The 570,627-nt window shown below is 40.7% G+C and overlaps 17 protein-coding genes across 25 annotated transcripts; 11 read left to right on the forward strand and 6 right to left on the reverse strand.

Annotated features, from left to right (window-relative positions):
• Positions 1-9,017: 9,017 nt before the first annotated feature.
• On the forward strand, positions 9,018-433,322 carry macrod2 (mono-ADP ribosylhydrolase 2). Of its 3 annotated transcripts, XM_080868694.1 has the most exons (18): positions 9,018-9,232; positions 16,206-16,307; positions 19,137-19,250; positions 141,387-141,416; positions 186,697-186,813; positions 297,897-298,018; positions 332,190-332,220; positions 345,341-345,414; positions 395,720-395,798; positions 402,285-402,323; positions 403,976-404,035; positions 408,656-408,694; positions 409,123-409,161; positions 411,289-411,549; positions 412,095-412,157; positions 429,971-430,006; positions 430,425-430,487; positions 431,984-433,322. In XM_080868694.1, the coding sequence occupies exons 1-18, from the start codon at positions 9,196-9,198 to the stop codon at positions 432,001-432,003; spliced, it is 1,326 nt and encodes a 441-aa protein (XP_080724820.1). In that variant the 5' UTR covers positions 9,018-9,195; the 3' UTR covers positions 432,004-433,322. The 3 variants fall into 3 exon arrangements, with proteins under 3 accessions (XP_080724820.1, XP_080724821.1, XP_080724822.1); XM_080868695.1 differs by lacking the exons at positions 9,018-9,232; positions 16,206-16,307; positions 19,137-19,250 and adding an exon at positions 102,915-103,023; XM_080868696.1 differs by lacking the exons at positions 9,018-9,232; positions 16,206-16,307; positions 19,137-19,250; positions 141,387-141,416 and adding an exon at positions 157,033-157,170.
• On the reverse strand, positions 92,632-102,787 carry flrt3 (fibronectin leucine rich transmembrane 3). The gene is made up of 3 exons (XM_080868693.1): positions 102,493-102,787; positions 96,796-97,516; positions 92,632-95,816 (listed from the first exon to the last, which is right to left on the reverse strand). Exon 3 carries the CDS (start codon positions 95,772-95,774, stop codon positions 93,822-93,824), a length of 1,953 nt encoding a protein of 650 aa, XP_080724819.1. The 5' UTR covers positions 95,775-95,816; positions 96,796-97,516; positions 102,493-102,787; the 3' UTR covers positions 92,632-93,821.
• Positions 308,383-313,744, forward strand: LOC308388156 (uncharacterized protein). Its single transcript, XM_080868697.1, has 2 exons — positions 308,383-309,616; positions 312,955-313,744. The coding sequence occupies exons 1-2, from the start codon at positions 308,432-308,434 to the stop codon at positions 312,955-312,957; spliced, it is 1,188 nt and encodes a 395-aa protein (XP_080724823.1). The 5' UTR covers positions 308,383-308,431; the 3' UTR covers positions 312,958-313,744.
• Positions 433,323-460,932: 27,610 nt separating the features above from the next.
• Positions 460,933-489,257, reverse strand: kif16bb (kinesin family member 16Bb; the record flags this gene model as incomplete). Its single annotated transcript, XM_080869669.1, has 18 exons — positions 460,933-463,219; positions 463,818-463,911; positions 469,254-469,342; positions 473,845-473,924; positions 475,814-475,951; positions 476,034-476,079; positions 476,198-476,317; positions 482,189-482,257; positions 482,338-482,397; positions 482,500-482,585; positions 482,810-482,929; positions 483,581-483,749; positions 483,980-484,122; positions 484,208-484,323; positions 487,294-487,391; positions 488,703-488,819; positions 488,959-489,066; positions 489,159-489,257. The coding sequence occupies 18 exons, from the start codon at positions 489,255-489,257 to the stop codon at positions 461,009-461,011; spliced, it is 3,963 nt and encodes a 1,320-aa protein (XP_080725795.1). The 3' UTR covers positions 460,933-461,008.
• An 812-nt stretch (positions 489,258-490,069) lies between these two features.
• On the forward strand, positions 490,070-492,179 carry mad2l1bp (MAD2L1 binding protein). The gene is made up of 3 exons (XM_080868246.1): positions 490,070-490,476; positions 491,266-491,546; positions 491,651-492,179. The coding sequence occupies exons 1-3, from the start codon at positions 490,128-490,130 to the stop codon at positions 492,176-492,178; spliced, it is 1,158 nt and encodes a 385-aa protein (XP_080724372.1). The 5' UTR covers positions 490,070-490,127; the 3' UTR covers position 492,179.
• An 88-nt stretch (positions 492,180-492,267) lies between these two features.
• Positions 492,268-495,479, reverse strand: ephx5 (epoxide hydrolase 5). The gene is made up of 10 exons (XM_080868245.1): positions 495,353-495,479; positions 495,175-495,238; positions 494,871-495,087; positions 494,610-494,790; positions 494,285-494,494; positions 494,082-494,211; positions 493,592-493,803; positions 493,342-493,450; positions 492,968-493,093; positions 492,268-492,876 (listed from the first exon to the last, which is right to left on the reverse strand). The coding sequence occupies exons 2-10, from the start codon at positions 495,195-495,197 to the stop codon at positions 492,675-492,677; spliced, it is 1,410 nt and encodes a 469-aa protein (XP_080724371.1). The 5' UTR covers positions 495,198-495,238; positions 495,353-495,479; the 3' UTR covers positions 492,268-492,674.
• Positions 495,480-495,539: 60 nt separating this feature from the next.
• On the forward strand, positions 495,540-497,243 carry cst3 (cystatin C (amyloid angiopathy and cerebral hemorrhage)). Its single transcript, XM_080868247.1, has 3 exons — positions 495,540-495,805; positions 496,406-496,516; positions 496,819-497,243. Exons 1-3 carry the CDS (start codon positions 495,608-495,610, stop codon positions 496,897-496,899), a joined length of 390 nt encoding a protein of 129 aa, XP_080724373.1. The 5' UTR covers positions 495,540-495,607; the 3' UTR covers positions 496,900-497,243.
• Positions 497,244-497,965: 722 nt separating this feature from the next.
• LOC308388630 (cystatin-like) lies at positions 497,966-502,244 on the forward strand. 3 transcript variants are annotated; one of them, XM_080869468.1, is made up of 6 exons: positions 497,966-498,249; positions 498,324-498,645; positions 498,894-499,005; positions 500,664-500,875; positions 501,484-501,594; positions 502,048-502,244. In XM_080869468.1, exons 3-6 carry the CDS (start codon positions 498,999-499,001, stop codon positions 502,126-502,128), a joined length of 411 nt encoding a protein of 136 aa, XP_080725594.1. In that variant the 5' UTR covers positions 497,966-498,249; positions 498,324-498,645; positions 498,894-498,998; the 3' UTR covers positions 502,129-502,244. The 3 variants fall into 3 exon arrangements, with proteins under 3 accessions (XP_080725594.1, XP_080725593.1, XP_080725595.1); XM_080869467.1 differs by having other exon boundaries at positions 497,966-498,645; XM_080869469.1 differs by lacking the exon at positions 498,324-498,645.
• A 1,124-nt stretch (positions 502,245-503,368) lies between these two features.
• LOC308388776 (uncharacterized protein) lies at positions 503,369-509,248 on the forward strand. The gene is made up of 10 exons (XM_080869670.1): positions 503,369-503,596; positions 503,671-503,778; positions 503,875-503,995; positions 504,241-504,373; positions 505,596-505,991; positions 507,715-507,811; positions 507,886-507,993; positions 508,089-508,209; positions 508,535-508,667; positions 508,772-509,248. The coding sequence occupies exons 1-10, from the start codon at positions 503,522-503,524 to the stop codon at positions 509,175-509,177; spliced, it is 1,698 nt and encodes a 565-aa protein (XP_080725796.1). The 5' UTR covers positions 503,369-503,521; the 3' UTR covers positions 509,178-509,248.
• A 3,959-nt stretch (positions 509,249-513,207) lies between these two features.
• LOC308388854 (glycine N-acyltransferase-like) lies at positions 513,208-516,200 on the forward strand. Of its 2 annotated transcripts, none has more exons than XM_080869809.1 (5): positions 513,208-513,412; positions 513,497-513,610; positions 513,698-513,803; positions 514,224-514,350; positions 514,431-516,200. In XM_080869809.1, exons 1-5 carry the CDS (start codon positions 513,335-513,337, stop codon positions 514,840-514,842), a joined length of 837 nt encoding a protein of 278 aa, XP_080725935.1. In that variant the 5' UTR covers positions 513,208-513,334; the 3' UTR covers positions 514,843-516,200. The 2 variants fall into 2 exon arrangements, with proteins under 2 accessions (XP_080725935.1, XP_080725934.1); XM_080869808.1 differs by having other exon boundaries at positions 513,210-513,412; positions 513,695-513,803; positions 514,431-516,197.
• A 3,135-nt stretch (positions 516,201-519,335) lies between these two features.
• On the forward strand, positions 519,336-521,127 carry LOC308387972 (glycine N-acyltransferase-like). Of its 2 annotated transcripts, none has more exons than XM_080868391.1 (5): positions 519,336-519,531; positions 519,616-519,726; positions 519,814-519,919; positions 520,340-520,466; positions 520,547-521,127. In XM_080868391.1, the coding sequence occupies exons 1-5, from the start codon at positions 519,454-519,456 to the stop codon at positions 520,956-520,958; spliced, it is 834 nt and encodes a 277-aa protein (XP_080724517.1). In that variant the 5' UTR covers positions 519,336-519,453; the 3' UTR covers positions 520,959-521,127. The 2 variants fall into 2 exon arrangements, with proteins under 2 accessions (XP_080724517.1, XP_080724516.1); XM_080868390.1 differs by having other exon boundaries at positions 519,341-519,531; positions 519,811-519,919; positions 520,547-521,121.
• A 4,003-nt stretch (positions 521,128-525,130) lies between these two features.
• On the forward strand, positions 525,131-527,147 carry LOC308388825 (glycine N-acyltransferase-like). The gene is made up of 5 exons (XM_080869767.1): positions 525,131-525,299; positions 525,384-525,494; positions 525,579-525,687; positions 526,108-526,234; positions 526,311-527,147. The coding sequence occupies exons 1-5, from the start codon at positions 525,222-525,224 to the stop codon at positions 526,720-526,722; spliced, it is 837 nt and encodes a 278-aa protein (XP_080725893.1). The 5' UTR covers positions 525,131-525,221; the 3' UTR covers positions 526,723-527,147.
• mgme1 (mitochondrial genome maintenance exonuclease 1) lies at positions 526,796-528,653 on the reverse strand. The gene is made up of 5 exons (XM_080869766.1): positions 527,951-528,653; positions 527,633-527,861; positions 527,395-527,527; positions 527,152-527,282; positions 526,796-526,934 (listed from the first exon to the last, which is right to left on the reverse strand). The coding sequence occupies exons 1-5, from the start codon at positions 528,462-528,464 to the stop codon at positions 526,913-526,915; spliced, it is 1,029 nt and encodes a 342-aa protein (XP_080725892.1). The 5' UTR covers positions 528,465-528,653; the 3' UTR covers positions 526,796-526,912.
• A 179-nt stretch (positions 528,654-528,832) lies between these two features.
• Positions 528,833-536,212, forward strand: snx5 (sorting nexin 5). The gene is made up of 13 exons (XM_080869765.1): positions 528,833-529,202; positions 530,718-530,822; positions 530,966-531,076; positions 531,303-531,424; positions 531,579-531,702; positions 532,715-532,810; positions 532,918-533,023; positions 533,116-533,191; positions 533,284-533,323; positions 533,404-533,490; positions 534,364-534,523; positions 534,626-534,711; positions 534,913-536,212. The coding sequence occupies exons 1-13, from the start codon at positions 529,170-529,172 to the stop codon at positions 534,961-534,963; spliced, it is 1,197 nt and encodes a 398-aa protein (XP_080725891.1). The 5' UTR covers positions 528,833-529,169; the 3' UTR covers positions 534,964-536,212.
• A 2,724-nt stretch (positions 536,213-538,936) lies between these two features.
• On the forward strand, positions 538,937-551,713 carry rrbp1a (ribosome binding protein 1a). 3 transcript variants are annotated; one of them, XM_080868071.1, is made up of 27 exons: positions 538,937-539,131; positions 540,860-541,916; positions 543,198-543,352; positions 543,477-543,599; positions 544,131-544,283; positions 544,505-544,623; positions 544,831-544,984; positions 545,884-546,022; positions 546,161-546,342; positions 546,461-546,495; positions 546,584-546,659; positions 546,780-546,817; positions 546,910-546,991; positions 547,078-547,118; positions 547,261-547,339; positions 547,429-547,518; positions 547,625-547,702; positions 547,785-547,874; positions 547,958-548,050; positions 548,158-548,208; positions 548,292-548,372; positions 548,769-548,852; positions 549,086-549,163; positions 549,810-549,893; positions 549,994-550,092; positions 550,962-551,105; positions 551,193-551,713. In XM_080868071.1, exons 2-27 carry the CDS (start codon positions 540,878-540,880, stop codon positions 551,229-551,231), a joined length of 3,426 nt encoding a protein of 1,141 aa, XP_080724197.1. In that variant the 5' UTR covers positions 538,937-539,131; positions 540,860-540,877; the 3' UTR covers positions 551,232-551,713. The 3 variants fall into 3 exon arrangements, with proteins under 3 accessions (XP_080724197.1, XP_080724198.1, XP_080724199.1); XM_080868072.1 differs by having other exon boundaries at positions 547,081-547,118; XM_080868073.1 differs by lacking the exon at positions 549,086-549,163.
• A 1,518-nt stretch (positions 551,714-553,231) lies between these two features.
• Positions 553,232-555,696, reverse strand: cfl1l (cofilin 1 (non-muscle), like). Its single transcript, XM_080868248.1, has 4 exons — positions 555,572-555,696; positions 554,445-554,740; positions 554,119-554,195; positions 553,232-553,967 (listed from the first exon to the last, which is right to left on the reverse strand). The coding sequence occupies exons 1-4, from the start codon at positions 555,572-555,574 to the stop codon at positions 553,858-553,860; spliced, it is 486 nt and encodes a 161-aa protein (XP_080724374.1). The 5' UTR covers positions 555,575-555,696; the 3' UTR covers positions 553,232-553,857.
• Positions 555,697-560,566: 4,870 nt separating this feature from the next.
• On the reverse strand, positions 560,567-568,521 carry LOC308388033 (calpain-2 catalytic subunit-like). The gene is made up of 21 exons (XM_080868481.1): positions 568,156-568,521; positions 567,954-568,023; positions 567,660-567,778; positions 566,290-566,423; positions 566,023-566,191; positions 565,837-565,920; positions 565,644-565,729; positions 565,245-565,319; positions 564,648-564,808; positions 564,384-564,553; positions 564,278-564,289; positions 563,928-564,139; positions 563,743-563,779; positions 563,493-563,558; positions 563,360-563,417; positions 563,209-563,273; positions 563,023-563,091; positions 562,852-562,930; positions 561,126-561,242; positions 560,983-561,041; positions 560,567-560,897 (listed from the first exon to the last, which is right to left on the reverse strand). Exons 1-21 carry the CDS (start codon positions 568,390-568,392, stop codon positions 560,874-560,876), a joined length of 2,103 nt encoding a protein of 700 aa, XP_080724607.1. The 5' UTR covers positions 568,393-568,521; the 3' UTR covers positions 560,567-560,873.
• Between the last annotated feature and the right edge of the window lie 2,106 nt (positions 568,522-570,627).

Here is a 570,627-nt window from a genome sequence, read left to right on the forward strand (position 1 = left end):
TGAGAGTCTTACATGTTCTTCTACAATAGATTTCTCCCTTTATGGGTTAAACTCTGTGTGAAAAAATCTGAGAACATGAACAGAACTAAGCACTTTGTCTTGGATTATAATGTGGTTACACAAAAACTGCAAAATGGAATTCTTTTAAAAATAAAAAGGCACACAATTATATAACTGTGACAGGCCTTGTCTAAATGTGGTTATGGAGCATTGCTGTATGGAATCCTCTCTTTCTTTTCTTTCACTTAGCATCAAATGTCCAAGAACAGAAGGCAGATTGTAAAGCTCCATGGGACAAATTCATAATTTGTGCCATTTTGTAAAACGAAAAATGACTTGACGTGACCCGATTTCACCTCTCTTGCTGTGTTTCCTGGCCTTCAAAAGTACCAGAATTGTTACTGGCATTGTTGAGGTTCTTCAGTCTTCTTATATAACTTGAGTGTTTTGCAAGACACCAGACTGTTGAAAACTTTTAATCAACAACCCTTTTCTGCTCAAGGTTTTTACTGCAACGTTTAGTCCCACAGCATCCAAAGCCAGTTACACATGTTTTTCTAAAGAGCATTACTGGGGAGTTTCCTGGGGAGGTTGAGGAAAGAATGGGATGTCCATCTTGAACATTTTCTGCTGAGCCTGTCAGGCAGCTGATAATTAAACCACTGAGAGAAGCATTCAGTTCTTGCCTCACTGTGAAGAATGACTCAGTGTTGCTGTAGACACAGACAATTACAGCATCCGTGACTACAATTAGCTCTTTAAATTTCCAGGCCAGGAACTCTCCAGTCATTTTCCTCTTCCCTCTTTCTTCTTGGTCGACACAAGAACTGCAATGTAAATAAAATATGCTCCATGCACATGTTGAACGTTTGCAAAGATTGTTGCTGAGACAAAACTAATACTGTCTGAAGAAACGAAAAATCGTTAAAAAAATTCACCATAAATGTAGCAAAACTATTTTTATCTAAATCAAATTAGTTACACTTATTCTGTGCTTTGCCATAAGACCCATTCATTACTAACACAGACTTTTATATTTACGGCGCAGCAGAAGTTCTAGAGTTGGACCAAAATGAAGCACATTCTCTAATCATAATGTGAACTGTAATGTTATTTGCTTTGGATCACGTTAACAGAGATGAAAGAGTGCTGCTGACCAATTAATGGAAAGAGGGCTGGGGCCAGGGTGCACAGTGCCAAAGAGGGGCCATTCAGGCTTTAGAGGGTTGCTTTAGTATTGCATACCATCAAATCTCTGTGGAAACTTCTGCTAGCTGTTGTTAATGGTGTGCAGAGGGAAAATGCCAGTAAATTTCATTTTAATAGACATGATATCTGCCATGACCACACAGACTGGAGATAAGATTCATCTGATGCCTTCTCCACTTCGTTATCTTGACCCAGGTCACAAAGAACAGACTTTGTTAGTCTTTGAATCGCGTTGTACTAGGTTTATCCAGAAGAGCAAAAATGGAACAGAAAGATAGTGAATTTGAGTTGTATAAAAACAGCCCCGATGCAACAGTTCGATGAGACTTACATCATGTTTTGTATTCATTAAAGAAAAACACAAAGAAGCAAAAGTTTGAAATGCTTTGGCGCTATTGTACTGAAAGAAAAAAAGAAAATGGGGAGAAATAACTCAACTCTCTGTGACCAGCATTCTCCTGGAAAGAAAAGCTTTGATACAAAGAAGTTTGGAAGCATCTTGTGTCCTTTTTTTAAAAAAACATCTGAGCATCTCTCCACGCTAAATCTAATCAGCATGAGTTCAGCCAGCGATCAAGATGAAATCCCTGCTGCTCTGAGTAGGCAGAAAGCAGGCGGGTTCTGGTATGAAGAGACATGCTGGATATGGGTTTTATTAAATAAAGTAAAATAAACAGTCATAGTCATTGCAACATATTTTTCTAAAGTTACAACCCACAAGAATTCTGCATGAAAAGAACACTTGCAGTGTGATGCTTATTTAATCCAACCTCGAAACCACGCAAGGGATGAGGGCTGTGCACATTACCAATCAGCAAACAGCTCACATAATCATTCTAGTTACATTTTTAATCAGGACTAACTCAGGAGCAAAAGCAAGTGGGAAAAAAAAGTTAATTAGGTGATTCAAATTTATAATTCTGAGATACTTTGAGATATATTATATGTATAAAAGCTAGTGTATTGCTGCAAACGGGATAGTTTTATAAATGGGGCTTAATAAGCGATCTGCATGTTCTACATTAGGGAGAGGCAATGAGTAATAATGAAAATCTTGGCAACATTTTACAATTTTTCTATTCCTTTAATCAGCTCTCTGGAAAGTTACAAGAAAAGAATCTACAGCTACTTGAATTACTGACGTGAAATGTATGCCAGCTAGTCAAGTTGAGGTTTACATCCATGTTTGCCCAAATCTGTGTAATACACTGTATGACATGGAAGAAATTAAATAGGCAGCCTTTAAAAATTACTGTCACCTACTTAGTTTCTGAACAAATCTGATATTTAATCAGTCTCTTGCTCTGTTCCTGAGCACACTGTCCTGGTATTGAACACTGGCTAGAAAAGTGGGGCTTTTATCTTGTTCTGGGTTTTGTTTTGTTTTTTGTTGGTCTTTTTTTTTTCTTTGTATGTTTCTTTTGCATAATGATGTAATGCAAACTTTTGACATTTGGATGTGAAATGTCATTACTTTTTCATTTATTCTTTTAGACATTTATGTGGAATGTTTTCATAATTTAGTCCACAAAAACTTGATTTTATTGCCAAAAATTTGCTTTGTGAGGTCACAGCAACCTTTGGCAACCAAAATCTAATCGTATGCCACAGAGCTGAAGTTAAAGTTCGTGGAAAATTTGAAGAAACTCCCTCTGAGTAAGTGTTTTGGTGAAACCTCTAAATATTTAATGAATTACATTGAGTCAAATAATAGTCTGCATCAACTACAGTTTGATTTTCAGCCCCATTATTCCACAGAGACTGCACATGCTTTTTTACTAAACAACTTAACTCATCAGTATACAAAGGTGATGTAGGTGCTGTCTATCTGGACATTAAAAAGGCAACTGATACATTAAATCAGCACATTCTTATCTTCAGACTTTCTAAGGTTACATAACTTGACAAAACCTTAGAACTGCTTAAATCTTATCTTTCTTATTGGGAAATATGTGTTATTAATGAAAAATTAATCTTTTCTAATCTCTAAGGCAGGTGTCCCACAAGGACCTGTTCTCGGCACACTTCTTTTTTATACTAATCAGGCATAACATTAGAACTACTTGACTAATATTGTGTTGGTCCCCCTTTTAATGCCAAAACAGTCCCAAATGGTTGTGGGACTGACACCACTAGATCCCCAAAGTTGTGCTTATAGTATCTGGAATCAAAATGTCCTTTAAGTTGTGAAGTGGGGCCTCAATGGATCAAACTTGTTTGTCCAGTGCATTCCAGAGATGCTTGGTTAAATTGAGATCTGGGGGATTTGGGGGCCAAGTCAACATCTCAAATTTATTGTGCTCTTCAAACCATTTCTGAACTACTGGACTGTTTTTACTTTGTGGCAGGGTGCATAATACTTCTAAAAGAGGCTACCGTCATCAGGAAATACCATTTCCATGAAAGGGTTCATGTGGTCTGCGACATTGCTTAGGTAGGTGATGTGTGCCAAAGTAACAGGACCCAATGTTTCCCAGCAGAACATTACCCAAAGCAACACATTGCTCCGCTACCTTGTCTTCTTCGTGTGGAGCATCCTAGTGTCAGATGTTCCCCAGTGAAGTGACGCACACACACCTGGCCCTCTATGTAGTGTAAAATAAAATGGGATTCATCAGATCATACCTCGGTAGTCCAGTTCTTGTACCCAAGTGCGGACACTGTGAACGAGCTTTTATTTGCAGTGGGGACAGAAAACAAACAAAAGTGGAACATTACAAAAACTACACTAAACAAAGACCTAAACGAGGAGGCAGCTACAAAAGTAACATAAAGGAATCAAAAACCTGAGAGAAGACGTAGAACACGGCACATGAATGGCTTGGATGAAGAACTTGGAGAAAGGACATGGATGATATGCAAACAATCTGACAACAAACAGAGGAAGACAAAGGGCCTAAATACACAGGGGGATAATGAGGGAATGGGAAACAGGATGGAAACACACCTGGGAGAAATCAAACATGACTAGACAAAGGGGAAGCAAAACTAAAAACATTAACAAAGGACACAGGACTATCAAAGTAAAGCAGGAAACATAACAAAGGCACAGAGACACGGACTTTACTCTGACACAAGGAAACAGAGGGAACATGGATCACAGGTAAAGCACAGAAATCAAGAGACTAGAAATTCTACATAATAATGAAAGCAAATCCTATTAATAATTCAAAACACAAAACACTGGGTCACCGACCCACGACCATGAGATCCAGTCTTTATGATTGCCTATTTTTCCATAATGTTATGCCTCTCGGTGTATATGAATGATTTTCCACTGTCGTGCTTTAGTAGGTTTTCAAATATATGCTGATGATAAAGTGATATATCAGGAAAAAAATGCCTTGTCTGTCTTCTTGCAACTGTTTTATCATTTGCATTGCTTGGTAGCATAGCTTGAAAAGTGTTGTCTTACACTGAACATCAAGGAAACTGTGTCAGTTTGCTTTCCCTCCAGGGCTCACTGCTTAAAAGAGGTCTATGAGCCTACTAGCACATTGAGGCTACTGTTGTGATTTGGCAATTTATAAATAAAATTGAATTGAATTGAACTAAAGGTGAATTTATAGATTATTGGGCAATTAAAAAAACAGGATTCAAGTAAAAAATCTTGATCTCATTTTAGAATTCAAAATTGGAAAAACATATTGAAAAGGTGACCAAAGTAGCAAAAACAAACATACATTTAAAACTTTTAGAGACAGTTTATCGTTTCATTACTCTTAAGTCTCAGCTGATGAAATATAATCCAATAAATAAAATTTTGGATAAAAAAATCTATAAGGGTGCACCATTGCAATGTGCTTAAGAAACTAAAAATGTGAAGTTTTGACAGTTTATCACATTTACTAGTCTAAAGTTAATATATAAATATTTATATAATATTTGTCACTGATTCTGTTCATAATTTGTATGAACAGAATTTCTAGCCAAGTGGTGGAAGGCTCAGAATCTTGTCTCTGCTTTTTGTAGATAATGTCGTTCTGCTGGCTTCATCAGGTAGTGGACTCCAGTTTGCAATGTTGCAGTTCCCAGCTGAGTGTAAAGTGGTGCGAATGAGAATCAGCACCTCCAAATCTGAGGCCATGGTCCTCGCAAAAGGAAAAGTCCGGAAAAGGATGGAGTACCCAATACAGGTTAGGGACGAATTGATCCCCAAGGTGGAGGAGTTTAAGTATCTCGGGGTCTTATTTACGAGTGACGGGAGAAGGGAGCGGGAGATCACGAGACAGATTGGTACTGCAGCTGCAGTGATGTGGATGCTGTACTGGTCTATCATGCTGAACAGAGTGCTGAGTGTAAAAGTGAAGCTCTCAATTTACTGGTCAATCTACGTCATTCCCCTTCCCAATGGTTACGAGCTCTGGGTAGTGACTGAAAAGAACAAGATCACAGATACTAGCGCCGGTAATGATCTTTCTCTGAAGGGTCTCTTCCTTAGAGATAGGGTAACAAATTTGGCCATCCAGGAGGGCCTCAAAGTAAGGAGCCAGTTGAGATTGTTCGGGCATCTGACAGGGATCCCTCCTAGGCGCCTCCTGAGTGGGGTGTTCTGGGCACGTGCCTGGGATGAGACCCCAGGGCAGACCCAGGACATGATGGAGAGACTAAATCTCTCTGCTGAACTGGGAACGCCTTGGTGTTCCCCCAGATAAGCTAGAGGAAGTAGCTGGGGAGATGGAGGTCTGAGCTTCTCTGCTAGGCTGTTGCCCCCGCGAACCAGCCCTTGATAAGCAGGAGAAAATGGATAGATGGTTCCATAAGTGTTCAGGGACCATATGGCTCCTCTTAAAGTTCTGGGTTCAGCAACATGCAGAACAGATCTTAGATTAAGACTAAACAATCAAGGTCCTACATAAATATATACCTACAGTACATAGAGGTTTTTTGTTTCAGATGAGCAGAGACTATCATAACACATAATAGTTAATATGGTCAGACAAATGCTTGATTGATCAGGTAGGATGGAGAAGGAAAAAAAAGCCAATACATGCATTATTTATGTAGTCTAGGGACACATTAAGACATTATCTAAGGCTTTCAGAGCTGTGTCCTGTAACCCTGTTAAAGTCCCTTGCAAGATATGGAAATTTATGGAAAAACACCAGATAAGGGAAGGCATCTAGAAAAAGCTTCAGTGGGCCAGCTGCACAGAGGCTTAAACCTTGTTTTCCGCCGGAGATCCCACTGAAGTTGAAATATTTTGTCTACACTGACTGATTGATCTGTGACAGTGAAAACACTAATTATTGTATTAAGTAATTATGTGTTTTATTATTAGGCATTGACTGAGAACAGATATGATTACATGATCCCTTCAGATAAAACAAATTAAAAAGTCACAAAAAACCTTCAAAGGGTATGTGGACATTGACATAAGAACACATTTAAACAATAATTACATAATTGCATACTTATAATTACTATAGCCTTTAGGCTCACTTTAAGTCAGGTATAATTTTGTGCATTTCTCTGTAGATAATTGCATTATTTTACTGTTGTCATAAGTGGGATATGACATATATAGCCAAAAACAGATCAGACGATGCAATGTTCTTGCCAGTGACTTGTAGGTACAGCCTCCGGCTTAATCTTCTTGTGCTGTAACCATGACAATAACAATAGCCTACGCAAACTTACAAATATAGATCCTCCTCTTTTGGGAGTATACAGATTGCCCTAAAGAATCAACTCTTCACTGTGGCCAGCAAGCCAAGACTTATCTTGTTGCTCTTTGCAGAATCATGTCCTCGCTGTAGCCAAGACAGTCAACATTTATCTTTCTGCTGCTCACCAGACATGCAGACAGGTTGTCTGAATTACTGCTCCCTATTACGCAAACTATAACACATTAGTTAAGTAATACATACAGTATGTAACTAATTTAAATCGATTCCAGTTTTTAAAAAAAAGTCCAGACAATGGTATTTTTGTTGATTTCTAATTCATCACCCTATTAGAAAAAGAGAAGACATTACCATCATCGCAATCAAACTCAGAAAGCCATGCAAACAACATTAAATAACACTTTCATCTACTTTGGCTGATTAAATATCTACTTAGGCCAGAGCTCTGTTTTGAAAAATATGCTGTCACAAATTTTCAAAGGAAACAAACAACGTTAGTTATTCCAACATGACAGACACAACAATTCTAAGAGTGAAATGAAGACCAGTGAACAATAAAATAAGATCCAAACAGATAACATAAGAAGAAAATGCGGATATAGGTACTTGAATGTGAATACTAGACCTATGTTATAGTTGGTTATATTTTAGTATAATAGATATATTATATTGGGTATCGTGTAAACAGACGCTATGTTTTAAAGAGTGTATAAGAGCTTTTGAACCTGAATATTTACTCTAAAGTCCAAAATCAGTCCCGCTGGCTAAAATGTAGCAAGGTTGACACCCAGTGGTTTGATCCGAACATTACAGCTGTAAACCCGCAATCTCCGCCTTATTCAAATACAATATTTGTTCAAATACAGGTCAGAGGCAAACACTTAAGTTTGCTATTCCCAGTGTGGATGGTGTTCAACAGTTGGGTAAATCCGTAATAGGCAGTGAGATTGGAAACTAATTAAAAAATTATGAGGAAATTACGAGTTTCTGTGCCAGATGTGAGAGCTGATTACTTTGTCTTAATTTCCTAAAAGGTGCACCAGCTCAGTGTGATAAAGATCATTAATTTGACTGCATTAAGAGGCGGCTGGCGAGCACGTTTAAAATAGACTATGAGCAAATTGTAAACCGCGATGGCGTCCATTTATGCTGCCCCTTTCTTTTATATTTTTCCCTCAGTTGAAATGACTGAACTGCATTTAATCTGGATGCATTTCATCAAAAATGATGCTCAAAATGTTTGTTTGTTTTAAATATGGATAGGGATTATAGTTCAGATTGGATGAAAGAAATTTTCCACTATCGCATAATGTCAGTGGTTTTAGGAGCAGATGGGTCTGGACCAGACCATGGCTAATACAACAGATGACAGACGGTGGTCTCTGGAACCAGTCTCTCACATATGACAGCCTCACTTACTGGTTTGATCTGGTCTTTCCAGTCCTCTTCCATCTCTGTCCATTTGTATAAATATCATTTTTATCAGCCACAACTACAGCCAAATTATCACAAAAATCACCCAATGCTGTTAAGAATTACAAATAGATTGCACAATTGCATTGAGGCAACATTACTTCCTCACACACTGCAAATAGTTGCTCCATCATGGATAATGACATGTCATAAGAATACTAGCAAAGGGAAGTTTAGTTAACATGATTAGAAAAGTCAAAAAGTCAAAAAGGCTGCTACTCATAAGCAACAACCCTTTACATTACTCTCAAAGTAATAACTACAGTGTTCCTTGGTTTTTAACAAGCTGTTTACATATAAAAGACAGGAGGTTATATCAGCCTACAGCCCATATTCATTGATTATTATGTTTTAATTATACTGGCTACTCCGTTTGTTTCCGGAGTGTGTTCAGAAATTAATTTCGAACTACCGTAATTATTATTAATAATAATAAAAACAAATGCATATTTCAGGTACAAAGTTGCAGGACTGTTTGCTTGCAGTAACTGAAAGTAAACTGCACTCTTTGCAGTGTGGCTGTAACTAGACTACCGCCTCACACGCCAGGAGGGTGAACCGCCGGAAACAACCTACCCTGCCTTCTCCGTGCGTGAACCTTACGTGATTGACGGATCAGCCGGACCAATCGCACGCCTACTTCCCCTTTCCCGCGCTCCAATCACTTGCCCAGGACGAGTACACAGAAAATTTTACGGCGCAGTCACGGTAGGTTGAGCCGACTGAGGTCCATAGAAATTTGACAGCTTCACAGGTGAGACAACCGTCCAGAGGCTGTTTCACTTTAGCTTCCAGGTTTTTTTTTTCTCTCGGAACTCTATTCACTGTGAGCCTGGGGTTGCCACAGTCAAAAAACAACCATTCGAAGTCTAATCATTCCGGCAGCATGAGCAAAAAGAAAAAGGACTGGAAGACTGAAAAAGGTAAGGCTTGTTTTGGAAAGGGGGGGAGGTGGAATGAGGCTATCATCATCTCCATGGCAGACGGCGTGAATCTTTACCACGCCAGAAGACTGACAGACACTCTTTCCGTCTTGTCCGTGTGCTGCAGTAGTAGCCTACTTGTTTCCTAGACTGCTTGATAATCCCACAGGGCGGACTGTACAGATGTTGTAATGATGTTCCGCCTCCTGTTTGTGCCGCCGTAATGTGTGTTTGACATTCGCAACAACGCTGCCGACACAGTGCTTGCTTATTAGCTTACATTTAAGGTGCTCACAGATCTTTCTCGAGTCTTCACGTACCTGTCAGAGTACCCCACCACCCCCAACTAACAGTTCCCGTCTCCCACCTGTATGATGCAGCAGCAGCAGCAGTTCGCTGAGTTGCAAACAGCATTCTCTGCAACTGAATGCCCTTGTAGGTATACAGCTCTCTTAGGAATTAGCGTGCATTAATATAAACCGTGCACTTATTCTTAAAGCCGACCACAGTTTGAAGCATACAACGATAGCAGGTTATTGTGAAACTTTTCTCTTTGACATACAGGACAGACCTGTTGTCTGACAGAGGCAGAGGCAGTAAGGGAGACTTCAGCACTTTGTGAAGTTTACTTGTGAGTTGTAGCTTTGTAACTCACAGCAGAGCTTTTTCGGGGTAAACTTCTTTCTTTTGGCTTAGCAGCTGTGGTTAGTGTGGCAGTCACTGGTTGCATTGCGTTTCTGCCACCTTAAAAACGAGCAAACAGCAACTAGACTGCAGCCACAATTATGCATGTCGATTGCACATGTATTTTCCCTGCTATGACATGCTTATAGAGAGAAGCAGTGCTACATAATGTCACATTGGGGGCAAATTTCCTTATCTGATCTAGCTCATTCAGTAAATGAAACGATGTTTTTGTTTTTTGTTTTGCATTATTTTGGTTGTCAATTTGAATTATGCATTTGTTTTATGGTTCAGTCTGTGTCTAAAGGATGTTTCTATAAATGCTTCCAGTTTGAGCAGGAAGCACCACAGAATGAATATCAATGTAAGTACTATTGTTAATCTACGTCAAATCCCTTTAATAGGAGATCATGGTAAGTCAAAACATGAAAGAAAGAAAAACCCTTTAAACTTAAGGATATTAACATTCTTATTTCTTAAAATGCTCCTTGACTTGGGCGAGTCTCTAGGCTTTGGGAAATCGCGCTATGTAATAACACCAAAGATGAAATAATTTCCCTCATTTTGACACTTTTAGTTTCTCTGGAAAGATCAGCCTTATTTCTGAAGCGGTTGAAAATCTGATTTGCCACATTTACCAGAATTCTGACTGTAGTAAAACTAGGAAGATTTATGAAAAAGAATGAACAACATATAGAAACATAACCGAGAATATTCATGAATAAAAAGACAGCATATGCTGTTCAGGCTGCAGGTACTTGGATAATGCCAGTTTTTGTAGTTTTGCCTCTGTACGCCACGACACTGGAATTTAAATCAAACAGTCAATATGAATTTAAAATTCACACTTTGAACTTTAATTCAAGGGGCTTTGCATAATTTTTTGCATTAACTATTGAGGAAATACTGTTTCCAATGGCTCAAAAGTAATTGGACAACTGGCTGACAAAATGTTTCATGGTTAGATGAAGTCAGTTTGCTTATTATTCCAGATAAAAGATCTGGAGATTATTCCAAATGCTGAACTTGAATATGGTAACTTTTCACTGGAACTCTAAATGTGATGTCCAAAGTGATGTCAGCGGGAGTGAGGGAGGCCATCATTAGGCTGAAAACCCAAAAAATAAACCTATCAGAGAGACAGTAAAAACTTTTTGAGTGGCCAGATCAATCAAAAAGAATGAAAACACTAGCTCAGCCATACCAAAAGGTCTGCGAGACCACAGAAGACTAAGTAGATGAATTCTTCTCTTAGTTAAGAAAAACGCTTCACAGCATCTAGCAAAAACACTTTCAAGGAGGTTGGTGTATCATTACCATTGGTTACACTCATGAAGAGTTTGGCAGCAAATATCTAAAAGAGCCTGCACAGCTCTGATTGATTGGAAGAGAAAAGTCTGGAGAATGAAAGGATCTGCTCCAAATGCATAACCCTAACCCTGATCCAAAGCATAAAACATTATCCATTGAACATAAACGAGGCAATGTTATGTCACGGGCATGTGTGGTTGCCATTTGCCTAATGGGCCTAGTGTTGATGATGTGACGGCTGATAGAAACAGAGGGATGAATTCTGAAGCGTAGTGGGCTATACTCTCCGCTTAGGTTCAGCTAAATGCCGCAGGGCTGATCGGACAGCACTTCAGTGTGCAAAATGAACCAAAGCATACTGAAAAAGCCATGGAAGAGCTTTTCAAGGCAAATATTCTACAACTGCCAAGCCAGTCACCTGGTCTCAACTCAGTAGAGCAAGCTTTTCAGTTAGTGAAGCGCAAGGAAGGAAACACAGTATCTAGTTATGGTGATTGTCTTGAAGTATTTAAACCAGTCATTATATTTCAAATTATGTCAGTTTGTCCCATCAGTTTTGAACCTCTGAAAATGAGGCCATATGCATAAAAATGAAATATGTTAAAGGTATTTTGTTAAACACCTTCAACAAAGTTGAAAGTTTTCAATCACACCTTTTAAAACCACTGGAGGCAAAATTAGAGAAATTGCCCAAAACTCATTGATCTACCGTACTTCCCGGACTACAAAGCGCACCTGAATATTAGCCGCACAAGCTAAAATCAGGGGAAAATCCTGTTTTGTACATACATTAGCTGCACCTGACTAAAAGCCGCAGGTGTTTCAATGTTGACTTATCATATGTAAGAGAATATGCACAAAGCGAATTGTCAGGAAAGAGATGGCTGTTTGGAGACACAGCCCTTTTATTAATATTTTGAAAAACAAGTTAAGGGTACATATTACGAAACATGTGCTGTGCTTCATAAATGAGTAACAAATGTAGTACATAACAATAACCTACAGCACACCAGAAAAATAGATTCGGCTCAGGTGCAGTGACATGGCTTTAACAAGAAGAAAAGTCAGTCATTCACCACCATCTTCCTGCGCACTAAAACCACCAAAGTCCTCTTCTCCAGTGTCGGATACGAACAGGCTCAGGATGGCTTCGTCATCCACTCTCAGCTCCTTTCCTTCGTTGTCACTTTCAAAACCAAAGAAATCCTCGTTGTCAGTGTCGGAGTCGAACACCCTCAGAAGGGCCGTGGCGGTGTCCTCCTCTCCATCATGCAGCAGTCCAGCCCTTCGAAATCCGTTGGTGATCATGGATGTTTTCACACTTTTCCACGCTGTCAGATTCCACCGGTGGAGTTGAGCATAACTTGCTTTTTGCAAGTTTATCGCCGCTCGTCATCCACGCCTCCCGCTGAACGCGTAGCGCTACTTTGAAGTTTGTTTTTCACGCTACTTGTGTGGCACTATGTTGCCTGGCGGATGGACATGTGACCACCACTCTTGAACCCCGATACTGTGTGTCTGATCACATGCCCTTCTGCCAGGCAACGTAGTGCCGTACAACAGCGGAACAAACAAAACAAATCGTCTTACGATATGACAAAAATCATGGACAATCCATAGAAAAGCCGCACCTGACTAAAAGCTGCAGGGTTCAAAGCTTGTGCAAAAAGTAGCGGCTTTTAGCCCGACAATTACGGTACTTGTGATATATGTTATATGTGTGCAGCACAGGTGACTTGCCCTTTCAGCCAGGAGTTTAGAAAACTATTCAGGCCGTTTGATTGATATGATACTATGTGAAATAATCTCATGACCTCTAACCCAATCTTTGGGATTCTGCAAAGGACAGCAACAAAGTGCTTCACTGTAGTCCAGAGAGCCTTTCTGTGTTCAACTCCAGAACTGCCTTTTTATTCATCCATGTAGAATAATAGCTATTTTAGGAGTAACAGCAGTGGGCAAGAGGGAGAGAGAATACATCAGGGATACAACAGATATCCCCTATTGCTGCAAGGCCTTCAATGTAAGCCTGACCTCCTGTGATATTCTGTGTAACGATGATCCAAAGAAGCTTACATTTCTGACCAGAACATAGTCATCTCTTTTTCCCTGAATATGTAGGCTTTTATTTGTGCAACAGTCTCATAACCCATAGTGCCATTTAAAAAGAAACAATACAAGGTTGATATGACATGCATTTTATTTGATCTGTTACAGAGGTGATTTCAAAGTACACAGTGTAAACTAGGCTACTTATCTGGCAATGATTTCACAGTAGCACATAATTAGGATGATTTGCTTTTGCTTTTGCACAACAGCTCAATGCTGTCAACCAGTAGCAAGCAAAGGCTCTGTTGCAGTCAGAGCAGAAAAGCAGCAGAAGTTATTTGATATTAGACAATTATAATGTAGGTTGTTTTAAAAACAAACACATAAGCAGCACAAAGCACTGAGATTTCCTGTACATTGATTAGATAGCGCCTAGTATGAGTTTAAATGTAGTGAGATTTTAAGAAGTAAGTTCTTTGAAATAGTTTCTTGACAGACAAAGGTCAGGACAGTGTAGATATAGTTAGTATTTATTGATGGGTTCTGTATTTCACTCACTGGCTGCAAAGGATTTTCATTCAGGTATTAAAAACAATCCTTCTGCTTAAAATGATGTTAGTTGGTCCAGTTAATTTTGAGTCTCTAAAAATGGGGGGATTGTGTAAAAAAACTGTTGTATTTCCTAAAGATTTAATGCAAAAAAATTGTGTTAAACCCTTCATATTAAAGCTGAAATCTGAACTTTGATCACATTTTGCTTGCCTGATTTAAAACGTATAATTTAATTTAAACTTTATAGATAACTGGAAAACTTCTGGTGTTATTAGAAGAGGTGACTTCATCTCACTTTGGATGGAGCAGGTTGCAATTCTAGAAATCTAAATTGTATAAATTTCCTGTGAGACCAACAAAGAACAAACCAAAAATCAGCAAAAAATAATGTAAATATAAAAATTCACAAAAAAATCATTAATATAACTCTCTCGACCACATCAAGGAGTAAATTAATTAAATGTAGACTGTTGAACATTAAGCTTTTCTCTTCTAAATCTCTGTTAGTAAATGATTTATTAATTAATTGATCAACATTATTGATTTATTTCCCCTACAGAAGCCCGGATGCAGCAGGATAAATATGTTAGTTTAAATTAATCAGCACCCTTAAGTCATACTAACTGTCAGAAGCACAGGCTGAGGAGGAGGAGCAATCTTTCACGCTAGCTTAGTTTAATCAAGCAGCTGATAAGCCAAAGTGCAAAGATCTAGAAAAGTTCTAATTCATTTGAAAGTGAAAAACACAAAAAAACTGTTTTCCTTTTTGTTTCTTGCTCTTTTTCAGAGTTTCTATTGATTTCATTAATGTATTTTCTTTACAAAGAAAATGATAACCATTACAGGAAAAAGATATTCCGAGTTGACCCACAGAGCTAACATGAAGAAAAGCAACTTTAATAAATGCTGATATATATTTAGGCTCTTTCTCTCATATTGATCTTTAAAGTTTAACTTCATGTGTTTACTAGCTCCAAACCATCAACAGTCTTGCAGGAATAGGGTCGATTAGACTCAGTTCCTACAAGACTATTGATGGGTCTAATGTACCCCATTCCAACAACACTGTTCAAAGAAGTTTAACCATTGTTTTTTTAATACGATCAGTTTATCTTTATTAACAGGCAACATATCACAGGCTTTTAAGGTGGTTGTAATTAAACCACATGAGTTGCTACTTGGCTCAGGCAGGATTTATACCTTTCATTTTATTTTGAAAAATTCTTGAATGAGTAGTTGTAAAACAGGTTGTTGATCCCCTGCAGAGGAATGGTTTGTTTGAACTTGCAGCCACTGTTGGTATAAAGAAAATGAGTTGCAGTTGTTTGAGTCGTATCTATCTGACAGATTCCATATTGTTTATGTAAATCATTTTGCTTTGTAGATGATCTCCAGCTTTATTTATCAATATAGCCAGATGAGATTTATTACTATGAGACTGATCTGTTGTACTTGATTATTATCAGGTCACTCTAAAAACACTCTGAAAAGTTGCTCCAGAACACTGCATTAGAGTACTAACAGGGGCGATAAAGAGACACCGTATTTCTCCCTCTTGCACTGAACATTTTTTCCATTTTTAGTTCCTTTTACTTTCACTTTCTTTTCTCCCTCTACTCCTTGCTTCCTCCCCTCACCGCTAACGGGTCACAGCAGAAGGCTAGCCCTCTTTGAGCCTGCTTCTGCCAGAGGTTTCTTCCTTACCACTATCACTATGAAGTGCTTGCTCACAGAGGACTGTCTGATTTTTAGGGTTTTCTCTAGAAGATCATCGGGTTCTGGGGCAATATATTAAGTTCAGTTCAATTGAAAGTTCACTGTGGTTGAGTACAGAGGCAAAATTACAAAAATTGTTTAACTTTTCAAATATTTATACACCTTGACTGTATTTTCAATGACCTGTAAGTCGTATAGGAGTTTGTGCAGAGAAAAAGCAACACAGAGCTTTGAACAGGGAGGACTAAAAGCTTGGATTCATGCACGAAGCCTGCACTAAAATAATGCTTGTCTGACAGGCGTGTGGTGTCCACAGCTGCCAGTTTAAAGCCATAAGCAATGGCTAAACAACCTCCATCACAATGCTACTGATGAAGGGTCTGTCTCATAACAGGTCCACATTCGCATCAAGGCCTGAAACTATTACTGATATGGGTGGGGGCCTTCAGTAAAGCAAGAGCACTTTTCTATGACTTTGGTTAAGAGAAGAAAAAAAAACTATATTAAGTTAAAGTGAAGGAAGGATGTTTGTGATTTTTAACATAAATCAATATTGCACCTATTTGTGCAAGGACTACATTTTTGGCCTGTTTTTATCAGTTATTTTTTTTAGTAAAACTGTTTTTATTTTCTGTCACGTGTATGCAACTTGTCTTCACAGAGAGACTGCTCCATCTAAGTTTGGATGACAGGCGCAAGGAGTATCGTCGTCAAGATTTCATTTCTCTGGACAAGATACTAACCTGGAGAGAGAAAAACAGATGTAAGTGACGGAGTGTGCCATTTGGGATGCTGAAGTGTTTCTAAGTGTGTAGTCGTACACATTGTGGTATTTTTTACAGGTCAATCAGAAACCAGGAGTGCTGTTTGTCAGAAAAGCTGCGCCAGCATAAGTACAATTAATTTAAGCTAAAAATTTAAGCTGAACAGATGTATTTTCATAATTTCACTTATCTAAAATATATGTATTATCTATCTTTTTTATTTGTTGCCCATTTCAAAACCTAAATGAGAAACTGGTGTTGGATTATATAGCTGTAACAAAATTAACCCTAGACAATGGCTGTGCTACATGAACATTAATCAATTGAAAGAGACATTTGTAAACAACAGTATGTTACTTAGTCTTTTATCTCAAACTGTGGACTACTGCTCTTTATTGATAGCTGAAACTTTGGTGCTCTGTCACTTGCTGAACAGAGCAGAGGCAGAAAGACAACGTTTTGCAAGAACTTGTTGCAAAATAGTGATGTCACAGACCCCTTTCCTTTAAAAAAATTGTTGCTAAAAGGGTGTGAATGGTTTCTTCTAGGGCTGCTCAATTAATCGAATTTTAATCACGATTACGATCTGGGCTTTCAACGATCATTAAAAATGACTGAGCCGATTATTAGCCCCTCCCTCATTTATCCGCGACACCTTAAAGGCCGGTCCGTGAAAATATTGTCGGGCATAAACCGGTCCGTGGCGCAAAAAAGGTTGGAGACCGCTGATTAAGAGGACCCGAGGGAAGCTCGGAAAGCTAAGCAGAAGTTATTTGGAGAGTGACTGCCGTTGGTTGAAAAGAGAGTTTAAAAAAAAAAACTTCAGTGGTGTTGCACACTATTTTATATTATTTTTTTAAAGTCATTGTTAACCCTTTAAAGCCGGTCAGAGCAGCACGCTCCGTTTTGCGTAACTACTGTTAAATCCCTGTAGAACCTGAACCGTGTAAGCTAGCGCAATAATTTGTTTTGCATATGAAACCGGAGGAGTTGTACTTACATCTGATGCCATCAGCTTGTCCTCGGTCACGGTTTCGTTCCACATATAGCTTTGCAAAAATTGCATAAAAAGCGCTTGCAGGAACAAAAACATAATATTCCAGAAACACGTTTTGCCGTTCCTATCAGCTGTTCGTAACACTTCCCACAGTGAAATGATGCACATGCTGTTTTCTTTGCAAATTTGCATCATAGGATTGTTTTTTGTTTTTCCTGCAGTATATAAAAATTGCTGTATCTCCAAAATAAAACTATGAAGACACTCAAAATAAATTTCCTGTTGTTGTAAACTATTTTTTGCAACTTTATTGTATTTAAAGTTTTGAGGGATAAACCTCTTAAATTTCTCCAAGTAGAAATATATGTAAACAAAACAAAAGCGATTTTCAATTTTTTTTGTAGTTTATTGCACTTTTTTGCAATTTATGTAATTACTATGCACTTAATGCATACATATTATTAAAATATGGGCTATAACAGTTGTATTGATGTATAGCAACTTGAAATGCTCCCACAAATGGCACTACAGCATGTAAAAAAATAATATAAGCTCTGGTGGACTTGGTTCTATAGTAGGTCTTAAAGGGTTAAATAAATATCGTCAAATAATCGTGATCTCAATTTCAGTGAAAATAATCGTGATTATCATTTTTGCCATAATCGAGCAGCCCTAGTTTCTTCATCTGGCCAAAAAGGTAAAGTGAAATGGTGGGGTTACAGCTGTGAGTAAGAAGGATGCCAAAATGGAAATGCATTGTAGCACACCTTTATTGCTTCCATAGCAATTGAGAGAGTAAGGATCAGCCAGCGACTGCTAATCAAATGCAGTTTAGTGGGTGATCATCACATGTTTAACCAGCTCTTTTGGCTTAATTCCCTGTTCTTAGCTGACAGAAGTGGCAACCGGTGTGGTCTTCTGCTGCTGCTTAAAAATTTGTCTAGGGTTTTTGTAAGATTCTGTTCAGAGTCTTTCCCATCCTGATGCTCAGTTTTAACTTTAGCAGGTTGTCTCAACCATCTCTACATGGGGAATTTTATCTAGTTTCTGAGTGGCTAATAAGATAGTTACATTAACAAACAGTTAAACAGGTTTCCCTTAAAAATTGTCCAGTGAAGTGTATTTTCCTATATTCAGTTACTTGGACAGGAATTGTATTGATTTAAAGTTGGAATTAGTGTATTTAATTAACATTACAATTCACAAAACATATCAAAATATGATGTAAAATAGAGAAGCAAGTGAAAGATTATGAAAAATAATTTTTTAATTGTGAAACAGCGTGATTACCCTGTAATAGTGTCAGAAATAATAAGCAGAACTCATTTAGATTCAGAAAGCTGAATTATATTTTCTTAACGTATGAAGCTACCTTTAAATGGCACATTTAAAAAAATAAGCCATTTGTTATGTAAAAAAAAAGTCATTTTAAAGTTGAAGATAAGAGTTAATGGAAGGCTTAATATGTTAATATTATAAATCGACCTGTCATTCAGTATGTGACTGTGTATGCTGTATGTGAAGCAAGAAGCAAAACTCATTGCTAATAAAAACCAACACAGGCTTTTAAATTGATTATGACAAAAAACTCTGCATCAAAGAAAGCTGTTGATTTTTACTATTAATAGACACTGTGGAATGGTTATAAGTGAACTTGTCTTGCTTGTCCACTGTACTTAACTGGTTCACAACAAAAATCAATACTACACACTGCATCACACAAGTATTTTTAGACAGCTTCTACAAATAGAATAAAAATGTGAGTATTGATGTATAGGACACTGGAATCATTGACAAAGTGATCCTTACAGTCTTTGTTTTCTTATTTCAGGTGATGACCAAGAAGATGGGAAGGAGGTGACAGGCGGAGGAGGGCTGAGTGATAAAGTATCTCTTTACAAAGGAGATATTACTGTCTTGGAGGTGGATGCCATAGTCAATGCTGGTAGGCACTCTGTTCTCTGACCTTTTAGAACAGGTGGATGGTGTTTGATGCCTGAAGGCTGTTAAGTTGTCCTTGGCTGCCCTCTGCTGTTAAGACTTGGGAAATACTGGTTGTTATGGCATTACACAGTGGTCAGCATGACTGAGACAAATCGTTAGCTTGATAGCATAATTGCCTAAGTCATTTTTTTGTGTTTTCGGAAAACAAGAAAAAACTAATTTTCTAAATATCACATGCATATTTTTAATTGATATTTTCACAGAACATTTAAGTATATGTGAGGAAAAGTATGGAAAAAGAACAAAACCCAACATCATTTCTTTTGTCTAATAAAAGTGACTTAGGCAGATTATGCCTATGACTTAGGCAGTTTTTCTTCAAACTATAAAATGAACATGACATACTATAATGTAACCATAACACACTGTAACTTTTCAATTTTAATCACAAAATGGCAGCTAGAGTAAGGAGACTTACTCACTTCACCTCACCCACCCATTAATTTGCAGAGGAGGCCTGTAGGCTCATAAAAGAGGTGTGCGTGTGTCTATGTGTGTTTGTATCTGTCTGTGTGTGTTTGTCTCTCTCTTCTCTCTCTTTCTCTTCGTGTGCGGGTGTGTGTGTGTGTGTGTGTGTGTGCGTGCGTGTGTGTGTGTGTACTATTTGGTAGGCTATGTATACTACTGATGAGGAAGATCATCATAGTACTTGTGGGCCACTCTTGGTAGTACATTTTTCATTGACTGTAAGTCACTGTATTTCCTCAGGGTGATGGGCAACTGAGCAGGAAAGAGTGGGATCCACTTGAATGGCTTGTTGTCGGGTATGCTGATGCGCCGAGGCAGGTCTTCCCAGTCAGATTCAAAATCCAGCTTGTACCTGATCCGTCCATCAGTCAAGTACTGCAAAGCCCGGAGGTCATGGACTGTGGGGTCCCCAACTTTTTTGCCGGGTCGAATATTGGTGACATAGGTGCCAGATAACTTCATGAAGTCATTGTGGTATAGTTGAGTCACCCTCTATGGGGATGGATTAATGCGTGCAGCCTCAAAGATGACAACGTAATCTCGTGGAGTGTAAACGTCTTGCACAATGCGCCGTTCAATTAGACTGTGCATGGAGTCACACTCCATCTGTGTGTGGCCTGCAACTAGAAATTTCTGCTCAATGCTGACACCATGCTTCATGGCCAGGTAAAGGTAGGCGTTGCTGATGGTAGCACACCGGTTCTGATACCCGCAGCCATCACTCCAGACAGTGACTTTCTCAATGTTTCTGTTGGCCTGTAGGACAGACTCAAAGTGGTTGGACTGCAGATGTGCAAAAACCTCACTGCTGAGGGAGCCTTCATGTTCTTCCCAAGCATAACAGTACCCATCTCTGTTGTTCATGTTGAAGCAGGTAAAGTTGTGCATCTGTAATTTAGTTTTGTAGTACATTGTACTTGCTTTTGTCTGGGGGCAAAGAAGAACGCGTTGAAGGTCCATTGTCCACACTGAAAGTGTGTCACTGGATTGATTTTTGTCTGCAGCCTTTTCAGCTTGAGCCTGACTCTTCAATCTCAAGTGTGTAGCAAGAGCATCCTCATCTGTATTTCCTACCTTGGCGCTTACACAGATGTCACATTGGTCTTTTTTTGGAATGAACACAGAGTAATCCTGCTCTCCAAAAACCTTCCGAAAGTATGTCTCACTCACAGCACGCTTTCCATTCTCATTGGCAGCATTCTGGTATTCCTTGTGAAGCTCTCTCAAAACTGTTCCTGGCTCCAGGAACTTCTTGTTCTGATAAGAGGGAACCTGGCAGCAGTAATGGGATGGGACTGTAGGTATTCCAGAGAGCCACTCTTTCAGGAAGGCCTGGTCTCCATCTGATATTGGCATATGAGGACCAGTCTTGTTGATCTTGGGGTTGGGCTGGGTATGAGTGTTGGGTTTCATGCCTGCAGTTAACCATGATCCAATGGTTCTCAGGGCAATACCAAGTGTGGAACAGAAAAGATTTTTGCACACAGGTATTTTGCATCTATCTGAGAGTTGCAGGTGGTATAGCAGAGATGTTGTTCTCCTTGAATCAACACCACCTTTCTTCTGTTTTATGGGCACATTTTCAACAACAGTCTGGATATACACCTTGCGTGTCTCCCAGGAAGGCATGGACCAGAAATTGTTGAAGATTCCTCTTCTCTCAACTTCAGTCAGTAGCTCACAACTTCTTTTCGTTGACTTGAAGCAGTGCTGTGATGTGCATGGTGGGCCCATGGCCTTTGGTGGTCTCTCCTGTCCCATTGTATTCTTGTAATTCTCTCCCTTCAGACGCTTTTCTTTGATGACATTTTTCTTCCACGTATGGGGCAGTGGACGCTTGTGACGAACAGCAGAAGTGCTGGGGGTTGGACTGGCTTCCTCTTCCTCTGCTTCCACCTCCCCTCCTTCCTCTTCCTCCCCTTCATCTTCGTCTCCTTCCCCTTTCTTTTCCTCTCCTTCATCTTCCTCTCCTTCTCCTTCCTTTTCCTCTCCTTCCCCTTCCTTTTCTTCTCCTTCATCTTCGTCTCCTTCCCCTTTCTTTTCCTCTCCTTCATCTTCCTCTCCTTCTCCTTCCTTTTCCTCTCCTTCCCCTTCCTTTTCTTCTCCTTCATCTTCCTCTCCTTCCCCTTTCTTTTCCTCTCCTTCATCTTCCTCTCCTTCCTCTGGCTGCTTATCAGTCTGTTGCCCCATATCAACATAATTTCCTCCTTCTCCCTCATCTATATCCACCAACTCCTCTAAGTTCACATCAACTTCCTTTCCTGATGATACAACAGAAAATAAAATGCTGTTGGAGTATCTTAAAATGGTAAATCAAGATGACATCTAAATCTACTTGTGTAGTCAAAATGTCTGCTATGTAAAAAAAAAAAAAAAATCAATTTGTACTATTAATATCAAATCAAATCAATTTATTTTTGTATAGCCCAAAATCACAACAACAGTCGCCTCAAAGGGCTACATGAATATTACTGGCAATAGAGTTCAACCAGTATCAGTCATTTGAACACAGTCAATATAAAGTCCAATTTAACAATTAACAATGAACCCAGGGCGTCCCCCGTCCTTAGACTCTCCTCCTAATAAAAAGCAAATGTTTGAAACATAATATAATTTGCAAACTTGCTGAAAATGCTCAAATTGCCTTTGAAATTGCCAAAGATTTACTCTGGTAGCATGCTGCTGTTAGCTAGCTGCTAGCTTGTACTACATTACTATGCTAATGCTACACTACTAACGCTAATGTTAGCTAGCCATCATACTTTGTTTGCAACAAAAAAGTAATCTTTTAACATGGTCATAACCTCTTTGATTGAATGAAAATACATTTAGTGACCAAAAAACTAAAAAAATATGAACTTTTACCAGATGTAAATGAATCAAAAAGAAGAGCAAGGGCTTCACTTGCGGTCAACCTCTTCTTCTTATCAGCCATTTTGCATACATCAAAACTGCCTAAGTCAAATTGATTGTAGCAAAACTGCCTAAGTCCAATGGTAAAACTGCCTAAGTCAAATGAATGACTTAGGCAAGTATGTTTTTTGACTCTTATGAGTGTTGTGATTGGCCAATGACATAGGCAGACGGACAGGATGATGCAGCAGTGGTAGGGGAGTAAAGTTAGGCAAAAATCTCAATTTGACCAAAAAATGACTTAGGCACTTATGCTATGAAGCTAACGAAATGTTAAAGTACACATCTGCTCTCGCTGATCTGACTGTCCGAAAGTTAAAATACAGTGCTGTTTAGACTATAATTGCAGCTCATGGCCTTTCTCGTGAAAGTGACAGACAAGGGTTCACGACCAGCTGCTTTTGGTGAGGTTTATCTGGTTTGTCAGTGATGCGACACAGATCTGTCAGTGATTATTCAGTGCTGCTGTTGGGGGAAACAACATAAACATCTTTCAAAGTGAGTGAAAAACCAGGATGAAGAAAGGTTAGCAGAAGTGTGTGTTTTTTCTCATTATTGCATCACTGTTATATAATATTCTGCATTCTGTTCACAACCTACACACAGAGTTATAAGTGTGGAAGAATTGCTTTACCTGTTGCTACAGCTGATCCAGAGGAGAATGTTTCAGCTTAAAGTTGTGGTACCTCAATAACTGTGCAGGAGCAGAATATTAATATAGTATATATTGGATTTCTGTTGTTTCACAACTTTTCTTTTCTCACAAAGTGTTTGCAAATACATTCATATTCTCATTAGAGTCTACTAGGCAGTGTTCACCTTGTGTGAAATTAGTGCCCTATAATTTATGCAAGATTAATAGATGTGAAAAACAGACTGCTCCATCGGATGAGGCTAATGAACTTAATGTATTATGTAAAAAGCCATGCTGATGAGGTTGGCATGGTGTCAGCATTATGTAAAAAGAGTACAACTGACATGAACCTTAATCTCATGGCTGTTGTGTCTGTTCATCAGCATGTTGACCTACAATGTATCACATGCATTATTATAGAGGTCAAATAGATTCTTCCACTAGTTTTATTGTTGCATGTTATTTACTTTGGTGTTGTGACAGAATCAACTAATTTTGATACAATATATGAAAAATATTAATATTCAACACTATGTTTGATACTATTGTGAGGAAAATGACCACAACATTAAAGTTTGTTACTTTGAACTTTTACTAAAAGATAAAAACAATGATTATTCTTTTACATTAATGAAAGCTTATTGAGGTACTTATCTGTACAACTAGTATCTCTGTTCTGTATACATACTTTGATATAGATAATCAATTGTTGCACTCAAAAATGATTCCTTGTCCTCATGAACATGCCACAATAACGTTGCATAAAATGCCACCAAAATATTAAAAAAATAAAGGTGCGTTTGTTTAAATTATTAATCATTAAGGAAAACGTGCCTGCTGTAAAGTGAAAGTATGTTTCATTTGAACAGATGCCATTAAATTTAACATGTAAAACAAAAAACATGTAAAATTGACATGTAAACAAATTATTTAAAATCTGCATTTTTGCATACATATTTTTTGAGTATAATGCTATAAACATACTGTATATCACATACTCGTATGAAAGTCAGGAAACTTCTCTTTGCAATTTTACCTAATTTTACTGTTTAAATTTGTTACATGTAAGTCTGTGGCCTCAAAATGAAGTATTTAGGTTATGGATAAAATGAGCAGTGCTTTGTGGCTGGATGCTTAGGGCACACGAGAAGAGAAAATAAGGTTCAGGATGCAACGTTGCAGGTTTTTGTTTTACACTGTTTAATGCTATTGCAGCAGAGGAAGGTTGTTTACTTCATCAGCTAATGCAGCCAGACATCCAGGCTGTGATTGAACAACATGCTGGCTAGGAGGCAATTGATTCTGGTTAGCAGGCTGTCAGAGGTGCTCGAAAGGTCAAATGAATTGCTGAAGCCTTTTATAATTTTTTAGGTCTCAGCATTTGGCCCTCTGTACTAGAGCTGGGCGATATATCGAGTTTTAAAAAAAATATCGATATATTTTTATACGAGATATAAGATGTGACAATATCTTTTATATCGATATAGTCTATGTTACGTTAAAGCTATACTTGTGGAGCCGCAAGTTTGCCTCTCTTTCGTCCACTTTTGTCTTTACGCAACGTTACTCGGCCTCGCCCCTCCTTCACTGAATACAACTCCCCCTCCTCCCCCATCGCTTCACCTGCAGGAAGCGACAAGACGGACACGGCAAATCTCCGTTAATGAGTTACTGCGCATCGACCCGTGCGTGGGGCTGGACGCCGTCAACGTGTTAGCTAGCTAACCACGCTAACGAGCTAACCACGCTAACGCCATGCAGCCCAGAGGCGCTGCACAGCCTAAAATCCTTTCATTTTCTCAAAAGTTGACAGCGCGCCTTATGTATGAATTCTGGTTGTGCTTGATGGCTGCGAACCGATTTTATGTGGTACACAGCGCTCAGCAATCTGTCAAAAAATGTTTTAGTACGACTTTGGTAAGCTACGGAGCTGCACCGCTTGATGGACTGTCAGAGCATTACGGCTACCGAGGAGCCTCGCGGAGTGATACGTACTGTGCTTCAACGTAATATTACCCTACTGTGTATAAGGACCATAAATGGCACCTGTTAAGAGACGTGGTTACGAAGAGGATTTCAAACTCAATGCTGTCAGTCACAGAGTAGAAGTTGGGAACAGAGCAGCTGTGAAATCTGTCTTTGTTATTGTGCTCAGCGTCTTTTAGTTTACATTTTGACTGCACAATTGTGAGCTTTTTGTTATGCACAAAAACAACATTGTTTTCTTTTATTTATGGAGCATTATTATTTAATAAATGCTCATAATTTATTTTTGAGTAAATTTTATGTACATCTATGCTCTATGTTAATAAAAGTGCCTGTGTGACATCTGGGACACAGCTTTGACTAAGAACTCTCTTTTTGTTCTTACTTTATGGCTTTAAAAAAAAAAAAATCGAGATATATATCTTATATCGCCATCTAGGTAAAAAATATCGAGATATGAATTTTGGGTCATATCGCCCAGCCCTACTCTGTACCTCCATTCATACTGTCAAGCCACTCGTCTTTGTACAGGTGGTAGCACTGATAAGAACACAGTGATGGACTTTACTGTCCAGTTTTGTTTATAGTGTGGGGCAGTTTTGCACAGTAGTTTGTTATGAATGGGAATTTTAATGTAAATGGAAAGTTCCAGTCCCAATGTTTTTGTCACTGGTAACAAAACATTTTACAGGATGACATTGTGCTATATAAATATTGCTGGCAAACGATTTAGTTGATTAGGCTGCACATGCTCTTGGTCGTGTGGATCTTGCCCAAATTTTTTGTGACTAACACAGTTCTGAGCAGGCATTGTGGATGTTGAGCAACATGCACTGATAAGATCTTTTGGATAGCTTGTTCAACTTCTTGCCTTTCATCTATTCAATGGTTCCAATCTCTGGCCTGCAGTACTTCCATTTTCTCATGCTGTTTTTCACTTGGGCTTGGCACCAGCAGACTGCTGTGTGTGAATTGTGGGAGTTTTTGAAAGTATTACTCACAAGCTTAATAAACAGTCCAAATGACTTTTTCTCACTACGGTCCAACGTGATTTATAAATTGAGATATTACGAGTGCAAATTGTAGGTATATGTGGAGGTTGGTGTGAAGGAATACATCTTTGTGACCCCATATTTATTTAGGCTACTAATTATGTCCTTTGGTTCATTTATTTGGCAGTTTAATATCCTGTTGTGCTGGGCTGTGATGTGATATGGAAGACACAGCTCATTATTTATTATGGCATACCTTAACTATTACTTTAAAACTGCATTAGCAATGTGTTCTCCAGGTTTGGCTCATTGGAATCACCAGTGGCAAAATTCTTGCGGTTCATTGCAGCGATCAGCTTGTTAAAGCTGACACATTTGTTTTAATTATGTTCCATTTTCATCCATTTCTTAGGGAAAAGACTTTACAACAAGATTTTGTCTCGACAGCAGCAGTATGCGGCTTATAAAATAAGAAATGTCCAGCTTGCCATTACCTGTTATGGCTTCTGCCTATAGCTTTAAGAGGGTGTCAAGTTGCTTTATGTGCTCCATTAAAATTTAATTATTGGGCTCATTGAGTTTTTAATTCTTCTCTAATTCTGTTTAGCTGGAGGTTGCACAGGAGGCGCTTAAACTGTCACCCGTGTGCGAACCTGTGGGAGGTGGTGTCAGTTAAGTGCAGGGTTAGAGGGCAGAGCGGCTATAACATGACACGGTGAGTCAGGCTGCAGCATCTTGTCCCAGCAGATGTTGAGACTTAGCCCAGAGTATAGAATGACCCTGCTGTAAAAGTGATGTTAGACCACACTCATGCTTCTTGCAGTCCTCTCGGAAAACATAATGAAAATGATAGGAATGGGTACAGATGCAGACATACCAGTTAAAAATAAAAATCACACAGTTTTCTAAAATAAAGTGAAACAGATGAAAGTGTTTAGAGTCAGGCATCCTCTATTTAACTGAGGAAGACCTTTACTCTGTTTCTCCCTATATATTGAAATGATCACAAGTATCAAATGTTTTGATATAATTTGATCGTTCCCATAGATCTCAATCAAGGCTGAAGGTTTAGTCACTGTTCCTAATGAGCCATTTAGGCAGTCTCTGTGACGGGAAGCACCTTGTGCTTTCGAACATCGGTCGTTTTTTATTGCCTTTTAAATAAAAAGTTAGATCAATTGGGCATGCTCAGTAGTGCCACAAAGCATGATTGGATATAATTCCGTCACTGTACCATGCAGTCCTCCTGTCTGGATGATATCATCGATGTTGCTTCACTTTCTGTTAGAGTTTTTCATGTTCTTATCCCAGGATGCTTTGTTAGTCCTCTAGTTTTATGCTGCCCTGATTCAAAGCACTTTGTGCCTGACTCTGGAAACCAACTGCATCACATAACTGGGCCTCCTCCGTGTATTTCATTGGGATTTTTTTGTTCATAATGTTTCTCTTTCTTCTTGTGTGAACATTTCTTTCATCTGCCCACAGCTGTCCAAAGAACATATTTCCTAAGAAGTGTTGTGGCTTGACAACATGCATTTTAGCAAACCCTAGTCTGGTTTTATCTCTCTCTCTCTCGCTATATATATATATATATATATATATATATATATATATATATATATATATATATATATATGTATAAAATACAATTTATTTGTATTTTTTTTGCAAAGCAAAATGTGGTGTGACTGGAAGCCATACAATTTTTTTGTTGTCATCTTGTTTATGTGTGTTTTCAAGATTTATAACTAACAACTAGCAAAGCTCTTTAGACTTATTTTTGAATATGCTTGTATTTTCTTTCTTCCCAATCTCCTCAGACAACTCTTTAATCTTCTTTCTCTTGTTCATGTTGTTGTTGGTGCATGCAGTGAAACTAAGAGCACAGTGATTACTTTTCTCCTTTCAAAGAGGCTGAATGACTAATTATAAGATTGAAGACTCCTGTCAAAATAATTGAAGACAATAGCCCGCTATGTCACTACAATGCAATTGCTTATCACTACGTCTAATGGTGATAAATAAGGTTTTTCCAATAATAGCATTCAGGCTATGTTTGAAGATCTTTTAAGACTAAAAATGAATTAAGTTCTTTCACTTGTTTTATTCTATGACAAACTGAAGGTTTGGAGGTAAACATGACAAAAGGGCGAGGGTGAGGATGGGGAGTTATGTCAGACGTGAACGGCACATTTGCTCGTGTATGACTGAGAGACACACATCCTACAATCTGGATTTGCTCAGATTTGGGCCCTGTACATTTCTAATCCTGTGTATTCCATTAGTATAAAGATTTGCTACCCAAATTTTTGTACTTAGTGCATTTTTCTTTTTTTTTGTATAATAACTGTAGAATGATCTTTTGTTTTTTTTTAAAACATACCCAGCAATTTCTCTGATTGCTAATTCACTGACTACAGTAGACTGTGTAGACCATGGTTAAATTGATAGCAGGATGATCAATGGAAAGAGACAACTATCACAGTTAATCAAGCCTTGCTTCATAGAAAATTACAGGGTTCACTAAAAGTGGGTGTTAAATTTAATGTATATAATTTATTTTGGTTTTAAATGGCAAACACAAGAAAATATCGGCCTTCTTTTTTTTCCGCTCTTGTCTTTCTGGATGGAGTTCACACGAGTGTCACCGCCCTCTCAGTTCAGAATGAGATAGCGAAGATAGCAGTGCAAAGTAAAAAGGACCATTCTTATCATGATGACTGTGGTAATTATGCATATGGGGTTGACTCCTAATCCATTACCTGCTGTAAACCTTCCCATCTTTCTGTATTGGATCATTTTTTTACAGGAGCCAATTTAATGTGCATAGAAAATCGAGTTATGAATGCCATAAAAAACCTGAATGGTTTGAAATGAGTTCAAGAAATTCAATTGGCATTCAGTTGTACTGCAGTCATCACAGGTTTGATGAGAGCAGTGACCCTCGGAGGGCAGAATAGCATGATCCAGTAGAGATTGACTTTTATATATCTTTTTGATATGCCACCGCTTCAAACAGTGTTCGCCTATGGGATTTGCTTAGCACAAAGGCAGCGTTGTTTACTTTCACGGTCATTCATTCATAATCTGTGGTACAGAATCCTGCATGTCCTGGTGTGGTCAATAGTGAATAGAATACAATGTTGTTCTGTGGTGAGAGCAAAGTAATGTCTAGAGGTACAACACTTTCTTGTATAATGTTTTTTGAGCATATTGTGTGTGTGTGTGTGTGTGTGTGTGTGTGTGTGTGTGTGTGTGTGTGTGTGTGTGTTTTTCTTTTTTATCCTATATTTGAATTAAAATTTGGATAATCAGCAAATAAATGCATGAAAATGACAAATAGTAACATTTGCAAAATTTGAATCATCTGACATTATTGTCATGATAGGAAATTCAGCTGCCGCAGGCGAGGATATGTACGTTTGTATTTTAAAGAGTAAAGACAGTCGTGGTTCAGGCTTGTCCTTCCCCCATTTATTGAAAACCTCAGTAGCTGCAGCAGCACTGCAACAATGCGCAATAATGGTGTGTAATGTCCAGAGAATATTATGTCCTTCTCTGGGGCAGAAGCTTTAATGGAGACCACAGCCTTATTTATTGGGGAATGACTCTGAATGCTCTGATAATATTTTAGCCAACAAAGAAAGCGACTTTCCAGAATAAAATGGTGGCCTCTTTATTCTCTTGCTGAATTCTCAGTCTGTAGATAGACGATAAAATGACAGACATTTCACTGTTGCTCTTCCCAGCTAGGGTGCCTTTAAAGATCTGGTTGTAATATATGTCTACATATTCTTCTTTTCCGCTTCATGAACTCCTTCTTTTACTGCAACTAATATATTGCGGAGACTCAACATCACTTTTATCAAAGGGAGGATTTTTTCCCCTCTTATATCGAATAGTTTGTCCCAGCTTATAAACCAGTATGGATACCTGACTGTGGCATAACATGCCAAACACTGGTGTGAAATGTACTATTCACCTTTTACTTTAGCATTTTCCTGTGACTGATAAAGCCTGAGGTATCTGGTTTTGTTTCCTGCTGTTGATAGATCTTGTCAGCGTAGACTCTTCATTAGATTTGGTGTCAGGCCATGGATGTGCTGCACAGCACACTCAGCCCCTGGAGAGTCTTGCTCAATAGGCCTATCTGTCTCTCTGCAGATTCACACCCTGTGCCATAACCTCCCTGAGTGATGCAGCCATGCTCACAGCAATATGACTGCAATTGGAGGTCTCTCATTCTCTGTTTGTTGACGCACGCACATGCTTGTGCACACTCACAACCAAACACACATTTGCAGCCTGTCTTTAAGGCACTTCAGAGGCTTTTTGGCCTACATCTGTTTCCTAGGCACAAATCATAATGATAACTACTACTTGCCTGATTGAACCTCAACTTTATCTTGATGTAAATGTAATGATTTATGTTTAAGGACTAGATTTTAGACCCCAGAATGGAAGACATTCTCCACCATATGATTCTATAATGGTGCAAGTGCACACACACACATGCACAGTACATAGGAAACCATGGCAGAAGGGTGGTAACTTCTTGAACAAACTTGTGATTGTTGTGCTATCACACCAAGAATGAAAATCAATGCCTCTGGCTGAGAGAACTTGCTGCTCTGATGAACAGTGAAATGACTCTGGTGAGTGGGTTGCATCGGGCCCTGCACTAAAAGGTCCAGGTAATCGTATCACCTCTGAGTGAGGTACGGCACAAGGACAGGGTTTTCCCTCACGTCATAAATGTAAACGTAATGTCGTAAATGTGAACTGAGGCGACAAACCAGCTGACGAGCTTCCCCTTCTCCCGATTTCAGCTCGATTTCTCCCCTGCTAGCATCCAGCGATGATCCGTGCATCCCTTCTGTAGCAGTGTTTGCTCATCATCGCTGTTCACCTGATCTCTGTGTGCCAACCTGGCCAAATAGAAATCATTTTTCATGAGGTGTTGCTAATGGAAAGTAATCATGGGAATCTGTGCTGTCAGTGTGTGTCCATCTCCCACTTAGAGAAATGTCTGCAATTGCTTGGACCGCTAATGGTCTATGACCGTATTGAGCATTTGGGAGAATGAGCCTACCCTTTGTTCCCAGTCATACATTTTGTGACCCACCCACACTTGAAAACATAAAAGCCGCACATATCCGCACAAAGCGAAGACCGTGAAAGTGTGGATGGGATTTTTTGGAGACAGTTGCCAGTGCTCATGAGGAGACCTGTCATTCAGGTCAGGCCTACACTCATCTCCCCAGTGGAGAGGAAACTTCACTGAAAGTCATTGTAGGTCAGAAATGTTGCTTGCTTGTTGTTTGCTTTCTCGCCTTTCTTCCTAATCTGTCGTCTCTGTTCCTGGCTCTCATGAAACAAACCTCTCACAGTACCTTATGCCTTTTGCTGCACACATGCCAGATTTTGCCCACCAGGCCTAGGATTAATCGACAGGGGCTGATAGGACCATGAAAATTGAAGATCTTTGAAAAATAGTAATAACAGTAGAGGTCACTTACTGAGTACAGCAAGGCACTTATCTAGTAAAAAAAATAATTAATTGCCATTTTTATTTTTTGTTAAAAATAAAAAAGTACTTTAAGTGTTTTCATAAAAAACCAAATGCTGTGCTTTTTAAGTGGCTAGGTAGAACACGATGGTTACAAATGACTCATATCCTATCCTCAAGCATACACTGTGAGAAAGACTGCCTGCCTGCGTGTGTGTGTGTTTATGTGGGGTAAGGATATGAGCCTCTCAAGTGGATGAACTGACTCATTTTTAGCAGCACAAAGTTCAGTGTAACCGGTAACATTGAAACAGACCACCAGAAGAATGGATAGAGTACTCATGGAGCTTATCTGTCTATCGACCTGTAGGGGGCACTGTGGATCCATTCAAGTATCACTCACATCTTTTGATAGCAGAGTTAGTTTGAGAAGTGGGATGACTGAGCTGGTTCTGCATTTCACATAGATAAACCCCCCTTTTTTGCCTTGCTTTCACAGATGTTTCTTTAGAAATGTCTGCGGTGACAACTGGAAATTCCATCCTACACATTTTCGGCATCTGCAGCAGGAGAGAAATATGCCCATAATCGTGCTGTTTTTGGAAACAGAAGCACTATTTTAGAACAAAATAAAACCCTTTACAAAACAGATGTGGATTTTGGTGCTCGGTACAAGGTTTCAGCTGTTGGACTACGTTAACACCGAAGAAGCGAGAGTGTGTCTGTGCACGTCCGTGTGGAAGCGGTGGAGATGTGAAAAAAGCAGCATGTGTGTAGCTGAATGCACGGGAGAGAGAGTGAGTTCTTGTATCTATAAGAGAATGTGGAGAGATGCTGGGTGAGACTAGCTCTTTACTGGTAGAGTGGAGCAAGGGTGAAAGGAGAGGGTTGGAGAAATCATCCTCTGATTGCTGGCTGTTTCCCTGCACAATCCCAAGGCAGTGTGCTCTGCTTTGTCATTAGCAGGCGATTCACTGGTATTCTCGCTACCTGTCTTTGAACATCAAATCATTCTCTCTTTGTTTTTATATTTTTTGTAGTTTCCTCATTTTCTTTGTTTCATTTTGTCTCAGTTAATATGTACGCCTGAAAATGCTGGAAACCTTTGCAGAAACAAACAAATGCACAGCATGTACACAGCCAGCCCAGAAAAGTGTGCACCTTAGCAGAAATACTGATGAGCTACTTGGTTACAGGCCGGCAGTGGCACGGTTTTTCTATAATGGCTTTCTATGTATAATGGCTAGGTAATGGTAATGGTCCAGGTAATGAGCAACATAATGTTACAAGTAAGTAAAGGAATATAAAGTTCCTCCAGACACTCCGTTTTATAATTTTATGCTTGGGCTTCACAGTCTCAGTTTCTTCAGAGGGGAAGCAATAAGAAAGAATCATGCTATACAGCATAATAAAATACCACAAATAAAACAATCACATGCAGCGTTACTGAGTGACTAAATCACTCTTTAGACTCCAGGAAATCACAACTTCATGTATTCGTGAAATTATATCCTCTTCACCATTTTTCTGTTTACTAAACAGAAAAAAAGGCTGGTATAGAGGACCTCTAAGCAAGTCAAATGAAAGACTGATGCTTTCCAAGCAGCTTTAAATGAGAATGCAATTCATAACCGAGGGCAGTTCATTCAATATTTGTGAGTGTTTGTGAGTTTGCATGTTTTCTCTGAGGAATCGGGGAGGGGGGCCGCATTCATAAAAGTAGCTCTCAGCTGGCCATTTTGAATGCGTTTCAAAATAACTGTTGTTTTACTCTGCCTTTAAAAAGTTTTACTTGAGAGATATCTCTCAGAGGAATATGATGCTGTTACATTTCCAGAAGCGCATTAGTAAGTTCTTCTTGCCGCTAACTAAACTGTTACAGATGGGAGTAAACACTTCCAGTTCACGGAAAAGTATATTTAAAAAAAAAAGAAGCATAATTTCTTGCACTGTAGCAATGTATGTAATAACAGTGATAATTCTCAGAATAAGCCTCTGGGTTTCTAAGTAGAATAATTCTGATGTTCACATTACTTTCTTTCGTGTTACAGGTAGTTTTTGCTCAGCTGTAACCTGCAGTTTGTTTTGTCTCATTTCCTATACGAGCAGCAGCAGCAATGGTAGTAGTAGTAGTAGTAATAGTAAACATTATTGGTTTAGCAGATTGCATTGCGACATAAGATGTCAGCCAGCCATCATCAGTCTGTTTAAATGAGAGGCCCTATTATGTTGGAGATTTTTATAGCGTGTTCTTTTTCTTTTTTTTCCCTCTTCACCAAATTATGTTTTATAGCAGCACTAATACCACTGAACCAGAAAATACTCACATTATCGTAAAAAATCACCCAAGGTATGAGAGAGACTCTTTCGATCTCCCATAATGAACCTGGTTCATAAAAACAACAGCTGAGATTGAAACAAATAAAGCATGCGCTCAGAACAACATAACTTTTATGCGCTTTGAAGCTGAAGAAGAAGAAGAATCATAAGAATAATGATAATAAGAGGAGGAAGAAGAAGAAGAACACATTAACGTCACAGCATTATGTTGTGGTTTTGGAAAGCACTTCTGATTAAATTTGTCATTGTAACGAACTGACCTGTGATGATGTTTTAATTGAGTTCGCTTCATCTTTTTGCCATTTATAATGAAACGCACTCTTTGGAAGTGCAGCGATCGGCAGACGATCAGCAGATGCTCTCAGGGGCTACACGGCTGTACGGATGTTGCCCTTGCGTATGATAATGAAGCACTGACTGGACATCCTGATGAAATGGATTTCCTCTCTGTTGACACGAGTGATTGTATGGTTACTGTAGGGCTTAGAGAATGTGGACTCATTATATACAAAGACCTTTGTTCAGTGGACTGGTACTAGACGCGAGGCGATGTTCTGTTGGTTATGATGAACGGTAAGCTTTATGTGAAATGTCCCGGAGATATGATTTTATTAGGCGTGATTGAGTTATTATTTTGAAAGGCCTTACAGCTTACAAGTCAGTGTTTGATGTAAGTAGGCTGCAAACAATTTTCCCAAACTGGAACCCATTTGGGCTCACTTATGACAGAATGATCACAACCCTATTCATTCCATGCTGTTTTAGGAGGTACTCCATACTGCAAGGATTTATTTCTTCAGTTGGCCATTTAAGACAGCAGTTATTGTAACAAGCCCATGGATATTGAAATTTTTCAGTCAGATGCCTGACATGTCATGCCGTCTTACAAACTCCCCGGAGGAACAAAGTGATTTTAGATTGACCGGGTAGGCCATGAGATTGGATATTATACTCATAAAAGTGTGATGCATGAGAAAGAATTTTTGAAAAGAGGAGAAAAAGAGAGACTGGAACGAGAATACTTGTTCCTTAAGTGCCAGTAAGTGGAATGGGGGTTAATGGAGCTGGGTTCACAGGGTTGCATATATAAAGTAGTTATAGGCAAGCTGATGATTTGTTGTGATGTACCTGGGGGAGCGGCGAGACCTGACTTGGAGGTAGTGTGACCTCAGACAAACTGCATTTGTTTAACCTCACTCAGCTGTGCAGCTATAATGGGATGATAGCTTCTGTCATTAGAATGATGAAATGGACAAATAAGTGGCTTTAGTGAAACCCACTCAAGTAAGGGGCTTCAATTTGGTTGGCCTTTGAAGCTATAGAAATAATTTTATCTCTTTTAATAGAAACTTAGTTCTCCCCCCACCCCCCCAACCATGCACAAACAAAGCAGATTAAGGTTTCCAAAAGGCAAAGGCTATGCTGTGTGCAGCTGAATTCACAATACTGCAGATGGCACTGGGTTTTGTTTTCCACTGCATAACCCGCCAGGTCAAAAAACAGCATCTTATATAAGTTACAGACGAGTAGATGCATGTATGGAAATAAGAGACGGCATAAAACATAAAAAGATATTTTACCTTGTCTGCATAGCAGCAAGATCTCAGCTCAGTTACAGCATTATTGTGTTGTGCTACAGCTAATTATATCTCAAGTTGGTGAAACTCGGACTGTTATAAATGGTCAGCTTATAAGCAGTTTGCACATAATTCTGTGTTTGATATGACCAATAAGGAAGTGATCCTTCTTTATCTTTTCTTGCCTCCTTTTCTGCCACGAGCAGGTGTTGATTAATCTGCAAGCAGGAAATTTGATGAGGATGAATGTGGGAGATATAAAAAAATCTAGTGTTTGTCATAGTCATGAGTTTTTTTGGTTTTTTTGGTGTGTTTTTTTTTTTTCATAGCTTTTCTCACTAAGACAAATGTTAAGCCGCTGTGTACTCGTAGGTATAATGAAAAGCTGAAGGCAGAGAACTGGAAATAATACATATAAGAAGAAATGAGAGGAGACCGAGAGGAGACTTTTGTCTACTCTCAGCAGATTTAATTTTTCATGCATTCTGGATAATCAGGTACCACATGGCCATCCTCCTGCCACTGCATTCCCCAAGGGGCTGCACCATGTAACAGATGAAACATGCCATGTCAATAGGGGAAACAAGTTGGATTCAAATTGTCTGACCAAAGGGCTGGAAGAAGTTTGGCTAATAGACTTGATTACTGTTTCAATTGCGCAACATCTCTTTAGAATAGAAATCCAGATGGCCTGTATGCAGCAAAACCACAGAAATCAAGCTTTTACATAAACACTGTACTTTTTGAGACGTGACTCTGATCACTCCACGTGTGGAAAATATTTCTAGCCTTACAATTTGGTATGTGGCTGCCAACAAAGATATATAAATAAGTGTCAGTGAGGGATCGCATTCAGTTACGTCTCAACAAACGTTACTGTCAAGCCTAAAAAGAAAATAACAAAACAGTGTTTCTATTTAAGCATTTAAGATCACGGTAAAGATTACTGCTTCCTCAGTAAAACATTTTTGCTGGAGCTCTGCTGTAATGAGCTTGCTTGTTTGCATCTGTTGTTTGTGACTTTGTTCCTGTCGGTTACAGAGAAATGCAGCTCTAAAGAGTTGCAGGGTTGGGAAGGTGATGCATACACTGGTGTATGAAAAAACTAAAAAATTGTTAGTTTGAATACAGTTGACATACATTTATACAAGAGTCAGCGCAGTTTTGCATGACAGGCTTCAGTGTTAGTATAATTATGATACATTTAGACAAGGACAAACATCACTACTTAGCTCTTTACACATTTATGGATAAAGCTGGGGCATTTAATTTGTAATTAAACAGCCGCTGCATAATGCATTTCTACTTTTACTGTTGTATGCCAGTTTATGTTTAGGAGAGTACTGAATGTGATAATGCTACATAATGCTGTTTTCTCACTTTCTCTCATCTCACTGGCCCTCTCTGAATAAGTGAGAAATTGCACATTTGGGGATAACAACTGAAACAATGCAAACACGGGGAAGAACATTTACCTTTCTTGTGCTTTTGGGAGCTAAATCTTTAGAGTTCGCCATCTGATGCAAGGTGGTGTAAATGGTTGCATAGCAGGTAAACATATTTAGGAAGATATTAAAGATGACTACCCTTTGAGCTCGAATGTGAAATCTGAAATCTTTCTTGTCTTTTTTTATTTTTCTTGATGTGTTTCCTACTTACTAAAAGAGAGCTGTTTGCCATACATTGAAACACTTAAGAAAGTGTGTGTGTGTGTGTGTGTGTGTCGGTGGTAAAATGAAAGTGTCATGAATCCTTATAGCATCATTATATTTCGAGAGCTCATTTTGCTTCTCGCTGTACGCGTAGCGTCCACTCGTGTAGCACAATGTTAAAACAATAGGTGTCCGGTTGTTTGCAGATTTAAATTTGCAGATATCCAAAAGGATATCACTGCAGTGCTACTAATTTACTATTGTTTTCCATTATTTGATTGTATGTAAATGAATGTGAACACAATACAACAAACATTTCTCAGTATATCTGAATCCGATAAAACAGCACAATGGAAAAATCCTCCATTTGAATCAGCACCTCTCTGATCTCTGAAACTCACACCGTCAAATAAACCGACAATTAAAAGTCTCAGCGAGATGTTTTTCCACTGTTCTTGTATTCCACTGCAGTAGATTAGATCTGCCTATTAAAGTACTGAAATAACTCAGTGCATATACTGTACCTCAGTAATTCTAATTATCTAAAACATAAATCAACCTGTATTCGGTTTCACTGTAAAACTGTATAATATTGTGAATGTGGTAATGTAAGATAAGTGCTTTGGAAAATGTGTTTCACATTACACATTAGTATGTCAACGCAATAAAGCACTGAAACGAGGTGTGCGTTAGATTTTCATTTAGAAGACACCCCAGATAACTGCTGTCCAATTAATGCTGCCTCTGTTGTTGAAATCAATGAAGAGGCATGCCAGTGCAGCATGTGTGAGGAAAGGGAAGCTCAGCTACGGAAAATGTTGCGTTCAAGAAGCTGAGGTCACAATGTCTCTGATTAAAAAAAAAAAATGTAATCCCAGCTTTGTAACAAGTGGAACTAAGTATTAAGATTTGTGCTCCTGCACATGTCATGAAAAACAAGCGTGCGTTCCACTGTAAGCAGAAATAAATGGTATACTTAAAAAATACAGCTTATAGACAGCTTAAAGCTGTGAGAAATCAGGGGTGGGGGGATTTGTAAATTGACTTCCATTCTCCTCCCTTCTTCCTATTATGTTAAAAAAATCCACTCTAAGACCTTTGGACTACTACTAGTATTACTATCACTTCCGCTTTACTCTTTTTTTGGCCAGTAATAAAAAAAAAAACAATATTTAGCTTCAAGGTAAAGAGATTTGTAAATAATAACCATTTATTAATTTAACCTGAAAGTTATTTCAATGAGAAAACATGGTAACAGACAGACTTTCTGACTCTTCTGTGAGATGCCTTTGTGGCATTTTACAGTGTGAAAAACCAGAGATAGAGGATGGATTTTGTGTCATTGACCATAATTGTATGTATGGTGGCTTTTTAGCCTTTATTAGGACAGTGGAGAGAAAACAGGAAAGCTAGGGAGAAGGGAAGGCATGCGGTAAATTGCCTTTGGGCAGATTTGAAACCGGGTCTCTTCATTTGCCTTTCAGCAAATGGGTCACCTGTTCAACCAGTCGATTAAATGTAACTCAAAGGCATTTTGCTATTCTTGGAAAAATAATTTGCTGTAAGAAGCTAGGTTTGACTGATTGCTAATCTATCGTCCAACTAAGGTTTGGCCTGGAATCACCTAAATCCTGTCTGCGATTAAGCTGATCTCAAATCGCCAAAACACAATTGTTGCAATTAAGAGGTTGGTTGAGTGCGTCAGCTGGCGGAAGAGTGATGTTAGTCACAGGGAGGCAGAGCTACGGGGTAATTATCCAGGGCAGGAAGGCACCACCATAATGCTTGCTGTTAGCAGTAATAAGCATATTTCAATTGATTTTTATTTTAAATTCTAACATTCTTGGAACAGACTTTTTATTTTCTAGAAAAAAGCCAGCTGTCAACAAACAAGTAAAGCATGTCCAACTGAGAAAGGGCAAATTATGTTTACCCATCCTTCGACAAGTTGGCACCCCAAAATGAAGATCGTTTGTGTTGTTTTTTTTAGACACATGCAAATTGGCTTCAACTGTTCAGTCATTTGTTTAGCGGAGCTCTTTTCAAGCTGTGCAAACACACCCAGCACCACTTTGTTGTAGCGACGATGAGGGAGATATTGTATTTGTCCCAATCTATGTGTGTACTTTTCAGGTTTGAACGCGTTAAGAAGCCAAGTAAAGCAAAATGGCGCGGGGAGTGCACTGCTTCCCTCTGAGAGCTTCATTATGGTAAACTAGATTTAGGCTTTCGCTCTAAACACCAGCTGGTGTCTCAATCACAACCGTCTGCTGCGGTATGTCAACATATTTAAATGTTAACGCTTTTTTTCCTCTTACGAGTGTTTCTTTCCATTTCTGTTGCAAAAAAAGAAAGAAATGCCTGGTTTATTGTTTTAAATGTAATCATCCTAAAAAATGGACATTGAATTTTTGGAGATGACAGTTTTGCGTACTTGCTTGATTTTAGGTTGTTGCGTTTGCCTAGAATCATTTGGGGGAAGTTTCAAAAGCCTACAGAATGTGGACACTTTGGTTATTTCTCTCCACCTTTGACTCGTGAATTAAAATTGAATTTCCTTGTATCTGCAGATAGCACGTTTGACAATATCGATAATAATATCTCCCCAATCTGCTCAATTACTCTGCACTGTGGAGGTAATTATATTGCGTGCCATCAAAAACAAGCTGTAGCACAGTCCAATATCAGTTCATATCCCTCATTCATCTATGTTTTGGTGGGTTTTTTTGTCAGTAAAGGACAGACAGACCTCTGTTTGTGCCATTCCCGCTGCAACACACTCTAGTATTAGCCTGTTCCTTTTCATTTGACCCAGAGCTGTGGAGCTGCAGGCAATCATAGTATGATTTATGGTGAAAGATGTTGGTTATTCTGCTGAGTACAATAGGCTGTTGCTGGATTCAAAACCTTCAAAACCCAACATATCACATCCTGTTTTTTTTAAAGACTCTTATCAAGCTGTGTACAATCTTGCACAATGTTGTAGTTGCTTACATCTGTGATAGTCTTAAGGTATATTATAATTAACAATCAGAGTTTCTTGTCGAGACCCTCTTTATCCGCTCTTTGTTTCCTAAAGGAAGCAGTATGGTTTCAGAGGTAAAGCAGGGTTTTATATATAGCCAGCATTGAAGTAATTGTTTCACTTGCTCTCTTTTGCTCCTCTGCTCTGTGAAGGATGAACTTAAGAGCCTTGTCCCCTGTGAGACACGCTGTTCCCTCATAGTAGGGTGTTAAGAATGAGGAGGGTACATCTGTACTCTTTGTTTTTTAGGCTTGCTGTTGGGTTCCTTCACCCAGAGAGTTGATGGAGAGGTCTTGAAAACCTGTGCGCTTGCAGATTAATCATCATAAAACACAGCGGGGTTGCGCTTTATACTGCCAAATGGTGCATGGTGGAACACACCATTCTTGCCAGCACTCTCTGGCTGCATGTGTTCATTCACTTTCTTTCCTCTCTCTTGCTAAAGCAATCAAAAATGCAGCTTTATGAGCAAAAAGTTACGTTGATAATGAAAACAAAGGGACACATTGACGTCCTACGCCAACGACCACAAAGGCCCAGGAAGTTCGGGTTCACACATGCCCGTACAGGCTTCCAAGGGGAGGCAAACATTAGGTCAAGCCTGGCCTTCATTAAGGAAATGCACTCAATTGCAATTAGTGGTAGACATATTCTTCCGCTCACTTACCGTTTGATTGCATTGTTATTGCACAAAGGCAAGATGGATAGCTGTATATTTGACGCTCTGTACTTTTTCAATTAGCTAACTTCTCTGGATCTGTGGCTATGTGTCCCAGGGGCACACAATGAGAGGCAGACAACCTGAAGAGAACAAAGTTAGGCTTGAATTCATTAACAGTTAGCTTAGCTAAGAACACATTGGATGTTACAAATGAAGATTGGATGGTACAAATGGAGGACTTTGTGGTTTCTCATCCTTTTTAGTACCGAATTCACCAATTTGCTCTGAAGTCTAAATTATTTATTATGCTTTTCTTTTTTTTCCTGAGATTTCTCAACATTACAAAACCTGAACTTAAACAAAGGTTTAAATAATGATATCAGCTTTAAACACACAGGTTGGGATGTTTTTTATATTCTAGGCTCTGGATGATGTCAGTTAGAGCAGCACAGAAATCTCCCATGCTTGTTGTTTAAATCGTTTGCTTGTGAGGTGCACCAAATTAGAGCAAAGCTGACTTAAAGACAGGAGAAATGGAGCAAAATAGCCTTGTTTCAGACAGCAGTTCAACTGAGGGGCTGCCTAGTGGAGAGTAAATAAGGATTATTTTGATCTGTGAATCTCTAGTAAAACTAATAAAAACGTGGAGCTGGAACTAAGCATAATAGGTTCCATTTTAATATACAGTGTGTTCTTGGAGCCGACTGTAGTAAAGTGGCAAAACGGGGAGTTTTTTGACAAATGTGACATGATTATGTAATCTTTCAGGGCACGGGAAGCAAAAATAATTCCCTATAAAGCATATTCAGTGGTGACAGTGCTGATAAAGCCATTTACTGGGGTAGTGGTTGGTATGACAGAGATTTTAGCCATTCATTTGTGCATTTATGACTGTGAGGCAGTGTCCTCCCAGTCAGGGCCACAGCGGAAGGAGGCGGAAGATGAATACCTGATAGCTACACTCCCCAGACATTACTAAATGAGCAAACTGGCAGTTTACAGCTGCCTCTCAACGTAACCTGCATGTTTTATAGATGAGAAGAATCTCACTAACTGTCAGAGAATGAAAGCACCTCTCAGGATGGTACCATAATGGCCTCTCAGTAAAATGAGACAGGGTTTTATGGGTGTTTATCATTGCACATTTCACCAACTTTCTTTTACAGCCCAAAAGGAGATGGCAACAAAGCTTGGGAGAATGTTGAAGCTTTTATTTCATTAGCCAATATGTCAGTTTGATCAGAGAGGACAAGAAATGTTCCGGTGCTTTATTATTCAGGCAGCAATTAAAGTGAGAGCACTACTGTAAAAAAAAAAACAACCTACTGGTGTCTGCTAACTGCTTCATTCTCCACAGGACTTTTAATGTCGTGCTATTTAGGTGCTCTTGATGAGGAGCCTTGGTGCCTTTCTGTTAATATTATGTTTATCAACCCTGTCACCCCTGGCTTGATTTTACTTCACATTTAACAATGGTGAGGCACGATACTGTGCAAGCAGCATAGATTTTAAAAGGGAGACACTTAAAGATGCACATGTTTTCAGTGGGTAATTGAAATCTTTAATTTGACTATTTGCATGTGAAATATGCAGATTTTGTCCCTGAGAAATTTTCTTGTCAGAGTGGAAAAATAGAAACTGCACTCCACCTTGGAAAAAGCTCTGAAAAGCTCTGCCATCCAAATTAGTGAAAGTCTGCTGTGGCTAGTTGCTTCTTAAGGCTTGATCTTTCCCAAAGAAGACAGCCTGCTCTTTGCACAAACATTATAAACTAATAAAAAACTGAAAAAGAAACGTCAGACAACTCCTACTTTATTTAGGCTTTGGCATAGGAAACATAATTTACAAAAATGCAACCTCATAACTGCACAGACCTAGCTTATAAAATATGCAGGAAGTCCCCCAAACTTTACAAAGCCACAAGGATACATGACCACGAGTTTCTAGCCAAGTCGCAAGGTTGTACTCTATTTTTCTCCTTACCACTGGGAGGTCATCAGGAGCTCATATGCCCGAGAACTGCTGAATTAGCTTTAAGTGGACAAAGATGGAGACTTGTAAGGAATTAGCAAGCAGGTAGAACAAAAGGGCTTACTTGGAGGCTAACAGAACTCATCAGTTTTCTCAATTAGGTGGCTGCTAGGAGACAGCGACTGAAGCGACTTTGGCAAAGACAGTTTATTACAGTAGCTTGGAATGGATGGCCATGAAGGTGGAGTCTTTATAATTCCTAAATTATCAGATTTTGGTCCAAGAAAAGTGTAATTGGAATTCAGTCTCATGATATTTGATCCAATCCAGCATGTATAGCAATCATTATGCCATTACTGGATGCATGAATTTGTAGTTTCCTGTTAGCATTTAGCTTTTTCCATATTTCACCTTTATAAAGACATTAAGCCAACCTTGTGTACCTAGGGTAGTTTTGCATGTGTAGAGTTTGATTAGCATCAGCCCTTAGCTGCTGTCCTACTTCAGGTCTAAGAGAGCATATATCACACACTTGTGATACACACCAGACACTGGAGGAAAAAAGACAAGAGCTGCTGGCCCTATTATTGTCTTATAAGTGCCTCAAGCCATCAAGCTAACTTGCACCCCACCTTGCTCCCCATATGAGTAACTTGGTAGCTCTCTCCACACCACCCTTTAATGTCTCAACACCTTTCCGAGGTTGAAAAATGCCTCGCACCAGTTAGCGCCCCAGGATGTTGACCTGGCAGTCCAGGTCATCACTTTGAGACAAAGAGATGCTTATCAGCCCAGTTGCCCTCTCCTCGCCCACCTCCATTCTCTGCCCCTCACGCGGTGAGCAATGGCTTCTGTGAAACTTAATATCAGTGATATCATCAAGGTGCTTCTTTACCCCTCCCTTAGGATTCAAAGGGGTGTTGTGAAAAAATGCCATCAGGCGCTTGGCTGACAGAGGACGCCTCCAGGGAGCGTTGGTCAGTTTAGTGCCATTAAGTGGTGTGTAATACAAGACTGAGAGAGAGAGACATGTATCCAAAGAGAGAGGGAGAGAGGGATAATTGTGAATGAAGAGGTTAATGCTCCGTAACTCATTTTCCTCTCTTCTCCACCCTATAATTCAACAGCAGGGAGAAATTACAAACTGCCCTCCTGCACAATCCATTATGTTTCTCCTTTAAGCTGTTTTGCACTTTCAGTATTATGCTTAGCAGCCTCAATCTCCTTTTAAAGCAAAAACTAACTGGATTTGTTTCATATGGAGATTCCCAAAAATAAATTGTTGAATCCCTGTATAAAAACAGTGTTTTTGTGCTCGATATTGGGTTAACCAGTAAGGAATCCTCTGAAACATGCAGTACTTGTTTAAAGGAAATAACAAAGCGCTATCAGACTATTACCATGGAATATTACTGCACAAATCACATTGTGCTGGTCTTAAAACACAACAGTAATTGGACTAAAGTGTTTACACGCCTCAGCATACCAGATAATAACCCAGCTCGTATATTCGGGCTTCTAGCAACTGGGATATGATCTTAACTGGGTTATTATAAACAGGACATGATGGCTGGAATACATGAGCATCCTAAATATTGAGGAAACCCTGCCTTGCATGTAAATGAGGCTACCAAGGCTTCAATTAAATTGCATATTTACAAAGATTTTTTCCCCTGTGGTGCCACTCAGAAGAAACTGCTTCAGTTGGATTATTATTGCACATGACTAAGAAGAACGTCTACGAATATGTGAAATTTTTTGATGATGATGATGACGATGATAAAGTGATAAATAGATGGAGAAGTAGTGAGGACTTTGCACAAAGTTTTGCACACTTTGCTGTTATTTTAATAAAGACAATGTGGACATTTTTTGTCCATGCTTCACTGCTAAACTAGCTGTTTTCTTCTTGTTGAACCCATTAAAAAGTAGTTATGCACGCGTTATAATCACAATAAAAGCAGCTTAATATACAAAATATAAAGCCAACATTGCCTAATAATATTTCTTCTCAGATGAACGTCGGCTTTCACTGTGCACTAGCTCTACAGAACGTGCGCATTTATATTCAGTCCCTCAGAGTGTATTCAGAGTACCGGGCTGTGGTCGACTCCTTTGTCACGTGGTGTGAGCAGAATCATCTGCAGCTCAACGTGGCAAAGACCAAGGAACTGATCGTGGACTTCAGGAAGACCAGGAAACACTTGACCCCTGTTTCAATCCAGGGGGTCAGTGTTGACATTGTGGAGGACTATAAATACCTTGGAGTACACATTGACAATAAACTGGACTGGGCTAAAAACACCACAGCACTTTACAGGAAGGGCCAGAGTCGTCTCTATTTTTTGAGGCGACTGAGGTCCTTCAACATCTGCCAGAAAATGCTGAGGATTTTCTATGAGTCTGTTGTGGCCAGTGCGATCCTCTATGCTGTTGCATGCTGGGGGAGCAGGCTGAGGGTCGCAGATGCCAACAGACTTAATAAACTGATCCGTAAGGCCAGCAATGTTGTGGGGATGGAGCTGGACTCCCTCAAGGTGGTGTCGGAGAGGCGGATGCTGTCCAAGATAAAGACAATGTTGGATAACACCTCCCACCCACTCCATGACATGTTGGTCAGTCACAGGAGCTCGTTCAGTGAGAGACTGAGATTACCGAAAAGCACCACTGAACGACACAGGAAATCATTCCTGCCTGTGGCCATCTCCCTGTACAACGCATCCACTTAACACACTGTTTGCTGCTACAACTACACATGTTTCTTTTCCAAATATTTATTTATAAGTGACTTATGTATGTATGTATGTATATATATGTATATATTGTACTATTCTTAGTTAGCGTATTGTCTGTCTTGTCTTAATGTTGGTTTAAAATGGAGCACTGTAACAAAAAATAATTTCCCCCAGGGATCAATAAAGTATTCTGATTCTGATTCTGATTCTGATAAAGTTTTCATGAGGAATGAATGAATTTGATCCCTGAATGCTTAGCTATTACAACTCATATTGTGGCTGTCAACATGCATCGAAAGCTTGGACAGAGGAGAAGCCCAAGACTCAGGCAACCTCATTACAAACCTCTTTGAGCTTCTTTCAGCGCTGCCTTTGTTAGTCTCAGTGTAAGATTTTCTCCTCTTTTTTCCACGTAATGCACAAAAACAGAATTATTTGAAAATATTGTCAGATGGTGTGTAACGCGGTTAAAGGACCAGGGCGCCTGACTGCAGCCTCATAGACAATGAGCTATCAGAATAAGATTCGACTATGGAGCCTGAGGGTGTGAATAAAACACAGGAAACAAAAGTAGAGCTCAAATATATATATATTATGTTTGTTATGAGAAGTGTATAGACGGATGTACAAAAGAAATAAAAACATATGCATATATATCACAAACAAAAATAATGTTGACAATACAACACAGCTTAGTAGGTTCCAAAAGGAGGTGGGATGAGGTGTAGTCCAGTATGTGATTTAGTTTAGTTCCATGGACCTGTGATAGGTCATTGTCAACAATTTGTGATTCAGTCCATAGGTTCACAATTCCTACCGCAACGTAGCGGTGGTCGGGTGGCTCGCCATCTCGCGCTGATCAGGGCTGATCGCGGGAGAACAAAAAAAACCGTTGAGTCGAGTGTGAGGTAGTGTAAAGATGAAGGAATCGGCCGGGTTATTGCACGCTGTCAACTGGCCTGTAGTGCAAAATTTGTCGTGATCTGATAAGTACACCAACCACAGGGACAACAGCAGCCAGAGGAGCAGGGACATGCAGCTGATTGACCCGGAACTTATACAGGATTCATTCCCGCCACAATAAAGGGACTGGCGGAAGTGGGGTCAGAAGTTACCGTAGTTACACTCTCCCCCCCTAATCTCATGGACGTCCTCGTACATGGACTAGGCTGGCAGCGAATGACTGGTTGGCTGAGGTGTGAAGGCATCGTCTCCTCTTCTTCATTGTCTTGAAGAGCGAAGGAGAAGACAGAACTTAACCCATGCAGGAAGGTCTGAACGCTCTTTAACAGAGGCTTACCAGGCTTGATGTATTGCAGCCGATCAGGAGGATTCCTGGTGCGGGTTGAATGCCTCAAAGGTGGTTCTGCCTCAGGACTGAGAGGCTCTGATTCAGTAGGTGAGTGTTGTGACAAGTTACTTCTGGATGCTTCCGAATCAGAAGACAGACTTTCTTCATCGTGAGAAGTTTCGACAAGATCAACTGGCTCAAAGCCAGCTTCCACGGTTCCGCTAGCAATAACTTGTTCCTCTTCAGCAGGTACAGGTTCCTCTGAGAGGATAGCATTCTCTTCCTCTGTAGCCAATACTACAGGGACATCGGGCTGGTTGATAAGTGGCACAGGTTGCGGAGTATTGGGTAAGTCGATGGTTGTTGTGAAGGTGACAGGTTCAGCAGAGAAGGGAACAGGTAGGTATGAGATTAGTTCCTCTTCGTCATTGTTATCAGCATCATCAGCACGTACAGGAGACACGGGTAAGACAGGCATTTTCCTCTTCTGCTTAGTAAGCATTTCCTTTTCAGGTGGTAAATACCCACAGGGCAGTAGGAGGTCTCGATGTAAAGTTCTCAGGGGCTTGTCTCGGCCTTCGGGTCGAACTGTATACACAGGAAGAGTGCCGGCTTTCTTCACTACAATGTACACAGATGACTCCCATTTATCTGCAAGCTTGTGTTTGCCTCTTAGCCGCACGTTCCTCACAAGAACTCTGTCTCCAACATTCAGCTGTGATGCAGTGACATTTTTATCAAACCTGTTTTTGTTACGTTTCATCACCTTTTCTGAGTTTTCGATGGCCAGCTTGTAACTTTCTTCTAGGTGGGACTTTAGTTTGTCCACATATTGTGTGTGGGATGTTGATCCTTCTTTGGCAAGGGGTAGTCCAAAGGCCAAGTCCACCGGTAAGCGAGGTTGGCGGCCAAACATAAGCTCATATGGTGAAAAACCTGTAACATCGTTTCTTGTGCAATTGTATGCATGCACCAGGGGTTTTACAAAATCTTTCCAATGGGATTTCTGTTGAGCTGTGAGTGTTCCTAGCATATCCAGTAATGTTCGGTTAAACCGTTCAACAGGATTGCCTCTTGGATGGTATGGAGTGGTTCTTATTTTGTGGATCCCAGCCATTTCACAAAGCTCTCGGATGATTCTGGATTCAAAGTCAGGGCCTTGGTCACTGTGCAAACGTTCTGGGATACCATAATGCACAAGAAAATTGTCCCATAAACATTTGGCAACAGTCCTGGCTTTTTGGTTTGGTGTTGGCACAGCAATGGCATATTTTGTGAAATGGTCAGTTATGACAAGTATGTCTTTGACTCCACGATCTGGTTCCACAGAGAGAAAATCCATGCACACCAGTTCCATGGGATGAGAGGTTTTGATATTGACCAGAGGTGCGGCTCGTTCAGATGGGGATTTGCGTCTCACGCATCTTTCGCACTGTCTTATTTTATTGACCACATCACGTGTCATCTTAGGCCAATAAAACCGGGAACGGACCAAGTCCAGCGTTCTGTCGATTCCCATGTGACCCATTTGATCATGTAGGTGGTTAAGTACAACTGGCCGATATTCCTCAGGTAGCACTAGCTGGTATGCGAAGTCACTTCCCACTTGTCTCTTCCTGACGAGAAGGGTGTTATGGAGCTCCAGTTTATTTACTTCTCGCAGTAATAGAGATAGATCGGGAAGTTCTTCCCTCAGGAATGGCGGTGGTGACTCGCCTCGTTCAACCTGAGCTATGACATGCCGGATGACAGGGTCAAGGCGTTGTTTGGCTGCAAGGTCAGCTGTTGAGATTTGGGGGAGTACCATGGAGGTGAACTGGATGTCGTCCGTGAAACTGTCAGGCAGACTGTCGACATTGACAGACATGGATAACACCAGAGCAAGATCAGGATCCGTGCTTGAACTGTACATCAGATGACGGTCACAAACTGCTTTGATGGTATGCTGGTCAATAGAGACATAATCTGGTTCATTGAGATGTTGCCATGCAAATCTCCAGATTCGCTCACGTTCTTTCTGTGACAGAGGATCATCAGACAGTTCACCATGAGGTCGGCGAGACAAACCATCAGCATCCGAGTTCTGCTTCCCTGCTCTGTAGATTAATTTGAAGGTGAAAGTGGACAAAGCTGAAAGCCATCTGTAACCGGTAGCGTCAAGTTTTGCTGATGATAAGAGGTATGTTAATGGGTTGCTGTCTGTCACAACTGTAAACTGAGCACCATAAAGGTAGTCGTGGAATTTTTCAGTCACCGCCCACTTCAAAGCAAGAAACTCCAATTTGTGGGCGGGATACTTTGACTCGCTCCGGGAAAGGCCTCTGCTGGCATATGCTACAGCTCTGTTTTTTCCATCCTGCTCTTGATACAGCACCGCACCAAGACCTGTGGCACTGGCATCAGTGTGGAGTGTGTATGGTTTCTGGGGATCAGCAAATGCCAGAACTGGGGCAGAAGTGAGCTTGTCAATAATGGACTCAAAAGCTTGTTGACACATTTGCGTCCATCGTCCTCCAAATGGCTCTTTGGGGTTGAGGTAATTCTCTGGCTTTACAGTTCGTCTCAGTTTCCTCTGAGAAGGTGGATAACCAGCAGTGAGTTCATGTAACGGCTTGACAATGGCCGAATATCCCTGGACAAAACGTCTGTAGTACCCAGCAAAACCAAGGAAAGATCTTAATTCCTTCAAGTTTTTTGGCACTGGCCAAGAAGTGAGTGTGGAAATCTTGTCCAGATCAGTTTCAACACCAGCCTGGGACACTACATGGCCCAGATACTTCACCGATGTCTGGAAGAACATGCATTTCTCAAGTGAAAGCTTCAAGCCAAAATCTTTGAGTCTGGTGAGAACTTTCATCAGGCGAGCTTCATGTTCCTCAAGAGTTGGTGCAAAGACAATGAGATCGTCAATGAAAACCAAGACTTCTTTTAGATTTAATTCTCCCATGCATTTTTCCATCAGCCGTTGGAAAGTGCTTGGTGCGTTGGTAATCCCTTGTGGCATCCGATTAAATTCCCAAAATCCTACTGGGCAGACAAAGGCAGTCTTTGCCTTATCCTTCTCCTCCATTTCGATTTGGTAGTAACCCGACTTGAGGTCTAGCACCGTGAACCACTTTGATCCTGCAAGTGCGGAGAAGGTGTCTTCCAGTTTAGGCAGAGCATAAGCATCTTTGATTGTTTGCAGATTGAGTTTGCGGTAGTCAATACAAAGACGTATACTGCCGTTCTTTTTGCGTGCAACCACAATTGGAGAGGCAAATGGTGAGTCAGATTCTCTGATGACGCCAGAGTCAAGAAGTTCTTGCAGGTGCTTCCTGACAGCATCAAGATCTTGAGGGTGAATTGGTCGTGGTCTTTGCTTGAAAGGAGTTGGATCGGACAATTTGATTTGGTGTTTAACTTTGTTGGTCCTGCCGAAATCCAGATCGTGTTTGGCAAATACTTCAGGAATAGTGTTGAGTTTTTGAACAATGCGTTCTTTCCAGTCTGGAGTTAAGGGGGAATCTCCAAAGTTGTATGGTGGTTGAGATGGAGGTAACAACTCTATAGACTGGTCTGAATACTGGGTGGGTTGCTCTTTGGAAATGACCTCTTGGAAGGCGCTGATTTCTGCAATAATAGCTCGAGCTGGAATGTGGATTTCATGGTCGGACTCATTACTCACTACAACAGGCAGAGAATATGGCCGACGTTTAGGTAAGTCCACAAGGCAGGTTTTTACTAGGAGTCCACCAGGCAGAGAACTGGAGGTGGGTTGTTCCAGAATAACTGCTTTCTCACCTTGGAATAGCCTTGTGACCAGGCATCCCTCAAGGACAGTGGTTTGGCCGGCAGTAATCGTATGCGGTTGGTCTGACTTTAAGATTACAGGAGCATACTGGTCATTTGAATTCTGGATGTGGCGACACTGGAGGATTTTATAAACTGCAATGTAACCGGAACCAGATGGCAGGAATGACTGCTCAGAGAGGGTATCACAGTGTTTGCTGTACGCAACGTCAAGAGTGTTGGTACCAACAAGTATCATTGGGGGTGATTGCTGAACGTCAGGCACGACAAGCGCAAGTGTATCAACATTAATGGATGAACCAAGAAAATTAGCTGGGAACGTCATGTTAATCTCAATGTATCCCAGGTAAGGTACGGCTTGTCCATTTGCTCCTTCTACTTCCAACAGATCATCCAGTGGTTTGATTGGATGGTCTGAAAGGTAAGTATTATAGAAGGAAAAAGGAATCGTAGTAACCTGAGAGCCAGAATCAAGAAGACAGTTGAAATGGTTGCCTTTGATTTGAATTTGGCCTGTGCTTTTGGTCCCCACAAGCCCTTTTGGCAACAATGGAAATTTGTTGTGGTTTCTGGGACTGTTCGTGCACGCAGCTCCTGTGTGTCCCACCACAGAAACTCCTTCTAGTTTAAAGATGAAGTATTTCTAGCGTCCCACTCTTGCTGTTTTTTCCTTAATTGGCTCTTTTTCTGTTCAACAAGACTGGAGTTTGCTCCGTTGTTGCAGGTGGAAGAAACATGGCCATCTTCTCCACAGTTAAAACAGTACCATGGCTTGGGTCTGGTATTTGACTGAGGTGAAGAATGACTGGATTTGGTTTGTCGTGGCTTAAACTTTGACTCGGTTGGACGTTTTTGGGACAAAAGTTGGGACATTTGCTGTTGGAGGGTTTGGAGTTGTTTTTTCATTTCTTTTAGCTCTTCATTGGCTGTAGAGTGCCCACAAGAACAAGTACTTTGGGATTGGATGTTAGCTTTTTGTTTTGATGAACCGATGTATTTCTTCATAAGTGACTCCTTAGCAATTTGTCTGTCTTCTTCTGTCCGTAACGACAACAACAAGTCAGAGAAAGGTGGTGGGTTGTCCTTTTGCTGTTCTAATTGTAGTTTGGTTAGTATAGTGTTATCCCAACACCCACGACAAAACTGCTTCAGCAGATGCTTATTCATGTCAGCAGCTGCAAGTCCTCCTTGCTTTACAACAGTGCTGAGGGTTAGCTGCAATCTTTGGAGGTAAGCGGATGGTCGTTCACCTGGATTTTGAAGAATGTTTAAGTATTGAGCATACAATTCTTCACCATCTTGAACTGTTCCAAAAGCGGAGTCAAGTACACTTAGTATGACTGAAGGCAATGTGTTGGGACTTAGACCTTTAACCAAATCAGCAGCAGGTGACAACAGGCTCTCTATAATACGCCTGGCGACGTATAGAGCTGACAAACTGGGGTCGGCAAGCAGTAGATCAATTTGGGAACGCCATGATTCAAAATCTGCTTCACTACTTGGCTTAGGAATCCTTCCTGAAAAAGCACGGAGACGTAGTGAAGTTGTGGTGCTTATGTCTGGGTTTCGGACCACATGCTCAACAACAACCCTTTGTATTTGTGGTGGGTTGAGATCAGGGGCTGTGAGTGATACTCTTGGAGTTGGTCCAGTCTGGCTTTGACGAGGTCGTGCCCCCTGCTGGTCAGTGGGAACCTGTCTGGCAGGAGGTGAAGACAATTGCTGCTGCTCCAGTTCCCTTTCTTCTTCCTCTACACCAATGTCCTCATCTACTCCATTTTCCTCATCATATTCAACTTTTCCATCATCACCTGCTCCTGCTTCATGCAAATGTTGACCAATCTGCCTCATTACTGTCTTCAAGACATCTTCAAACCGGTGCCCGCTGCGATCAGCAATATGCTTGAGCTCTTTGAGGTAATTGGGAGGGGGACTGCTGCTGTCCTCCGTGGCGGCGTACTCACAGGCCAAAGCTGTGACGCGGAAAACAAGGTCGGCAACACTTTTAGAACAGTGGGTGTATGGCAGAAACGGCTCTAGAGTTGTAAAAGCAGTGGTATCTACAAACTCAGCGATCAGGTTTTTGAAGAAAGTACTTGCGGGATCATTTACGTAAAAATGACGGTTAAGATTCCCATAAGTACGCAAGTAGTCAAGAATTTCATTATCAGATTTTGTGTTAGACACACCGGAGATCATCACAGACCGTGATATATTTATGCCAGAAAGTGCAACTGAATCCATTTTTGATGTTATGTTCAGCAAAAGCGAAGTAAATAAGTAAAGAAAATTGTACGTAAGACCCCAAAATATTCACACACAAAGGCTCCTGGCTGGCTCGCCACTTGTAACGCGGTTAAAGGACCAGGGCGCCTGACTGCAGCCTCATAGACAATGAGCTATCAGAATAAGATTCGACTATGGAGCCTGAGGGTGTGAATAAAACACAGGAAACAAAAGTAGAGCTCAAATATATATATATTATGTTTGTTATGAGAAGTGTATAGACGGATGTACAAAAGAAATAAAAACATATGCATATATATCACAAACAAAAATAATGTTGACAATACAACACAGCTTAGTAGGTTCCAAAAGGAGGTGGGATGAGGTGTAGTCCAGTATGTGATTTAGTTTAGTTCCATGGACCTGTGATAGGTCATTGTCAACAATTTGTGATTCAGTCCATAGGTTCACAATTCCTACCGCAACGTAGCGGTGGTCGGGTGGCTCGCCATCTCGTGCTGATCAGGGCTGATCGCGGGAGAACAAAAAAAACCGTTGAGTCGAGTGTGAGGTAGTGTAAAGATGAAGGAATCGGCCGGGTTATTGCACGCTGTCAACTGGCCTGTAGTGCAAAATTTGTCGTGATCTGATAAGTACACCAACCACAGGGACAACAGCAGCCAGAGGAGCAGGGACATGCAGCTGATTGACCCGGAACTTATACAGGATTCATTCCCGCCACAATAAAGGGACTGGCGGAAGTGGGGTCAGAAGTTACCGTAGTTACATGGTGTCTCAGCTTACAAACAGAAAGGTTCTTTTTTCTATCACTGTCCACAGCGTCTAATCTAATGAATCCACTGTCCTTTAGTCAATCGGTCAGGCTTAGAGATTATGTCCAGTATCCACTCTGTTTATCAGCTTATCACCAAAGAAGGCTATAATCAATCAATAAGCCATTTGACCAGAGTCAATATCCCACCTTCCAGAGCTGCCAATTTAGCTTTCCATTTATCAGTCTGGTCTAGCACTTTGGTCAATGCAACATCCTTTTATACTATCTGGCCTAATTACATAATTACCTTAGTTTAATCAAGCTATATCTGCTAAGAGGCAGCTGTCATCATGTGACCATTTTGTTATCAAGAGAAATTAGAACATGGACAGTATGATTAAAAAAAATTTTTTTTTAGTCATTTTAGCGTTTATCCCTGATGATTAGCACTATTTATGTTAGGTGAGAGTCAGAATGAGCACCTACCTGCGTAATGCATAGTTTGCAAGCATTTGGAGGACAGGCCTATAAGAAAGCAATGGTTAAAAACACAGCCCATAAACTATAGATCTAACAAATGTGTCAGTAATGCAATATTCATGCAATAGCACAGGAGGAATAAATAAGAGCCAGTCTGAAAGGTGATGTTATTTCTCTTCTTTTATCTGTAAAAGTGGCACAGTACATCAAACACATGGCTATTATGTCCCCGAGGCTCCAGACAGTTCTGAAATTGAGGAAAAAATAGCCGCCACCCCATCTTTGAGAACTAGTCTCAGCTGTCTTTTCGCATGGCAGGTCTTGACATTGGGGTGCTTAAATTCGCTTATAATGAACACGGCTGTCTCCTTTGGTCATGGGCCAGAGGTGGTGTGGCGTGGACAGGGAGCTGGTTTCATTAGCAGGGGTGAATAGCCAAATTTCAGGTCTCTGATGGACTGTGACATGGTAGGGCAAGTTTTCCTTTTGGGCAGCACAGGGTCTGAACTCTGTGGAACTAAGCCGCTGTCAGTCCAGATGGGGTCTGGCCACAACAGATTACTACTCCTTCACTCGACAGCTATTGGCTCCGAAGAATTATTCAGAGAGTAATACAGTGTAATCCCTCACTTTACCGTGACATTTGCCATTCATGGCACACAATCCCTCTGACACCTGTCAACAGTCCCTCCATACATCTCAGCAGTATACAAAATGCAGCTGTGAAGACGGATGTGTTCTGCCTGCTGTGTGGATGTTGGTAGATGATGTCAGAATAGGCAGAAAACACAAATCGCTAATTCCATTTTCATATTTTGTGACATGGAGCTATTTTTGCCAGTAGAAATTAATGCAAAGTGTGAGACTAGAAGAATTACTCTTCTTAGTTCCCTCTGTTCACCATTCTAGGATAATAATAATAATAATAATAATAATAATGATAATATTACTATAAAAACACACTGCTGGATTTATGAACCAGATAGGCCTCTTAATAGAAATGGCTTAAAACAGCAAGTTTAAGTTTGGATCTTATCTACTTTTTGACCTTCATGTCTGCCGTTTTTTTGATTCAAAGGCAGAGTGTACTGAACTGAAATCAGAAGCATCAGATTCAATAAATAACCCAAAGCACACACATGTGGAGCTAGCTTAGGCAGTCTAATGCTGGGTTCAAAAACCATCTTTCCAAGTGTTGCCTTTCTTTTCTAGGCTCACTGAGAGCCTACGTACACGTTCACTATCTCACCCGGGAAATTCCCACTGCTGCAGATGGCCTGAGCACCTCTATTCACTGCAAAGTGAAACAGGAATTTAGAGACATATGGCTCATGTCTCCTGAATGCTCTAAGCAAAGACTGAAGCAATAGCTGGACATGCGTCAATGTTCGCCGAGTGAGCCTGTTTGTTTGGTTTTCTTCTCACCGAATACATCGAGACAGTGAAGGACAGTCTGAGGTTAAGCCCTTCAAAACAGATGGCTAAAATCTGCTCAAATCTCTGGGTTAAATACCCTCTTTATTTCTTCAGGTATCCTAAGTGTTATATGGGTTTTACACAAAGCTAGTGACATTAGGGTCAAACTGTTGATCAGTTTGCTGTTTTTAAATGCTCTTTTTGGCTTTGAGTTAATCTTGGCATTTACTTCCACAGCTCTTTGTTCCTGCAGCCATATGGTCAGATTCCAGCATCTGAGGTAAATCCACAAAAATAGCTGTTTGGATGACATCAAGTACCACCCATAGGTTTTTGGAAATAAGAAGCACTGACCATATTTATAGCAAAGCATATTTCTTTTAAAGAAGAGGGGCGCACAGAGGATGTGAGCAGACCATGAATGAGAACTAGTTTAGGTGCACAGTGGACAGGGAGGAGGGAAGTCATAGAGGGCGTGGACTTTCACACTGCCTGGCCTTAAAGAAAGGAGCCTGGAGGATTTTGAGAAAGCTCCTCCACATTCAGTGGTTCAGTGCCTCTCGCTGCATCTCCTTGTCATTTACACAGCTGAGAAACTCAATAGACAGCTGGGTTAAGCTCAACCAGTAGATGGGAAAGCGATGGACTGAGTCTGAGTCATGCTGCTGCACAGGGAAGAAAGCGAAGATGAGTAGAACAATCAGAGGATTTGTCAGAGTGGCTATAAAGCTTTATTGAACCTTTAGGTTGCCAGTAACCACGATTATTGCCTGGACGCTCAAACATTTGGAGTGATGTGGTTGTGGCCTGGTCATAGTCAAGAAAATGTGCAGCAGTGCACTTTCAGACTTCCTGCAGTAGTGGATAACGAAATATCTCGAGGTGTTATATGAAATATTAATTTTCTGCTGTGTGAACAATCTATATCACTAATTATTTAGCTTTCTCTGGTATTGACCTAAGCTAGTCTGGCCAGTGAACAACAACTATAATGACCCTTGCCCACATTTATCCTTTCAGTCAAATAAAACTTACCTCTTGGCCATGAGGCTTCTTCTTTAACCAGGCCAGTGTTGATGTGTGCATTCTGATTTCAGCTGCAAATTTGACTTACGTCAGAATCAGATTGGTGCGAATAAATTCCCTGCGATTTGAGTCGGTGTGTTTGCAGGGATACCTTCGTTCGCTGGTCTCTTCATTTGTGTCTGCGGCACTCCTCTGTCACAATTCGTCCAGCACTTACGTCAGTAGCGTTCAGTGGGAAGTGTGTGTAACGTGGGTGATACTAATGCTTATTCCCCCGATCCAAGCATACCCAAGAGAGAGACGCGAACGATGCCAGAGAGTAATCTGTCATGGAACATACATCATTGTCCAACGTGGTCCTGACGAATGTCAGATTGGCAGAGCGGGAAGTGGAAGAAGTAAGAGGTTGTCAGGGAAGGTCTCTGCCCGATGAATTAAATAAATGTTTCATGAATTTTAAACAGCTTGCTGTTTGTCCGCCTGCAGTTTTAAAAGACCAAAGGTTTCCCAAAAAAAAAAAAAAAAAAAGCAGAGTACAGGCTGATAGAAGGAATCTGCATATATTTGCATTCATTTTGCAACACGTTAATTTGCCTCCTTCTCTTAGAAGTGTATTTACAGCGCCCGAGTCTCTTGTGCTTCTTTCTCCACGGTGCCTCTGTATTGGAACAAAATTCCTTCTCTTTGCCATTTTCCTCCTTTAATCTCAGATCTTTCAGTATGTTTAGAAAAAGAAATGTCTCTGCTCTTTCTTTTATTCAGCTGGTTTTTTTGAAAGTGCAGGGTTTCTTTCTTCTTTTTTCCTCTTTTCTTTTTAACTAAAGGTAAAATCCCAGTTTGGTCATGGAAGAGTTATGCAGTTCTAGTGCTAATTCATTTTCATTTTCTCTGGTTTCACTCTTGATAATTGCTTCATTTGTCAAGTATGTAATACCAGTTTCAGCTCTTATAAGAAATTTACTGCAATTGGTTCGAGCTGAATGCTTGTTTTCCTTCTTCTTTTTGGTCGAATCTTAATGGAGACACTGATATAATTGTTAAAGTCACAAACATTTTGTGACAGGTAGTATGCAGACTATCATAATGAGAGGTTAGACAGAGAAACAGATGTGTCTGAACTTTAAATTTGCTCCTCACCCTTCCATCTTGCTTATTTCAGCGTTTTTTTTATTGCATGTTGCTTTCAAGGCGCTTGCCGTCTTTTCCTGTACTGAGGAATTCGAGCTCTCTGACCCAATTACGTTTGAAACATTGCCTGTCAGTAGAAAGTTATTTCCCCTTTAATTCTGAGGCTCTATTCTTAGATACTTATTTTAGCCAGTCTTAATGGTGGGAGCTAGATATTTTTTCATAGTCTTTGTAAAAAATATTGAATGATTGTGTGGGGAGTATGGAGTCCAGATTTGCTGGTGTTTGCATTAGAGATGTGATATTCTGTGCTGCAACTTTTTTAAAATTCAATTTTATTTTTGTTATTTTCTCCCATTTTTATGTTGGGGAAACAAAGAAACTTTCATTATGAATAAACATCTTTTAAAGTCTTCCAGCCCTTCATTACAGTATATGTATGAACACTCGATTCCAAATATAGGGACCACAAAATTTATGATACCCTACAGATAAAGATAGGCTTACGGTGCTCAGGAACGTGCATATTTTCTGATACAGATTTTGTCTGATGAACCGGTGCGTCCACAGTTTGCATTACTCAACTGTCCCTAAATAAGAGCTACAATGTTTGTAGAGCCATTACATCACCTGACCTTTCACTTTGGATTGGACAATCAAAAGCTGAATAAACAGTAACTGCTAGTCAGTCAATACTATAAAATTATATAATGACAGTTATATTTAATGAGAGTGTGTCTCCAAAAGTTGATTCTGTTCATCTGGACGTAGCGTTTTGTGGGAGAAACGTTTTGTCACTCATCCAAGTGGATGAGACACACTCTCATTAAAGATTTACTTTCCTGGATGATTGAGAATGCATCAAGACATAATGAGAGTGTGCTTTGGTGACACCATTGCCAGCATCTCTAAGCATCCTTTACGTGCCCTCTTGTTATTAAAATGAATGGGTATGACCAAGTGACAGCAGGGTAGGCGAGGTCAGTGAGGTTCAGATGATTGCCCCCTGATTACAAGATCTACAGCAGGTGGAGATGAGAGTGCTCATTTTCTGCTTACTTGGGTCTCCCCAGAAACTCTTTTAATCCTTAATAGCTATATTTACATGCTCAGAGGATTCTGGCCATTTATCTGTTACTTCGCTGACAGACTTTTTTTTTTTTAAACATGTGTAAATGTTTCGACATGATTTAAGTCAAGAGGGAACGCTTTGTTCCCACGTAGAATAACTTTATGCCGTTAGAGTGAACAAGAGAAGAATTAAAGCTTATGTAAGGCAGGGGCAGAACATGAACCATCCCCGTAACTGCTTTGTTGTTTGCTTTGATAGTGGAAATGTTTCACAGGCGTCGAGGACATTTTGGCTACACCACTGCTGTTACTGAAGCATTTAAGATTATTGCCTTAGATTATTTTTCCCGAACATCCTGTAAAAATGAGAAAGCCTGCCTTTCTTCTTCGATACATTTTCTCTGACTTTTAAACATTTTACTGCTTTGCTACTGAGATTCACAAGGGACAGTGGTGATACGGCAAAATGTAATCGTGGCATGGACATCGTTTAATGCAAGAGGAGTTTAATATTTTTAATAGTGTAAGATAATAAAACATTTTCTAGAGTAGGTTTCAGGTACAGCGTTTTTATGTTCTCAGTCACGGTCGTAATCCTTCTGAAAAATTCATTGTTCATTCTTTGGCCTCCCATTGCAAAGTTAATTCATCGGATAAAAAAGAACAGTCATTAATCTTTCAGTTGCAAAACATTTTAAGCGCCCCCACATGAGCTAATAGGCGGGTTTTTATACAGAATTTAATCTCTAATTCTTATCCAGGTCTTCCCCACTGCCCTAAGCACAAAGGATAATTCTGAGCTGGCCACACTGAACCCTGACACATCTTACTCTTATTGGGTAATGGCTCGAGACAGGCCATATTGACTCGCCTGACTGATGCAGCCCCACAAGGTTTTCATTACAAACCATCCAGCTTACTAAAAGGTCTTTTATATTAGCTGGGGCTCTATCTCTATTTGAGAGGCATTTTTGTAATAACTATTTGAGGGGAAGTAACATTGCTTTATTGAACCACGGGTTAATTCAATAGCAAAGTGCTGCTGCTGATGACCTGACACCGCAAGTATTGATATCGCAGCAGCACGGGAGGTCGACGTCATTTTTGTTACCCGTGTAGCCGTCAATGTCACAGGCATGTTGGAGTGAGCAAAGGGTCATGTTGTATCTGAACAAGTGATGTCTCAAGGATAGTTGTGACATCATCTGAGAGGCCTGCTTTTTACCAAAAAATAAGATTACTGCTCATCCAAAAATCTTTACATCCAACGTCCTAGAGTCCCAAGAAATACACCCACCAAGCTGGAAGTAGATTGCATGAATGATGGACGGACATTACACGTTATTAGATTGGCTCGGTTTGTGTCTCGAGACGTATTCTCTAATAGATACCTTGAAAGGTAAACTCAATAAGATTCAATTCAGCTATTGCTCAGAGAGATGTTATGAAATATAATGCGATATATTACAGCATGATTTAATTAAAGGTGTCCCAGGCACCGCTCACAACCTGTGTGCTTTTCGCACAGTCATCACGAAAAATAAATAAAAAGTGGTCCGTCGACCAGCAGAGTTCACTTCACCTTGCCATGTGTATGCAGCAGTGGAAATCTTACATTTCTTGGATTCTACCATACATGTTGTTTTGATTTGGACCAGCATTTTAGAATTCCTTCGTCAAAGGAGCATCGCTCAATAAAATGATTGATTATGATTATGATAAGTCATGTTCTTGAAGACGAATTGTCGGTTTAGCGCTGACTTTTAATTTTCTGTGCATTGTCTCTGGTGTTGTGTTTTTGCTGTTGAACCTACACTTGAATGGTTTTGTTTTGACCTATAGAGTAAATTTAAAAAAGGAAAATATGTTCCATTGCAAAGGAGTTGGCAGTTTTTTTTAGTTCAAGTAGACATCAAAGATCAAAGTAAAATTACTTCTGGGGTTTGTAGCATAGTAGCAGAGGGAAACACGGAGACAGACCGAGATGAAGTGAAATGACGATTGGAACCAAATGCACAGTTCAGTAATGTATGTTGTACAGTTTTTAATATTTAAGTTATTAGTCATGCAATTTTTTTTAATCAACAGATAAATTGCATAATCTGCATGCAAAGAGTACAGTTTAGAAAATAGCCCGTGCGGTCGTATTATTAGTATAAGCTTTAGCTTTGTGAAACACTGTCTTTCAAGTGAGGTGTGATTATATTTGAAAGTTTTTATTTATTTATTTTTTTAGAGCAGCTCTCATCTTATTTGAGTCTCAATCTTCAGCACAGCATGAAAAGATTGGAAGTGCGGCCACAAATGTTTTTTCTTTCCTTTTTTAAATCTGAAAGAAACAGGTATGACATTTTAAAGCACGCCTGGTAATAAAGGTTATAGACTGAAAGTGTTAATGAGACAGAAATGTGTCTTGTCTCTATTCTCCCTCTCAGCACCCTAATTGTAGGAGGCCTTTTTTGTAGACAGTCCCTGGAGGAAAATTGTAGGCGCACTCTAACTCCGGGGCAGTCTGATCCTATTGCCTGTCTCCATGCTAACATCAACTTCAATCAGCAGGTAGAGCACTACCACATATTCCCCTCATTCTGCTGCTCTTCTGTCTAAAAGGGCTGACATTCGGTGCAGAGAAGGTGGGATGGCTTTCGGTTAAAATAAAACCTAAAAACCCAGTAGCTTCTAGTTTTACGCCATCAGTCATTATTAGTTTCTTTCTTTTACGTTAAAGGCAACTGTAAAGTTAGTCCTCGGGGTAATAATGAATTCATTTTTCTAACTTGGCTATTCCATTATACTGACATAAATGGCAAAAAATGTAGTAATTCTCGTAGTTGGTGCTAAGCGTGTGGGTGGGATGTATTTTAAATTACAGATTGCGCCTTTGTTTATGATGTTTTTCTAGTTTATGGCTTTTTGTGTGCCTCATATTTCCTGGATATGAAAGAAAACTTTCTCTCTTGCAGGACAAGAATAATTGTGAGTTAGATGAGAGTTTTTTTAGTGACCTGCCACCCTGAATTTGTCAGAAAGCCCATGAAAGAAAGTCTCAAAACACTCTTTTGCTCATGTTACGTAAAACCTAAATAATACAGAGTTGGAAGAGGCTTGTCTGAGGAGGTGACTCTGCTATGGTCTACAATTTATATTTCCCTCTTCATGATTTCTTCAAATCCCTCCATTAATCAGCAGCTCCCTTCCATAAAATATTAAATCTAGATATAGTTGTGGGCGCTGGAGCAGAACTACTCAGCTTTCCCTCAGCCCCTCTCCTTTGTTATCTGGTGCTTACTTGGCATAGCCATCCTGGATAGTTCAAGACAAATGGACCAAGTGGCAGGCCAAGTAATCAGCTTTGAATTTCAGGTTTGAAAGGGTGAGCTTTAATTAAATTGACTTGGTCTGATAAGAAGTTTAAGTCCAAGGTTAGCTTGAAGAATGAATGAGTAAAAATAATTTTTCCCCAAAGGCAAATTGGACTACAACTGGTGGGGGTACGAAAGAGGATTTTTCTTCTCCGCCTATTGAATATTTTTACAATGGTAATGGCAGTAATGAACCAAACTGATATTTTATGTCACAGATTGAGTATCGCACCTGAGCACGTCTCCTTTTAAGCAGATTTTTAATAAGGTTGCTTTTTTGTCGCCCGTGTGTATGCATGCGTAAACCTAGCCGGCCACGAAACAAATAACTCGGTCGCAGTTATTAGCTTGACAGTGTGCTGCATTTCATGAGAAAATGCATTTCTCAGATGGGTTGTCTTGAAAATGTATGGCTTCTTTCTCTCCGTGCAGCGATGAGTCAGTTAGAACCATAATGAAGTTATTTTTCCTCAGAGTGAGAAATGGGAGAAAGAAAGGGAAATCAATAGTGATATCTTGAAGCTAGAGTCTGCCATCTAATCTCTCAGTGGTACTGGAAGTGCTTCATTTGGCCTTTTTGATGCTTCCCCACCCACACTCTGCTCACAAAAACACCTACTCCCCAGTGTTTCTTAGAAGTAAACATGCATAAATGGACCTCATACATGCTCAAAATATCAGCTTACTCATGCAGTTGAAATTTAGAGAAGTTTCAAATGAAAGTTCAGCACAGACTGCGTGCTAAAATGTGATTTTTCTTCCCCATTAACCATATTTTGTTTAGTTACCATATCTTCACTTTATTCATATCGGTGCCCAGCTGCAAAATTGTCTATCAAAGTATCTTTTACACAGCTGTAGAGTAGTGTGTTTGTGGGGGCAAATGACCCTGCACAAACACGTAGATCCCGTTGGCTTTTATTGATTAACCCCGTCCCACACGTATCGGCTGCTGGTGATAAACAGGCATCCGTGTAGTCCCAGTTACAACTCTGTGTTAGCTAAGAAATGTAAATCAGGAGTAATGGATGAAGGCCCATAAAAGCACCTGCACATGTGATGCTAATGCTCTGTTTCACATGATCCAACATCTGAAAGGGTGAATCTAAAGGCCATGAATAAATCACACGCTTTCAGGCAGAAAGATCTTTGGCTTTTCATGTTTTGCTGGCCTTTATTTCAGCGCAAGAATGGGCAGCGTTCTCTTGGTTCTCTACTAACCATAAAGTGGAACCACGGTCTTGGTGCGCACGTCTGAGGAGCGTCTGCAGTGAGCCGAGGCTGGCAACCGGTTCCGATGTAGGCTCTAAGCAGCGTGACACAAAATACTTGCAGATTCTCTCTTAATCTTTGTGCCAGGAGTAGCTGTGCTTTTGAAAGACGGCGACGACAACGTGATAAGAAAACTTTCAGGCAGGCTGAGAAATATGGATGCAAGAGTCTGTTTTTTTCACCCAGACACTTCTACCTTTGAATTTAACTTTTAGGATGAAGACACTGCAACATTGTAGTCAAGCAGTGCATCGCTTGACACCCAGAGGATCAGTAGCAGCCATAGTGGTGTACCTATATAAAGCATGCTGAAAACTAACTTTTGACTGCCCCTTAGGATTTAAATCTTTAAATCTGGGTTGGGAAAAATTTCTTGGCCTTGTTACTGGCTGTTCTGCAAATGCAAGTCTGTTCAGATGGTGGAAAGCCTTATTGAATGGCTCGAAATCCTACAGGATTGCTATTCCAGTATTGGCAGCGACTATCTACACTGCAAAGCAACCCAAAAAAATTGAAGATGGACTGGAAGAGTCTGAAAAGAAACACAATTGTGTCTGTATTGGCAAAGGCTTACAGACATTGCATAATGAACACGTCAAGCTTCCAATATAAGACTATGGTGACTGATTCTGCTGTGTGACAGCCAGATAGCTCAGTACATTAGAGTACAGTCTTACAGTTATACGGGTTGCAGGGGTCCTTGCTTGTGTTTATATCTGGCTGTGAAAACTAAAATTATCATGCTATTGTTAAGTTCTGAAAAAGGACAGATGATATCATTGCACCTACTGTTAGGTTCTCTGTGTTTTTTTTGCATTTTCGTCCTAGTGCAGTTTTAAGTAATTTGATTAGTAACTCGATTTCTAACCCAAAGAGCTATCCTTTATGTTCCCTTTATGTGGAAACTAAATCTTATCAGCTAATGTTTGTGTTTATATTATCTTTATAATGGTTGGAGTCTGGGTTGTGGTGATATGGGTCTACCTCAGGGTTTCTTTAAAATACTGATAGCTAATACTGATACTGATCCAAGGCAGCGGGAGAAGACTAACTGCCAGGAGAAGTGAAGTTATGGCAAAGTGTAGGACATCAGAAACCAAGTTTCAAAATATTCCGTCTTTCAGATACGCAGTGGTGAGGACTAGCCACCTGTTCCAATATGTGCTTTGCTGATAAATGGTTTGTGGACTAAAAGGAATAAAAGCAGTTGGATATCTGACAGGTTGTAAGTTCAATTTTTACCATCGTTCTTTCTCCGCAGCACAAAGAGAAGTGACAGAGCAGTACACAAAGATACCCTAATGTAAGCTGTTGAACATGTTTCATACAATGACCACTCTTAATCATGCTGCTGCGACTTCTGTGTAAATTAGCTGAGGAATGTTACAGTTGTTTGCCCTGTTTCGGCGTCCCACCTGTTTTTAGCAGTCACAATACATCCTGAACTCAAACCCTCTATTGCCGCAAGAGTTTTTGGAGGTACATTCCTCTCTCTGCAGGGGATGCAGGAAATGCTTCTCTTTGCAGAAATTAGAAAATGCAAACAGGAAGCACAACAGAAAAAGTTCCTTTTTGTTTGTGCAAAGTCAAGGTAAGATCATACAGCATTCATGTGAAAGCACCTTCTTTATCCACTGCATACACAGGTGTGAACACTAAACAAAAAGTGGAAACTTTGGTGCTAAGATCAAACATTTACTCCATCATTCAGTGCGATGTGCTTTCAATTATTCAGTTATTATATAAATGACATGTTCCTTCAGGTAGTTTCCTCAAATATTATCCTACATGTGTTATTTACATGACCCCCTTTTTTTTAGTTGCCCACCTCATGCATGAACGGTTAACCTAACAAGCAGAAGTCGCCTTAAGGCCACCTGGTAGTTGTCCGCGGACAAAGAAAGTTTTCTTGTATGTTGAATTGTGCGAAGAACTGTGTGACTAATTGCTTGACAAATAATTTACATTCAGACAGTGACAGCTGGTGTCCACACATTCATCAGAAGCAGAGTGACACAAATGAATGATATCAACCAAGGCAGGATTACTCAGCTCAGAAGGAGTGCTCTCCAATCAGAATAGGCAGCCTCCTCGTTACTGATTATGTCCACAAGCTGTCGGCTACATGTTGTTTTTGGGCCAGGTAATGTTCACGTCAGAGGAAGACTAATAGATTCGCTATTAAGCCCGGTGACAGTTTAATTTCTTAACTACCTTTAATGGAAATATTGCTCATTAAATTGATTATTTAGTGCAAAGTGCTATTGTTATCAAAACACAGCCAAATATATTTGTGTTGCAGGGTATTTCTGTTAAAATTACTGAAATGAAAATAGACGTGAATGAGGTAGGTGAAGCAATCAGCTTGAAGGCTTTACTCTAGCAGCCACTGCTCATATTAACTTATTTCAAGGTGGAAAGGCTGTCAGATTTTTCTGCACCTGTCCCATAAACCTGTCATATCTCTCAAGCCTTGTTTTTCAAGTCTTGATGACGTATCAGTGGCCAGGAAGCTCATACCTGCTCTGGATGTCAGGGTGATGTAGTAATGAATCAAGCAGAGGAAATGAAATGAATGAGTGTAGGGCTGAATACTGCACTTTACTGTGTGCCAGTCCTCAGTTAAAACTCCATGCCCAAGGGGAGATTTCAGACACTCAGTGAAGTTCTCTTCTCAACCTCCCTCCTCTCCCTCCCTGACTCTCTATCCTCTTCACTTTTCACCCACTCCACCTCTTCTGCTTCTGTGGATGCTTGCTCTCACAAAGTTTCTCAGATTCAGGTCAGAGGGAGCTGAAAGTCTGCCTTTGGCAGCTATTAAAGTAAGGTTCAGTGGATAAAGGCCTCCAAGGACAGGCATCCATCAGGGAGGAAAAAGTGGGAACAGCCTGTTGTGGGCTCTCATTAGAAAGGTGACGATCACCAAAAGTAGAATTGCTAAGTCTAAATGCTTTGACCCGCAGAGTTTCAATATTTTAAGCCTTAGATCTTTCATTTCTCCTCCTGCTTCCAACCCAGTGGACTATACATTTGAATGTCATTATGGTCCAATCCACTGAGTTCCACATCCCTGTCTCCTAAGAGCTATATGCCTTAACTGGGGTTCTTGAGGACTTTGCTTCTCTACCCGTGGGAAGGAGGTGACTCCTCCTTCTTTTCCCTCAGGCCACATGTTAACTCAGCTTCTCGACCTGACTAAACTCAATTTCTTCCTCCACTGCCTCGAACTGCCGCATCAGAATAAGGTGCGATAGAGCCAGAGCGTATTCCCAGTGGCCAGATTTGCATACTGTACAAAAATCCACCGCTCTTAGTCGTTTCAGAGGTCTGTACCTCTGCTTCTTTCATTGCTCTAAACGGTCTTTTTCTGCCTTTTTTCTCCCTTCACTTGTGTATAGATCTGTCTTTTTGAACAGCAGACTGTATGTATTACGTTTAGTATGCGAAGACAATCCATGACTGTATACCAGTCTTGCCACCCGAACAGGAAGGAGGCTGGCGGGCAAACAGCAAAACAGGATGTAAGCCAAAATGTGTAAACTGTTTTTGCAGGTGCTACATTGGACTGAAAATGTCTCCTGGCCACTTGCCTGGGAAAACCCCAATTAACAGCTATGCTTTGTGTCTGTCTCAAAATGGCTAAAGTCAACAGGCATTTTGTGTAGCAAGAGATGGCTAGGCCACAACAAAAAGCAGCCGTGCAGTTTACCTGATTCCCCCAGCCATACAGTGCTTGTAAGTCCAGTCTGCACGCAGCGTGGAGGTGATCAGACAGCCCGAGCCATAGAACTCAACTTAATCTTGATGGATAATTACAGTAAACTCTGTTTTAATACAATTTTAATGGACATGGGATTACTTTTTGTGTTATGTTTTCTGTTGCCTGTGCTTTGTAAAGGCATTTGTATTTGATCGATGTTTTGATGTTCTCGCCTTTTATTGTATGTGTCTAATACAATTTCAGAAGGAAGTTACCTTTCATGGAGGCAAGAGAGGCATCCTTTGAGGCAAAATAAACTTGATAGAGCAAAAAGGCTAATGTGATTTCAGCTGCGGAGCTATCAATTTTGTCAATCTGTTTTGGTTCCTGTGAAAGAAAAACACTCGCGTTTTATTTGTGGCCGAGCAAACGCTCAACAAAGAGCAGCAGAGCAGCCAAGACTGCAAGGGAGGTAACAGTTAACTTATAATAAGTATAATAGTAGTAAGTAGAAATAAAAGTAGTGTTCGAATTAAGTACTTGAAAAATTGACTACCAAATGACTTTATATTTTGTTTTTGGTGAATAAAATATACAGGCACAGCTGTTCTGCTTCCTGCTTCATTTATTTGATATGATTTTGATTGACATACTGTCATCCACAGGTAAAAAAAAAAGTGAAGATATACCTGTACTTATGCAAATTCTGTGATGAAATATCACATCATCTCTTGATTAGATAATCTGCCATGTGTAAACCAAGACAATATTGCTAGTTTTTATCTCTCGCTGAGAATCCCATGTGAAAATTACATTCATATTATACTCTATTAATGTTAATTACACTTAATTTTCATTACTTTCCTTGTTGTCTTCACTACTGTATTACATTACGATCTGGGAATAAATGACCAAAACGGATAAGCAGGGCATGTCTATTAAATCAGGAGTGTCGACTTGTTATTACAGTGTCTTTAAACACTGACAAAATTGGACAATAATAAGATTACAGAAGTGCCCAAATCATTCTAATTCTTCTGAAGATAAACCGCCATCCACATCCTTCATCAGCGTAAGGAATAGCAAACAGTCTACAAGGAGCCATATCTCTTGGCCTGCCTGATTCCTTACAGTGATCGTGCTGTGTGGATATTATTTTTACACACTCCAAACTGGAAAACAGCTTAAAAACAATAACAAAGAGATCAAGCTTTTGGTGCTGCACCCACGGGTTAACCGGTCTGATCGCGGATCTGTGCATCGTGCCAGACCAAGCGTGATCAACAAAGAGTCTACTCTGCAACCTCATACCCGAAGGATCTGCGGCTGACATCCTGTCACTAGACACCAGGGAACACCCAGATTCCATACTGTGTTGGGTCAGAGCTGTTCAAGTAGCACAATGTAGGCCTGCGCAATAACAGGCCGTTATTTTAGTGTTGTGACATCTTCCTGAAGGCTATGCATTATAAGAATATAACGAGTCATAAACTGTGTGTAAAATAATAAAAGTTTGTTCGCGTATTTGCACCGACAGAGGCTTCAAACACAATCAGACATGCTCACGGAAAATAAAAGAAGTTGCGTCGATAATTTGTGTTCTGCTTTTCCCACTGCCTTCGTCTGGCTACACGAACGATCACGGTTACTACAGTTGCCAAGATACACATTTTCAACTTTTCTCACAACACTGTGCATTGTTTTGAAGCACAACATACTGTGTGTGCATATATATATAGTCGCTTATTAGCGATAACACAGCAGACGCACTTCCTGCTCTCTGCCGGTTCAGCGTCCGTGAGTTTCTCTGATGTTGTGACCTCAGACCAGTGTTCACAGCCAGAGTTCACTGTGTTCTGTGCCGGGGTCTGTTTGAAAGCCAGACTCCAACACTGGAGAAGGGAAACAGAGATTCTTGAGTACACTCGTCTAAATCTCCCACTCTCGTTTCAGCAATTATTCTGCTGTAGCTGAGGCATAATGGAGCATGGCTGCGACTGGATAACAGTGCCATCAGACCTTGAATCAACAGACCAGTCTCAACAATGGAATGTGCATGACAGCATACAGATATATATAGACTCAAAGTAACCTGGTGCCTGAAAAGTTACCTAAGTAAAGGAGCATATGTGATATAGTGCTGCTGAACTCTGATTGTCAGTGGGAAGCTCCGAGTATCCGGATGAGCATGAATGATGACTGCAGTATTTAGAGTTAGACCTCACAGAGTGTGTTTATATTTATATGTAGAAGAGGAGGGGGGTAGTGACACGATATGGAAATGGTAGCAACAGGAGTCTCCCAAACAGTCGCTCACAGCATGGGTGGCAGGCCCTGGCGCACTCATATTTTTACAGCTGGACTCTGGATCCCATGGCGTCCACAGATGCTTCGTAGCACCATTCGAAGCTGCCAGTTGCACGTTTCACCTAAGGATATCTTTTGCTCAAGACACAAAAATTGCCTCTGAATGTGCAATAAAGTTACTGCAGGTTGCTGAATAATAATTCGGTCTGTTGAGTGATTCGACTTGCTCATCACTCACAAAAGTGAAACAAGCTCAAAGTGCTAGCCATAGGCCTTTTTAAAAATTTAGTTACAGTTGAAATTGCTTTGTAATGCAATTCAAAAGGACACGTTTGAGCTCGGATTTGCTCATTGATCCCCCTGAGAAATGATGCTGCATCACCTTCATGATATCTTAGTGTGGGCGTCTATCTGGGTGCACACTTCTGTATATAACAACCTCTCATGCTGTCGCTTTCAATAAGATTTTATCGCAAGCGAGGCAGACTGAGATGAGCTCGTAAGAGATTAAAGTTTAGTATATGTGATTGTCTCTCCTCAGTGGTGGGACTTTTAAAATGGGTCTGACCAGATGAGTTCAGTCGGAATTAGCCTTAGCGGGAGGGAGAGAAGGGGCGCTGAGAGGTTCTGCAGCTAATCCCAGGATATTGAGCGGGATTCCTAGGATGAGGCTTTGCTCCTTTGCTTTCCCAAGTGTGACGGTGGGGTGTGTGTACGGGGGATGAGGGGAACAGTTTGGATTTTGGATCTCTTTCTCTTCACAGTCCCCATTGTGAGTAGAGTTTTCACAGTTTAGGGGCACAGTGTCTGGGATTCTCTGTCCACTGAAGTGAGTCTTTTTGGGGGGGAGACGGCCAGGCAGTGCTAGCCTCTGAGGATTAGACCCACTGGGATAATCAGGATCAATTCACAGTGTCCTCGAAGGGGGTCTTAGTCTATGTCCAACCGAGTAGGAGAGAGGACGCCACTGTCCCGTGTAGTCTCTGGCTCTGCCCACATCCCCCTCATATCCTAATAGCATTAGCTTCCCTCTTCTTCACTGTGTATAACCCCTCGACTATGACACCTTTTCAGATCCTGCATTAAATTATCTTGCTTGGGTTAATATAAGACTGGTTCCCTGGTGAAAAAGATAAAATTCAGCAATACAAACATGGACTACTGGGCATATTTGCTACATTTTCCCCTTGTTTAGAAAGAACATGTAGCTGTAAGTGTGCATTTAGATGGTGAGAACCTGCTACCTGTTAGTTCTCTCACGAAGGTTTTGTGTTCTGGTTGACTGGACTTAAAAAGGAAAAAAGAAAACAAAAAGGATGCCATTTTGTTGGTAGCCACATCTGCTTTTCATCTTATAATTCATACCTTTTTATATCTTCTGTGACAAACTCCGCTGAAACAAAAGCTGAGGAAGTGGGTGGAACTGAATGAGACAGTCTAAAAGCATGCGTGCTAAAGGTTACACTGACGCTCGTGCATTTCCAGGTGGCGTAGCTATTCTCCCTTCACGTAACAAAGACGCTTTGAGAAATAAAGCAGGATGTGTTCGGTTTTTGTTAGCACAATTGATTTTGCTTCCCAGTCTGAAACACACCCTTGGCACCAAAGTTGGCAAAAAATGTATTGACAATTTCATTTTCTCACAGACAGGCAGCAAGCTCTTTTCTCTCACTCAGTTTTCTATCATATCTACAGTAAGACCCTCAACCAGTGCTGCTTTCCTTGTGCTGTTACTAAGATACAAGCGCTAACAACCATAAGTATGCGGGCGAGCTGGTGTGTAACTCCAGCACGCGCGCAGACAGAGCAGTTCACTGCACAAAGGCCAACAAATAAGCGCTTTCATATCTACCCTCCCCCTTCTTTGGGACAGTTGAGGAGTTGAATGGAAAGCAGGGTTTTGGGGGGCGGGGGGGTCACAGGGTAGTATAGGGGAGCCAGTGTTAGGAACATTGTGTTGCAGAATTTCATGGCTCTGTGTTCTTGTTGTTTTCTTGGCGTGTTGTGATGAAATCAGGATGGCTTTGAAATCTTGTTTGTTCTTTCAATATCTTTGTCACTGCTTATTTGTCACAATATTCAGTGATTATCATGGTTTCCAGACCCAAAAGAGTTTACAATGCTCAAACATGTTGCTCTTTTGCGAGGGTGACGCCACTCGTGACATGTGGCATTTACTGGCTCACGTAATCACTGGTGACCCGTAATTATGGTTTCACTATATTAAAACAAAAATGATCAAAAAACTCTAAAAAGTGCAATATACTTGTAGGGATCTCTTTAACTGTGTATTTTTTATTATATATGTCATTATCTATCTATCTATCTATCTATCTATCTATCTATCTATCTATCTATCTATCTATCTATCTATCTATCTATCTATCTATCTATCTATCTATCTATCTATCTATCTATCTATCTATCTATCTGTCTGTCTATCTGTCTATCTGTCTGTCTGTCTGTCTGTCTGTCTGATTTTTGTGATACTGATATAATCTGTGGTATTTAGTGCCTCAGCAGTTATTTAAATGTTATTTTTAGTGACCAACAAAATCTCAAATTCAAGTTAGTCTTATGCTCTTCTGGCAGGCACTCTGTCTCAATAGAGTTCATCGCAGTCAGACGGTGCCTGTGCAGCACTGCAAAAAGGGTTGGTGCTCCCCTAACACACAACATCTTCTCTATTCCCTCAGCGCACAAGACCAGACCCACTTACTGGATGCCGTCAGCCTCCTGACGAGCACTGCAAGCATTTAAATGCCGCCCTTTTTAATACTTTTGTATAATTTTGCAATAAAGAACTCTTCCAAGGTTGTTAAGGTAAAACATTACATGTATACGGTAATATATTACTTCTCGTAATCCCGAACAGTAATAAATTTATTAACATTAACAGCTGCTCTTGGGGGAAAGTATGCTCACTCGTGTCTTTTCTAGGGCGTAAGGAAAAGTACTTATAATGCTGTTCTTCCTGCTTGTTGCAAAATCAGAATAAAGGTACAAACCTGCATCCTTCGGTTGTTATTACCACTTCGTCTTAGTCATTTCTTGTCTGCCGGGGCTCCTATGCATCCTTACACTTCGTCCTATTGTTTGTGCATGCCTGAACAGGAACACGGTGAATCAGTCGGTCTGGTTAAATAATGTATTTTTTTCAGTAAACGATTGAAACCAATAATATAGCATTTGATGGGGACATGGTGTGAATTTTTTTTCTGTTATGCTGCTACATGCACTGACAATAGCTCACAGAAGGACTTTTTTTTTACACTCTTACAGGACTTATTCCCCACATAATAAACTTTCAATTAATCTTTAATCTCTAGCACTGTACTGCTAAGGAATGTATAGCGATGCTATATTTCACCTTGTAAAAATATTGGGTTTGCCATTCCCATCCTTTCTCCCACAGCGGAAATAACAGCGAGGGTCAGTTTCAGTGTTGGCCAGTCTGTGATGCACAGCTGCTGTACTGGCGCTTTATTAATGGGATTCAGGAGCTCATCTGAGCGTTCTGATAATGGAACAATGGAAGACCCTGCTCTGACAATCCTTCATCTCAGCGATGCTACAATTGATCACCAATTCAATTGCTAACTGCAGAAAATTGAATTTCTAGCCCTAACATTGTTCGTTAACCACGGTGCCGATGAGATGGCCATCCAGATTAATGATAATGGGAGCCTGAGATGGCTTCTGAGACGGCTTGTGAATTTGATTAGCTGTAGATGGCTGTAGAGACAAAGAGTAGCTAGTCAGACTCTTATGTGGAAGTACTTAATGAAAACCCTGCATGGACGGTAATTGGGGAAATGTTTGTCTGGCTCCACGCTTCTCAGCTTACTGTATGAAGTCTTTAAACTTGTCTCGCTTGCATTTAAACACACATGTGTGCAATATATGCAACAATTCATTTTATTTACTCTAATAACATTACCTTGTTTATTGCTTCCTCTCACTGTGTAAAGGGTGCAAAGAAATAGCTCCATAAGCAGAAAATATATATATATTCATACATGTTAGACTCACTCCATCCATACTCATGTGTTTTGGTAGTGACTGCGCTAGTGCTAGTCAAACACTGCCAATTAAGAAATGGCTTTAAAACAAGACTGACTCATTTTAGGCTATCGAATAGAAATATAGTGTTTAATATGTAAATTTTCCCACTGTGTTTGACAGGATAGCACATATATCCCCTGTGTTATGATGTAATTTTAGTTGAAGGTTATATCATAATTGTATTTGGGTGAAGCGGCAATGAACTGCTTCCCTTTTCACATAATACAAAGTATATTACATATGCAGTATATGACAGCTATGTACAATTATGCCATGCCCAGTGAAGAGTAATGACACTGAACGTACAGCAAGATAAATAAGCAAGTTTCTAACTATGGCTGTAACACGCTTCTTTGGCCCTTGATTAGAAAAGAATGGGCGCTTCAGTGGAATGGAGGGTTCATTGTCTTGTTTAATTACAACTGGTGGGATGAAGTAAAAAGTCCTCCGTTCCTCAGCCTGTTTAATATACGCGCCCTGAAATTCAAAGCACATATTTTCAAGGATACCGTCCTCCTAAATCTGTACCTACGGACACGCGAGGTCTGCATGACTGTGTTAATTTTATTGTTCTGGAGCAGCAAACGGGTGCTGCAGTGAGAGATGAAGGCGGTCGAGGAGAGATGAGCCGTTCGAGGGGAACTCCCACTGGTGATAAATATCTGTAAATAAATTGGCTTTCTCCATTGACAGAGATTCACTCAGTGCAGAAATCCCTTGAGATTTTCCAAACTGTACGTTCTCGCTGTTATCTTTATTACATCTGTGTTCGGTTTCTGTGATACAGACTACATCCCAGCTGAGGTTTGACTGTTGTGTCATTTGACACCAGTGGATCCACATATCCACGGCTTCTGACAAAAGCGTCTTGTGGTAGGAAATGTATATTTGGCTATTTCGTTATCAGCGCGCGCCTCATGTTGAGCATCGTTCTTCTCCCAGCTTAAGGACGTGTTCAGGAGCCAGCATTGATTAGAAACCTGTTACATTTTGGATGCAAAAAGGCAGCCAAGGTTAATTTACTGGATGAGGAGGCCGTTATAACTCTCCCTTTAGCGAGTCTCTCCATTGGCCTATTTTAAATCCCCCCCTGAAAACAGGAGTTAATTAGAAACACCAACAGAAGAGAAATCCAAGGCAAGACGCAGCTTTTACACTGAAAAAGCACAAAATGTGTTTGCATCCACACTCAATTACTTGCCAATGCATTTTTTCAAGTGTCTTCCTTGGACACCATTTTTTTTCCCTTTTCTTTTTTCCCCTGTTATAATTCATTTACATGGGGGCAATATTATTAAAAAGTAAACACAATAGAAGCTTTTTGTGAGGTTGAACCTGCTTCTAATTAACAAAGAGCGAATTTGAAACGGGAATTAGTCTATGAAAAGGAGCTTATTAATGAAGTGTGTGAATGGAATGAAAGAAGAAAGCACGTGGCAGTCCCTGCTGGAGAAAGGTTAATGACTGTATGGAGCAGACCAGGAGTGTCTTCTCGCTGTGCTCCGGGTCCTGATCCTCAGGGCATCGCTTCTTGTTGGTCTCCGCATGAAGCGCAGTCCTTTTTAATCACCCCAGTACTACTGAGCTATCTGTTTTTAAAGCATTTCAGTGGCTGGTGAAGCTACAAATATTACTGATATTCTTTTATGCTCACATTTTCTAGTTTTTGCAGTTAACATGCAAAAGGATGTGCATATCTCTGTTTTGATATGTTTGAAAGCTCCCTAAAAGCAAATGCCACATGCTAATCTATAAAATGAAGGATTAATAGTAATGACATTCATTAATCTTTCATTTTTTGTGTTGAACTGTAAAAAAAAAAAAAGAATTCAAAGAAAATACATGCAAATTAACCCCACTGTGTTGCTGCACTGGGACACCTGTGATTGGCTCAGATTTTCTGCATATTGTTTGGATATAAAAATTTTTTAAATTGCTAGAAACCTCTACCTGACTCATTAAAATTCAAATAGCAGTTAGCTCTTGACATGCTCCCTTGCTTAGCATCAAATAAGCCATGCTTCATGTACTCATATTCATCTTTTGATGCCAGAATGATATGACACAACCTCAAAGCTATCATGTTTATTAGCTCAAATAATATATCAACAGCTATACATTGGATTTACTCAAATATGTGTGCTGGTACAGTGGTTAACACTGCAAGACGGCTCCAGGTTGGTGTTGGCTGTAAGGTAGATAATGTGATTTAAGTTTGTGTGTGGTTAAAACAATAAGTATACCCTAAAGTGCTTTAAATGGTCATTTAGAGTAGAAAAGCACCATATAAATATACTACATTTATCAAAATATGAATTACTTTATTATTAGAGTCTGCTCATTACTACTGGCATCATAAATTAATTAATATTCCTTGTAGATATAAACATGCCATGTCTGTCATGATATAAAAATGTATTTCTCAAACTAGTACTGTTGCACAGTTGCTCCCCAGATGTTCCCCTTTAGTACTTTGGCTGCCTACATGAGATTGTTAATGGCAAAAAGCTCTTGAAGGAAAACAAAACCAAATCATTACAGCTAAGAATTTAAGAAGTGGAACCACAGAAATTATTGCCTTTTAAATTATGCTGATTTATTATGCCGACTTAGTGACTCAAAGGGGAAAGATGGAGCATTTTAGTGATATTTATGTTTTTTTGATGCCGTGATAGGTGCAGCAGCTTCCGTGTTCTGTATATAACCTACATTAATTGTGCTGCAGTCATTATTTTTAATGAAGGCTCACTGTCTAAACTGCTCATTTGACTGCACCACACTGTCTGAAGTCATGCCAAATCATTGTAATTGTCCCAGACTTGGAGATGAAACAGAACAAAGACAGTTTTCAGTGTTCAATTTGAGCAACCACTCTGCTTTTATATTTATTAGGAGGTTGATTGATTTGAAGAGCCCATGTTATTATCATTTACACGTTTATACTTTATATTGGTTTAATATTTAGGTTTTTGTGCTTTAATGCCTAAAAAACCTAAAGCAAGTATAATTATTGTACATAGTGGCAGGACCTCTTTTCCCTCGCTGTCTTAAACACTCCACTTTAGCTCATGTCTGTTTAAGGGCCTTTGTCCAGCCTTCCCTGATTAGCCAGAAGCAAGATAAAATGTTATTACTTACTTATGGTAAGTCAGATTTAAGTATAGGTATTGGTCTCTGATAGCTGCCAGCTGGTAGCAAAAGTTGAACCACATATATATTAACTTGGGTCACAGCCTGAACATGAAAAAACTCTAGCTAGCTGTAGCTAGCATTAGCCTAGCAACATGGCTAGACACAGCTTTTCTGCTGCACTGGGGGCATAGCCATTACAAATTAAAGTAATCCTCTGGGAATGGTTGTAACAACTGGTTGTTAAAAACCAGACTGGTTTTTAACAACCAGTTGTTAAAACCATGACACACCTGATTGTGTCAAAGCAAAAGAAAAAGCTTGCTTTCATTGATATTGGAATAAGAACATCAATAAAGCTGTACAGTTAGTACAAGAACATGCTGATTGCCAAGCAGTTCAACTTGACAACAAAAGAAAAAAAGGAATTGACCTTATCTATCTATCTATCTATCTATCTATCTATCTATCTATCTATCTATCTATCTATCTATCTATCTATCTATCTATCTATCTATCTATCTATCTATCTATCTATCTATCTATCTATCTATCTGTCTGTCTGTCTGTCTGTCTGTCTGTCTGTCTGTCTGTGTTTGACCTGGGCTTTCAGAAAAAGTGGAAAAACCGTCTGAATGATCTAAAAACAAAAAAGAAAAAAAAATCATTGAACTGGAGGGGTTCTTCCCCCAAAACACATCATTATACTTCTATACATTTGCTCAATATTTGCTTTTTTTTGGTTTGGTCATTTGAATAGCAGCAGTGCCGACCAACCGATGGGTTGTAATCTGATGCAATCTGCATGTCTGGCAACAGCTTTTCAGTGAGTCGAAATAGATGTCTTGCACAGAATAGAACCCTTTCATGGCACATCATGCAGTGGCAAGTATCCAGCTGTTTGCTTCTGTCCCTTGATGTCAAAAAGTCTGCATGTTGTAAAGTTGAGATATGGCTTACGACACTGCTACATTAATGCAGACTGTAGAGAAACTAAGTTAGATTTTGGCTTCATGCCGGCTCCTGACTAGTCATAAGAGTTGTAGCGAGAAGAAGGCTTACAGCTAGATGATGCAACTGGCTTGACTCTAATGTCAGACTTCCCAAGAAAGCCCTCGCTTGAAGCCAACCGCCAGGTCTTTAGTTCTTCAGATGCTGGGAATGCATGTAAACTTTTACGCTCACTCTCGCAGCCAACAAAACATTTGGTATGCTTTTGTGAGCAGTGAGGTGTTTCGGGGGGTTTAAGAGCTGCTTTCTGTGGGAGAGAATAACTCCCTCTGACATAAACTTTCTGCATGCACACAAAGCTGCATAACAATTGAAAGGATAGGGGCATGCCCCCCTTTTTTGGTACATTTTTGCTTTTTTTATGTAGCTTGACACATAATGGTTTCTAAAAAAGAAAAAATCCCAAAACTTCAACTTGTTTCTCCGTTTTGTAATGCAAGGAAATGTCCATTTGCAAGAATCCCCAAATATTTAAATTTAGCTGAATGTTTGTGCTCATTCACATACTCCACTGATGGTTACAGTCACATTATTATTTTTTAGTTTTTTTGTGTTACACTTTACTGACAAAGAAATTTTTTTTTATACAAACAAAAACTTTTTGTTGAACTTGTATGTGTGAACTTGATTTACCATTATGGATATTGTATCAGAACAGTAAAACACACTTAATTAGAAGAGATGATGTATGGGATTTTTAAGCTAATCAAAGAGCACTTTAAAGACAAGGTGTACGTGCCAGAGATTTCATCTTGAGGAGCTGCTGCCATCTCGTCTTTTTTTTCTTTTTGTGAGAACAGCTTTAGCAAGGAGGTATCAACCGTCGCCAAAAATACAGGATTCATGCGTTTCCCGTACACTCACATAAGAAGACACAGTGTTAGAACAGACACCTGTAAAGCTTCCCTCTGATCCTTTTTTTCCTCCTCCTGCCAGCTGGCCTCGATACTCTCGCTGAGGCCAGGCGCACTCTCACCCTGGCTTTTCCATGTTGGCAGGGAGTTATTTGCCTCTTTCAGGAGAGCGTGCTCACAAACATCACTGACTTCTGGGGTACTGAAGCTTTTGCGGTTTCACTTGCATTTTGGCCCACCTCCTCATCAACCCTTATGCAAACCAAAATTGACTCTATAATTTATCCCAGGCAATCCAACAAGAATGTAAATAAAGAACAAAAGTTGCCTGTTCTACGCATTATCAGAGGGCCTCTTCTGGAACAGAGCTTTCGTAAAACTGATCCTGCAGCAGGCCTGACCCCGACCGTTTCTCTCCACTCCATTTTCTAAAGCAACAGTACGAGGCAGCGCGCCATAGTATGTGCACTATGCTTATCTCACATTGGCAGACACAGGGTCTCCCCATAGTCTGGATTTCCGTCTGAGCCAGAGCTCCCGTGGCTTGACTGTTTCTCTCATCTGCACTGCCATCTCCTCCTTAAGCCTTGCGCAGACTAATTGACTTTAAATTGTCTTTTTTGACCTCTTACAGTGAAGTGTACCTTTTTGAATTTGTCCGTCGTACCAAGCGTCTATTAAAAAAACATCAGCCAATAAAATGTATGAACAACTGATGTTAATTAATATCAGAGGTTTATTGTGTGTGGTACAGGTCCCGGCAAGGCTCTTAGCACTTGATAACCATTTAGCCATGCAGTTTGAGTGCCAGTTTAGAGGCTGAGACTAATGAAGCTCATCGGCTAAAAATGAAGCCAGTCCGTGAAATAGCCTCATCAAGTACATTATCTCAACACAATCGCCGCATTAACGCTTGCATTTGGACATCGCACTCGGGTTTTTTGAAGACCATCAAATAATAATAGGACAAAAATTAATTATGAAAATATAAAGAACTGCTCATAAAATCTGCATAAAACATCAGCAAACATGTAATGTGGGCTGCCTACTGAATGCACTGATTTCTTTGTGAATATAATCATTACTCCTTTGTTATTTTCTGTTTACATAACATCCTAATGGTCAGATTTCAGAAAAGCTAGACACCTCATGTATTATTTACTGGTATAAAACACAAATGTTTTTCAGCATGCACCCAAAAGTAGAAGAAAAAAACATCCAAAAAACCCCAAACCTTAATATCAACGTGCACACTGATGCCTATTACTTCAGTTTCATTATTAATGCAACATTTCATGGACACAACAATTGGGGACACTAAATGCTGCTATAAAAATAGATTTTAGAATTACTGCAGACAGTGAACGTACTCTAATATGCAACGGCCTGGTGGATAATTAATTTAGTGATTTCAACCTGCTGCATTTACTGACTAATGCAATGTTTACTCTTTGGCCTTTTCACAGTTTTATGTGATGTATTTACATGATCAGTTTAACCAAGGTGCAATACAACTGTTTCCATTTTGCAGTTTGCTTGGAGTTGCAGGTTTTGGATTAATAGTTTATATGGGTTGATGGTTTTCATTGTTATTTTCCACCAGTATCAAGCAGACACAAAATCAATCTTCCTCATAAAGTCAGTGTTTTGCTTTTTAAAAAAAAAAAAAAGAATCTGTTACATCAAGTTTTAAAACTGCATTGTTTTGAAATGCAAAAGCGTTTTGACACGGGAGTTAACCTCTACTCTACCCATTTCACCAACCGGGGTTTTCCTGCATAGAAGAATTTTTGGTGCACTACTAAGCGGTTTTAACCACAAGTGGAAGAATATCACTATCATGTGAACAGCCTTTGTTTAACGGTGTTGTGAATTTGGTTAAGATGTTTTTGTTTAACACATGGTTTGAACAGTCCCTAGAATTACATCAGAGTAGGTAACACAAGCTAACTGCCTTTTATGCCTTAATGCTACTGTGCTATTGTGGGTAGCCACCCCCCACCAAATGTCCGTTTTCGGCCAAGAACACACCGAGACTAACAGCTATCTGGTAACATCTGGCCACTGCGTAGTGCAGATTAGCTGATGGGATCTCATTTGTGTCACTATAAAAATTTCCAAACACCATAGTATTAACTTAATGGTCAATACTGCAACAGTAGGTTTCGATTCATTTTATTAAAATTAAATTGAGCTGTGAATTAGTCACTGAGGGCCTAATGAGTAACACCGTTCACAAAGCACAATGTCATGCTTAGACGCAAGGTCACCTGTCTCTCTGAGCTTATTCTTTGTTCATTCGTGGATGAAGTTTGAGTTTTAGCAGCTTCTTGAATAGGTCACAACATACAGTAGAAGATTAAAAGAGGTATAAAACATGAAACTCGTGGTAAGAACCTCTGTGGAGTGTAATGTATTTCCAGCTTAACATTTAGAAATGTACATGCCTGGGGGATAAGGCCAGAATGACCATCATTGGGGACATTTGGTCTGTTACCATTCATTCCTTTTCTCAATATATCACAGTTTACTTCATGCTTTCTAGGTGTGCGTTTTACAGGTTTATGTCAAAAAGAAACCTTCATTAGTAACAATACCCACATAGTATTCTTTGTCTAAGCTTTCGGACTGCTGGCTTGACTTGTGGTTCCAAGGTTTTTTAAAAGTAGACTGGGAGGGAGAGCCTTCAGATTTCAGGCCCCTCTTCTGTGGAATCAGCTCCCAGTTGGGTTGAGGAGACAGACATCCTCTTTGCTTTTACGATCAGGCTTAAAACTTTCCGGTTTTATAAAGCCCATAGGTGACCCTTGCTTAGTTATGGTGCAGTAAGGCTGCTGGAGGTTTCTTCTTCACTCACCTCTTTCCACTCTCTATGTTTAGCTTTGCATTTAATAATTATGTTATTATTAATCCCTGGCTCTTTTCCACAGTGTCTTTTTTTCCTGTCTACTTTCAGATGGCTGCCACTCCTGGTGCCTGGTTCTCCTGAATGTGTTTTCCTCTTAAAAGGGAATTTTTCTCCCCACTGTCACCAAGGACTTGCTAGTAGGGGGTCATCCGATTGTTGGGGCTTTCTCTCTATTGTTGTAAGGTCTTTGACACCTTACCTTACAAGGCAGTTGGATTTGTGCCACATTTGGGGGATATCTGTAACAGAATACTTGCCAGGCTTTATGTGTTTAACGACTAACTGAACAGCGGGTAGTTGAGACTAATCAGGGTCCCATAGGCACCTACCAGCCAATAAGGTTGGAACTGCTGATGTGTTTTGGTAGGAAGATAGACAGATGGTCTTTTCAATCACCTGCTAAGTAATTTCTTTGAAAAGGACTGCCTGCAAGTGCCTTTTATCTGCAAAATATTTCTTGCAATGATGATGACTCATCTTTAACTATCCACACTGATTGCTTGCTAGCTTTCAAAGCTCCTGAGGAGGCAGCGTCTTTTTCCTTTTCTGGCTTCTTCACGTCCCCTTCTTTTATTCTTAAGGAATATTTGAAAAGCCCTTGCTTTTTTACAGTTTTCAGACAGTTTAAGTGATACTAAGAAAATTAGTGATGCAATTGTTCAGTTAATATGTAAAAATGGTTTAACTATGGTAAAAATGGTGAGTTCACCTGTTTCTTACACTCACAAAACCTCGTAAAATCAGTCTTTTGGTGTTTAGCATACCTTGTGGGTAATACATGGTACAAATGACTCATAACTCAATTCATTATTGAGTCAAAAGTCACAAATATAGGTATGTCAACAACAGCAGGACAACTGCATTTGGGATTTTCCACCAAACGTTTTGATCTTCAACAATCGACACAGAGTAACTAAGTTGATTTTACACAGCCTTCTTTTTTGGTTGATGCTCTGTTAATTAGTTGTTTTCTTTTATCATCTTATCTCTGATTTCTTTTTTTCTCTATCCTTGTAATGGTTTTAATACCACCTTGACTGTATGTTGGTAGTATAAAAGGAGCACTCCAACTCTATTAACTACTCAAACACCAGCGCCTAGGAACAAAAGACGTCTTCGCCACAGACATTCCCTCATGTTTCTCTCACTTCACAATGGTTAAGTGAGCAACTTTGCTCTTTTTCAGCAGCCTCTGCGATCTGCTAAAAAAGCCCTGCTAATTGCTGTCTTTTAAATGACAGGCATCCAATGAGGCCCATTGTCTTGGTTGAGTGTCTGTCAATATTTCATCAGTTTGTTCTTCTGCTTGCCACGCTCTTACAGTGTTGCCCTGAGACCTCTAATAATGATGTGTCTTTCTGTTATTGCACAGGACCCACTTATATTTCAATGCAAGATTGAAAGACGAAGGCGAACTGCCGCTCGGAGGATGGAGGGATACTTGAGAATTGGATGCTCAGTGTATTTAAGCTTTCATTAAGCATTCAATCAATTTTAAATATTCTTCTGATGGACATGGAAAGCATAAAGTAGTATTGCTTTTATGTATGTCGTGGTCTTTAGCACAGCTGGTTGAATTTATATTGACCTTGCACCGTATGTGCCTGTATGTACCTTCAAACTGTGCAGTTTAATTTTCCCAACACCTTTTGCGTTTATTGCAGTGATTGATTAAAGCGATTCTCATTTGACTCTGAAATACAAATTTCTCATGAGGATACGCTCCTGCTGTTCACCTTCACCGTATTTAGTATTCTCACTCCACACCGGACAAGGTGGCCATATTGAATTTCACTACCAATGCATGCAGTCACCCACTCTGGCCCACTCCAAGGCATGAAACAATGGCAGTCACACTAAGAGTTTCAATTAATCATCTTTGGACCAGATTTGCATTTCTCAAGGATTTCTTTAGATGTGGTGAATGTATGATCGAATTTATATTCAAATCACATTTTGTGTGAAACGTGATCTCTAATGGTCATTGAAATGACAAATTTCACAATGCAAAGAACCCAATGGTGATAGTACATCTTCTACGCTCTATGAAATTCACATTAAAGATGCTTAAATTAACTGCACCTCAAGACCAGACCTGGAGTCAGGGGAAATGAGCAGACAATATATCTGCAAGTTCCCACTCGGTATATCTTAGCCTGTAAGGGAGGAGACTCAATCACAGGTAAATATTGTATTATTATTGCATTCATTAAATATTCTTAACATTTACCAAAGTCATCTGAGGCCATGTGTTTCTCTGTTTCTGCCCATACGGGTCAGATTTGTGGTGACAGACGGTGGCTTTGTGTGGTTAGGGAGTTGGCGAGTGACCCCAGAAGGAGCACCTGTCCAAGAGCGGACCTGCTGCTTTCTATGTTTTGCCTTTGGGTGGGTTTGGCATTAACCCCACTGTCATGTTTCTCTCTCCTCGCTACCCTCTCACCCGAGCCTCAAGACATACATAACCTGCCAGACCCGCTCTGTCATCGCAGGATTAATTAAAATGCCACAGAGCAAAGGAACCGGATTCCTTTGGGATTGTGCCGCGTGTGTGAACGGCACGCACATGTATGAGTGTGTGTGCCCACACACGCAGTCCTGTCTGACATATTGCCAAGTTGTTGTACCTTAGGAGACATATAACAAATGACCTCTGTTGATTGATGGACAGATTTCACCTCAGCAATCCCTTCTCGCATGTGTTGTCCTAAAATACAGCGGGTATGTTTATAATGTGAGACATTACTTATGTCTAAGTGAATTTGCCCCCAAACTATGACCATCTGGCTCATGTTGTTCACTTGCATTTGCATAGTTTCTTTCCTTTTTTTGATCAGATGACAACTATGTATGTCAGAACTTCCAAATTGCCTCCTCTCATTGTTGTGTTTAATTCATGCTTCTCTCGCAAGGCACACAATTCATCTGAAAGGATTCAAATAAATTGAGTTGAAAAGGGGAGGTGGTGCGGGGGGTTACTTATTTATCCCATACCCTGGTGATGTGCTGGCAGAGAGACAATAGAGGTGATGAAACTAAATGAATTCTGTTGTCCTCTGTGCTTTTCTTGCCTATCACAATAATTTGATTAGTGACCTGGTAACTATGAATATATGGGACCTCTTCATTCAAGTCCACTGGGGCTCCTGGGGCAAGAGCCATGTTACAGGGCCCAGCCCCCTTCCATTTGTAACCTTGCCCTCATGTCATGTATGCACAACCGGGCGACTGAGTGATTAATGACCGAGCTCGTGGTACCATTGAAATCTTCTGGTGACTCCAAACAAAAGCCATCACCGTTGTCATTAGCACCAGTCTGGGAACATTTGGCTGTTGGCCTGTATCACGGCCAATATGTTGTAGACAAATGTATGTGTACCGAGTATGTCCGCCTCAAATTAAACATAGTCATATTGGAAAGTAGTTTTTCATTATTTCAGTATTTCTTCTGTTTTCCAGCAAAGCTTAAAGCTGTTTGTTGGCCTCTGTGTCATATACAGTACAGTATCCCTTTATAATAACGTTATTTGCCCGGCGTGCATTTCCTGGCATCTTCTGATTTCATTAGTGCTTCGTTTCCATCAGTGTATGTCTTCTTTGTCAGTTGTGTCTCCAGCTAATAATAATCCAGCATAATTAGAAAATGAAGAATGGCGCTGCCAGCATTCCCAGCAGTGTTTTCTCACAGTGGAAACGTTCCTTCTTCTGCTTCAGTTTTTTTGTTTAAATGAAATATCTGCAAGGAGATGAATAATTTGTAGCCCTAAAGCTTCAGGTTACATAAAATTTTTATCTGACTCCTGAAGAGCCTTTAATTTGTGAGCTGCTCACCATCTTTAGTTTATTAGTTGGTAAAGGAAACGGTCCCACAAGTGAAAGGAAAGTGCGTATGATTTAGGCAGCGTGATTATTTTTCGCAGATAATGCAGCTGCCCAAAACTGAGATCGCGTCCATAATAAATAGGCTATTTTTTTCCTGTCAGACTTCCACTTTACATATCTGTTTGCCTTCAACAGAAACACTGAAATGTGAATTAATAAGCCCCACTGCTGCCTTCTTCATCTAGTGGATCCTGTTTTCACCGTAGCTATCACCTGTAATAAGAATATTTGTTAATGACATCTGTGGCTATGGTGTAACCTTTAGCACGTCAACCCGACTGCTGTACGTCGCTTTCTCACAGCTTAGGTGGGATGTCTTTCAAAATTTCCCAAGATATTTTTATTTTACTTTTCAACTTTGCTGCTAATTAAGTCACTGAATCTGCAATTAAGATCCTCCGAAAGTGCAGGCAGAAGTGCTGAAACAGATGTCAGCTGCCTGCTCACTCCACATGTGTTTTCTTTCTTTCCTTCCTTCTTTTTTCTTTCAGTACTGTAAACATTACCAAACAAACAAGCTTCAGTTGTATGACGATCTTGTGCTCGTATAGCTTTCTACACATTTAAGGTTTTATCGTGCATTTTTAGATTTCCTTTTTTTTAGAGTTATCTTTGCTCACCCAGGCTTTCTGCTTTAAGGCTCCGCCCACACTCACGCAAAGTTATTCTCCCGACAGAGTGCTGATGACTCCAGTGAAGAGCCACAGATCACGGAGAACGAATAAAAAGACTATTATGGCAAAAAGAAACATTATTGCTGAAAATGTATATCCATATACATTTTCTGTTCTCTTCTAATGTGACAACTGCATATTAGAGGTGGGAAAGACCTCCACTCTTGTAAAGTTTGTCAGATCATCTCATCAGAGAAAAGCCTCCACTCTGTTCAAGTACAAGTTCACTCATAGATTTGTAATGGCTTTACAGAGGAAAGTGTCTTTTCACTCATGAGCAATCTTTTAGCCGGCCACTGGGAAAGAGTGCATTAACCAACAGAGGAGAGTTTCAGTGTAGCTGTAAAGACATTAACATTAACTGGCTACAGCTGATATGCACTGCTCTCTTTGATGCTGGAAAGTAGCACAGTCTATGGAGAGCCTATAAAGGAGAGGGCGTGCTTTTGGTATTAGTCTTAAATAGTTATGATTAGAGGTTTAAAAAAAAAAAGAAGAAATATATAATTATATATGATAGTATAGTATAATTAAATGTAATTAATAATTGTTATCATTAAACATCAGATGCCAGTGATTGCATTGCTGTCTAAGGCAATTTAAATGTTCAAGAACATAGAAACAATAACTTTTAATAAACTTTTAATAAATTGTTTCCAAAACCAAAGCTATAACTTTTTTAGTGTTAGAAGGGCGGAAAACGTGTCACATGTTCAAAAAAAGTGTCTAATCGCTGCAGCACACGATTATGAGCTGTGTTAAATTGCTATGGAATTATTGTATCTTTTGATTTGATAATTGTGTCGGCATATTAGATGCGACAAAAGGATTACCGAGCATGCAGAGAAAGTCCAAAGTTGGATAAAGTACGCTTGCCAGATGTTAGTTTAAGCTGCGTGAGTGTCACAGTGTCTATAGACACACACACCACCCTGTTAACTCGAGCAGGTTTTAAGCAGTGCAAGCTTGGGATTATAGTGGCTTACATCCTTTGACCTCCCCTCCCTTCAAGCTGGGTGTATCACTTGATTGAAATAGATTCGGCAGACTTTTTATTTAAGATAAGAATTTCACTTCATTCTTCCTCTCTCTCACCCCTCGCCACCTTTCCCTTTCTCCTCAACTTTTTTGTGATTGGGGGGGCGTTGGATTTTTAAATTCTTCCAAATAAAAAACGATTCCTCCTTTGTGTTTAGTACAACAGACGGTCCCATTTTTGGCCCCTCCTTCTACCCTCCTCAATAGGGAGGAAATGAGTTGTGGGAGCAGATTCCTCGCACACAGAGATCTCAGTAATCGCGTGGCTGCGTGTCACCAGCGCACCACAGTTACAGCAGCTTTTAATTAATCCCACCACCCTCCCTTGTCCGTTTGTGCCATTCTCCCCCAAACTTTTCACGACTTAACTTTTTTCCTCTGTGTTCGACGGTGTGAGTGTGTGTGTGAGTGTGTGTGTGTGTGTGTGTTTGGGTGTTGCGGTGGGGGGCATTTCTCTAACTTCAGTCTGTCAGCCCACTGCAGCGTTCTGTGCACAACTCGTGTAGTTACAGAATGACAGCGCTGTCACTTTTCCACACTTCTGAAAGTAGAAGATAGCCTGCTAGCTGCATTCATGCTTAAACCCTTCAGTGTCAACTCCACCGATTCTGCCTCTGAAAGTTTGTACACTTTCTGAACCCTAGGAGACCAAGTCCACATGTAAAGTTAATAACCCTTTATGGTGTTTGGCCTACACGAGGTCAGGGATGTTGGCCCTCTGCTGCGCCGCAGTGAGTCATGCTGTTCTGCTCGAGGACTGTAAAGAAATGATACCTTGAAGTGTCTGTGTTGTCTTCCTGGTCCCCCTATGAATTGTGACAAGTTGTATTTACAATCCTAAAAGGTGCTGACACTGCTGAATTCCCCGCCTCTTGGAGAAATACCAAAACACTGGTACCCTTTAGCAAATTTGTGCGCGCTGGCTGTCATTGAGGTGTGAAGGGGCTGCTGTCTCGGTGAATGCGGGGCAAACTAGACCTCTCTGGAGAGATGGACTGAGTTCTCGCCTGAAGGTCATCTTAATAGAACAAATTCGGGCACACGTGTGGGAGAACTGAAGCCTGCAAGCATGAGATAGATATGTGTCGGCCTTCTTGTTACATCCATGTTAAATAGATGTGGTGGAGGCAGCGCTGTTTGATGGTCAGCATTGAAATGTTTCCTGTCACTGCGGATGAGCTCATTATTTTTGTTCGCTGCCTTTCTTGCGTTCCCCTTCCTGAAAGCCAAAGTGAATAAGACAGCTGCAGACGAACACTGCAGATGCAAACTTGGCCCTGCTATTCAGTATGACTTGGCTGTAGCGAGCATTAGGTTCGTAAAGTGGGCTAAACTTGCATGCGATTAGGCTGTCAACATCTGAAAATAATGAGCTGCAGACAGAGCCACATTGGCATGCAAATACTGTACTGACATTCAAAGCTGGCTTAACATGAATGAGAGACGGGAATGAATCGAAGAGGAACTTTTGCCTCCCACTGCAGAGCTGCAGACCTGCTGGGTGAAATGGACAAGCTAGACTCTCAGAACCTTTCAGAATGAAATAATTATTCCCCTGCATCAGACTTTGTGGACAAATGAGACCGAGGGTCGATTAAGTTCTAAGGGAGACGTGGTGTTGATCTCATAAAGGGCAGCAGGAGATGTATGGCTACTTACAAGATCATTTAAACCACTTAATGGAGGACAGGAATTAATGGCTGCCATAGAGCCGAGTCAATTATATGGATATTTTCATAACATATTGTGTATAATTTATAGTGTAATGGCATCAACACCAATCAGCCCCTCTGCTTTTGTTTTGGTTATAGCCTGTTTTAAATGAGTTTATTGACTTTGTATTTTTGGCCGTACAATAAGTTGCCGTCTTCAAACAGTGATAAAAAAGCAGTGTCATTGTCTGCTATTGTGGGGTGGCGCAATCTTGATGGCAGTGCTTCTTGTTAATTTGTATTAATGTCAGATAATTTAGAGTTACGATGGATATATGTGCACGCCTTGTGCTCTCAGGCAAAAAATTGGATTCATTAAGAAGACGGAGGAGCTGGTTAAGTTTTTTGGCCTTGTGGTTTCAGGTCACTGAGTAATGTGAAGAGATGGAGAGGGTCCCGGCCTGAAGGCTGGGGGAAGCTGGTCAGAGACAGAGGGGAGAGGACAACACCCCCGCATAGGACCGCATCACTCACACTGACACATCTCACACCACAGACACTTTTACTGCTGGACCAGATTGTGTGTCTGTGCGCGTGCGTGTGTGTTACTGAGAGCGTCACAGTCACGTGAGAGTCTCGGGGAGAGCCGCGAGGAAGGGTGCTGATGACTTTAGGTTAGCTTTGCCTGCATGTTAGTCTGTTTTAATTACATGTGTGAACAGTGCGCACTGGTTCACATGAGCGCACAAGCAACGCTACAGAAACTACTAAAATATTCATAATAACATATATAGACAAGAGCGTGCTCACACATGCAAGCCTTCACGTGAGCCTCTCGCTTACAAATGCAATCATGAATGAGCGATGAAGATGGCTCGAAAAATTAAAAAAACATACTGAACCCTTTTAAGACTCTGGTCTTGTTTTGTTCATTGGAGAGTGCACAGGAATCCTCAAATGATGGAAAAAAGTTTTACAATTGCTGGGAAAAGGGGAACATTTGAACGATGTAAGAAAAGCGCTAAATTTCGACCTGATTTATGCGTATGAATCGTACACGTGGATAAAATTTAAAAAGCAAGTCCTTGATATTCCCTTTTTCCATGTTCTTCTAATCCACATACCAAATGAGCAAACATAGCACATGCTAATTTTACACACTGGCACAAGTTCAAATTTATGGGGAGACCCTGAGGCCTTGGTTTGGTTTCAGCATAGCTCGCTATTAGGAAACCATTAAATTATGGATCTGTATGATGTGCAAAGTGTATCGAACAGGAAGCAAGGGACGGGGTACCACAAGCTCCCCTTTTTATTTTTCACAAGTTTTACTTTTTCGGTGGTTTACATGCAAAAGGGTTTTTAGTCCTGGGCTGAATATTAATTTTTTATCATTTCATTACATTCAGGTTTCTGTTGGTTTATGTTGCCTGTAGTCAATCAATTACTCCCATTTTGTAGTTAATTAAGGTGCCCCAGCCTAGCATGCCTTATCAAGATGATAAAGCATCTCAGAAAAAAAACTTTTTTTAAGCCATTAGATAAAGATCTGATCTATTTCCTTAGTATATTTTTCCATAATTTCTAGGATCCCTGCTAAAAACGTCCTGTAATCAGTTCCAGAGTGTCTTTCCTGAGCAGGATGTCTGTGGACAGGTTGCCTGTCGCACTTCCTTGTGATTGGCTGTGTTTTGCGGACACTGACACATATTGGATTTTTCATCTCTCGAGATCTTTGAACTGTGCCTGACCTGACCTCACTGACCTCTAATCAGTCATAAGGTTACACGGCCTGTACTTTTTTTGATCCTAATAATGGCGACGATGGAGAAAAAACAGCTACAGGCAACGGTGAGGTCATCCAGGGGTGGTTTGATGGGAGCATCTATAGGAATGCAAATGTGACCGGCTGCCTGACCAGTACATTACAATAGGAATAACAGCAGCCTAGGGCAGACAGTGCAGCTGCCCCCATTAGTTTTAATCGCTGGGTTACATAAAAGACAAACATAATTAAGCTTTGGGTGTGTCACACAGGAGACAAATGTATGGGGCACCTTGTGTTGTTTAGCAGAGAGTTCTCTGACCTCAGCGAGCACTTGAGTGTGATTAAGGAATTGTTTAAAGGCAGAGATCAGTCAGGGGTCATGAGTGATAAGTGAGGTCACACGAGGTTGTCAGCAGTCTGGTTCATCAATTTTGTCTCATACTTGGATCAGCCGAAATGCACAAAGCAGCTCTGTTATGTATTATTTGCAGTGAAAGCCACAACAATAGCCTGAAACCCCCCCCAATCCCCCTTTTAGATAAACTGTAATTTATCACATAGCTGCGTGAATTTGTGAGAGTGGCCTGCAGCTTCAAAGCGATCATCTCACTTCAGTCACTACAAGCTAATTTAATTTATTTAATCCAAGAGCTAAGATTGCTGCATCAGTTAAGGATTTGCACTGCGCTCATAGTCTTAGCGGCTCAAAAATAACACCTGAAGTGTTTTGAGAGGTTCTTGCAAGTGCTCCACATTTGGACACTCTGCTCAAGCACGAGTGATTTTCCATTTCTCAAAAAGTTTTTGAGCCACCCAAGTTATCAGTGAAAAGCTGATGGCTGTGAAGCTAGTCGAGATCCTTGCTTAAATATTTTGAGTCGTGCTCGATAAGAGAAATAAGAAAACGTATTCTTGGTTGCTTTAAAGGCAGATGGAGGCACATTATTTTTAATGTTTTAGCTGTCTTACCCTCAAATTCCTAATTCAAATGTGACAAAACTGCGACTGATCAAAGAACAAAAAAAACTATAGACGGCAGACGCATGACAGCTGTGACTATTCAGTGTACTAAAATTGAACCGTGTTTATTTTAATTTGCAGTTAATGTCATATTTTTAGCATACGGGGCAGGCTTACCGTATACTTAAGGTTTAGATCACTTCTGCAGCTTTTAGTGGCTTCCTTAGCTGTAATTAAAGCTTTCACAGTGTTAAGAGCTTGTGGGTGTGTACATTTTTTTTATTTGAACTGAATACTTTAAAACTAGTATAATCTAGATAATATGTTGTATTTTAATAGTGGGCTTACGTGTGATTTTATTGCTTTTGCATGCATAGTTTTTCATGGGAGGAGCTGCAGCCATGTCAGTAATTGTGCTGAGCACCCGAGCTGTGTATATATATTTCTGCTGTGTCCTCTGCAGAAACAGGTCTGCTTGTACCACCCTCCATATGGTGGCTTGTTATTAGTTTTCAGTTGCCCTGGTGCCAGGGAGGTTCATCTAACCCTAGAGTCCAGCGTCTGCATAGCCCAATTTCTACTCCACTGCGATATTTCTCTTTCTGGCCAATCGAATAAGTCACACATGACTTAACTGCACGAAAGAACAACAGCAGCCTCAAGCAGATGTTGCTCTGTACACTGCCCGTGGAGTGGAAAAGTGATTTCAAGAATACTATCCGAGTTTCTGTTTAAGGGCTCAGCATGTCTCTGAAGGGGAGATGCGGCTGTGAGCGAGAGCCTCAGAGTAGTGATCTTGATGAAGGATAAAAAATACAGCATGTTTTTCATCCATAAAGCATTTTTCAGATTTTGTGCCTACTCTGTAATTTGAGACATAAATCAATAAAACAGGTCCCGTGTAGCCTTCTTTGTTACCTAACTGCACTTAGATTGAGCTCTCTTGAGTGCAAAAGATAAATCAGAAATTTCATCAACGCCTTGTGCGATGGTAATAATTAAACAGAATAAAAGAAATATTATTCTTAAATGGTGTTTGTTGTACTTAAGAAGTAGGTAAGGAGGAGCAATGATATTTTTTTCACTTTTATTCTGTAATATGACCAATATTTTTCATATTCAAGTGTGTATGAAAAAAAGTCACTGGTTTCTTAAAAAGCTAAATACAATAAGCATTGGATCAAGGCACATACAAGACTGGCCAAAGGGCATACAATGCACTTTGGTTTTCAATTGTAAATAACAGTTGACTTCAAATTGTGGCAACATAAATGTGTTCATTTGAAAGAAAAAAATACTACAAAATAATACTCATAACAAGAAAGAGCTGCTGACACGGTGTAATTCTAATAAAAGCCAGCATGTTTTGTGTTTTTGGCCTGGTGACTACAATGACGTATGGTACACGGTACTGAAGAATGCCGCCATTGTCATTTAGCCATTGTTGGCTTGTACAAATAGAGATAGTGGGGGTCCTCTGTGTCAGCCTGTCCTGTCTACTTGTTTCGAGGAGCAGAGGGCTCCTTTAGGTCAGTGTGCTTTATCTGCCCTGTGCTGTGGCCTACAATCCTATCAGAGACATTTTAACCCTGCTTGGGTTGCTTTGCTGTATTTCTTCTTCCTGCAAACAGAACAAAATAACACACCGAACAAAGAGAAAAAAAAAGCATGACACCTCATCTTTAGTTTCCGTACTCCACACCTGGTGAATACTGGAGTAAGATTCTTGGTCCATAATAAATGGAGACAGCTACTGACTGCTCATTGTTTTAGATGGCAACATGCCTGCTTTGTATATTAGTTGATCAGCTGTGCCTTAGTTTACGTCATGTCATTTTTTTGCCTTTTTGTTTTTCTGACAGCCACAAAGTTAAAAGAATGACCTGTGCTTATACTACAAGGTTTTCTAAAGTCTGATTGTTCAACACAGCAATGAAAACCCACTTTCACAGTTGACAAGTCATCATATCTTAGTAGAACACAGAGTTTCTTTTGTTGGTCGATAACCTTAAGCAAAGGAAATACAGTACAAATTACTACAAATCCCTAAAATATAGAATTGCAGTTGGTTACCATACCCACTGATGGTTCAGTGATGGCCCGCAACTGGAACGTTCTCCATCTCCATAAAATGTCCTTAAATATAAATTATATGGCAAATGTACAGAACATTGCTTCCTTAGTCTTATAGATCCAGTGTTTTGTAAAAGTCTTGCCACTCTGTTTGAGTCAAGCACACCTCATGAATGTCCGTATGCAATATCATGAATGGGAATGGTCTGAATCTGGTATTCCACTGTCTCTGTAGCTCCTGTTGTTAATACTGTTGTCATTATGTGGACTTTTGTATAAACTCAGGCCATTAGGTGGGAAAATTGTGTGTATCACAAATTCCTCCTTGGACACAGGCAGGTGATTTATAGGTATCATCTGAAAAGAAGTTTCTCGTATTTCTAGGATGGAGTTGTCCTTTTTAGTGCCAGCCTCAGCATAGTCATCCTTTCTCCGACGGCCTTTGTTATAGGTGCAGTTCCTGGAAAAAAGTGAACCATTCCTATGGACGTACCAACACACCAGCGCCAACATGATTATTGCCAAAAGAGCCACAGCCCCTCCAATGATAGCAGCCAAAGGCAGACTGGAATTTTTGTAAGGCTCCTTCTCCTGTTCTCTGTTTAAAGTTGTAGTCGGGTGGTATGACTTGTGAGAGCCAGTCTCTGTCTCGATGCAAACGGGGGTCTCGTCAGACAGGTAACTGTTGCTGGTCTCCATGGGAACCATGCATATTCTATAGGAAGACTCTGGCTCCAGCGCCGTGAGCAGATACTCTGTTCTCTCCCCCTGCACGATGGTTTCAGTAATAGAGCCAAAGGCAGGGCTGTGCCCCAGCTTTAGCCAGCTGAGCCGCAGGGCAGTCATGGGTTGCGACACCCTCCATGATATGTGTATGGTATCTGCACCACTTGACTTCACACTGATGGTGATGATCTTTCTGCCTGAAGAGGTGGTAGTGCTGTGGTAATTTTTACTGATGTTAGGCCCTTTTATTATAGGCCTCCTAGTCACAAACACGGGCCACTGGGGCTGTGATGGGCGTAGAGTGTTGGAGACTGTGCTCGTCTCGTATGTGGAGAAGAGCTCTGAATCTGTGCAGTCAAACATATCTGTAGTTAGGTCTTTAATTGCCATCCCTTTGACCTTATCAGGACCCTGGCACATGAAACCCCGTACGTTCACCTTAGATGGCAATGACCGCAACCAGTCACGCACCCATTTCATCTTGCAGGTGCATTGCCAGGGGTTGTTGCGCAGCAGGAGCTGTGTGAGATTGTCCAGATCTTCAAATACGCCCTGTGGGAGGCTGCTCAGGTTGTTAAGAGAAAGGTCCAGGCGATACAGCTGTCTAAGGAAGGCAAAAGCCCCAGGTGGAACCCGATTAATATGATTTTCTTGTAGCTGCAGCTTCTCCAAACAGGTGCCTGGCAGATTGGCTGGCGGCATAGTGAGGGAATTCCTCACCAGCGAAAGCTCAGTCAAGTTGATCAGGTTGATGAAAGCCATCTCACCAATCCCACGGTTGTTGAGCAGGTTACCATCCAGGATTAGTCGCTTCAGGTTGATGAGATCTTGCAGCGATTGCTCTGAGATGGTGGAGATGCGGTTGTCGTCAAAGCGTAGCTCCTCAATGCTCATAGGCAGGCCTGAAGGGATGGTGCTAAGGTGGTTTCTGGAAAGAAAAAGCAGCCGGAGATGATTACTGTCCCTGAAGGCCCCCTCCTCTATGCTGACTGCTGATACAGAGTTATCATCCAGGTGCAGTTCTTCGATGTAGGGAATTTGAGCTAAAGAGGCATGGGTAATCATCCGAATGTTGTTCTCCTGAAGGTGGAGCTCTTTTAGCCCAAGGGGAAGGTTAGTAGGAAACTCATCCAGATTATTGCCGTACAGGTAGATCTTCTCCACCTTTATGAGCCTTCGAAGCTCTGAGGGAATGCCCGAACTCTTAATGCGATTGTTTTGCAGAAACAGCACTGTAGCGTCCTGGGGTATACCAGTAGGGATGGAAGTCAGGCCACGGTCATTACAGTAGATAAAGGTCCCATCGCAGCGGCAACTTGAGGGACATGAGGCAGAGGTCACCAAGGGGTTAGCAAGACCCAGCAGCAGCCCGATCCTGATGAGGAAGAGGATGAAGGACTTGCACTGACGCACCATCTTGAGGGTGTGTTGCCTGGCAGTCTAATCACTCAAGAGCCCCTGGGGAGAATACACAAGTGTACATTTAATGCACAATGCCTTGAAAGCGCAGCCAAATTCCTGTTTTCAGAATTGCTGGGTGTTTGAAAAACTGCCTGCAGCACTGGCTCAATTAAATATGTGCTGAAAGAATCATTTGAATCCCTAATATTTAATTTATATGATTTGTTTATCAGGATTATCACACAGTGAAAATGTATCTTTTGTTTCACAATATACTCATTACATAAATATTCTAATCTTTGTGTAACTTTACATCTTTACTACCCTGCATTCCAAATAGTTAAATGATGCTTTGTCTTAAATAAAAAATGTTGCACCTTTGCACCTCTGTGAATTAAAACTGAGTGCATCGACTTTTTCCCCACGACTTCTGAAATGTAATGCATTCCCAAGCTTTACACATTTCTCAATCTGAAGCCTCTCTCTCATTGCCACAGATCACAGGGGTGAAAAAAGTCAGGCTGTCTCAATGAACTGTCGTGAACCTGGCATACCTTAAATGCTGACAGATTAATACCAATGTCCTTAGTCTCTTGAATAAGGCTTGATTGTAAATGTTTAACATATTAAATTTTTAGATTTAAGAAGTTATTTTTCAAATAAGGTTTTCTAAAGTCACAAGAATTTTGCACAGCAGTGTGTTAATGATTTTTGCTGTAAGTGTGTATGGCATGTTAAAAATGCTAAAAAAAAAAAGACAGCGACTGTTACATTATTATAGTAAATATATATATATTATATTTAAGGGTTGTGGACTTCAAACAGACAGCCTTGACATCAACAAAATGGCAAAAGCAGAAAGCATCTGTCTCTTTTTTCGTCAGCTATGTGTACGTTGCCCTTTACTTTAGGTACTACTGAATTATTTTTTTCATTATGCATTCCTGCCATGACCTCTCTTCCTGTACATCTAATTAGAAAATGCTGATCTGGTGAGTGAAGTGGAAAGAAGCAAAGCCTTCTGTATTTGTCATACCTGATTTATACGATGTGGTAAATCCTTTCCAGCCACCTAAAAATCCAATCAAGATTTCCTCTTGAATTTGCTCTTATCCTTTCTCAAAGGAAAAAGTTTGTCCAAGGGGTTTCTTGTGATATCCTGACCTGGTCAGTGTTTGCTGAGCTGATCCTTGTTTGGACGATGACCTCCTCTGTGTGGGCAGAGGCTCATGCCTTCAATGAATTTACCATGGCAGATAAGCCTGTACAAAAAGCATCCCCTGCCACTGACAAAGCATGTACTCTCAGGTAATATTGAAAATCCTAACGATTGCTGCAGCTGTCAAGCTTAACAGCCATAACCGCAAATTAGATTTTTGGGGTGTTGTATTGTTATCCGTTTGTTGTACGTGGCGGACTTTTGCAAAGGCTCCTGTCTGCAATCACGGCCGGCAGGCATGATGAGTTCACACAAAGCTGGTCTGAGCCATGCCAATCCCCTCTGCCACAGGCTCAATCCAGGCCTGTTCACTTGTGTACTCCAAGTCTTCAGGTAACCCAGAATCCTCTGCTCCCTTGTTGAGCCTGTATACACATTAATCCAGGGCTCTGGTCCTTTTTCCTGAAGCAGATAACCAGTGTTCTCCTCTCCACTAAGGAGAGAAACAAGGCAAGTTGCTTATCCTTCTGGGCACAGCCTCTCTCACGTATCTGCAGCTTGAGTCATGCTGTGCACTCCTCACACCTGGGATGATGCTCTGAAAAATAACCAAAGAGCAATGCATTCAGTTTTTAAATGATCAGGTTTCATTGACTTCACCTTGTAAAATTGCAAAAAAATGTAATTGCATTTAGAGATGTTTGATCATGGCTTCTGCCCGGCCTTATATTGTGACTTTGTATTTAGAAGAACCCTCTAATGCAATACTAAAAATACGCCTGTTGACCTTTTACAGTGAGCCACTCCAACAGACCACATTTCTTTTCTATCCCGCTACAAGAACGTCCGTGGATAAAAAGCCAGCACTGATTCAAACCCCACAGCTCAACAATGGCTACGGGTGGAGCTCCTTCCTTACTTCAGTACGTGTTTTAAAAAATAGAGCAGATCCTGTGATTTAAAAAAAACTAAACTAAAAAAAACGGTTTAGAAAGTCCAGATATTAGAGGTGGAAGAAGAAACGATCCAGTCGGCGCCTGCTGAATTACTCACATTGTTAAAAAGCTTTCATGACAAATGAAGGCTGTTCGAATTTCCTAAGAAGAGGATGTCTGGTGCGTCCATCCCTGTCAATCCCAGCACCTCTCTGTGACCTCTTACCTCCACCCCATCCTCTCTTTACATTCTGTGAACGCTCCTTCTGTTTGTAAAAATAGAATTTCCTTTGCCAAGGAAAATGTTATGGTTCCCTTTTACAACACAATAGCTTTGTGTCCTAAGCATCCATGTGACCTGTTTGCTGCCTCTATGCTGTAAAACATGTAAAGGTAAATTAGGAACAAGAGGCCCAGCCATTTAACAGTTGTAACCCATGACAAGGAGAAGATTAGGGAATTGAGAGGCTTGTAACTCGATTACAACTCCTGAGATGCTGTCTCATAATAACGCCCCCCTTCCTTCTGTTCCATCTAAACACGGGTGCTCGGTCCAGTATTACATTAGTAGTAGATTAGAGTCTGGGGAAGAGAAAAAAAAGCACCAGATGTGACCTCTACTAACTTGTAGACTAAAGGAGTCTGATGAGGGGGAAAAAAAGATTACATTTAGTAATGGAGTTCTTTAGAAAATGGTGGGATGATAGAGGAATATGTGCTGTCTGTCTGGTGGAATGAACTTTATGTGCAGCACTTAGTCAGGCTATTTCAATTTTAAATAGCCTCTTTCACCTAAAAGTTCTTCTTTCCCTAAATGTGTGCCGTCTTGATTTGAATACTGGAAATGTTGGCATTAGGTAAAAGAAAAAAACGTGCCTCTACGTTTCTGCCGAAGGAAGAGCTGTACTCCAAAATAATAGACTTTTGGGGTTTGAGAAAGGGTGATTGTCACAAAAATGATATGGCACAACATTTCCTTTCTTTAGCCAGAAAAACCCTAGCATAATAGAATGTAGCTCAGTGTCCAGTATAGGAGATGATGAGATGTGGGTATTCATTAAGAACATGTGGTAGAATAATCTGTCGGCCTCGGTGTGCTCTGTTATATCATGTGTGTGATTTATCAGAAGTGTGCTTTGAACATAGCACATCATGCTTATTTTACAAGAAAAACAGTCAGGCCTAGACGCTTGATGGTCTCCCCCACCACCCCCACCCAACCCCAATTTTTTTCCATGCTCTTCGGATTTCAGGAGAGTGGCCCCCTCTCCATTGTTCGCTACAAGGCAAGCATGTGGACCGTGTAGCCTCACAAAGGGGGGGGGGGGGGGGGGGGTCTAAGGTTTTTGGAACTTTTATTCAGACAATTTACGAAATGCCTTAACTTAAAACAGTGCATTATGCAAACCTCCTGTGTTCCCATTTACAAATGCACGCCCAGCCAAATGTATGCAGTTGCGCGCACGCAGTGCTTTGTTTCCCGTGCACACAATCATTCTGAGAGCAATAAACGGTGGGTTCAACGTTTTTAGTGATGGATGTCTTTCTCCATCGTTCTAATAAGCTCCGCTGGCAGGACAAGGGATTTCTCCAGCAGTCAGAGTGGATTCTGCTTCATTTAATCCGAACTGGCAAAGTTAAATTGAGCATCCTAGTAAAATTGCATGTTGGTGTACAGCAAGTTACCTTTCAGTGAAGAGCGTGGGAGGCTCGCACAAAGCTGGACACCGATAGCCATTATGAGCTGAACACGCATAAATGCACATTAAGCTGCAATAACAGAGCCCAAGACTCTGTGCCCTGTAGGCATACACTGCACAAGAAAGGCTTTGGTAGAAAAAAATTCATATAGGAACAATTTCATGCCTGTCAAAAGTATTGCAGATTATAATGACTTTTAGTTCAGTAAAATACAGAATAATATTACATGGGCTGCATTGGTGGGGGTGAAGCTCAAGAAGTAGTAATGGCTGGCTGCTAAATTATTCATAAGCCCTGAAATTAATTTTGAAACCACGGTAGAGCCTTCCATTGGGAAATCATTGTTGTTTGTATCTGCTGTTGATCTTTCATTCTAATTCATAATTTAGAATTATGATAGATTGCACAGTACAGTCATTGTGGGCTATGTTTTGCTCAGATTCGCTCTCTAAGCTGTGTGCCTGCAACATCAGCTGGCACAGCGATAGCACTTAAGGAAACAGTCAAGGTGGACAAAGATTGTTTGGGGCTGTATCAAAATAAACGGACCCCTTTAAGCTGATTTTAAAGCAAAATGAATAGTTTTCCCTGCTTTTAACAGAGGTGAGATTTTGTCAGTGGGAACGCTTGCACGAAGCATTGATTAACAATTTAGGAGATTGTATGTCAAGACACCTGGCAGCGGCCTACTGTGTGCCGCTGAGACACAACAGAACATTCATGGTCACATCTGAATGCACAGGGACACAGAACACGTTTCAGCCAAATAGAAAATGGGTAGAAATCTCTTCGTTTAACGGATTTGGTATGTGGCCTCCTGGTGTTGTCTTTAGATGGGCTGAACAGATGATACTTTTGCTGGACCATTAAGAGCATATATAGGCCCGGGACAGACGGGGGTCCCTCTTTTGTAATAGCCTGAAAGGAAAGATCTGTAGCAGCGGCAATTGTTTTTCTCCACATGGGGGTGGTAGGCACTGCAAGATAAAAATGTGTGCGAATCTGTGTGTGTGTGTGTCTGTATGCGACAAGCAAACGCAGAATATTCATGTTAAGCTCCAAGAGCCTATCTCGGCACAGGCCAGACAACCACCCAAAATAGGGGGGATTTGTTCAGCCTCCCTACTGGCCCTACTACAGCTTGTTCTGAGTCATATGGCTAAGTTTCTCCCCCCCCTGCAGCATTTAGGCCTTGAAGCCCTGTTTACGCTTTTACTTTCAGTAACCAGTATGAAATGATGTGTCTCTTGCAGTTTAGGATTGATCATAAAAGATGCTGCCGAGTGGATAGATAAATTATGAAAAGAAGTGGATTAGGCCTCCTCAGAGCACGGTGGTGAATCAGAAATATGCCTTGGTGGTAAAGAAAGACACCCCCCTCCCCCTTTCCCCACCCCCAAACCAATTTCACTTTTTTTTAATGCTTTGATTTTTTTCAATCATGGTGACCTGGTTAGTTGTCGAATTCCCTCTCACAACAACTGACTGGGGACTTTTGCCTCGGGCAGCTATCAGTGAAGACAATTGGCTCTGTTCTCACAAGTCTGCCACGTTTTAAAAGGCTATTTATTTTTACTGTCTGTCAAACACACCGAGCTACTATTTGCATTGCATGACAAGTCGGGTCAAGTTTGGATCCACTGCCGGTGATGTGCGGAAATTAGGCTCCAGCCTACACACACATACACGTATACACATATGTTGTTCAAAGCCTGGATGAACTTATCGTCTCACGAAGATAAAAAGCTGTGTTAAATTGGATTAACCACTGTCCTTGTCCTGGTGCTGCTGCTAAGAAGGCGTCCACTTTTATTGTATTGCTGGGATGGTGATCAGTTTGCATGCACAGAGACGAACACGGCGTTTCGTTAACGTGACAGACTGATCGAGTGAAGCTATCGCTGACTGTAAAGGCGCTTTTATTTCTTGATGCTTTAATAACACGGCTGTCACGGAGTCGCAGAGAGCTGCAGCTGCAGCGAAATGCCACACGTTTCTTTTAAATACTCGTTAATGTAACATAATGTGCTTTGAGTGAGCTGCTGATTATAAGCGAATTGATGAAACTTAAGTGGATTTAACTTTGTGCATTTGAAGGGCTTCTACTTTTTTTGACTACGCCCGTGCAGCAGGGAAAAGCTCTCACTGCCTATGATTATTATTGTTATTATTTTAGTAGCAGAGGAGGGTGGCGATGGGGCGTCCAAACCTGGGGTTGAGTTTACAGTTGCACAGCAGCCTAAAAATTTCACTCCCTAGTAGGTTGCATCAATAGTAGCGGGTCCGATCCAAGTCGTCTAGACTGTGATTGTGCAGACGCTTTCAGTGGAGTTGTTTTTTTTTCCAGCTGCCTCTCCGTGTCTAAATCCGCGGGATCTGCGCTGCAATTCCAGCAGCACGCCGGGGTGTCTTCTCGCGCTGCGACACTGAGGCAGAAACAGACAGGAGAAGCAGACCGGGTGTTTGCTCTCAGAGACACACGCTGGAAAAAATAGAGGGACGCAGTACCCGATAGCAGCAAGTTGTTGGCACCAAGAGGGGGGGTTGAGACGAAGAGAAGAATGATTTCTGTCTGATTTCTATCTGCCAACCTGGGAAGAGTGTCTACGCTCAGTGTGTGCGTGCGCGCGCGTATGAGTGCCTAATTTGGATATTTTAGAAGAAAAGAAAGTGCACTTGAGATTTTTTTAAATAAAGATCGCCCTGAGACAATCACCTCTAAGAAACGCAGTATCTCTCGCCTGAGCCGAGTGTTAGAAATAAGGAGGGAAAGAGGGCAACTAATTAGATACAAGCAACTCCTGAGGATTCCGCATTACTTTCAATTCCTTCTGCCAGAAAGAAGATCCAAAAAAGATGAAAAGGATGCATTCCCAACAGGACTGTACCATCAAAAAATAAAAACCCAAAACAAAAAAAAAAGCAACTCCGCACTTACCTCAACTTAATCAACCAAAAATGGAAAGTAACAGGTATCCTCTTATATTTAGCTTCACAGCGTGAAAAATAATAATCCAATCCACGCTTAAATTCAGATCCCGAAAAATACAAATAAAAAAATATATAATTAAAAAAGTCCACACTCCCTCACAAGGCTAGAGCTATTCGGAGTTTATCAGAAGCGCCACTGCTATGTTTACTGGTGACCCCATCACACGCATACACAATCTGCTGGCTGTGCGAGGACATAGGTGCACGGATAGATCTCAATACAAATGTGGAGTTGTGTTTGCCTCTAGCTTTGCTTCAATAGAGCACTGATGTCATATGGAGGCGGGGTCTCTCTCTCCCTCTCTCTCTCCCTCTCTCTCTCTCTTTTGGAGATGCACGATGCAGTGTTGTTTGGATACACTAGAGGGAGTGGAGGAAAGGGGAAAGCCACTCACATCCTTGTTAGATGTGTGCACTTAAGATGAGCGAGTAGTCACTGGTTGGAAAGCGATGCTGGCTGGCATCAAAAGACAAAGAGGTGGGAAAAAAACTGGAGATGTACAGTATGTGTGTGCATGCTGGTGGAAATGAGATACGCCCTAAGCACTTTGGCGGCAGTGGTTTGCTTAAGGAAGAGATATCGGCAGCTGTTATTATCATTGGGTGTTCGTTTCAGATGTGCCAGGATAGTTGATGATCAGTTTGGGTCGGATGTCAGATGTCATCATTTTTCAGTTTCTTTTTCTTCTTTTCTAAAGTAAAGAAATCCAGCATTTCAAATGCATGACCTGCTTCATGCAACAAGAGTAGGATTATATCTTTAAAAAAAAAGTTGACAGGTAATGAATATTGGATGATGTTGTCGCAGTGAGCCAGAATAATTCATCACAAGAATTTAGGGCCGTGTTGCTAATTCCTAATATGTGGTTGACTCTGTTTGTGTGGCTAAGCACTAATAGAGGATCTGTAAGAGTGTGTCTGTGTGTTTATACATGAATGAGGTGTCGGTTGCTCAGAGATACCTGAACTGTTTCTTGCCGCTCGTGCCTTCTCTTTAACCCTGTTCGGTTTCATAGTTAAACGAGGCCAAACAGTTGGTTTGCTTCCTTCTGGGTCCCGAGCATCAGTGACTCATCCTGTTAGTCAAAGGACTGTACAGAAGAGTTGACCCAACCAACACTCTGTCCTGCCCTGCGTCATCTCCAGTGTTTCCCCCTCTGGCGAACTGACATGGCAGACACCACAGCCGGGCGCATTGAGCTGCAGTGGAGCAGCTCTGTTCATCTGCTGCTGAATATCAGCTTCCTGTCAGTGGCATTGGGTCAATAATCAGATCTGCGTGATGTATGCAGCTGTCGGTGCAATGTGGAGACTCCTCTCTTGCGTGTCATTCACTCTTGCCAATACCACTTTTTGTTAATTACCTCAAGCCTATTATACTATTCAGCTCTGAGTGCCTGGATGGTCTGCATCCATTTTCAGTAAACAAACAGGTTTGTTAGAGAGGTGTTATTCGCTTGTTCTAAGGAGACTAAAATATCAAGCATAAAATTTATCATGCATTCTGTTTGTCATAAGAGAGAGCAGTTGCCCTGTAATAATTAATGACAGTTTAAAGAAAAGGCAAAGAGAAAGAAAAGCAGTAAAGTAGCGTAGAGGCTCAATAATAGCACGCTCTTACAACAGCTGAAAGGAATTAAACTGACACTGTACAGACTGAGGCCGGTTGCAGAAAATTACAAAGTATGCATGCCTAGAAAAATGCCGTTAATGGATTTAGATTCCTAGCATACAATCAAGAGCAAAAGTCAATTATTATACCGTTTAAAACGCCATCTCTGCTTTTGTTATTTGGTCTCCCATCGTCTGTTCATGAGCCAATGAGGACCTCTACTCCTAGTAATTGTTACGGCCTCGTTAGGATAGGGAGTGCTACAACCACAATGACTAAGTGTCTGACCACTGCTGACATTTCATGCCCAGTTATTTTGCCAGGATAGAACAGGATCCAACTCCAGCCTCAACACATCAGCACACAGTTAAACCATGATTGCCATCTTAACTGGAGTGGCTGATTGAACAGACACTTAAGCCTGGAGCATCTGCCAAAACTACTTAGACCTCCAGTGGTGTTTTTCAGATTTGTTTGCTTTCCAGCTGGAGTGGCTCTCACTTTTGTTTGAAACACAAAGGGATCTCTAGACAAGTATAAACTGTCTGTCTGTATATTGTTCACTTGGAGGCAAATCTGTATGAAATACAATTTCTGTTGTGTAAAGAAGGTCCTACTGAGGCTCTCTTTTTTTTGGCTGCTTTATTAACAAAAGTAGCTATCTTTTATTAGTTCAGGTGTGGTGACGAGGACTGCGAGGTGAGAAAAGGTCAGTCTCGGACATCACGGGCTGATCCGTGTCTTCCTCCTTGATGGGCAGAGCCGCAAAACCCGAGCCTGACCTCAGTGTGGCTTCCTCTCCTAAACTGACTGCAGACACATCTGTCAGCAGCTGTTGATAGACCTTCTCTTAGATGTACAAAGAGTCCCACTGGAGGGTGATGGTGTTGGGTTTCAGTTATCTCAGAACCAGGGGAAAAATCTGTTGCCTTGTTCATCTTTTTGTTCAAGAGGATATGTGCTGTGGTTTCCCAAGGACGTGCTTCAGTCTGTCTGGCTAGTTTCACTCTGTTTAGACAACACACTTTGTTTTGCCTCTTAATTTTTGGGAATGCTAGCTAAAGTGCCTTTTGGGGTCTGATAGCAACTAACAGGTGATAAAGTGCACTTGGTCTTGTTCTTTTATTTGACTGTCCTGAGAACAGTTTTTGTCGCTCACGACAGGCGTTCGACCAGGTAATTGATTTACTTTTGTGCTCATGCTGTGGTCAATGGATTGGGTTTGCAGTTGGCAAGCTTAGGTGTCCTATTTTTCTGACTGTCTTCCAGAACACATGGACCCAGTCTGATTGGTGCTATGTAAGCTCAGTGCTATAGATATCATTATTATGTTGTTGTTTTAACTCCCTCAACTTTCCATTTATTTGTCACTTAAGCTTAGCATTCACAGAAAAGCTTATGTGTACAATAGTCCTCGAAACTGCTCAGGGGCTCGCAGGGGAAAAGGAAGACTGATTTTTATTTATTTGGGTTTTTTCCCTGTGCTCTGACCCGAATTCAGTATCGATAGACTTTGTGTTCTTAAATTATGCCAAATTAAGGGGAACACGTAAAAAGGTGCTGCCAAAACCCCCACTTTGTTTTTCATTTACCGCTTGCTTTATTTGCATATTCATCCTCTACAGGCAATCTGCAGCGATCTTTGCTGTGGGTTTTTTTTATCTGCACTTTGTCATTCTGACAGGCAGCCTTTCACAGTATCACAACGGCTTACCTACGATTTGTGGATGAGAGGCGCTATTGGTTCGGTTAGAGTATGTCATTTGTGACAGACATAAAAAAGAGACTTTGTGGGTTAAAATATAATATCATTGAATGGGTTAGAGCAGACATATGTTAGGCTTCATTAGTGCTGGTTTGTATACATGTAATTGTAAAGATTATTAGCATTGCCCAAAACGGTTATGAAGAGGAAGCTTTGACTGATGGAGCTTGTGGGATCTGTATGCATATGCAGATTCCAGTGAGATGAAACGTCGCTTTGCAACAGGCATGTTTTGCTACCGTACAGTAAGATGCTGGTCTTTTCTGATGCAGATCCCACATGTCAAAGGTTAGCCTAACCCCTTAATCTCTTGGTACTGGGATGAAGGTCAGAGGGGTGGAAAAAAGAGCCAACAGCAGCTAGACTAAAGAGACTGACATCCTGCTGCTCATGCAAAGCCAGTGGCCTCGGTCAGTAGTCATCTGGGCCTTGTGTTTGTGAAAGAATGACAAGGCATGCAAATAGCCCCATCGGCTGTTTTTCCTCTCGTCTTTTGTTTTCTTTGGCTGTTTTTGTGGTTGCTGTTGTGTTTTCTGCAGACACAGAGGAACTCGGGGATGAACGAGTTCCACGAAGAAGGTAAAAGGGGGGAGGGCTAGGAGGTGACTTGTCAACCATAGGACCTCCCATAGGTTAATGACCCCAAACACAATGCTCTGTGATCAGATTAGATAGAGCACTCTCCCCCCACCGCACTAATCAGCACAATAAAGGAGATAAAAGGTAGAATTACCATACAGTGTTTTCGCAGCTCAGCGTACATCTCCAGTGCAGCTAATTGAAACCTTTTTCTTTTGCTTTGTAACTGTTTTCCTTTTTCTGCCATAAACGTGTCATTACCCCTACTCGGCATCTTTGTTTGTGGAGGCACAGACAGGGCCTCAAAGACAAACATGCAGTTTCCCAATGCTTTAACAGAGCAATGCAATTTTTCAGTATATGGGTGAATTTAGTACCTTGGACTTTGGATGGCTTATGAAAGGGTCACTCGGGGTTTAAAGCTATAAGAAGAAGAAGAGGAACTGTGAGTTAATGTTATCTAGAGAAACAAACTGAGTCTTTTCTGTTCTAGATAAGATAAGATAGATTATACAGCACCTCACAGTCTGTAATGGCCCTGTTGATTGGATCACAAACAGGAAGTGTGGCTCTATGGGAACAGCATTTTGGGTAAAGTGTGAGTGGGGGGTGGGAGGGGTGTAAGAATACAGAGGGGAACTCTTGTCACACAGAGCTGCCACCATTGAGATCAAACTCTTCACTTATCTATGCCAAACACTGGCTTAGTTTGCTTAGTGTGTGATCTGGATCACTCTGTTTACTCTCTGGAGTCATATCAAAAATTACCTTTTTTTAAAAAAATAAATCATTTCTATTTGGGTTTTTCCACTGCTGAGCACAATAGTACTCTCAGATGGGATATGATACTTTTAAGTCATCTACTCAAAACACATTTACATTATCTACTTCACTGATTCTGCATGATTGTCTACAATGAAATAATTCAGCACTGATGAGGTTTTCTGTCAAAGCTGGGTAGATTTATGTTGACATTTTCTACAAAGGGTTTTCACTTTACTTCACTCCACTTTACTGGGGCTGCTTGACTGACATTAAACGCCACTTGAAGGTGTTTTTGGGTAACACCTCCAACCACTCCAACAAAAAGGTCGCGTCTATGCCTCAGCGTCTGACACCAGTGCTACAGCTCTCGTCTCGAGTGGCTTGCATATCAGGTATCTTATTCCTCTACAGCCAGGAGCCACATCAAAGGAAGCTCCATAGAAAGCAGTGATGAGGGGAAGAAAAGGAATGGTTGAGAAGAGGGGACATTTCTGACTTTCCTGAAAGAAATAGACGTCGAGTAGCCACCTACCTATTAGCGCAAGAGTGTAAGGTGCTTGTGGTGGAGTTGTGAATGACACGTTATATTTAAACCGGGAGTAACTGGAGTAGACCCTTTTTATGCTTTTCTGTTGCTGGGGTGTTCCTGAGGTTAACCTTCACCAAAAAGAAGTGTGTATTAGCTGTGTATTGTATTAGTGGTGACGGGGATGAAGTGTTGGTGGATTTCTCTGTGGGGGGAATGAGAACATTGATCTTGCATGGTAATATGCTTCTCGTGTACATGTGCATTAAGTTAAAGTTCAGGGTGAACTTACAGTGAGGTATGCATTTTCTTTCAATATTAAATACAGTCGGTAAGTTAATCTAGTTAATTAAAAATCAGAAAGTTTTAAAGAGAAAAGTATACCAGGAGGGTTTGCCTCCCATTTAATTGGAAAGTGTTGCACAGCACAACATAAAGTACTGACTCACTGATGTAGAAACTATGAATGTATAGATTTCTGTGCTTCTGGGTGTCATTTAGTAAAAACTTGACTGTTTGTGTTCTTTAGACTTAGAAGTGTGCACTAACAGAGACAAAAGTAAACAAAGATTTGCTGTATATGCTGCGGTAAAGGCATTGTGCACAGAAACTGTGCTTTTCCTCTTGTAATATAACCCTCTGCGTTCCAGTCTCACAAACGAACAGTAAAGACAAAGCTGTGACATTTCTCAGGCAGGTAAGAACTCCTTATAGCTGACCCATCAAAGACAACCAGTAAAAGTCAGAGGAAGTCAACCAAGCAAATCGTGGATAGAAGAGATGGGTAGGTGTGTTGGGTAAATAGAAGCGGTGTCATTATACCCAACATCAATCACACAGGCAATAACAGAGACGTGAATTTATACACAGCCATAGGAATAAACACTGGGGGCAGGAGCTGCCAGACTTTGGCAGGCGCTGATGCTGTCTCAGTGTTGGTGTGAGAATGGCTGCGATTTGAAATGGAAATGGTCCCTTTCTCTAGTGGGTGTTATTGGCGAACAGTCTTTCTCTTGATTGAATCGTAGCTGACTGCATTACGTTTCTGCATAACATTGCAAGAGGCTCTCAAAAACACACTCTTTTCTTTGTAAAGGTCACTGTTGAATATTGAAAATGCTAGCGTTTCCTATTTAGGCATCCATCGCTCTCTGGGTGTAATTTGTAGTTTATGATCCTTTTTGCTATGATCATCTAAACTTATGTTTTTTTTTCATCTCTAGTCTTCCATATTATTTCGTATACTGTAATAATATTTAAAAAAATGCAACCAACAAAGGTATTTGTTATATTCTCTCTGTTGCAGCTTCTGATGTGCAACACAGATTCTGCATTTTTTCTCTCCTCCAGCGCTTCAGCTATGCTCTCATAATGTAGCCCAGTTGAATTATTTTGCATTGAATCTTCTTTACTTTTTATGTTTTTAACTACAACTTTCCTTTCTGCTTCACCAGTGACCCATTTTTTCCCGCCTTTGATCATTAAAATTTCATTACCATGATAAGCGGCATTCCTCTAACTCTTGCTTGTCACCTGAGTATCTGCCTTGGGAAGCCTTGAATATAAGCGGATACAAATCCAACATGAATTGTTTTACGCGCTGTTTCAGTGTCGCACTAATAACTGTAATTCTTTTGCACAGTTCGTAAAAGTTAAGCCAAATTTCTGCCAAAATCCATTAAAGTTCAGTGTGCATCACAGCAGCAGCCGCCCCCGGCTCTCCCAGGAAAGGGCAATCCCAGAGGAGGGTCCATTTAACCCCTTAGGATTAGTGCTCATGCCTACTTTAGCAATGGTAAAAGGGAAAACGTCTCAGCACATTGAGTCAATAGGGACTCAGGCTTGCTCCGCTAGCTTCCCACACAAAAATGGACCAAGGGGAAAAAAAGTGAAGCTTTAGCTCTGGCTTGAATAGGACTAGATGTTTGCCCAGCCTGCTTTACCGTTTGCCCTTCCCGGCCTTCACAGTACATTACCAGACCAAAAATACGAGGCTGTAATCTCAACAATATATTCAAAGCAAGTATGTGGAGCTTGCCTTGAATATTTTGTCTGCATCAGTTAGTCCACTTAAAGTGGAAGGGAGATTATCACTTTTTTTTTTCACACCAGCAAAGCACGGATTGTAGAAAGGGATATGTTTTATTTGATTTAGCCTCAACATCCTGCCACCCTTGTCGTATTTCTTCATGGGTTTCTTTTCATCTCTGTCACTCTCTAAATCACGATTCACACTCTTTTTACATGTCTATATTTTATCAGACAGCATAGTTGTTCCTCTGTTAAGTATCTCTGTCTTGTCTTGCTTGGAGAGGCTGTGGGAGAGGAGAGGCATAGAGACAGTCCGGTGTTGTGTCAGAGGACGTGGCCCCTCTCACAAGGGTCCCTGGTAAAGTCTGTGTGTTGACTTTACCACTGACATTCCCTCGTGTTTGTCAGGCTTTCATCAGGGCGCTGTTCAAACAAACGCTGGCAACTGAAAACACATTCTCTCAGTAACTCGCAGAGAAGCGCACACACACACACACACACACACACACACACACACACACACACACACACACACACACACACACACACACACACACACACACACACACACACATGTATGGACAGACTTCAATTTGACTTCATAGCAACAGGTGACACCCCATATAGAGCCATAACTCTAGCAGCCATATTTAGTGTTTTTAGAACAGTTATCATAAAAAATATACCAGACATTTATATTTGAGTGTATTTACAGCTGTGCATAATGTGGAGATATCCGGCAATGACTAAAAAAATGTAGTTTGATGTTTCTTCTAATTTATTTGATTCTGTAGAGTAAAATGCAAGAAAACAAGTAAAGTCTTTATTTCCTTTCAAAAAGGAAACAAAAAGACACCTGTGCTTTTACATTTGGTCTCACTCTGCCTTGGACATTTTTTTCTGTCGGAGCTGACGGGTTGGAGCCGGCCAGCGGGAATGCATCTGCCAGTCAAGCAGGAGGAGCGTCTCCTCCCGGTTTAGATTGCCTGTCTGTGTGGACAGCTTTCCAGCCTGACAAATTTCGCGCCTGCATCAGGCGCGACTGAGGTGCTGTATGAGGAACAGAGGAATGTAGGGTGTTGGGTCGTTAGCAGTGGGGGTGTTGGGTTGGGAGTGACATCACAACTGCAGAAAGGGACAGTGGTAACATCCCAGTGCGGCTGCAACAGGGATAAGCGAGAGTTTTGGAAACCAGGTGCACCCCACACCTGCATGTGTTCCTTCCACCTTGCTTAATTAGAGTTCGGTGTCCTCCTAATGAATATTCTCGCTCTTGTCTGTTCTCCAGTTGCGTGTATGTAGTTGTGTGTGGGAGCCAATGGGATCAATTGTGAATTATCTTGCCCTCCCAGGAGGATGCCTCCTTTTTCTCCTGTCTGTTTATCCACAAGAGCATACTCATGTCAGTGTTAGCTGTAAAGACTCATTTCTGATCGGCCTGATCGATTGTTATGATTTCTTGTGTGTGAGTATTAGCGCATTTTTTCTTTTACGTTTATCTAAGAACACTGGTGCTGCCTGAAAGAAATATTGAGAATATTAGTAATTAGAGTCTGGACTAAGTGAGTTACAGTTGCATCAGGTGGCTTTTACTCTTGTTTGGCAAGCAGGAGGTTCTTATTCTCATGCAGTGTGGAGAGACCCAGTTCTTTTCTGTCACCAGATCTTTGAGTGGGATGGCAGGGAGCAGTCACATCATTCATGTCATCTGAAGCTGAGTGTGTCAGAAGTAATAGAGGAGTACTCAGTCCCCGTCTTACTGTAGCGTAACAGGTTTCTGTATGTTACACAGTCATCTGCTGGGTTATAATTGGGGCTAAGGCTGCTGAACCCCTGCCTGGTTCTTCTGAAGGCAGTGACACAGAATCCTCCATAGAGACTTGCTGTGTGATTTTTCTCAAAGTCTGACAGGCGTCTGAAGCTTCTCACGTATCCAGCCGTCAGTTTACCTGAGCCATTCTTCATGTCTGTTTTTGTCAGTGGGAGACTTGTGTATGACTGTGGGGATACAAGTGTCAAGCATCGGTTTACACCACATAAGGTCTGCTCGGTGCGCCGCTCACGATGGCAGTAAACTGCAACAAAAGGAAAGTTTTCTCACTGTTACTCCTCAGCGCAAATTCAGTCACAGCAACAGAAGGTCTTCTAAGTCAAAGAAGTTCTGTTGTTAGTTTCATGCAACAAGTTTGCCCCTGCACCCTCTGCGTGTGATTGCTGCTGCTTCCACCCACATCACATGGCCAGCTGACCTTGCGCCCCCCGCACCCCCCCATGTTTAACAAACTGTCTTCCTTTGTTTACGAAGCCATGTTTCCATGGCAATAGAGCTGAATCAACCCAAACGGCATGGGTTTGCAGCCTCAGTAGGCCAAGCTAGCCTAGCAAAAGTCCACAACAGTTTCACAATAACCCTGGAACACAGTATTAGTGTTCTTAGGATGAGACACAATGAAGAAACACAGTCTGATCTCTTATATTTTTGATTCCTGTCTGGACACCAGTATGATGATCAAAGTGAGTCATGTTTCTACAATTTAATCTAGTAAGCAACAGCTTAGAAATACATCTCCCTCTTTATTAGCGTGTGTTTCTTTGATTATTTAAATGGTCACACACTGATGCTAGAGCGCCACTGGCTCATCTATTTACAGAAGGCTATTTTTGTCATACTGGAAGACAAAGTGGTCCTAGTTTTTCCTGAGCTCCTACTACCTAATGAGCTGAGACCTGAGACCTGTCACGAGAGCTCTGTCGCTTTCAAGTATTCAATAGCTTGAAGCGGACAGTGGCCATGCACTCGTTACTGTGCATGCCTGCTAGGGAAGTCTGCAGAAGCAGATGTGTTAACGCACACAGAGTCAAAAAGCAAAATGTGCAGTCACCGCTGCCCTGATCCCTACACAGGCACAGAAAATACTCTATGAGCTTAAATCCCTTTTAAATCTGCAGGTGGTTGTAGTGTACAAAGCTACATTAGGTTTCATGCACAAACCTTTCCACTTTAACACTGCTCATGTATGAATTACAGCATGTACAAAGAGACATAACAGAGAAAAATCTTAAAGAGGGGAAAAGTACTGCCATACTATAAAAGTTGGCAGTTTGTTTTCTTTTTCCCTCTCTTTAACCAACTCACTAACGACAGATAGGATTTTATGTAAGGCTCTACATGTGGTGGCCATGAATATAAATTAGGTAATTAATGAATAAAGCCAAGGGCACATTTTTATATTATATAAATATTAAGAAAATGATATGATATGTATCGTGTTACTAAAAGGAAGCTGGCTCAGCTTATTTATCTTCAGAAAAATAAATAAAAGTAGACCCAGATACGTGAAATCACTGAACAATTGAACACTGGTCTACTGCTTTTTGCGTATATGTCCACACATGTTGCATGTTGTGTCTAAGATATACAATTCACCTGAATTTCTCTTAAACCGTACACCTTTGATTGCACTGCTTGTCATGGAAATTGCAGAAGAGAGTTTTTCTTATTAGCCCGTCAGTGTTGTTGCGCTCCCGCAGGTGTGCGTTTCGCTTTGCTGTGTCCACGGTGAGATTGGCTGTGTGGCTGCAATTACTTATTTAGCTTAAGTGTGGGGAAAACAAACAAAGCAGGAAAAGCTGGAATGATCAGACAGTGGCTTTTTCCCAGCCTCGTCTAATTCTAATCTGCACAGGTAATTCTTCTCAAACCCACCGAGTCCATACGAGCGATTGGATTTCAATGCATCTCTGATGAGATGTGGGGTTGGGGGAGGGGGTGGGGCTCTACCTTTGCACTCAGCTGGATTGGCGAGCAGATGCTCGGTCAAAGTGACAGGTGATAAGTGCTTTGGCAAGGTGTAAGTGAAATCTTTATGCATGTCTTGCTTGTATGTAGCTGTGCTGTCACTGTCCATCCTTCGTATGGTCGCTCTTATTTGCTGTGCCTCTCAGAGCATTTTCTTAGCTATAGAGCCACAGCTCTAACAGTCTGCTAAGCACCTGTGACCTTTTAGATAGAGTGTTCTGTTTATTTCAGTGACTAGCGCACAACCGTCTGCTTCGCAAGGTGGTGTGCAAAAAAGAAATGAGAAACTCCAACAAGTTCTGGTGTTTCATTAGCCTAGACCTTACTGGCCTCGTATGGTAATTTGTTGTTGAAATGGATTTTAATTTGTGCTTGCAGAGATAATTTCACTCAAAGCCTGCTGGATGCAGTTGTTGTAAGATGAAATGTGAAAAGTAAAGCACACTTGGACTCATAGATAAGTGGTGTCAAAGATAAATACTAGCAAAAATTTCACAATGAGGTCTCACCAACTGGAATGGCTGTCAGCATGCTGAGATTCCAACCCATGAGTGCTTTACTACATTACTGCAAGAGTGCTCAGAATTAATGGGTCGGATCGCACCCGGCTTTGAAATTAGCCTTCACTTTGAGTCAGACACTTGCAGTGGTTTGTGAGTGAGTGACAGATATGGTGAAAGCAATACCAGCAATTAATACCATTCATCTAATAATGTAGTAATCCAAAAGCTTTGTGTTTTAACTTTTTAATGCACTTAATAAGTCACTTACCAACAGGCTTAAGTTATGGGCGCAACTGCCTCTGTTTATTAGAAGAGGTAAGTATTATTGAACTAATAGATTAACAGTTATGAACTATAGAAATGTCTGTTTTTTACAAGGTGTCCACTGTAAAATAAGATAAATAAAACCGGAAAATTTCTGTGAATTCATAAGAATTTTCTGCTTTAAGGTTACAGCACAGTTGGGGCAATGAGCTACCAGAACTTTTTCTGTAATTTTACATATTTATTTCTTGGAATTTAAACCCAAATAGTCATGCTGAGAGATTTCTTTCATTTATCACAGCAGCATTTCTTTATCATGTGGAAAAACAGAGATGTACTGTCACGGTCCTGGGTCGGTGACCCAGTGTTTTGAGTTTCTTGTGTCTGAGTTTTTGTATTATGATCTTAGTTCTCTTTGTTGCCCCAGTTTATTCTTTAGTCTAGTGTCTTAGTTTGGCTTTCTTGTATTCTCTTTAGTTTTCTGAGTATTTAGTTAGCCGCCCTCTGTGTCTCCCTGTTATTGTTCTGTGTTTCTTAGTCGCTCTGTCTCCCCTAGTCAAGTCTGCGTCTATGTTACATTTCCTGTTTTACTTTGAAGGTCTGTGTCCTACGTGAATGTATTGAGTTTCGCTTCCCTTGGGTCTCGTTATGTCCGATTTCTCCCAGCTGTGCTCTCCTTCTGTGCCTCGTTCCCCTCGTTATTTCACAGTGTATTTAAGCCCTGTGTTTCTCTGTGTCAGTGTCGTGATTTCACTCATGCTGTGTGTGATGCTCCCTGTGTTTCCTGGTGAGCTTTATATTTAGTTTTTCCCGGTGTAGTTTTCTATAACTTGTGATCTGTTTTTCCAGCAATAAAGCTGTGCTTTTTGAGTTTATCCCCCGTGTCCCCGTGAGTTTGCGTTTGGGTCCAATTCCTGCCTGCCACACAGCCGAATCATGACATGTACTGTTGAAATTGCACTTCTTTTTCTTACTTTGAGATCTCAAGGATTGAATGTGCAGTTAAACTACGTAAGAATGACAGAAAGGGGATTTTCGCTGATTTGACCCACTTAAGATCAAAGTGACTGTATGTGGCCCGTGATGTAAACTGAGTTTGACATCCCTGCTTCTACAGTGTGTTTCTGTTTGAGCGTTATGTGTGCAATAGGCTCTTATGGGACAGTGCGTGACAGTGAGCGCTTTCTCTGGAAAGTAAAACAAACAACCAAAAAGTTTCCTCATCATCTTTGACAGTTACTTAGTATCTGGATTTTCTCTGGTTGTGGGAATAGTGAAGGATTTTTAAATAACAACACTTTCAGAGGGTCCATTTTAGGTCAGCTTTGCTGCTATCACTCTGGGTTTGTCCCCTTTTTGAGGCATCTCCAGGCCCGGTCATCCTTTCTCCCATAGCGTGCTATGAAACACAATCGTTTTGGAGAATGCCCTAAATAGAAATAACAATGTACATGACTGCATTGTCTCTCACCCCGTCGTTTTTTTATTTGTCTAACTCTGAATTGCATTTTTGTCAGTCTGAATCCAGAAGACGTTCTTGTCCCTCTCTGAGCCAGTGAGCATTACTCATCGCCACATCCTGCAGAACACACAGAGACCCTGCTCTTAGCGACAGTGCAGGCGAGATCTTAAAGTTTAGAAGTGTGGTTACACTTCACTGGAGTCAATGCTGACAGTGCTCGTTGCCACATGTGCAATGAGTCTTTTTGCACATATGGCAGAAATCGCGTGTGCACCGCAGCTCTCTCCATCACTGTTGTGGATGTGACTGAATGAATGAGGAACGATGACACAAAGCCGTCACTTCAGCCAGCAGTGCTATGCATCCCATTGAAAAGAGAGGATTTGTCATGGCACCAGCAGGCTATGCAGTACATGCGGAGCAGCTTAAGGTGATTTGGCCCATATTTTTCCCATTGTTTATAGTAATGTGAATCCCCATTTAATTAGTCCAGGGAAGAATCTCTGGGAGCGCTCTCGACATATTGCACCCCCTCCCGTTGTCTCGAGGTCAGAGGGTAACTCTGAGATTTACTTAAAGTTCTGCGGCAGAGCATTTCATTTAGAGCAGCAGTCAAAGCTTCACAAAGTGTTCTCAGACACCTTCATTCACCGTGTGCATTTATCATCTGTCTAAATCAAGAGCAGGTTCTGCTTTTAGCCGAGAACAGCGCGCCAATCACATCATGCCAAAATCACTACAAAATGGGCAACTCGAGATGCAATCTTTACATATGAAATTGAAGGCAATCAGTAAATTGCTGCCTTAAGTGCAATAGCAATGCATCGGTAATGGGTGGCGAACATAACCAAAGAGCTTCAGATCAGGGAGGCTAAGCCTATTGTCTCTAAGAACAAAGCAGTGTTGGAGCAGGCATGGGTGACTATTCTAACTCCTTTTGCTTCGGGCCACAAAGTTGAATTTTCCCTGATGCAAAGGTCTAATCCCCCTTTTCTCAGTCTAGCTCTCGCTCAGTCAGCCATTAGGTCTTCTCTCACGCTTGCATCATTAGTTGAGGGTCAGTTGTATCCTGTCTTTAGCCCCCCTGTGAAGTCCCTGTTGCTCTTTTTAAGAATTGTCACAATTTCCAAAAGCATTAACTCTTTGGCTGTTGAACTGTAAAACTCTAATACCCGCATCTTAAGGAGTTTTTAATCCTCTTGAGCAAAGACCCTTAAAACATAGTGATAAAACAGCTCATGCATGAATCTACACAACTGCCAAATCTATTACTGTAGCAGCACTGTCGTTGAGAAATAATTTCAACTTTTATATTTGCAGCAAATACATTTCTTCTTATTTACTGACTCTTTTCTTCACGTTATGTTACAAAAAGGTCAAAACTATTAAGAAGCAACATAACAGTTAAATAGCCATAAAAACACAAGAAGGAACTGTCATTTTCTGTTGTGGCAAAACAAAAGGTTTTTTTACAAGTCTTCATTCACACAGTTATTTGTGGGTTTTTTGCGGTTTATTTGCTTTTATTACAACAAAATTAGAACTGATGAAAAATTTCTGATTTTGTGTTTTGCACAGAATAAACATAATGTCTTGCTCTTGGCCGTTTCTGTGGTTATAATGTTCTTTGCAGCAGAAATACAGGAGCTCTCAAAGGACATTCATGCTAAATAGAAATTGGATTTAACAGCAACACATAGACCTTCTTTCAGGACGATTAGAGCTGCAGCCAGGCATGGTGTCCTTCTACATTTGCCTGTTTAGTGCTGGATTAAGCCAGTCGGAACCTGCGCGTTCACGTTCCCTTCCTCTAACTAAGTGTTTTTGAAATATCTCCTCTTCCTCTCGGGAGTTTGCAAAGCAATACTCCTAAAAGTTCAGGTGAGGGGATTCATCACATTTCCTAAACAAAAGTAGCCACTCATCTGCTAATGGCTGCTATTATCTCTCTGGCTCTTCGAGATTTGTTTTTCTTTTCTTTTGCATTATTTACTGAGTGTTTTTCTTTTAAAAATCCTTGTCACATTTGCAGCAGTTCAACAGTTTTCGAGATTTCACTCCCTCCTGTAGTTCTCATGAGGGCGAAGACTCACCATGCACTTGTAAAATTTCCAAATCTGATAAGAACTTAAACAGCAAGTGTGATGCTTTCTGCAGTGAGCTGAGCTGTAAATAGCCTGCCTCGTATTGGAGGTGGAACAAATGTCCTATTGTACTAATTTGCAATCTGGCCTAAAGCATTATTTATGTAATGCAATCATTTGGGAAACAAGAACATGGAGCTTGGGGGGGGGCATGACTGCAGAACTATTAGCCACACAAATAATTATATAGTAAATGTTATGTAGTCATGAGCTGATAATTATGAAATAAAATTGGCATATTTTGCAGTGCGCTTGAGATGTGGTAAGTGGATTCTCAGTAGAGAGGAAATTGGCCATTATAAAGCCTAATTAAGAAAAATGAAGGCTTTCTTTAATCATGAGAGGAATCAAAGTGATATCCGAGGTATTATCATAGCATAAGCAGGCTGAGCTGTTCTTGTTGTCCCTATAATTCCTGCCTGTCTACGCAGCACTGTCCATGTTGTCTTATCTTAAACTCTGTGCTCCCCTTCCAAACCAACCTTGATTAAAAATATATGTATTTTAAAAAAGGAGCCCTATGTAACCAGACAAGGGAAACAAAGAGAGAAAAAATAACTCTAATGTCAACCCACTTTGTCAAAATTCTGTCATGATTGTAGGAGGCAATTAATCTCACAGGAAATAATTGAGCTTGTCCTGCCAAAAATACTCCTGCACAACTTCTTGAAAGATGACACAGAGCAGGGGTAAACACGGACACTAGTGGCTTGTATAGTCATTAATTAGGCACGGCATTGTTATTTCTCAAAAGTAGAGGCCAGCTCTCTATTATTATTTAAATTTAAACCAACTGAGTGACCTGGTGTTTTGATTTTGGTGTTCAGCAGTGACCATCTCATAAATATAAGAACAGTAAGTTCTATAATTACCTTTGCTACTGAGTTGGTTTCAGCTAGATTTGATAGAAAGCTATTTTCTTCTTCTCTGCAATTACAGAAATGCATAATATGTGTACATTTTCATTATTATCAAATTCACAAGACCCTAAAAAATAAATTTCAGTTGCAGCATGTTTAGAAAGTTGTTGCCATAATTCTGATCCTAGAGATGCTAAGTAGTATTTTTACAATGACTCTTTTCTAGCAGACTAAATTTGATTTTTTTATTGCATAAGTGACATGGTGCTAGTGTTGGATTTGACCCCTGCCGCCTTGATACTTCGTGGCACAGATTCAAGCTGGAGACGTTCATATGAGATTTAATTCCATAGTGCAGTGGTTTACACATTCACCTCACAGGCAAAGGATCCCCAGGTTGATCCCAGGAGGAGACACAAATCCCTTTGGGTTTGCATCAGGAAGGGTACGGCATATAAATCTGCCACATCAAACATGTGGAGCTACCCGCTATGGTAACCTGTTGTGAATAAGGGAGAAGCCAATAGTAGCTTGACATGACAACAGCACACAGCTTCTGCAGATCTGTTGGATACACATTTATGATGGGACTCCAAAGGTGAATCTCCAAAGTCTAGTTTGAAATCTGATGACTGTGGAGGCCGTTTGAGTACAGTGAACTCACTGTGATGTTCAAGACACCAGTTTGAGATGATTTGAGCTTTGTGACATGGTTTATTATCCTGCTGAAAGCAGCCATCAAAAGCTGGACACACTGTAGTCATAAAGAGATGGACGTGGTGAGCAACAATACCCAACTAGGGACAGATTTAGATTTGACATAATCGGTGTTCTCATTGTGACAGGAGTGACGAACATGCTCTGGCATACTTCCCAGTGAAAGTCCATGAACTATTGAATGATCTTTTTTTTTTTCTACTGGACCTCTTGTTTGTTTCTTGGCAGCTGATATCAAGACTCATCAGACCAGACGGCATGTTTCCAATCTTCTATTGTCCGATGTTGATGAGCCTGTGTAAACTGTTGCTCCAGTTTCCTGTTCTTAGCTGACAGGAGTGACACGTGTGGTTCTCTGCTGCTGTAGCCCATCTGCTTAAAGGGTCACTTGTTGTGCATTCAGAGATGCTCTTCTACATACCTTGGTTGAAACGAGTGGTTATTTGGGTTACTGTTTCCTTCTTATCAGCTTAAAGCAGTCTGGCCATTCCCCTTTGACCTCTGGCAGCCATAATGCTTTCCTTTTTTTTGGACGAATCCTTGTAAACTCTTGAGATGTCTACATGGGAAAATCCCATTAGATTAGCAGTTCGTCAGACCACTCCTTCTGTGTAAGCAACTGTGTCACATTTAAAGTCACAGCTTGAACTTCAGCAGGTCATCTTGATGTCTCAGTTGAGTTTTGTATTGAGTTGCTGCCACTTTAATGTTTTATTAGTTAGACGTGAGGTTAAGTAACCTGTTAAACTGTGTGTAGCTACTGCGTTTTCTTTTGATTAAGTGTTTGTATGTAGAAGTCATGGATATGGACATCTGTAAATTACAGGCTTGAGTATACAATAAAGTTGATTACCAATACTTCTTCCTTAAGCTGGGATACCAGAAAGCTGCTGAGAATGCATACTGACCAGCTGCTCTGTGCTATTGTTTTCTGATGAGTCAGAGCATCTGTACAGAGTGATAAATCAGGTACACACATTTGATTATTGGCTTTATTCACTTTTTTTTTAAAAAATACAGACACCTAAGAGGGGAGCTATGTTGCTATGTTGCTATGTTGCTGGCTGCATGCATACTTGAATGACTATTTTGAGTGTTTTCATAATGCACTTACATCTTTGCTAATGAAACGTGTGTAAACAAAACACACTTAGTCAATGTGTAGTTAGTGAGCTGATGAAGGACGGATTTCTTTTAAATTTGCTTGAAATAGATTCATTTCATTTAGAGAGCTGTTCCATCTATTCAGTTTGGAGATGATATGAAAACACTTAAGCCCAGAACCACTTGTAAAAGTGCAACTAATCCCTTGGAAGAGTGCAGGTTAGGGCACTCTGGGACAATACAACTGTTTTGGTTGCTTCTTTTTGGTGCCACATGTAAAAATTAGGCTTTACACTATTATGGCTTTAAGACACACATATAGGCACAAGTGTAGAGGTTAGCAATCGGGAGTCTTTCGGCGAATGCAGACAGCACACTGCAAATTTCTAAAGCAGTAATACTTCTCGTTTCCCTTTTCTTGGCTTGAATACTCATTATGTGTTCTCAGTTGAGTTGAAACATGTGTTGGGACGCCAGGCATGAACTGTTGTTTCCACACTCCTTCAAAGTGTAGCTTGTGGGAGTGGTTGTGGAAAGCCGTTTTGGGGGAGGAAGGTGGGGAATTGGGAGTGTCTTGCAAGTGCAGATTGTAGGCAGTTTCTGTTCCCAAATAGAGAAATTTTGAAAAGTCAATAGCCTTTGCTGCTGGCAGACTTTTAATTTGGCGGTGATATTATCAGATACACAGTGTGCTAGGTTTTTTCTTTTCTTTTTAAAAAAAAAAAAAAAAAGTCTTTACCCTTTGAAAGCGTACTAGGAGTAACCCTTGAAGCTCTTTTCTGAGGGATTTCTGTGATATTTCAGGCCTGCTTATTGCACAAAATGATTGGGTTTTCATTAGAAGTTAGTGGGAAAACATTGAAACTGTTATTATGGTCGTCAAACCACGTCTTCATTGATATAGACGGAGGTGTTAGAATTCCTCATTAAGGGTAATGGGGAGGTAGTCAGTGTTTTTATGGAGGAAAGAGTTAAAATCATCTACACACAGTGCACATATGAAGCTTTAGATTGCAGCATAAGTGAAGATGTGAGGCAGCATTGCTAGATACTTGATTTGGAAAGGACCAGACTCAGATTTGACATAATCAGTGTTCTCGTTTTGACAGGAGTGATGAACATGCTCTGGCATACTTCCCATTGAAAGCCGCTGAACTATGGAATTATCTGATCAAATTTGCTGAAGTGAACATCCTGCCGCTGTCTTCCTAAACAAATAACTTTCATTTCATTTTTTTTTTCTGGACCTCCTGTTCCTCTTTCTTGGCAGCCCATTTCCTGGCTGCATGCACTGTTGTTTCCTGTTCCCCGAATCAGTGGAGTGTGGACTGACAATAGAGCGATCTGAGGGGATCTACAGGCTAGTTCGGAGAAATCAAACAAGGAGAATCAAATCATAGCCGAGTGCATTTTAATAACTTTGAGAATCAGACGCTCACGCACACTTAATTTGCGCTTTCTGTTTGGTCATTTCTGCACATATCAATTTGTGTAAAATTGCATACCGAGGTGACTTCGGGGTTTTTACAAACCCAGAGTTGTTTACCTGTGGAAATCAATTAATTATATACACCGCACTGTATGCTATTACTGAACAAAGCTCTGAAAAACACTGTAATCATCTAATTCAGTCAGCCTTCACTGTGATTTGAACAATGAAATGTTTCAAGCTAGACGTGTTTATTATTGCTCTTGAGCAGTACTTTGTTTTAATGTGCCAAGAACAGTGGCAGCTTCTTTTCTTTTTTTCTTTTTCACTTATTGATGTTTCCTGAGCCTTTCGCACCTCCCGCGGCTTTAGAGCTGAATGTCTTCAATTTCAGTATTCTTCTTAATATATCACATACATTTCAAGGGGGGAAACTTTTAACAGTGAGATCAATAAGATGTAACCTGTTAAATAGCCCAGTTGACCTTAAACCCTTTGGTAAACATTCAAAGGAGAGCGCCCCTAACTGCCTAAATAAAACAAGTGTCAGTAGCCTGTGTTAGTCGGGGACAGAGTGTTGCTACAATGCTCCAGATGGGCAGGGCTGTATGTGCAGTTAGCGGGCTCAGAGGCATGAGGCCTGCGTGGAGCCTAAACAGATGCTGCTCTTTAAATGAGACTTCTGACATTAACAGCAGTTAGTGCGCTCCTGTGAGGCCTCCCTTTACAGCTGTTCTGAGGCCATTTCGTCTTTTAATTGGGATGGGAGAGATCATAGATTACATTAGTCGAACAGAAGACTCTGTGGGCCAATGGGCTCCCACAGTGGGACCCCTCCCTTTTTTTTAACATCCTCTGGGCTGCTAGCTTCAACTTAGCCTCCTGCTTAATCACCCTCCCATATGGAGCACCGGCCCTCGCGGACCAACCTAACTATTATCGTGCGAGAGACAACTGTATGAGCAGGTTTTGCTGGGAGAGCCTATTATTTATGGCTCTTAGTTTTAAGTTTCTGTGTGTGTGTGCATGCTGGCAAGAGGAGAACATGTGTTTGTTTCAAAAAAACGTATTGGAATCAAATCTTTACCTCGCTCCATATTTGGGTTGCAAAATGTTAGCCCGAAAGAGAAAATACATAAATACATATCATTTTTCTCAAAGCTAGTATGCCGCCAGTCTAGACTGGTTGGCTGTAACCAATACCTGCTGTCTGGGAAGCAGTGACATATTATATATTTGCAGGAGACAATCCCTGTATTTATGTATGAGTTAAATATGCCCAGGAGACACCGCTGGAGATTACATATCTGCAACTGGAGTGCTAGAAAAGATTGACATACGACTGTTAACTCAATTCAAACTTGATTACCCCAAATTGAAAAATGAATGCTGCCTCTCTTTGAGGAAGAAGGGGGAGGAAAAGCAAAGAGAGGTATTGACAGAGAGGGTATCAGTGCTCCCCGAGCAGGCCACAGAGCTCAAAGATGATTCTTTTTATACATCAAAGCCTTCTGGGAAAGAGGTCAGCGTTTGTAACGATAATATAAAGTCTATGCACCGAGGTTGTAGATTGAATGTTTGCACACCCTGTTAGATGGATGGAAAAAAAAAATAATGTCCAATAAATCTAGTGTGTCTTTCATGGTCCTTTTTCACATGTCACAAGAGAGAAGTATACGCACATGCTTTCCCTCCTAACGGACACGCTAACATGACAGGGAATGCCGGCCAGAGGGCAATGAATTTGGGCCGATCCATTTCATTTAAGCAGACGGTGCGTGGAGAGGTTAATCCTGCACTACTAGCATAGCTCTTGAATTTCCACCTCTCATGTCTGTGGGCTGTTTTTACTTAAGTTACTACTCTCTCACAGAGCTTTGCGCGGCGAGGCTGAGGCAGCTAACCACAAAAACGTATTTACTACAGTACTAATGGGTTTCTATATATCAGCTTATCTCACAGTGTCTCTTCCATTTCTATGTGCAGCTTTAGCGTTGTTTTAGCAGCATCCACAGGATCCTGCCTCATCCTGCACCAGATCTCATTAAAGATGGAAGCGAAGATTAAACCACATCCTCTTTAGCACTCTGCGGCACTGGTCAGGAGGCATCCTCTTCTCTTGTGTTACTCATAAATAAGATTGAACAGGCAGTTCCTGCAGTGGCAAAAATAATGCTTAGTTGCCACACCGGTGATGGGTTTATTTAATCAGACAAGCTGACAGATGCTCTGGACACTATTATCAGGACTTGGATGTAGCAGGGCCTGAAGTGTGCAGTGGGTATTTGCAGAAAGACTAGTATAAACCATAGTGTGATAAAAGCTTGTGGTGGGAGTCATGAAGAATGCATTTAAGAGCTTTTCTGGATGCATCATCATGCATCACCATTCTAAATCATTCTGGTCTGTACTGAATTATTTTCTCTTTTTGCGGCTGTCTGCCACCTCATATTTTTATGGATTATTTATATAAGATATCCTTGTTGATTAGTACAGTACGTGACTTGGCTTTGTGACACTGACTTGATTAGGGCTGTTAGATGGTGCTTCTCCAAATGTGACTGAAGCTGTGTTTCCTTTGTGCTTTGTATAGCGGAAAGAGAGATAAGCCAATTAAACGCTTTGGAGGTTTGAAACTGTAGCCCGGCTTCATAAATGATGAACGTGGCAAGAGCCAGCAGTAGCCCTTTACTGGTGGCTCCTCAGTAATTAGAACTTCCATTAATGATCACAAATTCCCTGTTCTTTGAAGTAGCTCCTTAATCCAGACAGTGTCACATTCTTTCAGTGTATTCAGGGAGAAAACTCAAAGACACTAATCTGATGCCAAATCTGAATTTAGCAGTGTAGCAGTTATTATGCTGTAAAGGGATGCCTCTGTCGATTAATTAACAAGACAGAAACTTGTCTTCTATAAAAAAAATTAGATCATTAAAATTTTGTGGTTTCACTTTGTGATCAAATTCTTCATGTGTGAAATCTGCGCACAATAATCTTTGGTTTGATCATCTGCTTAACTTTTCTTTTTCCACATTTTTAACTGATGGCAAATGGGAGGCAGATTAAAAGCCACTATTCTACACTCGTTTAGTCAGAGTCAGTCTACCTGTGAAGCTGCCGACTCCATTTAGGTCATTCATCCATCTCGCCCTCCGAACTGAACTGAATTTTGATCATGAATGCTTTAAACAATCCGTAGCTTCAGTTTTCTCTTTTCTCCTCAATGCACTCAAATTTGGAGACACAGGAGCCCTTTTGCAACACAGACTGCCCTGACTCAATACAGATAGATCTGTGCCTCTAATAGAGGTCACAGAGACATTTCCATCCTTCATGTTTCTAAAAACGCTTTTCCAAACAAATGTTTTACAATTAGATTATATTTGTCAGACATGTGTTGTGCTGACCTGTTAAATCTATCGCACAATTTGTCATATTTACCTCTTGCCCTAGGAAGTTGTAAAGATACAAAAGGCACAACAAGGAGTGCTCCGTGTTTGCGTGTCAGGACTTGGGACCTGTCCCCGCTCATACTCCCTGATTGGTTGGTGACAGGAAAGACTAGCTAAGGTTAATTCTGGAAAAAAGGATATATCAGAGCGCTGTGGCACCCAATGCATTTCAAATGATGTGTCCTTGGGATGCAAGGTTACTGCTGAGTCCTCACCCTAGAAACAGCCTTTGTAACTTTTTTGTGTTATTGAAAGGCCTATCTATGAAAAAGCTCTGTTGATTTGTGCAGAGTGTGTGGTTACATGAAAGGTTTGTCTGCCCTCTGACATTATATTTTTTGATGAATTCTCCAAAGCTTATTTCTTTGTTGGGATCCAATGTATTCAGTGTGCCACTGCAACAGCCTCTGTATTTCTGCAAGTTGTCTAAGGGACAGCAGGTTGATATAGTCGCCAACTCCGTCTTCGGTCATATTAGATATTGGGGAATAGTAGCGCTGTGCAGTAATTACTAGTGTGATTGAATTTGCATACCATTATGGTGTGTTGACATGCACTACTGTGCAAAAGTCTTGAGCCACCGCTCTATTCTCTATCCCTTTCCTCTGAAAATGGGAAATATGTGCAGCAATTTATTGAATTATGAAGAAATCTAAAATCTGAGTTTTTGTCATTCTAATGATCTATATTTCTAATACATAACTTACTTAGCAAAGCTTGGTTGAGTAGCCATCTTTCAGTAGTGCTTAGGAATAGTTCTCCTGGATTCTTGAAGGACATTCAAAGCTCTCTTTTGTTCCTGTCTTTGTCAAATGATCCCACATTGCTTCAATAATGTCAAAGTCCATTCTGTGTTTTTCTGTCCAGGTATAATTTTACTGCATTGGCATTGTGTTTGGGATCATGGCCATTATGAAAAATGAAATCATTGCCAATCTGATGGTTTCCAGATTGCATGGTGCATGATGGATCATAGTCTTCTGTGTTCATTATTATACCAACATCAACAGCACTCACCCTGTTCTTGCCTGTCTAGTTCTTGCTTAAAAACCTCAGGCTTTTCTCTGTGCCTCTGTGTTCTTCTTTAAGAATGGCTTCTTGACAGCTGTTCGTCCACTAGACCATTTCTGATGAGGCTTCAGAGAACCGTAGATGGATCAACTGAAGGCCCAAATGCATCTCTCATTTCCTAAGAATTTATAAATCTTGTTCATCCAGTTGTGGCGGATTTTCATCTAATCGTTTTTGGGGAATCTCCCTGTTAGTGCAAAAATGCTGTTTTTGTTAAACTGTGTTGTCATTGGCATTTTACATGGATTCAAGTAAAGAAGTGGGAACAAATGATGGGTTTTGTGGCAGTATACGAGTAATACCTGCTGTCTGGGAAGCACTTTAGTGCCTAAAGATACCATTTAAAATTGGTCGCTTACTAAGTTTTCAGTTATGTGTAGACATAACACTGCTTCATCCCTTGAGTAAGGTGCATTTCATATTCTTGAATGATTCATAGCTTTGTGTTTAGTGGCTTAACAAACAATAAAACATTCCTTGAAAATGGTCAGGTACAAGAGCTGGGCTGAGAATGCGTGAAAAAGCAGCAACTGTCTAAAGAACACTTTGAAAGTCCTTTAGAAAGCCTGGAGAAATGTTGCTAGAAACCAGTTTAAAAGCTCACAACTCAACAAAAAAAAAGTTTTTTCCTAAATGACAAGATCTTATTGTTCATTGTCTTTCTTTTTCATTATTCTCCAGCTGAGTTAAAGCTTTACCTGCTCACAGTTTCCACCTTTTTCCAGTAATAAAATGAGTTTGGTGTGTTCTGTTGAATAGCAAAATTACGTGTCATAAGTTGTGGTGTTTTTTTCAACTTGTAATGCATGTGAGAAAAAGACTTGGCACAGTCTGTTTTTATTTCTCACTAGTTCTATTCAACAAAAGAGGAGAATTAATCATCTGCCTCTTTCAGTTTCTCGCCTTCAGTTTTTGGCCTCACAATCTGAATTCCAAAAAAAAAAATAAAATGCTGAACACCTTTCCCAGGTTTTATTTTATCACAACCTGTTTGATTCTTATGCAGAATGCTGTTACCAGCAATCTGGCGATATCACCAGCACCAAACAGCCCCCACTAATTTTCCCATTTATTAGCTGTATTTTCTTCTTCTTGAACATTCTCTTCTATAGTCATCATCTGTGAAAGAATCGCTAATCGTCTCTGTTCTGTTACAATGTAACCAGTGTGATAGTTTTATTCTGTTTACTGCCCCGCCTCCTTTTGCACTCTTAACACAGGAACACAAAAGCTAACAGACTTATGTAAAACTAGTGCGGTCTATTAGCTACATTCTTCTTTACCTGCTGACACTAAAAATCTACTCTTTAGCACCTATAGCACCTAACCCTGGCTGCAGTGGCTATGTGTTTGGGTTCAACAATGAAGTAAAGAGCTTGGAGGCAAGCCAATTAATTGCTGCAATTAAGCAGTACTGCAAAGTTCAGCAGGAGGACGGCAGTATCGTTTAGAGAGATAGAACCATTGTCAATCTATTCTGCTAGTTAAGCATCCCCAAGATAACTGCTTCAGTCTCTCAGACGACAACATGTCTGTAAATTATTTAGTTTGATGCGGCTGATTATGCGTTCCCTGTCTTCTGAGTATGTTAGAGGAAGACTTTTGGATAGCAAAACGGATGCAAACATTATGCTCTGAAGTGAAGTGCAATGTGTATACAACAGGGCTGTAATAAGCTAACTTGCGTTATCAATCAAAATGATGGCTAATTAGTGAGTTCCTTGCCATGCCTTATTTATCAAACACAGAGGATTGAGTGTTCTGATGACTCCTTATGGTGGATAATAGTTTTTGTCTCTGTAGCTAATTTCCCGTGAGCCTGAAACATGATTGCAAATTTGCCAACATGGCTTGCGATGACCACAGCGCAACTTCACAGTAGATGTTTTGTTCTTGATGAAGAAGTTTTTAGGCAAGAGTACTTGATTTGAGCTGACTGATGGATTGTATCAATTCGTTTAAGAAACACAAATGAGTCTCAGCAGAAGCACACTGTTGAAAAGTGAGGTTGGTGGAAACACTCGCACAGGTTTTTTTCTGCTCTTCATGTCGCCACTTGTGTTTCTTATTCAGGCTTAGATTTATTTAGTGACCTTGCCGAGACAAAATGCTGCCTGTCTGATTGTATAATTCTTAGTCTTAGCCATGTGTTTTTACTACTTCAGAGAGTGCACTTGAATAGGCAATTGAAACCGGTTGTCTTTTTTTTTTCTTCTGTTTTCACAAAAGGCTACTGATGGCAGAGAGAAGGAAATTAGCCACTGGGATTCTGTTTGAACGAGAAAAGAAAAACAGTCCGTATATGACTCAAAGGAAACACGCACAGAAAAATATTATATTAATGGTGTGTCTGAACATGATGTTCTCACTGTTCTTCAAAAATGTGCAGTCTGGGAGATATATACAGTTGTGTTCACAAGTTTGGGCACGCCTGGTAAAATTACATATTAGTTTTCAAGCAAAAGCCATACGAGGACATTGGCAGGTAAGAGGTGGTTACAGTGTATTTCACAAACTAGTTAGAAGCTTGCTTAAGCACAGTGCTTGACTGCACACTGCTTTCTGCCCAGCTGTAGTATGCACTGTTACATGTGCTGCAGGCAGTGCTGACAGTGAGTAAGCAATGAGGTCAGAGCTGCTCTGCTGGACAAACTATTTGTAATGACACCAGTTCTGACATATTGGTGCATATTAGAAAACATATTCAATTCAGTTTTATATCTATATAGCACCAAATCACAACAGTCACCCCAAAGTGCTTTAAATTCTAGGGTAAGGACCCAGGCAGGCACCGACGCACTTGCCGGCTGATGGTTCGATATAATTTTTTTCCCTTGCTAATATAATTTTACAGGCCACGGGCCGGCTTAAAGTTGCTCTGCACCGGCCCTACAAGCGCTGACAGCAGCCTGTTCATTCATTTTCATTACTGACACTGGATTGCTCAATCAAATCTCTTAACGCAACAGCCCACACCCCTACCTTCCCTGTGCACTTATGTACCTTGTAGACCACAGTATAGTGTGGAAGAAGTGGTTGATACAGATGGACACACAAAAGTGAAAAAGTGGATGTGAAAAGCTAAGTAAGAGAGGAAAAGAAACTGCAAATAGATGGGAGCGATATGTGTCAAATTAACTGACATGTTAGCAGCTATACCGTCAATAGTAGTACCTGCAATAAGTAATAACAAGTCCTCGCAGTCATAGCAGGCTACTGTTACTAGCACTGGGAGTGGAGGAGTGCAGGGCGGTGGACACCAGTCCCAACAACAGATTGAGGAAGCAATGGAGGAAGGTGTAGTTAACATGGTAAGAAAATAAACGGAGGGACATTATTAAGAAGGCGGAGATTCAAAGATTCAAGTGAAATGAATGGCTACTTTGACCAATTTATTCTATTTACTCAGCTTTACCATTGCTTTGAGGAATTGCACAAATACATGCACATATTTAACTGGGCCATCTGCAACATTTTGATCGCTCAGGGTGGGCTACTTGGGCCAAAAATACAAAGGCTGATTTTTTTTTGTCCCAGTCCAGTCCTGGTAAACAGCAACAGTCACCACTTGGTGACAGTGGGAAGAAAAACTACCTTTTAACAGGAAGAAGTCTCCAGCAGAACCAGGCTCAGGCATCTGCTGAGATGTGTGAAATGAGGAAGACAGGATAAAAGACAAGCCGTGGAAAAGAACCAGAGATTAATAATAACTAATGATTAAACCAAGAATCTTACTAGTCATAGATTAAGAAGTTACACCGAGTCTGAAACAGCAGCGAATGTGAAGTTTTTGAGGTGTCAAACGAATTATATTGACAAAATATTCTCAAAGTATTAGCTCTGTCAAAATAAATACACCCCATTATAGTCAAATCACTACAACTGCTGCTATTAATGTTAATGCAGGTTTGATTTTTATGAGATTATTTCTCATCAGAATGGGATGGCCTAGCTTTATAAGTCTTCATGATGCACTACAGCAGACTAACATGTCTTTGTTAGATATCTGCTCAGTTCAGTTTAACTCTGTTGCTCTTTATTTCAGAGCACTAGATCCTGTATTTCGTATATTTATGCAAAAAAGACTCCTAACCTTACTGTTTGCTGTTGTGCAAAACTAAAACAGTGATGCATTACCAGCGCTCTGCTCCACGGCATGAAACGTACATTCGAACTGTAAAAGGATTAAGAGCATTTTGATAAAGTGCCTTTAATTAAAGCACAATCCATTTTAGCCTTCATGCTCAATAAGCAGAAAAGAAGATGCTTCACTCTGATTGCAGTTGGCGCTCCGGGGAGATTAGTTTCTGTGACATAAACGGTGTGCCTCTGCATCCGGGGCTCGCTTCACACATCACCTCAACACTTAGATCATTGTGATCAAATAGACGCTGGTGGGAATGGATTCTCTTGAGTGCCCGTTAAGTGCATTTTGCTAAGGAAGTAAGAGAAGTTAAAATACATTTAGCTTTAAAAAAGACAATGCACTCTTCCTTAATGCAATGTTCTGCACTTAAGCTATATGGACTCTAAAACTGAGTGTATATACCCTGCCCAGGCTATCGAGGTCGAGACCCTTATTTCCAGACTTCTGTTTTCCACAAAGAGAATGCAGCGATATGTAAAAAGGAAGTCGATTCTGAAACCACACTTCAGTAGCTGAGGATCTCCAATTTAATGCTGTCCTGGCTTCTGCATCTGGAGAAATCCCAGCCGTGTTTTTTTGGATATAGTAAGGGGAACTGTCTGGCTGTCTGGTGGGTTATGCACTGGGGTTAGTGGACTGTGAAGACCCAGAGGAGCCCGTGAGTCTTTACCATACCAGCAGGCCTGATCATCAGTAAAGAAGGGTCTGTATTAACATGAGGCTGATAAATCCAGAAATGTGCAGCTGCTGGCTCAAATCCTCCAGGAGCTCTCTAGTGACACTAGGTCCTGTGAAGTTTGCAGATAACCCGTTTAATCTAAACCGCAGTATAAGGGTCAACTCTTTAAACACTTGCACAGGGTGAATTGGAATATCATGCTCTCTCGTAACATTATGTCAAATGAAGAAAGTTTAATGTTGAATACCTATCCTGACTGAATTTCTTTATAGATTTCTTTCCCCATTATGCATTAGACTTCTACTCTTGCAATATATACTAGCGTTCCCTTATGAAAGGTCTGTGAGATTTGCGGTTTCCTTAGATGCCATTAAAAAGATTTAAGTCTTTGCCTCTCTGGATGGTTAAACGTGTCAGTAAATGCACTTTAATTTGAGTATTTATGTTGGTATTTGTGGAAATTATTGCTATTGGTTTGTATCAACATTACATGAAAGCTGAATTTCAGAACACTTCATGAAGACATAGATGAATGAATAAGCCATTAAATGTCGGTGTGGATCTGAATAGCTTAAAGTAAAATTGCCAGTTAGGTCATTGGGCTTTGCAGAGGATGCACGCACCAATTGCACTTGAAGTGTACCATTAAGCTTTAAGTTGTTCATTTTTTCATTGCAGGACTCTTGACAGTCCTTCCGCATTTATATCATGTGGAAGTTTCACCTTTTTAATATTCAGCAAACTCTATCGCACCAATGCAAAAAATGGCTGGAATAATAGAACAAATGAATTCGTGAGTGTGCCACTTTTCTGAAACTGTTTGTGGTTTGTTACAAACCAAAGAGATTTTTTTTGTCACTGTTGTGACTACCACTGTGCGTTTGAGATTAAAATTGTGGAAGCAGATTGAAACGACTCATCTAATGAACCCTACTCTCACGATGCCCCCCTGCATTGTGCCTTCAGAGCCCATGCAGCGAGTCTTTCTCATTCATGTTAATAGGCTGCGTCTTTAATGTTGAAAACGATTATTAACTAACACGTCAATCGTCGGGAAGTTGTTGCGCGCGTCTAACTTTGGTGGCATTGACTTTTCCCTTGGTGTCAACTTCAGAAGAAATACAAATGCGCGCTTTGCACGGCCCACCTACATCTTCATTTTCTTGTAATTTCTTCAAGCTTCCTTTTTAGGACTGGGGGTTGAGCAGATGCAGGTGGATGTATATTTATGAGGGGGATGTGTATTTCAGGGAGAAGCGGTGTTGTGAAAGGTGACCTTGTTAGATAAAAGGAGGGCTCGGAAGCCAAATGATGAAAGAGAATGGGATCATCCTGGGCTCATTAATGTGGATTTGAAGGTCAGGTAATTATAACAATAGACGTGTGGGCTGGCTTTGGCATCTGGTATTGTTGCTTTGTTATGATGGTGACAAGCCTGCGGAGGAAAGGGATTAATCACTGTGACACAAGCCTGTTGTCACATTGATACATTCAGACATCATAACACTGGTGCTGAGAGAAGCTGTAAAAACAACATAATTTCGACTATCAGCACTATATGACATGTACAATTGAGACTATGAATAGGTTTAAGAAGCGACTAACAGGGCGCTCTCATATTGTAATTTGTACTTCAAAGTCAAATACATCTTAAAGAAGGGTTCACATTAAGCTATCAGTGATTCTGAGCAGTTAAGCCTCGTTTCTTTTCATAAGCAAATTATCTTTCAAATCTGGGGATACAAGTTAAAAAGTTCTTCACATGACATCCTCGCCGCACAGCTGAGGTAGGTAGTAACATTTTAACCCATATGGGGGAAGCAAAGGGTACCACATGCGTTTTTAAGCTAGAAGAACTTTAAATTATGTGAACCAAAACCATTGTTTTACTCTTCTCAGTGGTGTGTGCACACTCACAGCTGGAGACACCACTGATGAGTAGTTGTTTTGATGTTTTTCCCTAATGTGCTCGGGGTTCACTTAGACAACGCTTGGGTAGTGGTGCCCTACAAGTGTAGCGTCTGCACAGATGAGTCAAAACAAAGAAATTGTTCACCCTCTGACATAATTTACATCACTCGGATCTAAGTGTATATTTGCTGGTTAGTGGAGTGTCCACAGCAGTAAGTCATTTCCTTTTGGCCTGATTGGTCATACTGGCCTCCTGTGAACTTGAGTTGCCATATTAAAAAGCAGGAATGAGATGATGAAACTCTGTCACCCTTACCTATAGGTGAGGTACCTCTGATCTCAAGTCAGTCAAAAACACAAGCAAAATCAGAAATGCTAAGCGTGTTTGCGTTTTAGCTTTCAGCGAATGTGTGTATGTGTCGTTTTTTGGTACTTGATATGGAGTTGAAAGTCATTTGAAAGTATCTAATTCTCTGTTTTTAAAAGGCTATGCTAACCCTTTTATATATAAAAATCTGGCTTTAGAGTTTTATGCTTTTATATTTGTGCTATGATTGCTGTATTTTGTGGAGTTTTTGAAGATGTGCCCTTGAAAACTCAGTGTTCAGAATGGCCTCTTTGTTAGTCCTAGTATTTGGGATGCTGAACATATTTGATTCTTAGGGGTTTCACAGTATACCTGCTTGTATTGAAAATAACTACAATATTTAAGAGTTACGTACTGTATATTGTTAATAACGCATATAATATCTTAACCAGTCATTTCTTCTTGTACAGCGTTTGGGGATTTATGGATACACTCTCTTTCCGCCTCCCTTGTCTCTTATTTCTTGTGTAAAAAGACGAAACGCACAGCTGTCAGAGAGAACAGTTGCTCTTTTTTGCAGTTCTCTATTCTAGGCATCCTCCTATATTGTTAACAGTATTTTGCCACAGTAGAGAAAATGTGATATCATGACAGCCCTAAATAACAGGGTAAGGCTTTATGTGAATAGAGTGGACCTGAAATGGAGTCAAATTCTCAGTCTGAATTATTGTTTTAAATCCACCCCTGATACTCATGTAGATAGCAAATGTGTTTTTATGAGATTGAATTTGCTATAGCGAAATACTGAAACTCTAGGAGTGCTCCTTGATTTTAAATGTGGATATTCTCACAGCGTAGGCCACGGTTTTGAAACCACACTCCTGTTTTCAGATTTTTTTCATAACTAAACAAAAAACTGACGATCCAAATCAATCACGTCAGTTAACAAGGCTGTGAATATTGAACTGCCAGACACTTCACACTATAGATGTTAAAGCAAATACAGCACTCAGTGCTGGGCCACTTTTCTTGTGCATCTGACACAGTCACACAAATGCCAGAATCCTTTGAATTCATTGTGCATTGTGCTTTAATTGATGCACACACTCCATATCAATGTCCCTGTTGTCGTTCCTGGCGCTCCTTTCATCTTCATCGACGTGCCAGTGACTCGCAATTAAAATTTCAGTAAATAGTTTGACATATTGACGTCGAGATAACGATAGAGCTTTTTTAATTTTATCCACATTTCACGCACACCTTGTTACAACCATGACTTATTTGTTTGAGACAGTCTTTTTTTCCCCACATGAAGCCATTTTGTGTGTGAACGGACTTCTGGGATTGTGCCACCTCGGCTATGAGTTTGCCTGCCTCAGTCAGGCTCCTTAGGGACCTCTGTAAGATATAAAGAACAAAAGTGCCAACCAGTATTATCAGGCGAGGCAGCATGTGTGGTGCCACATGCATTTTTAATGTGCCACAAATAAGAAATACCACTGTGTCCTCTCTCTCATTTCACAACTGGTGGCTCATTTAAATTTTATTTCTATTTGTGTGAATTTCAGCAGCTACTAAAAGCGAACAGCCTCCATCATTGACGCTTAGAGTAGTCTCGATTTAACACGGAGCTGCACAGACATGAGATGGGTTGCTCTAGATATCAAATTTGGAATGCTTCCATGTACACGCACGTATGCATTTGATGCGCACGCATGCTATCACACAGTATCAGTGCTTGTTAGGAAGGCCGGTGGAGTGGAAAAGTCGGCTGTGTATGGAGCAAACATTATTCCACTCTAAAAGAAAGTCCTTCACTCCGCTGAGTCTTTGAAGATCGACTTTCAGAGCTGACATGTTAAACATCAGAACACCAAAAAGAGGAACAGCTAATGACCGTCTAAGTGTCAGTCAAGCCTTCAAATGATTAGCTTTTATTTCCTCCAACTTTTTCATTTTTTTTCATTATTCAAGGACTTCTTTTTTTTTGCACTTCATTGTGCACAAGATGCTTATCATCTGCCTGTCAGACTAGCTGTAAGTAAGATTTCTAATTAAAGCCGAATAATAGATAATATGGCTCCTGGTAACAAAGAGCAGCTCTGTTGACCTAGTTAGTGCTTTTATTTGGGACAGTTTTTCTGTGTAACGTCACATTTGATAAAATCAGAACTCCTTCCTTGTGGACAGGTAAGGCACGCTTCAGAAGCAGCAGTGAGTGATGTGGAACAAAGCAAAGAGCGCGCTTATGACAGTTCATTTGTTCTTGGATGTATTTACTAAAAAAAACAACAACAAAAAAATCTAAGAAAATGCTGGTAAGATTTGTAGACCCAGATAGGCCCAGCAGCGTTTTATTGCTGTGGTGGCTCTGGTTGCTGTGAAAAATTGCACAAGGATTTCTTTTGACTCAGCAACAGAGCAGGCAACCTGACCCATAAAGATTTTTTATTAGTTTCTGTAGCCCACCTTTTATCCCAAAGTCACAACGGAGCACACTATTAACGTCTGAGCTTGCTGAGAAGCGTGTGCGAGGCTGCTAAGGATAAGGTGAATGTGCATTTGATGGAACATATTTAAAAGGTTCAGTTAAGGTGGCAGAGAGCAGAAGGTAGACAGTGGATCTGTTTACTGCCTTGAGGTTTTGTGGTTACGGTCTAGCACTTCCTATTTAACTGCATGATCTAGGGCTCTGCTGACGACACCAAACATGCAACCCAGATCCATGCCTCGGTGCCCTCTGCACACAAACACACACATATACACACACAGGACTCATACACTGAAGTGCACAAAAGCCATTTTTATGAATGCTCTGCAAATATCTTGACACACTGAGATGAGACAGTGGTTTTAATAGTCTTTTTTTCATTGTGTGTGTGTGTGTGTGTGTGTGTGCTGGCTTCTTGATACTATGCCTGTCACACTCTTTGGTGGAGAATTTTCTTGCCCTAAAAATACACAGCAGTGGCACCACTTTGTTTTCATTGGGTGAGGGGTATATGAGGTTGCAGTTGGGGTTAAGGGTTCAAAGGGCAGAAAGGAAGTAGGTGTTCCCACAGTGACAGTCCAGACACGTGTTTGATGAGCCAGCCTAACAGCATGGACCGGCACTTCCAAATGACCTACCATCTGCAGGCAATCTGGGGAGCCTTTTCACTGAGATTTATCTCCCATGTTATGGCTACTCCTGGAATGACACACTAGCACTCCTGAAAAACTCCTAGTTGTAAGAGCTTCTGCTTCTGCTTTTTTTTCTTTCTTGTCACTGCCAACAGTCAAGGCTTACCTTCACTACAACCAGGCTGAAAACTCAAGCTGGCACCTATATTCTGCCTGCTGTGATGGGATCCTTTCCCCTGTTTAAAAGGTGAAGAAATATTCAGTTCTTCCCGCTAAAGAGAGGATCGCAAAAAAGGAAATGCATAAACATGCTTTAAAGAGACAACTCAACATGTAGGCAAAAGGTAGAAAACAAACAAAACAGATAATATGAATTGATATGTGTTGGTCCAAAAGATTGCCAGACTGAGCCGAGAGCAGGGAAAACTGCAAGGAGGTCTAGTTTATAATTAATACGCACACTGTAAAATATGCATTATGGGATGGATGTGGCCAAATATGGATTTCTGTTTTGATTTTCACTCAGAATAATTGACGCACTTCTTAGGCAAGTCATACTGAATAAAGCACCAGCTCATAGCCTTTGTTGCTAGGAGCGTTGGCTTCTCTGCCAGCTGCTTCTTATTTGTCTTATGTCGAAGACCTGTTATTAAACCAAGTCCCCGTTCATTTTCACTTTTACGTGTTTCTGTTGATATGCATGTGGGCTGAGCTTGTTGAATCTGCGTGTTACCGATACAGTATTTTGTGTAAAGAAAGACATTGTAATTATTCAATGAGAGAAAACAGGAAACGGTGATGGGGGTGGGTGGATTGGGGGCTCATAAAAGCACATAGCAACATTTTTACCTTTCCCCGCAAGCACACATTCATCGAACTGACTGCAAAGATGAGAACACGCCTCATCTCCCAGTGGGCTATTCCCATAAACACATTAAAAAAGTATCTCGCATCTCAACCCCTGGCCTACCCTGTTCACTACTACCACTGCTCTGCCTCACACACACATACACATGCAGGAGAGTTGTGTCAGACTGATTAGCAACCACATCTCCAATCTCTGATTAGGTGTGGAGTAAATGAAGCGCCCCCCTCAGGCATGCATTTCCATAATGTCAGGTAATTAAACCCCAGTATTTTAATAGCTCAGGAATAGGAAGACTCCCCAGGAGACTAGACAATGATGATAGACTTTGCTGAAAACTAGCATAGTATTAGCTTTCTTTAAACTGGCACTGAAACTACCACTTACACTGTGCTTTTATACACGAATAACTTCAAACTTTGAAAATTTATATCATGCAGAAAGATATACACTGATGAAAATTCCTTTAGTTTAGTGTTTTTTGGCTTCTGAGCTTCTTCTGTGATCTTCAAACATGAACAGAAAAATGTCCCAACCTGGTTACGAGAGGCTGTTGTAGAAACGACGCACATTCGAGTTGCGTGCTTTCTGTTGATGGCTGTCAGATTCCTGAGCTAAACAAAGGCTGGGAGAGCACGAGTGTCTTTTTCATCACAGAAAAACCTGGAGAGGTGCTATTGTAAACATGACAGTGCATTGTCAGTACATCCCTGTTTGAGTTGCTGTTTTTTTTGTTTGTGTATGTTGGTGCTCATATTGTATGTGCACACACATACACACAACAAAGGGCCTTTGATGAAACACATTCTGCAGTGGGAGAGGTTGTGTTTTTTTTTTTAACAACTGAAGTTATGCCCACTCATGTTGGGTGCCCAAGTGAGAACAAAACAGTAATGCTTCCACAGAAACATCCAGAAACTGAGTGAACTCCAGAAATCACTTATACATGTAATCAGACCAACAACAACAAAAAAAAAAATCATAAAAGCCACAGGACTTTGCTGTGATTGGATTACTCTCCCTGATAGCACACGTTCATTATCTATTACTTCAGCACAGAGCGTTTCTGAGAAATAATAAGCTTTTATTAGGGAAGCATTGACTGCTAATGATACCCGATGCATAGCTGGATCTGAGGATCATTAAAGGCATGGCACGGTGCATGGTTCCTCCAATATCCGCTGTATGAACTCCGCTTCAAACACATAGTCTACCTTCTTCCAGAAACTTTCAAATTAACAGATGTACTTTAAATCCCCTCTAATCTTCCTTCTCGCGTGTATAAAGAATGTATCTTACGGGGCAAGAATGAAAACAGGTTCATTTTAATGATACTCTCTCAGCTGGTATATCACAGTGACAGTTAACTACCAGTAAACTACAGTAAATGGAGGGGACTCGGCCATTCGTGAACAGCACAGGTCATCGTATGAGTGGTGATGAACTAAATGGTCTGAAAGCGAACAACAGACATCAGTGAGCTACGCTTTACCTCAGGGGTCTTCTACGTATCTACAGTATGTCAGAAGCCTCGTGCTAAAGCCTTCCTCTCAGCTAATGTGCTGGAACAAATTGCTTTAGAAATGCAGCAAACCTGAGACAGGGAGTGTTGACAGCAAGCTACTGTACACTTTTATGGTACATAACGCATTTTCTTTTTTGGCAAGTGCATATTGTGACGATCATGTCAGTTATTTGGTGTTTAAACTTGCTGTGGATATGTGATGGTAGTGTCCAGTATTTATGTGACCAAGAACGGCATAACAATACGATCGCTGCTGCCAATATTCTCATCCAGCCAGAATTCACGCCAGCAGGCTGCTCTTTGTCAGTTTTTCTTTTCTAGTCAGGGAGAGAAGGTGAGAGGACAGCCCCACTCACCCACTGAGGGACTGAAGTGCACAGTGAAAAACAAGGGGATTATTTTTTAATTATTTCAAATTTGTTAATCATGAAAAGCTACAAAGTCCAGAAATAAAAATGTAAAGTTGGAAATGAACATATTAGGTTTTCTTTTAGCAATGCATTCGTGGAAAAACTGAAGCTAAAGCATAGAGTTCCACCAGCTGCAGTTTTATTGGCTGATTCTCATTCAGATTTAGGAGCTATAACTGACAGAAACAAACAAAAAGCACTTTTCCATCAATACAATTTTTTTCTTGGTCCTTCACCCTGTCAGCAGTCAGACTGTTTAATACCCACGCAGGATAAATACTGTCTAAAAAATACATGTGTATCATTATTGCTCCTACTACATTGTAGTGAATTTAACCAATGTGGAATTAAATGAAGTCTATGTCTAAGTTATTTTCATATTAAACTGCAATAAATTACAGGATCTTTTTTTTTTTTTAATACATTTATGTTATTTAATTTCTTTTTTTTAATTTAAACAACTGAAAATAGGTGCTCTGCAATTGCAAGTAGATAAAAAATAATTACATGTAAATGAGTTGCTGTACACACAACTTAACCTGACATATTTAATCATGTCAAATTAAAGTAGGTACAACAGATTTGTGTAACAAAACAAATGTCAGTTACTTACCATAATTTCCCTTGTAACTGCTTTAATCCTTTGCTCATACAGAGGCTGCTAGCTCGTGGCCGGCTCTGACCTGATGATTGGTTATCTTCGACTTTAACCACTTTCCATTCGTCAGCTTCTTTAAAATGTCCATGTTCAACTACCTTAGTGTGTTTGATTAGGGTTGTTGTTATGTTGTTGGTTCCCCTGTGGTTTACTTTGGGGAACTTCAATTGCAGTGAAAGGCTTCCACACTGATGACATGTTAGCACATAGCTGTGAGTGTACGTGACTATTTGCCTGTGCTGCTGCGTGCTTTTTTCACATGCATGAAAGGGATGGACTCGTATTTCAACTTATGGCAGGTCGGTCACTGGTCCGGTCAAAGAATGCTGGAAATGAGCTCAACCTGGTTATTGTCCGGTTGATTGTTGCATCACTATTAAAACTGATACCTTGTCCTAGTGATAGAAATTTATTTTTGTTTATTATTTTTGCAATAGTGTGAAACTCTAGGCCAAGGTTATATTTCATATACTGCACAGTTACCTACAGCATACTGTTAGTGTTGATTACAGTGGACACACATAGTAGAAACAGTTTATTGCTTGCAAATATATCTCCCAGTAGTACCATAATTTCTTACCGTGTCTCCATCAATTTGTGTGACATGTTCCCCAGAGAGATGAACAGACCCTGCAAAGCCATGACAATATCTGGATTTCACTGTTGCACAGTAGTATACAACTGTCTCAGACTGCACACTACTCTTAATTGCTTTTAATGAATCGCATGTCTTATTGAGCACAACCGCTGTGATTTTGCCAAAGAAAATCCGCCGAGGAGTGTATATTGAGTAGCTGCTGACTGAATCACACATTTGTTGCCAAGTTGCTAATTTGATATTTAAAGAAAAAAAAAAAACTGCCTCACACATTGATCATTTTTGTCAACTGGAGATTTGATAAACAAACTGTTGGATGACATTCATGTTATATTTGCTAGACGGAGCTATTGAAATGTGTCATTATAGGCTTTTCCTTTCAAAGCCATACAAAAATCTGTAAAATAACTGTTATTATTCGAGCCAGTTTCAGGCTCGTCACGCTGTGATCTCCTGTGCTGTTGAATTATCCATATTTATGTATGTTTTTTACATTTATTTTTACTAAATGCACTTTTTTTCCTTCTCTTTTCAGCAAACTCCAGTCTTCTGGGAGGAGGCGGAGGTGAGTGAACGCTTTTGTTTTTCACTATCGCGTCCCATTGATTGCTCCTATGGTAAAGCAATTAAAGTTGCACTTATCAGATCAGGCATTCAGCCCATCTGTTTCATTGAGTTCATGGCAGATTTCAGTGTCTACTTCAAGTGTCTGTGTTAAATGCGGCTGAATGTAAGGCCAAAATATTAGAGCGTGGTACAGAGCAACCTTGCGCTGTACCACACTGAGAGATGGTCATTACTTTAGCAGCCTGCCGAAGGACATTATCATCAAGGCAATGCTGGAAATCTGAGGCAGCCGATTGTGGTGTGGGAACAATGGTTAGGGAGTGGAATGCTACCGCCCAATCACACGGTTCTTCCTTTGTAAAATTTGACTTATGCAGTGACATGATTGAAATAATCATTCTTTACTGCAGTGAGATGAGGTTTTGGGTAAAATGCACCAAGTTACACTGTTAATTTTTAGTCCCCAGGGAAATTTTTCATATGTAGGGATGGTATGACAATGAAATAAGGTCACTGCTTCAGACTTATATGTTTATCCAGCCACATTAACAGCCTTCAGTTGTATAGTCGGATCACGACTATGACAGTCTGCCTTAGCAGAACTATCTGTCTGATATAACTAATCAAAATACGTATTATAGATAAATTCTTCCCTGTGTTGTGTTTTATGAAGGTCTCTATCACAGCAAACATTTTATTTCTTACGCCACATTTTAATGCAACCATCAAACAGCATCTTCACTGTATCGTATATTGCCATTTTTCCCAATGTGTAGGTTTTTATAGCCTGTATCATTTCATTCCTGTGTTTTCTTTAGTGAGAAAAATGCAGTATTGTGGATGATTGGTTCATCTGCTTTCTTTCTGGGCAAAACTATATAGGTTTTATAATTTTGTGTACCAAAAAGAAAGGCACATGCTGCACCTTGTGATTACGATGCTTCTGCATTTATTCAGTCATTAGGGTTTACCACCTGGCAAAGATGACTCATCAGAAGCAAAGGACGGGCAAAAAGGAAGATCAAAGCCACTCAACGGTTATATGCTCTGTGCACATGGTGTCCATTAGAGTGTACATTGAGCTGTTGAAATCTTATTCGCATTTAATCATGCAGCTTGGAGTGGCCCTTATCTCGTCTGATACATTTTTAAGACTGCAAACTTGCCGTGTAGAATCTCAATCCATCAGCAGCATGAAGAGGCCCTCAGCGCACAGCCGTCTTAGGAATTTCTGTGATTGAGATCAGAGGGTCACAAACATGCTTCTCCATAACCAAGCCAGACCCTGTAAAGCAGGTATACTGTCCGCCTGAATGGTGTCTGTCTCCGCTGCGACTCGCGCTATCGATTTGCCGTGTCCAAAGAAACACAAGAAGCAATTCTCTTTGCTATTACATTTTCATTATTGTTATTTTGTGCCAGATTACCTTTTTACAGTTCTTTAAATCCCGGCCTTGGTGATTGATCCAGTTTCTATTTCAACTAATAATAGCTCTGAGGATATTACAGATTGCTCTGTTTCATAACAGCAGCAGCGAAAAACGGAGGCGAATTGGAGGCTGTCAACATGAGAACGTGAGATCTTATGTGTCAGTTAATGTTGTACTTTGCAAGAAAACATTTTAGCTGATTGTAACCTGCAGCTGCGCTTATTAACTCCAGAGGAATTTCTAATTGTAGCAAGTGCCATTTTTTTGAGAGCAAAGCCTCTTTTCATTCCTAATTGACTTCCAGCGATGCTATTCCTAAGTTACTGGCACAGGATATGAGGTCGGTTAACTCAAAAATGACCATGAGGTGAACAACATGTATGTCATACGTCCTTTATGTGTATTTTTAAGAAGAGTAAAGGAAGAAGCCAATTTCCACTTTGCCACAATTTGCCACAGCGGGTAGTCTTTCTGTTCTTCTTTTTTTTTGGCCGTGGTAAACAACGATGACTATAACTAGAGAAAGATTACTATTATCTACCAGGGAGCTGAAATTGTTATTTTCCCCCTAAAACAAAGCACTACACCGTTTGTCTTTTATCTGCATGAGGCCAAGAGGGGTTTTATCTTCCAGTGTCTTTATCACTCGAAGGTGTCTGCTAAACCTGCAAAACTGTTCTCTCTGTTGTCACCCTGCTCTCCCTCTCCACCTCTATCTGCGGTTTGGCATGTGAAGACTTCCTGCCTGGTGGCGGCGAGGATCGATGTGGAGAGGAGATGTGCTCTCATATAGGGTCCTCCTTATCTCCCAGCTGTCTTCTCGGGGCTCTGCAGAGGGGTAGCTTCACAACAGGATGATCCATCATGCTGGCCTCACACACCTGAGCCATGTGTAACTCTTAACAGTTCGGGAAGTAGGACTCTGAACAGCTCAGGAAAACTGGACATAGGCTTTACTTTATTTAAGTTAGTTTACCACCTAGGTGTACTTTGAGCACCCCTGGCTTTGCATGGTCTCTGTTATTTGGTCTCGTTTAGACGTCTTTTCACAGAAAAAGGTTTTACTTCTCTAGAATGCATCAGTTATTCAAGCGTGGCATGTGGTCACAGCAAAACAGAAACAGAGTTTTGCTGGTGATTGTTTTGTCGCAGTCAGAGTAATGTGAAAAGATGGAAATAAATGACAACAAAGCTCTTTCTGAGCCTTTTTCAATGCACAGGAACGCTGCATTATATTTCTTGCAATAGTTATACAGAGAAACGATTCATAAGAAAAGATTCTTACGCCCTGATGCTCTATTAAATCCTTAGAAATCACTGATGGGAATTTTCTCTGGGTTATGCCTCTTCAGTATTATGTACGCAATGGGGTTAACCAAAATAGCACTGTTATCTGCTTTAGACATGTTGGTCTCACTGGGATTTCAAACATACATAGAGGGAAATAACAATGATCTCTGATAATAGCATCCCAAATAGGGCCTCTGTGAATAGAGGGTAATTATGAATGGTACCAGGTTGCTCTTGTGATGTGTGTCACAGCATGGCTGGATGCTGGATGCTGTCCCAAAAGAATAGACCTAATGTAAACATCACATTGCCTATTTTGCCTTCCCCGTCCCTTTGTCTTTTTTTTATCCACACACACACAAACACAAGCATTCAAGTGCAAACAGGGCTATGCAATGATACCATGAAGCCCTGTGTAGCTGGAGCGGGGGAGCTTCACTTGCCTTTGATGTCTCCATCCAGGAGGGGAATTTGCTCATTAGCATTCTAACCAGAACCATTGCCCTTTTAGCACTAGGCTTTAACTAGACCACCCAAACAAATCGTTCTTCTCAGGTTGGACCTCCTTTCTGTGCTCCAGTCAAGCAGTGGGTCACTGGCATGGCTTGTTGTGTGTGTCTTGGCTTGGGCTAATTCAGCCACGACTGTGGTCACTCTCTCAACCCGTCCAGAATGACACAAAGATTCTTTAAAACAGGGCTAATAACATTAAAAAAGTCTGCATTTTAAGTGAGCCCTAAAACAAATATATATCAATGTCGACGTGGTTATCGACGATGCCTGCGCTACTCGTTACGCAAGAGCCGCGGGCCTTTAGCACTCTTCCTATCCTAAACGCTGGCATGAGTCATGGCAGGTATTAACACATTATAATAGATGAGAATAATTATGTTTGCTGTCGTGGTGCTTACGTCCTTTGTCCTCTTCTGCAACTAAACATGTCATGGGATGCAGGCTCCCGAAGATATGACAAGGCAATCGCTTCTGCCTCTCCTCAGATGTGAAATGATGTGAAAACGCCTGCATGACGACCGCGCTTTACAAACACAGTTAACAGACGCAAAACAAAATGTTCCGAGCTCTGGCCTTTAAGTGAAATATGAGAAAAGATTGCTCATGGTGAAATTATCCGATCAGAAGCGCAGAGCATCATCATCAATACGGATGCACCAGCACTATGCTGTAAATGCAAGGCTGGCCATTATCGCAACACAACGGTTAAAAAAGACAAAACACGTGTTCAGTTTTAAGACATGTTTGAATAATCCTTTGCTGAGATTCCTAAGTGCTCCACTGTGCTTATCTTTATCTCCATTCTTTATGCAAAGAGCTCTGTTTTCTTTTCCTGTCACCTCCAGGTGAACCATTATCCTGTCTGGCTCTTACCCGGGGCTTGTTTATTGAGTCGATTGGAGGGGACCATGCAGGGCGCTGTGCGGTTGCAGGGGGAGGGGTATAGGTCGAGATATAGGGTGGTGTTGGGTGACGGTTTGGGCGAGATGACTTTCTGTCCCTTACACAGCTCCCTGGAAGCCCCCAGACTAATCGCTCAAAGATGACGTATTATTCTCATAACTCAAAGATTACACACTATGCTTGACTGATGGTCCTCAGTTCACAGATGGTAGTAACAGCCATTAGCATAACTTATGAGAGAGATAGCGTATTTCCCCATGGAGTAACCTAAATAATGTAAAATGATAAATTGAATGCAAAGATTCCTCAGTCAGTGGGGCACCCTTGGGATTTACTTATCTCCGCATATTTAGAGAAGAGTTAGTTACACTCTGATCTAAGCCTGCCCTGTATTCGTGCTGCAATATTCCATGTTCTTTTTTAAGCGTGTTCAAAACAGCAGTGATGTACTGTAACTGTATACTGTAGCACTCAGCAATTCTCTCTCTTTATCCGTGTAATTCAGTGACAGCAGCTCAGTAGGCTTGGGTCAGGACATGTGCATGCAAGTATGGGAGTGCCCTCTCACACTGGTTTTAGCCAGTCAGACTGATTTGAATAATTGAATTAAAAAATATATTTGAATTGGCCCCATTCTTGCATAAGCAAGGAAAGTCATTTTGTAAATTGCACTTACTTAGTGAAATTATAAAGCAACTTAACTCTACAAATCTCAAGTGTAGTGAACTTTTAAGTGAGTGTATGCATTAAAACTGCACTGTGTGCTACCATTGAAGTGTTTCCTTGCCTTTATTAAATGTGTAGCACAGTGTAATGCAGGGGTTATATGCTATAAAGCCAGAACAATCTCCTCGTCTTACTGGAATCTAGATCCGTTTCCTTTTTTTTTTAAAATCAAAAGTGCTTTTAGTGTCTTGCAGCAAGATGATGAATTATTTGTGTTGTTTGCAACTGCATCTTCACCTAAAGCGTCTCAGCGCGTCAGTCATCATATTGAGTAATTATTGCGTGAGAAGCGTCCTCATGCCGCCAGATCATTTATGACAGAGGTGCTGTGATTTAGAGGGCGTTCCAGTGAAAGTAACAGGACAAGGTTATCTGCTGGACTGCAGTTTGCGATACCCAAATAGTGGTGAAGATAACATTGCCTTGTGAAAGCTTTCGCGTGCCATTTCTGTCTTCCCATGCCACCGCAGAGAACAGCCACGATGAACAACCCCCTCTCTTGCTCCTCATCCTCCAATCAGCAATGATGGATGGACTAATTGATGCAGAGTGATTGGGCCATTTATTTTATCCTACAACAGTGGGTTCCATATTTAGGATTAGCGCTGCATTATAATGGGAAGGGAAGAAGAAATGGCCGGCGAGCGAATGAATCCGAGGGGGGTAAAGAGGGACACTCTGAGGAACAGTTATAAAAAATGTAGAGACAAAAAGAGGAAGAGAGAAAACACTCATGCAGCTGTTACGAGCAGCGTTAACAGGACTGGTTAGTTGTGTAATGCTAAGCTTATGAGGCATAAGGGAGTGCTCCAGAGAGTTTATGGTGTGGTCAGTATCCACGAATAAGAGCGGGTGAGAGGGGCATATAGTTTCCACGTGTCCCGGTATCCCTCGCTCAGCCTATGAATCATTCATCTCTGTCCCCATGTATAAATCAAGCTGCCCGCTGTTGCCTGCGGCAGTCATGTCATTAGCTCGTTGATGGCATCGCTTGATCTCTGGCACTGCAGTGCAGGTGAGGGAAGGGGTCTAACTTTAAACAGCACACATAGCAGAAACATATCAAACTTTGTAGAGCTTTTGCTGGTGGCTGTGGTATAGTGAGCTTTATGGAGCCGTAAAGAAGCATGTTTCCTATGCATGTTTTCTTGAAACTGCTCTCACATCTGCCATCGGGGTGTAAAAATGATCTTTCAACACTGTAATTTGAATGTGCTTTTTGAGAGCACAAGGTTACTACAAGTCTGACTTTGTTGGCCTTTGAGAGTAAAGCAGAGAGAAAATTAGGTGTCTATGATGGAGACTTACACCAGAGGTTCTCTAAAACATGATCACCTATTTTCTATGTCATTTTCAGGCTGATCCAGAGTCTTACGTGGCCTTTTGCCACTAAAGAGTCATTTGAGGTGAAGAGCTTTACTTCTCTAGAATCTCGTCCATCGCCTATTGAGCGAGAAGACTGAGAAACCCCGGAGCCTTATCGGTTTTAAATGCTAGCTCTGCCAGCCACAGAGTGCTGTTACACTTTGACTTACAATCATGGCAAAGTACAAAGTGCATAAAATGCATATAAGCAGTCCTCGCTTTTTTGAACAGTTGTGGTACATACCTTTTGGCGTCCACCTTTCTTTGCTATTGCACACATTTGAATGTTCCTACCTCTGAATCATTTTGTTGCAAATAAATATATGTGATATTACAGTCAGGGCCTCTGCTTCCCTCAGGGTTGCTGTTCTAAACATATTGGAACTGCTTGTTTTACTTCATGTTTCACCCTTGCAGCGTCTCTCTCTGCGTTTTGTGCTCTCTTGCTGTCTCTGAAAGGAGAGATATTTTGCACTCCCACAACATGTAGATTTCAGCTTCTCGGTAATTCACTTGCTTTTGTACAATAATGGATATTCAACCTCGTTTAAGAATCGTCCACCTTATTCTGTCGCCCCTCATTGAACACAACGTGAGAATATCTCCACAGGGCTCAAGGAGCAGGCAAGAAAGTGTCAATTTAGTTCTCTTCCACACTGCATCACACATGACCTCCCCAAGTACCCCAAACGTCCCTTTTGTTCACCAGCATTTCTGGGTCACTTGTTAAGATTTTAGACAACTCAGTGCATTGCCAACCACAGTGTCAGAGCACATTTGTATCGTGCACGGGCTTTATAGTGGCCGTTTTGGGGGTGGATCCTGCACAAAATTAAAGGTGCTGTCTGTTTTTGCATACATGTGTCTGTGTGTATTACATATATGCCTCCTATTAACTGTGCACTGTCATGACAGTGGCTGTGAGTCTAAGTGGTACTATGGAAGCATTTGCTTGCATGATGGTATGTCTGTGTGCCTGCCTGAATTTAAACGCCAGTGTGCTTGTGTGTGTGTGTGTGTGTGTGTGTGTTGTGTGTGTGTGATCCTTACTCTGGCATAACTGGATGCTGAGTTGTCTTGTCAGTTGACTCAGTGGTCAGTTTTGGTCCTGCTGCCTCCAGCAACGCACTGTGGAGTGATGAGATCTGACAGACGGGAACAGTTCTTAGCAGGGCACTACCCCATCCCATAGTCCTGCCAATCATGGCAAGGCTATTACAAGGACATCAAGAGCTTAGACACACGCTCACAAGTGATTCAGCACTGGCTGACATGCCAATATACCAATCATATGAAACCCTGTCATTTTTGAAAACATTTACCCAGGATTGCATCCTGAGAAATATTTTGTTCCAATAACACAGAAGGGACAAAAGGGAAATAGATAGTCTGAAATATACGTTCAGGTATTTAAAAAAATCAGCCAAACACTGAGGCTCACTATAATATTAAAAAAGGTAAAAAATGAATTTGTGATGACTTTCTTTTAAAGTTTAACAATTAATGTTCTTAACATGGTGGTTCAATTTATTTCCTGTACCCTTTATACTCTTTATATTGTATTTTTACTCTGCCTTTAAGCAGAGCCATTAGCTAACTCTCGAATAAGCTCACTCCTTGAGCCAGCCACAGTGAGCAGAATGATCTGTTTTAACTAAATGCTTAATTTAGCACATACTACACAGATTATTTAATAAAGTCAGCATGCTACCGGTGTGGCCCTGAAGTGGTCTGTGGTATAATTCTCCTTCAGCTTCCAGTTGCTGTTATTAACATGAGACCACACAATACTGATGGGAGGGAACCAAATAGGTGTGGTAGCTGGTACAATTACTAATCTGCATTCTGTGATGTTAATGTGCCATGTACTATTCTGCTATGTTAACTGTTGTTAGCTGCTGGACCAATTCCGTATGGGCTGATTTAGCAAAACGCACACGTGCAAACTGCACGTAGCCGAGGTTTGCATTTTGCCACACAAATAAACATCCAAAGGCCTGACTGCTCCTGACTATAAAAGTGTACAGTTAGATTAAGGTGGTATATAGATATAAATCCATACACTGCACTGATAAAAATCTCAGCGGGAGTATTTAGGTGAGAATATCTAAATTCTGGCTGGTGGCTGATTAGTGGCACTGTTTTTTTACGCTATCTGTGCAGAAATTGACCCGCTACAGCCTCATGCCAACTAGTAACAAACTGTCAAGCTTTCTGCATCTCTCATGGGGCAGCCTAGTTAGCTGTGTCTGACAGGCCTCTTGCCTACAAGAAAGGTTTGAGTCCAGGGAGGGCAGAGCAAGCTCCAGAGGAAAACTGTCATCTTTTTTTTCAGACCACAGGGAAGAAGAGGAGTTTCTCTCTCCCTTCTTCTCTCTGTCTCTCTCTTTTTCACCCTCCCATCCTTCCCTCTGTATCAGCCTGTTCCCCTGGTGAAGATCTTCACTTTCCCACTGCCTGTTATGCTCCTCTTAGCCTGACTGTGCAGAATAAACAGATGGGTGTCAGAGGATGAAACACCAAGCTTCCCCGAGGAGCAGGGCCCACCGTTTTTTTAACCCACTCGCAGTTTTCTCCTGCAAGGCCGCAGCAGCCATCCCAGTATGCTAGCTGAGAGTGACACCAGGACAGGCAGTTAGACTGAGGTGAAAGACGCTCCATGTGTCCTTCTTAAGGGAAAGATGAGCGTTTATACCACGGGGATGATGCCCGCCACTCCACCTAATCCTCTTTTCCCAGACACTTCATTATCACCTGCATTCTGCAGCCACAGTATGTGTGTGCTGGCAGATCTCTGAGGAAAGCTACAGAAGCTCGCGTAAAAGTGCAGTGTGAGGAAGGAGCACTGAAAAAGCGAGAGAAAGATGAGGAGGATGGCGGTATGAAGAATGACAGTGGATACGCAGAGTAAAAGGTGTGGTGGAGGTGGAGAACAGATGTCAGACATAGTGGGTGGTAGTGAGAGGTAAACAGTCGGCTTAATGTCTTCTCATTTTCTCTCCACATATATCCATATATATATGTATATGTATATATTTTTTTCCCCCTCATTTCAGAAGCCGGCAGGATGCCAAACTGTCACCCCATCAAACACATCACTTTATCAATTAAAGTGAATAAACCATTAGTGGATTTAGCTAAACAGCTAATTAATAAGCATTTTTGTAGGGTTTAAAATTGACAAATTACATAAAAGTAACAAATTGAACTAAACGATCACATGTATTCTAGGAGAAGATGTTAGATAGGACTTGATTTTTCAATGTATACAGACCAATTAATACCAGTATATTTGTTGTTTTCTGTGTCGGGCATGAGCAGAGACGTCTGCTGGGAAGAAGATTAATTTCTGAGTGGGAGAGTGCAGCAAAGCTATTTGAGCCCACTGAAACATGTTGGCTCTCTACTGTGAGACTCGCATTAGCACATGCCATAATTGATGGAGGAGCATACTTAGCAGTAATAATGGGCATGGGCTTTATAGGGGGTGGTATCAAGACATTATTTTCAGAAAGCTCTAATTAAGCTTTTTTGCTGTGGCTTTGGTGCAGCAGCGACTGTCCCGTGTCATCGGGAATGCTTTCTCTGATAAACACGCCGCTTGCCAATCGGTTTGTTCTGGGCCTCCAATGTGCAGGGAAAATAAACAAGTTCATCAAACAGTGCGAGACAGCGCTCCTCTCCACTGACTCTAGTCCTGGCCCTGATGAAACGGCAATCAGCTCAGTGCCATTGGGAGCCATTGTGTTTACAGTCAGTGGGTGGATAGACTGCTGCTAGCTGGGGGAGATTAGACCTTTGAGACCAGCTGGGACATTCCCACCACCGTGCAACTCCACCTGTGAAATTGCAAACGAGACCACGTCCCTCCCCTCGACCTCCGTGGCTGGTTGAGTGATCAGCACGACACTGACACTTTGCGAGGTTGGTCACTCAAATTAAAGTGAGACCCGGTGTACACGAGAGCGTGTGACTGTTTTGATGGTGGAGGCGCATGAAAGCAGACACAGCTGTAGGTCAAGATGTGGGTGGGAAGCGACACAGTTGACTTTGATGTCACTTCTCCAACCACTCACCTCCCTGGAACGTTTCTTCCCGACTCAGATTGAAGATTCACTCTTCAAAATTTCCTGCCGCCGTCTTTAAAATAATGAGCGAAAGTTATCACGGTGTCGCCGTTTTTTCGCAGGCCGCGTTCTACATAAACAGGGTAAACCTGAAGGAAATCCAGCAGGATAGAGGGTAGATGTGAGCCTCAGCTGACAGCCCCTGGAACGTGTTTCTCCCCCTTGGTGGGGCAGCGTAGAAAACCTCACCAAGCGTGACAATAACAGAATGCCAAAACACGGATTGGGCCAAATGAGCTGTGAATGCAAACAAAGTAGCGAATTTGTTCTGTGGCATTTGGGGTGGACATGTGTCCCCTCAGCATGTTAAATACTGCACCCAGTCTAACTGACAGACAGGAAGGCGGTGAAAAATGAAGAATAATTAAGGAAAGACGGAGGAAGAGACAGAAAATGAAGAAAGGCAAACAAAGCAGCAGTGATAAAGCCATGTCTCACACGGTTATTGATGTATATATATATACGTTCTTATTCTAGGATTGCTGCGTTTCTGCAGCTATGCTGTTTCTTTGGATCCCACCAGAGATTTGTCATGCCTTATGGTAAATTTACTGAAGCATAAGCTGAAGCGCTGGAGTACTTGTTCTGTTTTGTTATCCACTGAGAATTTCTTGGTCTGTATATGACTTCATATTACCTCATGAATATTGATATCCTGTAATTTGTGTCTGGCTTACGTTCGGATGCTTCTTTGTGCTTTATGTGTAAAAAATACGCACACACACACACTGACTCTATAATCCTGAGTCTGGCTCAGCTGTTAAATGTTTTATTTACTGAGCCTTGATGAGATAAGAGCCGGGTGTTTTGGAATGTCTGTCTGAGGACATCTCTGTGTGTGTACGCTTCTTTTAAGTGCTGATTGGTCATTTGGCATCCGTCCCTCAACACCAAAATGGACTCTTGGAGCAACTCATGAAGGCTATAAACATAAGCAGCTGATAGCGGGGCTATCTGAAAGAGGGGGGAGAAAAATAATAATCTTGATAATACACATTTATTTTGAATCGTTCTGCGGGGATATTCAACAAATGCATTTTAGACTTTTAAGGGTGTTGCTGATTAGCGAGGAGCTTAACGGTTTGTGGGGAGAGATTGTTGCATATATTTCAGTTTTTCAATCGCTCTCTCTTTCTACATGTAATACTGAGGCAGGCCAGTTAAGGAATCAAAAGAGCCTAACTGCACGGAAAATGGATCTGTGCTGGGTGGCTTGTTAATTCCCTGGTGTGCCTCCTGAGGTGAATCGCTGTCGATGCGGTCGTTGTCTTTGATCGTTCACAAAGCATGTCGTAGCAAGGTCTGCACAGGCACCCAACAGATGGTCATTAAATCGTGCGTTATATTTTACTGGAGCTTTTTTTACATTCCTGCAAGATCTCTGGGCTTTTATTGCTGCTGTTTAAGATGGCCAGCATGCTGATTGTAAACAAGCTGAGACTTTTTTTTTGCGAGTATGCCAATAGAGCCAACAACAATGTGCATGCAGACCTTGCATAATTCTCACTCAGAACGTCCACTGCTTACAGAGACATAACCATTAGACAGGATTAGCCTTTAAATTTTTGTTGATTATAGGATGTACTTTAAAAAAAAAGTGTTTAAGGTGTAAATAGTGTAAAATGGTATGCGGCCTGCTCTGAAGAAGCTCACTGTTTTTAGATGCCAACAAACCCTAACAGAACCTTGCTCACCAGCTGAGCAATAATGATGACCTCTGAACTCCAGTCAGCTGTGCTTCAGCAGCTCGCCTAAGTGTCAGTAAGCATCACGGAGACAGTAATCCCTAATTACCTCTGTATGATTGGCTACTGACCAGAAATGGAAATCCACCTTAATGATGTATGTCATCTAGCTGGCATTTAAATTGCTGACTTCCACCAGCTACCGCAGTAAAGCGAGAAACAAATGTTCAAATCTCTTCAAGGTGACTCTGGTCTGGACCTGTGCATACAGAAGCAGAAAGCTTGAGAACGAAACTGCGAAACTATAGGAGGTAATGGAAAAAGAAAATGTTGATGAAGTTGTATGTAATGCAACTTAATCTGCAAACCTAGCCAGCGGTTTTGTGGTTTAGCAAGGCTTCACCGGTTACTGGATCCAACTTGGTGCTGCCTTTGTTTTTCATCGCGTTTCTTTAACACACGATATGCTGTATGTCTCAGCATGCACTATAAGAATGTTATGCAAAAGCAGATATTAGAATTAAATAATTCGGTGTTTAAAGTATCTGTTTTTGGCTTGCTGTAACTGTGGTTTATGCCCATCTGTTTATATTTTTGCACATCCACATTCAGATCCAAGTGCAACACCCTCCTTTAACCTGCTTGAGCTTGAATATATATTCATTTGCATTAAATGCAATTCTATTTCAGTTCAAACTGTTGCAAATGAACTCTTTTGAACACCCATGCAAACTCCTACATAAGCCCACGTTCTTTATTCATTATTTTGTCATGTGAATTTTGCTGCACCATATAGCCTTTCCAGATCTTTTCATATTAGCAGGCAAAATGAGGGACAAAGGCTATGTGTTATGTTAGTATGGAGGCCAAAGTTCCTGACAGGGCAATTTGCTGTCTTTTCTTTTTGGTGAGGGGAGACAATAGACAGCTGTAGGCTCATTCGGGTTCCCTGTGTGCTGCAGTGTGAAAGCAGCTTGGCTTTTTGCCCCTAGGGTCAGTGCAGGGATCTCAAACACCACGACTGATGAGCACTAATCGGGCCTCCTCGGCAAACACAAGCCTTTCTCTGTAACCTTCAAGCCGTGAAACACAATTTCCAGAGGCAGCGGGGAGTCCGGGGGACCACGAAGTCAACAAGCAAATTGGGGGAGTGGTTGCAGAGCACACACAACACACAGTCAGTACATCTGTTTTCAATGTAGCAGCCTGATAAGACCCTGCTTTCAGAAGTAATCCGAATTAAAAATGTAACAACATTTATTTGCCTATATTTCACATTTTAATATAGAAGATGTTTGTGAAAACAACCTTGTTGTAAATAACTTTTTATGTTGTTTGACAATACTGATGTAACATTTATTGATCGTACCAATTAGCAGTTTATAAAAGTGGTTGCTACATAGGATGAACGGTCTCATGAGATCCGGTGCACCAGACCTATAATGAATTATAAATCTAATTTTAGTTCCCCAATGTTTTTAGATTTATAATTCATCCCTCCGGTAATGTTGAAGCTGTGCTTGTGTTCGAGCTTTATTGCGATACTTTATCTTATACATTGACACGTCTGCTGGTTGTCTATGTAAATAAGAGCAGACAGACTTAAGAAACTAATAAAAAAGTCTTGTAAATAACATAAACTAAAACACCCAAAAGGATCATTACATTGTAATTTGAAAACATGCAATAATACTTGCATATTTATTGACCTTCCTTTGAAGAAGCATTAATTTGAAGTGTTTCATCTTTTACATATGAACTGTTTTGATGACAGCGTAGCGTTGACCTCCTTATTTGACAGATGTAACCACCCATACACGAGCAGCATTCCTTTCATTGCAGCAACGACTGGAGCTGATTAAAGAATTGAAATGGTCCATTTAACCCCTAACACAGGCAAGACCTACCTGTGTGATGGTACCATTACTTTGCAGTAATTCCTGCAGGCGGCAGCTTGAATTGATCCCCCCTCAGCCATCAGGAAGTTTTAGTGCTGCTATGTGTGTGCTCAAAGCCCAGTTTAATAAAGCTAGCTGGTCATGAGCAGTTAAACCAGAGGAGAACAATAAATAAACAGACTCGCTCTGTCCTCATCTACTCTACCACCACTTTCTTCTGCACCACTTCAGCCACATGGCGTAAGTGCTGCATGCAGAGAGGTCAGCATGTGGGCATGGCTGGCTTCTATCTGGGTCCGGCACTGACCCTCTTAGTGCCATTATTAGACCAGCACATCTGGGTGAGGGTTTTATTATATATTTATAATATATAATATAATGTATTATGTATATATAATATAATATGTATATATATATATATGTATGTACGTATGTGTATGTATATATATATATATATATATATATATATATATATATATATATATATATATATATATATATATATATATATATATATATATATAGTAAACTCTAAATAGTGTACTTTATGGGAAATCAGTGTTTTTATTATGTATAAACATGGTGATAGGAATGTGTTATGAGACTGCTGCCACAACACAGGCCATCGGTGGGGCAGATTGATGTTGAGGGGCCTGGCCGATGGAGATAGAGTTTATCTGCTGCAGTCTGGGATATGAAATCTAATCACATGAGTGCCAGGTGAGGAAGAGCAGCCGCAGATGAGCCACTAACGCACACCATCACACTTGTATTCAACAAATGGCAAGGAATTTCTCTCTGCTGGGTTGAGACAGGCGATAAGCTTCAGACAAGAACGCTCTCGCTCCACAGATCTGTCTCTCAGAGGAAGAGGAAGTGAATGAAAGAGGATGGCATTAGAGAGAGAAGAGGGAAAAAAGGTTAGCTATGGAAAACGTAAAAAAAAATCCCGAAAAAACTCTCAAAATACCCGGCAGCCAAAAATAACATACCACCTTGGCATATTTTTTGTTAATTGTACTCTTCACAATATGATCTGGTTTTTCTATTTTTGTTTGAGTGTAGTCAATAAAGGGCTTAAAAAAATCCAAACACTATGTAAGATAACAGAGAGTTAAAAAAATCAACAAGTTTACATTAATAATGGATTGTTGTTTCTCTCAATACATCCTCCAAACCCATATAAAGCCCTTTATACAAAAGCATTAAACCAAGCTTTACTCACAGCCCCAGGCTTCTGCGCCTAGGTGGTTTGTGTTGCACTCTTTACCTGCACTTCAGCTGTATTGATGCCACAGGTATGATTTCAGTGCTGTTTGAAGCTGCATCCACACAGAGAACGATTTGTTGTTCGTGCATTGCATTGAAGCTGAATCTGAGTGCCTAGGTATCCCTACAGTATATTTACTACCCTGTGACACACAGGCTTCTCGCATGACATCACGTTGCTCGAGAGTTGTCCACCATGTTGGATGTGACACAACCATTGATTCCCAGGGAAAAAGGTACATCCCCTGATTGGCTGATGAGTGGTTCCTGCAGGCTGTTGGCTATTGCTAGAGCCTGCAGCGCCAGAAACCTCTTTGGGCTTGCTTTGCTTGCTAGCAGATTGCTGTGATTGGCTGTAGTTTGCATGGAACATGCCAGCTTGTCTGCTAACAAGCAGGTTAGTGATTAGTAAAACTTGAGAAAGTGTGATACAAACCACAAACGGACAGTGTTCGCCTTCAAAGTAAAAGTTGCCTCAGCGCTGCATTTTAAAAGGTATCTTTGGTCACACTTTTTACAGTTTCATGGCCACTTGGAGAGCAGTTGGTAAGTGTTTGCAGACAAGTTGGCAATTTGCTGTTGACCAAAGCAGCTGTTTGGGGAATTTACCTTTTTATTTGTAATGATTGGTGTTTCTCAGGGGCTTACTGATTGATCTCAATGCCTGTGTGACTTGAGCTTTAGTCACCAGCAGTCCTGCACTGGGACCTACCTACTTCATGTTAACAGTGTTGATGAAGTTGATGAATGTTATTGACTTTTGATGTTGTTTGCTTGCCATGTTGCTGCTGATCTCTTCTGTTTGGATGCAGAGTAAGCTCTCCATAGTTTGAGCCACTTTTATATCATTTTTAAAAAATAGGACCCCTATTTCAACCTGTGTGTATGTTTTTTTTGTCTTGTTTTTTTTTTTATCTCCTGCATTCTTTCCTACATCTTTATATCAGGGCTCTTTGGTATCTTAACTTAGACACTCTTAAGTTACTGACTATAGCCCAAAGTCCCACATAAGACATAAAATATGCTTCTGTCTAAATGAATTGCTTGGATTTATTACATAAGGTGATATGAGTACCGTACATATACAAGTTTATGTTCTTCCATGAATATGCTTTCCCGTGTGTCTGCGTTTTTATGTATCCATCCATCCATTTATTTTCTACCACTTATCCAATTCATGGTTGCATTGGAAATGAAGGCTCTCCCAAGACATCACAGGGCAAGAGGTGGGGTACAGCCTGGACAGTTTGCCAGTCAACACATAGAGACAGATGACCATTTACGGTCACATTCACGCCCAAATTAGAATCACTGGTTATCTAACAAGCATTTCTTCACACTGTGGGAGGAACACAGAATAGCCTCAGCCGGTTGGTGGATTCGAACCCAGGACCTACCATTTGTTAAATTTGATAAAATGCCGTTTTCCTTTGAAGACTTCAATTCTTATTGCTACTAACTGCTATGTTGTGCAGGTAACAGACCAACACATGTCTCGAGTGGTACACATGGAGCTACCTGCTGCTCTAGTGAAGCTTCACCAGCATGTACTCAGTTTTAAACTTTGGTCTTTGTTTGGATTCTTAAATCTTTGAAACTTGGTTTATTTTTGAACATATAGTGTACCTGCACTTACAAGTTTGATAGTGAGCCCTGAAAGGAATCAGCAACTTGGTACTTTCTGTGTTTTACTTGGTGTAACAGGCAGGAAGTAAAATGCTTTTGAGTGAGGATCACACAGTGTGCTACACATGGCTATGGCACACTGCGCTGAGATTTTTACTGACTTTTATGTACCACATAATAAATACATTTTTTTTTAAATAAGACATATGTGGATATATGTGATAAATGAAATAAACTCAATGTCAAGATCAGGAGAATCATGAGGGAAGGATTATTTTTCCATGTTATCTTTTCTCACATGTAGCACAGGGGGTGCAGATGCACTCTTCCTTGGTATTAGGAACGTATGTGAATAGTCAGCTAGATGATTAAACGCATTAAATCAGTGCCCTTGCTAGTCCACCTGAAACGCTCGTAGGCGTAGGTTAAACAAATTATTCATATTTTAATAATGTACAACTCAAAGGATGTTATGTAGCCACCTGCCCTTGGTTGGGGCAGCAGCTCAGGCAGACGGCAGCACACACTATCTCTATCTATCTCTACGTCTCAGCAATTCTAGCCTGAAAAACAGTTTTATGCATGTTGTGTCACAGTGAATTGACATAGAAGCACTTGAACAAGGCCGTACTTAACTATATGCTATGCATTCATTCAGCTTCAGGTTAATCTGCAGGGAACCTGGTGATAGCACTGCTAACATTAGCCATTCTCTTTAGATAAATATGACGCATTTCAGCTGTATTTGAAATATGATTTGATTATTTAAAATGTGGTTCATTGTTTTCAATGGCTCCTAAATACAAATACGCTGTTTAACCTCATCCATCGGCTTGAGCTCAGTCGGGAGTCTTTTTTCCCTCCTTAATTGACTAATAAATGATGCTAGCATCAGTAATTGCTATAGTTACAAAGGGCTGAACCAAGAGAGATGATGCATTCATTGTAAATGCCGCCATCATCATTATTAATACTATGGATGTTTACACGTGGGGGAAACAGGTTTAAAAAAATGTTCAACACCAGAAACTCCACTTTGCCGTGTGGCTATTAGGGCCCCAAAAATGTTATGAAACAAACTCCTATTACTCATTGAGCGGCAGGATAATCATTTTGACAGGACTTTTAGATGGAACGGGCAAAGAGAGAAAATTACAAATCTGAGGGAGAGAATCAGCAAATGGGAGATGTCCTCTTTGCCTTTAAGTTCTCCCTCAGTCTGAGACGGGTAATGGGTGCGCAGTGTTTATCCTTTATGAAATACATGTCACAGATGTCACAAAAAGAAAAATATTTAATATTTAGATTTTTTTTAAATGCAATCTCAAGCTAAAATGGGAGTTTCACTCTCTGAGTTGCGATGTATTATCCTTTATATGCAGTCTTCTGCCCAGTTTCTCATCTCCTGGTCAGAAGAATCTTATAACGCTATTGTAAATCTCTAGAGACCAAAAGGTTCAACACTCCAAAAGTAATGAATTTGTCAGAACACGTTCAGTATGCTGTGCTGTATATTAGCCGTTAAATCCCACTTGCCCTAAGTTCATATATATAGTTTCTGCGAAATGAGTGTTGGAGGGTGTGATGGTGATGATGACCTCTTCACCCGGTCACTGATAAAGCCATCAGATGTCTTTATGAAAGGGCAGCTGGATACTTCTCTTATTTCCTTTACTCGCCCAGCATACCTACCCATCAACAACCACGTGCTCATCCTTCACGCTTCTCTCGAACTGGCGACCCCAGACTAGGATGCAGTACCATCCGTTTGCCAACACGGAGATTGTTTTTCAGCCATTGAAATTTTACCCTGCAAGATCAATGTTGCAGCTGGCCTGAGAGATCCCAGAGAGGACTAGAAGGGGGGTGAGGTCAGGGTTTTCTCCCAGACTCCCTGTGGTGTGTTTAGGGTAAGATCGGGCACTCTGAAATCAGTCTTTTTACTGACAGCTGAGGTTTAGTCTTCAACCGGGGCCTGACAAGACCAGCTGGCCTGGCTGATATTCTTAATATCATTTTACCTGCTGGCTCTCAGCTACTGATGAAACTTTCAACAACTCAGATAACATCTAACTTTGATAAGTTATTTAAAACATGTTTTTCTTTTTCACTCGGGCCGGGTAATTCCTAAACTGCAACATTTCCGTGTTCCCCTTCGTATCTCATTAACTAATCTGTTTATTCAGAGGAGATGAAATTGGAGATGAAGCTGCTTTTTCTGCTCTGCGTTACAGGCCCGACCCACCCCATTGTTCTTTTATTCTCTCATTTTTTTTTAATTTTTTTATTTTGCTTGTTCAAAATTAGATGGATGCAGAGTGATTTTATGCTTTCAGCTTAGTAATGGTATTATGCAAAATACCATTACCCTCAAAAGGACACTCCAAAGTGTGGAAGTGGGTCAAGCGCTTATTTTAAAAAGGGGTTATCTGTGGAGTTGTGGAAAAAAAACAACACAAACACCCATGTCTTCCTTACTCTTAGCTTCGAGAGCCATTCAGCAGAGAGGGAGACATTTTAGCTGGAATGATGGTGAGCAAAGGTTTCCTGTAACTAATGGTCATTGTTAGTTTGGTTTAAGAAGCACACTAGACTGAGACATCCAGAGCTCCCATACAATATTTTTCTTTCTTTTTTTCTTTCACTCCCTTCCTTTTCTCAGTCTCGCACTCTCAGCTTGTAAAGGTGCTGTTGAGATTCTGGTGAATATGCCATAATGGAAGCTCTTTGTTTGCTCAGGTGCCGATCCTTCACAATGGGCGGACAATGGAAGAACACTTTAGAGACAGATGTTCCCTCTTCATCACACTCATCAGTGTGACCCTCTTTGAAAGGAAAGGGAGGGAACCGAAAGAGAAAAATCATATTAGACAGATATGCCGTCCTCTATCCTTTTGCAGTAATTTTAGCTGTTTACATGTTCAAAGCTTAATCCAACATTGCTGTTCGCATGTTCTAAAGTACCAGAGGACCTCTGTAAGACAAGCGTGCCTGCTAATCATGTTGACCCCCAATAATTTGCTTAATTCAGTTTAGCTGTGGAGCTACAAATGAAAGGTGTCCCGTCAGCTCAGTGAGCGTTCATTAAAACAAGCATAAACAGAGCAAAACAGAAAAAGCAAACAGAGGCATATTTCGGGTTGCCGCATGGCACACTTTTCCAGAGTGTTTATTAGTTATGGGTCACCTTGAAGGTTGAGGAGTGGATGGAGGGCAATCAATAGCAAAGCCAATAAGGAAGCAAGAGGCTAAGGTTAAGAGAGTAATCCTTGATGGTAAAGCAGGAAATCTATAAAAAGAATGATTTCTCCACTCCTGCAGGGTAGAAGATGCTGTTTATTAGAACAAGGTTGAGGCCAGAAACCCGGGGTAACACCAAGTGGAAAAACATTGACCTACTCTATATCTATATTAGAGATGGACCGATCCGATATTACGTATCGGTATCGGTCCGATACTGACCTAAATTACTGGATCGGATATCGGAGAAAAATAAAAAATGTAATCCGATCCATTAAATATCACGAAAGCACCTCACAAAACTTGCAACACACCGTAACTCACCTCAGAACGTTAGCACGTCGGAGTAGTATGCATCACGTGATAGAGCGGCTGTGGCATGCGGGACCTGTCGGTGGTCTGGATAGCATTTGGAGCTTCGCTAGCAACCCGGCATTTCATCTCCGACAAAGTTATCCCGAGAGAAGTAAAGCAAGTGTGTAAGTCCATCTCTGAATGTTTGTAAAGCATTCCTGCGTTAAGCTTAACAAGCGACTGCCTCTCCTGCTGCTACTTCAATCATGAAACTGCTTAACGATCAGCTGATCGGCTTTTCTGTCGCGAGTCCGTGTCTCTAGTTTGCTTTTGGCCCACTTTGCACCAGAAAGAGGAAACCAGCGGCTGAACAACAGCAGCACGTTTAAGCTTGATCAGCTGTTGTTAGAATGTATTTAATATTACTTTCTACTCCAGGATCTTTTTCTACGTAGCTGACGCTGGTAACTGTGCAGGGGCGGATCTAGCAAAGTTTAGCCAGGGGGGCCGATAGGGCATTAACAGGGAAAAGGGGGCACAAAGACATACTTTTCTTTCTTATTCTCATTTAAAATGTCTAGCTTTTAATAAATAATTATCTGACACCCAAAGTTTTAATTTGATGTAAAATGAATAGAAGTCAATTACTGTATATAGTAACTATTAAGTCTAATATATATACCCTAGTAAGCTATAGTACTTTTTACTTTGGGAAGGTACCATCTGTGCAGTCTGCAATTTTGTTGAAGAAAGATGTTGAATCTATTTAATATTTCTTGAAAAATAATTGATTTCTGTGCATTTTTTTTCACACTGCATCAAATTAAGGTTGATTACGTCGATTAAGCATCATGAGGTGGAGCGTGAGGGGTGGTTCCCTATTTTTTATTTACTTATTTTTGTTGTTGCTGGGAGTTGGAACCCTATTAGTTAGGTTGCTTAATATTTATGCTAAGTACTCTTTAAAATACCAGAATAGGGAGGATGGTGTAGGTTTAAGTTTATTAGATTGATCAGTATTGCTGAACTATGAAATATTTTTTTTTGCATACAGGTATAACAGAATAGCTTTAGTGTAGTTGTTGTTTTAAACTTGAGTATGAACTTATACAAAATACAGCAAGATATTTAAAAAACAGTTTTGTTGATTAAAAAACACTATATCGGATTCATATCGGTATCGGCAGATATCCAAATTTATGATATCGGTATCGGTATCGAACATAAAAAAGTGGTATCGTGCCATCTCTAATCTATATATGTATAACTCTCCATCCATCCTAATCTAATCTAATCTAATCTAATCTAATCTAATCTAATCTAATCTACAAAAACCTTTTCATCACTGACGAATGCTACTTTTAGAATTAAAGTCTTCTGTTTTTTTTCTGTTTAATCGTATTGAGATTTGTGTCTGTATATTAAATTTGAAGTAGTCTGGCCCAGTCTCCAATTATACAACTTTTCTTGCTTTCACAGAACTTCACTAAATCCAGAGTAATATATTGTGATTACAGACTTGAGGATACTGCCAGAAAAGTTGTTAGAGCTGGCAGCTGTGACCGTTTTAAGATAACTTTGCTACAATAGGTAAATAGCATAATTTGTGCTTTCATCTTACACATGAACCTATAATAATAAATGGCAGCAAACAAGTACGGGCTTTCACCAATCATTACTTAATCCCTCACATAGTTTCAGTCATAATTAAGCAAATCTGGAGAGAACAAAATGATGTCGCTTGTGTCTTTACATCAGTCAGACATGCTGACTACTCAGTTTTTCTTCCTCCCAGGGACAATGCACGGTGATCAGCAGCACTTAAGTAAAACTTAAACATCAGCTTGTGGTGCTTAGGCTACCATTTCCTTTTAAAAACTAAAAGCGGATCTGGATTCTGCTCACGGCTTGGTATTTGTTGACGTGTCTCTTGATGCAGCACTTCTCTGACACATGTCATCTTACCTGCTTTTTACCAAGTATCCCCAATTCTTTCTATTTTACAGACAAAACTAAGGCTTTCTTTGTCTCACAGCAGTAATCTATAATCAGCTACTGTGGTTTTTTAACAAATTAATAAATGATGTTAACTAATGAGTCTAAAGCTTTTTTATTAGCATTATAGTATAAATATTTCTACAAATACTTTATTTATCTAACTCTTTCCAACTGAGAATAGATAAATGATTGCTGTAAAATAATTTTTTTTCATTAATGATTCAGTTTTTGACTCACAGTTATGTTTTCATGGCAAATTTTTTTGCAGCACTCAGCTATTGCTTATTTTTGCTGCTATTTTTCCAGCTAGTGTAACCGCTCAGACACAATGCAGCTTGTCTTACCTTGCGACATCTGCCTCCTATGCTAGAAAATGCGTACTCTACAATTTTAGGCCTCTAATAAATCTTGGACGCTTGAGTTTATGGGCTTGCTGTTTCGCGACAGCATAAGTACATGTTTTATTGAAATATAGCAGCTTTTGGCTTTACCTTTGTAGCTAAGTGGTGATGTGTCATACAAAAAACAACTCCGAAGTGTCTTGTCCAAAAGCAAGGTGTATTCTTTATTTATAGCAGGGTTGTTATTATACTCGGTTTAATTGAGCAGCAAGAGTGAGATGCTAATGTTTTTTTCAGCAGCATATGTTAAGTGTCTCAGTATTTGAAGCCTGACCTGTCAGTGAAAGCAACAGGGCAACATTTTCCTTGGTAAATAATTAACATTGCAATTCTGCCTTCCACTGTACTCGATGCATATTGATACAGGCAATTTGTTCCCTCATCTAAGCACCCAGGTTCCTTCTGTTGGAGAAACACATGGCATCCTCTATATTCATAATGGCCACAGCAACAGCTTGTTAGGGTAATTGCTGAGCCAGTTTTTCTTCTGTTATTATACAATATGTGCAGACTATCTGTGACAAGCACTTCCTGCAGATCTCATTATTTTAAAAATATTTTTCACTGTATATTTGCTGGGCACTATTGATGTGGAAGGGGCCAAAGGATGCCAACACATTCACACTAGGCGCAGGGTAGAGGTCTTCCTGTCAAAGGTGACACATTTCCTTTGATAGGGATGTTCACATATTTTCTTTTTTTGCTACAGTGGGACTCTGAGAATTAGCTGTGACATTGACATATTGCGTAACTGAAAGAAATCATAAGATAAAGCAAGTGTGTCGGCATCGATTTCACTTCTTAGAATGGTAATTAACAACTTTGAAATCAACTGCAGCGCAAAAGAAATTCTTTTGTCATTGTCAAAGGAGGCTGACATTTTCCAGACAAGGTTTGTCTCTCTGTCAGGAAAAAAATAAATCTGTTTTTCTCGCCAGTTGTATGTGTTTTCCATTTTACTCCCAGCGTAGTGTTTTGTTCAGTGAGTTGAGTGGCTAGCCTGTAGCCGACTGTCAGCTCGTGTCAGTCGCAGCATCAGTAAAAGGCTGGGTGTCTTTTCGTGCTCCAGTCAGCTCACTGTCTGTGATGGTTGCTTCCACTCCACAAAACCTAAGCTCTCAAACATCCCATTAGCACCTGCTAAGTCAAGCTGAAACTTTTTAAAGGCAGTCTGACTTTGTGCATGTAATTACTCTCTCACCCAAAGACCTCTCATTCCCCGTAAAGGCAATTGGCTGGGTCATAGAAGATTACTGATTTAAGTTTAACTCTCTCTTATTAGAAAAGTCATTTTGATGAAATAAGAAACCCTAAAAGACAAGATATTTTAATCATAAACTGTATGTAAAAGATGGCAAAACAGCTATAATGACAACCACTGTTTTTCAACTCAGTATGAGTGTTTTTTGGGCACTACCATGTTAGTTTTTGTAGTGAAAAATTACTGTATTTATTTGTGATGGTGAAGCTGTCAACTAATTCTGAGTTATCAGCTAATGCTTGCAACTTGGCTAACAAGATGGATCCATAAACAACTCTGTTGCAATGCACAGATACTCATATCTGCTGATTATGGTCAGATAATTCCAATAGCATGCAGCACAAACACAGTGGAAAAGTCCAAGTTAGTCACTACAAGTTAGTGGAGGCAAAAATCAGACGTCACCAGTTGGCCACAACTGCCTTTCTTGGGACTCATGGCAATCCAAGTGGCCAAAGCATGGATGCAGCAAACGTGATTACTTATTAAGCTGACTTTTTTTGAAACTGGACGTGATGAGCGAGGGATGGATCTAATTGTGAAACCACGGAAACCACAGCTGATTGACTAACATTTTGTGATTCGCTAGTTGTAAGCCAATTAGCATATCCAAAAAAGAATACTCTTTTCCGACTGTAATAAAGACCAGAACATAAAGAACAAACTTCATGTTTTATTCAATATAATTTGAAAATAGCAATTGAGCCCATGAAGTCATTAGAAAAGCATTTACTGAGCTCCCAAGTGTCATTTACCTCTATGCTTCTATACAACTGGAAGTCTTTTCGCGACTATGGAGCCTATGTCCATCTTGGAGACAGCCTCAAGTAGCCATAAGAGGAAATGCAATTTGCTATTCTGCACTGATTTTATTTTCCATGAGTTGGCACTTGCTTTTACTATTTTATCATCAGCCTGCATAGCCCATTTCAACCTGACTAGTGAGCGACGCTATTTGAGCACTTGTTCAAACTGTGCGTGCTCGTCATTGGTCAACTGGAGGAATAAGAGACGTTAGCAATTAGCATAGCAGTTTTAAATAAGGCATATGGTCATCTGAAGAACTTTGTATTAAGCACTAAGTGATAAAATCTTATTTGATGACAGGCCAGGGTGATGTTCTCTCATTATATAATAAAAAAGCAGTTAACTATTTCCGTGCTGCATTGTTAATATTCGCCCTGGTTTTTCATTTGTTTATGTGAATGAAGAATTTAGTTTGTGTGAACCTGAACATTTTGCATTTAGACTACAAGCCTCTGAGTTTGTCAGGATGCCCACGAGTCTTGTTTCAATTGTTGCAGCTCATTTTTGAATCCTATTGAAAAAAAAAATGCTTGCCAGATGCTAGCGGTCTTTTGACACATGATTTCAAGTGATGTTAAATGGGCTCATAAGGATGATGTGTCCAGGGGTCAAGCAGGGTTGTCCTCATCAACCTTTGACACCAGGGTTTCTTATGAGGTTGTGCTCCAGGCACAGCTCTATTGGTAAGGGTCATTGAAAGGGTCGTCCTCGCCCTCTTTAGTTCTATCCAATTAAAGCATCAGCAGCTGAATCGGTGCCTGGTGTTCATTGGAACATTAATTGTGCTCATTGATTGGCACGTAGTTCAACTAAGTGTCCTCTGAGCGCCACACAATGACACGGTTGTTTCTCATCTCCACCGACAGTCGTTTTGTTGTTTGCAGTCACGTAAAGACTTGTAACATGGGTACTTGGAAGAAAAGCTGCACACTAAATCAGGTGGGTGTCTAAACGTATGAGAACACACTCAGCTTCACCGTGTGCCTTTACCTTACTGTTGGATCCTTTACTCTAGCTGTGATACTTTCCTCATTGCAGGTGAGGGTTGTCTGACATTACTCTGGAGTGATTGCCAATCATCCACTCAATTTACAGGCTATGTGGAAGGCACAACCTGTTATTTGTACCTTACAATGGAGACACTGTTATTTATTTATTTATTTTTACCCCAACTGGAAACAATCAGTATTTCTGTGTGTGTGATCGATCTTTGTTTTTTTTCCTTGTGAAAAATAAAAAACGCTGACTGACTGACTTCCATTTTTTTAACATACAATCATTTATCAAAAAATGGTCTATAATAATTGACTTAAACAGTTAATTAATTATTCGTAACATGGCTGGACTAACTGGACCTTACCCAGTATGTCATAAACACTATGACGTGAGTATCTCTTGTCAGGGAGATGGGTTCCAGCTTGTTTTGATTTACACTTCTGAAGCTCATGAAAATGCACAATTATGTGTTTTAGAGTAGCCTGTGCACTCGTGCTTTTAAATGCAGAGACTTCACAGAGACTGTTCTGTCTCAGAACTGGGACAACACTCCCACCCGTTTGAAAATCTAATTAAACAAAACTAGTTTTTATCTGTTCTAAATGACTTCAGAGAACCCATTCATTATGCCTGCCCTCCAGTCGTGTCACAAATACACTCTAATATTGCAGTTATTTAATAAATAGGTTACTAAATGTCCCCTCCCCCCCTCCCTTTTTTTTCTTTGTTGTTGTCTTGCACTCAGTGAGGTGTTTCAGCCTTTAAAATCTCACAGGGAGTGAAGACCTTTCCCCCTTGGTATCACCATTTTTATTGAACTTTTTGATGTAGCTCATTGTAATGCTGCCAATCCAATAACACACTTCACCTTAACCACCAGATATAATGAAAGTATAACCAAGTGATCAATGAAGGGATTTAGACTTTGCCTTCTTTCCCCCCCAACTGCAATGCAACCATGGCAACAAGGCAAGGATAAATCTTCTATTTAGTGAAATGACACAAGAATCACCCTCAGATTTGATCATCTGCTTTGCGCCATTCCTCCATTTCCCCCTCTACCAATTTTCAGCAGAAATGATCTGAGAGAAATGAATTGCTTGCCTCATACCTGGTTTTACTAAAGCAATGTGAGTGGAAATGGAAATGATTACCATTTAGCCTGTAACCAGGATGCCTGGCTCGTCTTTGGCTCTGCTGAGATGAGGACAGATATGCTCACAATTTGCCAGGATGAAAATGCTACAGTGTAGTGTAGTGTTTTTACGTCGTTAAGATGCTTTGCATATTATTTAAGTGGCAGACGTGCAAATTGGCCAATAGTGGAATGAATGGCATGTCGAGGAGAGCTACATGGTGTAGATATCTTCTTATTTTTTTAATCTCTCTTAGCAGTCAAAATGTCCACATTTAGTCTTGAGGAGTCAAAGCTGGAGAGGTGCTTTTGGTGTTCTGGATGTAACCTGTCTGAGAGTGATTGCAGTCAGTCTGAGTTAGACCATGATTGTTGCCTCCCACCAAGCAACCTGTGCAATCTCATTGGGAAGTTTTGATCTAGAGGTTTAAGGCGTTGCATGGTCAATGACTGAGTGACCAGTTGCTCACCACAGCTACATCTAATCAGTCACCAAAACTAGATTTTTCCTAGTCATGAGAAGGTTGGGACACATAACATATGTACATGTGTACCCTTGTGAAACCTTACCTTCCACCTCATTAGAAATGTATTAAGTAATCAAAGTAAAATCTAGATAAGTGACACAAGAGTACACGAAAAATAATTCAGCTTAATATCAGTCAGTTCTGTATGCAGATGTCACACAGTCGTATAAGAAAGTGAGACTGTGAAGAAGTATACAATGGTCCAGATAATACCCCAAAATCTACCATGAGCCCTTTGAAAAGGTGCAAGCTGTAGCCTTTGGATAGACCCTCAGTATCATTAAAATCTGTGGGTAGTTTTTGGCATGTGTACACAATACAGTCATAAAGTATATATTAGATTATGCACTGATTAAAAGCACAGTGTCTTAAAATCCTAATTTAGATAATATCTACACAAATATCCAAGTCTGCAAACTCTCAAATATTTAGCTTATAGTGCAGGAAAAGAGAAACTCCTGTCCTGATTGAGATGAGTTGGTATATTGCAGTTTCTGTCCTCGATCATGCTGCCTGCTCCAGGGATTCCCATCTAATTAGAGTGACGGCGATGAGATGGCCACGGCGCCTGACAGGGACTGATGGCTACTCAGGAAAAAAGATGATTTCTAACAATGACTTCTAACAGTCAGGTTGTGCTGCAGTGCTGCTGCACAGGCCACACACTGTTGATTGATTTGCATTGCAGATTGGAGAGACTTGGAGAGGACCTGGCTAGCTTTCCACGCTGTCGCTGTCTTAAACCCAGCATAATCCCTGGCTAGCGGCCCAGTATGCTTCTCACCCTTTCATTAATATGGGAGTGCCAGTACACCTGGCCACTAGACAAACATTTGAGGCAGCCTTAAATGAAATACATCAGTCATGCCGGCTCACTGGTAAATAGACTGCTGACCACAAAGTAAAAATCATTCTGTTTTGCTTGGCTTTTAGCTTCCACAATAATCATATTACGTTGTAACTTGCACAGAGTTCTTCTTGTAAATGCATGTGTTACATCCTGGGAGGCTGTGGGAGTGTGTGGGCGTGGTGTTGTCTTCTCCCTCTCCTCCTCCTTCATTCTGGCCCCTCCCTTTGTCTCTCTCTGCCCCTGCCCTCTCCTATAGGCCACACCTGCTGCTCATCTGCTCTCGTTACAACCAATTACCCTCAGGGGTGATATAAGCTGGAGAAGAGCAGTGTGGAGGAGGAGGGAGAGGTTGCTGGTGGATTTCCTCTGTGCTGGTCAGAGTGTGCTACTGGCTTAGGTGTGGAACAGCCTGCTGCGTATCACCAGCCTTCTGGTGTGTGGCTCTTTGTGAGTAGTGTTTAACTGAGCAGTGATTGCCCATGAGTGACGGCGGCCTTCATTATATTATTAATGCTGTTGCTGGCTTTATATAATTCTACAAAACATATACGTTTATCTAGAAACCCTTAACAAATCCCTCAAAGTTTTAGGCATAAATATTTAATAGCTCAGAGTTTGTTTATAACTAATTTCACAGACTAAAGACAACCATAGTGTGTTGCTTTTATTTTCTCTTGCTTGATCAAAGTTTTCTGGTGCTGCCACTACAACCTATTATTCACACAGACTAATTACACTTATAGCTGACTGCACATTATGTGTGGTCCAAGGTTTATTTATTCTCTGCCTAACCAGGAATCATAACTGATGTTTGAGCACAAGATGTCTTGCAGCAAGTGATTATTTTGTAGACAGTAGCTAAAAACCAAGGGTTTACAGTATTATCTTTAAGTAGCCTAATGTAGTATTTTACAGCATAGCGGGTTCAAAGTGTCTGTAGTTTGGTTATTAGCTGAATCAATAATTCAAAAGTGTAAAGAACTGTAATACATCTTTTACTTAAAATGAGATGGAGAAAAAAAAGAGCCACAGCTGTTGGTCTCTGTGTGTGTGTCAGCTCCACTGGCACTGCCAGTTTGATGGTGTTTACTAAGGCTGTGCCACATCTGTGCTCTCAACAGGCTTTTGTTTGTCCCCTTCTTGTTGACCAGATCTGCAGTTTTAATGGTGCATCAACTGACATCGCACACTGGAAAGGTTCATTTTCTTTGCAACTATATATTTATATAGTTAGAGTATATTTACAGGTGCAGAGCACATTGCATCGTTTACAGTTGCAAATGGAGAAAGAAAACAGTTTTTCACTGTTGTTCAGCATTACATATGACATACATGCGTCGGCATAAATTCAATAGGTCAAAATACACTGACTCATTGCAGTGTCCACTCAGCCATTATAGGAGTTGATCAATTCTACCCACTGCTATTGGCCCATCTCACATACCACGAACTGCTAGCATGCACCAACTTCAAATCTTTTTATGCAAAACATGACGGGGAACTAACTTGTGGGGTAATTTAACAATCATACCAATACATGGTTTGTGCAGAAGAGCTGCTTTGACTTTTTTTAAGCACACATTTAGCACTGTCTGCAGCATATGTAGCAGAAATGTTATAACAGCTATGGAGACAGTAGATAAGCTGTGTCTTCCTGCTCAGTTATTTTGCCTGAAAAGATACAGTAACAACATTAGTATCTCTTTTCAATATAAATATAATTTATTATTATTATGTACCCCGGGACCCTGAAAAGGATAAGCGGAAGCGAATGGATGGATGGATGGATATTATTATGTATATCTCAGATCATTTTGATTAATTTTGTGTACAAAAGCTCATTCTTATTCAAGGGCTGTATAGATTCATCAGAAATGAAGGTTTAAAAAAATAAACAATAAGAAGAACAGTAAGTAACTTACTTAAGGACTTTTATAAGAATGTAATATTTAGCACAGGGCTATAGACTCAGTCCTTAACAGACTGCATGTTATGCTTATCAGTCTTTATGCCGTGCTACTTGCGATGCACCTGTTTTTAAACAAGGCCAACATATGGATGTTAGCAGAGCTGTGAAGTGCAGCTTTAAACAAACTGCAACTGTGAACGTGTTCTTTTAAACTTCCGTGCACAAATCATTCTTTGATTAAAAGAAAAAAAAATGTGTTAGCCTTGAGAAACACCTTATCTTTGCGTCATCTAGTTTCCTGTTGCAGTGTGTATAGAGTCCAGCACAGAAGCATCATGATCAGAAGTGATACAAAAATGAGTTTTTCTTTTTCTCCTCCTCTGTCTATCTTTACTCTTCTTCAATTTTAGTGACAGAGCCTCTCCCAAATGCTAACAGTGTTACAGATATCTGGATGCCCCTCAAGCGTGTAATTTTGCAAATGCCTATCTATTAGTTTAGAAATAGTTTCAGTTTAATATATTATTGTGTGATATAATATCCTGGTGACGACAGGTAGTTGTGAAATTTTATGCTTCATACACACTGAGGAACATAGTGGTTAGAGACCAGAGTGCAGCCAAAATTATCACAACTGTGTGCAATGAACTAGCAATCTCATTGCTTCTGTAAGGGTTACTCCTGATGGTGATGGTGAGTAAATATGACGAGTGGAATGTGAAAACCTGTTACCATCTATATACACTGAATTTTACAATAATTTCTTGTCATGAACCGCTGTGTGTCTGGTGTGTGAGGTTACGGATCCAAATGCAGAGCAAGCAAGCAAGCCGAACACACAGCAACATGGAAAACTTGACAAGAGGTAATGGGAAATCTTGACCCTAAGGAAAGCAAACAGGAACAGAGCTAACATTAATCAGGAACAACAAGAAAAGTGAAGTAAAACTAAATAAAAAGCATCAGAGATACTTGACTTCAGATAACAGGAAGCAACTACTGAAACACGCGCAAAGAAGTAAATCAAACTAATACACAAAATGTAAACAGAAACCAGAGAACAATAGTAACGAGAGCTTAAAACCTGAAGATCCAAAAATCAAGCATGCAAAAACTCAGAACACTGACTGACATTACTGGCATAAATTAATCCACAAATAGTGACATATTTGCAGCAGGACATTGATTTGACTGCAAAGTATCCCAGGTGCTCAGTAACCTTACTTTTATGTACAAATATAACCAGAACACAACCAGCTGATTGAAATCGCTATCGCAAAGAGACACTTTGTTAGACGAGTTGCTCTAATGGTGTGTTTACCAGTAGAGGACTGTTTCAAAAAGTCATGTAATTTGCAAAATAACAACCCTTATACTCGGTACAGCTGCTATTCGGCCCATCACTTGGTTGTCTCTGTGTTTTAGTTAAACATTAGCAATTCAATTCCAATGAGCATTTCCAGATTTAAACTATTAGACTGGTAATGCACAGTGATTGGGAGTTGATAACTGTCCAAACAGTGCATTTGGATAAAGATTTTATATCAGTGCCAGATCTGAATAGCGCTAAACCAATCTTTCAAGTCCCCTAGACATGCACAGAGTAAAATCATTGTGAGTGTTAAAGTGTAACCAAAAAACGGTTCACTCTTGGCAGTTTTCCTACCAAACATTATGACGTAAAAACCATGCAACGTGACTGTACGTCTACCCGCACTGAGATTAAGCAGCTCATCAGTAATTCTTGTTTCCAATTTGTGCGGTCTTTATTATAAAAATAATCAGATTTTAAAATATATATCTTAAGCTCTTCTTTAATGGCATCAGCAATTATGCCATAAATGGATTTAGTATATCCCATCTTTGTATAAGACATGAAAAATGGATCATAACCTGCTTAAGAGCTATAAAGAAACGATCAGATTGGCTCCAAAACAAAGAATGTGGCTCGCTGTTCTGTCTACATTCATCACTGCTGCTTCACCGCCCTGATGACATATATGCTGACCTGAGAGATTTAGAGTCAGAATTGATAACTAATATTCTCAGAGGTGACAAAGCGCACTTCATTGTAAGTCCACATATCATTTCTGGAAGGTCAATGGCTTCCATCATAGCCTTAATAACTGATATCCTGCCAGTTTGTGATACAGAAAGTGGTGTGCGACGGCATTAGTGTGTAATGTGTAAACACAGATATTACTCTTCTGCAATCCCCAAAGCATAAAATCTTGACACTAAATGTAATGTATAACGCTGGCTTTTCTCTAAAGAGAGAAAGCTCAGTGGAAAAATTGAACACTTTCTGACTTATGATGCTCAGCTTTTTTTTTTTTTATGCCAAATGTTTTACCAGAAAAGTATATTTTCCCCCCCAAATGACCATATTCACTACTGTTTCAGTCCCTCCTGGGGTACATCATAAAACAGTTTGGTTTCCTTTTGTGGGGGGTTTTAAAATTAATGGGCAGTGAGCCAAGCTGTGGACAAGCATCTATCTGAATGCTGTCACTGTAGAGGCCATTATATTGTTCCATTTGAATTATAAAACCTTGCTCGAGCAAGGCTGGTGCTGCATGGGTGCATGACTGCTCACCGGATGGCAGAGATAGGTCTCTTCAGTGAAATGGTTGAATGAAAGGGTGACCAGGCATCTCTCTCATTATTAGACTTGTCACTGTCACTCACAAAGGCATGAGTGACAGAAGACCCTATTACCCTCCCAAGATTCACCCTCCCACCCTTCAGAGATAGGGCAGCTTTTATAGTTGTCACTGAGGTGGGTGGGTGGGACGCCAGGACAACGCTTGAGCAGTCTCATTATCATTCACACACACACACACACACACACACACACACACACACACACACACACACACACACACACACCCCACTGATTTATTTCTATCAAATGCAGTCCTGCGATAGCCCCGCATGTGATATTGTTTAGGTTTTCATGACAAAATAATAGTTTTGATTCATCAGATTTTTGCCACAGCTCTGAGAAGAGGCCACTGTCGAAATAGCCTGTAAGTATGTTAAAGCTGGTCATCCCCAGAGAGAAATTATCTACTTAATTAAAAAGACCAGCAGGAAAGGCCTGGAATCATGACAGTATAATTATAAAAGCCCAATTTCGGTTAATCCTTGGCTCTGCAGTGAGGAGCCTCACATGATGAAGCCAGGCCATGGCTGCTGGTTAAGCACTGAGACCACACAGGTCTTTTACAAGAGGCAGTTTTAGGATGACAGGCCTTAACTGAAGATCTACGGAGCTGAGCAGGCCCAGTAGTCTGCCCAAGGCTTTTCTTTTTCTTTTTTTTTTACTACACTGGAGCCTGGGGAAAAAAGGACAGTGAGATCATTTATGAAGGACAGGGAGTGCAGAGGCAAAACATGTTTAAAGTTAGCTCAGTGACTAGTGTGGCAACCACTAGTCACACTTGGCGTTATATCACCTTGAATTGATCTGAATTATTGTTTAAAAATGCAACTTTTAACTGTCCCCACCAAAGCGTGTCACTGGAGATGTTTACTAAACTATAAATCGCAGCAGGACATTACTGCTGATCTTTGTGTTTGCGTTGCATGGAGGTGGGCTCCGTCTTTTGTCTGTTCGTCTCGGTGGCAAGGCCTTTGATTTGTGTCTCACAGCTGGGCCTGGGGAAGACTTTTCAGTGGGCAGCTGTGGATGCTTAATCTCCCCTGTGCTGACACAGGCTCAATTAATAGATGGCGCACTTTGGGATTCTGCAAGAAAGTTGTCAGGGCCCTGTCAGATAAATCACAGGAGAGGAATCCACTCTGGCTATCTCAAGCTTCAGCCCCAGTGGCCTTTTTCCTCTTTGTTTGCTTACTCAGAGTTACACAAGGGTAATGATTTTTATAGCATCGAGGCACACCGGGGGTCTGCTTGACAAGTGCTGTGATTGCCCTGAATTATAGGCTACAGTTAAAGGAATATCCATAATTATAATTTTGTTTTTAATGGAAAAGCAATCAGTATAATTGTTGACTAACACTTGAGAACTTTAATACAGTCATTTTAGACTTTTATACCTCTCAAGCAAACATATAATTCTGTGAAGATCTATCAAGTCTATTTGTTCTTAGAAAAACCATATCTCAGGATCATAAAATTCAAATAACAATATCTGCCAGGAGTTTTCCCTGATTTAATTCAGTTTTTGCTCTTTTTAATCATTTTGTTTCAGTTCCTTCGTGGTGATGGAAAAAAGACATTATTTTCAGTACCTGTTTTAAAAGAAAAGAACACACTTAGGTATGATTGTATTGATTTCAGCACTTTAACTTTAAGTCTGTAGCTTTTTCCTTTTCTGGCAGATATCACAAAAATGTTTATAATGAAAGAAGAAACACATTAATATAACTGCTGTACATCTTCATATCCAGCCTCTTTCCCCACTGGCCGCACATCTAAAATATATTTGAGGCTAATGTTAAGACTAAATAGATACGATGGGAACCTACATAATCCTTTCTACCACTATTATCACCGTCTAATCTAATTTCGTACTTTTTACCATTATTTTAGTTTTTATGTGTTTTAAATTCTTAATTTTGATATTTCTGAGGTATTTGAAGCTATGCAGGAGCAGGAATCAAATTAAGTCAACTCTATACCTTAGGGTATATCACCCTACCTTTGCTGTTATCTACACAATATAATGTGTTCATTATTGTAACACAGCAGTAAGCGTTAATAGAAGAAAATGACTTACCCCCTGGCGTTATTGACATTAGTTTACATTTAGTTTTTAATGTATTTTATATTAAATATATCAGTCTCAACTTTTTTTGCAGTATTTAAAGATTTATTTTGTGTGGCCCCCTGTCGGCCCCCGTTGTTTTTACGTCATTTTCTTCTCAGTGTGATACACAGTGTACTGTACGTCTGTGGCTTGAATATTTTATTCAACAAGAGCTGATGCAGTTTAAGTGTTCCTTTGATTTTTTTTTAAGCAGTAATTTTATTTTTTCTAGTTCTTATGGAAATAAATAAGGATTCAGTTAACAGCACATGCAATGTAAACTATACTATATAAACTACATGCCACTATGGCCGCCCCTCCATGATCCTGATTCTGCTGCAGGTTTCTTCCCGCAGTTTTTCCTTTCCACTGTCGCTAAAGCGCTTGCTCATATGGGGTCATGTGATTGCTGGTGTTTTCTTTGTTTTCTTTGTATTATTGTAGGGTCGTTACCTTACAATATAAATTGCCTTGAGGCAACTGTTGTTGCGATTTGGCACTTTATAAAGAAAATTGAAATGAATTAAATGCTACTATATAAACTACTGAGCTGTGGCGATTTGTGGATGGCATGGCTCTCACCATGAAAGCTGGAATAGAACTCCTCCATAGTAATATTTAGTGTTGAAAAATAAAAACTATTAATATTAGATTGACGGAAAAAATAAATATCGAATCCCAGTTCCTAGTAATATACCGAAACCATGAGCGAGTATGGTGTTTTTTGACTTTTAATTAGCCGAAGCAAAGAAGAGATTCAAGCAGTGTATTTTTTGCAGGTTACAGAGCGAGGCTAAAATAAAGGAATTCAAAACTATGATGATATTTTAATTGTGTAGCTTTCTGTGGCTTTGCAAGCTTCTCATACTTGTACAAATGTAAATGTATCGTACATAGCTGTAGGCTTTGCTGAAGATGCGCTTTGCACCAGTAAACTCAAAGAACCATGCATAATAGCAACAGCTGTTCATGCATTTTAATTGAAAGCAGTGGCCTTTCATTGAACGGCTCCATCTTTCTTCATTTCCGCAATTACGAACTTGCCACAGAGTTTTGGCCTCGAGATCCAAGAGTGTGAAGCAGCAGCCATGCTTGTTTTCTCTCCTCACGAGCCGTAAAGCTTACTATTCGGATTGTCCAATAATTACATGCATTTGTCTTGTCCTGTCCTGATTGTTCTCAGAGCCCGTTTGCATTGAACAAAGCGCTTCTGTTCCAACTCTCACCTCTAGTCAGGTTGTTCCTAGAAAAGTCATCCTTTACCTTCCTACAGCCGGCTCTCTTGGGAAAATCAAAAGATGAACTTTGTGCAGGGAAGTAATTTATGATGTAATTGGCCAGGATCTGCTCGGGGGGAATTGTGTTTTCCAGCCATGTTTTCTCAACATTAGCGTGTCCCCCATTAGCCGAACTTTTCAAAGAGAGCAATTTCTCCAGGAGGTGGCATTTAATTATGTTTGGAGTGTGAATAGGTGTGTTCTATCGATTCCAGATAGTTCTTTATCCAAGGAGGGCTTGTCATGTGTTAAGCAACTGATAGAGCTTCCTATACTTAATTTATTACTAAAAAACATGAAAGGCTGATGATGTGTTAGTGGTGGAAGTGATAGATCTGCATTAATATTAAGTGAGAATAAGATGTACCTAATCAATAATTCAAATCTGGTTTTGACTCTTGATGTAGTCCATAGGGAGTCCTTAATGGTCAGTGGTGGAATTGAAATCAGGAAAAAGAATATTTTATGTTATCTTCTCTGGCAGCTGATTTGCTCTCGACCCATTGAGATACGTGGCGAGCTTATTGATAGGAGATGCTTCCTGGTGTTGGCTTAACTACCTTTATACCACAGATGTACACGTCCGAAAGCTCTTTGATGTCAGAATTACCTGTCATGTCATATTATTCTTGTTTATAATGTCTCAGATTGATCAGAAATGGGTTGATTCCTCCTGGGAGCACAAAGGAAGCATTGATAAAGTGTTTAATTTTCGAAACATCTAACATATGTGCACAGGCATGGAAGCCATGATGATTTTTTTTTTTTCATTTTAGTATGATATGATGCCACATTTATGGGAATTAATGTTACTTTGCCCACAAGAGACACCGCATGTACTTGGTTGCACAATCATACATGCACAATACACTGGCCTCCCATATGATTCAGTCTGTGGAAACTCTCTTTCCTCTCTCTAACGTTACAGTGATAGTAAAGCTTCAGGTTCCAAAGGTAATCTAACCTAGGAGAAGGGGCGATAATAGCCACACTGGCAGAGTGCTTGTTTGTAATAAGAGAGTGGGTGAGGAGTCAAAGGTGAAAAATGAGTGCGATATTGAAGGAGGGAGGAAGCTGTAAAAGGACGCTTGTGTTTATCTGTGATTATTAACGCACCTCACACCCTGAGATGAAAGAGGCTTTTCAGACCCAGGAAGTCTAATAGAACAGACAAATTTTGGATTTCCTTCTGGACGGATGCCATTCTGTAAGCACAATGTGATGTGACATGCCAAGTGTGATTATAAATGACACAATCGTATCCTGAGAGATGGTGCCTTGATGATAGGCTGGCACACTTTTTGCACTTCACCTCTGCGTCCATAACTATTGAGACAGGCATTTCACTATAGGATTATATGATGTAAGAGACATCATGCATTCATGTCTGTTTGGGTGTGTATAGTCTACCTGTGCTGCGAGGGAATGCAAATCATTATAACTTTGGTATGGAAACTACAAAAGAACTCCAGAAACCACACTGGGCAGCTTGTCACAACTAATTTGAATAATCGTTTGTTGATACTCTGTGTTCTGTCCACTCCGTGCAGTTTGAGACTAAAATCCCAGCCGAGCTTTAAGTGATTCTCATTATTATGTCTGTATGTTTTGACCGTGAGCTGCTCGTTTTGGGGGTTGGATTTAGGATGCTAAAGGGATTCGCTTCATTAAATAGACTCATTGTATTAGATTCTCCAAAATAAAGTATTGCCAACCTGGCTGAAGTTAAGAAGAATCACCCCGTCATACGAAGAATGCAAATCATACATTTCACTGTGACAGAGTGACTCCGCTGCTTCAGACAAGGAATGCCTCAGCATGATGGCACAACAGTTAAAACAACATCTTTATATGAGCGCCGGGGCCGTCGCAACTGTCTCGGAAAGTTCAGCACGGCTGGGGTTTGGCACCGAGTCGTCCGCAGCTGTCAGACTCTACATTTGCGACGACGACACTGTCGCATGGCCTTTGGTAACCTAACCTGGCATTCCTTTGCTGACCTCGAACAACAACATGAAGATTCTGTTCTCCTAATAAGTCAAGCTTAAGCTCTGCAAATGCACACTTGGGCTTCAGTGCAGGTTTGAGAAGTATGACTAGAGATATCAAAGAAACTACTTAAGTAACGTTATGTTCCATTATTCTCATGAATGGTTGCATCAAGTATTTTAAACCAACAAGTAGATCTATGTTATGATCCTTAGATATAAAGAGGTTTCTTAATCAATTGCAATGAACACTTACACTAAAGGAAAATCATCAGGAATGCAATTTAAAAAAAAAACTTTGCAAAAAGAGTTATAGATGTATATCTTTTTTTTTTTTTTTAAGTTGGAGTTTATTTGCTTAAACCTTAAAATACAGTGACTTTTAAGGTAACAAAGGTCACATAGACAAGGAGTTATGCTTACTTGCACAGTCACCACCTAAAATCTTGTTTTGATCCATGAAAATAACTAACAACAAAAAGCAGGTTTTGGTGGAACTAGACATGTACTACACTTACATAAAGCATTACCTTTATGTACAGAGAAGACAGTATGTTCCTGTATGTAAGGGATAATGACACCTGGAGGAATATACTCATTTACAGTGATAGGCATATGCTACAGTCCTGGACTGATCGCTGTTTTGCTGCTAGCTGCTTCACTGAATCACCGATTAAACACATCATTTCCAGCCATGAGACGGAGCTTGTATCATCTGTAGGGTTTTTTTCATTAGGCACTAATAATTTATTAAGCTGTTCCTGGTGACTAATTACTTGTTGATTACGTGGAAATTAAAATTTTGGACTTATAATTAAGTCTCAGAGTAAGAAAAGAGTGTAGCTAACATTAGCAGCTATCACTGACAACCTTCTACATTTGCAGGTGTGTTTGAACACTCCTGCGCTCAGTCTGGTGACACACTGCTCTAGTTGAGTGGTTATGTATATGTCAGTTACACGGCACTTTACACACAGCTGTGTTTTAGTTTTCTAAGTCAAACTGTTGTGGTTTTACAATTTCCATCTGTCTCATTTTTACTTTTTAAATCATCCAGACAGTACTACAGGGAGAGGGGGAGTAACACTACAGAGATTCACCACCCAAGCGGCACTGTGCAAAAAAAGAGAACAAACTGATAATCAAAGTCTTAGTATTTTCCATTCTGATTACTGAGGGTAGCAACATTTAATTGTTTAATAACCCACTGACATGCTTCTCAGGTTTAGATACCAAATTACTTTGTTAGCTTCAGGAAAAAGTACATGGTTTAAATTAGAATACACTTGTGCATAATGTTAACCAGATGTTAGAAGCTTCTCCCTCATTTTCTGGTCACGAGAGAGATTAAGCCCACCCTAATTGAGTGGGGTAGGATTAAAAGGAGTGACAGTGAAGTCACCATGCCCTCTAAGGGTTGCAAATAAAGCTGCGATCCATTTTGTCCTTTTTAAGGCTAGCAGTTATACAATTGTAGTTACAGCATACTGCGTTCAGTCAGCTATTTTATAGAAAACACTTCCAGTCTTTGCAGAGATTTTCTTCAGTAAGAGTATTAACTTACAGGAACCTTCGATTGTAGCGTCACTCGTTCTGCTTCCTGCTTACATCGCAGTGCCAGTGTCAAGTAAGCCTGTGGTATTTTATATCACTTTGGAGAGTAACATCGGTGACTATATGCCTGGCACGCTATTAGCCCAAATCCCTTGTTTACCTGAGTATTACAGGTAAAATGGAGATTATTATCCCTTTCCTGGGAACTTGGTTACAGTGCAGAGTGAGATCAGGCTCCTGTTGCATCCAAAATTGCTGTGATTAGGACACATAATCCAGTATCACAAGGGAGTAACCACAATGGCTTGAATATATTCCACCTGACATTTAGTTCAGCCAGATCTCTGATTGGCACTTGATTAGCAACTAATCCATGTCATTATCTCCTTCAGTGAAATTAGTTGAGTAGAAAATGGTGTCGTAAATCACAGAGGTAGGACTAAGGGGGGGCTTTGATCAGTGTACAGCTCTAAAAGAGCTAGGAGGAGAGTTGAAATATGTTGTTGCCATGGATACTACAAAAAAATAGGTGAGAGGCAATATATGGCTCAGTGGTTTCAGGAATATGCTTGGTTTTGTGTGGAAACAGCAACTCTCGGTGTGGGAAAAAGTATTGACAAAAGTTTCGGTTCTTATCTCCTGATCTGCCCTCGCATAGAGTTGGCAGAGGCTGAAGTTTAGATCCACCTTGATATAAGTGACTATTTATCTCCGTTAGATTATGAACTGATATGCAGACCTCTCCGTTTCCTGCCAGGTAAAATACAGAAACCCTCCCCCCGTTTCCTGCCCACCCTGGCCTGCCTTCTTTGGCTCCAGTCCTGAACCTAACCCTCAGAGGAGTGGAAAATAATTAGGAGAGAAAATTGCTGCTGACACTATTTCTGAAAAGCAGGGTATTGTAATGAGAGCAGAGCAGGTATTCATTGTGTCTGAGGGAGCGATTGAAAGCCCTTGGTTTTCGGGCTGCCTGGGAGAAGCCCAGGGAGAGTAAGCAGAGCTTTGCTGAGTCCCTTAATGCATGTGGGAACGGAGCCTTGAGAGGACGAGGTAGAGGTGTCTTCAACAATGGCAGGAGCCAAGGTTACAGCTGAGTAACTAATTCAAACTGCTCTAGACTGACACACACACTCATACGCACACACTCTTGTCTCCTTTGTCTCTCTCAATATGTCTCTCCCTCTGTCTCTTGCTCTCTCCTAGTTCCCATTATGTGTTCAGAGAGATGCCGTCCAGCCACTGCTCAAAGTTATCTTCATTAGCTGTGTGGACTTGCTGGAGTGGCTGCTCTGGGAAGCTTTTTTCTGAGCAAGGCACTCAGAGAAGATGAATAAATGTTTTGTCCCACATAGGCCCAGCCTAAAGCAGTGGCAGGCTGCGAGGAGAGAGATAGATGAGGTATTAACTGTTATATTTTTCAGCGGGGGCCGAGGAAGCCCAGTGGTAGGGTTGATAGAAGCAGATGCTGCCGCCTGAATATTAAACCAGTTAAATGAAATGTCCTCTATAAAGAAGTCTTAATAGGAGTTAAAATATAGCACTGTGCTCCACTGGTTGTGCATAACGGAGCTGAGCACATGCTCATCTCAGGGCTGCTACTTGACATGTGATTCAGCCTAAAAGCTGGGATAAAAAGAGGTCACTTTGATCGTCTCTTAGTGCCGTGATGCAGGTGCAGCATCAGGATGATGATTTAGCATTTGAATGATTACTGCATCTAAGGATAATGAAAACAGGGACACAGAAATAATGGCGCGCACGAGTCTTTTGAGACTGCTGAAACATGTGGCTGATGACAAAACTTCATTAGACCTATAGAATTGAAATCCACTGAGCTTAGATGGCGCAGCTGCAAAATATGACAACAAATGATGTTTTACTGATGCTTAAATACGTCGATAATCAAAATAAAAAGTAATTCATTGTTTTTTCTTGTTGCTTTGATGTTTTATTGTGACGGAGAGTGAACAGACTTGTCCTTTCTCTCCAACGAATGTTAATGCCATTCTTAGTTAATGAAAATCTGAGACCGCCTTTGTAATGTTGCAGGCATCCATAATAGAAATCTGCAGGGAATAATGGTGAGATCCCACTTAAATGAGAAAATAAATTGATGGCCAAATTGCATGTGGGTCATATCTCCACTTATGGGAACTCAGATCTGCTTTTAGTTGCCTAAATAATGGACAGAGAAAACTGTACTCACATTCAGGTTTAGATTGCCTCCACTCTGCAATTTAATTTCAAATTACAAAGTACATCTGAAACCTCTCTCTGTTTCTGTGCTTCTCTGCTCCTCTCTATAGCTCTTTCTCAGACACAGAAATAAACACGCATATTACCCACAATGCATCTGCTGTATTCCATCCATTTCTGTGAAGTGGTTAAAGTAAAGCAGGTAAATTAAATCTGTGGCTTTGCCATTCGAGATTCTGGCAATCACCCAGATCAGTTTAGCATCTCCTTCTGTATTTCCAGGCACTGTGAAGAAATTTCCAGGCTTTTAGGGGCGCACGATGCACAGCGACACATTCAGTAACATCAGAAAAAGTAGCTAATGCAACTATGAACAGGGGGTGCGGTGAAATAAAATCAGAAACTATTATCTGCAATCTGACTTTTCAGGTACTGAGATAAAACACAGAATCCCATGTGCTTTTGTTCACCGTGTTCCTGAGGTGCTCGTAGGTAAAAAGATCGGTTATGCTCAGTAGTGATGAGTGTAGTCAGAGTGTCTGTGGAGGGCGGACTCCCACGGGAACTCTGCACAACAGAGAAGGGCAGTATAATATTTTCCAAACCTGGATGTCTTCTTATGACCATTAGAAGATGGTAGTTTGCTTTTCACCTGTGCAAGGGAAGCATTGATATTGATATTTGCTAAACTGTGTCTCCTTCCCTATTTCAGGCTGCAAGTTTTTTTTTATTAAAGGGATAATTTGCCTTCAGAACTGCCTTAATTCTTTGTGCCACAGATTCTTTAGAGATTTTGCTCCATACCCTTACACATTTGCTGCAGATTTGTCAGCTGCACATCCATGATGTGAATCTCCCGCTCCATCACATCCATCTGTTGGACTGAGTTCACAATGTTCACTATCACTATTTGAGTACACTATGTTCAAGAAATCGGTTAGAGATTGTTTGAGCTTTGTGACACTTTGCTTTAGCCTGTTGGACGCAGCCATCAGAAGATGGGTACACTGTGAGCGTAAATAGATGGACATAGTTTGCAACGATATTCCGGTAGGCTGTGGTGTTTAAATGATGCTCGGTTGATACTAAAGGACCCAAAGTGTACAAAGAAGATATGTCCCACACCATTACACCACCAGCAGCCTGAACTAGGTGATATAAGGTAGGATAGATGGATGCAATCCTGGTCCTATCATCTGAATTTCACCACAGAAACTGAGACGCATCAGATCAGGCAACATTTTTCCAATCTTCTACTGTCCAGTTTTGGTGAAACTGTGTGAATTATAGCTTAGTTTCCTGTTCTTAGCTGACAGGAGTGGTGAGTGACGGCTGTAAGCCATCTGCTTCAAGGTGCAGAGTATTGCACGTTCTTCTTCTGCATAGCTTGGCTATTTGCGTCACTGATGTCTTTCCATCAGCCCGAAGCAGTCTGTCCATTTTCCTCTGACCTCTGACTTCAACGAGGCATTTTCACCCAGTGAACTGCTACTTACTGGATATTTTCTCTTTTTTTGGGATCATTTTCTGTAAACCCTAGAGATGACTGTGTGGGAAAAGCCCAGCAGATCAGCAGTTTCTGAAAAACTCTGGCCTATCTGGCATCAACAACCACGCCACGTTCAAAGTCGCTTTCTTCCCCATTCTGATGCTTGGTTTGAACTTCAGCAGATCAATTCGACCAGGTCTACATGCCTAAATTGCCTAAATCCATTGAGTTGCTGCCACATGATTGGCTAATTGGATATTATGCACATTAACACACCGCACATTTAAATAGGTGTACCAATTTGAATTGAACAATTCATGTTTGCAAAGATGCAACTAGACATTTGTGATCAATCTTGTTCGCACAGTGGATATTATAAAAATGCCAAGCCCACAGCCAGCGCTACATCTGCTCTTGTTGTGTTAAGTAGCTTTCATTGGCACCACAGCGATCCCTCCTCATATCCACATCACTGTCAAACTCTTGTTACTTTTTTGAAAAGCCATCAGGATTTGTCTCTGTCAAGTGCCTGTCCTTCAGTCCATTAAAGATGATTGATAGAGCTAGAAAATCTTCCACCCAGCTGTTGTTGTTGACTCATCTCTGAGAGATTGAAAGGAGCGGAGAAAAAGACCATCCCTCATCAAAAGACCTTTTGTCTGTGTTGACGATGTGAAGCAAAATAGATTTTAGAAGATAGGTTATAACTAATCTCCAGCCTTTTTTTTAAGATGTTTTTTCTAGCTTTGTATAGGAATAATTATTAGATTATAGATGAAGATGGTGATTAGTCACATTTTTCTTTAATCTGAATATTACAAAAATGTTTAATGTTATCCTGCAGGCTCTTAATTGTCTGATCTCAACTCTTTTAGTTTTGATAGATAAAGTTAGTCTGGGAGGCTTTTGCCCTCCATTGATCTCGTCTTAACGAAGAGCAACCAAAAAAATGGGTACGTGTGGTTGTCCACCTGCCACTGTTTCCTCCTACCTCTGTTTTCCTCTAATGGCCTGTGAGGATTTTTACAGGACAACTTGAAGAGGATTTTATCATGTTTCAGTGTGATTGATAACATGCTCTTGGGGGGATGTCAGGCTTTCAGAGACAGATAATGCGGATTTCTATCTCTCTGCCTTCTCCTGTAAGACGTGCCATCAATCAGATGTATCCTGGCCTTAACCTGGTAAAATTAAAACCTTAGATAGGTGGGGGGATGGGCAGGGGTCTCCGTAGAACCAGGACACACACATCAACCGGGAGCATGACAGAATCAGAACACAGATCCACATCGTGGCAGGCTCACCGCAGAGAAGACGGTGGATTCCACAATGGGCCAGAAAATACAGTTAATGATCGGACTGCATATCGCTGTTGACAGAGGAGAGAGATTACAGGAAGAACAGTCTCATTTTCACTGTGTGCGGAGGCGTTATTAGATCCTAGCCCAGCTAATTTCATTCTTAAGCTTGTCAATATTTACCAGCAATAGGCACAGCACTCTATGGCAGACACAGCCTCCCTATAGAGAGGAGATAGAGCACCAGGGAGCTGATTTGAAAACGTAGACATTCACTAACCGGAATCAAACTCATAAACATAATTTTCAGCTTGTTGCTGGTTGTTTGTTTTCTCATGATAAAGCACGCAAAGTCCTAATTAGCCCAGCTGGCTTGGGATATGTCGAGTGCCTGGTTTTACATGCTTCTCCTCAGGTAGGCCCTTACCTCTCTTTGTATGTCTGTTTGTTTCAGTTGATGGCTGCATACACAAAGCGGCTGGGTCCTGTCTGTATGACGAGTGTCACTCGCTAAATGGCTGTGAAACCGGCAAAGCCAAGATCACCTGCGGCTATGATCTCCCTGCAAGATGTGAGTATCAGTAATTATTAGCTTTTTCTGTTTGTTTTTGTAATGTGCGCCGAGGTGCCTTCCAGGATAATTCTCTAATTAAAACTGTTGCCATTGAAAGCTACATCACCTGACAGTGAACATTAAGAATTAGCGTTAAGTGCACTTTCCAGCATTAATCTGTAAAGTTTTTAATAAAACAGCTCATTTCTTTTCCAACACAAGGCTTCTGAACCAGCTGGCAGATTGCTCTTACTTTGCAATATTGCCAAAAAAATCATTTGTAGGGATAAAAAAAAATACTTTTTTGTCTTTTGATTGCTTTTAGACTTAAATAATTTTGTCATTTACATGTATATGTGTATTATATTTCAACCTGAGGCCATTGCTCCTGTCATTTTTGGATAAAGATGATCGCTTTTGCAAACTAAACACAAGCACACATGGCCCCACATGTCTTATATACACGCTTGTATGCTCTCATATAATGACTGAGGTCATTAGTGCCAAAAACAGAGTGGGACGCATTTGATGTTGAACAGAAGAACCTGTGAATCCAAATTACTTAGTTTTTAGAGCTCATTTGTAATAAACAGGGAATTGTTATTTGGAAGATAATTAATATGATTGGTGCTTGCTGTACTGCTGGATGAGAGTGTCGTCTGCACACAAACAAAGACATTAACGAAGCTATTAGTTGCTTAATTTGATTGATTTTTCATCCCTGATTTATTCCGTTAACAGATCACATAAATCTTGCTATCATGAAGATGAACGAATAAACGATTAGAATTTGGACTGCACAGTTTTCCTTTTCCCTCTGTAACGGACATAATGTTTTTTAATCAAGTTAAGAAAGCCAACGTGTGTTTGTCGTAGATATTTCCAAACGAAATTCTTTTCCTAATCGTCCTTAATACACGTGTCTCTTTTCAAACTTTGTCACAAGCTCCTTTCCTTGCAAACTTGAAATGGAAAACATGACAGGAGTGAAGAAATGTCACTTGGTGTAATTCGGTCGAGACAAACGTCCCAGCAGTCCTAACCTAACCCTGAAGGATTTCCGTGAGACAGCCAAGAGAAGACATTGAGGCTCAGATGAAATTAGGTTGTGTTAATACGGTATGTCGTAAAGATGTCAAACAAATGGAGCAGATAAACTGCGAGTCTATCTTGTGGGCAGCAAGTTTAAGTGTCTGCAGATCCAAAGCAGGGTGCACCGTGACAATTTAATAACCTGCAATGTCACCTGGGAGCAATCACGCTGCCATTGGGTACTGTTATTGTAATTATCTCGGGGCAAAACACCTTCTCTACGCTGATAACTCGTTATAGATTGTGTAGTTCTTTACCAGGAACAGCCGGTTCGTTTTTGAATGTGATGTTATTTTATATTAAAGCATCTTTACTCCGAGCCGGTATCATCTTCTAGCTCTGATCACTGTCATAATAGCGTCGTCTCTCGTCTGCTCTCGGGGACTGACAGTTGCTTTACTCTTCTTTGTGAGCTCAACTTTGACAAGTCTAAAGTCTATCCACACTTTGGATTTTATTCTTTTTTTTTTTTTTTGCATTAATTTCTGTCTCTGACTTATTTGTTCCACCTCCACACACATTATGAAGCTGCCGTGACTGCAAACAACATCTTTTCACTGTACAAAATCTCAAATAATAGTCTGTCCACCCACTCACCACAGAACAAAGTAAACAAACACGACAGCAGACAATTTTCTCATTTTTGAATTTCCCTAAATTCAGGGATGTCACATGTAGGCGTATCAATAAAAGGGCAAAAGCTTGCAGTGAAATAGCAGAATATATTTTTCATTAATTGAAAATTAATATGATGTTAATGGCCCTCTGCTGTGGCTAAAGCTGAATACATAAACTGGATAAAATGAGTTTTTAAATGTGTATAATGAACTGAACGTAGCAGATGGATCATCACCATTGATGAGAGAAGTGTCTGTTGACGATGCAAAAGTAGCCCTGTGGTCAGTCTCATGCTTAGAAGCAACTCCCCCCCCCAGAGAACATCTAAGCATAGGCTGCTTCTTTTTATTTTCATTTATACTAATTATAACAAATCTTAATTATATATGTCAGTCTAAATAATGTAGAATACAGCTTGAATTTTGATCTTTATATGGTAAAATCAAACTGAGGAACATGATCCCTGGATTTTAAATAACATAAGGTTGTTTGATACAGATGCCAAAGGAAGAGCAAGCACATACATGAGTGAAAATTCAAGAAATGCATTATAGACGTGTGACAAATGAAGGGAAATCCCAATGTGATGGTCCACCGTGTCTCTCCATTGATCCTACTGAGTCAGCCTATCACATTACTGCACATTACTACCCTAATGCAAGCACAGAGGCTACTTTCAAAAACACAAGGTCAGTTTTTATCAACCAAAGCTGAATAAAATAAATAACTCCATGAAAGTTCATGAAAACAAACAAGAACAGCAGCAGCAAAGGTGCAGAAAATAAAACTTTAGGAACACACAGATAGGAACACAAAAAAACACACACGCAAAACTAGGCACAGATCTGGGCCTCGTGCCAAAATCCAGGTTCAGTAAAACTCACTAGAAATACATTTAACAAAACTCTGATTCAGATTAAGGATACACACATTTAAATCCACTCCATGATTCCTACATTTGAAGCAGGTAACTAACGCACTTATATGGATGTCAACACACGTAGCGAAGCACCTTAATTTGGGTGTGCCTAATATCAAGTAAACGGTGTCTTATCTGTTTCTCCATATTTTTATCTTCAGTTCCTGCCACGTTTCGCCCCTATCACGTTACACCTGAGTAATTAGATTTAAAAATCCAATCTCTGGCCCTATGATAGATTGAGGGGCTGTCCAGGGTGTATGCCGTCTCTTGCCCTGTGACGGCCGCGGTAGTCGCCAGCCTCCCTGCCCATCCTGTTCTTTAAGATAAATTTCATGGCTCACACATGTTCATAATTTTCAGTCCTCTGGATTAAAATGGAGGCTCTGCTCTTTATTTACCCATTGATATAGTGAATCCTGGTTTTGGAGCTCCGCTGATGATGGCTTTCTTTAATTACTGATACACTTTCTTGATCCAGAGTAAAATACTCTGATTTGATCAACTCAAAAACCCAGACTCGAAGGTTTTGGTTGGACTCACACTTTTTTCCTGGAACAGTGCAGAAGTGTGCATTAGAGGCAAAGGTGTGGGAGCTGAGTTAGGGTTCATATCTCATTGTGTTGCCTCTCAAAACCAAACCAACCAAAATTGTTGTTATGTTCACAGCACATGTTGTTTGCCACATATTGATTTCTGTAGCTGCAAAGACATTTAAGCTGTCAAACAACACTGCGGTGTCTGGATTTAATTTGTGAGACAGATATCATATGAACCAACCTGTTATTGAACTAACAAGTGAACACATATTTTATTTTACATTGTTAGCATTTTCACTATGTAGTAACTCCATACTGTATCAACAAGCGAAAGATCCCCAGTTCAATCCCCGGAGGAGACATAAATCCTTTGAGGTTGCGACCCGAAGGGCATCCGGCCTACAAGCTCTGCCAAATCAAACATGCTGTGCTGCGGTGACCCCTTGTGAATGAGCGAGCAGCCAAAAGCAGCTTTAGTAATTTCAGCATAAATTAAACTTTTTCATTTTTAAATTGTCAACAACAAAATATAATTTTTGTGTTTCACTGCATGCAAAACCGCTTCTGCTGACGCATATCTGCAGATGGTGGCTCCACGGCTCTTCCAAAGTGAGAAGAACAGATGGATTATTTAGCGTTTACATCTTGGCAAAGCACAATATTTCCAGCGTGGGCATTCTCTTTCTAGTTTTTCCTGAACATTAGTCGGCTTCTCACAATTTTCTATAAACATATAAATCTCTTAGAGGATTGCAGCCTTCTTTGGGGACTCCCCTCTCTGGAATCTATTCCACTGGATGTAATTAGACAGTCTAAACATACAATGCGAAGAACCAACTGTATATTTCTTTGCTTTTAATTAGGTTTGCAGGGATTTAGGCTTGGGTTGGCATTCTGTGTCCAGAAGTCGTTTAATGACTTTGCCAACAATGCATAGAAAGCCATTCATCACGCCATGTGCTCGGCTGTTTCTCTTGAAATTATAGCATTTGCAGAGTCTTAAGTGTTATTTAAAAATATCAGCCAAGGTGTATCATTTTTCAGGAGAAAAAGAAAAGAAGATTAGACTGGTCAATTTTGTTGTTTTTGTAAGAAATTGAGAAATGACAATTTAAACCTAACACTCGAAGTCACTGGTAAAGCAATAAAATGCTTCCTTGTGTCCCGGAAAACTACTTAGTGCCCATGGGGAGAAAAGAAGTAGATCTGAAATCAGAGTTGTCCTTGTTTGGAGATTTGATGTGCCGAGGCAATGGAAAATGACCGGGCTAACCTATCCCATATCAGCCTTTTTTCCCCCCCTCAAGACAAGAAAATTGCTCTCCATTACATCCTTCTAAGCAGTTCAGACTGTGAATCCCAGTGGCAAATGAGCCTTTCCTTTAAGAAGGCCAAGCACATGTGGGACTTATTATTATGGGGCTGGCTCAAGATTATTTATCAATGACAGTAATTACCCACCTACCATAGCGGAAAGACTCCAACAAAAGAAAACTGTCTATTACATCAATCTGACAAGGAAATTGTCTGTTTGACCTCATGTTAGACAAGTTACTCATCCGTCCGCAGATTAATGATCAAACGAAAATACAATGTCAAGTGTAACCAGCTATGTCTCATATTTACGACTTTCCTACTGGAAGCTGAGTTTCAACACTGTGCAGTTATTCCATTAGTTAGCATTTACGTTAAAATGTGCACCATGCACCACTTCAGTTGCTCTTCTCTGCCCGGTTAAAGTTGTACTCGACGTACCTATCTTAAGATTTTATAGCTTCGTTTGAAATATATCCATATGCAAAGCATTTTTTTAATGTCACTGTTACAACTTTGTCTCATATCAAGATCAACTTTATTGCTAAAACTTAAACACATTTATTAGCTTTTCCTTAAATCCTTCAAGTTCTACAAATGGTCCAAGTAGTCTGGAACAACACTGTTAAATAAAGCCTTTATTGGCCTTCTACAGCCATGTGAACATGAATGTTTACACAGGACTCTGTGTAGGCTGCTGAAAATTAAGCACTCTTATTGCCTCCATAGGAATTAAGAGGTGCATCCAGGTGCTGCTTATCAAATGCAGTTGATTAAGTGATCAACAGTAAGTGGGAGCACCTCTATAAAATAGAAGCTTGGGCTGTTTGTTGGTGTGGAGCATTCAGGTGTTTGTTAACACGAATGCCACAATCATCTCAGGAGTCTACACCCCAGCAAACTATGCAATGCAAAAAACAGGAGCTGCATCTCAGGCTCCTCAGGCCTCGTTTAGCATGTTCAATGCTGACATGCTAGTACAGTTAGAAAAAGACTGAACAAGTTTGGCTTTTTTGCCAGAGCACAGTCTCTTCACTCTGAAAATAACTGTCTTTGGTTTGCAAAGTTTTGAATCAGCATCCGAACAAAACACAAGATTTTTGGAACAATGTGCTTTGGACAGAATGGAGACGTCGGACCGTAATGCACTGCATCGCATTTGGTGAAAACAAGCCCAGCATAACAGCACAAACAACCTCACAGCACAAACAAACTCATAGCAACTGTCAGTACAGTGGTGGAGGGGTGATGATTTGGACATGTTTTATAGTTCCAGGACCTGGGCACATTGCAGTCACTGCGTCAACCAACAAAATAAACACCTAAATATGTAATAATAAGTAATAGCTAGCACCTAAAGTGTGCAACAGGACAATGATCCCAACATACCAGCAAATCTTTAACTGAATGGCTGAAAAGGAGAAGAGTCAAGGTCAAATGCTGAGGTGAGACCACAAAAATAGCTGTGCATGAAGAATCCCTGCAAACCCCAATGAACTGAAGTTATTTCTGCTAAAGGTGGTGCAAAACTAAGCTATTGAATCATGGCATGTACTTAATTTTTACAGGACTGCACAGAGACCTGTGAAACCTTTTTTACATGACTGTATATGTTACAAACTTAGTGTTTTACCCTTTAATGAAAAATCATCATCATTATTATAAAAAAACATAAATATAGCGCACTTATTCCAAATTACTACGACTCACAGAGCAGGCAAACGTCTGAAAAGCCAAATTGGAATAATCCTTTAAGTAAAATATAACTCGCTTAATGGTAATAATCTGCATTTATCTGGTGCTGTTACGGTAATTTAAATGTGTGACAGTTTGTAGGATGATATGCAGCGGCTGAACTCGACAATGGAGATGTCTGAATCTTATCATTATTATGGTGGTCCACTAGTCCACTCTAATAACGTTTAGCAAAGACCTCGTGGGTTAATCAGCACTTGCACATTTCAGTCCTAGCTGTCACAGTAGACCTAGAAAGTATTTAGGGTTCAAACTAGAGGTCTGCTTGAGAAAGTTAATGTCCCAGAGGAACTTTTAGATAGAGGTTGGATGTTTTCATTCTCCAGTTTCATCTGAAATCTTTTACCCAGTTTTGTTTTTCTCCCTAGGGCTACTTTAGATTGACAGTTCAAAACATTTGCACTGTTTATTGTTTTGCCTCCCCCCCCCCACCCCCCCACCCCCCGAATCCATTATTCCTTGAGCTCTAAGTATATGCTTTAAATAATAAATCATATTTGGATCCAAGAAAGATGGGCCAAGATTTAGTTTTATCGTCTTTCTGTCATAACAGTGGCCTCTTTCGACTTTAATCTTTAATTATTTGTGAACATGTTTTTATTGAGCTTCTTTGTTACATGAATGCAACAGTGCTGTATTCATTTATTTGTATATCTAAAACGTCTGTAGTCTCATTGAGCAAAGAACATGTTCAGTCCGCTATTTCACAAACTCTTTAAAAGAAACGGTGATCATTGAAATTCATATGACGTTTGTATTCACTCTACATTATCAGTGGTAAGGTTTTAGATTTCAGCCTTTGGAGTATTGCCTCTAGCCATCCCGCTCTGATAGTGTGGAGACACAACCTTATCCATGCAGCACTGAGATCCTGGCAAACCTTTGATTACCCTCTTATCTAAAACTAGATGCTAACTGTTCTTGACACACTCAGCTGACGCTGAGTGTGCTGACTTTGCAGTTCTCCAGTTCGCACTCAGGCTTTGCTTGAACAACATCACTTCATTCATGTATTTTTTTTTCATACTGCTACCACATGAGCCTCCTGGCATCCTGTGTCCACTGAAACCATACTGTGGTTTTAGCTTCTCAGTGTGTGTTACTAAGATCTAAGAGCTTTAAAAATATCAGAGCTCTCTACCCTTCTGTTTTCACATGACATTGTAGTTTGGCAGCATCTGGCAGACAGAGCGACTAGATCTAAAGGATGTTATTTCTGTATCTGTCTCACTTACCACCATGACTTAACCGCTAAGTAGAAAATCATTATATTTATAAAATAAGTGTCCATACAATCATGTATATTTTATGTGTCTACAAATTGATCATTTATATATATTATTATGTTATTATTTTGTAGCCTTCTGAACTGTAACAGTAGCTGAAAAAGGTGGAAGGTTATCAGTGTAATCACTCTAGGTCCAGTGCGACCTGGAAATCTGAAGGAGGGCATAAATTTTGGACTTTTAACTGTATTTTTATACGTTTTACAGCTTTTCCTACTGATAAAGTCCTCGCCCATGGCTGTTCCTCCTGCAAAGTAATAAATAAACATTTAAATGACCAAAATCTCTTTCACTATCTACTAAAAAAAATTTCTGTGAATTAACAAAGAATTTGTTGTATTATTACAAAACATTTTCTGTAATTTTACACATCTCTTTTTTATAATTTAACTCCAAAGAGTCGCTCACCACATCAGCATTTCTCTATCGTCTAGAAAAAGAGACGTACTGTTGGAATTCTTTTTTTCATATATAAAGATATCTGAGTATTTTAATGTGTAGTTAAACTTATTTACACTGACAGAAAGGGGAGTTTCACTGATCGGGCCTACTTAAGGTCAAAGTGGGCTGAATGTTGCCCAGATGTAAAATGAGTTTGACATCCCTGCTCTCGGTAATTCTCGTCTACAACAAATCTCATAGCAAGTGATGTATTAAAGATTGAATATTTGCCATGTTGCTCTGGTTTATTTTCGTAAAATATTTAAATGCCAAGAACTGATTCTAGTTTCCAGTTAAAACTCTTTAGACGTAATACCTATTGAACTAAACCATCAAAGTCTTTTTTTTTGATAATCCCGTTTCTTTCCCGTTCTGTGGAAAAATCGGTCTAATGACGAAAACTGCTCACTTTAATTGGACGACAACACAAAACATGGACAAAATGACCAAACGCTGTGATGGTGGGTTCAAAAGTTTGTTTCAGCATCAGTGTGTGGAAACGGCGCTATTGCTGCGAGCTCTGGTGGAACTTACAGGACCGCAGTTAGACGAAGCACCTTTGGGAGATGCACCCTAGTTCGTTTCACCTCCTTCTTTATCTTCTGCTCTCTCTCAGTACAAAATGGGAGTCTCTGGTGTATACTGTAACTGCACCTGTGCTAACAATACTAATCACACGTCTGTGATAAATTTTTCTCCGTAATAGCATGAGGAATCTTTCCCATGCCCTATTTAATCTGGGAGACCAGGCCGTCTGTTTCGTCTCTTTCCACTCAGCAAACACAGATAAATCACAACAAAGTACTCGCTATTAGTAAGTGGCATATATAGCTCATTTTGACACATTCGGAGGACCATTGGACAGCCCATAATTTGCTAATCTGGATGCAACCTGTTTACAAGAAAGATTTCATCATATATAGTAGCTCTGTCGGCCAAGGTTTCGCTTCAGGTGTGATCAGCAGTGATTGAAAGGTTAAATCAACTATGTAGGAAGAGGTTGTCGTTTTTTCTTGCTTGATTATTTTAGGAATGTTAAAAACATGTTAGGTTGATTGGATTTTTAACAATAACATATTATTTAGGCATTCAGTGTCCGCCCACTCTTTTGAAGCCAAAGTATAAATATAACAGATAGAGACATTTTATTGCAAAAGCAGTTAGTAAGCAATTTCCTGGCCTCCCTTTTCACAAATGAAATGGCTAATGGCTTTATCTCTTCATAATGCATCAAACAGAAGTGGTGAGACTGCTACAAGGTGTTTCTTTTTCTCATTTTGAATTCAAGTGTGGAGTTAAAGAAATCCTTTGTTGCAGCAGATAAATTAGCGGGGGTTAAATCAACCCTGGTGGCCATCGCAGTCCCAGCCACACGCACACAGTGCTAAGTCAACGTCTTCTCTGCTGCGCACTGTTAGCGCTCACATCATAAATGTCACTTCATCTCTTCACCCACACTCCATTTACCAGGCGGGATCTGCCACGGACTTTCTCAGACAGTCTTGATTGTTTTAATGTTTTTGTCTGGTAGCTCGGTCGCTCGGCCTGCCGGTCGTTGTTTAGTTTTAAATATAAAAGCTGAACTTTTTGTTGTAATAGTGGCTGAAGTGATTACAATCTTTAGTCTGAATAAAGGAAGGCATTAAATCAAGGAAAGGTGAGAAACTCTTAAAAAAAAGTAATAAACCTTTGTAAAAGAAAAAAGAAAAGAAAAGAAAAAATGGCCAGACCTTGCTGCTGGGATGAAATTTTAAGCTGTTTGTGATTATACACTCTAGATTTCCAAGATGAATTAATGATAGAATTAACTGAGTATGAAAAGGAAAATAGTATATCAAGGAGAGGCCTTTTTTGTATTATTTATGAGACAAAAACTGCTTCTCCACACTAATCATCTCACTCTTTAGCTCAAAGAACAGAATAAAACTAAATTCACTCTATCTGTGAAGTCTCACATACTCTTCTGTGTCGCTCTCCTTTCAGATATTTGGGTTTCCTTTGTTGGCTGGCCTGTCAGTCTTCCAGGCCTCTTGAGAACCGGAGTAATTTGGTAATTTTGCCTAAACGGCGATACTGTAATTATGTGGCATCAGCTGCCTAGCTGTCAGTGAGACGGCCAACGGTCATTCATCACCGGGAAACTAGAAGTGTGTGTGTGTGTCTCTTTGTGTGTTTGGTTGGTGGTGGGCTGGTCGTGACTGATCGGGTAAACACGAGCAGTCAGAAAGTGCGGTGGTCTCTCACAAAAATGGCTGAAAATAGGAGGTGAGAGGCCTTTGGAGTAATGGGGTGCAGGAGTAGCTGCAGCCTGTGTGGTAGACTGGTTGTTTGACTGATGGGGTGGGGGTGGGAGGTGGTAGTGGCAGCGGTTGTTTTCTGGAGGAGGGGGTGAAATCAAGGCGTGCCCGAGCCCCAGGATGACAGTGATGCGTCAGGAGGGGGTGGGTTGGTGGCGGCGGGAGGGGGCTTGTGGGTGGCAGATGAAGTGGGACCAGTGGAGGGTCAGGTTTGAAGTGGAATGTGGCAGCAGTTCTAATGCAGTACTGCCGTCCTATCACACACAGCTCCCATCTGTCCGTGAGTGAGCCAGGCTTAATGAAGGCTGTCGTTACAAAGGGCTCATCACCCAGCGGTGGCACATTTACACATACAGAGAAAACCATCACTGGTGAAGTGTTGCAGCTGCCAAAATCTGTTGTATTTTTTAGCATTTTGTTTTAATGTAGAGTCTATTTTTTTCATACCACAGTAGCAGGGATGGTTCTAGCTAATACTATTTCTTTAGCAATGATAATATTAGAATTCCTATACAGGGCAGATCACATGTGTAGCACCGCCTCATATCATTCCTTATACAGTGGGGCAAAAAAGTATTTAGTCAGCCACCGATTGTGCAAGTTCCCCCACTTAAAATGATGACAGAGGTCAGTAATTTGCACCAGAGGTACACTTCAACTGTGAGAGACAGAATGTGGAAAAAAAAATCCATGAATCCACATGGTAGGATTTGTAAAGAATTTATTCGTAAATCAGGGTGGAAAATAAGTATTTGGTCAATAACAAAAATACAACTCAATACTTTGTAACATAACCTTTGTTGGCAATAACAGAGGTCAAACGTTTACTATAGGTCTTTATCAGGTTTGCACACACAGTAGCTGGTATTTTGGCCCATTCTTCCATGCAGATCTTCTCGAGAGCAGTGATGTTTTGGGGCTGTCGCCGAGCAACACGGACTTTCAACTCCCGCCACAGATTTTCTATGGGGTTGAGGTCTGGAGACTGGCTAGGCCACTCCAGGACTTTCAAATGCTTCTTACGGAGCCACTCCTTTGTTGCCCGGGCGGTGTGTTTTGGATCATTGTCATGTTGGAAGACCCAGCCTCGTTTCATCTTCAAAGTTCTCACTGATGGAAGGAGGTTTTGGCTCAAAATCTCACGATACATGGCCCCATTCATTCTGTCCTTAACACGGATCAGTCGTCCTGTCCCCTTGGCAGAAAAACAGCCCCATAGCATGATGTTTCCACCCCCATGCTTCACAGTAGGTATGGTGTTCTTGGGATGCAACTCAGTATTCTTCTTCCTCCAAACACGACGAGTTGAGTTTATACCAAAAAGTTCTACTTTGGTTTCATCTGACCACATGACATTCTCCCAATCCTCTGCTGTATCATCCATGTGCTCTCTGGCAAACTTCAGACGGGCCTGGACATGCACTGGCTTCAGCAGCGGAACACGTCTGGCACTGCGGGATTTGATTCCCTGCCGTTGTAGTGTGTTACTGATGGTGACCTTTGTTACTTTGGTCCCAGCTCTCTGCAGGTCATTCACCAGGTCCCCCCGTGTGGTTCTGGGATCTTTGCTCACCGTTCTCATGATCATTTTGACCCCACGGGATGAGATCTTGCGTGGAGCCCCAGATCGAGGGAGATTATCAGTGGTCTTGTATGTCTTCCATTTTCTGATGATTGCTCCCACAGTTGATTTTTTCACACCAAGCTGCTTGCCTATTGTAGATTCACTCTTCCCAGTCTGGTCCAGGTCTACAATACTTTTCCTGGTGTCCTTCGAAAGCTCTTTGGTCTTGGCCATGGCGGAGTTTGGAGTCTGACTGTTTGAGGCTGTGGACAGGTGTCTTTTATACAGATGATGAGTTCAAACAGGTGCCATTCATACAGTGGGGGACAGAAAAGCGTCTTACAGAAGACGTTACAGGTCTGTGAGAGCCAGAGATTTTCCTTGTTTGAGGTGACCAAATACTTATTTTCCACCCTAATTTCCGAATAAATTCTTTACAAATCCTACCATGTGGATTCATGGATTTTTTTTTCACATTCTGTCTCTCACAGTTGAAGTGTACCTCTGGTGCAAATTACTGACCTCTGTCATCATTTTAAGTGGGGGAACTTGCACAATCGGTGGCTGACTAAATACTTTTTTGCCCCACTGTATGTTGGTAATTTAAGCAGTGGCAGTAAAAACATTGTTTTCAATAGCTCTATAGAGCATTATTAAGAATTTGGCCTTGAAGGAAAAGTCAAAGGTCAAATATCACCTATTTTAAATCTTAATACAATACTTTCAATATGTTGACAATACACACCACAGTTGTAAGAATCATAGTTTCTAAGTTTTTTGTCAATTTTCAATAAATCACAATAAATTGTTGAGCTCACCTTGAAGATCTTGGATGAAGTGAGTCAGATTTGAATGGATTGTTAACATGACCCCACTCAGAATTCATTCAAAAGTTTTCGAGCTACAGTTTTTACAGAATGACACGCAGTCATGTAAATGCTAGCAGCAACACAACCTCCCTGGTGGAGGTAATAAAAGTAATAAATGAATAAATAAAAACACATTTAGAAAGTTTTTCTTGTTTTAAACTCTACCTTTAGTCTCTCTTCTTTGAAGACTTACTTTTGGCATGGGAATGCATGAAACGGGTCTTTCTTGTTACTTCCCATACTTGCATCATCAAATAGGGGATTTTGTAGATTACTGCCGCTCCAAATAAAGCGCTCCTTTAAAATCTAAAATAATGACCAATCTGTGTACATATATTGTCAATTTATTGCAATCAGGTAGGGATGATATAAAAAAAATATTTCACCCTAAGTCAAATGACTCTTTTGTGATAAAATAGCTGAGATGTGCGTTTGGGAACTGAAAGAAACAAATGTGGTGCGTGTTTATTTCCCAGCCTGAATAAATGTGGAATACTTGCAAAATGACACATGGTGTCTGGAGTTAGTCTATTCCAGGCTGTCTTTAATAAGTCAAATGTGACAGAAGAAAAAGAGACTGCGCAATTTGACTTTCAAATATATATTTTTACGAAATTTATCAGCCTTTTTATACTCTCAAAAGACTTCCAGGTCTTTCACAAAAAGCTGCCGGAGCATGATGCAATGATACACCCGAAGTTAATATTTTTAAACACTGAAACCCCTCCGCTCCACTAGCTAGCTTGTTTTTATTCAATTTTATTTATATGCTCAGTTCTGAAGATTGACTGTCGTGCTACAACAACAGCATTGTAGTGTTAAGCGGGGCTTCGGGCTTCCTTATGCCACCACCAAGACCAATACAGAGCACTGCCAGTCATTCCTGGGGGACAACAGTGCACAGTTTCGGGTAAAACTCTGCATGTCTCCACCGTTGACAGCGTCGTTGTCACGAGAAGAAAGCAAAGTTTTAATCTGATGGCTTTGTTTACTTCTCATCCAAGACTAAGGATAAAAACTAATTAAGAACAGGGAGTAGCAGACTCCTGTAGTGCCATTTTCACAGCTAATTATGCATGAATACAGCCTGCCTAAATAGTTGCTCCCTAGTCTTTGATGTTCTTTTCACTAAATTGCTATGGTTACTTCCGCTCATTAGGCTTTTAAGATTGTAAATGTTGACAGGTTTTGCCTTCCTTTCTTCATTGTGCATCCCAGTATCTCTCTGCTCAAGATACACAGGCATGGTGACATTGGTATATGCTAAATTTCATTCCTAAATATAATCACGTGTCCTGTATGTATATCCCTGGTTGGCATTCGTGAGTTTAATGCTGTGGATCCAGAACTGCGCTGTGGCCCTTTAAAAACCATTAACCTACCCATAAAAGTACATATGGGTCTCTATAAACTCTAATGGGGACCAATACACTGGAGCCAGTGTGTTCCTTCAGGGGCACCGCTTTGAGAAATACGGAAATGAGACTCCATAAAAAAGGAAAATAAAACTTCCTTTTTGATAACATTATGGGCTGGATTCCTACCTTGGTTTAAGTGCTTTCCCAATCAATATGTTCCCAGGATAGTCAAGTTTGTATACTTGTGTGTAGATTTTATGGCCCAAGGCTGTTTGAATATCAAACTTTTTATACATACATTGTGCTAAAAGATTTTTGGGGGGCATAATTAAGAAATACTCTAATTATTTGGCCTCAGCACTGAAAAATAATCACTTATGCTGCAAGTTCACAATTGAATAAATTAATAAATGTGAGCTATCCCCAATTCCACGTTAAGCTGTTGTTTCTTTTTTAAATATTGCTTATAATAAAGTTTTTTTTAAAAAGCTCATGAGAAGAAATTATACACATAAAGATTAACAGCATTCCAGGGAAAACTCTGAATTTAGTCAAAACAGTTTCTATGTCTGCATCAATTAAGTAAGAAACCAAATACATCAAAGATTTCTTTTGTAACCATTTTAAAATGATCACAGTAGACTTTAAGTTTTTATGACACATATTGGCTCAAGGAAGTGTCGCTGTTGCATCACACTGCTTCCGTTTCCTGGGTTGTTTTAAGGGGCAACGTGAGAAATGGCTCTGTGGCAAGCAGTTTTATGGTGATCACCTTGAGCCAGTCGCTCTGGCCAGGAGACCAGTGAGTGCAATGGATCAGTTGGGAGCCCTCAGTGTGGATTTATGAAAGCGCAGAGCTGGGTAAAAGGATCGCTCACCTGCCTCTGTTTTCTGCACACCAAAAGATGTCAGTGAATAACGTCAGAGAGCTAATCCAAGGTGGCAGTGCTCTGACAGCAGTTCGCAGATGCTTTCTGCCGGTTGCTACTGATCCACAAAAGTTCACTTATCCCAGCACTTCTAGAAACTTTAACATTCCAAACACAACACGTTCAATTTTTTAATTGGGAACAAGCCACTGTCTGGGAAGTGATCTCGCCCAGAAAGTTTGCCATATCCTTTCCAAATAGTTGCACGCACACTGCCTTGCACACATACACACCCGATTCAGCATGTCGCCCAGCACGTGGCAGGGCACCAAAGGGGACCAGGACATGCCTGTAAAGGTCCCCTCCGTGCACGTGGTGGTTAGGTTGGCAGGGCAAAGCAGGGGAGCGTCCGGATCAAGTTTCCCCCTCCTGCTGTCTAATTATTGACCCATCTGGTATTGTCTTTTCAATTGTTTCAATTATGATGGCACTGGTGTTGCTCGGCATCCTGGCGTCAAGGCATGCATAATTCATGTGTAACACCCTGGACTCCACTCAGAGCTGTGGGTTTGAGCTGAATGTCAATACCTCCTCATGCCCCCAGTGGAGCAGAGGGTTGTCTGTATTGACAGCAAGGCCGATAAGGAAAGCCAAAGCAAGTGCTGTGAAAGACACTGGATAGTGATGCTATCACAGAGCATGTAGGTGAAAAGATTTCTTCTGTGTCAGCGAGAGGTAAAGCTGTCTTCACAGCTCGTGTTTACTGTCGCCTAATATGTGGCCTCATTATTGTCACCCCCAGACCTTAGAATCAATAGTGTTCAATTACTCATGAACCAGAGGCCCGGCGTTGTTTACTGGGGAATCAGAGCCGACCAAGGGTTAACTCTCTCATCGGGGATTTGACCAATGCTTCCATCGAGGAAGGGTCCAGAGGCAGGGAAAAAGGTAAAACTCAATCAGGAGGAAAAGGTTCAGGGAGTGTGAGTGTTCATTAAGAGGTGTGAAGATGAAAGAGAGAAGGGGTCACATTTTTTGACACCCCGCTGTAATGGAGGTGCTTCTCGGAGGGCAGTATATGATATCTATAAAATGTGTCATTACTAGATGCCGGTGGCAATTGTTTGCCCACAGATTGGAACTCAGCAGATGATCAAAAGAATCTCATATTGCTCACAGTAACAGGCTTATACACCACTGCGTTTTGACATTACATTCTGTCGTGACACACGAGACGTAGGAAAAATTCATGTTTATGCAGTCTGCATGAGCGCTCAAGAGTACCATCACCATCTGCACTGCTTTTAAAACATTATTTAACAGCTGAGGATTTTAAGGTTATTTTTTTTTCTCCCCCGGTTGAATTGCAGGTTACTTTGCATATCCGTTTGTTATTCCCATCATCATGGTCACGGAAGACTCATTGATTCAGTACTTGTGGACCCATGCGGCTGATTCAGTATTCATACGGTGACCCCTCACAACAACACACCGTCAATTGCAGAGGTGCTCTCATGGACACTGGCCTACTGGTCTTCGGGTCCCTCTCTAGTACCCTTGCAGTCACATCGATGCGTGCGAAATAAGCTGTCAGAGCTGTAACTGGATGGAGATTTAATTCTGCATTTCTAAGGACCCGAACCTGCAAAAACTGAATGATGCCGCTGCCTGTAGGGGAAAACTCCACACTGGGAATTTTAACCTCCCGCACTTCACCAAAGGTTGTTATTTTAAGTGACAAATTAGGAAAAGATTATGCAGTGCCCTGGCTTTAACAGGCACCGGTAGCAGTGAAAATGAAAATGTGTATTTCGTCCTGCGGTTTTTGTTTTTTGTTAAAAGATGCCGCGACTGTCAAAGAAAGAAGAAAAAACTGTTTTTATGTTCATAAAAGGAGTCGACACTAATAATATGGTTATTATGGCTGTGGAATTGCACGTTATTGTGCTCTTTGTCTCAATATCCACAACAAGCAGTTTGACTGTTGAGCCTTTGTGGTTGTCGTTCTACAGTCACGTCAGGGATGAAGAATTAAACCTTTTGCGGCAGCTGTTGGATTGTTGAGGCAGCTTACAGCTCATGAGGCTCAACTTTCAGCAAAATGTTTTACAACATTATATTTCATAGTCCACAAAACACATTTGCTCAATAGATGAGAGGGCCCAGATTGAAACAGCGAAGCGATGAGATGGGTTAGGAACGTGCTTCATCCTTCTATTTTTTTTAATAACTAAAAAGTCTTTGTAGGCAGGACTTCTGACTTCTTTGTAATTATTAAAAAAATGTTACAAAAGAATGGTCATCTTTGATTTGTGTTCATCATGGTTCGTTAGTCTCAAAAAGCCTTGAAAAATGATTTTTAATCATTGTAATTTTCCACATTCCCTCCCTAAAAAAGAACCTCTTTCTTTTCTTTCTATTGTTTTGTGGGAAGTTGAGATCAGAGCTTTCTTTTGGTTCAAACTCGCTTATGTGCGGAAGTTTTGATGTGAGCAAACGCTGATAGGTGTGAATTTTTCAAAATTAAACCCGGCCTGTTTATTCTCTGTCTCAAAAGGTTTGTCGTGTGTGAATTTGAGGCAGCGTGTTGAATTATTTTTTCATTTCCTTGTCTCTGAAAAATTCTGATATTCGGTCTCCAGGCAGGTATTTCGTAGGCACATCATTTCCTCTGCTGTGTGAGCCCTGAGCACATGGAAGAAATGACAGCAAAGCATGATGACGCCTCTTATGAGCAGATCTACCAGTCAAGACTCTAATAAGCTTTACCTCACTAGTTACTCATGGCAAGCCTCCGACACGCCACAGGAAAGCAGAAATAGATAAAACATCGGCACAAGACATCCATTCCTCAACCCGTTGTGCTCGCTCTAGTGGAAACATTATTTTTCTGTTGATGTAGGACACAAAGCCAGGCTGTTGTCACCCTCTCCTGGCATAGCGACACACGCACAGCTGCACACCCCACCCATCTGCTCATCTACCTCCTGCTCCGGGGGCCATCGATCGGATGCTGTCACGCTCCAGGGTGTGGGGGGGCGGGTTGGAGGGGCAGTGTGGGCTTCTTCCTTGGCACAGCATTGCCCTTCCCAGGGAGAGTCGCGGCGCAGCAGGGGGGCTAGGGGAATGGAGGTTGCAGTGGGAAGGGGAGCGTGGTGGCGGGTTGTGTGGCGAGCAGCTGCTTTCCTATGGATCACTTCATTAATATCCCAGGGCAGAAATTTGAGGGGCTGCTGCAGACTAATTAGCCTTGTCTGACCCTCACATTTCAGAGAGGTCGCTCCTTTCCAGTTTTGTGCAGAAGCAATCCACAGCCAAGTAACACCCCCACCCCACCACCCCTGCTGTCTACCCAACACCCATTCACCGTCACTGTCGGTTTTATTTTACAAATACAGAGCAGAAGTAGAGAAGTCTTGTCTGCCTTACAAGTCTTGCAACTTGTTGGAATTAAAAAAGGGATTTTTTTTAAGCCTCCCGTCTCATGATGAATCGTCACCCAATCTTATCATGCTGTTAATCTGCCCCATGTTATTTCTTACCTGTCTTTGTCCATCACTGGGAGTATGTTTGCGTAATGAGCAGTGTCTGTGACTCCCAGTGGGCCCAGGGACAGTGTAGCACAATGGGGGCAGTGTGTGCCTTTGGTACCCTGAGACAAGAAGCCATCCCTCATTAGTATCATCTGTTTTCCCAGATGGCAGGGTCAGGGTAATAGTGAAGCCTGATGAAAGGACTCGTCCTGCAAGGGTGACACTCATTCTGCTGCACAACACTCACTGTGGTTCCCAAAGTTGCCCGCTCTCACAGGTGATGCCGGGGATTTAGTGGGATTCACAGTCAGAGAGAGCTGAAGTTCATGTTTTCAGTCTCGCTATACAAGCTTGTACCCGTGCTGCAACCTGATGAGTTTAACAAAGAGATACAAAGAAGAGGAGACATGTTATCTCAAGAAGGTGGAATTTCAACTTGTTGCTCAAAGAATGAACAAAAAAAGAATGTGAAAATGGGAAAGTAATTACTTTGACACTTGCGAATCTCGAACACAACTTTACTTCTCACCTAAAATATTTCCATGCGGCGGGTTTTAATGATTTTTCAGCGACTCATTAGAGTAGAGCCCGAGTCCGAGAGAAACGCCGTAAGCCTTATGTCACGGCTCAAACACTGCGAGGGGATCGCTGCCATGGCTTGCGAGGCAGCGTCAGCTTTCGCGAGAAGGAAAAGATAATGAGTGCTTTTACTTTTACCTTGAAAACTCACCAAACGGCGCTTATACCAATTAAGAGCATGGTTTTCACTGGAGTGGCCATTATCAAATCTGACCTTCCAATTATTTTTCTCATTTTTCTCCTGATTCTGTCACCCTAGTGTGTCTGGTCAGCCCTCAGAGCCCCAGAGGATAGACAAGGAATAGATAATGGTTCTCTGAGCTCAAATCCAAAAACTTGAGACGCAGAGACACTGCTGCTAAAGTGCTACTATCCCTCTGTTTCATCTTTATTTTCTACTATTTGTAACATGTACTTTGCCCATCTTTTGGCACAGTTTGTTCTTGAATATGTTGATGTGCCTTTTTTGTCCCTTTCTATTATTTTTTCTTGTATGTTCAACTCGAGAATTACTTTAATTAAGCTGAATTTATATGGAATAAAATATACAGCCCTACATTATATTATAAACTGATATTTATGTTTAAGGATGTAAAGAGTTTAATCTGTTTTGGACTGAAGTAGGATGTGTTGGTGGAATCAGGTGCAGATGGTTAATAGCCATGTTGTGATGTTTGCCAGTGTAGCTCTTTGTTCCCTCTTCACATTATTGTTTCATGATTGGTGGCAGTCTGCTCTTTACTACCAATTTTTTGCTTTTTGGCAATCATAGCTACTGGCCCAAGTGTTACTTTTTACTAGGACACTGGAGAATCTGTGGGAGATGATGTCTTTTTATTATATTTTCTTGATTTGCTTGGATTTATTAATTTGTTCCTCTCACTCTGGCACAGGATGTCCAGAAGAGTTTCTTTTGATATTTTGGTTTTTGTAGAGAAGGTAGACCGGAGACCGTCACAGAGTTTTACCTCCCTGTTTTCTATCTGTTGGGTTTTGATTTGTGATTGGCTGGAATCAAGATGTGCTTTGAGATCTTTCTAAATAATTGCAGGATTATTTATTTCACCAAAAACATGCTTGCACACAGTTCTCCAACAGGCTGGCGGCATGTAGATCACATGCTGATTAGCTGAGAGTTTAGGTTGAATAGAAGAAGAAACTACCACAGTAGATTTTAGCACAAAGAAGTGCAAAACAGCTAAAGGGCCAGCAACTGCATAAACATGAAAAAAAAAAGTGCCCTACTTTTTCATTTCACATATTTTTGTCCACGCAAGTAACAGGATGCAGCTATAACATGTAGACACGGGCCTGCAAAGCCATGTGTAGCATCAACACAGTAACATGCTGGAGCCTTTAGTGCGCTTATCTGATCGTGTGATGGGGACGGTTGCAGAACAGCTGTAGCACAGTCAGTAATGTGTCACTGGATACTCCTTCTGAGCCCCCTTTTCTCACCACAGAAACACACACACACTCACACACACACACGAACACAGATGGAATAATGAACATGGCTTCGGTTGCTTGTAAAGAAGATAAAGCTGTTTTGTAGTAGGCAGGTTAGGCAGGAAACAGTGTTTCTGTTACTTCCCATTATTTCTTCTGTTACTTTGTAATATGCATTTTAATTAAAGCACTGATTGTAGCAGGATGCCTGTTATAGCACGTATTATTTTCTCCTTATCAAATCTGCCAGTCATCTAATAACGTCCACTTATTTATTCATTTATACTTTTCATTTTCAGAGATTTAATATTAATTTATTACGAAACTGTAGAATTATGTTAACGTCCGGTCTTTTTGACCAGATTGTAAAATCAGCCACTCAGATGATTACTCATTTTATAAGGCCAGGGATGGAATAGAAGCAATGCACCTTGCTTTTAATCTGTGGATGTGTGGGTTGATATATAATAACATTAATTTAGAATGAGAGGAATTAATGATTGGTGCTATGGCAGACTGACATTACATTAGAATAAATGTTATTCAGAGCACATTTCAATGCAAAAGTCTACGTGATTATATATCAAAAATGGCTGGTTGTCGTTCAAGGGCTTCAATTAAAACCAATCACAAAGACTTTACAAGAATCTACGCGAACCACCCTGACTGAATCACAAAACTTTTTAACAGGTTTCTCACTCAGCTTCGTGAAATAAATGGTTAATTTGAACCTGGAAGAAGACGTGACCTCTGGCTGTATTTCTTTGCTTCGGAGGTCTTCTCAAATCCCGCTACAAGAGAAGACATTGTTCCATTCATCATCCCTGGAGCATTGTTTCTGTCGGGCGGCAAGTAATGACTTGATTAGCATTTTCATCAGACTGGTGGAGACAACCTGGAATCAGATGCATAAAACTGAGATTATGTGAAACAATACACAGTAATTAGGAAGATGGGAAGAATGAAACAAAAACAGCTCTTGAATGGGGTTTGGAAAAAATTAAAATGTAGCTATCACTTGCAACATTGTAGACAGACAGTATGAGTAAAGCTTCTCTAAATAAATCTTCATCATGGCTTAATGTCACTGAGCATTTATAAGATCTGCAAAACAAAATGGTAAATATATGTTGCACTGTTTGATTTCTAAACTTTGAAATCGTCTGTAGTCTCACTTAAACCGTATAAAAGCAGCAAATATTGCTCAGAGTGGCTTTTTCACACGCTTTTAAAACCTATGCTTGTGTCAGTCATAATCCTTCTTTAGATATCCCCTCATATTCAGAGTGTTCTTACTCGACATAATTTATTATTATCTTTTTGAGCAATACTAGTGGTCTGTGACAGGAAACCTGAACAGAGTCGGGGATCCAGTCAATATATGTCAATACTCTCGAATAAGAAGATACTACAGCAATTACAGCACAATGGCTAAGTTCGCTGAAAAGGAATAAGGCAGCAGCTGGTGCGCCCGCGGTTCTCGTTGTGGTGTGTGGGATGAGGAGGAGATCAAATGAAAAGATCTGAGGGTGTTTCCAGACGTGTTTGCATGAAAAAGTTCCTAAAGGTATTTGTATTGATTTCCTTCAAAGTAAACAGTGGTCTCATTGTGTGTGGCTACACAGTGATTAAGGGAGAGCAGAGAAATTTAGGATGTGCTGTTTGGGTTCTTTTTTTTAATATCTGGGTATCTGATTATAGTGTCTCGTCTGCCACTTGCACTGCCATTGGACTTCACTGTTTCCTCAGCATATCTCCACTAGAACATGTAGCACACTTGTTTGTATTAAATATACCGCTTAGTGGTAAAGATCTGTTAGCAAACAAAAAAGTTGCAATGCTGTGTAAAATTGCACTCATTGAAATACATGAAAATTCAAACTTTCAGTCCTGGACTGTAGAGGTGAGAATCACCATACATCCTACGATACGATATTATCACAATACTTAACGCATGATACGATATTATTGCAATTTTTTAAAAATATTTTGCGATATTCAGATTCTGTACATAAAGGTAAACTTTATCAATATTCATTTTATCTAATATCAAAGTCTCACACTCAGTCTTTCTCTCATTTCAGTCAGTTTTATTGTTGACAAACTGAACGGTTTGTATTACAGTCTAGTCCAACTTAACTGAATGCAACCATCTGGTACAATTATTAACTATTAACTATATATAACTATATTAACTATTCTAAACTATGCAATTTGTGAAAACTATGCAGCCCCTTCAGCAACTGAAGAAAGTAAATTAAAACAAAATATAATTTTACTTTAAATAAAAACGTTTTAAACTTAATTAAAATAAAACATGTCTTAAATTAAAATAAGTAAACTGTCATGTTTATTGCTGCCATAAAAAAAGTTAAACACATTTGGACAGTGAAGGAATGTCAGGATTCTTGCTCAGAAAAAGGATCAACATGCTCTGAAGTCAGAGGAAAACTTTTCCACAAAAACTTTTTTGTAACAAAATATCGATTTCTGCTGTCCCCGTATCGATGCATTATTAGCAAACAAAATATCACGATACTACACAGTATAGATTTTTTCCCCCACCCCTACTGGACTGTGACTTTGAGACGTTTTTTTAACTTGTGTGACTTTTTTCAAAATGTTTCCTTTTTGTACTGCAAATTGAAGTCAGTGAAGTTACAGTATACGCTTCATTGACCATTTAAGGTATACATGTTTCCTTAAAAATGTGTATATGCTAACCATAAGGAAAACACATGAATTTAAAGGATGGTTTATTCAGAAACATTTTTCTTGATTCACACTGTCAGTTTTCGTAAGTGTCATGACTAGCCCTGTCTAGTCAAGATGTCAAATAAGGGTTATTCTGTTCTATGGCATGGCACTTGATGGGCTGGCTTTCATAAAAGAGCTGAGTAGACAGCTGCAAAAGAAAAGTGAGTACATTTTTTTAGTCAATATTGAGCCAAATGTGAAGGAAAACAGTAACAGTGAAGTGCAGATCTGCTAAAAATAAAATATATACTGAAAGACAAACTGTAAATATGTAACAAGAAGTGAAAAAACATCAATATAACTACTGGTGGTAAGGCAAGGCAAGTTTATTTGTATAGCACAATTCAACAACAAGGTGATTCAAAGTGCTTTACAGAGACATTAGAAACAAGAACAAATAAAAAGCATGATTTAAAATTGAATAAAACAAGCAAATAAACTAACTAACTAATTAACAAACAAACAAACAAACAAACAAACAAACAAACAAACAAACAACAGTATATAAAATCAAAACAGATAAAATCAGAACAGTAGATAAAATCAGTAGTTAAATGTAAGTTTTGAAATTTAAGCTTAAAGTGTGGATTTGGTGCTTTATTCAAATGCAGCTGAGAACAGGTGAGTCTTCAACCTGTAGCCTTTATTTTATTTTTTATGTCGAATTCAATCAAAACTAAATAAATTAAAAATATTGAATTATTAAATTCATTTTAGCAGTAACATATTTCACTATTTCTAGCCTGAAAATGGGTTACTCACTGAATCACTATATATACAACTATACGCTACTATCCAGTATACTATTTACTACTGTCCTACATTTATCACAGGTTTTTTTTTTCAGAAATAACACAAATATGGCCTATTAGATACATATGATCCATGTCTAAAATGGACTTACCATCACTTACACTAGTTTTAAGTGAATATTGTACATGATCAAATGTTTCTCACATGACCTGATCGTTGCTGTTTATCTGGAAGAGAGCCATGCGGTTCTACAGCCTCACAGTGAGTCATGGGGAGGCCAATTTAAATGTCCATTTAAGTGACTAAATATGGTTTCTTGTACAATTATATTATTCATAATTATTAATTTTTGTTCCATCGATCCAATTTTAGCTATGCACTGTAAGCTCATATTCAGCGTATACACGTAACTAATCTAACAGCTTCAATAAGAACAATGACACATATGAATCTAAATCTATGTTCATTTTGAATTTGAAGTCAACACCAGAGGTACAAAAGTCGTCTGGTGTTGCTTAAACACATTCATCTCTACCACATCCCATCGTTTATTTTTTTTTCTAAGCGGTTTGTTTGTAGCTGAACACACACATAATGCTAGAAAAGACAAATAATTTGCATCAGCTGGATGAATGACAACAGCTGAGATTGTCATCTTTAACAGGAAGCTTCTCTCCGTAAACCATCACATGTGAACCATCTGCTGTAGAATGTACCACACAATAAAGAGGCATTGACTGAACATTTGTTACAAAGATGACAGAATGATTACCCCAGTATCATACACATCACACTCAAGATTTTTCTTTCATTTTTTTTCTCTCCACTGGACAAAACATCATTATTTTTGTCATTCTTGAAATATTTAAGTCAGAGTGCCCGGATTCGGGCCGCTTTATAATTCTTTTGCATATGCAACAGGATTCGAATTCGGTGGAGTACATTATGAAACAGATGGTCCCTTAGCAACCAGACACTTTGATGTTAGATGATGTCTGGTCTCTGACTAGCTATGTCAGTTCAATGACTCTACTGATGTAAAATGCACCAGAGCCCTTTTTGCACCAAGTACCTCATTCAAACCTTCTTTTTGGCTGAGAGGAGAAACTCAGAAAGAGAATAGTTCTTCTGACTACATCTAACTGTGTGTATTTACAGTCCGAATTGCTATTTTTCAGATACCTCAATATGAAATTAACATCAATTCAATCATAAATCAGGTCATGGAGAGTTGTAGTTCTGCTGTTATCGCGACTTACTAATACATTATAATGATGCCAGTTTTTACTAAAAAGTCATTAATACTACAAAGAGAGCAGCAAACACTGCAGCAGTCTTTGCTGCTTAAGTATAGAAAAAAACATGATGTATGACATATGAAACAAATCAGTTACTGTAATGCATGAATGTTACTGTAAGGATTCATTTTTGGATTACGGTGCTGTGCAGAAGTGTTGAGCCAGCCGTCAGTAGAAATTAGGTGCAGTGATTGATTAACCCTCTCAAGGCAGGCGTTGCCGATTTGCAACAGTTAAAAACTAACAACCTGATTACCCCACGTACATATTTTATGAGGTTTTTTTTACTCAGAAGTACCACTGCAGGACTTGGTTGTGCATTAGCAACAAAAAGTTTAATTTGAGCCTGAGAGGTTTAAAACATGCGCAAGCATGAATGGAATATATGGAGGATATAAGGCAAAAATCAGAGTTTGCACAATCCCAACAAGCTTCAAAGGCAATAATTGGTTTGGCCACCTTTATTCTTCAACACAAGCTGAAGTCGCTGAGGCAAACTCTCTTTTAAGTTATTCTTCTAGTTTGAAGAACATTCAAAGCTCTTTGTTGGATGTTGGTTGTCTCTTTCTTACTTATTGGTGACAATTTCAACCAACAACTTCAAATTTGGGTTTATCACTCTATTGCCACTGGTTTTAGGTCCAGTTCTAGTAATAATTAGGAATACTTGAACCTTTTCCCCCAGTTTCCCTCCCTTGAGAATGGCTATTTGACAGTTACCCTTCCACTGAGACCATTTCTGATGAGTCTTTGGTGAACATTAGAGCTATCAAATGAACTTTAAAATGTTCACACTTTCATCTGCTGCAGTTCTTTTGGCCCAGAGATGTCTTCTTTTGTCCTCTACTTGTCCTCAAATTTCTAAGGACAACACTGCACACAATGCGAAGATATGCCAAAAAATTTATCTATTAGCTCTTAAGGATTCACATTGTTGGTGCAAAAATCCATTTGCAGATCCAGTTAAACTCGGCTATCTTTGGAAAAATTTTGTAGATTAAACTAAAGAAAAATAAAGAGCAAAGTAAACACTAACTGACTGGCTAGTAACAGAGTGCCTAAAGATACAATTTAAAAGTGGTTCTTTGCTAAGTTGCCTGTCCACTGTGTGTGTAGAAACAACACGGGTCCATGCCTTGAAACTCCTTCAGAAAGCCTCAAGCCCAAGGCCACTTTAAAGAACTACAAAAATGAGGGTTTTTAAGATCTTTTGCAGAGTACTGTATGTTTTCAGTGTGAAAACATATTTAGAGTGTCTTATCTAAAACAGGTTCAAATTCATTCTCAGCATAAATCTTTGGGGAAAGAAACCAAAAAAACAAACATTTAATTTGTGTGGTGTTTCTGGCCAGCAGCCACTGTAGAATTATCTCCAAGGTGAAATGCTCCTGGAGGCCCACAGCTTGTCACGTATTTAACACGTCTTCTTTGCCTTCTTTAGTAAACCTGGTGGATGGAGATCTGCGTTATTGCTGGTCAAAGCACTTCTCCAGAACTTTTATTTCATTTCCTCTCACTTTTATTGTGTTATTGATAGAATTATATGAAAGCAATATCTCTGTCAGACTCCTTGGGCGGTCTTTGGGAAAGATGAGATTCTGGCATTAAACCCACCTGTTTCGCCTCAAGTCAGCATGTGTGCGGTGGGTGTGTGTGCGCTTTCTCCACAGAGTGCACACACATGCGTGGGGGCATATTTGTATGTGTTAGTAGACATTAGAGCAGGCACGAGTGTGAAATTGACCTCAGCCATAGTATTAACTGCCCCCAGAGTGATGGAGTGGCCACCCACATATCACACAATATCAATCCCTGCTTTTGGATATCTGTTATAAAAGTAATGCATTTGTTTAAACTTTTACTTTTCTTTTCTGTGTTTTGGGGTTGTGTGTTAATCACTGATGAGCTGGTTTTTAATTTATCGCTAATAGTGAGACAATTGTAAGCTTTAAAATTTAATCAAAAGAGCATAATTAGACTTTGAAGTCTGAATACTAATTAACTAACTAAAAATGCTTGAAGAAAAAAGATCACTGAGGCAAAATGTCAGTTATACCGTATCAAAACAAACAAAAACAGATAGGCTTATTGACCCTTCGCTATTTGCCTTCATTGGCTCATTACTTCGTCACACTGGCTCACAGCAGAGCTGCTTTTCTGTGTCGCAAACAAAAATAACATCAAGTAGATTCCTTTCATGGATTAGCAAGTAGCCTTGGACTTGATTGGCAGACGGTGGGTGGTTAAAGTGCACATTGGAAGCACGTTCTTCGTAAAGTTAGAGGAAATGCTACGTCATCCAAAACTTCTCCTTCCTGGTTAAAGGCCTTAGAAATCTCGCTGCACTGAGGTCTAATAGTCCTGTTCACTTGTGTTGCTTTTCTTCATGCCAGTTTTCCTTTTAAAGATATTAGCAGCTTGTTAAATTAAGGTAGCATTGTATCAAGGTACTCCAGAAAAGCACGGCTAATGTGTGAATTAATGTGAAAATTGTGCAGTGACGTCAGTGTGTTCATTCACAGGAAAACACTGGAGGTGTTTTCATCTGTGTTGATTGCGTTTGATATTTATCAACTGTTAATGAGATGGTGTTGACCTTTCATTAATCCCTGAAATTAAATATTTTACCTCAAGTGGTTGGTATGGCCTTAACAAAATCAGTGTGGTTTAAATGTTAATTTTAAAATTCTAAGTGGAGCTTGTGTTTTAGAACAGATATGCTGTCTTTGGCACACACTCACACCTTCACCAAGTTTCACCCACACTTCTGTAAAGTTCTTCAATAATTCATCATCTGGAGTGTGCCAGTAGCAGGGTTATTATTAGTGAGATTTATTTGTGAGTTTCTGCACTCCCAAATGTGCATGCGCTCGTATATTACTCGTGTACTGGCTCGTGCGATTATAAAGAAAATTCCATTACATTATCGCGAGATTCCAATTTATGTATCTATGCATGGTTCTTGCATTTTTTATCTCTCACGTCCATGTTGCACATTTTCCAACCAGTTCAATTTGGTTGCTCGTAGCTCAGTCACACTAGAGGCTAGGAAAAATCAGTGGCTGCCCAGTGGTTGCATTGAATTTTTTTCCACTTTTGGTGTCCAATTGCAAGTAGTTGCAGCAACCAATTGAGGGTGTTGAATGCTCAGAGGTTGAGCATTCAACACCATCAACGTCTGGGTTACCACGTTTAATTTCAAGTCACAAGTCACCTTGTAGGAAGCAACCTTTCTCCAAACAATCACTCTTGAAAATAGCCACCTAATTTATAAGCGCAGACAGATCATCTGACTCAATAGTGGGCTCAACTTTAATGTTTGCCAACTGGTTAGCCAGTGTCATATGAGTGCCAATGACATTTTTCAACTATGTCAGTATGTAGAGGAATTTTTGGATTTTATTGTTTCAAATCTATGAGGTCTGGCTGGACTAGATTTTTACTTTAATTGCTGTGTTTGCATGTTATTGCCAACTTGACCCCATTTAATTGCAAACTAATAACAGACTGACTCCACCTTTTTGCATGTTTTTGTTATCTTGATACACCAAAGTTGCTTTCCAAATTTGGATTTGCTGTCTCTAAAAGAAAACTCAAGAGATATCAATTCCCAACTCAAGAGATATCTTCCCAGAAGAGAAAGGTATTCAGCGGGCTTTTTCTGGGGGTAGATTGCCATGAAGATTATATATTTTCATCGAAAGCTTTCACAGAGCATATTAAGGCAGCATCCCACAGGGATAGAATCGCTTATTTCTCTGATGCTATTTTGAACACAGTAGGACCGGACACGTGGCATCTTGCTGGTTAAAGTGGCGGATTACCCACGGAGGTATTTCTATGTTGATTTCTCCTCCATGAGAAGCCATTAGCCTCCGGGGGCAGTGACGAGGTCTGCCCATTATTCAGGGACAAGGTGGTGGAAATGGAGAAGGATAAGACACAATGTGCTCAGGGCCAAGCTGCTCACTCCCCTGACCTGCTTCTCAAATGGCTTTTCCACACTCTCATAAAAGCCATTGCGCTGCATTTTAAAGAATAATAGAATCGCTGCCTCCTCCCTGAGAAACTATTTTAGCTTTGTAATTCCCTGGCACTAGGGCATTTCTTTGAAGGTGACTTCACAGCAAGTTTTCTTTTTACACCTCACAAATGCCTATAAGAAAAATCAAAAGCTCCCTTAAACAAGGGCAACGTGACCAGTGCCGCTTTTGTCGCTACATCAAGTTACGAGAATGATGGCTGCGGAGAAAACAAATTGCCTCCACGTCTTCGAAACACGCAGGTCCGTGAGGGGCATGTAGAGGAGTTGTGCATCTGTGGTGCCTCCATCAATGTTACACTTGATCTTTGCCTCTCAATATACTGTGTGGCTCTGCATGTTTGATTCATGCTATTCTAACCAACTCTATGTGCAGGAAACGCCGAATTTAAATACATTTGCTAAATCTGCTGTTTTTCTAAAAGTTCGTGTTTTTCTGTACGCTCTTGGTCGGTTTAAATGAGATTAAAATTTGACATTAAATAAGGTCATATTTCTTTTGAAGCTTAAAATCTACTGCCAACTGCTGATCTGAGCCATCCCGCTCATCTAAATGTCGGCTCCTTCACTCCAGGAGTCTTTTTTTTTTTATTGTCACCACAAGACTATTTGAGGGCGACGGTGTTAAAAAGCACCGACCACGCTGACCGCCAATGATTACAGGTCTGTCTGCGCAGTATAGTAGGTACAGCTATGTTGTTGAGACCTGTTACACACACACACACACACACACACACACACACACACACACACACACACACACACACACACACACACACAGACACAGAAAATCTGCGTATTCCAGTGTGGACATAGTCAGTAAACATGGACAAAATACCCTCAGAATATGACGACATTGTTATACTCAGGGACCGTGAAGCATCCTGCACCTGAGTGAGTGATCGCATACTCGGTTAAATTTATTGGTGCAGGTTGAACTTTAGCAGTTCTTGACCACTGCGAGTTGTTTTCATTTTTATAGAGAATTACTGTGCAAACCTTGCCCTCTTAAGCCGCAGTCACTTGGATAAGAAGCTTAGACAAATACAGTATCACCTGCTGCGTCCCCTCCTTCCCCCCCCTACTTTAAGTAGCACACTCACTTTATGTTTATAACACAAAACACACCACTCTCCCCACCTCTTCTTCTAATGCCAGGGGACCCTGAAATTGCTCTTATTAATCAGAGCAGTGATAATGAGCAGTGAATAATAACCATGGGTGGAGGCCTACTGAATGCAATGAGATGAGGGGAAAGTACCCCTCTCCCCTAGAGAGGTGTTTATTTGAGATTTTAAGATTTGAATGTTTCTCTGGTTGTCCCCTGAGACTCAGTGTGAGTATTTCTGCTGACCTTATCTCTTACATGTAGTAGTACCAGCTGCTGTCCCCCTCCTTACTCTCTCTCTCTCTCTTATAGATAGATATATATTTAAAACTGGATGATACTGAAGCAGAGGCTTTCCCAATGAGCCTATTATAGAAACCCTAAAGGAGCTTTTTAGTTTGTCAGAGAACTAGATTAGTTATTGTTGCCAGTATTTGACCCTCACTGTCAATAACAATGTCTCCTTATGGGATATCAGTGTAGAGCTTACTCGGCGTCAGAGTTGTTGGTTGTAGAACAGAATAAAGATGTTATGGATTTTGTTTGTTTTTTAGCTGCACTGGTTTCAAAGCAAAAACACATTATCCTCTCTCTCTGTCGCCTTTCGCCCAGTATGAGTGGGTGAGTTGACATTTTAATTCCCTTTTTACCGTTGTCTGTTTTTGTTTTTGTTTTGTTTTTTCAATTTGTATTGTAGCATAAATCAAAATAGAGAAATGCTTGCCAAAATATGTTTTCACATGTTGGAAATAAGAGAGACAAAAAGAGTTTTTCATGCACAACTCTGGTTTTCAACCATCATTGCAGACCATTGCTCGGCTTGGCTCCAACCTACTTCAGCTTTAGCGATAATTCTTATAATAGCCACTGTTTTTCCATGTTTCCGCCCAAACCACCTGAAACTTTTGCCGCAGGTATTGTTGTGTATGACTATACAGCAAGCTGCTCCACTCTACTCCAGTATGTGGCAGTAATTTAGAAGATAATACACCAAGAGTGCAATTATACAGCGTGAATGATAACAGTGCAAAAACAGTAAGCATGGCATGATGCTATCGTTTAGGATGTCCTGCTTTGCGTATGAGTCAACACTGGAAAAAAACCTGAAGATCACAAAGTGGGATCAAGCTCTCCAAAATGTTAGATGTAAGTGGTTTTCACTCATGCATTATAGCTCTGAACTTTTCTAGACATCACCAAGCAGAGGTTAACCAGAGAACCCAAACACCTGATGCAGCTGGCGGGGAAAAAGCAGCAACAGGGGTTACTTGCACATACAAAATCAGGAAAAGCACAATAGGTCTGCTTTAATTGCCCACTAGTACCTTTAGAGTTCAGCTGCAGGAATAACGCTGCAGAATGTGGCAGAATATGTGTACATATTTGTTAAAATCAGTGGAATAATATAGAATATATATCCTACCCTGATTTCTACAGCAGGTTTAAGCATTTCAGTACATTATTTATTATGTTTTAAATATTTTTTATATATTTTATTAATTTATTTTGGCTTTATTTTGATGGAAAATGGGGAAGACGTGCAGCAAAGTATCTCGTCCTCTGCTGTTTGTTTCTTTCGTTCTCTGTATTCATTTCGGCGCTCTTAGCTCGTACTTTTAATATGGGTCAGTTTATTTTTGTTTGATTATTTTGGAATGAGCTTCTTCTTCTTCTTTTTTCCCCCCCACCTGCACCGTATTGTGCTGCAGCACATTTTATCAGTGCGAATGCTTCTTATTGCCTTTTTTCAGCACTTTATCACTGCACAAAAAGAAAACATGAACTGAAAGGTTATATCGACATAGAAATATGTGCTTCAGGTGCTCGTTTTCTTTTACAGTCGCTTTATCCAGTCTTTTGCTTTATTATCTGCTATCACCTGAACAGCTCCGCGTCAGTGATGAGGTTTGGTAAACTGTAGTTGTTCTGAGGAGCTCTGTCTTTATCCACACGACCTGTTTGTTTTTGATAGCACATGATTAAATTTAGCTCAGATTTGCTGCCTCCTTCCACCTTTCTAACCGAGCGCGTGAGGCTTTTTTAGATGCAGCTTGTGATTGATGAGCTTTTGATTGGAATTGCGAATGAGACACTTTCATTACTGTCTGTCGAAGTGCATCCTGTTAGGGGGCAGTAAAGTCTGCGGCTGTCTGCGAGTGTGTGTGCGCGTGGGTGTGCATGCTGTTTGTGTGTGTTCACATCCTCGTGCCAGCGTTAGCGTGAGAGAATGGCATGACTTGTTGATGAGACCCGCTTAATAACATTTCACAATTGGTTTCTTCCAACGCCGTGACTGCTCACAGCTCGAGAATGAAGGCCCAGTTCACTTCCATAAACAAGCCGCCTAACGACTGAGCTCCGATTGGCTTTTCCTCGTACTTATAGAAAAATCGGACCAATAATCTCCTCTTCACTCCCACCGAATAAAACCATTAGTCAAATTTGTATGCACAGCAGGTGAATAGGTGGGGAGCTTGCCGGGAGCCGGCTGTGCTGGAAAACAGAAAAGAAGATTGCCTGGAAAGTAGTAGAAAGCTGCAAAAAAGCTGCCGTTCCACGTTGCTGCCGTTAATGTGTTGCCATGTCTGTTTTACACTTTAAAATAAACTCTTTGTGAAGATAAGGTGCCCACAGGAACACTTTAAGAAGTGTGTCTTCATTAAAAAACTTGGCTCGCTTAAAGTAAGAACATAGACATTGTAATAAGACGGGTTACTTTTTCAGCTCTAATTTGATTATGCTTTGTAATTAAATTAAGCTATAATACAAAGGTCCCATGATATACGTCTCAGTTTGTACAAAGCATTTATTATACCCCCCGCTGTGATCAATTAGGCTGTCAAGACAAGTTTTATGAGATGCGCTCACCTCATAATCACCACTACGGGAAACAGTTTACATCTGCTCGCTCATCTATTCAGCGACCAGCTCCTAGTTAGCAGTGACACAAATGCATTGTGGGAAAGCTATTGATTGTTTTCCACCTTTTTAATAGTAGTGGTGCCAGATTTATTTGGAAAATAGTTCTCATCATTTCCTCATATTGGGGAAGCGTGACAGGCCATTTTGCTCCTGGCAGTGTCCCTATTTCATGTCACATTATTTCGTGTTTTGTTCAGGTCACCTTGGCACTAAACAGGGAAGCAGTGCCTGCAGCAGCTGTGATTAGAACAATGTTTATCAGCAAATGATGTTTCCTCAACAGAAACAAACGGCACATCATGATTACTGCTCAATTAGTGGGAGCCAACTCATTTATTTTCAGGTTTAGCCCGAGGTTCTCTTCTTTGTCTAAGTTGCTTATTAAAAAAAAGGGAACAAAAGGTTACAATTCTTGCTCAAGAAGACAATAGGTGGGTCCTAACTCCTTGTTATAAACTAATACCATAAAGTACATTATTCTTTACTAGCACTGCGGTGCTTGTTGGCACATTTGCACATTTATCTTGTTATTCTCAGCGTCTCTATATTAAAACGGTTGTTTGTGACAACTTAATAACAGAATAATAAATGTATATGTTTATTTACTCTTCTTCCAAGCGCCATAATTATTGTACAAAGCAAACTAACCAAATATAGACGGTATTTGCATCACAACCGCTTCCACTGGCAGTTGTTTATCAGAATGTATTTATAAGCAACACAAACGCCATTCTGTCAGAATATCACATAGAAATACCGATAAATATTTAATCTTTTTTATGTAGACACTTTTTTTTGGTAGGTACCCAGACAAATATAAGTAACTGTCATGTGTCGCGAAACGAGAGAGATTTGTTGGTTTTTGCACGTCTGTGGAATTATTACATTTGCAGCGAAGCACCCGACACTGCCAGGTTTCATTATCACCTTGACACAGGCGGTTGGGTTTTTACCCACAATCTGGATTTTATTCTACATTTTTGAAAACATATTTAATTACTAACAAATTCAAACCATTAGAAATGAAACAGGAAGGAGGAACTTGTAAGAAAAGGCAGAATGTCAACGGCCCCTTTCTGATCATATTACTGTCAGCTATTTACTTCTTCTTATCAATTATTCTTCTGTTATTTGTAGATGTTGATCTAACTATAAACATTAAGCCTAAATAGCTTAATTACTACTTTATTACTACTAAATAGGCTTTTGAGCAGAAACTACATGTTTACTAAAAGAGCAAAGGTCAGAAACTTTAACCCTCAGACTCACATGTTTTAACTGTGAATATAGAAATTAAGACGCAAATGACTGAAAAGGCAAGGCAATACCTCAAAGGAACGACTACCTTTATTTGGCAGCCTTTTATTTGGATCATGGTTCTTTGGACATATTCCCAGAAAGATTCCCCTCTCTCTGCTATCTTGACTGTCTTTGAGATGCAAATGAGGAGACTTCACTCAGGCAAGTCTGCTGGACCAGACGGAGTGAGTCCCCTTGTCCTCAAGGCCTGTGCCCCCCAGCTGTGTGGAGTCTTTCATAAACTGTTTATGCTGAGTCTGAGTCTGCAGAGGGTCCCGGTGATGTGGAAGACATCATGCCTCGTCCCTGTACCAAAGACGCCTCGTCCCAGTGGCCCCCAGGATTACAGGCCCGTGGCACTGACCTCCCACATCATGAAGACCCTGGAAAGGCTCATCCTGGACCAGCTGCGACCCATAGTAAGACCACATCTGGATCCCCTTCAGTTCGCTTATCAGCCTCGTCTCGGAACAGAGGACGCCATCATCTACCTGCTCAATCGTGTCTACACCCATCTGGACCAGCCGGCGAGCACTGTGAGGGTCATGTTTTTTGACTTTTCCAGTGCTTTCAACACCATCAGGCCGACCCTCCTGGGTGATAAGTTAGCAGCGATGCAGGTGGATGCTTCTCTGGTGTCCTGGATTGTTGATTACCTGACAGGAAGACCACAATATGTACGTCTCCCACAGTGTGTGTCTGACAAGGTGATTAGCAACACAGGGGCACCACAGGGGACTGTCCTCTCCCCCTTCCTCTTCACCCTCTACACCACAGACTTCAGCCACTGCACAGAGACCTGCCATCTTCAGAAGTTTTCTGATGACTCTGCGGTGGTTGGATGCATCAGCAGGGATGATGAGACAGAGTACCGGGCTGTGGTCGACTCCTTTGTCACGTGGTGTGAGCAGAATCATCTGCAGCTCAACGTGGCAAAGACCAAGGAACTGATCGTGGACTTCAGGAAGACCAGGAAACACTTGACCCCTGTTTCAATCCAGGGGGTCAGTGTTGACATTGTGGAGGACTATAAATACCTTGGAGTACACATTGACAATAAACTGGACTGGGCTAAAAACACCACAGCACTTTACAGGAAGGGCCAGAGTCGTCTCTATTTTTTGAGGCAACTGAGGTCCTTCAACATCTGCCAGAAAATGCTGAGGATTTTCTATGAGTCTGTGGTGGCCAGTGCGATCCTCTATGCTGTTGCAGGCTGGGGGAGCAGGCTGAGGGTCGCAGATGCCAACAGACTTAATAAACTGATCCGTAAGGCCAGCAATGTTGTGGGGATGGAGCTGGACTCCCTCAAGGTGGTGTCGGAGAGGCGGATGCTGTCCAAGATAAAGACAATGTTGGATAACACCTCCCACCCACTCCATGACATGTTGGTCAGTCACAGGAGCTCGTTCAGTGAGAGACTGAGATTACCGAAAAGCACCACTGAACGACACAGGAAATCATTCCTGCCTGTGGCCATCTCCCTGTACAACGCATCCACTTAACACACTGTTTGCTGCTACAACTACACATGTTTCTTTTCCAAATATTTATTTATAAGTGACTTATGTATGTATGTATATATATATGTATATATTGTACTATTCTTAGTTAGCGTATTGTCTGTCTTGTCTTAATGTTGGTTTAAAATGGAGCACTGTAACAAAAAATAATTTCCCCCAGGGATCAATAAAGTATTCTGATTCTGATTCTGATTCACCCTCACTTAATGGTGCAGAGCGGTAAAGGCTCGCCAGATAGGAAAATGAAAACTTGTGAATTCTTAAAACTTAAACCCTCTGGTGACAGTTAAAACGTATGTATAATTCATATGAATATGCAGACGTTACATTTGATTTACCCTTGTGAAAACATGTCGATTTACCAGCCAGCCTCTATCACGCAGTTTCTGTATATAAACACACAGAAAAGAAACTGTACTTTGAAGTCAATATCTATATCAGTCACCATGAAGATCTTAAAAATCTTGGTGATTTGGAAGTTTATAGACACCCTAACCCAGACACATGATAATCTTCTGTTAAAGGAAAAACCCAGAATAGGTTTCTCTCTTGTAACCATTTGTGTTTTTAACTAATCGAAATCATCATTTTATTACCTTCTCTTACTTTTTAAAAATATCTTGCAGTATGATACAGCGTCTATAAACACTTTAGTGAAGAATAATCTGCCAGTTTAAATAGAAACTTTGACATTTTAGCATTTTCTGCTAACATGGAATGTAGTTTAAACCCTTTGCTACAAGTTCATTGTAGCTGCCGCTCACTGTGATGTGTTAAAATGTCTTAAAATGAAGACAACGAGTATTTTTCTCAACAGTTTCATGAGAAGCGATTAATACAGTGTCTCTTCCTTCACCGTGACTCAGTTAATAGCTGTAAGAAGGCAACTACGCTTTTCTTTTGCCTTCAGAAGTCTAAAAAACAGTCCCTGAGCGGCCGTGCCTTTTTAGGTTGAAGCTTTGTTAGGGAATGTTTGAAGATTATTTGGAAAACCGGCAACGTGGTTTTTGTAGTCGAGTCATCAGGATATTGAACATTTGAATTTTAGCAATACCTGTAGCTTGACTGGAACTGCCGATTTAGATTAGACCACTACTGTGAGTCACATTACACTGGTATAAGACAACCTCCCCCCCTAAAAAAACAAACAAACACATATGCACCCAGCTCCAGTGAGTGCCAGTTTGAGTCTGTGTGAAAATAAAACAGGACATCATGACTGATATTTTCCTGTCGACTTTTCCTCACACCGCTCTCGCCCTGTTTTGTTGTGAAGCTTCCTTTTCTTTCTGTATTTTCTACTTTGGTTCAGTGCACTTTGTATGTGCTGTGCCGTGTGCGCGCATGTGTGTGTTTGTGAGAAACAGCATGCATTATTTACACAGAATTTGTGAACCTGAAATCAAGCCATGTTTTTCTGTGTGGGAAACAGGTGTGTTTGGGGGGGGGTGTTTTTTGTGATTCATTTTGTCAATGGGTGCGGTATCCAACCTGTATCTGTGTCTGCAAAACACAATCAGCATCGCGGTGGTTTTTCTAATCCTTGCTTGCTCTCTACGCTGCAAAATGAAAGCACATCTCATCTGCTATCGCTCCAAAATGACAGAGCACAAGGTAATCCCTGTTCTCGAATGCCATCCCCTTGCGTCAACTGCATAAAGATGATTTCTACCTTTATTCCTCTCCTTTTCTCCTCTGATGAGTTGTATGGCTGCAGGCTTCTATATCCGCCTCTTGTCGTGTTGCAGTGATGCAATTAGGTTTGTATCCTCTGTGGTTTCTGTTCTTTTGCAGAAATAGGATTGCTTATAAAATACCTGTCTGTGCAAGCAGCTCGTGCCGTAATGAGTCAGACTCCAGCGTTGGGCTCACATAGGTGACATTTTTAGCAAAGCAGCCATCTCAGCAACAGATCATTTGTGTCTCTATATCTGGAAGTATAGTGGCAGAAGGCTTCGTTTGAGTTTTCATGGATGAGAGATGCTAACAAGAACCAAAATACTTTATGCAGTTGCTTCTTTAAAACTCACATCCGCTACAGTGACTTTTACCGTTCCTGCTCTCTGCCTTAACAGTGTGTGGAGTTCTAACTAGTGTTATCAAAAGCTCTCTACCAGAGGAGGTTAGGGCCGAGGGCTGGAGTGCCAGAGGTTAACTAGCTCATGTCCTAATGGATCTTCTCTGCAAATTGACCTGAGAGTCTTGGTGTCTTTAGCATTCCCTGCATGTAAGCTAACATATTCACCTCCACAGCCAAAAAGACTGCTCAGCTAACAAGGTTCCTACGCAGTATGGAAGAGTGTGCAGTTTGACTTTAGTAATTCCCAGGTTTGGATTACTGTAGGAATAAAGTGCTAGCCTGGAATAGTCTCTGCTGTTAGCTTTATTTTTGATTAATTCAGAATTTCTAAAAATAAATTCATCGAGTAAGCACCACTGAAACCACTATTAATCACATTACTAGACAATCAAACAATAATCTTATTATAATCACTGTAGCATATATAAATATGTTTGTAAGGACTCTGTCCCCTTCTTACCAGGTGGGCCAAGTAAAGCTACGCACACTTCGTCACGCATACTGCAGTTATTAACATCTACATGATAAATGTTTATTACAAATCCCAGTTCTTTTGGGTTTTTTTCTATAAATTATGTTCATACGTTAGTTAACGGTCATCCAAATCTGTGTTGCAAAGGAATTTTGTTTGAACTTCTGTTGAACTGAATACAGAATGAAGAATTTAAAAAGGCGTTAAATACTGCTGAATTGTGTATAATGTTGCAAAAACACATATAACGATGGATTAGTTTGCAGAATTTGGCTATCCTTAGCAGCGCAATCAGCAGTAGCCTTGCATTCTTCCAGGCTATTGTCCCCACCCCCCCTGCAGAACGTCACCATATTCATTATATTCTCGTTTATTCTTATACAGCAAACATACAGTCGCTCTTTTTTTCTTTTTAAACATTAAAGTGCTGCAGAAACACTGGTACGCCGTCATCTATTTACTTCCCTCGTTTACAACTTTACTTCATACAGACAGAGAGAGAGAGATGCAGCCGTTTGTCAGGGCTGCAGCAACAGTCATTGAGTGGTGGTGTAGTAGCATCTTTAAACTGTTGCACATTAATAAAATAAGAGCCACAAAATTAGCTGTGGTTATTTGGTTGTGGATTAACATTTAGATGGTTAAGTTAGCAACTAGCACCTAGTCATTGTCCAGTATGCTTTTTTTATGCATTGAATGACCTGTTCTGCCAAAAACGGGGCCTTCACTGTGTTCTGGGACCCCTGATTTTTTTCTTTCTGCTTAATAAAACACATACTTCAGCAATATGACAATACAGTTCTCCCTCTGTGGAAGCATAGACCTGTTTGCATATTCATTGACCTGTGCATACTAAATGTGACAGATGTATATAGTTACATTTTGGTTAGTTTAAGGCATGAAGTAATTCTAAAAATCTCTTATTAAAATGACATGTTGATGAACAGATACGAGTTTTCAGAGTCTTAAGCAAAAGCAGGAGAATGACTTCTAGCTTTTTTGAGTTATGAACAGGTCTTTTCATATATTTTCAAATCTTTTCTATGTGAAGAAACTTAAATTTCAATTTTTTCACCTCATTTTCTGGACTTTTATGATCACAGTGTTCTTGAAATTATTTGGCAACATTACAGTATTCATACTGAGTCATGTCATTTTGAAATAAAATGGCGACATGTTAAACAGTGTTGCGGAAACACTGTTTCTCTTCTGATCTCAACAAACTTTTTCTATTTACCAAGGTAATGTGTCATAGAATGAGATCAGCACTTGTGCCCCTGCTGATATCCCCTGTGACTCACATTTTTCTGATCTACAGGAGGTTGACACCCACTGTGAACTCTCTTGCAGTATTCCTGTGGACCTTATCTCATATATTTCCTCTACTTCCCTTTCTCAAATTACTTTAGTCTCTCCATTTCTCTAGATTGAATTTTTTCCCCCTTAACCCTTACTAGCCCCACTACATTTGTCTAAAAATGTTCATTTTCTCTGTAAATTACAATTAAAACGTGACCCTCATCTTCCAGCTGGCAGCACACGATCGCTTCCCAAAACTATTTAACAGAGATGATTCCCCTAACTGCTCTAAACATCCTTGCTGCCCCCTTTGCTGCCTTTTTCTTACGGTCAGCACATTGCTCTTTGCCCAGAGTGGAAGAAGCCATTCTGCTTGCTGTCACCACGCAGACAGATTCTGGCCTGCTGTTGTCTAAATGATGGATCTGGAGTAGTCAAAGACTGCTGACTCCTTACTGACCACCTCTCTCTCACCACCACACGTCGGCTCCTTAGCCCACCAGCAAGGGCCGCCATGATGGATAGGGCATCCATCGCTCAGCCCAGCCCAGCCCACATCTCCCCTCCACCCTGCAGGGCCTTTGTCAGTCAAGCCTCTGGTGGTAGAGCACTGATTGACACAGCAGAAAAAAAGACAAGCAGGTAAACATAAAAGCCATATTGTTTTCTGCCGATCTGTGGGAGTGTTTTGAGGTCACTTACAGTTCATCAGCGGGCCCAGAGAGAGAACTGAAATGCCTGGTCGTGGACGCAGTTTTCCCTATTCTGTTAATGATTTCATTCGCTTTCTTAAATGAGTTGTATAACATGACTCTGTGTACTGTCACATTTACTGTAGATGCAGAATACTTATAGCATTTTAGGTTTTGTATCCCAAACTACTGAGCTAATCCCTTAAAGACACTAAACACCCAACAGCACATCCTGCAGCTTATTTTGTCAACTAACTGACTGGAGTTGTTTCACTTCCCACTAGAAAAGTTGATATTAACAGAGAGGCTTAAGTGCTGTTGGTGCCCTGATACCATATTGAAGGGAGTGGTTCCCACTGGACTTGAAAAGACCAGCAGCAAAGACCAAGTAGATTCTTTGCACATTTTCTTTTAAATGCTGACCTTTCATTCATTCGATCTTTTTTGGCCTGTCAGTTTAATTTATGTGATCACTTATCCGCATGAGGGTATTATTTATTATTCATATTATATTAAATTAATCTCACTGATGTTTTGGGGTGTGCTGACTTTGCTGATTTTTTTTGTCTCCATTCCCTGTTTTCCTTCCAAGTAATACATGGATATTTATTAGTATCAGATATTAAGTATACACCACCATATTATTATCATTTGTAACCACACATGATGCACTATGTGTTATTTTAAGCCTCTTCCAGTTATTCTTGGCTGTGCGTTTATGTTGCAAGAAGTTAGTGCTGCAAAAATGACTTTACACCAGCATTGTCTTCCCATGGCTGAATGTAAACCTACCAGCATTTTAAAGAAACCTGAAATATACAGTAATATGCACTAGTCAAGTTAATAGATGCTGTATTGAATTGGTTCAGTACACAGAGTAAACAGTTTCAAAGCATTACGGCAGTGTGCGTGCAAACTATTACCCAAAATAAATATAATAAATGAGTGTCTGTTTATGTGGAGATATCCTTTCGTTTCCTTTTCTTTGTATGAGCTTGGAAATGAATGAGTTTAGCTAATCTTTGCATGTTTTTGATGCATGTGCTAAACTACATTTAGAGGAATAATATCAGTCTTTTTCCAGATTAGACATTTTTGACTCTTACTGCACCGTATTTGCACTTATGTCCCATTTTAGTGATAAGATGATAACTAAAAGCAGAATACCCCCTTCGGTTTAGCTGGAGTACCCCAGGGTGTCTCACCGGGAGATGTTTTTCAGCTAAGGCGAGGTAATTTTCACTTCCAGTCTCTTGGTTTAATAGGCACAGCGTGTCACATTGGCTGTGTTCCCTCTCCAAAAGAAACAAAGAATGTAGAAGTCAAAGTGACACATAATTGCTCTGTTACCAGTTTAGTTTTTCTTTTTAAATTCAACATAAAAATTTAAAATCTTACCGGGTATTTTTATTTCTTAAATTTACATGGAACAAAATCTCAGTTCAACTGATGCCCGAGTATAAAATGTGCACTACGTTACTGCACAGCTTAGCAGCTAGAATGTTTGTTGATTGTTGTTTGGTTATCGAGTGAACTCGTCATTGTAGATCAGATAAAAAAGTATTTTAATAATCAGATTTTCCAAGTGGACTTAGAATTTTTTTTTTTTTTTGCACTGTTGGGTTTTACTGTATTATCAGTGTTTTGGGGATTATTGTCATGCTAAAAATTGAAGCCATTCAGATGCTTTCCAGGTGGTATTAGAAGGTGGATCAAAATATATTTTTTTTCTGTGTTCTCAATTCCACCAATTTTGACAAGATCTCCAACACCACTGGCTGACGTGTAGCCCCGATCCATGGCAGAGCTCTCACTCTGTCCATACTGACAACAATTTGAACCAAAATGTTCAGATTTGGAGTCATCACTCCATAAGAGTCCAGTTCTTGTGTAATTTGGCATACCTCAGCCTTTTCTTCCCATTTCCCTTCCCTCCTTGACAGCCACCTTTCCACTGAGACCATTTCTGATGAGGCTTCGGTGAACAGTAGATGGATCACCAGAAGCGCCAGGTGCATCGCTCAGGTCCTGTGTCAGGGCTCAGGTCTAAAAGGCTGATGGGGTATTTTTGTCACCCCACCAGGCGGCATAGTCACCTCGGATTATCAAATTGAACCATAGTTGTATCTACTAGGAGGGTGAGGGGTACTGACAGGGCTGGTACTGACAGAAACCAGTATATTCGAGGACTAAGCACTGTCACTTCTTATTTCGTCCTCCCCTTGCCCATTTCCTCAGTTTTTTTTAAGGACTCACTGCACACCATGAGTTATGTCAAGTTTTTGGTTGATAGCTCTTATGGCTCAGATTTCACTGTTGAGTGGCTTATCAAACAACACATTTCTCTGAAAATGGGACTGTACAAGGATGGGACTGAAAATGGGTGAAAAATGTATCCAGTGTCCAAAATGAAACTTTGACAAACCTTCAGAAAGCCTCCAGTTCTATTGATTGAAAAATGCATGATGTCATTGGCTCTTTAAAAGCAAAATATGAAGAAATGAGGGCTGGTTCAGGACCTTTGCACAGTACCGCATCGCATAATCGTAATAAACATGTTGTCAAGTTTTAATAATTTCACTGACACATGGATTGCTCAAATTATATTTTATAATTCAAAATAATCAATTTCCTTTTTGTAATAAAGGGACATTACATCCAATCCTGTTATATTTGATCTGTTATATTTGATCTTTCTTTTCTGGGTCACCAGGCAATAGCAATTCAAGCCTGAGCCCACAGTACACGAGGAGGAGGATATTGCATTCAAAGCAGTTTACAAGCTCATTACTGCCCTTTTAAATATCTACTTAACTGGTGTATATTTGATGAAATACCAATCCAAGCAGAAATCACCATGCTGCTTTTTTTAAGGCTGAAAATACGAAGCTTTCTCTCACCATTGGTCCAATTGCCCATTAGACTTGAGTTGAGTCTGATGAAAAGAGAAAAAGAATCTGTTTACCCTCTGAATAAAATCTTTTTCACCTCGTTCATTCATTGCATTGAGTAAATTAGTCCCCTTTTAAATTAGACAATTCCACCCACTGTTTTTAGTAGAAAAGGCAACCAACTTAACAGCAGAAAAAGCGAGCCCTTCAAACTGATTGTGTATGCAACGCAACCCTGTGAAAATAAAGCAGAGCTGTTTTTCATAGGGCCAGGGAAAGGTGGGAGTGATGAAGGCTCTGTTTTTTTCCAGGCTTACTGTAGACAGAACTAAGCTATAAAAAATTATCAAAGAAAACTGATGAAAAAATGATCGATGAAAGCATTCCCAACCAAACGGTAATGCACGGCAAAAAAGTAAAATCAAAAAGTGATGATTTTATATTCTTCAAGAGCAGTGTTTCGACGTTGTTTTGAGCGTGCTTTCCAATCAGAGGAGGTAACATTGGAAGTTGAAAAAGTCTGTGAAGTGTGTAATGAGGTGACACCTGATATTCTCTTGGGTCTGTGTTGCATCGGGCTGTAAGGCCTCCATCTGTCAGGGGCCACCAGTGGCTAATCTCCCCCTGCATACTAGGAACTGATCCCACTCACCTCCAACCTGAAGTATTCATTATTCACACACAGACTTTAGCCCACACTGAGCTCTATTTAGTCAGAGGAAAATGTCCTGCTCTGCAAGATAAACAGGGAGCCTTACCTAAGTGTGAGGTAGCAGTTTTGGCTGTCCCTGTCTCACTGCACTTCTTTACTTCTCTCTGATAATTCACACCTTCTGCTGCTCCTTTGTGCTGCTCAGATGACTAAGTGGGGAAATGGGCTGTGGAAAATGATCATCAATGCAGCTGGCCTGCTGACAAGAAAGGAGCATTTTCTCTTCTGTTGTCAAGAAAAGGAACATCCATTTATGCCCTGCACGATTCACAGCGCTCTTTTTTTTTATATTACATGCGATTGTTTAGATTTCTAAAGATTGGATATTTTTTATCTACATGTTGGTCAGCTTATACATGTTCTTTTTATTAGCTGGCAAGGTTTGAAAAAGTATTATGGTTCACATGTTATTCTGATAAGTGTACAAAGCATAAATAATACCACGAATCACAGCGGAAATACTAATTGTTTAGCTACTCCGTTGTATAAATCGTGGATTTTCTTTGCTCTGCTGGATTTTCCTTACAGCTCCTTAATGAGACATTTCACATGAATATACATCCCTCCATCATATTTAAAGATCGTGTATTTGGTGATTGGACGGCGAGGGTGTTACAGAACCACAGTTTGCTTTAAAGCGACGCCGTTCGTTACCAGAAACAAAAGGAGCAATTTGAAATCATAATGAAGCGTTTATTGTCTTATGGGGATGGGAAATGTGGCGTGTGGCACGCTCTGCCTCGTAAATCTCTGGATGTCACCCACGGCATGTAGATGGATCTCCTCTCCTGCGGATGTCTCCAGCCCCATAGAGCGCAGCTTCGGCAGACTAATGAACACAGAGAGCCTTGAGAATGGTAAACAAGTGCCTGATTAATTGGTCCTCTGCTTCCATTATTTTAGCGGTGGAATACAAGATGCCCTACAATGGAATATTTTTGATCAGTTTTCCTTTTTTTGTACCTTACTTCACTAGAAATGCGGGTGGCTTCTCTGTGAAGGATAGTGTGTGCCAGTACTGTCCTGCTTAAAAGAATGGAAAATACTCTCAAACTATTGCAGCTCAATTAGATTACAAGAAGAGCCTTGGCACTTGGAACTGTATGTAACTGACCCTGTTTAGAAAAACAGGCAATCTCATAAGAGAGCTAGTTGATTATGGTGCATCTATCAGGAGTCCTTTAATCAGTGCCAGTCTTTTTTGTTGTTGTTGTTGTTTTTCAAAGGCACTATTTGGCACTAAATTAAGCAATGCAAAAAAAACAATATTTGAACCTTGAAAATGTCCACTGCAGTCATTTAGTATATCACTCACGCACAGCAACTTTGAAAGAGTTGACAGGATGATCAAAAGACGAACCACATTGGATGTCTCTGGCTGTCAGAAAGCACTGTGGATCATGATTTATTAAATTATCTTTTGATTTTCGTCTTATGAAATATATTATGTAACCATCTTTGTGCCAAAAACTTTCCCTTGTACTGCGTACATGCCTGATACTATGCACGCAGACAGGCTCAGCGGTTGGTAAACTCAAAGATTCCAGGCAGAGGTCCGTGTCTCGCGCACTTATGGGTAAGTTGAGTGACTCTGGAAACTGCGGCTCTTTTGGAGCGATCGGCTTGACGAGGTGAATTGTGATTGCGAGTGTCTGCAAAGGCCCTGCTGCTCCAAATCTTGCTTTAGTTTACTGAAATTTTTAAAAGGCCCAAAGAACTTGAGCTCTTGGCTGCCTCTCACCACACTGCTCTCTGAATCATTGAAGGGCCATTGGATTATCAATGCATGAGAAAGTCCTCAGTACTAGCACTTTAGAAAAAGCCTTTAAAAAAAAAAGGCATCCAAACAAGTGCGACTCATCTGAACGTGTCTCCAAAAAATACGAGTGTGCTTCTGTGAGATTTAAGTGTGCTCCTTTGTCACAGTGATCTGACAGCTCCTGTCACTGTGGAGCCTACAGCGCTCATATTATTTGACTGCTTGCAAGCAAATCTTTATTACATTGTTCCGTAAGTATTCTTTTTAGCGCCACATCCCAGTTTGCTTATTGTCACTGATTATGATGTTAACGCTTTTGCTGATAGATGACTTGAATTACCATGAACAGTCATTAGCTGCTTGCCTAGCTGTGACAGGTGGTCAGAGTTGACCTCTCCGCACTACCTTAAGCATGTTATGTCTTCATCTCTGATTGCGTGCCTCTCCAGACAGATCATTTTTCAGCTTCATAGCTGGATACACTTTCATACGGACATAACGGACATAACATTGCAAGTCTGTTTTCCCCTTTCAACAAGGCAGATGCACCATTGTAAATACGTACTTATCTGTGCTACAAAAGGACTGATGTTGGAAAAAGTATCAAAAAGCGAGCCTGCATATTAATGTTTGCATATTTTGGCACAGATGAGTCATTATGCTTTGAATGTGCCGCACCCCCTTAGCGAACACGCTGTTGCAAAAATCCACACAGTGTTATAAAAAACATTGATTGCACTGCTACTCTAATTTTCCATGCGTTTTGGTCCATCATTTATCTGAGCAGGCAATTGGGCTGCAAATGTCATCCTGCATGACCTCCTTTTCCCCCTCGATTAGACATGTTATAATTTGTTTGCATGCAATCAAATGCCATTGTTTTGCCCTTTTCTACTTTTTGGTTTATTTTTGCCATCTTAATCATGAGTTTGCAGCGATCAAAAGTTAGTAAAAAGAGCCCATGTGCATAAATTTGTTTCCAGGAGCTTTGATTGTCAGGCGTCTATTCGGAGGATCAGAGAATGAACGTGTGAATGTTTTCATCACAGATCTAGTGGAGCATCTCATATGATTCTCACAGCATGAACTCTGCCACATCACAGTAGACGTGCTATATCAAATGTATCCAGTATAACCGTAATGATAAAATCGTAAACCTCCTCGGGCTTGTAGATAGCCTAGTTAGGCAGCAGTTTGAATTTTGTCTTGGGACCCATCACTTTTAAACCCACCTTGATTCTAAAGACACTCTTGTTCCCTGTGAGTTAAACTTATTGTAAAACAGCGATTGTTTTGTGAAGTCTCAGTGATTCAAAAGCTTGAGACTTCTTATACTGTAGATACCGAACAAGGATTTTTTTTTTATATGTATGGTTGCTCTGTTGGGATTGCTCTGTTCTTTGTAACTCTATAAGTTTTCCCGATGAGAACCAGCATTTAAGTGTGTGACTGAATGGAGCTGTTGCGTTTTACTGTAATGCAATGTTTTTGTGGCAGGTATCTTGCATTGCAGTACTGGGGCGGGTGCACTGCTTGAGACTGCTGAACATTTCTGATAGATGTAGAACTGAATGCTGAGTTTTTCTCATGCTTCCACTCTCTTTTTCCGAGAGTTCTGGGTAAAATGTTTGTAATGCAAATAAGGGCACTTCAAAGAACGTCTTATTAGCATTTTCAATAGGAGAAATGTTCCATTGTGTGGAAAATTCGATTATTTGAAATTTTTTTTCCCTCCTTTTGTATGTTAGAACGAACTAAATGAAGCTTGTGTTATCGTTTTTCTTAAAGTTTCCAACTTTGCTAAATGTTAAATACGTGACCTTGTTGGCTCTTATCTCATTCTTTGGCTCATGTGCAAGAATTAGTCCGGCCGGGATAGTCGGACACATCTGATTTTGGAAGCACAGAGATTGATTGGGTGCTGTGTTTTTATTCAGTGTTTCGCCACCTCGGGCGATGTTTCTCCCTTTGTGCTGTGGGATTCAGCAGCCCAGGCTTAGTGTCATTGTTGAGTTCTATATTAAGACTATTGATTACACTGTAAGTGTGGCAGTGGGGCTGAAGTAAGTAACACACCGGTCCTATCACTGTTTTGGTGTTTCTGAACAGGCACACTTGTCTGGCAGGTGAGCAGATAAATAACCCTTAGTGTCATTTTTTCTTTTAAACGAATATTTGTATTTTATAATGTCAGTCAGCTGTCTGCAGCCTTTCCCTCTTAAATGCCCCTGAATGAGCCAAATAGCTTAAGCATTCAATTTAATTGGTTGAACCTGTGTGGAATTTTCTCCATTCATGGCAACGCCTTGTGCTCCTGCGCCGAACAGATGCCGATGTTCCCTGCAGCATCGTTGATTATGACTGGTATCGTAGTAATTGAGTTGCTGTCACACTGTTGCGCCTGTGCTGAACTCCACAGCCTGACTGGAGCCTGCTTCTGTCAGAGAGCCTTGGGCAGGCGGGTGGCAGTTGATGGAAAAAGACCGAGCAACCACAGCAGCCCATCAAAGAGCACCAATTACACCCTTTTGAATCATTTATGATCTCCATTGTTTTCACCAAAAAAAAAAAACTGCACAGAAACACTTCATATCCTCTCGGCTGTACTTTTTTTTAAACTTCTTCTCCAAGCTGAACCTGGTCTTTCCTGCTGCTTCCAGGAAAGACCTGGACAAAGATGTCATCCTCGGCATTTGTGCGCCTCTCTCTCTCGTGTCCCTCGAACAGGTGCCTGTGAATGAGTCACCCCTCTTGTGTGCTAGAACAAATTTTGAGGGGAAGTAATGACTGTTAAGAGCTTCACAAACATATGCAATGCAATTATGCTTAATTATGGGTGATCAACATTTGCATAATCTTTATCCCAGCTACTCCTCAAGAACCAATCAGATGTTGTTTTTTTTCCAGCACGAAAGTCACATGAATAATTTATATCAGTAAAATATATCTATTCTGTGTCTCAGTGATCTTAGTGGCTATTCAGCCTCCTCAGTCATCTATCATTTATGATGGAGAGAGTTAGGAAGGCTCCCTGATTGAGCTAATGAATGCAAATGCACTGTGCAACTAGCAGGGGTCAGTAGCTTCACTCCCCCTCCCTATACCTGTTTTCTTCACTATCAATTCGCTCCAAGCCCATAAACAAATGTGGCATGTCATTTACTATGGCTGTGAAACGATTAATTTTCATAAAGAAGGAAAGAAATGGCCATCTCTTTGGTACTTGGGGCACCTGCATGTGTTTTGACAGTGACGATAAGCATACATGGCAGCTCAATTACGTTCTCAGCCCTCGTTTGCTGTTTTATTTAGGTGATGGGAATCCTCTCTGTGAGCAACCCTTATGGTTAAATACATGGAAAGTTGCATTTATGGTACCACCTGCACTATTGCTTTTTCATTTGGCACCCCGGTGCGTCGCATGATACTCTGGTGCTCGCCCTCATGTAAAAAGAACATTTTTAATAAATGGGAGGCACATGCGTATACTCATGCATAAATGCTGCGCTTTGCCTGTTTCTGTAGTCGCTGTGGTCCACAAGAGGCTCGTGAAAAAGCATTGTAGTGTATCGTACAACAGCTGCGTGCCAAGTTATGCTGTTATGTGCGTCGTATATATATATTTCAATCTTTTCTGATGTATGCTGTGCATCGCACTCGCAGTTTCTGGCACGAGTTAAATGCATTTAAAGAAACCTCATAATCGATGCGAGACATCTTTACTTTGAAGTATCGTTTGGCGTCATGTATTAACAGCTTCTTTTAACTGTGAACCTTAGTTGATCTGACTTTAAGTAGTTTTTTTATAGAGCAGCTACACTGAAAGCAATAAACGATGCTCCTCTCCTTTGTTTCACACTATCCCAGTAGATTTAACCTTTGATTATTAACTATTATGTCTGTTCAGTTTAGTGGATCTTTAGCTTCTCTATTTACCGAGTCACTGATGGATGAGCGTTTTTCCTGAAATCCACCCGCTTCGGGCTTTCCGTGTCATTTTTTAACCGCCTCAATTTGGTAGCGCACAGACTGTGTCCAATTGAAATTAAATTCATAAATTGTCTCACTAACAGATGGTTTTGACATACAAGACTTTTAAAATCCATTTTATGTATTTGGCATTTTGTTTGTTAGTTAACAGGCCTATTAAGTCAAAGAAAGACTAATGATTGGAATTGCGGATTAATCAGGCCTTAAAGTGAAATTGTTCGATGCAGGATTCAAAACTGAGTGAGACAAGCCTCTATCCTCACTATTATCTTTCCTTACAGTAATGTGGCTAACATCTCTTTAGATGTTCAGGTTTTGTATGCTGTCTGTTTAGAGTTTTTCGACCCAAAATGTAAGTTTTATTTAATAAACACATATCTAATGCACAGTGGGTTTTCACTGACACGAGTGGCTGATTTTTACAGAAAGGACACATAATGGACAGGCACTGACTCGCCGTATTCTTTCACTGCAGCACTTTTATTCACTATATTCATATATTTTAGTCAGAACTGAAACACCCGTAAATACAAAGACTGAGTGACATTATCTGCTGGCAGTACTTATATGCTGTTCTTTTTCCTCTATCCCTGGCTTCCACAGTTTTGACAGCACAAAGCACTCCTCCCTCCACACAAAAGGACACACACACACAAACAAACAGTGTTTCCTTTTCCACATGTCCAAATGTGAAGCTCTACCAGGGTTGTCTACCATTGCCAGTGTGACCTTACTTTTTTTCCCCCTCTGTAGGCAGGCCGAGTCTGTTCTGACAGCTCTGCTTTTGATATTTATATTTCTACAGAATTTTAATTACTTTGTGCTTCATCTTTCATGCCTCTCCATTGTAAGCATGCCCATAACCACACGCAGTTGTGTTGTTTTACACCCTGGCTCCCAGATATTGACTTTTCCATTCACAAACACATGTGTCCCTCTCTGTTTTCCCCAGGGCATTAGCATGCTGTGTTCACCTGCCTAACAGGACGAAGCACGCTGTACCGTAGACATAACACACACAAAACTTCTCTTTGACGTTTTCTGTTTTTACTCACATGTAGGTAAAGCTCAGACTTTGTTGCTATTTATTTCTCTTTTCTTTTTTTTTTATATCGTTGATTGTGAGCCAGGCTACGATGTACAATGCTGGTTCTGCATTGCTGGCTAAAGAAAGAAGAATAAATGCAACAAGATCCATTTAATGCACAATACAGCATTATTTAATCCGTAAACACATGCCTTGGAATGGATTATCCTGCTTACGCTCTGGTCATTCAGACAAAACCCTAGAACAGCTTCACTTCTCTACAAATCAGCTCTAAATGCTTTTTTTTTCATAATTATATTTTTTGCTTGCATCATAGCAATTGATGCAGCGCTATTACAGTATTGATAAAAAAGTTATAAGACGTTACAGATTTGCAGTGGTTGCACACAAAAGTTAGATATATTACACATCATCCGGTAGTATTAATGAAGATAATTTATTAATACGTAATTGGCATGTCAGCTACAGTATATATTTGAGTTGACTTAAATGCCAACAGCTTTAACAGCAAGTGAAATAATTAAATGAACATCTATTATTTGCAAACAACACTTTAATCAAAAAACAAGTAAATTGTAACCCTTTAGCAAAATAACTCTGACAAACTGCCAGCGAGATATGAAAACGAGTCTCTAATTTCAGGTGGATTTTGATTCGTTAAATTCAGCTCCCGTGTTTTCAATAATTGCAGCAAACAGTAATCACAACATGACAATTTCAGGTTTTTGTCAGCAGCCTCTGTGCTGATGCGATCAATCTTTATACTTTACTAATGAGTGTAAAACAAATACCTCAACCAACGCGTTAATCCCAGCTATAAAGGACAATCTAAACCATGCCTCCAGTTAATCAGAAGAGATTTGCTTTTCCACACTCTCACCTTTCTTTTATCCTTTTTGAATTTGTTCAACTTTACTTTGCGTCTATCGTGGCTAGATTCATACCTGCTATCATTTATACTGCCTGCTAAGAATTAGGGGGGAATAAATAGCGTTATAGCCCTACTGATGCTATCAGTTTAACATAAAGAGGCTCTTTCCAGATAGAGAGCCTAACAGGCTGCCTTTCTGCATGCCAGATATTCTGTATGAGATGAAACGGGGCAGCAATAAGTAATTGTGAGTGACATTTTTCACTTGAGCACATTTACTTGCTTTTCAAAATGTCCATTATATGCAAAACAGAAGAATGTGTTTTGTCTCTGCTGGATTCATGCATGTGGTTCAAGCGGCATGAAGCCCTTTAAAGGGTGTTTATCTAATCATATGCATAGTTTAGAAATGCGATAGGTTTGTCAGCCGGTGATGATGTGACGGTTTGTTTTTAGATACTAAATTTCCCGACAGCCCAGTGTGGATGTAAAGGGGGACCCAGGTTAGGTGAGCATAGCATCCGTTCTGTCATGTCAAAGTACATTGTTTGTGGCAGCTCGGAGACAGAGTCTCACTCCACTTCCCCTCATGGCCGAACTTAATCTTTCCCTCGGCCCCCATTGAAGCGTTCCTCCTGCAGACCCTGCTCCCATGAGGAAAATATCATGAGAACGTTCAGGTTTTTCTTTTGAGCTGCATTTTTCTTGAAAGCAGGCAATCTGTAGTCTAGATAGTGTTACAGCTTACTCCTACCTCCTTGTTTATCTTGCCTGTGACCTGTGAAATCATGTAAATGCTAATGGAGCTTATGCCAAGAAACTAGTTTCTTATTTTGATTTATTTAACTTAGAGCTATTTAAACTGGAATTCTATCCAGCGAACTTTCATTTTCTTCACAGCCCTGTCATCATGTAATTATTAATAAGGACATGAGCAGCAGGAGACACCAGTTCAGCCAGAAGGCATATTCATTATGTGTTCTCTGTGTCTGCAGTGGTTTTAGGCTAGTCTGCGGTTGGTAGCTTGAGAGCTCAGAGTGAAGAGAACAAGATGGCTACCTTGGGCACCATTTCTGGCACCGTTGTTGGAGAGAAGCAGTCTGTATTACTGCTTTAGCATCATGAGTACGAGTGAAGCCATTTTCTTTTTCTCTGACAACTAAGCAGAAACATTAAAGATTCATTAACTGCTGTCAGCTCGAAGCTTATTTCAGAGTGGCACTCTGATGGCTCTCAACATAGGCTCGTCCTGAAACTAAATCTTCTTTGTACTTCACTATATCGCTCTCTCTGTATATATATGGATCACAGGAAAAGAATCCACTTTGTGGTGTGATTAAAAAGTGCAAAGTCAGTCAGCCAGATCTTTTGTGTCCATCAAGTCCATTTGCACTGTGCATGCAGATGGTGTGCACTTCAGATTCCCGTGTAAATGATAGAATCAACAATTATTCCGTTCATTTTTGCATTGATCCCTGTGATAGTTTAAATTTAATGGCTTTGTGCATTAGAGCAGTCAAACACCGGTGCGTTTCGATAAGAGGATCTGCTTGATAGGAGCTGCATCCTGAAACACTTTGTTGCATCTCCATAATCTCATGTCCTTCGAAAGATATTTAGAAATCTGAAGCATGCATAATATCCTCCTCTTAATCGCAAATGGAAATTTTGCTCTGTGATTCATGCAACAGCTACAGTCAGGATCTTGTCATTATTCAGACAAATGAGGAATTGGATTCAGAGAGCTGCTTTTTAATTTTACTGGCAGTGTTACCAATCTCCAGCCTGTTTACCTCCTGCTTTGATAAAGCTTTTTAATCCTCGTTTTCAAAGCCCTAACTTGTTTTCCCTTATGTTTTCCTCTCTCACGTGGATAATAAACAAAACTTTTTCAAATAGTTGTGTTCTAAACGAGAATCTAATTTGCTGTGTCAATTAATTAAAAATATTTGAAATACTGTGTGCGCATTTCTGATAACAATTTCTTTTCTTGTGAAGAGGTTTTACTTTTTTCCTATCCAGAGAAGGAAGAAAGGCTTTTCATTCAGTATAAAAAATACAAAACCGATGGCTGTTAGTTGCGCGTGCTGACTGCTGGCTATATAGTTAATAGCTGTGTCTTCTCAGCCGGTCTATATCTGTGGAAAGCGCAGACCAACTGAGGCCGCTAAGACACAATGTGGAAAAAGGAAACATGGAAAGACTTTTGTGGGATGGCATCTCATCAGCTGTTCCCTGTCATCCAATTCATTTTGCATCTGGAGCCTCTTGGGTCTGCAGGAGAACACACTTTGCATTATTTAGATGGCCAATCACTCAGAGATCCCTCTGAGTGATTGGCGCAGGGGTCTAAAAATATCACCTCAGCAATGTGTGATTTTCTGTGTCATATCAATGGGACCTCCAGGTATGTGCATTTGTCTCCAAAACCATATTTCAATGTGAAAGTGGCAAAGGGATGAATGCTTGTGTGCACAGGAGAGGATTCACACAGTGGGTTTCATAAATAGGTGTCCTAGATTCCTCACTCTACTGCAGCCATTTGTTTGATGGACACAAAGACAATTATGTATGAAGGAATTGTCAAAAATTGCTGACGCTGATGGACGCAATCATTTGTGCCAGGTCGGCATTATCGTACGATCATCGTCGTCATTCATCGTCAGTCTTTTGTGCAGAACAATGAAACTGGGTGGGGGAAAAAAACAATATCCTAAATATGTAAGCTCAAGATAATTTTGCACCGCTGCTAAATGTCAGGGCTTGCATATTCACTCGAGAATTTATTATCCTCATCAGCATCATCATCACCAAACCATTTTCCTAGCATATTTGAATACACTTGTGTGGCAAGTTTGCATAACTTGGCAGTGGTAGTCGCTCAGACTTTAAAATGTTTACCAGCGTCGTTGTCATTTGTTTCCACAGATTCATCGTACTGCAGACCTCTGTGGGATTAAAGCAGTTTGAAATAAATAGTTGCTACGATCTTACAGCAGCAGCAGCAAAATTCAAAAAATTCATGTCGTTTCATTAAAAAAGTGCTTCCGTTTCAACAAAGTGATTAATTAGGTGTTTTAAGACTTAAAGAGTAGTTCGTTTCCTTTATGCCGTAGGAAAGTTTAGAAAGGCGCTACAAAAAAAGATGAATTAATGAATGGCAACTTTATCTTAATGTGAATGCATTCCCATTTTTCCAGTATAAGTGACAATAAAAGATGAAGAGAGCCCATTCAGGCAGAAGTGTGTGGGTTAAGAAAAAAGACACGTGGCCCCATCCGAGTTGTGCTTTTTTTTTTTTCCATGGATAACAAGCTCCCTAGCCATGAGGACCACATCTCCAGACACTATGGAGGCTTTTCAAAGAGCAGCCATCTCCTTTCTCTCCCCCCCAGAGCCCAATCTGGCCTTAGTCGTTAAGGCATGTTTCAGCGGCGTACCCTCTGGCATATCCCCTGCTGCTTCAGCCCCCCTGCTATCCTGACGGAGCCGCCGCCGCCGTCTTCCACTTGAATTTTTGAAATTAAAAAAGGGGAAGAATGTAAAGGGAATGACTGTGCATACATGAAAGGCTGGGAAAGAAACATAAATGAGCAACAGGCAGAGAAAGAATTTGAAGTAAACAACATCATTATGACTCCCTCAGCTATGGCCTTGTGAACTGGTCCAAAGTGTTTGTGCAGATGGTTGTTATGGTTGTTACTGTAGTGTTTAGACAAGGTAATTATTGCACACAGCTACCAACTTAGTTGAGCAGTCTCCCACTTAGTGAGTGGCCTTGATGAAGGCAGAAGGATAAAGAGATGTTGGCATTCCCTTTCTGGTGTACAATGACCTTTAATGCCCAAGCAAAGGAAATTATTATATTTCACTTCACAGTTCCGGTCTGCATTGTTGCTGATAGCTCGGGCCGAACGAGATCCCTGACATCGACACCAAGCTGTCTGTTCGGTGTTACATGAAAAACATCATTTAACTTACTCAATTATTATAAACGATCGTACTTTCACTTTTTCTGTGCTGTACCCAAACACAGACCTGCAGAGGCCTAGCAGGATGGCTCTGCACAGCTTTCAGTTGAGCGCATATACATGCTTTAAAATTTCCTCCGACAGAAGTGGGACACAAAGAAAATGCTAACTTCACACAAAAAATGACAACAGCCTTCAGAGAGGTTAGAGTGCAGAGACAGTGACTAGCAATGTTGTCAGAGCAGGAGAGGTTATGGTATTTTTTTGTTTGTTTTTATTTTTATTTTTTTCGCAGGACAGTGATACGTGACACTTTAACCGAAATGCAAACAGTATTGGTTTCGTTTCTTTATGTATTTTTACATCTGGGATAAATGAAACCTACCCGACGGTTCCCCAGCATCTCACCTTTGTTCTTCGTCTAGCCCCATGGCGTGGGTGGGCCGTGTTAATAAGACTTCTTAATTAACCCCCACATTTCATGGCTCTGATTAACATTTGGGGTGCGCTGTTCGGGGTGCATCTTGTTGCCTCTTTCTTAGCCCTTGCCCACCAGGCAGATGGTCAGTTATTAACAGTAATTAAAACTCCCATCATTGATCACGGTTCGTAATTGTATTTAATTTGAAAAGTATTAATGATTAAAAGCCGCAGCTGCGTGGTTTGAATGTTAATTGGGACGGGGACCAACAGAGGGACACAGAGTGCCAGTGGAAACATCTCACAGGGCTCACCCTCGCTGTTGCTAGCAGACTATTCCAATTACACGTGCAGGTAATCCTGATCACGGCATTACTGCCGCTTCTGAGACGGCGATAATCATTAGCTGAAGCTTATTTCATCGCAAGCCATTTGTTTATTCCTGTAACTGATTTGGCGGTAAACACACTGTAAACAATGCTAATATCATTTGCAGGCGAACTCTATGCAATGACATTTTCTGGATTTTAATGAAGACAAAATGGTGTCTTTGTTGTGGAGGGGATCTTGAGGGAGCTGCAAGACCTTACAGAGAATAAAGTAGGTCAGCTGGCTGACATAGGGCGCCTGTGGACATGTTCTTTATGCTGTTACTGCTTTGCACACAGCAGCCTTGCACAGAAAGGAAGAAGCCATAGTTAACATTAGTAACAGCTTGTCATTAGAGGAAACTAGCCTGAAGGTATTTATTTGATCATCTGAGTGGTTCTTGTCCATCACGTTGTGGAGTTCGACAGATACTCAGACAATGCGCTGAATGCCTGAAACTGTAGTGTGTCATTTGGTACCATTGTCTGTGTGCTGGTGTGCTTCTCACCAAAAGACAGCACTATGCATAAAATGCTCATAATTTCAGTCTCATTTTTTCATCATATGCTATTATTTCATTCATCATTCTTAAGTCTGCAGAACATTAGTTTTCTGCCTTTTTATTTTTTATAAAAATCGATCCATCAATAAATTCATCACGACTGGGTCTACACACTTAGAAGATTTTTAGCTTTTTTTAGGCTCATGATGGCTATATATATATATATAACAGCCAAATGACAGTACAATGTAATGGAATAAATGATTAATAGAAACAACTGCTATAAGTAGATGCTAGATGTTTATTATTATATGCTGCGTGTCGAGTAAGTTAAAAGACACCTAATTCTACTATAAAATTGTCACCTGTGAGTGGAAAAAATGACGAAGACGGCTGATTCTGAAACGAGACGGATTGACAGCGAGATTTAATGACAGGAAGTCTTGCCTACCGCTCAAGCTTCGTCTTTATTGATTTGTTGTCAAGGATATTATAAAAGAATCTGCAAAATCCAAGTGTTACTGTTGACTGCAGCCCATGAGTGACAGACAATTAAAACAGGAATGGGATCCTTGGAGTGACACCAGATGAAGGCTCTGTGTGCCAGGGAAAGCAGTCTCTGGAGTTAATAACAGCCTCTATCGGAGACTGTTAAAAGAAACAGGCAAATTTTTCAGCTGCTGAAATGTGAGGATTTTTTATATTTGGTGGTTTTTCTTTCTTTCTGTCTTTTTTGGTTACACTAATGCCTTTGCCTAGACTAATTTTCCACTAGAGAGTTGATGATAGAACACTTATTTCATGATAATCTAATATTTTTGTGTCCTAATTAGTCAACGCTGTGCCAAAGCTGAGGTTTCGATTAAGATAAGACAACCAGTAGATTATTGTCTGTGTACTAAAGATTGTGCCAACAGCCACATGTTTATATTGAAAATTATTTGGAGTTTTTTTTTTCTTTCTTTTCCCCTCCTTTCTCTTGAAACACTTGCTTCTGAAAGCAGCAATCCCCTTTACAGCCTAGTTCTCCACAGTGCAGCACAAGTGCTTTTGTTTGAGTTTGTGAGAGCATGCGTCTTTGATCTGCCCTACCAGAGAAGATGTTGACGGTTTAGCGGGGAGATGCCGGTGTTTACTGTTGAGCTTAGATATCGCCCCCACCGAAACCCACCCCCGCCACCCCCGCCCGCGTACTTTACACGAATCGCCTGTGTGCCGCCGTACTACGGTTAGCTCCTCTCAAGCGTGTCTCAAAAATTCTGTCGACTAGCTTGTTCCCTCTAAAGAAAAGGATTTACACAGAAGGCAGGCATATCACAAGAATGAAATGATTCAACGCAAAGTAATACCCCTTGTAATTGAAAAGCGATGAGCCCTCACAGCAGGAATGCTGGTCAGTGAACATTAAAACCATACACATGTACATAGAAATCCTCAGCTCCTAAAGTGAAATTGATATTTATTAATGCGCTTTTTGTAATAATTTACAAAAGACATGCATTTCTTGCTTTAGTCATCTTCACATTGTAGATGCAAAGTAATTGAAAAACAAATGTGAAATGAAGAATAAATGAGGAGCCTAAACGCACCAAAATCCCTCTTAGTGGAGAAACAGACGCATTGACAAGAACAATAACAGCTTTCCAAATAGCCAATATTCAGGGCAACGATTCAAACGACTGTTTGATCTAATTGCTGTCGAGTCCTTCGCGAATATGACAACCAGCATCTGGGATTTCATTGTTTCCTCTGCTTTGCACCAGGTGACCTTTGGATGACTCGTGCGCACACAAAGAGCACGTCACAGCAAATGAGATATAGATTCTTTGCAAATGTGCACAGCATCGCATGGATTATTGTAGCTTTCTAATCATGTCCGATATTGTGGGAAAACGACTCAACAGCGGAGAATGTCACCTTTACAGACATTACAGAATGAGGATATCAGTGCAGCTTGATGAAGTTGGTTAGCCTACGATAGGTTTCCCAAGCTTTACAAAGTGCTTCACATGAGCCGATCGGGAAAGCGAGTAAAATAAATCACGATTACTCGAGCTTTGTGTCAACGGCGAGAGATGTGAGGTCTGAAAAGCCACAGTCATATCAAGGTGCCTTTGAAAATATTAGCTAGTACATAATGGTTGATGTGATGGAGCCTCTATTTTTCACTGCGGCCCTTTAAATCCTGTCATCAGTTAATGATGGCGCTGCCAGCGTCCTCTGAACTCTGCTTCCCAACTGTTTGGATTTTTACGGACAAATGGAGTGAGAGGATGCAGCGAACTGCCTTTGCGTTCGTTTTTGCTGTGCCCATGATAATCATTGCAAAGAAGCCTCAGTAGTTAAAAAGTGTGCCCATCTGGTGAGGAAACTGGGACAAAGTGTACTTTAGAGGGAACAGTGGATAACTCTCCTGGCCTTTAGGGCTGGAGCTGGGGAGAGCCAAGCGCTCTGAAATAGTTAGGTAAAGATGCTTATTTTTTCATTCTTTATTTTTAGATATTCCTCAGGGAAGTTGCATTTGTGTGGTTGCAAAGGTCATCAATTTAAGTTCCCCTTTCATTTGTTAATGAATGCTTGTGCTGTGAGGAGAGCTTTACATATCACTGGTCAAGATGCAGAGGCCCTCATTGAGAGGCTATATAGGGTCTCGGCGGATGCCAATAGCATTCAATAGTAATGACATCCCGGCGTCAGGAGAAGAGTCCACAAATTGACTTTTCAGCTCCCAGCTAAGTCCTGAACTCACCCCCTTGCAGTGCTTTTCCTGCCCTTTAGGATTTGGGCCATACCAGCTCAAGTGTTCCAAGCATCATTATTCTCGCATCTCTTATCTGAAGACGGGATCAATAAATCTATGAATCCTGCCCTGACTGGACTCTGGTGTCCACCAGCCTCATATTTTTCGTCTTGTCAATCCACTAGAACACTTAACTGCAGGAACACAGAGATGCATTGTGCAGTGCCTTGGTGAATGTTCATTAAGTTGTTTTTTGATGAGAAGTGGAGATCAATAGCAGACTAAGGTGATTCATGTATCTGCGCTGATCGCTCCTGTAGATTAGCATGCCAGCATGTTATTTAGACAACAGCTGAATCCGATTTTTAGAATTTTTTTCTAATTGCAATTTGAAGGATTCTCATTCAAAGGTTTTAAAAGTGCAAGTATGAATAATATATTTTCATGTTTTATGAATAGGCTAAGCTTAATCTCTTCTTGGTGTAAACTCAGAAACAATCTTCGAGTTTTTGCTGCCATCAAATGTCTACGAAGAAAAATAGTGGAAGGCTAATTTAGAGTGTTGGCAGGCTTAACAGGATTTCCTTGTTTTATGTTCCAAACACAACACAGACCCATGGGGGTTTAACCTAAATACACACATCCTGCTTTTCTCCTTTTTTTTTTTTTTTTTTTTTTTATATTTCAGAATTACATTTGAAGCGAAGTGGACCGATCGATACTTTGACAACTCTCAAAACTAAGTTCTGTTTTGTAAAGATCCACAGTACCATCCGTGTCTGTTATTGTATCAAATAATAGCGCGCAGCCTCTCCTACTCACTCACCTGTATCTTGCATACATTGGCAGTAAGGAAAAAGTACAGTCCAGCGAAAGCCCGACTACACGAGTTTCAGCTGCACCTCGTTTAACCCGCCTCTCCACCCTCTGCAAACATAAAAAAAAAGCATCCAGATGGAACGACTTGTTTTTCCAAACACATTTTGCAAATGTGCCATTGATGGACACGTGTGGCATTTTGAGTTTGGTTTAGTTCATAAAGTTTACAACACTCACAATTTAAATTTGCATCCCAAATAAATGGATTTTGCAGCGAGCCGGTTACATTCTTTTTCCTATTTATGTGCTTAATTGTGCTTGTAGCAGAAAATGAGCAGTTAAGTATCTAGGACTACATTGTGAATCTGCTTAATTGCTGCATTTAGGAGAAATCAGAACAATTTTTTTTCTGCACTAATAAGCCCTGATTTTATATCACTTGTGTTGTTTGCTTGTTTTATTGTTGCTGCGTCACTGTTGGGAAGAAACAAGGCAGACGTCACCTTTTTCATGCTGGGATTTGAGAGGAAATATGTTACAGTTCTTGGAAATAAAACAGTAACGTGGGCCTATTTCCAGAGTTGTCTGACATTGGCTGACGTAATTTATTATTCGGCGTATGCATGCGCGCGGTGTACACGTTTAGAAATTCCCTCATCATGGAGCAGGGTTAGGTGCACTGTGTGTGTTCTTCAGACGATGGTTTACTCCATCTGTCAAATGTTGTGAACCTGGGATGCACTGCTTGCCTCACAGCCTGAGGTGCTGTGAGGGTGAGAGTGTGAATCAGGCCATGAACCTTTGCCATCCTGGTCCCAGCGCTCTCTTTTTCTATATTTCCTGTTCCTCTCTGCTTATGTAGTAGCCAAGGCAAATTGCTGTAAGAATAATCTTCTAAAAATGTAACAAGTCTTATTGAGAATTTCTGCTTAACTTGATGCACGTACAGTTTCTTGCATTATCATTAATTTCTATATATAGAAAGGTAATGATGCTAAACTGTCGTAATTCTTTTTGATCCTACAGTGTCTTTCTTACTGTAACCATTATTTGTTTGCACTTTTATATTATGTACAATGCACATATTTTTTAAAAATCCACCTATAATAATTCAAATTTAATGACTGTACATTTGATGAATCTTATGTTGAATGTTTATTAGGCTGTAAGCTGCACATGCATCTCAGCGTGTACTGTAAACTGCTGCAACTGAGATGTGGAGGAAGACAAAGCTTTTGTTATATAAACATTTCCTTAATGGCTGCATGCCCTTATTTCTGCCAGAGAAGTTTAGTTTCATTGGCCAGAGGCATGTTTTTCTCTTGCTCCCTACTTAACCTTGGCGCTAATCTCAGTGTGATGGGCCTGGAAAGCGTTAATGTATGGCACTAGTGGAACAGATGGGCGTTCAGTACAACGTAGTGGACCACTGCAATAAAGAACCACAGATTGCTCTTTCTTGCTACATCGGCGTGGAACTTCCTAATCTAGTGCAACTGATGAGAGGACATCTTCCTCAGCTGCTCTCTCCCAGGGGCTTATCAGTCTCTCCATCCTTGTATCAATCACCTGTGAGTCAAGCCGTTCCGTCATGCTACATATCCTCAGCCGTACCTCCCACGGTGTTTCCAACTGTACTCTGTTACACTGCATGTGGCCTCCTACATATTGTCCCACCTCCAGTTTAGATCTATGTGGGTTCCCAGTGAATAGGACATATGTTCGAATGACAAAACGGGAAGTAAGGGAATAACAGCTGGAAGTAAAGAAAGTTCACACTTAATATTAGTTTCACTTGTATCCTGCTAAACAATGAAGATGAGGGGTAACCTATTGTCTGATCAGCTCTGCTGTGGTCGTGTTTTCTATTCATTCACTAATTTGTACATCCCACACACCTCTAGCTCAGTTTAGCGGGAGCAGGAAATGATCGACCTCCCGTGGCTAACCCTGTGGGACCCCGCTGACCACAGCACTCAGCGCTAAACCAGCATTACAAAGACGTCATTACAAATAACATATGTGTGACTGATGGAGACCAACTGCCTTTTAGTCAAAAGAAACATCAACATGGACAACAAAGAGCATCTTTGGAGGAACATTGCATTCATGTGACGGTTGCAGAGGCCCTTTGGGACAGGCTGAAAAAGCTCTTAAATGAATGGGATGAATGGGAGTGATCGACTGCTGTCAGACAAAGGAGGATAGACTGGCCGTGTCATCCAGTGCTGTGTCAATTTATGGATTTGCTGTTAATTGAAAAGCTTGGATTTACGTCAGATTTACGAAATGCTGCTTTGAACTGTATTAATATTTACATCGCTGGCATTTTTATGTATTGCAGAGCAAATGTAGAATTTCTGAGAAACTGCAATATGGAGTCTAGACTTGCAATGACAGCATTTTTTTTTTAAGAGGGTGCTCTTTAAGATTTAGGAGGCCTCTCACAAATCTTTTTCATCAGGAGTAGATATTCACTATTGCAGTGCCAGCAGAGCGAGTAGGGATTTCGAACGGGCTTTTATTTTGTTGCTAATGTTTATTAGCTGGTATTTGATGAAATATATTATTTGGCCAATTTCCATTAAAAGGAAATAGCAGAATTAGCTGTATTATCTTCCTACTATGAAATAAAACTGTTTACATGATCATATATTGATGAATTGAAACAATAGGTTTAACTTATTCACATGCGAGCTTTTTGGTTGAACCCACCAAATACACAATGCTATTATAAAAATGTATATTTTGTTTCAGCGCAGTGTCCTGGCCTCAATCAATGCGGTTCTTTTTTTTTCTGGAATCACTCAGCGTATTGGAAATGTCAAATCCATCTTAGTGGCCTCTATAATGAGTAGAGGGGCGCTGGCTTAAAGTCATTCATTTTTTTTATTGACCATTGGATTCCATAAGGAAAATCACACAGCGAGGCCTCAGTTACATGTTAATGAAAACACGGTGGACCTTGAATATATTGCTAGAGGACCTTCCAGAGTCGCAGCCATAGAGCATATTTGGACATGGCTGAGCTAAATCAAATCAACAGCGATGTCATACACCAGCCGTGAAAGTTGGTTTTGCACAGAAATAATTTGAATGTGTCCCCATGGTGATTTTCCTCTTGGATTCCTGCTCTGGCGTAACCATTTTGCTCTTGCTGGACATCTTCTGGGAGCTAAAACTCCATTCCTTCATGTATGCGTCAGCCAGCTAAAATGTTAAATATGAGAAAATTGAGTACAGTTGAGTTCTACTGCAAAATCTGTGTTATCTTTTCTTGGGAATCTGTGTGGAAATTGAAATAAGTTCTTATTACCTGGTGAAAACAGGTTAATTTTACATCTATACCTTGAAGTGTGGATATGAGTGCAGCTTGTATGATGGCCCCAGTGTTGTTAAGGGGTACCAGACTGAAGCACATATCAGCATTTCACATGTGGGATTTCTCTCCAAATAGACATGGTTAAAGGTAAATGCTGTATACTTAAGCGCCCTTGGGCCAAGGACTCCTCTGGACCAAGGGGGACACTTTGTAAAGCTCACTGTTGGACCAGCATATGGCTTAGGCATGTAGAGAAAAGAAAGGCTGTGCACACGGTGAAAGAGCTGGGTAATTACATTTCCAATTGGACACATCGCAACAAGATACAAGGAAAAGTAAGGGATTGAGTGTGTATTCAGGAATAATTCTGGGGAGAGGACGGGCACGAAGGCTCAAGCTTTGCAATTACCAGAAGAAAGAAACAACACGGGACTGCTATTTCCTAATTTCCTAATTTAGCAAAGAAACCAAGTTCAGTGCCCTGAAAGAGGCCTTTCCTTCTCGGTGGGTCATTGCTCTGTCGACTTGTCACTCTGTTGAGTTTCCTGCTGAATTTTCATCTTGTTGGCTGAGTGCGAAATGTTGTCCAAATAAGGTATACATCTGTGTTTCCATTTCAGTGACCCGTTTTCTGTATCCTGAGGTACAACCCAGGCTGTCCCTTAGATTTAAATTTGCACAAAGGAGTCCAGTCAGGGACTTGGGGCCCAAAGGCGAAGCAGGCAGCGAGCCCTAATGATGAGAGGAGGGGATTTGCGGCCAACAGTATCAACCGTACTCTGGAAGACACATGTACACAAATCTCTGTGTAGCAGCACGGTGACAGTGGAAAGGCCCTGGAGTGTCAACCCAGTTGTCTCTGAAGTCTGTCTACAGAGTCTTAGGTACCGTATACAGGTCAACATGGCGGCCACAGCCTTATGACACATGCTCTTCATCATGGAAAGGGAAATCTACGTACATGACTAATGACAATATAAGATGAAAGCTGCAGTCGAAAGCTCTCATAATTAACTAGTAGTAGCAGTGGTAGATATCTGCTTTTTAACTGTTGTGAAAATAATTAAAAAAAACATACTATTAGAGATAATTTAACACTGAAAATATGATGGCAGATATTATTAATGTAATTTACTGAGCAAGGTTACAGTGCTCTTTTTAGTGCTAATTTGTTATTTATACAACACAGTCAATCAAAAGGAGATTGATCACAGTGCAGAAATCTCAAGCTGTCCTGTTTATCATTCCAAGCAGGACATTTTATACTAAATGCTGTAAAATACAGCATAACACAGTGTTTTGTCTCATCTTGTAGAAAGAGTGAATTTAATGATTTTGTCTTCACATATCTTTTGATCAAGCAATTCAATTCAGTTTTGTTTATGTAGCACCAAATCAAAACAACAGACGCCTCAGGGCACTTTATATTGTAGGTTAAAGACCCTACAATAAGACAGAGAAAACCCCAACAATCAGGTGACCCCCTATAAACAAGCACTTCGCGACAGTGGGAAGGAAAAACCCGCGTTTTACAGGAGGAAACGTCCAGGCTCAGCGAGGGGCAGCCAAAAGACGCATCCAGTTTAATCTGATGAAATTAAATCTATATTAATAAAGAACATAGTGATTATCAGATTCTCTTCTTTTGGAACATTTTATACAGTATTTACCTGTCCCCATCTGTATATACTCTTGGCATGTGCAAGTTTATCTTTTTAGCTTAGATCTTGTGTGCTAAAATTAGAATGGCACCATGCACGTTACCTCGACACCTTAAACGAAATACTTGAGTGTATCGCAGTGTAATTATATCGATAATAATCAAATGTTTGAATAATGCACTACTGTCCTGTGCAGTGGGTTTGTACTAGTTAACAGGCAGGACCAGGTGAGAATTCTTTGTTTCACATCACTGTCACTCTCTCTCAGCAAGCAGCTTGACAGTATCTTAGTGTCAGGACTTGGAGAGTCCCTGGCTTTTAACCATCTTAGTTGACAATACCTCCATTTCTTGACAGCTAAAATTCACCCACTCTGTTGCTATGTGACAACATGAATTTCTCCTGCCTAACCCTTCCCTTGTCACTTTTCTTCCCTTTTCTTCTCTCGCCTGGTTATGCCTCTCTGTATTCAACAATCCATTATATTTAATGGCATTTCCTGGCCGAGATGAGTAAAGTCAGAAAACGTTATTTTTCCTAATTCTCACTGCAAACTGGAATGAGTTCAAGCTTTTTCTCTGAGCTAAAAGGGACAAGACGTGATTCGGAGGACGGCAGGTGTAGGAGCATAATTATGATTAGAGCTTTGCAGAAGTGTCCTGCCTGGCTTTTGGACTAGAGGCTGGATGACACTAAAGTGTTTGCACAAAATAACTTCCTTGGCAACAAAAATAAATGGCCACTGTGGGTCAAAAGCGATGGTGAGAAAATAATCTGCTGCTCCCACTTTTCACCTCAGCTGAATTCAGCCAATGACACTTTTCTGCCCTTCATTAAAAGCCTAGCTCTGCAGGTGTATAATATTCATCGGAGGTACAGGAATACTATTTTGAATATAGTCTGCAAAATGGAATGCCATGCGGTGTCAATATTGCTTTTGTGGTGCAAAGGAAAGTGTGCAAGCTTCCCCGCAGATCCGCAGCTAATTGGCTCACTCCGTAGTTTGCCAGGTCCTGTCCTATGGCTGTTCCTCAGTGCCCATTCACACCTTTCATCAACATCCCCGCAGGTGGAGTGTGAAATCCATTTGTTTCAAGGCAGGAACCAAAGCGATCTCCACCCTGCGACAGACCATTTTGTCTGCAGCTCCAGACAGTTCCTATTGAGCTAAACAGGTATAACTCAACGGTATAAGTCAGGCGGCTAATAGTGAATCCTTACCAAAGCGAGGTGTTTCGTGCTTGATGTGATGGCCACCCATTGTTCCCACATTTTTCCAGTGATAAGCAGACAATTAGTGGTTCGGCTCAACATCAGCGGGGGTCATGAATCATGTACTCGCATCATGTCGGCCTGATTCAGCTTGCTCAGTGCAAAATTAACCCCCGAAGATTGTGCTTTAAAAAGCGTCCTGGCGTTGTACACCTTACACTTTCCTCCCTGAAAGTGACATAAATGGGTCGTTACCCAACAGTGAAGAAGGGGCAGTTACGCAGTGTTCTGTTCTCATGGCATGGTTAATGACTGACCTTTTGAAAATGTGTACAGGAGTAGCCCTGAGAAATGAGTCTGCCATTGAGAACCACTGATGACCTGCAAGCTGACCTTGACTGGAGGTAAACACCACATTTGTTTGTGACCCTTTGTAGTAACTACAACCATTAGTGTGCTCCGAAGGCACTTGGGACCTGCCATTCCTCTGAGACTCTGTGGAAAGATTTAGAGACTAGTGTCACAAAGTTTGCTTCCTGACTGAGGAATAGTGCAGGCCTAATGAGAATGAGGAATTCAAAATGCTAAATTACCACAGTTAGGGCACCACCTGTCTCTGGTGTGCCCTGGTAATTATCTTGCATCACTACTTTCTCATTTCTGCCCACCGAGATGACATTAGCATAGAACAGGAAGGGCTCTGCATACACTAGATGAGGCACTTGGCTGATTGCATGCCTGTCCTGACCCCTATGTCCAACACACAGCTAGCGGAAGCTCTCCAGATCATAATGAACCCATAGGATGTTTTCTGACTCCTCACAAATAAACAAAGGGCTCAAATGTTAGACTTTGTATAAATTAGCATTAATGACTTCATTATGTTTCTGGACACTGTTCTGTTCTCACGAACAGTACTTCATTAAGTGGTGTTGGGCATTTAATTGAAGTTCCTGTTCTGTTTAAAAGGTAGTTTGACAAGTTGCACAAGTGAACACCTGGCCCCATTTAGAGCAAACATAACAGATGTATGTTTATGAGCACCATGTGTCAGTTTAATGTGCTCAAACCAAGGGAAGGTGTTTTGGTTGAAATTTAAAACACATTTTGTGATTTTTCTAATATATCTTTGATGTTGACGGCAGTCTTAAAATGTGTGTGTGTGTTTGTATTGGCCTGTGCATTCACTTGATCTTGAGTATTCTTAAATTAGCCTAAGGCACAACGAGTTGCCCGAGGACTTGCTTTAATATGTCTTCAAATATGTGTATTTAAAGTTATTTCTTTACCTGTTTGAGTTCGTGTGAAACTAATTTGCACCTTGTATTTACATTATAAAATAGTGTGATGTATGTCTAAACATTATGTATGGTAGTGATGTGTTGCTTTGACATTCCGAATGCCTTCTCCCAGCCTTAGGCTAGGAAAAAAAAAGATGAATAAAGTCCACAAAACAGATAATCTTAGTGATTGTCACTGAAGATATTTGAGTGCTGATTGCCTTATTTCCAATGCTGACAACAAGACAGCATTACAGAGTTGTCTATCGCAAACCGCAGCTAAACAAATCACCTGGTGATGACACATGGAAGAATGCAGTGCAGATGAGACAACTGATTATAGGAACACCTGTGATCAGAATACATTATTTAAAAGGATTTATAAGTAGTAGTGTTATCACAGAGTTCTGTGCCTGGAATGGAGTGAACTGAAAGGGAAAATGCACACATTTCTTACAAATATAAACAGTGAAGTGGGGAAAAGAAATTGTTCGCCTGAGTCTGTGCGTTCCTGTAAAAAAAAAAAACAACAACGAGTGGCTGCAATAGTTTTCTGTATGACTGTATCAGTCTCTCACATGGTTGCGGAGGTGTTTTGGCCCACTCCTGGTTTAGTTCACTGACCTTTGCAGGAATTCATTTATGCACAGCTCTCTTAAGAGCATTAAACAATGCTAAGTCTTTGCACATTTCTATTGCACTGTTGTGCCTGCAATGTCTTGTATCTGTATCGTTCTGTTCTGTCTGGTGTTCCACTGTCTTTGTTTTGTTTTTTTGCAATTTTTGCACATTGCACTTTATGCAGTCCTCCGTTGATTGTCTATTATATGTCATATATAGCAGCATGGTCTGGGAGGAACGTTGTCTCGTAAAGCCACTTGACCTGACTCAACTTGACTAAGGTCTCGCCACAGCATTTCAGTCCGATTCAGGTCTGGGCTTTGACTCGGGCATTGCGACTCTGGACTCTTTTCCTGTTCTGTCATTTTCTTGTAGGTTTGCTGCTGTTTTTGGGATTTGTTGCATGACCCAATTTGAGCCCAGCTTTAGCTCTCAGACAGATGGCCTCACATTTAACACTAGAAGACTCTGGTATACAGAGGAGTTGCTTATCTTAACGACTTCAAAGTGCACATGTCCTGACTGCAAAACAAGCCCAAAGTCATCACCCCTCCACCACTGTGCTTAACACACTCTTTAGTCACTCCCCTTATTCGTATAGAAACAATAGGAGTCTACTAGCTCTGTGCACTATTTTATTCTATATACAAAAACAAAAAACTAACAGTACCAAAATGTTAGCTGTCAACATCACTGTGTAGAACAGTATTAAGACACTGTTACTAAGAAATAGGTAACCCTGTCTCCGTGACACTATGATTAACATATGTCTGTTATTTATTGTTCCATGTTCAATTAGTCTGAATAAATTATCTGGACATTTTTTGGCCTCTTTAGTCTTTCCTGGGCTTGAGTTCTGCCAGATGTGCCTTAGGGACTTGAACCTAATAGCCTTTATCGATTCAGGCAATAGCCGTATGAAAACCTGCTTTTCCCAGGTCTAATTTTAATGTGGCTTTTGCACCTATGCCCAAAGAGCTGTCAATTGGTTTTCTGCCTCTTTATGGACCTGTAGGGGTGAGTTAGTTAATGATATCACCACAGTGTGAAGATTAGAACTCAATTATCTGCCTATGCCACAGACCTTGGTCCTGGCCCAACATATTAATCATGTTTCTTGATAGAGCTGAGCTAACGTGGGGGAAGAAGCTCATAGCCATATGGAAACTGTGCAGGGAAGAATATATAGTAGGTAAATAAAACAACGTAACAATTGTTTTCTTATACTTTCATTTTCTACAGTACTGTATTGTAAATGTTTTCCTTATTTTAAATGCAAATCTTTCTCAGTACACTGCATACTTCCATTCACGAGTTTTCGGTTTAGGCTCCAGGATCAAAAGCTTTCAATTATTGTAAGTATTCTGAGAAATCCATGTGAACTAATTGAGCCCTGTAGTCCACATTTAAAGTTCCGTTTTAGTATTCAAATCACTTAACTGTCCCAAGGCTTCCTATATTTTCCATTCATGTTAAAGATGTGTTTTGAAAAGAGTCTGAAAATAGAAATTCTCACTGCTTTTCAACTCAAGCTTCAAAAGCACTTGGCGAGACAAACTAAATGGCAACATTAGAGCTGTACTGAATACTAGGAGATGCAGCCAGTTTGTGGATTATAATCTTCTGCTTAATTGTAATGCGTTGTCAAACCAAAAGAGAAGGCCCTCAGTAATTCTGCGATATATATTGTTTTAGATATTGTTGTAGCATATTTTATGACCCTATTTAATTTCTGCACAGTGAAATGCACCTTTTATTCTTCGGTAAACAGGTGCGTTGCATGCATCAATTTTCCCAGTATAACTCAGGATATCTTATCTTGATCCACTGCTATTTTTCCCTACAGGTGCATTTGCATTCACCTTGCTTTTTTTCTTTAATCATGAAGGATCATGGAGAAAAAAAAAAACCTTTTTATCTTCTGAAGGTCAGTTTCAATGCTAGGCTCTAGTCAGACTCTGCCTAATAGAGGTGTGTTTCATCAGAGGACTCCTGTGCTTCCTGCAAGGCATATACAAGATGCATTTTTGATGTGGTTTTCTTCTTAGAAAAATAGAAACCCTGTGATAGTAATGACATCACCCGCAGACTGCTACAGAAACTGATTGAAGAGTCTATTTTGGCTACAGGAGTTCTGTCAGTGGGATGCTCGCTCCTGGAGCAGGTCACTGTGATCTTTCTGGCACCCACTGGAGCTCACAAAACAGGCCCCCCTCCCAATGCTTCACCACATGTCCTGGTGGAAGGATGCGAGTCCCCAAGGGAGGCTGCATCTCAGCCAGATGCCAGCCGACGCTACCTCCAACTGCTGTAGCGCTTCCATTAACATGCTGAGAGACACGACATGCATAACAGCGCTTTATAAAGCAATCCTCCGCTCTAAACACTCACAGAATAGCTTCTGTTGAACCTCAACATTCCCAGGATTAAATTACTTTTATTTCTGATATTTTGCTTCTTATGTCTCTCCGCTTACCTCCCTTTGTTTTTGACTGTGATGAGATGAGACAGGAAAATCCATAAAGAAAACATTGTGGTTTGACAGTGACATGAAACACCCAAACTCATGCTTGTCTGTAAAAGTAGTAGTAGCTTTGTTGACTTTTTTTGGTTTGTTTATTTGCTTGTTTTGCTTTTCAGAGGAATAAGTCCCATTTTGTTTGTTCGGCCAGACACAGCCACTGGATCAGTCACAGATCATCAGTGACGGTTGTGTCAAATAGGGATTGATTATATTTCAGATATAATAAAAGAAATACAGTGGTGCAAGAACACTACAGCGCCGTAAGTATGATGCCTGACAAAAACAACAACACTTTGGAAGTTTCACTTTCCGGGGCGTGTTGTATCGTTCGTATAATTTTGCTTGTTATGCTTATTTACTGGTAACCGTGCTCCTGCCAGTTAAATTACCTATGACAAACTAAAATGATCTAACTCATTAGCATTATTGTCTTGTTCTAACAGGTATGCAGTGTGCTGCAGTGTTACTGACAAAGAAAGTAAAAGCTTCCCACCCACACAACAGGGTGACTTTCACCCTCTCGTTGCTTTGAAGTCGGATTCAAAGCATAAACCACAGAGGTTGGGAAAAGATAAGGGAGTGATTTTCCCCTATTTTTTCTCCCTACCATCCTTTATCTTTCTTGAGCGAGTGCAAGTTCACTGTCTTTGTGGTCAGCCCAAGTTTACGTTTCATCACAAAGCCAGTCTTGCCTCTCTCATCTGCTTGGGAAATAAAATTGTGGATTTGGACAAGCTCAATTGTTCGAGTTTTGATTTAAAATTTAGTTGCAGTTATAATAAAATGATGCTTATTTGAATAGAACTTGGCAGATGGCTTTTTGCTGGTTTATATTCAGCAGAGTGACAGCACACCTTTGTGGCAGGAGGTGAGGACAGTAAAAGGTTTGTCATGGGGCAAGCAAGCGTAAATAATTTAAGGAGTCGGGGAGTGAAGGGTCACGGTTCCTGCATACCCTGAAACATTGTGAAGGCAGCTTTGGGGCTGCAGGCAGGCTGCACACTTCGATACTTGTCTGAGATATTGTAGCCTGGTTTCAAACGATTTCTCACAGGAGCAAACTCCCTCACAGACTGACTGAAGTAAGATTTCAAACGTATACTTTTGTATTCTCATCGAAAACAGATATGCCATAACGAAAGAAAAGCTCATAGAAACTAAATGGTTTTCAGCATTTTGTATGCGGCATCAAGTTTCCTAATGATGCAAAAACACCAGTGTCTCCATTATCTGAGTAATTACTTTAGATGTTTAGATTTAATAAACACACTGCTGGTTTGTTAGAGTGTTGCAGAAAGCCTCTTGAAGGCTATTATTAGACAGCTATAGTCTACATTAGTGGCATCTGCTATTCCCATGCTCTCCTGCCACTATCTGTGCAGGCTAATAAATCACATACTGTAGCAGTCTACAGCATTGTGCTACAGGCAGGGGTATAACAACAGCAGTGTTGATACAGGAGCACCTATGTAGCAGGCTCCAGCCCCCTATGATCTCTTTCATTTCACTCCAACCCTCTACCCTGCAGAACTCAGGCTTACACAGAGGACACTATCAAAGCATCAGCCACAAAAAAGGAGACGAGCGCAAACATATATTTAGGAAATGCTGCAGTGTTCAGAGCTGTGGCAAATTGGTATTGTTACAGTTCCTCATTTTAGGCTGCTCTGCTTCACTGTGCCATTGCACTAGCCTGGTAGACTTTGATGGTGGAAAAAGAAAGGATGAGGCTAGGATTAGTTTAATGCTACTAATTAACAAAAGACAGAGGAGAGAAACATGCTATCTGGTTCTGGATGTCATGCGGCCCTTTACCACATCTTCTGCTGTTAATTACCTCTGGCGTTTCGCTATCTCTCCCAGGAATGGACAGGGCACGCATCTCTTGAGCTGCTCCATGCATGGTCATTAGAAGAAACAGATTTATCCCAATCAACTGGCAGCACTCGGCTGTCATTAAGTGACAGCACAATGGCAACCTATTTTAAAACATGTTTCCAACTATAACAAATGCATATTTTTGTGACTTATGTTGGGATTGTGTTTTTTTTTAATCATGCTAATAGTATGCATAATGTTTCTATGTTTCCTAACATTACTATTTGAGTACCAGGCGTTATAATAGGTTCAACTCTTATCACATCCCTCACATTTATTAAATAGATGATCTATCAAGAGCTTGATATCCAATTAAGATAGCAATTGAGTATGGGATTTGCCAGATGGATAATGTGAAAGTGAGCTTTCCCACTGTAGAGTAAGTGGAAACAGCAGCAGCAGATCTCTGTATTGTCCTGCAAAGCCACGTGAAGTCCTGCCATACAGATGTTTTATGTTGTATAGTCTTGATAAGCGAAGAACAATAGGCTATTGCCTATTTCCCCATTTTTAGCAAAGCTTGTGCAGCTCGTTTATTTGGCTAATGATGTGGCAGCTATGGAGTGCATAATCATAAAGGTAGGGGTTAGGAGTTACAGTCAGTGTTTACATCAACATGTGAAAAAAGGGGGGTAATTAGATTGGACCGAGACATAATAGGTGGTGCCACACAAGCTGGTTTGAGTCTTTTTGAAACTGTGTATCATGTGAGGATTTTTATGCACATCAAGCTCTGAGCTTTATACAGAATAGTGCAAAAACAAAAGCAGTAACAGGCAGTTCTATGGACAGCATCACTGATGAGAGAGGTCAGAGGAGACTTGCCAGACTGGTTGGAGCTGACAGAGAGGCAACTTTAACTCAGATGACCACTCTCTATAGCTGTGGTGAGCAAACTCTGAATGCACAACATGTCCAAACCTGAGGTGGATGGACTACAACAGAAGACCATGTCAGCCAAAAACAGAAAATCTGTGACTGGTGGGCACATACTCACCAAAATTGGACAGCTGAAGACCTAAAATCACATGGTCTTAATGAATCTCGCTTCCTGCTGATGCACATTGATGGTGAAGTCAGAATTTGGCATCGCCTGTATGAATCCACGACTCCAACCTGCCTTGAATCAACAGTCCAAGCTGCTGTGTTGGTGTGATAGGGATAAAGTCAGTCAGTGAGCACTTGGAAGCTACAGCCTGAGTATTGTGGCTCACCATGTGCATCCAATACATGGTCACAGATTACCCATCTTTTGCTGGCCACTTCTAGCATGATAGTTCATGTTAAAATGAGTTCAGTGTACTTTAATGGCATCCACAGCTGCAGATGTGAATTCAATAGAACACCTCTGAGATGTGATAAAATGAACAATTCACACCATTAATATGCAAACCTGCAGAAATGCAACAATACTGTTCACACAGACATAGGAAGGATAAGGAAGCATAGGGAAACTGAATCTTTTTCAGCATAATAATTAATGTTACAAATATGTTTCAGTTTTCGTGTGTTGTTGTCAACTGGATGTAAATTACCAGTAGCTGTTAATAGCCACCACATTGTTCAACAAAGTCGAGACTTTAAAATAGAGTGCCTGTGTTAATTGGTTGTTGAGCCATTTGCATTTGTTTCCAAGCCACATCTGCTGAGAGCAGGATCATCTGATTTTAAATAACTGGTGCAAAACTTTATAATCACCACCTTCAGAAGTTTTCTATAAAGGTGTAAAACATCCTTAGCAGTGCAAGTGTTTCACAGTCTTGATTCATATTTCTGTGGCAATGAATTCACTGCATGCTGACCTCTAGAGAATACCTCATGGCCAGAAGGCCTAATCCAGTTACAATGTGTGCACCAACCATACTTTATCACTGGCAACTGTATCTACCTTTCCTCAGGCTGTGGGACCACACTCTGGAGAAAAGATGCCTCAAAGCTCTACTGTAGACTTGGATCACGTTGTCCTAATCCATTCCAAAGCATAACAACTACATCCTAGGAAAACAAAACTTGCCCTTGGCTAGAGCTTAGGGGTAGCTCACACCTGTCTGCTTGGTATAGTCTCTGTTCTTGTGTGTTTCCAGAAGGGAAAACTGAATAAACAAGACACGCCATTTGCCCTGTCTTCATGGAGAATTAATTAAATGCTAGATTTGTATGTGCTTCTTATGATCTATAAGTGGACTGAAAAACCAGTGACTTACCTCTAAATATTAAAGGTGCAGTTAGTACATTTTTGAGTTTATTTAATACAAAACAAGCATACTTGTTACATAGATTAATTATTTCAGTTTGAGAAAGTCACCATGTTGTCCCTCAATCTTGAATACATGAGATGGCTGCGTTGGACATTGCAGTTCTACCTATTTTGGTAGAACTGCAATGTTGGCTAGAGATCGACCACATAGAGTACACCAAAGATGGAGAAGAGACCTCATAGGCGCTTGCATGTGGTGGAGGCAAGTTGTAACTTGTGCCTGCACCTTCAGCCTCAAGATATGAAGAGTCATACCCATATTTTATCTTATGAGAAGGGTTCCCCCTCACCAAAGAAGCAAAAATGCAAAAGCAAAGACAGGTTTACCAATGCTGGCTAACAGCAGCTAATAGAGGCTAACAGTAGCAAAACCAGAATTGTTTATCAACAGAAAGGTTCACCATATTCTCAAAGACTCACCTCACTTTTGCTGTTATTTCACAAGAGTGAGTGTCACTGGCTCATTGACTGTCACTGGACTCTTTTTACAAAGTTTTACAGCCTCTGACAGAATAAATAGTTGTGGACGTGTCTCATCTGAGATTGACAGGTGAGGTAAACAATGGCCAACACCCAGAAGCCAAAAAACTCACTTTGATATATGGGTACAGTCACTACAGATCAACCTTGTTCAAAGTTTTTGAGGTGACTTGGGGTGAAAACTTAAAATACTACAAAATATTTAATTGACACATATGTGGGGTTTTTTTTTTTGTTTGTTTGTTTGTTTGTTTCCTGATTACTTGAAGTTGATATTATTCAAATATGCTAAAATATGGTGTGTACAAAAATGTGTCTCTTACACAAACAGCAGCAGAAGGAGACTACCGTTACAGTCTACAGTTAATATGTTGATCTCGCTTGGCTAACTAAAACATGTTTGTCCTGCAGTGGCCACCGTAGCTTGAATTGGTAGGTGGTAAGAAAACAGAACTCAGTTGACTGCGGTCTGCACTCTACTGACATCTAGTGGTGATATTTTACTCAGTGTACCTTTAATGTGTACAAGTAAATATAGAAGGTTTTCTTATTAATCTGCTTCTGCTGTGAGATATCTGCTTAGTCTTCCGACCCCTGTAACTTTTAAGTATACTTTTAATTTGACTTTTTCTTAAATCAGATCTCACACAAAAGAAAGGGAGCCACATTATCCGGCAGATGCTTTGGTTGGGTAAATATACAGCACTTACTATTCTTTGTAATGCGATTGGTTCTCTGTCTCTGAACATTTTCACTCGCTTAAGCATCTATTTAAAACCAAGTCTATTTTCAGGTAACATAAAACTCTTGGAGACAAATGGCTAAACATCTGAGTACGCCTCCATCTTTGTTGAATTTAATCCTTATTGTAGAGAGCAGATGACAAACGGTGGAGTAGAGCGTACTTTACCAGCTAATTTTGGGATTTGTGTTTTCTGGCTTGCACATCTGATGCCAGTTTTCGTAGGGGTTGGACCAGATTGTGTCTGGAAGTTGGATCATAATTCAGAAGGCTTATCAATCTGGTCATGTACAGTAAATATTGATATGTTTAAATCCTTAGTTTGTTTAATATATTCATATAGTGCAGTAGCCATCATTCAACAGGCCATTCTTCAGTCTCCCTAATATGTGCCGTTTTCCTTCATTTTTCAATGTCATTCATTTGAACCCCTCAACTCTTTCTTGTATAACACAGTGCAGGTAAGTAATAGCTGCACTGTTTATTACTGTACTTTTTTTTAAAATTTCACATGAAAATGATGTGGACAACTCATATCCTCTAGCTGTCTAGTTGGTTGAAGCAATCACTTCTGTTGCCTCCTCGTGGCTCCTTTTTATTGATTGTCTGTATTACTCCCTGCTATGCACTCAAAATTACCTGCGCTAGATGATACAGATAAATTAAAGGCCAGGCATTTTAACGTAATGCAATTGCAGGGGGTTTGGAGGTGGAGGGTTATGCTGCTCTGAATCTCCTTTCCTCACTTCTCTTTTCTGCTCCAGTGAAGTTTTGTAATTAGATTGTCATAGCACAGACTGCTCTCGGGCCTGCTACTGTTTTATATGCAGATGGCTCAAATGATTTGTCTCATGATTTCATTGTCACTGTTTACTTGACTTTGTGTTGCAGTGACAGTTCTGTTGCTCTGGAGGTAAGAATGGCTTAGGGGAAAGCACAAATCAGAGAGAAATAAACAGTGTTTACATGAGAGTGCTCATAATTAGTCCTTTTTGTGTTCTTGGAAGATAATCCAATTAGAGTGTCCAATAATGATTAACTCACTGTATATTAATCACTTTCTAACACAATAGTGCACTAGTTGTTAGGAAGATTGCCAGTGGGACTAATGACAAATCACAGTGATATGAAGGATTGTGCAACAGCTTAAACTCAAGTCCTTTTGAGAAATATTAGTCAACTTTTTTTCCATGCCCTTACTTGTAAATATGTGCTAATGCCTGTATATAAACAGGATGCGCAGTTCTCTGGAGACATGTCAAAAATACTTTATGAGTTGAGCTGTGGGGAATGACCTTTACTCAGTGTTTTAACAATCCCACTGTTCAAAGATCAGAATTCCAATTCAATTCCCATATTTAATTGTTGCCTACCGTACTTACAGAAAAGTCATGTGTAAAGTGGTTTGGCTGCTGTACAAGCATGTTTGCTAAAGCCCGGCCAGATCTGTGTTGTGCTCCAGAGGAGCGGGCCAAAACCAACAGATGGGTAGAGCAGAGGAAATGCTGCTGCAGTGTTTGTCCCAAACACCATGCCGCGCGGGTGTCCCTCCTCAGAGACTGACCACTTGGCCTTACATCCACTGTGCTGATGCCAAGAGAGAAGGAGAAAGCGGGAGGGAGAGGAATTGTGCAGCAGACAACAAGAGGAATGCCATGGGAGGGGAAACCAGAAGTCAGCTAAGCTAGATGATCTCCTTTAACCGTGCAAACCTGCAGAAATATACAGATGCTATGCACAGACACATTAAGTCGAACAACCTTCAGATTTAGCCTAGCAGGATTTGCTCACTGATGTCATGATGCAGATGCCTTCCACATGTTAGCTAGAGTGCAGGTCAGCCAGGTGCCTGCTATTCTGTGTGTGTGTGGGTGGAAGTAGTGCAAGGGGAGCACTAATGCTTAATATGAGCTGCTTCCCTTCTCCCTCCAAATAGGATATAATATCTGCTCTTCATTAATGATGCAGGGCCCAGCCCCGTGCAGCAGAATGCATTAGAGCTTTAATCAGCAGATATGATTGCTTTGTACTTCGTCTGACTGCACTAGGGGGCTTAATGGGGGTTTGGTGGCGGTTCATGACAAGGCTGATGACAGGAGAAAAGTGAAATGAAAAGAAATAAAACATTTTAATGATATTCAATCTGACAGCATCTTAGAATGATTTTAAAAGGACGTAGTCAATATAGTCGGTTTTTTTGGCTCTCAGTAGCTTTTGCATTTGGAAGCATGAGTGTAAAAAAACCCTTAGTCATAAACAGCTTCTGACTTCTTTTCAGTGGTAATTTGGCCATAGAAACCAGGATTCTTTCCAAAGGGAATAAAGAACATGGCAGAGTGAGATGATCCTTAGTGGTGACTTCAAAAACTGCCCAAGTGCCTTTCAAGCCACATCTAATCTTTCTTCTTTTTCCTTTTTCTGCCATTAATTTTCATCCCAAAATAATGAAATGCAAATATTTCTCATCAGTTCTCAGGGAAAAGACTTGTGACTAATTAGAGAGCTACAATGTAAAGAATGCAACAAGGGACAGGACTTTATCCCTTTGGGACTCCTCTGGTTCCCACTGTTATTCTTGTACAGCATGCATACTGGAGGATGACTTTGATGGGGTTTTTTGTGTTTTTTTCTGGCCAAAATGTACCCCAGCTCTCTTTCCTGCATACATTAGACACTGTATCTATCCTATGTTCTCTCCAGCTTTTTGAAGCATTACTATTTCATATCATGGTACCGCTTTCTAGTTGATGGTATTACAGTCATAATTGTCTTAAGAGCTTGTGCACCCCATGATTTAATAGCTTGTAGAAGCACCCTTAGCAGCAATATCTTGAAATAATGACTTTTTTGGTAATAATGTGAGAGACTTCATCAGTCATTCACATCTTTTTGACCTACTCTTCTTTACAGCGTTTCTTCAGTGCATTGAGGTTCATTTATGTACATCTCTATTAAGGTCTTTGGAGCAGCCTTTCAGTCAGGTTTAGGTCTGGATGTTGACGCCTTGATTCTTTTTTTAATTCAGTCATTCAGTTGTAGATTGACTGCTGTGCTTGGGATCATTGTACAGGTACTGTCTTTGAAATTTAAGAAATGTAACATTTAGCATGGTAATTGAGACCTGTAGTCCTAAATGTAGCTCTTTGGTGCTCTTGTAATATCTCTGAGCAGTGCATGTTCTGACATTTAGGTACATTTACTATGGTGTCCAGTCCTGGGTAGGTTGGCAGCTGTCTAGAATTTTTGTCCCAGATTGATGGTCAACAACAACTGGTTCTTTAAGATCATCGCGGATGTCTTTCCACCTTGGCATTGTGTTAGCATGCACCTGAATGCTCCATTGTCAAAACTTCAGCTTTTCGCGAGGTTGTCACACATGCTGATGATCTGTTAGTTGAGTGTATTTGATTATCACCACCTGGCTGCTATTTACCCTCTTAATTCCTATGGCAACCGTAAAAGCGTACTTAGTTTTTCACACGTTGCTTCAGCATTTTGGCTCAGCTGTTGTTAAATGAATAATAGCACGGCGTAATATGTCATGTGTTTTTCAGCTGAGGTTGTATTGAACCAAATTTACCACCTGTTCAGGAAGAGAGGATTTTTTGATAAAGTCCGGATGTGTAAAACCTTAGAATTGAAAAAGGGTGCGCTTTCTTTATACCATGACTATGTGAAGATTCAACTATGTTAAAAAAAGAAGAAAAACAATGTGTCTTTCAAACCTAGGCCCATCCAGCACCTTGTCACATACTGTCTTTAACTTTAAACTTAAGATTTAGGTTAAGCAGATCTATTTTGAACTGAAATGTATCCTGGTTTTTGAAAGAAGTCAGAAAGTTTCCAAATAAACTATTCTCTTGAAGAAAAGTGTGTGTACAAATGTTATCTCCATTATACTTGCCAAACTGTTGTTTATAATACCTTCTTTGTCTCACAGTGGAATTTTTGGGTTGTGTGAATGAATCTGCCATCTGCTGAATGGGTTGAGATACTTTCATCAGCATCATCCTTGAATCCCACTCAAAGGACTGGTTATTCATGCATTTGGCACACACTTGTATCCTGGAATGAAAAATCCCTGAAACACTGAACTGAGTCAGGATTTATCTGACCATACTGGGGTCTGAAGCTTTGGTCCAAGGTGAAGAATCAAAGCTGCCAAGAGCTTGTGCAGCTCGTGTCTGCCAGTGCTGCCAGTACCCCTTCCCTTTTTTACACTGTTGTTACATTATGTTCTTCTTTTAAATGCGTTAATATAATATTCTTACCAATTCAAAAGAATTTGTACATTCGTGAAACAAAAATGCAAGTACTTTAAATGAATGCATCAGTGCATCTTTGCGCAGACCTGCAGTTTCGAGTAAAGCAAAGGTTTGAATTTTTAAGTGCAAAGGCAAATCATTCAGGGAGAGTCAATACTACAATATCTAAAAATATATACCAGCCTGGCAATGCTTGAAACATTTGGGATAATGAGTCTTTTCCTTGATCTCTTTTAAGATAAATTATCCAGCGTGTCTGTTTTGATTCACTGCAAAGGTTTTATTGCATTTCAAGAAGCCGAATAGGTCAAGACACTGATATAACTTTTCCTGCAGTGTAGGATATGCTTCATATTAAGATATTGCCAAAGAGGTAATACCCCCCTCAAGGTTCTCTTCCTAAACTTACCTGTTTTTCATTGGAGTCATTATTCTGCACTGACCTCACTGGGCGATAATTTTTAGGTGGGCATTTTAGATACAAGTTGCAGGGTGAAATTTAAGTACGTTAATGACTCCTGCTGTACCCGCCAAGGCAGAATTAATTTTACTCATACACTTAGTGACTCTGCTCAGAGATGTCACTTAGCCCTTAACAGAGGTGGCAATTTGCCTGGCAACATAAAACTGTGTTTGTTTAAGAGCTCATCAGGGATTATTGGCTGTTATTATGTCAGTGGAAATCAACAGCCTGCTGTGGAAATTGCCTAAATGGATTTTGTGCATCAGCCATCATGAGGGATTTATGTAGTAGATATTTGATAGGTATGGTCAACATAATTTTAACATTAACATGGAAATCCCTCACTTGTCCATGCCCTCGCATGCCTGTCAGCGTCGTTTCCTTTTTGCAAACAGAGTCAGGCTGCTACTGTTTGTTGTCATGAAAGAATCTTATTTGTTGTGACAGCTTGGGTCTGTCTCTGTATGTGATGGGGATTTGGCCTGGGGAGGTTATAGTGTCTGCTGACTACCCATGCCTTTCTTTATTCTAGCACCACTGGCCCTTTGTCAGATGTTCGTTCACCCTGAATGTGATGTGACACTTGCTTTCTAGTGAACAGTTTTGCATGACGGCATATTCCTGCTCTCATGTTGGAAAAACTAATAGATGAGCCATATATACTCAGATAATAATGCTCGCCACCCACACATTCTCCACAGTGGTGTTCGTCTGCAGGTTGAGCCCCATTGTTAAAGGTTATAATGCTGAAAATAGGACATGATCTGATGTATGTATACATGCAAATATATTCCTAATTGATTTTTGGTGTTTCATATGCACAGATCTGTAACAAGATGCTTTAATGAGTTGTGATCTACATCCTAGCAGCGCCTTGCCCTTCCTGTAATTCACCTGCAGAGCCCCAGTGGGGAACTGATTCTTCATCTATAACGTCACAACTTTGACTGACAGGGAGGTGTACTCCTTGTGGAGAGTACACAGAAGCCACTCACTGATTATCTATCCTGTCCTTGGGACATGGCTTTTTTCCACATGTAGACAAATGAATATCAGTCACGCAATTTAAAATCCTCAGTGTGTTTTTTTAAAGACCTTTGGAAGCCCCCCCCCCCCCCCCCCCCTTCTTTTTTGTGCACAGAAAAGCTATCTCTCTCTTTCTTTTAAGCACAACAAAGTATCGTACAGTGCAGGATTTTATTTATTTATGTTTACAAGACTCCTCTGTCTTCCTGAATGCTAAATGTAGATAAGCTAATTTTCCTGAGCCGATTATCAGCTTCAGAAACAAGTGGGCAGGCCACAGAGCACATTCAAACATAAATTGAAAGAGCAGCAGAGAGAGGAAGAGAACTGTTTAGTTCCCCTCCTACGTAGCTGGAAATGGATCTCAGCAGTGGCATTTCTCCTCGGCTCAGTCCTGAGATTTCCCCCCTAGCTTTAAGAGACGCTGCTGCTTGCCACACTAAATGCCCAGTAATTTATTTGTCCTGTAACTCAATAGGAGTGCAACTGATATGATGAGTTTCACTATAAACAAAAGGAAAGACTTCTCTCTGTAATGATTTGGTGGTAACCTCATAAGATCCTCATTTGGTTCTTCTGCTCTCTGTATAAATTAGTATATTTAAATAAACTTTTACTTTATATATGGAAGTAGTAGTATTTTATATATAGGACTATATAAACCATTTGACTTTTGTTGTTGTGAAGTTAATTTTTTTTTTAATAATTTGTAAACAGTACAACTTCCAGTCTATGGAATTTGAAACCAATAAAGAAACACAAGAATATTTCCCCTGACTCAGCTTATTAGATTAGGCGTGAATGAAATATTAGACTTTTCACTGAGGGTTTCCATATTTTATAAAGAGACTTCAATAATCCTGAGCTTGGGCCGACTTCTCTGCAATTAAGCCTGTGCTTGCATGGACTTCGTTAACTTTGTGATGGAAGCGAGCACTGTAGCATGCACTGCCTTGAGGTCACCCTGACCTTCAGCTACTTTTGTGAGACTATTCAAATCTATGCAGCATGGACACAAATATGACTCAAAACGCCTGCGCTTGCCTGTTTTCCTGTCACAGCAAGGGTATGCCTGAGAATGACTTCATCCGGGGGACATTTACATTAGTAAATAGCACAAAACTGACAGGCTCTTCTATAAATGAGCGAGTATGCTGTCCTATCAAAAGGCGAGATGGCTGCTGGTGGGGAAATGGGACGTGTTAGGGGCATATGAACTGTATATGCCTGCTGACAATGATGAATGTTGGCTCCAAAATACAGTATAAGTGATTTTCTGTGCTTTATTTATTTATATACTCCATGAAATTGGGGCCATTTTGACCAATCTGATTAGGATGCTACTGTATGAGAAAGGAGGGGAGAAAGCTGCCGCAAAGGACACTCGCCAAATGGCCAAATGGATATTGGTCTCTGTCAGAGTGCCTCTAACAGCACTGGTAAAGGGTAAACAGTGACCCCCTGCACCTCCCGACATGCTCTCTAAATGCACTGTGTGGAGACAGTGTATTAAACTCCTTCAGCTCACAGTAAACAGAATCAGTGCACCGGTAACAATAAAGATTTTAGTTTGTGTTGAGATGTCCGGTCCCTTTCGTCATAAGCATCCCCATTCTCCTCCACGGACAGCAAGTGATTGAAACCTGTCTTGTGCTCGCTCTCGTTTTTCTTTCACTTCTCGGGCAAGCACCAGCGCTAGGAGTCACATTCTTTTAGGAGCCGTGGTACAAAAGCCGTAAAGTTGCCTCTTTACTTCATAAAACTGTTTTATAGGCCCTGATGTTTTAATGGTGTTTACAAGGTTTGGATGAACGCAAGCGTTCTGTCTGAGACTCGTGATCAGTGCTGCTCAGCTGTTGCAGTCTGGCACTCAGCTCTCTTCAAACCTGTTTTATGCCTTGAGAAAACATCACAATTATTCAGTTTGTAGACAAGTCGGTAAGAAAGCACTGAGGAAGTTGCAGTACACTACAGCGGGAGTGTGGTGAATTCAGATACCTTTCCTACAGTCCATGCTCATGGAAGAAATGGAAAGCAAACTCTGAGCTACAGTTAATGCTACCTAGTGACACCGATCTATGCCAATAGTCTGTATACATGAGATATTATTGAATCCACCATAGTCACTCTTTATTTGTAGCTCCAAATGTATAGAATATTTGAAGCACCCCCAAATTTGTCGAGCTCTGTCAATCACAGCATAAACAAAATGTTTAAGAAATATAAGATGATTGCTCCTAATTGGACTAATCCTCTTTCAAATCGGTCTAGCACATATTTTCTATAGTCAGGGTTTGTTTCCCTTTAAGAACAGCTACAGATAGGGCTTGCAGTATCAACACACTACTGAATGACCAGTGTGTCATACTACTCAGTTCCAATGCCCTTTACACTTCTGGGGCTTTTCCTTCTTTGCATTTTCCCTCTGATTTATTTCAGCCCCGGGGGGGTGGTTAGGCAGGTTAGCAAGGTTGAAGCATCAATACATACCCTCTGTGTTTGAACAATCTAAATCATATTAATATTTATCAAGCACGGGCCACCTTCTTGCTTTTTAACTAAGTTTGAAATGTTGCACCATTGCCGTTGTCACAGTTGCTGTCTGCTTTTGGGAACAAAACAGTGTAAATGTGCATGCTGTTTGTAACCTTTCTCACCTGTCTTGATCTCTGCTCTCCCGCTGCGCTTTTTAAAAGTGTCTGTTTGTGAAGTGCGTCACCAGTGGCCTATTCATTCTTCAACAGTGGCTGACATTAGGCTCTGTGTTTACATAGATCCGTAATGCACTCAGTCAATGAGATGATGTCTTATGCTCTGTTGAAATGCTGCCATGGAACATATCCATCTCAGGTATGGGGCTGCATACCTGAGATGGATATGGTCCAAAGGCCCAGTCCATTAACACATCCACTTCTGATCCATAAATCACTGTCCAAGGCCTCCTCAGACAACACCGCCCTTTTGGAAGACTCTGGTCTCCTCCGCTATTCACATATGAGCCACCTCAGATAAATCAGATCATTCTCTTCTAGCACTTTCATTCTTCTTTCATTTCTGCTGTTTATCTTCTCTCCACATCTCTTTGGACAGATTTTTATTATCCTATGGTTTAGTATTAGCACTGAGGTTTAGTATTTATTTTTTCCTTTGCACACAGTTTAGATAGAGGGTAATAACATACCATGAGATATTGTGCAGTGAAAGTCAACCACAGTGGTCTTTTGCAGAGACTTCTTCATTAAAACTGCTCTTATTGTGGACTTATAACCTTTAATCGAGTAGTTCTAGATTTGATTAGACCTGATCTGTGATTGGCACAGATTCATTAAGGTCACAAAGGAGAAAATGTGTGACCTGGCACCTTTTCTCGATGCAAAGAGAAAGCAGGAAGCTGTAGATGCTGCACTGTGTTTACAGTCCTGTGTCTTAAAGTGCTCCACATGCAGTTCTTTGAACCCTCTTGCACTCGTGAAGTGGCATTTCTCTCCCTGTCAAAGAAATGGAGTCAATGTGGTCTGTGTGATGAAGCTTTATGCTGGACCCCTGACAAATTAACTCATTAATGATAGATTTAAATTGAACATGTATGAAGAAACCATTCATCTATTCATGGAATGCCATTTGTCCTGTTTTATGGAGTGGTGCTTTTGACAGGAAGTAACAAAATGGAAAAACCTAATCGTCCAAGAAAGATGGGCTTTTTTTTTTTTTTTTTTATGAAGGCCTTTCTCTCCATCTGCTTTACAATTCCCCAACACAAAGAATTAATTTGAGTTTTTCTTTTTTTCATGGTACAAAAATGATGACGGGTCCTGATTAGAACTTATTATTGTACTTAAATTGAAATGCAAGATATGCCCGTTTTTATGATTATCTGCAAATTTCTAAAGCTTTTATTCACCTCATTGTAAGGCCTGCATTTTTTTTTCTTCTTCTTCTCCTCTTGCATACCTCACACCCTTGGCATGGAATATGGGACAGTGAATGTGAGCACAAAGAATATGAAGTACTATGGCAGAAAATATTTCTTGTAGCAAAGGATGGCGGTGTTCCTCAATCCCTTCTGGGGTATTATGAATGCCAACAGGAAGAAGATTGGATGAAGAAGAAAAAGAGGAAAAGAAAAAGTGAGTGCAAGCATGAAGGAAAACCAAAGTGAAGAGGAGGGGGGGTAAACTGGAAGAAGAGATGCCAGCTCATTAAACATGTACAGTTAAGAGCCATGTAGCAAAAAAAAAGGGGGGGGGGGGATGAAAAGTTTTTTCTCCTGGGCTTAGAAGCAGACAAGCTGGGTATGGCCATGCTCAGTGGGCCTCATGCAGAGCAGCAACCCCCTATTCTGTCAACACACATACGCAGCATGTCATCACTGATAAACCCTCTGTGAAAATGAATACAGTCTAGTTCACAAGAAAAACAGATAATGTGGCGGAGGCAAGATTATAAAAGAAAAGGCTCAGATTCGGAGCGATTTCATACAGTGGCACTGATTACTTTTCTCCTCTCATGTGTTTCTAAAACATACATTAACAAGAAATGCTATAGCATGTGGATATGGTCTTTAATGGAGAGGACCCCATTATTTCTCGCTACTGAGATAATATCAGCTATTACATTTTCTCAGAAGTCATAGAGGCCTCTGACAAAGAAAAGTGCCTCCTTTTTTGCTGGCTGAGTACGTCTGTAAGGGTGTTATTGTACAGTCTCGGTAGTAGTAATAGCTGATGGGAAAGTTTCATAAAAAGATTTGGGTTTTGCGGAAGGAATGAGATTTAAAATACTTGAGTAATTCTTTTTAGTTTGTTAGCAGTCATTTTCCAAGTCTTTCATTTAACTTCCTTCACTCTAAATGTATCAGCATAGTATTAGTGTTCTCTGGTAGTTTGCAAGGACAAGTTAATCATTATAATTTTAAGGATTTAAGCTGGATAGGTCTGACAGCCCGAAGCTTGTTTAATGACTTATTCAAATAATAGAACAGGATTTTATTTTATTTATTTTTTTGGAAGCAAAATGTGTTCTCATAAGTCTCTCAAATAACTGCCATGATCGGGCTGTCATTATATTACAGAGCCATTATCAGTTGGCGCTTTTCCTGAGCAACAGTCCAATGATACAATACGCTGTGTTGCCCTGTATTCCACCAAGCATGACACTGTGTGGCAAACATTACATTATTGAATAAGTGGAGCCTCCTTGGCAGGCCAGATCCACCAGTTATTCTTATGAGGATCTGATGTCATTAATTATCTTTTAAGCACTTTTCTCTTTGCAGTAACAAGATTAGTGAGTTCCTCTGCATATTGGAATTAGCTATACCATGTGCAAAAACAAGAACTTGTCTGAAGTTTGTTAAACTTTGTGTGTGTGTTGGTAATTACAGCTCCAAAGCACAGGGTTTAGACCTTTTTAGTTTTTGGACCTGACATTATGCTATGGAGCTTTGTGCCTTTGTTGCATAATCCAAAAACATTTGGGTCATGTGAACTGAACCCACAACTGTGTAAAGTAGATTTGAGTAAATCATTTATGTGCCTTTTTCCGGTGAGCCTACAGCCGTATGATGGACAGGGACGTTTTCTTCCCGTTCGCCTAATTCATGTTGAGGTAGGTTTCACTCTTGCTGTGACCCGTGATGAGCAATGATCTGTCATGCTGTCTATCTGCTATCATCTATATCTGCATTTCTGGCACCGCTGTCTCCCTCCTCCGGCGCCGTTTCTGTGGATATCATAATGAAGGAATGAGGAGAAGATAGGATTCCTTGTATCCTTGTTTAAGTGTGATATGCAGCACTATGGGCTGAGGAATGTGTGTTTGAATGAGTTTTGACATTCACTTTGCTGCATGTCCAAACTGGTAGCACAGTGCATTATTCACTCATAATGCACTCTTTGTGTAATACTAATGCTTTCTCCCATGTTCCAAATGCCAATTACATTTTAGCAAACTTGTCACTGCATAACCCAATTTAATGCCAATCCACTTGCCCAATTCCAAATGGCAGTCAAAAAGTTGCCGTCTAGAAAAATAGAGATTGCCACTCATAATATTAATGTCTCTGAACAGTCTTTGTGGACACGAAAGACAAAAAAACATGAACGACTTTTGATTAAATGTTCGTTCATAGCTCTAGAAGAGTAACCCCCACCACCCCATAATCCACTATCTTCATATGAATTTCTGTGGCTCCTCTTGAGAGTCGTCCAGTATAACTTATTTTTATGTCAGAGCACTTCAGTGCTTTTCCATTTGCAGTTTTGCAGGTAAGAAATGTTAAGCGTGGGACATAAAGTTTCACTCCCGACTGATCACTAGGTCAGTGGCGATGATGCGGGGAGCAGAAAGCAGATGTTCGGGCTGGAACAAAAGTAGCCAAGGGTTTAGTGGGCAGAAAGTGCTAGGATCTCACGTTGTGAGAAAAAGACTCGCTCTCACATTATCAGCATTCACATTACAAGCTCATTAACAAGAATAATGGAGCTCAATAAAAGCAATCAGGCTCTGAAATAAACTACAATTAAACAACCTTATTTTTCCCCATTAGAGGAGAGGCACCCCTCTGGGCTAGAGCAGAGGGACATTGCTTCAGTCTTTCCCCATCTGCCACAGACAGACATTTTTACTTTGCAGTCATGACAGCCACATACTGTAAACATCAGAGGGAAGGCAAACAGGACAAAGCGGATTTTTGAGTGTTCCTGTGTTTTAAAGCCTCCAAATGCGTCTGTCATGCTAAACAAACACATCCCAAAGCTTTTAATGTCTAGTTACATTGCACAAACACATTGTTTACTGTTGTCTTTCTGCAGAGCATCATTCCCTACATAAATCCACCCAAAGCTTGAAGTGCGGACTGTAGTGCTCGAGCACGTCACAGGGCTTCGGTTTTGGAGCTGCCGCACCAGGAAATGCCTGTCTGCTTAGGAGCTGTAATTTAATTGAGGGATTAGTATGACTGTGCAGGGTGTAATATACTACTTTCAACACCTGCCTTTTAACCTTGCTGGTGGTGAGCAGGACTTTCAGGAACAGAGAGAGGGGTTACCTTTAATCGTCAACATGCTGGAGCCCTGAATGGTGGCTGGGGGTTTTCAAGCCCCCTTATTGATTCCAACAGATGGCAGAACCAGAGAGAGTTTTTTTCCGCTGACTCCATGCCCAGACGAACAGCAGTGGAGAGCCTGCCATGGCTTCATTAAATATTCACTCACAGCAACAACACACACACAAAGACACGACACAAAAGAAGCACAATACAACTTCCAGTGTGCAGATATTTAGGCAGACCATCGAGCTATATCGAAAGAAAACAACATTCACCTCATTTCCAACTTTTTCAAAAATTGAACAGTCTGCTCCAGTGCCTTTAAAACCCCAGTGAGCCTAAAAATGCAAAGTTTGAATCATGTTAATTATTAATTCTGAGCTTTCCTCCTTCTATTATCAATCTTAGTTGGAAAAAGATTATCCATTTATAATCATATCTAACAATTATCGTGTTCTTTCGGAGAAGCCGTAATTTAGCATTTCATAAAGCACTAATGGAACAAGTTGGGATGTGTCGCAGGAGAATTTGACAGCCTGTGCTATCAGGCTGCTGTTATGCATGCGAAACACTCCCAAAGATCTTGGACCACCTGAGGATTTGTTTATGTTAGAAATTAACTGCAAGAAAGATGATTGCTGGGCAGGTCAGGAAAATAATTACAGGGCTCCGGCGATGTCAGGCGTTACATTAGGCCGCATCAAGACCTGTCTCTGTTGTCCAGAATTAAATATGAAAAGATGCAAATGAGACTTCAGTGCTTTGCGAGGATGCGCTTCCTGTAGCCCTATAACAAGCTCATTGAGATGCGGCGCCACTGGTATGAGATAGCTGCTATTTATTCTTGCAAAATGCCTATTTTAATACGGGCTTCTAGACTTGCTTATGCTGAGGCGGTAAAACGATGTTACGGCATAAAAAGGTTTAAATTGCAGCAATTATTTGAAATCTTATGGGGATTCTTAGAGTTCAAAGAAAGAGAGTATTTAATTGCAAGTTTACTGCGGTTGGAGTGGCAGCATGTTTCATGTATGCTGCAGCTGAACGGGACTTACCAGTCGGATTCCTGCTGGGCCCATTCAGTTTAAGCATTTACGCACTTATACATAGTGAACTAAAGCACATACGCTAACGGCATCCACCAAACGGCCGCTGAAATTGTATGAGTATTCACTTACCGAGGATGAATACCTACCATTAAAAATATTCTTCATCTTAATGAACAGCATGTCCTTTAAGTTATGTTTATATCCAGTGATCTTACGGGGACAGGAAGACAGGAAGGTATTTCTTATAATGTTCCTTAATGGTATATGCGGTTAAACAGTCCTTGGAACTAATTCAATTGCGCATATTTGTTCATGCTCGAGTTTCAGTGTGTGTTTGAGAGAAGGAAAGAAGGAGCAGGAGAGCGAGCTGTAGGAGATGCGAGCTTTGTAAACACACACAGCTGTATCCTCTTAAAGCAGACCCCGTGGCTGTCCCCTCTTATTCTCTGTTTGTAAGCTATCATACTCTTCTGTCACGATAAGAGCCGATGAAACTCAAGGCTCAAATGACAATTATAAATTACGTTCTGCGGTTCCTTTTCTTTGTTGCTCATTCCTTGTGTCTATCTTGTCAACTGTTCCTATGGCTTAGAGGGGGCATCTTGCGTACTGTTTTGGTGTTGGTTTCCCTTAAATTCATTGTGCTGCAGGAGCAAAGAAAAGATCAAACCCCCTCGCCCAAAATCACTTTTACGGGGAAAAAAGTGTTTTTGTTTGAAGCTTGTGATTTTGACTTGTCTCTGTGTTTATTCAAAGCCATGACTTAGCCATGCTGTACTGGATTCTGTACAAGCAGTTTCAGTGTGGTGCTCCTCTCTATCTGCTTTTCTCTGTTTGGATGTCTCCCTCTCCAGGATCGCCAGACTGTGCAGCATAAATCTGATTGGCAATGCATCACTGCAGCAATGTGTTTTTCTTTCACGCACACATACGATGTGTAAACTGCTAACAGAGACGCACTGAAATGGCAAACATGGGGAGGATATTGAAAAAGATGTTCGAATTTTGTGGGGATATTTGTTTGAAACAGTTACTCCTTGTTTTCAGTTGTCAGGTGTTTGATGCTAACCTTTCCCTTAAACTCTCTTTTATAGCCATTTTAAAATTTTAACCTAGGAAATGGTATATTTTACTATATAGTAACTTCATTAAGTTTTCTTGGCTAACGAGTTAAAGCAGAGGGCAGCTTCTTTTTTTCTCATGGCGATACATGTAACTTTCTGCACAGGTATATTTAAAGAATCTGTTAGTAGATAATGCTTTAATCCAGATAATGATTATGGGGATTTGCTCACAATATAAATTTAAGGATCACTATTAGACATAAGAAGATAAAGCTCTAATAATCCCTACAACATATTATACTCTGTATGCTACAGGAAACCATGCAGAGAGGTTCTCTGGAACTGCTACTCTACTGGAGATATTCTGCAGAGCAATTAGACTCATCAAAGCTATACCTTTTTCTATGGGACACCATTGTCTAACACTTCTTTTTGAAATATCCTTGCTTAAATTGCGAGCTAGTGTCCTCTTTTTCAACGCTTCATTTGTCCTAATGCTCTTTTAAATGGGCTCCAGGTGTAGAGATGGACAAGTATTCTTGTGCAACTCCAATGTGCGATAAGTAGCATCTCATTTGACCGCCCTTGCAGGCCAATTATAAATCTGTAATAGGGCAACACCTCCTCAGTCTTTCTGTTATTGAACCTCACTGGTCCCCCCCTCACGTTCCCTTTTTGTCTTTGTCATTTTGCCACGTTTCCTTTCTCTCCCCGTCTTCCTTTCTCTCCCCCTGCGGAAAAAGGGTAGAGAGGGCAGGCGTGGTGATGGCCAGCCCTAGTGTCCTTTAGTGTCCGATAACAGAGCCTTCCCATCAGCTGCCTGCCTCAGCCAAGCAAGGCCTGGCTAATGGATTTGGCTGGCAGGCATACATCCCTTCTTCCCAATTGAACCACCCTGCTCTCTCACACACCTCTCAATTATTCAGTCTGCACTTCTATGCAAATGCTTTTCTATTGAAGAAAAAAAAAATCTGCCGTTATTTTCATCCGGTTGTTATGTGTGCTGATGCGTGTGGCTCTTGAGACTTGTCGGGTGTGACATATGGTAAAGCTAGTGAGATGGAGGATGCTGCCTACTTGCCAATCCCTCATCTCCTTTTAGACGAAGCTCCATCAGACCTGAACCATTAGAGGCTGATCTATCGAAGTGCCGTTCACAAGTGGTAACACTCTCTAGCAGTTCCCTAGCAACCGCCGCAAGCGCTGGTCTCTTTCACTGTAATGCTCAGTTGCTTAGCTACAGACACTGACAAAACTACACACGGCTTATCTCCCCATGGAGTTAAGGACCAAAAACCGGTAGTGTCATTCCAAAACTGATAACTGAATGGGAGCACGTTATAATAGATGACACAACACAGCGTTCTCTTAGCTGTGAAACCTCAGTATGAATATTGCAACAACATTGCATTGTTTACATACTCAGTAGTTGCCACCGGTTGTCTCATATCTCCAAGATAGAGGCGTGTATCGGCTCCGAAACCAAGATCAATACCGGTCATGACCTTCCCCTGCACCATTGTCCGTGCAAACCGCTCTGGAACGTTTGTGATATAAGGAATAGAGGCGTAGACTGGACAAAGACATGTCGTAAAAGTTAGGCGAATTAATGTAAACACAGACAAACCAGGAGGAGGGTGACAGAGAATCTGAGGGATCTGTAGGCAACTGCAGGGACAGTACTGAAAAATGTTGGCCAAGCTTGCGGTGAATTGAGTTTAATTATTTCTTAGTAACAGCATGTTCGCTGTTTGCATAGCAGCATGTGCGTAAATATAGGATGAATAATGGCAGATGAGAGCTGCTAATGCCTGCCTAAAGCAGCAGTCATGATAAGGTCATTATATCTGTGTTCGTGCGTTGCTCTTTGGTGTCATAGGGTGGATGAAGGGCAGTAGGGTGCAGGGAAGATAGGATAGGGGTGATGGTTTTGGAGGACTGGGTAATTAAGGCACATAAAAACAGCTAGCCTCTCCGGTGGCAGGAAGGTATGCTGCTGATTTAGCTCTCCACCCTGCATGCTGGCCACCTGTTAAAGGATTTATTTCCCAGGCCAGTGGTGGTGCTTGACATCATCAGGCAACCTGCTTCTTCTCTTAGCACAGCGGAGGACAGTCGAAGAGAAGAGGTTACTTACTGTTTAGCAGAAGAAAAATAACCCAGAGATTTTGTTTTCGCCTTTTCTCATTTCAGGCTGTCAGTTCCCATTAGAACGGATTTAAAAACCAAAAAGTTTTGGTCTTCAGGTACATTTTCACAGGTGTCAAGAGTGTTGGGAAACATATTGTTTCCTGCTGCTCTTTTCCAAGTGTGTGGAGAGCAAGGTGCAAGGAAGAGAAACTTCCCTTCTTAAGTCACCTGGGAGACATCGTGCCCTTCCAGTAGCCTACCTCAGCAATGTCACATCCCACCTTAGCAGATGCTTAAAGAAAACACCAGCAAGTGCATTTACCCCCATTTCACACTCTCATATTTCATTTTCGTGTCCACTGAGGTTACTTTTCCATTTTCTTCTCCACTGCAGATACTCCAAGGTGAAAATTGTTTGTTGCCTGTTTATTTATGAGAACTGCAGTAAGGGGCAATGTGTTTACCTTAGCCACAAATCCGTGTGTATTTTGAAGAAGTCTCAGAGGTAATTTCATGAATCTGTAGTTAGGTTTATGCTAACAAGGCCAGAGTAGACACGCCCCCAGATGGCAGCATCTCTCTGCCCCCATGAGATGCAGGCACCGCTGGGCACCACCGGGCTGTGGAAGGACCTGCTACTGCCAAAAATAATTAAGCATGCTGTCACAGACTTTTTGCTGTATTAACACAAAATGTTCATCCAAGTCTCAACATGGGAGAAGGCCCCTGCCTCCAGTCTTTTCTTTTCCAGATATGCACACACACATACACACACAGTCGCACACAACCACTGCAGCGCTCACTGTTTACACACGATGTCACTGCCAGTGCAGAAGTAAGTTGTCTTTGATCAAGTGTCTCAAAGGAGCAGTGCTTTGTAAACAGCCAATAAGATTAGGCCCTCACAGGGCCGCAGTTCCTCATTTGTTATTGCGTACTTTACAGATGCTGTATAATATTACAAAATATACCTGTAATTGTTTTCCTGCATGCAGTACAAGTCATATCAGTGTGCAGCATACGTGATTATGGATATACAGTTGGATTGTTGCAGAGATGCGAAGTGCTAAATGAAAAATTAAGCTGAGTTTGTGTACAAACCTAAACAAGGTGTGAATCTCATTTCTAGCTATATGTTGGTACACTGTGATTTTACTGGCCGCTGTTTCTATGACAACATGGTAATCAGTGCGACACTGATCTCGCAAGTTATTGCTGCGCAGTTATACGGTGCCATGTGTTTGTTTTTTATGTTGATTGACGTATTTGCATTATTAATTGGGATTGTAGCAGAAGTAAAAGAAACAGGGATATGTGCCGCATTCACAGCCGCTTTAGTGCTGAACTGTAACGGCTCTCTGAGGTCTTCATAATTTTTGTTATTATTCATTTTTTTATTCGTCACACATTTTTTGTTTGTCATTCAAAGTGCCTTAGGCAGTCCTCCACAGTGTTTCAGGTAGGGTCTTTTTAACAGCACCAGGCAAGGCATTAAAAAGCCAAACACTGAGCTAGCCTTTTTTATGATAGCTCCAATGCATCATCCTTCATGAAAACAAAAGTGTTTCATTTGTGTTGTTATAAAGAAATCAAACATGGTAAAGCAAAGGCTGTCAGTGAAATATATATATGTGGTTAACCATAGAAACCCAAAGTATACCCCTGTCTGCAGACAGATGTTTGGACAGCTGGTGCTTTGGGAGAAGCTTCACATATCCCACAGACAATTTTAACTGCGCGTAACTCGTAGTTTTAAGATGTTAAAAATGTCAACTTATCTTAATACTCGCATCTTTTTTATCTCACCTTACCGAGTTATATAATTGTCAGCTGTGAGGCTTTGGAGTGTAAAACTCATCTGTTTCCATCATTTATCCTGAAGTGCGCAGGCACACCGACAGCAACCTCGAATTGCTGTCCATCCTTTAGATTCTCACTGTCTCTTCACTCAGGTGTGGAGAACTATTTTCAGCTCTGCCAGAGCGGCAGCACTGATGTGTGCAATGTTTTTCACCTGCTCTTCATCATTTCATTTCATATCCTGAAAGTGTTTACTTTGAAGAAGTGCTATCTGGCTGATGTGTCTGTGTTGTTTTTTTGGCTGCTTTGGGCTGGATTTAAGAGGTTGTTTTCCTTTTTTTTTGACTCTACTGAAAAAGAAAAAAATCCTTGGCTTTTACAAGCCTTCTGATCCCCACAGTCTAACTGCCCCGACGTAGCTAAATGAAAAACTGCATTTGTTTGACTTTTCTCTGATACCTGAACAAAGGTTTTCATAAGCTGGTGCTATTTGGAAGGAAACGCTTTGTTTAACATGAATGTGAATTCTTGTTTCTTTGTGGGGTTTTATTCACTACTTAGTGTTTAACTATATAACCAGCAGTGTTTGGGCGTATTCCCGTGCCTCTCTATTTTATTTATTTATTTATTTTGGTTTCCTACAGTGGGCTTAAATCTAAAATCAGATGGTGAGGCATATTTTAAAGGTCACTGTGGTAGTAGTAGACATCTGTTGGATCTGGCAGAAAGGGAGACCTGCTTGTGTGCTTAAAGGCTCTGGGCTAAATGATTTCTCTTAGTAGGGATGAAACTGATTGCTCTAATCACCGTATAAATTTTGTAAGTAAAAACAATTTTTTGTTAAAAATTTCTTTAATCCTATTGCATCTTGCATCCAGCACTAAAGTTCCATTGCAATTTCCCTCTCTCCTTCTCTCTCCCATGTATGCATCACCTAAAATAGCCAGCTTGTTCCCTTTATTGAGCGAAACTACCAAGTTCTCATAGCCCTGACCTCATCTCTGCTTTGTAGAGACCACACATCGGAACGTCTCTGCCCTGCCAATCTAGCATAGTAGCCCAAATTATTTCATTAAGCCCACATTTTTGTGAAAGTAAGATAAATGTCCATGCAGCATGTGGCTCTGATTGCCAAACTGCTCTGAAGAACAAGAGACTGTTGTGCAAAAGTCCAGGCTGCTGTGAATTATAGGGACTGGGGGGTGGAGGCGGGGATGGACCAGGGATGGTCTCCCGTCCATCAGGCTGCTGCACTCAGCACTCTGGGTACACAGTCTGTGACTCAGCCATACGGGGCCTCCCATGTTTGTTGAACATATGGAAACATCAACCGGCTGCCTGTGTCATCAAAGCTAACCCTAAAGTGCACCGTGCATTAGTAACATTAACGCAGGCCTGCTGAGAGATTGAGCTTCACTCTGTTATCTGCTGTTTGTGTTTCTTATCTAACAGCGATACATCAGCGCACACGGAAGGCCGACAGGTTGCTGCGCCAATTCTTTCAACTTTTAAACTGCATCAGCAAGTCTTTCCCCTTTTTTTAAAAAAGAAAAAAATCAGTTGCATTTATAAAGCATCAAACCACAACAGTAGAGGTGACAAAACCTCCTGCAGGAGCGAGACATCTGAGGAGGATGAGGAGACAGAAAAGAGGGGAAAGAAGAGCATAAGGAGACTGCAAATAGGACAAAGCACAAACTACAAGAAAGCAAAGACAAAATACTTGTCAACCCAACTCCATATGCTCCATATGATGACACGACCACATATCTAAGTCACTCCTACAAATGCGATAAAGACCATTAATTATCCATTGTTTAAAACAGTCACTTCAGCATTTCCGAAAGGCCTGCGCAGAGCGGCGGCAAGGTCAAACTCTGAGTTTAGTGCAGCACTCAGAAAAAGGCCCCATAAATGTATGCATTTCAGCATTTCCCATGCTACTAAAAGGCGAGAGTTTATATGTGCTCTACTAAAGGCTTCTCCCCGGTGAGACATTTCTGTTGGGGGTAACAAAGTGAGCGTATGCACAGCGTGGCACAGCCCTCGGTGCAGAAATGGCTGCATCTGTGATAAATACACACGGCAAACAGATTGCAGTAAAAGCAGGTGGGGAGCTGACTGATGCTACGCGTGACCTTGTGTTTTCCAGACATAAACCTTTCTGCAGTTCAACGTATTTCATTTACAACGCTGCTGAGAGACAGACAGAGCCATTCAGGAGGAATTGGGGGGGGGGGAGAAAGAGAGATTGATTTGAAGCAAGAGAAAAACGAGAAGGAAGGAGAATTGAAAAAGAGACAGAGCTTGGCCTGCTTCCAAACTGGCACCTGATGAGATTTTATTCTGCCATCTATCCAGGGTGTACTTCCAGTGGGTTTACGTCAACCGTACCCAGCGAGTCTGATCCGCATTCGAACGTGGCCGTATGTTATCCGATGAGTAATGTATTCCCATAAGAGCATGTTTCTTATAGCTTTTGGTTGCATTGCACGGGAAGTCACCGAGCACAGAGTGTATGTGTGTTCCCTGTCTTTTGATATATTATGTGGCAGGTGTACCACTGCTAGCTAGCTGCTCCCTGGAGGAGTTTGGTCACAGTTCTGCTTCTTCCACATGGGACTCTGAAACTGTCTACGTGGGTGTTTGGAAGCACAGGTGAAGCAGGGCTGAGAGAAGAGACGAGTCTGAGAGTGACCTCTATTTATTTTGATGGGGACCTCTCACAGAAATCACTGCAGAGACACACCGTCGGGCAAGTTTTGATGCTGCTGTAGATAATCCGCATGTGTGCGAGTGCATGGAAGATCCTACCTTTTGGGACCCGGGTACTGTGAGATCTCACTGGCTGGATGGGTCCTTGTTACAGCTTCTTCAGTGAAGGTACCTGAAAAAGGCACAGATAAGAGCGTGCTCTCACAGATGGAGTCGTAATGGGGCCATATTCACTCCACTGACTCACGTGTCTTGGAAAAATAGGACCGCCGTAGTCATTCTTCTGTCATTTCTACAAGGTCATACTCTGAACAAGCAAGCAATTGTACTATTGATATTGTGGTGGGTGGACATGGTGATTTAGCGGTTAGCTGCATTCTCTCCTTGTGGAAAGACACATCTTAACCACCAATTTTTGTCTTTTTGTTTTTGTAAATGATGTTGCCTGTGCTGCACTGGCTTCTTCAGACTGTTGTCATTTCTTGAGAAAAATAGTAAGGCATTGAAAATTGCTACGAAATCAGCAGCGACTGCTGCAGATTCTCTCTCTCCTACTATACGGAGAAAATGCATGAAGTGTTTCCCCTTTCTTGTGTTACGGCGTTGTTAATCAAAATTAGATAATTCGCAGAATCGAACGCCACGTAGCTGTAGTAGTAATCTCGAAGAAAAACGCGTTGTACGTTGAACTGATTAGCCGCATTCAATCCCTCAGGCCCACATTACTCAAGCAGCTGGTTCACTAGTGAAGGAGATAGTTTGTTGTGATTAGTCTCGTAATTAAACCGCAAAGGCTATGAATACATGAGTAATGAGTGGCACCCTGTATGTGAAAGGAGTTGATAAGTAGGCTGTCTCTGTAGTGGAGCTTTTGACAGAGAGGAAGCTAAACCGGGAAATAAGAAAAGTGCTGACCGCTCTATTATGACTCAAAGGTAGCTCCCAAAGGTCACTGCCCACCAGTTTCCTTTTTGTTCAAGCTTACCTGTGTTGTTTTCTTGCCTTTTCCCTTCTTTTTTTCCTTTTAATGTTACTGTGGAAAGGACAGGCTTCATAAAAAAGCATGTTCTTGTGTTAGTATTTGTTTTGTAGCCTTCTTCTCCAGCTGTTTTAACTCATACGTAATAAGTGAAATGAATCTTTCAGAACCTGGAGAAATTTTAAAACACCTCTTCACATGTTCATGAAGACAGGCCTGAGTAAAGCCCCGGGGACAGAGCAGCCTTGTGAGTGTCAGCATGTTAGCCATGTCTGGCACTTTTTTTTTATATGTAAGAACAGGATTTTCAAAGGGCTTGTGGCATTATCATATTACTTTGAACTAAAAAAATAAGAAAGAGGAAGAGGGAAAAAAATAAAAGGTGGGGGGGGGTCATACTTAGGTCTGCATTTGTCAAGTTCATCATTCATTTGAAAAAAGGAAAAAGGCAAAAGGCTCTGATTAGCAAAAATATTTATTTGCTTGAGGCTGAGATATGCAAAACAAACAACAACTCAGTTTTAAGAAGTTTTTAGAAGCAAAAACTGACAAAGTCAAAAGCACATTAAAGACCGCAGAAACTATTGGATCGTTTCAGCTCCATTTACTTTACTTTTTTTTTATATCTATGAGCAAGACAAATCTGCCGGCTCATCTTAGTTGTTTCACACTGCTTAGATACACACTCTAGCCTGGCTAAATAGTACTTTTTTTAAAGGTTTGTGACACTAAATGTGTGCGAATGATTCCAATTCTTGCACAGAGATTTAATAATATTTATTTATTTTAATTAGATTTGTTTTTCATTTGCATTTCTACTGAATTTTAATCATTTAAAAGTTGTGTTGCTTTCCAGCTCTTGGGCATTTGTTTGAGTTATTGCTCTGCACTTTACACTGATAGCTGTGGGGAAAGGAGACATCAGGCAAAACCTCTTAATGACTAAAATAAAAATAGTGTGATTGTTCATCGTCTCTATCTCTATTGGTGAAATACAGCGAAGCCATTCACAATAATATTTATACCCATTTCCTAAGCCTTACTTACTAAACATAAATTTGAATATGCCTTTGTAATTACTGTCATTAGGATAATTTGGAAAGCGTGTGGCACATGTTGCTGGAACGAGAGCACGCGTAATCTCTCCACCCGCTGTTTTTTTCTCCGTCAAATCCACGTTGAGTGAACATATCTTAATTAAAATCGTCGGTAATAGCATTTTTGAAAGCCACATCACTTTCACTCTTCCTGCAGCTGTGCTTCCACAAATACATGTGTGTATGTGGAAATCTACTGCCATTTAAAGATTCATGAAGCCCAACTCAAGGACCTGTTGGTACAGACCCCCAGCAGAATTACGATGCACCGCCCGAGCGATTGGGTTGCCCTAATCAAAGTAGAAATGGGATATCGCCGAATTCAGGTAACAAGATCACAGTGTAATGTTGCAGTGCGGAGATGAAAGGCTGCACTGTGGCTGTGTGCGCTTTGTTTTTGTACATTTAATTCAAAACAAACAAAGAAGCTTTACAAGCAGGTTGCCTTTAAAGCTCTGTCTTCGCAGGGCACCTTGCTGCAAGAAAAAGCACCAAGAGAGTAATAAATATTGTAGATCCCTGCTGCATGGGTCTGTACAGATGACATCTTTTTCTCTGGAATTCAAATATCTGCAGTCTACTCGTAGTTTACCGGCCCCGTCAGATTCATCAACCGCATCCCTCAAAGGTGTGTCTGAGGGGCTCCGCGTCGTAGCGGAAAATCAAAAAATATGTGGTTGATGTGACCCGGCAGGGCTGCTTCTTACAAACTGCATTATCACTTCATGTTGGATCGAGGCTTCATCAGCCCCTTTACACAAACCGAGGCCTGTAAAAGCAGAGATGATGTATCTGATGCTGAATTTTCTCAACCAAAGCTCCAGTTATACTCTTATTCTCACACATGCAGGCATGTAGGCAACATATATGCGCTGTTGCTTTAAATATTCTTAATGAAACATCCAGATTCCCTCCTTACGGTGCAGTGAAATCAAAGTTGTTGTGATGTCATAAATGGCTGTCATGTAATGAGGATTGTAGTTTCTGTATCAGTCATTAAGGTGGCAAACATAAGTAAACAGTGCGCTTTGTGTGTTGTGATTTTGCTATGTTGTTTTACACAGGGGCGTAATTTCCAGGGGGGTTAGGGGGGTTATGACCCCCCCCCATCAGACCCAGCCAATATTATCTTGCATAAATAGGCTGTTGGTTTTCTTTGCTCATTTCAGTTATTACCAGCAAAATAGTTGCATGTTTAATAATCTGGGAATTTACCCAGATTTATTTATTTACTTAGACAGAGAGATCTTGACCCCCCCCCCCAATGTTCAGCACAAAGTTACGCCCATGGTTTTACAGAAATGTGTTCACACTGTATACATGAAGTTTTTTTGTTTGAGCTTGTGAATTGTGGCCGTACTGTTTGTTTTTTCAGCCAGTCTTGCCTCACACGTGGCAAAAATACACTCTTTTTCACATTTTATTCAAAAATGTTTTGCAAAGGGGGAAAAGGAGCGTGCAACAAGCTGTCGAGAGCAGTGTCACCTGGTAGCTCATTCAGGCTTAGGGGAATATTATAGTAAGCCCAAAGCAATGAAACAGCTGGCAGTGCTGCTCGGTGACTTTCTCCCTCCGTTTTTACTCTGGGCCCATCGTCCCTGTAGACACTACCAGGGCCATTCTTACAGCATGTGTAGAGCAAAACAATCATTGCACTCCCACTGTCCTTCAGTGTGGAGCCAGTGCATACTCACTCAGTCATGCACACACACACAGACACACACACCTCACCTTCTTTTCAGTACAGTAAAGCAGTAAAAAAAAAAAGTGTGCCAGCGAGCTGAGAGTTGGCTTTCAATTAGAGTGGTCTTTGCTTTTACTCAGAGAGCTTCTTGACATTTGAAAGCAGCGCGGACTGAATTGTACTGTACTTTATGCTGGCGTGGATGTGTGTCGGTGCCACATGTGCGTGACTCCAGAAGGATGACACATTTCTTTGTGAATTGTTATGATTGACAAGCGCTGATCGGTGCATCATAAAAATGCCACCTAAAATGTGGAAAAAGTAGAGATGGAGCCTCAGTGTCTCACGCAGACAAACCTAAAGACACACAAGATAATGAAATGAATGTATAGCTCACTTTATGCATAAAATATATCAGTAAAATGTTAGCTTAGCGTGTTTAATACTTTTTGTCACAATCATTGGAAAACATTGGTGTGATATTGCATGTGTGTATGATGGTCTGTCATCATCCTTTTGTAACTGCTCCCCCTCTTGCTCTTTACCCCCTTAGCCTATTTAAGTGTGACAGAACCTCAGTGACACTCACAATGGGAAAGCTCTTTGAAAGCCAAGTGTATGAATAATCACTAAGACACCCCTAATCCATTTTTAAAGAAGGGAATATTAATGCACTAACAACTGTATCTGCTCAGTATGCGTCAGATGATTCCAGGTCTGCAAAAAGCCCCCTCTTTCATACTGGAGCTTCAGCAAGCATTAGGGGATCGCTCTGCACTCTGTCACCATGACAACATCAGTTCCATGTCCGAGTGGGTGTACACACTTCATTTAGTAATCCTTAGCGAGCAACGTGGGACAGCTGTGTGCATGCTGAGAGGGTTTAGGCTAGCAATCATGCCAAAATACACTTAATTTCTGGAAATGTGGTCACTCTTGTGGGTATTATGGAATTAGAGTTTGAGTGGCAATGCCTGGCAACTACTGTATACATTACAGTTTTACTGGAAGGAAATTCGATCTTTATCTGAACAGGTACTCTCTTACTGCCATGGCTATTTGCCTCAGCGCTACAGTATGTTAAGAGGAGAAATACAAATACAATCACTTGATTAATGTTGAATTCTATTAACATTGAGCCGTCACAGAGGCACACTCGCCGGTCTTACTGTAAGTGGCAAGAGCTCCGTTGTGTGTTTCTACCTCAACACATGTGCACTGTGTGTACACACAGAGTGCTAGAGTTTATGTCTAAATTCAAACAAAAAAACACGTCGTTCACTCTGTTTTTTAAAGCTATGTAGTGGGTGGAGCTTCGCCTGCAAAACCCCCATGGTACACTCACACAGTGGATTAGGCTGGCTTGCTGACAGCGAGTTACTTTGAGAGACTGTGGAATAGGAAGTGTGAGATGCTACCTGCTTTTTTTTTTTTTTTTTTCATGGGACATTGAGCACATTGAAAAGAGCCTCATGACTGACAAAAGATGGATGAATCCTCTCTGCTCACAGTGACTGGCACGTACTTGCTATCATGTGGAAGCAGTGTTTAATTAATACAAGCATGAAAGAGCTGGAAAGAAAGTTGGAGTATCATTGCTTCGTTCTGATTGGTTTGCCAAGACCATGAAATTATAGAGCATTTGTGTAGTGTATGTTATCACAATATTACTGGGATTATTAGTATTATCTCCTATTAATGTTACAATTACTAATAAGTCATGTAATCAACAATTAAAGTAAGTGGGCTTTTTAAATGGCAAGTTTATTCAGAACAAATAAATAGAATAAAGCACATAAACAAGATACCTAGCTCCTTATATAAGAATAAAGAAAAAAGCTAAACATTATGAACAGATATGTCCACACTGATGTGACTTCTTGTGTTTTTTCATCAACCAGTAAAAAGGAAATGACCCGCTTTGATAGATTTGTCAAAGAGCGACAGATGCTAACAGATTTCTACCCCATGAAATCACTGCTGAACCTCCCTTTCAACAACTTCCTTGCTCTGTTTAGGTTTTTTGGTGGGAAATTTAAAAAAGAGAAAAATCAATGTTAATGGCAGACAGACGACATATTGCAGTTGACTGTTTCTTTACATTATTGATCATTTTTTCTTCAATTCACCCTGAAGTATTTCTGTAAAGTTTTCACTGTCTTATAAAAGGAGACTTCCAGTTGACGCACAATACAGCTTTATTTGTGATAAATGTTGTCATAATAATAATAGATTGCATTTATATAGCGCTTTTCGGGACCCCTCAAAGCGCTTTATAATTCCACTATTCATTCACTCTCACATTTACACACTGGTGAAGGCAGCTACAGTTGTAGCCACAGCTGCCCTGGGGCAGGCTGACAGAGGCAAGGTTGCCATATTGCGCCATCGGCCCCTCTGGCCATCACCAGTAGGTGGTAGGTGAAGTGTCTTGTCCAAGGACACAACGACCGACACTGTCCGAGCCGGGGCTCGAACCGGCAACCTTCCAATTACAAGGCGAACTCCCAACTCTTGAGCCACGATCGCCCGACATATTTGTAAGAAATATATAAATCAATACATTTAAATGACATAGCAATGATACTGTTATCTGCCCTAATGGAGAACAGTTAGTGAGTGAGCTACCTCTGACTTGAATTGAAGACAGCTTAGCCAGTGCAGTGAAATCATGAGTACCACACATAAAACACAGTCACTAGTTTTAGGCATCAGTCATAAACTTTATAGAGACACTTAATTCTATTAGCAAGGATCATACAAACTAATAAGACTACAATTCACTCTCCATATAACATATGACTTAGCACATAAAAATAGCGACTGCAGTTTTGGCTGAATTTCCTAATGGACTGTAAGTCATTATGTGCTTTGTTGATTCTTAAGTGTGGAAGATAATTGCCAACAGGCAACACAAAGTGGTTTGATTACTGTCTTTTGCTTGTGGATCATAATAGAGCTGCACCCCTGTTTAAAGACTTCAGGAAGCTGCAACATGTAAACAAAATGCATCGATTTGCAAGTGATTAAACCCCGTGTTTAACTACGAAATGAACAAAGACAACACAATCCCAGTGTTTACAGGGGTTTTATGTTCTTTGTGGAAAAATATGCTCGTTTTGTATTTGACTCCAGCAACATGCGTCAACAAAGCCGGGACAGTTTAGGCACGTTTACCACTGTGTTGCATCACGCTTTCTTTTAACAGCATCCTGTAATTGTCTGGGAATTTAGGGGGCAAACTGCACTCATTTTTTAATGTGATTTTTTTCAATAGCCTTGCATGATTCAGCATTTCAGCTGCTCAACAGTTCACATCCTCCTTTGTCATATGTGCCGTTTCTCGGTACACCGAGTGTTTTCAGCAGGTGACAAGTCTGGACTACAAGCTCTTACTACTAGTGAGCCATGCTGTTTCTGCTGTGTAACTGTCTTGCTGAAACATGTAACTGATCCCTGAAATCTCAAACAGCATGGCCGTTCAGTAGTAGTTGTCAACCCCACACTTGCATACATAGATTTTCTTGAATTCCTCTATTGTGGGCACATATGATGATCCCCAACTTCATACAATTTTATGTTGAAGAAAAATGATCCTGAAAATGTTAACTGTGTCTTTCAGAGCAGCAAAGCTCTGCATATCTTTAGTTCTCTATTACTCAGCATCTCTTTGATGCTCATTTTATACCCAATCCTGTTTAACCTAGTGGTGGGATTTTCTACCAGCAGTTTATCCTGCTCATTCTAAAACAGCAAACAATAACTTATTAGTCATAAGTTTTCATCTTGTCTTTGTACAATTTTAATAAAATATAAAGTGTAAATGATCTTTTGGAAATAATGGGCTATATATAAGACTGCTATGTCCTTGTGCAGTGTCAGGATGACGCACGCAGGTTTGCATCTCCCGTTCTGTTGCCAAGAATCAGATTACTCAGAAGAAGAAGAAGCCATGCTACAGTAAATGTGTTCAAATATTTTTAACCTTTTGGAACAGTTATTATCTGGGATGGTACGTGGCATATAAAAATGAAAGATTGATTAGGCTGTGGAGTGCTGGTCGCTCTCTGAAATAACATGGTACTTCACTTCTAAATGAAGTCTAGATTTTTCAAAAGATTTTGTAGTTGCTAAGAAAGTGGCGTCTTTGAAGTGAGCATGTCCCCTTGGTAGTTATTCCTGAGCTCTGGGAGAGCCGAGGAGCGCTTTAGTGGGCTTGTCTAACATGTTCTTACACATTCGCTACATTTGGTGTGTTCGGGGGTCATTTTGTGTCCAGTCGTTCTCCGATAACAGAAATATCTCGCCACAAGGGATGTCTTCATCTCAGGATTTATTTTTTTTAATTCTTTTATGTTTTTGCCCCTGATCTGAGGATCTCAAATAGCTGAATTCTGTGAACACTATCAATAATGCCAATACTGAGTCGACGTTTCGAGTTGCCATGTGTAACGCAGACGCACTATGCACAGAGTGCAATTCACCGGAATATGTGAAAGTACATCTGACATTTGAAGGTCTGCATGAACTAAATATAGACTGCATTACATTTACCTTCTTATGGTTTCCTATAGATTTGTGTAGTGCACTATTATCTATAATACATGATGGCCTAGAAGAGGAGAGAACAGAATGTGGACGCAGCGAGCTTTTATATGGACAGGTAACAAATTACAGAGGGGAAAGACAAAAAAGCAACAACATTGTCTTAACTGGGACATCACATGGTACAAGAACAGTAGCGTGTCTCTGCGAGTGCGCTTTGGGGGCAGAAACACCTTTCTTCTAATTCTTGGTCTTTTAAGGATGATAGTGGAGAGCGCTGTCTGACCAAATCCTCCCTTGGGTGTTCAACTGGACTGAGAGATGGCAACTGTGACGGCTGTTTTGTGATATAAAATACTTCACATCAGTTTCTTATCAAACCATTCAGTGACTCCCCCCACACCTTATAGATAAGGGCACTGTCATCCTGCCAACAGCACAGTCATTTTCTAAATTCATGATCATTTTGGTTGAAACGAGGATCATTTTCAGTCTGTCGGATGGCTAGTTTGTGTCTAGTGCATAAACATTTAACAGCATCTTCACCTTTATACTTGCTGCGGTGTTCCCTGGAGTCTTTTGCTGTTGAATGAACATACGCATCTCCCTTGCAAAGGAAAATGGGAATCACAGGACAATTTCTCAGGTTATTCAGGCAGAAATTATTATTATTTTATCCAATAATGCATTTTTGTTGTAATTTTCAGTGTCGATTGGGCTTTAACGACAACAAAAAGACCAGCAGCAACTTTTTATTTTTTCTTAAGTAGAACTTTTCTTTTTCTACTCTCTTGGCTTGCTGTGCGTTTTCCCATTTCACTTCTGTTTTTTATTGACTGCTAAGAACTGACTGGGGGGAAATGTATGATAATTGTGCCACATCTGCAGTACAACAAGCAACATAATGTGACATGTTTCCTTAATTTATAGTGGAGGACTTACCAGTTTCAGCAATCAAGACACCCACTTAGAATTAATGGTTAGGCATTTTGGAGTAAACCTGCCCACACTGAGTAATCATAATAGACAAGATAAACATCAAGTAAATTGTTTATGCTTGAGGAAAAACAACAAAAAATAATATAACCCAGTATTATCATCACAGAACAACAGATCAGATCTTGAGGTCCGGTTGTGGTATTTAATGCTGTCCAGCGACCGCAGGTTTAACGCATAAATATTCTTTGAGTCTCACGGGAAAAGGAACAAACCTTGGGATTGCTTTTGTTTTTCTTTGAGGAGTCTGTAGTCTCATGGGGAGAGAGTACGAAGTTTGAATGGCAGTCATCAATCTTTGCTGGTGCAATCATGTCACTGACGTTATAGCCCCGAGCAACCATCAAGACCAAGATGAACAAATCCAGTCGATCAAAAATTTGCCAAAAAGAAAAAAAAGAATCTTTGCTGAAAATGGAAGCTGAAGGCAAAAGCGTGTGCATGGGTTTTGTTGTTGTATGAGTGAGAAAGCTAAAGAAGACATCTGTGAAATTTCTAAAGACTTTCTGTATGCTCATAGATTAAACTCTGCTGGCTTGTCTAGTATAAAGAAAGCAACCTTTAAATGTGTTTCATGAAAACATTTAACTCTGTTTTCCATGCTTGTTATGGTCAAATGGCCTGTATTTGTATATCTCCACAATTAAGCCCAACCGGCGCAAGACAATCACCAGGAATCTTTTCAGCCCTGTAAAGATAGAAATTTATTTGCCTCTTGAAGAAAGGCAGCACTGAGAGAATGGTCTACATGTGTCAGTATTCTTACAAAGGGGAAAAAGGAAAAACACTGATGCGTTTGTAAGCTAATGGGTGCAGTTGATGATAAAAGCTGAGGGTTTTACCAGGAGAGAAAAGGCAAAATGATGAAGAATGTTAATAATGACCCGTCAGAGCTTTTCAAGCTCTTATTGCGAAGAGCATCTGTGTGCAATTTAGGTTGTTGGAAAAACATCATTCAAAAGCATTAGAAAAATAACTTTTTATGCTAAGAGAGACTTCTGTCTTTTAAGCAAGGTTAAGCTGTCCATAGCTAAAACACCATACTAACAAGGTTATATTTGTTTTTGTTGTTGACATAGTTCTTTTGTACGTCAGCGAGTCTGTGCAGAAGGATTGACTTCACACCCCCACTGTGCACTCAAAAGCCTTTAAAAAAGTATGATGTTGAGTCACGAGCCTATATTTTTAGTGATATTAGCTTGACGGAGTTTATCACCTTGTTGCAAATACTTGGATTTAATTCTTGGATTTCCTTGAATTTAAAGAAATACTGGGTTTTCCTTTGAATGGAGCATTCCGGTCCTTGTAAATCGGGGGTAGAAAGGTCATTTGTGTTGAAGTTTACTGAGACGGTGAAGTAGCTGCCAGAGTCTCTCTGAGCTCTACCGTAACAAACTGTCCTTCCTGTAATAACCCTCCTTAGTCACAAAGGGAAACATGTCTTTCACCTTACAGAAACACAGTTGTATAAATATTTATTTGATGTGGAAGAGTTGAGGATACAAGTGGAGGCATCCATACTGATGAAATAAGAACTGCTTAAATTTTCATGAATTCACCAGTAGTCTGGTTTTTGGCGCTTACCCACACTATAATTGGCATGTGGCCATTCTTGTAGTGAACTTCATGAATTATGCACGAAAAACAACTTACCACGTGTCCCATTATAACCACATTGTGCTATGCAATTTTCAGTCTGCAATTCTGGAAAAAGGGAATAGTTCAGACAGTTCTATTCTCATTACAACACAACCTCGGTTTAGCATTGGGATCAACCTGGCCCCTTGTTTCGGACCTCTCCCAAAAACTAAATATTACCCCTTAAGCAACATTAGAAAACTCTTCTTGATGATAAAGGTCCCTGCTTTTTATTATCATGAAGTATTAATGATTGTCACACTAAAATGTGTAATAGCTACTCTTTGCTTTCATCTCAACAAATTGTGACTTGAAAGTCGTGTTGTGGGCGGTGTGACTGATATGCTGCACTTTCCGTCTGGGGTTCATATCCTTTCTGGTATTTTCTGACATATTCTACTCGTTAGCCGCTGTTTACTTTCTTTTAGTTCAGTCTTTTTTCTTCAGTATTTAGTAAAAAAAATAGGAGTTTGGGTTACAGTAAACCAGTGGTTCTCAAACTTGTGTGGTGTAGGCTGTGAACTTTTTCCCTGGCTTCTGCAGTGGCCCGTGCCAGAAAAATGTCTGAGAACCACTGCTGTAGATCTTTTCACAACCATAACCACACCTTTAGGGGGAAAAACCAAAACGTTTTCCTTTATGCTAACTTGCCAGGGTGATGACTCCCATCCCATGAATATGCCCCATAAATATATGCATGTCATAACTTTACAACCTTCTGTTGTAAAAATGCTCCTTTATGAGCTGTGGTTTAACAATGTGCTTTGAGAGTGAACCAAGAATCAAATTTTATCCAAAAATTATTTATGGCAGAGTAGATTAGGAATGTAGCTGATATTTATTCAGCAGGAAAATGAGGCTGAGTGTTTCATATCAAATAATTGAGGTCGCCTGTAAGAAAACATAAGAAAACGCTGGCTGCACTGCGATTTATTTGCAAGTTCTTACATGAACCAGCTCTGGGTCTAAGTCCTTCGAGAGGGTTTAATATTTTAGTAATGAGAATTTGCTGCATTAAATTACAAATCCAAGGGTCAGAAATGATCTATATTTAATTTGCTTAAAAATGAAGATTTACTGGCCCGCACTGCTGGATATAGTGAAATATTAGTACTGTCTGGGTTTGAATAAACAGAAGAATGGCATCATGACTTTTGGTGAATCATCATGTATATAATCATTTTTGTTGCAGACTTTTGTTTTTTGCATAAATTATTTTTCTTCGTAGTTAGTCTTTGTGATCTACCCGGTATGCTATTTGGGCGTTGCAGAGTAACATCCTGTATATTGATGCTGACCTGGCCTGTCCAACATTGAGAAGGCCAAGGGTAGCCACGCAGAATGCAGAAGATTATGTTTCTGTCAAGTCACCGAGTCGATTCTTTTCTGCTTTCCTGTCATCGCGCCTATGATTCATTTAAGAAGTTGCATTCTTCGGTCTGGCCAGGCCAGACAAGGAGACCAGTGATTGACAGGTAAAGACATTACTATGCGAAGGGAAAGAGAGTACAGGGAGAGATATGAATATTTGAGTGGATAGCATAAAAGAATCTTGTAATTGATTTTCTATCTAAGCTGCTGCTTCATTTACTAAATAAATGCACTCACTTAGGTAGCAGGTTCATCTTGCCTTCTTCATTGTCTCATTGTGAAGACAAACTTTCCCACGTTGTGTATTTTGCTGATGATTTTGCAGATTGTTTTTATAGCCTTCCACTTACCACCACAGAGCTTCGAACATTTATCCTTGCTAAAAGTAGGCCGTGCTTACTTACAAACGAGCTTGTGTTTGTCCTGTTCCGACAGATGTGATCCACACCGTGGGGCCGGTGGCCAGAGGTCATGTGGGCCCTACAGAGACTAATGACCTCACCTCCTGCTACCAGAACTCCCTCGACCTGATGAAGGAGCATGACTTGAAGACTGTGGTGAGTACAGTGCACTGCCAGGCTGAGGAAAAACTGGACTCTGTTCAGAGCAGTTTAAAACACACAAGTTATATGCTTTTGGTGTTTTTGTTTAACAGCGAGTAAGCCTTCAGTGAGAAAAGCTGTGTTTGAAAATTTTGGAAATTTGGAAAAGGTACGGGAACAAAAGGATTTAGCATCTTTCATTTTAGATACAGTTCTGAAAAGCCTTAATCTTCTTTATTTAAACAAAAGCAACAGAGAACACAACAAAATGGTAATGTTTCATGTTTGTCAAATGAAGGCTTTTCAGGTAGACTACTTTGGGTTGTGATTAAATGAAAGGCAGGCCTTTGTACCCACCTCTCTATTTTACGACTGTGAATAACCACGCTGTTATTTTTCTTTTTTTTTGTTTGGCAACCCACTTTAAGGTTATAAAACTCTGCCCTTTCTCAAATTCCACAAAGGCTTTGGTGTAGATTTGTGATGTGTCATTTTTGTTTTCAAGAAATTAAGTCTCCCGCACCAAGAAGTAATTTGTGATGTTTCTTGGACACATCTGTGCCACCTCTTCAAGCTGAATTTTCTTCTTTAAAACAGCAGAAGAACAATGGGTACGGTGCATGCGACTGAATCATAAGGGCTTTAGATGAGACAATGCCCACACAATCCACAGCTGGCAGATGATCATTCACACACTATCTAAGCTTCTAGCCATGCGCGGACTGTATGTTTCAGGCTGGGCTGTGTGATATATGGATTTGCCCTGCCCACAGAGGGTAAAACAGTGTCACACCAAATATCCACAAATCCCACTTTCTGTGTCAGTGTACTATCCTGCAGCCTCATCAGAAGTCAATCGATGGAAGAAAAATGAGACATACATGAGTGCCGGTTTCATTAAAGACGATGTTGACAAATTCCTGCTCTATAGATGACTTATTGTGAGTGCAACAGACACCTCTATGTTGCAATTAAATGGATTGTGAAGCCAAATGTCTGAAGTAGTTGGGTTTTGCTGCTTCGAGGTTGTATGAGAATGAGCGGCAAGTATTCTGCAACTTCTCAAATAGTTACATCCACTAAAGATGAGTCACAAGCGTGACATTGCATTAGCATATTACGCAATTACACTGTGTTCTGCTCAAGAACTCACTGGCAAAGGGAGCACCTCGGCAAAATCACTTGGCATCTCGGGCCTCTTCACGGGAACCCACCACCTTGCTTACGTGCTTTCATCCACAAACCACAAAATCCTTGTTTTTTTGCACATTCCAAAGATTTATTTAGATTAGGTCTATCTCTTGATTTATTTATACAATAATCCATATATTTATAAGAAACAGAGTTTCTGTTTTTACTAGGAGCAGGCAGGATTCTGTCTAATATATTTACACAGCTGTTGTGAGTTGAGCAGGCCTTCAGTGAAAACAGTGGTTTTCTGTGATTGGCTGGCCTTGTAGGATGAACATTACACTATCTTAGCCACAGTCCATTTGGTCTCTCCTTGCTGCAAGGACAATAGACAGCCTTTTTTACCAAACCGAAAAGGAAATAGCTGTTTCTTTCTTCAAGCAAGGCTGTGGCCCTGATTTAGTTTTAGTCCAGCTTGCCTTGATATGCAAGACACACTTGAAGAGAGGCTGAAAGGGTTCTCTGCTAATTCTTTGTTAACCGACTATCTCACAGGCTCTTGGTGCATAACACAATGTGTCTAAGTTTCTGCTTAGCTGTTCAGCTCTAAGCTCATTTCAGCCTCTCTGAAAGGGTCTCACTATGAGGTTTGCTGTTTGAGAGATCCCACTGACGACAGGCCCGCTGCCAAGTGGGTCTGTAAAGTGGGCAAAGGAAGGCAGGACAACAGGGAATCGTAGATGGCTGCCTCCCTAAAGGGGATTCCAGGGCATTACACAGGAATAGGAGTCAAAACAAAGCTTAACACAAGATAAACTTGAGCATGAAAGGAGAACCGATTGGTTGCTAATCCCCATTTCTTTGAGCTCAAAGCCACCCTTCGGGCTCCACAACGGTATGGCTACCACAGTCATCATATCAGAAACTTCTTGTGCATGTAGCATGTCAAGATGGGGAGTTTACAGAGAGTACCACTAAATTTCAGGACTGAAAATGCACTTCCTTTACCTTAGGGCAGCTCAGTGCGTGAGTGCGTGCTTACTAGTATTCCAGTGGTTAGAAATTAGATAGAAGAGCATTCCTTCTCCTACACTGTGCTGGGCTGATTTGCAGCTCTGCTGGAATGGAAGTGAGGAAGATCGAAAGTATGACTTTTAGAAAACCTCAGGCAGTTCCTGGATGGGTTGCAGAAATGTTTCTGATTTTTTGGGGGTAAATTTTCAGCGTAATATTTGTATGGGTTAAATGTCCTGCAACACTTGTAGGATATACAGTAGAATACTTTTACCGCTTGACCGATTTTGCATTTTGTCTTGTTCTCTGGATAAATAGCAGACTGGACGATGTGCCGTTGAAGCGTGTTTTTCCAAATCATTTGACTGCAGTGCACGCAGGATAGTGATAGCATGTGTTTGTGCACACATAAACTTTGCCTTTTACGTGCGTCATCCTCAGGCATATGTGAGTGTGCCTGTGTTACTGCAGCATCTTTGCTCATTTCTTCTCTGCCTAGAGGACTCTTATGCTTCAGTGCTTTTTTTTTTTTTTTTTGCTTTTTTTTCTGCGGCTGAAAGAGCAGCAGGCTGTCACAGCTCCCTGGGCTCTGACTGACCATAGCCCACAGCCAGGATGCCAGCGTTCCAGCAACACACAGGGGAGCTATGGGAGCTTTGCAGGAAAGTTGCAGCTCTGGACTATTGAGCAGCATGTTGTCAAACAGCCCCCTCCTCTGCTCATTGCTTGTTACACTACACTATGTTGTTGTTTCCAAAGGAGACTCAGGTGAAGACCCAAAGAGGAAATATTGGACTTGTTTAAAGATTGATTGTAGTTATGTAGTAATAAGTGATAATAACACTAACTGCCCTTTTACAGCAAGAATATTCTAGATGGCTCTGATAAAGGTTTCTGTGATATATGAAAAGGTTTTTCCTAAAGGAAATCAGACAAATAAAGATTTTCTGTAATGTGTCTGTGTGCAGAGGTCCTAACAAATCATAGGACATGCAGTTCTTTTGCAGCCAAGAAACTTGCTAATGAAGTTCATAACTCAAAGGGTATTTCTTCAAGTTAAGGTTTTCATTACTTGATAAAAGTAAAGTCATTCACCTGTGTACATGTATATTTTATTAATACACTTGGGAGTGTGTGTGCTTTACATGCATATGGGGGCTTGTCTCCAAAGAGCTGAAAAGCCTGAACTGAGGAGACGGTAATACAGGTCCCCCATTATAGTTAGTCATGGACAGCTGCTCAGATTCTTCCCTGGAAGCAAGTATAGCGTCTATCAGGCAGAAAGAGATATGGAGGGAGACGCCACCATCTGGAAGTCATTCAGATTCAAGCTCAGAAACTATATTAACCACTTATACTACAGTATGACTTTTAACATAAAAAATACCCAAGTCTTTATTTGTATTATCCTTTCGGAGAGTATCTTGTCAAGATATTAGAACTAAGATTTTATGTCATGGTACATGAGATAGAGGGAGCGTTTTACTTGTTGACTAGTGATTTTGTGGCTATTGCGTGCCTCTTTTTTGTTCACAATTTGACTTTGACGGGCCACAGTTTGATGGCTTGTGAAACTGTTTGTCATTAAGCTATTTCTGGCAGCATATCGTGGGTTGGCAGCTGCCAGTGCGGACAGTGACAGGGTCGCAGACTGTATTTAGTGGCCTCCTCTCTGACTCCCATGCGGCCTGGAAGTGTTTAGCAGTCATAACACACAGGCTTCGAGGAGATCCAGCAGGGAAGCCACAAATTGCCCGTTGAGGAAAATGCTGAAAGCCAAGTGGATTGCAGATGAATGGTGTAGAATGATAGGATTAGCTCCCCCCCTTTCTCTGTGGGCTTTTTCCAAGGCTGCTAGGAGCATTAGCTTTCATTCATTTTGCCCGAGAGCGTTCCCAAAATGCATTCCCACAAACAATATCTTATAAACATGCACACTCGGCTAGAAGATGACAGCTGATAGCTCCTACTGGATAATGTGTTTGACATGACAGTGACAAAACAAACCCTTGTATTATAGTGAACTTGCCCCCAAGGTGGCGTCAAGATAGAGACACTCTGGGATTTGCGTGAGAAGTTGAATTTAACCTTGACTTATGTTCTGTTTTGGCCTTCGAGTTTTAACAGCATCCTATCGGCTCTCAAGAATGATATAAAATATGCAGTAAATAACATTTACTGTTCCATCTTTCTTAATGTGGGTCACCCGTGATATTGAAAATGTGTTTTTTACTACTGCGTTTAAGTGCACTAGAGGGTCTTTGTTCTTATTTATGTGTCTAAATATTGCCATATCAAACTTAACGACTTTGTACTTCATCCTTTTCCATTTTGGTGTACCCACTTCCCAAGTGATTAATTAATTTTCATTTATGTACTGAGCAGGTCACGCACAAACCATTCCTCTGTGTACTTCTCTCCTCTTTCTGTTTTTTAAGATGTTTCCTGCTTATCTGCTTGCAAAATATAGTTGTTTTTGTACCTTCATCACCTGGTATTGCATTTAGTTAATGTTATTGTAGTTATAAATATAAACCCCCATATATTTCATAGAGATACATAGTAACTGTGTGACTAACAAACGGTACCTTTTTTGTTGTACAACTTTATTACTTTACTTTGCAGTAAAAATCTACTGCACTTAAATGTATTGCAGACCAGTCCACTCATATGTGTAATTGGTGGATATGTATACTGGATGTATATGATTGGTTCATATAATTTATTAGGTGTAATAAAAAGTTTGCCCTTCAAGATTATCTCCTCGCGCATTTTTAGCATTACAGATATTTTTAGATTGCTAGCCTTTCTGCAGATTCACTATGAATGTAAAATGTGCACAACTCAAACAAAAATCTCCTTTTCAGATTGACTTTTGTATGCAGGATAATGTCTGATGATGAGACCGTGACCTCATCAGGACTCTATTGTTTTTAAATTATTAGTGCAGTCAAAGTTGCCACCAGGAGCTAGCTTGTCTTTTTTTTTTGCTTTGCTTTGTGCCGTTCCTCTGGGTGAGAGCATCCAAATGTTCATCCATGTTCCCAAAGTTAAAATTGCCACGAAGGGTTACTGTTTTGATACCATGGAAAAGATCCTTAGCACACTGCAGCAGCACAAGCGCAAAGGGCCAGATTAAGACTTCAGTGGAGTGATCCAAAAATAGCAGTCGTGCTGAAGTCCAGAGGTACATGAGAAGTGGGCCCTAAAAGGGACATTGACCAAATTTAAATAAGATGTTTTTTAATGATTTTTATGGAACAAGTCCCAGACGTTTTTAATCACATCTTGAAATAATTTTTTAATGACATGTAAATATTTTTTGGTCCACAGCGAGACATATTTGCAGTCCATTTTCATTTTCTCGATGTCAGCAGAAATTTATTTTTGTAAATTTAGCTTTCCAGTTGTGATTATTATACTCATCTGTGCAGACACTGTGCTTTATTTTTCAGCTAGGCTTTGGTTTGTTTTGTTAATATGTGAGCAATCTAGCTTTTTAAAATCCGTATTAGTGCAATGAAAAATCTAGAATAAATCGAGACACCAAGGCTTTATGGAGAAACTGTAGTGCACTGAATTTATAGGGTGTTGTTCTTAAATTAGACACAGTATGTGATTATAACACAGGCCCCTTCTGTAACCAATCATTGCTAGGAGCACACTTCCACATACACTACATTACCTGCTTGCATCGACAAAAGTTAATTAGTCTGAAGCTTTCAAAAGGTCACACCGACATTTAAATTAGTCATTTCTATTTGTCTGATCCAAATCATTGGCAACACTGGGCCAATTAGATCCAATTATAGTGATAGTGGTTGCCGTGGTATGCCACCTAGTCGGAGTTAATGACCACTGGAACCCCAATTACCTGAGCAACCTAATACAGAAGGAGTCAACCACAGGGGGAAGGAGGAGCTTCAGGTGCAAGGAGAAGTCAAAGCCCCGCCGTATCACCTTCCCGTGACAGCCCTTCACTCGGGGAAAACTTCAGAACTTTATGTGAGGTGAAATGTTAGGATATGTAAAATGTGACATTTCTGCACACCTTGAGAGGGGCAATCACAGCTGATGGGTATAGAAGAGGTAATCTCCAGAGTGTCTATGTGCAGAGGGCTGATACGAACATGCTAGTGTCTTGATTACAAGCAGAGTGAGCCCACATCAATCACACTAAGCTCTGTCTTCCACTAAAGGCTACTCCATCTAGTTGTTCTATGAGGAAAATGGCAGCAATTGCATGATATGTTAATATTCCCTGACAATAATAAAAGTGCTTCCCATAATTTAAGTACTAAAGCATAGTCAAGTAGTATAAGACCCACTCAGCTCTCAGGCTAGTTTTACTTCATCTTTTTCTCTTCTGCTATACCTGACTGTGAGGAGTCTCCTGAATTTCTATGAAGCTCACATCTCTCTGTGGTACCATCTGAGAATAGAAGCGACAGCTCGCACCCAACTGAGGGACTGTCAGAGGAAGTTGTTGATTGAACAGATGTCGTTCCCACCAGACGCCATGAGAACGAACACCACAATAAGCATGCATTAATTAAACATACCTGAAGAATGTGGGCAATGCAGGGGAACAAAAGGCATTTCTGTCTACCTTTGTCGCCGCTTCACAACAGGAATGAGAAAGTGAGTCGCTCCTTACCTGTGCTTTGACTTTCAGAGAATGCAGAGAGTTTAAACAGGCTACGAGCTTAGAGATCAACCCAACAGAATAATAGCGATAATTAGGTCTGATTAGCAGTGTCTCGTTCAGCTAAAGCGCAGTTTTGGAACGGGCCATTTGGAACAATGCTGATTTTCAAAGAAACTCACAAGTCATTTGCCTGAAGGAGGCTTCGTTTGAATCACATTGTTTGTGACAAAAGAAAAACTCTCGAACAGACGATACGTGGACGGTGGCATTTGTTTGCTTTGAAATCTCCTCAGCCTGAACCAGTACAGACAAAAATGTTCTGGTCCTTGCTCAAAGCTTGTTTTTCCACCAGTAGGCTCCCATCTGTTTCGAGTCGTGCTCGAGTCTGAAATACCTGTGTCATCAAACATTTCCGCCACCATCTGATAAATGCTTCTTCTTTGATCAAAGGAACTGAGCATGGAGGAGGGATGTGAGATACATTATTGTACATACGAAGGCTTTTCTCATAGCCTGACAGTTACGCTTCAACTGAGTAAATCCCAGCAGTCTCATGGATACTGCAACAGATTGGTGTTCATCGGCAGCAAACTCAGTGGAATGACTTCTTGTTTACATCATTATAGATAATTACCATGCCGAATCAGTTCAGCCAGCAACGCCTGTGCCGTGTGTGTGTGTGAAAACAGAGACGCCTCTAACACTCCTGGTCATCTTGTTACAGATGCAAAAGTGTCCCCTGGGTTTATTCAGTCATGGCTCGGGTGGTAGAGCGGGTACTCCACAAGTTGTGTGGCCGACAGTTTGATCCCATGGCAATTGATTGCCAGCAAATAGATAAATGAGAAATACTCAATACAATTTATGATTTCAATTTGAGACGATGCCTGTGGGAGAGTCTGTTCAAACAGAGTACACAAAGGAAGAATCACAGAAAACCTTTTGTATCATGTGCAAATCAGCAGCTAATCTTTTACCACCAATCCAGACATCCAGATGGTGCATCTGTGATCGTGATATGCATAGGAACAGTTTCAATTTAGCACTCGCAGATGGATGCACTTAAACCTAAAAGCCAAGACTTTTAACACGAGTCTGTATCAGAAAATACATTTCATGTTTTTTTTGTTTGCTTTTTCCATGTAGGGCACTGAGAATATCTAATCTTTTAAAGCACAGCATTTAAAATGCTTTTTTTTTTAATTAAAAAAACACAAGATCATTGTGAACATGTGATCTATTAGCAATGTTAGTAGCTTTAGCACGGGTGTGAAAGCCAGCTTTACTCTAGTGTTGAATCTAGTTAGCCTCAAAACGCTCCCTCGAGGTGTTTTCATTTGGGGCGTTTACGAAGCCAGGTGTCGAACCCAGTTGTGACCTTGCCAGAGCCGTGTCCATGAAACTGGAATTTCCTGGTCTATCACAGGGTTCCATTTCAACAAGCTTGCACCCAATTATCCTTCAATCATAGTCTCTGGACTTACAGACGTGTTTGGTTGGACTACAAGGTCTCTCTAGCCCTGGATCGGCACATTGGGGACATTTATTTCACTACACATGGCATCTTTTCAAGGCAAAAAAAACCAGATAGCATATCAGGTTAATATGGATGTTGCAAAAGTTTATTGTTCTGTGAGTTTCTTTTATACTGGATCAGTATCTCAAGACACAGCATTATGCACTGTATGAACATCACGTTAGTAGTCTGATGAAGGGTTTTCCTGATTATTCCACCCTTTATTGTATGGTGTGCAACTGGGAAGTCCATAGCTCAAAGTTGGTTTTGCATTTTAGAAGTACTGTAAAAATATATATCACAGGAACACAGAAATTGAAATGACAAGCAGACTGTGTAGTAATTGGTTTATTAATGAGAGAATGGGTTTGTTTAAAAATGAGAGAGAGGAGGAAGAAGAAGAAAACAAAGCCACCCCTTTGATCCTCTTAAATCCCCTTTGGAAAAAGAGATAGTGCCTTTCAATCCTCTTAAACTTCATCTTGTCGTTGATATTTCCTCCTTTCTGACTTAATTAGGCTCTGATATTTTATTTTACTTACTTTTTAGTGAGTCATGTCTTGTTGAGCACATACAGCGACTTAAATCTTAATATCATACTGCTGGCTCCTTTTCAATACATGCATTTCCCCCTCCCATAAAACATGCTTAAAATTTAGAAGCTAAAATATACTAAGCACCACTCTTTGTTTATGCATCGGTTCCCATGTGTTTTATCAAAGAGAATGCTTAACATAGAGAGCTGACAGGTACTGGAAGCCTTGGGAGTCTCTGTAGTGTTTTGTGCATTTTAGATATGAATAACTACATATCTTCATCCTGGCTATACAGTCAGAAATTTAGATTATACTGCCTATCAGCTGCGTACATATTGTGCTCATTGATGTTCGATTTGGCGAAAGCAAACTTGGAACAAAACATGATTAGATGACCATTTGTCCAGACCATATTTATTCTAGCTTATGAGAATATCAGGACGCTCTATGCAAAATCGTTGATTTATCCACAAACATACACAGGGACAAAGTCTTGCCCACTCATCATTTTGTTATCAGATCCGCAGCCTTCCACCTGCAGGCTTGAGCAGGGGAATAATTGTGCGCATAGGCAGACAAGCCAGTGTTTATGTTCTCCTGCATATTTTGTTAATTACAGTGCTATTACCCCACACATATATACCCGGTTTAGTGCCATGATTATCTCCCAAGGTCATCGCTAACGAGGGCTGATGCGCTGTGCCTGGCCTGAGCTGATTGACTCACGATGTTAAACTGGCTCAGATTGATCCTACTCAGCAATTCAGGAGGCAATGCAGCACCTTTCACAGGTTTATGAGAGAAATATATTGGGTCTCACGCTGCAGAATTGTATTGCTTTGATGCTGAAGATTTCAACGGAGATGTAAAATACCTGTTTCTGCCCCAGCAAATGTTTTCTGTTGTTGTTTTTTTAACTTCCTGTCTACTATCAGTGACATTTGTGTTTGGACAGAGAATTCAGCTTTACTTCCACAAAATTATCTTACCGTTTAGTAATATTTGAAAAAAAGATAAAGGAAAATATAAGCATGGCCTTGTTGCTTGACTCCTAACATTTACCTGAATTATCTGCACTCTGCTGGAAACAGGCTATTTCTCTGTGGACAAGTGTTTTCTGATTATTTTGGTGATTCAATTTTCGATAGCGAAGGCATTTAGCAGCTGAATATTTGACACCTGATTTTCAACGTGCAGCTAGTCCGTCCACGTTCTTGCTCCAAGTTAATTAAGAATTATACAGGATGTTAGCATTAAATCATTATGAAGTAGGCCTACTGTAGTAATAATTTAAATGGGGTCATTTAAAAGATTCCTTTTATTGTCATCCAGCGACCTTAACATCATAAATGTCACAGTAGCCTTTTATGAATGATGCCACAAGTGTCTTTACCATAGGACAGTGTGGCGTGGGTGTGGTCCTTGGCCAGCTGCAGAGGAGGCGTGACGCAGTGAGCTCCCGGGGCGGCGCAGGGGCGGGGTGAACAGGTGTGCTGGGATCTGACAGTGATTGTGTCTCTTTATGTGTTGGCAGTGACAGACGGAGAAGGGACGTGACAGCAGAGAAAGAGAGCGCGGAGTACATGTGTCCACTACAACCCGAGCTTAATAAAAAGTTCTGCACTGTCAAAAGTCGCTCCGGCTGGTATTTCTTGGGTCCACCGTTACACTGGTGCCGAAACCCACGCGTGATGTCCGGTCCCCTGCCGGCTCCCCCTGCTCCCCCGGCGGCGCCGCCGCCCGCCCCGCCGCCCGCCCAGCCGCTGCAGATCTTGGGCCAGATGATGTTGGACATGGCGGCGATGGCGGCTCGTCAGGCGGCCACGCAGGACCAACAGTTGGCGTTGCTTCGCCTGCAATCGGAGCAGCAGACCGCGGCTCTGGGGCAGCTGCTGGGGAATGCGGCCGCGCCGGCTCCCGCCCCTCCGCTGTCGGTGACGTTGCACCGGATGCGGGATGGGGAGGACCCGCTGGTTTTCATCGAGGCTTTCCAGGCCACGGCGGTGGCCTGTCGGTGGCCGGAGGAGGAGTGGGCCGCCCGGCTGCTGCCGCTTCTGTCGGGTGAGGCCCAGACGGCGGCGCTGAGCCTGCCCCCCGGCTCGCGGGGGGTGTTCGAGGACGTGTGCCGGGCGGTGCTGGATCGTTTGGGGCTCTCCCCGGAGGATTACCGCCGTCAGTTCCGGGCCAGCAGGATGTCGGGGGGGGAGCGGCCGTTTGCCTGGGCTCGGCAGCTGGAGGATGCGGCGGCGAGGTGGCTGCGACCGGGCCCCTCGGCTGGGGAGACGCGGATGCTGACCATGGTCGTCCTCGAGCAGTTCGTGGGAGGCCTGCCCGAGGCGACGGCTCGTTGGGTTCGCTGCCACCGCCCGGCGGATTTGACGGCGGCGGTGACGCTGGCAGAGGACCATCTGGCGGCCGACCCGGGACCGGGCCGTGAGGAGCCGCGGCGGGGCGCCCGTGTTCCGCCGCCCAGGCCACCGGCGGCGGCGTCGCAGAGGAGAGGCGGCGGCCCTGCGGGAACGGAGCAGGCAGCAGGGTGGAGCCCCAGGAACCCGTTCCGGCCGCTGCTTCCCGCCGGAACCCCGGCGGCCGCCGAGGTTGCCCCGGAGCCACGGGGAGCCGCACAGACGCCGGGGCCGGACTGTTGGAAGTGTGGGCGGCCGGGGCACCTGCGCCGAGACTGTCCGCTCATGGAGGTGGGGCAGGTGTTCCGCGTTGCCGGCGCTCCAGCGCCCGCCCCCGGTCCAGGAGTGACGTACCGCGTGCCGGTAAGGTGTCAAGGGGGTATTCGCCATGCTTTGGTGGACACGGGCTGCACGCAGACTCTGGTCCACCAAAGTTTGGTTCGCCCCGGGGCATTGTTGGAGGCTGACTGGGTGGAGGTTAAATGTGTGCACGGGGATGTTCACAAGTACCCAGTAGTGTCACTGTTGCTGAAATTCAGGGGCAAAACGCATAGAGTGAAGGCGGCGGTTAGCCCGCGCCTGTCGCATCCCCTTATTTTGGGTACGAATTGGCCGGGGTTCCACAGCTTACTGGGGCAGTACGCGGGGATGCGATCGCGGTCTGTAAATTCGTGTGACGTTTGCGCGGCGCTCGGCGGTGACGCGGGGTCGACCGACGCTGACTCTGGGGGGGAGGAGGAGGCGGGGACTTCCACGGAAGCCCCGCCGCCTCCCGTTGTGTACCCCACGGAAGATTTTCCACTAGAGCAGTCTCGGGACGACACCCTACGCTCAGCCTATGACCAAGTGATGGATATTGATGGTCGCTCGGTGCGCCCCGACGCTGCGCGAACGTACCCTCATTTCCAATTGCGGAACGATCGGCTTTATAGAGTGAGCCGTGACACTCACACTAATGAAATCCGCACACAGTTGTTGGTGCCGCAAAGCCGCCGGGAAATGATTTTCCAGGCGGCTCATTCGAACCCCATGGCAGGGCACTTGGGTGGCGAGAAAACTCTGGAGCGCATAATGGCCCGATTCTATTGGCCGGGCATTTGGGCCGACGTGCGCCGTTGGTGTGCGTCGTGCCCCGAATGCCAGCTGGTTAACCAGCCGGCCGTACCAAAGGCGCCGTTGCGCCCATTACCGCTGATGGAGATCCCGTTGAGCGTATTGGCATGGATCTCATCGGGCCATTGCACCGGAGTGCACGCGGCTATCGCTTTGTGCTGGTCCTGGTGGACTACGCAACGCGGTACCCGGAAGCAGTGCCGCTACGCACCATTTCAGCGAAGAGCGTGGCGCAGGCACTGTTTCAGGTCATCTCCCGAGTCGGTATTCCGAAAGAAATACTGACTGACCAGGGCACGTCGTTCATGTCGCGCACATTGCGGGAACTGTATGAATTACTGGGTATTAAATCTATTCGGACCAGCGTCTACCACCCTCAGACTGATGGGTTGGTGGAGAGGCTGAATAAGACTTTAAAATCCATGATTCGTAAGTTCATTCGCGAGGATGAACGCAATTGGGATCGCTGGTTAGACCCTCTGTTGTTTGCAGTGCGGGAGGTGCCCCAGGCCTCCACGGGATTTTCTCCCTTCGAGCTGTTATACGGCAGGAAGCCGCGGGGGGTGCTCGACCTGATTAAGGAAAACTGGGAGGAAGGTCCGAGCCCTGCGAAAAGTGAAATTCAGTACGTGCTGGACCTGCGAGCAAAGCTGCACACACTGGGGAGGCTCTCGCGGGAGAATTTGCTCCAGGCCCAGCAGCGGCAGCGACGCCTGTATGACAGAGGGGCTAGACTCAGGCAATTTTCACCGGGAGATAAGGTGCTTGTGTTACTTCCTTCTTCCAGCTCTAAATTACTCGCCAAGTGGCAAGGACCCTTCGTGGTCACACAGCGAGTGGGGGACGTTGATTATGAAGTGGTACGGTCGGACAGGGGCGGGGCCACGCAGATTTACCACCTCAACCTCCTCAAAGCCTGGAGGGAGGCGGAGACCGCTTCTCTAGTGAGCTTGGTAAGAGGGAGAGATGAGTTGGGGCCGGAGGCGCCAAAGTCTAGCATCCCCGCCTCCCTCCATTGCAGTGACCATCTCACACAGGCCCAGAGGGCGGATGTTGCTGCATTGCAACAGCGCTTTGCCGACGTGTTCTCCCCCTTGCCCGGCCGTACTTCTCTCATAGAGCACCATTTTGAGACGCGGCCTGGCGTGACGGTGCGTTCACGGCCCTACAGGCTGCCGGAACATAGAAGGCAAATTGTTTTCCGGGAATTGAAGGAAATGCTGAGGCTGGGAGTAATAGAAGAATCACACAGTGCTTGGTGTAGCCCCCTCGTCCTTGTAGCAAAGAAGGATGGGTCTATACGGTTCTGTGTCGATTATCGCAGAGTGAATGAGGTGTCACGTTTTGATGCTTATCCCATGCCCCGGGTCGACGAGCTCCTGGACCGGTTGGGCACCGCTCGCTTTTTTACGACTCTGGATTTAACCAAGGGCTACTGGCAGATTCCCTTGTCTACAGAGTCCCGGGAAAAGACGGCCTTCTCCACTCCGTATGGGTTATACCAATTCGTGACGCTTCCGTTCGGCTTGTTCGGCGCCCCTGCCACTTTTCAGCGCCTCATGGACCGGGTGCTGCGGCCCCACGCTGCCTATGCTGCCGCCTACCTAGACGACGTCATCATTTACAGTGACACGTGGGCGGGGCATGTGCGGTGTGTGGCCGCGGTGCTGGAGTCCCTGAGGCAGGCGGGGCTCACGGCCAACCCGAAGAAGTGTGCGGTTGGACGGAGGGAGGTACAGTATTTGGGGTACCACTTGGGAAGCGGGCAGGTGCGACCTCAAGTGGAGAAGACGGCGGCGATTGCATCCTGCCCGCGTCCCAAGACGAAAAAAGAGGTGAGACGGTTTCTGGGGCTGGCCGGCTATTACCGGCGGTTCGTCCCAGGGTTCGCGGACCTGACCAGCCCCCTGACTGATCTCACCCGCAAGGGTGCCCCAGATCTGGTCCAGTGGACGGAGCGGTGCCAGGCGGCGTTTGTGCAGGTGAAACGGGCTCTCTGTGGAGAGCCGCTGCTGTTCACACCTAACTTCTCCCTCCCTTTCTGTCTGCAGACTGACGCCTCGAGCAGAGGGCTGGGGGCCGTTTTGTCCCAGCAGGTGGGGGGAGTTGACCGGCCGGTCGCTTACATCAGCCGGAAGCTCACGGACCGCGAGTCACGGTACAGCACCGTAGAGAAGGAGTGCCTGGCGATCCGGTGGGCGGTCGACTCCCTTCGCTACTACCTCCTGGGCCGCCCGTTCACCCTCTGCTCGGACCACGCCCCGCTGCAGTGGCTCCACCGCATGAAGGATGCCAACGCCCGGATCACTCGGTGGTATCTGGCCATGCAGCCCTTTAAGTTCAAGGTGATCCATAGGCCGGGCGCGCAGATGGTCGTGGCCGATTTCCTCTCTCGCTCGCGGGGGGGGGAGTAGGTTCGGCCGGATGGGCCCCGGCCTCAGTCGGGCGGTGGGGATGTGTGGCGTGGGTGTGGTCCTTGGCCAGCTGCAGAGGAGGCGTGACGCAGTGAGCTCCCGGGGCGGCGCAGGGGCGGGGTGAACAGGTGTGCTGGGATCTGACAGTGATTGTGTCTCTTTATGTGTTGGCAGTGACAGACGGAGAAGGGACGTGACAGCAGAGAAAGAGAGCGCGGAGTACATGTGTCCACTACAACCCGAGCTTAATAAAAAGTTCTGCACTGTCAAAAGTCGCTCCGGCTGGTATTTCTTGGGTCCACCGTTACAGACAGTTTTAAATTTAAAACAGCCATTAGTGCACCTATACACTGATTTTCCATATAGATGTAGTTAGCTCAAAGATTTAGTCGCCGTGCCATCTCCTGAATGAATTATCTGCCAGAAAGAACACATGGGCGAATCGTGTTTCATGGTTTGACTTCTTACTCACAGCTTGGAACGCCAGATAACCTCCAAATCTTACTCGGCTTAATTTCAAATGTCACATTCATAAACCCCCGGTAACGACGACATGCAAGGAATAAAATGTTATGTGCTCTTTCTGTAGGATCTGAGCCCCGTCGTAGGAGAACAAAAACCGTAACGAGTTGAACATGGAACGACATATTAAAAATCTTTTTTAAATATGCCAGAAATTGTCGCAGAAGATTAATCAGGTGTAATAGAGCGCAGTGTTTGCGTAGCGTGACTTTGAACAACTGTCTTATTCTTGCGACAGAGTTGGATATGTGTATCCGTGCGTGTGTGCGTGCAGTATTTGTTGCACAGAGGAGGACGGCGCTTTTTGATTTGCAGAGCACTGAGCACAAAGGACACCGATCAATTGGGATATTGAGAAAGCACTTCATCTGATAATTTCCCTTACAGGAACTCTTCCCTTTATCTGGACTCAGCACAGCAAAGTCACTGAGCAATTAAAAGAATGAGCACGCTACAGTATACTAACCACACACTGATGCAGTAAAAAGGCCCTATTATGAAATTGGAAAAGAAGTGAGTTGAGATAAGGATACGCAACATATTGTTTGGGATTAATTAAGACGATCACGGCTTTAAATTCCTACTGTAAATGAGTCCAGTCTTGCAGGACGAGGTTAAGTCATGAGGAAGTACATAATAGTCTCTTATCCATGTTATGATTCACACTAAATACTAATCAGTGAGCTGTGGGGTTTTTTGTGCTTGCATCCAGTTACTGATTAAGAGAAATTATTTAAAAATAGATGCACTCTTTTAGTTTTTCAAAGAAATGATATTTCCCAAGTGGCAGGATTGTTTGGTCAAATTATTTCTTGTAGCCGAATGTGAGACTTCCTTTAGAGGGATCCAGTGCAGTTTTGCTCCAAAAACATGTGATGTATTTGGTGTGGAGAAAATGGTTTTCCACTTTTAGCAACTAATTAATTCTTTATCAATATTCATGATGAACTCCACATTTAGAAAACTGTAATTAGCTTTATTATCCTCTGGCCATTTGTGGGGGGGAAAGTTATCCATATAGTTCGAATCAAACCAGAGACACAAATCTAGTTTCTCACCAAATTGTACACGGCGTCATTAGACGTTACCTTGCATGGAAATCAGATCAGATCAGTCCAGATGCAAACTGCATGTGACAAGATCACTTCACACCAGCATTGTGTGCTATGAAGGCAGGCAGAGTTGGGAGGATAGTGTAATAATTCACACGAGCCACCTGGTGATTCCTTCAGTCACCTTCCGGTTTCCTCTCAGCCAGCTGCTCCCTGTACTCCTAATCAATCCGCAGTGCCAATGCTTCTGCAATTCACCGTGACCTTGAGTAACATGTCCCCTCTCTTTCGTTTTGGACGTTATTCCTACTCATTTTGAGGATGCACCTGTGCTCAGACCGAGACAGCAACTCTTTGTGATGCAGCTCTGAGATTTTACTGTGATCAACAAGAATCTTCATCTACATACATTAGACAGCAGGTCCTCTACTGCTCTTAATGTTAGTGTGGCAGGTTTTACCACCATTTTTAGCGTTTTGCTCTATATCTGGGGCATCAAACATAAGGCTCAGGGGCCAGAATTAGCCCTGTCAAAGACTATAATCTAGCCCACTGGATGGCTTTGGATAATATGTTTTACAGCTTTTCCTACTGATCAAGATCTCCTGCATGGCCATTTATACCACACATAAGTAATTTAGTAATAAATAAACAGTAAAATGAGAGTTTCCTGCCTTTTCATTATCTACTGTAAAAAGTGTTTACAATGTGTTCACGGTAAACTAAATATAAAAAGGGTAATTTTCTTCAAACAAACATTTCTATTATCAAAAGCCTTCTGTTTCATAATTACTGCGGAAAGAGCTACCACAACTTATTCTGTAGCGCATTTTCTTTCTTACAATTTAAGCCCAAAGAGTCGTTCTGGCAGATGCCTTTCATTTACTACAGCAACATTTCTTTAGCATGTAGAAAAACTGGGTTATACTATTTGAAATTCCTGTCGCTAACAAGATATCTGAGGGATTCAATGTGCAGCTAAACTTCTTTACACTGACAGAAATAAGAGTGTCTTTGACCCAGCGACCTTAAAATGAGCTCCATGCTCCACCTCTGCATAATTAAACAAGAAGATATTACCACAGTTTGGCAATTTTAGTCACTATTTGTACTAATTGTACTTCTAGGGAATAGTTACCTAGTTATCTAAAATCTATTGAGGTAAGAATTGTAGATTATAATCCATTTAGGAGACTATTTTAAGCAATATTGTTGCACATATCTGGTATAAATAATTACACGGTAAGCTTGTGCAGCAGCTGGAAGTACATTTCTGTCCAGGGCCTAAATTCTCTGCAGGTCTGTTTCTTTTTGGTTGGAATCTGAAAGAGGCGGGGGACTTGTTGTTCTGCTTGGCTGACCGTATACATGTATTGTCTGAGCCAGGCCACAGTGGCAGAGTGGCTCTCTTCACAACCCCAGTGTGACAGAGCTGTCTCTACATGAAGGTGACCCTCTCTCTGGAACCTCCACTCTGCCCAGCTTGCCTGTCAGGTCCTACAGGCGTCATGGTCTATTAAGCACTTTAATGATGACCACCGCCTCATGCAGTCACACAATAGCCCCTCACTCCTTCATATCCCTCCATAATTTGCGGTGCCGAATGTGTATATTAGTGTATATTTTCTCTGAGTCACCATGCTTGTAGAAAGCTATCTAACTTGTAACCAGCTTGTCTGTGGGCAGATTTTGATTAGGCCAGAATCCTTGGTGAAATAAATCTCCTCTGGGATTTAAAGGTAGATACTTTGAACAGGCAATCCTTCAAAAGGCTTTTACACTCAAAAAATCCACTAACGCCCCAATGTTTCAAAACACTGCTTTTATAGCCTCATACTTTATATCCATATCCTGCACTGTAGTGTAAAAGTGACAGGACTACTTGAAGATGGCAACAAGCCTTCGGGAGCACTCCTACCGATTCTTTCACATCTGTTGATCCCCAATATCCCTGTACCTGTCATGAATAAAGGAAGTTTGCTACGTGACAAGTTTATTATCTTCTCCCCTCGAGGTTGGCAAGAAGACACCTCTGTGTTCAGATGTCAGATAGGTTCAGTGTCTGTGCAGTTTTAGATGAGTAAAAATGTGGGGACAATGGATGAGACAAGGTCTGAAGGGTATCCTCAGTGCAGTTCATTCCACCGCAATCACTTTCATGCCGTGTTTACATCTAAAACACCCGGTGTCTATCCTGCAAAGTTCTCAAAAAGCACGAGTCAGGGAGAAGGCGAGAGCAGGACGAGTCCCCCACCTAAATTGTAGTCCCACTGAAAATACTTTTCTTTTCAATATTACAATGAAATGGTAGTCGTAAAACTCTCTTTACTGTGGCTTTAACAACACACAGTGATATCAGGTGGGACTTTGTGTATAATCTCACATAGAAGCTCCAAGGAAAGCTAATATTATTTAGCATTATTGGATTTTTTTATTTTGGCAGCTGGCATCAAATAAAGGAGAGCGACATTTCTTGATGCATAATGCAATATGACGCCTGCTATGCTACAATATTAATGTGATCACTTTATACTCAAACTGTGGCTTATATCTTAAAGTGTCATCAACTAAAAATGAAGAAAGGAAATTTGCAATAAATGTTATTTTAGTTTCATGTTTAACTATGAATTTGGCCTCGCACATATCACCACTGCTGACACTGTAAAAAGAAACAAAAGAAAAATGGAAAAAAAACACGTATATGAACTTGCTGTTTGTAGATCTTGTGTAAGCTCTGTGAGTTAGTGAACTGTTATTCAGCCAGTAATAACAGTAATTTCTGAGAAAGCTGTGCTTTTATGTAGCTCCATGTTCCCAGACAAGCAGAGGTGCTATAGGCTCATCAAAGAGACGCATAAAATGAAACGTGTATTATTGTTGTCACCTTTCAAGACGTATTTCATACAGAGACAATGAGATACAAGGCCCTTTGTTTTTGCCGTAGGTACGAATATCATTAGATCTACCATGAGTGCAATAAGTGTGAGTAGGTGCAGTAGCCTTTGCTCACAAGACAATAAAACACATATGGAAATGAGCCGACAGCATGACTAATAGTTTGCAGTTTCCACCACGCGCCCATCTTAGCAAAAAGCCTGTTCTCTCAAAGTGAGCCATTATACAGTTATCAATGAGCCTGCCTCGCCTTTGATCTCTCTTTTAAGGGGTTGAGGATTTGATAGCTAAAAAAAGAAACGCCTCAGAGAAGCTATCGGTATGCATGCTGTCTGACGTTATGCCCAAAATAAGGGATAAAATGAATACAAAGCAAGCTGTCACTCTCCATGTCCCTCCTGTCCCTAATCCTTCTACTCCTGAGTCTGTGCCTGCCACAGCATCATCAGAGCCCAGATCAAAGTGTGAGAGAATGGCCCACAGGTCTGCAAAGAGGGAGAGCTGACCTCCTCAGAGCTTACTGTGTCCTTGGACCAAAGTCCTTTTAAGGGCTAGACATATTCATTGAAAACCGATTCTGAGCTGTGTGCCTAAATTGAGCGTTAGTTTGTATCAGCAATCTGGCTTTATGGACATTCCCCGAGGTGGCTCTTGTATCTAAGGTGTCATTTCTATAAGGACAATTTAGCCACCTCATTTGAAAGCACTTATGTTCATACTGCTGGAATTAATTTACTTTAGAGACATGCACCCTTTAGTATACAGTAAAGCAAATACATTAGTGCTCATGCCCACACTACCGCAAGCTTTATTACTTAAAGCGTACCAGGCCAGCGCATATACTATAAATTGAAAAATAATGTTTTCTCACGCTAAAACGACATAGGCCTTGACCTCTCATACCGCTGCTGTTAATTAGTGTTGGTTGCTCTTACCTCTGGGCAAGCTCAGATTTATGGCTTAATGTTGTGGGAGCTTAAAACGAACGTGCGCTGCTGGGGCCTAGTCTGCCCATGAACTACATGGATAAACAGGTTTTCATACTCAAACCACAGCACTGATATGCTTCTTGTGGATTCCCTGACTGCATGTGTGATATTGAAATCTTAGATTTTAGCAAATGGATCTCAAATGAGCAAATAAATTTTGAGATTAACTGTTTAATCAAGCACAGGCTTTATTCGTTTCATTTTCTGCCAATTTCATAGCTTAGTCTCTGCATACATTAAAGGAAACTTTAACATGTTGAGATTATTATTCTTATTGTTTTTTGTGGGATTTATTTGCGGATTTATCAAGCACCATGTAGGAGATCGATATCAATTTCATCCCTGCACATTCAGTGGGGAGATAGATCAGTCGCATGTTTAGCCTACCCAAGCACAATCCGTGGCAGCAGAGGGAAACGGCTAGAAAAAGAACAAAAAATCTTTCCAGTTATCCTGGGTACTGGTTATCTGTCTGCCGCTGTGCATCTTTTTCTAATGCCTATTCATCTCGCTCCGGTCTACCTTGGCTCACAAACATGCTGCCGCCTGTCTTTTATTCCTTCACAATATTGCATCACCGGAGTTCACACAGGCTATGTATCACTGGAGCAAATGAGACGAGATATCAAGTGTTGCAGAACTGTGCACGATGAAGGCAATCACAGAGCACCCTGAGCTTCTGTTAACAAAGGGAGTTCATTAAGTCCATTAAAATCCCAGCTGAAAAAAAACAAAAAAACGCTGCTTGCTTCGAGTCTTTGAGTAATTATTCCTAAAGCACAAGGCCAAAGAAGAAATCGGAAGAAACAGACTTAACCTCGTCTTACGTCAAATGCATTGCCGTAAAGTACGCAGGAAAAAAGACAAACATTCACTCTTGTAATTGGGAAACGTGTCCCTGTGATTCAATAATAATTATGTATTTACTGTGCATCCGAGGGGTCAGTGCTACACCAGGGCGGAGTGTGCAATTCGATTTGCAGTTAATGAGGTTGGGTCTTTTAATGAATGTTAGTTTTTATTCTGTATATAGTGCTGTGGGGAATGTGGTTATGGCCTCTTTTATCATATGTTATGATTCTTTGCTTGATTCATCTGGGTAATATTTCACTGAGCTTTACTATTTTATACATTTAGAAACTTAATAGAGTAATCCAACAAAAATGAATCACAGAGCTCCTTAATTAAGCATAGAAACCTTAAATAATTCCCAAAGGTGATTTTATATAAACAAACTTATCTCATTATCTTAAGGAAAATAGATATAGAAGTGAAACCACTCTCTTTGATGCTTCTAATACGGTTGCCTTGCCTAAATGCTATATTCAGTTATTATCTGGTGTAGTCACTCGTGATGTCAGCTCCTTCAGTGACAGTCCCTCCTTGATTCTGGGTGACTGCTGGTGCACAGCTATGCCTAATCTCTATTTTCACATCAACCACATTTTGCCACCCCGCTGACCACACGCTATTGTTCGTTCTGCGTGTTATCTTGTAACACTGACTCCCTTAAAAACCAGTGTACAGTTCAGCCGTAGGTGACCCTTTACTACTGTAAATAATGCAGGGCAACAAAAGGGGTTGATTTCAACCGAGCAATCATTCCTGTGTTGACGGTGGCAAAGTAACGTGGTTGAAAGCACTTGGGTGGGTTTGGGGCTCTTGTAACTGGACACAGCCTGAGTGTGACCGGGCCATTAGTATGCATGCTGCAGCTGACGTGATTTTAGTTTCACATCGGTCCTGCCACAAAGACAGGGGGCATACAGTCTTCATATTCGTGCCGTTCTGTCAACTCAAAATTCAGAGTGGGATTTTGACTTTGAAGCCACTTTGATATGGTGCTTTTGAAATGTTGAAGGGCGGCTTGAAAGGAAAAATGTTTAATTAGTAGCCTTACATTGGAAGGGTACCATAGGCTGGCTTTCACTCGCCATGACCAGCACCCTTCCTCCCCTTCCTTTCCCTGATTAAGTGTGCTATTGAAGTTGATTTGTGAATGGAAATTAGTGTCTCTTGAAAAATGCTCGCTGATTGTTTTACTATTCGTTTAGATCAGCCACTTGGGAATCATCTGTTCTTACGGTACAAATCACGAGCTATATTTTAGGATTACTGATAATACTAACCTTCTAGCTCCATATGCTGCTAATCTCGACTGAGACAGTTTGACACGGGGTATGGATATTTGAAAATCCATGTATGCTCCCTTTTTACCTTTCATAGGATATATGGCTTGGCTTGTTCCTTTAACGCCGTTTTATCTTCAGTATTTCAGAGGCTCTCTCTCTTTGAGATACCCCATGAAACAGCAGCTTGATAGATTCAGACAGAATCCTCCTATTCATGTCTTTGATCACTTTCTTTATGACCACCTGTAATTTAACCCACCAAAATGCAAATGACTCCTAATGCTAAACACCACGCACGCATGCTCTACATATCTTAAGCTCTCGCTGAAATATTCACAGGCTTTAGAGGCCCCGAGGCATTTTGAATGATGTCTTATACTCTGCTCGGCGCTGAGGCTCAAATATTCAAATCAAACATGATGCTCAAAATTACCACAAATACATTTTCCTCTATTTATCACTTTCTTTCCTCCAATCTCAGGATTCAATCAAAATGCCTCTTTGGTTTATAATGTCATGCCTCTTGTGCTAAATACAATAAAAATTTCATAAGATCATCATAATTATGTCAGGCTAAGGATTGTAATCAAAGCAAAGTTCAAGGCTTTAAAGGAACCGGATGTTAGATACTATAAATTGTCAAATAAAAACCTGCATTCAAACAGAAGCTGCATGTTAAAATGAAAGATTTTTGATACCCTAGTGGCCCACAGTGTAAATTTGGGGCAGTATTTGCTTTTGCACCATTATTTCTAGTAGGAGAACTAAACTGGTGTATGTTAATTTCCACTATTTATGCAGTGTTTGATTGATTGTTCGTACAGGACAACCAGACAGATACAAATGGTAAATGGCCTGCATTTGTATAGCGCTTTTCTAGTCCCTAAGGACCCCAAAGCGCTTCACACTACATTCAGTCATTCACCCATTCACACACACATTCACACACTGGCAATGGCAAGCTACATTGTAGCCACAGCTGCCCTGGGGCGCACTGACAGAGGCGAGGCTGCCGGACACTGGCGCCACCGGGCCCTCTGACCACCACCAGTAGGCAAACATGGGGTTAGTATCTTGCCCAAGGATATTTGGCATGCAGCTAGGAGGCAGCCTGGGATCGAACCACCGACTTTCTGATTAGTGGCTGACCTGCTCTGCCACCTGAGCTACAGCCACCCGATACAAAATATACAAGTTTTTGCTTTAAAATGTGCTCTGCTCTGCCTCTAACAACAGTCTAAGTGTTAGCTTTCCAGTAAATAACATTGGTTAACAGTTTTTCAGATGTTATCTGCTTTGAAGTTAAAATATTTATGAGCTGATTCCAAGTATGATAATTAAAATAGCTTATTGGGCATTTTAAGATATTTAACTTTTTACATTTTATGGACGCTGTTTCAGTTTGTTTTAATCCTAAATTGTAACCTTCTCATCTGTTTCTGATCGCTTCATGCAGTGATTTTTTTTAGCTTTCTTCATTGTGTAACATCATAAAAATCTGAAATAGTCTATTTAGCTAGAGAATACGTATTCTGAAATATTAGAAAGCATAGTAAGGTTATTCCAGCACAAACATTGCACAGATTTTATTTAGAGGCCAGACTGCCAGGTCAGATCAAGATGTTGTGTTAGGTAGGATGTCAAGAAAGTAGATCTGTTTGTGTCATCACTTGAGGTGGCTGCAAGATCAGGAAGAGCAGGTAGCGCAGGTCTTCTACTAATCAGAAGTTTGGTGGTTCAATCGCTGGCTCCTCCAGTCTGCATGGGGTACCCATAGAGTAAGTGTGAACAGTTCAGGCATTTACTTGTGCAAGTTCTGCTGAATGTGATTGACGGTACATTCAGCAGCACGTTCTTCTTTCGGCTGCTCTCTTTAGGGGGTCGCCACAGCGGATTATCTACTTCCATCTCATCCCATCCCTAAGACCCTCTTTTGTCACACCAACTCTCTGCATGTCTTCCTTCTCTACATCCATCCAAGTAAAAGAAGAAATTTGACAACCGCTTTTTACACAAGCTGCTTTTTCGATGATGCAATCAAAATTGGATGAATAGTTTAGGAAGAGTGGCGCTTCGAAAATTAGCACCTGCCCCCATTCGGGCTTTTCTTGCCAATATTCTGGGCTCAAAATGTGTTTTAGTCATTTGTAGTGTCAATGAAGAACGTTTGGCATCAGGACTGACCTAGCAGCATAACATACAAACTACAGCCAACCATCAATTTCAGTTCAGTAACCCAAAATTAGTAAGTCTTGATGTGACGAGTGGGTGAGCACTTTCATACTCACTGCTCGCTTTGTGCATGTTAATTTTACACATCACAGCATATTGCTTTTTGCACACATGCTCTGATTTGCCATTGCTAAGGTAACACCACTTCACTTACCATCCCCGGTTTGTTTGTGTTAGCATTTTGTTGCATGAAAGCAGTTTAGCAGGTTAAAACAAATGTGCAGCCATATGTTGTCAACATTTCTTTTATTATGCTTTAAACTTAAATACTGTTTGTTCCTTTGTTCTTATTTTCTGTTACTCATACTCAGGTCAAAGGTTAGGAAAGGAGCCTACCTGCCATTTCCTGACTTCTGTGGACTTGGTGATGTCATGCTTGAGGTCACTGGGCTAAACCAAGCGGAGGCGTTTTCCTTTTGTAGGACTTTTTGTTTACTTTATGGCTTGCGGAACAATTTGTTCCGAGTATTTGTCTTCGTAGGCAGTCATTAAGCTGTGTAAATGAGCAATTGATGGATCAGTGAGTGTTCTCAGATGCTCATGTTGGTTTCTGTGTTTACTGGCTTGAGCGACTGGTACTGGCTAGACTAACTGGGTGTGAATGGGCATCCTTTACAGTCAGTCAAAAATTGCTTGAGATTAGTCTGCCTGCCAACCCCTTTCTTAACGTTCAAGCCAGATTATTGTATGCTTGATATACAGTCATTTCAAATGCATTTTGACTGTAAACTAGTGTAATACCACAAGCTGCTATTTATGAATTTACTGCTCTATGAAGAACGAAGCCACAGCTCTATTCTCCGGCTGTCAATCCGAATCCGAGTCTGTCTTTCTCAGCTTTTCACAGCAGTCTTGATTTCACCCACCACAAGCATGATAATTTAATCAATATCATATGACTTTAAAAAACTGAATATACCCAAGAAGAAGTCTGCCTGCAGCTGTACAGAGGAGGTACAGTGGAGCAGCAGGAATGCATTTTGCTTTTGAGTTTACTTGACATGGTTCTCACCTACACTCATTTGAATTCTGTCAGCCGTGTGCGGGTCATGTACAGGTCAGTTTTTCTCACAGATGTGAATTTCTTCCCTTTGTCTTTGCCTCTCTGTTGCTCAGTGGCCAGTGATATAATTTCAGCTAATCCTGAGCAGGAGGCCTCATACATAAATATAAGCCGACGTCTGATTGCATGCACCTTCAGCTCAGATTCACATCATGTTCCCACTTGACACTGACGGGATCATTGTCATGAGTTGACAATTTTTTCTGTGAAAACTCACTATGAAACGAGAAATAAAAGAGAACGGTTTCCTGCTGTATTTTCGCTGCACTGGTTCAGAATACAATATGTATATTTTTAATCTTTGAAGCGTGTCAACTTATAGAGTGTAGCTGTAAATGTTTTAAAGTTGTTTTATAGTTATTAGTGCATGATCAGATTGTATTAAAAAACACTTTCTTTGTGTACCTTTGCACTGTAGGCTTCAGGGTAAACTGTGCTCGATCAACCATACAAGCTGGTCATGGATCAATGAATCAAGAAGCCACCAGTTCAGCATCTCTGTGTATTTGCCTCACCGCTCTGCACCGTCCAAAGGCTGAAGCATTTACACCTTTTTTCTGCCCAGCCATCTCAGCACTGTCATTGTTTGGCTGACAGACACGCTGCAGCCTGCCTTTCTTCCCCTGTAACACTGCATCCTTTGCACGTGCAGATGGGATCAGTGCTGTGGAAGTGAGCGCAGTGAAGGTAATCATAGAGCAGCCTGAGCTCCATTATATCCAAAGAAAGTTAATTATGTCCAGCTACTATCTACCATTGATCCAATCCCAAAGTGTGCCGTTGTTTACTTCCGAATCTGTGTTTAGTTAAGTCAGCGAGGACTCGGGATTGTCCCGCTGTACCATTAGCAAGTGCTTAAGGGCTCACTTGTAAACTTTCTAAGCCCACTTTTCCTCGTGTCTGGAGTAAACACGGCTTGAGCAAATAAGCTACAGATTTCTTTTATAGTAACAGTGAGAAGGGATGTGATGAGGATGAGTCATTCTATTGAGCTGAAAATAAAGAATGTACTTTTGTATATATTATAGTATATTATTTTTGTAATATAATTATATCCATATAGGCTGGGGATTCAATAGTAAAATGCAAATATTCAGGGTACTGAAGTATATCTGAAGTAAACTTTAAAATGATAGCCGCTGTCAGTGATTCCACTTTTTGATTATTTGCTCCTTTGGACTCACATTTGCACAAAAAAATAGATGGATCTGGATTTGAAGAAAAAACATTGTGATAACTACTCTTCTAAAGGTCTATATTTTCATTTCTGTTTTTGTTAAATGTTACCTACTATTTCTTAAGGATAGAAAATGCTTTGTGGCAGCATAATTTTGTATTAATTGCTGGCAGGACCTTCAAGGAGGAAAGAGATGTTCTGTTCTGTTTGTAACAATACGAATGCTCTACCTGAAGGCTGATTCATGGCATTTCTTCGCAGACACCGTAACAATTTGTGATCACGCAAACACGTCAAATGTCCACACAGCAGGAACATAAAACGGTCATTTTATGTTCCGAGTTTCATTATCCCCACCCTTACAGCTGCTCATCAGAGGAGCTGGAATTGCCATAGTCACTCCTGGATTTTGCACACGTGCTTTCCATCAGTGGCACCTAAAAGTGAGCGTGCCGTTCCTGAAACTCTGTGCACTTTCTGTGCACTCTACCTGGGAAGTGAAATAATCCCTTGAGTAGCAAAGATCCATCCTGGCTCGCGAGTAATTCCCTACACAGCCAATGATGCTGAGACCTTAATGGACAGATGTAATTGTGATAATAGTTGTATTTGATCTTGGCACATATGAAAACTGAGGTGGGACTCGGGCCATTAGGTGCCAGGTTTCCTAGCCTCTGCATTTCTCCATCCTCCATTTAGCATAATGACACAGAGTATTGATTGTGGTATTATGCAGAATAAAAGGGTGTTAATGTGTCATATTTAAATATCCTGATCTGTAACTGTGGCATGTTCCTTTCTGCAGTAGCAGGTAGCCAATTTGTGAAACTGAAAAACCAGGCATGACCTACATGCTTAAAGAATTACAGCAGTCAACAAAGAGGATTCTGTTGGATTCCTGTTTTTGATGCCCTGATGTAAGCCCACACTGTGGCATCACTGGTGAATAATAACATACTTGTGGTCACATTTGCGCAAGATCTCCCCATGCTGCTGTGATTTATAAGCATACCTTCCATCTGCAAACAGGCTAGGAGGCTCCTACCTACTGGGGCACCACCCCGGGTCCAGTGCTATTTACTCAGCCAGCCGAGACGAGGTGCTCCCCCGGCAGGATCCTGCGGTCACTGTGCCCATGCATGCTTTTCTCTCCATTAACCTGTCTGCTCGTGGCTACTGTGAAGTGCCTGCAGCAGGTACAGTAACGCAACAGCATTTTGCCACAGGTTGAACTATCTTTATTGTGCCATTTCCTGCTGTTTAACAAATGATAAAAAGCTGCAGGCCATCAAACTTAGCGGTAACAGTGACTAAGTTTTATGAGCTCTATATTTGGTAAACTCTAGTCACAATATGCACTCAATAAATCATGCATTAATAAGCTTTGTTGTGTCAGTTTTAAAATGAAAATGCAGTCTCTGTAAACATGCAGATATTTGTCAGTGCGTTTGAGTTATACGTAACACCAAAGGTCCAAATAAATAATTTTTTTTCTTGAAAACATTGCACACTTTATTCATTCTGTGCTGTATCTAATGCATTTTGAACCAAATAAGTGTGTAGAAATACTGAGAGGAAAGGTGCTCCACTTTAAAGTGATGTGATAGATTAGGGAGGAGCCCTGGCAACAGAGTAATTTCCCTGGTGACCAATTTCTGAACACTCTGAGCAAAGAAAATCAGCAACAAGCCTACATGTCAGCTATAGCCCCATACCAGGGTGCAGGCGTACACGCTGACTCATTTCTAATGAGCAGCCAGAGATAGAAATAATAACCTAAACAACAAATCATAGGTCATGACTGCAAATATAGTGCTGACGGCCTTAATTAACATTAGACCTTATTCAGTGTAAGCAGATATAAAAGTATGTATGCAAAAATGTCGTCAATGGTGGCCCAGGGTTGATGGGGAAAGAAGATGAGAAGTGGGTTATGCTTTACTATTCTTACATTGCTGCACTCTCTGGTTTGCCTCCGAAAACTACTGTAGCAACTTTGTTGCATTTAGTGTGATTTTGGCTTAAATTCCGCTCGTCATTTCTTTTCTGTCTTTAAAAGCACTACTGCTATATGTGATACTATAGAGTATTATGTGCAGAAGCATTTTGAGGTTGTTCTTAAAGAGTTTATATAAAATCTATGAAATATCTTTGGTTAGTGAAAAATAAAAGTAAACTGGTTTTAAATATTACACTGCACGCTTACTGCCTGATAGATCCATATAAAGTAGATTGAGCTTCAGCATGATTTTTGCTGACAAAGTCTTATAATGTGCATTAACAATGACATCATCACAGTATCGACCTTTCTCTTTATGTAACTTGGTTCCCGCTGTTGCACCTTCATATGGACGCTTAGTGTTTCCTGCTGCTCAGCGTGCTCTTCCTTATCTCTTCTACCGTTCTCCGAAATATTTTCAATCCAAAACTGCATAGGCATGGTAAAGCTACCATTATCATCTGTCTCACTGCAAAAATTGCACTACAGTAGCAAAGAGCGATCAATTTAGTGTAACTAGATGAATTTTTATGGACGTGATGCTGATGGCTATTTAAGGTATTTTGCTTGATCGCCAGGTTGTCCTGTGCTCTCTAAATTTGAGTGTTTATGGTAAAGCACTCTTTAACATTGTAACATGTTCAAAATGACTAATTCACAGAATGAGTAGAATACAGATATAATGAAATCTGTTTTGTCATTGATTTAAATGTTCAGGTTTTTGTTTGTTTGTTTGTTTGTTTGTGTTGACAAATGACAGATTTGCATTTAATTCATTTGACAGAAAATGGTTGCTTGAAATTTAAGTACTTCAACTGCTGGTCACTCCTCTTAGCATCCTCTGTCACCTGGTTTTGAAATGCATTGCCTTCTTAAATTAATGTATATTACCATCTAAAAACATTAATTAAATTATCACCTGGCTTGTATCAACTGCATCTGGTGGTTGAAAATTCATCACAACCTAAATTAAGTTTGATCAAGAACATGAGCAGCAGCTCATGTCAGGAGCTCTTCGTGTCATTGCCAATGTAATGCAGTTGTAAAAAGACAAGCCCTTCATTTTGCAGAACCATTTCTCTGTGTCCTTCAGAGGGGTGCTTAAAAATGAAACCTAACTGAAGTTTGAATGTTGTAACATTCAAACTAGAAGTCACTTTTTCGAGAATGCCAATGTTCACATTTTGAACAGAGAGGACAGATGGTTTGAAAGAGGGGTGAAAGAAGCCATCTATGTTCACTGTGAACGACCATCTTTGAACAGGGATGGTGGCTTACGACACCAAGTGTCTGCCATCTATAATCCAGTTTTGAGATCCCTTCCCAAATGCCTTAACACCCACTCACATCCTGGGCCATTTGACCTCAGTAAATCACATGATAGGGTGGGGCTAGGTTTCACAGTGAGCTGAAACTTTGGCTGATTGTGACCCACACTCGTTTTCACACCTTGGCTTGTGTGATTAAGTAGAGGATCAATAGGGGGTCCATGACCCTCTTGGGGACACTCCCATAGTGCTTAAAATCTGGGACTCTCCACCAGTTGCTCTTAGAACTGAAGAAGCTTCTCAGGTGAGAAGTGAAACGTCTTCAAGAAACCTAAAGAAGTCCAGACGCTCCTTAGACTACGATGACCTGGATGACTGAGAACGTTCACAGACATGTTGTAGCATTTCATTTTCATCTAAGGTTCTCGCCATAATCATCACTCTGCATTAATTTGACTGAATATGTTACTAAAGCAGATTAAATCTGTATACTAGTTCTTCCATTGTTTCCCTATATATTAGGTTAAAAATTGAGCTCATTTTATGATAAATAGGTTGTGTCATTGTTTTGCAAAGGGTCTTTTCTGGGCACTGGCTGCAGTGTTTCGAGGTACAATATTTGGCAGATATTTTGAATGTTTGTCTCTCCATGTCATCCTCGAGATCCTTGAGAATCTGAGAAAACACTCCGGCTGCATGCTTGGGGTCATTGTCGAGCTACTGATTGATTTTTGGACCAATTAGGCAACTCCCTGACGTTGCTGAGTGATGAATATGAATCTAACCCTCGTAAAGTGCTTAAAATCTTTCCACATTACTGTGTACTACTTTTCCCTCTTGCAATCAAATGCCCTTCAAACAAATAAATGAATGTGTCACAGTGGTGTCACATTTTGACAGCATCCCATTAAGTGATTACCTGGTGCAATTTCACACCAGCGTGATCAATAGTCCTTTAATGGATCAGCCAAGGAACTAATAAAAAGGATTTTAATTGATTACGCTGATAGGCCGTCACTCCCACAGCCTGTTATATGTTAAAGGTGCAATCAGAGCAGAAGTTCAACGTCAGGTGACTGACACTTTGGCCTTTAAGCTGAGAGAGGATAACGAGGCTTCTGGCTCAGGATCACCTTGGCTGACTGACAGGAAGTAACTTTCCTTATTATGATAGTCCTTCATATCGTTTTCTTCTGCTGGGGTAATATAGATTCCAGCTTCAATAGACTATTGCCTATATGTAAAAGTGTCATCAATTTTTATAATTGAGATACTCTGATTTTCCGTGCCTCTAATGAGTCAGTCTATTATAAGTAATCCTATTTGCACGCAGTAATTCTTTGAAATATTGTTTGTTGTGTTAGGATATATGTAACAGTTTTGCACTTTTAATCTCAGTATGCCTCTGCGCGTGCCACGGTCTGAGCCTGGCACAGGGCTAAAAACGGCCATGCTTTTCCACGCTTCATCATCTGTGGTTTGTGTCAGACCCAGACAGTCATCTGGAAAGGTCAAAGCATCAGTAAAAGATTTAAATCAGCCCACAGAAGAAAGATTTACCTTGACAGGCGGAACCTGAAAACTGGTAAATAAGAATGCAAACAGAGTCTTTCCTCTTAAACCAAACCAAGGAAAAACAGACCATTGCATTTCAAAGCTAGAGTCACAGGTTGTGATGCTTTGAAGTAACAAAAAAAAATTTTGAATATCTTTTTTGTCCTTGTAATTAACTATTTGCTTTCTTAATGCTATACGTTGAAACGGCTCGAAGATGAATGCGTTGATTAATGCATTTGTATAATCACTCTATGAGGAGACATGTATGGTTCGTTCTCTTTCAGCTCTATTAATCGTGTTTTCATTTCTAAAACGAAGCGATCTTGGCACAGCTAATAGAAACAGCCTGTTTCTAAATGCAACTTGACAGGGTCAGTGTGAGAAAAGCAAACTGTTGGGCTTAGTTTTGGCACTGAGAGAACTTGACGTACGGGTGTTATTCTTTGATTAATCTCTGTGCTGTTCTGTTGTTCTATATTCATCCAGCTTTATAAGCTGCTAGAGGAAACATTTTCCTTTTTTTTCTTCATTTGTCATCTTATTATATTAATGTTGTAGCCACGCCTTTTGATGAATGCAAGAACTAAAGCACGTATTCAGCTTGTTTTGAGGACAAATGGGGCCTTTGAAAAAAAATCTTTCTCTTTAGTGTTTATTAATATACTTAAAAAGATGAATGTGAAATAGGGGAGCTTATAGCAAGGCCTATGTATCATAATATATTAGCTCACAGAAGTAAAGAGTAATGAAACTATTTTCAGCTATAAAGCCATGCTTGAATAATATGTCTGCTGCAAAGTGCTGCAAAGCCAGAACTATTACAAGGTGGTTACTTTTTATAATCTTTTTGGAAAAGACGTCCATAAATAAATATGTGTTAGTTTTGGCTCTTTGGGTCATGAAGATAATTCTATTTATCCTTCTTCTCATTCTCCACATGTCTCTTTTGTTTGGTGTATGTGCTTTCCTGCAGTTTGGTGGCTGCTATATTATTGATTTGTACTATTGATCCAAATGTGGCAGCGATTACTGGGATTTTGTGTTTAGCTTTATCATCATGCACTAAAAAACCTCCTGCTGGGATGCCCTTGTTGCTACTTTAACACAACTGAGTCACTGCTGGCAGTTTGTATTTTTACTCACAATAAAGTTTGTTTGTCTGCGAGTCACAGACTGTGTATTGACATCAAAGACACTTAAACCTTAGACACTAAAAGTAAGTGACAGACAAGGTCGATCTCATTTGGATAGTCATGATTAATAAGATGTGAAATCCACTATTCCATAATGAGCTATACTGGCCATCAAGTATACATATAATACATGCATTATAATGCAGTGATTGGTATAACAGTCAAAGATGGAACTTAAAAAACATAAAATATGTGTGTAAAGAGGGATGTTTGATAAGCTTTTATTTGGATGCTAACAAAAAGTATACTGTGTATCTATGCAGTTCTGTGGAAAATTAAGTATATCCTTAATCTTCTGTAGGAATAAAGTGGGTAAATAGCAGCAATGTGCTTTGGTAGTTTGCTGGTCTGGAGCATTCAGGTGTCTGTTAACACAATCTTCCCAGGACTGGTCGTCCTAGCAGATTCATCCCAAGGTCAGGCTGTGCAGTGCATCTAAGACTCTACAGTCCCCAGATAGCATGTTAAATATTAAAGTTCATGACAGAACAATTACAAAAAAGCTGAAGAAGTATGGTTTGTTTGGCAGGGTTGTCAGGAGGAGGGTTGTCTTTTCTCTAAAAAGAGCATTGCAGTATGATGAGGAAAATGTGGAGCTGTTGGTCATAATGCACAACATCATTTCTGGCCCAACATATCAGCACAAACACATCATACCAACGGTCAAGCACAATGATGGAGGGGTGATGATTTGGGCTTATTCTGCAGCCACAGGATTTTGGACTCTTGTGGTCTTTGAGTCAGCCATGAACTCTGGACACCAACGTTTTCACACGTGAGGATAATTATCCAACAGTTAAAGCTTGGCCAGTATTCAAAGTGTCATCCAAAGCCCAGCAACAACAGAATGGCTGATAAAGAAAAGAATCAGGGTATTGTAATGGGCCAGTCAATGCCCAAACAAATTATTGAATCTTGTTTTGTACTGTAGTTTTTCCCAGGACTTCACAGAGTCCTGTGAAAATGTTCTTTTTCACTTCAGTATTTGTATTTATGCATCTTGCATTGAAGCTGGAATATGGTTTACGACACACTTCTGCATCGTCACTGCAGGGAATTCGTCAAATGTTAGTGGAAATTGCTGCTCCTGGGAATAAACAAGTGAAGCAGTCGCGGTAAATGGCAATCATACAAGTGTACAGTAGATGCCTGACAATAGTTACAGTTTAACGCAGATGGGTGCAGTCGTGCAACATTTTATTTCAGTAGATGACGTTTGAATTCCTCTGCTACAAAATTAAACGTTTGGCTTCAAAGAGGAATTACTTTTGTCTTAATTTGTGTGATCATGCTGATTGTTTTCTCCATCTCTCTCTCTCTCTTTGCGCAGGCCTTCCCATGTATATCCACAGGCATCTACGGTAAGCTCAGTCTCCCTTCTTTTATTTCTGTTTTTATCCATTTGCTTTGTTCTTTCAGTGCAACTCAATGATAACAAGCTGCTCATATTCCCCAGTTTGTGGCTGAATATTTTAAAATGATGCACATAGGGCGGAGGTTACTTAGATATAAATACTAAATATACCAACAAGTTCACCTTAAACCATGTTGCACAAAGGCAGGACGTAGAAGAATACTGAATACTGCTTATGCACCCTCATGAGATCAAGCCAAATAAGCTGCAAGGCATTGCTGGCAGAGAGCTGATGTGCTCATTACACTTAAAGTCACACTGAAAAGAAACCAGACTTGTTGATATGAACAGAATTTTTGAGTTTTGAAGATAAAAAAAAGTTAAATGCAAGAAAACATGTTGATTCTTTGACTCTTTTGATCATTTAAATTGCCTGTTTTTACCCCACACCGTACACTGTACAGTTTATGAATTTGCATACAGCTCCAATACTTGCAGTAGGTGCCAAATGTGTAAGGATTAATTAACATGCTAATTTCTGTTGTTTGCAACTGACTATTAGCAGCAATGTAGTTCCACATAAGCAGCCACAACTGCTCTGTAAAGTTATGCGTAATTGCAGATACCTACAGTATTCTGCCAATTTAAAAAAATGCCAGTGCGAGGCAACAACTGATAAATGATTCTGGGTCTATACTTCTTTAGGCAGGGATCTCATGAGAGTCGATAAGTGCCTCTGATCATTTCACAAGACGAGGTGCTGCCAATTTTACAAACACTGTTTCCTCAAGATATGTGCATGCACTGTTCGCGCTCTCAATAGGCATACAACACAGCATTTATTATGTCCACGTGCCGAGTGTAATGCGAATTCAAAAGTGACATATTGAACTCAGAAAGCAAAACTAACAAAAGTTTCAAAAGCCCTCGAAACCTTCTTCTGAAAACAGCAAAGAAAACCAGATAATTAAAATGTATGACACCAAAGGGTGGATAGTTCCTTTCACATTCCTCGGTAATTCAGATCATTTTAGATGATACTTGTTTTTTGTCCATTTTACGTCGGGGAGTTATATTTCCGGTGCTTTCTGTACTATTCTTCATGTGGTTGACCTCGCTCAGATTTATTATATACACCTATGCAGCTGTTGTTGTTCTAATAAAGCTACATAAAAGCTACCTAATTTACTAAACCTACTGCAGCTTACTTCCACAGCTGTTTCACTGTGTGAATTTAATTTAAAAGGATTTTTTAAACAACATCATTGGTGTAGGTAAGCACAGACACATCTGAGCTATTTGAGTGTGCTATTAAGACCTGATGCTGGTTTTTTATTTAAAATGCAGACATTTGAAGCCGTATCTCAAACTGTAAGCGAAGCATCAACAGCCACTGACTGGATTTAATTAAAAGCTAGGGACTGGACTGTAGTGCACATGTGAGTCGGTGCAACTATCCGGTCACAGCTCATAAAGAAAATGATGAAATGTTGATAATCAGTGACAGTTGAGCACCTTATTTGTGATTTGCTGTGCATTTCAGCGGCACATGTCTCTACAGTGCTAGAGTATTTGCCATAACTTGCAAACAGAGTGCATTCAGCTGGTAAAACACACCCTGAAAATCATCTGTGCAGACGCTTGAGAGGTGCATTCAGCTGTGATTATACTCAGGCCGTTCTGACTCGTTTCCAGTTGACATGCCAGAGATTTGTGCTGCCGTTTCATGTCCTGAACAAACATGTCACATGTGATGTGAAGACACAGATCAAACCGGATGAGCTAATTTTCACGACTATGGTTGGAAACTGTTTCTGTATGAAAAATGACAGTTTGGTTATTGATTAAACCTGTTAGTTATTGATGTAGTCCTAGTCCGTTAGTGAAAGCACAGAAGCCTCTACCTTTCCATATTTCTTTGGTTTTTTTTAAACGTCTAATGAAAAACAAAGTAATTAAGTTTTAGTCTGAGTTTTGTGTTTTGATTTCCAACTGTAGACAGTATGCAAAAATAAAATGATTCATCTACAGCCCCTGGGGAACATCAAAAAAAAGCCTCTGTCCACATGCTGGGTACCTTACATCTGTTTGTTTTTCTCTCCAACCAAAGCCATTACTCCTCTGCTTTACCCTGGACTATAACTAACTGCCAGCTGTTGCACTCTGAAATACTACACGCAAAGTACTGATTATAGAGCCTGATAAACTTTGGCAGTGCTCATTAAACTAGCTGAAACTGCCCGGCATAGATAAAAGATAGTCCGAGTGGCGAGCTATCCTGACACGCGCTATTGCATATGTGTGTTAATAAAGACCAGTCTTTAGTAAAGCGTGCTCATAAATCACAAGACGTTTAATTATGCTCTTGATAGAACACTTCCCATTTGGGATTTTGAATAAATTCCCCCTGTCACTTTTTTGCAGTTCACACACACACACACATCTTTTCTGCGATGTTATGTTTCGTTCCACCTGCCGATGCACACATCTCACAGGGGCTTCTTCTTTTTTTAGTCCACTCTCCTTCCTCTTCCTGCAAAATATATGTTATCCGCTTAAACACGAGTGTCTGACTTCTCGTGACGTAACAAATTACATAACAAGCTGAATTCAAGAAGTATAGTGAAGTGCATCAGCTAATGGTTATATACAGTGTTTTGTGTTATAAGCAAAAATATGGAGTAGAGTAGCTGTAGTGGCACAAAGGTAGTGCAAATACATGCAGGGGAGAGAGTGGAGTGGGGGTCATTGTTTGTACTGCGCGCCGCTGACGAGGGCACCACTTATTGCCATTCACTGTGCTACTGTGTGCTGCACTGCCAGTGGGAGCCTGTCATACCACACCACCAGGAGCCCCCTCGCATCAAAAGGATGGTCTGTGCAGAGCCAAGCATGCAGTGGAGTGGGAGGGGGGGATTAAACAGCCTGTTTAATAAACAAACAGCTTAGCGCATCCATAACTAGATCTCCACAGAACAACAGCTGATTAAGACTAAAGATCTTCACACAGCAGAGGGCAAATAGAGGAGGGACTTTCAAAGGAAGTACAGTATAGATAGCACAGAGCTGTGTTGTTGTTCTCCGAGTCCTCTGCGTGCCCCCTGAGTACTGCCATATTCTGAAAGGGCCTCTGCTCTCTTGTCAGGAGTTCTGACATTTTCTGTGCATTTTAGATAACCTTTAAGGTCAGCTTCCATTTTAGCAATATAAACAAAAGCTCTTTAGCGTGGAAGTCACATCTCCCCGATCCCGATGTTTGCCTGTGATTTTTTTCTAAAAAAAGAAATCTCTTTCTGTCTCTGTTGAATGTGCATCATTTTGAGTATGCGTTCACGGTCATGCAGGTACTATGCTTATGTACACGTGCTTGACCTATTTCTGCACTTGAACTGGAGCAAGAAAACAAATTCTGTGCCCCAAACATCGTGACACAGAGGAATCAGGAACAAGTTATCCAAGGCCATTGTGGTGAGACAAACAGATTTGTCAGGGAAAGTTAATGCTAATTGACACCCTCTCTCACGCCTCCATATTCCCGAAGACTCAGTCACCACTGACAGATGATGGCAGAACAGGGAGGTTGGGTGTAGTAGAGGTGTGCAGGGGGTACCTCAGACGCTTGGAAAGAAAAATGAGAGATCACACTGCGCTGACAGTCCAATCCCTCAGTCCGGCCCATTAGCCACAACAGAATTTCTGCACCGATAGTGTGTCGGAGGTACCACCCATAAACAAACTGGTGCCCTCCGTGGGCCACGAGGTCACCCAGCATGATAGAGGTTATTAAGTGCTGCTTCTGTTTGCACATCAATCACAGCCGTGCTACCTGGGTTTAAATGGATTATTCCTTCCACGGAGGAGACACCTCTCAACGTCTCACAGGATCAGTGCCAAGAGTCCAACTACCTCGACTTAGAGAGGTCATTTTCTCTTTTGCAATCCTTTTGTTTTCTGTCCTTCCTCCTATGCATCCTCTTGTCTCTAGTTCTCCCTGACAAGTCTGTCTTATTAGCCATACAAGGAAAATCATATGAAAAAACAACTATTTTCAGATGCATTTTAGACTTTTGCACCTTGTGCAGATCAGGTCTTAGGCAGTGCTGAAAAAGCACTTTTCAACAACCCCATAATGAGGCATGCAGTTTATAAGCAAGGACACGTATATTACTTCTGCTGTTTGCTGGATAAGAAGCCATTGCACGCATGTATTTATAATGCTATCAAAAGAATCAGAGGCGCTTGATGTGGCAAAGCTGCTTCTCTTCTTTGGACAAATATCTTCCTGTTTACTGCTAACCCCTCACCTCTGGCTCATCTGTCTCTGTAACTGATCCGAGATTTGTTGACAAAGGACTTTTAGCACTGACTGGTGGCTGTGGGAGATATGTGGATGTAATCCACCAAAGCTCTACTGGTATGTCCACACTGCCATCCCGCTGTACCGTCCAGATCAAAGGTGTCAAGCAGCTAAGATTTTTTTTCTCTAACCAGCATCATGGTCTGGCTCTCTTTATCCCTGTCTAGGATTAGGAGGGCTGGAGACATTCATGCACCTTATCTTTAAACAGTGATTGCTTGCTGCTAGCTTGCCAGAAATGGCCCAGGCAGGTTCCCCCTTCTCTCAAAATACATGAAGCCTAATCTAGCTGGGTTTTTGGTATTTCAAGGCACATACAGTAGGAGCAATATGTTGTATCAGTGGGCAGCAGAGTGTGTGCTCAAAGAAAGCAAGATCTCCGTGGCCCAATGTGCATTTGTTCTCAGCACTTTTCACAGATGATAAGCCAAATGTAAAAACACCTCCCACCCACAGGACAATAGATTTAAGGGTTTGTGAAACTTGTTCGAGCATTAAACTTTTTCATTCCACAAACTTCTCAGAATGTTTTTACAAAGTAAAACGTCGGGTGTTAATTTTAGCATGTAGGACAAAGCATGCTATCACCTACATGGATTATTTCCAAGGAAGGTCATCAGCTGTTGTGCTCTGCCCTCTTTCTTCTCACCTCTTTCCCCCCCTCCCCTGCCTCTCTTCCTCACATTACACCCTCCCATCCCTCTTTGTCTCTGTCTCCTTCTGTGGGCTGCAAAGTCGGTCATGGTCACAGCCCTGCTGTCGTGTCCCAGTGTTAGTGTAGGAGCAGCTCCGGGCCATTTGACACCCACGCAATGGCGTCTAGAGTCCTGGGGCGCTACTCTGTCCTCCACCCCGGGTCAACTCACCTCTCCACTGGGCCCTGATGGGGTGACTACCCTGTTCCCCCGCTCACTTTTCAGATGAACGCACAGCATTGATGCCTCCAACTAGAGCAGAGCTCAGCTGTGCTACGCTTAATGATTTTCTACTGTTCAAACCACATCCACCTAATCTACATTGTTTTATACTGAGCTTAAATGATTCCAGCCTGCCTGTCTCTTATTACAGCTATCTTTAATAATAGCACTAAAGCTATCAACATTTTATTGAAAACAACATCAATAAAAAGTCCTTTTTTTTAATAAAAATACTATTAAGATATTTCAAGGAAAGCTGTGAGGCGTTATCTTGCCAAAGACCTTTAAAACAAGTACAGATCACTGTTCCAAACATAATATAATAAGAAGAAGAATCAGGAAAAAAAACTGTATTGATCCCTGCAGGGAAATTGCTTTATTACTGTTGTTAAAAATACAGCTATGAAAGGAGCAATTACATGTTACAAAAAGAGAAAAATGGAGCTGAGAAGTAATAACACTAATTAAAAAAAATACACAATACTTAACTAGAAATGTATACCTGGTGATTCAGAATATTACGCATGGTCAAACATTCGCATGTTTGTTTTGTGCTTGTTTTTTTTGCGCTATGGTAGTTTACTGTCATTCCAACACCTGTGGTGAGTTTGCCAGCCCCAGCTAACTCAGCCTCGGGCTATATACAGCTTTAAGGTAGACAGCTCATCAAAATGAATGACGAGTGTTGAGACATGAACTTGACCAGCTACAGCTGTGGAGAAGGAGAGTGGAACCAACAATACAGTTTCTGCCTCAAGGGGAGAAAACCTGCACTTTCTGTATTTCTGAGGAATTCAAACATCATACAGCCTCAGTTTATCAGACTTCACCATTTCTGTTATCTGTTGGCACCATATCCTTGCAAATAAAAATAAAAAAATCAGAAGACTAGGTGCTAAAAAGAGAGAGAGAGAGAGAGAGAGAGAAAGAAACACTAGAAATAATGAAGCCCTAAAATAACAGCAGGCTGTGGTATTCTCTGCACAATATAAGCCCACTCAGGAAAAGCAAAAGTGGTGTGATCTGCAGTGTGCGCCTACAAGGCTACCCATGCATTTGCAAATAAAAAATGGGAATGTAACATAGCCCGGACATGTATTCAACTTGTTGACTTTCTACTGCTCACTTTATCAGGTGATGCATCCACTTCTCACCACAGGAAAAAACACCTTAGCTGTACAAGTTTGTTGCAAAAGTTAACTCTGAAAGTTGAGTTAAAGTAAATTTAGGATGTGAAAGAGCTGCCATGCTGGCAACAGTCAGAGCAATGGGCCTGCTTGTTCTTAAAGCCAAAATTTCCCCTAAGGCAGAGTACACATTTATATATATTTTTTCCTCCCATGTTACAGTTGAGTGGATATTTTTGACCACGAACTTCTATTTTCCAACTGTTACAGAGTTGACTGCGATTGAGATGGGAGCTTCAATGCTAACATGTTAAATGTAATGGACACTATTGCTCCCATTAAGGTGAAGGTTATCTCTGGAAGGAAAAAGTCTCCATGGAGAAACTCCACACTGGTGAAAAATGAAAAAAGAGAGTGTAGGAAAGCTGAGCGCAGATGGAGAAAAACAAACCTCCAGGTTCATTATGACATTTATAAAGAGAAACTTCACAATTATAATTTACAACTGAGGAATGCAAGGAGGTCCTACTTCTCTGACATCATCACTAAAAACAGCCATAATGCTCGGGTCTTATTTTCTACAGTTGACAGGCTAACAAACCCTCCTGTGTCAGTGGCAGCTGAACTTCATTCGACCATGGCCTGCAATGACTTTGCCAAATTCTTCACTGAAAAAATCCAAAAAATTAGACAAGCAATTGGTACATCAACAGCAGATCCAGGATATGTACTGTGTCCACCAAAAAACTGTTTAAACACCATGAAACAGTTTCAACCTATTAACAGCAAAGACCTGGAGGACATCTTAGGTCAACTGAACTCCTCCTCCTGCTGTTTAGATGTCCTGCCAACAAGTTTTTTCAAAAAGGTCTCAAAGACTTTAGAGTCAGACCTGTTACAGATCGTCAACTTTTCTTTATTATCAGGTGTGTTTCCAGAATCACTAAAAACTGCTGTAATAAAACCTATACTGAAAAAGGACAATCTTGACAAGACACAAATGAACAACTACAGGCCGATCTCAAATCTCCCGTTTTTAAGTAAGATCATTGAAAAAGCAGTTTCTCAACAGCTCAGTTACTTCTTAAAACAGAATAATTGCTACGATGCCTTCCAGTCAGGTTTTAGACAGAACCACAGCACTGAAACCGCTCTGACCAAAGTGTTTAATGACATATGTCTGAATACAGACAGTGGAAAAATGTCAGTCCTAGTTTTACTGGATCTCAGTGCAGCATTTGATACAGTTGACCACAACATATTACTCAAACGACTGGAGAACTGGACAGGTCTTTCAGGAACTGTACTAAACTGGTTCAAAACATACGTAGAAAACAGGAAATACTTTGTATCAATAGGTAACTTCACATCTGAGCAGACAAGTATCACATGTGGAGTTCCCCAAGGTTCCATCTTGGGACCCCTTCTGTTTAACATCTACATGCTCCCACTGGCACAGATTATAAACAACAACAAAATAAACTATCACAGCTATGCAGATGACACACAAATATATATCACAATGTCACCAGGAGACCGAGGCCCTGTACAGGCTCTTGGTAAATGCATTGAGGAAATCAATGACTGGTTGTGCCACAATTTTCTCCAGCTAAACAAAAACAAAACTGAGGTAATAGTCTTTGGCGCCAAAGAAAAACGATTACAGGTCACCAGAGAACTTCAATCTATACATCTAAAAACCACAAACCAGGCGAGAAATTTGGGTGTAGTGATGGATGCAGACCTAAACTTAGAGAAACACATTAAGACAATAACAAAGTCAGCTTACTATCACCTCAAGAATATTTCAAGGATAAAAGATCTGATGTCTCAACAGGACCTGGAAAAACTAGTCCATGCATTCATTTTTAGTAGGCTTGATTACTGTAACAGCATCTTTACAGGTCTACCTAAAAAATCAGTCAGACAACTACAGCTCATTCAGAACTCTGCTGCTCGAGTCCTCACTAAGACCAAAAAAGTGGACCACATCAGTCCAGCTCTGAGGTCCTTACACTGGCTGCCTGTCCGTCAGAGGATAGACTTTAAAGTTCTGATGCTGGTCTATAAAGCTCTGAATGGTTTAGGACCAAAATACATCAATGACCTCCTGACCCAGTATGAACCATCCAGATCCCTCAGGTCATCTGGATCCGGTCTTTTATCAGTTCCCAGAGTCAGAACCAGACACGGAGAAGCCGCATTCAGCTTTTATGCTCCTTATATCTGGAACAAACTCCCAGAAAGCCTCAGATCAGCTGAAACACTCAGTTTATTTAAATCCAGGTTGAAGACTCACCTGTTCTCAGCTGCATTTGAATAAAGCACCAAATCCACACTTTAAGCTTAAATTTCAAAACTTACATTTAACTACTGATTTTATCTACTGTTCTGATTTTATCTGTTTTGATTTTATATACTGTTGTTTGTTTGTTTGTTTGTTAATTAGTTAGTTAGTTCATTTGCTTGTTTTATTCAATTTTAAATCATGCTTTTTATTTGTTCTTGTTTCTAATGTCTCTGTAAAGCACTTTGAATCACCTTGTTGTTGAATTGTGCTATACAAATAAACTTGCCTTGCCTTGCCTTGCCTTTTGTTTAGCATTCTGAACAGAATATCTGAATTTTTAGCTTTAACATCAAACTCAAGGGACTTTCTTTGGTTTTTATTCATGTAAAATACACAACCTACTATATGCCTGAAAAATGACATAGGGACTTATGCAAGAAGTGCTTTTTGCATATGACCAGTGTCTCCACCCTTTCTTTGCAAAGAAAGGGTGGAGATCCTGTCGATTGGCTACATCAAAGCAAGTGTGCATACGCGCAAGATGGATGTAACTTGCTGGATGGGGATAAAAATAAAGCTTTAACTAAAAGGAAATTAAAAGGAAATTAAGCAGTCCTTCTCGAACAGTTCAATGATGCTGCTTTAAGTCAAAGGCATGAAATTACTGGATGAACACTTGGCTTGTAGCTGCTATAGTGTCAAAATTGTTGACTGCATATCCCAATGTTACGCAATAGTGTTGTTGTGTCCTTTTATTTACACGGTACATGCAAGTTTCTCTCCCCTCTCCTCTCCTCGCCCTGTGCTGGTGATGAAGTAGAGGAGCCTTCAGCAGAAATAACACTGCGCCACCTGAGCCCTCATCAGCGGCGCTGTGCTGCACATATCCCATTAGTGCACCTCACTAAGACAAATCTCCCAAAGCCGAGCATATTCCCAGCATAGGTGAGAGCCGAGCCAAGTAGAGCAGGGACCCTGGAGGGCCCACCATCACTGCGCCCGACGCCAGCTGCCCGCCACCTGACAGATTGGTTTTTCCCGAACTCTCAACACAGCAAATGGCAAAAAAAATGAGAAGGAGGTGTTGAAAGGAGAAGATGGAGAAGTAAAACACTGAACTCTGTCAATTTGTGCGTACTTGAGCATATAAAAGAGTCAGAGCTGAACATCATTCAGGAAGCGGGGTTGTCACTCCTGCTGTGACTCGCAGGTCTGAGAGAGACTCTTTTGGACGTGTGGACCGAGAGTTTTTCTGTCTCGCCGTTTCAACGTACGTGGCCAGGCTGAAATGGACAAAGAGAGGAGAGGTGGTGAAAGTTAAAAGTTGCAGAAGGAGACAAATGATGAGAGAGCTCTCGAAATGCTGCCATTGACCTTGATGTTGCAGTTGAGCAGGGTCGTTCTGCCAGGCTGCCCTCAGCTGCTCTGACACCTTTTACAGGCTTTCCATCTAAATCTCTGTCCAACATAGACTACCAAGTCTATCATTTCACCTTCCTGTTACTGTTTTCATTATTTCTCCAGCTAACTGCTCTCTCTGCCCCTCTTTTCTTCTCCGCTATGATTAATAGGTATAGCTCTCGAATCAATAAAGCATTTGTAGAAACTCCACATAGAATAGATTAAATGTACTCAGTGCCATCCACACTTCTGGTGACCAGCATGTACTATTATCGAGATTTAGACCTGTTTTTAGCTCCAAATATAATGTGTGCCTGTTTATCTCTCTCTTAAGATGAATAGAGCTAGAGCACAAAGGCAGTTATTTACAATTTTAACAATTTACTTATTTGTTTCATTTGTTTGTGTTCTACTTCTCCGACACCTCTCTTTTTTCTCCTGCGGTTTCCTAAACAGCTGGTGTTTTCTTTGTGGATCTATTTTTTTAAGCTTTCTTGTCATCTACACATCTGTTGGCTTGTGTTACTTGATCTGTTGTTACTCCTTCATAGGTGTGGTAGCACTTTTCCAAAAGGTAACATTTAAACAAAAAAGAAATTATATCACTGGAAAGGTTAAGTGTGCTTGGGAGACAGGGAGAGCCAGGTGACCTGCAGACCAATTTGGCATTCTGGATTAGGTTCTGAGCACACAGCTCTCGGGGCATCTTTTGAAGGACAGGAGCTGTGAACGGGGCTGTGCACTGTCTGCAGACACTGTCTAACAGAGCCATAGAAGCAGACTGGCTGTCACTGCTGGCCGGTATGCAGCTCACATCTTGCTTCACCCAGAGCTTGAACAGGAGCTCAGCAAGGGCTCGGCAGCGAGTCAACCCCTCTTCTCTCCTCGGTGTAATTCGGCCACTCCTGTCAAGCTGTGGAAGGGGAGGGAAAGAGAAGCAGTAAGGAAAAGAGACATCAGCAGCAGTCAGATGGGTGAAGGTGGTAGGGTTAAAGCACTGCACACTATATCTTGACTGTCAAGGCAGTTGATGTGAAGCATTTAGAGAATAGTTATTGAGAAACTGTGACAGCAGGTGGTCTGAGAGAGTGCGATGAAAGAGTAGAGGAAATGTAAGGTTAGCGATTTCTGGCTTTTAATTTTTCTTTACATCTGACTTAAATGATTAAAGGTTAATAATAATAATAATAATAATAATAATAATAATAATAATAAATAAAGGTTGTTGCAGTGCTTATAAGGCTGTTTCATAGGTCATAGCGCACTACAGTCATGGCAATGACCCAGGACAGGAACAGTGTTTGAAAATGTGGCATGTTCAATACCCGGCAGGCTACAAGAATGGCTTGGCCCTTGTATCAGTTTATGTGGGTTGAAATTGAATTCCTGACCTCTTTCGTTAGACTATGACACCGTCTCCCATAACCTGTTGTGCCTTACAGAGGTCAGGGGTTGTACAATAGATGAGCGACTAGTTTTTAATCTTGAAGAGGGTCACTGTGACTGAAAAAATTAAGCTGTGTTTATCTGTTAGCTTGTGGTCTTTGAATTAGACATACTGAACTGTAAAGGTTGTACTCACAGAGCAGCAAACTAACTTGTGCATTTGTGCAGAGGATCTAAAATCAATGTGCCTGAGTCAAGTAGTGTGAACGACACAGACAAACAAACTCAATTATTATTACTTTGAAATGAAGAGAGCTGAAACACTGCTCTATAGCAGATTGTCAGCTCTTTTGGTAATGGCATATACTGTCATGGTCCTGGGTCATTTTGACCCAGTGTTCTTAGTTTTTCTGTAGTTTTGTATTTTGTTTCTTATGTCCATTGGATTGTTTGGTTTGGTATTTGGATTCCCCCTGTGTCCATGTTTTTATTGTGGTGTTTGCTCTGGTACCGTGTTCCCATCCTATGTGTTCTGTGTTCTCCTCATCCCCTCGTATTCATCCTTCTTCTCTGCCTCTCTCTCTGCCTCTCTCTCTCCGTGCTCATCTCTGTGTACTGTGTTGTGTTTAAGGTCCACATCTTGGTGTCAGTATCGTCAGTTTCGTGTCCTCCCTGCTCGGCCATGAGTAATTGTCTTCAGCTGTGTTCCCCGTGTGTTCCCACTTCCCTCGTTACCTTCTGTGTATTTATGTCAGAGTGTCCCTTTGTTCTGTGTTGCGTCGTCCCTCTAGGTTGTGTGCATTTTCCGTGTCTTCCCAGCGCCTCAGCTTTTAGTTGCTCCCAGTATAGTTTTGTATGACTTCTTATGTTCCTGTTAATAAAGACCGGCCTTTGAGTTCATCCCCGTGTGTCTAGAGCCGTGCATTTGGGTCCTCTCTTGCCTTCACACAGCCGCTGCCTGACATATACTGTCTACTCTTTAGCTCTTAGCAAGGCTGGCCCGAAGGGTTTTATAGTCAATAGCTCATTCTAATTGTTTGCACTTGGTAAGTTGTCTACAGTGGAAGCAAATGATCCTGAGATCAGCATCTAGCAAAGCCTTCCCTTATTAAAAATTAATAAAGTTACAATCTTTTTTTTCCATCGATACAATCACAACAGCTCGCACAGTTGTTGTTAATACAACCACATTGCTTGTTAGGCACGCTGCCTTTATGGTTACTCTGGCATGCGGGTAAAATAAAATCGCTTAAAAGTTCATACGTCTAAGTGTAATTGTCCCCATCAAGACAAAATCTTAATCAGTTCTGCTTGAAGTGAGGGCTTGAATAGGGCTTTATACTTCCAGATGCTTGCAGATGTGTCTTTACATGTAGCTTGTATTTGCTCTCCTCACCCTCCAAAAATAGCACTTCTTTTCACCCTGCATCTGGCAACAAACTTCTACAGCAGTTGAACGGTCAGCTGTGCTCATCTGCCAGTGCCGAGCAGATTGTGCTGCTTTCTATTGATTTAAGGAGAAATGCCATTACCTTTGGAGATATCCGTTTCTGTTTGTTTGCCTGTCTGTTTTTGTCTCCCTCTGGTATCTGCATGTTGTATACAACAGGTATTGACACTTTTTTTTTGTTTTCCTTTTTTATGTCTAGGCTTTCCCAATGAGCCTGCAGCTGACATTGCTTTGAAAACAGTAAAACGCTGGATCGAAGACAATCCTGATAAGGTAGGACACGCCTGCATGATTCATGTTGTCGATCTGAGGTCACTTCCTCATTTGTGAAGTAACCGCCTATTTCTCACGTTCGCCGATTTGCTGTGACCTGAGATGATTGGACCACAGCAGAAACACTGAACTCCAATTGTCATGCGTCTCTGTTTCAGACAGACATCTTATCCACCTGCCTTGCTTGGTCTGCATGCATATCAAATTAAAAGCCAGTCTGTGTCTAATCGGGTCTTAAATGGTCTGTTGACTGTTTAATTGGTCAGTGCTGGGACGAGCTGTCAAACCCAGAAGAACATAAACACATCAGATGGAATAATCTCAAATTGTTATTTGTTTTAGATAAATTATAATCACGCCTTCCAAGAACTGAAGGCTCAGATGCAGATCTGCTGCACTACCACATTTCTCTGGTCAAAAACACAAATTCACACGTTTATCTTAAACGAACGGTAAAATCTTGAAAGCAGACAATCATCTTCAATTTTTATCTGTTGCGTCTCTTGTCATTTGCAATGACCGTAATGCATCCATTTGCATTGTGCAGAGCTAAAATGTATGCCACATTTGCAAGAAAAATCTTTACCGCCAAGGTTATTTTACTCGCTGAGAAAAACACTGATATGCTCGCTGACAGAGCTCCTACTTCACGCTTTCAACACACTGTGGACTTGATGTCAGATAGGAACCGATTATCAAGTTGTAATCTTGTTTTGTGAAATTTTAAGTTCTTCACCCAGGGTGCTATCGCCTTTATAAAGTACTTTATTAATTGCTAATGTGTTAGTACTAATTAACAGGGTCAAAATCCATGAGACTGTTGTAAAATAATAACTCAGGAGATAGCTGCATGTGGCTTTTATGGTGGTGGTTTACATGCATCGTGACTTTCAAGTGATATTTAACAGATTAATATATATTTAGTCCACGATGATAAAAAAAAATTGTAGTTGTCAGGAGACTGTTTAAGACTTTGCAGAACATTTGCCAGCTTGTGAGTCAGTGAGTGATGCTAACCTTTGGGGGTCGTCTCTGTTTACTGTGGTACTGTTTATATCTGTCACTTTGGATTGAGGTGTTTTATAGAACTCACAGCTTGATGTGCTGCAGCATCCTTCAGCTGGTATTATGGATGTTCTCAACAAGCAGCCAAACGATACGGACTTGCTTGATTATTTTGCCGTTGTTGTGCACTTGCGCGCTGCCTGATGATTCCTGTAGCATGTAGTTGGGGAATCCATCAAGCCTCTGGCAGAAAGAAGATTTCCACCAGGTTATTGCTGACTGTAAATAACAAGCTAATGTTCAAAGCTGACTTTCGTAGTCGTGATGTTCCACATACAAGTTTGAAATGTTTTACAAGTGATGGAGGGGGCGTGAGAGACATCTGCGGAGGCTTCCCTTAGCAGTATTTGGCAAAACTGTGAGCACAGTCTGTAGATCTTCAACTCTAACTAAACCAAAAGTGATCTTTTAATAAGATCTGGGAGAATATAGCGATATATTTTACCCAGAAGCACAGCATAACATGGACGTGCACAGGAGGGCTTCCTTGCAGATTCAGATTCATTCACGGTTGCCTGCCGTTTTGTTAATCATCGTGTACCACAAAGAAGGATGCATGATGTGATTATGTTTTTTTTATTTTGTTTGTTTGAAGAGCTCAGGAAGAATCCAAATACATGTCTAATAGAATTCTCAATGCTCAAAGGAAAAGCATGTGAGCGTTTTGAAGTGCAGTAAATCTTAAGATGAATACCTCTTTCTATGTTTAGAAAAGCAATTTATCACTGTAACATTTACTCAATAGACACACCCAGTGTTGGCATGATTGATAATTGACATGATTCAGTTTTTAGGTGCTGTCAACTCGAAAATTGTGAATGGGCAGTTGTTTACCATGCGTAAAGACATTTTCAATCAAAGTCTTGAAAGTACAGTATTCTACAAGTTTGGCTTTCTCAGTTTCGCTTCAAAGGCAATCCAGAGGTTGTGTGCAAAGTTGCATGCGATGCCGGCTCATCTCCAGCTCTGTACGCTCAGTCTGTGTTGTAGGCGTCTACAGAATCAAGTCATCTCGGGGCCATGTTTTGTAGAAGATACCGTGTGGCTGAATTTTAGCACAGTGGGTTGGCTGAGTGTCTAACGTGGCCAGGGTAAAAGTGTAGACAGCAACCAGTTTATAGGCATTCGAATCTGGCAGGTTTTAGTCACAAGCAGCTATTGATCTGTAATTGTCCACATAGAAGTCTGAGAAGACAGTAACGTCAGGTGGCAGAAGACTTTGTGTGTGTACGGTGTGTGTGTATGTTTGGGTGTGTGCAGGGCTTGATGGGAAGATAGAATGAAAAGAAAACAAAGAACGGGACACTGTGTGATTGATTAACAGAAAGTTTATCTACCGGGCCAGCAAAGTGTAGCCCTAATGCACTCAGCCACACACAAAGGCCCCAATTCGAGATTGAAACTCACTCTTGAAAGCACCTAGACTTCCATTGTGGAGGAATAAACAGCCTCAATGTGGTCAGGGAGAACAGATCCTTTAATCTAGAGATACTTGAGTGCTGAACTGATTCTTTAGATCATAACAGATGAAAGAATAAGGGGCTCAGTCCCTGCTTCCCCATATATTCCATGTGAATTAATGAAACAGAATTTGTATTTGTAAACAACAGACCATAAAGCTCTAATGACTTCAAAAAGTACATAAGGGTCCAAGGCAGTGACATCCTAGAGACCCACTCCTCCATATGGCCTTTGAGCGGTTTCCCCCCGGCTCACAGCAGACATGCCTCTCCACTCATCTGGCTTTGGTTTATTTCTCATTTTCAGATCTAATTTGGTTTAATTCAGGCTTACATAGGTTTAATCTGCAGATGAAAAATGCGGTCTGACACTTTATTTGGCTGCCACGGATGTGCTCTGGATAGCCAAGCTTTTTAATGAAGCGTTTCGAGGGCCCCGCAGCCCAGCATTACTGACATAGTCTGAACACTTGAGACAGATTGAGAGTCTGTAATAAGCTCTGCTGCACTGTGCTGCTCAGGACAGAATTGATGTGTAGAGATTTCACCTTTCAACATTACTCTGGTTTGGGCTTTAGTATTAAGCACTCCACTGTGCCAATGATGCTCCCAAAACAGGTGTTTACATCCTATTTCCTGTTCTGTCAATGATCTGTTTACCTTAGTAGCATTTGTCATTTAAGACACCTGATAATAAATTCCATCTCAAGCTAAGGCTGTAGACTCTGTGACAAATGTCAAGTGTCTGTTACGAATAAATGCAATATTTTGTATGCTTTGTATGGTTGTGGTTTTCTGCGTGAATGCGTATCAGCTTAGGAGCCTGTCTGGGTTTTGGCAGATGGAGCTGCAACATGTCAACTTTGAGGCGTTCATTGTCATTCGGTTGAATAAGATGGATGGTTGCTGTTACGATGGCTATATTGTGTGGTTCGTATTTAGAAAATCTAAACGTTGCGACCATTTTTATCTGGCATGCTGGGTAAGCAGACAGTATATTAAATATATGGTGCTTGCTTGTTGTCTCCTATACGTGACAGTTATGATGGTAATGAATTCCCCAAAAGAGAGACCAAAAAAATCTAGACAGAGTTTTCGTTCCATTAGCCTCATCCAGTCAGCTTTTTTTTTTTTTAAATATCAGAGAAGATCCATTTTATTCGACTTTCTAAAAGGCTGAAACAGGGGAACAGATTTAAAATAAATGATCGCTTTATCGGTTGTGAGAAATTTGAGCTTTTTTATAATAAGATAATACCAACTTCTTTATCAAAATCACCGATATCAATAAGCTTTCATTCAGTGTGTGAAAGACAGGCTGAATAATGATGTTAGTGTTGTTTGTGTCTACATGTATGTGTATATATTAGTCTTGTTTACATATCATATAATGAAGGAAAAAATAGGCACATTATGGGCCTCGATATCCATTTGAATAAGAGCCAAAGAAAATACAGCAGAAACAGTCATTTCAGCTTCAAGTTATGAACAAAGCCCTTTATGAGAAAATACTTTGAGACCCAAGAGCAATTGAAGCAAAAGCTGCTACTAAGTGGGGTGGTACTTGAGCTCTATGTTGCTGCATTGCCTCTTCATGGTGTTTTTTTATTGTCTGGTATCCAGTGAAAACTCTTTGCCAAATGATGCATCTGTAGTCGATGGTGATTTGCTCAAATTTGCTCCCTGCATGCCTTGAGGATGCTGATGTGCCACTGGTGGGCTGTGCAACTGGCATAGTGTTCAAAGCCAGCGTGGTCTTTTGAAGTCAGCGTCTAGCCCCTTTGAATTGTTTGCTGTGACTGGGAGCATCAGGGAGACACGGCCTGATCAGAAGAACATGCCTAACCACTCAATTCTGCATCCACATGATATACTGTCTCGTGTGTATGGAGGAGCTCAGCTTGACCTCCGAGAAAAGCATTCCTCCTCTATGCGTGTCTGTCAAACACCTGCAGATTTTCCCGGGAAAATGCTTTAGAGTAAGTATATGAATGCCTTAATAGTTTTCTCTCTGAGAGAATTACTTTACTGGCACCAGTGCTAATGCATACCATGTAGTCTAATACATTAGTGGCAGCTATTTGGACCACGGCAGTAGAATGGATCTTTTATGGCTTTTATGATCTGACAATTTTATTATCTCACTCACTCTGGATAATATGGCGTGTGCCCTTTGATTCCCTTGACCTCAGGTTGGTGAAGTTATATACTCCTAGTTTCAGTGTTTAAATAGATTTAAGATGATACATTCAGTTTGTAAACCGACACTCTTCAAAGTTAATTTTTACATCTTTTGCTTTTAGCTCTGTTATCTGCAGAGCGAGCCGCAGCTTTGATAAAGTCCTCTCGCTGTCAGGGATTTTTAAAAAAAAGTTTATTATGAAGATCAAATGTTACTGTATTTTCAGTGTTTATCTAAACGGTTGCATGAAGCTCTTACCATCAGAGAGAAATCCTTTTTCTGCACGAATGAGGATTAAGCCTATCATCTTTATCTCTGCCCAAAGACCAAGGTGTTGCTTTACTCCTGGTAATTGCAGAATGATCACCTTAGTATCTGATGCAAGATGACTGAGAGTTTTCTGTACTGAGGGAGATTAATATTGAATTCTCCATTAATGTTCTGTCCCCACTTAGAGTCAAACGAATAATAAAAGAATAAATATAGCTCTACTCTACTCACAGAATTGATTGCATCTCACTCAGAAAGTAATGGATAAGCTGTTTGTGACGACTTAAGTACTTAAATCGCCGTGGCCGTTAATGCAGATTACAGAACTTATTAACAAGTAGCACCTTCTGCAATAATGCACACTTGTCTTTATGGGCTCTACCTATTTCTGAGGCTTAAAACAATGTTAACTCTTTATGCACGACTAGAAAGCCCTCAATGTTTTTGAAGTTGGAAACTGACGTCTTCCATAACCAGGTGCTCTTTTACACATGCACCGAGCCCACCAATAAACACAGCCCACTGCACTCTGACACATGGACAGTAAGATATGATGCCCTCTGAATTCAGCTCTTTCTGGTCCTGTAGATACTGTAGTGCCACTCCATGCTTACTGTGCTGGAACAAGCTATCTTAATGACATGCTAATTGATTTAGTGTAGCGCAGATAGCGGTAGGCTGGCACACCGTGATAAAGCAAGAGTGGGTCGAGCTATTGGTTCAGAGGAGGACAGGAGACTCATCAAAGTCCAAGTAGTTCATTCGCTCTATTTGAAGACAATTTTACACCACGGCGCCCCATGCTGAAGCATGGAGACCTTTACCGTGGAGGTGCTTTGTCTGTGTATGTGTGTTTGCAGTGTTAGGAGTAAGCCGGGTCGTGTACTGCAAATTCAGACGACAACAAAAACAACAACAACAAAATCGTCGGCTGTGTTGTCACAAGAATGCTCATTACAGACGATAATTACGTAGTCTATCTGTGACCTGCAGAAAAGGATGGGAAACACTGTGACTACTCCACTGTCCTCTCACTCACTAGTGCTGATACTGAGCCATGAAGTCTGGAACACACAAATAACCTTGCTTAGCATTGCTTCTGTAACGAAGTGTGCGCCGATACTGCAAAAGAAACTTGTAAACACTTGGTTATGAAGTGGATGTGGACAGTAAAGCATCCAACTTGTAAAACAGTTGCATGCATTTGCATTGTATATAGCAAGTCTGAATTCTTAAAATCAGATGTTAATGGAATACATATTATTTAAGCAGTTCATTATCTCCTGCAACTCAGTGTAAGTATATACAGTACGTTCACTATATTTGGGGGGCATCTATATATATGGAGGTGGTGCGGGCCGTCTGCCAGTTGGAAGGTTGTTGGCTTGATGTCTAACTATCCTTGGGCAAGACAAAGGACCAGTTGTCCAAAATACATTCATCACAGCATGAGTGTGGCTTGTAATTAAAAGGGCTTTGAGTGTTGGTTTAGTGTAGAAAAGCACAATTTAAATACCAGTTCATCTACCAATTATATTTGGAGGAGGAGCATGCAAATTTTAAAAGTTCTGAGATGTAGCAAGGCATAATAGTCCATGATTAAATATAGCAAACACACCTTGCTTTGATACAGTAAGCAACATCATTACCCAACTACCAGAAGAAGAGAAAGATGGCTGATTTGTACTCAGTAAGCTAATCAATTTCAGCAGCTTAACTGTTTGTAGTTATCAGGTTGGTATGCTTTCTTTTTTTCGTATTAGCATACTTATGTATTATGTTCTATAAACAAAAGCATTGTCTTAAAAACTATCATGAAAGAAATAAAAGACGCTGGACATTGGTTGCTTGCACCATGTGGCAACATGTGAGTTAATGTACTGCAGCATTTAGTCGAGGGTTCAGACGCTGAAAGGCAAGAGCTAAGCACCTAACAATGTTCAACCTTCTTGTTCAAATATTTGTAGCTGCATGAGTTCACTGCTCTTTCGCCATTCACAGCTAGTCATTATCCACCATCCCATCAACAAACACGCTCTCACTGTGAGTATTGGGGTCCAGTTCTACAGGCAGCTGTGTGTCCGTTTCTGTATGAGCATCACATAAGCAGGCCTTCCCAGTGCTACCGATGTTGTAGGATTGGGGCTCGGTTCAGGGAGGAGGGTGGAGACCACCACAGTGATTACTTTAGCTGTTGCTGTGTGATTGCACAGTCTCTGGCATGTGATTAGGGGGAATGGGCCATATCTCTCACCATCTCAAAGGGGGATCAAATCAGCCTCAAAGCCTGGCTTCAGGCGGTGGTGCATTTGAAAGTCAATGTTTTATTTCTAAGCATAAATTACTTGATCAGGGCACTTTTTAGCCCAAGGTTGTATTCTGAAATAAGGTTTGCCACATTTAGAGAGATGGCAGAAGATCTAATGATTGCATATGTCATGTCACACGCGTCCCCATCGAGTCTATAGGTATAACAGAATTTCAAACTGAATCAACTGGCCTCACAAATAGTTTGCCTGTGTCTCAGTCGCTTGTCTTTTCTGGTGGATTCTGTTAAATAAACCTACATTTAAATCTTTTGCAAAGCAGGAGTATACACAAGGATATTCAAGATAAGACTAACAAGGTAATTTTTTTCAGCAATGGCCAATTGATTCGGTTAAGCGGAAAAGGGTGTCGGTGCTCTTCAAAGTTGTGTTAAAGGTTGACAGCGTGATTTAGTTCGAGTCATGCTGAGTTCGGTGGAGCTAATCCCTACAGTAAGCTTTCTTTGGGCAGCAGAAAGAAGGAAAGATGGAGAAAGCTATGGGTAGATCATGATGCGATGATGTCGTGCCTTTGAATATTGAAATTATCCAGGTGTGTGACTGTTGTTGAACATCTCCATAGTGGGGATGGACAGAGAAATCTGTTTCTGTGGGTCCTCAACCAGCAAAGCAAGAGGAGTGGTGCATGCTGTAACTCGACAGGGCTACAGAAATCAGTCTCAGCAACATGGTACAGAATGGTAAAATAGGTGATAGATAGAGCGGGAAGCTGCGTGAAGGCTCTGGGACCACAATTTGGATGGTGGAAGATTTTATGTGCTCACTGTTCTTGTCAACAAAAATAAAAAATCCTAGATCTCAACATCCCATCTCACAGTTACCTGTTACGAAAAGTTTTACAACATTTTCTGTGAAATTTGTGATTTGTTTTGTGAATTGTGTGACTGCAGAGAAGTAAAAACAAAGGTTGATGAAGCTCCGTCACAGTGTGTTTATACAACATAAATATGCAAATGAGCAAATAATTAAGCAAAGCTGCCTATTTTTTTTATGTTTATAACAGCTTTGCATGTTAACAGTGCGACCCAAGCTTGAACCTTCTTCAGAGCTGTCTCCTCTTTGCCTTGTGCAACGTTCCTGGACCGGACACTATCCGCTGGCCTCCTGTATCCTCAGGCTGTCTAAAGTAATCAAAGGAGGGCAGCATTAATTGCTTGACCCTGGCAAGAAGCCAGGTGGTATGGGATGGGTCATCACCTGCCTAGGGAAAGGTTGCCCCTCATTTTTTTCATCGCCCATTCTTCCCCTCTTTCTTTCACTTCACCACCTGCCACAAGCAAACACCAGGAAGGTCTGGCTAGTTCTCTGTGGGGTACTGCAAAGTCACCCCAGCTAAACGCCCATCCTGTCTACCAAGCAACAGCCAACTATAAAAAGTAATAACCTTCCATCCAAAATAATAGTTAAAATTGGAATTGGGCATGCCCACTTTCCATGAACCTATTTCAGACAATGGCTCCAGTCCTATTACACAATGTCTGCCTCTGTACCCTGGCATAAACATCTTAGAGGGTGCTGTTCCAGGAAGGGTTGGGGTTTGTCTGACTTATGGCTGATGCATTCATCAAGCTCGTGCCAAGCCAATATCACACTGTCAGAAGGGAGCATTTGGCATTCTATCACCATGAGAGGCTGTGACAGAACAAGTCCTTTTCCATTACGCTCTCTCAGGGCAATCTCTGATATTGCCTTTCTGCTGCTCCATAATGCTGTTTATTTCAGTTGTTTGCACTGGTAGAATCCACTCGGCTTCTTTTCCCTTGCTCGGGCCTAATCAGTGTGAACCTCGTCGAATTTCGCTCTTGAAGAGTATAGAGCTCTCAAAATTGTTCTGTTGTGCCAACATTTTAATGTGGATTCTGAACTATATATCAGTTTTAAATAAGTAAAAAAGACTAAATTTGATCTGCAACGCCCATCTGTGCAGTTCAAGGCTGAGTATTCATTACTGTTTTTAACTGTCTAAACTCCTCTTTCTCATTTACTCGGCTGACAAAGGATCTTTTCCTTCCTCGTCACAGATGTAATAGAGAGCATTTGATGTGCCCAACCTTTTCCCATCACTGTATTCTCTATGTTTCCTATTTTTCATTCAGTGGAGGCTGTTAAGAAGCTGTCGTCCTGTAGAGTGGTCCCCAGTACACTCCTGTGTTCTCCTCGCCTGAAGCACTGAATTACTATTTATGTGCTGAACTTTGACAGTACACCAGAGTCTGTCCCTGCTCAACCAGCATAACTAAAGCGGCGTAGCTATGAGGTTTTTTTTTTTACTTGTCTTCTGCTTTCATGACTTCCTCTTCGCTGAATAAAAGGTGGGCTGGAGTGGTTGTGGGGGGGTAGTGTGTGAAAGCATCCCATTGGACTCCTTAACAACGGATTTGGCTTGCACATGCTGCACAATCAAGACAGAAATCTCTGCTTTGATTCACCTTCAGCTTTCTCCTAATGCATTGTTTATTACCGATGTCCAACACGAGCATGTTTCTGCAACAAATAAATTAGGTTTGCAGCTACTTTTTTAATCACTCCTAACAGTCTCTCCTGACTGCTGAAATGAAAATGTACCTCTTCGTGAAGTCATCGGATTAGATTTGTTCACAGTTAGGGGATGAAAAGCACACTCACTTGGTAATGTGAACACCACAGACAGAGTTTTTCATAAAAGCTTTGATGGACATCAAATCTAATCTGGAGGATACAGAGCCAAAGTATTCTAGCAAATCTGGTACAATTTTCTGCCTTTGATGCGCAGTAATTCTACTTTCTCATCCGAAGAGGGCAAACCTCAAACTGAGCAGACGAGATTTTCTCAGAGAATGAGGTTATGCTGCAGACATTCATTCTCCAATGGGAACTCTATTGATTATCTTGCATATCTGTCTGGCTATGAGATTTCTCAGCACTTTCATGCCAGAGTTTTCTGTCAGATATCTGTCCTTCCTCGTAGAAAATTCAGTGTTATAAAAGCGTTGTAAGTTAAATGTCGAATCTCTTTTCTTCGGTGCTGAGACAGACTGCTGCTACATTGCACGGTCACTTTTTAGCTAGCTGCTGTAAAAATTGTTTGAAATGTTACAAAAATAAAAAGCCGATGATGGGTTTTTTTACACTGCAGCATTAAAGGCAGTAAAAGAATCACTGAGAAATCCATATAGCGTATATGTGTTACATTACATCAAAGGGGCGAACCTTTAAATTATGTTTGACAATGAATTCCTTTACATACACCCAGCAGATTTTGTAAAAATGCTTCTTTTTTAACTTTTAAAGAGGTTTTTTTGTTGTTGTTTTTTTACTTTTAAAGAATGTAAGTAACATTTTGGTCCGTTGGGAAATGCTACAGGCAGTAACAAGCTTTAGATGAAACGGATTCATGGTGACAAACAATATATATATAATCTACTGAGTAACATGTAATAATGAGGTCTCTGAGTATGCTGATAATGATATCAATTATACTGAGAACTGAAATTGTTAATAATTAGAAGTGTCTGTAGTACTCATAGTCAGCCGGTAAAAAAGCCTGTTATCAAGCTGATATGTTGATACCTACATTATATTGTGACAAATATCAGTGTGGGGTGTTAAGTGTTATCAGCCGGGTGCCCGTGTCTAATATTGTTGCTTAAGTGCAGCGAAGATTCTTATCAGCACCTGTGCTGTTGTTTGGGAACTGAGCTTATATCAGAGATAGTCAGGCAAAAGGTCTGAATGGTGTAGTTCAAAGCATTACAGGCATTAAATGTGCTGTCACATTCACAGCCAAGCTCTTATACTGAGACGCTGTCCTCTCTTCCTGTATATCATTAAACAAGACTGGGCGTCCGTCTCTCACACATCCTCTTTGCATCTAATATCCTCTGATGTTTTCATAGCACACTGTTTATATAACACTGGCTCCAGACTGTAGAAAACAATTTACACAAGCCTCATTTTAAAAAAAGAAAAACTACAAACTGCAAAATAATTACCCACTTTGTGTTTGCCGCTGTTGAGGCAAACTGAATGACATTAAAGTACGAGCACCGGGTAGCTTTAGCACAGCCACTTTTCATCCTCTTCTGACAGAGAGACTGAGGGGGATCTCTAGAAGGCTTTGAGGTTTTTTTGTGCTGTTTGAGTCCTCTCAACATGACCTGATCAGACCCCATTCATGCTCTCTCCCTTCATCAGCCAGAGGTTGGACCGTACCCAGATTGAGCCTGTCTCATAATCACAGAGACTTCAGGGATACTATTGTCTAAACATGCTGCCAACAGAGGGCTCATTGGCTGCTCGTGATTTGGTTTTAGCAGCGAGAAGTTTTTTTCTTTCTCTTTTAATGGCGCTAACAAAGACGTCATTCAGGATTAGGTGTAAGTATAGCCTTTACCTGAATGTACAGTATGTTCGTGCACATATGCATAATTATATACAATCCAGCCAGCTGTATTGCATTATACGACATTCATCGACATCGTACTGCAATACGAGCCGATTCTAAAATGGTCCAAGCATAGTGCAGCATCAATTTGAGTCATACCAACAAATCGTTTTTTGTTGTTGTGTTTTTTTCTCTTTTTTCGGGGTGATACTGAGCCTGTGCATCGTAGGCCTGCGAGGGCTGCAGCTGACAGCTTTGTGGTTTCTTCTGACAAAGGAGACTTATTTATGTCTCTCATCCTCTGTGCAGCCTCTCTGAAGGCCCATGCTACAAACCACAGAGGCTGCACAGCTCTTGACAGAGTATCTCACTACAAAGCCCTCACACTCATTTTTGACTGGCAGCAGCCAACCTTCAATTTCCCTGTCTCTATTGCCATGAAATCTGGCTCTTAGCAGGTTCTTGACATGTTTGATGTCTGGATTTTATGGTTGTGTTATGACTCTGCAACTAATCGGTGCCCTTGGATTTAGTAACGGCTCTCTGGATCATCGGGAGGGGGGGTTTCCTTTAATTTGACATTATATATTTTTCTTTATTTTTGTTCACTTCAAAGGTTTGACTTTAAAGCAAGGGCACCGCATGATTTTACTTTTGTAGAGTCAGTAAGTATTGCCAGGTTTATTCTAATATTTGATAAATTATTTCATATTCCAGTAATAAATGAGTCAAAAAGGCTCCTAGACGACACACTGAATGACTTAAGTGTAATAAAATTTGTCTCACCACCATACCTCAGTCTACCATTCATCTTGGGGTTGCAATTCCAGGAGGAGTTTTGAGAAGAAAATTAAAAAGAAAATTAAAAGAATTTCAATTAAGTGATTTGCTGAATTGGAGGGAAAACGTCAGTGATGTGGAAAAGGCTTTTAATCTTGGTGAGCCACCTCTTGTTCCATTAAGCTCATATGCCCTGCTTATCTCACTAATCATTCTTTCCAATGCCAGCAGTCTTGGCGATTTTTAATGAACCCATTATGTCCTGATTCAGTCCACCAGCACTGGCAGGCACACCGCACGCTCATGAAGTGGGCTGGAAACAATCAAAGTACAATCAGGCTCTTGGAATGATGCTATGGCCCTGTTAGAGATGGATCAACAGTAGAGCAGAGCGAGGCAGATATATCATTTGGCCTGTCACAGACATATATCAGTATCGGTGAAGTTTTATGTGCCTATAAGAGTTTGTGTTTTTTCTGCCTGCTGGAGGAAGAATGGCCTCAGAGTCGAACTGTTTACATCATTACAACGTTGCTACTTGACGACTGACACTTCCAGAGAGGCTGCGGTGCATCATCTCTGTGAGAGAAACTCCTACCACCCTTAACTATATAACAACAGTTTAATGTGTCATAGATATGAGCAGGAGATATGAGGAGTCCCGTACTGTAGATGATGATGATGATGAATAAATGGTATAAATGGACAGCCTTTGTCCAGCGTTACTGCTCTTTTTGAATTATTTTTTAATTCCAGGACTCTTTTCAGACTTTACTGTTCACAATTCTGTTTATTTATCTCGTACTGGCCTCAGTCTAAAACTAGCAGTTTTGGCCTATCTCTCTTAAAGGCCAGCAGCCAGCTTTCTTCTGCCTAACCCGCAAACAGAAGATTTGAACAGGAGGTGAGTGGGACTGCTGTGCTCACAGCCAGAGCTGTTTTCCCCGAACATATTGAGAACATTCCCTTTCTTTGACACCATTCAGATCCAAGAGTGGAAATAACTAAATAAATAATAAATCTGAGTATTTAGAGCGGGGCTTACTTAGGGATTATTTGTACATAAGCTAACCTTGTTATTTGAAACTTTGACTATGTATAGTATGAAAATCCATTATTGCAACAGTATATATCCATCCTCTCATGCAAGAGGTGGGGTATACTCTCTACAATCTGTGCAGGGGACACGCAAAGAAACAAACAACCATTCACACCTTTGGCCAGTTTTAACTGGTTAATCTATCACGCATGTCTCTGGACTCTTGGAGGGAACCCATGCAGGCAGAAAGGCACCAACACACCACTCTACTTCCCTAGTAATACAGATAAGAAAGAAAATATTGAGAAACATCATATGACTACTTTAATAATGCCCTTTTCTGTGCAGTCTAAACTACTGATTTTATCTTGTGTTGTGTGCTCCCGTGTGGGACACACAATGCTTCAGCCATCCATCTGCATTACAACATCTAAAGATACATTGTGTTTAGATTTTCCAAGTCTTGTCTCACCGGACAGCTCGTGTGGTAAATGTCCTTTTTCTTTATGTTGTTTGGATGCGGATTTGACATGTTTGCTCTGATTTGTATATGTCAAACTTAAAAGGCTTTGGATGACACACACGCAGGGCCACTCAGCTGTTTGCTGTGTGTGTTGGCTTAAATCTCAATAAATATTTTCACGTTTTATTAAAATACGGTTTTATTCAGGTTTTCCAGGGGTTGGCTTACAGGAAGTCTCGTCACTTCTCACTCCTCGTTTCTCCAGAAGCTATTTTAATCACAGAGTCTGTATATAACTGCATGCATAATGTGTAGATACAGGTTTCTGACACATCTTGAACAATACCTTTATGTTGTTGCTTATGAAACAGAGTAGTCTGGGCCTTGTTCCATATTATGTAAGCTGTAAAATATTTAACCATAATTTGAAAGGCCATAAAATCTGAGAAATGGGCTTTGCTTAAATATTAACAAGCATTGTCAATACTGTTAGAATTTTAATTCCATGAGTTTCATGCTTAATAAATATTCAGGTTTTAAGTAACAAAAAAACATCTATAGCTACACCCAAATTTGTTATTTTGCTAGTAAAGTCATGAATCAAATTGCAATTAAAAGTGTGGCGTCTGTTGTGTGCCAATAGAAAAAGTACCAAAAGTTTGGTCCAATTTTTAGGTTCCATTACTAATTGGGAAAAGCCAGACATTTGGAAAATATATATCATCATCAAGTGTCCTTCAATGTAAAATAAATGGAAATGTTAGGCTTCAGAATATATATTTTACCCTTTAGGTTTGGAGAAGTGATGCTAATTTACGGCTCCTGTTCGACACAAACACCCTCTTTTCCTTTTCGAATCAAAGGGCTCGAGACCATATTACACTGGATAATTTATTTGTTGATGCAAAAATTAGGTCTGATAAAGCCTCTAATTGCTACAAATGTTTAAAAGTAATTGCGTGTACAGTGGTGCACTGAAATCGTTATTTGCTGTACCACCGATATGGTTTCCAAGTTGATAGAGTGTGTTGCTGTGCCCTTTGTCATTATGCACGCTACCCAATCGATTCTCCACTATCCCATCCAATCGGGTAACTTGACTTTTATTCATAATTAAAGCTATCTAGATGCAAATCAGGGAAAGTCAGAGGGCATCTTGTGCTATATGCATATCAAGCCTTACTATCCAAAGATACTTGGACAATTTATTATTTTTATTTATTTATCTAAAGTAATGAAATATGCACATTTCCATGTGCATTAAAGCTCATTTACCTCATTGTTGAGAGATCAATCAATTATAAGTCATTAAGACTGACTGTAAATCGTAAATGTTAATGTGATTACTTGTTTGTGTTAATGTTATGGTTTTCCTCCCCATTTCCATATTAACTTCTGTTCTTTGTCAGTGACTTTCTCTGTGCTAATAGCGCTGTCCCCATTAATCAACCCACGGATAAATATTATAGGTGTTAACTATGTTTTGACCCCTCTCTTGTGTCTCAGAATGACAATTTACCCCATCAGCCCTACATCACTTAATATGCAGGAAAAACTTTTGAATTGGAGACAAAATATTGTTGCATTTTCCTGTGCCAACCTTAATTACGTGTGATGTGTCTGAAAAAAGGAATATACCAATACATCTCAGTAGAGGCTCCCAAGGTTTTCATTTCCCCCATGCAAGGGAAGCTGTAATATCAGCTTTAGCCATCTTTCAAAGGCTGACATATTTGAGCTCAAATAGAACAGGTCTATCGGTGAACAGATAGGTAATGTTAACATGATATGAATATGATGACATTTTTAAAAAGATACATAATGCATTTTTGCTCGCAGCAGAGCTCACATCATTCGTTTAGAGATGAAAGATTGTGCAGCGCACTGGGGGGAAAAAAAGGGAAGAAAACCCACCAAGCAGCCTAGTGTGATTGGCAAGTAATAACCCCACATGTCAAATCACACAGTTGTGTCAATCCCAAATGTGACTGATTATTTTGACGTGTGCATCTTTTTTTTTTCCCCCTCACTGTTTCAGGCTGAGAATTTTCTGCCTGTCTAATGGGTAATAAGGCATGCTATACGTTCCAGCTTTTCAAATGCCAGCTCATTTCAGTGTATTTTTCTCACATAAAATCACATGCCTTTTCGGTTACGGTACTTGACACCATGTGAAGCGACAGCCTCATTTTCAGCTTCCACGTGTGAAAATCGATGTACGCTTAACAAACATGTCGAAGACAGACAGTTTACAGCAAAGCTACACCGGTCGCATATCAGAATATCAGTTAGGAGGCTCACTTACCATATTTTTAAACTTTAATTTGATACTTTAATATTTTTATTTGAAAGTTAATCTGGTAATGAAGAGAAAATAATTGATTTTCTTGCGCAGGATCTAATAATGCTGTCAGGGGAACAGAAACCTGGAACCTTGGAAACCTTTCCACTATTCAGAGTTTATTGTGAGATCTCTATCTTGTGCCTGCGCGCGTGTGTTTTTATGCTCGTGCTTGACTTATCAAGTGTTTATTATCTGTGGTATCCATATTAATTTTCGCTAGCTGTTATTGCAGCTCATTTGAGATTGATTTTGTGGCAGGAGAGAAGGTGCAGGAGGCAGTTCGTGCACGTGTGTGTGTTTGGAAGTGTAACTAACAGCAAATTCTGTCTGCTCACAACACACACATCATTAGAAGCATCCAAACAGCGCAACACGAGCGCAATAAAGATAGTCATTAAGAGTGAGACTTGAATGGATTAATGAAGCGTTTTCGTTGCCGTTGAGGTATTCTAATTATTGTGTCGCTTTGAAACCTGTCCTCGCTCAAAACGTTTTTCACGTGCATGAGCGTGTGCACTAAACCACAGTTGACAAGGTAACAAGGAAATATGCTCAAGGAGGCAAAGAATGCAGCTCTCCTCTTTTAGTCATTTTAAAAAACAGTGTGTGCTTCTCACAAGTTGATTTCTGTCGGCGCACATCGATGTTTTCACCGCCCTGCAAAGCTAGGGTGAAGGAATGTTTTAAGGAATGACCTGAGATGAATTGCTATGAGGGCTTGAATTAACAAGGCAAAGGTTAATGTTATTGTAATTATCAGTGTGGAGTCTTACGGGAGATGATTTCCTCATCACTGAAGAGCCCGTGTGATCACATCTAATGCATTAGACTAATAATTAGATTCGAACACCGCCTTTTTCATACTTTATTAATACCAGAGCCGCCCAGTTTGTCATTGCTATGCCTATTTCAGGGGTTAAAGATGTCAGCGACCAGCTAAATGAGAATTGAGTAATGACAGACACGTCAACACAGTTACATCAACCAATGCGTTTGGAAGCACACTGCTTACTTAACAGTGTCCCCGCAGCTTGTTGAGTCACATGCAATTATCATGCATGGTTTCTCTCATCAGGCCAAGGTGTCGAGGTGTAAAAATGGCCTTGGATGAGTCACAGCAGTGCACTGGAGGCTTTCATTTACCCCAAAGGGAGATGAGGAGGAATTAGAATGACTGTCCAACATAATACATAATCTTGCCCTTCCAGTGTGTATAGTTTAGGGACAAACCTGACTCACATTGAGGAATATATTTGGTGGTATTCAACACTGCAGAGAATGTATGGCAGAGATGTTATTTGAGAGTTAGCGGCTCTTTTGTCAGGCAGAAACTCTACTGGCACAGTTATATCAGTCTCAGGATAAGAGTGCAACTGGTCACTCAGGCACTACTCTGTCTGCTGATGACTACTCCCAGATGTGCATTATGTGTTCGACAGAGTTGCGCTGTCAGGGAGAGAAACCCCAACTGGATGGCTTGCAGTGTGTTGCAGCAGATGCCCAGACTGGTGCGTCCATCATTGCCTCTTCCCCCCATAGGCAATTTAAAATGCAGAGTCTGCAGAAAAAAGAAAAAAAAAACAGCCGTGCTGTGATTCAGACAGAAACTGTGATGAATGAGGGCTGGGGGCTAAGACCTCAATAGTGACCAAGACCAGAGACATTGCTCTGGACCTGCTGCTGGGATTCAGGGAACTGTCTAAAAAATGCATGAAATGTATGCACGCACATGTGGTCCAGTGCACGCGTGTGTTCTTGTATCTGTGCTTGTAAACTCTAATCAGGATGTCATTTACATGTGATGGAGTGTCAGAAACGTGTCGTAATGTTTGCTATTAACAAGCCTATTAACAGACGTCTGCAGTGAATATATCAGTGCAGTAGCTCGGAGCAGTTTCTGTTAGGCGGAATTTATTGGTTCATGAATCAGTGGAGGTGGTACACTATAGTGAAAATAATCTCATACACTGTTTTAATTTGCATCATGCTGGGATTTGTCACTGTTACAGATGATGCCATGTGAAACCACCAGAGCCTTGTTAGGTGGAGCTGTGTGAGAGCTGACACAATTTGCATTATGCAGAGCATGCTCCATAAGTGTTTGTTAGCTCTTGTCACTCCACGAGGGTCCGAGGTGTTCTCCCACAGTGCACACAGTGTTCCCCATGAGGAGCCTCCACCAAGGCCTGCTGTGGTCTGGTAGAGGAAATAATCAAGTCCCTTACTTTTTCTGCTCCTCTACAACATCACTAAAATGCCCAACATGGTTACGCATTGGTGCCAGTCGGATATTTGGAGACTATATTGTATGTGCCGTAGCCAATCACAAGGAAGCATTGTCAGAAATCTGTGTAGAAACTGCTACTGCTAGCATCTTTATTTCAACACTTAGTCTCAGTTCACTGCAAAGATGCTGTCATCTGCAGCCATTGTCTTTGCTTGTGTTTGCTTATGTGTGCATTTCTCACTTTTGATGTTTTTTTTCCTACTTTTTTCTTGTCGGGGTGAAATGTGTTGTTGTTTGTTTCAACCAGTCTGTATTCTATAGTACTGTGCAAAATGTATTTGTATGGAAGACATGGAAAATGTGTAGTAGGTGCAGCAATTTATGGAACATACAGTATATGAGGCACAAAACCCCATTCTGATTAGTTTAGGCAAGCTTTTAGCTGCACATAAAGTCATCGTGTTTGGGTTTGGCACTGCATTTAAGTATCTCTTTGTTGCTCACCAAGGTGGGACTATAAATTCTGGTGGATGTGGACAAGTGCTCATGGGTGAATCCTGTAGTTATACTTCCCTGCTCATAAGAAGTCATTTTCACTTTCTCATTACAAGAAAACTGAAGCGAATTGCAAAAGGTAATTGTTTTTGGTCTTTTTATCGTTCTTCCTGAATGGAAAGAAAAAATGAAAAGGAAAGGCACTGCATTAACCAATCACTATTTTCTACTTGAGTCCCTGCAATAGCATGAAATTACCAGCCTTCGGTGTTCAACAGTCCTCAGCAGTGCTCAAAGACAAAGCAGTGATGGAAGATAGAGCCGATGGAGCTCAATCTGTCAGTGAAAGCTGTGTGATTAACCAATCCCTGCTTCTCATTAACATGACCCTTGAAGTCAGCAGTGGCCATGGGGCTCATTAGACCTAAGTTATTCTCAAGACTGTGACAGAAGGCGCTGCCTCTATCATGCTATGTATCTAGCCATTCACACCATCTTCTGCTCCACCTGTTCACACGGTTGCCCATAGCAGGAACATATGCCGAATCACATCCCTGCAAATTTGGTGAGAAACTGAACCAATCAGGAGGTGTGTGTGTGTGTGTGCGTGTGCGTGTGTGTGTACATCTTAGGTTGGTCCTTTTTTGTACCATGACGCTTTCCCACTCAGTTGGACTAAATTAAAACTGGGGCCAAGCTGGTGTGCCCTCCTTGTAGTGACTCACAATTGATAGTCATAATTACAACGACTAGAAATCAATTAGGGCAAGTGAAAGTGATTTGTTGCTACCTTTGCCTGGCTAATTGCATTGTTAAAAGGCAAAGATCCAGCCAATATAAGCATTAACCCGCCTTTGAGGAGAATCTATACTACTGTCAGAGGAAATAAGTTAAAGCAAACATGTTTTTCATCAGTAGCGTTGAATCAGCCTTGTGAGGACTCTCAGAGGAGTTAGGAACATCATTACTACTCATTTATTATTCGTATAACCTCGTGCTTATTGTGAAAATAATAATAATAATAATTGGTATTATTATTATTATAACATTTAGACAGCTCCACATTTAGACAGCTGTTAGGACATCATTAGGATCATTCAATATTTCCACATAAGTCCAGAGATTTGTTGAAGGCCTGTACAATTTTGATGCGCTTGAAAGACGATATTTGAGACGACTACTTTTATTCTTCAACATTGCCTGAACTCTCTTAGATAAGCTTTGCTGTCATTTCTTTAAGTAGTCTTTAGGAATAATTTTCCAGGCTTCTTGAAGGAGATTCAAAGCTCTTCTTTGGAGCTCGGCTTCCTTTTGTTCTGTTCTCTGTCAAGATGATCCCACATTGTTTCAGTCATGTTGAGGTCCAGGCTCTGGGGAGGCCAGTCCATGGCTGATAGTGTTTGGCTCTGAGCTTTTCTATCCAGGCATGCTTTTGCTGCACTGGCAGTGTGTTTAGGATCATTGTAAATCTGTTACCAATCAGATACTTTGCAGATTATTAGAGAGTGGATCAAAATCCACTGATACTTTTCTGCCCTCATAACTATTAACAATGGGTTCCTCACAGCCACCCTTTAACTGAGACGTTTTCTGATGAAACATTAACAAACTGTGGATAAATACAGCTTTTATGTTTTTACAAATGCAGTGCAAGTCTGACTCAAGTAGTGGAGATTCTCAATGACTATCCTTACGACACTTCTATTCAGTTTTTCAATTACATAAAGCAGAATAATCCTGCATGCACTTGAGCTGGCATGGTGTTTCTCATGTTTGTGTAAAACCTGTTACCCCAGAGTATCTTGTGATGTCAGGAATGCTTAATTTTCTCAGGCATTCTCCATCTTTAAGTGGTCTATAAATTTTCACTTGTGTAGAGGTCAGGTGAGTGTGGAGGAAAGTCAGTAACAGCTAACACTTCTTTGCTCTTAAGTAGTTCCTGCAAAGCTTGGGGGTGTATTTCGAGTTATTATCCTGCTGCTGTCTGAATCCTTCTCCACAAAGATGTCCAAGTTAGAGAACGCAAACTATTCCCACCACCGTGTTTCACAGTGGGTGTGATAGACCGCAGTATCATTCTTTCTTAAATGCACGTTTCTGTTACTGCAGGAAATGGGCCTTTTTTCTCATCCACTGAGAAGCAATGTTTTATCCCTCTCCAGAAATTAGGGGTTGTTTCACCTCGTGAGAAGTGGTTTTGAGACTAGTATTCATCCTGTTGAGAAGACAACCAGACAGCTTTTTATTGACCCCACTTTTTCTAATTGGGTATTGCTTTCTTCATTGAGCAAATTCTGTGTTTCTGATGAAGTTGTTTATCTATCACTCAGAGAGAAAAGCTTGATGTATCGATCTTCTGATAGTGTGACCACTTTTGGTCTGCCTGATCAGGCTTTCGATATAAATTACCCAGTTTCTGTAAAGAGTTTAAGAGTGCCGTGCACTTCCCTCCTCGAAACCTTCAGTCTAGCTAAGATTTGATGCCGAATAAGCCCCTCTTTGCCTTGAATAATAATATGTCTTCTGACTCTCTAAGTTTTCACTCTCAGTTCTGAAGTCATGTCTCCTGGTATTGCAGTGCTAGTAAAGACAGCGATGTTCTCCTCTGAACCTCACACACAGCTGCAATTATAACATTTTAAAAAGGGTTTGCAAAATGTGATAAAAAAATCATCTGTCTCTTTAAAGAATCAGACCTTTTATATAAAGAACATCCCGCATTAAAGTGGCCAGTATAACAAAGATGTTCAGCTGCTGATCGGAAATTCCAAATACCTCCAGGTTCAGATTAAAATGTGATCCCACTGTATGTTCTTCCTGCTGAATTACGTCATCAACCAGCCTTGGCCTTTTTCACTAGTCTTGAACATCCTCTGTCTGCATCTTGCAGGGGAAAAAAGAAGCCTTGAAGCAATGCTGTTTCTAATTGGGCAACTAATCAAATGTCACTGTGGAAATTCACAAAGAGCTGGATTGATTAAACTGTCCGGGACACAGGTGAGACTGAGATAAAGGGAGGATGGCTAGCTTGACAGCAAAAGCTGCAGGCCTGCTCTTGTCATGTCCTTTACTGTTACTTTAACTTTCTCCAGGGCAGAATGCAGAAAAATAGTACTCAAGTGGTGAAGCCAAAACTCTCACCAAACCAGCCCTTGACATTTTTTTTTCTTGCACACCACTCAGTGGGCATTCGCGCCCACTCTATTTGCTATGTTTGCTTACTACAACGCTGTTTCCCAAAAAGTTGGGACACTGTGTCAGTTGTAAATAACAACAGACTGCAAAGATTTGCAGACCGTTTTAACCTCATGTTTAATTGTAAATAATTCAGTGGTAATGTACTGTTATTATGCTGTGATAAGAGCAACTAAAGACTGAGAAAGTGGAGCATCCTACAACTAATTAGGTTCATCACTGCTTTTCAAAAGAGACCCTCTGTGTGGTTTAGTTAGTGTACTTGGTATCAACAACTTGCGCATCTGACAAGAAACCACTAGTGCTGAAGGACAAAGATTTTGGAGCAACATATTTTTCCATCCAGGCAGCCAGCAAACACTTAGGAAACATCCAACAGCATGGCTCTGCATTAGCTAAAAAATGACTTTCTGCCTTTATTAATACTGCATAATAAGCGTCTTTTCATTAGCTCCCTGTTATATTTATATTCAAATTTAAAATCCTTCTCTGCACATACAAGTTCTTAGATAATCTTGGCCCCATCTTATCTTAAAGACCTTACAGTACCATATGGCCCCAATAGAGCACCTCGCTCTCAGACTGCAGGCTTACTTGTGGTTCCTAGGATATTTAAAATCAAATGGGAGGCAGAGCCTTCAGCTTTCAGGCCTCACGTCTGTGGACCCAGCTCCCAGCTTGGATTTGGGACACAGACACTTTCTCTACTTTTAGGATTAGGCTTAAAAGTTTCCTTTTAGATAAAGCATATAGTTAGGGCTGGATCCTTCTGTTTCCAATGACAATTGAATTGAATTGATGCTAAACTGACATGAATCTAGTCCAGGCTGTAATGCACTAAATAAATTTGGTGCACTGTAGCATAAAGAAATGTGAACTGTTGAGCAGCTGAACTCTTATATCAAGAAAGAACGTAGTAACACTGGAACTACCAGACTGCAGCAGCTGGTTCCCTCAGGTCCCAAACACTTGAGTGGACGTGTTGCTGGCATTAAATATAAAATGAACAAATATTTTCCAAAAGAAACGCTGTCAACATCTGATATGTAGTATTTTCAGTACAAATATAGTTTTGAATGATCTGCAAATCAGCAGTTCTGTTTTTATTCACATATTACACAGCAGCCAAACTTTTCTGGGAACAGGCTCGTATTTGAACATCACTATCATTTTGAGGTGAGTGTGACACACAGCTAGCCATGGGTTTCTGCCAAGGGTTGATATGCTACATTATATCTTTACTCTGGTTTATCAGTTACTTCTCTTTAAAAGTGCACAGGACATCCTTGTATGCATCTATTTTTAATAGCATTTTTATACAACTGCTTTGACAAATAGTATAAGCTTGATATTTATGCCACCTTCACTGTGTATAATGAAGTGAGAAACTGGGCGAAATGGAATGCATATAAAAGTCAGTCGCTGAGTTGAATGTCAAGAGTGACAAATGTGATTTGAAATATCATTCCCTGCCTTCATCACAGTAAACGCTTTTTCCCGTGAATGTCATTTTATTCCCCAAGTCTGCCTTTCACTCAGTGTGACTTGACCACAGCGATTAATTTTGCACTGTTGTTGTTTTCCTGTTTGTTGCTCTCTGCGCCTTGGCACAGGGTGTTAATGTAATGTCAGTTCAAGTGCCTTGGGAGCCGAGCCACTCCATCAGCCGGCACTCTCATCCCTGAGCTGGAGTGTCTCTTCAGTCAGCTTCCAGCATTACTGCTGATAACTGTATCAGAGCCTCAAGAACTGCTTAATCACAGCAATATCACAGATAGAGTGATAGACAACATCTTTCACTGCCCCCCCCTTCTTCATAGCGGCACAACGTCTGGTATAGACTAGACAAGTCTCATCTGCACTGGCTGACAGGATACAGTTGTTATTCCCCTTCCATCTAGGCTGATGGAAAACCATAACTGCCAAAAAACATGCGCTAATACACAAGGCCTACGATGACATTTTAGAGGAAGGCTGCGCAGCCCTCAAAGATGCATTTCTCTGCTTTAGATGGTGACAGCGAAATGATGTTTGAGCTCACCTTGACCAGAAAATGAAATTAAGAGAGGCATTGGCAGGAAAATGACTAGTTTTTTCATAGATCTTTAAAATTTGGTAACCCCCCCCCCCCCCCCCCAAAATGTTTTATTATGTTAGAGACAATGGAAAGGGATCACATGAGTCGACAAATATGAAATCGGTTATACTTCACTACTAAATCTAGTGGAAAATGTGGCTAGTTTGAGTGGACACAATAGTATAGTGAGTTCATTCTGGTTATATAAATGATAAAAAAGAAATATCAGAAATGGTGAGAAGACTAATCTGTTTGTAACTCTAACAGTATTGCACTGTCACCCAGGGCACCCGGGGCAGTAATTCTCCTACCCTCTGCAGCTACAAGATATTTACAAGGAAACAATGTCACCAGTTCAAACCTAATACTGTAGCAAGAGCACAGAGCAAAGATGTGTGCATGTTAGGTGCTGTCTGCTTCTCTGAGCGTTTGTTTTGCTGGTCTTCAGTCCGAAGGGTCTTTGAAAATATTCATATTGTTAAATTACAGTACCATTCATCATATAAGCGACACTGTATATCAGTAATAATATGTGCTGACTCAGGTAACCTATAATGTAATAAAGTTATATGCATGAGCCCCAGCACAGATGTATAAATATTAATTTCTTTATACTGGCTAATGTCAAAGTTAATGCTATTTTTTCTGGCCTGCTTCAATGTTAGCAGTTAGGCATGAATAGTCTCTTTGGCCCCTGCATAGTTACAGATGAGTTTCTACCACAGTGATCAAGAGAACTGACTTGGTCCTGCCGCCGTGCTCAAGGCAACATGGCGATGATTACACCCCCTTCAGCAGCGGCAGCCCAGCTGGGAAGTACTCTGCTCGCCATTCCCTGGACAACTCGCACTAGCATTGCCCTCGCCCGCAGAAGGGAAGGAGAGAAGAGAAACAGGCTCCTCGGGCACAGAAAACTGTGGAGCATGTGATAGAAAGTGGGGCAACTTGGTCACATCTGCAAGAGTCACTCTGCCTGCTAATGTCTTATGTTTATTCTGTCCTGCGACAGTATCGGGACAATGACTCAGGCCAGATGAGTTAAATGGCACGTTTTAAATAGGAACATCGTTCTGATTTCTTTTGCTTTGTGAAAATGATAATGCTCTTAACTCTGCTTCGCCGAATCAAAGGTGAGGAGGAACAGGTAGGGGTGATTTATCCCTACTGTGCTGTGTAGTTGCCGTCCTCTGGTGGGCAGTGCTGTCAGACAGTTGTAAATCGGTGACAGCGTGGAAGGTTATTTGTTTGGATTTTGTTCAGGCTGGCCAGCCAGGCCTGTGGACTGTCCTTGGGTGTTGATGTGTTCCTGAATGGTGGAAGCTGTACTGACAAAGTGCTGTGACCAGGGCAAAAAGGAGTAAATCAGGAGGAGGTCTCACACACATACACAAACACAGTGAGAAGCCAATAGACACTCTCCGCCTAGGAGAAGAAGCAAATCATGAGCAGCATTTTTTAGGGCATGTTTAATTCAACAATTTTTGTAACGTTGTCTGTTTATTTATGGTGGCAATTGTGTTTGACCTCTTCAAAGTGGAGTGAAGATAACAGCCAGCAGACAAATAGAAAATCCCAAAATCTACAATGAAACATATTATTGTGAAGTGTATACACTCAGAGCTTCACAAGAGCGTTTTGATCCTCTGTGTGGCTCTCGCACACACAGGCAAATATGTACACGCGAATGCAATCGTACAGAAACACACACACATAAAAACGCAGCCAAGCTACAGAGGGAATTGCTCGCTCTCGCAGCCACATTCCCATGAAGGTCAGGGAAAATGGCACAGATGGCCTTTTGCACTAAATCAGCAGCTTTTCCAAAGTGTGGTCAAACACACATGGAGTTGGTTCACACGCTGTTCCTCATGTAACGTACAGTCATCCACACGCATTCACTCACCATCTTAGTCAAGCTTTCCTTTATTGCTCATCATTTCAAAAGAAAAAATGTGAATTAACTGTGGCGTTACCAGCATAAAATAATGATAGTAAAAATACTACAATTCTTTCCAGCTATTCATAGTTCAGTATTTATAGTAAGGTTATGTTTTATAGGAACACCCCCCTCTTACCTGCTACTGCCAGTGACTTTTAGCTGAGCTAACATGCTGTAAAAGCTGTGGGGAACTCCTTTCTTTTCTAAAGCAACAAAGATTGTAGTTGGTGGGTCTTTAATTAATTAATAATGAAATGATATAGTCATCCACAATATTAGCACCTGTCCACTGTTTCTGCAGAACACTGACTATAGTTACCCTGAAACTAACAGCTAGTCAATAGATAGATAGCTAACTAGCATTAGCCTTTGCTTTGACAAAGATTTTTTTCACCTCAAAAACTGGAGAGAAAAAAACACAACTCTGTAGACTTTTGTTAAAAAGACGTTTTAGGGCAAAATGGGGGAATTGGAGGTAATGAAATAGGAAAGAGAACAAGGGTAAAAATTTGGTGGTCTTTCTACTTAGGTTGGCAGAAACAAAGAGGGAGCTAACAAGAAAATACAAGAAGAGAGTCCAAAAAATAGTGGACAAAAAATGACATCAAAAGACAAAAGGATATTAAAAATATGACAAATAAATTAGTTGCCAGACCAAGAGCAAGAAAAATACAACTTTCTGGCAGGTCAATACAAAAGGGGGGGGGGGGGGGGGGGGGGGGGGGGTTAAAGCCATTGATGTGCAACAGTTTCTGAAGCTATGAAGGGAAAGAATAAACTGTTCCCCATTTTCTGGAGCTACACCAGCACTAGTTGTCTTTCTTCATGGGCGTCTAAGCTAGCACAAACACTGTGGATACGCCATTATCATTTAGGCTCACTCAATCCTCTCTGGTCCTTTGCTACACCACCGGCATCATCAGCACCCTGCAAGGCAGTGCAGACAACTGACAGTAACCAGTCCTACACAGCAGTCTTTCATTTCCCTTGATTTTAGTCTTTCATTATTATTCAGCATTCATTGTCATTTTCAGTTTTACACCCAGTTTTCTGTCACATTTAGCCTTAAGGTTTGGCTTTCTGTTGGAATTTACCCTCTGAGTATTCCGCTTTTGCGTGATTGTCAAAGTAGTGTTTCTTGATGTTATATTTAAAAAAGTAATAATAAAGTTTATCATAACATAAAACCTGTCTATGTATCAGGAACTCAAAGCTCGTACTGCTGGACAAAATTCACCCGCTGTCGCCAAACTCTTTGACTTTTAGTTGTCTCTCTGGCTCTCCTTGCCTGTAGCACGCCACAGCTGCACATTTCTTGGTGTTTTGCTCTCGACCCCACGCTGCTGGAACTGTTTCCATTGTTGCTGAATACTTAACCCCCTCAAAAATGAAAAAAACCACAAAAAAATTCATGGATTCCAAATCAAAATTTTCATCCCCTTGGAAAGGAAAAAATGAACATAAAAAATACAAATAAGATGCTTCCACCAGGTGGAAGACTGCTTTCTTTCCTGGCTGCAGTATATGTGGACTGAATCTAAATTTTTGTGGCCTAAAACAGATGGAAACTTGACAGGCCTGTGCTGCATTTCTATAATGTCCAGAGTTGGCTGGTATAACTGTTTAGTCTAAATGAATGGCTGCACATATCTCATCTGACATTTTGGCTGAAGGATTCAAGTTAAACTAATAATAGAACAACTTAAACACGGTTTATGCAATTCTCTCTACTTATACACACAGTTGCAGGTTACATACTATATTGCGACAGTGAGAATATAATCACATGCCATGATAGCTTTAAAGACTCAAACTTCACAATGCCTCTTTAATCGTTTTTCCAGAATGTTCCGTGAAATGCAGAGGCGGTGTTTAGTGACAACAAACAGAATAAATGTACAAAGAAACTCTTCTAACAGAATGAAATATCAAAATTAAAGAAGTCAATGCAGATATACATATTTGTCTGTTTTTTTTTTAGCTATATACTGTGGCAATGTGCCGCATGTGCATGATATTATGCAAGCAGTATCTCCACAATCATGTGTGGGGAGGGGGAAATAGATAAAATAATCCCCCTTTGATTTTGCTGTTATTGTGCCGCGTGTCATCCTTCACCCATCTGGCACACAATTAGGATTAAACAAACCAAGAAATTAGGAGCGCTAGTTTAGCCGAGCCTGACCACCAGAACCGGTTGAGCGCCGGTGTCAGAGGAGAAAGCACCGTAGCATCATGGCGGTGAAGTGAGGTGAAGAAATGGTGTGTGACTGGGCGGATATGACAGAAAGTCTAACTGTCACCTGGGGTCCCCGAGGCCCAGCTGCTCCACAGCCAGAGTTTAGAAGAGAGAAACAGTCATTAACCCTGTCACATTGATTCAGCGCTGTTAGCTTGCTTCTTGTGACCCATACTGTGAAATAAAGCTGCTGAAGGGCTGTAATGATATCCCTTTTTGCCGTTGTCGCAGTCTTTACACTCTTATTTGCTCAGTGCGCTTGTTTATTGTGTCGTCAAAAGCCCAATGTGTAGTGTTTTCTTATTTCTGTGACATATTTGATTTTCTCCTCCCTGCATGGCTGCTCAACTGCCTTTTGATTTTCTGACACCTGGGATTGTTAGGAAATGCTGATAGAACCCAATGCCGTGTGATAATGAACGAATCTGCTGTCAGTCAGTGTTAGATCTTTCCACTTTTGTTGTGTTGTCAGTCAGGAAGTGCAAACGCACACACAGAGAAACATCCATTTACTTTTCCTCTCTGACTAATGCTTTTCTTCTATAGCGAGGAAGCTCTCACTTCTTTCTGCCGCTCCGTCTCTGTCCGCATGCTGTTTGTTCATCAGACGAACCATCTGCTAAAGTTGTGTGTTTTTCTCCGCACGCCGTCCCCTCGGCACACAGCTTCACGTGGCGATGCTCTGCCAATTATCTGATGCACGCGGGGTGCCCAGCGTGAGCCGCTGCCCACTGCACAGCCACGAAAGCCTGTGTGTTCACACCAGGTAGCCTCTCTGCGTGCCACCGGATAATAGGGCGAGCAAGTGGGAGACCTCTCTTCAGCTCTCCTCATCATTCACTTGGCAAACTGATTAACTCCTCTCCGCGACCAACGATAATCGACAGTATTTCATGGCCCATATCAGAATTAGTACGTCTTCATTTGCTTAAGCCAGTCTTTACTTGCAGCTGTGTTTGTGCCGCGCAGCGACTGTCGCCCCTTGTTTTTGTGCAGTGTACCATGTAAAACAATAAGGCTGGCGTTAGCGCTTGTAATCACACTCATTCATCGTTGTTTTAATGCGCGACACGGGTAGTTTCAGAAATATTATACAAGGAGAAATGCGGCTGAATTTGATGGGAAGTAAATTAACAGGTCACAACGTGACAAATGTGGCAGCGCTCTGATTTATAGTGAATAAAAATAGAAAAGTATAGAAATGAATGTGTGCCAGTCTAGCACCAGCCACATCCCATAATTCATAAATATTTCACATACGGCGTTTAGGATCTTGTGTCAGTGTGACAGGGAATCACGTGCCACAGCAGACTTTCATAGCTGCCTTTGTGCGAGAAGATGAAAAACGTCTCTCCCACATCATCTCCTGCAATACTTTCTTATGCCCTCTGTATATCAGTCACCTCTCCCCCCCTTCAACTCAATCCATATCAATACTTCATCTAAATTGATTTGGATTTTTCTTTAAAGTTGTGAGAGTGTGCCGTGTAAAGCCTGTCGTACAGCATGTCAGTATTACTCTCTGGATTGATCTTTTATTTCATAGTAATTGGGAAAATTGAACGGGGAGATAAGCAAGGCAGTGTTGTTCAGAAGCTTTATCTGTTGTGCAGTATGGCTTCAGTCAGGTCACATGTGGTAAGAGTTAAAGGAGGGGGACCCATGCAGCCTGCTGAACACTGACTGAAATGTACAAGTGTTCCTGCAGGGGATGGGGGGGTGGCTGAAATTTAGAAATGTGATATGGGGAGGGGGGCTCAGTGGAAGAAAAACAAAGTTATTTAAGCCGCAAGCCTTTCCTTTTATTAAAATTGTATGACGCTCTTATTGAATTAAACATGTTTAAGGTGAGGGCAACAAAAATGACCTGTGTGGATTCAGCTCTTTCTCTGAGATAGTCATCTTTTTTTCACATTTTCGCTCAAAACATGACCTAACCTGTGTGGGTGTGCATTTGTGACTTTCCCCTTGTCGAAATGTCTTGTTTTTTTCCCCCCCTCATACAAAAGGCTTTCCGCTGCAGCTTTCCTGTTATTTGCTGGCATTTTTGAAGGTGTTATCAGCGAGCTCTTTCTTCAGCACTCCATTACATTCTCACTCTGTATCTAATAATCTTGTCATTTTCCACCACATTTCCTCTACTAAGCAGTCAATTAGTGATGCAATACTTAGCTGCCTCCAAAATCCTCTGAAAATTTGTGTCTAAAAGGTTAATGTAATTTCAAAAGCATAAAGTGGATGGAATAGCCTGGATGTAAGTGTGTCTTACTCATTAGAGTTCATCTCCACGCCCACTATCCCAGCCTGGAATGTGATGGAAAACAGGCATTTAAGCAGTCAAATTACTATGAACTAGATGACATTCACTCTATGCATAATTTATAGAGGAACAGAGATGCTGTAATTTAAAATACATCTATATGTATTTAAGGGGTGATTGTAAAATGCTTGTCGCAATATTTCATCTAACTTCCTCTGACGCGTTCTCGTTTTGTCTGGGTTTACCGTTGTTTCCGCAGAGTCAAAAGCATCTGCAGCCATTGTGTTCTTTGCAGTTTGTGACATTTATCAACATCACATCTGACAATAAAGGCGCGATGTTATGAAGATATATAATTGAAGGGTTATGAAGTAACACACTTGAGAAACCAAGCCTCATATCTGATTTGAAAGTATCCATCAGCGGTGTGATATCCCTGCTATAGCTGTTAGAGTTCTGGGTAAAAGCTTTGGGTCCCTGTAGGCAGCGTGTCTGTATTTGTTATTTTTAAAAATGGCACAGTTGCTCTAACCTGGAGAGACCGTGGATTCAGCTTCCATGAACAGAGGCATTTATTCTTTTCTGTTGCAGCACCCTTTTTGTAATGTTGGCAGATTAGGTGTGATGTCAAGATGTCTGTCAGCCTCGGTGTATTCTAGATTTGCAGATGCTAAAAGGACTTGATGCTACCTTCAGAAACCAAATATAAATTGTAATTATTCAGATGCGCCACTTACAGCGCTTCTTTAAACGTTTGATCAGATGTTGAATGCACTTTTCGAGAGGTTAATTTTCAAACGGAGGTAAAAAACAAACCCAAAGCTGTATGGTAAAGCTATTTAAATCCACGCTGTACTTCTCCACTTCTCGTCTTGCAAGTCGAGTTCAGTGAACAAAACCACATGAGCTGGCAGCTGCACTTACTTACATCAGGTTTCTTCACAATCCACTTCTAAGGACTGTGCTCGCGGCCGTTTCTCAAGACGCTGGTTTGTGATTTGTGGCATGCAGGACGGATCTGAAGGACAACCTTTCAGTTACAGACGGAGAACAGAGGCAGAGCCTGAATCTCCCCTTAATCTTTTGAAGTAACTGGTTTATGTCTGAATGTGACAGGTCACAAAGCCCGGACCCATGCTGATTCACCGGGTCCAGCTCATATTATCTTCAGTACTGATTCTTCACCAATGTGCTCTTTTGTTCTCCTCTCGCAAACCCATTGGTTCAAGGGTACAACCCATTATCCACTGCTAGCAAGAGAGTAAATATTTTCATCCTCCGGGCTCACGTTCACATTCAAACAGCAGAGATAAAGGCACAACATCTGCGATAGGTTTATATAGCTTCAGACAAAAACTGAACAACAGAAAATTGTCTTTGGCACATTTTAAATGCATCTTGAACCTTTGACTCATTGTCACCCTTTTTATCCTGCCTCCCTCACTAGAGGATAGCGATAAGATGTCTCATATCCGTTTACTTTTCAACATTATTCATGCTCCTGGAGGTGTTTTGTAGTTTTGTTCCCAATGCAAGCTCAGTGTGCCTGCGCCAAAGGCTTTGGAGAAACACGAACTGATCCGAAAAACAACCATTTCCTTGTGAATAATGTATTTTTGATGTTGTTTTATGAATTATACAAAAGGTTAAGTTAAGTCATTCGAAGAACAGGACATTACAAAAAGAAAGAGCTTTGTCAACTCATTACTTTAGATGTCGCTGCATCACACATGTGAGGTGAGAGTGTCACTAATACCAATTAACCCACTAACCTGAGTTGTTGGGCAGGGCGTGGATGGTGCTGGAGGGATAGGTATCATACAGAGACAGATGTTTTCTGAGGTTCTGTTGAGTTTTTGGAGTGAAAGACCGGCTTTCTAATGAGTTCCCTGATGTGCGAGCAGATGAAAGCGGTTGTCCTGCAGTAGCACGAAGCCAGATTTCAACTGTTACTCGCGGTTTTCTCGAAGTGCCTGTGTATATAATAAGGATTTCATCTTATTAGTATTTTCGTCAGACTGTAGCGAGCCTATTTTGATCTCGTGCCGTTGAAGCAGACACACAGGAGTTGCTCTCTCCTCAACAGAGCAATAAAGACCTGTGCAACATCCATGAGGCTGGAGCCATCCCAGATAAATTAGTTACTGAATTAGCTCCTGTAGAATTCACAGTGGATGTGTGATTGATGTGATCCCGGGTCTGACCTCTGCCCCTTTAAGCCCAAGGCTGTTGTGGGGACCGGCGCAGTAGTTATGATGTGTACCTCTCATCAGCCGGCAGCCAATCAGAGGGAGCCCCAGCCTAGCTCACCTCATGCTGAAACAGCATGATGGTGTTTTTATTAGCTTTAAAAGGATTATAATTGTGTGCTAAGTACTCGCTTGTCCGTCACACAGATGGAAGTTGAACCTTAATCCTCATTCTGGAAGATTTCCTGCAGTTTTAGGTGGAGAGGTTTTCATGCCTGTTTTTTGTCTTTTTTGTGAAACTTCAAAATCCTCTTTTCTCTCACAAACCCTCTGGGAGTCTAGTAAATGTCCCCTGGCACCTGGATAGCTGGGCATTCTTATAACACACCATAACCTGGGATGTTTAAATGACACCGTCTAAAGCACATCAACTATCAACTTTCTAAATGTGTTACAGATGTTTGGGGTTTTTTTTCCTCGACAATGTTGGCAAGCCAATCCTCTAAAGCACTAAAACCGAACAAGTCTGAAGTGTAAAACATGTGAGACGATTTATTATTCCTGCAAAACATACACAGTCCCACATATCGGCTTTAGCCTTGCGCCGATGGGACATCCACAGCTCTTTCTGCTTAATCTGAGCCGCTCGTATAAACCAGCTAATTAGAATTAGTTTGACTACACTTAAGCTCATGAAAAGCGTATCATGGACGTTTATCCAATGCTTAATTGACACCGTAAAGGAATACATATTCATAAACACACACACCGCCTGCTCAAAGCTGCCAAAAACTGAATGTCAAATTTAATTGGGGTGTGCTGAAAGATAGATGTGCCTGCTGATGTAAAATATAGTATATGTATATATATGGTAGTTTTGTTTCATTCATATTCATGCAGTTGCCACAATTACAAAAGTATGCCAATTATAACACACCACGATGAATTTCAATAGGTTAAAAAAATGTAAATTTGGGTTATCACTCTATGTTGTGACAGTTTATACTGCCTCCGTATACATTTTCTTTCTGCCTCAGTGTTCAGATTATACGGTGAACATCGTGCGTAGTACGTGGCATTATCAGTTTTTTCCTTGGGCTTCATGAAAAACCATCTCACCCGTTCATTTCCCAGCTTTGTGTTATTTATTTTGGCTGTTTTACTTGTTCTTTGTAGAGCGAATTTTTTGAATCAAGCAGCACAGATGAAGAATAAGACATTGTGATTGTAGCTGAAAGATCAATGAGCAAATAAATTCCTCTCTGAAGTCTGCACTCCTTTTTCATAAAAACCCGGCGTCGTTTTTCAATAGACTCGTGCTACAAAAACAGAAGGGCTTCACTATGTCGTGCTGAATCGTAATTTTTTTAAAAAAAATCGAAAAACACAGGGATGTTATCCCCAGAAACCTATTAAAACTCAATCAAATGAAATAAGAAAGGTGCAGAAATGAAAGCACTGTCAGACTCGGCGGCTTATCTAAGTGAATGCAGGAGAGATATACCTCTCAGGTCTGCATTTCCCTTGAGCTGCTGTGATCTCTTCTCAGCTTCTTTCTCAATATGTCATAGTGATAAAAGAGTTGACCGGCTGTGTTTCCGTGTCTGCAGCATGGGCTGCAGGAGAAAAGCTGTCTGCTGACCCCGCTGACCTGCAGAAACCGCAAAGCAGGAAGTGAAGTTTGCCTTTCGGATTCTTACATCTTACCATCTGCCTCGGTTTTTAAATGTACCCAACCCTACCGAGTTCAAATCAACATTTTGGCTGTCAGCCAAAATAAAATGAGGACCCAAACGTCGAGCGCACACTTGAATTAAAGGTTTTTGTTTCAGCGCACAGCGCAAAGGATGCACAACGGACAGCGTGTTACCGCTGCGTGATCGCTATTGTCAACATGCCTCTCTGTATGTTTAGGTCACAAAGACAGTAGGACACTGATGCACTCTGTGTCAGTACCGAGCCACAGCCATATCCCCGTGGAGAGAGACATATCAGAGCATACCACTGTCACTCTGAGCTATAAATATCTGACAAAGGACCATACTGCAATATGTACTTGTTGAAGTTCCGCCATTTATTTAACCCACTTACATTTTCTAGAAAATTCTATTTTTTAATCCTACAAATTGAATTGTATTGCGTCTCCGTCTTGCAAGAATTAACAAAAAGATTGAAGTGGAGATGAACAGATGAGATAGGCCAGGCCAGGCCAAGCAAAACAAAACCATTCCAGGAGAGAACGGATATCAAACTGAAGATGCATTTGTGGAAATAATTCTATTTTCCCAGCGCACAAAGATAAAGCGAGCGAGTGCTTCGGAGTGCAGATGTGTCATAGTCCTCTCATTAGCTTGCCATGGTTCCAGTTAGTATCTTAATTAGATTATTGGAGGAATTATGGGGAACTGGGAGCTCTGTTTGCCTTGGGCGCCTTTACGTTTGGTTACAGACTGTTTCCAACTAATTGTTTTGTTTTGTTGCTAAATCAGAGCCGCCTGATTTAATATGACCTCTTCTGTGGTCAACTGCGGCTTCAGAACAATTTTCCTTCTCTTCTGTTTGATTTATTTATACAAATGTGTTGTTTCTGTCTGGGAGGAAGACAGATAGAGAATGTTCTGTTGCAATCAAACCAAAACTTGCAAACACATTTCACAGTACATCAGGAAATTGGCTCGGGGGTTAGAGTAGAGGTGAGATCATTCCAGCCTGCTTTGTTACCTATTCTCTCTTTGTTGTTTTGGATTTCCATCCTTTTTTTTTTTTTGAGCTCTTCATCTGTTGCAATCTTCTCAGCTTCAGTTGTCTGAAAACATAAAAGCTTTAGCCGAAAGGTCATGTTCCTAACTTGCACATGCAGGTTAATAATCCTTTATATTCAGCCAGAGTGGGAAATATAGCCTCAAAATTACATTGTGATGTTTCCAGAGAATTTGTGATAGTGATAATTATGATGCTATAGCTAAAAAATACAGAAAGACTTGCAGCAAGAAGTTTTTATTAGTGCAAACAAAATGAATGTTTGCTTGCCTAGAAAGCAAAAGTACAAAATATCTGCTTAACACTTTAGTTTAAAAGTAACTAAAGTAACAAACTAAACAATACCTAAAGTACCTTCATCTTGTAACTCTTCACATGATAAAACTGAAACTGGGATGTCGTATCTTGGATCGAGCCTTTTAACCAGATACATAAGGCCCTCCTTTACCACCATAAATCGCATCAGTCATGCTCTTACTGTGACATGGATGCAACTAGCGAGTGCTCCAGCAATGCTAAGTCGTCATCAGAGCCTTGGGTGCTCCGGTTTCCTCCCATAGCCAAAAGACATCCATGGGATTAGGTTAACTGGGGATTTTAAATTGGCCGTAGGTTCAAATGTGAGTAAAGAACATCTTTGAAATTTGGGATTTCAACAATAAAATAGTAATATTGAGAATGAAGTGGTGTCTTAATTCTTGATATTCCAACTTTGTTCTTGAGACTTGGACTTTTTCTAAAAACGCAGAAAACAAAATAAGAAAAAGATGTTTTTGCCCTGATGGTTTCCATTTCACTGAATCTGGGTCTATGAAGATTCGAGATGAATATTAATGCATGTGTAAAGAACACTGAAAGTTCAAAGGACCTGACACAGTTCTGTTGTAATAAGTGATCAGTGTTGGCCTATACTTGCTCAGCCTTGTGTTTCGTATGTCCAAGCACAGACATATCACAGACAGATTAAATTTTCAGTGGCTCCTCAATGCCATTTTCACCTCTCAGTGCAGCCAAGCGATGGGCTTCCTTTCAGAGATCCCTCTAACCAATCATGCCTAAAAAGCTTTCCAAAGTGCTGAGTGGAGGAGCACTTGAGTTTGAGGAAGGGTTATGTTCTCTGAGCAGCAGGTAGAACAGAGTGGTGTGGAGAGCGGTGATAAATATGGTTCTTTTAATACAATAGCTTTGTAGGTCAGTCAGCCAGCTTCCCCTGCAGAGCCTGCGCGGCACACAGACACAGGAGCACGCAACCTTTAAAGAGGGATTTGAAAAGGTCAAAGCACAGGCATGCAGAATGGTAATATAGAAGTACGCTTCCAGAGGTCAAGGGTCAATATGGGCTTTATTCCTCCGTGCTACTCCGACCCTACATATGGCTGTATGGAGTATGTTAGGGGTTCTTTTTAATAGTATTTTCCAATGATTTTGCACTCCGTGAAACGTAACAGCAACTTTGTAAATTGCTTTAAACTATTTATCTCAAGAGTTTATTTTCCATGTGTGGTGTTGGGTTGACCCATTTCTGAGAATGAGGTAGAAGTAAGAAAATTAGTGTCCGCCCGGACCGGGTTAGAGGTGCGGTTAAGACAGGCTTTCACACCACATTTCTTCACTCCCTCGTAGAGCCTGTCCCTGTTCATCTTTACAGCTCAGATGTTATTTAAAGTTGCAATTATCCACGCGTTATGCATTATTTTTCCCTCCTGGTTCATGCACTGGTTGTTATTTTTCGATCTCGAGATTTATATTGGTCCATGTTTTCCTCTTGATAAAGCATGCAGGATTTCCTTAAGACTGAACCAGCTGGGTCTCTGCCACATGACAGAATGCTCTCCCTCTTTACTCCACAGTCCCATGTGATAGCACTGCATGCTTAGTGACTCTTATTCCATTGATCTAATTAGTCCCTAGACACTTCTTTAACGTTCTGTATTTATCAGAAACAGTAATTAGACTGGATATATTACTTTGAGGGCTGTGGATGTCCTTGTTTATTAAAGTATTACCAATAGTGAGGTGGGGGGGGGGGCTCGTTCTCATCCCCTGGCATTAGCCACTTGGTGAGTCTGCTCATTCATCATATACCCTTTCTGCAGTATGCTTTCTTCTCCTACTTATCCTTGTTTGTCTTTTTCTAAGTGCACATATAAAGCAATGTTGGATTAGCATAATTAATTACAGCAGCTCACAGAGCCCATGTTACACAGTTGTCGCCAAGTGTCACCCATCTCCTGTGGGTAGTTACTGAAGTATTAGGCTGGAAGACAACTGGCTCTTGCTTTGGTTCTAGTCAAGTTTAAGGAAGATTACAGGAGACAGTGTGGAAAACAGTTTGCTGGGCAACGGGAGGTCATTGATTTTCTAAGCGACAGCTTGACCAAAAAGGACACACTATTGATTAGAGTTTTCCTTGGGATATTTGTAGAAAGCTGGAAGAGACTCAGAAAGCTTTAAAGCACAAGTCTGTATATGTGCTGTATGACTGTCCACACAGACTACCACAACATCTCGCACTAATTTGGTTGCTGTAGAGATTCCCCTTCTACTCTACAGCTCTTTTTCTTCTAATACAAACACCTCTTTTTATTTATACCCCTGAACCTGCCACCTTCAGACGCTGTCTTACAAACACATTTTTTTCCTCTCCTTCTCTTTTTTGCTTCTATTATTTAGCCATAGCATCACATAGCAGCAGGCTCCATGCTGTCTGAACTGAGCGAGGGTCTGTGTGCACAGGTGGCACAGCCTCAGTAAGTAATTATTTACATCTTCTGGCGTGCCATTGCGATCTTACCTAGCCTTATTAACCTAAACACTCTTCTGCACAGCAAACAGTGGATGTACTGCACACATTTGCAGTTGTTGCAGTGAAGGCACTGCGAGTGAAGCAGTCATCATTGCAAACTGTTATAATATATTTAGATATAATATATATAAAATACAAATCTTAATAAGCATCTCTGCCATTGCATTGTTTACAGGTATAGGCCTGTTTTGGGGTATTTAGGTATATCATAATTTTTCTTCTTCAGTTTTTTTTAAAAATATGTTTCTTCATCAAAATCTGAAAAGTTTGTGGTTGTTTCAAAAGTTAATATTGTTTCATTTCTAAAACAAACTTGACAAAGATTGGCTTCTCACAGCTGCTGTCTAGCTTTTTAGACAGATTTTATTTGAGATATCTTACTCTAGAATTTCACTGTTTTTGTTTGTTTAAGAAATTTTTAATTTAGTGCCTTTGTTTCCATGAACTATCACATTTGATCCTTGAGCCTCAAACTGACAGGACAAAGGCTGCTGCTCGTGGTAAAATCCAGTTTAACCCCCTGCGAAGTCATCATGTCTCTAGAGGTACGACCCTCTAAAGTTACCAATGAAAAAAAAACAAGAACATAACAGCACTGTCTGATATCCCTCTGTCTCGCCCTAATGTGCGTTAGCTTTTTGCTTATTTACCAGTAAACTAATCATTGGATGCCACTACATTTTTTATGTTTTGTTTTGATCTGGCACCAAGTGACAGGTTGGATTCACATTCAGGAGTTGAGCACAGAGCTTGATTTTTCTCCTCTCCACACTAATTCGACCCACTTTATCAATTTATTATTACTTTTGAAAGTTGTTTTTGTTGTTTGGTGTGTGAAAGGCACAGCCCTGCCTATTCCAGTAACCCTCCATGAACTCTTTGATCAGTCAGGCTTCCAACTTTCTCTGTTGTCTTTTAAACTGTTATTTGCATCCACATTAGTACGTGTTTCTGCACGCTGCATGTACATTATCTGATATGTAAAAGTAAAATTTCTATTATATTTCTAAAACTATTATAATTTTTTTTACTTTTTTATTCTGAAGCACTTTGTGATATTTATCTTAAAAGTTGCTATATGTAGATAAGAGATTACCTACTTACTAACTTTAAGAAAAAAATAAACTAAATCTGCAACCAGTAAACACGTTGTCATACAGTGGTGCAGAAAAGGCTCCTTATTTTTCTTGGGTGTGAGTTTAAGTGTGTTTCTGTTCCCTGAAGTGCACAGGATGCAAATACACATAAGAAAACTGATAGTAATATGGATATATTACTGTCTGTAATATGGATATATGGATATATTACTGTCTGAGAGAAATCATGCAAATCACTGAGAGTAAAGAGTATTACCTCCTCCTCATGATTGTGCTAGTCTATATGCTAGCCTATATATGATGACAAAGATTACTTTTAAGAGACTTTCCTCACTCTGCATTTTGCAGGAGTGTATTCTAAATTTAAGGTCATGAAGAGTTGAACGCGATGTGCTCTCAGTGTTATCGGTGGCTTTTTGAGGTCTTTGGTTTTCTTTTATCTGTAGCTAAGTTGGATTTTAGCTTGACGGCACTCACAGCTGGATGCTTATTACGTTAACACTCAGCCATAAACGCCAGTAAAATCCCAGCCGGATGCAAACTCATTAATTCTTTCACATGTAAGCTGCAGATACTCACATCCAGAGTAAACACAAGCAGGACATAAAGTCAAAAACTAAGAAAAAGCACGTTCAGTGTTTTAGTTATTTGGCTCTCCATCTGCATTTTCAATATATTCAGTCATACGATAGAACTGAGATGTAATCTGCCTTCAGGAATTTATACCAAGACATATTAAATTTCACTGTTAATGCTTAGATAATTTTTTTTAAAATCTCAGATGCTAATGAAATCCAGATATCCAGATGTGCGATGTGCGTGTTGGGGCCAGCTGTAAAGGTAACCACTTTGTCATAATATAACAGCACGTAGCTGAGCCTTTGAGTGACGAGATCTTCTATTACACAGATGTTTGTCATCAAAAAGAAATATTTCAGTGGGTGACACTTATTTACACAAATCTGCATGGCTTACCTCTGCTTTGGTTGATTAACCCGCTATAAACCTCGTGAGCCACTTACATCTACAATATCTAATCAGGCTTCCATCTGTAGAGCAGTCTCCTGCTGTCAGTTACAACACAGAAAGAAGCAAAACTACAAAACTGTATTTTAATCGCTGACTGTGTTTTGTGCTTTCTGTAAAACTCATTTATCTCACGAACAGATGGATCTCCTATCATTGTTGTACTGTTCAACTAAGCTGTGTTAACTACCTTTTAGCATATTATAGTCTGCAGTCAATATTCTCCTACATTTCTTTTATTTATTCACGATTTATGCGTCTTATAATGTTTAACTATAATCTCTATTTTGGTGATTGTCCTAATCTACAAGGCTGCCGCTTTAAATAAACACACTCTCTACCGTTTGCATTAAACGGGACGTTTTAAATTTGCTTAATGCGTCCCCATTTCAGATCTTCATTCCACTTTATAAGTTATGTCAAACACCACCTCTGGTTTCAGGCTTGCTTTCATGTTTGATGTCGCCCACGCAACCATATGGTATTGCTCTCAGGATTTTTTCCCCTTTTTTGTGTTACATTTCTTGCCATTACTCACATCCTGTGTTTTCTTCAGCAGTGTGTAAATCTGTCAGATCCTCTCAGTGGCTATCGCGGTATTTTAACGTGAAAACGGCCCCTTTTAACACAATTCTTTTAAATACTCAGGGTCCCCTTTTTTTGTAATGAAAATCTCTGATAACTATTCCTATGACATCACAGGATGGTTTTTAGAAATATGATGAGAATATTTAAATTCCGAGTTTGTCTCTAAATGGCAGATAGAAGAAAAATAACAGATTTTGAATTTGACATTAAATAATGAAGTATTGAGGATTACTCAGACTGTCTCGCTGTTAAGAACTGGAAGGGGGGAAAAGGGAAAAAAGGGCTTTAATGAATCTTTTCTGTGAGGTTTCAGCCAATTCTAATGCAGAGACTGGATGAAGTAACAAAAGGGAAAAAATATTCATATTTCCGCCTGAAATTGTGGCTTATTATAAACGTAACACAGGGGTAATAGCTTCACTTAGAAGAACGTGTGTGCGAAGCAGCGTACTTTTTAATGCCTGCGCCTCCTGACCTTATGGCATTAAGCGAAGGAAAAAGAAAAAACAGGTGGGTAACACCTCAGAGAAAATTATTAGCATTCCCGTGTAGCAAGAGATAGGAGAGCCCACACGCTGTCTCACTCATCGTCATGCTCAAGTATTGGCTAGTTATATACGAGTAATGCACAGGATGAATGTACAGTCTTCTAGTAGTTGTAGCACAACTCTCTTTCCCTGAAGAAGCATGGATATGTTATTTTCTTTTTCTTTTTTTTAAAGATAAATTTTAGATCACCAGTGTCCTCTGTGCCTCTCCACGGCCTGTTTGTCCTCCATTTACAGTTCATGGCAGCCGGTGTGTAGTTCAGGGAATTCTGCTTTGAGGATCTGTGATTGGATTTCCATTCATCTGGCAGCTTTTGTGTAATACTCGAAGTGGAGAGGACCTGGCTGGATCACACCACATATTTCCTCCAAGGAGAGCCCCTTCAGAACCAGTCAGGCACAGGCAATGCAAACATGCAGCTGAAAAGGAGAAGCCAGACATGCCAAAAAATCATTCAGAGACTCACACTGACTGCTGCAAAATCCTGCGCACTGCAGAGGGATAACATCCAAAGTGATTTATCTGGGAAACAGAGAGATTTTTGTTTTCAGCGGTAAACATCATTGGGTTTAGATTACACCGCAGTTTTCATAAATTTGCCGCTGCGGGACCCAAAAGTATTCACTCTTGTGTGAAACTAGTATCTGACAATAAAGAATAAATAAATAAATAAACCACTGTGTTATGACTACATCAGCCAGCAAGGTCTTATAGGTTCAGGATGTCTATACTCCACTTTCCCTCACAGGAAGCTGAGTTTACACTTATTATTTTTGGTTCTTTTTTTTTTCTACTAGCATTGAGTGTATTTATTGTTACCACTAGAGGCAATGTGGGGCATTTTTGGGGGAGTAGTTTCCCAGGCTTACAACCAGTTTTATCAGCAAGTGCAATTGTGGGCATGTGGAAGCATGTTTTCATATAACAGATAATGCATATCAACAACTGATGGGCGATAAAAGCTAGCAACGATAGGGTAGGAAAACAGAAAATGAGCAGAGCGTCAGAAAATTCAAGGTTTCGTGAGGTAGGAAATGCATATGTTTCATCCAGTTGTGGAGACAAACTGTATTTTTGTAAAGAAAAGCTGGTATCATCCCTTCACACAATTTAAAGATGCGTAGAAGAAGACAGCAGCATAAATCAGGTAGTAGATATCTAGTAGTAACATCTCTTAATGAAGCCATGCCTTTTTCAATAAACTGTCTTTGGACTTTTCATAGAATATGTGTTTTTGCTCTACAGACAGCCATTAGTTGCAATGTTGAAAGATGTTACAATAGGAAAGATATTTGAAGTAAAACGCTCAAGAAGCCAAAATAAAGAAGTTAACCACATTACCTTGACTCAAAACAAAAAGAGAAATATTGTGTTTCCTTTTTAGCTACATAAAAAGGTCTGACTTTATGCATCCGTGAGCGTTTGAAGAAGTTATCACAGTACACCTCCTTCCACCTTAACACAGACACACACACCTCATCAGTATAGGTTGTTATAGGCCAGCGGCAGTCCAGAGGTCAGATCATTACCGATGCAGTCATGGATCATAGATACACCTCTTATATTCGTCCTTCCTTTATCATTCCCTCGTGACCTCATCTGCTGTTGCACTTCTCATCTTTAGGATTAGAAAACGAGCCGATCTTTCTCCTTCACACTTATGCTATTCCCTATAGAATCAACACAGGTATTCCATCATTATAATTATTTGACCATTCATATTAACTGGCAAATTTATCAGCGGTGGCTATTGCACCATTAGTCACATTCTTCTTCATTTTGCAGAAGTAAAGCAGCCACTACAGAATATTGCAGCTGTTGTGTTGGATGTTCTTAACATACTGAGGAGTCCATATAGAAGTAAAATGCACCAGATGAACTGTGACTTTTCCCTGACAAAGTCATGTCTTTTTTTTTTTTTAAATCAGATAGCACAGAGCTTGTGCTGCTGGCAGTGGGAGCTGGCAGGAACGGCTCAAAGCCTGTGAAAGTCAAATGCTGTCTCTTTCAGTCTGAGAGAACAATTTTTGAAAATGTGAGCTACAGTAAAATGCACGATGCCTGAAGCATGCTGTACTTCCAATTTTGGTCTACAGTGCCATGCAGCAATGAAGCCTGAATAATACGGTGGGAACTATTTGTTCAGCTCTAATGTGTAAAATATGTGAGGCACATGCAGCATTTGTTGAATTAACATACAAATTGCTGATATATTATCTTATGGAATTTTCCAAATCTAGCAAGGCAGCGTTTTCTTGTCAAAACGTTTTATATTCTGCACTGCGTACAGCCTTAGAAGCGGCGCAGTGATGTTTTACACTGATGAAATAACCAGGCAGCTTACCAGAATGTTATCACTTCTATTTAGTCACACTGTGCTGAGCACTCATGCATAATTGTGTACATAAGCGTCTATCAAAATCGGAGGTCTGTTTTACAATATTAAGCCAACTCCATTGACGATCCCCTTGCCCTTATCATGATACAGTGGGCATCTAACGCCGACTGGCTTTTGGAAGTAAGAATTTGAGCTCAGCACTTTCTTCCAGGCTTTGGTCGTAACCGTGCCTTCTCAAAGCCCACTGTCAAGCTCGTCCTTTGATGTATGGATGGAGGCATTTTGTTCAAAGGGATAACCTTTTCTGGGCACTTCTTTGAAATGATAATTCACCAGTCTGCTGCAGGTGAAGCCGGAGCTCTCTCGGCAGAGAGGGCAATCAAAGTCAAATGGAGGAGCCACTCACGGCTTTGCCTGCGTAACCAGTGCCAGCGTCTGGCATCTACTGTCAGTCCTGCTCCCAGCTTAATCTCTGCTTTAGATAAACGGAGCAGGCACGGGGGATGTCACAGCGACAAGGAGACTTGAAGTAGCAAAACGTGCAACGGCCCGTTGCGCCATTGTGGTCGCGAAAGACCTAGATGTTTCGGCGTGGTTGTGTGTTTACATAGACGATACATAAACGCCATATGCAAGCTGAGTTTTTCCTTCGCTGCAGGCTCCGCGCATCAGTGGTGAGGGGGACACAGCTGTGTGTAATTACGTCAGTAATAAACCTGGATATGGTCCACCTGCCTCAGAGTGAACCCTCTATCCAATCCAGCACGTTCGACAACAAAGGAGACGAGTGCGCACTGATTATGGCTTTGATGATGCAGCTAGACGGCAGCGTTTTATGGAGATATTTCTGTCTCACGAATAATTCCCTGAAATTATTCAATCAGTATCAAACAATGACATGTGCTAGTAGTGTATGATAACTGACGTAAAAGACCCATATGTCACATATCGTCACATATGTTACATATGTAACGTCAGAGATGAATAAAACCCCAAAAAAACCGAACACAATACAGTACGTATGGTATATACAGTAATATGCTCCTCTGCGCTAATGGATTGGTGACCTGCCAAGGTGTACTTCTACCCAGGGTCCATTCAGTAACAACCCTGAACATGTTTTGAATAAAGGGAATTAATTATTTCTGCTACAAATACTGTATATCAGTCTCTTGTTGCTGTCCATCTGGATGTAAGCTTTCAGGATTCTACATCCGCCAGCGCGCCTGTAACGAGGCGGCATAGGATACACAGACACAGCTCTCCCTTGGGTTCAGGCTTCAGCTGGCGGAGACATGCTAGGGCAACCTGTCCCTATTATTGTTTGTGACAGAACCAAGAAGGAAATGCAAGTAGCAAAAGTGCGTACGTGGATCCTGCATGTCAGATTCTGCTGGCAGTGCCTCCAATGTAATTATGGGCATGGGTGGCCAGCTATGACAGCTTATCTGTTAGCCAGCCAGTAGGTGTCTGCTGCACCTGGTGAGCTGCATGCCACAATGATGAACCACCGATACACAAATTAAAAATCACGTACAGATTTTCATGAAAACACGAGACGTTTGCTAATGGCAATTTCATATCGTCTCATGCTGCTCATGAACACAGCAGCACACGCGTCTGGCACCATGTCACAGAGCTAGCCACTCCCAAATCTTGTTTCTCAGCATTTCATGTGCCACGCTAATGAGTTACAAATGCATGGGGTGAACTCATGGCATTATCATTTTAATTAGTCTCATACATAGACAGTTTGGCTGAGACCTGTTTGTTCACAATTATAATAGAGAGTTATAGGTTTTGAGTTGATTAGGCTAGATGAATAAAGTGTTTTAGAGAGCATTTTAATGAAACAACAGAAAATAGGCATACTTCGTTGTAAAAATCACAACAAATTAATACTAATTCATCAGGAATGAAATACTGAACAACCTTTGTCTCCTTTAAAGTTGAGATTTTGTGAGAAATGTAACTAAAAAGAGACCCAACTAATTTGAAAATACTTTAAACCCGATACTAAATTGAACGTAGTTCAAAGTCATCATGTCAAATTCTAAAATATTAAGATATTATTGGAAAGTGTTAATTAGTGAGAGAATCTATCAAAAGTAAAGGCAGGGAGAGGCCTCGGCAGATAATGGGAAATAGTGGAACAGTTTATAGTTTACAGTAATGTTTTCCCACTTGGGGATTTCATCATATACATAATATTTAAAGATTCTGAGAATCTGGAGAAATATCAGCAATCGCATTTGCAAAGTGAAAGGCCAAAAACAGAATCTCTATGACTGTGTTGAAAACCAATATGCAGGAAATCAATGCCTTGGCAACGCTAAATCCACAAATCATAATTAAAACTTGGCCACGCAGAGAGAGAGAGAGGGAGAAAAAAACAAGTTCCCGAAATATCGCCATCTGCTCTGAGCCCAAGCTTGCTTATTTAAAATGGGCAGAGGTGGAGTCCAACTTTGGGCTCAAGAGTAGAAGAACCATCCAACTTTTAGTTCACAATTCATAAGCCAGGATTTGTAATGCAATTGGGGGGTGCCTAAGAGACTTTGCCAGTCTGTGAATATACGGGTTTTAGAACCATAATAAGTCATAATAAGTCAAAGGAAGTAAACAACATAATTTCAATGATTCAAATATTTTGATTTCTATCCTTTAAATCACTCACTCTCACACTTGGTGATTTTCATCTGTGGGAAGTTTACTAAAATAAGCATTGTGCACTATTTTTAATTAGCCCTGTTTTAAAAGTGTTGTGATTAGGATCTCAACACCTTTAAAACAGTGCTGGAATACATTAAAAGATATCTTAAATTTCACTTTAACTGCTTTTAAATTAAAGAAGGGCCTGTTTTGTTTTAATAAAGCATCCACAAGCTTACTCATGCCTAAGCAAAGACAGAAAACACATCATTTCACATCATCACACATCACAAAACAAATTTCCCACGTGTGGGACTAATAAAGGTTATCTTATCTTATCTTATTTCTCTCAATAACCTTTGCAGCATTTCTGTTAATATGACCGTCCGCACTGTGTACAGCCAGGGGACCTGGTCCTTTTGTGCTCACCCTAACAAAAATCCCTCCAATCAGCGATGAGTAATGAGTGGGCAGGTTATCATGCAGTGATCCCAGCTTTCTAATTAGTCTTCCATTAACTTTTCCAACCTTGGTAACCACAGGGTGCACACTTTACACACACACACATGCACGATTCACATCCTCAAACTGAAATATGGGATCTCCACTCCAAAGTCAAAAATCTACAATTAAGTATTTAATAACAGTTTATTTACTCTGCAGTGTTCATTTAATCCTCACGTTCACCCTGGTTGGCCAGAAATGGCTTTTTTGTAGAACCAATTTTCACCATGTCGTCCTTCCAGAATAACAGCAGTCACATTATGTGTATCATCCCATAAAATGATTTGTGTGTTGTTCCCTGTCCATGTAAAATAATGATTAAAACATCAGGTGCACAGGAGTCTGACTGTTATTCAGGGAAACTGTTAGATGGATCGTTTTCCGATGACTATGCTACAATACCTGTGCACGCAGGTGACACGCTGCCTCTGTTTTTTTAAGGTACAAACTAGTGAAATGTACTTTTTTTTTTAAAGAAAGAGTCACAGATCAGACCTTCTCTGGCTCTTATGAATTCTTTGCAACACTTTGTTTAGATACAGGCTGAATGTCAATGTTCAGCACCGGCATTTTTGGTTTCATTTGGCATCCTGGTCTAGCTGATGTCTGTCAAAGACCATACAATGTATTTCTGATCTGCAGAATAAAAGACGCTGCCTGAGCCTTGTGCAGAATGTGGACGCGGAGCAACAGAAACTAGACAAAAAGATTGACAAGGGAGAGAGAAACAGAGAGCGTATACATGACATGGATACAAAGATTTTCTGTTTTGTTTTTTTGACTTTAGCTCATATTCCCTCAGAGCAGTATTTCCCATTTTATCGCATCTAATAGTGCATACGCATACCCCTGGTATGTGTGTGTCCAAATGCACGCGCACACCAGCCTCTTTGTGCGATGCAAAGCATGAATCCATGATTCATCCTGTTTCACAGTGGGCAGTCGGTTTTAGAATGGAGCGGCACAAAAGAGTGATGGAAATTCCTGGGGAGCTGCTGTGGCCTTCCAGCACCCAGTGGTATGCACTATCTTGCCGTATTATTGCTTTTTCTGTTTGTCAGCGAGCCCACGACTTCAAAGGAGGCTTAAAACATTCTTTCATTTTCTGTCAGGGTTGAAGGGTTGAGAGAGTGAGTCTACATTTTATGAACAAAGCCCCCCCAAGACATCTAGCAAAATAAAATGTTACCATCCGAGATGCAGCTCCTAACATTTACTCCAAAGCACTGATCATAAACTATTAATAGATGTATGTCTGTATGAGCACCAGAAGGGTGTCTCTTTGAATTGGATCCTTGTGCTGGGTTAGGTCAGGAATGGGGGTAAAGCTGGTGGGCCCCCTTTATTCCACTGGAACATAAAATCCTGCACGGAGGAGGATGGCGAGCAGATAGCTAGCATTACGGCTGTTGTGTAAAATTGCCATTATTCAGTCAAGCGATTATCTGCTGCCGTGGGGTGTAATGCGTCTCTGTGACCGTGACTGATGCCTGCACATCTAAGACTCTGCTGGAGAAGGGTGAGACTGAAAGAGGTGACCTCTTTCTTCTGAGTTCTATGAATCGTTTTTAGATACACTGTCAAAGTGTGGAAAACACAGTGCCAGTGGATCTGTCTTAAACCCAAAGCAGGCCTCTTCTTTTAGAAGGTGAAAAATTAAACTTATGTAGAGGTAAATAAAACAAAAGTTTATCTTTCTGATGCATTTATACAGATTTATTCAGATTACATGATTATTTGCTAATATTATTAAGTCTTCCAGGCAACCAGACTTCTGTGTAACCTAACATCTATCCATCCTCTCTGTGCTTTAAGGTTGAAACCATTCAGTATTCAGTGTGCTTAGAGTTCCTAAGTGAAAAACATAACAATTATGAATTTAGACTGGGCCAAAAAAACAGCAGAGGAAATAGCAGGTTAATTAATATTTAATATTTGCAACTATAACTTCTTGCCAAGTGAAGTGTAGGAGTCAGTGAGCTCATTCCGCCATTTATCTGCTGTTTGTTTAGTTTATAAAATAGAAAGGAGCCTTCATAACCCCCTGTGCTGAATTTTGTAGACCTTTTTTTCCCACTGGCATACAGTAGAATACATTTGTTTACTTTATCTTAGCAGCAAGTAGAAACCCATGGCAATAACAGAAGACAGTAGGCTGTGGCATCATCAGTCAAGTCACTTTATAGCTCTGGCTTGTTTTAGGCTCTTATGCATCACACAGTTTCAGAGGGTCTGATTGGGGCCAAATTTATTAGCATGGCAAGCATAAAGCCAGATGCATAAAGAACTAACTTCAGTGACAAAAACAACAAGGAAACTTGAAACAGATGGTATCCCCCCCTCCACCCCTGTGGAGCTCTGCTTCCACGTAGAGACAGAAGCACCTGAGACAGAACTGTGGCAAGATGCTTGGAACAACCTACTAAATAACAGTGCACTGACACAGTGCAGAAGACCTGCCTGTTTTAAAGGGAAATGGTAGCGGCTCCAGATATTTCAGGGTCTGACTGAAGTTTAATAGCTAATGAAACGATCCTTGTTGTTAGTTTGGGAAGCATTCTCAGAATACTGTTTTTTATGACATCGAAACAGGAAATAATAAGTCAAAATCTTGTTTTATATTAAGCGCTTTTGATTTCACAAAATATGTATCTGTGGCATTTAAATGAGGTTTCAGTACAAAATGTAATTACTCCGTGTTTTTCTTTTCAGCATTTTTAATTATGGCTTTATAATTAATTTGCTACTCCTCTTGTAATTTTCAAGTTTATTCCTTAACTTTTAATGTTGAATTAATGTCCGTTCCCATACAGAGGCTTATGCCCTTATCACACGCCCCATTAAATAATGCCTATTCTGATGTAATGTGCCGTACTATGTGCCAAAAGTTGTCCCAGCTTGTATTGTTTAGATGGTCTTTGGGGTAACTAATTAGATTACCGCATGGCGACCACTATTGTCAGATCTAAATTTGTCCGGTTAGTTTTTCTTCATCAGATTCACAGAGAGCCCTTTCAGCAATGAACATGCTCGTTAATTACTCTTCCGTATCTTTTCTTCTTCCCGTGCAGATCAAACGGGTCATTTTCTGCGTCTTCCTCGAGACTGATTTTGCCATCTACAAGAAGAAAATGTCTGTCATGTTTCAAGGTACGTGTAATCACTCGCATCCTTGCTGGATCATTACATTTCTTCTGCTACCTGACACTTTGTTGTTGAATTGATTAACACGCTGACTTTCTTCAAGTTTTCCAAGTTTTGGACAACCTGTGATGTCACCGCCTAAGTAACTGAACATATGCATACATGTGTTCAGTTAGTTAGGAAGTGACCTTGTGTATCCTTGGAAACATCTGCAGCGAGAATTATCCTGTTCCTGGAAGCAGTAGTGTAAGGACCTGTCAGGTTTGGGTGACACCTTCAAATGCAAACATATTCAGCGCAACCAACCGCGCAGCCTTTGGGGAGATTAGCGGTGAGAATTTATGCCGACAAGGTTGATAAAATAAGTGTCAGGTTCTCTACATATTGCCTCACGATCTACCTGACCTATAATAGCTGTCTAATGGTTCGTGTGCTTGCCGTGAATGAGCGAGCTGATATTTCACGTGATCACTGATAGTTTGATGAGAATTTAATGCCAGATTTGATTGACTGTAATAATAGTACACAACAGCAATTGTCTCCTGAAAAAAGCTAAAATATTCCGGGATGCATAGCAACCGTGACCATCCTCTTGGTTACTGCTCTCCAATTGTGTGTGTGTGTGTGTGAAATAAACAAACATCCATTATCTTCTACTCCCACTCTCCTTTCTGTCCCTTGCTCAATTCCCTCCCCCCTTTCATGCCATCATCTTTTTTTCCGGGGACCAGGAGCAGTCACCAGCTCTGATGGGGGTTCCACAGAGGATTGAGTTGAATAGCTGGGGAGCTGAAAGAGGCTGGCTGGCTTCACCAGCCTAGCATTACCTTCCATTTACCTCACTTTTCGCTCCTCACCTCCCCAACGGAATACCGGCTCTCAGGCCTTCATCTCGCTGCTCCCAGATGGAGAGTGTTTTGTTCTCCCTGCACTCCCGTCATCTCTCCCGCTCCCCGCCCAGACTCTTCCCTAAAAGATTACATTCCAAAGAGAGACCTTAATTATACTGCCTGCCCCCATGCACCCAGCACCCGTCTCATCATATTAGTGCTTTGAGATGAGAATCTGGAGCTGTTGTTCTCCAGTTATCACTCTCACCATTTAAAAAGTGCTGTGAGTGGATAAATGGCCTGTATCTCCCTGTGATTGGGAACAGGGAAGAAGCAAAATGACAGCTTGTGTGTATGCGTGTGCGCGCCACGTAGGGCATTCAGAAAAGTTTTGAGACTCACATTACTCTGAGCAAAATCTTTAAAAACTATTGTGTACCAAAATGTAATGAGTTGCTAATAAGGGAGGCCGAGGTCAGTCTTTGATTAAATTTGGGGTCATTTCAAAAGGTTACTACAGCACACACCGTGATGCAAGTGCTTTTGACATCAGTGTCTTACCTGTCACGTGTCCTTTGACCCCTGAGGTCAGGGCCACCTTTGCCCATCTTTCCTCTTTGTGGGCAGGAGAGGATAATTGGCTTAATAAGCATGACATTCCCACTCAGGGTCACTGTCTTAGTTAGCCAGACACCTTCACGCCGCCCTCACCCACACCTCTTTTCATCTTTCACCTCATCTGTAAGTTGAAAGAATTTAATTCTCTGTCAAAACAAAACTTCTTTCAAGTTTTACCTTAAGGAAGAAAAGAATACTAAAATAATTACTTATGCTGTGAATGTAGACACTCACAGAAGCGACAGGATTCGTGTGTTTTATCCAGCCACGCTGCACTACGTAGATGGCTTCCAACAGTAGTTGAAAGGTGTTCTTTGAAGAAAGAAGTGCTGATTGGTATGATTGCATCATGGTAGGTAATGCATAACCCCATAGTGTGAAAAGACTTGCATTTAGCCTGCGCAGAATGGCAGTAGTGAATCAGAGGCTGTGAATTAGCTCTGCAGGTGTGCTCGAGCACTTTCAGCACGTCTCATCATCCTCTCTGCTAGTGATAGACAGTCAGGTAGATCTTACGGCAACACTGAATGCATCACACAGAGACTTGAGACCATTCTGTCTCCTGCAGCATCCTCTCGCTTTCAATAACCCTCTGTCACGTCTGCACTTCCTGTTCTCCTTACTTATTCTCACACACGTCTCCCTTTATTCCTGTGCTACATGCCCATTTCCTTAACCCTTCACACCCTTCATTCTTCCCCATTACATTGAGGAGAAGCTTCTCCATCACCTCCTTTATTTGCATACTGTTATAGAGCTCTTGTGAATGGTGGCCTTGATCTTTCTGTAATTTGTATGTGTGTGTGTGGTTATGCGAAACTCGGGATCTTCCCCGTGACATCAGTTTCAAGGATGTCTACAGCGGCAAGTACACATACAATGGATTTTTTTTATTTTTTATTGAAGTCTTACTATTCTCATTTTTCACAGTATAGCCGCTTTCCTCATATTCAAGCAATCTGTCAAGTGACAATGACTGGAGCAGGAATGTGTAAACAGGACATTTGCATACAGGAAATTGCTTTATTACAATGTGCATTTCCACAAGCTGTCAGTGTGCGAAAGCCAAAATACAGTTACTCCTTTGCAAAGGGAGGAAACTGAAAAATAGCCTGTGCTGACATGAATACTCAGACACACCTGCATGCAGGCACATAAACTGTGGCACACGTTCACAAAACAGGAAGTGGATTTTTTTAATTTGTTTTTTTAAAGATTAGAACTGCCTGGTATTTGAGCAATGGAGCAGCTGTTTGATGAGTAACGATGGAGTCCTCACAGTCACACAGAGTATTTTATGTAGCTCGTGAAGATCGGCATGCTTTTGGATCTTTTGGAGTCATGAGTTTTCCCCTCTAACATTAACAGTGAATCATGCAAATACACGAACAAGCTAAAGCACACAGCAGCACAAGCTGTTTGTTGTTGGGGGTTTTTTAGAAGGCGAAACTATCAAGTATGAACATTAATTGATTAAGTAGCAGAGCTCAATCAATGCAATTAATCATAAAACACGATTCTATTATGTATTCTGATTGGCGTGATTGACCACACGCTTCCCGTGCCACATATTATTTGCGCGTATGGAAGCAGTCAGGCATCTGTAGTTGTAGAGAGTGAAAGCATGTTGAAATTGATTCTGGGTACACTCCTCCACTAATATGATCCGGGTGGCTGCCCACAAGCTGGGCTCCATCTCGCCTTCTCCTCAATCAGCCACACTGCTGACAATATTAACACAGACCACAGGACTGCAGAGGCTGCTGCATTCTCTCCAACTGTTTCACCCACTTTCCAGTTGACATTTATTTACATAGCTTTTTAATACACACTGTATGTTCCTCGCCTCTTAACCCCTAACCCACACACACATGCACACACCCACCCGGCCATCAAATGTCCATAGTAAAAGAACCCCCTCAAACCACACCACTGCTGTTACAGCAGTAAAGCTGTGGTATGCACAGGCTTTTATCACACACATGTAATTTGTTGACGGAGCATATGAAGGGCTACAGGATCCCTGTGAGGGGTGAAAATGAAGTCTGTGTTGGTTTCACGAGGCTATCCCTCAGGGCAGGGAAATGAGGAGACCACGGTGTGTTAGTGATGTTATTGTCAGGGAGCACACTGAGTCTCTCAGTCAGCTTCGGCAGATACGAGGTTCCTGCTTTAGCCCTTCATATTTGAAAAATGTTGGGAAGCCTGTGAATAAATCAGACATGAAAATGGACAAATGTTATGAGCTGCTTATCTGTGTTTTTGGTGTTGGCTGGTCATGGTCACTCGCTGATAATTTAAACGTTCAGAATTGCTCGGTTTAGGGACACTATTTAAATTTAAATATGGCCATATCGTTTCTCACAAGGTATTCCTATTTGTGCGTGAATATGTAACCCTAAAGGAATAGTTCATTCATCGTCTATTAGGAATTTAATGATAGGGTCAATACTTCTTTCCAAGAGTCAGATGAGAGGATCAATAATACTCTCATATCTATTTGTTAAAAAGCTGGAGACAGCTAAGCTTAGCATAGCATAAAACACTGGAAAAGAGCTGAGCTCCATCAAAAGTGGAGAAAAAATACTGAGGACCGTGCAAAAGCCTTGCAGCAATTCTTATTTCTTGTTTATTTTGCTTCCAAATAGCCAGACTGTCTTGTCATTTTTTAAAGTGGTCTTGCACAGTAGTTCTGATAGTCTGTGCATGTTTATCTTTTTCACTCATTTGTACACCACCATTTTCAAAGGAGTGGTTTTTAGTTTGTTAAGCCACTGGACACTGAACCATGAATCATTCAAACATAAAACAGGCACCTAACTTGAGGGATGACTCAGTGTTGTGTCTACAGACAGCTTAACAAAAAAAAACAGTTTTAAATTGTATCTTTGGGCATTTTGTTACTAGAAGCTTCTCACAAAAACGCATCATTTGTTCCAATTTCTTTGGTTGAAGCTATGAAAAATGCCAAAGATAACACAGCCCGACAGACATAAAATATTATTTTTGCACCAACAGGGTGATGCCCGAAGAGCTGTTGACCAAAACACTTGACAGATCTTGATATGGTGTGCAGTGTGTTCTTAAAAAAATCTCAGGTAACTGGACAAAACAAGTATCTGAAAATCACGACCATGGTCGTTCAGCTGATCCATCTACTGTTCACTGAAACCTCATCAGATGTGCTGTTATTGGAAGCGTGGCTTTCAAAAAGCCATTCATAAGAAGGGGAAACATGCAGAAAGGGCTAAGGTATGCTAAATTAAACAAGAACTGGACTCATAATCAGTGGCAACATGTCCGATCCACTGTGCTGACCCCTTTGGATATAAGGGGGGAGTTGCACATTAGATTGTACAGTAAAAACTGTACAATCAGTTTTCCCTATTTTTACCTTATATACTCAATTTCTATATATGTTTGCACGCTTCGATAAATCTCTGCACCGACTTCTAGTTTTCCTAGAAAATATAAAGAAATGAGTGGTAGCTCAAAACTTTTGCACAGAACTGTACCTATACATTATTATTGGTCCAGTTCGGGAACATTCCTGGAGTTTCACTGTCACTCCGATTGGATAATTATTTAATTTTGCTACGTGGTTGTAGATTTCTCTTCCCCTGCTTAGAAAGTTTATGCTAAGCTAACCATGTACCAGCTATTGTTTCGCATTTAGCATGCAGACATGAGAGCAGAATCAATCTTGTCATCTATTTCTTAGAGCGTGAATAAGCCTGTGTACTGTCAAACAGCTGATCCTTTCTCATCAGTTATCATATCACGCCATCCTGTTTAAATGTGTATGCGTTTGCGATTTCTTTGGTTTTATGGCCTAGAAAGAAAGCAAGAACCAAAAAAAGGTGTCACACGGGTCGTTCTGGACTAAAACATACTGCACCTTCCCTGTATTGAGCCGTGATCATAGCAGAATCATGTGTGGCCTGATGTTTCCATTCTTGCGCTGTTGTAGTACTGTATCAGTGGACCTTCCTTTGTTTCCCCAAGCAGGGTTAGATTAATGCACTGTACCCTTTTATTCAGTGTTATACAAAAGAAAAGCCTGTCGCTGGATCCACTGGGAGCTCTGATGGTTACACTTCTACAGAACAGATGACAACAGCCTTTCATCAAAGCTAACGCTTGCTTTTGCTTGTTAACCACAGTGCAATCATTTCACAGACTCCTGCACAGCCACACACACACACATAAAAATACACGTGCCCTCACAAATAATGTAATCCATTCATGTGAACTGTGCACATGAAAAAGGCAAGTACACATGTACTGTGTATATAGTGGCCTGACACAAGGCATCTAGAGGCATGCTGAGCTGTGCAAGATCTGAGTGTCTATGAGTGCGTATCATGTGTAGGAGCCGTGAGCAGGCATCCACAGTTCCTCTCTCGCCTCATCTCTCACTCTGCAGTTCCTCCTGAAGCATAAACATCCAAAGCATCCGTCTCATCTCGCACTGTGCAACTCAACTCATCCACCCAGAACACCTCTAGTACCCTCAGTCTGTCTCACACAATAGACTTACAGACAAAAGAAGAGAAAATCAAAGGGGTTTTTTTTTGTTTTTTTTAAAGACGCAGTTGTCCACGCCAGCCTGGAGTCCTTGTATTTTCAGGAAATGGGAGGCTTTATGTCATTTATGCTGAGCCTACCAGCATAGATATAATTGGAAAAGAATGTTTCACGAATGTGACCCCCTCTCCCCAAACATATACCCACATACTCAGTCATTTGGTGTAATAACTCTCGATATCCAAGGCCATCTGGTGGGAAATTGAAGGAGGTTGTTGAGTGTGATGAGGAACAGGAGGTGAAAGAGTTTCAGCGAAAAGCTTTTGGAACACACAAATGTGATCGTATTTCCCCGATTTACAGGGGTGGGTGCAGGTTCGAGTTTCATTGTTTGGTTTCAGCAGTCGGCATCATAACACTGTGATATTCTAATATTATAATCATGTTGCCATGAGTCGGCTCGTGCATTATAAAAGAGCCTGGTTTGACACGCTGTCGTTTTCTCCCCCTCTGCCAGACAATGACATGGAGGTTACAGAGGAGCCGCCGAAGGAAGGTGAGTGACAGAATATTTCATGGTTGCCTTTTCACCTTAACACCTCCATTAAAGCACACAGAGGGTGAGTGAGTGGTGTAGCTTCAGCTTATGACAGTGACTTGCTGGGTTTCGCGAAGCAGACGAAATTGAATGTTTATGCATTTAGCGACAAGTTGAATCCCAGGCCTGACTCATCGCTGTTAAAAATACTTCATGTCAGGTGCATTACATTACAAGAGCTTATATCAAAGCCAATTCCCAACACCATTCTCTTCATCCGGCTTACGGGCACAATGCCTTCAGACCACCTAAAGCGAGCGACAAAGAAGCAGCAGAGCTACATCCCTCCACAGCGTGCACCGGGTGATAGCACAAACACAAACTGTCAGCGCATAATGCTTTTATCAACACACCATCTTGGAACGAAGCCTGAAGGTACCAGATACTGCTTATCAGGATAAACTACTGACATTTGTCTGTGCGCTGATGTCCTGAATAAGCAATGACACAAACTGATGGCCACATAGAAGCGCGTGTGTGCGTTTGAATAGCAGAAACAATAGCCATAATAACATAATAACAATAACAGCAGTTTGGTTGTTACTTGCAGACGTACAGTATAAAATTCAGTTTTATGAGCTGTTTGATAAATGTTTGATACCGCCTGTAGCAATTCTCTCCAAGGTAGAGTGTTGCAAAGCAGTACATGAAGAGCTTTTATTTTTATTTTTTTTAATTGTGATCACAGTGGGATTAGCAGTGAGGTTTTCCCACATCTAACTGCTCAAACCTCATAGTACATGTGCAGCCATCTGAGCGAAAAGCAATGTTAGTTTTACAGTCTGCAGAAGAAAGTCTTCAGATTACTGTAGATGTAGAAACGAGGGTGCTATCAAAATGTTTTCCTCCAAAAGTCACCCCCATGATCTACCAATTACACGCATGTGTGTTTTCACTTTGGGTGAACATAAAAGGGCTGTTTTATAAGCGCACTGTAAAATGTGATATTCCAAAGTGAAACAATGTGGCTGAATCGTAAAGGCTTGGTCGAGAGGAACTGTTTTCTTGTCTTGACCAAGTGTGCTGGGTTTTTATTATTGTATTCCTCACCAGCTATTTTATGCTGCATACAGTACCACACTATACTGAAACAACCCCTGATAATTCCTGGCTCTGTTGTATCATCATACTAGCCCTTTCTTGGTCCAGTTTGGCCTTGTTTGATGGGCTTCTGCACTGGTGCCAAAGACTGGCCTTTTATTCTGCTCCATCAGCCAGAGTTTGAATCAGTCAGCCTGGAAGCTATTCAAAGGCTCAAATGACTGCAATTCTCACACGGAATGACGCTTTTGTCCCAGACTGTGGTCTGGAGTTGGTGTCAAAGCCTCACATTCTTCCCCTTTTCTCCCACTTTTCTCCCACCAGCGTCATTTTTATCAGGCGGGTATAAAACAAAACACAAGAGCCATCATGCTCTCCCACGGGCTTTTGTCGCGTGGTCCACAGAGACAGAACGGCCAAGAATAATCACTGCTTCAAAGAGTCAGCTTTACTCACACCATCTCACTCACCTTGATGCCAGAACGACATGCTCCTTGCTTCCTGGTAGCGTTTTGGGATAAGGATGTGTCTGCTCAACTGAATCACCATTTATTTTTGTTGATTTATAGATAACACAAAACCACCTACCAAAGCAGCAACCGAGGAAGAGAGTGAGGACAACACCAGAGGTAGAGTGCGCTCGTTCTGACTGTGCACGTTTGTTCCGGCTCCTTCTTCTTAACGTGCCAGGGAAACTTTACTGGCAGAGGAAACACTGATATGTGTTTACTTTAAAAACAATTGTTGTGTGTGTATAAAGTAAAGGAGCGTTCTCTTGGTCAGTAATCTCTTGCTCTTCTGATGCCAAGTTCCTCTTTGGGGAAATGAATACAAGATGAAGCTCGGTCTTTTTAAAAGAATGTTTTCTTAGAGGCAAACTTGTTTAAGAAGCCATTATCTGGCTATTCTGCAGTTTCAGCCCCTTTGGATGTGTAATATTGAAACAATTATAGGCTTCTCCGATACGATGGACCAAAGATAATTAGATTCTTACACTGGAGGGTGTTAGTAGGCAATTAAAATCGTACACCATCCATTTGTCTTCAAGCCTTAAGGTTGCAAGGAATTTTTTGAAGATAGCAGTCATGGCTGTTGTCTTTGGGGAAACCGTTCCTCTCACTGATTGTGAGAGGCTGGTCTAGATAGTGCAGTCACTTCAAGGGCGCCACAGCATTCTGTGTTCCTCAACAAAGCACAATAAGTCTTTCTCCCTGCCTCTTCAACATACCTTTGCCATAATCCACAGTAATTCAGTATGATTCACAAATTCAATCATCAGCATTAGAAGGGCATAAGTATTTTGTAATAATCTTTATAAATCCTAATTTATCAGGCCCCGCAGCTTAATAGTAACTAATCCATTCACAAAAGGCCTTGGCACAGCTTTCTAGCATGGGAACAGTCAGTCCTTGACACAACCTCTCTCACAGGGAGGCAATGAAATGATTTTGTGCTGCCTGCACTGTAAAGGTTAGGTCTGGTTCGATGTAGCACATAGGTGGGATTAATCATCGAAAACACTCAAGATTGCACAAAGCAAAGGAAACGCTAAGTGCAAAAACAACCTGTCAGTTACATAAAACAGACATTATAAGGTGCTTGAGAACCTCGTGCTACTTGTGTGTACCAGAGCAAGCTCTTCTAGCAACTAAAATATGTATTTCACTCTTTCATGCACTATAGTCATTGGTGTAGTGAAGGACCTTTTTGTAAAAAAAAGCATCAACTCTGCAGCAGAGTTGATGAAGTGTGTCTGTCAATATGCCTCTGTGGGATCCATTACTCTTCAGGGAATTCACGCCACAGTCCATGGGTCAGATATGAGGGGCTTTTAGTCACAGTACCGATGAAGGGAAAACATCAAGGTTTTCACCAATGTTTTGCCCTGATAAATACACTGGTTAGTGGACTGAAGGTAATTATAGGATCTCTCCGTCCCACACAGAAGCACTGCTGCATTTACAGCTCTTTTGTCACCTCACAAGCAAAAGGCCTCTTTCGCCTCAGTGGACTCAAGGAAGGAGACAGTTAAAAGCACACAATTAACACATACACCCAGGCCAAAGATAAAAGAGCAAGTAACCTGTGGTAGAACTCACCATTCAAACAACACAGCAGCTTCTGTTTTTGAACACTAGACAGCATCAAAATACAGCTTATTTTAATGCATATATTTCATTTAATTTTCAAAAAGGATATTCCACTACACAGCATAGCATACATGATGCACGATTAAGTCATATTAAAAGAACAACGCAGGTGGCTTTCAAGTTTGATCAACAGCATTTTATCTCTTCTTCAAATGAAGCTAACATGATCCAACGTCATCGGCAAACATCCCTGGGGAGTATTTGAAAGGTGGGGGTCACAGACTGACTCTGTGTGTGTGTGATGAGCTGTGCTGTGATGTAATCCACATGAAACAGAAGCACAGCATGCAGACGCCACAAGCTATAGAAAGAAAAACCAAGAGAGGTAAAAAGGTGGCTGAGACACGGAGGTGAAAGCTGGCACGGAGTTCCAAGCTGGACTCGAACCTCTTTAGAGCACACCTGAGTTGGCAAGCAGCACTACAGTGCCCATTATTTGATATCAGATTGGTATTAGTGAGATTAGTGTGTTACAGGACACAGTAAAATATGGACATTAAGCCAGAAATCAATGCCTGTTTGCCTGGAATGCTTGAGAGTAGTGGGAAAGACCGGGGATAGAGAGGGGGGGATGGTGAGAGATGGCACAAAGTGGACATGCAGATTAATAACGCTACGTGTGGACAGACAGTGAGCCTCTCTGTGGGATGCCATCTAGCTCCGTGGTACCCTATAAAGCATCTCTCACAAACGTGCTTACTCTTTACTCTGTGCACACATACCTCACGTGCAAAAGGTCTTTGAACGATTGCTATTGCTCATGTTTTTCCTTTTTCCTTTACAAATGTCTCATGAATTTTTCACATTCCCTCATTTTTTATCTTTTTTTCCTGTCCTTTGCTCCACTTTGCTTTAATAAAAGGAATAGTAGAAAGGCCTGGGGGAGGGGGAGGGGGGATTGGAGCCGAGCTAATGGTTGGATGTGAGTGTGTGTGAGTGTGCACGCATTCCAGCTAACTTGTTCCCATTTCCATTTATTCCCGTGTGAGATATTGCTTTTATTTACTAGTAAACATCAACTACAGGTGATGTTTACTTAACAGGCGTGCAAGTAGGGTACAAAAGGAAGGCTGAATATCAGCCTATAAATTGTTTATGTCCTTGTAATACTATAGCCCTGAATGTGATGTAGACATTAATAAATCATTTAAGTGTGTGTGAGACGAACATTTTATTCGGAAAAACATTGCGCTTTTGCTCAGTCAACATAAGTGCAGGCGAGTACCTAAAATTTTTTTGTCACCATGTTTCTTGAAGTGGAATTCATCAGAATATTGACAGTAAAAGTCTCGAGGTGTTGCCCGAACCCTTCTGTGTGAAGTATGTCAGACCCTTATTTACAGTGATGACAGTATTGTATAGCGAGCACTGGGGAGGAAAGCTATGGCAATGCTGCCACCTGGTGTTTCGTATTCATGGATGAGCGATATCCTAAAGGTGTTATTTGGGTTTTTACCTTTTAAAGAGACAGCATTTAAATTGATCTTACCTCAGAGCCTTTAGAAGTCACATCTGCACAATACATTTATTTGTTTTTCCTTCATTTTTGCATGTGGTCTTTTGGTGTGTGTGTGTGTGTGTGTGTGTGTGTGTGTGTGTGTGTGTGTGTGTGTGTGTGTGTGTGTGTGTGTGTGTGTGTGTGTGCATTTCATCCACAATCTGTCCCACGTTTTCCTTTATCACAAATTGAATGCAGTTTCATTCAATAAGCCAAATACAAATGATCAAATAACAAAGAGGAAATTACAGTCTGCCTTTTGTCATATCTGATAAATTGTTGTTTGGGACAGATAGATACTTTGGACAGATACAAGGCCCTCGCATAATTTTAAACAAAAAAGGTGACCTCAAGGCTAGCGGAGGATTCATCTTAAGTTGTTTTTCCCCCAATGAAGTATTCTTTTCAGCCCCCTGTCTGTGGCTCTATCTCAAATGCCAGTCATGATTAATAGAAAGGCTCGCCATCTACTGTGTGTCACCAGCATTCTGCATGATGGACAGAGATACTTGAGACAAACATGCAGCACTGGTAGAACTGGCCTTTTTCCCATTTAATGGAGGCTGGCATTTTTATTGTTCTGAGTGCAGGGCAAAATTGCATAGATATGAAAAATGGTTTCTCTCTGCAGCTTGTTAAAAAAGCAATTATAGAAGCTGCACAATAGCCATTGTAAAGCATGTTCTCTTATTGGTGTCATGGCTTTCATTTACTCAATTTATCCCAAATGTCATTGGTTTATGTGCCTGTCTGTGTGTAAGAGTGCAAGAGTGCAAGAAAGCGGTGAGGAGGGTGGGAGTAGTAACAGATAGGATTTTTATTCATATCAAATTCTGCCTTTTGTGCATCCGGTGGACATTTCTATGGAGTTCAGTTTATAGGAGGATGTAACAGGATAAAGGCTGTAATGACTTGAAATTATAGTTTGGTGATGGCAGCACCTGTGTGTAATGTACGAGTAACGTTCTTCAAATATATGTGTAGCATATATATGCTTTTATATAAAAAGCTGTAAGATGATTCATTTTTATTTGTTTATAACCAAAACTGCAAAAATATTTTTATTCAGTCTAGCTGACCAGGGTGAGTTTGGGCAACACTACAACATCGGCATGTTACCTTATGCACGCAACATAAAGTAACATGCCCTGCAAATTTTCAAAGCACTACTGTGGCTTATTACTTCCCCAATGCTACAAATTTAAGAGCCTCTTTCTTATAACAAAGACCCAAAACTGCTGTCTTAAAGCTAGATATGTTAAAGACCTCCTGTGTTAGTCCCCTGTTGTGTTTATTCAAAATATAGAGTAATTAAAATGTTATTAGAAACATCAGTAGCAAGTATCTGTAAACTCAAACATGGACAGAAAATCCCAACAGTATAATGCTGTTTCAGTAATGAAAAATAACTTAAGGTTGGACGTTGCTGCTTTAAAATGCGGCGTCAACACCCTCAAAATAAATCCTTTGCATTAGGAAGATGAAGAGCTAACAGTGATCATTATTATGACTGTTTCCTTTGCTTTTTAAAACGAATGACTGGTATTATTCATACCGATGCCTCTGTTTGGCTGATGATTTTTTTTTCTCTCCCTTTTCAGGTACAGAGGGAGGAGGTGATGAAGATAACGGTGACAATGGTAATGTAGCTCTACGGACCATTAGCGCATGTTCTGAGCCTCTCGGCTCTACCGATGCTTCTTGATGTCATTTGTCATCAAAAATTGAATTTTTTTTCTTTGTTTCAGTACAGTCTTTCCATCCCGTGTGTCACCACTCTAACAAAAAAAAAGTTCTCTTATCACAGAAGCGTGGAACAAAGAAATCCCTCAATTATGTATGGCTTTAGAAGTGACATTCTTTTTCCCTTCGTTTTTGTCACTTAATTTATGCATGTCTTTGTGGATCCATTGCTCTCATACTGTAGAACAAAGGCAAAGCTACAGAAAGAGATGGAATGAAAAGGCTGTTTGAGGTGATATCGAAAGCCAAGTCTATTCAACTCCAGACGCTGGCGCTAAACCCGTATGTTTTCTCTTTTGAATTTCTCTTGTCTTTCTAAATACAGATGAACCTCAAGATGTGGAGATGGAGAGTCAGAGTCAAGGTAAAGTACAGTTACAAATCAAGGGTCCAACGGTGCAATTACGTGTTGTCTGGGTGCAGACTTAAGCTACGTCCGGTATTTTTGAAAATGGAGATTTTCCGTTTTCGTTTTTTTTTTTTTAAAAATCCCGTCCACACGTAAACGCAAAAACGAAGGAAACCGCTGCTAGGAACATGCTAAAGCAACAGGTGGCGATATTCCTAACCGTGTAGAAATGTTGGCCAATCAGAAGTCTAGAAGCCTGGGTGGGAAAGAGTAAACAAAGATGGCGCATTGAAGCGGAACAGTCTGGAAGGACAGAAACTGTGTCTATATATAAGCATTTAAACACTGCAGAGAGTAGAATTAACAGTAATGGCATTTTGTCTAAGACCGCCATTGCAGAAATCCATTTCACCGAAACAATAACGTGACTCACATTGTGACGTCAAAAAAGGCGCATACCTTTGACGCTGGTTTTCTCGTCCACACGGAAATGCAAAAACGGAGTTTTCGAAAATTTCCACGCTGGCAGGAGTTATTAAAAATCCCCGTTTTCAGTGACCGAAAACGCCGTTTACGTGTGGATGAAAGGTGCAAATAGAAAAATCTGCTTTTCAAAAATATCCCGTACGTGTGGACGTAGCCACACGTACGTAGATTACTGTACCCAGCACTCACTCAAATAGAATTTTAATCATTACTTATTATTAATCTCTGGGTCTCCTCCACAGTGTGTTATTTGTTTTTTGTCCTGTCTTCCTCCCATAACCCCCAACTGGTCGCGGCAGATGGCTGCGACCAGCTTAGTTCTGCTGATGGTTTCTTCCTGTTAAAATAGGAATTTTTCCTTCCCACTGTCACCAAGCGCTTGCTAAAAGGGGGTCATTTGATTGTTGGGGTTTTCTCTGTATTATTGCAGGGTCTTTACCTTACAATATATACACCACATTGTTGATGTGATTTGGCAATATGTAAGTGAAATTGAATCGAATTGAATTTGATTGAAGCGCACAATGAGAGTTGACCAACATCCAGCTTCTCAGTCGCTCGATCTTTTTAGAGTATTTCTTCCTTTTTAAATCCAACCTGAGACATCTTGTCAGCAGAGCAGAAATAAGTAGTACACACTGTTTTAAATGTGTATGTATAACACATCCAGAGGCTCTGATGTGTTGTATTGTGCTGACAGCAAGAGCCTCAAATGAACTGTGTGTGTGTGTGAATGTGTTTTAAAGGAGCAACTATTAACTTTGAGCCAGAACCATTTCTCTTTTCTGAATATCCTCTGTGCTGCTGGTATATAATTAAGATTCTGCATTTGCATACTGGCAGCGCCTCGTCTCTCCTCTGTTTTTGTTTTATTCAAATCCAATCCCATTGACAGCGATTTGACAGATAGAGCTTCTCTGAACATGAATTTTGTAGATATTCCATGAGCAAGTTATAGCAAATTCTACCCTGGGATGGTATCCAAGAGCTGAGATATGTAATTACTTTCTCATGAGACATAAACAGAGAGTTAGGAGCTTGGAAGAGCAAAAATATACAATTTAAAACAACACCTGCAAGATAATTCTGCAAAAAAAAAAAAAAAATGCTGCTGTTACATCATTCTCAAGTGTGTGTGTACTGCAGGTGAAATCCAGCCACCACAAATCAATATGATGTTCAATCTGTGGTCTTGGTTACTTAGTAAAAAATGTAGTCTTTGTGCAAAAACCAATATTAGCCAATTTATCTACATCAGATACTGTTTTCATCCACATTTAGCTTTGTGTTATTTTTTACACTCATATTTTGTTCTTTGACTACTAATACTGTACATATTTTTGAATATAGATGACTTTTCTTTAAAAAGTTAAAAACTCTTTTTGGCTGCACGCCCCCAAAAGACACCCTTAAAACCTCCACCATTCCAACTATTTTGACGATGTTTCCTTCTTTTCTGTTACTTCCATTTAAACTGACAAAGAGCTACCTGTTGGTGTGAATATGTTTGACAGATTTCTGTCAGCAGTAATGAAGCACAGGTTGGTTTTGTGCCACATGTAGCTAGATTTAATAGTAAGAGCTTTGACTCCCAGTGTCTGAATTAATCCTTCAAAATGCACTGCCTTTTATTTATTTATTTATTTGTGCCTTTAGATGGTGATCCAGCAAACGCAGAGCAAAACCCAGAACAGTGCGACAGTAAGAATGAAGTTCAAAAGAAAGATGGCGATAAAGACACCGATGGGGATAAAGACACCGATGGGGATAAAGACACCGATGGGGATAAAGACACCGATGGCGATAAAGAGACCGATGGCGATGAAGAGACTGGAAATATCAATGAAGGAAGCCCCGCCCACGATGAAAACAAAGGTCAAGAAACTGGTACCAACGACAATACAGAGGGGAAGAAAGGTATGTACAAGAGAGCAGTTTGGCTGTGTGTTTTATCCATTCGCATCAAAACCTCTGAGATACTCAGTGTTGATGATAAAAATGATTTCTGATGATGATGATTTCCTTGTTTTTCTGTTGTTTCTTAAATTACAGTTTAATATCCGCAGGGTATTAGGCAGGAAGATATGAATAAATCAGTTCAGTTCATGAAACGTAGTATAGTAAAATAACTAAAAACTAAAATAACTAAATGGAAAAACAGATTTTAAGATTTTTTTTCTTTTTATCAGTAATGTAATGTTACAGTACAGAGCTGGTAATAAATGCACAAACGTCTCAGCTGTACAGACAGAAGAAACAGACCCAAGTGAGGAGGTCTTGGATCTAAACTGTATGCAGACCGAGCCTCACGGTCCACAGCACATGCATGTTTTAAGGCATATTAACAGAGCTGCTCTGACTGAAGACTAGACAGGCTGAGCTGGGTTTTTTTGCAGGCCAATGAAGACTCTTGTGTCATGTTAGAGTAGTGTAGTGTAACATCTGCTTCTTTTCCTTAACAGAGGAAGTGCAGGCTCCTCAAATGGAAGTAAATGTTGTGGAAAATCCTGACGACAATATGGAAGGTAAGATCTGATTTGTTGGATTTGATTTGTATGAATGTGCTTTTCTGGTCCAGTGTGATGCACTTGTATACTTGCATACTGAATTTGTATTTTTGTTGGTCTGTTAGTAGCACTAGTTTAAGATAAGATAAGATAAGATAGAACTTTATTAATCCCTCGGGTGGGTTCCTCTGGGAAATTCGATTTCCAAAAAAGCACAGCACCGACAGAAGTTACAGAGTTATACACACACACATATATATAAATACAGAGACAATATAAATAAAATATACGAAGGGGATAAATAGAATAAATAGGAATAAAAAATAAAAATACAAGTGAATTGCACATTTCAAGTATTGAGTCTATTGCACCGTTGACTATTTACAAAAGTATTGCACAAAAGGTATTGCACAGTGAGGTGAAGAGGCACTACAGCTTAGTTGTTCCCTCCTTTGTCCTCCTGTTTCCCCTCCCTCTCCCCTCCAGAGAGGAGTTAAACAGTCTGATGGCGTGTGGGACAAAGGAGTTTTTAAGTCTGTTAGTTCTTGTTTTTGGGAGAAGCAACCTGTCACTGAACAGACTCTTCTGGTTGTTAATGGCCGTGTGCAGAGGATGCCTGGCATTGTCCATAATGTCCATCAGTTTCTTTAATGTCCTTTTCTCTGCCACTGTCACCAGAGTGTCCAGCTTCATGCCGACCACAGAGCTAGCCCTCCTGATCAGTTTCTCCAGCCTGTTTATACTTGGAATCAGTTTCTGCCCACCTGAAACATCAATCAGTATAGAAAGTTACGACTGCAGGGAACCACAAGTGGCCAAACACATCTCCAGCAGCCATGATGGTGATGCTGAGAACAGCCAGCATCACATTACAGCATATTCTAAAGTTATCAGTGACTATTATGACTGTGTGGAATCGGCATTGTTCTTTACTTGGCAGATTTTCCCTGAACTGATCATTTCAGTCATAAAAATGACTGTATTTAGCTGTCAGCTTGGTGAAGACGGCGACAAACCGTCTATTTCTCACTTTGATTAGCTGGTATCGCTTTGAGTAACTGCAGCCACTCCAATAATCAGGCTTGCTCTGCAGACTAATGGTATCAGCATATTTATCCCCATACCTTGCATAGCAATGATGCTGTGTATCATAATTGTAGCATGCTAAATCACAGCCTTTGGTTTTTACTACTACTAAAAACGTACTATTTAACTCGTAATGCAATAGTGCTCTTATTTTCTCCTAGCAGAGTCTGGTATGGAGTAACATTTTAAAGCTTCTGATTTGTGTAATAGATAGCTTAACGTAGCAAGAAGCTAGGATTAGAAGAGACTTTGCAGGAGAGTCTTGTGTCAACAAATCCTTTGAAAAGTGTTGAGTCTATATCCAGGGCCTTGCATGTCTTATTGCTTTGTCCTATAAACCAACACTGATGTCCCAAACAACTGAAAAACAGATCAATGGGCTAAACCATTGGGTTATTTGTACTTCATCAGTGTGAGCATGGGCACTCTAGTTTATTTGTGGTCATCCATATACCCTCCTGCTGCTAGGATGGCTAGGCTCAGGTAGAGCAGGTCATCTACTGATCAGAAGGTTGGTGCTTCAATCCCTGGCTTCTCCAGTGTGCATGCCAAAGCACCTTTGGGCTCATTAATTAAAGTGTGAATGACACAAATAAAGCATGTGTAGGAAAAAAAGTACTTGTTATAGAAAAGCGCACCATCTAACCAGACTATCTAAGAGTAAGGAGTACCGTATTTCCCGGACTACAAAGCGCACCTGAATATTAGCCGCACAAGCTAAAATCAGGGGAAAATCCTGTTTTGTACATACATTAGCCGCACCTGACTAAAAGCCGCAGGTGTTTCAATGTTGACTCATCATATGTAAGAGAATATGCACAAAGCGAATTGTCAGGAAAGAGATGGCTGTTTGGAGACACACCCCTTTTATTAATATTTTGAAAAACAAGTTATGGGTACATATTTGCACATGTAGTACATAACAGTAACCTACAGCACACCAGAAAATAGATTCGGACTACCTTTTAGGCTCAGGTGCAGTGACACGGCTTTAACAAGAAGAAAAGTCAGTCATTCACCACCATCTTTCTCTTCTTCCTGCGCTCTAAAACCACCAAAGTCCTCTTCTCCAATGTCGGAAACGAACAGGCTCAGGATGGCTTCGTCATCCACTCTCCGCTTCTCTCCTTCGTTGTCACTTTCAAAACCAAAGAAATCCTCGTTGTCAGTGTCAGAGTCGAACACCCTCAGAAGGGCCGTGGCGGTGTCCTCCTCTCCATCATGCAGCAGTCCAGCCCTTCAAAATCCGTTGGTGATCGTGGATGTTTTCGCACTTTTCCACGCTGTCAGAATCCACCGGTGGAGTTGGGCATAACTTGCTTTTCGCAAGTTTATCGCCGCTCGTCATCCACGCCTCCCGCTGAATGCGTAGCGCTACTTTGAAGTTTGTTTTTCGCGCTACTTCGTACGGCACTATGTTGCCTGGCGGACGGACATGTGACTAACATACCACTCTTGAACCCCGATCCTTCCGCCAGGCAACGTAGTGCCGTACAACAGCGGAACAAACAAAACAAATCGTCTTACGATATCACAAAAATCATGGACAATCCATAGAAAAGCCGCACCTGACTAAAAGCCGCAGGGTTCAAAGCTTGTGCAAAAAGTAGCGGCTTATAGCCCGACAATTACGGTATATACTAATCCACAGATGGAACTTTTTAAGAAAACAAATGTATATTTTATAGTACTTTAAGCTCTATATATGTGTACTTATTTAAAATATTTTCATGTGCAGTAAGAAAGTGTATTAAGGCTAGATGTAAAATAAAGGATTGTTATGTCAAGTATTCAGACATTGTTGTTGTTAACCAGAATGAAACCACTAAGTATGCTTTACTATAGAAGAAAACAATCTCTTAAAGTAATCTGCTGAAATTGTACTTTATAGTTACTTTGTTGCCATCTCTTTTTTAGCAAAGTTTCCATATATGTAGCCGTTATTTATTAAACTTCTTGAAGCCATTCACTTACGGGCTTCTCTCAGCATAGGCAGTTTGTTTCTGCACAAATAGATTATCTGTCTTTGTTACCACATTTTTCTCTGGCTTCTCACTGAGTAATTCTTTTAAGAAGTTAAGGCTAAAGTTTGGAACCCCAGCCACCCCACTTCTACTAACACAAAGGTCTCAGTCACTCTCTTGCCTCTATTTCACTTTCTCCTTGACTGACATTCAATTAATTTAGGGTGAGAGTGAACATTCCTGATAGATCTGTCTCAGATAGCCTTCTCCGTTCTCCCTGAAAGCCAGTGAAATATAGCCTTCAAACTCTACAGGATTTTCTTCAGTGGAAAGCTTCACTCCACCCTGTTGACTGCCTCTTGCCTGAGCCCGCTACTGTCTGTCACCGTCTAGGCTTCCATAGGCTACATACTGCGTGGTGGCACAGTCGGGCGGTAAACAGTGGTGCCACTCCTGATTGCAGGCAGATTGCATTTGGTATAGATGAGCAGCAGCCTTGGACGGAGTGCAAACCCAAATAGTCTGAGATATTGAATATCATGCAGACCAACACAGCTTGGCTTAGCCATGCGTAACCAGCTATTCACAAGACAAGACCAAATGATTCCAGAGCAAATAACCTTTTAGTAAACATAAGTGTAATCAGGCTGCCTGCTCATGGCTGTAAAGGTTAAATCTGCTTCACTGAAAGAGGTAATATAATAGTTCATAATGATGGGACGAATGCATGAGAAATCAAACAATTTGAGGATATAATATGAGGTTGCTGCACATATACACACATATGTCTGTATGTGAAGCCTGTGTGTGTGCACACAGGGATCTTCTGAGCTTCCATGTGTGACCTTCTGCTGGATTTTCAACACTGACATGACATTATATATCCACTCTGTACATTAGGTTCCTCTTCATGTTACTTATTGATTGCTTCTGTCAAAACATCAGGCAGTAACTGAAAGCACAACGTACCTCGGTTAAGTTTTGTAACAGATTTGTGCATTTCTAGAGTACATAAATACCTTTGAAGATTATCTTGCCATTCAGTCAAACAGACGTTACATCTATCATATCTTATATTTGCCTCATTTCCCCAAGAAAGGACTTATGTGTCTTATTTAACTTTTAATCTTTGATAAGCTGAATTATTTTTCCTTACTTTTCAAACTGCCTATAACTAGTTAATAACTTATGCTGGTTGCCTGGCTTTCCAGTGCAGCCTTTCTTTGCAGGACTACATCTCCCAAATTATTCACAGACAACTTTTATTTTCGTATCCCTCCTTCCCTCAATGGGTTGTTGTCCTCCATAGTGTTCGTCCAGTAGCAGCATGGATTCTGGTCCGCGCCACTCTGTCGCTCTGAGTTTGACATTGTTGTGTGTTGCATTGCAAGTGCAACAAAAAGCCCTTCTAAATCTTTGAGTGGCCAGAGCGTATGGGCTGAAACTGATTGGAAATCGCTCCCAAATGTATCTTGGATCCAAACTGCAAGAATGTTGTCTGTTGTCCAGACTTTCTAAATCCATTCTGGATAAAGTCTGAACGTGCCATAAAATGGATTTGGGCTGGCAGTCTGTGCAATCCTGGGTAACTTGGCTGCATGCACTAATCTCAAATGTGTATCCGTAGGATCAAAATCATTGGAATATGGTTAATTATATATATATACACATATGTTTTTTACCAGTGATCTTGCCTTGCCATTTCCCATTATGTGCCCTCTTAGTGTGAGCTAACATTACTAATTCAATCATCTCCAAAAGTCTGTTTTTACAAGAATTTGCCATATCTGACTTACCTCGCCGCCTGCCAGGAAGACTGACAGTAGCAAAAATACACCTTTACTTGCACTTCAAAGACCAAAGGCACTTGTAAACAAGCATCTGGCTTTGGGCTTGGTGCGTGTGTGTATGTGCGTTTGAGTTTGTGATTGAAAAACAAAAAGAAACAGAGAGGTAATTACCACGAATCCCATAAAAATGCATGAAAACTGATGGCCACGGAGCTACATTGTTTAATATTTCTTCCCCAAATGTATTACAAAATCTTTTTTTAAACAATTCTTAGCTCCATGTATCTGGTTGTTAATTGCGTGAATTTTTTAAACACTTTCTAACCTGCGTAGTAACCCTATAATTTCAAAACATTGACTGGATTCGTACGCCATGTTGAGCTTAACTAGTGCTTTAAAGCATTGCAAATTAAAACTCTAAACTTCAGTCTGAACATTAACGAGTTAAGATGAAACCATGGTTGCCAATTTGCTATCAGTATCCAAGATTAAAGATAACTCGGATGCCCCTAATCACAAAATCAAGGGAAAAAATCAGTTGAGAAAGGAAGACTCGTTGGCTCTTGTTGAGTAAAGCTTTCTAATTTGTTGCTGGGATAATTGTTCCGTTGTGTACATCATTTTATTGACCACAGAGCAGGATTTGCAGTAACTGTAGCAGACATCAAAGAGCTACACTGTTCCTGAGGTTGTGGATGCATCCTTATTTAAAAATTACCCACTTGGTATTTTCTAGTCTTTTAAACATTCATACCAGGAGGCCACGCTGATTAACCTCATAATGAGCAGGTTACAATATTCATATTATTATTCACATTGAAGGATTCATTACAGACAGACTGTGTATGTCTCTACAATTTTCTTAAAAGGCCATCCTGTTTTCCACTTGCACATTTATATCTGTGGTCTCCCAGTTGCCAACAACGTTGGTTGACACCCCGTAGCTCTCACGTAGCTCAATATTACACATATGGAAGTGTGTATCACAGCTAAGCATGTCAGTCCCAGAAGAATCACACTAAATATCGCAAAGCTGAATAAAACAGTTTTGTGTTGTTCGTTTTCACTGTCGTCATCTTTGTAACTTGTTAATGTAATAATTTATTCAGTGAGTCAGGTTTTATCACTTCGTATTACCAACTACGTCCATCTCGTGTTTATCTTTCTCGCCTGTTTGTATACTGTAAATATGTTGCTCGGTTCAAGTATTTAGTCCTCCTGTTCTTAACTATATATCTATATCTGTCTGACCTCAATGCAACTTTATAAGCATCTAAAAGCAATAACTGAAGTGAAGATTATATTATGGGTTTTGATCTTGAGTATCTGTGCGAGGAAGAGATATATATGGAGGAAGGCACAGTAATATATATGTATATCTACACACACACATCATCTTGCACGAGAAATATGATTCTTTGCCTGATAGGAGAAATGCTATAAAGGCTCCACATACTGAATCAAAGCCTAAGCAGCCTATATTTATGAATATTCATAACACACTTTAGAATGAAAATCGCGGGGCTAGATTGTTATTGTGTTTGGAGGATCTGTTCAGCAAGCCTTGTTCTGGTGACTTGTGAGAGTGGGCACCCGCTTCAGTGAGCTCCTGGAACACTCATAAATTAAAATAAGACTCTTTGCCTAAAGCTAGGAATAAATAAATCTGAATTGTGAGCAGAGATTGTTTTTCCTTCATGCAGCATGATTTTCCTACAGTAGTCGATAGCTATTGTCTTAGCTCCAAAGGTAAGATTTAATGGCTGCAAAGGTTCAATGTCACTGAATAAACAGCAGCTTGTCCATAATTTCTTATCAGGTTTTTAGCTGGCTTTACCTACGAGGAGCTTTTGCATGTAATAGATTGCAAATGTTTTATTTATTTTTGTGCTCTCTGATGATATTTATTGTTACGTGCTTGTCAATTTAGTATGTGAGCATTAGACTTGCTCAATATATTCCTTGAAAACATTGCTCAGGAAACCTTGCAATTAAGGAAGCCAGAATCTTCTATATGTAAGTGATCCTAAAATTTTCCTACCTTTGATTAAGCTGGCCTCTGGCAGAGGCTGAACAGGGTTGAAAGGAGCTCCTTGACTATGGAAGGAGGCTACTTTAGCGGGGTGGCTGGGTGCAGACCAGACGAACAAATAAGGGACAGACTGTAATGGGATACTAAAGCCAAGCAGAAGGAAGCTTGCAGGGGAGACAGAGAGACATACCCAGCAGGTTATCACAAACATTTTAGCCTCAACACAGCAGAGACAAGGCCCCATTACAAAAATACAGAGCTTACATCCCCCCTGCTCCTCTGTCCCTTTTTTCTTTGATTCCTTTTCACTGCTCAGACTTGTTCTGTTGTTTAAAGCATCACAACAACTAAAGAAAACGCAACTTCATCATAATTATCCAAGTTTTCACTTGTTATTTGAATGCCTTCATGTCACAAACTGCAAGCACCAAATGTGTATTTTTTTTCCCGCTGCCCTGGTGGCCGGGATGTTTTGAACATGCCGTATTGATGGCCGTGACTGCTTTATTTAGCACTGTGGCTTCGCCACAACCACTCACAGCTTACTGTATGCGATGTTATGATCAAAAAGCCCAGCTGCATCCATGAGTACCATATGGTGCCCAAGAACATGCACACAATCCAGCTCTCGCCACTTCACAAACAATAACAAAAAAAGTTTCAAATAGAGGCTCAAAAAAATCCCCTTCTAACAACCGTCTGGAGAATTGGTTGCATTTTCTTGTTAGGAAGGTTTATTTGGGGGGATATTATTGATTTCTATGTATTTTACTTCCTTATTGTAGCAGCTTGAGTGGTAGAGACCAACAACAAGCCTAAATGGCTCTTCTGAGTCCAACGCACTCGGAGACTCGAAGTTCCAGTGAATTTATCCCACAGTTACTAGTATACTCCACTTAGAGTTTGATGTCGCTTTGCATTTATGGTCCTTTGTCTACAAAAGCAAAAAAGCTTTACTTAATTGGTTGTATTGCACCCCTTTGTCTTGGTCTTTTGTGAACAGTGGGATACTGGTGATGTAAACCTAATTTTGGAGAGCAGCGCAGCCTTTCCTGTGGCTAAGGGTTGTCAGCACACAATTAACTTTTGGCATAACATTGTATACTGTAACACTGTGTGGCTCCTAGGGGAGCAGGCTGCCACTAAATGAAGATACTAGGCTAAACTTATATTTTATAGCCTTTTATACCGACTGTGAAAGTTCAGTGTGAGCAGCTTTACCAGTCACATGCTGTGGCATTGTTTCTGAGTACCGAGTGGTCACATTAATTCAGCTTTTCTCCTTATTATTAAAATCAGTTTGACTCCTGCTTTTGATGTACTTTGGCAATTTTGGGTTACTCTGTATCAAATAAACATAACAGAGATAAAAACACAAACGTTTCTGAAGCTTCATCGTGAAATCCCCACTGAAAAAGTGTAGCATGTTCATATCCAGTTCATTTAGACCGATAATGGAACCAGCAGTTAACTTCGTCTTTAAGCTGCTCACACACAGTTCGCATCGCCAAAAATATTTATCACGATATATATTTGAAAATTTGCGATAACGATATAACTGACGATATAATTGATGCGAGACAAAATACAACTCCACAACATTACTAGCGCAAAAAGACAACCTTCCATTTATTTTCACTTAAACAAGAAGCTGGTTTTTATGTACATTAAAGCTTTATAAAAATGTAACAGTGCAAATGCAAATTCCTTGCTGAAAGTTTAACCAAAAGGCATTTCCACTAGAAATGGGCTGACATGTCCTGAGCATAACCATGTATAATATCCACTGAAGTTAAAAAGAGGTGCTTTGCAACATTAAACTGCAGTGTGCAGTACGTATTTTTCAGACCATAAGGTGCACGGGATTATAAGACACATTAAGCGAAACAAAGCAGTCAGATAAATCAAACTTTATTAAACTCATTCTTCTTGCTTCCTCCACTTCTGTACCATTGATTTATTAATGAATGAATTCTGCTCTATTCCCTTGTTGTTGCAGTATATTAATGACTAACCTCGTATTGTGGATGGATTATCTCAGTTGTTCTCCTGACTGAAGTTTGGTCCGTTTACAGCATCCTGCCATGTGATTGCATTTGTCTCTAATTATCAGGAACTTTAACGTTAACTTTTATAAGTGGAAAAGTGTTAGTGTTCGTCCTCCAGCTTCACTGTTTATGTTATGCTAACATAGCTGTGTCGCTAGCGATCAGGTAGCACATCATTATATACCAGCTAGCCCAACTTCAGTAACCCTACAAACGTCACTGCTGTTTAGTTTCCTGTCTTCATTTATGTTGGAAGTGATAGCAGAGCTGTACGTTTGAATTTTTTCAGAAATCTCTCAGTCAGAACATGCAATATCATGCTTAGGTAACTAGCGAAACTAGCGAGCTAACTTCCGCTAGCTTCCTGCTAACTTCTAACTCCGTTAAATGTAATAAATTTTATTTTCATGGATGCCTGGAAGTTAAACTTCATAGTTTCACCTGGTTAAGCAGCAATGCTGATCGTTTTAATAAAGATGAAAGAATTGAGACAGTTTTTAACTCTCAGTGATGCTGCAGTGTTGTTTGACCTGAAACATACGGAGTTTAGGACCCAGATTACTCCCAGATTTAAGAGCATCTTAGTCCGACAAATACGACAATAACAACGGCCGCTTGCATGTTCTGCAAAAAATGTGCTTTGTCGTGTATCTGACGGACAAACACCAAACCAGTTCCACATCACTGAAGTTGCACCATTTTTACAAACCAATTCTGGTTCATCTGTTTCACTCAACAATCGGCCATGTGCGTATGAAAACAAAGGTACTGCGCATGCGCGTTTTACTCATATTCTATCGCGATATATCATTTTCCTATCGTTGCCTAACATTATACCGGTATTACCGTGAACGGTATAATATGGCCCAGCCCTACGAGTTACCATGGCGATTTAGCCAGGTTAAAGAGAGCTACTGTGGCGCTTCTGACTTGAAGCTCGCTCCACGTAGCTTGTTAACTCTTTCGCGTCGTTTCATAGCACAACCCTCTAGTCAGAATCGTAATGCCAACACAGAAGCATCTTGAACCTTCTTTCTAATGACCGATAGGCAGTGACTCCTCTGGCTGCAAAAAAAAAGTATACATATACAGGAAAACATCCCTCCTGCTCCTTTTATCCATGACCTCAGTAAACACTTTCCTGTCAAGGCTGAGGATACAGCCGTCTTACAGTGGCACTGAGAGCTTTGAATGCACTGCAACTCCACAAACACAGAGAAATAAACGAACCATCTTCACTAATGTGACAGCCCATTGCGCATCATTTATGCTGCAAAGTGTGAAAAGCGAACCACATACTGGAACGTGCTGCAAATATACAGAAAAACTGTTAGTAGCAACCAAAAAAAGCACTGTTGTCGAGGGGCACTAAAAACTGATGAACATGGCTAGGTACAGGCTTGATGTTGCCATGGTGACACATGAAACAACTGACTCTACTACCTAGCAGTGTGCAGCTAAATATTCTGTATTTGAACACCTAAACAGTTCATATATTTCCCACATAGCAGCCTGGATCATTTTGCATTGTGGAGAAACACAGAACGCTGGTCATTTAGTTGGAGATGGAGAGCAGCACACACTGTCTACAGTGTCCATTACGTTGGCCACCTTTGGCCCAGAAGCTGGCTTCAAAGAGAGGGGGCCTCATCCAACAGGCTACACTTTTTCTCTTCTTCTTTGAAGCTCCTCTTTTGATCAGTTCTCTTATCCCGTCCCCACCCACTGTTTGGTTCACAAAAACGGCAAATGAATCAACTCTCAGCAGAGAGAGAATTTGTCAGCCAGAAGAGAGGCAACAAATGTGTTTTTGAAATGTCTGGAACATATTTTAGTCACAGTCACCGAGGCACACGTATTATAAAATACACACAGACACAAAAGACGCTGTTTGAGTGATGATGAGTGATCTCTGTATGGGTTCCCTGTCTCCTGGAGGAGGAGAGGAAGACTTGATGGGAGACTTGATGTCTACAGTTTTTATAGAATATAATGAACTGATTTACTGAAAATTTAAATATTCATTAGCTGCAGTCCAACATTATACTATATATAACATCAGCCCAATATTGTCTTCTATTGTCAAGCTCAGTTCTGATGCTCATGTGCCAATTTTTGGCGCTTTAGTTGGGCGGGCAGGGTCCACATGGGCACCCTGACTGTTCTACGGCTATGCAGTCTAACACACAACCAGCTGTGATGCACTTTATTTTTAAACTTTTCATCAGTTTGAACTACAGTAGCTCGTCTGTTTGGACCACATGGCCATTTCTGACCAATGACCATGTCGGTGGTTCACCACTGTAATTTCTTTGGACCAGTTTTGATAGATACTGATTACTGCAGTTTAGGAGACGCTCTGACCCAGTCGTCTGGCCATCACAGTCTGGCTCTAGTCAGACTCACTCATACCCTAACGCTCACCCATTTTTCCTGCTTCTACCACATCAACTCTGAGAACAAAATGTTCGCTTGCTTCATTAGTTTCAACTTCAGTACCATACAGTTTTTTGCCGTCATGCTATGTCATTAAAATGTATCACTGAAAATATATCTGCAGAGAAAGAGGGTGAACAGCTTAATCCTTTATCATGATGTCTCCGTTACGTCCACGTCCACTGCTGAAATATACGTGGTGCTTTTAATGAGGTTCGCCAATCAAGCTGCTCCTTTTCTGACCTTTCGGTGATAAACAGCTGCTCTGCCCGGGCTTCTGTTTTCTCTGCAGTCTAGACAAGCACTTTGATTATATTGACCAGTCCAATCCATAAGGAAAACCTTGAGCTGCCCAGAAGAGGCATCACTTCATAACTGCAAGTCAATGCATAACTGCATTGACTTGCACACACACACACCCGGGCCATCCTCTGCAAACATGCCTCTTCCACACCTCGCTCAGACGTGACGTGTCCCATTTTAATGTATCACAGGGGTTAGCTGGATCACCTAGCGCCGGATTCATCTCTCCCCCTGCAAGACCGTCTGTGTCTTGATATAGTAAACCACAATAGGTATTGAAAACAGCAGCGGGCATCTACCTGCAGCAGGCCCTTTAGCAGCACAGGGAGAGTCTAAAGATTATGTAAAGTAATTCAGTGAGTGATGAGAGAGGAGCAGGCCACCACTGACAGCAGGTTTAGCAGGTATGTAGGTCACACAGGGGGAGGCCTTTTTTGCATTTTTCCCTTCCGTGTCTATTTTTGTGTTGTCTCCCTCTCTTACTTCTTTACTTAATCAGTTATTCACTTATTCCTTTCATCTCTTTGCATCACAGTGTTCTGGCTCTTTTTAAAAAAAATCCACTCTGTTGTCTTCTGACAGACGGTGGTGACTTTCTCACACTACCTTGGACGAAATGGGTAATAGAAAAAGACTAAAAAGAGAGATTAAGGAGAGACTTTGCCAATGGAGACAACATTTTTACTGGCTTTCGTGTTTCTTTCAAACCCTTTGCATTATCAAAGGATTGCCACTGGTCATTTTTGTAGCATATCTGAACCCCCTTCTTCTCTTGCCATTGCTGGCTGCCTTTTAATCATCTTCACTTCTCCCCGAGTAGTAGCTTAACCCCAAAGCAGATGGTGTCCTGTTCTCTTTTCACTCATTTGGAGTACTTTGTGTTTTCTCATCTTGTCAAGCATGGCCCAGGCCTCTGTAATGAGTTTGGGCCTTTTCAGTCTGTTTAGAGGACCCTGACACAACTCTGAGCCGCCCCACCGCAGCCACCACTACAAGGTTACCCAAACCCGCAGGGGAGCACAATGCTACTTAGTGTCCACAACCCCTTGGCCTTTTCTTGGGGAGAAGAAAGGCAGAATATTAATGAAGACTCTTGGCTTTTCAGGAGGATAGCAGTAGAGAGGGGCGGTCAGTGTTTACTGAACAGGCTTGTTTTCATCTCCCTAGCCCGCAGGTCACAGCTCAATGCTCTTTAATTGGCTCAGATTGTCAGACAGTGTTCCATCTCGTAGAAGAGAAAACTCTAGCTATCAAATGCTGCCTCCAGCACCACCACCACCCCCTACTGCCTCCCTTTACAAAATCCCCTCCTCTTTTTACTGCTTTGAGAGTGGCAGCTCATGCAGCTAAGCTATTTCCACAAGCATGTACTACAAACTTAAAATTAACATATGAAAATGGGTTGCTTTCCACATTTACCAGCTCATTAGTTCTTTTGGTTGGGCACTTGTTGAGCTCCACCCATTCTTGTTTTGCCTGAGCAGGGATGTCTTTAATTATCTTTGCAGTAGGCATATCAGACCCAAAGCTATTAGCCCATGCAAAGTTCAATGAGGGACTCTTTGATACTTGTTAAATATACATAACCCAGGACAGACCAGTCCCGAGTCCCCCATAGACCACCCAGTTTAAATAATTTTCCTCTCATCCCCCTGAAAAGAATAGAGCACCGACAGATACTGGCATCGACCTTGACATTTTCCTTCTTTTTTCTCTCAAGATAACGTGCCATTGAACAAGCCGTGGCCCTCCAACTGCATCACAAAAGCTCCAAACAACAGACTGAACTCAGGCAAAATAGAAGTACTTAATGCACTCGGTGCAAGACGTCGCGCATTCTCTAGTGAACCGTTCATGTGCTGATGGCTTTCAGTTGTTCCTAGACTGATATCGCCATGGCTCATGTTCATTGTTAGAGTGGAAGCAGGCAGCTGGACACCTGTGTGATCTGCTTGGGATCAAAGCTCCGAGATGTTTTCAGACACAACAGACCAGCCTGCCATGCCATGCTTTAAGGATCAAATGAACAGAAGAAATTCTCCTAAGGGAACTGACACTGTAGAGCGCAGACACTTCTACACCTCGATCGATTTCTTTTCTTTTCTCTTTCATTTTTTTTTTTAACTGCTCAAGATGACGAGATTAAAAAAGACTGTGAGATGTCCTGTGGCTAAAGGACAAAGGGAACCTCCTGTTCTGCTCACGGCTCCTGTCTGGAACATTAAACAGAGACGGTTCCCATGCTGCTATGTGGGTGACCCATGGGGACTGCCTCCCTTGCGAGCCGGCTGAGTTGGAATGACAAGACCATTAAAAGTTGCGTAAAAGCAGAAATGCTGGTGGTCATGACAAACACCATTTAACAATGATGAGTACACTTATCACACAAAAGCTACAGCTAATCAAAAATCCGTCTCCTATTCAAACATTGTTTTCACATTTTAACTCGTCGCTGCTGCAGTTCAAACACACTTGCTGTCGTCACTGAATATTGTGCTGCGGTATACTAATGCTGACCAACAAAACGCTAACTACCGCTTGTCTAATAAATGAATGGAAGGTAGGGGGATGTAATTTTCTGCTTGTCTGCATGCGAGGGTGACTTATGCCCAACTCTCTTCCTTCCTCTCCCTTCTCTCATGTGTGGAAATGTGAGCGCATGCAGTTTTCCTCCTTCTTGATGGTTTTCTCTCCAGGATGTTTTTAACTGAACTTCTAAAAGGCTGAAATGACAGAAAAAAATGTTAAAGAACTTAAAAGTTAGTTAACGTTTGAAATGTTTCTGATATTCCGGGTGACCTCTGCCCATCTCTAAATTAGTCCGGCTTGATCTCCGTCTCCTTCGTCTTCACCAAAACACGATGATATCATGACCGATAATAACTGATTACAGTTCAAATATGTGGAATCAGATCAAAAACCCTTTTGGAAAATCTCATTACCAGTCACCTCATCCAAGTTTGCCGGTCTCAGTGAAGTCGAGTCTCTCTTTTGCACGCCCTCACTCATAAATTTGGGGTCGCTCATCTGTTGGGATGGCAGATTTTGTCACCTAATGTAAAGTCTTTCATGCATAATTGATCAGTAATTCCAGTTATGACAGCACATCTGAAAACTGCTGTGCTGATTAAAGAAGCAGTGCATTTGTCTAGTTCGGTGTCTGGGATTAGAGAAAAAACACAAGAGATGTCAGTGTGTTGTAATAAAAACATCATAAAACATAAAACATACTAAAATTATGGATTTCATTATCTTTACCCGTAAGATTGGAGCATAACTGGCAGAAATCTTTGGCTTCTATAAGTTGTGAAATCTTTACATTTTAAGATTTGTTCATGCGTTGTTGCAAAAATTAACTAAATTTGCTAACAAGCTGACAGACAGACAGTAAATAAGGTTATAGAAGTATTTGAATTATTCCTATGATAATGTTATCGTGAATGAGCCTCGTGGCCGTGATCGTTCGAAAGTAAAAATCTGATCTCTCGCAGCCCTGAAGTGTTCTGCTTTCTTCACAAAACAACACAAAGTGGCTTTTAGTAGAGCTGAAAGAGAATTAAGAGACCTTGTTGCGCAAGTGTACGAGAGGACAAGTACATTAGAATCTCTGTTTTACGAAACAGGTCCTCAACTGGCAATTTTAATAAATGGCAGCAGCAAAACACCAGTCTCGGTGTCAAAATTGAAAAGGTGACTCCTGCGTCCTGGCCTTCAAACCAGTGTACAAAGAAAAAGACCAATTTCCTCCTACAACAAGACAACGACCCAAAGCGCAGTTCCAAGCTATGCACGAAGAATTTCGAGTGGAAGAAGTCAGCTGATAAGCAATCAGCAGAGAGGCCAGCACAGTCACCAGCTCTCAATTATTTTGCCCTCTTTCTGTAGACTCACATTAACCCATGTACATACAAATTCTGTAACCAGGGCTGAATGCTCGTAATTTACATACCAGCATGGAGGCTAGGGGTCACCATCAAGGACCCCTCAAGTCCTTGGTATTAAAAAACATTGCTGTAAGCTGTCCACTTTCCCCGCTGAGGGAGTAGTCAATTCACTCTGTTTTTCTTCTATTTTTCTTATCTGCCCTCTGTGAACTGTGCTTCTCCTTCACCAGAGGCCCATTTTTCTTCTCCCCCCCCCCAAAAAAAAATCTTGTTTATGTGTTTACCACAGCACCCTCTGATGCTCCTCTAAATGATAGCCCTTTCACTGTCAGCACACAGGAGTCAAATTGGAGAACGAGAGAAACCAATGCTGCTGTTCCCTCCAAGCTTCAGTCAGAAAGAAGCTGAAGCCACAATCATCTGAAAATCTGAACTTTTTTTTCCTTCGTTTTGATCAGTGTTGGGTATCGAAAGGGGAGGAGGATGCTACCCAAGCTCCAAGACCGTGTTGTCATTACCTAGGAGAGAACAAAAAAGGAGCATCTGGAATGAGGCCGCTGCTTCAGTGAGCTCCTGCTGCTACGCGTAGACATGCTAAGCTAGTTCATACGACGGAGGCTGTATTCCAGTGTCGGGCACATTTCCCATGTCTCGCCATCAGCTTTAATGCACATAGAGATTATGTGGAAAAGCGTTAATGAACGGCATATCATTTGATGCGTATGCATAATTAATTACTTCACTATTGATGCCATACGGGTAACACATGCAAAACACATCTGGCACAATGTGCGTGTCATGCTTCCTGTCAGTTTAGTCTATTACAGCAGGAAAATCTGCTTCTTTGATTAATTTATAATAAGCCAGAAGACATTAAAGGGAAATTCTGGGTTATTTAGAGCTGCTTTCCTTTTCTGGTTATTTTTCATCTGGATGAGTCATTTTGGTTGGTTCTGATAGCGTTTTACTTAAAGTCACGTCTGGGATCTGGGGACAGGCTGGCAAAAAATTCAAATTAAGTTTTAAATAAGTTCATTTAAGCCAGATAATTTAAACCAATTACTACTTGGAGGAGACAAAAAACAGTTTGAAGCGCACTTGTCGCACTGCTGGCAAGCACAAACGAATCAAGATTTGTAGTCTACATATGGTGCGTGCGTTACTATTTTCCCACATCAATTATGCTCCTAAGTATAATTACGTTATTACTGATAGAAATCACAGGCATTGTGCCAAAGCAATAAAAAATAACATCCAAGTTATAAATAACCAGAAGATAAAAAGGACATAATATAATTCCAAGGCCGTTTCCATGCCACAGATCAAACGGTAAAAGAAAGCAGGGGGATATTGTTGTTGCTTCATCCTTCCTGCTTTTCTGCAGTCCTTGAGTCCCGGTGGTGTCTTGGAGAGGAGAAATTTATCCCAATATGTTGCAACAGGTTAAATCAGTTTTATACTGAAGAAGCAGTATAATGGATTTTCTACACAGCTGACAGAGTCCTAGTGAGACAGCCAGCGAGGGAAAGCTATTGTGCAATGCACAAACTTTCATCTCGCTTTGAGGACCTTAGATACCTGCAATTACAACCGTGAGTGTATAATGACCTCAACCGCAGCCTTGTTCCTCTGAACATACAGAACACCGGAGCAGCCTTAGACTCCATGGTTGCTTCTATCATCCCGAAGCAGTTGTATTTGTTTACATCATCACCAGACTGCCTGGGGAGTGTGGTTATTTTTATGGTCTGCTTTGTTTGGTTGATTGCTGTTGCGAAAGGGGGGAGCGCGAAGGTTTGCTCTGGGAGTGACTACGAAGGAGTTGTGCGACTACAGAGGTAACGGGGAGGATAGACGGGGAGAGGGAAGCGTGTAGAGGAGGGTTGGGGGCGTCTGTGTGTGTGTGGTGGGTGGATGTTGGGGGGGTCTCAAGCTGCCTTATGGGAACGGTGGTTTGTAATTAATTTTGAATGCATCTCTCTCCCTTCTCAGATTTTGTTTTGTTCCGTTTTGAAGTGTTGCACTTCAGGAGGGCGCTGAAATTCCAGGCTTGAGAGTTGAAGCATCAGGATAAATGGAAATGTTTGCTCATGAAATCCTGGACTAGTTCCAGGATGATCGACTCTGTTGGTCATAAAGCATTTTGACAAAAGCACAAAGAGTCGCTGAATAATCCTGAATAATGGCTGCGTTTACCCAAATTTGAGTCTGTTTAACCGTATCCGCGTGCACGAATCGACTTTTAGAATAGCTAACATGTGCGTATTTGTGTGTTCTCCATGTTACAGATTCTCAGACGAACGACACTGGCACCAGCAGTGGAGGTGAGCCGAGATTATGCGTTTTCAGAGTAGAGACTCCCTAACAGCCTGACAGCCACATCCCTTCCTCAATTTCTTCCCTTTTTTCACAACACAGTACATATTAGCCTTTGATTATATAAAAGATGCATTTAAATTTTAGAGCTGGGAAGCTGCAGACAGCATCAGAAGTCGGTTTTTTAATGAATTCACATATAAAAAAAATCATTATGAGATGTTCGCATAATCTTCAGTCCTGATCTGAAGCCGTCTCTCTTAGCTCCACTGTAACTACAAACCGAACTCAGGCTCACAAGCTTGGTGAGGCAGCGCTTGTTTAGGTATATTGATGCTTCTTGGCACAGAAAAGTGGGAAGGGCTGCCTGATTTTCATGGCCTCTTGTAATATTTCCCCGCTCTCCTTTCTTTTACTCCCTTCTAGGAGAGACGAACGATCCTGTCGAGGACTCGGAACAAGCTGATTCAACTCTAACTCAGTCCAAAGGTAAAAGCTTGAAAGAAGCACTCACACCCGCTTACTGGCTCACACTGATGTCACACACATCTCTATAAGTGGATTCTTATTAGTGGCCACAGCTGCTGAATTAAAATTCACTTCTTTTCGAGAATCCTCCGCTGCGCACAGCCAAGTGTTACCCAGCTTCACCCTACTTGTCTCCATTCCCCCTCCCCGTCTGTCTCCATCTCCTTGTCTCTGTAGGGGCAGGCAGCCGGCAGTACGTGTTCCTTCAGGGCCAAATGCATTTGTAAATCCTCTGTACCCATTTCAGGTCTGCAACTATAACCCTGATATTTTAGTATATGCGCGTCGGCACGTCTTTGGAGATTGAGTATGATGAATTACCTGCACCCTCAACTATTGGACATTTAATAAATCAAGTGTGCAAAGCATATTGTTTTAACATGCAGCCAAAACAGACTGTAGGGGTAATAATAATGCCAATAAATCATATCTGATAAGGATACTACACTGGTCTTATCCTCAGGTCTTCGTTGAGATTTAGGCTAATAAAACAGCATATAATTTGAATGTAGTCATCTATGGAGGGTGCTATTAATTTCTGTGAACACGCTTGTTCTCTGTGTGGGTCCAAAGAAGCGATGAGCCAAAAAAGAAAAAAATGGCTTTCGGATTTGGGCATCGTATAGTTTCCAGGTAGAAAAAATTCATTTAAGCAACTGCTACGAACAGATTGTTGGGGTTGAATAAATAGGACAGGGAAGCAGCATATGAAATAACTTGGCAGAGGTAGGTGGGTTGGTGTAGAAAGGAGAGAGCTTAAACAATGCCAAACAAAGCAGCCAGGAAAAGGGGAAAAAAAGCCTGTTGCTGGACAACCGAGTGCATCAGGGTGGGACTGTGTGCGAGGGAGATGGTTAGTTCATAGTGTGCCGTTAAAATTAGCCAGAGTACAACATCAAAACTTACTGTATGACATTTTTAGAGCAAAGTTGATGTGTTGTTTTATCTTCAAACACAAAAATCACGTCATTTGCGGTGAAATGGGAACAGAGGAAACGGATCTGCCTCGATGTCTCTGTCTGCCGCACACAATTTTTCGAGCATCACTGAGCTGGATTTTGACGAAGCTTTGAGTTGTTATAAAGTACGTGTCATCCCTGTTTACTGGCATTTACAGATTAGTGCTTTTGTTTCATTTGACTTGTATTTATGTACTCCTTTACAGTCTAATGCAATCCACAGCCAGAAATCTTGAACTCTTTTCACAATAAAGACAACATTTGACGACCTCCCCTTTACCCTTAATGATGATCAGTATATATCAATAAAGACGTGGTTTGATGACCAACAGTTTTTGGGTTTTTCCCACTAACCTCTGATGATGCTGATGCTGATTCTGATTACGCCAAAAAAAAACCAAAAAAACGTTCAGTTTAGAAAAGAGCTTCAAGGGTTGCTCCTAGTACGCCTCCAAGACAGAGTGTTGAGGAAATGTCTTGTCATTTGTTTCCATCCAGGCACTGAGAAGAAAGACTGACCAGCTGAAGGGAAGACAATCAGCCTCATCTGACAGCCAGCAAACTGTGCGAAGGCCACACTGGTGTCAGCCTGGCCCATGTCAGTATGGGCTCTGACACTGGCCCAGGAAAACCAGTTACTCACAAGATGCTCACATTCCCAACTTTACTTACCCTCCCCTCTCTTGGTTAAACTATTCATCCCTGAAATATGTATGTACTATATGTATATGTATGTACAAAACCTTACTTATAGGACTTGAACATATCAACCAGAAAAGATGAGCCATACCTCACTGTGTGTTAGAGTCATACATCATTCTGCCCGAAGGGTGCAATGAGATAAACCAGGCTCAAGTCTTGCTATTTGATAAACCCACTGTGAGAGCATGGCGAAGCTGTCATTGGACAACAGCCACAGCTCCTACATGTTGACACTCCCGGCTGGGTGATGCTAAACATCAACCATCCTTTTTAGTTTTTACTGACGCCACCAGTACAGTCACGATGGCGCTCGGTAGTGGGACGACAGCCTGCATTTGTAATCTGCTTTGGAGTGCGACACACTGACACCTGCCACGTCTCCTCACACACCGCCGCAGCTTCGATTTCCATTCTTTAGTCAGATCGGCCAATGCCCCGATTCGCGTTGCGGTCTGTGAGGCGACGTGCCGCTTGCCAGGCCTTTCATCTGAACATCACTAATCAAGTCTCATCTCCGCTGCTGCCGTGACTGCAGCTTTACTCATTTTAACCAGGAAACTGTTCATTAACGCCCGTGCACATAAACGAGGATGTGAGTGTCTTTTCAACAAATCGATTTGAGTCTTCTTTTTAATTTCCCCTCCCTCCCCTTTCCTTTTTCTTTGCCATTTCCAGTGCATGCCAGGAAATTGCTTTGAACTTCACCTACATAAACAAGAATTGCAGTCTTCTTCGCTTTCGCTTGTCTTCTTACCAGATTGTCTATAATTGTATCGAATGAATCTGCCTTATTTCATATCAAATTACAAAAAAACCATCACAATCACAGACCTGAGGAGGAGATGTATGAGTTCTTGGTTGTGTATTGCTTGCAGATGATTTGTATTTTTAAGTACATGTAATGGCTAACACCTGTTTTTTTTTCCTTTCTTTAATTTTTAAAAAAGGGGTTTTGGTTTGTTTCAAATGTTGGTATGAGTCATTAATTATTTTCAGTGGTGCCATACTAAAGATCAGAGAAATTACAGTTCTTAGAAATGATGCCTTCATACTTTGATGTTTGCTTTGCTAAATTATAACACAAAAAACAACTAATAAAATTTAAGGTGGAAGCAATGGGTCAGCTTTTAATGTACCTTGTTTTGTGTCTTGATTCGTTGCCATCGTCATGACAGCAGCGTATGTTTTATTTTATTCTAATAGCGACCAGCACAGTCGGTTTCCTCTCAGCTGTGTGTGAAATTCAACAACTGTAACAGAGCAATCAGTCGTGTGTCTCTGGGCAGTCAGAAACAATTAGTCTGTCCTTTGATCTCCTGCATGCTCACTCCCTGGCCCTCAGGCTCTCCCTTGTATCAAACGAGACAAGATATCTGGCAGAACCTCTAACCCCAGAGCCCTCCCACCCTCTGAGAAACGCCTGAGACCTCACAAAAAGCTTGTTACCACAGTCTCAGTCTCAAGTTATCAAAGAAGCTCTTATCTGCAACAAAACCAGCACGTATATAAACAATTAGTCGCTGTGGCCACAATTCAAAACCTGAAAGTGGCTACACAGCACCTTATACTTAAACTCACCTTTATTTGAATCTCTGCTGCACACTTAACGCAAAATCACGTGACTGCCTGACACATACAATGCTGCAATGAGAAAAAAATACATGAACACAATAAAACACAGACTTCAACTACAGTACAGGAATGTGCAGACATTTGATGGTCTTCAGATGGTATTGCATGGTAGCTCAAAATCTGATGGTACTTGTCATAGTTCCATCATGTTGACACAGTCTCCAACACGACTGGTTGAAATGCAGCCTCAAACAAAGCGTCCACTGTGTGTAGACACTCACTGCTGTATCTCTGCTGACCTCCTTCATACTTTTTGACAATGAACTGAACCAAAACGTATACATTTGGATTTTTCACTCCATAACACCTGTTGCCACTGATTTTCAGTCCAGTTATTGTGTTACTTAGCATACCTCAGCCTTTTCTCCCTGCTTCCCTTCCTTATGAATGGCTTCTCGACAGCCACCCTCCCACTGAGGCCGTTTCTGATGAAGCTTCAGTAAACAGCAAATGGATCAGATGAAGTGCCAGATGCATCTATCTGATCCTGTCTTTGGTGGATTTCTCCTGGATTTCTCCTGATTTCTTAAGGATGCGATTTTTGGATGCTGTTCATCAGCTATAGATACATTTTTAAAGGCTGTTGCTTCTTTTGTCCTCCACTTGTCCAGTTTCCTTATTTTTTATTTAGTATGCTTAGATCTGCCAGGTTTTCAGCTAATAGCGCCTTGGGAATCACCTTGCGTTACAAAAATACTATGTTATGCTTGTCAAACTGTGTTATGTTTGGCATTTTTCATAGATTCAACTAAGAAATGAGAACTAATTCATTTCTTGACAGGCTGGTGTTAAAGTGCCTAAAGATACAATTGCAAATTGGTTCTTTGCTAAGTTGTCTATTATATGTGGACACAGCACAGGTTCAGCACTTGAGTTAGGAGCCTTTTTATTCTTGAATGATTCATTTGTTAGTGTTAAGTGGATTTAAAATAAAAAAATATAAACAATTCCTGGGAAAATCGTCTGGTACAAGGACTGGAATGGAAGTGAGTGGCAAAAGCAGCCAAAAGAAAGCCTGGAGAACTATCTCTCAATACCACTTTAAACATTACAAGAAGGTCCGGCTACTTGGAAGAAGAATACAAAGCAATGAGGGGTGGCTGAAGACTTTTGCACAGTACTTTTTGTCCAATTTGAATCAAATTTGCTGACTTAATGACACCCCACATATTAAAAATTAATGTGTGACATCACCTACTGGTGTGTGTGGACCTGCATGTTGAAGCTTTTTGGACCCAGAAGTGAGCACATTTAGAAGAGAAGAGGAAACTCAAAGTACTTACCTTACACTAGGTCAGGAAAGTGCACAGCACAGACATAGGTGCCTGCTAATCCGTGCTAATTAACACACTAATAAATCAGTCAACAAAATTAGAGCATAGACAAGCTATACCAAATAGTGACACAGTAAGCAATATTTTTGTTCACATTCTTTAGAAACACACCACACTACAAACAGTCGATACAGTTCATTAACTTGTATTAGCTGAGGTGAAGTCTCAAGTCAACGCCAAATAAAACGGTCACACCACTTACTAATGCAAAACCTTTTGCCTTAATGAAATCTAAAGGAGTGAATCATGAAAAATCTTACTCCACCTCCCTAGACACCCGTCTGATTCACCAACGCCAGGTTTCCATATAAATTCACAAGCAAGAGTACCAGTATGGCAGCTTTGTGTGGTTCAGTGTAAATAAGCAAAGGTGTTGTCTGAATACCATTAAGGCAGTGTTATAGATACATAAAAGGAGAAAATACCCAGGCACACTCAAAACCTCTAAAAACTGAACAAACCACTGTTTTGTTTTGATTACTCTTGGTACTCAGAAAGGGGGACATCTACTGTTACTACTGTGACAACAAGCATGTGAGGTATAATTACAACTACTTTGCTAGGCGGCCACCAACTCCCCAAAAGGAAACAAATTCTTGCATGTTTCATTACCCAACAGAAATGGGCATTCATCAAGAGCTGTTGGCTTTGCTGATTTACGCCGTAATCCAAGCACGAAACAGAATGATAATTAGACAAGAAACAAAATTTGGAGGAGACAACACAGGCTGCTGCTGCAAAGAGCTTTAGGTGGGGAAACTTTATGAGTGCAAAGCGAAAAACTGTACTTTATAAACATAGCTGCTCTCCTGATTGCAGTATTTGCCATTAGCTCAACCCTGGTTGCAGGTTATGTATACATATCATTTCTGTACATGTGACCTCAATGCTCTTTAGTTCAGAGAACACCGAGCTCAGATGAGAATGTGACTCCAGAGAGAGGTAAGGTAAGACGACTGTGTGCTGCAGACGTCTACTGCACTAAACGTCCACCATGGCTGGCCCGGATGGCTGTCAACAGGTTTTGTTGTGTCATAATTGTGCAACAGCCACTCAAAATGATGGATACGTGTGCAGATGAGTGTTGTTAGACCACTGGGTTGCATACTCTTGTATTAGTGTAATCACTACATTACAAGTGCATGCTGGCATGGTTGGGCAGTTGAGATCCCAACTTCTTGAAATACAACACATGTTTTTAGAAAGCTGAGCTAAGTTTCACTAACTAGCTAACACAGCATTTTATATAAAGAACATCATTAAGTCAAACATGGTAGTGGTAGTATGACGATGTGGGACTGCTTCGCTGCTTCACGGCAAAACCTGTAAAAGACGCACCAGCCCACCATGTCCATTTCACATGTATGCAGAAGCAGACATACAGTAGCAGCAAAGGGAGATAATATATTTAAAGCCACTACAACTTTTGGATGTGTACACTTCCCATTTTGGAGCGGCACATTGTGAGATGGACATCCTCAGTTCACGCCCAGGAGCTTAGGATCACCTGGGTTATGCAGCAGCACAGTGATCCAGAATACACCAACAAATCCACCTCTGAAAGGTTAAAAAAACAAAACAAAAAAGATTTTGAGTGGCCTAGTCAATGTCCGGACTTAAATCTGATTAAGGTTGTTTGGTATGGCCTTAAAAAGTTTGTTCATACTTGAAAGCCCTCTAATGTGTGTTGTGGAAGTTTTCCATTTAAATAAAGCCTGCAGATGAGCGGTGAGCGGTAGCTAACATTCTTTAATCCAAACACACAAAGAACATACAACCAAGCTTGATGGAGAGCCTACATGACCACGGGGCAGGGTCAGCAGAGTCTCTCTCTGAGCCTAGCATGGCTCTCAGTTAAATACCTTCTCCAGGAACAAAAGGCAGTACACAGTTGTTTCACACCTTAAGGTTCACACTCCCTTGCTACTTCCCAGAGTCCTCGAAGAGACAAAAGACTGGTCCTGTGGAGTTCCTGTTTCCCCCAACATCCTTACTACATCCCCTACCATTTGTCTTAAGTATGAGTGTCAGACATGTTAATACAATAAAATAATGTGATTAATACCCAAGTAAAAGAAATTCTATACATGTGGTTGGATTAAAACATTTCTGCAAAGAAGAGTGGGTCAAAATGTATCCACAGCTACTGTATCTGATAGGCTCATTGCCAGTTATTGCAAACACTTGATTGCAGTTCTTGCTGCCAAGGGGGGCATAACCAGTAGTATGGATGATTTTCCCTTAATAAATGAAAACATCATTTAAAAAAATATATTTTGTATTTATTCAGGTCATCTTTCTCTAATATTAAAATTTGTTTGATGATCTGAAAACATGTAGGTGTGACAAACATGCACAACCTAAACTATAAGACTAGGAGGACACCGTCAGACTGCTAATCAACATACAAACAAAAAGTTTGTCCTAACAGTGGGAAAAAAACTCCAAAACACACATATTGTGCTGTTTCCACCAGAGAAGCATCTATCAAATATGGAAACATGATGTTTTAAATATTGTGTTGTGATCATTTATATTTGATAACTCAATCAAAAGCAAGCTTTAAGAAACAGGTTTCCCATCTGCTGGGAAAGGCAAATTTAAAACCAGAAAGTTTCACATGGTGTTAGCAGCCACCGTGTTTGTATTCCTTAACTTGTCGCATGCCAAGCAGATGTCAGCAGTGATTGTCCCCGGAATGGAGACTGTTTAAATTTTAATGTCTTCATTTAAATGTTGCATGTCGGAGCAGAGGGTTCCCTGAACCTGAGCAGTAGGTAGTGTCGGGGGAAACGGCTTCAGCACAGACTCGCTGCTGCGCGCTCGCTCCTTTGCATACAAAATATGTCAACGCTAAAATAACAAACTAGTTAGAAAAAACCCCCCACTTCTGTCCTACTTTATAACAAACAGTGATGGATTTTCTTGCTTACATACGATTTTTGATGTTAAGCAGCTCTGCAACAACAGGTAAAGCTACTACACCTGCTTCACACTCCAATAAATCATGAACACACACGATAGGGTGGTTTGTGTGTGTTACAGTTGTGCTGATTGACATGTGTAGGAGTTAGCGTCTCGTTAAGCTGCTGTGGGCTGATGTGATTCGCTCCATTCATTCCATTTTACAAATGAAAGCTCTGAGGACCTCTTCTTATATAACCATGAATTACCATGTTCTCTCGCCTTCTTTAAGCTCTCTCCACTTCTCTTATAACTCCACCCACCTTCTCCCAACTCTCTCGCTACACTACAGCAACCCAGTGCCACAATAGCTGTTAACACACCGCAAACAAATTGGAGAGAAAAAAAAAGTGTTAAAAAAACAGCTTTAAAGCTTTAAATCCCAGCGCTAGATAAGCTGTTTTTATCTGAAGTGCAGAGTTTGTCCTTCATGAAAATTCATCGTCCTCACAAGAGGCAAAGGCAACACTATAGGTGAACTAAGCCGAGATAAACACTCTAATTGGGATGAAAATTGACGCCGTTCATTATGGATGCCTGTCTTCAAAGGCGGCGAGAGCCACTGAAATGTTGAAAGGAAATTGACTTGCAGTGTTGCTAGTTTGCTTTGAACATGTGAGAATATGTCGATTAAACTCCACCAGCACAAGACGGTTATGCAGATTCCGTTTGCTGTCGGACCAAAAAAAAGCATGTTTGTCTCGTGGTGATGGCCCCTCGTGACGAAAAGAACAAAACAGAAAGACGAATAATGATTTCAATCTCTTTATCTGGCTTTCTGTTGGTGCTCTAATTATCAACTTGATAATATGCTTCTTCAGGTGATGTAGCAAATTCTCAACGATACTTAAGTTATAGTAGAGAGAAGACTGAGCAGCTCATTGATTAAAGTATAGAGGTGGGTGGATAATCCTAATATCGATATCATGTTAGATGTGGCTGTGTGCAGACAGGAATAGGACCCAAGGTGCAGACTCCGGAGACAGTCGTGAACTCAAAATGGCTTTAATGTGATACTCAGAATATAACATAACTGAAAAAACTCAAAATAAACTTAAACTGGAGGAATGACAGAACACACAGCAAGGTAAACAGTAGATCGCGACATGGACACAGAGAAACACAGGGCTTAAATACACAGAAGGAGCAATCAGGGAATGAGTAAAAGGAGGGAAACACAGCTGGGACAAATCAGGCCTAACGAGACCAGGGGAAGCAAAACCAGACACATTAACATCAGACATGGACTTCCAAAGTAAAACAGGAAACATAACACAGACTCACAGGCAGGCACTATAACAAAGGGAACAGAGACGTGGAACCAGGGCAGACACAGACACTGACTGGATGTGGGGATACAGCAGACAGGGGAGACAGCAACATGGAACACAGACAGAAAACCAGAACACTAAAACTCTAACCAAACCCCACCCAGAGAACCTAAACTAAGAATGATCCTAAAACCCATAAAGCAAAGCTAGAAAATAATGAAATAACAAAATCAAAGAACCAAAAACACAAAACACTGGGTCAACGAGCCAGGGACCCTAACATATCAACGCTGATATTGGTGTCGATCGATACTAGCATGATAGTGATTTAGTGGTCATTAAAACTGATGATGATGACTCACTACCGAAATTTGCAGAAATCACAACGCACAATTTAACCACCTCTAAGCATGATGACAATGCGCGAAGACAGCTGTTCATCCGACCTGCTGCACACACACGGGATGTCCGGCTGGGAACCGAAGAAAGCACATAGTCAGGTCTGAAGTTGTTGGTATGAGCGTCACTCATGTTTTAGCCAAAGGTTGTTTTATGTTCCACGTTAATCGCATGGGAAGCGACACCTATTAGTACCGGGTATTCAATTAAATTTCAGCAAGAAGCAGCAGGACTGGCGGGTGCAGTCCTGAGAGACTTGCAGCTCGTGAGCACACATCGAGAACACGCCCACCTCCAAGTTGAAGAATATTAAAATTTTGAGGTGGCAGCAGGGGATTTATCTTGTTTAAGCAATAAAAAATTTATACTCTCCTTCAAAGTGACAAGATAGAGGGGAAAAAAATAATTTAGGCAGTGGCGAACAACCCCGGGTACAACTCCAATGTGCAAATTAAAATTTTTGAAAAGTGTCTGAAGTGGCCTTCAAAAAAAAAAACACGAGTGCTCCGAGGGGGGGAAGCAGTTGCATGTGGAACGAGATCATTGAATCCACCGTGAATGCTTTTCGCAGGAGGGTTGCCTTGTCCATTCAGCTCCACAGCAAAGCGTTGGAGGCTGCTGGTGATGGTCACGGTGCTTCAACCTGCAGCTCCAACCTTCAAATGGTAGTAACACATATCTCATGCATTTGTTTTTCTCAATACCATTCATCTCGCTTTAGCACGCGTTTGATCAGCTCTGTAAATATGGGTCAAATCAATCATCTTTTAAACACAGCAGTTCCTGTTACTATGGTGCTGCTAATTGTTGAAGAGGAGCAGGACCGGCTTGGCTTGGAAGCTGTCACTATTTAAAAAAAACAGAAGCATATGTTGCTTTTATGTAAACTTGGAAAGTAATCAGGTTAAATCATTTTTCTTATGATCGGTTTATGAAAAGTTTAAATCATCGCTCGGAAACTGAATTTCTCTTGATGGAGTATTTCTGTTGTGTTTGGGCTTTTAAAATGATTATATTTGTAATATTAGATGTAAATGCGTCCAGCGAGGCGAGCATAAACCTAGTCCCTAGGAGACTGCTGCATGAGCTGGCATCTTCTGAAAAAAAGTTGCCTTGGGAAAAAGGATAAAAGCTAGGCTATTGTCTACCATAGGGATTGTGGAAAACCCATGTAACCTACCCCTGTGGATTCCGGTGAGGTTACACATAGTTATGTAGATGTGCACAGCTTTTTGTGGTCAGAAATGGCTGCCACCACGGTACTCATGCTAATAACCAGTGTAGGTTTGTGTACTTGCTCATAGTTTCTATTAAACTTACAATTAGTGCTAACTTGAACTTACAGTTTAAAGTACTTTAATTTGAATGTGCTTCGTAAAAGTGAAATGAATTAAAATTCAGAGTTTAATGGATCCACTTCAGCCCCTCAGCACAAAATACTATAAAGTGTCTGCTCATCGCTGCAGCTTCTTTGTAAGACTTTCTAACCAAGCACAGAACTGGCAGGCAGTCTGAGGAGTGAGGCGCGGACTGCAGAGGGCCAGAGGGAGGCCGCTGGCGTCATCACCTTCTTATCACTTTTTGGCTGCACGATCGTGCAAGAAGGATGGGAGAACTCAGGTTGCACAGGTACAACATATACTGCAGAGGGAAAGTGAGAACCAGGACCTTCAACAGGGGTGCCAAACATACGGCCCGGGGGCCAGAATGAGCCCAGCAAAGACTCCAGTTCAGCCCACAGGATGGCATTGGCAAATGTGAAAGAAGGCATAAATTTCAACTTTAAAATATATTTTAAAAGGTTTTACAGCTTTTTCATGCTGAAAAAGACCGTGCATAGGAGATAAGATAGATAAGATACCATCAAAGTAATTAAGCAATAGATAAACATGTAAATTAAAGAAAAGTTAGGTTTTTTTTAAAAAAAAAGAGCCACCAGAATAATTTACACATTTTTCTTTAGTTTAAGCCCAAAGATTCGTGCTGACATACAAACCTTTCATGTAGAAACCTAAGAAATATTTTTTGTCATATTTAAACAGGGATTAAAGGTGTAGTCAAACTGTTTTCACTGACAGAAAAGGCAGTTTCATCCCTGACCTACAAGAAAGCCCAACAGTAACATTTCACTGCTGTGAAGCAACGGAAACACAGCAGTGAAATTTGGGCACAATAATAAAAAGATTCACTTACTTTTTTTTTTACTGTATTGCCATTTCCTTTGCTAAACTGTAGAAGTCTTTAGTAACTTTCACATGTCTCATTATCTGCTTTTTGTCACTATAGTGATTTTGTTATGTCACAGCACTCATCGGGCACATTTTAGAGTGAAACTGTACAAGTCTCTCTCTGTTTTCCCTGCTCCTCACTGAGCAGTAAATTAGGGCTGGGCAGAGCATGTCTCTAATGGTTTTCCCATCATCTTTATAATTCACAGGGGTGGTGTTCACACCTCACTTCATTCCACTGCCGTTTTCAAAACATTGCTTGGTTCAGTGTAAAATAAGTAATTTCACTGGGCTGTGAAACGAATGCGTGTGGCGCGGCTGTGCAGCAGTTAACTTGTTTTGCTGCTTTATGGCTCGAGCTGTTTACAGGCGAGATCAGAAAAAAGCCGTCAGGACTAATGTACAGCCTCGTGTTTAACTGGACACCCATCAGCAACGTCTGCTGATGAGCGTTAGTTAAATTGGCATCGTTAGCTGCACGTTGTCGTCATTATCCTATAGGTCAAAGCTTTTATGTTGAGAACCAACCCTCTATTTGGAACACGTGAATAAATGCATGTAGCTTGTTTGAGTGCAGTATGCCCTTTGCGAGGGAGTTACACTGAAACAAGAAATTTAAATGATAATATTTCTTTATGCAGCACTAATAAACTAAGTGCTATTAGGAAAGGAATGACAAAAATGTTGCTCCCCTTTTTACAATTTCAGAAGTAATTATATTTTTTTTTTCATGTTGATTTTTTTTTAAACCAGAGAATAACACCCTGAAAGCCTAATGAAAGAAAATGAAAAGCAGCAGCTCTAAAAATCCTCAGTAATTACACTGGACATTAATAAATGCATTAGCTTTATTATGCTCTAACTTTTTGAGCTGTTTGGTTATGCTGATGTTCAAATTCATTATGGCAAAAAAAAAAAAACCTGCCACCTGTAACTTGAAGTTACCACGAAGTGTGGGAATGAATCATCAATGCACGGAAAGATCGAGAACTTGCAAGCCAAGCAGAGGGGAGACCGGGGTTTTCACCTTGGCCATCTAATATGAATGGACTCAAGTATACAGAGACTGAAAAGGATACATTAAGAAAACATTAGGCAAGTTGGGGTTCAATTTAAATCTCTACTTTTCATTTGCCAGTTTTTACAAAGTCAGGTGTCATTTACATGTGCAAACACTTAAACAGATAATAATATATACATTTGTGTGATGGGTTAATCTGCATGTCCCTGTCAGGTGGAAACGGTGCCAATCCTGAGACAAACAATACTGTTTTAACAGGATCCAGGTTATTTCTCAAACTTAGATTTCAAGTCTAAAATGTGGGCGTTTCCACTGGTTTTCTTATTTATTAAATATAAAAACAAAAAAATAACTGCCTCTATTTGCCCTCCTGTGCTGAACCACATTATCAGGTTAATAGCTGATCTCACTACTTACCTCTGCCTACTATACTCTGATGTGTGCATGTTTATGTCAGTCAAAGCGTGGCAGAAACCCCACTTCTCATATTCAGTCAGGCACCAGCAGCTGTAGTGACACAATAGAGCAGTTTGAGGACTGGTAAAAACCTTTATTTACCCAAAAAGTGAAAATCTTCAGATTCAGGAAGTCTTTTGCAAGAGTCTCCTGGGCCACAAATGGCAACTAACATGTTTTTGTCCCATGGCAGAAGAAACCAGCTAAAAACATCCAGAAACTTGAACCATCAGCCCTCTTGCTGTGACATAACTGAGCTCTGACAGAGACACTCAGATCAGTTGCAGATGTTACAGTATTAGAACTATGAGTCCTTCTAACCCAACGCACCACCTTGTTGGTCTGGACACTTATGTCTGCATTTTGGTCTCTCGTTTGCAGACTCAGATCAGTTGACATAAAAGTTGCTGTTTGCTCTATGAACACTCTACGAGTGAAGCAAACAGCTGGTGCCACATTCAAAATTTAAATCAGGTAAGGTCTGTTTGTTTGGGTTTATTTTTTGTGAGCAAAGTTATGACTGCACCTCCGAATTCAGGCTTTGCTCTTTCATCGGCTTCTGTGTACTTAGAGGCTGAATTTCACCGACTTTAATGTGACACCAAACAGCTCGAGCAGTGATGGTGCATTTACTATCAGTATTATCTGCTATCAGGGCATCACAGTATAAAGCAGTGGTTTCTGATATCTCTGGCCATTAAACTGTGCTGCTCATGCTAACGTTTTCAAATCTAAACCCGAGGAGGAGTCGGAGCTTCCTTCCTGAGAAATGAACAGAAATGTGCTGTAGGCATTTTATCTGAATAAATAAAAATACTGCTGCTGTAGTGACTAAATCCATTGTGGTAATTCAACACCAGGCTTTATTAGGAATACTAAATCTGTACTACAGACAAGGCCTCAATCAAACCAAGTAACATTATAGCCCACTCTGTATGAAAATGAATCTTGATTATTTTTTGTGTTTATTTGCATGGATCTGTTTTAATAATTCTCCTGAAAACCCCGAAACAAACAGTTCTCAGAGGAGTGATTCTGCTGAATTAGTTTGTCTAAAATATGGTAACTAGCGCTGCCAGTTTAACTACAAGTGTGTTAATATTACATAGTTTTTTGTTGCAAATGGGCAAATTCACAACACTAATCAACAAAACGAGTCACCATCTTAAGAGCTATTCGAATGCTGGCAGAGTCCTGTGCCTGTGTGATTAACCTAACCACTCCAGGCAGCATGTTGGCCATTGTCAGCACTCTCGGTTGCCAAAAAAGTTGCCACAAACTTGCACTGACAAATGAGTCTAAAATGTAACACCGATTCCAGCCTCTTTTTTTTTTTTTTGCGTGCTTTTTCTCCTGTTGTCACAGCTGATTGTTGACAGTGCTGCGAAGAATTGCGCTTACTTAATTATTTTTTCCAACAAATTTGAGATTACATCTCGTTGAGAAGCAGATAAGCTTGATTGCTCGAGCATTTCAGCATCTCGCATCTCGCCTGTCACCGCTGATGGAACCTTCGGGGTTCTCTGGTGCCTCCGAGAACTGTTGCCGTAGCAACAGGCTGTAGTATGCATCCAGAATCAGGTTGGTAACTTCAGGTGAATGAAGAGAGGAAAAGTGAATGGGACGCTCCAGTCATCCTGTCCAATTTTCCGCGGCACCGTTTGCGGAGAAAATGCGCAAAAGGGTCAAGTTATGATAGGCTGATGTGATAATAAACTGCATGTGATGATGAAATAAATAAATGCACGGCTGGAATAGTGCACTACAACCATTTCACACTTCACAGGTGAGTAGCAGTGTGGTTATGACACCTCCAACTGATCGTGGTAACAGTACACTACTGCTGGATTTAACTTTTGACTAGGAGCTGCTTTGCTGTGAAAGGCAAATTAGATATATCAGACCATTAGGTGGTGGAGGTGACATGCTCCTCTCTGAACCCACCACCTGTAAGCCACCTTTCCCTATTACAGGGCCGCCATTGCATTCATTTCTCTCTGTGGAAAGTTAACAGTGAGAAACAGCTATCTGCTGTGGTAAGTATGTGTACGTGGTGTGACCCTTAGGTGCACACTGTATGGGTGTTTATTAATTCACAGATAAGGGTGGAGGCCGCTGTTCCTTCCCACTAGGATTCATTATTTTCTGTTCCCAACTCCTGCTGGTTATGTTAATGTATCATGAATTTCCATAACAAAATAGGCATCAAGGTAGGCAGAAAAATCACTCCAGCACAGCATGCAATTTAAATGTGCCATTTCGCAACGAGTCATTCAGCAGTGAAGTGTGGATGGTTACAGACGCGCTAGCAGTCATCATCCCGAGCTACCGCAGGGGAGGCTGGAGGGTAAAGCACAGCAAGTAAGGACATTTGTCAGTGTCCCCTTTGCTTTTTTAAGCACCGTCGTCTTTTGTCCTCTTTAACGCTTCGCTCTCGTTAAGCTGAATAACTCAAAATATATTCTTCACATTTCATTAAAAGTGAGACTTTTCATTTGTTTACTACGACAGTAATGGGAAAACAATTCAGGGAGCTTAACACTGCTGTTGATTTATTTTGATGATGCATAGCATTAAACTCGATTAATAAATATGATTCATTTAGCATCATTGTCAAATTGTCGAGCCTCCTGGAGAGGTGCTAACAATTCAAGCGAGCTGATTAAAATGACACCAAATGCCTCCTTTCAGGCTTTTCTGTCACAGAACGCCACAGCTTCTCTGCTAGATGCGACTCAAGAAACACCTCAGACTGCAAAATACAGGGAGATTTTCTCATTTGGTGTTAATTGGCTCATTTATTATTTAGAAATGAAAGAACGGGGATTAGAGCAACTTGCCTAACAAAGTTTGGGTCTGTCGGTGCGGAGCTGTGACAATGACATTAATGGAGGGAGGCTGGAGTGTCTGCAGACAGTCCATGCAACCCATCTCTCTCTTGTCAGCAGGCTAAACGCCTCCTGCCACAGCTGACAACTTTTGCAATTGATTAAGTCAGTCTTGTTGACAGGACGACACAAGGTCACAATTATGATGAATGCTCTGCTGATTCTTTTAGTATTATGGAAACTCGGGGAAACAGTTGTATCTGCTTTTGTTGAGCGTATGATTATTAGATTGGACAGTCAACATGCGTTAATTCTGCCTGTTCATGCCAGATTTATGAAAATGAAAAAGATTTCAGAGTTTACTTGGATGAATCTTAAACACGTCCCAATGTTGCACATTTCCACACACATACACGCACAGAGGCTGAAGCAGAAGGAATGAAAATTAAATTTCTGGAGCTGAATCTGTTTATTCATCGTACCATTTCATTGTGCATGTATCAGTTCACCGATCTATTAATGTAGTCTGTCAGATAGAAGCTTGGGCCTCTTTCACCTTCAGCATCTGCGCACCTCAATATCTCCCATCGCTCCAGCTCTTCACGGCTCAATACTCTCTGCTCTAATATATATGACCGATCCTTTCAGAAGCCAATTCAGAAGCTAACCACCACATTCCGGGACTTCTATCAGGTCCTGATAACGTGAGGTTTGACCATCTGTCAGCGCTGTGACTGCTGGCTATAAACTTCACGCTCTGTCTTTTTATTCATCTGTTTCTCAGAGGAGAGATGCAGCCGGCGCCCGAGAGCCACAGGCGGAATCAGAGACGAGAGAGAAATCAATTACTGCCTTTGCCTCCGCCTAAAACAAGCCGTGTCGGAGACCATCTACAAAAGGAGGACAAAAGGGGCCAGTGGCCCCTCAAACTCTCAAACCTCAGGAGACGGGGCGGAGAGCATCCTGTCACGAGCTCTGACACACAGCCATCACTGCCACCGGTGCAAAATAGGCCCCTGTCACACCTCAAAATGGGATCCAGCCACTTCATGTGCAATCAGGCCTGTATCAGTGATTGATGACCACAAAGAAATAGGAGAGAAAACTGAAACAATTTTGAAAAGTACTCTTTACAAAATAAGAATACTACTAGCTACTACTTTTCTAGAGTTATGAAAAGAATGCGCTGCCATTAAAGAAATTAATAGCCGTGTGTCTGTTTGTGTCGTTTGTTTGACCTTTCGTTCTGACATTACCGGTTATATATTTGATAATTTAGTATACAATGGATTTACCTTCAGAATGACTATCTGCCACAGCCAAAGCCTATTTATCTGTCTGACAGCCAGAAAATAGCTCAGTTTTGAGACAGCGGTAATAATATAGTCAAAACATCCAGAGCAGGGTTTGACATTAAATTTGTCAGCATGAAAGCTCTTTTTCATGTGTTAATGTTTCTCTGTTTTGCATAAAATAAGTCCCTGAACTGCATGTAAGGAAGCTGAAATTAACTAAGAGCCATTAGAGAAAGGAAACGTCTTCAAATATCTTTTTTTTTCTTGCTGAAAGAAGCTCTCGAATTCAGAATGACCGCAGAATCTGCAATCATAAATGCTAAGTGAATGAATACAAGTCCAGAATGCAGAACTCTTTAAATAAAACAGGAAATCTGTACTGAAAAAGTGAAAGCCTTTATTCCACAGTTACTACTGAGCCCTTATTGCTCCAAACACTGAAACCTAATTCTTCCAGCACCCTTGTCCGGGAGCCAGAGAGTTAAGCAGCGTGATCCTCACTAAAGTCGAGCCACAGAGATATGGACTCGATACCATTCCTTTATTTTCTACACCCACATGTTCCAAACAGCTGGTAAGGCCAGAGACAAAACGCAGCATCTGGCAGGGGAGACCGTGGACCCCTTGCCACGGCGTGCATTTGTGTCTGTCTTGGTATGTGCAAACGGAATGGGTGTGTGCACGGCGTCCACAGAGAGGAGATGTGTCACAAATCGCTGCTTCCATCCACGCGCCAGGGACAGCGTGCCCATCAGCTTAGCATGATTACGGGCATGAGAGAGGTTCTGATTGTGGGATGCTGGAGCGTGAAGGCACTGGAGAGGAACAGAGAGGGACGTGGCAGGGCCAGAGAGGAGGGCTGGAAGAATGGAGGGGAAGCCCAGCTGGCGGCTGCTTCTAATTGGGCTGAGCAGGTTTCCATGGCTGACCAGACCCATATGCGGTGCGGATCTAAAGAGAGAGAGGCCCGCAAACAAAGTAGCAGGGCAGGCCAGGCCGTTGGGGTGGTGGAGAGGGGGGGGGGCGTAAAGCGGGCAGGGGGGCGAGAGGCTGGTCACACTCCAGTCGTCACAGCCTCTTTGTGACGGGGGCAGAAAGAGCCAGCTGTCACCCCCTGACAGGAGTGCGCACGCACACACACACACACACACACACACACACACACACACACACACACACACACACACACACACACACACACACACACCCTCCTCGATGTGAACTGATAACACAGGCTCAGTGATCACACAAAACAGAACAAAACAGAACACAACAAAAACAACACACTTATGAAACAACTACTTTAATCAAGGCATCCGGCACTTACCGAGGGAGTAAATGAATAGGACGAATAGGACACACACACACACAAAAACATGAAAGAAAAGGACCTGATGAGAAGAACCAGGGGGTATGAATGTTTCGCATTCTCCCTGCCGGATATTTACTGCATGCCATTGGAAACAATTAGAAGTGATTAAAACGGAGGTGAACTGACAGGGATGGTGTCGATTCCCCTGCCTCCACCAAGCTACTACCGTCCATGGACTTGTGTCAAGCCAGCCTCCAATTCGAGACTTGCAGTCAAGCCAGCCTCCAGTTTGTTTTACGTTCCCTGTGTATTCAAAGTATTACGGGAATGGATGTGGAAACCGGATTTCAAAATAAAAGCCAACTTCGAGTGAATTAACAGATATGTTAAGAACATAACATATAATTTAGGCTTTTTTTTTTTTTTTTACAAACTCTAATGTTAGATCTATATGACACAGCCTTGTACCCTAATTGTGCCCTGTCACTATCAAGGCCATCTTATTTTGGATTTCAAAGTAAAAGCCCTGTGAATCTTCATTTTTGAACTACTCTTTCAATGACTTAATAATGCTCTTAAAAGCAAAAGTCGTATTTCCAAATACTATTTGAACTTTATATCAACACTTTCCAACCACAGTCTTTTTACAGTGATACCATATCAATATCAAGTCAGTCTGATTTTGCCTTTCATAGTAATGGCCCTTTGAAATTGTCCATAATTGACTTAATCTTCTAACGATTCAAAATGCTCTAAAATGAAAAATTCTTGTTTCCACAGGGTAATTCCACCTTAGATCAACAGTATACAGCCCCACAGTGATACCATATCAATATCAAGTCATTCTGATTATGCCTTCCAAAATAAATGCCCTTTCAAATTGAGCATATATACGACCTACTTTTTTAACGATTTCAAAATGTTCTTAAAAAGAATTTTGCTGTTTCCACAGGATAATTTCACTTTAGGTCAACAGTATACAACCTCACGATGTTACCATATCAATTTCAAGTAATTCTGATTATGCCTTCCAAAATAATGGCCTGTTGAAAATGCCCATAATTTACCTAACTTTCAGTGATTTCAGAATGCTCTAAAAAGGAAGATTTCAGTTTCCACAGGGTAATTCCACTTTAGATCAACAGTATCCAACCCGACAGTAAAACCATGTAAATTTCATGTTGGTCTGATTTCGCCTTTCAAATTAATGGCCCGTCGAATTTGTCCATATGTGATATACTCTTTCAATTATTTCAGAATGTTTTAAAAATGAAAATTGCTGTTTCAACACATATTGGGTTTTCATTTTGAAAAGCAAAATCAGACTCAATTGATTATGACAGAATTGAATCATAAAGATGATGTAAAAGGAAGCTGAAATTGCCACTAGGTTGTAATTGATAGTACGTTTATATTTTAAGTCTGTGGAAAGATGTCATTCTAAATAAAGAAATTACAAAACAGCTTGCAAACCAACCATGACATCTTTCCACAGACTTAAAATATAAACGTACTATCAATTACAACCTAGTGGCAATTTCAGCTTCCTTTTACATCATCTTTATGATTCAATTCTGTCATAATCAATTGAGTCTGATTTTGCTTTTCAAAATGAAAACCCAATATGTGTTGAAACAGCAATTTTCATTTTTAAAACATTCTGAAATAATTGAAAGAGTATATCACATATGGACAAATTCGACGGGCCATTAATTTGAAAGGCGAAATCAGACCAACATGAAATTTACATGGTTTTACTGTCGGGTTGGATACTGTTGATCTAAAGTGGAATTACCCTGTGGAAACAGCATCTTTCAATTTAAGAGCATTTTGAAATCGTTAAACGAGTAGGTCGTCTACGGGCAATTTGAAAATACTTTTATTTTTTAAAGCAATATCAGAATGTCTTGATATTGATATGGTAACATCGTGAGGTTGTATACTGTTGATCTAAAGTGGAATTACCCTGTGGAAACAGGAAATTTCCATTTTAGAGCATTTTGAAATCACTGAAAGTTAGGTCAATTATGGACAATTTAAAAAGGCTTTTCTTTTGGAAGGCATAATCAGAATGACTTGATATTGATATGGTATCACTGTGGGGCTGTATACTGTTGATCTAAGGTGGAATTACCCTGTGGAAACAGGAATTTTCCTTTTTAGAACATTTTGAAATCACTGAAAGTTAGGTCAATTATGGACAATTTGAAAAGGCTTTTATTTTTGAGAGCAAAATCAGAATGACTTGATATTGATATGGTATCACTGTGGGGCTGTATACTGTTGATCTAAAGTGGAATTACCCTGTGGAAACAGGAATGTGCCATTTTAGAGCATTTTGAAATTGTTCCAGGAGCAACTCAGATATGGGCAGTTTGAAAATGCTTTTATTTTTTAAAGCAATATCAGAATGTCTTGATATTGATATGGTAACATCGTGAGGTTGTATACTGTTGATCTGGAGTGGAATTACCCTGTGGAAACAGGAAATTTCCATTTTAAAACATTTTGAAATCACTGAAAGTTAGGTCAATTATGGACAATTTAAAAAGGCTTTTATTTTGGAAGGCATAATCAGAATGACTTGATATTGATATGGTATCACTGTGGGGCTGTATACTGTTGATCTAAGGTGGAATTACCCTGTGGAAACAAGAATTTTTCATTTTAGAGCATTTTGAATCGTTAGAAGATTAAGTCAATTATGGACAATTTCAAAGGGCCATTACTATGAAAGGCAAAATCAGACTGACTTGATATTGATATGGTATCACTGTAAAAAGACTGTGGTTGGAAAGTGTTGATATAAAGTTCAAATAGTATTTGGAAATACGACTTTTGCTTTTAAGAGCATTATTAAGTCATTGAAAGAGTAGTTCAAAAATGAAGATTCACAGGGCTTTTACTTTGAAATCCAAAATAAGATGGCCTTGATAGTGACAGGGCACAATTAGGGTACAAGGCTGTGTCATATAGATCTAACATTAGAGTTTGTAAAAAAAAAAAAGCCTAAATTATATGTTATGTTCTTAACATATCTGTTAATTCACTCGAAGTTGGCTTTTATTTTGAAATCCGGTTTCCACATCCATTCCCGTAATACTTTGAATACACAGGGAACGTAAAACAAACTGGAGGCTGGCTTGACTGCAAGTCTCGAATTGGAGGCTGGCTTGACACCAGTCACCAAGGCTGGTAGATGAGGGTACTAGTGCATGTCCTGCTGAGGGGAGGGGGGCGAATCAATTCCCTTCACACTCTCAGCAGCATTAATTAATGATCTGTTCTCTGTATTGTACAGTGACTGGCTGTCATGCTATACCTTCTCTCCTAGCTTCGCTCCACTCTTCCTCTCCTGAGTCCTCTTCCTTCCTCGCAGGCTACGTCCTCCTTTCATTTTACAAAGACATAACACAACGCAGATGCACTTAAACACAAACGCTGACACAAACAATAAATGTTCCAATAAGGATTAAAATATTGAAACTGAATATATGTTTGCATGGAACATAAATTCTTGGAGCGTCATTCACAGGCCTTTGTTTTTATTTATTTGTTCCTTTTACAACCAAGCAGATGTCTGGAGGGCAGACCACAATCATGTTTATGAGAAGGGAGAGGGAGAAGAGGCAGCAAGTCAAGTCTAGAGACCTGCGCGGCTCACTGGTGCCCCCTACTGTATTAATAAGGGTACCTGGCACACAGTGCACTACATGCTCAGCTTTAATGGGGACCCAAAAAAAAGGGGGGAACAAAAAACGCATTCTTGATATTTTCTTATAGCCTCAAGTCTGCAGATTGATTTCTCTGTTCACAAACGTGTCAGCACTTTCTGTGTGGATACAAAAAACACACATTCAGAGAATATGCATAACAAAAGTAGGCAGACATGTTTGGTGTTCTATCAACATCCTGCAGCCCTTTGACACTGGAGTCGGGTGTTTTAAGAATCCAATAAATCTGAAAGTTTTCAACTATGACTCAAGAAGCTTAATTATATGTGAAGCACCTTTATTGCATTTTATTCATACCCACTCCTACTGACGCGAGTGGTTAGGCGAGGAGCTAGAGGAATAAGAAGAAGTGACTGCAGGAGTCTCCAGGGGGCTGAGAGAGACAGTAAACTAAGCCATGAAAAAAAATCAGATCACCTTGAATTTGCATAAACAGTCTTCAAACGGCTGCACGGAGGGTATAAGTGTTAGCCATCCAAGCCTGAATAACTCCCAGTCGTGGATTAGTATTGGGTTCACCCAGGTCATTTAACACTTAAGACAGTCTCCGGGGAGCCTATTCATGTTGGACAAATTGTTTTGCCTTTACTGCAGCTCTGCGATGTACACGGGTGTTCGGAGGAGTAATTTGCCTCCTGTATTGAGGGACACTTTGCACCCTGTTCCTTCCACTGAGACAGCAGCGCCGTATCAAAAAAAAAATTAAACGGAGGCACAAGCAACACCAGCACCAATTACACAGAAATAGTAACTGCATGGGTTAAGGACACGGAGAATAACGAGTGAATGTGTTGGCTTTCCTTCTTTCGGCTTTAAGACAAGCACACGTCAGATGAAACATGGAACACAGACCTTAATGAACCTAGTGAGGACTTGGAGGTGGACATAGCTTGTCAAGTTAAAGGAGGAATGAGAAGGTTATCAAGAAACTGTGCGCGTGTGACCTGCAGAAAATTGCTTTTGTTGGCTAAGAGTCAGTTTAGTTTGGCTTTATGACACTGTAGAGAACAGGAACATACATCCCTTTAGCATCCTGCCAAGTGGGATTTACTGGGTGTAAACACACTTCCTGTTTGGCACAGTGCAATCATTTGAAAACACGAAGGACCTCCAAGATATGCTGAATGGTCAAGCATGTTATTTTGCTCCCTTTTTCTTTGGTCTCATTTGCATCAGGTGAGCCAGCAATACTTCTGCTATCCAGTAGCAATCATTATCCCTGCAGAAAAACATTTGCAACAAAATGCATCCCCAACTGAATACAGTAGGAATGTAAAATAGATTTGTTGCAAACTAATTATGCATTTCCCATGCAATTTATAACACAGCAATGCCTGCAGTAACACTTAACTTCTGGAGTATGATTAATAGCACCACGCTGGAAGCTGGAAGACTGGAAATAGTAGGTGTGGAGAAGGAGCTCACATCGCCAGCATCAGCAGTCTAGACCCACTCCTTCTGTCACCACTCTCACCCCGCTTCCCATAAAAGTAAAATGCAGCAGGTTTGGAAAACAGCCTTGTCCTGTTTGTCAGAGGGCTTGTCGTAAATATCGTGTTTGTCAGGGCCCCACAGCAGAAAGCTTTGGTGATAGCAGTCATCACCACCATGCCACTTCATCTGCTAGTGCCAGCCTCACTTAGTGCGAACGATTGTTTCAGATAGTGCTAATTTGTGGCACTGCAAGGTGATAATCCTTTACTTACAGCCTCAATGATTTTTTTCTCTTCCAACTCGCAGTGTGTAAATGACAACAGCAGAGCTTTGATAAGGTTTTTGATCAATACCATTATGAACGTTTTTTCCCCCCTTCAGTGTGTAATTACATAAAAAAAAAAAATCTAATTCACCTGCTCAGCAGCGGAGGACAGTTACGGTTTAATAGAAAAAAAAGCAATCATAATTTTGTCAAGCTAAATTATAAAGCACTACTATCAGCATCTCTTGCATTGGTAATGAATTAACTCAATTTCTTTTGGAAATAATTAAGTAGATCACTCATCTCTTTTGTTAATATGTGGCTTTATTATTTGTTTCAATTACCGCCCCGTAGGAGCCATGACACAGATTTATCAGTGTTGTTGCAGTTGGCTGCTTGGTGGCTCATTATTTGATGACCTGTATTTTTCCCAGCTATACTTTAGTCATGTATATTGTTGGACCATGAAACTGAGCTATACGCCCGATTTAAAATCACGTCATTGAACAACAGTCCTCGCCACTGGCGTACGCGTGACGATAGTATTTATCACATCGTTCAGTGTCTTCCTTAATTCACATTTGTAGCTGAACCAGCTGATGTTAAGATCTTTGCGAGGCCAGGTTTGCACTCGTCAGCCACCAAGGCAGTAAGCTTTATTGCATCTTTGTACCTGGGAGAAAGAAGATGAATACAGTTATTGACCAGAACTACGATCATGCAGTACTGAAGACTGTGTTCCAAAGGGGCAGTACAGCATTTATAGTTTTACACTAGTCTACTCTATTTCCAGCAGGATAAACACAAATCTTTCGCCTTCATTTATTCTGAAATGAACAGCGAGATCCTGTCCCATCTCCACAGACACAAATGAGACTCCCGAGCAGAGACCTCAAGGTCAGGTCACCATGCTCCAGAAAGGCTCCACTGAGCATAGCATTTCAGACTTCACTAATAGAAAAATCCATAACAAACACGAATAGCAAAAAAGCGCATTCTTTATTCTTGGGTGGTTTACATGAAGCCACCGCAGAATTGCCTGGACACGCAAACAGGGCTGTTTCAACTTCGTGCTACTTCAATCAGATGCAGCGCGACACAAACAAAAATCCTGTTAAAAGGACATCCCTGCCTCTTCTTATGGACATTATGCTAACCCACCAGTGCTCCACTGACTTCAGCCCAGATTGAATCACCATTATAATGGCAACGACACTGACGTTTGCCCGCTAATGAATCTAGAAGTCGAAATAGAAGTGTCATCTTTCCAAATGAAATATGCTGACATGACACACACATACAGACAGCTGCACCATGTGACCGTCAGCCATTCTTCTCATCATTCACTAATCCCTCAGCTTATTTACAACGAGCTGACTTTTTGACTGGAAACTCATAAACCGCAGGGATGCGATCGAGCTTTATTGAAGGGCACGCGTGTGAAATATCATTTTCCACGCACCAAACAACAGGAAACTCCTAATAAGAGACACACATTAACACTTCAAATGTCTGTGATCATTGCAAGCCCATATAATTTACCCTCTAAAACGGTCTTTTTCATTGCCTTATATTCATTTATTTTGTCTTATATGTGCAAAGCTCTTCAGTTAACCATTACTCATGAATATCTGAAAATCTCTCTTTTTCCAACTTTTATGAGAGTCTTCAGAAACTCCTCTAAAAGTGCAGCCACTCAGAGCAGCTCCTCTTCTCTGTGACCCGCTGCACAGCACCTCCATCTCCTTTTATTAGAACATGATCAGAAACTTTCAAGGTCTCAAAAGACTTCACTGCCAGCAGCAGAAAAATATGATCTGGGCCGCCGTTTTAATATGTCAGCTTGTACACGGCACATTTAGGGGGGGAAGAGTTGCACAAAAGGTGGCCATACAAGAAAATCGTTAAGTTGAAGCTAATTAGCAGTGAGAGTAATCTTTTTATTTGTGTATTGAAAACTAAATGAGCTTACTGTATAACAAAAATGGTCCCTGGAGCAATTAAAAACACAGATGAACATCTTAAATAGTCACTTGAGGAATATTTTGGCAATAAGTGTTTAATCGGTTCTTCTTGAGCTCGTATATTAACATCTACGGTGTTTGTTTTGTTATGCCATCGCAAGCACTGATAAGCTCTAAAGTCTCTCTCCTGTTACCTGTGCCAGTCATTTTGATCAGCAGGGGCTAAGCTTGGTTATTCATGTGGCCAACAGTTTAACTACACACCATAAAGTTCAACTGTACTGCCGTGATACAGAAATCAAGACTAAATTAAACGTTTTCGCTCCACTGCCAGTTTTCTAGCCTTAAATATTATCAGAGTGAGCAGTGACTGAAATGCTAGCTTTTACAAGTCAAATTTAAATGTCACATTTCATCGCAAACTTTAAAATTAACTTTGACATCTAATAAATTAAGAATGCATGTTTTATAAGCTCAATGAAAAGCTGATTTTTTTTTTAAAAAAACCCCAAAATTCATGCTTTTGCCTGGAGGTCTGGTTAAATCAAACTTTAAGTGTTTTTCCACTTCTTGTGTATAGACCAGAACTGTCACTGGACTATTAGCCATGGCGGTAAGGAAGCCTCTTATGGAAGTGCCGGGTACAGTCACAATCAACAGATGGCGAGCACTGTCTCTTCCCTCCCCCTGGGGCAACAGTAAAATTGAGCTTGTGAAATCTGTCACAATCCATGGTGGTAAATGTCTCGCAGTTCCTGCAAATGCTAATGAAGCTCATGTGAGGTCCAAAACCGAGCAGGGGTGGGCAGGGAGAAATGGAGCCCAATTTAAAAATGACACTGTGTGACAAACTCATTCTTCTAGAGGGCAGAGAGTTTTCTATGGCCCGCGGACACACAGGCACAAATGAGCGCAGTCGAAAGTTGCCAGTGACATTCAGGTCACCATTGTGTCCGTTTCCTTTGAGATCCACCCCCCTCCCAACATGTTCCATCAAAAGCCTGGATAAAACCTGCCATTACAGGCAAACACTAGACTTCATTAGATGGCAGGATGGTGACAGAGTTAAGTACATTGCCCTCCTATTGAGTGACATGAATTTAAACAAGCATGGATGCACATACTGGACACAGACCATCACTCAGCTGGATTGAACTTGAAAAACAAAATGTCACCCTTCAAAAATGGCACTGAAAGGACTTGTTTTTAAATATACTAAACATATCCAGATTTCCCACTGCTTCACATGCCCACACTGAGTTAATTATAAAAAGTTCAGTGTTTTAAGCTACTTTTTCAAAGTATCAGATCAATGAGAAGTCCTCCAAGGATAAATAACATGAAAAAATGGTGAGCACTGAGGTGCAGATGAGTGATTGGGTAAATATGTTAATGTACATTATAAATGGAGCATCTTTTATTGAAAAAAAAAAAGTTAAACAAATTTAATGATTTTCACTGAACTAAAGTCTCAAGATTTTTCTCTTAAGGGAACTTAAGCTAAGGATAAGAAACTTTACTTAAGCAGGTTCCATGAATCGCATTTTGTTACTTGTGCCCATTTAATGGATACATGTGATCTCAAAATCCGCCCACACCTGCTTCACCTTCCCTTTGATATAAAACCCAGCATAATAAAAAGCTCGAGTCCAGAACAGTCAAAGACTTAAAGTGAAAACATAACTTTTTGGAAGACTTGACAGATGATCAGAGTCAGACATTTATTATTTAGCCATTTAATAGTGAGCGTGTGCAGCACAAATTTAAATACTCCTAAGATATATACCTCATACCCATCATTAAATCATCAGCATGATAGCATGAAGGTGTATTAACAACCAAAAGACAACCAGCCCTGATATTACAAACATCATTGTGTCATTACAACTTTTGCACTGAGGTAGCTAGCAGCTAGCCTGAGCAGTTCAGAGTAATATCACCAGCCACAACCAATTTAAGTCAGTCAGTGCCCAGTAAGAAAGTCCCAGACTTACATACCGGAAGGTGTATAGTTAAAGTTAGAAACGTGATAGTGAAACATGGATGTGTTTTTTCTTCTTAGTTTAAGAAAATGCTTAAGTAGCCAAACAAGCAGCTTTAAAAATCACCAGAGTACACGGGTAAAGAAATGTCTGGCCTTCAAGCACCGCATGCTTGCAGTAGCACTCCTACTAGAGCCAAGGAAAGGCAAATCAAATCCTGTACTCGCCTAATTTTATGCATGTCTGCATCACTGGGTAGACATGAATACAGTTTTGATCCTGTGTTTAAGGTTATTGTAAATTACCTTCTTTTTTTTTTAAAAGCACTTTGGAAAATAACAGTTGGCACTGTATTTATTTCAAGGTTTTACAGGTTGGTTTGCAATAAAAAAAACCCCCAAAAAACCCCAAAAAACACCAACTTTATCAGTATTCGATGCTGATCTGTTAGCCTGTTTTCCAAAGGCACGCTGTTAATACCAGGTTAAATCTGCAAACCAGCTTCTCCAACAGATTGTTTATTGGCTTAACAAGATGTTTTCTTATTCAAGAGTATCCTAATTTGTAAGTGGGAAACAGACTCTCCAGGCAACAGAAACTAAAGGAGATGGGGGTAGTTTGTCAGAGAGAAACAAATTTAATTATTAAAAAAATTATATAAAACATCCTCAGGACCAATTTAGCACCATGCAGTAGGGTAAAAACGAGTCTCCAAAATCTGAAAAACAAAACAACTCAATCGAACTACTGGGGCTACTGTGGGGCTGGAAAGATCAAAATAGCCTTAAAGATTTAGCCCGTTACAGCTAAGCAGTGTCCAAACTGCCTATAGGTCACGTTCTCATGATTCTAAAGGAGGTGGTAAACAAATTACACTGTTATGTGCCGTCAATCGTGGTGCGTTTTAAGGCCGGAGAACCCAGTAGGACATCACACTATAATCACTAGACATTCAAAGCCTGTCAGTGGGAAAGTATCAGCTGTCAGAGTGAGTGCTTCCTTTAACCAGGCTGTGCACAACAAGCGCTCCTGTCCATTGATAGACAAACACGCAGCGATAGTAGATTAGCCGTGTTTCATGATTAACAGAAAAATACGTGATTAAAAAAAGAAAATTTATCCAGATGCAACTTGCCTCTCAACTGTCAATCCTGAAGAATTACATGAAAACCAAAAGAGGCATCCTGCACAATACAGATGCAAGGTTATTCAGATGTCAGCCAAATGCTGCGAGGAGGAAACCAGCCCACATTAAACATGGAAAAGCACAATAATGAGTACAGTTCCCCAAATTTTAATAATAAGTGTTATGTGATACTGGATGGAGAATTTATTTTAAAGCCATTATCAGATTTTGGCAGAATTTATTAACTAATCTGCAAGAGGAAAGTCTCAATTTGCAGTTTAATGTAAACTAGTCATAACCTGTGACAATATTTGCAATAAATTAGCCTTGATCTAATGTGAAAATGTGTAAATGAAAATCCTCAACACTAATCTTTGTGTGGCATGTAAGAAACAAGCCTCATTTTCAATACATGAGATTATGATCAGTGTGCCTTTTGCGTTTTATTCGCAAGAAAGTTTGATATACACTAGATCGTTTGAATGCTAATTAACTGTCAAGCAAAAAGGGAGAAAATCTTTTACATCCCCGAGCTTTCATTCTGGTCCAATCCGCTTTGCTACAAGGTGTGAGGAGTTTGAGTCGAGCCCAAATCTCCATCATTCATGCTGGAGCAGACAAGGGGATTGATTGCACTATATTGCCCCTGCAATTTTCCTTCTTGGATGGGGTCACTCAGTCAAGAAAAGGAGCACAATCTTTGGCTTTAACCCTTGAAATGTGATTTAAACTCGAGTTCTTTCCCGGAGAAACAGCATGAGCAACCCATCTGTAATTTTAGTTCTTCTACAAGGCTTGTCATCAAGTGCACAGTGTTGACTGGCAGAAGTAAAACCATTGACCAATTGTACAGGTAGTACAAATACAACTTGACCTCAGAAACCGATTGCTCAGTTGCAGTGGAGACTCTTACATCCAGTGGGGGCACAGGTTTATGCAAAGTAAAGAGACTGGGCCGAAAGTGAAAATGAGTCAAAAAGAGCCAAAAAGAGATGATAGGAAGACAAAATGACAGACTTTAAAGGAAGCAATAAAATGCATCAAGCTATTTTTGCTGTCTGCATTTCAAGTCTCAACCATCAGAGCTCATCTGCATTTTAAGTGGTAAAAAAAAACAAACTCCGATTTTACTTTAACATATGCAGGGATTTATTGAAAAATTTAAAATATTAGAATTTTGAAAATGAATAATAAATACACAAACAATGCAAGTCATCTTAAGAATTTGGTCACGAGACATTTAAAAGGCTTCAAAAACATTAAAATGTCTATTAAAACAAATGAAACTGCTAAGCACACTTTGATCTTCAGTGCTAGACCTTCAAACTATTTTCTAAAGACATCAATGCAAGAACAAAGAAATTCAAGCGTTTTAAAGATAAAATCTTCCAAGTGCCAAAGTCACGCAACATTAATATCACAAAATTTAAAAAAGCAAACTTCAAACTTCACATTTTCATTATAATTTCATAGCGAAAAAAAATGATTCTTTGCACTGTCTGCTTGGGATGCACTTTTGCTCCCTGTGAGTGAGTTTTCAAGCTGGGCTGTTCATTACTGGCCGTTCAGTCCTTGATCAGACATTTGACAAGTGATTAATCAGGCGGGCGGCCTCAGCGGAGCAACTGAAAGTTAATTTCCACACTTCTGCATGCGGAGATGAATTTAAAGCATGTGCACTCAGGGTAGCTGCCTTAGTCACGCTTTCAGGGTGACCCCTGCCCTGTGCTTTTGCAAAGATTACATCCAGCCTGACAGGCCGGTTCTCGTTTTCGTCGTGCACCAGTATGCAGCGAACATCCGAGCACCACCGAAGAGTTAAGCCGTGGAAGTGGGGACGGCAGGGAGCTGTGGTGACAGAGTGTGAAAGTGAGTGACAGACAGCATCCTCTCGTACCAGACCGAGGTGTGTATCTGTAAGTAAAAACTGAGCCACGTGCTTACTGTGGGTACTAGGACTGATATGCACTGCTACACTTGTGTAAAGTTTCAGCTGCACCTCTCCCAGAGTGGTTTCGTGATTCATATTACAATGAAGAAGGTATATCAGATCGGCAAGACTCTTCTGAAATTGACAGCAAACCCTTAAACCAGCATCCAGCAGCAGCTCAGGTACACTGACCCACCAGCCTAAAGACATCTCTGCTAAGTTTCCATGCAGCAGTGGGTGCCGAGGTACCCTGCAGTCCCCAGGGCAGATGATATTAAGTATGGCCCTACACAACAACTGAGTATGCTTTTGACTGTAGGTATAGACAACAAGGACGCTTTCTTCTGTAGCACTTATCAAACGCAGACTTTGGCCTGCTAGGCCTATCTGAATGTCCTTCAACTGACACAAAGGGAGGTGATGGAACAAAACTAAGAGACCAGATTCAGAGGTTAGTGTGTAAAGCGCAGATTCCATCAGGATCAAGAGGGCAGACTGCGGCTCTGGTTTGTTGCATTTAGCTACGTTCAGCCAGTAGAGAGTAAGAATCTTCTGAGTTGGGAGGCCTGAAGTGGAGATGACAGACTGTAGATGGTCCATCATGCTTTGGGGTGGCAGATTTTGCAGGTTTGCAAGGGAATCAGGAAATTTTATCAACGTTTGAATGAAAATTTGAACTGTTTTTGAGTTTTTAAGTTCACAGGTAACCTCTTTCACACTGCTGTGCTTCAGTTGCAACCGCTTTGTAATAAGTTCATCTCCTTGTTTCACATTACCATCAACCATGTTTCGTGTTGACTCCATATCCCACATACTTTCATTCCTTTTCAAGATATCCCCTGAGACAAGCTGTACATCATTTGGCAATTCATCAGCCTTACTCAGGGTTTGTGTTGGTGTCGGGACAGGGAGTTGTGCGTTTTCAGGATTAATGCAGCCTTGAATCATCTGAGCAGCCTCCTCAGACTGAAGGAGTTGAAATATATCCATCTGGACCTGCTGTATGAGAGGCAGCTCTTTCACCAATGAAAAAATGTGACTGTCCTTTAATAGAGAGAAGATAAAGCTGCTTCTAAATGTGGAGAAGACATGGCTGTCCCTTAAAATAGACAGAACACTGCTTTCTCTTACCAGAGAGATAAAATTGTTTGACCAACGAGCCCCAACAGGTTGAAATCTGAATTCTGTGACTTGCTGCAATACAGTGGAAGAGCTCCAAAGCAGACGTCCTGCATCCTGGACAATCCAAAAAACTCTGCTGAACAAAGAGCTCAGCTTCAGATTCTGAACTGCAGCTGCTGCAGCCTTTGTCGCACACACTCCAGGGATCTTCTCTAAATTTTCAGATTCATCCATCTCTCCACAGCTACACTCCTTCGTGATGGTGGTTTCTTTGGGTGGACAAAAGCCTGTGTGACTGTCAAGAGGCTTTGTGTCAAGCTGAGAATGAGTGTTGCTCTGTGGGAGGATAGACATGGAGCTGGTTCCTCTGCTGCTCTGCAGGTGGGACATGCCACTTAATGAGCTCCCACCAGAGCGAGGTCTCCCCTTGTAGCAGTCAGTGCCATCATCTTGGATCTCATTAGCATTTCCCTCTGGCTTTGTGCCACATCCATCACCCAGGCCCAGGACACTTGTCTGCTGGAGGTTGGCATCCCCTGACCAGCCCTCTTCTCCCTTACAGCTTGCAACTTCAGTCCCACTTTGAGCTTTCCTCTCAGACCTGAGCCCAGGCCCTGATTTATGACACAAGTCCCGCTCCTGGCCATCCCTGGCGCTTACTCCATTCTGCAGGTTCTCTCCATCCGATTCAAAACTACCGTGTGAGATGAAACGTCTTCTAGGTAGCCCAGTGTCCTAGTTTACATTGAGTATGTGGAAAACAAAAGGACATTTTTAAAAATGACTTTCAATAAACTCTCCTTAAAACATGTGTATTCATTTATATCTGAATCGAGACATGCATAGGAAAACAAACTGAAGAACACCGCATTAAGAAGCAAATATAGAACAAGTGTACTCTCATTGCAAAATGCTTTCACGAAATGAGTGTCATTTTCTTTGAAACATCTAAAGGAAAGTTTAATATGCATTAAATATGTGCATAATAAAAAAGCAAGAGAAAGTCTATAAAAATCTATATTAAGCCTGGCTGGAGAGGGGGTGGATATTGACATTTGCTCTGACACTAAAAAGGGACTAGAACTTCAGTTGTACAGCGACGATATAGCACTGCATTAAACAAAAACTGCAAATCCAAGTCTCACTATTGGCACACTGTGTTTTAGCTTTAATACATTTCCTTAAACAAACAACAAAACAACTAAGTCATATCTAATTCCATGCAGAAATCAGCAGCGGCTTTATGACTAAATCCCTCCATTATCTTAAGTTTGATTTTCTTTTTGGCAACTGCACAAAAAAAAAAAATAAATATAAAAATATGCATACATACTGTAGTCGCAAACGTTCTTGCTGGGGTAGGGGCAAGACAGACGCTTGAGGCTTTGGACATTACTTCTGCATTTTTAGCCGGATGGATGTGTTGGCTGAAGAGACAGCAAGCATAAACAATATTCAAAAACTGTGTCAATGGGAGGATGTGGGAGCACAATACAGCTGCAGTTATATGCTTATATGTGTTGCTAGGGTCTTTGTTTTCAAGAAGCAATTTAATTATTTGCTGTAGTGTCACACTGGAGACATCAGCTTGCATAGAAAAGACAAGGCTGCAATACCCTCCCGACCCTATCCTCACAAAACTCATCCATTAGATTTGAAAAGCAAACAGCCCAAATGGCTGGATGAGATTAGAGCCACTCGACTAGCTGTGAAATTAAATAGAATCTGTGCATGTTGATTTGAGGATTTACATACAATACTCAGCACTCCAGAGGGAGGAGCAGAAACCAAATATACAGCTGAGAAAGACTTCTGACAGTAAACATTGGCTTTGGCTGAGATTTGTATATAAGCAGCAGGTTGATGAAGGGTGCAAGCGGGAGCAGTAAAGCATTGACAGCATCAACAAGAGGGACACAGTGCAGGTCCTGCTGATGATTAAAGGATTTTTGCAGATCCTGAGGATCAGTAGAGAGGATGTCCTGTACTCTGCGATGTTTGCTCACCAAAGGAAAGAAAAAAGAGAAAACAGGTACTGGGATTCCCAAGCTGACCACATTTTTGCAATCAGTGTTTCCTGCTGTTCACAAATTGTAGCTCACATGCAGAGGCTCAGAGTTCTGTGACATGGCTTCATAAAATCGGTACACAGAAACTGATTCATTAACACCACCACAAAGTACAGTTTGCCTCCCTGTTGTTTCCCTCTGTTCCTCCATGGCCTCCTAATCCTTGTGTTGATTGCGTTCCCCACTGTTTTCCTGGACCTGCTGCTATCCAACCCACAGGCTAAGCTCTGTTTCCACCCACGTAGTCATACAGACACCACCACAGATTTTATGAATTGTGATATACGAAGTCCTAGGTCAGTTGACGTGCACCCTGCATCAGATCTCATAGTATAATCTAGGTAAAAATACATTGTGCGGCCATTTTTAAAAGATGTTCATTGTTGACTTAATGACTTAAAGTGAACAGAAGAACAAAGAATAAAAAGACTGACATTCAGAGCTAGACAAGTGTTAAGTTACACAGGAGCTCCCAAAGTGAGGAACTTTAACCAGTGAAATTATACCATTTCAGGTGATGTAAGCTCGTAATAGCAGCTTGTCAGCGGTCAAAAATGGACGAGAGAAAAACGCTGGCACTTGGCCTTCTGACCAGAGATGGAGGATACTGAGAGGGTTGTCAGATAAGGGACTTTCAGAGCATAGGGGGCCATTAAATGTTGTTTCGGGTCAAACACCAGTTGGCTGGTTCCATCGCTGGAAGCGCTCACAGTCCAGACTTTCTGGGTTTGAAATGGCTGCATTTCAACTTGGACTTCAAAATTGTGGCTCTGCTACGCAGTCCATTTAATAAAGTATGAATCAAACACAGTGGGGTCCCTTTTACAAGGGAAGAAGTGAGTCTTATGGGCATAGATTTATACACAATATGAAAGCATATGACCTGGCCTCTACAGGCAACATGGCCCTTTTCCTGCCTCTCCTAGGAATATCCATCTTATGTCTACATACTGAAAGCTCAAGTCATGACATTTATAGTGCATTTGGAAAGTTCTCAGACGCTTTGAATTTTTCTACATCTTCACATGGATACAGTCCATTTTTCTTCAATAATCCACACACAAAGCTATGAGCGTTATGCATACTGACACACCTTTAGTTTGAAAGACTCGTTCATCTCTCCCGAATCTTTCAAGTTCAGTGTGACTGGATGAGAATCACCAGTTCAGAAGCCTGTACTACAAAGGATTTGGGGTTTAGCAAAGGGGGGGGGGGGGGGGGGGGGGGGGAATAAAAAGTAAAATAAATCACAACCACAGGTTTTCGGTACACTAAGTTACCATTGTGCTAACAGGGGTACAGCAGGGTAACTTATGCTGCAGGCCTTATCTGCTTCAGAACAAATTGGTTTTGAGAAGAGACAAACAAGAACGATATCACATACGGACCAAACTCATAACATCACCATTCCTAGTGAAACAGCTTAGCCTGCTTACAGTTATAAATTCTATTTTTGTTTTTCTCTTTAATTGCTCTTGATACTTAATACTGCCACAACTGCAGATGAAAGAATAAGGCTAAAATGGTTTTTACACCCAGTCATTTAACAGAATAAGCAACCATAATTACTCCCTTCACCTCAGGTCTTAATGACATCTTAATAAGTCTATTATAGTCAGCATTTATATAGCACTTTCCCAGTCTTAGCTGACCACAATGTTAACGTGCACACATAATCATAAAGTGCCTTAATATTCTACAGCTGTACAGACCTACCACTGATAACCATCTTTGTGTGACTACCGTATTATATCCTTCCTTTGTTGTGTGGGCTACTAGACTCCACTGACACTTGGTTTTTCTTGGCTGTATTTTGCCATTTTGTTAGATTATAAACAGTTGGCCCCATAATAGATGGTGAGTAAGGACTTTGGTTCTCGTGGCATTCGGCTGTATTTTACCTCACAACAGGCTGTTACGTTCCTTTCAGTTAGGACCAAGTTCTCCATCTCTACCATAAAGGACTGATTGGTGAAGTGATGCAATGACAGTTGTCTCCATACAAACTCTGAAACATTCACTGTGACCACCGTCTTCCTGGCTGCTTGTCTAACCAAGCACATTTGTCCCACATTACCCCACTTGCCTGGTTGGCCAAGACAAACTAGTGGTTTTAAACTTCTTCCACTGGAGAATAATAAATACTACAGCTTGTTATAGCCTGTTCTGTGCCTTTACACAAGATTTAGGTGTATACTTTGACCTTGTATCCCAGTTTGCCCTAAAACTTAAGACCTAAACCATCAAATGTGAGATCTTTCATAAAAACCTTTCATGTCCGATGAATACAATCAGGCACAAATGGACTCTAAATTGTAAAAGCATCTCAAGGACTGCTGGTAGGAGGATGAATCAAAGCCCAAAGGATCTGAATAACCCTGTAAATTAAATATTTTCAGTATTTCTTAAATTATAAAAACACATGAACAGTTCTTGCTTTGACATTGTGCAGAATCATGTGTAGATTGATTAACAGGGAAAATTAAATTAGACCGTTTTTAAAGACAAATCTGAAATCGGAAAGAGTGTACATGCCTTCCAAATGCACATTTCATATTGTCCTCTAATATTTATTCCAAATCCCTGAAAAGGCTAGTGAAGAGAGATTTTGCATTTTTGCTGTTTTTTAAAAACCCGCGAGTAATTTTAGTCTTCAAACATCTGAACTGGCTACAAAGTCATCTAATTTTGTATCATATTCAATTAGGAATTCGATATCAATGAAAGGACTGAGTTTGAAATGTTATTATGCAGATTTGTCACAACATCTGGAGAGGTGATTTTACCTTATTCTTGGAGGCAAAGCCAGGTGAGGAAAACAAAACGATTTGTGGTGATGCATTAAGCCTCTTCCTGCCCAAATTATTAGCGCTCTCAAAAGTGTGCAACCCCACTGAACAGGCAGGTTGCTTTTGGTGCAACAGAGCTCCTCCCCTTGTAGCTGCGAGTCCTTTCACTGATGGCTTTTGTCATTCCCAGACCCCAACAGATCTCCAAAGCCAGCATTTGAATTTAAATGATTTGCTCTTATTTATTGTTCAGGATCATTTCCAAAATGACTCAGTAAAGTGAGATCCATTCTGTCCTTGCTGCGAGGGAGATTCTGCTATGCAAATAAGTAGAAAAAAAGATTGAACACATATCTGAATACAAAGCGAAAAAGTCCTTCACTGAACCATTATGCTCAAACAGTGCATATGGGCACTTTGCCAGGTGAGAGGAGGCGATGTTAAATACAATGAATACATCATTTAATATTTTATGATGTGTGTTAATTGACACCCAGAGCAGAACCCAATAACCAAAGTTTATTTTGCAATGTGCCTCATATGCATTGCATGAGTTTTTCCTTCTGTCGACAGTCTCTCTCTGATCTGCTATGAACACTGACAATCTATCTCCACCACTCACCACGACTGACTTCCTTTCTCCCTTTAGCAACAGACCAAGTTTCTGATGTAGGATAATGAAGACACTATTCCGCCAACATAAGCCGTGTAGTAACCCATATACATGTGTATTCACCCTTTCATATCTAAATCAAACATCACCAGACCAGTGGATCGGGAAGCAGGTGTCAGACTGAAAGCAGTATTAATCACATGAGTAGGATGGGGATACTGCGGTGTGAAGGAAATTATGTGTCAGACAGCTCCACATGCTGTAAAACATCAGGGTTAGCAGATCATGAGACCAGGGATGTCTCTCAAAACGCTCAGTGTTAGTAGGTGGTGAATAAGATTTTGGACATTAATTCACTGAACACTGAGACACTGGCATCAATCAACACTCACAATTTCAAAGGAGTGGCAGGGCATGAAGATTTCACCTTACCAAACGCTGATAAACATCATGGTACGCTATTGTTTAAAAAAAAAATATAAATAAAATAAAAAATTTAAAAAAGGGGGGGGGGGGGGGGGGGCTGCAGTGCAAGTACCTTTTTTTTTGTTGGCATATAGTCAAACCTCAAACCTGGTTAGCTATTCAAAATTAGAAAAGAGGCTGCTATTTTGCATCACTGCTGCTCATTAAAAAAGTCTTTACTCTACCAAATTCACAAATCAAATACCAATAAATGCCAAAAATGTGATAGAAGACAGAACGGTTTGAAGCAAGTGAACTGTACTTTAAAAATAGATAAATCAAACACCCCTTGGATCATTCATTACTGATGATACAGAGAGGAAAGTGGGGGGGGGGGGGGGGGGGGGGGAAGGCCTAAAAAGAGAAGAATCTGCTGCAGATGGAGTAAAACAAGGGAAACTGCATAACTACTAGTGAACATTAGTAAACCCCCCCCCCACTTTTTTTTATTTTTTTTATTTTTTTTAACTGTATTGTGGGAATTTTCAGGGGAGCTGAACTTTAAGCTTGTTGCAGTAATTTTGAAAATGGGACACTGGGCAGGTCACTACCTAGTGAACAAGGTGCCATTCTCGGACATGCCCTTGGTTGTAGGAGAGCTGCCTGCTCCGATTTCCATGGGCTCAGCAATAAGCACTACAGAATGGCTTTTTGTATGTTCCCACCTCTCCTCACAGAAATGGTGCCATGATTTATGGCTTTGATTTGGTCTGTGTGCCCAACGAATGCTGCTCAATAAGCAGGCACGTTGCGGAGATTGAGGTGGAATGAATGCAGTTATGCTGGGCTCACAAAGTGCAGAGAGCCATTACACATGTCTGCATATGTCTTACCATCGATTTTGCACCATCGCCTTGGACAAATTCTCAGTAGAGTTGGACGAGTCGGTCACAGATGGGCTGAACACAGATGGCAATCCACTCTGCAGACAACAGAATGACACAGCACTGAAATCTGCCTCGGTATAAGAAACAAGTGACAGCTGCCTATGTTACATTTGCATTTGACCAGAGGTTTAGTTGATGCGTCTTCATTTTTAGTGTTTGCAGAAATGTCTAAACAGGTAATAGAAAAATACCGTATGAATCCATCGCACATGGCTAAAATAAAGTGGTAGTACGTAAAGTATTTCATTCTTCAATACAATTTCCATATTTAGTAAAACTGTATTAATATTCAGACAGAACACTTTAAAATATATATATATTTTTACACAACAGATACAGGCTACAGTCTAGATGTGCTAGCACATATTCAGACTAAGCGAAAGTGAAACTCTTGAGACCATCTCATTTAGAAGCGATGTTAAAAATGAATGTTAAAGAGTCTCCTTGGAACCACAGTGGGGCCTGGATGCCGGTGCTTTACTTGGCTGTAATAGCGTGCCGCTTTCAATAATGCAAAGAGCAGAGAGCTGTCAAAAGCCAGAAGTACAACTGTGTCTAAAATGGTGTGTGAATCAATTTTACAACATGAAATGCTATAAAGCACAGGGTGCTCAAAGTTGCAGGCTTGACAGTCCATTCACTGACAAAGTTCTTTTTTTTCATCTCGTAACTTTACTGAGCACTGATACTTTAATAAAAGTTCCAATTTCTTAGTGTGATCATTTTAGCAACATTAACATTGTACTACTCATTTCATTCGAAGTGCAAAGCACCAGGGTTGATAATCAATCACACTTATAAAATTATTCATCCCCCAGTTTATTTGGCTGAAAACACCAAGCTACAAATATAGTTTTCAATGTTAAAGAGGCTCAGTGTATGGTGCCTTAAGTGCTCCATGGACAGCCTGAGAAACTCAGCCCTCGTCCACCTTTCCACTACATTAAGGTGGACCGCATCTGACATTTCTTTAACTGTCCAAAACCAAAAATGTGACATTTAAACACAAACGTTGAGAGAGAAGTTGTGGAATACGTGTATGCTTTAATTACATTTTCAACACTTGTGTGTAGCCAAGTGCAACATTATGATCTTCTTGGAGACTAGGTCTGAAAATGTCGACTCAGTGTCATGACATGATTTCACTGTGCTATAAAGCTTTGAGTAGTGAGCAGCCAAGCAACATTACAGTCTCTCAGCGTCATCTAATGGTTTCAGAGCTCCTTTTGTTAACATGCTCCCCTAGTGTTTCTCATATAGAGGCTCACAGAGAATAGTCTTTATTTTACATAGAGAAGGTAAAACACTGTATTCGCATTTTTAAATAACTAACCTTACTTTTCCTTTTTGAGGTGGTTTGAGTAAATCTGCGACAAAGACGTTTTGTCATATCTTGAATAGATGAACCTTTGAAACCTACTCAGCAGCAGCTGCACCATACAGGATTTTAACAAGAATCTATAACACACCGGGACTCACTCCACATTCAACTTCTAGCTACAAATGGCCACATGAGTGAAATAACTCAAGCATAATGATTCAGATTTTCAGATGTTTTTTCTGTTGATCAGCGTAAAATAAATCCCAATGCCTGCTACCATGTAAAAGACAAAAATGTCAAAAGGACTCAATGCTAATTGTACACTGTTCATTTCACAGCATAGCTCTAAATATTAGGGGTGCAACGATATTCGTATCGATATTGAACCGTTCGATACAGTGCTTTCGGTTCGGTACGCATATGTATCGAACAATACAACATTTGTAATTTATTTTATCAACTTTCCTTCTGACGATGCTGTCTGTGTTGAGCGCTCAGTGAATCTGCGTTCGACTACTCCGCCTAGGCTGCACTGTCGAGCGCAGATCCACTGAGCGCTCAACACAGACAGCATAGTCAGAAGGAAGAGCGCAGGGCAAGCTAGCAAGACAGAAGTTAAGCTCTCCTTACAACATGGACCTCCCCCACCCTCATTCAGATCTGGCGTTTGGAATTATTTTGGTTTTCATGTGACGTATGACCCCGAAGGTAAGCGAGTCATGGACTAAAGTAAAACAGTATGTTGGATGTGCCATGCAATGCTCAATTACATGGGTGGGAACTAGTGTGTTAGCGCAGTTAGCTCGTTAACGTGTTGGCCGTCTAGCCCCATGCACGGGGCGATCGGCGGTAGCTCGTTAACGGAGATTTGCCGTGTTGTGGCGTTAAGGTCATTTCAACGAGATTAACCTGAAAGCACTAGTGGGAACACAACGAATATGACTGCACATTTACGCCGACATCATCCTAGTGCAAAGACAAAAACAACAAGCATGCTACTAACTTTAGCCGAGTCATTTAGACAGCTGTTAGCACATGATTCTCCTTATGCTGCTGAGAATATAGCCCAGAAGAAGCGGATAGTATAGCTTTTATTTTGGAAAGAGACATTTCTCTGTAATAAACTCTTTTCCAAAGATGAGTGATTCCTCAATCAGATACAGGGCTTGCAATATCGCTAGCCCGACATCCTGGGGCTAGCGATTTTTTTCAGTCGGGCTACCAAAATCTATCTCTGCCCTGCCCGTCGGGCTATTGTAGGAAGGAAAAATATATGTCAATGCTTTTGCATTCTTTCAGAAATGTAGCTGGGTAATTATGTCATTGGCATCGGTGAGCCACTGTCAATATGTGACATATTGAAGTCGCGTTTGAATTTGCGCTTGTTTTTTTGCTTTCACTTTGCAAGCGTGCGAACTGTGTATAGAGAGCGACAGCACTGATCTGTGAGTGATGACAATTTGTGCACCAATTCCTCTGACATCGTCTTATTAATCGTTAGCTTACTATGCAAACATGACAAGTGAAATCTCCCGCAGCAAGCTTAAACATGTGAGAGGTTGATCGCGCAGAGAATCGCTGAGCTTATGTGAGTGCGTGTGTAAAAGCAGCAGGATTTATATTTGACTACGATGACCTGGATGACTGAGAACCTTCACAGACAGATATATATTTTAGTTCTGCTGAGCCAAATAAGACAGGTCAGGGTGAAGAAGTGACAGCCAAAGAAAAGCTTACCACAAAATGGAGAAGTTATGACAAATCAGACTATAAGGCAAAAAGAAAGTGCAGCTTTATGGTTTCATGGACAAAAGAATTTCTGTGGCTGCAATATGATGAGCTAAATAACCAGGGCTGCACATAAGTGGTCCGCAGGTGCGCATTCGCTGTCAAAATAAAAAACACACACAAGGGTTAGGGTTAAATTTAAAAACTGTACTTTTGAGTTAAAATATATATTTATAATTTTAATAAATGACAAATTAAAAAGGCATGAACATGTTTTTTGTATCGAAAAAATATCGAACCGAACCGTGAATTTTGTGTATCGTTGCACCCCTACTAAATATATATGGAAAATAAAAAGTAAAAGAGATTGCTCTGTCATTTTAAAAGACAATTTATTTGTTGCCACAGTGTTGATGTTAGAGTTGTTTTTAATTTACTGGTATTTATTTTTCATTCAGTTTAAACTAATTTAGCATCAGTATTTGCTGACTGTAGCTATATGCAGTTTAAAAATGTTCAGAACAGTGAGGATAAGAGCTGAGCACTTGCATATTCTGCATGTTGCATTTACATTACAACATTTGGATAAATGAGACTTAAAGCCATATTGTTAAAATGTTTAGGTTTTATTTCATTAACTGAGATGTTTTTCACACCCAGTTTCAGTTTTTAGTTACAGTTGAATTAACCGTAATAAATTTGAACAGTAACAAATGCTGTGGCAGACTTGCAGTTGTCGAGTAAATCCTCGTTAACTTTTTAATTGATTAATAGCGTCAACTTTTTCTACTTTAATACTGGATGAAATGTATCCAAGTCTTCTTACATTTATTTTATCACCAACTAAAAATATGCCTTCAATAGATTTTAAATCAGGAATGCTTTACATTGATATATTACTGCAGAGAAAACAGTGCCTGCAGTATCCAAGAGTGTGAGGGAGTTTGTGCTTTCACACAATGCTTCTTTAAAAATACTAAAAGCCAAGAGGAAGCTGTTGCAAAAAGGACGAATAGCAGCCAGCTTTGAAAGGCACTGCACCTGGCCTCCTTTCAGGAACAGCAGGAGGCTTTTCTAGCATGAGAAAGTTCTAAAGTTGGGAACATATTGTCCATGATATGAGCCAATTATTCAAAAACAAAAAGAGTTTTATATAAACAAGCAAAAACCTGCACCAACTGAAAAGCTCATAGTTAATATTCTGATCAAAACAAAGCCATATGGATCCCACTGGTGATGTGGTGGAACTTTCTCATGTAGATTTTGAACATGATATCAATATGAGTAATATTTGTCAAAGGTAGCAGGCATTACAGCAGGTAGTTATGGCAACAAAGAGCATGATGTTTACTTGCTTTTACAACATTACCAGCAGAAAATGCAGCTGAGGCACTCCCCCCCCCAGAGACACTACACTTTAGAAAAAGTCTAGTAGTAGAAGACTCGGGATCTTTTCTGCATGCGGTGGTTTTTAGTATTTTACCATACCTGGTATTTCAGTCTAAGTTGGGAAGCAGTCGGTTGGTTAAACCAGAGTGTGGCTCCTTTTCCCAACTGTATGATGGCACCTAAAAGGAGCCCAAAGAGATAATACATGAAAAGAAAATGGGAAAATACCAATTAACTAGTCATTATGAACTTCATTACTATTTGGTGTCCAAAATAAAGAAAGAAAGAAAAATAATATGATGTGATTCATAGGGAAAACTGGTACAGTCAATGACAGATGCCGGTGACAAATCTGCCAGGAAACCTTTGGAGGTGTGGCACAGTCTGCATAATTTTTCTGTTGCCATGAGAATCTTCCCTTTGTTGTGGGATAGCAGTGACCCATATCTACACTGAACACTGGAGAAACTCGACTGAAAGCACAAAAATCCCCCACACAGTTTCGTCTGGTGAGTTAATGAATTGCCATCAGGAACACAATCCCCAACATGATTGGCAGTGGACAAGACCAGGGCGATAATTTACCAGAGAAAATGGTCCAAGGAAACTTGAGAAGTCTTGTAAAGCTATAGAATTGAAGTGATATTGGGGTTTATATATATATCAGACTCACGTTCGTGTGGCCATATCCACAGATTTTCACAAGGTCTCTCCCGCTTTTCCTTCTCCTCTCTCAGCAGAGCGACTACTAATCTTGCTTCTACTAATGACTTCTGACGAGTGACAAAGTACCTGAGAGAGCGGCCTGTGATGGAATCCAGCTGCTGTTGGGCTGAAAATTACTATCATTTGTTCAAGAAAATAGGTTCAGATGCAGCCATTTCTGAAGGGGATATTGGATAAATTGAAATGCTTATGAAAGAGACTAGCATAGCCAGGCCCTGTGCTGCCTGGCTCTGTTTAAAGTTTTTATCTCTCAAAAGCCAAGCAACGGGGATGTGGAAGCAGGAAACAGTGAAAGCTCCCAGCCCTGGCAAGAAGTGCCGGCTCAGGGGGGCCAGAGTTCCAGCCCGGCTTGCCTCTGTCCTTTGAAAGGTTAATGTTCTGGCCCACTTCAAACCTGTCGGCCCTATCAACTCCATCTGCCAATTAAATGGAGGGCCTGGGGCTTTGTCTGGAGCTTTGTCCGGGGCCTCTCGCCCTTCAAAATGTTTAGTAAAAGAAATGGCATCTGCCCTATGGAGAGCTGTGTTCAGAATCCGCTCATGCCCCGAGTGCACGGCAGTAGGAGAACCGGGGAGATAAAGTGGATTTCATTTGAAGATGTGATGCAGCGATCATATATAACTGCATTAAAAATGGATGAAATGTCTAGCTTTTAATAAATAATTATCTGACACCCAAAGTTTTAATTTGATGCAAAATAAATAGAAGTCCATTACTGTATATAGTAACTATTAAGTCTAATATATATACACCCTAGTAAGCTATAGTACTTTTTACTTTGGGAAGGTACCATCTGTGCAGTCTGCAATTTTGTTGAAGAAAGATGTTGAATCTATTTAATATTTCTTGAAAAATAATTGATTTCTGTGCATTTTTTTTTTTCACACTGCATCAAATTAAGGTTGGTTACGTCGATTAAGCATCATGAGGTGGAGCGTGAGGGGTGGTTCCCTATTTTTTATTTGTTTATTTTTGTTGTTGCTGGGAGTTGGAACCCTATTAGTTAGGCTGCTTAATATTTATGCTAAGTACTCTTTAAAATACCAGAATAGGGAGGATGGTGTAGGTTTAAGTTTATTAGATTGATCAGTATTGCTGAACTATGAAATATTTTTTTTTGCATACAGGTATAACAGAATAGCTTTAGTGTAGTTGTTGTTTTAAACTTGAGTATGAACTTATACAAAATGCAGCAAGATATTTAAAAAACAGTTTTGTTGATTAAAAACACTATATCGGATTCATATCGGTATCGGCAGATATCCAAATTTATGATATCGGTATCGGACATAAAAAAGTGGTATCGTGCCATCTCTACATTAAATATTACAGAACTGCTTACCCTGAGTCAGCTGGCAAGGATCGGTGACCACAGAGCCATTGACTAAGCACAGTGCACCATCCTGAGGGAACAGGGTTACAGTCCCAGCAATGTTCTCAAGCACACAATGCACACTGAGGAGCCCAGGCCCATGGAGCACTACAGTACAATTGTGAAAGTCAGTATAAGAAAGCAGCTGCCAATCTGAAGTAAGAAGCATGTCGTTAAAACCCCAACTCACCAATATCTTGGGTGCATGATGCTTTGCCAATTATGGTTCTGCCTTCCTATAGATTAGAAGATCATAAAAATACACAAAAAGTTATTGTGTGACAAAATAATTGAGACACTTTCCGATTAAATCAAGAGTAGTGCATAAATATGAAGCTCAAATAAACTATTCACTTTCAAGTAATAGAGGGCGATTCCAGTGCTTTGCAGATCTTCACCAACACCGATAAGGTGAGGCAAACAGCAATCCAACACCACTCCACTCCCCTCCTTCCTCAGAGTCACCGTCTCCTCCTACAGAGAACAAGAGAACATACCACAAGACAAAAAGCTTATTTAATAGCCTGTAGCTGGAGTGGCATACAATATAAAATAAAAATGCTGACAGACAATTAATGGCAACCAGCAGAAAGCTGAATTCTTTATGACTGCTCTTCCTTGCCTGAAGGCCAAGCAGAATTGCAGCATTCCAACCATGTGTCACCATGAAACAGCAGATTGGCTACCGGCAAGAGAGACACTATAAATCATTTAGATTATCATGGCGAGAGTCAAACTGTACATCGTGATCAGAGTGCGACAGACGCAATACTGCTCACCCAACACACACACACACACGTTATAACATGTGCTGTTGCCTTTAGTGGTACATGGCAATCAAAATACTATAGAGCTTGTAAAGTATGTTGCCGTTACTTGAAGATGGCAAACCTCCACTGCTTTCATTTCAATTTACAGTGTTGCCCAAAGCAGTGTTGTATGGAAGGTCACACTAAAGTGAATGCCTGTGCTTATTTTAGATTTTTTTTCCCACCATAAAACATTGCATGAGTCAGCACAAATGTAAAATAAATAAATAAAAAATAAATAAAATCACAAATCAATTAGTGAACAGCATTAAAGAAATCACCACATTTAACTTATGGATCATTACTGCTCTGTAGTTGTAGATAAATCAGAAGTTAAATCAGAAGTCAAAAAATAAGAATTTACTTTACTGTAAAATCTGTTAAGGATACCTCTGCTAAATAATAATTTGATAGTGTTCTCTATGGAAATCCGATAGGTAGAAATATCGATTTAATCCTCAAAAGCCATTTCTAAAGCTCAGGAAAGCTACACTTAAAAGTCTGATCTGCTTCATATTCCGCTTCACTGCCTCCAGCAATTGTTGCAGCATTAGTCAGACAGCTATACTGCATACATGTCTGTATTTTACTTTGTATAATTCCATTCTTTACTTGACTAAAAAGGTATGGTTCAGTTAAAGAAAAGACCTGACAAGCTGCTGACTGAGTAAATACACAGAGCAGTTCATTTGCAAATTATAAAACAAGAAATTTAACACTTTGCTTCGGATGAACTGTAGGTTTAAATGACACAGAACTGAGCAATAAAGAGAGAAACTCAGCTCTCTAAGCGTTTAACCTTTTCCTTGCAGTGTAATGGCTGTTGCTCTTGAATAACCCAGAGTCTACCCATGTATGAGTGCCCTATGACAAGTATCCTCCTGTTAAACTGGTGGACCATTGCCTCACATTGCCACGGATTAGGAAAAGTAACTTTCAACCTCATCCTGCTGCTCTATCGAATAGATTGGACCGTGAAGCGAGAGACGCGTCCACCACCAGCACCACCTCTCTCATCGGCAGTTGCGAGATGGAAGAAATCCTTTTTTTCCTAATGAAGAAGGAGAGGCATCGACCACAGCCCCTGTACTTAATTAAAAGGGATTTTTCACAGACTTCATTAGGAGGTGAGGAGCAGCCTGGCAGATTAATGCACTGTGTCCACTTTCCTCAGACACCAGGAACAGATGAGATCCTCTTATTTTCCCCTCACATTCACACACTTGCTCCTCACCACACCCAGTCACTCTGTGTGTAACGCAAGGACACACTCTGTGTTCAGACTCAGGCAGCTGGTGAACATACTGTAATTAACCGTGGCCTGGACCAGCAGCCAGTCTTGGGCAGCATTTAGGATTCCATTAAAAGCCATCATTTGTGGTTGGGTAGAATTTTAATGGACTTTACAGCACTTTGACAGGTCAGGTTCCCGACTTAGACAATATGCATTTCAAAACACAGTCAACCAATCGACTTTTCCGACTTCTTTGTCAAGTGGAGCAACTTGCCAAAACAGTCTATGAAAAAATAAATGGCATTTAGATTTCTTTGTCACATTAAAAAGGTTGAATCCCAGATTGCAATGTTTTTAAAAGTTAAAATGACATGTAAAAGAAAGGCACGTTTTCAAATGGCATAAAGCCTTTTGTTTGCAATGAATGCTAGTTAAGAATTGAATAAGAATCAAAGAGACCTGGCACCTCATTAAAAGTGATTTATTTTTAATATGCTTTGTTATCTGGGAGCATACTACATGTGAGAGCTGAATTTCAACCAACTGGTTATCAACTGTTGTTTTATTAGCCTGATATGCCTTCTAGCCATCAGCATGTGGTCATGCATTCATGCATGCATGCAGTCAATAGCCGTCACATGCAATGCTTTACATAACATGCTGAACTTTCACCGATTCAAGGAGACTGCAGCGACATTAACTGTTATCTTGCCAATATGTCAAGTTTAACTGATTTTAGGGACAGAGCAAGAAGAGTGTAGAGGTGAAGTCAGGACCGCTGTAATAAAAACAGATTGTTATTTCCATCTGCATAATTTATATTTGGCAGTATGGCCCTCTCCTCCTTCCACTTGCATAAATGGAAAGCAAAAGGTGGGGAGAGCAGCAGCAAGACCTGGCACAGAACGGAGCAAGCAAGTGTCAGAGACAATCCTGCAGTACCTGGAGTTGAGGTAGGTTGCAAAGTGGCTTGCGTGTTCTCCAATAACTTCAAAATAAAGATAACTAAATAAAACCTAATCCTTAAGAGACAAAAACTATTATGAAGTCATCAACAGCAAAAATGAAATTAAAATATTCTGGAGAAATGAGATCCAATCAGAACTAATTAAGTTGTGTTAGAAAGGCAGGCCGGGTTAGTTCCCCCAGGCGCTATTTGTAAACTGTACAACTAACTCCCATGCTCAAAGTTTCTCACAAAAACAACAAAATATTAACACTGGGGAGGAAGAGAAGTCATATGGACACTTTGCGTTTGATGTCAAGGAAAATAAGTCTTCCTGTAAACCCTGTGGAACAACACTCACAGGTCAAAGCAGAACAAATTTAAACACTTTATATTTTAAATCAACTGAATCAACTTCATAATCAATGATCTCATGATCTCTGGTAAACTAAAAGAATTCAGATGCCTCAAGTACAACTAAAAAGGCGTTTTAACAAAAGGCTATGATCGAAACTGAATCAAAATTTGCTGACAAAATTAACACTGGTGGATTGCAGGTGTACATTAATGCAATGAGCTAGCACTGTCATCAGCTGATTTGTCAGGAGTCAGTTAAGAACACCTTTGTTTGTTTTAACTATGCTCAGTATGAAAAAGAAGGAAAATCAGTTCAGTTTTGTGCCAAGATTTGCCCACATGTGAAGAAAGGCTTATACAGCTTGTGAAATGCTATAATAATTACATTGTGTTAACTGCTGACACTACAAATAAAATTCACATTAAACATAGCGAGGCTCAGAGCGGGGTTTAAGTTGTGCTGTTGTGCTGATTGTAGCATGTCTGGGAAATGCAGAGACTACGACGATCAAAGAAAAGCCGTGGTTCATTTTATCTTACTGAAATAGAAGTCCCTCCCACAACACTGTGTTACAAGGGGACCCAAAAGGTTGGCTGGGGGAGCAGGGTGCAATTCTGCTCATGAAGTAGGAACTACTTACAAATATCTGTGCGTGTGTGTGTATATTATAATTTTGTTTAAGGTTCCCCCCCACCCCCACCAGCCTCCTTGCAGTAAAACATTTAACTTTACCCTCTTCCTGCCTTTTTTGTTCTCTCAATCTCTTGCCGCCTCCGTCTGGTAAGAGGCTGCTCCGGAATCCATCTCATATTAATTACTTTCTCTTTCCCACATGCCCTGTAACCAATCTGGGAAGCTGACGATGAATAACTTTGCATTCTAAATCTGCTTTGAATACAGAATTCAAAATTCTGTTTACACCGCTCTTGGTCAACTTGTCTCCTTAAGGCCTGAGCAGAAATTCTCATCAAGCTTTCAGCAACAGGAGGACCTGAATTAAACACAAAATATATGAAACTTGGAGATGTGGAGAAGATGGTTCTTAAATTAAAAACCATATGCTAGATATAGAGAACAGGTAATGTACATAAAACCCATTTCCAACCCTTTTTCCTCATATGAAACGTGTTGATGCCATACTGCATCTGCATTCAACCTTATAGCTAAAGCTTTTCCCCCCTTAGGTGCTTTTGCTGAATTTTAAAATGACCATCTTCCATTTGCACTTGAGGTGCATCTCTGTACTGATCCTAGTACAGACTCCACCTCTAATATCTGCAGCATTCCATGCAGGAATCCCACTTATCATTTTGCACCCAGGCAGAATGCAAATGCGCAAGAAGACAAATGTCAAATCCATAAAGTCAATCATCAAACACTTAGAGTTTCACCAACACAAATGTGCCTACCGGTCACCAGTGCACTGGCCTTTTCACCTAGGTGTCACATTGTATCATGCATTTTAAACAATGTGTCTACATGAATGAGCACAGCTGTTTAAAAAAAAAAAAAGAAAAGAAAAAAAATAAGATGGGTGATGTTGCCTTTGAGCATAAAGTTATCACTGCTCGAATATGCAAACAGATTTATACCATAGTAACTCTAATTAACATGCTGGACAGACAGAAATGAAAGTACCATATGTCAATAATCAAGACCTCTTAATTAGGATCCGTGACAGAAGCTAATGAGTTCCGATACATGCCCGGGAATAAAAGGGCTGTCAAACCACTAAATGTCACCTACTAACCACCATCTGAATAGAATGTTAATTATTCACCGTACACATATAGCTGACATTCATGTGTATGGTATTTAAATTCTTACACAATGTCCTCATAAAAGCAAAGTAAACCTCTTACTTTGCTGCTGCATTACTAATGGCTGACACACACACATATTCAGACATCATTCAAAATCTGAAACGACAACAAAATAGCTTAACGCCATGAAAAACCACTAAAAGGAATGCATTAATAGCATGTATAATGACAGAGACAAGAGGTCACGCCATACTTTTCATGACTGGCACGCTTCACGGTTGAATGCATAATGCAAGACGCTTCTTGGCTGAACACAAGGAGACCCAAACAAATGATATTTGGTGTTTTTTGGGAGGTCGGGCATAAACTCAGCAGAGGAACAGAGTTAAGTTTCACTTTCGGCTGGCATTGCTGCCATTTTTTGTTTCACCTTGGAGTCTTTCGAAGCTGCTGCCACCCCATTTTTGCCTCAGAAAAGTCATATTTGTTGAGGGAGAAGACATATCTGTTCTGTTTCTCTTTGTAAGGCTCCCCAAACACTGTTGCAACCCAACTTTACAACCATTATACGAGCTCCCCTTTTGGATGCCACTTGCATCCAAATAGATGTAAAAATTTTATTTAAATGCTAGACTGAGTCTACTCCCTGTGAAGCAGTTATTCACAAGACTTGCAGTGACACCAGCTGGCAGGATCTCCTCACTGCAAGCAGTAAAACCTACTAAGACTGCTTTGGGGAGCTTGCTGCTTTGCTGATTAATAGTGTTAAAAACCTTTTCTATACTCTGTGCCCTCCTGTTCTAATCACATATCTTTCTGCTCCAAACTTTAAGTGGAATCATTTTTATATCTTTCTTAACATAATTTATTATAACACAAATAATTCCAAAGAGGGACATAGAAAATTAGGCAAGCAGCAAGGGCGCTTAACATTACTCTTAAACTGCTTCACATTTTATTCTAAAGTGTTTATCCCAACTCTGTGCAAAAGAAAAGCAGGTACAGGGGTTTGGGCTGTCTGTACATCTGATTAAATGGAAGAACTACAACAAACCTATTCAATGGAACAATGCAGGGCAACAAGTACTTCTCTCCTGTCTTATCCTCTAGCTCATATCCAAGAATCAAATATAACCCGCTGGCATTTGTGAGTCAAACACACCAATGGTAAATTGGCCCCGAGGATTCTCAAGCAGACGTTCATATTTAAATGCATGAATGAATCATTTTTGTACCTGCAGAATATTCAGTGTCTCCCTCCACGTGCTGCTTCTGTTCTTGGTCAATGCTACTGCCTGGAGGGACTGCAGAAATAACAGGTTTATTATTTACAAAAGGGAACTTCAAAATGCCTTTCATTTCTATTCTGCAGAGGATGACTCACCTTTGTCTCATTCAGCTCCTCCTTTACATCCACAGAGGATAATGGCACCTCATGCCCAACCTAAAGTAACAGCAAGAAAACAATACAACCTACAAAATAAGCTTTGAACAAGAAACACTATAAGATGTTTATGCCTCCTGTGAATGTGAGCATATGCAGGACCTGAGTGGCTTCTTTTAGTAGTTGATTGAGTTTGGTAACCTCTGACTGCAGTTCCCTCATCACCTTCATACTGCCATTATCGTTCACTGTGGGAGAGTTCACTATGTTTTTAGTTTGACTGGCAAAACGCAAAGTGTTCAGGGTCTCCATGTAGTTCACATCAGCAGGAGAAATGGCTGCCGGGGGGGGGGGGTCATCAAGAGAGGACATGTTCATGAGGAGTGTGAAAACAGAAGATGGAAAATAAAAGAATTATGTGGTTAATAATGCTTCCAATATCAAAAACAGGTAAGAATTAAGTAATACATACTTGCTATCATAGTAGTCTTAGAGTTTCCACCCAGGCTGTCTTTTAGCAGCCATGTCAGCACAGAGTCTCTGTAAGGAATGAAGATCTGTTTTGTTGTTGACACTCCTACACCAAGGTCAGCTGAGAGTATCAAAAACAAAAGTACTCAGTCAAATACTAGAAAGGTAAAATGTTTCATCCACAAGTTGTATATAAATTCTGAGAACTAAATGCTCACTACTAAATATGTATTCTTCAGAAAAAGGCATCTAATTATCAATGGAATATGCATTTCAACCATAATTTCAAGGGTCGTTTATTTTGTGTTGTTTGTGTTTTAAATTACTTGACTACTTAAAAGATAAATTCAGCCAATGTGATATCCCTCACTGGTCAGTGAAGTTATGTCTAAGCATATCTTGCTTAATATCCTTTTTTTATCCTGTAATTGACTGTCATTTGCAAAACAAATATTAGTATTAATATTAGAAAGTAAAGACTGAGACATAAACCCATCTAAAGTCTTTACAAGGAAGCATCCCACAAACATCTCAACAATAAACCTCATTTAAAAAAAAAAGCAGAGTCGCCCTCTGCTGGCCATTGTAAAAAGTATAGGTCTAAGAGCCCTTCTGCTGCACAGCTACATCCATCTTTCATATAGATTTCTATGTAAAGAGTTTGATTTGACAGCTAAGAAAGAAAAAAAAAAAAAAAAAAAAAAAAAAAAAAAAAGGGTTGTAAATAGGTCCCAAACAGTAATTCCACAGCAAAATGACTGACTGCCTTTACCTAGAGCTGAGATCACATGTCCCAATGTGACCAGAGATTTGTTTATGTCGGCACTTTCCTTCAACCTGCCTCCTACTGTGCGTGTGGGATCAACTTTCACGCTGCCTGCCAGGTCTACCAGGTGGATCTTACTCACCGTCTCGTATAACGGTTCTGCATCACACCACACCTGTCCCAGGAAACAAAAAAGGCAATATCACAGAAGAATATACTTCCGTATACAAGTGATATCACAAACAGAGAAAATGAAAGCTTGTGAAAAATAACACCACAACAGATCAGGTCTCATTATCTCATAAAAGTCTCAGCGGTTTTGGGGGACGGCTTTTGTTAACACCCACAGATCTCTAGCAAACATTTTACTTTGGCCAAATTCAAACATCAAGCACTGTGTTTCACCTGGGTGAACATTATGGTGAAGATGGCATGAGAGCGCTTGCTGAAGTCATTCACTCCCCTGCTGGCTGTGGTGCGCTTGGCATTGCCGAGAATGATCAGGCCCTCCACTTCACTGTAGCTTTGTACTAAATGCTTGGACAGATCTATGAGTTATATATATTTTTTGCATCAGATTTTATGCAAACACAGCTAGGATGGACATAGAATACAGGATAAAAACAGTCTTACTCTCTACATAGGGACCATGCCTAGGATGCTCCCTCACGCTCAAGCCCCCATCATCTGTAGGTGATGCTCTCTTTTTGAGAAGATCCTGCATCCGCTCATTGCAGATCTCAAGATAGCTGGTACAAAGATAAAAATACAATGTAGAACCATGATTTATTTTTAAAAAAGGTGACAAAGATGCAATGGAATATCTGTTTTCATTGTTAATCTGCATGCCAAATACCAATAAAGTTACTATTAACTCTCTAAGAAAAGAGATGCACAGTGAGGCCAAATGGTTCTTCTTATGGTGTTCTGCATGTACTGTCAAAAGAAATAATGAAAAATATGGAAAGCAGGTTTGACAGAGTGCTTTAACCTCCTAAGACCTGAACTCTTCCACGGCATGCATTTTTAATTTCTTTGATATTTGGGCTGATTGGGACCTGATAAATATCAAAACAAAGAATTACCAAATGTTTTTTTTTTTTTTACCCAATTTGTTTCTGAGAAAAATGAGAGCCACATGAGAGGATATTCATTTGAAATTTTGATAGAACAGTAGCAGTATAATGTCCTCGTAAGTGGATATCAGGCCCCTGTAGAGCAAAACTGAGTATTTTGGTCTAAATAACCCAAAATGTGATGTCCACATATGTGGACGGCAGGTCCTATGAGGTTAATCAAAGTTATGGTGCATCTGTGCAAGACGCAATGGGACTAGTGTCTGATTCAAAAACAAACAATGTGGGGCATAAAGTAATTAGGCTTTAGAGAAGCATGCATGGCAGTAATAAAATGGGAGGAACCATGCCCTGCTCATGTAGCCGTGTATGTTTTTTCCCAGCACAGGGCTGAGAACTCAGACAGCAAACTTAGCATTTTGTTGTTGATGTTGTTTTATTTTGATGTATTCTGAGGGAAAAAAAACACAAAGTCAAGCTCTGCAGCTTCTTTCGCTTATAAAAAAAAAAAAAAAAAAAAAAAAAAAAAAAAAGAACAAGTACAGATGTGTTAATTGTCAAATGTTGTACCTGAGTCTTTTTAAGATATTCTATAAAAATAAAAAATAAAAATAAAAAACACAGACATGCAAACGCGATCAAATAAAATCCAATTACAGAGTTAATTTAAATGCAAATAATGTGCCAGCAGTGCACATGCAAACAGATGGCAAAACAATGATTTCAAAGTAGTTTGACTTAAAAGCAGCAATCTAATCTCCTAACATAATAATTTAGGGGAACAGCTGGGACATAAAACACACTGTGATGAGACTAGCTTTCATCTGGGATTTTGAACATTACAGGGTTATAGCAATAAAACGTTGTGCCTTTTTCTGGTTTCATTACATTTAGGCCTTTCAATTTTTCTAAATGATGTGACTGTTCCAGCAAAGTGAGAATAATGATGAACAGGAATGGGTTTTTTACCCTTTATTACTGCTGGCTCATGTATATTCTACAATCAAGAACAACTCAATAAGAATCATCACGGATACATCACTCTGACTTCTGAGTTGAGTTACCATCGGCTAAAAACAGTAGACCTTTGCACAAAGTACATAGTTTCATATAAACAACAGGAAAAAGTCTGTATCCAGATGCTCTCCAGCAACACCAGTAGTTTTATAAAACTGTTTAATGCCCAAAGTCTTTTTAATTCACTGGCCTCCATGTCTCTTGTGAAACAACAGCATTGCACACGTTTTTGCTTCATATCCTTCGTTCTCCACATTCTGCATGATAATTAACCTGCCCAGCAAAGCAGAACCACCTCTTTAAATTTGTTTCCCTTCAAACTGGATGACAATTCTCTCTGAGATTAATGCTTATATAAAGTTTCATTTCAATTCAACTCAAGCTGAATTATATAGCACCAATTGACAAGAGCCATCTCAAGGTGCTTTAAACCATAAAGATCCTACAGTATTCTGAATAAAACCACGGCAATCAGACGACTCTTTATGAGCAGCAATTTGTGACAGTGGGAAGGAAAAAGTCCTTTTTAACAATTAAAGTTTTAAACCTAATCTTAAAAGTAGAGAGGGTGACTGTCTCCGGAACCAAACTGGGATCTGGCTCCGCAGGAGAGGGGCCTGAAAGCTAAGGTGCTACCTCCTCCCATTCCAGTTTAAGAAACTTAACAACAGCAAGTGAGCCAGTTTGAGAGCAGAATGCTCTATTGGGATAATATGATGGTGTGAAGTCTTTAAGATACGATGGGGCCTCATTATTTCAGACTTTATGTGTCAGGGGAAGGATATTAAATTCACTTCTGAAGAGAACTTAATATAGAGGAAATGTGCTTTCTAGTCCCTGCCAGTAGTCTTACTGCAGCATTTTGAATTAACTGAAGTTTTTGGTGGAAATTTTTGGAACAACTTAATAATGAATTACAGCAGTACAGCCTAGAAGTAATAAATGCATGAACTAGTTTTTTTTTAAGCATCACTCTGAGGCAGGATCTTTCTAATCTTAGAGATATTACACAAATGTCAGAAAGCAGTCCAACATATTTAATTTTTGCAGTGAAGGACTACAAGATTCCTTTTTAGGGCCAAATATTGCAACACTGGGTTTGTCTGAATTTAGAAGAAATTTAAATGTAACCCAGGTCTTGATGTCATTAAGCTAACCCTAATAACTGATTTTTGTTATCTGGTCTCATGGGTAAAGAAAGCTGGGTACCATCTGCATGGCAATGAAAACCTATGCTATGCCTTCTAATGATACTGCTGAAGCAATTTAATGACGCACATATAATGTAAATATAAATGGTCCCAGCACAGAACCCTGTGGAACAATGACCAAGCTACATGTGTTAAAGACTCCCAATTTACATGCACAAATTACAATCTGACAGATTTAAACCACTGGAGCACATTTTCTTTATTATCAATGCTGTGTTTTAATCTCTAATAACATTTTGTGGTCAGCGGTATCCAATGCCACACTGAAGTCTGTCAGGACAACCTGAAACAAGTCCACTGTCAGAGGCTATAAAAATAATAAGGAAAAAAAAAAACTTGAAGGTCCATCACTGACAAAAAATAAGTTTCTCTCTACTGAAATATGATTTCTGAGTTAAGTGTGATGGTTCTTTACCTGACCTCTGTGTGGAACATCACGGCATCGCTCTTGCTCCTGTGAGATATCTCCCAGAACAAGCCTTCACAGATCCGTGGGATTAAACCTTTATCGTGCTGACACATTAGAAAGGAAAAAATGATACAGACACTTTAAAATGTTAAAATGACAATTATGCTCCTGCTATGCTCTTTTAATTTGGGTGTCGTACTATGTAATGCTGTGCCATGACCACAACTCAGTATATGCAAAGTCTGCTGAATAACACAAACAGCTCATCCTGATATAGAATTACTGAAGCATAAAAGCAATTCCAGTCTGAGCTACATGCCCCCTTGTTTTAATTACAAAGTAACAGATAGTAAGCATTAAAAGCCATATATAATTATCTGGGATGTTGACAGCAGCTCTGGTGATGACCTTGCAAAAGTCTCCTGGTAGACAAGCTGAAACCTCACTGATAATGTGAAATTCCCATTGCGGCGCAAGGTGAGGAAAAAAAAAAAAAAAAAAAAAAAGCGGTGGGTTGCTGGCCTCATCAAATTTTCTGATTAGTAAGGAGAAACAAACACACCTGATGAGGCCGCTATCAGCCAGCCTCTAATGCGACGAGAAGTCAGTGCTGTGTGCACAGTGGGGTTAGCACTACTGCAGTGTTATCTGTAAAGAGCTGTGACATCCCATAATTCCCTGATTATGGTCGGGTTTATTTACAGGTCACATTCGGCATGCATTTTGAAATGAGGCATGAAAAATAGGCCCTGTACCTCGAATAAAAACAAAACTAAAAAGAATGAAATGCAATTTTTCACCACAAATTATTCACATTATTCTGGTAAAAAAGGACAAAAAAAAAAAAAAACTGAATGAAAGGCATGCACCTTCAAAAAGGGCTTATCACAATTATTGATGGCATGTCAAAGAACAGACTTGAACCATTGACTCCTACAGTGAAGGGATTCAGTCCCTATCCACAGGGCACGATGACTCACAGAAACAGTGTGAAAATGAATGTGAATAGTACCGTACGCCGTGACCTTTACAGTCACCAGCTCTCAAACTAATTCTATGTGAAAGTTTGGACTGATGTGTGTGACAGAGCTCTCCATCCCTGTCATCATAATGAAAGCACCAAATAAGCATCTTTGAGATCCATGGTTTCCCTCAATTCAACTTTGAGAGACTTGAAACAATATTAAGGTACCGGGACACCACAAAGGCACTTAAGGTTGTTTTTTTTTAATTTGTCACCTGCCAGTAGATTGGAAGCTAAAAAATAAATAAATAAATAAATAAATAATAAATAATAATAATAATAATAATAATAATAATAATGCATTTTAATGAAAAAAAACCCCACACAAATCATCAATAAATTCCATTTAAACTTTTGTTACAATGTTTGCCAAGTTAATAGAAGACCTTACTGAAGGACCCATCATAGTGTAGGACTTCCCTGAGCCTGTTTGCCCATAAGCAATCACGCAGGCATTGTAACCCTCAAATGCAGCTTTCAGGACTTCAAACCCCAAGTCTCGGAAGATCTGAGGCAGCAGAGAAAAGATTATTTAAAAATGAGGAAAACAGTTCTTTCACACTAAAGTCGTGGTCGTTAACCCCCACTAAAAATTCACAAGGAATATAAAATCTCTAAACAGGTGAGATATTGAACAATCCAGATACCTTCTCCTGGGATGCAAACGTGGGACTTCTTCTGTCAAATGAGTCATATGAAAAATCATATGAAAAGGTTTTCCCTGCGCCCTTGAGCTCGTCCCCTCGAACTGTGGGCTAAAATTATAAACGCAGGTACCGCTGACTTTCAGTAATAACTTCATTTACTGCAGTATAGTGCGTTTCATTTTGTGATAATAGACCTATACCTTTTGAATGGTTGCTGTCTTCTCCTTCATATGAATTATCACCTTCGAGGATAACTGCTTTTCTCTGTGAAAAGTGTATGGGGGTGACAGACAGCCCATTTTGAAAGCTTGGTGGATAATAAAAGAAGTCATTCTCCCTACCTTTTGTTCAATGGACGGACTCGGACTGCTACTCGCACTGAAGTCATTATTAATATTTTAAAAAGAAATCTGGCAAAACAATGTCCAGCCGCTTCCCCCACCTTTCTTTGTGCTTCTTTAAAAGAAACGTTTGGATATCTGTAGAAGTTTTCACTGCTAATTATCACACCTGAGGTTTGCCCTTGTTTTCTCCATGTACTGCACAAACTAACCGCTAGGGTGCACCCCAACTAAATTCTTTTATTTTTGCTCACCTTTACAAATAACGTGACTGTCTGATGTTCTTTAATGAGGATCAGTCAATATTTATGCATTTAAATGAGACTTTAACTGAGTTTCAAGTAGTTTAAATATCTAATAAATAAAACAGTAAATAAATTCAATGTAAAAACACGCAGGATTTATTTGATAAAACCCAATACTTTCTAAATGGCTAGAGGTGAACCTAAGGTGATTTGAATGAGGCAGTTGTAATTGCTCCAAATGAGACTCAGGAGTTCAGTTTATTTTAGCCAATAAAATGTTTATTTAAATGGTCAGGGGAAAAAATACGTTGAGTTACTTTAACCACTTAAGGAGCTGTTACACGCTAGCACAGTTAAAGGAGTTTAATAGACGCCTTATTTGAAATTATAATCAGTAAGAATAAACGCATTTAAGGGTGTTTTGTTTGAGGAACCAATAAGAAGGCCGTCGGTAGTTTAAAGTCATCGTTTGTTTTTCTATATTTTTATATGTGACGTGAATGTGGCTTTTTTTCCCTTTGACGAGCATTTCCCATGATGCACCGGGAAAAAAAGACGTAACCCGGCGCGGATATTCAAAACTATGGCAGAAGACTCGAGCATATTAAAAATAATATCAAACTCCGAGGACACGGAAAATGTGTCCACTGATAAAAGCAGAGACCTCGGGATAAAGAGACGCCTTTCCTTCTCCTCGGAAAAGGATATTAGCATAGCGGAGGCACCGAAGACACCGCCTGAGGTCCAAGCTGTATCCGAAGACCCAAACTCAAGCCGAGTTTCCCCGGAAATCAGCAAACAACGTTCCCCAAGTCCCGTAAACACACATTTAAAGGGTAAAAATGCTGTAAAGTTAAAAGACGACTCTTCTAGACAGCACTGCGTGAACGACACTGACGATAAGGAAAACACCGCTATACCCGCCGATCAAAGTAGGTGACATAACCGGTGTGAGTGCATGTGTTCCCCAACGAGGGAGGGGGTGATCACAGTAGACCCACTGCTGTGATCACGTTTCTTAAACTATATTAAGGTTTTGGTCTAAGGATATTAGTACTTTGTGGTTATTTTCTTGATGTAAATTTGATTTCAAGGGAGAAAACAGCTAGAGCTACTTCTGTTGTTCTACACTGTACATTTTGGTATCGACTCGGTACCGAGTAAATACAGAGTCAGTTTTGCAAATACTTTTAACCTATAGAGGCAACTTTTGTAGGGAGAGCAGTGTGTCATGATTTATCAGATGAATTATCGTCAATATGCAAATGAACACATTTAACGACCATTAAATCACTGATTTTTGTTTCTAACTTTCTGCTATAATTATTTAATACACCAAAAACACACCTTTCTGTTTTTGGTGTATTTTGAAATTGAAGCAAATAGTTTGTTATTTAAATGTGCTGTAGGTCATAAATAAAACAGACGTGACAGTCAACTCAAAGACGTTCAGGCATTTTTCATGGTGCATGTTTGAGGGTTTAAAAAATTATTTAATATAATTCAGTTTTACACACTGAACTGACGGGACTCTCACACTAGTAGTGATCCGATACTATGGATATTGGGATTGTTTAGCCCAGCTCTATCAGCTACATCAGAAATGCTGCAGACCAACACATCCTACAAGTCTACAAATATATAATCTAGTGGTATAGTAGATGGGCTTTTCAGATAAATGTTAAGCTGATTTTTTGTTTGTTTGTTGTTGTTTTTTCCAGATAACACAGAGGAGGATAACGCTTCTTGTCAGGGAGGTTTTAAACATATTAAAGTGACTGCCAGTATACAAAGTGATGCAGAGGACAGAGATGCCGAGGTGGTGAGGAGGGCACAGGAGGAAGGCTGCGTGAACGTGGTCTTCCCGGGGACTGTAACTCAGGAAGGCTGCTGTCGTTTCGTCAGCGAGATCCTCAAGTGCATCCTCTATCAAAGACAGCAGCTGCCCATGACGTATGACCAGTTGGTATACTCCCAGAGGAAGCAGCAAGCGTCGGTGCAGGTGAACAGGAAAAGTTTATGGTAGATGCCTCCAGCTGTTCAGTTGACGAAATGTTGGTGATGTGAGATTAACACGACATGTTTGGTGTCTCTTTTGCTTTTCAGGATAAAGACGTAGTGAATCGAAGACCGGTGCATTCAGCAGACATGGACTGGCGCAAGTGTCAGCAGACCCTTCAGGAGCTGGAGGAAGTGCTGCAGCATCTGGAGGTGCTGTTCTCCCTCAGCAGGGTGCCCCGTGTGCTCCTGTTAATGGGTGGCTCGCTTGTCCTCCCCAAAGAGCTGTACGAGATAAACATGGAGTCCCTGGCATCATCCGGTGGGAATCTGTGTCTACGGGTGTCATCGTGCTTGAGGCAGATCTTCCGCACACTGTTTGTGGCTGACCTTTTGTCTGACACCAGACCTGTTCGCTTAATGCCCACCACAGTCTTGGTGCTGGCTCACAGGGACTGTGGTGTAGGCTGGTTTCGACCCAAACTCCAATTTAAAGTCCCAACTCGTGTAAAAAAACAAATCATCGTTCTGTCTAGCGATCCAAACGTCTGCAAGGAACCAAGGGCGGAAGGGTCAGACTGGGAGGATTATGTGTGGTTTCAGGCACCTGTGACTATTAAGGGCTTCAGTAACTGACCCTAAAAGTTGGACAGTAAGTCTTTAGAGTGTAGCACTTTCTTTCTGGTGCTTGTGTACTACAGTAAATGTTAACAGCAATCCAAGGGAACTTTAAACATTTGTGTTTTTTATTAAAATGTACATATTTTAATCAATTTCGACGTATTCTTTTGTTTCAGAGTATGTTCATTCAAACAATAGTGAAATAAACAGTATGGTGTGCTACCCTTTTCTTTTACAAATGATCGTTTAAAAGAATGTTTGTCCTCATTTAACACAGAGCAATACACACACTATTAGTGCAATACATTTTTAATGACCAAGACTTCTTTATGCCAGTGTCATCTGAGCATGTTTACATATATCAAAAGCTTGCAAATGATTTGAGTGTCACGAATCAAGTGATAAGATGCTGCGTGGTGTAAAAATGTTCAACTTAAGGATTTGTATGTCTCCTGCTTGAAATAATAAAGGACAGATGTGCTATAACTGGTCTGCGAGTTCACTGAGGGCTTCAGGACTTCTCCACCTTCTTGACAAAATTGAACAGGTCGTCAGCAAGCAGCTGGGGCTCTTCAAAGGCTGCAAAGTGGCCACCCCTGGGCATGAAAGTGTAGGACTGGATGTTTCGGTACCTAATTTGTGCCCATGACTTGGGGCAGTGCATGAGCTCATTAGGAAAGGCTGCAAAGCCAGTGGGCACAAAAATCTCTGTCCTAAAACAAAAAATATATAATGTATAATTAGAGGCATCACATGACATGGTAAAACACTCATGTGTAGTGTGGAGAGTACACAGTGACGTACTTAAAATCCACTCTGTTGTTAAGATTACTCCCCAAATTCTCTTTGTAGAAGCGCATGGACGAGGTGATGGAGCCTGTGGTCCAGTAGATCATGACATTTGTCAAGAGGTCATCCAGGCTGAATTTTCTGCACAGATGACACAATTTCTTATCAGTCACAAACCAGCAGCTATCACAAATCTTGCTGAATGAAAAACAATAATCCGTAATTGTTAGAGCTGCACCGATCTAGGTCGATCCTTGCCCTGTTGACTAGTGTCGGGAAAAGGGACACCTACCAATATTTTTAAAAAACTAAAATATTTGCATAAAATCAATTATTGATCAAATTGTTAATTTAAATATCTCCACAGTCCTAGAATTTAGAAACTGTACCTCTCCAGCCCACCGTCCTCCAGATCTCTGTTCTTCAGATCGGCCCAGGAGGAGAACTTCTCCAAAATCCAGGCTGCCAAGCCTACAGGAGAGTCATTCACCCCACAGCCTGCAACGACAAAGTGGTATCAAGAGCTGAAATCACTAAATTTAAGGTCGATTCTCTTACATTAGCTTCTGTTTGACCTTTTAATCCAGTCACTGTGACTATCAGAAACACTGAGCTTACTAAACTGTGTTATGGTCACACCTGCAGTATCTGGTTTAGTGGCCTGAATGTGAAAGTAGCCCGATTCTCTCAGCATCTCAAAGACGTTCTTCTCAAAGAAAGGGAACAACCGGCGAACATCTTCCCGACTCAAACCAACCAGGAAGGGCAGATACGGGCCAATCAACAAGGACAACAGGACTTTGAAACCCCTATTTGACATACACATGTTTAGGTGGAGACCCTTCACGCACCTGCAAAAGAGAAATGGTGGGGGGGAAAAAGACGAGAGAAAAAAACGTTACCAAGGTCACAGCGAGTTAGTTAGTGCCAGTTTTCACATTAAATCAGCTTCACTCTTCAGGAATTTGCACAGCCATTTGTTTTTTTGTAAATCTGTCCGCACAGTGCAAACAATGCTTCACAGTTCCAGTAAGAACTGTCACAATGTTTCCATTAACACAAAGCGAGCGAGGGACTTTCTGTTCCAGCGAGTAACCTGTGGCATGTTTTCTGTTTTTGTTGCACTCACTGAGGCTTCATCTGTGCCATGTTGGTGGTGATGAGCGAGCCCCAGTCCCCTCCCTGCAGATAGAACTGAGAGAAGCCCAAACGCTCCATCAGCTTCAGGAAAATCCGGGCGGCGGCGAGGCTGTTGAACCCTGGAGCGGCAGTGGAGACACATTTGTGAATATCTTCCGCCAGATTTATTTAGAATTAGTAGACGTATTCTACCTTGTTTATGAGAGGCTTCTGAGAAACCGTAGCCAGGGATAGACGGGCATATGACCTCAAACACAACACCGTCGCGGCTTTGCGTGAGAAGCGGCAGAATCTTGTAGAACTCGTAGAAGGAGCCGGGCCAGCCGTGAACGATCATGATAGGCAGAACCTTCTGATTCTCGCGGTGTGGTGGACGCACATGGATAAAGTGCACGTCCAGTCCTGACACATGAAAAGCAAAACAACAACTTTAATAATAACTGCTGATTGATTATTGCGCAAATATCTGTGTGGGTTGACGTACATCCAGTATACTCACTGCTGAGCTGTTATGTACCTTCTATTTTGGTTTTGAAGTGTGGATACTTGTTGAGCACTGCCACCTGCTTTTTCCAGTCAAACTCGTGTCTCCAATAGGAAACAACTTTCTTCAGATAAGTGGAATTGAAGCCATAGTGGAACTTGCCATCTTCTAAAGGATCTGCGTAGCGTGTCCTGTCGATGCGCTCATAGAGATCCTGTTGATCAAGAAGATTGCTTTGCATAACTGTGCCCAAATATTGTTCATTCAGAAGTTGGATTACCAGCTCAAACCTACCTCGATCTCTTTGTCTGAGGTCTCCACTTGAAAAGGGTAGATTTTCTGATCTTCTGATAGTGTCTTCTCCCCCACTCCCCACCATCCGTCCCCTAAAGGAATGGTTCTTGGTTTTTTTCTTTTGTACACTATGTAGGCCATTATTCCACCTGCTGCCACGGCTGAGCCGATCAGTAGCTGCTGCTGCTGAGCAGCACTCAAGCCAAAGAAAGTGTCCCTGCAAAGTGTGGGGAAATATTAGGGGAAACTTAAAGAACAATCTATTTATTTGTCCGTATAATTGTAAAGTTAAGTGCCGCCCTACTTCAAAACCTGCAGTCTCTGCATCGTGCTGTTCCAGGAGTGGGCATCCACAGGTGACTTTAGATCTGGACAATGGGACATAGGTCAAGAAGGCTTTTTTTTTGTTCCCCTTTTTGTCACGCAGCAAAGCGCTTCAAAAGTCGCGTGTGGAAATTAAATCCGAGCGAGATTAAACATACCTTGTTTTCGATATGAGTAGTTTGATTTCTGCAGATAACCGCGGGAACCTGGGTGCTAGTCGTGCAGACGCAAAGAGTGGGAGCGAGTTCGCAACAACAGCCTGGATCAGACCCGATCTCTGATGCGGGGATTGCCGATTCGCTGCGAGATATGCCACTCCTCGCGCGCGGTGACGTCGATGTTTATATAACTGGGAGGGCACGGTGGGGAGTGTTTCACTTCGTTTCCTGTGTTTGTTAGGCAAAAGATAGAAAATGTGGAAAGTCGCTTTGACTGTTCTTGCGGCCGCTTTGGCCGTTGGGTATGGGGCCATGGTCGGGGGCTTGACAGACGCCGATATCAACGATGAAAATGTGCAAAACGCTCTCCACTTCGCCGTCGTCCAACACAACAGAGGCAGCAACGATTTGTACCTCAGTCAAGTGGCAGAAGTGATCAAGGTTCAGTCACAGGTGAGTAACGGTCAGATTCGTGAATAACTGAATTGTTCTTTAGGGGAAAGCCATCCAGTAAACCATCGTAGTGATGTGAGCCCTTAAGAAAAGGCCTGCGAAGCGCCCTTTAAAGGTTTCACTTTTAACCACTAAACTAAAGTCCTAGTGGCCGTCCGATGGTCGTTACATACAATTTATTTGCTATATGCCTTCTTAATGGCGTTGGTACTCCCCAAAACATGGCTGGCCTCTTTAATCTTCCCTAATCCTCTCAACCTAGCTTGAGCAGTAGGTCTGCAATGTTCTGTGTACCTGTGTGGAGGCAGCCATTGACCCGCCCGAACAAAAGAGCAGTGTGGGTTTAGGAAAAAAAGGAACCCGACAAAAGCACATCTTTGCTAAAGATTGGTTAATATGCTGACGAGTCATGTATTTATTAATTTTTTTAAGTTTATTTGGCTCTCCTCTTGAACTCTGAGACAAGGCTAGCGTAGCAGCGTGTTGATGTTTGTGTTTTTTCTAGTCATTGGTGAGCTTCTTTGCTCACGGGTGGTTTAAAGAGGAAGAGGAGGAGTTAATTTGCTGTAAATCTTGTATTCAATTTCTTTCCCATTACAGGTGGTCGCTGGCATCAAGTACGTCATAACTGTGAAGATGGCAAAGACCCCCTGCAGAAAGGATGGTGTAGAGGAAGTGTGTGCAATCCACACAGATCAGGCAAAGGCTAAGGTACTGATGGCATCTTCTCAAAAGAAGCAAGATATTTGATCTGTTCTTAAACATCATGCAGCAGCCTTGTAATTAAAGCTGCATTCACACTGGAAGTGATTTGCTCGATGCACATCTCTTTGCAGCTGACGACAGGTGTCCTGTTGAAAAGTGATCATGTGAAACAAATTGATTTCTGATGTTTCTATGTTTTGTTTATTTCATAATAAATCAAAAAAACAATTTTTTGCGTACTTGACATGATTTGACAACACCACCTGAAAGATCCTAATGTTAAATGTATTGTCTGTTTTTCCTTTCAGCCCTACCAGTGCACATTCGAAGTGTGGAGCCGCCCATGGCTTAATTCCATTGAGTTACTGAAGAATGAATGCCAACACTGAGATCTACGTGGGACGCTAGAACGAGAACGCTTGGGAAATCTTACCTTTGTGTCAGAATAATCTTCTCTTAGACTGCAATGCACTTTCCTGTAGGTGGAATAAATATATTAATATTAGTATTTGCTGCCTTTACTACTGCACTGCTTAACTAATCAAACTTGTTTTAAATTTCCAAAATTAACTAACCAGTGTTACAAACTAGGTCTCCCCGATTTTTAAAGAAGCAACTTTGCCTCATCAGTAAACCAAGCAAATAACAAACTGTTGTGTAGTCAAACTGATCATGAGCTGCTTTTTTTTTCCAGATAATTCAGTTTTGAAATAAAGTCAAACTTGCACACAAACTTTAACGTGTCCATGTGGTAAATGCACACAAGGATGACGTTTTAGCTCAATAGAGCTTCTTTGTTGTTGTTGATGGTGATGAGTTCTCTGGATACCTACCCACTGACTAAGAGGAAGGAGAATGTGAACAAATCTGGGACAGACATGACTGACAACAGAAAATGCCATTCACATTATTTTTCATTTTAACATCTATAAGGAGCTTTGTTTAACCACTCTCCCACTGCTCTCAGTCTACCTAAACGTTGGTGGATAGAGCAGTTGAAGTCAACGCAGAAGCTTGATGTCAGATCATGGGTCAAGTGCAGGTTTGGCGCCCTGTACTCAAAATTAAAAGTGACCAATAAAAGACAAACTATGCAGATTAGTGCAGAATATGATGGAACTACAGCAAATAAAGACTGCTGGTAAGAGATGGAAGTCAGTGTAGGCTAATTCAACTACAGAGGAAGAGGGAGATGTGCATTTGTCCTTCACGCACTCAACTCCAAACACACCACTTCCCAGCAGTCATCTACGTGTCCCAGATAAGCACAGTCTTTGTCCCACTTTTTAAAGTTGTTGCGATACAAGAAGTGGAAAAAATATTTCTATATTTTATATTTATTTTTCCTGAACACTCCGTGAACACGCTAGCAGATTTCATTATATCTTTTCCTACGCAATAGAAAACAAACACGCATTTTTTATTTATTTTTTTTGAAAAAACTTCTGGCGGTGAATTAACGACGTTATTTTTTATGACAGGAAGTGGCCTGCTACGTTTATTTCACAAGTTCACAACCGGAGCAATGCGGTCATATCGTAACCCTACGGACTTTGCCTAAACTGTTAATAATTTATAAAGGTTTCTCCATTTTGGTGGATTGGGATGTTTTAAAACAGCAGGTTGTTTAAAGTACATTAGTAAGAAAACTCCGGTATCCAAACATGAAGGTCCTGAACAGAGACGAGCTGCAGGTCGCTGAAGGAGTTCTGCTCAAACACTTACCGAAGAGTTATAAGGTATCTGCGACATAAACCGCGTGTCTTTGTGCTTTACAGCCTCAGCAGCGCTTAAAAGTGTTTCGTGCTTTCAGGTGTACGGTTTCCTGTACGGAATCAACAGGAACAAACCGACTACACTAGAAGTTGTGGTCGATACGTGGCCTGATTTCAAAGTTATCTGCAGACCGGACCCCGGGGTGTGTTTAAATCCCGTCGGAAAACTGTGGATAGATTTTCTCGACGGAAATCTTTCGCTTGTCACGTGATTGTGACAGCTTTTGTTTATTTCACGGAACAAGCGTGACCTGAATTTCATGAAAAATATGGCATACTACAGTACGGATGAACAGAGTTTGAGGAAAATGCTGACAGATGAGAATGCAGTTGATTGGAGCACTTATTTCATGATAGGAGGTGAGCTCAGATCACTGCAGAAAATAAGCACGAAATAAATATGGTGGCTTTTACGTCACTACATTTGACAGCTGTTACTATTTACACAGTTTTATAGACAGAGCACACACTTTGTACAATATTCTAATAAAAAGTTTAATAATCATATGGACATGTTTCCTGCATTAAATACAAACTGCTTGGATAACCTAAATAAACCTAATAAAAAGGAGAGAAAGAAATTAATGTGAATACTTTCCATTTGACAGGGTTTGATGTTTTCCAAGGGTCTTCTGGCAGAAGAGTGAACCACAAAGTCTATACTTCGGTGCATCTGTATTTGCCAGACACCAACCATCTCCACATGTCAACGTATGACAGGTATAATCTGATCATTAAGATTCGCTTTAAGTTATATCTGTGTATAAGTCATGATTTAAAAATAAACCCAAAAAGATAGTACACCCTGTGTCTGTCATGAAACGTCTGTGTGCGGCAAGCAGGAAAGGACCCAAATTTAAGAGTCAAGATTCTTTATTTGTCACATGCCTAGTTATACGAGTACAACAAGCAGTGAAATGTGTCCTGAAACGCTCCTCGACTGTGCAAAAAATAGAACATTATATACAGTAAGTAAATTATATACAAAAAGAGGACATTATGTACAGTAAGTAAGTGAATTTTATAACAATCTGGAAATTTTCAATTGAAAATCTGAAAGTGTACATCGTGCGAGTGGGATGTTAAAGTGTCTTGTGCCTAGTGAGGGTTAGGGTTCAATTCCGACTCGTCTAAAGTGTAGAGTTAAGTGCGTCCCTACTCCAAAATCTGCAGTTTTTGCATCATGCTGTTCCAAGAGTGGGCGTCCACAGGTGACTATGGACTTGGACAATGGGACAGAGGTCAAGAATGCTTTTTTTCCCCATTTTTTTTGTTAACGCTGCCCAGCGCTTCAAAAGTTGCATGTGCAGAAATCAAATCAAATAAGTTGTTTGATTTCCGCAGCTAACCGTGGGCAGTTGAGTGCTGTTTGTGCAGACGCAAAGAGCCTGAACGAGTTCACAGCAACAGCCTGGATCATACGTGATCTCTGCTGCTGGACTTTTCCTATTATTCTCCTTCTAAATGTTATTGGCGGTTGGCAAACAACAGATGGGGCATTACTGCCATCAACTGGTCTGGAGTATGAACTGGACAAAAAAACAAACAAACTCAAATCCTCCCAAACAATTTACCCTCTTTTACACACTGGAATAATTCCTGATAACTTTCACTTCTTAAGTCCTTTTACAGTAAATCAATGAGATCTAGTTTTGTTTTTATATTACTGAGGTTTGGGGACAGTTGTCTTCTCGCCACCTGATTTTTCTGGAGTTGGAATTACAAGGACCTCGATGTGAACACAGCCATCTGTCTTCACACGAAGGATAACCCTGATCGGGTCGTACAGTTTTTGTAACCCAACAATAACAAATAATTATTATGTCTGTCTTCTTCTTCTGTTTACATCCGGTCATCCCAATCCCGTTGTTTGCTCTTTTTTCGAGGAATGGCAGAGACAGACACGAAAACACCTCCCTGCCTAGCCTTGATTATTTTATTATTATCCTACTACTGATTCTATATATCCAGTTCAGGACATTCTGTTCAAACTCCCTTTGGCGAGAGAATATCCTTCTAAACATTATCTAGTGTGACGTGTAAGCATGTAGCAAAAACCCTCAAGCGCTCTATGTTCATTCTCAATATTTCAGCCCAGACATACAACTGGACAAGTCGTTTTAACCCTCAAAACCCAGAGCGCCAATTCGTTTATGAGCACATTGCGTTGTGTATATAAAAATAATAAAAACAGCTTTATTTAATCATTTTCAACCCTAACATTCCATAGTAGTCACATTTCTCTGCTGTGGGGATTGGCGATTGGCTGCAAGATCTCTGCCAGATGTGCCACTCCTCCGGCACAGTGATGTTCATGTTGATATAACTGGGAGGGCACGGTGAGGAGTGTTTCACTTCGTCTCCTGTGTGTTTGTTAGGCAACAGAAACAAGATGTGGAAGGTCGCTTTGACTGTCCTTGCGGCCGCTTTGGCCGTTGGGTATGGGACCCCGGTCGGGGGCTTGACAGACGCTGATATCAACAATGAAGACGTGCAAAACGCTCTCCACTTCGCCATCATCCAACACAACAGAGACAGCAACGACTTGTACATCAGGCAAGTGGTAGAAGTGATCAAGGTTCAGTCACAGGTGAGTAACGGTCAGATTCGTGAATAACTGAATTGTTCTTTAGGGGAAAGCAATCCAGTAAACCATCGTAGTGATGTGAGCCCTTAAGAAAAGGCCTGCGAAGCGCCCTTCAAAGGTTTCACTTTTAACTACTAAACTAAAGTCCTAGAGGCCGTTACATACAATTTACTTGCTATATGCCTTCTTAATGGCGTTGGTACTCCCCCAAATATGGCTGGCTTCGTAATTTGTCACGTTAATATCCTCTCATCCTCTCATCCTAGCTTTAACAGTAGGTCGGAAATGTTTTTTATGCTTGTGTTGAGGCAGCCATTGGCCCACCCGAACAAAAGAGCAGTGTGGGTTTAAAAAAAAAAGGAACCCGACAAAAGCACATCTTTGCTAAAGATTGGTTAATATGCTGATGAGTCATGTTTTTTTAAAAGTTTATTTGGCTCTCCTCTTGAAACCTGAGGCAAGGCTACCGTAGCAATGTGTTGATGTTTGTGTTTTCTCTAGTCATTGGTGAGCTTCTTGGCTCACAGGGGACAGTAGGGGTGTTTAAAGAGGAGAAGGAGGAGGGGTTCATTTGCTGTAAGTCTTGTATTCAATTTTCTTTCCCATTACAGGTGGTCGCTGGCATGAAGTACGTCATAACTGTGAAGATGGTAAAGACCCCTTGCAGAAAGTATGGCGTCGATCAAGTGTGTGCAATCCACACAGATCAGGCAAAGTTTCAGGTACTGATGGCATCTTCTCAAAAGAAGCAAGATATTTGATCTGTTCTTAAACATCATGCAGCAGCCTTGTAACTAAAGCTGCATTCACAGTGGAAGTGATTTGCTCAACGCAGATCTTTTTACAGCTGAAGGCCGGTGTCCTGTTGAAAAGTGATCGTCTGAAACAAATTGATTTCTGATGTTTCTATGTTTTGTTTTTTATTTCATAATAATAAATCACAGTTTTTCTGCATACTTGACATAGTTTTATAGAACTTTTCTGCTGCCCTCTTGTCGCGATGTTGCTGTGAATCCCTTTGAGTGTGTAATGCATATTAATCTGATCGTTAAATACTCATGTTCTTAATAGACATTATGCTATTGGATAAAAAAAAAACCTAAAGCATTTATATGTGTAAATAACACCACCTGAAAGATCCTAATGTTAAATGTATTGTCTGTTTTTCCTTTCAGCCCTACCAGTGCACATTCGAAGTGTGGAGCCGCCCATGGCTTAATTCCATTGAGTTACTGAAGAATGAATGCCAACACTGAGATCTACGTGGGACGCTAGAACGAGAACGCTTGGGAAATCTTACCTTTGTGTCAGAATAATCTTCTCTTAGACTGCAATGCACTTTCCTGTAGGTGGAATAAATATATTAATATTAGTATTTGCTGCCTTTACTACTGCACTGCTTAACTAATCAAACTTGTTTTAAATTTCCAAAATCCACTATCCAGTGTTACAAACTAGGTCTCCCCGATTTTTAAAGAAGCAACTTTGCCTCATCAGTAAACCAAGCAAATAACAAACTGTTGTGTAGTCAAACTGATCATGAGCTGCTTTTTTTTTCCAGATAATTCAGTTTTGAAATAAAGTCAAACTTGCACACAAACTTTAACGTGTCCATGTGGTAAATGCACACAAGGATGACGTTTTAGCTCAATAGAGCTTCTTTGTTGTTGTTGATGGTGATGAGTTCTCTGGATACCTACCCACTGACTAAGAGGAAGGAGAATGTGAACAAATCTGGGACAGACATGACTGACAACAGAAAATGCCATTCACATTATTTTCAACATCTATAAGGAGTTGGTGGATAGAGCAGTTACACTTTTAATCACTTTGGAAAAGAGGGGAGTTTTTGTCTAACACTATAAAACATATTGGACTTTGGGTGACCAGGGTTCCCACTTTATGTAGGACTACACTGCATGTTTAACCCTTTTCCCACCTGCCCTGCATTCTGAGACACTATCTTACATTTTGATTAATCTCAGTTAAAGTCAATCCAGAAGCCTGTTGAAAGTCTCTTTAATCTGAGGGTTCAGATCACAGGTCAAGTGCAGGTCAAAATTAAACCATTAAAAGTGACCAATAAGATAAGCTGTGCAGAATATGATGGAACTACAACAAATAAAGACTGCTTGTAAGTGGTTGAACTCAGTGAAGAAAAGAAAACTCACTTTAGGCTTATTCAACTACAGAGGGAGAGCTGAGATGTGCATTTGTATTTCGAGTGCTAAACTCCAAACACAAAATTCACACCACCTGTCAGCACTCATCTACGTCACATTGTCCCACGCAAGCACAGTCTTTGTCCCACTTTTAAGTTGTTGAGCTGGAAAAATATATTTTAGATTTCATATTTTTCCTGAACACTCCATAAACACGCTAACAGATAAAACAAACATTTTTTTAAAAAAAACTTCTGGCGGTGAATTAACGTTAGAGTTAAAGTTAAAGTTATTTTTTATGACAGGAAGTGGCCTGCTACGTTTATTTCACAAGTTCAAACCGGAGCAATGCGGGCATATCGTAACCCTACGGACTTTGCCTAAACTGTTAATAATTTATAAAGGTTTCTCCATTTTGGTGGATTGGGATGTTTTAAAACAGCAGGTTGTTTAAAGTACATTAGTAAGAAAACTCCGGTATCCAAACATGAAGGTCCTGAACAGAGACGAGCTGCAGGTCGCTGAAGGAGTTCTGCTCAAACACTTACCGAAGAGTTATAAGGTATCTGCGACATAAACCGCGTGTCTTTGTGCTTTACAGCCTCAGCAGCGCTTAAAAGTGTTTCGTGCTTTCAGGTGTACGGTTTCCTGTACGGAATCAACAGGAACAAACCGACTACACTAGAAGTTGTGGTCGATACGTGGCCTGATTTTAAAGTTATCATCTGCAGACCGGACCCCGAGGTGTGTTTAAATCCCGTCAGAAAACTGTGGATAGCTTTTCAAGACGGAAATCTTTCGCTTGTCACGTGATTGTGACAGCTTTTGTTAATTTCACAGAACAAGCGTGCCTCGATTTTCATGAAAAAGATGGCATACTACAGCACGGATGAACAGAGTTTGAGGAAAATGCTGACAGACGAGAATGCAGTTGATTGGAGCACTTATTTCATGATAGGAGGTGAGCTCAGATCACTGCAGAAAATAAGCACGAAATAAATATGGTGGCTTTTACGTCACTACATTTGACAGCTGTTACTATTTACACAGTTTTATAGACAGAGCACACACTTTGTACAATATTCTAATAAAAAGTTTAATATTTATGTGGACATTTTTCCTGAATTAAATACAAAACTGCTTGGATAACCTCTTGCGAGGAAAAAGAAGAGAAAGAAATTCATGTGAATACTTTCCATTCGACAGGGCTTGATGTTTCCCATGCACCAATGCTTAAACAAGTGTCTTCTGACAGAAGAGTGAACCACAAAGTCTATACTTTGGTGCATCTTCTGTATTTGCCAGACGCCAACCATCTCCACATGCCAGTGGTTGACAGGTATAATTTGATAATTAAGATGCACTTTAAGTTATATCTGTGTATAAGTTATGATTTTAAAAACACGTTAAAAAAGACCATCCTGTGTCAGTTGTAAGGTTATACATATCGGCATTTTTTTTAATGGCTGTCTTTAGCAAGTCTTAAAATTAGGTCACACAACATATTACACTGTCATGACCTAACAGAAACTAAGCCATAAAACAGAAGCTGTGTAATAAGGTTCTGCCACAGCATTTCAGTCAGGTTGAGGTCTGGACTTTGTTCCATCTGTTCTTTTCAGTCATTCTGTGGTAGATTTATTGCTGTGCTTGGGATCATTATCATGTTGGATGACCCATTTTAGGCCAGTCTTTAGCTGTCAGCCAGATGTCGCCACATGTAACACTACAATGCTTTAATATACAGAGGAATATACAGTGGTCTACTCAAAGACTGCAAGGTGCCCCAGTCCTTTGGCTTCCCAGACTAATGGGTTTTAATAATTGCCTCTTTAATATTATTCCTACTTGGCACCTTACCAGCAAACTGCTCAAGCTTCTGCTTTTATAGAGGTTTACACACTTTCTTCTGATACTTTGATTATCAACATCTGACTGCTGCTTACCTTCCTCATTCAGTGGAAATAGTAAAACCCAGTATGAAGGCAAAAACACGCCAGTCCACTGTGGTCATTTCACACTTAGCCCTTCCAAAATTTGAAATGTATTAAGTACATTGCAGGGTCATTAATCGTCAGAAACTATTAAGGTAGTCGGCTAGTATGTATTTACATGATGTAAATGTGTTAGTACTCTCTTTTTAAACACTTACTGCAGATTACTGCAACTTACTGTAACTTCTACATGCATGTACATTTCATGGCTTGGAGAGGCAAAGCGACAAATGGACACGGTGGACCGGCATGTTTATTACATGTTTTGCAGCGAGATCAGGTTCAATAGTAATAGTATAGTTAGTTTTTCACATACTGCTTCTGCATTTTGGCTCGGTATTTGTTCAATAAACAACGACACAGTGTATTATCTTATGTTTTGTTGATCTGTGGTTGTATTTACCTTATTTTAAGCTCTAATCAAGACCAAATGATGTTTATTATGTAGTTATATATAAAATATTAGACTTTAAGGAGACTGTACATTTTTTCACTATGACTGTAAATATGCTTCAGAGCAATGTAAATTATATTGCTTCTCAACAACTTTGGTTTTTCGTTCTACAGTGAGCTTGAGTCGAGGATTTCGTCTCTAAACCTTTCCCACGTTGACTTGGTGAATAAAACCTGGAAGTTCGGAGGAGACGAGAAGGGTTACAGGACCATTGAAAACCTAATCAGTAACTTCCCATCATGCTGCATCACAGACAGCCAGGGTCAGCCCGTGTCCTGGATACTTGTGTATAATTACTGTGCTCTGGGAATGTTGTATACGCTGCCAGAGCACAGAGGGAAAGGATACGCCAAAATCGTGATCAGCACTTTGGCCAAGAAACTCCATGCTGAGGGTTACCCGGTGTTCTGCTACATAGAAGAGGACAATGTGCTGTCCTACAAGCTCTTTAAAAACATGGGCTTCATTGAGGATCCTTCTTACAGGGCTGCATGGTTGGAGTTCAATTTTTCAGATTAGAGCCAACATCTTTTATATGTACGTCCAACATTTGTATCACGTTGCGCCTTCTTCATTTATAAAAATAGTATTCAAATGAATGCAACCCTCTTATTTATAAAAGTGTGATCACTTCTGGTCTGTTTCTTGGAGAAGACACTGTTTCCTTGGGGCTTGCTTTTGGTTCAAGCCAACTTCTCTGAATTTCATTTTGATATATTTGTCAAAATATGGTGTGAAATGTCCACTTTTCCCCTATTTCAGAATAGTAAAGAACCTTTCCACAACTTCCTGGATCAACTCCAAAAGTAATCTTATCTAAATAGGCTCAATCCCCACTTTTGATAACTTTTTGCCTAGAAACAATCAAATCAATCACATTACCTGCACAACAGAGACAATGATGTAAACTTTTGATAACATTAAAGCATTTAAAGGAGAAGTTTAAATAAAACAGAGCTGCACTGATTTGTACTCAGTAGCTTTGTATTGTTCATTAAGGTGCTTTCTTTAAGGGGGTCACCACACCGGATCATTAACCTCAATCCGAGTTTTGGCCACTCTATTGTGGAATTATCCCGATCTGCATAAAGACTTTCTTCCTGGGTTCCTGACACAACCCTTTGCATTTATCTGGCTAAATCAGCTGTGAATCATAAAAAACAACTAACATTATAATTAAGTACAAACATTTCAAACTGAAGCTAATATGCTTCTAAAAATGGGGACAGTTTAGTACTTCATTAAAAACTGAGGGGAGCAAATAAAGCTAACTTGTCTGTGTAACCATGAGGTAGGCAAGACTGGAAGGTTCTCTCCTGTCTGTTGACCAAGGCTTGAGGAACCAGTTAATGTTCCCATCTGAGTAAATATGAGACAGTTATGTGATCTGCTGGTGAGGACAGCTGAGCGGGGTTAATTATGTTATAAGCGGAGAAATGAGGTGGAAGAAATTTATTTTATTTGGCAGCTTTATAAGCCAAAGCAGGGTCACCAAATTCAGTAAGGTGACCCAATAAAATGATTCCCCAGGCAATGAGGCTTACAATCAAACAACACAGGAGCCATAAGATTTAACAAAAAGAACAATGAAAGTCGCTCTTGATGTTTGCTGGCTTGTATAACAATGATTAGCAAAAGTGTGTCCTTCACAACTTCTCCTTTTCTTCTGCTGTGCAATAAAGAAGTGGTCTGTTGTTGGATGTCTTTCCCACGAGCGTTAATTCTAAACACCAGTGCAATTAATACTATCCATGGTTCTCCAAAGTGAAAGACATTTAATTGAAATCTTGATGTCATTTATTACTGCTTAACACAAAACAAACTGTGTCTGTATTTAAAACTTAACAAATATAAAAATAATGAGCAACGTAGAGCGTTGGTGGAGGTGGTGACAATGATTATCGTACGTTCTCTTCAATTTTACGTCTAGAAAGTGCGAATCTCTGCAACCTCAGCCTGGAGGAAAAGTCCAGTTAGCGTTTACGTCCCCTTCACATCACTTCCGCGATTTCCAGAGTTTCACACACTCTGTCTTTGATTTACAAAGACGCGCAAATGTCTTTGGAACTGTCGAAAGATCATATTTAAAACAGCTGAAAACGAGCAGAAGAGATATTTATCTCGGTCACAGCAGAGTCCACAGGGAGTTTCATGTGCTGTAAATAACTATTTACATTTCATTGATTGTCATCATTGCCATCGCAGTTTAACCTGAAAAGGTTAAAGTGTCAGAAAACTGTGCAACTATCCAAACATGAAGGTCCTGAGCAGAGACGAGCTGCAGGTCGCTGAAGGAGTTCTGCTCAAACACTTACCGAAGAGTTATAAGGTATCTGCGACATAAACCGCGTGTCTTTGTGCTTTACAGCCTCAGCAGCGCTTAAAAGTGTTTCGTGCTTTCAGGTGTACGGTTTCCTGTACGGAATCAACAGGAACAAACCGACTACACTGGAAGTTGTGGTCGATGCGTGGCCTGATTTTAAAGTTATCATCTGCAGACCGGACCCCGAGGTGTGTTTAAATCCCGTCGGAAAACTGTGGATAGCTTTTCAAGACTGAAATCTTTCCATGTCGCATGATGGTGACAGCTTTTGTTAATTTCACAGAACAAGCGTGCCTCGATTTTCATGAAAAAAGTGACATACTACAGCACGGATGAACAGAGTTTGAGGAAAATGCTGACAGACGAGAATGCAGTTGATTGGAGCACTTATTTCATGATAGGAGGTGAGCTCAGATCACTGCAGAAAATAAGCACGAAATAAATATGGTGGCTTTTACGTCACTACATTTGACAGCTGTTCCTATTTACACAGTTTTATAGACACAACACACTTTGTACAGTGTGATCCATTATTACTAAAGAAGTGTAAGTTACAACAGCTTCATTGATAGCACTGGATCAGCATTATTTAATGGTCATATGGTGATTTTCCTAATGATAGTTACACCTTTTTATGTTGTTTTGCTGTTTTTACAAATTACTGTTTAACCTCTTGCAAGGAAGGAACAACAAACAAAGTATTCAATGTAAATTATTTTTGTCCAACAGGACTTGATGTTTCCCATGCACCAGTCCTCAAACAAGTGTCTTGTGACAGAAGAGTAAAATACAAAACTGATATTTTAGTACACCTTCTGTATTTGCAAGACACCAACTATCTGCACATGCCAGCGATTAACAGGTATAATCTGAAAAGCATATGTCACATGAAATATGCTTCAGAGCAATGTAAATTATATTGCTTCTCAACAACTTTTCTTTTCTTTTCTTTTCTTTTTTTTTAAGTGAGCTTGAGTCGAGGATTTCGTCTCTTAATCTTTCCCACGTTGACTTGGTGAATAAAACCTGGAAGTTCGGAGGAGACGAGAAGGGTTACAGGAAGATTGAAAACCTAATCAGTAACTTCCCATCATGCTGCATCACAGACAGCCAGGGTCAGCCCGTGTCCTGGATACTTGTGTATGATTACTGTGCTCTGGGAATGTTGTATACGCTGCCAGAGCACAGAGGGAAAGGCTATGCCAAAATCATGATCAGCACTTTGGCCAAGAAACTCCATGCTGAGGGTTACCCGGTGTTCTGCTACATAGAAGAGGACAATGTGCTGTCCTACAAGCTCTTTAAAAACATGGGCTTCATTGAGGATCCTTCTTACAGGGCTGCATGGTTGGAGTTCAATTTTTTGGATTAGCTTCATGAAACAACTGTACTCATTTTTATCAGGTTCATAAATGTGTAAAAATATAATAAAATGAATGAAACACAAATAAAAACATAATTGTTAACATTTATTATTTATTATCCCTATAAAATTGATAGGATCTAGATCAGAATATGATCTATGGAAATATAGTATGAAATGCCCAGAGATGTTCCCTTTCACAATGTCAAAAAAATCCCTCTGAGAATTCCTGGATATGGATCAACTCCATCACTTCTAAGTTGGGCCAACTCCCAACAGCCATAACATAAAAAGAAAAAAAAAGATAAAATTATAGGACAGAATTTAAAAGTTATATCTAAATTAAACTGAGCTCCAATGATTCACACTCTGAGCCAGTATCTTCCTATTCTTCTTTTGGCTGCTCCATTTAAGGGATCACCAAAGCGGATGATTTGCCTCCATCCCAGCTTTGACCAATCTGGTATGGAATTATTCTGAGCTGCATAAAGACTTGGCCAAAACTTTTCCTGGGTCCCTGACACAGTCCTACTCATTTATCCAGACATGAGACTGGCACAAGGACTATAGTGGGTTGTGCTACAAAATAAAATTAATTTATTTTTCTCATATTCTCACACCATTCTCACTTATATCAGAGAGACTGGGGTGTCTGTAGAGAGTGGAGAGTCCACAGCTGAGGGGAAGAATAAATAAGTAATATGAGGTAGTTATGTGATCTCTCGGCGAGGACAGGCGAGTGAGGTTAATTATCTTATTGGAAGACTAATGAGAAGAAACTATTTTATTTGGCTGTTAAAGAGGGCAGGATTCAGCTGTGTAGGCCAAAGCAATGTCAATAAGGTAACCCAATAATATGTTTTCCCCTGGTACTGAGTGCTTACAATCAAACACCACAGGAGCCAAAAGATTAAATAAAAGAGATAAACGATTTTAAAAACTGATTGTAGACCACTATTGTACGGATTAACAAAACAGTCTGATACAGCTAATTGATTCCCCACTAAAAGGCTGCTATGTCTCAGTATGAACAAGAACCACAATAGATTTCAGCTTATTCAGCCTGCAGTCACGAATGTCATGCCACTGTTGCCTTCAATGTGTCTTTTGTGTCCCTTTTCTCACACATACACTCCCGGAGATGTGTCAGCAACTTCCCCTACTCCTCTGCTGTGCAAGAAGTCGTCCATTGTTGTGGTTGCCTGTTCCTTCATATGAGCCGATCCCTTTATTTTAAACACCACTGAGATTAATAGTAAATGTGTCTCCAAAAGCTATTTTTTCATATCTTGCTGTAATTTATTCATACCTCACAGAAATATGTTCTCTTTCTTACTTGAATTGCTGTAAAATTGTCAGCACACCCATTGTTTAACGTCCCATTTTCTGTTTTAATAATTCAAAATATAAGTTTCACATTGCTCAGAAAGTGTTTCAGACATTCTTCCACTTATTGTATTGCGTGAGCAGTATTACATTTTATACCAGGATTTTCCTTTGGTCTCCAGAAGAAAGCAGAAATGTTCCCAGCTGACAGGAGTGACACCTGGTGTGGTCTTCTGCTGCACAAGCCCATCTGCTTCAAGGTTCGGGGTGCAGGACGCTTGGAAGTAATCAGTAGTTATTGAGTTACCTTCCTATCAGCTTGAAGAAGTCTGGCCATTCTCATCTGTCTCATTTATTTTAAAAAAGCCTCTATTTTTTGGAAAGCATCACCGTTATTGAACTTCTGTTCAAAATGCCTCAACAGCGACAGCTGCAGGTTATATTGGGCAGGACAATCTGTGTGATTGTGCAGAGAGGAGACCAGCAGGAGCAGGGGTCTCAAACTCCAGTCCTAGAAGGCCACTGTCCTGAAACATTTCCATTCGTCCCTGCTGCAACACACCTGAGTACAATTAGTAGGTCATTAGCGAGAATCTATAGAACTTGAATGCATGCTACAGCAGCTTGTGAGTGAATGAACACAGTGCAATAAAAGTAATTTTAGAAGTACATTTTTCCAAACACTTACATTTATTTAAATTTACTTGAGTAGGATAAGGGGTTGCCACTTCAGCATTCAGTCAAGTTCTATACTCTTGCTAATGATCTACAAATTTTATTCAGGTGTGTTGCAACAGGGACACATGGAAAAGTTTCAGGACACCGGCCCTCAAGGACTGGTGTTCGAGACCCCTGGGTAGAAGTCTGATCTCCTCACCTCCTCAGGATAGGAGACCAGCCTCCATTTTTATGCATCTTTTTACACTAATGACCTAATGACGGCTATAGCCTACACTGTATTTATTTCTATAAAAATAAAGTGTTGTTTGTCTTTTGTTTTCTAATGTACTAATATGAAACCTGCGTGTCGAGCTTCTGTGGTGACCTGCTGGGGTGTGTGACATAATCAGAGATCAATTAAATCCATCTAAGCTAAAATGACATAACATGTCTGGTAAATTCTGAATAACTGATAGAGGTCAGGCTTAAATGTTTAATTTTATTTTTGCTTACAATATTGTTCAAATATTTTAGAATTCAGCAGAGAAATTAGATCCAATCTCACATCACTGCTGAAAATATGATCAGCCTTTGATGGAAGGAAGCCAAAACACACTCAGAGAACAGTGAGTTACTATCGCACATACAGCACACACCACCTAACACACACCTCAATGTCTGTTTGCAATGAGGTGTAAAGGGAGGAAAGAGTGTGTAATGAGGAAGAAGCTAAAACTTTAGCTTCCTAAACTGGTCAAACTGGAGAGCTGACACAACCTGTAGAAAGCTGTAAAGAAAAGAAAAAAGGTTTTAAAATCCCTGTTTGCATAAAACCTTTCAACAACACTGAATTTTATGTGTTTTTTGTTCAGCTGTGTGTAGCAAACATCAGCCAACAACATGAAAGACACGGTGTTTGAAGCCCAGATGTTCCTCCAGTTTCGTGAGGCCGTGCTGTCTAAATTTCACGGAGTTCCATTTGACGTGTAATTATTAACAGTTAAATGACAGTGTTGCAATATTTCTGTGATCCACTGAACATGTTTAAAAATTAATCCTTGTATAGTTAATCTACAGACAAGCTCAACTCCTCAGCATAGTCAAAAAGTACACTGTGGGTGTTTCCACTGTGACCTCCAGACTGCTCAGAGGACAGGCCTAGTTCCTGTTCTGAGCTGTCACATGTGGCAGCCGGTGGGGTCTTTTTGCCCATCTACTTCAAGGTTTGATGTGTTGCATGTTGCATACTGTGACTGTAATGAGTTATTTGAATCATTTTGTCTTCCAATCAAATTAAAGCATTCTGGACATTCCCCTTTAACCTTGGGCATCAACAAGATAGCTGCTGCTCACTGGATGTTTTCTTTTTTCGAGCACATGAAGACCAAAAAAAAAAAAAAATGTTTTAACATGTTTATCAACCAAATGATCAAAATTACAAAAAAAATATCAGTTTATACTGTTTTTATACGGTAAATATGGGTAACAGTGTGGACATGTTTCCTTTAATGCATTTGTGAAATATTGTAAAACATGAAATTTTTGTTTTGATGAAACAACGACACACAAGTTTGTTCTGGTAGATGATTTTTATCTCCAAAAAACAAAAAAACTCGCTGTAAGTTGTATGACTAGATGACCAACGAGGGGAACAAATCGAAAGGAATTAGGAGGGGGGGCTCAGGCAATTCAGCAACACGACAGATTTAAAATACTTTTAAACATTTAAAAATTGTATAGAATATTATATTTATTTATTTTATTTATCCATATATTAATTTTAATATATAACTTATATTGGTAACTCAAGAAAAATAGCTATGGACATGGCATTTTAGGCTACATTTGCTTTAAAAAAGTTTTTAAAATCTGTAATTATTATTGTCAAATTGAAAAAACAAATGATGGACAGTTTCTGTCATGGGGACTTACATGGTGGCACCAAATCTCTAAACTTCACAAATCTGAAAGTTAATCAACATCATTTACTATGTGAGCTATTCGTGGGGGCGGTGTTTTTGTGCCTCCTCTTCAACTTTAAGCCTCGAAAGTGTGAATCACTACCTCAGCCTTTAGAAACAATCCCAGCTAACGTTTCCGTCGTCGTGTAGACCCCCGACTTCCGATCACTTCCGCGATTTACCGAACTGTACGCTTCATTTTTTCCTGAGTGGAGAAAAATGGCTTTTGAGTTGTCCGAAGATCAGTTAAAAACAGCGGAAAACGAGCTGAAGAAATATTTACCCATGTCGCAGCAGGTATGCTCGGTTAAATCTGTTATATTTTTATTTCTACAAGGAACTGAATGTACTGCAAATAACCAACTACTGAATTAATTTAAGGTTTACGGTTTCCTGGTGATCAGAAACAGAGTCAGATCCGACCCTGTACGCCGGGTTTTAGTGGACAGGTGGCCACAGTTCCGCGTCATTATGTGCAAACCACACGGTGAACAGGTACTGTCTGTGCAGGGGGGGCTTGCGTGCACACAATACATTGTTTAAATGCCAATACAGATCACGTGTCTATTTTTCTTCCAGAAGAGTGACCTCTTCAAAGATGCACTGCTTTTTGCAACTGATGCTGCTGTTCTAGAAGAAATCCTCAGCAAGTCATCTGTTATTGACTGGAGCAAGTACTTTTGTGTTGGTAATGGCAACAAGCTCTCTTATTGTTTGCATTGTTACTGAATCAGTTCAAACTGTTTATTCGCTGGCTCCCACACTGCAGCCCTGCATATGGCCACTGAAGTCTATTACTGCAAGTGATTTTCAATGATATAATTAGACCAGCCAATGAAAAGTCATCCTAATGCCTGGTGTTTATGTACTTCTACCTTCAAAGTGGAATTATATCTTTCAAAATGGTATTGTCTTTCATTGTGTTCAAAGTGTTATGGTATGTCATTTAGTGATAGAAAGATATGGCACTGCAAAACAAAAAAAGTTGGGACACATCTATGGTTAAACTTTGCACTTCCCATGTTGGGAGCAAGTTAATCTTTAATAAATCATGTTTTAAGACAAAAACAGGTTCACACATTTAAGGTTTTGATTACTTGTGTTAAAGGAACCAGTGTTTCCCACACTGAGATATTCAAAGCAGTGGCATCAGCAAAGGGTGTACCCTGTAAAAGAGTGGCAAAATGTTACTTGATGACATTGGAAGATGTGAGCAGGCTTCCTCCTGTTGACAGGTATTATTTACACATACAAATATTTAATCATAACTTTTACGTCCTGATAATAATACAAGCTTTGCTCTGTTCCATGTCAGTTCAGGGATCTCAGTCAGCTCTCTTGATGAATCGCACATTGGCTTGGTGAACCAAACGTGGAAGTTTGGAAAGGTCGATGTGGCCGTTGGGCTGATCCGCAACATGATTGCAAACTTCCCCTCCTGCTGCGTGCTGGATGCTGAAGGAAAGCCTGTATCCTGGATTCTGACCTATGCATCAGGCGCTATAGGAATGCTTTACACGCTGCCAGAGCACAGAGGGAAAGGCTATGCCAAAATCCTGGTCAGCAGCTTGGCCAAGAGGAATCATGCACTGGGCTACCCAGTTTACAGCTTCATAGAAGAGGAGAACGCTGTGTCCTACAGGCTCTTTACAAACCTGGGCTTCACTGAAGATCCCTCTTACAGGGAAGCCTGGTTTGTAGTCAATGAATTTCAAATATTTCCATGAAGCACAGAATAAAAGTTAAAAAAAAAAAATGCTACAGCTTTTTCTGTTCATAAGTTAAAGTCACAAGGTGAACTCAGTCTTTTAGAAAATAGTTGGAATAAAGACGATAGCCAGAATTTTGGGTTAATAGCTCTTTATTTGGCCCTCTTATTGCCCAGGAACATTTCTCTCGTTTATAAAAGGTGTGATCACTTTCACTTCTGGTCTGTCATCTATTTTGACTGTATGGGCTCTAAGTGTACAGTAAATCTCCTGGAAAAATTGCATTAAACCTGGACTGTAAAAATCAAAGAGTAAGTGAAGTAGGCGTTGATTGACAAAAATAATACAAACGTAGCAGTCCCAGACTGCGTACCACAGATAAAGATGATAATTACATGCATGTTCTGAGTGTTTGGATCCAGTAGGATCCACATCTGGATCTGAGTGAGTATGTGATTTCTTGGAGAAGACACTAATTCCTTGGGGCTTGCTTTGGGGTCAGAAAGGGCACCTGTAAGTAGCATTATTTTCAAGCTAACTTCTCCAAATTTCATTTTGATATATTTGTCATAATATGGTGTGAAATGTCCAATTTTCCCCTATTTCAGAATAGTAAAGAACCTTTCCACAACTTCCTGGATCAACTCCAAAAATAATCTTCTCTAAGTAGAATCAGTCCCCACCATTGATAACGTTTTGCTAAGAAACAATCAAATCAATCACATTACCTGCACAACAGTTTAAGGGGGTCACTACACCGGATCATTAACCTCAATCCGAGTTTTGGCCACTCTGTTGTGGAATTATCCCGATCTGCATAAAGACTTTCTTCCTGGGTTCCTGACACAACCCTTTGCATTTATCTAGCTAAATCAGCTGTGAATCATAAAAAACAACTAACAGTATAATTAAGTACAAACATTTCAAACTGAAGCTAATATGCTTCTAAAAATGGGGACAGTTTAGTACTTCATTAAAAACTGAGGGGAGCAAATAAAGCTAACTTGTCTGTGTAACCATGAGGTAGGCAAGACTGGAAGGTTCTCTCCTGTCTGTTGACCAAGGCTTGAGGAACCAGTTAATGTTCCCATCTGAGTAAATATGAGACAGTTATGTGATCTGCTGGTGAGGACAGCTGAGCGGGGTTAATTATGTTATAAGCGGAGTAATGAGGTGGAAGAAATTTATTTTATTTGGCAGCTTTATAAGCCAAAGCAGGGTCACCAAATTCAGTAAGGTGACCCAATAAAATGATTCCCCAGGCAATGAGGCTTACAATCAAACAACACAGGAGCCATAAGATTTAACAAAAAGAACAATGAAAGTCGCTCTTGATGTTTGCTGGCTTGTATAACAATGATTAGCAAAAGTGTATCCTTCACAACTTCTCCTTTTCTTCTGCTGTGCAATAAAGAAGTGGTCTGTTGTTGGATGTCTTTCCCACGTATGATGCGCATTCATTTGCAAGTAATACTATCCATGGTTCTCCAAAGTAAAAGACATTTAATTGTTATCTTGGTGTCATTTATTACTGCTTCACGCACAAACACAAACACGCACACGCTGTACTTGCGTGTTCTCATTTATTTTCACCTGGTTAATCTAGGTTTAGGTACAGCACTTTTTAAAGTCCACTTTCTTTTTTTATCATTAAAATAAAGGGTTCAGATTCCTGAGAGAGGGTTTAGGGTCTCAGTGTTTTGGTGAAGTATTAGAGGCTACACCTGGATTTACCTGTGGTCTCCAGGAAAAACCAAACAAACTGTGACTGTATTTAAAACTTTACAAATATAAAATTAATGAGCAACAGGGACGTTGAGCGTTGGTGGTGGTGGTGACAATGATTATCGTACGTTCTCTTCAATTATACGTCTTGAAAGTGCGAATCACGACAACCTCAGCCTGGAGGAAAAGTCCAGTTAGCGTTTACGTCCACTTCACATCACTTCCGCGATTTCCAGAGTTTCACACACTGATTTGATTTACATGAGCGCACAAATGTCTTTGGAACTGTCAAAAGATCATATTTGATCATATCATATCTGAAACTGAGCAGAAGAGATATTTATCTCGGTCACAGCAGAGTCCACAGGGAGTTTCATGTGCTTTAAATAACTATTTACATTGATTCCCCACTAACAGCCTGCTATGTCTCAGTATGAATAAGAACCACAATAGATTTCAGCTTACTCAGCCTGCAGTCATGAATGTCATGCCACTGTTGCCTTCAATGTGTCTTTTGTGTCCCTTTTCTCACACATACACTCCCGGAGATGTGTCAGCAACTTCCCCTACTCCTCTGCTGTGCAAGAAGTCGTCCATTGTTTTGTTTTTTCTGTAATCTTTTTTTTCTTTTTAGGTATGCCTTGCCAGTAAAATGCTGGAATATTGAAAGGATAGCATCAAATCAGTTTCCTGTTCTCAGCTGACAGGAGTGACACCTGGTGTGGTCTTGTGCCGCACAAGCCCATCTGCTTCAAGGTTTGCGGTGCAGGATGCTTGGATGTAATGAGTAGTTATTGAGTTACCTTTCTATCAGCTTGAAGAAGTCTGGGCATTCTCATCAGTCTCATTTATTTTTAAAAAGCCTCTATTTTTTGGAAAGCATCCATTACAGCTGCAGGTTATATGGTGCAGGGCATTCTGTGTGATTGTGCAGAGAGGAGATCAGCAGGAGTCTGATCTCCTCACCTCCTCAGGATAGGAGACCAGCCTCCATTTTTATGCATCTTTTTACACTAATGACCTAATGATGGCTTAGGTCACTACTGTATATAGTAATAAGTGTTGTGTGTGTTTTCTAATGTACTAATATGAAACCTGCGTGTCGAGCTTCTGTGGTGACCTGCTGGGGTGTGTGACATAATCAGAGATCAATTAAATCCATCTAAGCCAAACTGACATAACATGTCTGGTAAATTCTGAATAACTGATAGAGGTCAGGCTTAAATGTTTAATTTTATTTTTGCTTACAATATTGTTCAAATATTTTAGAATTCAGCAGAGAAATTAGATCCAATCTCACATCACTGCTGAAAATATGATCAGCCTTTGATGGAAGGAAGCCAAAACACACTCAGAGAACAGTGAGTTACTATCGCACATACAGCACAGACCACCTAACACACACCTCAATGTCTGTTTGCAATGAGGTGTAAAGGGAGGAAAGAGTGTGTAATGAGGAAGAAGCTAAAACGCTTCTTAAACTGGTCAAACTGGAGAGCTGACACAACCTGTAGAAAGCTGTAAAGAAAAAAAAAGGTTTTAAAATCCCTGTTTTCATAAAACCTTTCAACAACACTGAATTTTATGTGTTTTTTGTTCAGCTGTGTGTAGCAAACATCAGCCAACAACATGAAAGACACGGTGTTTGAAGCCCAGATGTTCCTCCAGTTTCGTGAGGCCGTGCTGTCTAAATTTCACGGAGTTCCATTTGACGTGTAATTATTAACAGTTAAATGACAGTGTTGCAATATTTCTGTGATCCACTGAACATGTTTAAAAATTAATCCTTGTATAGTTAATCTACAGACAAGCTCAACTCCTCAGCATAGTCAAAAAGTACACTGTGGGTGTTTCCACTGTGACCTCCAGACTGCTCAGAGGACAGGCCTAGTTCCTGTTCTGAGCTGTCACATGTGGCAGCCGGTGGGGTCTTTTTGCCCATCTACTTCAAGGTTTGATGTGTTGCATGTTGCATACTGTGACTGTAATGAGTTATTTGAATCATTTTGTCTTCCAATCAAATTAAAGCATTCTGGACATTCCCCTTTAACCTTGGGCATCAACAAGAGAGCTGCTGCTCACTGGATGTTTTCTTTTTTCGAGCACATGAAGACCAAAAAAAAAAAAATGTTTTAACATGTTTATCAACCAAATGATCAAAATTACAAAAAAAATATCAGTTTATACTGTTTTTATACGGTAAATATGGGTAACAGTGTGGACATGTTTCCTTTAATGCATTTGTGAAATATTGTAAAACATGAAATTTTTGTTTTGATGAAACAACGACACACAAGTTTGTTCTGGTAGATGATTTTTATCTCCAAAAAACAAAAAAACTCGCTGTAAGTTGTATGACTAGATGACCAACGAGGGGAACAAATCGAAAGGAATTAGGAGGGGGGGCTCAGGCAATTCAGCAACACGACAGATTTAAAATACTTTTAAACATTTAAAAATTGTATAGAATATTATATTTATTTATTTTATTTATCCATATATTAATTTTAATATATAACTTATATTGGTAACTCAAGAAAAAACTAGATAGCTATGGACATGGCATTTTAGGCTACATTTGCTTTAAAAAAGTTTTTAAAATCTGTAATTATTATTGTCAAATTGAAAAAACAAATGATGGACAGTTTCTGTCATGGGGACTTACATGGTGGCACCAAATCTCTAAACTTCACAAATCTGAAAGTTAATCAACATCATTTACTATGTGAGCTATTCGTGGGGGCGGTGTTTTTGTGCCTCCTCTTCAACTTTAAGCCTCGAAAGTGCGAATCACAACCTCAGCCTTTAGAAACAATCCCAGCTAACGTTTCCGTCGTCGTGTAGACCCCCGACTTCCGATCACTTACCGAACTGTACGCTTCATTTTTTCCTGAGTGGAGAAAAATGGCTTTTGAGTTGTCCGAAGATCAGTTAAAAACAGCGGAAAACGAGCTGAAGAAATATTTACCCATGTCGCAGCAGGTATGCTCGGTTAAATCTGTTATATTTTTATTTCTACAAGGAACTGAATGTACTGCAAATAACCAACTACTGAATTAATTTAAGGTTTACGGTTTCCTGGTGATCAGAAACAGAGTCAGATCCGACCCTGTACGGGTTTTAGTGGACAGGTGGCCACAGTTCCGCGTCATTATGTGCAAACCACACGGTGAACAGGTACTGTCTGTGCAGGGGGGGCTTGCGTGCACACAATACATTGTTTAAATGCCAATACAGATCACGTGTCTATTTTTCTTCCAGAAGAGTGACCTCTTCAAAGATGCACTGCTTTTTGCAACTGATGCTGCTGTTCTAGAAGAAATCCTCAGCAAGTCATCTGTTATTGACTGGAGCAAGTACTTTTGTGTTGGTAATGGCAACAAGCTCTCTTATTGTTTGCATTGTTACTGAATCAGTTCAAACTGTTTATTCGCTGGCTCCCACACTGCAGCCCTACATATGGCCACTGAAGTCTATTACTGCAAGTGATTTTCAATGATATAATTAGACCAGCCAATGAAAAGTCATCCTAATGCCTGGTGTTTATGTACTTCTACCTTCAAAGTGGAATTATATCTTTCAAAATGGTATTGTCTTTCATTGTGTTCAAAGTGTTATGGTATGTCATTTAGTGATAGAAAGATATGGCACTGCAAAACAAAAAAAGTTGGGACACATCTATGGTTAAACTTTGCACTTCCCATGTTGGGAGCAAGTTAATCTTTAATAAATCATGTTTTAAGACAAAAACAGGTTCACATGTATAAGGTTTTGATTACTTGTGTTAAAGGAACCAGTGTTTCCCACACTGAGATATTCAAAGCAGTGGCATCAGCAAAGGGTGTACCCTGTAAAAGAGTGGCAAAATGTTACTTGATGACATTGGAAGATGTGAGCAGGCTTCCTCCTGTTGACAGGTATTATTTACACATACAAATATTTAATCATAACTTTTACGTCCTGATAATAATACAAGCTTTGCTCTGTTCCATGTCAGTTCAGGGATCTCAGTCAGCTCTCTTGATGAATCGCACATTGGCTTGGTGAACCAAACGTGGAAGTTTGGAAAGGTCGATGTGGCCGTTGGGCTGATCCGCAACATGATTGCAAACTTCCCCTCCTGCTGCGTGCTGGATGCTGAAGGAAAGCCTGTATCCTGGATTCTGACCTATGCATCAGGCGCTATAGGAATGCTTTACACGCTGCCAGAGCACAGAGGGAAAGGCTATGCCAAAATCCTGGTCAGCAGCTTGGCCAAGAGGAATCATGCACTGGGCTACCCAGTTTACAGCTTCATAGGAGAGGAGAACGCTGTGTCCTACAGGCTCTTTGCAAACCTGGGCTTCACTGAAGATCCCTCTTACAGGGAAGCCTGGTTTGTAGTCAATGAATTTCAAATATTTCCATGAAGCACAGAATAAAAGTAAAAAAAAAAATGCTACAGCTTTTTCTGTTCATAAGTTAAAGTCACAAGGTGAACTCAGTCTTTTAGAAAATAGTTGGAATAAAGACGATAGCCAGAATTTTGGGTTAATAGCTCTTTATTTGGCCCTCTTATTGCCCAGGAACATTTCTCTCGTTTATAAAAGGTGTGATCATTTTCACTTCTGGTCTGTCATCTATTTTGACTGTATGGGCTCTAAGTGTACAGTAAATCTCCTGGAAAAATTGCATTAAACCTGGACTGTAAAAATCAAAGAGTAAGTGAAGTAGGCGTTGATTGACAAAAATAATACAAACGTAGCAGTCCCAGACTGCATACCACAGATAAAGATGATAATTACATGCATGTTCTGAGTGTTTGGATCCAGTAGGATCCACATCTGGATCTGAGTGAGTATGTGATTTCTTGGAGAAGACACTAATTCCTTGGGGCTTGCTTTGGGGTCAGAAAGGGCACCTGTAAGTAGCATTATTTTCAAGCTAACTTCTCCAAATTTCATTTTGATATATTTGTCATAATATGGTGTGAAATGTCCAATTTTCCCCTATTTCAGAATAGTAAAGAACCTTTCCACAACTTCCTGGATCAACTCCAAAAATAATCTTCTCTAAGTAGAATCAGTCCCCACCATTGATAACGTTTTGCTAAGAAACAATCAAATCAATCACATTACCTGCACAACAGTTTAAGGGGTTCACTACACCGGATCATTAACCTCAATCCGAGTTTTGGCCACTCTGTTGTGGAATTATCCCGATCTGCATAAAGACTTTCTTCCTGGGTTCCTGACACAACCCTTTGCATTTATCTAGCTAAATCAGCTGTGAATCATAAAAAACAACTAACAGTATAATTAAGTACAAACATTTCAAACTGAAGCTAATATGCTTCTAAAAATGGGGACAGTTTAGTACTTCATTAAAAACTGAGGGGAGCAAATAAAGCTAACTTGTCTGTGTAACCATGAGGTAGGCAAGACTGGAAGGTTCTCTCCTGTCTGTTGACCAAGGCTTGAGGAACCAGTTAATGTTCCCATCTGAGTAAATATGAGACAGTTATGTGATCTGCTGGTGAGGACAGCTGAGCGGGGTTAATTATGTTATAAGCGGAGAAATGAGGTGGAAGAAATTTATTTTATTTGGCAGCTTTATAAGCCAAAGCAGGGTCACCAAATTCAGTAAGGTGACCCAATAAAATGATTCCCCAGGCAATGAGGCTTACAATCAAACAACACAGGAGCCATAAGATTTAACAAAAAGAACAATGAAAGTCGCTCTTGATGTTTGCTGGCTTGTATAACAATGATTAGCAAAAGTGTATCCTTCACAACTTCTCCTTTTCTTCTGCTGTTCAATAAAGAAGTGGTCTGTTGTTGGATGTCTTTCCCACGTATGATGCGCATTCATTTGCAAGTAATACTATCCATGGTTCTCCAAAGTAAAAGACATTTAATTGTTATCTTGGTGTCATTTATTACTGCTTCACGCACAAACACAAACACGCACACGCTGTACTTGCGTGTTCTCATTTATTTTCACCTGGTTAATCTAGGTTTAGGTACAGCACTTTTTAAAGTCCACTTTCTTTTTTTATCATTAAAATAAAGGGTTCAGATTCCTGAGAGAGGGTTTAGGGTCTCAGTGTTTTGGTGAAGTATTAGAGGCTACACCTGGATTTACCCGTGGTCTCCAGGAAAAACCAAACAAACTGTGACTGTATTTAAAACTTTACAAATATAAAATTAATGAGCAACAGGGACGTTGAGCGTTGGTGGTGGTGGTGACAATGATTATCGTACGTTCTCTTCAATTATACGTCTTGAAAGTGCGAATCACGACAACCTCAGCCTGGAGGAAAAGTCCAGTTAGCGTTTACGTCCACTTCACATCACTTCCGAGATTTCCAGAGTTTCACACACTGATTTGATTTACATGAGCGCACAAATGTCTTTGGAACTGTCAAAAGATCATATTTGATCATATCATATCTGAAACTGAGCAGAAGAGATATTTATCTCGGTCACAGCAGAGTCCACAGGGAGTTTCATGTGCTTTAAATAACTATTTACATTGATTCCCCACTAACAGCCTGCTATGTCTCAGTATGAACAAGAACCACAATAGATTTCAGCTTACTCAGCCTGCAGTCACGAATGTCATGCCACTGTTGCCTTCAATGTGTCTTTTGTGTCCCTTTTCTCACACATACACTCCCGGAGATGTGTCAGCAACTTCCCCTACTCCTCTGCTGTGCAAGAAGTCGTCCATTGTTTTGTTTTTTCTGTAATCTTTTTTTTCTTTTTAGGTATGCCTTGCCAGTAAAATGCTGGAATATTGAAAGGATAGCATCAAATCAGTTTCCTGTTCTCAGCTGACAGGAGTGACACCTGGTGTGGTCTTGTGCCGCACAAGCCCATCTGCTTCAAGGTTTGCGGTGCAGGATGCTTGGATGTAATGAGTAGTTATTGAGTTACCTTTCTATCAGCTTGAAGAAGTCTGGGCATTCTCATCAGTCTCATTTATTTTTAAAAAGCCTCTATTTTTTGGAAAGCATCCATTACAGCTGCAGGTTATATGGTGCAGGGCATTCTGTGTGATTGTGCAGAGAGGAGATCAGCAGGAGTCTGATCTCCTCACCTCCTCAGGATAGGAGACCAGCCTCCATTTTTATGCATCTTTTTACACTAATGACCTAATGATGGCTTAGGTCACTACTGTATATAGTAATAAGTGTTGTGTGTGTTTTCTAATGTACTAATATGAAACCTGCGTGTCGAGCTTCTGTGGTGACCTGCTGGGGTGTGTGACATAATCAGAGATCAATTAAATCCATCTAAGCCAAACTGACATAACATGTCTGGTAAATTCTGAATAACTGATAGAGGTCAGGCTTAAATGTTTAATTTTATTTTTGCTTACAATATTGTTCAAATATTTTAGAATTCAGCAGAGAAATTAGATCCAATCTCACATCACTGCTGAAAATATGATCAGCCTTTGATGGAAGGAAGCCAAAACACACTCAGAGAACAGTGAGTTACTATCGCACATACAGCACACACCACCTAACACACACCTCAATGTCTGTTTGCAATGAGGTGTAAAGGGAGGAAAGAGTGTGTAATGAGGAAGAAGCTAAAACGCTTCTTAAACTGGTCAAACTGGAGAGCTGACACAACCTGTAGAAAGCTGTAAAGGAAAAAAAAGGTTTTAAAATCCCTGTTTTCATAAAACCTTTCAACAACACTGAATTTTATGTGTTTTTTGTTCAGCTGTGTGTAGCAAACATCAGCCAACAACATGAAAGACACGGTGTTTGAAGCCCAGATGTTCCTCCAGTTTCGTGAGGCCGTGCTGTCTAAATTTCACGGAGTTCCATTTGACGTGTAATTATTAACAGTTAAATGACAGTGTTGCAATATTTCTGTGATCCATTGAACATGTTTAAAAAATAATCCTTGTATAGTTAATCTACAGACAAGCTCAACTCCTCAGCATAGTCAAAAAGTACACTGTGGGTGTTTCCACTGTGACCTCCAGACTGCTCAGTGGACAGGCTTAGTTCCTGTTCTGAGCTGTCACATGTGGCAGCCGGTGGGGTCTTTTTGCCCATCTACTTCAAGGTTTGATGTGTTGCATGTTGCATACTGTGACTGTAATGAGTTATTTGAATCATTTCTTTCATCCAATCAAATCAAAGCAGGCTGGATATATCCCTTTAACCTCGGGCATCAACAAGATAGCTGCTGCTCACTAGATGTTGGTGGTGTAGAATATTATATTTTTTTATTTTTTTATTTTTATATATAACTTATATTGGTAATTGAAGTTAAACATAGACGGCTAGGGACATGGCATTTTAGGCTACATGTGCTTGAAAAAAAAAGTTTAAAAATCTGTGAATATTGTAAAAAAAATAAATAATGGCCAGTTTCTGTCATGGTGGAACATCATGACAGAAACATCACTCGTGTACCTAATAAAGCGGTCGTGTACATTCAAAATATCTTTAAACGTCACAAATCTGAAAGTTAATCAACAAGTTTCTATGTGGGGGCGGGTTTTTTTGTGCCTCCTCTTCAACTTTAAGCCTCGAAAGTGCGAATCACAACCTCAGCCTTTAGAAACAATCCCAGCTAACGTTTCCGTCGTCGTGTAGACCCCCGACTTCCGATCACTTCCGCGATTTACCGAACTGTACGCTTCATTTTTTTCCTGAGTGGAGAAAAATGGCTTTTGAGTTGTCCGAAGATCAGTTAAAAACAGCGGAAAACGAGCTGAAGAAATATTTACCCATGTCGCAGCAAGTATGCTCGGTTAAATCTGTTATATGTTTATTTCTACAAGGAGCTGAATGTACTGCAAATAACCAACTACTGAATTAATTTAAGGTTTACGGTTTCCTGGTGATCAGAAACAGAGTCAGATCCGACCCTGTACGGGTTTTAGTGGACAGGTGGCCACAGTTCCGCGTCATTATGTGCAAACCACAGGTTGAACAGGTACTGTCTGTGCAGGGGGGGCTTGCGTGCACACAATACATTGTTTAAATGCCAATACAGATCACGTGTCTATTTTTCTTCCAGAAGAGTGACCTCTTCAAAGATGCACTGCTTTTTGCAACTGATGCTGCTGTTCTAGAAGAAATCCTCAGCAAGTCATCTGTTATTGACTGGATCAAGTACTTTTGTGTTGGTAATGGCAACAAGCTCTCTTATTGTTTGCATTGTTACTGAATCAGTTCAAACTGTTTATTCGCTGGCTCCCACACTGCAGCCCTACATATGGCCACTGAAGTCTATTACTGCAAGTGATTTTCAATGAAATAATTAGACCAGCCAATGAAAAGTCATCCTAATGCCTGGTGTTTATGTACTTCTACCTTCAAAGTGGAATTATATCTTTCAAAATGGTATTGTCTTTCATTGTGTTCAAAGTGTTATGGTATGTCATTTAGTGATAGAAAGATATGGCACTGCAAAACAAAAAAAGTTGGGACACATCTATGGTTAAACTTTGCACTTCCCATGTTGGGAGCAAGTTAATCTTTAATAAATCATTTTTAAAGACAAAAACAGGTTCACACATTTAAGGTTTTGATTACTTGTGTTAAAGGAACCAGTGTTTCCCACACTGAGATATTCAAAGCAGTGGCATCAGCAAAGGGTGTACCCTGTAAAAGAGTGGCAAAATGTTACTTGATGACATTGGAAGATGTGAGCAGGCTTCCTCCTGTTGACAGGTATTATTTACACATACGCATAATTATAACTTTTACGTCCTGATAATAATACAAGCTTTGCTCTGTTCCATGTCAGTTCAGGGATCTCAGTAAGCTCTCTTGATGAATCGCACATTGGCTTGGTGAACCAAACGTGGAAGTTTGGAAAGGACGATGTGGCCGTTGGTCTGATCCGCAACATGATTGCAAACTTCCCCTCCTGCTGCGTGCTGGATGCTGAAGGAAAGCCTGTATCCTGGATTCTGACCTATGCATCAGGCGCTATAGGAATGCTTTACACGCTGCCAGAGCACAGAGGGAAAGGCTATGCCAAAATCCTGGTCAGCAGCTTGGCCAAGAGGAATCATGCACTGGGCTACCCAGTTTACAGCTTCATAGAAGAGGAGAACGCTGTGTCCTACAGGCTCTTTGCAAACCTGGGCTTCACTGAAGATCCCTCTTACAGGGAAGCCTGGTTTAGAGTAAATGAATTTCAAATATTTCAATGAGGGACAGAGTAGAAGTAAAACAAAATTATGCTACACCTTTTTCTGTTAATAAGTTACAGTCACAACGTGAGCAAATTCTGTTAGAAAATAGTTGGAATAAATATAGTAGCTAGATTTATGGGTTAATAGCTCTTTTTTTTTGGCCCTCTTATTGCTCTGGAATATGCTTGATTTTTTTTGTCTCTACAGCTTATCTCTTTTCTGCACTGGATCTGAAATGAAGAAGGAAAAAACATGAAATTATTTGCACTACAAATGAGCATAAGAATGTAATTCAGTGCTTAACGTCCAGCATCCAGACACAAACTCAATCTTTTGGTGGCATTTGTGATTTTTGTAACTGTAATTACTTCATATACATATATTGTAAAATTTATATACAATGTGACAAAATGTAGTAAAATGAGAAACTGCTCTTGACTGCTTTACCTTTGTTCTGTGAATTCTTCGAGTCGTAGCAGCCATGTTTTCCAGTACTCCAACATCAGCTCTGAGTTGAGCTGGTGAGCATGGGCAGGAGAGCCATCCTTGTATGCCACAACAATGAGTCCATTTTCAACCTGCAGCAGGAACAGATCAGCAGCACACAGTAATCACAAAGATATATTTTGAACAGTGCAACCTTTGTAAAAAAAATACAAGCTAATCACATCATTTATCTTAGTAGATCACCTGGTACTTGTAGTTGGCATCACTGTTCAAAGCCCCAGCATAGGCCGCCACTTGAAGAGGGTTATCGTACGTGTTGCTTAGGAACGGTTTGGGTTTATCAGAAGTTTTCCAGTCAATAACACATAGTACACCCCTGCAGGAAAAAGTTTGAATGAGTCAAGTTAAGGAAATTAGTTTAAAAAAAGATAAATAACTCAAGCCTGGTGTGGAAAAGAGGTCTGGAAATCAGTTTTTTCACCTGTAGCGAGCAACGCAATCCACAACTCCCAGGTAGTTCAGTGTTTCATGCTGTACGGTGCTTTCTATAGCTCTCACCGCTCGGATGTCCTCCAGGATGTCAGAGACACTCTGCATGTATCCCTGTACCTCAGGTGGATACTCTGAAGGACTTCTATCCTTCCATGTTGCATGTGAAGTAAGAACATCCTCCAAGGCTGAATGGAAAAGCTTCCCTTGCCTAAATAAATCTGTTTTTAAGTACAACAAAAAGACAGTCACTTTTTCATTTGATCTCACCACATTCACACTAAGATAACTCAAGTCTTTCATATCTTACTTTGGCTGTATTCTTTGAAGCCTTCCTCTCCAAGCTCCGCAATCATTTTCTTCCTCCACCTCTCCAGGTAGAAGATCTGGTCTGGGGAGAGGGTCTGCTGAAGGATGCGGGTCACGCTTGGTACCAGAGACCTGCCTTGCCCTCTGTTTAACAAAATCCGAGCTGGAGGTCCTGACTCTGGCTCTTCTGTTTCTATAGGTTCTTGACAGTCTAAGAATGGATGAAGGACTTTAGGTACCCTCGTCTTTGCAATTGTAGGAGTCTGGGCTTTGACAACAGGTCCATACATTTGGTCATCTTCCGCTTGGAGGGTCTCCGGAGTTTGAGAACTGACCCTGGTCGACATGACGGACTTCACGAGAGAAGAGTAGCGCTCTGTGTCCACTGAACTGTACGGACTGCGTCTTTTTGACGATCGTAAACAATGATAAGCAGAAAAGTGGCTCACGGGGAGGGAGGTGCTTTGAGGTACAATGATGCCTCTGACGCATAAAACTCGTTTAAAAGTGAACATTCTGGAGACTTTCACACAATTGGCCAACAAGGCGATATCTTATTGGCTAAATTACTACAGGCAACTACAGCGGGCCTGAAGCTTCAAAGTATATTTAAGGATTTTGTATTTATTTTCACCACCGGTGGTACTTGCCCCAACATATTCTCATGTGACTCCAAACAAATCGGACAGTTTCTGAACGACGCGCCTTTTCGTTACACAATATCCTGTAGCTGGGAAATGGAGTTCCGAGCGGTGCTTTCAACGAATAAACTTACGACCTTATAAACTACGTTACCCATAATGTGCGGTGTAACATCAAAATACATCCGTCGAATTATTTACTCTGCCGCACAGTTGACTGAGCTGTCCTTTTACTTTTTTTGTTCGTTAGTACGCAACTGTCCGTTACTTAAAAAGGTGTGACACTGCTGTTTATAAAAAAATAAGTTATCACAATGCCCGTGCTTTATGAAAACTTTTTACAGGAGTGTGATGCGATTGAGTAAGCGAAGAGCCAATCGTAGCGTTTGTAAATTCCTACACTGTCCAGTCATATTCATGTGAGGCGGGATTGAATTTGTCGTCACTGGGATGTGGGCGAAAAAACGTTTTGACAGTTCGTTTTGGTAGCTAACTAGCCACCAGAGAGTTCGCTTCCTGCAAATAGTTGTGTTATTCTAGTGATCGTCTTCCTGGCATTCTTTCGATTTGAGTGCCATTATGACATCAATAGATGAAAACAGTAAAGAAAAGGTAGGTTAAACCTTTCGTAGCAATAAAAATTGCATTAATAGTCAGCACCAAGATAGCTAACGTTAACGATTGCTTTCTGGCTAAGTTATTGAGTTCTTTTCGTTCTACATAACGATAGCCTCCGGCTAACGCTAGCCAACAGTTTATTGACGAGACTGTCAGGAACGGTATTTTAAAACTCCTGGTTGGGGTGGGGATTTTGTTTTCTAATAAAATTTGTTGCAGCGAACGCGTCTAAACATGCAACACATTGCGACAGAAAAGTCGCTTAGCCGGTGCTAAATTCTGACTCCCCCACCTCCTCCGCGTAATTCAACGCTTATAATAAAAAGACGGTAATTTTCGGCTAGGCACCAATGTCATGAATGTGGCGCTTCTGCTGTTTTTTGTGTCCAACAAACTGGTGTATTCAGCTGCTGTGCAGCACAAAGCTCAGTGGCATCGCAGTGTGGTCTGTATGTGAAGTTTTTTTTTCTGCTGTTTTGACAGATGCTAATTAAACCTCACAGTAACTTTGACAGATGTAGCTTGTGGTGCTGCTGAATCATACCATTTATGTCAGTCGAGTTAGACTGCTAAAAAATAAATAAAAATAAAAAATACCAAAGTAGCATTAAAACCTCATCACAAGTTGCAACAAAACCTGAGGAAATGCAGGAATTTTAGATGGCTATATCTTATAAACTGTCAGTAAAGTGTAACACGTCGCTTCGTCCAGCAAGACTGTAAATGATGAGATATGTTTACTCTTTATTTACCAAGGGTGTGGGCCTAGTTTTTAAGCTCAAGCAGGACTAGCGCATCTGGAGGCACAGTTCTGTACACTTGTCTTGAATCCCTGTGCATTTTAGATAAAATGTTTAGTTCTTTTTTAAAATTGATAATGTCTATAGATTGAGCTCAGTAGATTTCATAGTTGCTTTCATTCGGTTTGTATCTTAATTCCATGTTGGGTGTTGAATCAGGATGAATGCTTTGGGCTCAGCACTGTATCTGCTTACAATATGCCTCAGAGATGTTTGTATATTGTGAAGTTGCAGCCACTGAGGATTTGTAGAAGTGCTTTAGTGGCAAGTTTTTACTGGTACTGTTGCAGTTGGGAAATATGAAACATGAGCAAATGAGATTGTTTGTGCCCGTTGCATAAAATATTTATATCCAATACAAAGAAATAGTCAGCGAAGTGACCCTAGAGTTATTGAGGTCTGTTGATTACCAAATCGAGCTGAAAGAATGTGTATTGGTAGACACATACGATTCTCTGTGGACACTTCTCGTTTTCCAAATGCAAAATCTCAGTCTTTTGATGAGTATTATTAAGCCATCTTTTAAAAATACAGGATTCAATAAGCTCTGCCTGTCTTATTGTCGAGCTACACAAACCAAACATCAGGGGTAATAAGTCAAAAATGGCAAGAACTGTTGAATATGTCCTAAAAGCAATGTTTAAAAACCAAATGACTTCACACACAAAAGCAATGTGTTTATGTTTTTTGGTCTGTTATTTCTCCTCAGTTGCGCTCTGTGTCTGTGGACCTAAACCATGATGCCTCTCTTCTTATTGACATTCCCGATGCACTCTGTGAAAGAGACAAAGTCAAGTTTACAGTTCATACAAAGGTAAAAAGGAAAAGAATGTTTGTGTCTCAACAGTGAGAAAGAACAACGTTTAAACTTAATCCTAGCCTTTAATCCCTTCTATAATAGTGTTTGCTGATATGTTGTCAGTAATATTTACAAAGTGCTATTAACTGTTTTCCCAGACCACACTGAGCTCTTTCCAGAAGCCGGATTTCTCTGTTCCCAGGCAGCATGAAGATTTCATCTGGTTACATGACACTCTGGTGGAGACGGAGGATTATGCTGGCCTAATAGTGCGTAGAACTATTTACAGAGATGGCTCACACCCAGAGACAGAAGCTGTTGATTTCACAGTTCAACTTAACTTTTAAATCGTTTGCACTCAGAAACCAACAGAAACCATAAACGCAAACTTAAATTCCAAAAGTATAAAATAGACTTTTTTTCTCTTTTTTTGAAGCCTCACAACCATTTAACTATCAGTGAAAATTTATTTGTTTCCTGATTCATTATTCACAGATTCCACCAGCACCCCCGAAGCCTGACTTTGACAGCCCAAGAGACAAGATGCACAAATTGGGGGAAGGTGAAGCCACTATGACCAAAGAGGAGTACACTAAAATGAAACAGGAGCTGGAGGCGTGAGTGCGACACTCAAATCAAAAAACTGGATTTTTCTTTGTATCCTTTTATCTTCATGGCATGCTAGATTTCTATTAGCAAGCTACGTATGTAAAATATTGTCCACTTCACCAAAAATGTCCATGTAATATATTCTGTTTTGTATTTTTTTAGTGAATACCTGGCCGTCTTTAAGAAAACTGTCCAAGTGCATGAAATCTTCCTGCAGAGACTGTCTTCTCACCCTGTTTTAAGCAAAGACAGAAACTTCCAGATTTTCTTGGAGTATGACCAGGATGTGAGTTCCTCTTAGTGCTGACTTCCTTTCATGGGTTATTCGTTGGAAAGAGAGGAAGTAGAGTTTATGACACATGGTTTGCATCCTGCTGTGATCAGCACACTTATCTGTGTGGTCTGTCAGTAGCAGCAGCCATAGAGTTCAGATAAGTGTTAAATATTCTGTATACAATTTTTAGAAATGTCTATGCAAAGTAATGAAATGTTGGTAGATTCACAAATAATACTAAAGTCTTGGGCTTGAACTATTGATTATTTAAGTAAACATGTAGTTTGTCCCATCAATTAATTGGATAAAAATACTTCTGTCATTATTAATGAGGAATAACAAATAATCAAAAAAGAAATATCACAATATCACTGCTCATTGGTTTTTATTTTAGAAATTGTAATTTTAATAGCACTTAATACAATTGAATTCATAAATAATTTTTTATATTTATGGTAATCTAAGTCTGTAGAATAATGTCATTTAAGCCCTGAAACAAATATTGTCTAGTACACCCCATGCTCCCCCTTAGACACACCCCTGCTTGCTGCAGGTATCGCTGTGATAGAAAGTAGGACAGCTGTCATCAGCCTTCAGCAGCTGCATAATTTAAACATCATGTCACACTAAGCTAACGGTTCACCTGCACACATACACTTTTATTTTAACTTCTGTAGCTTTACTGTAAATAAATCCTGTGTAAAACAAATGGCGGTGAATGGGGGCAGCTACAGAGTTCTCTTTTCTTTACACTGGAGCTTTGTTGAACAAGCAGTTTGATGAGGGACTCCCGCCAGCTTTTTCCTAATAAAGGTTTTAATGGGGAGTGCAGTGGTCGCTAACGATAACAGCTCCGCTTCTGTTCTTCAACGTGTGTAGACGCTTCATGTCAAACTACTTACATGGTACTCAATGAATCATTGCAGCCTTATTTCAGTCCTTATTTTTCAAAGCATCATATATAAAGTTCTCATTAATAAATTACAGAATTATTGATTACTGTGTTCAAATTCTGTCATTTTAGCTCAGTGTGAGGCGAAAAAATGCAAAGGAAATGTTTGGAGGATTCTTTAAAAACATGGTAAAGTCAGCTGATGAAGTCCTTATCTCAGGAGTAAAGGTGAGACTTATGCACAGTCTGCTTGCAGTTAATGTTGGATAGTGTCCCACGTGAAGCATTATAGCCACTTCTTTAATGACTTTTGTGTCTTTCTGTTTCGCCTGCAGGAAGTTGATGACTTTTTTGAGCAGGAAAAAACCTTCTTGCTTGACTATTACAGCAAGATCAAAGATTCCACTGCCAAAGCAGAGAAAATGACCCGTGCACACAAAAGTATGTCATGTTTATCTTAGAGCATTTACTCGGTTTGGATGATTTAATTTATGTGTGCAATTTTCTACATTTTGATATTTCTCTTGTTACAGATATTGCAGATGATTATATTCACATTTCTGCCACTCTGAACAGTCTCGCAGCTGATGATATGACAGCAAATAAGAAGTGAGTGCAACACGTGAAATATGTGTTATTACACAGATGTAGAGCATGGCTCTGTGTGACATTGTAGTGATTTCTTTTCTTTTTTCCTGCAGAAATCTTGAGAAGCTGTCAGACTTGTTTGAGAAGTTTAGAGTAAGTAGAGCTTTAACTAATAACAAGCAGTGACACTTACTCTGCTCTGGTTTAGTTTGAACATAATATTGTCTCTGCAGAAAGTGGAGGGAAGAGTGGCGTCTGACCAGGACCTAAAACTCACAGAGCTGCTGAGATACTACATGAGAGACATCCAAGCTGCTAAGGTGAGACATGTTCATCTTCTGTCTTCACACAGCTTGGACAGATTTATAACCATTGTGCCCAGTCGCTGTATCTCTCACTCTATATACATTTAATGGCCACTTTATAAGGTGCAGCTGTTCAACTGCTCATTAATATTAACAAATAACCATCTTGGCATTTACCGAAAACTGTGCTAAAAAGAGAAAATATCCCACGAGTGGGAATTCCCCCGGTGAATATGGCTTGGTAACCCAGAGAGTTACTCAAACAGTCACTCCTTACAATTAAGATGCGCAGAAGAGCATCTCTGAATGCACAGCACATCAAACCTTAAAGCAAATGGGCAACAGCAGCAGAAAGCTCCAGTGGGTGCCACTCATGTCACCTCAGAACAGGAAATTGAGGCTGCAGTTCACACAGGCTCACCGAATCGGTCAATAGATGACTGGAAAGTAGGCTGGTCTGATGAGTCACAATTTCTGCCGCGACCATCAGATGGTAGGGTCAGAATTTGGTGTAAACTACATAAAGGCAAGGATCCGTCCTGCCTTGAATCAGCGGTTCAGGCTGTTGGTGGTGTAATGGTGCGAGGGATATTTTCTTGGTACTCTTTGGGAACCCATCCTCTGATGGCCACTTTCAGCAGGAGAGCACACCATGTCACTAAGCACAAGTAATCGCAAACTACTTTCCTCAGTATGTGAAAGAGTTGAAAGAAACTATAGATGAGGAATGCACTTCCTGCTTTCTGTGAATTAAACTCAATATTGTCCATGCCTTTTTATAACAGTAACAATTTGAATATTGTAAAATGTTGCATGTTGAACGGCTTCTTTAGGTCTACTGCCAAACTTTTATTCATCTCGTAAAACTATTTCTAACATGGTTTTTAGGACCTTCTGTACAGACGAGCCCGGGCGTTGGCTGACTACGAGAACTCTAACAAAGCTTTGGATAAGGCCCGACTGAAGAGCAAGGATATTCCCCAGGCGGAGGAACACCAGCGGCAGTGCCTGCAGAAATTTGACAAGCTCTCAGAATCTGGGAAGAAAGGTGTGTGTGTTCATGCGTAACCGATGCAGACTGCCTCTGTACTCGTTTCTTTGTGTCTAAAGTGACATTTTCTTTTTAAACTCCGCAATCTTATCCTGACAGAACTCACCAGTTTCAAGGGCAGACGAGTCGTGGCCTTCAGAAAGAACTTCATAGAGATGGCTGAGCTTGAGATAAAGCACGCCAAGGTGAGCAGCAAAGTAAAGGAAGATGCATATGTACTATCATCTTTTCCCTTCAACGCTCCAAGAGACAAATGGCAAAATTTTAATAAAGACAAATATTTAAGTAAAAAAAAAAAGTTATAAATAGCTTACATGTCATTACAAGCATGTGATACAAAGCTTTGCTCAAGCCCAATGAATGTTCTGTTGCTTTTGTGTCCACAGAACAGCGTGGCTCTATTGCAGGGTTGCATCGAGCTGCTCAAGAGCAACTGATGCGCTGAAGTATTCCTGTGCTGCCATCACAAAGTGACCAGTCAAAGAACGGAAACTGGGCGTCCCCGGGGGAGGGGGCCTTGCATGGACATGAATCTCAGCTCTGTGCCCGCTCTCGCCTGGATCTGATGCCACTTTTAAACCCTGCACAAGATTAAGTGTCTTGTATGCACAGTGTCTTCATGTTTACAGAGTCCCTGTCCTCTGGTCTGTGGTCCAACCTTTTCCATTAATTTAAGGAAGTCTAGCTCAATGTGAATGGCTCCAGAAGAGAATGTGGCGGCCCAACATCAAGGTCTTCCATATTTTTTTGCAGCATCAAATCATTTTGGGGGTTTTTTGTTTTGATTTTTTACCTTAAACACATATTATATTTCTTGCCTTTCGATCATGTTTCTGCCTTCATTTCCTCCACTCTAACCTCTTTCTTTATATATACTTTTACACAACTTTAAAATACTTAGATAATCATTTCCACATAATTGATTGATTTATGATTTATGTGTTTTCTCTTTTGGGGCTTTTATTTTTTGTTAATTAAACAGTTTTACAGAAACAAAACCGATGCCTGGAAAAAAACATCCTCATGCTCTGCATTCCTGGGCTCTGAGATTAGTGAACAGCCAAACCAACCCTCTAGTAAGAAAACTCATGACTCACATAGAAGATAAGACAGAAAATCGTAGTGTACGAAAACAGCTGAACTTCTCCTCAGGAATTGGATTGGTTTCCCGCATTCTGGTTTGTAAGACGTGGCCTGAAATCTCACAGTTATCAAAGATGTGGGATGGAGTCAAATAGTAGGCTGTTTGAGCATAGAGCATAGAAAAGTATACATTTATAGTTTTGGTTTCATTTAAAGACACTCATTGTCGCTGCACCTGCCTGTTTACTCCCGCTGTGTCCATTGCTTATTCCTTTTCAGTTTGCGGTTATTTTATCTTTATTTACTTTTTCCGATTTGTTACTGATAGTTTCACGGAGACCTCCTATATTTTCCTGATCCCCTCAACAGTTTGTTTGGAAAAAAATAAAATGGAATAAAAATGAAAGATGCACTAAGCTGAAAACTACTTTACAATCACGACCAGGCTTGGTGAAGTGTTAAAAATGCATTATAGTTTTTTAAGAAATTGAATGTATTTCTAATGGATTCCAGCTGTGTGAATTCCTTCACATGATGTTTTTTCATACAGAACATTAGCATTTTATAAAATTCTTATTAAGGCTGTTTAATAAACCCTACTTTCCCAAATTTCATCTTGGTTTTTTGTTTTTATGCCACACATGCAGTCTCTTACTTCGATCCTTACTATTCTCCACTCACGTACCAAGAGCCTGAAGCTCTTCCACTACTACCTCTAGGTGGCACTGTCAGCATTTCTACGGTGTCCTTGAAGTTACACACAGCTGTATGCACGTTTGTGTTAAATCCATCGACCACAGTGGATCCTGCAATTGGACGGTATCGTGTATTAGGTAACCTTTGAGGAAATGCCAGGGGGCTTATGGGAATTACCATGACCAACGTGCTCACTGTGTGACCTACTTTAGCAGTTGCACAAAGCAACGTACAGCTCAGGTAGAACTACCAATATTTTGTGTAACAGGTCAAGGACTTATTGCTAGTATGCAATGCACTCAGTAAATATTTATTATTATTTTTTAAACCCAAAAAATTTAAAGCCATTAATATGATGAACATCCTAATGGATAATACAGATTTTTTAACGAAGCTTTTGCTGTTGGAGTTGTAGAAAAGCAGAATTGCAATGATAATGCACGTAGAGTCTACTCATACATCCGTGGGGGATCTGTCAATATTAGACAGCCCCAGTCTTTCAGTAACAGTGACCTGTAAGGTTCGCGCTAGTCACTGATTGGTTAAAACAGCTGACTGTAGCCAATGACATTATAACAAATAATCAGTACAAACAAAGGAGCCTGCCAGCTGTGGTAAGAGCAAACAGGATTTAGAAGTGCAGCATCAAAGAGTTAAAGCAAGACCTGCCTTTGGAACAAGATGAGATTTAAAAAAAAAAAGGCATAGATGTTAACCGTAGACGTGTGTTTAAGGTTGCCAAAGAAGAGACATTTGCTTATGTGGGGTTAAAGTCCCTTCACCACAGCTACAGAGCTACATGAAACAGAAAAGTATCAGTCCTAAATTTAGTCTATTCATGTTCTCTTTGTGCAGCTCCACTGATCTGATAAGTCACCTCAGAAACAAAACCGTTGGAGAAAAGGACGCACTGTGTGAAATTTGGCTGCGTAAACCGGTGTAAAAAAGATAAATGGTGTTTGCTTCAAAGATAGACTGTAGTTAGATAATTTTGTGAATTTCTGTATCTCCTCCTAGGCAAACTTAGATCATTTACAGGCTGTGATAAGAAATGGGTTTTGTGCATTCTTAGAACTTCTGGATAGATTGTTAGTGATTTGCCAGTAATAATTTATTCAGTACCATCTTTATATTCCACTTTTAATCCTCAGTGGCATGCAAAGCACTATTACATAATCAGGCCCAGGATTTTTTAAGAAAGCACAATAGAGCGCGAGAAAAAAGGGACACTGCTTCAGGTGTACGTTTGTCTGCTGTGTCATATAGTCTTTTTTCACTTTGGTTTTGTTCATGGTTGAGTGAGCCTGTGAAAGCACCTGCCTCATGGCTCAGAGCTCAGCAGTGGTCACCAGAAAATCATCATAAATGCTGATATAAGCCTTACAGTAGGACTCAGAGCCATGACGCATGAAAACCTCCCCATAAAGAGAATGTACTCTCTGAATGTTTTTTTTTTTAACCGCACCTGCAGGGCTTATTGACGTAACTGGATCATCTGTGCTTCCTTATTGAAACGGGTTAGGATGCTTCTTCCTGGTCCTGCAAAGATTTCTGAAATTCTTCTCAGCTTCTGAGAGTAAGAAGAGAAAGCAGCACTTCGATTTTGGCCCTCAGCAATATAAATATCTAACATTGCCTCCTTGCCTGCCCCCTGACACAGAAGCACAGGGGACTGGCACATCTTGGGTGTGAAAGTGTGAAGGAATGTCTGGAGGACAGTGCATGTTCGTCCTTCAGTAATGGAATTCCATCATTAACAAAACATCAAAAGGACTCAAAGCAAGGTGCGTGTTATGACCAAACCTTTTCTGGGTTCGTCCACCCTGCCCTGCTCAGGGAATCGTTTGCTTTTATGCTCGCATTAGTAACACACCGTCATCTCAAAGTCAAAACAATTGCTGAAGAATGACAAGGACAATCTGCGAGCTTACCTGAACAAACAAGTGCCACCACTTCTCAAACTGCTTTTTAAAGGACTTTGAGAAGTGGTTGTGTCAAGGATTTCGGAAAGGCTTATTATGGGATGTGAAAAGACCCTGATGTGCACTTGTGTATCTGTGTATTGGAAAAATCTGAAACTCTCTTGACACAAAATTGTGAAAGTGTAGAAAAATATAAATGGAAGTGGTGAAAAGCAGAAGTCCTGCTCACAGCAAAAATACTTTGACAAAAGAAGAGGTCAGTAGGTTACACTGTACTTTGCATTAAAGAAAAGATACCTCCCATAGACCTACTCCTTTCAAAGTTGCTGTGGCCTTACAAATAAGAGCACTTTGTTTAAATATGTGGATATTTTGAATACTTCCTTTTGCCAGAACAGGGCAGTCCTCAAAAACGAAAAAAGGCGCTTTTAAGTGTAAAAAAGTGTTTCTTCTCAACTTTACAAAGCATACCCTCCTCCAGAGTGAGCGCAGTTAAAAGACATAGTAACAGGAAACTTACTTACTTACTCTCCGTTTCAAACAAATCGCTTTTGTTTGACTGAAAAACCATCTCACTGTACGAACTTTTTCCATGACCGCAGTAAACTACAACTCCCAGCAGCCTCATTTCCGTCTTGAGAACATTCCAGCCAATCAGAAACCTTGTGGATTTATGGTAGCTATCTGGGGCATGGGGCCAGCGCGTCTAGCCAGCTCAAAGTGCCACGACTTCACAGCAGACCGAGGATTCTCCAGCGGAGTCAGGAGGAGAGCACTGGAAAAAAAGACAAGTTAGCCAGATAGCTGGAAATATAGGTAGCTTTGCTCAAAAGTCACTTCATCTATAACTCGACCTCAGTATATTCCCTTTGAAGCGAGCAGACGTAGCGTTATCAGCGCCGGGGTAAGCGTGGGATTCTTGGAATTTTTTTATTCATTGAACCATCTTTAGCTAGCTTGGAAAGCTGTTAACTGTTAGCCCCTAAGAAAACTACTGCCATAGAAACAGACCAGACGGAAGTTATTTAAAATGATTTTAGACCTTTTTCTCGCTAACTGTTTAGTCTGCATTTTTATTACAGCTTGTGTTGTCCATTTTTGTTGCGTAAGCGACGCTTATTGTGCAGGACGTTAGCCAATTTCATTGATTCATAGTGTTAGCTGCAGTGCTAGCTGGTAAGTATTGATTAAAACCATATAAAATTTAAAATAAATAAATAAATGAAATACTTGGAGCATTTGCACATCACTGTGCTTTAATGCGCGGCACGAGAAATAGGGTGCTCATAACGGTTTGTAAACTTTGAATAATCCCTTTCACTTGTGGTTTTGGGATAATTTTAGGATTAGCTTGAATAAACTATCTTTGAAGTTATTGAAGTCGATGTGTGTGTATTAGATTATGGGGAACAAGTAAGCTGTTATTATATACATCTTTTTAAAACCTTCACGACTTATTCAATTTCACGCCTTTTATCTGAAGACAGTTTAAATATCTTCAGTACACCCTCTATGAGAACCACTATAGCCATGAATTAAAGTCAGATATCTTAGGCTCTGTCTGAGGGATGTGTTTTTCGTAACAAAGGTGCACTTCTATATAACAGTTGGGGTCGAGTTGGCTTTCTTTCAGTCCTCTTCTTCAGTTCAGCCTGAGTAAAGATGCGCTGGTGTGTGACATCACAGATAGGAGGCAGGGCCGTACCTTCCCCTTTGAGTCTAGCTTATAGACCCTGCAATGAACAGGGACTCTGGACTCTTATTCTGCACTTTTCCTTTCCGTGTCACGTTGCTTTGTTTTAAAACAATAAACCTCTACATGTGTTGGCTTCTTGTGTTTATGCATTTTCTGTTAAGATAACATATCTGTTCCAGATATAAATGATAATTCTGCTAGAATAAATCAAGGTGTTTTAGTGACCCGCAAAAAACAGTCAGCCAACATTTCACCCTGCAGGTGAAATGTTCTGGTCTGTGAGAAGAACTTTTAAGAGCCTTGAAGAAAAAGCTGAATACTCTTGAAGGCATTTACTTTAACCACAAGTCAGCTTATGGAAATCTCTGCATTTTCTGTGTGTATTACATTGGTTTGTAACCATTTTTGATATGATCGATCAATTTTTTGAGCATCTGTTTCAAAAAAGTTTTTGATTTTGCTTCAGAAGATATCGTGCCCAAAAGTATGGACCTGTTCTGTTATAAAAATGCAGTAATCAAAATGATAATTCTAATGTTAAAAAAGTGAATGGCTTTAAATGACACTTTGTCTGAGGTTATCGCTCTTGCATTCAGTGTTAAACTGACTGTATGAGATGCAAATAAATGTGAGAAAAACGCATTCAACCCGAAAGTAAGCAACTATTTGGTTTCAGAGTTCAAGATTTATTGTTCTGCTTTCTGTGGCCACAAGTTATTGGACTTGACAGTGACACCTTGAGGCCGTTTGATGTAAAAGCTAGGATTGTTTCTCCTAAGAGCATTAATGGTAATTCTGTCTGATCAGTTGCTTTGCTAAAGCAGCTAATGTTACTTACATTTTTTTCTTTGGTAATATTACAATTTTGTCTGAGTATGAATGACAAAGTGAATCCCCCCCCCCCCCCCCCCCCCCCCCTTTATTTTTATTTTCCAGGTTTACTAAAATTTAGCCATGGATATCTATGACCCCCAGACCCTTGGGATTATGGTTTTTGGTGGATTCATGGTGATCTCTGCTGTTGGGATTGCCCTCGTCTCCACCTTCTCCATGAAGGAGACCTCTTATGAGGAGGCCCTGGCTAAACAGCGCAGAGAACTGGGTAAGACACAGTCTGTTCGCACTGAGAAAAAGAAAAAGGACAAAGTGTCTGAGAAGAAGAACCGTGGAAAGAAGAAAGATGAAAAGCCCAATGGGAAGATCCCAGAGCAGGAGAAAGCTGAAGACGTTTCTGAAGGCGATGCCGACACTGACGCTGACATAGTCAGTGAGGGTGTAACTGCGCCAACTGTAGCTCCTTCTGTTTCTGTGCCTGTCTCCACTTTTGAAGTTGCAGCAGAGATGCAGCCCAAGTCTGCTGCTGAACCAAACCCAGCTCCTGAGCCCTCACCTGCACCTTCACCTAAAGAGAAGAAGAAGAAGCAGAAAGTGGCAAAGGTTGAGCCAGCTTCAACCCAGTCATCTGTAGTTGTGTCTGAACCGATCAAGTCCTCTGCAGCTTCTGCCGTAACCCAGGCTCCAGTCTCTGCCCCAACGAAGGTAACTGCTCCATCCTCTGCACCTGCTTCAGCCAAGGCCGCTCCTCCACCTGCTTCAGCCAAGGCCGCTCCTCCACCTGCTTCAGCCAAGTGTACTCCTCCACCTGCTTCAGCCAAGGCCGCTCCTCCACCTGCTTCAGCCAAGGCCGCTCCTCCACCTGCTTCAACGAAGTCTGCTCCTGCTCCAACTTCTACAACAGCCAAGTCCTCTTCAACCAAATCTTCCACTTCTGCTGCTCCTGCATCAGCTAAGCCTGCCCCTGTCACATCCAAATCTGCTCCAGCACCAACCAAGTCTGTACCAGCTCCATCTAAAACTGCTCCGGTGCTGGAGGCTGTCACTAAAGATGTCCCAGTGATGGCTGTGCCCCCGGTGGGATCCCAGCAGGCTCCCTCTGTTGCAGCAAAAGCACAAGAACCCAAGAAAAAGGCATCAAAGAAGAAGACTGAGCCTGGTAAGCATTTATATTTTAGAGATCTCTGATTACTGTGTACTAGATGTTGCAAAATGTAGTATTATTAATCTTATTTTAATATTTATATAGTTTAATTTTAAAGTTATTAAAGAAAGAGGAATGGCTCCGAAACAGGCAGTCTACACACGGTAGATGACAATGCACATAGCTCTACAGAAACCGCAGCTTTAGTTTCAGATATGACCACAGTGCTGCACTGGCTGCTTTTTATTATGCTAATATGTCCCTTCATTTCCCTCACATATGTCTTTCTGGCATCTTTTACCTCTTCCAAAGAGATGTGAGGGAGAGATGAATGGGAATCCTTGGTTCCAGTGCTGGTGATTTTCTGTGTGTGCATACAGAATACTTTTTAGGATGCACGTGTTTCCTTGCTCTAAGCTCCTCTCGAAGCCTCCTCCCTGCTCTTTTTGAGGCACATTTAAGGGACTGGTCCATCTCCAGTGGTGGAGGAGGAATGAGTTCACATCAGTGTAAAACAGAAGATCTAATGTTGTACATGTTCCAAAATGAGAAGTACTCACTGTCTTTACTTCCTTGGTAACCCTTCATATGTTTTAGATATCGACATTTTTTTCTGGGAAGCTGGTTGTTTGCTCTTTGATTAACTCTACAAGCAGCTATTCTTTAATGTAAACAAGACATTGTTTGCTCAACGCAAAGGCCTGCTATTATGCTATGCAGCTATCTGCTGTTACTGTTACAGTTTCTATAATAGCCCTTCTCATTTAAATCAATGGAAATGGCAGGAACTACATTAGCCATAACACTGGTTGTTGTAGTGAGAGTTTAATGTTTAAGAGTTGGCTTGCATACACATACTTACAATCTAAGTCAGGAATAACTTGTCAGTACTGATGAACTTGAGCTGTGGACTTGTGGAAATAGTGCCAATGGCAGTGGTGGGTAACGTCTGGCACTCAGCTCTGGAGGACAGAGAGCACACCAGCTTGTCCAAACACTGTTGCTCTGTTTTGTTAACTTACAAAGCCTCTCAGTGCTGCTGACAATGAGAAGAGAGGTGGGGTCGGCTTTCTCACTTGCCTGAGGCTTGTCTCCGCCTGGTGCCACAATGCCCCATTATTTTGCCATCTGAAAATGCCCAGGGCCCCAGACCCAAAGGACATGTTGTAGCATTGTCCTTTTCCTAAGGTGGTGTGAGAGAATTCAGTCACCTTTGTCTAGACCACCTTATTTTAGATATTAATTAATTCTGAGTTTATTTAATTCTTCTGCATTATTCTGTGTTTGCCTTTGCAGTTGCAGCAGTGGATTCTGCCGATGCTCCGCTGTACCTGCCTTATAAGGCCCTGGTATCAACCATCAGCAGCATGGTGTTCAGTGAGGGAGAGGCACACAGGCTCATCGAGATTCTGTCTGAGAAAGTTGGCATCATCCAGGACACCTGGCACAAGGTATGGAACAGCAGAGTCAGTGAAGGAAAAGCCTCACAAAAGAACATAGTTCACTGAATACATTTGAGAGTTGAAGAAAGATTCATTCTTTTGCATCTCTCTGTGTGTTTGTTTGTGTGTTTAGGCCACTCAGAAAGGAGACCCAGTGGCCATGCTGAAGAAGCAGCTGGACGAGCGAGAGAAACAGCTGGCAGCAGAGCAAGAGGATGCTTCTGCAGTAAAGAATCGTCTTCGAGAGCTCACCAAGGTCAGACATAGAAGAGTCTCAAAAACAGCAGGTCTACCCAGTGAGACTATTATTACTCATAATATGGACGAGAATCATAGCTGCATTTAAATCCTTATTATAACTAAGCCTGAAAGTGTGGTTTGGCATTGTGGCAGCAGATAAAGAAACTAAATTAAAAGGACTAATATCCTGTTGCCATGACTGTGCACTGACAGCTGCACTAGTCTTCTTTTGTCCTGAGGGTGGCACTATTGGGAAGCTAACTTTATCAGGTTACAATAGAGAAAAAAAATCTTTAAGATGCAGGGGCAGTAGTTTCACTTTGATTTGGTAGCCACTGCTCTGTTTTACACCGTATTATGATATATTTTTTAAAAACCTGATTGGTAGGTGCTAAGTGAGAGGTAAAGCCAATAATATGTTCCAAAATTTATAATCCTCTCCTCTCTCGTGAGATTGATGGACAGTTGGTGAGATTTCATTCTTAAGTGACTTGTTGTAACACAATGAACGTGAATCCTTTCTCTGATTGTGCCGTCCATTTATCAGGAGTTGTCTGCTGAGAAGGCCAAGGTGGCCAGCGTAGAGACGAGGCTGAGTTCTCAGCTGAGTAAGAGAGAGCAAGAAATGGTTGCTCTGCAGGCTCGCATGCAGGCCAGCTACCAGGACCACGTAGCCCAAACGCAGAGACTCAATGCAAAGGTCAGTTTAATACACATTACATTGAATTTAAAAATCAAACAGGTATATTTGTGTTTGCGTTGTATTATTTTATGGTTCTCTGAGTAATCTGACTCCTGTTAGAAAGGAAGATTTAGTTTACTCTTGAAACACATTAAACATTACTCTTGTGAAAGAGCAGTAGCACCAGGCTTAATGGTTTCTTTAGCAACATTAAAAAAAAATCTTAAAAATGACTGCAGATCCTAAGCCTTCAGGACCAGCTGGAAAAAGGCCCCAATGCCCAACTTGCTCGCCTACAGCAGGAGAACTCCATCCTGCGTGATGCGCTCAACCAGGCTACGAGTCAAGCCGAGAGCAAGTGAGTTTTTACCAAACGCTGACACGGTAACTGGACTAGTATGGGGCATTAAGAGATTTTTACCTCTTTATAAATACATTAAGTTTTAACTTCAGTACAGTGTGTACTGATTCAGATTCTTTTTATAACAGGTCTGAAGGTTGACTCAGGCTTGAAAGGCATGTGTCTTTACTCTTGAGCTGATGTCTGTCTCCCCTCTGCCCTCAGACAAAATGCAGAGCTGGCCAAGCTGCGACAGGAATGTGCAAAGTTAACCAAGGAACTCGGAGAGAAGACGGAGAGTGTGCTTGCAGATGAGAACATAAGGAAAGGGCTGGAGGCCAAGGTCTCTGCTGCTGAGAAGGAGCTCTCACAGTTTCAGGTTGGCTGCATTATCTTTATTATCACTACATAAGACCTGATTTTTTTTTTTTTTTTTCCCTGTCTGTTTTGCTATGGGACCACATTTATTCTAGCTTTTTTTATATAATCTTGTTTCTGCAGCGAGTTGGTGTCTGAGCATCTACAAAATGCAAGCCTAGGCCTTTCCCCACCAATCTCTAGACTCTCTAATGTTAAGGGACGTCTAATTGCCTTGTAATCATAGAGCCTAGGGCCGAGAATGGAATGCAGCTGTAACAATGACGGGGGCTGTAGGTGCCAGCTGGAATGCGTTCATGTCCGAGCATCGCTCCTCCCCAGCCTGTTGTAATCGGCCATAAAAACGTGACACCATTTCCAGTTTTCAGGCAGGAAGTACAACAGTGTGTTTTGGTCTGTTAATTTCCTTGTTTTATGCACTATCAGCCCACACAGTCCCACTCATGGAATGCTGCTGCTCTGAGCTATTACTGGTAATGTGGAACAAGTGAGTCAGCACTTCTCACAAGTCAAGTGTGCCTTTTGTTTAATCATTTACTTACTGCCCTCCCAGCAGTCTAAAGTCTTTGTACATATTATGCAACAAATCACGCTCACATGATGAAAGAGTTATATTTTTTTGGACTGTGACTATCAACAACATGGAGACAAAGGAAATTCTGTCATTTCCAAATCAAATCTCCTCCTGTGATGCTCGTAGAAAGAACTGCTTAGCTTAGAAATAAGATGTCTGTTTAATGTAACTGTTAATATTTTTTCTTTTTGTGACATTTTCTGTTGGCTCTTTCTTTTTGTGGAACTTTTAAGGATGCATATGACTCAATGCTGTCAGTTACAAGAAAAGTTTTAGTGATACTTTGCTGCCCTCTGCTGTTTGTAACAACTTAATTTCTTCTTCAGACCAGCCATGCAGAGAAAGAACAGGCATTGCAGAGGAAATTGGAGGAGGTGTGTGAGGAACTCAGAACAACACAGAGTAGAAATGGCAGCCTGCAGGCAACTTTGGACAAGGCCCAACAGGACAGTGGCACACTCTCAGGTCAGTGAGCAAAGGCTATCATATTTAAATGTTGGCATTTTTTTATGTCAGTAGTTTAAATAGAAAAATTAATCTTAGACAAGTCTTAGTCAAAGTATTTAAAGCTAAAGATTAACTTGCAAGTTTTTATTTCTACAGAGTTTCAAGTACGTGTTAAGAAGTTGGAGGCTGAGCTCAAGGAGCGTTCTGCTCAGGTGGATGCCTTCACTGTCCAGCTGGAGGAGACAAAGAAAGAGAAAAGACAGCTTGAACAGCAGGTGGCGTCAATCAACTCCCTGTTGGAGGCCAGTCAGAATAAAAAGGAGGAGGATAACAAACAGGTAAAAGTATTTTAAGTTTGACCTCTATGAAAGAGATGACTAATACGTAACCACACCTAAAATTGCTGACTAGTATGTAGTCACACCTAAAGATGTTTGTTATTTTTACATTTTCCAGGTGAACTCTGAAGATGTGGAACGTCTAAAGATCAGGTAGGTGTTTACTCTTCCTCTCTCATAAATCAATATCACATCCAATGCTGGTTTATTCACTTTCTAAATATCACGCCCTTATGTACAGCTTGCAAGAGAGAGAGAGCCAGTTAAATGTGCTTCACGAGGAACTGAAGCAACTGCAGATAAAGAAGGAAGCTGCTGTAAGCACTGCATGCATTTGACATTTAATTTGTTACCAAAAAGTATCACTTCTCAGTTTCTCAGGATAAATATAGATCGCAAAAAATGGGCTAATGGCAAATAATGTTCCCTTTCAATAGGAGAACACTATTGCTGAGCTTGAGCAAAGAAATAAGAGGTAAGGTGCTTTATAATTATCTTGGGCTAATAGAAAGTGCAGGTTGGTTTTGTTATGATTTATACCTCTGTGTAAATTGTGTAACCTTTTAGTGAAGATGTCAGTCAGGTCACAGCACTTCAGGATGAACTCAAAAACCTCAAAGAAGAAATGGTGACACTGAAGAACACACAAGTAAGCGTTCCTGTCGATGTGCATGATTCTGCTTTTAGAGCTGCCCAGAAAGAAAAAAATTGATTTGCATGTTGTTCCTGTTTCAGCAGTCAGATGGCTCTGCAGAGCTTGCACTACTACAGAACAGGTAATGCACTTAAATGTTGCTGTTCTGCCTTAACAGGCAAATCGTACACACAGGTTAATAAGTCTGCCACATGTAAAGATCAGCCTCGCATAAAATTAGGTCAGTTATTTACATCTGTTTTGTCTTTTGTTTGCTTTAATAGTTTGACTGAAAAGGATGCTCTGGTCACGTCATTACAAGATGAACTGAGGGTAGCAAAAGAGAAGGTTGCCACTCACGCGGTAAGTCTTTTCACCTGCTGGTGGCTTATCAGCGGAAACCAGTTTGCTGCCAGTCACCTTACTGATAATGTCGTTCACTGCTTAAACAGAACACTGCGGCAGAACTGGCAGCTTTTCAAAATGAAACCAAAGAAGCTCTCCAGACACTTTTCCCACAGATACCTGTAGAGACAGAGCAGGTAAGAAAGGGGGATTTCACTGGGAGAGTTGCTGAATGAGCTTTTTATTCCAAAACAGGTGATAATGTGCCTGTGACTCATTTATGCCTACTTTTTCTCCTCTTAGTTAAACTGGTTAAAAGTGTTTACACAGAACGCTCAGGGAGCTCTGAGCCAGGAGTCTCAGTCAAACACAGCACATTCAGTAAGCCACTTTACACTGTTTCCACATACTGGTTTAAAGTAACCTGGCAGAAGAGGTTGTGAATGTTTGTGGTTTGTTATAGGAGTTGCTTGAGAAACTGAAGGAGGGGGAGGAAAGCCATGGTTCCCTGCAGGCTGAATGTGAACAGTACAGGACAGTACTGGCTGAAACTGTACGTTTCTAAAATCCAGTGGTGAATTACGGATTACAAAGTTGATATGGTCCATCTATAGATCTCTCCATTTTCTCCTTTAGGAAGGAATGCTGAAACATCTTCAGAAGAGTGTGGAGGAGGAAGAGCTCGTATGGAAATCCAAGATGGCTAACTCAGAGGAACAGCTGAAAGAGGTGACTAATAATACCTACTAAAAATTTTATCTTTATCTTGACTTTAAAAACAATGTCACTTTCAGGGGTTTTCAAAACTAATTTACGGTATCTTGTTACATTGCCAGGCTTTGCAGAAAGTCAGTAAGCTGGAAGCAGAAAACCAAAGTATAGAACAGGTGAGGATTTCTCCACTCTATTTAAATCACCTCCTGGGGGTAAGTTGGCATGTTTTAAGTTGTCTTTTTTTTTTTCTCTACAGTTGAAGGAGCAGATGATGCTTCTGGAAGCCCAGCTGGAAAAGCAGACAGACAGTCATCTAATCTCAGAGGAGATGGAGCAGGTACACAAGCAGCTAAGATCTTTAGCAGGCTTACTAGAATTGTATTATATTTATATTAAATGACAGAAACTTGTATATTACTGGCATAGTTTCACCTTTATTCTTGCATTCAGGCTATACACCTGGTTTCTTGACTAGTTAAAAAACAACTTCCATGCATTTATTAAAGTGCAAATGTAACACACTGATGTAGAAGTCTCAAAAACGTACAAAAGCTTCCTTTATCAAATATGATACACAAGAGTTAAGGGGTTAAGCTGGAGAATATCTAATAATAAATTTGCTGAGTTATCTGTTCATATTTAAAATGATGTGTTCATTTACATATTTTGTTCCACTTAAAACAACAACACTAACATTGGCTCCTGCCTGTGCTCTGCTCTGCTCTGCGTTCAGCTGAAGCTGCAGCTGTCGGAGTGTCAGAGCCAGCTGGATTTGGCCCGGAAGGAGGCCAAGGCACACAAGGAGGAGCTCGCACAGGTGACTACACCGCCGTGACTCACTTTCCCATCGTCTAGCCAATAATATGTAAAGCATTCTTATGAAAGTGTACTTGAGTTGAGAGGAGGGAATTTTCGTTAAGGAATCCATGCGACTCATGACTTCACATGCAGAACCAGCTCAGTAAGCTGTCACTGACTTATGAGTGCCAAGCGAGAGATTCATGGATGGAGGTTACGTAAACAGTGACGAGCGGCGGCTTCCTTTTTCAGGTCAGAGAGCAGCTGAGCGAGATCACGCTGCGGGCCCAGCAAGAACAGAATGGCCCGGCTGAGGCTCAACCCACTCAGGTCAGGGTGCAAATGTCACCCTTCACTTCCTGTTAGAGAGTACTGGACAGTGACATGAACGGCTTAAATAAATCTCCTTTGTTTTTTGTTTTTTTTTAACATTTCCTTCACAATTGGGTTTGGTTCCATTTAATAGGACATCGAATTAAATTTGCAAGGATCCAGATGTGTGTTGTCATGTGAATTAGAAACACATTTGGTCATTTCCTTCTCCTAAATGACGGATCTTCCATGAAAAACAAGTCCTGATGACTCCGATATAGTAGGGCTGTAATTCCGGTCCGTCCAGTACTCCTCCAGCAGGGCAGCTGTTTATGCTAACCACTGCTTGCACTAACAGAGTGAGCCTAACTCTTAACTGCTGCTGATTCTCCACTTGCATGCTCACCTCTGTTTTGTTTCCTGATATTTGTTTATATGTTTAAAAGCCCAGAAACCTCGTGTTTGATTTTAGTCTTTCACCTAGAAACAGCGAGAGAAAGTACTAACTCGGTCCACAGGTTGAGCAGCTTTTGATTTATGTATGTTGGTGTGTGCACAGTGCTGGCAATTTAACAAAAGAATGTTTGTTTACGCATCACTGTGCTGCTTATTAGTGTGTGTGTGTGTATGTGTGTATTTATAGTGTGCCTCTGTCTGCCGCCAGGTCCAGAACGAGTTGAGCCAGACGGCAGAGAAGCTGCACGGGGAGGCGACCCACAGGCAGCAGCTCTCAGAAGAGTATGAGAAGGTATCAGCTACAGTCTGTGCAGTATTTATGTTCTTCTTACACCTTTACGTTTCTCTTAAGTTCGCAGTGGATAACAGAGATGTGTGCTGTCAACTTTCAGGCCCAAAAAACTGTAGCAGAACTTCAGGCTCAACTGGATCTTTTAAAGGATTCCTCAGAGTCGCCACAATCCGACACTGAAGACGTAGCTCAGCTGAAGGTGCGCAATGGCTGCAATAGCGTTTTGTTAGAAAATAGCAACCACTGTTTGTTTGTTTTGTTTAAATTAAACAAAAAGTGCGACCGTGGTTCAAGGCATTGGGAAGCTCATCCTGTAACCGGAAGATTGCCGGTTCGATCTCCAGCTCTGTCTGTCTTGGTCTACCGCCTACTGGTGATGGCGCGATATAGCAGCCTCGCTTCTGTCAGTCTGCCCCAGGGCAGCTGTGGCTACAACTGTAGCTTGCCTCCACCAGTGTGTGAATGTGAGAGTGAATGAATAGTGGAATCGTAAAGTGCTTTGAGGGTCTCAAAAGCGCTATATAAATGCAATCTATTATTATTATTATTATTATTATTATTATTATTATTATTATTATAAAAACTACTGATATGGTTGAAACTGTGCATAAACATACAGATATAGCGAGCATAGTGTGAGCATATTACATGAATAGGGTTGTAGTATTTCATAGGTGAGTGTGTGGCAGGGTTACAGTATAGGATGGATGAGTGCTGGTCTATTATAAATCTTTAACCCTGCAAAGTATGTCAGGATGACAGTGGCCCTGCTTCTAACAAAAGAAACTTGATTGTCATGCAGTCTACACACCAAACAGTGCAGAATGAAAATACATCACCTGGCTCAGAATAGTGCAGCAAAAGAGAGTATAAAGAGGTCATGAGTCAAGTCACTTGACTTGATATAGAACATGGAATGAATAAGCAAGAACAAGATGTGCAAATATGTATAATATATAATAAAAAAAGAATACATCTGTTTATAAAAACATGTAAAGCTCTTTCAAAGTGTTTTTTTTTTTTACCTTAGTTCATTGGTGTCATGTTTGCTCCTGGTTGTTTGAACAGGAGCGCTTGGCGAAGGAGAAGAAACTGTCCAAAGACCTGGGCCAGGCAGCCACTAAGCTCCAGCAGCTTCTTAAAGCTACTCAGGAGCAGCTGACCAAAGAGCGGGAGACGGTGAGAACACTACAGGAGCACCTGGAGAACAAGGTGAGTAAATGCACTCCCAGTGTGTACGCTCATAACCTTTTGTTCTTACATATCTTCATGCTACCATTTCTCATATTTCTTTTCAAGGGAGAATACGTGGAACTGAAGGAAGGAACGTCTGTGTGAGAGGAAGTTCACTGCAGACACTACAAAACTGCCAAATATGCCTTATAATTACCATAGTTATGCATTCCAAAAATTTCTTTTCTTGTACTGTAGTTGATTGCATTTATTGCAGCTGTAGGAATCAAGTATTTGATATTTTTAAAAACATTTCAAACTAAGATTAGAGGAGATAATCCTGCTGCAATCTTTATTAAAACCCACATTCCCTCAACAACTCTGGCTATGTCAGAAGTTATTTATCCCCCTGCCTTCTATTTCTGACATTCCCCCATAGTTCAGTGTTAAAAGGGAAACCGAATGTACGTCAAACGTGCATCAACCTGTGCAATTACTTTGTATGTCTTTTCTATGTGGTTGAATGATGGGAACATAATGTGGTTCATCAGTGCAGGGCCTGCTTTTCCTCTGTAGCTGGTTGCCATTAACACACATTGAATCTGAATTTGTATGAATGAATAAACTACAGTGTTGGCACTCTGTAATGGTGTTCAGTGCGTGTGTGTTGTTGCTGCAATGCAGTCAATGTTGGCAGGAAGCGAAGCATAATGGCACATTTTTAGTTCCGGTGTGATTAAAAACCACACATCTTCAGTCATGTGTCCTGCACAGTACATTTACCTTAAGGCATTCAATAGAGTTTTTATTTATGTTGCACCGATTCTCACAACAGTAGTCCCTGGCATTGCACTACTGTAAAGGACCTTATGGTTTTATAGAGGAAAACTCCAATTCTTTGTTTTTCCTCTAATTATCTTTAAGGAAAGATTGGTAAGAAGAATGTGATAAGTTTTGACATTTGGCTTAGGACCACTACACTCTAAATCATTGTGTCAGGCTTAAAAGCTGTTTGCCAAACCATTGCTATGTGGAGAAAGACTACTGCTATCTACCAGGAAGTCCTGTTAGACAGCAACATGCTCCGTGTACATTTGTCATACAACTGAATGCAGATGTGAAATCCAGCCATAGTGCTCAGACTAAAGACACCTTTAAGGGGGGGAAAAGGTGCCACTGTATTTTCTTAAAGCTTTAATTTCAATAAAACTGTTAGAATTCCCCCAAGAGTGTTTGGCTGTTTCCTTTATGACCACTTCAAGGACTTTACGGAGAGTAGAGTCTCTGAAAAAGAGACTAATTTCATTTTTAGTTCAAGTAAAGTGAGAAAGCTCAAAGTGCGACTTCTTTATAAATAAAAAAGAAAAATATAAATCTAAATGTAGTCAAAGCCTCACTAATTGCGCTTTCAATAAGAGATGTCAAAGTTCCGAGGACTGTTAAACTACTCAACTGCCGTAAATCACTTAGAGGAAAAAAAAAAAAAAGGCGTCGCTGCCGCGCGACTTTTTCTAAATCGCCGTGCGTCATTAGTTCCCTGAAAGCAAAACAGCCAATCACGAACCGACCAGAGCGCCCCTCTTGTTCATCCAGTGTCGTATCAAACCCCGCCAAATTCTAGTGCGATGGTTTCTTTTAGCCCCAATACTCGAAGAGCCACCTGCCTGTGTTTCAGGTCCACTGTGGTGCATGCATTTTTTGGTAAGTAGACAGGGAGGGGGGCAGGCGGTGCTCCCACACGGCTTTAAAAACTGCTTCCTGTTTTCACAAATCAAGTGCCGGAACTGGATTATATTTTGTAATCGAGATCCCCGAAAGTCTCATGACGTTCAGAAACATTCACATGTTGTTTCTGTGGGAAATCTCGACAATTTAAAGTCGAAGACGACTCATTTTTGAATTACGAGGACGTGACATAATATGCAAGGAGCAGTTCTTAGGGATGTGATGCTACAACTAGTAATCAGCAAATAATATCGCTCGGTTTGCTATACATCCAGGCTCCAGCTCTGATTATACATTTTAAGTTACTCCCACCTCTTAAAAGCACCCACTTTTCTACCTGTAATATTTATAAGTCATATCCTGAACACTGAAATATGATAGTTGATACCAAATCATAATTGCACCGGTAAATCAAAACAAGAGGCAAAGAAGATCACACAAACATTGCATTGAGTTTATTTGACAACACATCAACAGTGCAGCAATTCCAGTGATTTGTTTTTCCCTGTACTATAACTCTAGGTGTCCGTCAAAGAAACACCCCTAGGAATATTTCTGTCAAACTTAAATCCCAGCCATTTTGGCACTACAGTAGGTTGTTAATGTTGTTTTACAGCACACGTTTGCTTTCTTGTTGTGGAGAAATATTAAAAAAGACAGACAAGTGGCATATACTGACAAATGCAGGGATTCATGAAGTTTGTATTTACACAGGGGGAAAAAGGAGAAATTTCAAGGTACCAAGAGTCAAAAAAAAAAAAAAAAATCCCCCCTACAAAACCAAAAATGAGTAAAATACCATCTGAACAAGGTTGATTTCACAGTCCGACTGTGTGCCCAGATCGTTTTGTGTCCCTGTGTTAACACTATTAAAATCCCATTCAGAGCCCAAGCCTCCCCCCTACTTTAAGCTTTGTCAACCATCTCCCAACCCCACCCCCAAAAATCACCTTTGACGTACCATTTCAAATCTGTTTAATTGACCTCATTTTGAAACAAGGAAACAAAGCAAAAAATATATATTTTTCATTCATTTATTTATTCCTTATTGCTTAATTCAGTGATCTCACACAGCGTGGCCCTCAAGCTTGACTACACCTTTTCCCATTCTTTCTGCAAAACTTTCCCTGGTTCCATAATCTGAAAGGTCATTCATCTCCAGCATGTGTTTGACTCCTGTTAGAAAAGATAAATAAAACAAAAAGGGAAAGACCAGCTTGTGTTAACAATATCATAGAATTTCAAAGTAAATACACGTAAATAAGAACGTGGCATGTTAAAACATTTTCTAAAAAATTAAAACAAAACACAAAAAACCAACACAAACCTGTTTGGATCTTCTTCAGGGAATCTTTGGAGCTAGCGTATTTCATTTTTTCTTTGATTGGTGCCGTATCAGGAGCCCTAATGAAGAGAAGCCATTATCCGTGTGTCCAAAACAGACTGCTTAAACATTTTTCCTATTCGTGCAAACGTCTCCTTGGAACGACAGACTCTCAAAAGCATCAGAATCCAGACATCATGCTTAGTTCTTTTATTACTTCCTGCAGATCAGTTGGGTGCAGGCAAAAATAAATAAATAAAATAAAAATAAAAATAAATAAATAACATGTAAAAGTGGAGGGAACACTCAGCAGAAATTTGAGGACTTACCACATCACAGCGACCAGTTCTTCTTTTCTACTTGATTCCTTTGTTTCAAAGTGGCAGTCATACATCAAGTAGCGACAGACTTTAGAATCCAGGAGGCTGATGAAGAACTTGAAGACATCGTCCTTGTCTGCCAGGTCTTTCTGACGGTAGATTTTATCGACGACGATGGCGCCCTCGCTGTCATCGATTTTGAATATCACCAATCTTACGCGTTCATTCTGGTCAGCATCATTTTTCACTACTTTCATTTCATTGATGAGGTCCTTAACGGCGTCAGTGACTTTAACTCCAGATGCCTGGTAAAAAGACAAGATATTATAAAAAGGAAAAAACACCTCCCACACACACACACACACACACACACACACCTGCTCCTACTACAGACATGTAGATTTGTGACACGCCTCTCATTTAAACAATGGGATTTATAAAGTTAAGCATTGGGAGTAATTGTATTAAATACCAAGATACAAAATGAGCACTTTAAAATAAATTGGGCTTTGGGTCGTACATCTGCAGATATTCTCAACTTTGACAGTTTGTTCCGAGAGAAAAAGCAGAAATGAAAGATGAAGAAACAGGAAGCTCTTCAAAAAGAGTTCAGCTTTGGCGAGACGTGCTGTTCAGGCAATTAAAATGTGCAAACATTTAACCAACTTTCTTTAAGCAGCAATGTGCCAAAGGGTGTTGCTATTCTTTCCCCAGTTTAAGGCCTTGAATCTGTCACATTCCAGTCATTGTGGAACAAGTTAGCACAAGAAACACCGCCCCAAGGGATTCTCTCTCAACAAGTTTGAAGCACGAACGGAGCTTCCTCCATTTTGGAGGCAAAGCCACACCATGAATGAACAAACCTTCTGCACCAAGAGCAAGCCATCTTCTTATTTCCTTCCACTCCACAGTAATCACATGTAAGCCTTACACCGTTGCTCTACCGACAACCAATTTCACACAGTTTTCACTTTTTTCCTCCTTTTTCCCTCCAAATTTGGTTTTAAAAGGAGGCTTAAAGCTGTCATCACTTCTAAGGCTGCATTGTTTAGCAGAGCACACAAATCACACAAGAGTGGCAGCTCAAGCAAAAAAAAAAAAAAATCCTAGCATAATTCTTTGTGAGAGGTACTCACCATTTTGCTTCTGATGTGTGACGGAAACAGGCAGCAGAGAAAAATGGCAGCAGCAGTTAAAAAGCTGAGGGGTCATAAGGAAGGAGAGCAGGTTGACTCATAGAGGAGGAGCCCTGTTGAATTGAGCACACCTCCAGAAGGCGGCCCAGCCCTCCGTTCCCAGGTGTGACACAGTTTCATCTGCAACCTCAGCATTTGCATTTAATCACAATTATAATTTGAAGCTTAAATCACAAAAAAGGTGTGCGTGTGCTTAAGTGCCTCACACAACGTGAGTGTTTTTTGTTTTCTTTGTTACTTTTACTTCTATGCGCTTTAGTCTTGTTAAGCTTGATATCTTTTATCTTTCTCAGGTGAGGCTCCCAGGTGTTATAGACGGGAGCGGCACATGACGTCCATATATGGAGAACAACCGCGTCTACACTTTTTAAGCCATCTGCAGCTCAGATGGATTTCTATGGCCTTATATGGTAATAGGTAGGATGAGCAAAGAGATGTGTCAAAAGAACTTATTTAGCTACCTGTGGAAACCAGACTGTTTCTGCACAGTGAGCTGTGAGATACACAAATGACTGTTTCAGGCCAAAACCACACTTATATCTGCATGCATATTTGCAACTCGTGAGGGCCGGTTTAGAAGAGCATGTTAGTGTAAATGTTGAGTTGCCGGCTTCGTTTCTTAAAGGTTTTTTTTTTGTGTGTGACTCGGTGATGACTCAGTTTTGTTTTTATAGCTCAGAAAAGTTGCACCGCTGCTCTTAAAGTCATAGCACCACAAGCCCTGTGTTTCTCTCTGTCGCATTGACCTACATGTAAAAGAAGTGTAATCATATGCACATGACATACAAGTGTAAAAGGAAGGAGGGGCCTGACTGGCCCCTACGAGGCCTGCGCCATGACTCTTTGAGCAAGTAATGTGCTAAAACGACAGGTCCAGGCTACAGGGTGTACTTCACTGAGTATCTCTCTACTTTTCTTTGCCCTACTGCCTTACATGCCCACTGCAATTCAGAGACAAATGTAATGTTCACATTTATTTTTTATTTTTTATACTTTTTTTTTTTTTAGATTAGGATAAGTAGTATTCTTGATCTAGATAGGACAATTGATTCCAGGGGGAAGTTCAAGTACACAAGCTCCTCTCCAGAGCCAGGTATTTAAGATTAATTTAGATTACAATGAATAAATTCATCCCAGTAGTGTTTAATCACAAATAACAGGACAAAATCCAAATGAGATTCATGCAAATTTGAAAAGGCTTCCAGTCCTGTCAGAATAACTTTACTGAAAGTTTTTGTTTTTGTGTACTTTAAAATCATACCCGTGCCAGAAGAAAACTGAGTCTCCAATCAATACATTCAGTAACTCATGTAGTAAATCATACTTTCTCTGTCAGCATCTTATCGTATCAGTAGATAACTTTTTCATTCTTTTCTTTTCTAATCCTTTTTAGATAAAGGGCACGGTGCTTTTGTCAGGCCTGTCCTTTTAATGGCACCTCAGACACTATTTTTAAATGCAGATACTCTGCTTCAGCAGCACAGTGGCCTCTCTTCCTCTCTGTGGATTCGTGGTTTACAGAGTCAAGAGTCCCGCCCCACATCCGGACTAACGTCTGTTCCAAAAAGCCAGGGTGTGCAATAAGTACAACGCCTAACATCAGAATTTGTGTCTCGAACAAGACTTATATTTATCCCACAGTTGGGAAGCTGTTTAGCAAAAGGTGTGATCGAACTGAGCACAGAAAACTCTTTCATCAGTGTTCCTGAGATTTTTCTTTTGGTTTTAATTTTTTTGCAAGGCCTGTCTGCCAGAGCTGAAGGCAGCCAGCAGCAGCCACTCTCAAAGTTTTAAAAGAGGAAATACAACCCTGAACCACACAGGGCAGGAAATGGCTGCTGCATAGCTCTCTGTGAGTTGAATATTTCATGCTGCTGCAAGCATATTTGGAGTTTTGCCACAACCCACGTCAGAACAGCCGGTAACCAAATCTGTGAGAACTGTGACATCTGCTGGTAAATCATGGGTACTAACATGGTTGACACTGCTGGGCTTTTCTGTTGTATGTATGGCATTTGTCAGTATCCTCTTCTTCTTTCGGCCGTTCCCTTTAGGGGTCACCACACTCGATCATCTGCCTGTTTTTCACTCTATCCTTAGCATTACATTTTATCACACCAACCTTCTGCATGTCCTCCTTCACTATATCTATGAATCTTCTCTGTGTTCTTCATCTTGTTCCTTCGGCCTGGCAGCTCCATCCTCAACCTCCACGGTCCAAATGTAGTCGAGTGGTTAAAATGTAATTTAATAATTGAGATATATAGGTTTTCTCTTGGGATGTTAGAGTGCCCGTAAACATTTTCTCTCATCATGTTCTTTTGAATCTGTTTTTGGTTTTTAAAAATGGTTTTAATTTGGGGTTTGTTAGGTACATTTACTTGATGTTACAAACCTCCGCCATGAGGTGGCAGAATTGCCAAGAACAGTAGTTTCTACGAGGGTTGGGTTTCAATAATCGATTTTCCAATTCAAATCGATTTTACAACCACCAAACAGCTAAAACAGCAAATCAGAGCAGGTAAACTGATTCCACACAAAGACGTGAACACAAAGCGCGGACCCAATGCATCAGAATCTGCGAGATGTCGGCTTTCTCTCCCAACGACACGGACAGAGTTCCTAGTAAATGTGCTTGGAATGTGTTGAGACTTTGTTGTGTCAATAAAAAAAGTTATAAAGCAACATTTTAATGAGATGGTTTATATGTTTGTAGTTGTTATTAGTGATCGGCACCTGCAGGTGCTAGAGACCGCCATGTCCTTACATGTGTAGAAAGACATAGTCTGCAATCTCCAATGTGTCGCGTGATCGCGTGGTTTTGGTTTGGCATTAGTTTGATTATGTGTGTAGCCACAGGCATATTTTTTCATTGGATGTTTTGTGTTTTTTGTTTTCGTATCTTATCTGTATGCCATTAAATCACTTCAAGAACTCCTGCTATTGTGTCCTGTGTGGCAACTAGTTTCCCAGGCTACACACGCTATACTCTCCACGGCACATGTCCAAAACATCTCAGCCTTTCTCTCCAAACCGCTCAACTGAAGCTGTCCTTGAGATATATTCAGTTCCAGTCTTGTCCATCCTGATCGCTAGCTCTGCCACCTCTGGCTAGGCCTCTGGTCTTTTTGTCACTGCCACGGTCTCCAAACCATACTTGTAACCCAGAGATTTATTTTGTGTGCACTGACCTCGTAATTTGTGATTTTGCTCAAGTTTAATTCTAGCACCCATGGTTGTAACGGTGCTGAAAGTAAGCAAAAGTGTAACAGGTCCACTTTATATGAAAATCTATAAGTGTTATTATTTACAACATATTGAAGAACATATGATATATACAGTGACTATACAGCTCTAAAGCTGCAGTCGCAGTTGTCTGGGCCTTATTTGATGCATGTATGCAGGCCCACTGCACGGTGCGGTTTAGAATTACATTTCCAAATTTTTACATTTGTTTTTCAGGAGAGTTTGTTTTCATCTGGGTGGATTTGGTTTGATCTCTAAACAGTAATTCCACACTTGCATGGTCAAAAACCATTGTTCTTCTGACCTTGGTTTAAGTTTCTAGTCTATTCAAGTGTGCTGTACTGTTGCTGTCGGGTGTGGTCAGCACTTTTCCAAGGTGAATCCAATTTCTTTTTTTTGCAGATGAGAATGGTTTTACTTTGCGTAACGACTTTGTGAATGCTGAAAAGGAATTGGCATCAAAACCAAACTGTCAAAGTAAACGGAAAGAATGTCATATAGACCTGAGACATAATTTCCAGGCAAAAGTAACAGTGAAAGAATGATTTACATCAAAAATGAATTTGCCTAATTCTGATCAACAAAAAGCAAAAGTGTGAAATTGAAAAGTTATTTCAAGCATATTCCTCGAAACATCACATTTATTTCATGCTAGTTTTTAAAGGACAAAAAGTGGAAAAAGAAACAACTGACTGTTGTTGTTGTTGTTTTTACCCGAATAAAGATTCTTTGAGCAAATGCACTGTGCTATGTTTGCAGATTTAAAATCTTCAGATTCTCACACAAAGTTTCCATCAACTAATTGAGTTGCATGAAACACAAACAAACAAATGTGTAGATATATATATATGACTTTTTAGCACAAGCTTGAATTCTTCAGCTGAGGTCCTCTACAACATTTATGCACTGTGGATTAAAAAACAAAAACAGGCACAAGTTACTATCTATCCATCCATTCACTTCAGTTCAGTTGAGTTTAATTCAGTTTTATTTATATGGCATCAAATTACAACGATGGTTGGTATTTTATTTTGCAGTGTAGAGACTCATGATTAAATCTGTAGCAGATGAGTTCTTACTTCTGAAAAATTCACCTCTATTTGACCTGTCCCATCCTTGTCCAAAGTTTTAAAGGAGTCTGTTGAAGTTAAGTGAACATTGAAATATTTTGTCTCATGTCAGTGAGACAAAAATATGATCATGAGGACAGAAACTCCCTGAAGAGAGACTCCAAGCGAACCAGGCAGCACAGGAAGTTGTCAAAGTCAATGGTGGGATTTGCTTCAGTGTAGTGGCCACAATTATATAATTCAGAGGTTTTTTGATTGTGAAACCTGAGGAAAAAAACAAAGGCAAAACATACCTGACTGCTTCAGTCTTTACTCTTTCAGACCTTTCCAATCTCTGAAAGCCTCTTAAATGTTAGGGCAACGGTAGAGAAACAAAAAGGGTGAAATCTTGCACTTCTCGACAGCATTTCGCATCTCAGAGGAGCTCGTGCAGCCACTTTGTTCTGCATCTCTCTTGTTGTGAGAGAGTGTCATATGTGCAGTTCACCTGTCACCACACCCTTTATTTTGCATGCCAGAAAACTTGTTCCAGCTCAGCAGTTTCAGTCACAGACCACCTTCTGAATTTTGCTGAGTAATTTAAACATTTGACTTGTAACAAAAAAGAGTGCAGATGCCATAGTTTCTTAGTTTGTTTTATTTTTTATTTTTAACATGTTTTTATAGCTTGACAGAAGTTGTAAGAAATGAAAAGCAAAATACCCACCAAGACTACCAAGTTTTTCCCTACTGAACAGAAATATTTGCAGAAAAACCAACTAACATGGCATGTTATACATGTCAGTCATAGTATAGCCCAAAGGGACTTTAGCATTTGGAATATACTGTGTGAAAAGTAAATCAGAAATAAAGGAACTCTCTGTTGATCAGCTGATCTTTCTCTGTGCTCACATCTGAAAGGGGTCCTTGTTGTGTCGCTGTCAGGGCTAGTAGATTGCCAGGCACAGCCACTGCAATAAAAAACAACATTATGCAGCTAGCGGCCCGAATGAGAAGTGCTGAAAAACCAGCAGCCTTTGTTATATTCCTACACACCTGCTGCATGTTCAGCTCAATCTTGCCCGAGTCATCCCTTTCCAGGGTCTTAAACACTTCTGGTAAAGCAGCAAAGACAAAAATAAATTTCAGACAGCGATAAAACATGTAGAAGTGATGTTGCTGTGTTTAGTGACACTTACTAAAGAGCATTTCCAGTTTAAAGAGACAGCCTACAAAGCTGTCAAAGTGTATGGCATACTGAGCATCAGCGTAACGATTCACAACAGCTCTCAGCATAGCACTGTTGATCTGGAACCCTGGGAAACAAAAACATTTCCATCTTATCTACGGTGACCATATTTTGATTTCCAAAAAAGAGGACACTTGGCCCAGTCATGAAGAACTTTAATGATACTGTTTGCTTAAAGAAAAATTTTAAAAACATATTTAAACGATGCCTTCTGTGTGCTGTTAATGAATGGTGAAATAAAAAATGTCATGTAGGCATTTACAAGTCAACAAGTGCAAAAAAATAACTTAAAAACCTCTGGAATTAAATAATGGTACAGAAATAAGGCCTTATCTGTATAAGAAAAATTACCAGTATTGGGTCGGGACAAGGGAAATTTCTTTTGCAGTTCGTCTGAAAAGCTGCACTTGCGCTTTGGCATCTTTTAAACTTTTAAAGAGGCGCACTCTGTCCCGTCTGTGAGGCAGAACAACCACTCACAAAGCAGCAGCTCGTCGATGACGTCACACATATGGGTCCTCTGTAGGCCCATAGAAAAACCGGGACATTTTCATTAATCTCAAAAATCCACCCGGATGCCCCGGACAGAACTTTAAAAGTGGACATATCCAGGGAACCGTAATCTTATCTCCATATATTTGAGGAAGATCTGATGCTGGGGAAGTACAGTGTTGAAAAGATTTCATATATACGTAAACTCTACAATAGCTTAGGAGTCGTGTTACACAGCCTCACCCATGCATGTTTAGTTCCTGTGGAACAGTACAACTGAATAGTACATACAAGGCGGCAGTCCCCTAACTGGCTAATATAGTTCTATCACTTCTTTTCCATGTCACACAAATTAAAACACAGATAAACATTAATATGCACACACATGCTTTTGTCTGTTTGTGTAAGTCTCAGTAGTCAAATACAATATAATCCCAGAAAAATCAACTTTTGAAATGTGAATTTCTTGGTTTTTCACAAGCGTATCAGACCTGGCAGTTTCTAATATGTATATCATCCTATAGCCACAATGCCACAAGGAGTGACAGTGTAGTCACACCCTAAAGCATTCTCTTTATGCTCTTTTTGACTGTTGGGACCATTAAATAAGACTTGAATCCACAAACTTCTGTAAGGTCAGACTTAATGCAGTCAAAAGGTGATGCACCTGTTGGCCACTAAAATGAATCTATGTTCATAAGTGTTAATTATTAATTATTAAACATCATGCCATTGTCAAAAGAAACCCAAGAACAGATGAGAAACAAAGTAATTGACATCTATCAGTCTGGAAAGGGTGTCAAAGCCACTGCTAAGGCTTTGGGACTCCAGTGAACCACAGTGAGAGCCATTATTCACAAATGAAGAAGACTTGGAACAGCGGTGACATTTCCCAGGAGTGACCACGGACTCATCCAGGAGGTCACAAAAGCACCCAGAACAACAAAACTACAGGTGTGACTTGTCTCAGTTAAGGTCAGCCTTCATGATCCAACAATAAGAAAGAGACTGTGCAAAAATAGCATCGATGAGAGAGTACCAAGGAGAAAACCACTGCCGACCAAAAAGAGCACAAAGGCTCGTTTCACTTTTGCCAAAAACATCTTGATGATCCCCGAGACTTTAGGAAAACATTCTGTGGACTGACGGGACAAAAGCGGGACTTTTTGGATGGTTAAAGTTACCTGCTTTACTGGCAGCATCTCTCATCTCATGGGAGCTCATGGTACCAGATTTGTCTGTGTCATGACTCTTGAAGATCTCCTGTATGAGCCAAGAAGCCATGCCTTGCGTTAACATATACACAGATGTGTTCAAGGATAAGCAGCATGGATTTGAAACTATTTAAATCTCACCAAGTATTTTTGGATTTTCTTCCAAATCAACTGGAATTCCATCAGTCCCAACTTCCCACTTTCATCTTTCTGGACAATGTCAAGGTTACTATGAAGCTCACCATCAGTTATTTATGTACTTCAACTTCCAGATTATACGATTACTTAAACCTAAAAAAAATTGCAGTCGACTCCTTAATAGGATACATCCAGCAGACTGACCATAAGGCGACCTGTCTCAAGGCTGAATCCATCAGTTTTAATGTCAGACCCTGCAGGAAAATGACAACATATTTCTCACTCCAACTATTAATTCATAAAAAAAAAAAAGAGTGCTTTAAACTTTTGTTGTACTCACGCTGAGAAACTGCATTGTTTAAAATTTTGATCAGTTCAAAGGCGGACACCTCCGTGTTCTGTTTGAAAAGTGGCAGTCATTAACTTCAGAGCCAAATAACAGTAATAAAAGGTTCTTATGTCCCTCAACATACATTTCCAGCCAGCTGCTTGAAGAGTTGCTTCAATTGAGGATCTACATCCTTTTCAGATACCTTGTCCTGTGAGAGAAAAACAGAGAAGATAAAAACAACGAACTGATCAATTTGGACCATGAATGTTAAGCATTTAAGTTTCAGGATGGCATATATGCTTCAGTTTCAGATGTAACGAAGAAAGAAAAGTAAGTCTCAAAAAAGCAGTTTTATTTTATGCACGAACAGCTGTCAGGTGTCACATTATTACCTCCTTTATCTTAGCATCAATTTTCTGCTCCAGTCGTCTGAGGAAAGAGAAACACACCTTTAGCACAGTCTTTCTGATTAAAAAGCTTACTTTTTTAGCTTTAGCTTTGCTTTTCAACTTCAGTGGCAGTAGAAAGTAAAGTGCTGAAATCTGAGGAATTATTCTGCTTGTCACATTACAGATACCTGGTTGCAGCCTCTTTTTCTGTGAACACCCTGAGAATGAAGCTGCCGTTCTTGTGGGGATGGAAGGTTGAGGGAATTATGGCATATTCTCCCGGTGGGAGATTGAATCGGCCACACACTTCCCGTGTGTTGATGAAATTGGGGCTCATGGCTACATGTTTCTGACGCAGCAGGACGTCAGGCCCAAGGCGGACATTTTTGCAACCTTTGTACTGAACAGATACAGAAAGTCAGGCTCCTCTCAATGCAATCAGTCGAGCTATGTTTGTGATTCTTGTGATTTCCACTTTCTTTTTCAAATTTCAGCTTAAAAGAGAAGGAAAGAGTTAAAGGAAAGTAGACATACAAACCTCATCTGGAACCTGCAAGAAAGGAAACAAATATATCTTAGAAAATTTGTCAGCTGTCAAAAAAAGTATGTGATTTTATGAGCAATATGAAATGAAGCTAAGGTACCTTATAAATGGCAAAACCGATTGTCTCGAGGTTGGGGTCAACCTTCATCAGCCGTCGTCCATCCTTTTGCATCAACCCCACCAGAAAGGTGCATCCGTGCTTCCCATCCAAAGGATTATCATCCACATCCTCTAGACGCAACAGGAACTGAGGATTGGATGGGAATGTGGCTGGACAGCAAGTCAAAATAATAATAATTTTTATAATCTGGACCATGAAAGGAGTTCTTATTCAGACATACAAGGTTTTTGATTTCATTCTAACCTGTGTGATTCCGGCAGCCGCCAGCAGTGGAGCCGACCCTCCACATCCCTTCAAACTGGCAGTAGTTCCAGTGACCCACATCATCACTAGTGAGTGTATCTGGGGTCAAATTACAGATCTCCAGCTTGGAGAAATTCCTGATGAAGTCTGAGTAGGACATCCTGAGAAGAACAATTTCTCCTTAAGATAATATTCGGATCATTTTTTAAAGCATGTGTCTTAATGTTAAAGGTACTTTTTGTCCAAAACCTCTGCACGATTTAAGGAAACCACAAGGTGGCAGCATTTTATCGGAAAGTAGTTGACCAGCTTGAACAGGATTACAGTTTTAAAATATTTTTCTTTCTATGTTGTTGTTCAAAGTGGTATTACATACAGTCCAGCTTTAACTCAACTTGAGATGATGTCTTTTGCAACATAATACCTGGATGGTTTGTCATTCTTTTGATCGTTTTGGCTTGTTTTAGAAACTTTTACACGATTCTTCAATGAAGGCTTTTTTAAAGCAGTTTTGATCATAAAGAGCTTTTTGATATTATTCTATTATCATAAAATTGTAATTTTCAGTCAGTATAATGTAGAAGCATGTAGAATTACCAGAACTCTCCATCTTCAGCCACATTGTTTAACTTCAACTTCTCATCTTCAGTGACATGGCTCCATTCACTGGATCTAATTTTGATATTAGGAAGAATCCTAGTATTAATAAATAGTAGCTAATGATCCATCCATCCATCCAACCAAGCATCCATCCATGCCACTTATCCAGCTCTAACTTATTCCTGGTGCACAGAGGTGTTCCCAGGCCAACTGAGAGATATAATATCTCAAGGTTGCCTTGTGTCTGCCAGAAACATCTCACCTAAGAAGCATCTAGGTGGGATCCAAATCACATGTCCCGAACCACCGCCACTGACTTCCATCAATGTAGAGAACCAGTGGCTATATTCTGAGCTCCTCACACAACCTTTATATGTACAAAATATAAATATTCACCCATCACTCCAAGGGCCTGTCCATTCCACCTCACCCCACGGGTTCCTGATGCGAACCAACTGCACTTGTTGCCCTTTAAAATTAGCCTTGAAGAATAAAGCACATTTAATAGGAATCCAATGTAGTGCACGCTTTTTTTTTTGTTTTCTTTTTTAATTTGAATACCAGTTCACAGTCTATATAATCCGCGTACCTCCTCTGCACCGGTGAGAGAGTATGCATGTCCTTTTACAAGCTTTAGAGATGTAACTGCCTCTGACTCATAGGCACTGGTGATCTGAAAACAGCGAAATTTAAATCCAGTGTGATAATGTCTATCAGACTGATGTCATGCTTATGTGCAAACTGTAATGCAAATCATGATGCAAATAAGACTTACATCAATAGAGCAACCCATCAGTGAACCCAGGCTCAGGGCCCTCTGAATAATGTGAAAGAGATTTGCTGGAGCCTCTTTTAGGTTGTATGTTTCTGCAATTCCTCCGGTGAAATCCTCAAAACCCTCAATAGTGTTTCCTCCTGTCAAAGCCTCGTAGCTGCCATACACCCTGTCAGGCACAAAGGAACATGGGTAGTGTAAATGTATATGTGTACACATACACGCCATTATGATGAAGCAAAAAAATATATGAAGAGCTATCCATACTTAGCGTAGGCCTTCTCCAGCAGTGCGCTCCAAAACTCTGAGCCCTCCGCTGAGTGAACAAACAGCAGCTTTCCATCTTTGGTGGGCAAACGATCATCAACCACCACATCCACCCACTCACCAAACTGCCAGAACTGATAGAAAACATTGATAAGTGTGAGTGCTTTTTTATTAATGAACAAGATTTTGAGATCAAGTTTGTTGAACTGTTAACTTAGCACTGTTACCCCTAGCTTCTGGTCGGTTCTTAGTGACAGGTTATACATGATCTGGTGAACGGACAGGTTCTTAAAACACTTTCCTAGTCTGTTTGCACACCCAAAGCACCCTAAACCTCTGAAAACATTAAATACACACTTGTCTTGTAAAAGTGCAAGGAGACTTTTTTCCTCGGGGGTGATTATTCTATCATCTAACTAGGCAGATAATAAGTAACTTCTCTAAATGCTTTCTCATACATTTTTACTGTATATGTGTGTATGTGTGTGTGTGTGTGTGTGTGGGGGGGGGGGGGGGGGTGTTAGCAAGCGCATCACCTGGACATGCCCTCAGGTTGTCAACACTGTCAACATTGTGACACGTAGTAAGCGCTGGGGCCTGTTAAAACTTATCCAAACACTAGTGCTGTGTGATATTGCAAAATTTGGTGCCGATCTGATAGCAAGTAAATACGGAGCCAGTATTTTTGATACTTTCAAATTAAAAAGGGAACTGTAGTGGTGATCTGCGTGCTGAGAGTTATGAGATGAATCATCATTAGTTTTCAAATTCTGAAGACATTTTAAGGACCACTAAATCTTTGTGATTTATACTAGTTAATTTTACAAATAGTAATCCACAAAACACAAACAATTTTTTTAGACACTGAATGTAAATGTGCTTGTTTCACAAGGTCTTTGGCTCAACCTCTGTTGTTTAAATAGGCTATAAATAACATATACAGTCAGCACAAAAAGGTTCAGACATGTTTAATAGTGTATGTCTAAGGTATATTTTTTTCATAGCCAAAAGTAAATCATAATTTATTTGACACCATACAGTTGGCTATAAACTGAACTAAGAGGATATAAACAGTATTGATCCTAGTATCAATCTGATACCAATACCAGCATTTGTATCGATGCAGTCACATCTGGACTGATCTTCCCTTCAGTAGTTGGCAGAGGTGAGAATAAGCACTTTGGTCAAAAAAGTTAACTGAAGTGCTTTGAATGACAGTACAAATCTGTTTGAACTGCCACAAGGTACCGCAGAGTGTAATCTAATTAGTATTATATGTATGTCACTTCTTACCAAAAGTGTAATTGTATTTAGAATTTATTAACAAAACCAGATAAGAAAATTAGCAAGTGGAGCAAAAGTTTCCTGACCTGAAAGTGAAATATCCCAGCATAACCTTCAGTAAAGCTTTGGTCAGGAGGCACCACACGAGCCAGAATGTCCTGGTTCAAAGTCAGAGAAGCTATGGCAGCTAAGAGCCAGCAGTCACCTGCACGGTAAGGACAGATATATGACTACATGCCCTGAGGTCATGGGCAGCATGTGCTGGTCTCAACAGCGTAGCAGGTTTGCAACCAACAAACAACCATTGCAGAATATGTGGGTGCTACTCACAAATGTCTAAAAAACACAGCTCACCTCATTATTGAGCTGTCATCACTTACCCAGAGTTCCCTGCCGAATGTCCGTCCTTGTAGCGCCGTCATCAATGAACTGAGGGTTGGAACAAAGCTCCTGCAATGAAAGCAAAACATCCTTCAGTAATGGGAAGTACAGTATAATTAGATTAATGAATAAAATAATGAAAATCTTGTAAATATGATATGTTTGTGTTAAAAATGATTGTTTGCTTTGTTGGCCTCTTACCGTTGGCCTCTTCCAAACGATGCCCTTAGTCTTTGATGAGTATGGTCCCAGCTGGTTGTAGCCCAGTGATTTAGGCTCAGGAGGAAAGCGATCGTCCTGAAACAGGTGGCCGGTCTCCAGACACTGCTGCCGCAGAGCCTCATAATCTTGCTTGTAGAATTTCACTGCCTGTGCGTTGGTGCCAATGCCCAATTCCCTGTCTTGCTGACGGGCCAGTCGACTTGCTGTAGATGTCATCGTCACAAGAATCCGGCCGCAGTAAATGTCCTTCTTTGTCCTTTCTTTCAGGCTTCACTGATGAACAAATCTTTCGCCAGGTGAACACAATCCGAAGTACCTTTGTGTCAGCCTTCTTTATAGCTCTCTCAGGTTCTTGGAACACGGGGTCAGGTGACAAATAGGGTGGGGCTGCTAGGACAGGTGAGGCAAACAGCAGCCAACAGCAGCTCTAAGCAAATCTGCACTAATATGGCAGTGACCACAACTGAAAGACAAATACGGACTACACCCAAGAGACATTCTTATCCTACATTTTAATCTCATCTGTATGTATGGTGGAGATAGGTATGCCTCCCACTTTAAATTTGGACTTTTACACATTCTGTAATAATCTATAGAAGTACCATAACCCAAAAAATAGAGATGTTTTCTCTCCAAGCGTGATTACATGTGGTAACTATAGTTAAGAGTTGTGAAAGGGACTCTTAAAAACATATAGAATGAAGCAACCATCAAACTGAGCTTGAAAACAACTGGGATCTAAATGACACTGCAACACTAAGCCTGGTTGATGCACAGATCCAATTGCGTGTAAACATATACTCTTATTCATCACATCCTCCATGCAGAGCACAGCAAAGTTAAGCTTTAGTCAAACACTTCCTGAAGTCAGTTTGATCAGGAGTTACACTGACTGCAAGCTGTTGGCACGAGTTGTTGTTGTTGTTTTTTTCTCTTTTAACAGAACACGATTCATGTGCGAAAGGCAGGAAAACAGACACCTGAATACATACGACTTCTTTTAAGAGACGATTTCCATCTTAAATCTTATCCAACACTGGAGCAAAAGCAGCTCATGAACGTTGCATCATAAACCCCTAACCGCTGTGTTTACACTGTCTTGTTTATAAACATAACATGGAAAATGAGCGTCAAAAACAAGCATAGCCTTCAGACATAATAATTCATTATTATTTACCACAGGGTGGGACTGCACTGAGCTCCCTGTTGCAGCTACTTTGAACCAAAAGTTTTGCATGAGAGACAAAAACAGGAAGAAGGCACAATACAGATTTCCAGGGGCGGACTCAAAAACAGGACATTAATCACATGATGTCTGTTACCTTTGACAAACAGACTTCACCTGCTGTCTTTGTGTCAGCAAAATGTAATGTTGATCTTACTGCAACATTGCTTTACCAGAACACAACAAACCAACACTCTTACAGCTAAATAAATCGAATCCATCTATAAGTACAACAGTTCTTGTGTGTTTATGACATGTTGTTTTAGTTCTCTGCAAAGGCCTCGGCCGATTCACAGACTTGAACTGCAATATTAGCTTTTTTGGCCACTTGGAGGCACTGTGATAGTCGCGTATTTTTAACTTCCGTTAAAAACAGGCCAGTTCAAATACCTGAACCTGAACAAAGGATGAGATCATATTTACACCAGCTATATTTGTACCTTAATCTTTGTAGTCATTTATAACACTTTATCTCCCTGGTAATAATTATTTGGTGTTATCAAGCTTATGATTAACCTTTATAGCGATGATATTAAACTCTCACAAATGTAGTTTTGCTTTCGGTCCTATAAACACCTTTTGAATATAAACACGAGAACTGAAGACAGAATCATTTATGATTGCATTTACACATTGTTTGTATTTCGGTGTTTCTTTAGCTCGCACTTAAAGAGTGCGGTTCAGCTATTATTGGGTATTTAATATTTGGATACTATTTGGTTAATATTTGGTTACCTTTTTCAGAAAAGCATGATTGTTAGTGTTTTATTCATCTACTCTTAACCCAAGATAAGCACTGATGTAATGATCAAAATAAACTCTTCATTGTTAGAAAGACAACCTGAAGTCAGTGCAGGGCAGAGGGTTATGTACTGTAAGCATATGAGACAATGTGCCCTAAAAAATGACAACTACAGAAACTGACTAAAGAGACTTGAGAGCTCTGACTTGACTGCAGTTCATTTATCATGCTTCTCCTGCGCTGGCACTGCGTTTAGGATAATTGCCATACGAAGTCACTGTTAATCAGATGCTTTCCAGATGGTATTCCATGGTGGATCAAAATCTGATGGCACTTTTTGTGTTCATAATCTCCAACATTACTGGCAGAAAAATATCCGAAAACAATGACAGAGCCGCAGATGGCTGCAGAGGCTCTCTGTTGCAACCTCTCCTGAACCTTGTCTGTACATGTCAATCAAAAGTTGAACCAGAAACTCCAAATT

Source organism: Rhamphochromis sp. 'chilingali' (assembly GCF_963969265.1).
Source record: "Rhamphochromis sp. 'chilingali' genome assembly, chromosome: 20".
Taxonomy (NCBI): Eukaryota; Metazoa; Chordata; class Actinopteri; order Cichliformes; family Cichlidae; genus Rhamphochromis; species Rhamphochromis sp. 'chilingali'.

Excerpts from the sequence above, each read along its gene's own strand:
- macrod2 (XM_080868694.1), top strand. The coding sequence starts at position 9,196 with ATGAGCAAAAAGAAAAAGGACTGGAAGACTGAAAAAG. Across the intron at positions 9,233-16,205 it reads GGACTGGAAGACTGAAAAAG|AGAGACTGCTCCATCTAAGT; the intron begins GTAAGGCTTGTT and ends TTGTCTTCACAG. Across the intron at positions 395,799-402,284 it reads AATGTCTGTCATGTTTCAAG|ACAATGACATGGAGGTTACA; the intron begins GTACGTGTAATC and ends CCCCTCTGCCAG.
- flrt3 (XM_080868693.1), bottom strand. The coding sequence starts at position 95,774 with ATGGTGCGTCAGTGCAAGTCCTTCATCCTCTTCCTCATCAGGATCGGG.
- LOC308388156 (XM_080868697.1), top strand. The coding sequence starts at position 308,432 with ATGTGTCCACTACAACCCGAGCTTAATAAAAAGTTCTGCACTGTCAAA.
- mad2l1bp (XM_080868246.1), top strand. The coding sequence starts at position 490,128 with ATGGCAGAAGACTCGAGCATATTAAAAATAATATCAAACTCCGAGGAC. Across the intron at positions 490,477-491,265 it reads CGCTATACCCGCCGATCAAA|ATAACACAGAGGAGGATAAC; the intron begins GTAGGTGACATA and ends TGTTTTTTCCAG. Across the intron at positions 491,547-491,650 it reads AGCAGCAAGCGTCGGTGCAG|GATAAAGACGTAGTGAATCG; the intron begins GTGAACAGGAAA and ends TTTGCTTTTCAG.
- ephx5 (XM_080868245.1), bottom strand. The coding sequence starts at position 495,197 with ATGCAGAGACTGCAGGTTTTGAA. Across the intron at positions 494,791-494,870 it reads CCTCAGACAAAGAGATCGAG|GATCTCTATGAGCGCATCGA; the intron begins GTAGGTTTGAGC and ends CTTGATCAACAG. Across the intron at positions 493,094-493,341 it reads GAGGACGGTGGGCTGGAGAG|AAAATTCAGCCTGGATGACC; the intron begins GTACAGTTTCTA and ends TCATCTGTGCAG.
- cst3 (XM_080868247.1), top strand. The coding sequence starts at position 495,608 with ATGTGGAAAGTCGCTTTGACTGTTCTTGCGGCCGCTTTGGCCGTTGGG. Across the intron at positions 495,806-496,405 it reads TGATCAAGGTTCAGTCACAG|GTGGTCGCTGGCATCAAGTA; the intron begins GTGAGTAACGGT and ends TTCCCATTACAG. Across the intron at positions 496,517-496,818 it reads CAGATCAGGCAAAGGCTAAG|CCCTACCAGTGCACATTCGA; the intron begins GTACTGATGGCA and ends TTTTCCTTTCAG.
- LOC308388630 (XM_080869467.1), top strand. Across the intron at positions 500,876-501,483 it reads TGATCAAGGTTCAGTCACAG|GTGGTCGCTGGCATGAAGTA; the intron begins GTGAGTAACGGT and ends TTCCCATTACAG. Across the intron at positions 501,595-502,047 it reads CAGATCAGGCAAAGTTTCAG|CCCTACCAGTGCACATTCGA; the intron begins GTACTGATGGCA and ends TTTTCCTTTCAG.
- LOC308388776 (XM_080869670.1), top strand. The coding sequence starts at position 503,522 with ATGAAGGTCCTGAACAGAGACGAGCTGCAGGTCGCTGAAGGAGTTCTG. Across the intron at positions 503,597-503,670 it reads ACTTACCGAAGAGTTATAAG|GTGTACGGTTTCCTGTACGG; the intron begins GTATCTGCGACA and ends TCGTGCTTTCAG. Across the intron at positions 504,374-505,595 it reads CACATGCCAGTGGTTGACAG|TGAGCTTGAGTCGAGGATTT; the intron begins GTATAATTTGAT and ends TTCGTTCTACAG.
- LOC308388854 (XM_080869808.1), top strand. The coding sequence starts at position 513,335 with ATGGCTTTTGAGTTGTCCGAAGATCAGTTAAAAACAGCGGAAAACGAG. Across the intron at positions 513,804-514,223 it reads GAGCAAGTACTTTTGTGTTG|GAACCAGTGTTTCCCACACT; the intron begins GTAATGGCAACA and ends CTTGTGTTAAAG. Across the intron at positions 514,351-514,430 it reads AGGCTTCCTCCTGTTGACAG|TTCAGGGATCTCAGTCAGCT; the intron begins GTATTATTTACA and ends GTTCCATGTCAG.
- LOC308387972 (XM_080868390.1), top strand. The coding sequence starts at position 519,454 with ATGGCTTTTGAGTTGTCCGAAGATCAGTTAAAAACAGCGGAAAACGAG. Across the intron at positions 519,532-519,615 it reads ATTTACCCATGTCGCAGCAG|GTTTACGGTTTCCTGGTGAT; the intron begins GTATGCTCGGTT and ends AATTAATTTAAG. Across the intron at positions 519,727-519,810 it reads GCAAACCACACGGTGAACAG|AAGAGTGACCTCTTCAAAGA; the intron begins GTACTGTCTGTG and ends TTTTTCTTCCAG.
- LOC308388825 (XM_080869767.1), top strand. The coding sequence starts at position 525,222 with ATGGCTTTTGAGTTGTCCGAAGATCAGTTAAAAACAGCGGAAAACGAG. Across the intron at positions 525,300-525,383 it reads ATTTACCCATGTCGCAGCAA|GTTTACGGTTTCCTGGTGAT; the intron begins GTATGCTCGGTT and ends AATTAATTTAAG. Across the intron at positions 525,495-525,578 it reads GCAAACCACAGGTTGAACAG|AAGAGTGACCTCTTCAAAGA; the intron begins GTACTGTCTGTG and ends TTTTTCTTCCAG.
- mgme1 (XM_080869766.1), bottom strand. The coding sequence starts at position 528,464 with ATGTTCACTTTTAAACGAGTTTTATGCGTCAGAGGCATCATTGTACCT. Across the intron at positions 527,862-527,950 it reads CTTCAAAGAATACAGCCAAA|ATTTATTTAGGCAAGGGAAG; the intron begins GTAAGATATGAA and ends ACTTAAAAACAG. Across the intron at positions 527,283-527,394 it reads ATGCCAACTACAAGTACCAG|GTTGAAAATGGACTCATTGT; the intron begins GTGATCTACTAA and ends TTCCTGCTGCAG.
- snx5 (XM_080869765.1), top strand. The coding sequence starts at position 529,170 with ATGACATCAATAGATGAAAACAGTAAAGAAAAG. Across the intron at positions 529,203-530,717 it reads ATGAAAACAGTAAAGAAAAG|TTGCGCTCTGTGTCTGTGGA; the intron begins GTAGGTTAAACC and ends ATTTCTCCTCAG. Across the intron at positions 534,524-534,625 it reads CTCAGAATCTGGGAAGAAAG|AACTCACCAGTTTCAAGGGC; the intron begins GTGTGTGTGTTC and ends TTATCCTGACAG.
- rrbp1a (XM_080868071.1), top strand. The coding sequence starts at position 540,878 with ATGGATATCTATGACCCCCAGACCCTTGGGATTATGGTTTTTGGTGGA. Across the intron at positions 547,340-547,428 it reads AGAAGGTTGCCACTCACGCG|AACACTGCGGCAGAACTGGC; the intron begins GTAAGTCTTTTC and ends CTGCTTAAACAG. Across the intron at positions 549,894-549,993 it reads TCTCAGAAGAGTATGAGAAG|GCCCAAAAAACTGTAGCAGA; the intron begins GTATCAGCTACA and ends GTCAACTTTCAG.
- cfl1l (XM_080868248.1), bottom strand. Across the intron at positions 554,196-554,444 it reads GAACTGGTCGCTGTGATGTG|GGCTCCTGATACGGCACCAA; the intron begins GTAAGTCCTCAA and ends TCTCTTCATTAG. Across the intron at positions 553,968-554,118 it reads CCTGAAGAAGATCCAAACAG|GAGTCAAACACATGCTGGAG; the intron begins GTTTGTGTTGGT and ends CTTTTCTAACAG.
- LOC308388033 (XM_080868481.1), bottom strand. The coding sequence starts at position 568,392 with ATGACATCTACAGCAAGTCGACTGGCCCGTCAGCAAGACAGGGAATTG. Across the intron at positions 566,192-566,289 it reads CTGGAGAAGGCCTACGCTAA|GGTGTATGGCAGCTACGAGG; the intron begins GTATGGATAGCT and ends TGTGCCTGACAG. Across the intron at positions 563,274-563,359 it reads AAACAATGCAGTTTCTCAGC|GGTCTGACATTAAAACTGAT; the intron begins GTGAGTACAACA and ends ATTTTCCTGCAG.